The sequence below is a fragment of the Acomys minous genome (assembly GCF_964271855.1).
Source record: "Acomys minous genome assembly, chromosome: 9".
In the NCBI taxonomy this organism is placed as follows: domain Eukaryota; kingdom Metazoa; phylum Chordata; class Mammalia; order Rodentia; family Muridae; genus Acomys; species Acomys minous.
This window is the reverse complement of record NC_140490.1, coordinates 76359505-76836393: the sequence shown is the minus strand read 5'-3', so window position 1 is coordinate 76836393 and position 476889 is coordinate 76359505. Positions and strand designations below refer to the sequence as shown.

At 40.7% G+C, this 476889-nt stretch overlaps 4 protein-coding genes across 11 annotated transcripts; 2 read left to right on the top strand and 2 right to left on the bottom strand.

Moving 5' to 3' along the window:
• Positions 1-32977: 32977 nt before the first annotated feature.
• HECW1 (HECT, C2 and WW domain containing E3 ubiquitin protein ligase 1) lies at positions 32978-353217 on the bottom strand. Of its 6 annotated transcripts, none has more exons than XM_084794159.1 (29): positions 352866-353217; positions 255888-255945; positions 196538-196862; positions 183817-183924; positions 171483-171577; positions 162475-162550; positions 157059-157228; positions 134883-135025; positions 131417-131517; positions 128620-129969; positions 124225-124326; positions 118855-119005; positions 105812-105951; positions 103085-103206; positions 101967-102152; positions 94038-94172; positions 91293-91398; positions 89118-89214; positions 83906-83989; positions 83185-83294; positions 81092-81212; positions 80239-80352; positions 79245-79397; positions 46756-46854; positions 46087-46216; positions 44159-44305; positions 42663-42777; positions 39122-39320; positions 32978-34505 (listed from the first exon to the last, which is right to left on the bottom strand). In XM_084794159.1, the coding sequence occupies exons 2-29, from the start codon at positions 255912-255914 to the stop codon at positions 34394-34396; spliced, it is 4818 nt and encodes a 1605-aa protein (XP_084650285.1). In that variant the 5' UTR covers positions 255915-255945; positions 352866-353217; the 3' UTR covers positions 32978-34393. The 6 variants fall into 6 exon arrangements, with proteins under 6 accessions (XP_084650285.1, XP_084650286.1, XP_084650284.1 ...); XM_084794160.1 differs by lacking the exon at positions 352866-353217 and adding an exon at positions 351488-352176; XM_084794158.1 differs by lacking the exon at positions 255888-255945.
• A 75956-nt stretch (positions 353218-429173) lies between these two features.
• MRPL32 (mitochondrial ribosomal protein L32) lies at positions 429174-431854 on the bottom strand. The gene is made up of 3 exons (XM_084796230.1): positions 431682-431854; positions 430370-430551; positions 429174-429609 (listed from the first exon to the last, which is right to left on the bottom strand). Exons 1-3 carry the CDS (start codon positions 431806-431808, stop codon positions 429355-429357), a joined length of 564 nt encoding a protein of 187 aa, XP_084652356.1. The 5' UTR covers positions 431809-431854; the 3' UTR covers positions 429174-429354.
• Positions 431855-431965: 111 nt separating this feature from the next.
• On the top strand, positions 431966-444058 carry PSMA2 (proteasome 20S subunit alpha 2). Its single transcript, XM_084796109.1, has 8 exons — positions 431966-432109; positions 434390-434466; positions 435778-435910; positions 438031-438153; positions 439881-439962; positions 442162-442235; positions 443651-443708; positions 443797-444058. The coding sequence occupies exons 1-8, from the start codon at positions 432069-432071 to the stop codon at positions 443911-443913; spliced, it is 705 nt and encodes a 234-aa protein (XP_084652235.1). The 5' UTR covers positions 431966-432068; the 3' UTR covers positions 443914-444058.
• Positions 444059-449535: 5477 nt separating this feature from the next.
• On the top strand, positions 449536-456493 carry LOC311604596 (UPF0415 protein C7orf25 homolog). 3 transcript variants are annotated; one of them, XM_084794622.1, is made up of 4 exons: positions 449618-449734; positions 451491-451535; positions 453286-453465; positions 454606-456493. In XM_084794622.1, the coding sequence occupies exon 4, from the start codon at positions 454874-454876 to the stop codon at positions 456137-456139; it is 1266 nt and encodes a 421-aa protein (XP_084650748.1). In that variant the 5' UTR covers positions 449618-449734; positions 451491-451535; positions 453286-453465; positions 454606-454873; the 3' UTR covers positions 456140-456493. The 3 variants fall into 3 exon arrangements, with proteins under 3 accessions (XP_084650749.1, XP_084650747.1, XP_084650748.1); XM_084794623.1 differs by lacking the exon at positions 451491-451535 and having other exon boundaries at positions 449536-449654; XM_084794621.1 differs by lacking the exon at positions 451491-451535 and having other exon boundaries at positions 449598-449734.
• The last annotated feature ends 20396 nt before the right edge of the window (positions 456494-476889 follow it).

The window sequence follows — 476889 nt, the reverse complement described above, 5'->3', positions numbered from 1 at the left end:
GGCCTTCAGCTCAGTTCCATCTCCCTCTGCCTCCTCAGTGTTGGCATTAAAGGCGTGAACACCACACCTGGCCCTCATATGCAACTTCAAGAGCCACTTCCTTGCTCCCAGATGTTCACTGTGGCATGTAAGGAGGAAGAAGGTGGAAGAGCTAGGTTCATAATCTGTAGAGGCCTTGGAAGCCATCTAACAAACCTGCACTCTACCAATCACTGCAGCCAGTGAGGTGGTTGGATAACAGATGTGATGTCACTTGAGAGGAAGTGGGTGATGGCACAGATTCACTGCTTTTGTAATCAGAGTCCAGGAATGTTCAAGACTATAGCTCACCTTATGTTATACAGGTAAGAAAACAAGGACCCACAAAGAGGAGTTTCATCTGCATACTGTGTGGCCCTTGTCACTCCTTTTCAGTACTCCTTGCCCCACCTGCACGGAATCCTGGTGGCTGACCGCAGAGCTGGGGTCCTGACCAGAAATGGCCCTTGCTTTTGAAGATAGCCCCACTCCCCGAAGAGTTAGGCAGGAAACTTGCACCGGATTCAGCCTTTCTGCTACATCAGCTGAGCCCCATACCTAATATTCTTGAGCTTCATCACATCTAAATCATGAATGTGAGATAAGAGAGTCCGTGTGAACAGGCTATGAGAAGTGCATACACTCTAGCGCACGGTTTGGTTAGTGTGTACATGGGTCAATTCAAGTTTGCCTACAGCTTACCCACAAGCAGATGGCCACGTGCTGGCTCCACCAGCTGTTCAGACGGCTTGCACTCCCAAGATTGTACTCCAGGTTTCCCCAATAGGCTCAGGACAAACTTGTGTATAATGCAAGTTTTGGTTTCGTTGTAAACTCAGTTGTGTTATGTAAATATGGTTTTGTTCTAATCCCAAGTGTGGGATTTTAGTTTGAGCTTTAGCTTCTCCACACCAGTAAATTGTTTCCTGCAGGGCGTGGCTTTTGGGCTGGTAAGGCCTTCCTCTGGCAGCACAGAGAGGGGTGTGGTCTAGGGTCTGAGGATGTAAATCAGCACAGAGAGGGTGGGGCGGCATGTAGTATTAGCCTGTGATGCGACCAGAGACAGTGTGGAGCAGACAGAGAAAGGTTTCGAGGAGCAGTGGCCTGGGGGAGACTTGGCTGGTGCTGTTGGCCGAGACAGGTATTGCCCAAAAGAACCCATGTGACCCTAAACAGCTGAGAGAAGTAAAGGGACCCCCTCGCTCCCTACTAACCATCTCTCTGCTATATAAGGTTGGGCGGAGCAGTTGCAAGGGAGGTTGAGGTGGAGTTTACAAGAAAGAGCGCTGTAGGTCTTGGAAATGGCATCAATAGTGGCCTTGGCAAAGTTGCCCAGGGTGCCAAGTCGCCTTATCAGGAATTCACTGATAACTAGTGAAAACCCACACCAGAGTGTCTGTTCAGAGGACCCAGGCTCCAGCTGTGGCTACCACATAAGGGTTTTTACAAGAAAAATAAAGTGAGTTGATTCTGTTAAATAAAAGAGCGCTATACTGGTGTCCTAAACTGTCAGTTCCCGAGCTCCTTAGCACTGAATAGCCACAGACCGCTTGCAGAAGGTGTTCTGAATGGAAGGACAAGGCCACATCCTGGAAGTGGCTGGGACCTGGGGCCAGAGGCATGTGCGACCAACACTTGAGTCTGGAAGTGAGAACTCAGCACTGAGGCCATCCAAGGAAGCTCAGGTCTAAGAATTGCTTTGGGAGGGAAGGAGCACAGGAGAAAGAAGGGCCTGGCGATTTGGGGGTATCTTGTAGGTGGGACAGTGTTATGCACTGTGTCTGAGCCCTGTGGCTGTGTTTGCAGAGGGAGTCCTGGGCCAACTACTAGTAAGACAGCTTGCTCAGCTTCTGGAGGTGGCACCGGCCTCCCTCGTCAGCTCCACCAGTGTTCATGACTAGTTTAGATGGCCTGCATCTGAGTATCTTTTTAGGACTAGGTTTAGTAGGTAACTCACCTGACAGCACAGTCCTTCCGTGAGATGGCTAAGCACTTCACCATTGGCCACAAGCTCAGAGTCTCCTTGTAGCCCGTGTAGCCTCAAATTCAATTATGTAGCTAAAGATGACTATAAAGTCTGTTCCTCCTCCAGCCATTTAAGTACTGAAATTTACAGGCCTGTGCCACTTACCTGGCTTTAGTCTTGAGACAGGTTCTAACTCAGTTACTCAGGCTGGCACACACCTAGCCCAGAAGCTGTCGTGCCTCAGCCTTCCACTGAACGGCTAGGGTTGTTGGAATGATGTTTTTGTGCCCTGTGTGTAGATTATCCTTGTATTACTCAAATGCTAATTTCTATGCAAGTACAGATCTGATTCAGGCCCACCTTTGGCACTGTCATTTTTGTGAAGCATTTCCTGTCTCATTGGCTTATAAACATCATTCTCCTTCACCTTCTGATTGGTTTTAATAAAAATCTTGATGGCCAATAAACTGAGGAGGCGGGACTTCGGGTGAGAGAAGGGAGTCCCAGGTGGGGACCAGCACAGAGGAATTCCAGAGTGAGACTAAGATGGTAGGTAATGGACCACTGTGGGGGTCAGTAACTGGGGGAGAAGAGGAGTGAATGGCAACGGACTCCAGGGACCAGACTCCAGTTCACCACTCCACACTGGAGCAATCGCGTAACATACTATACCTGCTGATTGGCTGTTTCCTGCACTCTATAGACAAGGTTGGCAAAGTGTCTTTTGGTTATTGTTTTAACCCAACTGTAGCACCCTCGGTAGTTTTCTGTATGGCCTGCATGGTATATAAGTGCACCTGATTGAAATCATTAGGAGGGCCTAACATTTGAGTAGCATCAGAAACATGCTTACCTTCTCCCTGGATAACCTCAGGAGGCATTTGTGATAACAGATCCCCCAAGGCAACTAAGAATAGCCTAACTATAGGGGAAAAGTATGGAGGAAGTTCATCTTCTCTCTCTTCTCTGCAAGAATTGTAACCCGCTCCCAACTTTGGTTATCCCATATCTCCCCTAGGAGCATCCAAAGACACAGTTTTAGAACCTTATCAAAGAAATGATTAAGCTTTTTATCTGAGAAAGAAAGTCACCTATTCTCTAAAACACTTTTCAGGATTTTTAACTGATTTTCTTTGTGCCGAGAATTTGAGTTATCCATCCTGAGTAGAGAGGTACACTCACCAGCAGCTAATGATTAGGGGCTTCCTGATGTCCTTGTAGTCCCTGTTGTCCCTGTTCAGGCCCCACCTGTGGGGATCAGGAACTGGGGGATGAAGGGCAGGGCAGGGTAAATAGCCACGGAGCCCACTCAGAATCCTGGGAATCAGACTCCAGAGACCAGACTCAAAGTGCAGATCTGACTTTATTATGCAGTGTAAAGGCCTTTAAAAGGTTGAAGGGCCAATCAAAACATCCCAATCTAGCCTCAAGCACCAATAGCAATCCATCAGGTTGGTGTAGCTTTGAGGAAGTGTGGGGGATGTGGGGAGGGGGCAAAGTCACCTTAGATTTCCATAAAGAAGGGGGAAACAGTCACCACCCTAGCCTTGGATCCATTTTGAGACTTCTCTAGTGTGCTAGGAGTCGCTAGTAGAACAGTACTGTGTGCAGTGGATTAGGACTGTTCAAGGAGTCTTAGGAGCTACTGAGGCCTCACTGGCCATTCCCTGTGTGCCTCCAAAAGGCTTATCTCAACACTCCCCACAGACCTCCTGGCTAGAAAGTAGGCCAGGCCACTAGTGGTGGGTTAGAATAGTTGACTATCTGCCCAGCTATAGTGCCTAAAGCTTTTTAATAAACAAAAACTCTCCATGTCCTTTATTCAGAGCAAAGGTGAGCATAGATAAAAACATACTTTTTCAGAGGATTACAGGTTTGTGCTGGATTCATGACTAATCTCAAGACTCCTGTGTGTATAACCACTGGAGAGGAAGTGTGCCAATTTAGAAAGATATCACAGGGTCTGAAATATTTGGAGGCAGAGACTTTGCTTTGTAGAACTAGTGACCTGGAACAGTGCTCTTCTTACTCCACAGCCTGAACACCAGGATTACAGGCACATTGCACACTCAGTCTGTGGGCTGGCTTTTTTAAATTAAAAATATTTTTTTTTGGAGGTAATACTCGAGTATTAAGCGTGACTTCAAGCTTTTGAAAGGAAACATCTAAAAAAAGAAAATCTGGTAAAGAAGAAAGTACATCCCAGATTAAAAGGCCAGTTTGCAAGAATCTGTAAGGAAACTGATCCCACAAGAAGCAGCAAACAGGCTGGTGAAATTCTCTCCCTAGCCATGTTAAGTACATAGGATGTTTTAAAGAAATAGACATAATTCTCATTGCATATTTCTAAAGTAAGGAAATTATTAGGTAAAGTCTCAGTATACAGAATTTAAAATATAAGAAACATTTATTGAAAGTGAACACTTACTGCTACGCCAGCCTTGTTAGGCCTTTACTCTCTGGAGTTTGTAGTGGCACTTTGGCTTATGCCATCAGAGTTTCAGTCTATTAAGCATGGGGTTGATTTTCCTTGGAACTAAATTTCCCTCGTTAAAGTTTTTTACAGTGTATTTGAGTTTGTTTACAGTGTAGTAATAGTTACACCACCACGACTTTATAGTTATCATACTTTTTCTTTATTCTTTTTTTGGGATGGTGTGGGGTGGGACCGGGCTTTTCTATATCCCAGGTATCTCAGGTGGGCCCTGAACTCACTATGTAATCTAAGCTGTACTTCTGCATTTTAAGTATTCCTACTTCATACCTCCATTTCTTTTTTTTTTTTTTACATTCAGAATTTTATTTATTTTTTTTAAATACATTTTTATTAATTTATACATATTACATCTCAGTTGTTAGCCCATCCCATTATCCTCCCATTCCTCCCTTCCTCCCACTTCCCCCCTACTCCCCTCCCCTCCCCTAAGTCTGTGTCTGAGGGGGACCTCCTCCCCCTGAATATGCTCATATGGTATCAAGTCTCTCCTTGGTGACCTATTATCTTTCCTCTGAGTACCCCCAGGCATCTCCGTCCAAGGGACATGTTCAAATATGGGGCACCAGAGTTTGTGTGAAAGTTAGATCTCCTTCTCCACTCAACAGTGGAGAATGTCCATCGGCTAGTCCGCATACCTCCATTTCTTAAGAGCTGGATTTCAGCCACATGACACAAAGCCTTGGCTCTTAATTTTTTTCCCCACTCCTTCAAACTTATTTTTCATTTCCCATTTTTTCTCTACTCTCAGAAAGCCCTTAATATTTTTTAATTACATTCATTGTGTGTGTGTGTGTTAATAGTGCACCCATGCTATGTTTTTATAGAACAACTCACAGAAGTTTATTCAGTCTTTCCGTTCTATGAGCTGTATTACCAGCCCTCCACAACATATTCTGACTGCTGCTTGCTGTTAATACTTGGTAACTGCCACTTTGAAGCTCTTAGATTCAGTGAGTGATCTTTCTGTTCTTTAGCTTGTCTGCCTTCTCTCTGAATTAAGATGGACCTTTCCTTCAGGCTGTTCTTTAGATGCTTTTTCTTAGGGTTCTCGTCAGTAATCTCACAACCTTTCTTTGCAAACACTACCACGTGTGTTTGCCTTGATCTCTAGACCTGTTTATCTTTTGAGCTGACAGCATCTTTACCTGTGCATTCCTTGTTCACCTCAAGATAATGCTTCATGAGGCTGGGGGTGTGGCTTGGTTGATAGAGTGCTTGCCTTGTACACAGACAGCCCTGATCCACATACCTGCAGGCTCAGCGCTTGGCAGGTAGAGGCCCCAGGATCAAGAGTTAAGAGTTATCCCAGGCTACACAGTGAGTTTGAGGCCAGCCTGGGCTACATGAGACCCTTTCTCAAAAACAAAACAAATAAGAATGCTTCAAACTGAAATCCTCCTCCTGCCTGAATGGTATCTTCATTTCTAGTTAGTTCCTAGGCCAGTGGTTTGGAAGTTATCCTGGGCTCTCCTTTCTCATATGTAGTGCCTTGGTTATTAAGCCCTGAAGCTGGTGTGTGTGTGTGTGTGTGTGTGTGTGTGTGTGTGTGTGTGTCTGTCGGTCTATGTATCTACAATGAAAAGACAATGACTCACTATGTTTCTGTAAGCCAGTCTGCTGTTCTTGGACTCGAGATCCTTCCGTGGCCTCCTGAGTCACTGAGCAGTGATGACCTTTAACTCTCTTTAGTCTGTCTTCTTTCCATCCTCATCCTTACTCAGGCTGACCTGCTTTTTTCTTGTTCTGTCATGACAATATCTTTCCTGTTTACTCTTCTACACTTTGTTCCCTTCTTATTTTCTCTGTTACTCTGTTGACTTGGATGTGCCTGCTTGCCTGTCTCCCTCCTGCCCTTCTCTCTCCCTCTTTTCCTTCCCTCCCTCCTTCCTTCCTCCCTCCCTTCCTCCCTCCCTCCCTCCCTTCCTCCCTTCTTCTCTCCTTTCCTCCCTCCCTCCCTCTCTCCCTTCCTTCCTTCCTTCCTTCCTTCCTTCCTTCCTTCCTTCCTTCCTTCCTTCCTTCCTGTGGTGTTGGACGTTGAACAAACAAAAACACACTCTAGGCAAATGCTTGAACGACTATGTTCCCAGACTCAGAACAGTCTTAGAATGTAGTCCAGGCTGGCCTTTAACTCCCAGGCATGTGTCACTCTGCCCAAATGGTAATTTTAGGTACTATTAGTCTTGGGTAGTTTTCTGCCTTCCAAAGGATAAAGTCAAGTTTTTTGTTTTTTTGTTTTTTTGTTTTGTTTTGTTTTGTTTTGTTTTTGCATAATAGGCTATTCTCAACCAGGCCCTATTATACCTTTTCCTCTTGTCACTGGCATTAGATGCTGAAGTGAACAGAATACTAGACTTGGGCTCTTTACGGAGCTTTTGATACGAGGTGGGTGTAGTAGTTGTATTTCTTAAAGGCTGGTCAGGATACTACCTTCCTCCTTGAGAAGCCTTTCCTGGTCTTCATGTTCTTCTGTACCATGTTTCTAGCTGTTGACATGTGATGATTAGGTCCCTTTTTAGAGCACTGCTGTAAAGCTCTAAGGAGCACAGTGCGAGCGCAGTGTCTGCTGGGGAGTAAGTCTGCATAGCTCTGCTGCCTGTCAGTTTTTCTCACCTGAAGATCTCTGACTAGTTCTCTTGTCAGCGTTGTTGTCAGACCTTAGTGTCTGTGTACACCAGTACCCTCTGCTGTATTTACCATTTCAGAGATTGCTTTAGTATGCAGTCCTTCAATTAGGCCAGTGGTTCTTAACCTTCCTAATGCTGGGTCCCTTTAATACAGTTCCTCATGTTGTGATTTCCCCCTCCCATAAAATTATTTCATTGCTACTTCATAACTGTAATTTTGCTACTGTTATGAATATTAATGTAAATATCTGATAGGCAGGATATCTGATATGCAACCCTTGTGGGTTGAAACACATAACTGCCATGCAGGTCATGAATGGATGCTAATGCGAACTTTTCATTCATACAACTTTTCATTCCCTCCAAGAGGATAGTTTTTGTTGTTGTTGTTGTTGTTTTTTTTTTCACTTTTTGGAGACAGGATCTCATGTAGCTCCCTAGATACAATCTCTTAAATCTTCGAGCCTCCACTTTGTGTCCCCAGCTCTGGGATAACAGGTGATTGACACTATAATTAGTTCTGGAATGTTCTTTTGTGACACAGATGTTCAACGTGTAAGTAACATGTATGCGCACATTGTTTATTTTAGATGCTGAAGTCGATTTTGAAAGAGTATGGACAAACAGAATACATATGATCACGAATCTGTGGTGAGTGTCATCTCCCCTGGAAGTAATCTTACTACGCTCTGCACATAAATCAAATTTACCTGCCTCTTGGCTTTTGTGAGATGGAAGAGCCCCTCTGGAGAGGAGTGGCTCCCAATGGCCACTGCTGACTCTGTTCTTTTTAGGTCACTGTAAAAGTTCGCACAATAAGGTGACATGTGACACTAAGGCCAGCCCTGGTGTTGGGAGGGCAAGTGGGAGGCTCTGCCTGCTGTCAGTAAAGCAGGTGGAATGATTGCCCTCTCACAGTGGCTTCTCTCAAGCCCCCACAGCCCCCTCGTGTGCTCTGTGCAAGACGTGAGTGTGGCAAGTGGTGCTTAGGCACTTAGTAGCCGTGGATGGCACGGCACCTTTATTTCAGCATAGAAGCGATGGGTATGTAATTTCACTCTCAGCCAGTTATGCTGATGTTCTCAGAGGGTGAAATCTGTAGTAAAGTGCATGCTTAGTTTTGTTTTGTTTTGAGAGAAAGTCTCACCATACAGTCCTGACTAACCCTGAAATTCACTAAATAGACCAGGCTGGTCTAAAAAAAAAAATCACAGACATCCTTGCCTCTACCTCATAAGTGCTGGGATTAAAGGTATGCACCATCACTCCAGCAGTGTGTCCTTAAAAACTGTCCTCGGTGGAATTAGCGTGTACAAGTAGTGCTTACCTGTGTCTAGTGGCTCTTTTTTGCACAATTCTCTGCAGTGGAGCTTCTCAGGGTTGCGAATGGAGAGTGTGTGTGGCACAGGTATAACATTTCTCAATCTCCTTACCGGCTGTGGTCTAGATTATTCTGTGCTGTTGCGGCAGCCTTGTGTGTTACAGGATGTTTGGCAGCATTCCTGGAATTCCTTGTTAACTGCCTGCGGCTTCTCGTCATCTAATAAATACAATGCTAAGTGTTGCCAATTGGCCCATGGAACACACTGACTGCTGGGGGCTGGAGTGATGGAGGAGGCTAATAGTACGTGCTCTTCCACAGGCCGCAGGTTCAATTCAGAGTACCTAGGTGGTGGTTCACAGCCATCTGCAACTCCCTCTCTAGGAGGTCTGATGCCCTCTCTGGGCATCCCAGGGACTGCATGTGGTGAACAGACACTCACACAGAAGGGGACACTTCTGCCCCTTTTATTGGAGTAGTTGCTGTTATTTGCTTGCTGTTGAATTGTTAGTTTTGACTGCTTGACAGGGTTGTAGACAGCTATTTGTAAAAGAAGTTATAAATGTTAGTTTCTGCACTTGTCACTCATAGAATGACATTGTATTTGTCACTTGTTTGTTCTGTTTTTTTTTTTTTTTTTTTTTTTTTTTTTTAAGACAGTGCCTCTGTAGGCTGGAACTCAAGGGCATCTATCTCCCTGTGTCTCTCAAGTGCTGAGATTAAAGGTATATGCTACCGCACCAAACAGCCCATAGAGTTTTTAGACAATCTTGCTCATAGGTAGGCCTGGCACTCTCGGATTCTTCCGTCTTTGTCTCCAGAGTGGTGGATGGACTGTGACACTGGGCCCTAGTGAGAACATTGGCATACTCTGTATCCTGAATGTCTCTTTAGCCTAGATCTACTCCTGTGCCCTTGCAGTGTGTCCCTCCACCCCGCCCCTCGGTAGCTGCTCACTAATCTTGCATTATTTCATGTATGCTTTGCTTTCTTGGTGCTGTGGGTGGAATGTGGTCTCAGTTTATGCTGAACACCCACAACACCCTAGGAGCACACCCCAGCCAACTGTATCTTCTTTCTGAGACCCTGGCTGTGTGCATCAGCATTCTGTTCTTTGTTAATACTGTTTTATTGTGAAATTAGCAAAGTTTGCTCGTTCACTAGGCCCTCCTTTTTTATAAATTTTTAAATGTATTTTTAAAAATTATGTTTCTTTTTTAACATATACATTTATATTATTACACATGAATAAAATAAACTACATACAGCAGGAAGAACCACAAGACATTATATAAATGTTACATTCATAGTGATTTGGCTATTTGTGTTTGCCAAACTTGAAGTTAACATCTTTCCTATCTTGTTGGGTCTAAATTTCTGAATGAAATCAATATCTATGATATCTCATCTCTGTTAACTTAAAACATCTTTCTTGATCTAAAAACATTTTAATCCCTAACCAACTAAGTTTAATCGAAAGACTAATCTATCTGGTCTTCAACCCCATCAGACACTTGAGAAGGAATAAAACTTTAAATGCCTCAGTGAACTGGAAGTGCAGGATAGCAGCTTCCAAAATAAAAAAAAAAATGACAGAGACAGTTTGCTGCCTGAGCAGCCACCCAACACTCTCTGTAACATTGGAGCTTAATCTTCAGCCTTCTGGCCCAATATATCTGACAAACATATTTATGAGGCAGGAACTATTGAGGACTTGCCTACTCTGCCTGCATCTAAGCTTGCCCATTTTTAGGGAAAAATTCTCTCTGTAGCAGAAATGACATTTTGCCCAGTGGCTTGTTTGCCATGTTTGAAGCCAACCCCATAAGGAGGTTCTTTGATGCTCATCATCTTCTTTGAGGCAGGCTGGGTGTTGTCAGGAGTTAAATTATCTTGCTGTCTTTAGAATAATAAAAACATCTTTAACTGCCATATTCTGTGGGCCTCTGAGGCTTTTGAAGACCTTATCTATTTTACCTCATATATGTATAGAATCATATCATTAGCCCTTTAACATTCAGGTGATTTCGGTTTTTGCCTTTCATACATAAAGGACTAGAAACATTTGTGTGCGGGTTATGTCTTTTGAGGAAGAATGGCTGCATCCTCCTGTGGATGTGTCTTAGCTTCTAAGAAGCAGCCTTTTCCCTCATCATCTTTGTACGGTGTTTATATCCCACCAGTAAGAGTAGAAGACCATTACTTCACACTCTCACCATCGCTAGGTGCTGCCAGGCACTCAGCATTAACTGTTGTAAAGGCTTCTTGGTATTTCTTTGTGTTTTGCTCATAATTTAAGATAAGACATAACTTTTTATGTGCTTACTGGCTATTTATGTTTGGTCAAGTGTTATAAAAAAATATCTGGCTTTGACTCTCTTTTTTCTTGTGTTTCTGAGTTGGAAGGAGTGGGGAAAGGAAAGTATATACATTTTGCAAACATGTTCTGTATGCAAGAGCTTTGGTGTCTCTTAAAGGATCAAAAATTTTTTCACATTTTACTGGAGACCTAATGTGGAGTACTGCTGTTTGTTAGTGGGGCTGTAGTGCAGTGGGAGTGAAGGCAGCAGGCTCTCATCCTAGTCTCAGAGCCAGGCAAGCCCAGGGATCTGTCAAAGTCTGGTCAGCTTTTCCTTGCTGTGACAACCTGGCTCTGTCCCTGTTAAAATGTTTGTTTGTTTGTTTGTTTGGAGTGTATGTACATAGTTATGCATGTGCCAAGTGTGCTTGTGCTACTTGGTTTTCTACCCCATGTGGGGACTAGTGGATCAAACTCAAGTCCTCAGTCTTGGTGACAGGTGTCCTTACTGAGTCAGCTATTAGGTTAGGCTCTTCCCTTTGCCTTTGATGAGTCTTAGTGTGCCATATCACCCCACAGACAAAAGCTCTCCCTTCTTCTTTTAGCCCTGGTGTCTTATCTGGGACCCAAGTGACACCTTTGCTGTCCTTCGCCCACGGCATCGTAGCCTTCACCTTTATCTGGAGAAGAATCCAGGTGGGGCTTGGCCATCCTCTTCTCCCGCTTGCTTTTCTTACAGATGTGACTCCTGAGGTTCTGACTGAGACATACCATGCCTTTCCTGTTTCTGGAGAGAAGAGCCTGGCCGTAGTATCCTCCAGCTCTCTGATGGCTTCTCAAAGCTTTGATCCTGTGAATTTGCTACTAGTGGCAGGAGAGATGCTCTTTTTGGTTTCTCTGTTGTAGGGAAAGCCGAGAAGTAGCTGTCATTAGTGGTTAGTGATTCCCCACTGGGTCTGATGCAAGGCCTCCTCTTATCAAGCCTAGTGGAGCTGACTACTCATGTGACAGAGAGGTTGTTTTTCACAGAAAAGCAAAGCCACATTCTCCTGTGTTGCTTTGGGCTTGTCAGCAGCTGTGTATTGAGTGGAAAGTGTTAGCTGCTGTAATCTGCTACACTGAGTTTCTGTCCTGGGTAGTTTCTTAATGTTATGCTCAACATCATTCATGCTTCCAAGTCTTTGCCTCTTCATTCATAAAATCAGAAAAATTACACCCACGCCAGGCATGAGAGTAAGCGACATGTGTAAAATGTCTAAGCTCAGAGCTTAGCAGTATTTCACATCTAATAACTAACAGCTGTTTTCCTCAGGACAAAACTGTCAGATGGTATAGCAGGATACAGCATGCCACCTGCAGTGCCTCGAGCTGTTTTCTGGTTCCTAATGGTGCTCATTTGTGTTTTGGCCTTTTTTATTACTTCATAACATCAGGTTGAAACCTTTAGGCAATGCTTAGTGATGATCGCTAATTCTATTTTGCTATTTTAAAAAAGATATATTTATTTATTATTATTTTTATCTGTGTGGTTGTTTTGCATGTGTGTCTGTCTGTGTGTCACATGCGTGGCCGGTGCCCACAGAGGTCAGAAGATGGCATGGATCGTTATGAGCGCTGAGAACTAAGCCTGGGCCAACAGCAAGTGCTCTTACCCACCAAGCCGTCTCTCCAACCCCAGGCTGGTTTACTATTAATAGTGCTCTCTTTCTGCTGAATCATATTCATGTCACCTTGCCATCTGCACATTTAGTGTGCTAATAGGCAGCAGCAGCCGCAGCAGCCCTAGTCACTGAAGGTGAAAAGCTATCCTGGGGAGATGGCTCAGCTTACCTTGCAAAACACTGGCCATAGTGCTGGGCACACTTGTACTCTCAGTGCTGGAGAGGTGAGAAAGGAAGATCCCTGGGATCCAATGGCCAGCCAGTCTAGCCTGTGTGGTGAGACCTAGGCTTCTGAGAGACTCTGTATCAAAAAAAAACTAGGTAGGGCCTGCAGGATGGCTCAACAAGGAAAGGTGCCTGCCACCAAGACTGGTGACCTTGGCTCAGTCCCTGGAGCCTACATGGTTGAAGGAGAGGATTAATTCCTGTCAGTTGTCCTCTGGCCGCTACATGAGTGTGCATGGCCCTCTCCCCCACAGCTCACTAAAGAAAAGTTTTAACTATATACACAAAAATGGTAGATGGCACTTGAGGGATGAGAGCCAAGGTTGACCTCTGGCCTCTCCACACACTCATGCAGATCCATGTAAGTGTGATCGCATGTGCTCGCAGGTGCACACACACATGCACACAATACAACACCCCCCTAAACACACACACATGCAAAGAGCATTTATCACATGCCTTGCTGAGAAAGAACATCTTAGTGTAGTCTACATGAAGGAGCCATGTCTGAGCTAGATCAAACCAGTTGTCAGTTTATAAGATACAGCAGACAAAAGTGCATGCCAAGCTGCCAAGTCTAGGCTGTGGGAAATGCAGGGCCAACCATGGGACAAAGAGAGTGAGAGAGAGTGAACAGAAGGGAATGTAATGTATTGGTATAGGCACAGGCCACAGGACTGTGTTGTAAGAGGGACCGTGTCCATGTTAGTGGCTGCTGTGTGCTGAGCTGTTTGCGATGTGTATCTTTCTACATATGTATTTTATTTTGCAGTAGAAAGGAACAACTCTGTTAGGTATAGAGTTAAAGCAGGATGGCATTTCTAATTTTCTATTGGTCTGTGTTCTCACTTTTCCCTCAAAGAGATCACTCCCAAGAAAGTGTGGGCTTCCTGTTTCTTTTGCTATAGTTACATGTGTGTGTTCTTTTTCTAATTACTGGATATTTACTTGAAAAGATGAAAGCTGCTAGCCAGGCATGGGGGCACATGTCATTAATCCCAGCACTCAGGAGGCAGAGGCATGTGGATTTCCAGGCTGGCCTGGTCTACAAAGTGAGTCCAGGACAAGAGAAGCCCTGTCTAAAACAAACAAACAAACAAACAAACAATGAAAAGCTCTATTCTGAAAGTTTTGTCATGTGTTGATTGAAGAAAACAAACTGGATTTTTCTCTTGAGTTTGAGGTTAGCAACTTTTACATGATCTTTGTGGTGTGTATGTGTGTGTGTGTGTGTGTGTGTGTGTGTGTGTGTGTTTTCTATGTTACTCTGGCTGGCTGTCCTGGACTTACTTTGTAGACTAGGCTGGCCTTGAATGCACAGCACTCCACCTGCCTCTGCCTCCCAAGTGCTGGCATTAACAGCGTGTTCCACCATACCTGGCTCCCTGTGTTTAAGCCTTTTCTCTCCTTTGCTCTCCCAAAACTTTCAAATATGCACCTAAGGTAAAATGAAAGGAACTTACTTACATTCAAGATTTTCCCTTCTTCCCTCCAAAACTTCTATCTCTGCTTACTCTCCCAAAAGTTTCAAATGCACACCAAAGAATTTTCTCCCTAATCTATTAACTTTGTCTTCCACCCACATATATGTTCCAGTACCCTGCCAGACTTCCTACATCCAGGACAGCGCCAAAGCAGCTACCCACAGGTGCTCCAGTGCAACCTCACAGATCAGTCAGCTGGACTTGCATTGTCCCTCCTAGCCACGGATTTCCTCAGATCCTGGATTGTTGGCTCTGTTGTGTTGGAATGGTGTGCTTCAGACATGGGACAAACAGCTCCAGGTTCTCCCAGCACTCTTCAGTTCCTATCTGCTGCAGCACATGGCTGATATAGCCTGCCTTCTACCCTGAACTTTCAGGACAGAGCTTTTCCGTCCCCTTCTCCATGTAATCTGGACATTTTGTTGCTGTTGCCTTTTCCCTCTCTTACTCTCTCTTTCCCCTTACATGGTAGCCAAGAGCTGTATTCAATGAACCTACATTCAAATAATTTAATTTACCTTGCTTGAAAAGCAATCCAGGGTCCTCAATTTTTTAATTATAGGAAAAGAGAGGTATGTTAGCATACTGTCCCCAGTCTGCCTAACAACCTATGATGTCATTACCTGCCTGCCACTAGGAGTGCCCATGACCAGGATTATAAAAAGGGCAAACCCACCTTGTCTCTTTCTCTCTCTTACCTTTTTCTACCTCTCTTGCTCCTCTTTCATACTCTGCCTCTCCTCTTCCTCTCACTTGCTCTGTCTGTCTGTCTGTCTGTCTGTCTCTTTCTCACTTCCATGCTCATATAATAAACCTCTTCATGTCATATTTGTTGCCTGGCATCTTGTTTTTTAATCATTACAGTTTTGACTCTAGAGCTTCTGCCCTTGAGCTGATGCCTGTGTCCTGACTGACACAAGCTGTAGTCATCGACGGTGACAAGGCCCCACTGATTAGCTGAGATGAGGCAGATGCAGAAGGACCGCTTCACTTTAGTGCTTTTGTAGGGAGCTTGCTCATTGTTACCTCCTCTATCTTGTTGATCTCTAAAATGCATGGCTTCTTGCTGTTTATAAGTTTATCTCCCCGCTCTTGTGAAAGGACAAGGGATAGAGGATCACTAGAGCTCCTCATTTGAATCAGAAAGTCAGGGTTCTTCTAATAATGAAGCGGTGGTTATCCTCCTTACGTCCAGAACAGGCCCCCCAGTGGCAGCACTGCTGACAATGTCCTAAATGAGGGTATGGGCTCGGCTCAGGCTGGACTCTGGCCAGGAAAACAATAGGAACGCTAGCAAATAAACTGAGCATTCCTCAGAGACCTTGTGAAACAGGTTCCTGTTTGTCAGGAAAAAAAAACCATTATTTCTCTTACCTGTCCCCCACAACCAACTATGTCCAACGATGGGCATCTACCTTCCAATTAACTCAAACCAGCCTGTAACAGATCAAAGTCCCTGAGCTAGCTTCCAGACTGAGCCCCAATCCCTACCCCCATGGGGCTTGTCTGTGAATCCACTAAATTCAAGCTGGCTTTTGGAGATGAGAGTGTCCTTCTGTAATTCATCTGGCCACAGGAGTACCTGCTTAGAATGTTTAATGTAAAGTTAAAGTGCCCCTGTCCTGCTAATCAACTGGCAGCTTCTGGAATCCCTGGTGGTGTCAGGTAGCTATGGGTACCAGAAGGAGGAGCCACAGCATGCAGCTGTTGACTTTTGGGTGGTGACTTTGTTAGTTGTTAAACGTATAGATATTGTTAAGCATATAGGAGGCAGAGACAGGCGGATCACTGTGAGTTCGAGGCCAGCCTGGTCTACAAAGTGAGTCCAGGGCAGCCAAGGCCACGCAGAGAAACACTGTTTCAAAAAACCAAAAAAGTGTACATGTGACTGTATTACTCCTCTTGTAGTATCTTGTGGCAGCTAGGAGTATAGATTCAGCAGCCAGATTCAGTACAAGGTCTAGCCTGCTACAAGGTCTAGCCTTCTACTATTGTCAGGTTTGTATTCTTGGGTAAGCACCTTTAAGTTTCCAGACCTCTGATTCTTATTTATATTTTTATTTAAAGGTTTTAAGTTATTTGCCAGGCATGAGAGCACACACCGTTTATCCCAGCACTCTGGAGGCAGAGATAGGTGGATTTCTATGAGTTCAAGGCTAGCCTGGTCTACATAGTGGGTTACAGCAAGCCAAGGCTACACAGTGAGACCCTGTCTCAAATATTTAAAAAAAATTTTTTTTGGAGACTTAATTTATTCTCTCTCTCTCTCTCTCTCTCTCTCTCTCTCTCTCTCTCTGTGTGTGTGTGTGTGTACAAGTGTTTTAGCTACGTGCATGTCTTTGTGCAGATACATGCATCTGGTAACCAAGGAGACCAGAAGAGGATCCCTCTGGACGTGGAGGAAACAGCCACTGTGAGCCTCCAGGTAGGTGCTGGGAACTGAACCCAGGTCTTCTGCAAGAGCAGCAAATTCTCTTAACTGATGAGCCATTTCTCTAGCACCCCACCCCATTCCCCCAAAACAATGCTTATTTTTTGGTGTATGTGCATTTGCATGCCGCACAGTACACCCTGCTGTCACAGAGCAACTTTCAGGACTCAGCTCTTTCCGTCCACCATGGGTTGCAGGGATCCAACTCAGGTGGTCAGGCTTGTGTGGTGAGCACTTTTGCCCTGCTGCACATTTTAAAAGTGGAGATAATAGTTCTTGCTTCATAGACTCACTACAGGGATGGCATAATAAAGTGTAATGTGAGTACCTATGTACTTACACAACCTTAGACAGGCTGCTTGCAACATAAATTCTTAGCAAATTCAGCTTTGCTGAGCAGTTGTTCTGGTGTGGCCTGGTGTGTGCCTCTCTGGACTCTCTTAACCACTTTGCCACCTCTTCCCCGGATTACAACTATCGCTTCCTGTAGATGTCTCCACTCCCACTAGACAGTTCTGTCTCTGCGTCAAGTGAATAAAAACATACCTATATGTTAAGATTAAGGGAACTGGAGAGGGCTGGGCATCAGGGAATAGACATTGGAAATGACCCCTCAAGATTAATAATTACTGGGACACCTACAAGGATTGTTTCATGTCTCTGAAATCAGAAAATAAGAATTTTAATCAAGTCCTTTCATCATAACCTTAGAATTTTTAAAATCATGCTATAAGAAAGTTGGGGGTAGAGAAACGTCTGTGTATATCTGGAGGGTACAGAACCAAGATGTGAGGAGGGGAGCTGAAAATGGCTCACTCCACCTAGTTCTGGTGTGTGGAGCCAGGCTGTGCAGCTTGGATGAGAGAAGAGAGGAGCCAGCCAAGGACACTGGGACAGGAAAGGCAGGGGAGGATGAAGAGTAAGTTCAGTTTATTCAGGGCGTGGGACACTAAGGTGGTGGAGGCGCTTTGCAACCCAACAGTCTCAGTTCGATCCCTATCGCCCACTTGGTGGAAGATGAGAACTGATTTAATTCCAGCAGGTTGTCCTCTGGTCCCCTAAACTGTGTCATAGTCACAGGAAGTAGAGGGACCAGAAGAGCTAAGGCTGTGCTAACCAAGAACGGTGAGCGGGCTGTGGGCAAGCACCACATGCAGAGAATGTGTAAAAACATTAAACAGAATCTGTTTCTTTCCATATTTTCCCTGAAACCCATCATCTTTTTGAAAGAATTTCTCTACCAGTCTGTTTCTCTGGGCACCCAGCTCATGACAGATTAGAAAGAACAAATGAAAAAAGGTGCCTTGCTTGATGCAGGAGGAAATCTTACTAGTGAGGTTAGAAGAGGGAAGAGGGACTGAGTCTGACAGAGATAAAAAGAAAAAGGATTCAGGCAAACTTAATACAAGGTCAAAGGTTTTATGTTTAAATAGCATGACTAAACTCAAGAGCTGAATTTTCAAGTCACCATTAGAAGTCTGTTTTAATTTTAATTGTTTTTATAAGAAGAGGGACAGTGCAATTTTTATAGGACTTTCATGAAAAAAAAATTTAAAACACATCTGAAAACTAAAAAGGATAACAATCTTCATGTATTTGGAAATTTCTGTTATATGGACTATTTTACACTTGTTTGTATCTAGGACAAAGCAGAGAGGGTCTTGAGAGGTAAGTTACAACATGCATTTGTCACTGACAATCCATTAATATACTCTAGGTTTATTGTTTGGTTTTCCTTCTGATTGTTTTTTGTTGTTGTTGTTGTTTCTTTTTAAAACAAGGCTTCTTTATGTAGCCCTGGCTGTATTGGAACTCACTATGTAGACCAGGGCTGGCCTTGAACTCACAGCGATCTGCCTGCCTATGCCTCCAGAGTGCTGGGATTAAGGTGTGCTATGAACATAGTTGAGCAAGTGTCCTTGTATGGTGGAATGTCTTTTGGGTATATGCCAAGGAATGATATAGCTGAGTTTTGAGGTAGAGCTGAGTTTTGAGGTAGGTAAGTTTCTGAGAAACTGCCAGATTGATTTTCAAAGTGGTTGAACCAGTTGGCACTCCCCCCAGCAATGGAGGAGTGTTCCCCTTGCTCTACAGTCTTCCAACATGTGATGTCACTTGAATTTTTGATCTTAGCCATTCTGACATATAAAAAATGGAATCTGCATTTCCTTGATGGATAAGGGTGCTGAGCATTTCTTTAAGTGCTTCTTAGCCATTAAAGATCTCTCTGGTAAGAATTCTGTTTAGCTGTGTACCCCATTTTAAATTGGGTTATTTGGTTTGATGGTGTTTAATTTCTTGAGTTCTTTATATATTTTGGATATTAGCCCTCTGTCAGATGTAGGGTTGCTAAAGATCTTTTCTCATTCTGTAGGCTATCATTTTGTCCTATTGACAGTGTCCTTTGCTTTGCAGAAGCTTTTCAGTTTCATGAGGACCCATTTTATTAATTGTTGATCTTAGTGCCTGAGCTGTTGGTGGTCTTTTCAGGAAATTGTCTCCTGTACCAATGCAGTCAAGGCTATTCTCCACTTTCTCTTATAACAGATTTAATGTATCAGGTTGAGGTCTTTGATTCACTGGGGCTTGAGCTTTGTGCAGGGTGATAGATATGGATTTATTTGCATTCTTCTACATGCAGACATCCAGTTAGACTAGCACCATTTGTTGAAGATGTTTTCTTTTTTTCCATTTTTATGGTTTTGGCTTCTTTGTAAAAAATCAGGTGTCTGTAGGTGTGTGAGTTTATTTCTGGGTCTTCAGTCTAATTCCATTGATCAGCCTGTCTGTTTTTATGCCAAAACCATGTAAGTTTTATTACTATTTTTCTGTAGCATAGCATGAAATCAGGGATTGTGATACCTCCAGAAGTTTTTTTTTGTACAAAATTATTTTTTCATATGAAGTTGAGAATTTCTCTTTCAAGGTATGTGAAGAATTGTGTTGCAATTTTGATGGGAATTGCATTGACTGTAGATTGCTTTTTGGTAAAATGGCTATTTTTAATCTGTTAATCCTAGTGATCAATGAATATGGGAGATCCTTCCATTTTCTGATATCTTCTTCAATTTCTTTTTTCAAAGACTTGAAGTTCTTGTCATACAGGTCTTTTACTTGCTTGGCTAGAGTTACACCAAGGTATTTTATATTATTTGTTGTAACAGTGAAGGGTCTTATTTCCCTAATTTCTTCCTCAGCTTGTTTATCATTCATGTAAAGGAGGGCTACTTTATTATTTTTTTTGACTTAATTTTGTGTCCAATCACTTTGCTGAAGGTGTTCATCAGCTGTAGGAATTCTCTGGTAGAATTTTGGGGTCACTTACTAACATATCTTTGGGGATAGTGATACTCTGATGACTTCCTTTCTAATTGGTACCCAATTTGGTCTCTTCTAGTTGTCTTATTGCTCTAGCTAGAATTTTAAGTATTATATTGAATAGATGCAGAGAGAGTGATCAGCCTTGTCTTGTCCCTGATTTTAGTGGAATTGCTTTAAGTTTCTCTCCATTTAATTTGATGTTGGCTATTGGCTTTCTTTATGTTGCCTTCATTGTATTTAGGTATGTGCATTGTATCCCTGATCTCTCCAAGACTTTTAGCATTAAGTGTTGGATTTTGTCAAAGGCGTTTTCAACATCTATTGAGATGATGATATTTTTTTTCCCTTTCAGTGTGTTTATATGGTGAATTACATTGATGGATTTTCATATAGTAAAACATCCCTGCATTCCTGGCATGAAGCCTACTTGATCGTTGTAGATTATGTCTTTGACGTGTTCTTGGATTTGGTTTGCAAGTATTTTATTGAATATTTTTGCACCAATATTCATAAGGGAGATTGGTCTGAAATTCTCCTTTGTTGAGTCTTCGTGAGGTTTAGGTATCAGGGTGACTGTGGTTTCATAGAATAAGTTTGACAATGTTTCTTCTTTTTCTATTTTTGTGGACTAGTTTGAGGGGTATTGGTAGTAGCTATTCCTTGAAAGTCTGGTAGAATTCTGTGCTAAAACTTACGGCCCTGGTTTTTTATTTTGTTTTGTTTTGTTTTGTTTTTTTGGCTAGAAGACTTTAATGACTGCTTCTATTTCCTTATGGATTATAGGACTATTTAAATTGTTTACCTGATCTTAATTTAACTTTAGCAAGTGGTATATATCAAGAAAATTATCCATTTCATCTAGATTTTCCAGTTTTGTGGAGAACAGGCTTTTGGAGTAAGACCTAATGATTCTTTGCATTTCCTCAATGTCTATTGTTATGTCCCCCCTTTTCATTTCTGATTTTGTTAATTTGGATACTGTTCCTTTTATTTAGTTTGGCTAAGAGTTTGTCTATCTTGTTGATTTTCTCAAAGAACCAGCTCTTGGTTTTGTTGATTCTTTGTATTATTCTCTTTGTTTCTAATTTATTGATTTCAGCCCTGAGTTTGATTTCCTGTTGTCTACTCCACTTGGGTATGTTTGCTTCATTTTGCTCTAGAGCTTTCAGGCATGCTTTTAAACTGCTAGTATGAGATGTTTCCAATTTCTTTATGAAGGCAATTAATGCTATGGAATTTCCTCTTAGCACTGCTTTCACTGTGTCCTATATGTTTAGGTATGTTGTGCCTTCTTTTTCATTGAATTCCAGAAAGTCTTTAACTTCTTTCTTTATATCTTCCTTGATCCAGTGGTCGAGTAGTGAGTTGTTCAGTTCTCATGAATTTCTAGGCTTTCTGTTGTTCCTGTTGTAGAATGCCAGCTTTAATCCATGGTGATCTGATAAAATACAAGGGGTTATTTCAATTTTCTTGTATCTGTTGAGGCTTGCTTTGTGACATGGTCAATTTTGGAGACGGTTCTATGAGGTGCTTAGAAGAATGTATAGTCTTCTGTGTTTGGGCAAAATGTTCTGTAGATATCCGTTAGGTCTATTTGATTTATAATGTCTTTTTAAAAGTGGTGTTGTTGTTTTTAAAGATTTTATTTATTTATTTTATGTATATGAGTACTCTATCTGCATGTACACCTGTATGCCAGAACAAGTCATTAGAAGGTATAGATGGTTGTGAGCCACCATGTGGTTGCTGAGAATTGAACTCAGGACCTCTGGAAGAGCAGACAGTGCTCTTAACTGCTGAGTCATCTCATCAACATCACGTCTTTTAGTTTCATTATTTCTCTGTTTAGTTTCTGTCTCGACGACCTATCCATCGGTGAGAGTGGGGTGTTCAGATCTCCCATTATTAGTTTATAGGGCTAAATGTGTAATTTAAGCTTTGGTAATGCTTCTTTTATGAATGTGAATGCCCTTGTATTTGGGGCACAAACGTTCTGTTCTCCCCCATCTCTTTTCATTAACTTTGGTTGAAAGTTTATTTATTAGATATTAGAATTGTTATTCCAGCTTGCTTCTTGAGTCTGTTTTCTTGGAAAATCTTTTTTTAGCCTTTTATGTTTCTTGTATGCAGCATTATGATGGATCTTGTTTTTGCATCCATTCTGTTAGCTTATGTATTTTTACTGGGGAATTGAGTCCATTGATGTTGAGAGATATTAATGACCAATGATTGTTAATTTCTGTTATTTTGATGTTTATGGTGATTGTGTGTGTGTGTTTCTTTTGATTTTGCTGGTGTGAAGTTATTTCCTATGTGTATTTTGGGTGTAGTTAGCTTCCTTGAGTTGGAGTTTTCCTTCTAGGATCTTCTGTAGGGCTAGATTTGTGGATAGATATTGTTTAAATTTGATTTTGTCATGGAATATCTTGTTTTCTCCATTTATGGTGATTGAAAGTTTTGCTGAGTGTATTAGTCTGGGCTGATATCTGTGATATTTTAGAGTGTGCAAGATATCCACCAAGGCCCTTTTGGCTTTTAGAATCTCTGTGGACTAGTTGGGTGCAGTTCTAATATTTTTGGCTTTGTATGTTACTTGACCTTTTCCCCCTGCAAATTTTAATATTCTTACTTTATTTTGTACATTTAGTGGGAGGATTTTCTTCTCTCTTTAGGTTGGGGAAGTTTTATTCTATGATTTTGTTGAAAAAATTTCCGGGGCCTTGCAACTGGGAGTTGTCACCTTCTTCTATTCCTATTATTTTAAGTTTGGACTTTTCATACTGTCTCAGATTTCTTAGCTTTTTAAAAAAGATTTACTTATTATTTATACAGTAGTCTGTTTGCATGTATTCCTGCAAGCCAGAAGAGGCCAATGGATCTCATTATAGATGGTTATGAGCCACCATGTGGTTGCTCGGACTTGAACTCAGGACCTTTGGAAGAACAGCCACTGCTCTTAACCTCTGAGCCATCTCTCCAGCCCCTGATTTCTTGGGTTTTTTTTTTTTTTTTTTTTTTTTTTTGGCGTTAGGAACTTTTTTGATTTTACACTTTCTTTGACTGATGTATTGATTTCTTTAATCGTATCTTCTACACCTGAGATTCTCTCTTCCATCTCTTGCATTCTGTTGGTGATGTTTGTATCTCTAGTTCCTGTTCTCTTCCCTAGGCTTTGCATCTCCAAGGTTCCTCCAATTTGTGTTTTCTTTGTTGCTTCTATTTTCATTTTCAGGCCTTGAATAGTTTTATTAATTCCCTTCATCTGTTTTACTGTATTTTCCTGCATTTATTTAAGGGATCTATTAATTTTCTCTTTAAAGACTTCTGTCATCTTTATAAAATTGTATTTAAGGTCATCTTCTTGTGATTCAGCTATATTGGATATCCAGGTCTTGCTGTAGTAGGATATCTGAGTTCTGATTGTACCATATTACCCTGGCTTTTGTTGGTTGTGATTTTATACTGGCCTTTAGTCACCTGTTTGTCCCTGGTTGTGTTTGGATATCCTTGATGTCAGCAGGACTCCTCGGGGTGGCAGGCAGAGCCTTGGGCCTGACAAGGGAGCACAGGGAACATCACACTGCCCACCTCTGTTGGCTGTGCCCAGGTGGGCATGAATGTTCCTGGGGTCCGTAAAGCCTCCTTGGGAAGGGAGACAGAGCCGTGGGCTTGATGATGGAGCTCAGAGGACAGAGTGCAGCTTACCTCTGCTTGCTGTGCCCCAGCAGGCAGGGGAATGGCAGGGAGTGATCTAACCTGGATGTTCCTGGGACCTGGCAGGCCTCCTCCAACATTAGTTTCTTTGTATCATATTTTTCCTCATTAAAATTTCAAATGTAAAATTATATGCTATATAAATTCTAAAAGAATAAATATTTAAAAAGTAAAGCAAGAGCTGTTTTAAAAGGAAAAGATTACCAGTAGTTTTCAGATCTTTCACCCCCAAATGTACAAACAAATTATACCATTGGCAGATAGTGGGCATATGTCTAGTGTCCATTCCCAACCATAGAATTGATGATTTCAGAGCATTGATAAAGATCCATGTGATTTCCCAATTTTCTTCAGCTATCCTGTTAGAGAAGTCCTTTATAAACATATTAAACTGTACCTTTAATGTCAGCTGAGTGTGCCACCTTTTCTTTAAAAGTACATAATTAACAAGTGTCCCACTGTGTGGAAAATATTTCCATAGAAGTTAGAAACTGTGAAGTATAATCTTGATTTTAGGATAATGACCGGATTACGATAAGATAATATATATAGCTTACTCCTTTCCATATATTATGAGCTAGGCTATTTCTTTTGTGCCTGAAGATAAAAACTAGTTTTGGTTAGGAAAAATCTGAAGTCTAGCATATATGTGAAAATGTATTGCCAACACACCTCACTATACCACAGTCAGCCCCAACTATTTTCCATTCTGTCATTTGTGGGAAAGATTAAGCTTTGTCACAGGTGGAAGCAGTCTTGGCGGGCTTTACCCTTGGGGCACACCATAAATACCTTGTGAGAGACTGTTTGGAGCCTTCCTGGGCTTAGAATTCAGGAAGCCTACCTGGGAACCCCACCGTGGCTATTGTTTTCCTAATTGACCCTCGAAGGGAGGAGGAGACCGCCCTTTGCATGTGACTGGGAAGGTGGTGAGGAGAAAAAACAAGAGGTAGAGAGGAGGAAGGAGAAGGCGCGGAGAGAGAGGAGGGGACCGGACCAGCTCGTGGGACTGAGACACCTAAGGACCCGTCCTGCCGAAGGATTCCAGGAGGTTTTAATCTTCTGTCCCTTTAACCTTTTTTTCCTTCTTGTATATGCTAGTTGGGTTGTATAATAAAGTTTAATTGTTAATAAACAGAGCCAACATCTGGCGCCCAACGTGGGGCCTGATGGGTTCCATAATCCCTAATGATATGAGGGAAGATTCAGTATTCCACGGGATAGAAATGTTGTTTCAGGGTATTGGCAAAATTGCAACTGCTGTTGCAAAACTCTTTTCTGCATTATACTTAGAGGGAATTCTTTGTTTTCTCATTGTCCTTTTATTACAATATTTCGTGCTTAGAAGGATTAGAAGACAGGCTAATGGCATAGAAAAGCCGAAAGGGTCAGTAAGTTCTATCCTTTTGGAAAAGATTACAGATTTGACTGGACAGATAGAAAGGCTAAGGAATGAAAATGAAGGGATGGGAAAGCGGATAGAATTTTTGGCATTTGGTAGTGATGAAGGACAGAAAATAGAGAGACCGGAAAGCCAAAAAAGCCAGGAAGAGTCAATAAGCTCTATCCTTTTGAAAAGAATTACTGACTTGACTGAACAAATGGGCAAAATGCAGAAAAAACTGGAAGGGCTGGAAAAGCAGAAGGTACCTTTGGTTAAAAAGGGTGGAGAAGGTCTGGAACCAGAGGCAAAGGAAGCCAGACCGACCAAAAGGTCTTTAAAAGTAAATGTACCAGTGGAGGATACCTCCACAGTCACCCAGGCACCTTCAGCTTTTCCAGTCACTGTAAGACATGTAATCGAGCCAAATGGTGCTGAGGGTCATGACGAAATAGCCTGGTGTCCTGTAGACATGATGGATTTAAAACATTTTAAGGAATCCGTCATCAGATATGGTATGCATTCTAACTTCGTTAAACAAATGTTAAACAGCTGGGCCTATCAGAATAGACTTGTTCCCCAAGATTGGAAAAATTTAGTTTCAGCGGTATTGAAAGCGGCACAACAGTTACAGTGGTTATCATGGTGGCGAACAGAGGCTATAAAAATAAAACAAAAAAATATCACACAGAGAATAAATATTAATAGAGATCAATTACTTGGTGATGGACCATATACTAACATGAGAGAGCAAATTCAAGCTGACGATAGAGTGATTGAACAATGTCTGGGAGCTGGTAGAGGAACCTGGAAAAAAAACTATTCCCTTTACTAAGGTGTTCCAAGGACCTCTGGAGCCCTTTACAGAATTTTTACAGAGATTAGGATCTGCTATGGATAAGGCGATGCCAGATTCTGATAACAAAAAGGCATTAAAACTTATCATGGCTTATAAAAATACAAATGCTAAATGTAAGAAGGTGCTTAGACCGTTAAAGGAAAGAGGCGCTCCATTAGATGACTGGGTAAAGGAGACAGTTAATATCAACTCTCAAGAATATCAGAATAATATTGTGGGACAAGCTTTAGTCAGAGAGCCCAGATATCATAATACTCGGTGCTTCAATTGTGGTCAAATCGGTCATGTGCAAAGAAACTGTAAAAATAGAAGGCGCACTAACCCAGGAGATAATGTAACTCATAGAAGAGAACAAGGAGGTTCTGGTTATGATGGTAATGAGGTACCAAGACTCCCAGGGTACTGTAGTCGCTGTGAAAAAGGGAAACATTGGGCTCGAGATTGTCAATCTAAGCGAGATGTGCAAGGCAATATCTTGCCGACGAGAAACGGCAGGAGGGGGCCATCGGCTCGGGCCCCCATAAACAATGCCAGCCAAATTCCTTTGGCCAGTCAAAAAGTGACAAACCCGCAGAAAAACGGGAACTAAGTGTTAGCGATCTAATGCATGCTACTGAAGGCAGTGCAGCCTTGGATCTGGCTTCAAATATGTCTCTTACCCTAACTCCTCAGGTTGAATGTTACAAATTAAATACTGGTGTTTTTAGACCTTTGCCTTCAGGCACAGTAGGATTGGTTCTAGGAAGAAGCGGGCTGACTTCTCAAAGTTTTATTGTACATCCCGGTATTATAGATGGAGATTCTAAAGGGGAAATAAAAATCTTGATATGTATAAAAAAGGAGATGAAAATTGATGCTGGGAATAGGATTGCTCAACTCCTACTGTTTCCTTACATTAAGGGCAAAGCCGCTCCAGTAGAAAGGACTAGTGCGTTCGAGAGCACAGGGACACATGTGTTCTGACAAACAGTAATTAATGATCAGAAACCCAAGTTAATTATACAATTAAATGGTATTAAAATAGAAGGCTTGGTAGACAGTGGAGCTGATGTCTCCATCATTTGCCAGAAGTCTTGAAACCAAACTTGGCCACTTAAAAAGGTTTATACAAAAATTGTAAAAATTGGTAAGTTATCTCAAATAAAACAAAGTGTACAGTGACTTAAGTGTGTGAGACCAGATGGGCAGATAAAAAGGCTAAAACCCTATGTGGCTAACATTCCTATAAATCTATGGAGAAGAGACCTTTTACAGCAATGGGGTACTCAGATTACTATTCCTGCAAATACTGAGATAAAAAAGGTTAAAACAATGGGTAAATTGATATGCGCTTCTAGGGAAGAGATTAACATAAGTGATCAGAGGTGACCACAAGCTATGCCCATTGTCCCACCTCAAAATTCTTCAAGTTTAAAATGTCAAAATTTATAAGAGGGGCCATTGCTGAGATACCAACCGCCTTGCCCCTAAAATAGATTTCAAACAGACCTGTAAGACAAGAGCAGTGGCCCTTAACAAAAAAAAACAGGCGCTTCACGGTTTAGTGCAAGAGCAGCTAGAGGCTCAACACATCAAAAAATCTTCCAGTCCCTAGAATTCCCCTGTGTTTGTGGTAAGAAAGAAATCAGGTGGATGGAGAATGATAACAGATTTGAGGGCCATAAACAAGGTGATTCAACCCAACAAAAACATTTTTTTTTCTTCAAAGAATAAATCAAATATGCTTATTCAATGAGAGCCCCGTGGTTGGTCTTTTGCATGTTGGAAAGGTGTTGTTGTTTTTTTTTTTTTAAACAAACTTATTTATTCTTTGTGAATTTCACATCATGTGCTCCAATCCCATTTACCTCCCTGTCCCTTCATATCTGCGCTCTGCCGTTGCAACCTCCCCCTAAAAGAAAATAAATAATAAAAACAAAACAAAACAAAACAGAACAAAAAATATCTCTCCCTGGAAGCTGCAGTGTGTCCCACAATATACCCTTTTGCCCAAACAGTTCTATTTGCAAATGTTCATTGCAATGAGTCATTGGTCTGGTTTGGGGCCTCTGGCTTCTGCTACACTATCAATTCTGGATCCTTACCCAGACTCCTCTTGGATATCCTGTTGCTGCCCTGTGTCGTGGAGATCCTGCAGCTTTGGCTCTGCAGGACTGGCCCCTTCACATGCTCTAGGTGGGCTGACTCAGAGTCCTGGATCTGGCCCTGAGAGGAAGCTGAGCTGATCAGCCCACCAGCTCTCCTGTGCTCATACCACAAGGAATTGCAGAAAATTGGTTATCAATATTTACTATTATTACTCATAATTATTATGGCAGTTATTTTTTTTTAAACTCACCACCATATCAATAAAATATTCAGACATCTGTTTGATTTTTTTTAATAAGTCTTAAACTCTGGTGCTGGGCAGATATAAACCCCCTAAGCTACTTTGTTACCTCCGAGTCCCACATCCCATGCCAATTGCTCTCATAATTCCTAGCCAGGCTACTTCCCACCCAATATCCCATAAATACCTATACACGTTTCTCAAATGCATTGTTTCTCTCTGTCGCTTGATCCTCAGAGCAGGCTGTTTGTTTACACTAGCCTACAGCAGGTCTGCCTCCTCTTCTCCTCTCCTGTGCCTCTCTCACCTGCTCCGATGATCCTCCTGCCCTCCAAGCCCTCAAACCTTAGCTCTGCCTACCTTTCTTTTTCCTTGCCCCATTATAGGCATTTATTTAACCAGTCAGGGATAGTTTGGGAGCAAGGGTACACAGACACCATTTTGGTATACATGAGCGTCTGTTCATAGAACAGCAAAGATCTCAGGGACAAACAATTAAATACAAAGCACGTTACAATCAGGACCAGGTCTCCCCCAACTGGCTAGTGCCAGCTCTTCTGTCCCTGGGGCAGCCCTCCCGAGCCCATGTAACCAGGGCCAGCTCACCCACCTGCTGCACGTGGGGAGGAGAGGGTAACTAACTGCATGGCACATGAGGGGCAGGTACAGCTCACCCACATTCCCCCCTATCCCCCTACCCAGCCTTCCAGCCAACAGGGCCACTCTACTGTACTCCTCCAAGTGCGTGTGGGCTTGGGGCTCGTGAAAGGTGGGGCCAGCTCTCATGCTTTCCTGCCCTTGAAGCCAACTCACTCTCTTGTTGCAAGTGTGTGTGTGTGTGTGTGTGTGTGTTGGGGTGTGTGGGAGGTGAGATGAGGAGTTGGGGCGTGGAAAGGTGTTATATTTATATTGGCCATTTGTGATTTGTGCTCAGTGATAATCCTCCAAGGGCCATGTCTGAAGTTTTCATAGAAACTTCTCAACTAGTAGTATTTCATATAAATCAGTGCCTTCCTGGTCTACATAAAGGATACTTACAAAATGAAGTTTTGTAGTAGACAGACATATGGTTTGTGTAGAGGTCTAATAGGCATGTACTAGGAAGTTTTTTTTTTCTTTTAATCTGCTCCTTTATTCATGGGTAGCAATAATGATTTTCTTCTGAGGTTTGTTTACCCTGGTAGCTGGTATCCTTTTGTGCTGTTTTATTGCTTATACTATTCAGCAAGAGCAGAGGCTTGATACAGAGTTTTGTGTGTCACCATAGACTTCTTTTGCAATAAGGAACACACTCCGTGCCATACCAAAGTGAGTTTATTGACATTCCTTGAAGATGTATGATGGAAGAGAAAGCGAGGCCTGAGTATCACGTGACATTTCTTTGTAGATGTAAGCAAAATCAGCCCAGTAATATGGACATCTCCTGTTATTGACTAGAACAAAGACTTGTAAACAAAATCTTTATGGACATTTCCTTAGATAATGGAAACTGCAAGAAGTAGACTAATGGAACAATATTTACTCTATACACTACCTCTAGGCACCTTTTATCTACTAGAACAAAGGGACTACATGTCATTAACAGGAAAATAATACTTTCTCTTTTGACTTCGTGGTAGCTGGAAAAGTCATCCCGTACATTTATGATACAGTATTGCAGTAGTTTTAATAACGAACACTGAAAGACATAATAGTAATAATAATAATAAGAAGAAGAACAAGAACAAGAATTATAATAAAGCACCACATTTTGTTATGTAAAGTTCTAACTACTTTCATTTGAAAGTGTTTCATCTTGACTGGGAAAACATTTGTTTTCTGAACTCAAATTTCATACCCATGGCTTGACATATGAACTGACAATGAGATTGCATATTGTTAGATATTTCAAGGAAAACTCAGCACACTGGTCTGCCATACAAATATTCTTACTGTTGAGTGACATAGCTTAATTAGTAATGGGAAAACTATTTAAATCTTTCATGATGAAAGCTTGCCAAGATATCATTTAGCATTCTATTATTTTCATTAACTTTCCTGAAATGTTTGTGCTATAATAGTGATAGTAGTAAAAACATCACAAGGTCTTCCAGCTTATGTACTTCCAGCTTATATACACCAGATGACACGGAGGATTCAGTAGCTCTGATCTTGGAGAATCAATTTCTATTGGGGAGATTATCATCTTCATGTTATTGCATGAAATATTTGTGTTATCTATAAAAGTATGATAACACCTTATAGCCTTTTTCAAAACTGTAACATAATTTTTAATTTTTTTGTCTCCCCAAAAGGCCTTTATATAAAGCATAAAACTCTGCTTTATATAAAGCATAAAACTCCCCCAAAAGGCCTTCATATATAGCATAAAACTATATAGAGAAAAATCTTGTTTTAGGGGCTTATGACTTATAAGTGATTGTTTTGCAATTGCCTTCAAGGAGGAAAAAAGTTACTCAAAGGGTTATATGATTTGAGATGATTTATATCTCAACCATTAAAATTAATAGAAAAATTATTTCTACAATAATTTTCTTATACGTTAGTGTATATACATATAAATATATATAGTTATATGTATATATATTGAAATTATGTAATTTTAAAACCAGTCTCATATATGAAGTAAAATATTTTTTCATGACTAACTTCTGAACTCCTCTTCCCCTTGTTTTCCTTCTTAAATGTAAGGCTGACATCACATGTTGGGCTCTATGAAGCTTTCCATTCTTTCGGCAACTTTGGTGTTGATATTGATGGCACTTTCTATCTTTCTCAAATACTACTGCTGTGTGATGAGGGCTTCATAACTCCCCAGCCAGACCTGAGGACCCACTGACAGCTGCTGGTTGCTGAGGGTCAGTTTTCTTTCTTTCTTTCTTTCTTTTTCTTTTTTATTTTTTTCAAAACAGGGTGTCACTATGTAGCTCTGGATATCCTGGAATTCACTCTGTATACCAGGTTGGCCTTGAACTCACAGAGATCTGCTGTTTCTGCCTTCCAAGTGCTGGGATTAAAGGCATGCACCACTACTGCCCAGCTATGAGAGTATGTGTATATATATACATATATATATATATATATATATATATATACACACACACACACACATATATATATATATATATATATATATATATATATATATATGACCTCCAGGGGTGGCCTCATACTAATTAATATATGGACTGATAGAACAATTGGACTCAATGGTTTATTAAAAAAAAAAAGATGACATGACATGACATTGAGAAAGAATTGAAGGCTGAGGAGTGGATCTGGAAGGAGTTTGGGAGAAGAGCGCTGTGTGACTGATTAAACTACATTGTAAATATTCTCAAATAATTAAAAAATTATATTAGAAATACTATTGCTCTTATGTTTGCTTCTTGGGATTCATGCAGAGCCTGTCATTACAGTAGAGATATAATTAAAAATTAGCTTTAAAAAACCCACATTTCCCCATTCTCCCATGCGTCTCTCACCAAGAGTCCCAATAGGGATGTCCTCACATCTGTCCCACTTTCCTGACAAGTGAAGACTTTCATGGGACATGCCCCTTGGGCTAGTGTGCAGATATAAGTGAGTATATACCATCTGACTCTTGCTGCTTCTGGGTTAACTCACTCATTATGATCATTTCTAGTTCAATCCATTTGTCCACAGATTTTGGGAATTCCTTGTTTTTAATAGCTGAGTAGTATTCCATAGTGTATATGCACCACAGTTTCTTTATCCATTCTTCTACTGCACCCAGAGGAAGGATAGCAGGCTACCAAGGAGAGACTTGATACCCTATGAGCATATACAGGGGGAGGAGGTCCCCCTCAGTCACAGTCATAGGGGAGGGGAGTAAGGGGAAAATGGGAGGGAGGGAGGGTGGGAGGATACAAGGGATGGGATAACAATTGACATGTAATATGAATAAATTAATAAAATATATTAAGCCAGTCTGTTTTGTTTTTGTTGTTGTTGCTGTTTTGTTTTTCGAGACAGGGTTTCTCTGTGTAGCCTTGGCTGTCCTGGACTTGCTTTGTAGACTAGGCTGGCGTCGAACTCACAGCGATCCCCCTGCCTCTTCCTTCCGAGTGCTGGGATTAAAGGCGTGTGCCACCACGCCTGGTGTAATAAAATATATTAAAAAAAAAAAAGGAAAGAAAGAAACCCCACATTTTTCTGAGTTGCTTATTCAGACGTCATTTCTAAGATAACTTGGGTTTTTTTAAAATGTATGTTGGTAGTCACACATTAATCTAACTAATAGATTGCTTCATTTTTGTGAATTTTAAAGCTTTCCAGGTGCAGCTTCCTACATTTGAACAATTTCCTCTTCTTCAATGTATGGCAAGTAAGTGCTAAGACAATGAGTGCTTGAAAAAACAAGCTTTTATGTGTGTATAAGATGAACTGTAAGTGTACTGTTCAGGAGTTAAAGATTTGGTGAGAGTGATTTTAATAGTCCTTTTGTTCCAAGTTCATTAATGAAGCACAGCTCCACTGGAATTCCTTATTTTTCAGATACTGAAATATGGGCCAAAGTTAATTGTCCCTCAAGTTGTGTTTCATACAACTTACATCCCATTTTAGGCAAAACTTCTTTTTAGACAGCAATAGAAAGCTAAGTCTCTATCACACATACTTCCTTTTTAACAATAGAAATACAGGAGCACAAAGTGTTTAGCGTTGTGAATAGTTTTTTTTTTACTAAGAAAATATTTTATTTTAGTGTGCAGGAACACAACACATGGGCATGATGAGCGATGAAGCACAGCTTCCTCTTAGGTTAACTTACATTCTCAGACTTTTCATCTTGTTTTAATATGTTGACTGCCACAATGAATACTTAAATAATTGGATCTTTTTAGCTTTTCTCTTTCCCAGTGAAGACAAAACACTTTCATTTATGTCATATTTCAGACAACACAGATAACATGGTTACGAAAATAGCAAATGACCATTATGGTTAGGTCTATCTCAAATGTAGTCAAGATGCCAGGCTGTCTGTAGAGCCTGCAATTGTTTTTCTAAAAACACAGTTTCTTAGATATTTTTCTGAATGCTAAAAAAATGGATTTTTTTTTTGGACACAAGTCAGTGTGCCTTTGAAAGATTGCTGTGAGTGAGGGAGAAGTTTATGTTGCCCGTGATCCTTATCAAGCACCAACGCGCTCTGCAGCTTCGCGTGGGGTCTCTGTGAACATCGGATGTGACAGAATTCGAACACCATGATTTAGAAAAGGAAAAGAAAGAGAAAAAAATGAGAAAAGCATCGAAGTAGAAAAGAAACAAAAGGTTGATCTGTCAAGTAAATAAACTTGGCTTCTACAAAAGCCACAAGATCAAGTTGGACTGTGTGTGAGTTAGAATAGATTAAAACCGAATCCACATGTTTGAATAAGTGTCAAATGGCCTGCCCTTTTCCTGTGTGCCTTATCACTTCCCATGTAACAAAACAGGTGTTAAAGGCCCATCCTTCCACCTACAACACTTAGGATTTCCTCCTTGGACATAGCGCACAAGTTTGTGCTTCTTGTGCGGCGGGAGTACACTAGGTGGGCTCCCCCTCCTCTGCACTTTTTCTGAACTCAAGTTGAGATCATAGTCCTTATAACCCTTGGATTTACTGATAACCGTTGTTTCTTGCTGTTGTCAGTTGCTAGAAGAGTCACATGTGCACCATATGTCTATGCTAGTTCTGGCTGATGGGACTGATGCCGTCGATGAATGATGAGCTGAGTGAGGAAAAGAATTTCTGTGTGGCTTTGCCTGTCCACTGGATGGAAAGGATGCATAGGAAATGTAGAGATAGAGAGGAAAACAAATTAGTCAGCTCCTGTGTCTGAAATGGTTGATAGAAATTAGGGAGGATGGTGGTTCAGCTTGGAAGACATGGGCATATAGAAGCATGGAATGCTTACAGTCCAAATTGTCCTCCAATGATAGAGATGGAAGTAAACATTTGTTACCATCTCGTCAAGGGTAGCATAGCTTGCACTCGTATTTCATTGTGAGGAATGGAGGTGTGCACAGACCTGGAGACAGCTGTTTGGAGTATTGCATACAGGCTAGCAGTCACTGGAGACAGAGGAGGCAAGCCTGAAGATTAGGTTGGACGAGGGCAATTCTTCATGCACAGCTTTTGCCAATTCTAATTTGCTTTGAAATAAAAATCATGGGATACCAAAGTCAAAGGAGGGAAAGGAAGTCATCCCAGAAGGCGTGGTGTCACCGTCCAGGACAATGTCAGGCGAGGTTCCACTTCCTCACTCGAGTCCAAAAGTGCTGGTTTCTTCTACTGCTGTTAATAGCTTCTCATACAACATGGAATATGAGGGATATGGTGGGAGATCCAATCGGTTGAAGCATGTATGTGCCCTGAATGGGGGAGAAAATACTGGTGAAGGGTATTTTAAGGACTCTTTCTGGTTATATCAAGGGGGACTTCAAAGGGGACTCGAAAGTGAGCCAGACAATGATTTAGGACAATTATTAAACATTTAACATGACAAACCGTGGGCACTGAGGCACTACAAGTTTAGGAAATTGAAGAACTAGAAACAGTTAATTGTTATTTGTAAGTAAACTACACTATAACCACCATAGCAAATCAATGGTCAACTCTATGCTGTTATCTTGATTTGAAATTTAAATAATATGAAGGAGGCAGCGAAGTCATTAGTGCTAATGGATCATTCCTAAGCATCGTCCTTACCTAGCTCTGAGTTCCGGGCCTTGTTAAACCAAGTATCTACTTTGAAGAGCCAATAATGTTCTGTAATCCTGAGATCCAGTTCTCCATGCCAGGTGTGCTCCAGAAACAAGCTTAACTCCTCTACGCCATGGAACACAGAGTAGCTGAAGCTGAAGCACGCCACTCCTGGGAACATCTGAGCTTATGAGACACTCCCCGCCCCAAGCCTGGGGAATCTCCACACCATTGCAATCCCTGTAGCCGTGCGCATACTGGGTTCCATTCTGCAGGTGCACACTCGCCAGTGTATGTTCTAGACTAGCAATGACCTTCCTCTTACACGGATGACGTACGGTATATGAAACACCCATGTGGATATTCAGCAGTGAGTGGAGGAGGCATACATAATCACACAGATTCTTCCCCGGGAGCTGTTTCCTGCCAGGAACTCTTTGTTTCTATGGAAACTTGATGCTTGACAAAGCAGGGAGAAGAGTGTATTGGTATATCTGGAAGTTGATTGGTACAGCTGGATGTTAATTGTGTAGCGATTTTTTTTCTGAAACAAAGCATTCTATCTTGGAGGGAAGTTAATATCTGAGCTGGGGGAAGTTCACAGGGCCCCACCCTGGACAAAGAACTGTATGTAACTAAGGACTGCAGGGAAAAGGAGAATTAGTCTTCCCAGGGGATGTGACTTCTAATTGATTATCTAATATCAGTAGTTGTCCTTGAAATCATGTACAGACAAGCAACACTAGATGAACTCAGGAGGATATGTATGTGTGTGTGTGTGTGTGTGTGTGTGTGTGTTTTACAGTAAAAAAAAAAAGAGGTCATGAATCTGTGAGGGAGAGGGATAGGACATGGGGGGTGGTTGGAGAAAGAAAAGGGAAGGAGAAAAGTGATGTAATATATTTTAATTAGGGCCAGAGAGATGGCTCTGTGGTTAAAAGCATTGACTGCTCTTCCAGAGGTCCTGAGTTCAATTCCCAGCAACCACATGGTGGCTCATAACCTTCTATATGCCCTCTTCTCGCATGCAGGCTTGCATACTGATAGAGCACTCATATACATAAAATAGATAAAATATTTAAAAATAATATTGTAATTAAAAGTTAATTTAAAATTCTAAAGGGAGATTATACATTCATTCCTGAGGGAAACTCTTTAAAACTTAGGAAGCATACACCTCAAAAGCTTTAGGAACTTTGTTGCAGTATATTTGATCCAGAGTGATCCTTGAGATTGTGAACTGTAAGAAGCTATATTTGATCCCACTGTGATCCTGAGATTGTGAACTGTAAAAACCTGACTTTTGTTTGGCATGGTTGAGCCCTAACACACACCTTTAATTCAAGAACTTTCTATTTATTGTAAACAGGTGATTAAGGTGTTGTTCAGCCAGCCTTACACATACCATTAGTCCAAGAACTATCTGTGCACAGGATTTAATAAAGTTAACCCTAGATCAAGGGGCAGAACAAGAAACCAGCTGACATGAATTAAAGAGTAGGAGGGACTCTGAGTTGAAGGGTGTTTAAGACCACACGGAGAAATAGAAGAGGTCTTTGGCACATTTAGCTCTTGAGCTTTACTCTTGGAATTTTCGCTTTAGCTTTTAGCTCTTTGACTCTTAGCTCTCTAGCCCTTGAGCTCATTAGTCCCTTGACCTTTGGCTTTTTGGGCCTTGAGCTATCAAGCCTTTGGCCTTGGGTTTTTTTGCCCTGTTTCACCTGGGCTGTCTGCTGAGCTAGTGAGCCTTTCAGGCCTTCTCCACTGGGACTTGAGCTGAATAGGTGGTTCAGCAAGGTGCCTTCTCTGCTTCTCTGAGCTAACAGGTTTTTCACCACAACATCTGGCTCTTGATCCTTTATTGGTAAAATAGGACAATCTGGGATTTTCAATTAAAACAACAGAACTCCCTGAAACAGATGCATAGAAGCCGTAAGGGCTACTGAGAGATGCTCTCAGATCAGCCAAGATGCCAAGAAGTTCATACTAACTAAGGTAGCTGTAACAGACCATTTCTATCTTATTGAGCTGCATGCTGATTGTAAATTCCACATTTCCAGCTTTGGTGGAGCCATTCTGAGGTAGGTTTTAGATGATGCAGCTGTCATTCCTGCTCCTATAAGTAACCTTTCACACATATGCCTCTAAGTATCTCCAATAAAATCCATTGGTTTACAAAGTTGAACTTTGATAGTATCATTACTTTAGCTGTTGTCAGTTCCCTGTTTTGGGGTGAGCAGACATTTGGTCAGGTCTCCTCAGGAACAGAGTCATTCAGCACTCATCATCGTTAGAACTGTCATCAGGAAAGCAAAAAATCTGGGAAAATTTTATGAAAACCATACTTTATTAAATCTCTCAACTATATGGATTTAGCAAAGGTATTTTGGTGCTGCTATAGTTTGTATATAGCATGTTCTCCAAAGGCCTAAGTATCAAAGACTTTATTTTAGCAGTGATGCCATTAAGAAACAATAAGATCTTTAAGATGTGGAGTCTAGTCGGAAGCTAGGTCATTAGGGGCATTTCCTCAAACAGACTCTTGGCTAGTTCTCTTTTTTCTTCTCTCTCTCCTCTTCCATTCTTCTTCCTGCCCTAACCCCCCACCCTCCAAGCATGAGGTAAGTGGGATTTTCCCCATCACACTTCCTATTATGATATACTATATACATGTCATAGACCCAAAGCAACAGAACCAGTCAGTCATGACTAAAACCTATAAATCAGGCAAAATACTTTTTCCCCTTTAAATTAATTTATCTGAGAATTTACTGCAGCAATAGCCAGGTGGAGACAGATCTATATCAAATATATATATGCTTTCTAATTAGAAGATATAAAACAATGATACTAGAAATCTGTCTTCGGTACTGTGTGTGGGACAGTCATTCTAAGACTCCTGAGCTCATAGTAAGAGCTACTCCATCCTGGCTATAAAACCTTTTCCAGTAAGACTACCGTAAGATCAGATAAAGGCCAGCTGCTCTCGAGGCCACCCTGTTCTGGGAACAGCAGCCCCGAGACCTGTTCTGGGAACAGCAGCCCCGAGACCTGTTCCCTTGACTAACCAGACCCTTTACAACTTCCTTCTTTCTGGAACTTTTCCCCCTTCTGTGGTTAGAGCAGCTGTAAAAGGTGATAGCTGCTGGAGCATTTTACGGTTGGGTATCCATAGCAACCTCGCTTACCGAAATACCCTTGCCCCAGTGACCTGCGCCCCTCCTTGTCCCCCTTCCCCTCCGTTTCTAGGGTCTCCCATTGACTGTTCCGCGGGTCGGGGCAGTACTGTTCAATTGACACCATGATCAAATTAACTCTTACAGGAGAAGGCACTTAATTGGGGGGTTGCTTTCAGCTTTAGGGGACTAGCCCATGACCATCACAACAGGAAGCACACAGGCAGGGCACTGGAGCAGTAGCTGAGAGCTTTACCTCCTGATTTGCAGGCAGCAGGCAGAGACAGAGCGTGCAATGCCAGGCCCATTCCAGTGACAACTTCCACAGTCCTAATCATTTCCAGACAGTTCTACTAATTAGGGAGCAAACATTCAAACAGACAAACTAATGAGGTTCATTCTCATTCAATCCACCATAAAATCCATATTTTCTTACGCTTATCAAAGCAGTATTTATTACTAGAGTGCCTGCCCAGAGGTAGTTCTAGTGATCCTATTTTATTAATCAAGACTATGCTACCCAGGGTAGAATAGCAAGGACCAAGGAAGTCTTGGCTTTGAACCTCATGATGTGGGAAACTTAAACTGCCTTTTTATGACTTTATAACACATAAGTTTTTGATAGAGTACTATGTAAAAATCACCGTAGAGATCCAGGTCTGTACATGTCCCATCTCCACATTTTTAAAACCTTACTGGAAAAATATAAACAAATACCAAACTAACATATGAAGTGTCATAGGCTATAGATGTACGCTAATATGTTGGGTGGTTTCTCTGGCTTCCAAGATTTTTACAGTCATGACCTTGCCTCCCTCCTTCTCTATGGCAGATATTCCTCTAAAGGAATTTAAGTTGAGTTTTCATGGATTGGGCAGTTTCCCATTACTGGTGCATGGACATTATAGCCCAAATATGATCAACAATGAAAACTTCACTAAGAATCTTGTCTCTAAGCCTTAGAGACACTTTACTTAATCTTTAACTAGGAACGCAAACAGCAAGTGATATGCAAAAACTCTATCTTAAAAGGCGATCACCCAAACTCGATTAGGAAAGTATATTTTTCCTTGGCAGCAAGTTCATGAAGGTTGGCAGGAGCTTTGTACCTGGGAAGAGACGTGATTTTCCCCCATTTCTCTATGCAGAAACGTCGAAGGCCATTGCTTCCCCGCAAAGCTGCAAAGCCTTCGTAGGGCACGCTTGATGTTCCCGTCACAAACTGAAGCAATCGCAGTCTCTGCTCATTATTGAAGCGTTCCACCGCAGCCCAGAACCAGCGGATCACAAGATGGCCATCATGATAACCTGGTTTTAAAAAAAGAGGTGGGTCTGTCCCAGTCCCCCGCTGAGTGAAGACTCTCAGAGGACATCCCTGTTGGGCTAGTGTCCAATTATATGTGAGTATATACTATGTGTGTCTTTCCGGGATTGAGTTAACTCACCCAGGATGATCATTTCTAGGTCCATCCATTTGCCTGCAAATTTCAAGATTTTCTTGTTTTTAATAGCAGATGAGAGGGGTATGGGAGAATGGGGAAATAGAAGGACCCAGAGGGTCCTGGAACCCTATAAGAAGACCATTAAGGCTGGTGGATCTGGATCCAGGGGGCCTGCACAAACTACTGTACCAACCAAGGACAATGCATGCAGTAATCCTAGACCCCCTATCCAGATCTAGCCAATGGACAGTGCATTCTCCACAGTTGTGTGGAGAGCTGGCACTGCCTCTGACATGAACTCTGGTGCCCCCAACTTGACCTCTTCCCTTGGTAGGGAGGCCTTGTGCCTCTCAGAGGAAAGAGAAGCAGGCTATCCAGATGAGACCTGATAGGCTGTGGTCATACGGTGGGAGAGGAGGTCCCCTTCTGTCATAGGCCCACGGGAGGGGAATAGGGTAAAAGAGGGAGGGAGGGGGCAATGAGAAGATACAAGAGAGGGGATAAAAATTGGGATGTAATCTGAATAAATTATTTTTTTTTAAAAGGTGGAGGTGGGGAGAAAGGAGGAAGGGACAGATGTGTTAGCTGTGTAGTGTCAGATCTTTTGGTTTTGCTGATAATGACAAGACTAAACTAATTTACATAACTTGGTCAAGTTTTAAAACAAGCAGATTTATATAATAGCTCTTTTACACAACTGGATGTTTGAGAAGTTTCCTCTGAGGTGTTTTCTTTTTATTTAAACAATTGGAATTAAACTTGAAATATCTCAGCCTTATATGAATGTAAGTAAGGAACAAAGAGGCTCAACCAAGGCAGACCACCTGTGTTTTCTTTGTTCTGATGTTTTAGCTCTGGAAAATGATATGACAAAGGAGAGTCTAGGATGTAAGAACAGATAGAGGCAACATGCAAGCCTGGCTGGAGGAGACAGGTTCCCAGCAGCCATGACTGCCCTAACAGAAAAGCCTGTATCCACCATACCACTGGGGTGCTTTAAGGCACCATTGAAGAGGCCATACTTGTGAGAAACAATTTAGAGGCATGATCACCACTCATCACAAAGGTAAGAGGCATTCGCAGAGAGGGGAAGTATATGTGGGTGGAGACTGAGAAAGCTTTGTGAAGGAAGCAAGGTTGGCAAGGGCAGCGTTTGTGTAGTAGAGCAATGAGAATGAGGAAAACAGCTTATACAGATGGGTCTCTGTAGAGGCTGGGCCAGGGGCATGTTGGGATATTCAGAGTCTTCCTGGTTCAACAGAAGCATTTGTGGTGAATACACAGGCCAGCAATTCTCTCAACACATCTGCATAGAAGTTTCAAGAGGGTTTTTCAGTTGAGTGGCTGAAAGAGGCTGAGTTTCTGTCCCCTTGTTTTTCCCCCTCTGTTATATTGGTTGGGATTTCTCTGTAATATTTTACCTAAAAGAGGGCTTTGAGGCTAAACTATTGAAAAAGTCTTCTGTGAGACAGGCATGGTGGCACACACCATTAATCCTAGCACGCAGGGAGGCAGAGGCAGGTGGATCACTATAAGTTCAAGACCAGCCTGGTCTTCAAAATGTGTCTAGGACAGCCAAGGTTATACAGTCATAAAAAAACAAAACAAAAGTCTTCTGTGAGTAATAATAAGGCTTTGGGGAAAGATGGTGGCCTGATCTGATGAAAATGATGTTCGCAAAGTCAACTTATGTATACATATCTTGAATGAATGATTTCTTATACCAATACCATATTGAAATGCTATTTTGGACATATTAAGTTTTTGTTTTGTTTTGTTTTGTTTTTTTGAGACAGGGTTTCTCTGTGTAGCCTTGGCTGTCCTAGACTAGCTTTGTAGACCAGGCTGGCCTTGAACTCACAGCGATCCATCTGCCTCTGCCTCTGCCTCCTGAGTGCTGGGATTAAAGGTGTGTGCCACCACAACTGGCTTTGGACATGTTAAATTTAAATGCATAAGTTATAGTTGCTTGTTTGTGTACTTGGGTATTAGAAAAATTAGTTAGTGTCAGGTGTGGTGGCACATACAAAACTAAGAAGGCAGAGGCAGGTGGATCTTTGTGTGTTCGAGACCAGCTTGGTCTACATAGTGAGTTCCAGGCCAGCCAAGGTTAGACAGAGAGACTCTATCTCAATAAGTAAGTAAGAAAATAAATTCAAACATAAACATGAGGTTCATATTCTATTTTTACTTTGGACTGCTAGTCTAAAAGGTCAAATGTTCTGAGGAAATACTCCCTGTAGTCAACATGAACTATTCATATTGCAAGAATCACAATCTTTATCATTAAGAAATGGCAGATAGGATATAAACAAAGGTGAGAGATTTAGCATTTGATTCATATTGATGCAGACCAAAGGAAAGCTCACAATGACCCACAGTAAATAAGAGAGAGAGAGAGAGAGAGAGAGAGAGAGAGAGAGAGAGAGAGAGAGAGAGAGAGAGAGAGAGAGAGAGAGAGAGAGCGCCCTTGTGGAAGCAAAAGTGGACTGAGGCAAAGAAGGCTAACATTCCACGGGAAGCAAGAGACATTTCTCTGAAATGTGCAGGCTACTCCAGAGCTCACATATATGTGTGTGGAATGTGGACCTTTCCACGCCACGCCAGGGATTACTGTTGCCTGACAAGAAGTTTAGTCACCAGTTGGCTAAGTAACTATTTTGAACTGAAGTAAGGACAAGTCTTTGGAGGCTTTAAAAAGTGGTAAACTGGGCACAGGATGTTCTTTAGTGGAATAGCATTTGCCAAGAAAGCCCTGGGCCTTAAGTTTAATCCCACCATTGTTAATAACAGTGACAACTCTAGTGAATGGCGTGACGGACTACTACTGAGCTATACAAAGGGATGAAATACTAAAACAAGCCAGATCATGGATGGAGCTCAAAAAAGTATGTTAAGTCACAGAAGGCAGGCACAGGGATCATATTATGTCTGATAATATATATGGCGTTTCTAGAATCAGTAAGTCATGACAGAGATTTATGGTTGCCAGGCGTTTGGAAGCTGGGAACAAGAGGTGGAGAAAACCCGCTTGATGGGTATAAGCCTTTCTTTAGACGATGGAACTATTTTAGAACCCAGTAGAGGTTATTGTTAAATAAACTTTTGAATGTACTAAATATTATTGAATATCATTTATTTTAGGATGGCCAGTTTTATCAATGCCTTTTCTTGAAAATGCGTATTATCAAAGGTGCGGCTAGCTCACCTCCTCGATACTCAGTGTTGTTCCTCCAGTCGTTCAGGTCGATTTCGGCAGTACCGGCGATCACAAGCTCCAGCTCCCTAGCATCAAACACCGAGACGAGTCTGGAGTCTACGACCTGGAAGACAGCGGCGGCGGCACACAGGCAGGTTATAGTCACGGTTACAACTGTTGCCCATCAGACTGGGAAATTAACTATCATTTATAAATTGCTCTTTTTCAACATGCAGTCACTTTAAAATTCAAAATGGTAGCAGAGGCCTGAATACTATGTCTCCCATCCTACTCGCATGCCATAATCTTTATTCCCAGCTCTGGAGCTTTAAATGATGTGCATCATAATCTTGAAATAATTTTTTTAAAAAGAGGCAACTAGACCACAAGGCATTGGGATAGGGTTGTTTCCCCTAGAGACCTTTGTCCTTCCCACTGAGTTGAGGCAAGAAGCTGCCGCCTGTGAAGCTGCGAGTCCTTACCAGGCTCTGGGCCTGCCAGTGCCTTGGTATTGGACTTCCCAGCCTCTAAGATGATGAGAAATCGAATCCTGATGCTCAAAAGATGCCCAGTGTGTGCTGTTTAGTATAGAAGGCCCATAGAGGTCACTGAGTCATTGTAGAATATGGTCTTTCATGGGCTTCTTACTACTCCAGATCTTTCCTGAGAGTGACTTTGCAAACAGCCCTGATGATTCTCTGAAGCCAAGTTTAAGTTTGCAAGTTACATGACAAGTCTTTCCCGTGGCATTATTATGCCTCTCTTACATCCTTCTTCCTGTTTCCTGTCTGCCCTGTTTTCTTACTGTCCTCTCTGAGGTTTGGGAAGGGCTGTGGGTCAGAGCTCTGTACTATGGCTTCACATACTCTACCAGATGTGCTTGGCCAACTGAATGTCTCCAGTGCTGCCTGCTTTGGGCCAACTAGTAGTGGACACTAAAATAGAAGATAAAGTTCCAGACTGAATTTCTAAACTGAAGTACAAAGGCATCATTTTGGGGCATGGGAGGTCTAGCAGCTGTCTCTGCCTTCTCAATTTACTGCTCAGCATGATGAGATAGCAGAGAGCTGTAAAACAAAACAAAACAACAACAAAAAAACCAGACACCCAGCAGGAGTGGCTAGCACTCTCCAGTGCCTCTGCTTGGTCTGTTGTTGTTGTTGTTGTTGTTGTCGATTTGTTACAGTGGGCTGGCAGAAATATGACGTCTACCTAGTTACACAAGAAACACTGGACTCTTCCTCAGCTGATACAACAGAGCCAAGTCAATGACAACGTACTGAGAATATTTTAACTTTGGTCAGGGCTCGTATTCATTCAGAGAGAGAGAGAGAGCTCTGGCCCTTCTCCCCTCCAGCCCAGCTAGATGTGCCACGCCCTCTGACTGTGAGACTGTAAACCTAGCTCCTGTTCTCTCTCTGTGCTAGGAGCACAGGAGAGGCGCAGGCTCCAGTGTGGAGCACTCAGGGCTCTGACCTGCTTTCCTGGGCCACCTGGGGTCTCACCTCGTAGAAGCCCCGCACCAACGCCTCCGTCTGCTGCACCACCCCACGCTCCACGCGCCACTTGACCATCCTCTCGATGTACTCCTTCTTGTTCTTCTCAGTCACCTGCGTGTTGGCTCCTCCAGACTTCAGCTCTCTCTCTGTTACCTTGCGGATGAACAGGAGGATCATGATGCTTCACGCTTTTGTTGTTGTTGTTCTTTTTAAAAATTTTAACATATACATTTATATTATTACACATGAATAAACTACACACAGCAGGAAGGACCGTGAGACAGTCACGAGTTATATAAATGTGATTTGGCTATTTAGTATTTATCAAACTTGAAGAAAGCATCTTTCCTATCTTGTTGGGTTTAAATTTCTGAATGAAAATCAGTATCTATCATATCTCAGCTCTGTTAACTTAAAACATCTATCTTGATCTAAAAGCATCTTCACCCCTAACCAACTAAGCTTAATTGTAAGACTTAACTATCTGGTCTTCAACCCCATCAGAGACTTGAGAAGGTATAAAACTTAAATACCTGAGTGAACTGGAAGTGCAGGTTAGCAGCTTCCACAATTAAAAAAAAAAAGACTGAGACAGTTTACTGCCCAAACAGTCACCCAGCACTCTACAACATTGGAGCCTGTGATGCTTCTCTTTCAGTTTGTCTTCCAAGGGGACATTTTCATTTAGGATGACAGTTTTTCCTTCCCTGGAAGTTACTAGGAACATTTCTGTTGTCTGAACCACATTCTTAAGCAACTTAGAATAGCTACAATTTATTTGCTTATTTTTGTACAAAAAGGGATGTAATAGAAACAAAAGGGAAATGTCTTGGGTTGTTCCTTATGGTGGAGGGAGCCAAATGTCCCAACATTACAGTCAGATACTTGACGCCTCTAAATCTCAGTTAGGGCAACGGATTGCAGCTGCTATGCGGCAGTTTCTTATGTGCACCGAGCGAGAGGAGGTAAAGTAGAAGTGGGTTGAAGGATTTGCTTTTCTAAGCTGGCTGTGAATATGCAAGGAAGCAGGGCACAGAGCATCAGAGTGGCCACCGCTCAGCGAGGAACTTGTCAGCCCACAGCTAGGACCTGTGTGCTGCCCTTCCCAGGACTAGAGAATATGAAAAGATAGTCCACATGTTTTTCTAAGCTAATATATATATGTATGTATATATATAATGTTATATGTTACATAAGTGTGTGTATATATACACATATAGCATATAATCTGCTCTTCATTATTTTTTTTGGAAAATATATGTAATGAAAGAACTATTATGTAGTTTTGAAGATACAGAAATAGCTTGTATCTTATGATATACTTTAAATGTTTTCTGGTCCATTATCATCAAATCATCAAAATCTCTGCATAGGGTAGAACCATGTCATAGTGATAGGAAGCAGCACTATTAATACAGAAGTCCCGGGACTGGAGAGTGAATAAGAGCACTGGCTGCCCTTGCAGAGGACCTTGGTTTGAACCAATGAGATTAGTTTCTATCTAATTTAAGAATAAAATCCCACTAACACATGATTTAGCAATCCTGTACCAGAGATGGTATATATGTGTATACAGAATCCAAAAGAACCGGCAGTATCTGTCCACTCATGTTCATAGTAACATTATGCATTATAATCTCAAGGATGAAATAAATAGATGATTATTTGAACTATCCACAGTCAAAATTGTACCAATAGGAATTGTGTGGTATTTCTCAGGAGTTAGGGGTGGGTGGAATTAAAGAGTGTTGCCTAATTGGTAGAATTTTAGTTTTGCAAGAAGAAAAGTTCTAGAGATTGGATGCCAAACAACATGAATGTGCTTCACAATATTGAAGTGTACACTTAAAAAATTTTAAGATGGTTAAGTTTTGCTCTATGAATTTACCACAGTATACAACAACATGCCTTTCCCAAGTCCACACCGCACAAACCTGTCCGAATACTTCCTCGTTAACAGTGAAAGTGAGATCGAGGATGTCTGTGATGTTATTGTCCTTCATCCACTGCAAACTCTGGTGGAATTCCTCATCTAGATACTCTAGGTCACTCAAGTCACAGGGCCTGGGAGAATTCAAAGGCAGCAGAAAAAAACTGAGCGAACCTTACTCCAGAGATGATTATGCTGCTCCTCAATAAAATGCCATAGGTTTCATAATTACTTAGCAGTTTTAAATATATTGATGAAACAGTAACGTAATAGTTTTAATTTATTTAATAGTTTTATTTTGAAAATAAACTACTAAAGTTTCAGTAATAAACATAGAATAGTTATTGACTCATGGGTACCTAAAAAACAAGCCGGTCTACTCAAGAGCTTAATCTAATGTTCATAATGCTATGATTCCTCCTACATAAATGAGCTAATATCCATTGTATGGTTTTGCTGATAGAGTCAATTCTACACCTATAGAAAAAGTCTCCAAATGCCTTTTTTATTGCAGTAAAGAGTATAGAAGATATGTGTGTTCTCAGGAGAAGATCTGGATGGAATCTTATTAGGATTGGTTGGAACAACGCGGCAAAGGGGCCAGAGACAGAAGGAAGGCCAGCACTGCCATCCTGAGGACAGGCCATATGGACGCATCCTTAAATACACTTACAACTTGAGGAGCCCCTTATAGAAGGGCCTTGTGAAGAAAGCATCCAGGAGGTACTGATGGATCAGAGCCAGGCCCAGGATACGACCACTGAATCTAAACCTGCAATGCAGATAAAGCAAAGAAGTTTAAGAGTTAGTAAGAATTCACATTACTAAGTATCATAATTTTGTACTAATTTTTAAATTTGTATTTTTATTACAGTGCTGAGGGTTGAATCAAGGGCCGTGCATATCCAAGAACATGGGCTGCACCACTGAGCATCTCCTTGCCTAACTCAATAAGTTTCTCTACAGTATCTATCTTGCCCAGCTCAAGGAGTCTGCGACTGATGGCACAAGGAGGCATCGATTCTCTTTCATATTCTTTACCACGAACAATGGCCATGTGATTGGCATGTCCTAAGTGGCACTGTCTATGCTCCATGACCAGACTGCTGATATTTATCTGAGGGGAGGAAATAATTGAGGAAGGGAAATGCAGGAACCTGAAATATAAAGTCCACGTTAGACCCAAAGAGAACTGAGAACAGTTTCTCTGACCAGACGTTTTATAATGGTACCTAAAGGCCCACACTGGGAGGTGGAGGCTTTACTACCAATCACAGATGGCAGTTAGTGTTTGCAGACAGTAGGAGACAGTTCCGTGCAGTCACACTATGAGGTCAGATAGCCCGATCAGCTATTATTACTCCATATTGCCAGCTACACAATGAAAGAACAAGGTCATTTCTAGAAAGAATGAGTGGTGTGGACCTGGCCACCTACAAACATGGAGGCCTGCCCTGATTTCATCTGGTGAACTGCTTGGCTGAGTTTCCAGGTTACCTGTTGCTTGCCCACGCGATCTCACTGCTTTATGAAGCTTCCTGTCTGTCTGCTCCAACATCCCCGGGCTCCTTTGCTATGGAGGCTTTGCCAGTTTCTGTACCTAACTCCAAAGCTGTGGTGCACTTGCTCTTCTAGCTAATTAGGTTTTTACCTCACTGTGGACTTTTCCGGTTCCTCCCAGTTGGAATTCCTAAGTAACTAATTTTTATTATGTTTGATATAACTTTTCCCAGTCACAAGATAATCCAAGCTGTATAAATGCTACATTATGTCAAAATGAACAGATTATATCATCTTCTAGAATAAATATAAGTATAAAGAACACTTCTTACTAAGATTCTTGAAGTGGTCTACTTATTCCCTTTGCCTGAAACAGTATGTGGATAATGTCCAAGTTATTGACACTGAGATTAGAGGCAAACAGAGCCTTGGAGATGGATGACAAATACATACAAAGAGGATACTATTTTAAGCTTACTATTCAAAATTGAATACTTCCGTGAATTATTAATGTTCTGGTAATATGCTCAGGAAAAAACATAAAGCTTAAATTGATCAATAGCTAGAATGTTTGCTAGAACAAGCTAGAAAACTTTGAAAAAATATTATCTATAAATTGGTGCTATGACAAAGTATACACTTTTTCTCACTTAAAGATATGTTCTCTAAATCTCCAAGGGATAGAAAAATCTTCCAAAAATTAAAGTTTCCTAAGTAAGAAGTGGGTAAAAAAATTAATTCATTATAGTGATAGGTTAAACTACATCTCATAATCTGCATGCACTATGAAAGTAAACTAACAGCATCCCATTTGTACATACAGAAAGCCTAAGTACAATACAATAAAAGTGAAATTGACAGTTAACCTCAAAGATAATGCAAAAACGACTAAGGATATTTAATTTTAAGAAGGAAAGGGTATTTAATATTAGCAATTCTATTTAATTGAAGCAATTCTATTTTAAAAATTGATTATAAGGCTAAAAGGCAAAAATAATGATTGCTTTTTTTTATTGTTAAGAAGGTGAACAGTTACTTGATAATATTCACCACCAATTTTTGAAGGTAAAATATCCTTACAATAAGCCAATCAAGGATAGAAGAATGCTTCATTAAATAATAAATAATTATTTCAACAATATGGTCTGCCCTTTGTATCTCTATGTACATAGATTCAACTAATGATAAACTGAAAACATTCAGGATGCATAATCTCATCTTTGTCAAATGTAAATTTTTTATTGCCAATTCCTAAGCAAAATAGTATAACAGTTTATGAAGTGTCTAATAATTGGGTACTATGAGCAATTTAGAGATATTCAAAATATATTAAAAGATGTGTGTGTGTGTGTGTGTTGTGTATTGTATTCAAATACTATGCTATTTTATATGAGAATGTTGAGTGTCTTAGTTTTGCCTTCTATTGCTGTGGTGATACCCAACTTACGGCAGGAAGTATTGACTTGGCTTGTTTCTAGATTACACTCCATCACTTTGAGGAAGACCAAGTGACAGGACTTGAAGCTCCATCACAGTCACGGACATGAGCAGGGAGCCTTGAGTACATGCGTGCATGCTGTGTTCGGTTCCCTTGCTTCCTTTTTGTGTAGTTTAGGATCTGCTTCTTCTAAAAGTGGTGCTTCCCACTTTGAGGCTGGGTCTTCCCACATCAATTAATGTAATCAAGAAAATTCTCTAAAGATTCGTCCACAGGCCAGTCCAATCTAAACCAACTCCCTTCTCAGATGATTCTTAGTTGTGTTGAGCTGATACTTTATTACATCTATAAATTCCAGGATTCATGAGGAATTCACCAACACTCCATGGCAACAGAGTTTAATATATTTAACAGTAAAAAGTTGGGAGGATGCTTACAATTGTCACTCTTGGCAATTCTCTCAGTCTGGTACTGTAGTTATTTATAAGGAAAAAATTAGAAGTAGAATAAAAGTAACTTTTATTGAATACCTACTAGGCCAAAGCGTATTATTGATATTGATTCATTGATCCTTGCAAGAACTTTATTTTATGTTTAGGGCCATCTTCATTTCATAGATTCAGAAGCCCAGAGACAAGATTTCTTCTTAAGTCAGTAGTATTAGCAAGGGATCCCATCAGCATTTACTTTTCATCTGACCAGGGCTTTTATGTTTGTCTGTTTTGAGTTGCAGGCACTGGTCCTAAGGGTTAGGCTGACAGAACAGAGTACCTATTGGCTCTCTTTCTTTTTCATATGCTGGCGACAAGCACCCCCTGTGCTAATTAGAAATACTTTAGTACAAGAACCTTAACTAGGTCAAGTCAAAGGGAGAATAATTAAAAGCCATAGCAGCGTCACAAAGAATCTAGATCAAGAACTGTTTTGTGGTAATTTCCTCTGGAACTTGTGACCCAGAAAGTTCTAACAGAGCTTTATTAAAACTCAGGGAGTTCTAAAGGAGCATCATTGAGACTCAGAATATAAACAACTCAGAAATCTTAAGAAGTCCCTGAAACTGACAAGACCCACAAGAGTCCTCCCTCCTCAAGGTTTTATAAGCAGTAGTAATTGTTGAGGAGGTCAAGACCAGGTAGGTTGCCTGAATAAGGCTCTCCAACCTTATTCAGCTGCCTGCAAGTTGTGAGTGAGCTCCATGGCTCCAGGTTTTATGGATTGTTACTCATGCTGGCTTGGGATTTTGGTGATGCAGCTGTGTTTGAGCCATGCTCTATAGGAAGCCATTCACTCCCACTCTTCGTTTCTTTTATCTGTCATTGGATCCACATCTGGAGTGGGTAAATGTTTGCCAGGAATAGTGTCGCATGTGAGAAGGATTGTAAGCTTTGTCACAGGTGAAAGCAGTCTTGGCAGGCTTTGCCCTTGGACACACCACGGATACTCCCTGAGATTAACCTTGAGATAGACTGGGTGGAGCCATCCTGGGCCTGGAATTCAGGAAGCAGATGGGGGGGTGGGGGGGGGTAAGGGGTGGGCGGGGGAAGGGGGAACGAAGATGATGACTCCACCTGGATTATTGTGTTTCTGATAGATGGGAGGAGGAGGCTGGCCCTTGCACTTGAGAGACAGACAGATAACAAGGATGAGAGGAACAGCAGGTTCAGACCAAGCTCGAGTGCACGTGGATTGGGAAAAGGATCAGTGAACAGGCTGGACCAGTGTGCAGGCCAGAGACACCTAGGAACCTGTCCCATGGAACGGATACCGGAAGGTTCACTTTTTTTTCCCTTTAACCTTTTCCCCCTCTTATGTAAGATATTTGGGTTGTATAATAAAGTTTAATTGTTAAAAAACAGAGCCAACAGTCACACAATAGGGATGAAGCTGTGTCTCAGGAATAAGAGGGCCACATATGATTTTACCCTGTCTCATCTAGTTTTGCCTTTTGGGTCATCTCTGTTGCTTTTTTTTGTTTCTTTTGTTTTGTTTTACTTGTTAGTGTTATCCATTAATTACATTCTGGTTTTAAGCACCCAGAGAGACAAACCTTACTCACTGACTTAAGTTTAATTTTTCCAGCATTACCCACTGATTGTTCCAGCTCAGGCTGGATGCACAGCCTAGATCAATCATGACTTATTGGAAGTAAGCTTGAGAGGGTAGTTGAATATTCCTTAATGGCTTCAGAGAGCCACCATGGCCAGGTGGGTGATGTAACTGAAGAGTTCCCGTACAAAGGCGCTGAGAGGGCAGGGGGTCCCGAGAGGCCATTGTATGAAGCTATGAAAGTGAAGCCTGAGTTGCCCTGGAGACCCCAAGATGTTGAAGATGCCAGCGCCACAAGATACAAGCAAGGAGGGCTGTGCACAGGGAGCAGAACTGGTCCAGGGAAGATATGTGTGTTGAGAGCAGCTGGAGAGACTGAGCCACATAAGCTCTTTTAAACTAAAGTTCCACACATGGGTCATGGAGCTACAGGACATGGTATTTTCCCTGCTGGGTTTTGGTCCAGTATTTTCCCCACTAGGTCCCTATTTCTACCTTTTACAACAGGAATATGTATATATTTCTTTCCATTATATACTGGAAATACGTAATTCTTCTTTTTAACAGTCCAGTAATTTGTTTATCATAAAGACTTATTTTTGACTGGACTCAGACTTAGACATGGAAGGTCTCAGCAAGAACATTTTGTCTCTTGTAATCCATTCCTGTAGTCGCCCCCCACCCTCCCAACCCAGAGTCCTTTATTCTCTTGGCCAGACGTTTATCATATTCTACAGCCTCCTTCTTATTTATTCATTTATTTGATTTTTAGTGTGCTGTTTCTTCAGAGCATTTGTGTTGCAGGACACATGGAATAATAAGACACTGGATCTTGAGGACTTTGGCTCTGGGCTTCCTATTGTCTCTGAACTGTGAGGAACAAGTTAAAAATTCTCCACTAGCCTCCATCTCGACCCTGTCCCCGGAATTTATTGCCCCTATCTCACCCTACTTAGAATTTACTACCTTAGACCCCCCTATTGTTAGCCTAGCACTCTTTAGCTAACCATTGTCCCTAAGTTCTGCTTCTGTAAAAGATATTTTAACCCTGAGTTTTGCAGGACGGGGTCTTCCATCTCCTCGGAGCTTGGTGGACCCCGGCGCATCAGCTTAATAAAATTACTTTGCTTTTGTGTCAACTCTGGACTCTGTCTCTCAATTAAGGTTTCAGGAATATACTCTGACGATCTGAGTCTAGCAGTGCTATACAAGCTGCCAAGGGGGTGAGGACCAGCAATCAATAGTTCTACTTAGCGGTGGCACCTGTGACCTATAACAGTGACGATCATCTCAAGACATTCCTAAATACACAAAATGGCATGCACATCTTGGCAGTAACCAACAGCTCTCTAATTGGACTTTGAGGATTCTCAACAGGAAGCGACTCATCCCTAGTCCTGGGAATCTAACCAATCTCTCATGGGTAGTGAGATGATGAATGTGAGAGGAGAACCTACTACACCACTTTACTGGGCCAGTGTAATTTCTAACATTCTTCCAAACACTCATCCTTATATCCACAAATAACTTTCTCTTTCATCGAAGAAGCTTCTCTTTGCAACAGATGAGGACCGCTACAGAAAAGCACAGCTGGTCAAGAAGCAGATTTAATGATTTTGGGGTGGCCAGTCCCAGCATATCCAGCTACAGCACAACCCTGAGCCTAATGCTTAAGGAATGTAATAGTAGATGGGGCGGAAAGATTTTTAGAGCCAGAGGACCAGGAAGTTCGCCCTGAGATTGTCTTCTAAAAAGCTGCACTCATGATAAGTCAACAACAGGCTTGAGCCAGACCAACATGGACAGCATCGGTAGACAGGCTAATGTGGAAGGGAGACTATCATGGGGTGGGGGGTGGGGCTTCAACCCCCCCACAAAGAACCACAGGCAACAAAAACTGCTGGGAGGGAGAGTCTGTCTTCTCCAGGGAGGAACCTCTTAATTGGTTTTCCAATACCAAGTGGTCGGCTATGGACTCCCATTAAGGAAACTCAGAAAGTTGTACTAATATATTTCTGTTAATAATAATAATAATAATAATAATAATAATAATAATAATAATAATAAAAAAACATCAGAGTTGAGAGGGGGTAAGGTAGAGCAACAAAGTGGTTGGATGGGGGGGTTCTGGGTTAAAGGGAGTAATGAGGAGAAAGTAATGTAATTATATTATCATTAAAAATAAATTCATAAAAATTCACTTCAAATAAAATTAGAACTAAATGTTTTAAAAAACAAATATAACAGGTTCTCAGAACCTCAGCATTATTGACATTTGAAGTCCTATGCAGTGTAGGATGTTTAACAGCACTAGATCTTAGATGTAATTAGCATCAAGTCCCCGTACTATCTCTTATTATCTCCTGACATTGCCACATATCCTCTGCTAGTGGTAGGGAAAAACTGTTTTCTCTGGAGCGCTCCTGGGACCAAGCACAAAGTAAGAGGAGGCTGTTGGATGGGTGGATGTTTCCAGTTGGCACCCAGGCAGTGAGAGGGTATCTGCCCCCTCCCAAGGCAATGGGGATTAATAGGCACTGAGGCTGTGTGCTTCACTCTACAAAGCTGAGCACTTTCATGGCTTCTCAAGTATTTAAGGACAGCACATTACTTCATCTAGCATAAATTTAAGCCTCCACCAAGACCTTTGGTTGTGGATTTTTTCTGTAAGAAATGGGAATAGAGACTGAGTTCCCCAAATATACCAGAAAGCATCAGTCTTTCAAAGAGAATGATGCCTGATCCAAATTAAGAAGAAGAAGAAGAGAGCCTTCAGGAGAATAACAGGAGAATGAGTAAGGTGGGAATATGTGTGGTTCGAAGCCAATGAGGCTGGACTCCAAAGAGCAGGTAGTTCAGGGGCAGGTAAAGTTTAGAGAGAGGCCTGGGAGATGGGTTATACAGGGCACAGCAGGCCATAGGAGACACTTTGGATTCTATGTAAATGTGATGAGAATCCATTGGAGGTTTCATGCGGCATCTTGAAGAGTGTAAAAAACCACCTGAGTATTAAGCAGTTAGTTCATCTCTCTCTGCTCTTGACTGGGATGTGAGGTAACCAGCTGTGTAAACGTCCTGCCACCTTCATTTTTCTGCAAGAATGGGCCATAACCTAGAAATATAAGCCAAATAAAGCTTTTATCCCCTAAGCTGTTTTTGTCATAATATTTTATCACAGAACAGAAGTGAAACTAGGACACCGACTCACAAAAAAGGAAGAAACAATATTATAAGGCAAAGCTATCTTTGATTCATATAGCTTATTTTCTAGGATGGGCTCAGACAAAACCAAATAAGGCCATGGAGCACAGGAGAAGGTCCATGAAGGACGAGGAACCACAGCAACAGAAAACAAATAAAAATGACCAGTTCCAATACAGGCTCCCCAGGCTGCACAGGAATATTTCACTTTCAAGTGACATTTAATCTGTCATTGCTTTCCGAGTGTTTATCAGGCATATTTATGGTCTGCGGTTATGTTTATTTTTGTTTTCCCAGAATTAAGAAATAGAGGTGAGTGGTGAATGGATGCTCATTTCCTTCCTCTGCCCAAGCTGGTCCCGAGTTCTAGGATCAGTATCTGTTTTTACAAACAGGATTGAGCCCATGATGATAAACCCTGAAACCACTAGTCCTGTTTTCTTACGAATGCTATACAGGCTATGACAAATGTCTTCCTACTGGTCTTCAGGAGTCACTGCTTACATTTGCTGCTGACGTTTTGTGTAAGATAATGACCCACTTCATCCAGGTATGAGCTCCCTTAGTCATCTATCCTGTGCTAAAGTGTTGCACGCAGGAAATGTGACATTCATGATCTTTGTGTTAATTTATTTGTCACAAGGCACTAGAACAGGTTAGGAAAATAAAAACAATGAATCCAGCATAACTGTTTGGTTCAGGCTACCCAAATTCCAACCTGGGCTTTCCTGTTCAAAGTAAAAGACTCTGCCCACACAATTCCAGATAAGATGGAGAACAAGAAACTACCAGTGTGAGTTAAAGGAAAAATATCAGAAGAAGAAAAATGTAGACTCAAGGGAAACATTCAGGAAACTTACAGAAGGAGAGAGCAGACAACTGAAAATGATAGAGGAACAGAGGAGAGATGTGTTGAAAAGAAGGAAGCCAAGCTGAGCCTGCTTCCAGCCCAGAGGCTTCTAAACAGAAGGGAAGAACAGCCTCCTTTCAAAGGCGATCTGTTCACTCTGGTGAGGAGATAGTGGCAATCCTTACACAGGAAAAGCCTCAAGTCCAGATATGGCTCTTGTTGACACAGTGACTTTTCTGGTGAACAGGTCAGCATTGGGTGGGGAGTTTACCAGAGGCCTGTGGCTGGCTGCTATCTTATTGTTGTTAAACGTATATTTTATTTTTATACTATGAAAATTTAATAAAAGTATACAGTGCATCTTAAGCATAGGTGCCCACACTTTTTCCCTCTCTGAGGCCACCTTCTCTTCTAGCTTAAAGTCCTCTTTTTTTTTTTTTTTTTAAAGTTTTTGGATTTAAAAAATTTTTACATTATAATATAATTGGATCATTTCCTCTTTCCTTTCTCTTCCCTCCATACTCTTCCTTGCTCTCTTTCAAATCCATGGCCTCTTCTTTTCATTAATTACAGTTATATACATATATGTATATATAAAACTAGAGTCCATATGCCCATGGCTGTGGGGTTATGCACAGATGAAAGGGCATCCTGCCAACACCTCAAGGAAAACTGCTGCTTCTTTCCATAGCAGTCATCAACTACCAGTAGCTACTCCATCAGGGGTGAGGCCTTATGAGTATATCCCGTCTCCATGCTGGGACTCTTAGTAGGGTTACCTTACACAGGCCTTGAGCAGTTAACCAGAGAAACTGAGAGTTTGTATGAGGGCCAGACAGTCATGTCTTAATGACAGCAGTTCACAGCACTCCTGCCCAGGAGGAGCCTAGTGCTTAAAGCCGAGGCACCCTGGAGTCTGATAACAGTGAACAGAAACAACCACAATTCAGGGATGTATTCAGTCTGCCACCACCCAGGATGAGGACAGTCTCTGGGAGACAGTTGTGGAATGAGAGAAGGCCAGATGCCAGGTCAAAACCTGAAAGCTTCTGGAAGCTTGGCCCAAGCACTGAAGTATGCAGAGAAAAGGAGTCCCAACCTCAGTGCCTGAGAGCAGGCTTCACTAACCGAGAAGAAAGAACTCTGGAGTCTGAGGCCAGCAGGTAGGTCAAACTCTGGACCCATGTATGTTCCATGAAGTACACTGCCATTGAGTTACAACGCTCTCGAAGTTCTCTTGTTCCTGGCTTTCTTCTGTCTGTGCTTTTATCATTGTTTCCATTTTCATCTTCAGATCTTGAAGTATTTTGTTGATTTCTTCATCTGATCGTTGGCCTTTTCCTGAATTTCTTCCAATGCCTCTCTATAGGTCTCTTTAATGTTTTCAATCTGTTTGGCTGAATTTTCCTGCATTTGTTTACATATTTTATTTGTCTCCTCCATTATCATCTTCATTACTATGGATCTGAGGTAATTTTCTTGTGTTTCAATTGTGTTTGAGTTCTCAGGGTTGATTTCTTTGGCATAGTTGGGATCTGGAGCTGCCATATTGTTTTGGTTTTTGTTGTTTATGCTTTTTACGCTGACTCCTAGTCATCTTGCTGTCTCTGATGTTGGGAAGTAGTTTCTGGTGTCCTTCCCTGGATCACGCAGGTGACTTGGTTTCAGCTCCAGGGGAAATTACTCCACACCCTGGGCTCCCCACTGGGTCAGCAGAGGCTGGTGGTAGTGTTCTGTAGTGCAAGAATCAGTTTGAGGTAGCATAGATAAAGCTTGTTATCCTGCCCATGGCTGGATGTGAAAACCTTGCCCTAGAGCACTGGGACTCTGGGGGCCTAGGTTCAGTCAGCCCTAGAGTGCAGGAACCCCTGCTGGCTAGTGGGGGTTGGCTAGGATTCTGCCTGATCCATCCAGGCTGTGGGTCCCAGGTTCAGTCCCAATTGAGAGAGCAGATACAGCCCTCTGGCTTGTGGGAGTTGGTTGGGCTTCTGCCTGGATCCCTTCAGGCAGGTCAGTCCCATCTGGGCATCTATAGGTACTCCTGCTGTGTTTCTGCAGCTGGTTAGGCTCTGCCAGAGCTAAAGGGAATGGCTCCCTATGTTGGGGCAGGTAGCTAGTTTTCTGCCTGATCTCCCTCAGGCTGGTTCAGACCCTACTGAGAGTGTGGGAGCCCCTGCTCAGCTGTGGTGGCTAGCTAGGCATCTGCCTGGTCCTCTCAGGCCAGATCTATCCTGCGCACATGTGAGTGAACAATTTACTGGGATGGAGGTTTCTGCTGAGTCCATTCAGACCTCGTGGCCTCACAATCAGCGGATTGTGAGGCTCTAGAGCTGTGGCTGGAGGGCGTGTCTACAGCTGCCTGGACCCCTGGGTCCCTCTGTGGACTGGTGGGCCCTGATCCTCACTCTCTGGTCCTCCTGGGCCAGCGAGCCCACAGATCCATTACAGAGGGAGACAGAGGGTGAGGGGAGGCAAGCAGGCTCTACATTGGGCTTTAGTTTGGTGATCATGTGGTTGCCTGCCCCTGGGGCTTTCTCAGGACTTGGGGGGCGGTCAGTCTGAGGTCAGAATCACCTGTTTTACTAAGTCTTTCCCAGGCCAGCAGCTCCAGGCTGGAGTTATTAGTCTCAGATACCAAGGTTCCGGTTATATCGTATGGCAGGGGCTCACTGGTAGGAACAGGTCCAGACCCTGGGAGCTGGGCACCCTTCCTCCATAGGCCAGTTGGGTGGCCAGAGGCGGGACCCAGCTGTGCTCTGCACTTTGTGGACTCCTCTCATCTAGGGTTTTTCAGGTCTTATGGTATGTAGCTCCCAGCCTGGTCCCTAGTGTCCTTCCTGTAGATCAGATATCCTGTGTGTTTGGCACCATCTTGGAATCTCGTATCACCCCCTTTTCTTTCTACTACATGTTTAATAATATTTTAACTTTATATTGTCTTTCTTACATTCATCGAATTTTAGCAACCAATTTTCATTATCTGGAAATTTTTTTTCTAGTGTTTCTTTTATTTTACTTTTTCCTACTATGTTGCTTTTTTCTCTTCCCCATCATACTATTCTTCTCCATGTCTCTTGTTTGTTTTTATTTCATTCATTTAAACTTGTTTCTTTTTTATATTTTTGCTCACTAATATCCTTCTCTTCATTAGTATTTCAACATTCACTTAACTTTCCATTAGTTGACATTTTCTGGTTTATGGCAATTACTGGTATATTAGTGGGCTTTGATTTATTTCAAGTATATTTCTACATATTTCATGCATTGATATTGTTGCTATTACCAAAGTTTGTTTTTTCTCCTTGAGTGGTACCTAAAGTTGAATCCTTTAGGAGTGAGATAGTAAGAAACTTCCCAAATAAAACTGGAAGAGATATCTAATCCAACAGATGTGAAAATTCAAATATAGTAACAAGAAACATAAAAAAGCAAGGCAACATGGCTCCTTTAAAAGATAACATCTCTACAGAAGGTACTAAAAGGAAAACTCCATCCCAAAGGGTCAAGCTACAACCAAAACTACTCAGGAAATAGATAAATATACCATGGCAAAAACACAACTACACAAACGCTCGACTGGAACCAACATCAAAATTAAGACTCTTAACAGTCACTGGTCATTAATATCTCTCAACATCAATGGTCTCAATTCTCCAATAAAAAGACACAGACTAACCGAATGGGTGCATAAACAAGATCCAACGTTCTTCTGCATTCAAGAAACACATCTCACCCATAACGATAGGCATTACCTCAGGGTAAAAGGTTGGAAAAAAATATTCCAAGCAAATGGTCACAAGAAGCAAGCAGGCATAGCCATTTTAATATCGAACAAAATTGACTTTCAACCAAAATTAATCAAAAGGGATGCGGAAGGATACTTCATACTCATCAAAGGTAAAGTCAACCAAGATGACATCACAATTCTAAACATCTATGCTCCCAATACAAGGGCACCCACATTTGTAAAAGATCTGCTAAAAAAGCTTAAACCACACATCGATCCCCACACAATAATAGTGGGAGACTTCAACACCCCACTTTCACTGAAAGATAAGTCATTAAAACAGAAACTAAGCCAAGAAATAACATCATTAACCAATGCCATGGGTCAAATGGATCTAACAGATATCTATAGAACCTTTTACCCAAACAAGAAAGAATATACCTCCTTCTCTGCACCCCATGGAACCTTCTCCAAAATTGATCACATCGTAGGTCACAAAGCAAGCTTCAACAGATACAAGAGGACTGAAATAATACCTTATATCCTATCAGATCACCATGCTCTTAGGCTGCAATTCAAATACAACAGAAATAATAAAAAGCATACACATACGTGGAAACTAAACAACTCTCTGCTAAATGACACCTGGGTCAGGGAAGAAATAAAGAAAGAAATCAAGGAATTTCTGAAATTCAATGAAAATGAAAGAACAACATACCCAAATTTGTGGGATACATCGAAAGCAGTGCTAAGAGGAAAATTCATAGCACTAAGTGCCTTTAAAAAGAAATTGGAAACATTACACATAAGCATATTAACGACACAACTGGAAGCCCTAGAAAAAAAAGAAGCAGAAACATCCAAAAGGAGTAGACGTCTGGAAATAATCAAACTCAGGGCTGAAAGTAACAAATTAGAAACTAAGAAAACAGTCCAAAGAATCAACAAAACCGAGAGCTGGTTCTTTGAGAAAATCAACAAGATAGACAGACCATTAGCCAAACTAACTAAAAGGCAGATAGACAGTATTGAAATCAACAAAATCAGAAATGAAAAGGGAGACATAACAACAGACACTGAAGAAATACAAAGAATCATAAGATCTTACTTTGAAGGCATATATGCCACAAAATTTGAAAATATAAGGGAAATGGATGATTTTCTTGATCAATTTCACTTGCCAAAGTTGAGAAGAACAGATAAACAAGCTGAATAGTCCCATTTCCCCTACAGACATAGAAGCAATCATTGATAGTCTCCCAACCAAAAAAAGCCCAGGGCCAGATGGTTTCAGTGCAGAATTCTACCAGACCTTCAGGGGCGAGCTAATACCGATACTCTTCAAGCTACTCCAAAAGATAGAAATGGATGGAACATTACCAAATTCATTCTATGAGGCCATAGTCACATTGATAACTAAACTTCACAGAGACTCAACAAAGAAAGAGAATTTCAGACCGATTTCTCTTATGAACATCAATGCAAAAATACTAAATAAAATACTTGCAAACGAATACAGGAACAAATCAAAGATATCATTCATCATGACCAAGTAGGCTTCATTCCAGGCATGCAGGGATGGTTTAATATACAGAAATCCATCAATGTAATCCACCATATAAACAAACTGAAAATAAAAAACCATGTGATCATTTCTTTAGATGCAAAGAAAGCATTTGATAAAATCCAACACCCATTCATGTTTAAAGTTTTAGAGAGATCGGGGATACAAGGCACTTTCCTCAACATAATAAAGGCTATATACAACAAGCCAATGGCCAAAATAAAATTAAATGGTGAGATACTCAAGGAAATTCCTCTAAAATCGGGAACAAGGCAAGGCTGCCCACTCTCTCCATATCTCTTCAATATAGTACTCGAAGTTCTAGCTAGAGCAATAGGACAACAAAAGGAGATCAAGGGTATCCAAATGGGAAAGGAGGAAGTCAAATTATCCCTATTTACAGATGATATGATAGTGTACATAAGTGACCCTCAAAATTCCACCAGAGAACTCCTACAGCTGATAAACACCTTCAGCAAATTGGCTGGATACAAAATTAACTCAAAAAAGTCTGTAGCCTTCCTATACACAAATGACAAGCTTGCAGAGGAAGAAATTAGGAAAACCACACCCTTCACATTAGCCACAAGCAATATAAAATATTTAGGAGTTACTCTAACTAAGCAAGTGAAGAACTTGTTTGAAAAAAATTTCAAAACTCTGAAGAAAGAGATTGAAGATGACATGAGAAGATGGAATGATCTTCCTTGCTCATGGATCGGGAGAATTAACATAGTAAAAATGGCCATCCTACCAAAAGCAATCTACAGATTCAATGCAATCCCTGTCAAAATACCTACCCAATTTTTTAAAGACATTGAAAGTTCAATTCTGAACTTCATATGGAAAAACAAAAAACCCAGAATAGCTAAAACAATCTTGTACAATATAAGGTGCTCCGGAGGAATCTCCATACCTGATCTCAAACTGTACTATAAAGCAATAGTAATTAAAACAGCATGGTACTGGCACAGCAACAGGCTGGTTGATCAGTGGAATCGAATCGAAGACCCAGATATGAATCCACACACATATGGTCACTTGATTTTTGACAAAGAAGGCAAATCCATTATGGAAAAAGGATAGCATCTTCAACAAATGGTGCTGGTCTAACTGGATGTCTATGTGTAAAAAAATGCAACTGGACCCATATTTGTCACTTTGCACAAAACTCAAAACCAAATGGATTAAAGACCTCAACATAAAACCAGAGACACTAAGTCAGTTAGAAGAAAAAGTGGGGAAGAGCCTGAAACATATTGGCACAGGAGACAACTTCCTGAACAGAACACCAACAGCCCAGGCCTTAATGTCAACAATGAATAAATGGGACCTCATGAGGCTGAGAAGCTTCTGTAAGGCAGGAGACACTGTCAAGAGAACAAAGCGACAACCTACAGACTGGGAAAAGACCTTCACCAACCCTACATCTGACAAAGGTCTAATATCCAAAATATATAAAGAACTCAAGAAATTAAACACCACAAAACCAAATAACCCAATTGAGAAATGGGGCTTGGAACTAAACAGAGAATTCTCAACAGAGGAATATCAAATGGCTGAGAAACACTTAAAGAAATGCTCAACCTTCTTAGTCATCAGGGAAATGCAAATCAAAACAACTCTGAGATTCCATCTTACACCCATCAGAATGGCTAAGATCAAAAATTCAAGTGACACCACATGCTGGTGAGGATGTGGAGAGAGAGGAACACTACTTCATTGCTGGTGGGAATGCAAACTAGTACAACCACTTTGAAAAGCTATCTGGTGCTATCTCAGAAAAATGGGAATAGGGCTTCCTCAAGACCCGGCTATTCCACCCCTTGGAATATACCCAAAAGATGCTCCAGCACACAACAAGAAACTTTGCTCAACCATGTTCATAGTAGCCTTATTCATAATAGCCAGAACATGGAAACAGCCTAAGTGTCCCTCAGTAGAAGAATGAATAAAGAAACTGTGGTACATATACACTATGGAATACTACTCAGCTATTAAAAACAAGGAATTCCCAAAATTTGTGGACAAATGGATTGAGCTAGAAATGATCATAATGAGTGAGTTAACCCAGAAGCAGCAAGACTCAGATGGTATACACTCATTTATATCTGCATACTAGCCCAAGGGGGCATGTCCCATGAAAGCCTTCAAGTACCAGGAAACTGGGACAGAGGGGAGGACATCCTATTGGGACTCTAGATGAGAGAAGCATGGGAGAATGGCAAAGTAGAAGGATCCAGAGGGTCCTAGAAACCTACAAGTAGAACATTATGATAGGCAGATTTGGGCCCAGGGGTCCCAATCAAACTAAGGCACCAGCCAAGGACAATACAGGTGGTAAACTTTAAACCCCTACCCAGATCTAGCCAATGGGCAGAACATTTTCCATAGTTGAGTGGAGAATGGGGTATGACTTTCACACGAACTCTGGTGCCTCATATTTGACCATGTCCCCTGGAGAGGGAGACCTGGTGGCACTCAGAGGAAGGATAGCAGGTTACCAAGAAGAGACTTGATACCCTATGAGCATATACAGGGGGAGGAAATCCCCCTCAGGAACAGTCATAGGGGAGGGGAATAAGGGGGAAATGGGAGGGAGGGAAGAATGGGAGCATACAAGGGACGGGATAACCATTGAGATGTAACAAGAATAAATTAATAAAAAAAATAAAAGATAACATCTCAACTATTGATTTAAAAAATAGTGGAGGTAGCAAAATGCCATATGAGGGTCTTCAAAGTTTATTAGCAAAAATGGCCAATGACCTAAAGCAGGATACACACAAACAGACAAATGAAATAAGGCAATCAATCAGGATCTAGAGAGGGACTCAGCAACACAGAGGAGAAAGTCAGTAAAAATGTACAAGAAGGTTAGCATACAGGGTAAAAGGTCAGCTCAACGGGAATAAATTTCAACATTGCTACCAGGAAACTTACATTTTAAAAAGCATAATTGGAAATGTTGGAAATGAGAAATCCCAAATGAATCAAAGAACACAGGGGAAAGGATCACCAATAGATATGACCCAGCAGAAGAAAGAGTATCAGAGATGAAAGACAAGCATCTAGACGCACCAAGATAGGAAAGATATTCTCTTCAAGGCTGTCTAATACAAATACCCAAAACACTAAGAATGCAACATTTATATAATTTCTGATCGTATCATGGTTCTTCTTGCTATAGGTAGTTTATTGTATATATGTGTAATAATATAAATATATATGTAAAATATTTAATAAAAAAGAAAGACAAAGCTGATGGAATACTGCATCTAAATATCAATAGGCAGAAAACAAATGAGTGTGGTTACAATAGTGAAGAACTCAACGCTATGGTCAAAAGACCACAAGTAAGAACTTGGAGGATAGAAGAATGAGAAGAATGTACTACAAGATACAGAATGTAACTAATAAAATTATGGAAGAAAAAAAATATGGAAGAAAAATTTCCAAGTCTAGCAAAATAAGCAAACATTGAAATACAAAAGATATTTAGAATCACAAACAGGCATGACCAGTATACATTTACAATATATTATATTCAAGATGCCAAAAACACAAAGTTACAACAGAAAAGAAAATAACTGCTACCAAGGCAGAAACATCAGACCAGCATCAGATATATCACCAGAAGCCCAAAAATTCAGGACTGCATGGAATGATGTATTTTAATCCCTGAATGTATTGCCAACCAAGACTGCTATATCCAGTAAATCTATTTGTTAAAATTAATGGAGAAATAAGAGCATTTTGAGATAAATACCAACTAAGATAGTTAATGACCACCAAACCAGTATTGCTGAAGATAAAGAGTTTCTCAAAAACTAGACATAGGTCTACCAGATGGTCCAACTATACTACTCTCAGGCAAACATAAAAAATATTCTATATCCTACTATAGAGATACCTGCTTATCCATATTTGCATCTGTTCTATTCTATCCACAATAGCCAATACATGGAAACAGCTTGGGTGCCCATCAGCTGATGCATAATGATAATGTGGTACATTTCTACAAGGGAATATTCTTTATCTCTTAAGAAAAATGAAATGATGAAATTCACAGGTAAATATATAGAGCTGGAAATCACCATTCTGAGTAAGGTAACCCAGATGCTGGAAGACAAATTTATATTTTCTCTCATTTGTGGCTATTGGAGTTAAACTTTTAGATATGTGCATCTAATTTGAAATACAGAATTCAGGAAATTAATAAGGGGTCATAGGTAAGGAAGACTTTCAAGGGCTGAAGCTTGAACACAGTGATATAAAGGTGAATAAGGGAACAGGAAGAGTTAAATTCTGGTGAGGGTTGGTAAAGTTAGGAACACTGAAGTGGGAGGAACAACTGACTCCAAAGACCTTCTGAAAACATCACAGGAAAAACTACGACTGTAGACATTTTCTTATAATGGGACAACAGTGCCTCTAATATGTACTTCAGGTAAACATTAAAAAGTCCAATATCAGAAATAACTTACCTTTATTGCAGTTGTTAGCCTATGAGCTTCTCTAGACTCCCAGATACTACAGGGAATCGCCGTTGTTCTTGGTTACCTTTGAGAACTTGATGGTAAGACAGTACATACTTAATACACATACACATCATAGATAATAGAGAAATCAAAGTGGTACTGACCTGGAAATCTCATTCCTATTGACTACCTCGCAGTGCTGGACAGTATTGTGAATACTACTGGAAGAGGAAAGTAATTGTCACCCTTACCTAGTTATGAGCCTGTGAGCTACAACAAAGACCAGCCCGGAAAAACATGTTGGGGCCAAGAACTTGTGGCCCCTTGGACAGAACCTACTACTGACTCCTAACTTCTTATTATGCCAATAGATTAGTGTGTCTCCCAAATGTCACAGAGAAACTTCATTTTTTTCAGTAGCTGGTGATTAACATAGAAATCCATAACTAGTCAAGGTACAGAGAATAAGATTCTGAGGACTGGTCAGCCCTAAATGGGACATCCATATCATAACCCCCTCTTTCCAAGGATCGGGAATTGCAAAAAGGGATGGAAAAACTATAAGAGCCAGTGGTGGTGGATGACTAACAGGAAACAGTTTTCTAGACACAACAGGTCAGTTGCACATATGAACTCACAATGGCTGTAACAGCATGCACCAGACCTGTGCAAACTCAAGTCAAACAAAGTCCCAGTCAATGGTGTGGAGAGGCAGGCATGAATTCCCACTCCTAGCTGAGGAGAGCTAGCTTTCTTTAAGAATTTGGGCCTCTGGTATGTTTAACATGCTTCAGTGGATGGCCAGACACCTAATGAGCAGCACCAATGGGATTTGACAAGTTAAAGAAAGAAGGATGCAAAGTTAGGTGAGTATGCAATGGGAGGTTGGGCTGTAAGGAGATAAGAGATAGCAACGAATGTCATCAAAATACAATGTATAAAATTCCCAAAGAATTAATAAAAGTACTTTAAAAAGAAGGGACTTAAAGGAATACTATACACAGAAGAAGTGAACCAGTCTCAATGATGAGAACACAGGGGGGAAATTTCAGGTTGCAATGGCAGACCACATGAGAGCTGAGAAGGAATCCATCTCCCAAAGCAGTGAATCATTGAACCCTTGACACTCGTAGGAAAGAAAGTAATGAACAAATAATCCAGTCAACAATGAAAACAACCAGAAAAAAAAATGTATGAATTAGTAAACATTTCTCTAAAACAAACTTGAACATAATTGGCTACAACTCACCAATAAATATATACAGATTATATGACTGGATTAAAAACCTGGAACCAACTCTCTGCTGTCTTTAAAAAACACACATTAGTCATAAAGATACACCACATACTGATGGCCGCAAGATGGAAAACAAACCTTCAAACAAATGGAAAGTTAAAATAAACTGTCCCAATTGTTCTGATACCTGTTAAAGAAGACTTTTAACTCTTGTCCCTGATGATGATGCCAGGCACTAAATACGTCTTTATGAAGTGGGCCTTAAATTTAACCAAGGAGTGATAGGTAACTCCCTAACAGTTATGTCACTATTGCACCCATGGGTGTATATTACCTGGTAGGCCTTTATTTTAGTTCACAGAACTCATAGCTGGATAAGACTGATAATCACTTTTCTCCTCCACTAGCAATAGCTGACCAAAGTTAGTTAGGACAGACAGAGAAGGTTACTGTTGTCTGGAGACATGGATCAGTGGTTAAAAGCACATAATATTCTTGCAGATTGCCTGAGTTCAGTTTTCAACACCCATGTTAGGTGGCTCATAGCTGCCTGCTACTAAGGGTCCAAGGAATCTAATACCATTTTATGGACTCTGTGGGTACCTGCATTCACACATATACATGCTCTACACAGACAGTCATATACACATAATTAAAAAGAAATCTTAAAAAATAAGACTAATACATTTAAGTAAAGGGAGAAATTTGCTAGGAAAATAAAATAATTATAATGCATACAAACCTCACTTTAGAGTTCTCAGTGTTATAAAATAAACACTAACACATTAAAATCAGATACATTCTGATGTAAAAATGGATAATTTCAACATTCCCACTTCATTTATGGATAAGTTATTCAAACAAAAAATCAACAATGAAACCTCAGTGTAGAGCACATAAAAAGTTAGTGGAGTGGAGCCAAAAAAGAATAATACACAAACTCTCTCAAACAAAAAGCCGAAGATTGAACCGAGACTGACAAATTTCTAGCTAAGCTAAGCAGATGGAAAAGAGGACCCAAACTGATACAATTAAAAATAAAAAATCAAAAGTTATTATAGATTATGATTAAATTCAAGGAAAAATTGGGAAATATTTTGAGAACTTGTATTTCCATCTCTACCCCCAACTTTAAGTATTTCATAATCCCTTTTTTATATATGATTTATAGAACTGACTCTGTCCTGCTACATCCAACTTTGTGTCAAATATGGTATTTTGGTTGCATGAAGTTGCTGCTCAACTTATGGTAGCTTGACTTACGACTTTTTAAAAGTTACCATAGGACCCTCCTCTATCTTAATGCTATGAGTCAGTGACTACACCTCCCCACCATGTGACCCTTAGTACTTAAGATAGTTTATTGAAATTGTTGGTGTATGTATTTCTCCTGATTTTAGAGAGAAGAGATTTGCTTATTTCATCTTTGTGATCTAACATATAGTACATTCAACTGATATTTGTTAAATTAGTGAAGCTTTCACCCACAAGCCTATCACTGTCCTATATGATAAGATACATAATGCGAAATTTTATTTTTTTATTGATAATTTGAACTCATGACCTCTGAGACATTACTTCAAATATTATGTTTATAAGCTAATGAGGGAAATTGAGTGATTATATAAAGTGTAATTTGTATGCTATGCCATATTTTGACATACTATTATATATAATATGTATCATTTATATATAATATAATATTACTATTATATAACATTACATGTTATATTTAATGCTGTATAATATACATTTAGAGGGTTATAATGTTACTTCCTGAATGGAACATACATGAGAGATGGCAAGCATAAATCTTGGTGTCAATCCAATACCCTATGACTTGCCTGTTCTGCCTGTTCCCTGTTTGAATAAATATCCCAATGTCTTCTCCACAGCCTTTACCATTTGCTTCTCAAGAAGTCACAGGAAAAGAAGGAGACAGCAAGAAACACTTCAAACATCATAACTCCACTTGCCTAGACTCCCAGCACCTCCTCTGGAATCCAGCAACCTTACTGTGTTGTAACAGGCCACGAGAAAAGCAATTTATCAGAATCATAAGAAGATGACTTCAAAATAGCAATTATAAACATGTTCATGGACTTTCAGGAGGATATGAATAAGTGCCTTAATGAAGACTGAAAACATAAACCATTGAATAAAAGAATAAAAATAATTTAAGACATGAAAATAGAATTTAATAAAGAAATAGAATCTTTCTCTTAAACAACAACAACAACAACAACACAAACACACATACACACACACACTGAAATAAAGCTTGAAATGAAAAACTCAGAAAGCTAAACAAAAAATCTCAGCGATAAGCCCAAGCAACAAATTAAAAGATGTGGAAGAGAGAATTTCAGGTTTTGAAGACAATGTAGAAAAAAAAAATTAAAAACTCTGTCAAATAAAATGTTAAATTTAAAAAGTTCAGGCTAAAAACATCCAAGAAATCTGGGACACCATGAAAAGATCAAACCTATGAATAATTGGTATAAAGTATAAAAAAACCTCTCAGGTCAAAGGCACAGACAATATTTTGAATAAAATTAAAGAAAATTTACTAATCTAAAGAAAGAGATGCCCAATGAGGGAAAAGAGGCATACAGAAAATCAAGTAGGTAGGATCAGAAAATAAACCTCTCATGATACACCATAATCAAACGACAAAATATACATATTAAATGCTTCAAATGAATAAGACCATCTCACCTATAAAGGCAGACTCATTAGAATAATGTCTGACTTTTAAACTGAGACTCTGAAAGCCAGAAGGGCCTGAACAGATGCTCTACAAGTTCTAGAAGATACACATATGTTAATCTATATCACTATACCCATCAAAACTATAAATCACAAGTACCAGAAAAAGGAAAATGTTTCATAATAAATATAAATTTAGCAGTTTTCTTGTCCACTAATTTAACTCCAGAAGAAGAATTTCAGTATGAGAAAAGACTAATTACACCCAAGAAGACACAAGGAATAAATAATCTCAGAACAGTTAATCAAAAGATGAGAAAAATCAAGAATAAGCTATTAGGAATTAGTAACACTGCTCAATAGTAACTATCAATATTAATGGTTCCAATTAAATAAGCAGAAACTCATATTAAGAGATTAGATTTGAAAACAGAATCTATCTTTCCGCTGTATCCAAGAAATATACATATCAAGGACAGACGTCATCTGAAGCAATTAGGCATACCCATTTTAACATCTGACAAAATAGAATTCAAACCAAAACTAGTAAGAAGGGATAAAGGAGAATACACACTCATTAAAGAAACCTCCACCAAGAGGATGTTGCGATTCTAAGCACTCAGGTGCCAAACACAAGGGCACCCAATTTCATGAAGCCAGCCAAAATCACATGATTTGATCATATCATAGAGATGGTAGAAGACTTCAACGCCCGACTCTCACTAACAGAAAGCCTATTCTGGCAAAAACTAATTTCTTGAGTTAAATAATGTCATGAATCAAATGGACCTAGCAGATATCTGCAGAACATTCTACCCAAACACTAAAGAATATACTTTCTTCTCAGCAACCAATGGAACTTTCTCCATCATTGACCACATATTAGGACACAAAGCAAGTGTCAATGAGTATAGGAAAATTGAAACAAATCTCCACATTTTACCTGACAACCATGTATTAAAACTAGATATCAACAACAATAGAAGCAGCAGAAAACGTACAAACTTATGGAAACTAAACAACTCATTACTGAGTGAAAATTGGGTCAAGGTAAAAATTGAGAAGGGAATAAAAAGCCTTTTAGAATTGCATGAAAATAAAAACACAACATATGCAAACCTATGAGACACAAGGCAGTTCTAAGAGGCAAGTTTATAGCACTGTCTATATTAAAGAGAGAGCTCATATTAATAACGATACACTTGAAAGGTCTAGCAAAAAAGAACAAACAATACCCCCACAGAGTAGATTGGAAGAAATAATCAATTTAAGGCTGAATTCAATGAAATACAAACAAACAAATAAATATAATCTCATTTTTCGGTGAATCACATCCTGCCTTTAGGCTTTACTTTGAATGTTTACCTATTTCTGTTGTTTGAACTATAGTGTCTGATGTCCCAGGTTCCCATGCAGACACTTAGATATGGAGCTCTGGGTCTTTTATGTGCTGTTCTTCTGGGAACTTTGCTTCCTTTGGATTCCAGGTCTCTTTCTGTTTTATCTCAGTGGGATCATCACACCCACTCACTGTGATCTCTGGGAGCAATATCAAACACAAATGGTGTTAGTTCTCTCAAACAAAGCCCAAGGGCAATGGCACTGACTCCTTTGGTTAGGAAGTGATGTTGATTTACTTCCTTAAGACCAATTTTTCTTCTGTGAAGACCAGTTCTTCATCTGGTAGTCCAGGGGTAGTCCAATGAGTCCAGCGAGAGTCTAGTGTGAATACTTAAAGCCATATTCAAGATTTGCACCATTGCTCAGCCTCTGTCTTGTCACCGGTCCTCAGCGGCGCGCAGCACCTAGCTGCTCCCTGAGCACGCAGCGGTTGAATGAACACGGAGGAAGTGAAGACATTGTTCCCAGACACAGCTGCGCCTGTGCATGGGGGATGCTGCCTCAATGCTGTGACTGCATTTCAGTGCTTACTGCTTTAAGGGCAGCTAATGGTCCCCTGCCATTGTTAAGAAGCTGTTCTGAGAGGCTTGGTAAGGAACTCAGAATTAGCTATTAGCAGCTTAATGTATTTGTTTTTAGAGATGTGGGCTTTAAGTGAATGCATTTAAAACAAATTTTTATGACCTGAGTTATATAAACATATATGTATAAATATATACAACAGTGTCTATGTTCTTCTACTTAGACAGTCGAATGTGTTACCTAGCAGATTATCTGATAGAATTTCTATTTGTCACAGCACAGATTAACCAAATGTATTTATATGCACTTGGGTTTTAATGTTCATGAGCACTTTTCTCCTAGAGTGCTTTTCTATATGGAAATACTCGGGCTCTGCTTCAGATTCTCTTTCTTTTGTTCCCAAGCTATATAATGTGTAGCATCTTTCTTCAAAATGCCCTAGTGGTTTTCCCCTTAGAATGCATCTGTGTATTTGGGCACTAAAGGGCATTAAACATCGAACTGTTGCAATGACTACTGAGTGGAAATGGTCAAGATTCCTTCTGTCTTTTACAAGGTGTATACAAAACAATGCCTGTGTGACTCCGAGCAAGCTGGTGTCTGCTTTCCTAGAACAAGCAACTTCTCAGGCCATAAACTGTTTGCTCTGAGCTCATGAGAAGGCAGAGCATTTTTGTGGATATAAAAGCAAGCTTTTTCCAATGATCTCTAATTGAGTTAAAATGTTATGGTAATCGTAACCTTTTAAGTGAGTCTTGTGAAAAGAGCATGGTGTAGGACATAGCTTTTGTAGTTTATCCTTTCCTTTAAATTAAGGTGACATTATAATCATTGATCTTATAAACAGATCCCATTAGTCTCCAAACACATGGCCTCCCAAAGGGCGTAACAGCCACTTGGGTTGTTGAAATGAGACACAGAGGAAGGACTTTGAAATAACAAAAGAAACCTTTCCTTCTTAGCTCATTTCACAACAGCAGTTTTCTTAAACTCAAGTTTTATGGACAAGAACAAGGCTTTGTTTTTCTGAGTTATCACATGTAAAAGCTTGTTAGTTTTTCTTTTTGGGGGGTGCTTGGAAAAATATTGTTACCACTACCTGGATGGCTATGTTTGCTTTCCATGAAATTCTTAGAAATGCCAGAACATTTTATCTCTAATTGTGTATCAGTGCATATTGCAATAAAACTACTGGTGTAAAATAAGAAAAATTGCAAACATATTCAAGAACACATCAAAAATATTAACTACCGTGATTAAGTTGGCTTTATCCTGGATATTCAAGAGTGGTTCAGTATATGGAGTCAACACATGTAATCCAGATTTAAAGACAAAAATCACATGATTATATCATAGATGCATAAAAGGCCTTTGAAAGGATCCAATAGCCCCCATGTTGAAAGTCTTGGAGAAGTTAGGGATACAAAGGACAGACTTCAACATTATAAAGGCAATTTACAGAAAACACACAGGCATCATTATCTTAAATAGAGAGAAAACACAAAGCAGGATGTCTGCCCTCTTCATCCCTATTCAATATAGTACTTGAAGTTACAGGTAGAGCAATAAGGCAACTGTAGGAGATCAAGGGCTAGAAATAGGAAGAGAAGAAGTCAAGATCCTTATTTGCAGATGAAATGATTTTATATGTAAATGATTACACACACACACACACACACACACACACACACACACACTCCATCAGGAAACATTTACAGCTGATAAGCTCTTTCAATGAAGTAGGAGGATACAAAATTAATACACAAACAGCGATAGATAGTTTTCTTATATACAAATGACAACATACTGAGAAAGAACAAGGAAAACAGTACTTTTCACAATAGCCTAAAAAATACCTTGGGATAACTAATCAAGCAAGGAAAGACTTGCATAATTAAAAATGTTAAAGCATTGAAGAAAGAAATTGAAGAAAGCATCAGAATATGGGAAGATCTCCCATAGAAATGGAAAAAAAAAAGACAAAACAACAATTTCAACTTTATATGAAAACATAACAACTCAGGATAGGTAAAATAATTCTGAATAATAAAAGAACTGCTGAAGGTATCACCATCCAAGATTTCAAGTTGTATGACAGAACTATAGCAATGAAACAATGTGCTATTGGCATAACAACATATATGATAGATGGAACTGAATTGAAGACCCAGACATGCACCTACAGACACCCGATCATTGACAAAGCAGCCAAAAGAACACACTGGAGAATAGATGACATCTTCAGCAAATGATCCTGGTCAAATTGGGTAGCTGTATGTAAAAAAAAATCCATACCTATCATCCTACACAAAACTCAACTCCAAATGGATCAAGGACCTCAACATAAGACCAGATACCTTGAGTTGAAAAGAGAAAGAAGGAAATAAACTTGATTGGATTGTCACAGAAAAGGATTTTTTGGAACAGGACACTGGTCACAGGCACTAAGATCAGAAATAAGTAAATGGAATCTCATGAAACTAAACACAATCTATACAGCAAATGACAAGATTATTCATGCAAAGTGGCAACCTACAGAATGGAAAAATATTTCCATTAAATTGGAAAAGTGGAAAATGAAAAAATATACAAGTTATACATATGACAGAATGTTAGTATCTAGAATATGCTTTTTTAAAAAGCTGACCATAAAATAATTAGTGTCACTTGGCATATCAGCCACTGTGCAGGGCAGGCCTCATGCCTAGGAGCAGTTGGCTAACACCAAATGGATTCCATGTTTTTTGTTTTGGGGAAGTATTTTTTGTCATATTAATTTTTTGTCACATTAATTGTTTTGTCTTTAGTTTGTTTGAATTTATTCTTATTTTATGTTTTGAGAAAGAAGGAGGAGGAGGAGAGAGAAAGATTACATGTAGCGGGGTGGGGAGATATGGGAGGAATCGGGGAGAGGAAATTACATGATAAAATATATTGTATAAAATTTTTAAATAAGATAAATTATTTTAAGGAAATAATCAATTTTAAATATGGAGTATAGAACTATACAGTATTGTCAAATAATGAAACACATCATTTGTCTTAAATGTCTGAAAACCACAAAATGTTCATTATCCTTGTCCATCAGGAAATGAAAATTAAAACTTCTTTGCATTTTATCTTATCTTAGTGATAATGATCAAGATTAGTAAAACATACAACAGCACATGCTGGTGAGGATGTAGAGAAAAGGAAACACTTATTCATTGCTGAGGTGAATGTAAACTGCTAAACCACTATGGAAATCAATGTAAGGGTTCCCCAAAAGCTGAAAGTCAAATCTATCACATTGCATACTTAAGACATAGGATTCGCATGATGTCAGCTGCGACATCTGCTGGAAAGCCACTTTCCTGAAGTCTAGTGTACGTGGTTCCAGGAAGTATTTTGCAACCTGCCAAGGAAGGGCCAAACAAAACAGAGCCACTTAGCTACCGTATCTATGAACCATGGTGATCACCAGGATGACAAGACATGCTTAAAGGTTCAGTAAGTGGCACTTGCATGTTGGTGGCAATGGACAACTATCTAATTCGACTTAAGGCCCCTCAACATGAGGGGAATCATGCTTGGTACTTGAAATATAGGCAGCTTTCCAGGGCTACTGAAGTCACAGACCTTAGCAAACAACCTATTAGTTTTACTTTGCTAGTCCAGCATAATTCCTTACTGTTTTCTAAATCTTATCCTTATAAACCCACAGATGAGGGTAGCTCCAACTCCACCCATCAAAGATGTCTCTCTCTCTCTCTCTCTCTCTCTCTCTCTCTCTCTCTCTCTCTCTCTCCCGCTCTCTCTCTCCCTCCCCACAGAAAAACACAACTGGACATAATGCAGACAACAGTAGATCACAGGGTACCCAGCCTTAATGGATATATCGCATCATGGCTCCTGTATCAGGGACCATCAAGGAAGAGAGGGATGGAGACATTTTAAAAGCCAGAATACCAGGAAGTCTGCTGTGAAAGAGTCTCTCCTAGAAATGGCTGCATAAACAAGACCAGAGAATTGGAAGTATAAGTGAACATATTAACATAGAAAGGGAAAATTTTCATGGGGTCCCACCCCTAGACAAAGAATTAAAGAATTAGCTTCTCCTAGGTTTCATCCTCTTTATTGGTTGCCCAGTGCATAGTGGTCAGCCTTGGAACCATTTATATATAAACAAGAAAATGGACTCCGCAGGTTGTATTGATATGTAACAATAATAATAAATGAAGAAAGACTATCAACTGGAGTGTTGGGACATAGGAGGGGTTTAAGGGAGCTCAACTGGGAGGGATGAGAGGGAGGAAAGGGAGAGGGAATGTGATATAATACTATTTTAATTAAAAAATAAAAAAGTGAGAAATATAAGCAAAAGGACAGAAAAAAAATGGAAATTTCAGGTAAATAACTGGAACTAGAAACAGACATCTTGAGTAAGGTAACCCAAAGCCCCAAAGACAAATATTTCTTTTTTTTTTTCCTCATATGTGGATTCTAGCTTTTAAGTTTTAGATAGTGTTTCAATTAGAACTACCATAGAAGTTAGGTAGCTAGTAAGGGACCAAGGAGTAAATGGTATTCTTCCAAGGAACTCATACCTGACATGATCAAAATATATTTTATGGCCACTTAAGCAGTGTCCAGTATGGACTCTGTATCATGGAGTGGGCCTTAGATCAGATATTGGTTGGTTACTCCCACAAGCTTTGTGTCACTATTGCATTAGCACATCTTGCATGCAGATTATCAAGAGTTTGTAGCTGGGTTAGTGTTTATCTTTCTCCTTTGGTAGCATGCAGACTACCTTTTGGTACCATTAAGAGTAGTCCATAGGGGTGCAGGCTCTAGGTAGCACCAGTTTGATTTTTCCATGTTCAGTGAGTTGTGTAGGCGCTGTCTTCAGCAATAGGGCCTTACTGTCAGTTTGTGGAGAGCAACCAACAGCCTTGGCCATAGCTGTTGAACATGCTGGTAACATGACCCTTAAAAAACATTCTGGTAGATGAGAACAAATATAGAGGCTCATAGCTGGACGATGTTCAGAGAGTGAGAGACCTTGAAACATTCTGTCCTAAATGGAATGTTTCCATCAAATCCCTCCCTTCAGAGACTAGGGAACTCTGCAAAAATGGAGGTAAAAAGGTTGTAAGAACACCAATGAAACATGACCCTCTAAACACAGCAGGGCCAAAGCACATACAAACCCACAGGGACTGTGGCAGCATGCTCAGGGCCTGCGTGGTCTGCACCAAATGGAATCCTAGCACTGAGAGCACAAGTGGACAGAAGTCCATATCCCTAGTACAGAAGCTATCCTCAATTGATGACCACTCGCAAAGAAAAAGTTAGTGCTCTCCAATAAAGTCTCACTGGGGACACAAAGCACTCTTAAGGCTGTGCATTGTCAACACAAAAGGAACTCAGTAGCGTCTTTGGAGGTTCTTTTTTTAAATTTCTTTTTTTATTGGTAATATTCATATTACATATCAATTGTTATCCCATCCTTTGTATCCTCCCATTTCTCCCTCCCTCCTGCTTTCACCCTATTCCCTCCCCCATAACTCTGACTGAGGGGGACCTCCTCCCCCTGTATATGATCCTAGGGTATCAAGTCTCTTCTTGGTAGGCTGCTATCCTTCCTCTGAGTGCCATCGGCCTCCCCATCAAGGAGATGTGGTTAAATATGGGGCACCAGAGTTTGTCTGAAAGTCAGTCCCCACTTTTCACTTAACTGTGGAGAATGTCCTGTCCATTGGCTGGCTCTGGGTAGGGATTTGATGCTTACTGCATGCATTGTCCTTGGTTGGTGCCATAGCTGAGCAGAACCCCTGGGCCCAGATCTACCCGTCATAGTGTTCTTATAGGTTTCTACAACCCTCTGGATCCTTCTATTTTCCCAATCTCCCATACTTCTCTCACCTAGAGTCCCAGTAGGATGTCCTCACCTCTATCCCGCTTTCCTGGTAAATGAAGGCTTTCATGGGACATGCCCTTTGGGCTAGTGTCCAGATATAAGTAAGTATATACCATTTGTGTCTTTCTGCTTCTGGGTTAACTCACTCATTATGATCATTCCTAGTTCAATCCATTTGTCCACACATTTCAGAAATTTCTTTTTTTTTAATAGCCTACATCTGACAAAGGTCTAATATCCAAAATATATAAAGAACTCAAGAAATTAAACACCACAAAACCAAAACCAAATAACCCAATTGAGAAATGGGGCTCAGAATTAAACAGAGAATTCTCAACAAAGGAATATCGAATGGCTGAGAAACACTTAAAGAAATGCTCAACATCTTTAGTCATCAGAGAAATGCAAATCCAAACAACTCTGAGATTCCATCTTACACCCATCAGAATGGCTAAGATAAAAAACTCAAGTGACACCATATGCTGGCGAGGATGTGGAGAAAGAGGAACACTCCTTCATTTCTGGTGGGAATGCAAACTAGTACAACCACTTTGGAAATCTATTTGGAGCTATCTCAAAACTGGGAATAGGGCTACCTCAAGACCTAGCTATTCCACTCCTTGGAATATACCCAAAAGATGCTCCAGTACGCAACAAGGACATATGCTCAACCATGTTCATAGCAGCCTTATTCATAATAGCTGGAACATGGAAACAGCCTAAGTGTCCCTCAGTAGAAGAATGGATAAAGAAAATCTTTGGAGGTTCTCTGTCTCATAATGTTTGTTGAGGACTGACTCATCCTCCCTCCTCTCTCTCCCTTTCCCTCTCCCTTCCCTTATAGGTCCTTTGCGCATATATTATGGCTTTTGGTTTTGTGTTTCTGTGGGATTCCTATGTGTATGAATGTGTGTGCCTCTGCATCTATGTGTGTTTCTTGAGTTTTTTCCTTTGGCTTTCTTTCTTCTGTTTGTTTGTTTTTTCCTATTCCCATGTGCTGGTTCTTGTTTTATCTTATTTTTATTGTTATCTTTAGATGTCTGTTTGTAGATTTGGGTGTGAGTTTGGACTGGAAGGGAGGTGGGTAGAATCTTGGAGGAGTGAGGGTGGGGAAACCAAAATCAGAATATTTTGCATGAAAAAAATTCTTTTGATAAAAGAAAACTAGAAAAATCTAAGCACCAAACAAAACAAAAATGTGTTTTATAAAAAATTGTAAATAAAAATATAAAAAGCATTATGCTTGGGTGTTAAGTTGACAAGGAACAGACTTGTGATGATTCATCTTGAGTATAAGCTTGAAGTGTTAGGAATCATCTGGAAGGCAGACTTCTGAGCTTGTCTAGGGCATTCCTAGAGATATTTAAGTGAGGTGGGAAAGCACACCTTGAATGTGAGTGGCACCATTCTACAGGTTAGGACTCTACAGGCTTGAATGAGGAGGAGAAAGCAAGAACAGTCCATGCGTTCGTAGCGCTCTGCTTCCTGATTTCAGAGCAATGTGACCAAACACCTCACACTCTTCTTGCACCGTGCTTCCTCCATGATGGACTGTGACCTCAGATAATGAGCGTAAATCATCCTTTCTTCCTTACGTTGTTTACCTTGTGTTTTTGTCACAACAATGAGGAAAATAATGAATGCATCTAGGAATTCTCAACAGATTCAACAATAGTATAAAGAAGATACTTCAGAGAGGGGGTGGTATCAGCCATCTGTAGAACCCAAAAAGGCTCGCCTGAGATCGCGGAGGTTTTTACATTTAATCTGGGGTGTTGCAGCGGACAAAGTGTCTGTGACTAAGAGTTGTGTGAGGATTTCTGGTTACTTCAACAACAACACGTGAGGTACTGATCCCACAGAGCCACGCAGAACTGACAGATCCTGATCTTCATATACACACTTATGGTTGATAATAAAATAGCTTATTAGAAGACAATGAAATCAATACTGAATTTTCAAATGAGATGAATGCTTACAGGTCATCTGACTCATGGAATTTATTGTATGGTGAGATACAAATCCAATGCTAAAGGCATACTTGTTCAAACTATGAGAATTTTAAAACCACGAGTACCCCTGAGAAGCATCTAGTGGCACCTTTGTGATTTCAGTGCAATTATCAACTTTTATAATCTATGTCTTCTTAGAGTGTGTTCGGTAGGCATTTATTCTATCTTGTATCAATTGACAGTAATAATATCAGTGTCTTTGGTAAGTTATCTTACATTCTCTGTAATAGCAAGTATCCTTGCTTCTATGGCTCTGTTATCTGCTCTTATGATTTAACTATTCCTGACTAACTGCTCCAAATGCAGTTACCTCAGAGAAATGCTGCTGACTTTTGATTAAGAAAGATAAATTTTCTTTTATTTATTATGTATATGTTCTGCCTGTGTGTGCATCTGCACACCAGAAGAGGCCACCAGATTTCATTATAGATGGTTACAAGCCACCATGTGGTTGCTGGGACTTGAACTCAGTACCTCTGGAGGAGCAGCAACTGCTCTTAACTTCTCGAGCCATCTCTCCAGCCCAATATAACAAGTTTTGCACACAAGAAAGTGAACATTAGAGACCTTACCATTCAAGGTAGTTTTCTACAAACGCAGACATCGGGCTGATTTGCACTGTGTAAGTGTCATTTGCAGAATACTCAAAGAGTCCATAGTAAGGGTTGAAGAGCTCCTGAGACAACAGGAAGAAGAACTCTCGAGAAGGGCCACTGTAGTCCAGGCTGCAAAAAAAGCAAAGATCCGGGAAGTTCACTTTTGTGATAGTTTCATATCCAGGTCCTAGTGAGGTCTTTCAGATATGTTTTCTGAGAGGCAGGGGACAGTCACTCCTCTTTACAGTGAACTCCAAGTGGAAGTACCAATTTTAGAAGACAACAAAGATATAGTAGTTAGTTGATTTGTGGTGGTATTTTAAAACCAAATATCTATGAATGAACTCCTATGGTAGTTGTCTTTAAACTTTCCATGTTTCAATAATCAAATATCTATAGGATAAAACACACAGCTTTCCTATTACATACAAGGCCTTGTGGGGAGCATAAGAAACGTGTGTGTGTGTGTGTGTGTGTGTGTGTGTGTGTGTGTGTGTGTGTGTGTTAGTTACAAGCTTACAAGTCCAATTTCATTTGCCTTTTAGGTAGTTGCATTGCACACTTAGATGACTCATGAAGGCAGAAAAAGCACATGCAAACTTTGGCATATAATTTGATATATGCATTTTGGAAGGAAGAGGTTTTGTTTTCTCCGAAATTTACAATACCTACTAAGTAAATGTTCAGTGGTTCAGGATTTTACTTTGTGCTATACTTTGGTCATGGGATCTCAGACCCTGAGACATGCCAATAGCACAGGTTTTTTTTTTCTTTTCTTTTTCTCTAAAGAGCAAGAAGCCTAAGGCTTGAGAATGCCTGGAGAGAAGGAAGCTTACTGAGATTCTATGCTCAGCCTCACTTTAGGCCAATGGTTTGTAGCCACTCTATTCTTTCCTGAGAGGAATTACCCCTCACTCCTGGTTTGGTTTCCCGACACTGATCTATCTGTATGAAGCTCCTGGTGCCTCACCCCTCCTCTCCAACAAAGGTGATGTAGAGCTTGTTTCTCTGGAGCTCCTTCCGGGAGTATGCCATGACCTGATTGAAGGTCCCCTCCAGCAAGTGGTCTCGACGGATGATGAGCCTGAGAATAAAAGGGATGGTGAATGGAAGCACGGAAGTCAGGGCACTGAGAGCTGTTGTGTGTGACCCACGAGCGCTCACTATTATGGCTTCGCTCGTTGGCTTCTCAAAAGGGAGAAGAGAGGATAGGACAGAGGTCCTCTCAGTTTGGTCCTGGGCTTGACAAATTCAAAACACTGATGCAGGAAGAAGCAATGTCTGCTTGTCACTGGACGCAATCAGCTATATTTAATTTTTTTTTTTTGTTAACTGGTATGTTCCTTAGGTTACCGGGTATCTTAAGTTTGATCTCGGCTTTTCAATTTAAATAATAAACCCAGGGGGCCGGGTAATGCTTCCCCCCTACTTTATTTGACTTGGACTTCATTGCAAAGTTGCAAAGAGTTCACATATCTGAGAAATGAATTAAGATTTGCCTTGATTACTCTTACACGAATGGAAATACACGGTTTTAGCTCAGTTTAAGGGTCTTTGTTTTCTGGAAATGTCTATTGTTGATTGATGCCACGGTCCTCTTTTTCTTAATTCTATGATTCTTTCTCTTTTTCCTTCCCTTTCCTCTCTTCTCCCTTCTAATTAAACTTTTCTCCTTCTCTTCCAGTTTTCTAATTTTTTCATTCCTCCCTTTCATGCCATAGTCTTAGTCTTAGTCTTAGTATTATCCAATGTTCACTGATTGAAAAAGTGAATAGGTAAGAAAGGCTACTACCTTAATTTAGGGCCAAATGCTAGGTACTCACTTTATTTTACCCGGGCCCTGACCAAATCCTTTGGCTTCCAGTTTTCGGTAAAAATTGCGGAGCTTCGCTTCAAAATCCCTTCGGTATGGTGAAGGGGCTCTTGCGCTGGCTCTCTGTAAACCTGTAGAGAGAATCACACTGTCCTTGGTCACCACTTTTCATCCAGGAACAAATGTGCAGAGTGACAGCACAGCAAGCGCCCACTGAAGCATGCTGCTAGGCTTTGTGGCCATCGCTAAGAAGTCCCTTTCGCTGCTATCACTCTCTTGGCTACTTTTATACTAAACTGAAGCAAAATAGCAAAGAGAAAAATGGATTCTGATGGGGATGTTTATATTTTCCACTAAGTTATTCAAGTTGTGTTTCTATTAAAAGCACCATCATGAGGCAGGCTCACTGGTGCAGGCCTGTAATTCCAGCGCTCAGGGAGGCAGAGGCAGGTGGATCTCAGCCTGGTCTACAAAGCGAGTCCAGGACAGCCAAGGCCACTGAGAAACCCTGTCTCAAACAAACAGAAACAAAAACAAACAGAAATCACCATCATGAGAATTGGCTTGACTTGCTTTATTATTTAGGCAAATAAAAATATTAACATAAAACGAACTGAATAAACGTTGTCTTATAAGTTGCCACAAGAAATGACTGAAAGCAGAATGAGGCAAGAGGACCTTAGTATGTATAATTTTTTCATGCTTCTGTATTGATACTGATGCTTAATTTAAAAAATGCTTATACACTAAGACTCAAGCATTTAGGGGTTTACATTCGATCAACATTTCATGAACCGTGTACTGGAATGTGGAAGCTGTAGACAATTTTTCTGAACACGCAACAACCAGAAGTTGATTTAAAACCTATGAATCCTCCGTGCTCTGGCAGTGCTCTCCTGCGCTCCACACAGCTACATTGCGGTTTTGGTCTGAATACACTACTTGCATACTTTGCACTGTGCATGTTGTCATGGCATGTGCTGTCAACCAACACTGCCTGACCATGTCCGCTTAGCTTGGATACTACCGCATGATGCCAATTATTACAGAAGACGGAGACCTTTAGTATCTCCCTGTCATTCCTCAACATATAAATATCAAAGTGATATATTTTGGGGCTGAGTTGGTTTAGAGTGTTTGATTTTTAAAAGCCTTCCTTGAGTTTCATTTTTTAAAAAAATCAATGAACATGGGTGTAGGATTAGAAAAGAATTTCCAACAGTTTCTGAAATAGCCATAAGTATTTTCTGTGGTATACATTTATATAAAGCAATGTTCTTAAAGGGGACACTTAAAGCCCAAAATATTAGACAACTCTGAAGAACACTGACTATACTATATGACTCACACTATCAGATAATCAACATTTAATTCTTCATGTTAAAATAAGCAAGGATCTTCACATCACTACTATGCAAACTTCCTTTCACCTGTAATAAGTGCCTTTGAGATGCTTGGAACAGCCATTAGGATGCAATGACAAATTAAGGTGGGGACCCACCTCTATAGAGGACAGAAAATAAATATTTTAGGCTTTTCAGGCCATACAGTTTTTGTTAGTATTGCTCATATCTGCTGCTGTAAGTATGAAAGTTCCCACAGAAAATATAAATATGAACAAGAATGAGGAGATCATTAGTTAGATATACTGAGGTTTGATTGTATAATGACACACCTGGGTAATTGTACTATCTGGGGGGCTATCTCAAGATAGCCACAAGCTTGAGGCTAGCTTGGGTTAACTAATTAGGTTCTATCTCATTTGATTTCTTAATCATTTAGAAACATAAACAAGTCCCATTTTAGCTCCCAGAAGTTATAAAAGCAGGCAGCAGTTTAGTTTGTCAGTACCTGATTTACAATGTAATTTTGATTACTAAATTGAAAAGAATAAGCAAGAGAGAGAGAACACATACACTGGGGTGGGGGAAGAGAGAGAGAGAGAGAGAGAGAGAGAGAGAGAGAGAGAGAGAGAGAGAGAGAGAGAGAATGTGCATGCGCACGCACATGTGAACACACACACACAACTATCTTATATTTCTCTTCAGTTGGTGAAAGCACACATGACCACTTAGGTGACACTGGGCCAGAATTCCAAGTTACCTGGTGAGTTTTGGGGTGAGGAACAGGGTGAACAGCGGGGAGAGAAGCTATACCCAGGGTGGAAGGCAGATTGCAGGGGGACATAGGACATGATCTCTTCTTCAAAGAGACTGTAAAGGTTAAAAAGAAGAAAGTGAGTTGTCTGTCCTCCTCACCATGAGAAAGCGTGTGCAGATTGTATAAGAGCAGTTAGAACCTCTCTGATTCTTTAACCCTTTATTAACCCTACAAAAGGTCTCCATTAGGAATCTCGCAGCCCCTAATGCTCTAGGTGTAATCTAAAGATAAAGATAAGGGTACACAGCAGGGGCTGCCAGTCTCTACTTTCAGGATCTTTTAAAACAAATGGAAAGTGTTTGATTCTCGCCCTTTGCAGGGTGGCTCCCATCCCTTCTCCAACCTCTCCACTGTGGCTTTTCAAGGTCTCAGGTCCAACTTCTTTTTTCTTTCCTTTTTTTTCTTTCCTTTTGTTATTAATTTATTCTTGTTGCATCTCAATGGTTATCCCATCCCTTGTATCCTCCCATTCTTCCCTCCCTCCCACTTTCCCCTTATTCCCCTCCCCTATGACTGTTCCTGAGGGGGATTTCCTCCCCCTGTATATGCTCATAGGGTATCAAGTCTCTTCTTGGTAACCTGCTGTCCTTCCTCTGAGTGCCACCAGGTCTCCCCCTCCAGGGGACATGGTCAATGGTGAAAAGGAGCAGGTCCAACTTCTTACCTCAGCAAGATGACTAGATCTGCATCACAGGACAACTTCTCAAGCCCGTGACTGCCCTCTGTCCGAATATAGTGGATTTTCTCCCTAGAACACAGTTGAAAAGAAACCGAGAATTACATATCAACTCAAAAGCTAAGGAATACATAAATAATTTTAGATCTATTTTTATCCCTTCTTGCAATACGGCTAACAAATCTTCCAACATCTATTGCATTTCATAGACTCAAAGGCCATCTTCTGAGTTCCCAGGGCGCTCTTTGTGAGGGGTGGCTCTTTGTGAGACTCACACAGATTTAGAAGCTGAGGATCTCAGCAAAGTCAGAGTCGGCTTGAGAGAGAAGAACACAGTAAAGCTACGGGGAGCTGTAAAAAGCTCTTGGCTCAAGGTATATTGGAAGTCACAAGAGGACCAAATGAAAGCTGTTTCTAGGGACATTTTGTGACTGATAGAAAATGTATAATGCCACCCTGGGAATAGAGGGGCCCTAGAGCTTTAGAATGACAAGGCATCCAGGTTAAGTCACAGCATAGACTTCAACCTGTCTTTGTTTAGCTACAGGTTACCTGTTCTGATCTCCAACTCTAATCTGAAAATTATTTCAAGTATATCTACAGGTAGGAAGTATTTATTTTGCTCAAGTGACCTTTCAGTTAGCTTCCCTAGTAATACCAATACTACTTTCCTCAGTAATATTCTACATATGTATTAACTTCTGTCTTTTGCAGCTAAATTTGGAGAAAATTTGAGGATTGATTTTATTTTAAAATATTAAAAATTTTAATTAAAAATTTTATTTTGATAACAGGTGAGGCACATATGTAACTGTTGTAGGATATTTGATACCATTGTGAACCCTGAGACTGTGAACTGTAAAAACCTGTTTTTTGTTTGGTGTGGTTCAGCCCTAACGTACACCTTTAGTCCAAGGACTTCCTGGTTATCATAAACAGATGGTTATGGTGTGGCTTAGCCCTAGCACACACCTTTAATCCAAGAGCCTTCTGTACACAGGATTTAATAAAGTTAACCCTAGGTTAAGAGGCAGAACAAGAAACCAGCTGACAGGGATTAAATGGAAAGGTATTTAAGACAGCATAGAAAAGAAGAAAAGAATAAAGGGCTTTTGGCTTTTGATTTTTGGCTTTTTCCTTCTGTGAGGTACACTGAGTAGGAAGGTCACCTGGGTGCTTTCTATGCTTCTCTGAGCTAGCAGGCTTTCACCCCAGCATCTGGCTCCTTAGTCTTTATTGGTAAATTAAAATAGTTGGGATTTTCTGTTTTTATAACAACAAAAGGAAATACAAAGAGATCCCATATACCCTTTACCAGCTTGCTCCAGCAGGGAATACTGCCAATGCAGCGTTCTTTTCTTTTGGCAATGATTCCAAATATATGGGCATTTTATTTAAACTTTTCATGTAACATCTTTATTTTTCTTAGAATTTCATGTATGAGTATTGTACTTACATCATTTCTACCCTCCCCCCAATGCCTCCCATGCATCCTCACTCCCTCTAAAATTGAAGACTTTTTTTTTAGTGGATTCTCTAACTGTGGTTTAGAAAAAACAGGCAGGTCTACATACATTATAGCGGATGACAGAAACCCAGCTCCTTAACTTTCTACCTAAAAATACCTATAATACATGTAAGTAAGTCAGTGTATATACATATATAGCTTAAATGGGAATTTTCTCATCTGGGCTTACAATCCTCCCCCAAGAGCCAAAGAATCTAACAACCTACCTCCCAAACCAGGCATAGAACCCTCTCTTGAGTTGTTGGTCAGGATTGTCCAACAACAGTATGGGGTATTGCTACTTACTGCCCGTGGTTGCCCTGCAGTGGGGGAAGGCAAGCCCCTATTGTTAAGGACACTGCGCACTTCGGAAACAGGGACCAGAGGCCCTTGCGATGGATCTGACCTGAAAGCTGAAGAAGGAGGAAAGCAACCAACAGTCCTCTCAGGCACGTGCCTATCACTGCAGCAATGACCAGCACGGCATGCTATAAGGTATGCAGTAGGGGTCACACAGGTCACTCAGACCTGTGCGGTAACCAGCAGCTGTATGATTGGACTTAACATCTGCTCAACAGGAGGGAAAGATGCTGGTACAACCAACGGGGTAGAGAGAGAGCCCGCAGAATGGGAAAGAATCCTCGCAAGTTATATTATGACACAGTATCAATATTAGAATATACAAAAAAACCTAATCAGTAAAAAACCAAAATCACCCATTAAAAAAAAAAATGGGCCTGGAAGATGAACAAAGATTTCTTAAAGAAACAAAGATATGGATAAGGAATAGCTTTTTAAAATGTTCATCATCCTGTCAGTCAGGGAAATCAAAATCAAAACTATAAGAAATCGTTATTGGTCCAGGACCCGCAAGAGCAATTTCTCAAGCACAAAGGAGATTTATTTGTCCCAGATAGACAAAGGGCAGGGAATAAGAGACAAGGATAGAAAGTAGAGGATGAAGGAGAAGGGACGGGAACAAGGGAGATGGGAAAGGTGTGTCTGGCCTGGAGGACAAAGGAGACAGATGTGACACACAGATAAATGTCACTTTATAAAGATAAAAGGGGAGACACAGTGTTAGGATGAGGTGTTTGATTTTAATTGGGAATGTTAATTAGGTAAACCGAAGGGGCTTTTGATTGCTGGACTTCAATACTTTGATAGCTGGGCTTTGGCAGTCAGTCTCAGAAGGAGGAAAAAGCTAAGTAAGGGAATAGACGCTGGTGTTTAGCTTTAGCGATGTAATCTAATTGTTTCTAACAAGGCAGAGGGAATCAAGGGAGAAGGGCAAGGCTGGCCAGAGCCCTGCTCTCCATGCTCGAACTGGCCATAGTACCTTCAAAAACAACTTTGAGATTTCATCCCATCCTGGTCAGAATGACACAGATCAAAAAACAAAAAACAAAAAACAAAAACAAAAAAACAAAACAAAACAAAACAAAAAAAACAGACAACAAATGATGGGGGCGGGGGCTGTGGGGAAGTGGAAACTCTTATGCACAGCTGGTGGACTGAAAACTGGTCCAGCCACTCCGGAAATCTCGTGCAGAATTCCCAGAAAGCTAAAACCAAATCCACCATATGACCCAGCTCTACCATGCCTTGACTGGAGACCCTCAGGCACTTTGCACAGTGCTGCTCATTTCTGCTTGTTCACAATGGCTAGGAAAGGACCCCGGCCTAACGTCCTTGAGTGGACAAGTAGATAATGAAAATGCGGAACATGCACACGACGGAATACTACTTAGCTTTAAAGAAAAACAAAACCACAAAAATTTCATGTAAATGGTTGGAACTAGAAAAGGTCAATCTGGGTGAGGTAACCCAGAGCCAGAAAGACAAATGTGACGTGTTCTCTCTAATCTGAGGCTCCTAGCACCAAATCTTCAGATGTGAGTACATAGCCTGCAGTAACTGCAGACACCAGGAAGTAAAGAGGAATCATTCCTGGGGTGGGAGTGAGTGGAAGAGGGGAAGGAAGGATCATAGGAGCCAGAGGGGTCAAGGACATGACAAGAAAACCACAGAACCAACCCCTCTGGCTCCTACAATCCTTCCTCCTCTTCTTCTGCAGGATTCCTGGCGCTCCACCTAATTCTTGGCTGAGAACATTACAATTTTAATGGTTATGTTTTCCTTTTAAAGTATATCTGAAAATAACTCTGAAATGCATATTTGGTTCATGTGAACAAATACAATGACATTTGGGGCTGATTATTGTTAGAAAGATTGGCTAATTGCTGCTGGAGCACAAAGACTCTGCTTGATCTCATATCCAAAGTTTTAAGTTATTTTTACTTTTGAGATTATAATATAATTATATCATTTCCCTTTTCCTTTTTTTCTTTTTCCTTCAAACCATGTTATATACCCCTCCTTGCTCTATGTCAAGTCCATGGTCTCTTTTTTCATTACTTGTCATAACACACACACACACACACACACACACACACACACACACACACACACACACACACACACGACTGGAATCACAGCCAATTACCTAGAGTTCATAAAGTCAGATTTTAGAGAACCTATGACTGCCATTTTGCTAAACCAGTATAATCCCTAATTGCATTATAAGTATATGTCTTTATACCCACAGATTAGTATGGTTCTCACCTTTCATCAATCAACTTCTCTTTGCAACAGGCAGAAACGATTACAGAAAATCACAACCAATCAAAGTGCAGAGCTGTGGAGCTCAGTCCCAACAACTGACCCATCTACAGCACAGCTCCTGCACCCAAGGCGGAGGAGTGGGTGGGAAGACAGCAGGAGCCAGAGGAACACGGAGATTGCTGCCAGAGTGTGAGTCCTAGGAATGTTTGGAGCCACACCCATGTCTCACCAACATGACTGCCTAAACAGGAGCTGAGCAGGGACCACACGGATGCCTTGACCCTAGACAAGTGACTAAGACAGGTAACTAAGGAGTGCTTGAGAGCAGGAGAAAGACTGTTCCCCAGGGAAGAGCACAGCAGTTGGTTATACGAAGCCAAATCACCAGCCCTGAACATAATACAAGTAACATTACACAGACTAAACAGGTTGTATTTATTTATGAACATATGTGTGTATATATGCACACACACACATATATGTATGTAACAACAAATAGTAGAAGATAAAGCCATGAATGTGAAAGAGAGCAAGAAGGGGTGCATTAGAAGGTTCAGAGGGAGGAAAGGCAAGAGGCAAACAATATAATTATATTATAATGTCAAGAATAAAAATATTAAACATGACTCTCATATACTAAGATTTAAGTAGCATACACACAATACTTTTTGTTTGCTTATTTTTGAAAGTTGTCACTTAAGAGTTTTATCATTAAACAATTATATTTCAAAACTAAAAATAATTTAGATGGTGCATTATATAAATAATGTTTATGAAAACCATGTTGTTCCCTTCCTATTCTCTTCCAAGTCAGTAGGAATAATTTTAACACTACGTAACCTGATAGGACTACTTCTCTGAAACAATTTCCGGAACAATGAGCCCTTTCTTTTCAGGACTAACTTAAAAGTTAGAAACAGGCATGAAAGGTATCATAAACCCCATTGGCTGCCTCTCCATAGTGTTCCAAGTTGTAAAACTTGGAAAACAACAACAGCAGCAGCAGCAACAACAACAACAGAAATCCTGGGAGGGTCAAGTGCTTTTGGGACAGGAAATGAACCCTACCTGAGTGTGTGGTTTCTTGCCAAGCTTGGCTGACGTTCTTGTAGCATTTCAAAAATGTTTGGCTGGCGGAGAAATGCCACAATCTTGTCATTGTATGCTGAAACAGAGAGGAAAATGCAGAGCAGTGGTTGAGGTAGGTAACTATAAAGTGCCCACTCAGTACTAGGGAATAATGTAGAAAATTGAAATACGCTTAATAACATCAGGCTGTTGCATAAAATAGGACACAATAGCGTTATTATCTTTAAAAATATAAGCGAAAGTGAATCAAGTCTGAGCAATCATCTGTTAAATGACAGGCAGGGTGTTACTTCCTCTATGTTTAGATGGAAGATGGAGATCAGACCAGCTCTCCCGTGAGGACGTCTGTATCTAATACAGCCTTTGTGGTCATCTTCTCAAGCTGTGATGACAAAAGATTCTTTGTGAGCTCAAAGAAATCCTTTTTTGAGTGTTTGATACTTGCTGCCATGACTTTGCATTGACTTTTCAGCCACAGGGATGAAAATACACATTACTTAGACTTACAACAGGTGAGGCTGAGAGTGACGGCTGTGTAAGCTTTCTGCATACACACTGGAGGGGAGGTGCAGAGGGCAACACTCTCACCCAGCTGTCCACCAAGAGTTCCCATTGGTGCAAAGGTGGCGTGGATGTATCAGAGGCTCCTCAATCACGTTTTAAAATTGATGGATGACCTGCTCTACAGGAGGGATCTCAAGCCTGGTACTCTAAACTTGATTAAAACCTATGGCTGGAGAGGTCATAGGCTTGGTGGGAGAACCTACCTTTATTATGTTGCTAAATGGGCAAGGTATCAAACTGCCTTTTTAATATTTATTTTTTATATCCACAGAGGAGTGCAGCTCCTATTCCTCATCAGAGAAGCTTGTTGTTGTTGTTGTTTTTTTTAATGGATGGCGGTTCATGCAGAGACTCACAACTGGTCGAAATGCAGAGGACAGGTAACTGTGGAGTATGTAGCCCTGAATGGACATCTCTAACACACTCCCTTCTCCTGGGCCTCACAACACATCACAGAACCTGGGGCAGGAAGATCCTAGGAGTCAGAGCGTGCGGAGGACTGGGACAAAACAGTGTGTTCTGCATATGGCCGGGATATTGTACTGTGGACATACAGCAGCTGTAGTTGCCCACCCAGGACCTGCGTAAGATCACACCAGTCAACATTCTAGCACATATGGGAGGGGCTCCTGATGCCCCACCCCTCGCTGAGAAGTTATTAGCAGTTGCTGGCTAGCAGGGAGGGAGAGTCATTTTTTTTTCCTGTAGTGTGTCCCGTGACAGGTTGCACACTCCCCAGCCGATGGCCCTACACCCGTGGGTACATGGGGATCACTAATTGGACACAGGAGGTTGAAGACAGAGGAGAGGTTGAGGAAGAGTTGGAAGGGAGACTAGCAGGTAGATGATGATCAAAACACATTGTATACATGTATGGAATTCTTGAAGATAAGTTAAAATCACTATATTAAAAAAAAAAACAACACCTGCATGTGGCTGAGTGTGTGTGTGTGTGTGTGTGTGTGTGTGTGTGTGTGTGTGTGTATTCCGAGGTTCCACAGAAGTCTAAGGCAGGAGATCATGATTTAATGGCTGCCTGGGTTATAGAGAAAGATTAAGCCCAGTCTTTGCAATTCTGTGAGACCATGTCAAAAAAAAAAATGAAAATATGGAGATATAGCTTAATGGCGGAGTATTTGCCTAGCATATATAATCTACATTCACTCCTTAGTATAACAATAGTAAACAAAGAAACAATACAAAATCTTACCTACAGCAACAAGAACATGAATCAATTATTTCAACTAAATCCTTTTTTTCTTTTTGAGTTTAATTGATTACTGAATAGAATATTCATGAGGATTTAGAAGAAAGACTGATAAGAGGTGAAGAGTGAACCACTGCAGTGTCAGGAGAAAGGAGAGGCCAGGTGTGGAGGTGCTCGACTTTAATCCCAGCATGGAGAGTCAGATGAATCTTGCTTGTTTTAAGATAACCCAGCCTACGTAGTTAGTGACAGGATAGCTAAATGTACCCTTTGCGAGAGCAAAAAAAGAGAAAGAAAACTCTGGAAGACTATTAAAGGGTTCACAGTAAAGACAAGAATATTAAGCATAGGTTTGCTAGAGGCCCAAGACTTAGGATACATACCCAGTGGCAATGACTCGTGTTGATGTTGGCTTCGAATAGCAGCTATTAGGCTGTGTCCTGGCCTGGCAAGCAAAGATGCTCCTCTGTTTCTAGAGACTTCTGATGCCTAATTTAAAATAAAAGTATAAGATTGGAAATAGGTTGTCAATTACAGATTTTCCTTTAAAATCATTTTTCTTTCTGCATGAAAGTTAAATCATCTTGGCATCACCTAGATAGATTCAGATAACAATCATTAGGTTGATGAAAAGCAAGCAAGCTTTAGAAGTTAGTAAGTGGAACATTGGGTGTGCCATATTGTGTTTTGTAAAAGTGACTGGGCCAGTGATTGGGTACTAGTCAGTGCACTGACGTAAACATTAGAGAAATAAGTTCTATACAAGCAGTAGTGGAAACGCGGGTCTCTGATTTTCTTTCCAGAGTTGTCACTGAACTTCAGTAGTGACTGTAAGATGCACCTGCTCTTTAGGTAATGTTGAATTAGCATTCCAATCACCACTCTGCTTTTTTTCTCTATTATATTTTGATTACCACATTTCCAAGAAAAAATTATTATATCCAATTTATACATATAAAATAATATATATATATTGTTCTTTGAGACCTTAGAGCCCAGCATTGTGGTTCATGGCTGTAATCCCAGATGTCTGGAAATGGAACCAGGGGCTAAAGTGTTGGAGGTTAGCCTAGTTCTCAGCCAGTCCAGGTTACTTGGGTGAAACCTTGTCTCAAAAACAAAACAAACAAAAAGAGAGACCAAGACAGTATAGATTTCCACTTTGAAATATTTCTCAGATGTATCATCTGTAGTATGATTCTTTGAAAAGTATAAGTAAGCGTCAATATATTTAAGAATTTTGAAAAGAATTTAGTTAAGATATTTAAAAGGGGCTTAAACATTTAGTCACAAAAGACCTCCTTAATTCCCCTCCCCACAAAAAGATGTGGCACTTGCTAGAATAACTTTAAATCATGCTTTCTTTTTGTTTTTTTGAGACAGGCGTTTTCTCTGTAGCCTTGGCTGTCCTGGACTCACTCTGTAGACCAGGTTGGCCTCGAGCTCGTAGAGACCCATTTGCCTCTGCCTCTCTGAGTGGTCGTATTACAGGCATATGCCACCACGTTTGGCTTTTAAGCCATACTTTGATACTCTGTAGTGACACAAACAGTATCCCTGGTATATAAAAGGGTGCCACCAGTTCAGTGTCTTGGCTTCTCTTTTAGTGAAGCTGTGAATCCATAATTCTTCCCCCCCCCCCCGCCGCATTGCCTATGGATCACGTGAGAGACAAGGAATTATATTCTGTTCCACATGGGTGGATTTTTCACTTTGCACTCATCTCTGCTAAGCTGGTGTAGTTAGAAACCAGCCCTCAAAGCCAGAGCTATGCACTACTTCAGCAAACAGACAAAGCTCGAAGCAGTGAGTGAGGTTTGCTGAAACGGTTATGCAGTGCTAGTTCCCAATTTTCTTCACTAATAAATATGTAATTTTTTGAGACTGAAATGATATGGGTCTTTCCTCTGAAGGGAGTTATTCCAGTTCACATCGATACACACTTTATATACGGTAATGAGAGAATTCTCAAAGATGACTCATGTGTGGATGGAGTGATGAGTCAGACAGAAATTGTAGCAATAGATCTGAAATTTGAGTTCCAGAAGACTTGGGGACTTGGATTCAGGAGACCCCTTTTGCCTCATTCCAAAGGAAGGCCCTGTAACTTGGTGGGTTGTGTTGAAATGAAGAAGGCTTTTGAACAGAAACGGTCCCCCCTTTTCTGGCCCCATGGGCAGTGTCCCAGGTATGCTTCAGAGAGAAATGGAGTATACGTCTGAGCCCACATGCTTACTGGGAAAATTAACCCAGACTGAAAAGTTTAAGAGGTAGGCTACCCCAGAGGCAGATGGCTGATGACCTACATGCCTTGGGCCGACTATGAGCAAGCTAGAGACAACCACACTGAGGCCTTGTAGGCTCTCCTGTAGAAACGCCAAGAGCAGGCACTAGATGGCTACAGACTTGAGCCTGGAGGACGGACTGGTTGGATGGAGATATTCCTCTACAGTTAGGGCACCGGGGGACCAGTGTGGGATACAGGGTCTAGTTTAGAAAGGCAATGAAACTGATCCTTCGGCAAGGCAGCAGACTTCCAATGTTCAGCAGAAAGTAATTGTAAGTGGTAAAAGAAGATAAAACCAGGAAAGAGACTGTAGGATAGAGCACTCAGAGCCTGGTTTCCTGTTTTTTGTTTTTGTTTTGTTTTTCTTCCCCTTTTCTTATCTCTCTCAATTATTAGTCAATAGTTGTATTATTAACCTTCTCTCCAGGGTCTTGTGGAGAGGTGAAATTTTAAGTCAGTCATAACTGAATACCATCAATTTTGTCCTTTTAGTAGCACTTGTCGGTAACTGATTGGAAATAAGATTCTTTTGATGTCCTATGTATAGAGGTCTCCTATATTTTCCTGACATTATATTTTCAGTTTCCTTTAAACCAGAGAGATTTCTGGTAATGCAATTTGGACAAAGGCAAGCACAGAAGGAAGGCAGATTGAGACATATCTAGGCAGACAAAAAAGCACCCGCATCAATCACTCAATTCTCCACTGAAAAATCAGGCAAATGCCTTCATCTCTCATAAGACACACAACTCTAGATCACAAAAACTAAGAAATTAAGCATTTTTTTCCCGGGACCCCGGGAGAGACTTGGGCACCATGGTTCAGGGCATGGAGGACATACCTCTCCGGCACTGTAGCTGCGGAGCCTCTGGAGGTGCTGCCGGTGGGTCAGATGGCTGGGAAGGCGGCCGTTCTGAAGAGGGATTCGGGGGTCGATGAAAGTGGTAGCTCGACTGTTGTGGTCCACAAAGAAAGACTGCAGACAGACAGTAAGACAATGCGCTGTCAGAGGTGGAGCTGATACTCTAAGACTCTTTCAGGACTCACTTTCTTAGTTTCATTTCCTGTGGCCATGATAAAACCCTCAGACAAGAGAAATTTAAGGGAGAAAGGGATTATCCTGACAGTTAGAGGGTGTAATCTGTCATGATCGGGAAGTCAGGGCAGCAGGAGCTGTTAGCAGCTGGTCACACTGCATCCACAATCGGGAACCGGAAAGCAAATGAATGCATGCTGCTCCTTAGCTCCCCGGCTCCATTTAGACAGACCAGGATCCCAGCCGGTGAATAGTGTCACATCCTGGGGCGGTTCTTTCCACCTCAATTAACCTGCACAGGCAGGTCCAAAGGCCCTCTGCAGTGCTTCCAGAGTCTGTAACGATGACAGTTAACACTGGCCATAGTGGTCATACTTATTTTTGGCCCTTTGTCTTCTGTATCATTTCAAATCAACACTTACCTCATTAGCTGAGGTAAAACACATGGATATTCAACAGTAACTGAATGAAAGGAATAAGCAAATTCCCCAAAGATCACAGTGTAAAGAAATAAATACAAAAATATTTTTGATTTTCCCCCTAGATATTTCTTTTTCTCATGGCCATATACACATATATATGTGTGTTCTCTACATATTAGAAGATATATGTTTGTTATAAGAAAATATCGTATTTTGTGATCATTTCTCCAATTCATTAAAAAATACTCTTACACAAAATTTAATGAGCATGTGGTATTGTTTGATGGTTGTATAATAATTCAGTACCCTCCATTGCTAGGTGTTTTTTTCTTCTGCTTCTTTTCAATGTAGTGTCTTAAGTTTACTAAATAATACATTAAAAGAAAATGAAAGGGTTACAGATAGGAAAATAAATCAAAGAATCCTTATTCACAGATACGATTCTGTGAGAATGACATGAGAAACACTACAGATCCATCCCAAAACTCTTACAGCTGATAAACACGGGGAACAAAACAGTGGGAACAAAAGTAGTATCCCCAAATCAGTAGCCTTCCTATATGCCAATAACAATTATACTGAAAAAGAAACTAGATAAAGAATCCCACTTACAATATCTACCCCACATAGCAGCACAAATACTAATACCTGGGACTAAACCTAACAAAGGAAACAAAACATCTCTACAATAAAAACTTTAAGACACTGAAAAAAGAAAGTTCTGTGTACATACTACAAATGTAGCATATTATCTTATTAATTTTATTCATTAAGCATGGCTTTTAATTATCCAAATCATACAGTAAATAGACTGTTAGGAGAATGTTTAACCTTGAGATTTTTGAGAATCCCTGGGAGTACTTACTCTGCCCGACCCTCAAAGAATAACATGACAGAATTTGAAACAATGAGAAACTTCCTTCTTTTCACCATATGTTATAATTCTAAACTGTATCATTGTTAATGAATAAACAGGGATTTAAGATATTTTATTTTTAGGTTTTTTTTTTTTGAGAATTTTATACATAATTTCTGTTTTACATAATTCCTACCCCTCCCTTCCCCTCTCCAATTCCTCTTATGTCCCCTCACTTCCTCTTAAATCATGATCTATTGTTCTTTAATTATTTTGGTTTTTATAGTTATTCATTTCTATTTCATGTGTGTATATGTTTTGCCTGTGTCTATATGTGTGCACCACAAGTGTGCTAGGTGCTTATTGAGTTCAAAAAGGCTACTGGATCCCATAGAACTGGAGTTATGGATGGCTGTGAGCCATCAGCATAGCAAGATGTCCCCAAGACAGCAACAGAGTCACTTACATCTTGGGAGTTACCAACAGCCATCTAATCCAGCCAAGGTGAAAGAAAACTTAGTCAACTACCCATGGCTGATGAGGTCATGGACCCTAGAGGAGAACCTAGTACTTCCAATTTCCTATTTGTAGTCTAAGTACTTATTTCATAGATAAGTGTAACCCTCACCCCTCATATAAGAAACATCTTTTGCAGCAGATGGAGACCATTACAGAAAGCCACAATTGCTTAAAGCATGGAGAACAACTGACTTGGGTACCGACCGTGATTGATAGAATACAGTCCCTATACCTAAGGTTCAGGGAACGTCATGGAAGATGGAGTAGGAAGCCTGTAAGAGCTGGAGGACCTTGATGCCTGCTGTGAGATAGTGTGTGCATAGTGTCTTCTCTATATGACAGAGAATCTGGAGCACGAAGTACAAGAAACATGGCTGCCTAACCAAGACTTTCACATTGACAACATCAGCTGACATCCCAGCATAGAGGGAGGAAACCTTACTGGGCCCACCCCAAGATGAAGAGCTGCAGGACATTCAGTGGCTACTCAGAGAGGGACTCTCAGTGTTTTCCAGAGATGTACCCACTGTTATGCTACCCAATCCCACGCAATCATCCCTAAACACATATCATTTTTAAAAAATATTTTATTAATTTATTCATATTACATCTCAATTGTTAGCCCATCCCTTGTATCCTCCCATTCCTCCCTCCTGCTTCCTCCCTACTCCCCTCCCCTATGTCTGTGACTGAGGGGACCTCCTCCCCCTGTATATGCTCATAGGGTATCAAGTCTCTTCTTGATATCCTGCTATCCTTCCTCTGAGTGCCACAAGGCCTTCCCATCAAGGAGACATGGTCAAAAATGGGGCACCAGAGTTTGTATGAAAGTCAGACCCCACTCTCCACTCAATGGTGGAGAATGTCCTGTCCATCGGCTAGGTCTGGGTAGGGGTTTGAAGTTTACTGCACATATTGTCCTTGGCTGGTGCCATAGTTTGAGCAGGAGGACCCCAGGACCCAGATCCACGCATCATAATGTTCTTCTTGTAGGTTTCCAGGACCCTCTAGATCCTTCTATTTCCCCATTCTCCCATGCTTCTCTCACCTAAAATCCCAATAGGATGTCCTCCCCTCTGACCCACTTTCCTGGTAAGTAAAGTCTTTCATGGGACATACCCCTTAGGCTAGTGTCTCAATATAAGTGAGTATACACCATTTGTCTCTTTTTGCTTCTGGGTGAACTCACTCATTATGATAATTTCTAGTTCAATCCATTTGTCCACAAATTTTGGGAATTCCTTGTTTTATAGTATTCTATAGTGTAAATGTACCACAGTTTCTTTATTCATTCTTCTACTGAGGGACACTTAGGCTGTTTCCATGTTCTGGTTATTATGAATAAGGCAGCTATGAACATTGTTGAGCATATGTCCCTGTTGTGTGGTAGAGCATTTTCTGGGTGTCCTAAACACATATCCTTATAAGCAGTAGAACTTAGCAAGCTGTGTGTGTGTGTGTGTATGTGTGTGTGTGTGTGTATGTATGTGTGTGTGTGATAATTTTAAAAAGTATGGGGCAGGAGAGACACTGGTTTGATTTTAGAATATGTAAAGAACTCAAAGAAGTAGATAAAAAGGAAAAAAAAACCCAGTCCAGTATTAAAATGTGTTACAGAATTGAACAGAAAATTCTCAAAATAAAAAATATGAATGTCTAGATCTGGGTAGGGGTTTGAAGTTTACAGCCTGTATTGTCCTTGACTGGTGCCATAGTTTGAGCGGGACCCCTGGGCCCAAATCTGCCCACCATAATGTTCTTCTTGTAGGTTTCTAGGACCCTCTGGATCCTTCTACTTTGCTATTCTCCCATGCTTCCCTCACCTAAAGTCCCAATAGGATGTCCTCCCCTCTGTCCCAGTTTCCTGGTAAGTGAAGACTTTCATGAGACATGCCCCTTGGGCTAGTATGCAGATATAAGTGAGTATATACCATTTGAGTCTTTCTGCTTCTGGGTTAACTCACTCATTATGAGCATTTCTAGTTCAATCCATTTGTCCACAAATTTCGGGAATTCCTTGTTTTTAATAGCTGAGGTATGACTTTCATACGAACTCTGGTGCCCCATATTTGACCATGTCCCCTGGAGGGGGAGACCTGGTGGCACTCAGAGGAAGGATAGCAGGCTACCAAGAAGAGACTTGATACCCTATGAGTATATAAAGGGGGAGGAAGTCCCTCTCAGGAACAGTCATAGGGGAGGGGAGTAGGGGGAAAATGGGAGGGAGGGAAGAATGGGAGGATACAAGGGATGGGATAACCATTGAGATGTAACAAGAATAAATTAATAAAAAATTAAAAAAAATACGAATGTCTGGTAAACACATTTAAAAATTGCTCAGCATCCCCAACCACCAGGTAAATGACTATTAAAACAACTAATATTTCATTTCATCCTGTCAGAATGCCATCATCAGGAATACAAATGATAACAAATGCTGGCGTGGAGGTGGTAAAAGGCAAATTCTTCCCCTGTTGGTGGATGTGTCAACCAGTGTAGCCACTCTGGAAAATCATTCTGGAGTATTAAAAAACAAACCAAGTAAAAAAGTTACTATATGACTCAGTTATATCTATCTTAATCTTACAACCAAAGGACTATATATGCTACAAAAGACACTTGCACATGGATGTTCACTAGATAAGGGAAGTGTGGTACAATACACATGCGGTTTTATTCTGCTGTAAAGAAAAATGAAATCATGAAATTTGTAGTAAGACAGATGGAACTGGAAAAAAAATTACTGGGGTAATCTGTGTCCTGAAATAATAATGCCACATATGTGGAGCCTAGCTTTGAATCTTTTGTTTTGTGTGTTTGATTTGCAATGTACATTAAGGCCAGGAAACAAGAAAGGGAGGAGGAAGAACAGAATACAGATGACACGACAACAGAGAAAGTTAATACCTGGGAAAGATTTAAGCAGGGAGGAAGCAAGGGGCGGGGAAAATGGAGGCATGGAGGAAGGCTTAACCAAAGTGAAGAGTGCGTGACTATGGAAACCAAGGGTCTTGAAATCCAATTTAAGATATACTTAGATGGGGTGGCAGAACACATGCGACATGCAGGAAATTAGAGGACATTAGAGGTTCAAGGTGTGAGAGGGCATGGAGTTGGAGGTTAGGGGAGACGGAGTATGGGATGAGTTAATTAAAAGTAAGGAAGTATGAAAATGGCATTATAGAAACCCACTGTTGGCAATCTAATTAAAGTCATGACTAAAAAGTGTTGAAATAAAGGTAAGCACATGGGTATACAGTGCTGCTCCCAGAAGTATGAAAAATAGCCTTCAAATAGGATAGTATACAAAACATGTCTAGCAAATTTCATAAGATAGCACAGTCTCATCAAATGCTACATTAATGGAGTATTTTATGATTGGTGCCATAGATCGAGCAGAACCTCTGGGCCCAGATCTGCCCATTATAGTGTTCTTCTTGTAGGTTTCTAGGACCCTCTGGATCCATCTATTTCCCTATCTCCTGTATTTCTCTCACCTTAGGATGTCCTCATCACTATCCCATTTTCCTGCTAAGTGAAGACTTTCATGAGACATACCCCTTGGCCTAGTGTCCAGTCCATCTGGAGTATTTTATAAAGCAACTGAATAAGTAAAATCAGTAAGTGAGGATTTAAAAGTGTTGCAAGTGCTGTAAAAATATAATCAAATAATCTGAATTAGATCAAAACATGAATAGATAAAACTAAATTTATAAAATGCTTATATAATATGAAAAATTAAGCAAACAATTAGCTAAGTAAAAAATATTACAAGTAGATAGAAGTTTGTAAATTAAGTGTTCTTCTTTTTAGGTTTGTGCATATGTTGTATTTTAGTATCAATTCTATAAGTTGAGTTGATTACTGAGATGAAAGTTAGAAACATATTTAAAGTTGCTGATCTTGGCTGAATTACCTTAATAAATCTTGTACAGACTTATCATCATATTATAGATAGTTTTATAAAGCTTATTTTTAAAATTCATTTTCATTAATTAAATTTGTTTTTGACTCCAAGGCCAAGAATAATGCCCAATGAGTCTGCTTCCCTGAATCCTTTATTATGAGGCAGGATCTCTCCCTATTGTCCAGATCATAGGGAAGCACCATCATGCTGGAACTAAATTCCTTATTTCAGATTGGTCAAGTTTCATTTTTGATATCTGTTATTTGCTTAGTTAAGTGATATTAACATTTAATATTCAGTTATTTCTGCTGTTCTCTTATTCTTGTTTCTTTTTTAGGAACCTCTACGAGTAAGTCCTTGATTTATTGATTGCCAGCTACATGCTAGGCATTATTCGCAGGGAAAGCTACGTACCTGAATTGGTTAGGCAGGGCTGGGCCTTATATAGAAAGGATGAAAAGGTTTTTTGAGAGTTTTATGCTTTGGGGCCTTTTCCTTTATTGGTTGAACCTACAGCTTCCACTTTAGGGGAGCAGCACAATCCATATCCCAACTATATTTATCCCAAACATTATATTTATCCCAAACTATATCCCAAACGTTTATCCATATTTGCACAGTAAGTGTAGTCCTCATGCTACATCAAGGAAACTTCTGTTTGTAACAGATGGAGACCATTACAGAAAACTACAACTGATCAAAATACAGAATTTTGGAGGCCGGTTTCAACTGATATATCTGTAATACAATTCCTGCATTTGTGACTCAAGGATCAAGTTGTGACCCAAAGATTTGTAAGAGCCAGAGTAACAGGGAGTTTGCCATGAAATGGTGTCTCCTAGGAATCTCAAAAACTACACATGAAGCCCCACCGACAGGCCGAATAAACATGGGCTGAATAAACATGAACAAGGATGGCATCCATAGACATACCAAAGTAGATGGGGGAAGAGGGGAGGGGAGGAAGCCCACGAGGCCTCAAGCCTATACAAAAACCTACAGTCAACCAAGGAATGCTGAGTGTGGGGGAAATAGTCTTCCCCGGGAAATAGCACACCAACTGGTTATAGGATAACAAATGCTCAGCTCTGAAAACATACAGAGTAGTAACATTATGTAGACTGAGTATGTAGGAATTAGCCAGTACTATATAATATCTGTATATATATCCATAGTCATATATACATATACATATGTATATGTATGTATATATGGGTATCTAGTCACATTGATAATTTTTTATTAAAGGAATGTCTTTTCATTTCAAATTCATATTTTTATCTTTTTCATGTTTCACTGAAAAAAAATTTAAAGGAAAGTACTATGCCAGAAGAAACACTTAATAGGTATTCCAAAATGGATGAAATCTTTATCGCTGGCATGTTATTATCTGTAGGTGTGGGGACCAGGACATGACAGTAGCATCTGCTGTGGAGATCAATCTGCTGCCTTGGTCATGGTGTCTCTTCACAGAAACACAACAATGACAAGGAAGGAAATATTAGGAAGTGTGGCCTTGCTGAAGGAGGCGTGTTACTGGGGGCGGGCTTTGAGGTTTCAAAAGACTTGCGCATTCCCAGTGTGCTTGTCTCAGGGTGTGAACTCTCAGCTATTGGGCCAGCACCATGCCTGATGTCATGTTTCCTGCCTTGACAATCCTGGTTCTAGTCCTCTGAAACTGTGAGCCTCAAACGAAACACTTTCCTTTTTGACGTTGACTTAGCTATAATAAAGCAACTAAGACAAAGGGCATTGAACAAAAGCGCTCAATGGAAAGTTTAAAGCTATAAAGTGGAAACCAGGCGGCATTTTGTTCCCCAGATGGCAAAGAAGATGCTAAATATCTCATACTGCACTGTATATGGATTGTGGAGTGAGTAAGAAGCCTGACGTGGATGTAAGGGCCTCCCTTCTTCGTGGGTACCAATATTACCGCTTCCTTACCCACCGCCTTCCCTCACTTTCTTCCTCATCTCCTGCATCAGTGAACCAGAATACTGGGTGAAAACCCACATATTGATTATTCTTACCTTTCCCTGATGATCAGTTTTGATCTCCCAGCCCCGGGGCAGTTCCAGTCGAGTGTCTGCAAACATGTTGATGAAATTCACCAGGTCCCGATTGTGCTGGTACCGTTCAAAATTGCGAGCATCTCGTCGGACTTTCAAAATCATATGCTTCAAGCAAGTGCTACTTGTAAAAACCCGGTAGGCACTCTGAGATGGTTTGCAACAAATGAAGGAAGAGGATGTGAAGTTAGGAGACACAGAGTAAACACACTGAGTGCCTTAACGTGCTGTGAGTACAGAAATGGAGGCGTTAGAAACACACATAGCGAGCCTGGAGAGATGGCTCAGAGGCTGAGACCACTGACTGCTCTTCCAAAGGTGCTGAGTTCAATTCTCAGCATCTACATCGTGGCTCAAAACCATCTGTAATGAGATCTGGTGCCCTCTTCCGGCATGCAGGAGTACACGCAGGCAAAACCACGTAAAATAATATGTAATTAAAAAATAAATCTTTAGAAGCGGAAATGCGCATTGTCTCGGAGGTATTCTTCCTAGATCTGCCACACTTGGCTCTAAGAAAAAGCCGTCTAAAACGGTTTAATGATTAAAAAAATGATAAAAAATAAAATTATAAAAATTTAAAGCCATTTTATATAAAAAAAATAAGACCAATAAAAAACAAACATTTATTTTTCACTGACATGATCTTGACAGAACCCTTAGAAAGGCAATAGAGTTTCTGAGTCCTTCTTTACTGGGAGGCTCACATGGAAAAGAATGGTCTGAGTTACACACACAGACACACAGACACAACACACACATACACAACACACACACACACACACACACACACACACACACACACCATCAACCACACCATTAATGAAAAAAGAGGCAATACATTTGAAAAAGAGAAAGGCAGCGCATATGGGAGGGTTTGGAGGAAGAAAGGGAAAGGGCACGGATGCAATTATATTATAATCTCAAACAATAAAAGATATAATTGAAAAATGTCTCCTTCTTTCTCCAAGCTCACAGAATACGATTCTAGGCCCTTTATCTTATTAAATGATTACGTAGCGCTTGTTTCTGGTTCTGAGAAAGCCGGGCTACCCTGTCTTTGCTTTGGGAGCACTCACGTAGTTGGCGTGCAACACCGTGAAGAACTCAGGATTGGTGATGAACTTGACCGCTGGGGACTGAAGCAGCAAGGTGATCTTTTGTGAGTTGACAGGAGACACTGACCCTTCTCTCCTCAGATCTAGAAGAAAGTGAAACGAAGCAATGGGTTCTGTTGGGTGAAACGTCCTTCCTCATTGGGTGCCAGACACACCCCCAAGCCCCAACTCACTCACCAGACTTAGGTCAAGACTTTTTGTTGTTGTTGTTCCAAATGCTTGAGACAAAAAGTGTTTCAGATTTTTTTCAATTTATAGAACATATGCATATACATAATGAGGGATTTTAGAGACGAGACACAGCCTGAACATGAAATTTAAGTACCTTTCATTTATACCTTATATACATAGCCTAGAGGCAAGTTTACACAACTTTTTTGAGACAGTCTCACAATATAGTGCAACCTAACTTCAAACTCACGGTCTTCTTATCTCTGCCCCATAAGTGTTGGGGTTAAAATCATGTGTCACCATACCTGGTTTATACAACATTTTACATAAATTTTATGCATGAACCTCAGAATTTCCCCTTTGTGGCATGATGTTGACATTCTAAATATGCTTTTAAACATTTCAAATTTTGAGTTTTTAAAAGTCAGGAATCATTATTTCTTAGGAAGGCACCTCACATCTCCTTCTTTTGTCTCTTTTTTTTGTTTTGTTACAAGTGTTACCTGTAGCTATGACAGTTTAAAGAAGGCATCACAGCTCTGCCCTCCTATAAGCACTCCTCTGTGGTGGGACTTTCTAGCTCCTCCCTGGACAAACTGGCCCTGGCCTGTCCTTTGTTCCATCCAGTTCCACAAAGCAGAAGCAACAAGTCAGCTCTGAGACAGGGGACCAAGCACTTATGCCTCTGTCTATCTTCTGTCCCCATGTCCACTAAGGGAGCAAGGCAGAGGGATAACTTCCAAACTGAGGCCATCTGAGACTAACCACCACACAGGTAACCCAACAAGTGGCCAAAGAGTCCAGCCACATCCTAGCAATCTGCCAGCTTTACTCAGTTTGCACTGCTCACCAGCAGACACGAGGGACAAAGGCAGTTATGAGTTTATCCACTAAATTTGAGGCTTTTTATTATGCAGTAAATTCCATGTGAACTAATACCAAATCCAAAAGTCACCCCATGTACCTTCTCTTATCCTGTTTGCAATTACTTGACTCTTGTACCATGTATCTCTCAGAAGACTGAACAAAGAAATTAGTAACAGAAAAATCTAAACAAGGGCTGTTGTGCGTCTGAATGAGAAAGCAGAATGGAGACAATTAAAATTAAAATTAAAATTGTTGATTGAAAGATGTGTGTGTGTGTGTGTATGTGTGTATGTGTGTGTGTGTGTGTGCGCGCGCACGCGCTTTAAAGAAGGTAGGAGCCAGTAAGTAGGGAGATGGCCAACTAAAAGGTGTCTCTAAGTTATGATATCATCAGTACATTCTAAAAAGTTCATGCAGCTGTGGCTGTCTACACAAGACCTATTAAAGATGGGGTCAATGCACAGGTCATCATGGATGGGGGAGGATCCCATTGGTGGAGGGTATTTCATGCCATTTTCTTATGTAGCCACTGATAACTTGTTTTCGCTCTAGTAAATGTCCTCTAGCCTACCATCAGGGAAAAATCTTTAACTATTAAACTCAGTGGGCTATGCACATAAAGATTACATGACAGTAGGGCAGGGCCTATTGGAAAGAAGGACTCTGGTGAGAGAGGAAGAGAGGCAGATGGGAGAAAGAAATTTAGGTTAAAATAACTAAAATTCATTGTGTAAGTATGTGAAACTGTCAAAGATTTAAAACAATTCAAAAAACCAAATCAAATAAGCATGTTCAATATCTCTGTTGCCACAAATTGCTGAGACCTGCCAGAATGAGAATTACAGTATCTGCTTGCCTAAAGTGTCTCAGCCTGCGTGTGTGTGTGTGTGTGTGTGTGTGTGTGTGTGTGTGTGTGTGTGTGTGAAATCTATCCCTTTTTAACTCAATTGAAAGAAAAAGTGGGTCACTGGGGTTTCACTGTGGTAATTTTTTTTTTTTTTTTTGGTTTTTCGAGACAGGGTCTCTCTGTGTAGCCTTGGCTGTCCTGGACTCACTTTGTAGACCAGGCTGGTCTCGAACTCACAGTGATCCACCTGCCTCTGCCTCCTGAGTGCTGGGACTAAAGGCGTGCTCCACCATGCCCGGCTTCATTGTGGTAATTATATATGTTGTTATGGGTACAAAAGGTGGAAGCTGGTCCCATGCTTTTTAAACATTACTATTGGCATCTCAATCAGGTTAGAGTTAAAGAAATGAAAAACAGGAAGATAAAGCTTGATAAATGGTAAAAGTAACACACTCTTGGACTTTGTGAACAAGAAACTCATTGGAGGCCTCTTTGTGCCCAGGTTCCTCCATGGTTGACCTAACTTTTATCTGAACCACCGAAGACTCATTCAAAAGGGATTGTGGCCATTTACCATGTTTTATTTATAAGTGGACAATCCTTAGGACGCCAACAGATATATTACTTAGCTGCACAGGCATCTATATCGGCTAAGATTCAGAGTGAGAGTTGTCTCCCTACTCACACCTCTAACTCCTCCATCTCGTTCTCACACACTTTGTTGCTCTGCTATCTGTGGTCATGTGGATATCCCACGAGGCAGGGTCAGGGCTTGCCGTGTTCTGGGTCCCCTGTTCCAATACCTAAGCTTGGCTGGGAAGACTCTGCTTCCGAGTCACTCCCTCCACCTCCTCCTCCTCCGTCTGGTATTTGCTCACAGCTCGGGTTGCCAGGATCTTCTTCAGGTCTCTCTGTTGCGATGGTTCTCTGAATGTTTTGATACCTGTACATAAAAAAATGGAAAGGCTGCAATCAACTTGTGTTTGTTAATTCTTTGAATAAGGCATTAGGGAAAAATCTATAAAAAAAAATGTCTTGAAATCAGAAAAAAAAGCCAACAATTCTATGAAGATAGCTGGAACAATTATTAAGACAACTATCTCCACGCTATTTGTCTAGGTGGTGGGTAGGGGAGGAGAGATAGTTAGATCCAGAAATAAAGTTCTGAAATCCCATAAGCTCCTGTGAGTTATGACAGAGTGTGGGCTCTATGAGTCTTGTGGTCAGGTAGGAGATGGGGAAGGCTGTTTCAGAAGAAGGGGAAGAAGGAACACAAAGAACCAAGTCTGCAAGTCTAACTGAAGACCAAGCGAGGCATGCATCCAGTCCTGTACAGGTTCGCTCTTCCACAACAGGCCTCTGAAGGAGACGGGCCCTAGTCTTTGCCGGATTTGAAGAAGTGGCGTTTCCCCACCATGGTCTCCAAACTGCTTGCAAGAGGACCTGTTACAGTAACTGAAGAAAATAGAAACCCATGCTTCTAAGAAGCTGTTCAGATATGGTTTGGTATATTAAGGTTTGAGATTCACTGGTTTAAAGGTCCCTTTATGTCTTATTTTATCATTCATCATTCACTTCTGATAACATGCCAGAAGACACTTTCGCCAGCAGCAGTAGCTGCAAGACTTTTCTTGAGAGTCCATTTTATAACAAAGAGTGGGATCCTCACAGTGATCATAACATGATGTGCTTGTGTCTCACCTCCCTGTGGCAGGGAGGTTACAGGAAGGTGAACGATGGCCCACTGTGATATTTTTGGAACACAAGGAATGTAGCCAGGGCAGGAGACCAGAGCCATCAGTGAGAAGCTGCCCGAATCTCTGACTTTAATTAGGGATAGAGCATTGCTAAAGACTGCAGCGGCTGCTGTTGACAATTCTCTAATAAGTATGGCAGATTATGGATTCCCCAAATGGCTAAAATACCTTTTTAGAGCCATTTGCTCTCTTGTTCTCTTTTTTATGATGCAGAATCAAAGTCATCTCCCCTTAAAGGACTGAGTATAGCGCATATGACAGTTTTGTGATGGAACCCAGAAGACCTGAGGATGCCCAGATCTCAGACGACATCACAGATGCTTCCTGTTCCCATTTCATTAGGATTCATCTGTTAATGTAGTCCTGTACTTGTTTTGTTTGGAGCTAAATATATATATAAAAGGCTCATGGAAATCATTATAAAGTCAGTTAGAATAATACAATTTTAATTGCCCATGCATGCATGCATGCAAATAATCATACAAACTAGAAAAAAAATCCTTCCCAAACCAAACCATGCCAATCCAACCAAATAATCAAAGATGTAAAACAAAAACTCACATGGAATTAATTACAATTCTTAAAGAAAAGATTATGGCAAAAATGTTGATGTTCTAATATGAGTAAAATATAAGACATTCCAAAATTCTGGAAACACAGGAATATCTCCTAAACTAGCAAAAACAGACCAGAAAGTGAAACTATTTTTGTTGTGGTGAAATCCATAAAGCCATATTGTTAACAAATCAGGCATGGGAAACAATAAGCAAACTCTGTTTATCTCCCTGAGGCTGTTTTGGGAACAGAACCACAAAGGAGTTTTCTAAGACAAGATAATCTTAATATTTAAAATGACGTTGGTCTTCAAATAAAAAATCATAGTAAAACAATAAACAAAATATTTAATAACATGAGAAGTTAAGTGCATTAAATTATAGCTACTCAGTGAAATATTTACAAGGATTTATATTAATCTGAAGACACAGCAGCAATACAAGGTACATATAGTAAGAAAAAATAAAAATTATATTTTATCATGTCATAACTAGGTAAGAATTATAGCATGCATATTGAAATAAAAATTGGATGCATATCTTTAAAAGTTTAAACTTTGGGGTCACACAAAGTTTTTTTTCTATTTAAACTTAAATCCCCATTAACATTATAATTTCATAAAGTTAACTAAAATATTCTGATTATTTAAAATGAAAATACATGTTGATTTGTTTGCTTGTCATGTGTGTGTGTGTGTGTGTGTGTGTGTGTGTGTGTGTGTGTGTGAAAATAGAGTTAATAATATATAGTCTCCAACTGTAGGAATTAACTCAGAAACAATTTTGTATTGTATTCTAGGCAATTTTTGGTATTACAGCTTTTGGATTTGCAGTTCTCAGGGTAAATACTTTGAGCATCACAATCATGCAGTGGGAAGTCAAGGAAGACTCCTCATGATGCTAATTTTCTCAGTGAGACAACGATCCTTGTAAATTTCTCTAAGTAACTGGAGGTTATCAGAAAAAAAAATTACTTAGATATGGTCACAAGTGAGTATGCAGAGCATACAGAGAAAGGCTGTCCTGTGAACATTCGGCCCCCTTACGTCTAGTAAAACTAGGTTGTGACAACCTTCTTTGGAATGATTGTAAAGAAATAGGCTGTGACCAAAAACCTTTATGGTTTGTATTAATAACTTAGGTATTCAGCTGCTAACAGAAAAATGGATGGCAAATACTCAAGCAATAAAAGAATGTTCTATAACTAGAGTTCAAATGTATTAAGTGTGTGTGTGTGTGTGTGTGTGTGTGTGTGTGTGTGTGTGTGTGTGTGTATGTGACTGTGCCTGTGTGCATGTGTGTTTAGTAGCTAGAAGTTGACATCAGGCTCTCTATGTCTTAAGACAGGATCTCTCACTGAAACTGACCCTCACCATCTCAGTTAGACTAACTGTCACCCAAACCCAGGAACCTACTGATGTAGGCTCCCCTGCTCAGGGCTTACATGTGTAGATTGCCACACCTATGTTTCATATGTGTTCTGGGGATCTGGAGTTAGGTCCTGGTGATTGCTCAGTAAACACTTTACTGACTGAGCCATCCTCTCATGTACCTATTGTTTATTCATTCATTCATTCGGCAGCTTTATTTTCTTCTTTTCACATGTGTATGTGTGTGTGAGCACATGTGGGCATGTGTATATGCCTGTGTACGTGCATGCCACATGCTTTGGCATCCACTAAAGCCAGAGAGGGTGTTAGATCCCACGAGGCTGGAGTTATACATGACTGTGAGCCACTGGACACAGGTACTGGAGAACAAACTTGAGTCCTTTAGAAGAGCAGGAAGTGCTTCTCACCACTGAAATATCTGTCCAGTGCCTTGTTGTTATTTTTTAAACCTTTAAAAATATGTATGTATGAGCGCGCTCTATCTGCATGTACACCTACATGCCAGAAGGGATACATCAGATCCCTTTATAGATGGCTGTGAGCACCATGTTGTTGCTGGGAATTGAACTCAAAACCTTTGGAAGAGCAGCCAGTGTTCTTGACTGCTGAGCCATCTCACCAGCTCTTGCTTTTATTTTCAAATAAGCTTACAAAGTAGGAAGTGTCCTTATGGCATTCTCATGCATGCTTAGCTGTAGTTGACACTCCCACCCCTTACTTTCCTTCCTCTCTCTGCACTCATTTTTAATTACACCCTTCCACTCCAATATTTCCCCTTTAATTTTTGAATCACATGTATTCTATGTGTCTCTAACAGGTCAAAAAGTCCATTTTAAAAGGCAGATGCAGGAGGCAGTGCAAGATGACAGCACCGATCCCACGCTGCATCTGATTTAACAGGAAATCCAGGACTTCACAGTGACCTAAAGACCAAACCGAGAACTACAAAACACCAGTGCTGCTGATTCTCAGGTGAGAGGGATCCAAATTGTGTGGGGGGCAAGGGTGGGTCCGACCTTTGGCCACCCAGCTAACCCACAGAAAATCCCTGGGGACAGTCCACATTAGCCACCATCTTGGGAAGGACTGTGGGATATCCGTGCAAGTTCGGCTCTGCTTGCGGGATCCTGGACAGAAAAACTGTAGGATATACTTGCAACTCTGAGCTCTCATGCCCCCCCATCCCATCCCCCACTCTACCCCTCCCCCACCCCCATCTGCTGTTTGCTGGATCCGGGATAGGGAACAAATAGGCAGAGCTTAGTCCCAGCACAGGACACAATCCACAATAGCTGCCTCCAGAGAAAAAAGTGTATGCGGGCACTCAAGTACCCTTGAGCTTTCAGCTATCTCAGCCCTCCAGCTTGCTGGCCTAGACTGGCTGGGTCATGGAGCAGATAAATATACCCCTGCCATCTCAAGAGGGTCCGTGGAATATCTGAGGAGCTTCAGGTCTTGGTCTGTATAAGAACACCCACCTGAAGTGTACCATTCAGATACAGCTAAGACACAAGGTAAGCCCACTGAGCAGAGATCTACTTGGGCCACACTACTCATTAGCTGCAATCCTGCTAGTAGCTTCTGGCCCTGATATCACCCTGCCTACCTACAGCCTATTGGCCAGATCAACCTAGGTCACAGAGCAGAGACTTATGCAGGCCACACCCCACATTCACTGCTGTTTCATGAGAAGCTTGGAGCTCTAATCTTTCTTGGTTGGCCTTACCCAAATGGGGCATAGAGAACCATCTGGGACACAGCATATAGACAGAGCCCTGCCATCTTGAAAAGGACTGTAGGGTACCTAAGCAACTTTGGGCTTAGAAATATATCAGCTCACGTCTCCCCTGCCCATCCCAACTGGAATACAGTCAGGGAACCCAGCTGAGCTGAGCTGGGTGCAGGCTCTAACACCCACTGTCCAACATCCTAAGGAGGCCTCTGGGGAGCCCTAGCAAACAACCTTTGGCTTGGAGTTCTCCTTACTTGCTCCCAATCTGCCTGGCCAACCTGGGACACAGATAGCGACCTCATAGGAGGAACCCCTACATCTGCTAACACAGAGACAACCAGATGACTAGAGGACAGTGCAAGAAAAACTAGCAACAAAACTGAAGGCCATATAACAATACAGGAAAGCAGTGATCTTAACACAGCAAGCCCTGGAGATATGAGCACTCAAGAAATGTAAGGAGAAGACTTTAAATCTGAGGTGAAGAAATGATAGAAGCTTTGAAAGAGGAAAATAAATCACTCAAAGAAACACAGAAAAATACACTCAATCAGTTGAAGGAATTGAATAAATCCTATAAAGAACTACAGGAAAATACATCCAAAGAGATGTATAAAGAATTACAGGAAAATTCAATCAAGACCTAAAGAAGGAATTAGAAGCAACAAAGAAAGCACAAGCTGAGGCAATCTTAGAGTTGGAAAACACAGGGAAGAGAACAGGAGCTATGGACATAAGCCACACCAACAGAATATAAGAGATGGCAGAGAGAATCTCAAGTGTGGAAGATTTGATCAAAGTTATCGATACATCAGTCAAAGAAAACGTTAAAACTAAAACGTTTCTGACACAAAACACACAAGAAATCTGGGACACTATAAAAAGGCCAAATCTAAGAATAATAGGAATAGAAGAAGAAGACTCCAAGCCCCAAGGCCCAGAAAATATTTTCAACAGAATCATAGAAGAAAACTTCTCCAACCTAAAGAAAGAAATGCCCATTAATATTCAAGAAGCCTACAGAATTCCTACATTAATACACAAGAAGCCTACAGATTTGACCAGAAAAGAAAATCCTCCTGTCACTTAATAATCAAAACATAAAATGTACAGAACAAAGAAAGAATATTAAAAGCTGAAAGAGAAAAAGGTCAAGTCAGAAATAAAGGCAAACCCATCAGAATGACACCTGACTTCTCAGAAGAGACTATGACAGCTAGAAGGGCCTGGATGGAAGTCATGCAAACATTAAGAAAACACAGATGCCAACTCAGACTACTATAGCCAGCAAAACTTTCAATCACTGTAGACGATGAAAACAAGATATTCCATGACAAAATCAAGTTTAATCAGTACCTAACCATAAATCTATCCCTACAGAAGGTACTAAAAGGAAATCTCCAACCCCAAAAGGCTAACTACACCCAGGAAAACACAGGAAATAAATAACTCCACATCCACAAATCCAAAACACAGAAACACACACATCAAAACAAGAGGAACTAACAACCACTGGTTATTAATATCTCTTAACATCAATTGCCTCAACTTCCCAGGTTGACAGAATGGCTGCAAAAACAGAATCCATCATTCTGCTCCATACAAGAAACACACCTCAGTAATAAAGATAAACATTACCTCAGAGTAAAGGGTTGGAAAACTGTATTCCAAGCAAACAGACCTAAGAAACAAGCTGGAGTAGCCATTCTAGTATCTAAGAAAATAGACTTTCAACCAAAACTAATCAAAAGAGATAGGGAAGGTCAGTACATCCTCATCAAAGGAAAAATACACCAAGATGATTTCTTAATTCTGAACATCTATGCCCCAAATGCAAGAACACCCACATTTGTAAAAGAAGCATTATTAAAACTTAAGCCACACATCAAACCCCACACATTAATAGTGGGAGACGTCAATACCCCTCTCTCCACAATAGACAGATCATCAAGACAGAAACTAAATGGAGAAACAAAGAAGTTAATAGACATCATGAAACAAATGGACCTAACTGATATCTACCGAACATTTCGCCTAAACACAGAAGATTACACCTTCTTTTCAGGATCTCACAGAACCTTTTCCAAAATTGACCACATAGTGGGCCACCAAGAAAACCCCAACAGATACAAGAAAATTGAAATTATCCCTTGCATCTTATCAGACTACCATAGATTAAAGATGGAACTCAACAACAAAAGAAACAACCAAAAGCCTACAAACTCATAGAAACTGAACAACTCCCTACTCAATGACATCTGGATAAGGGACAAAGTAAAAAGAGAAATTAAAAACTTCCTAGAATTCAATGAAACAGAAGGCACAACATAATCAAACCTATGAGACACAATGAAAGCAGTACTAAGAGGAAAGCTCATAGAATATAGTGACTTTATAAAGAAATTGGAGAGATCCCATACTAGCAACTTTACAGCACACCTGAATGTTCTAGAACAAAAGGAAACAGACACACCCAAGAGGAGTAGACAGCTGGAAATCATCAAACTCAGGGCTGAAATAAAACAATTGAAAACAAAGAAAACAATTCAAAGAATCAATGAAACCAAGGGCTGGTTCTTTGAGAAAATCAACAAGATTGACAAACCTTTAGCCAAACTAACTAAAAGGCAGAGGAAGAGGACTCAAATAAACAAAATCAGAAATGAAAAGGGAGACATAATGACAGACACTGAGGAAATCCAAAGAATCATCAGGTCTTACTTCAAAAGCCTATATGCCACAAAATAAAAAAAAACCTAAATGAAATGAACAATTTTCTTGATAGCTACCAACTACCAAAATTGAATCAAGACAAGGTACACAAATTGAATAGTCTTGTCACACCTAAGGAAATAGAGGCGGTCATCAAAAGTCTAACAACAACAACAACAACAAAAAGTCCATGACCAGATGGATTCAGTGCAGAATTCTACCAGACCTTCAGAGAAGAGCTAACACCAATTCTCTTCAAATTATTCCATAAAATAGAAACAGCAGGAACATTATCAAACTCATTCTATGAGGCCAAGTCACCTTGATACCTAAACCACAGAAAGACTCAACAAAGGAAGAGAATTTCAGACCAATTTCTCTTATGAATATTGATGCAAAAATACTCAATAAAATACTCGCAAACTGAATTCAAGAACACATCAAAACTATCATTCACCATTACCAAGTAGGCTTCATCCCAGGCATGCAAGGGTGATTCAATATATAGAAATCCATCAATGTAATTCATCATATCAACAAACTGAAAGAAAAAAACCTACATGATCATCTCCTTAGATGCCAAAAAAGCATTTGACAAAATCCAACACTCATTCATATTAAAAGTCCTAGAGAGAGCAGAGATACAAGGCACATACCTAAACATAACAAAGGCAAAATGCAATAAGCCTATAGCCAACATGAAACTAAATGGAAAGAAACTTAAATCAATTCCACTGAAATCAGGGACAAGGCAAAGCCGTCCACTCTCTCCGTATCTCTTGAATATAGTACTTGAAGTCCTAGGCCAGAGCTATAAGACAACTAAAGGAGATCAAGGGGATACAAATCGGAAAAGAAGTCAAACTATCACTATTTGCAGATGATACAACAGTTTACATAAATGACCCTAAAAATTCTATCAAGCAATTCCTACAGCTGATAAACTCCTTCAGCAAAGTGGCTGGATACAAAATCAATTCAAAAAAAATCTGTAGCTCTCCTGTACACAAGTGACAAACAGACTGAGAAAGAAGTTAGGGAAACAACACCCTTCACAATAGCCACAAATAATATAAAGTATCTTGGTATAACTCCAACCAAGAAAGTGAAAGACTTGTATGAAAAAAGAACTTCAATCTCTAAAGAAAAATTTGAAGATTTCAGAAGATGGAAAGATCTCCCATGCTCATGGATTAGGAGAATCAACATAGTAAAAATGGCCATCTTACCAAAAGCAATCTACAGATTCAATGCAATTCCCATAAAAGTACCCACACAATTCTTTACTGATCTTGAAATATCAATTCTCAACTTCATATGGAAAAACAGAAAACCCAGAATAGCTAAAATGATCCTGTACAATAGAAGATCTTCTGAAGGAATCTCCATCTGGATTCTCAAGCTGCACTATAGAGCAACAGTAATAAAAACAGCATGGTACTGGCATGGAAATAGGCTGGTTGATCAATGGAACTGAATCAAAGACCCAGAAATAAACCCACATACCTATGGACACTTGATGTTTGACAAAGAAGTCAAATCCATACAATGGAAAAAAGATAGCATCTTCAACAAATGGTGCTGGTCTCACTGGGTGGCTACATGTAGAAAAATGAAAATAGATCCATATCTATCACCCTGCACAACAACTGAAGTAGAAAAGACCTCAACATAAAATCAGACACACTAAATCTGTTATAAGAAAAAGTGGGGAAGATCCTGGAACACATTGGCACAGGAGACAACTTCCTGAACAGAACACCAACAGCCCAGGCCTTAATGTCAACAATTAATAAACGGGACCTCATGAGGCTGAGAAGCTTCTGTAAGGCAGGAGACACTGTCAACAGAACAAAACAACAGCCTACAGACTGGGAAAAGATCTTCACCAACCCTACATCAGACAAAGGGTTAATATCCAAAATATATAAAGAACTCAAGAAATTAAATACCACCAAAACAAATAATCCAATTAAAAATGGGGTACAGAACTAAACAGAGAATTCTCTACAGAGGAATATCGAATGGCTGAGAAACACTTAAAGAAATGCTTAACATCCCTAGTTATCATGGAAATGCAACTCAAAATGACTCTGAGATTCCAGAATGGAATCTCCAAATGGCTAGGATCAAAAACTCAGGTGACAGCACATGCTGGCGAGGATGTGGAGAAAGGGGAACACTCCTCCATTGCTGGTGTGACTGCAAACTTGTACAACCACTTTGGAAATCTATCTTGTGCTTTCTCAGGAAATTGGGAATAATTCTACCTCAGGACCCAGCCATACCATTCCTGGGAATAAGCGCAAATGATTCTCCACCATACAACAAGGACATTTGCTCAACAATGTTCATAGAAACTTATTTGTAATAACCAGAATCTGGAAACAAACTAGATGTCCCTCAACTGAAGAATGGATAAAGAAACTGTGGTACATCTACACAATGGAATACTATCCAGCTATTAAAAAAAAATTGAAATTTGCCAGCAAATGGATGGAACTGGAAAAGATCATCCTGAGTGAGGTTACCCAGACCCAGAAAGACGTGCATGGTAAATACTCACTCATCATCAGACATTAGGCACGTAATACAAGATAATTACACCACAAAACAAATTCAGAAACATCAAGCAAGGACCATGTATGATATGGACCTACACCTACTGCTCGGATATAATAGCACAGTCTCCTTGTAGATCCCATGTGTGGAGAGTAGGGACTACTTCAGATATGCACTCTGGCTACCAAACTTACTTAGATCACTTCCCCCTGGCAAGACAGCCTTGCCTGGCTGTAGAGGAAGAGGTTACAGCTAATACAGATGAGATTTGATAGGCTGAGGTCAGATAGTAGGGGAAGAGGGCTCCCCTGTCTGAGTACTATGGGAGGGAAGGAGAGGGGATGAGGGAGGGAGGGGCATTGGGAGGGAATGAGGGAGGGGCCTACAATCAGGATGTGAAGAATTTAAACTGCAGAACAAGCAGGTTAACTTATTTTGCTAATCCCACCATATGGGAGTAGCTCTGAGACTGGCTGAAACGTGAATGTCTAGGCATAGACAATGCTTCTTGTTGACTACAGAATCTCTATGAATTACTATTAGATGTCATTCTTCATATGGCATGAAGATTTACAGATGTCTTCTTTTCCTGCTCAAAGAGCAGAAATCCAGCCTTAATAGTTCTGTGCATCATGCACATCTTATACACTTATAGTTTTAGGGCCCCATAATTCTTGTGAGAAATTATATACTTTCAGAACAAAAGAACCAGACACTGACATTGGATCAGACCTGACAGGATGCATTCCTTGCAGCATACTGGACGTTGACATCCTGTTTGGAGAAAGGGGTTGAAAAGAAGGGGCAATATAGAAATATATAGGTAAGATAGAATAAAAAGTAGATTACTGAATCTACTCCTCAGCTTAATGTCTCAATTGTCACTCACAAGGTATTTTTAATTCAGCAGTATAGAATCTTATATATAGATGCAAAATAAGTTTAATTCTAGATACAGTGGTATAGAATTCAAATGTAGGATTATTCTTCATACACTATATATATACATATTTATATATTTATACTCTAATGTGAGTTATTGTACCCATATAACTCAATTATAATACAAGGTTTATGTCCAATGCTTTGAAAGTGCTATAGCAAGCTGTTTAGGAAAAATAAGTTATACAGATTAAATGTTAGTAGATTAAATCATGGTCATGTTAATTGCTAGTCTACTTTTATCACAAGAATATACATCTTAGGTGCAGCAGATAGATATGACTCTATAGAAAGATAAGGAAGGATTGGTAGACAAGGTCTTCAAAAACCCCATAGACATGCAGAATATGGCATATAAAAATGTTTTTATTACTTAAAAGATTCATTGATGGTGAGACAGATTAACTCCTGGCAACACCCAGCCTCCCTCAAAAAGGGTGATGAGCATCAAAGAACATTCTTATGGAGATGGCTTCAAATGTGGCAGACTAGCCACTAGACAAAATGTCCTCATTTCTACCACAGACAGAATTCTGTCTAAAGAAAGGGCAAGCTTGGATGCAGGCAGAATTGATGGCTAAACTTTGCCAAGACAGGGTAAGCAAGTCCTCAATAGTTCCTGCCTCACAAACATGTCTGTTAGATATATTGGGCCAGAAGGCTGAAGAAGATGTTCCAATGTTAGAGAGAGTTTTGGGTGACTATTCAGGTAGAAAACTGTCTCTGTCATCTTCTCATTTGGAAAGCTACTAACCTGCACTCCTGGTGTACCCAGGTAATCAAGTTTATTCATTCTCAAGTCTCTGATGGAGTTGAAGACCAGATAGCTTAGTTTTACAATGAAGCTTAGTTGTTTAGGTGTTAAGACATTTTTAGGTCTAGATTGTCATTTGAAGTTGATAATGACAATATGTGATGGAGAATGTTTTACATTCAGAAATTTAGACACACCAAGATAGGAAAGAGTTCTTCTTCAAGGCTGTCAAATACAAATAGCCAAAACACTAAGAATGTAACATTTATATAATTCCTGATGGTGCCATGGTTCTTCTTGCTATAGGTAATCTATTGTACATATGTGTAATAATATAAATGTATATGTAAAAAATAAAATAATAAAAAAGGCAGATCCAGTTAAATCTTAAAGGCTTTGCTATTAATAAATATCTGTAACCTTGGTTTTTATCCTTTTCAGCCCCCATCAACTTCTTCTTTAACTTAGCACTTGAAAAGTAAACAAGAAAGGATGTGGATGCAATTTTAACTGATGGGAGCCTGATGCTTGGACTCTAGTGACAAAAAGCATCCTGAAGTAATTGCTTACTCTGTCCTCAATGATGAGAGAGTAGAGATGTTGCTGGCTTGAAACATAGTGGCCCAGCACCATGGTTGCAACCCAAACCCAAGTAATATCTGTACAAGTTCAAGAGTGATGGTACAGTCTTTAATTAAAATGATCCTGGAAGAATTTCCCCTTCTTATAGGATCTTGATATGTTGTTCATGCTGGCCTTGAACTTGAGATTCTCCTGACTCAGCATCCCAAATAGCTGGAATTACACAAGTGAGCCACCAGAGTCCAGTTCAAAAAATATTTTAAAGCATTTATTCTTTTCTAGGATGAAGACTTGAGTTTTTGAAGAATTACTGTTTATGGGTGTGCAATGATAATGAGACGAAGAAAAGCTCTACGGGGATGGATGTTCGGTGTCGATGAGATGAGGACAAAGGCTACCATGATTTATGAGGGAGATTTTCTATAGGGACATCTTTCATTTTTATGGAACCTATCCTTCCAGTGTTAGCTATTTTAAGTCTGTATCTTTGGGGAAATCTTCCAAAATGTGCCGCCATGTATAATTTTACATAAAAATTTTTTTGGAGGGAGAGTTGTGGGGATCCTCAAATCCTTGGTGAGTGTCCTGGGGGATGGGGCCATAATTAGGGAACTTTTGAATTTCAGTGTGTACCAGTAAGAAATTCAGAGGAACCCTGTCTTTAAATGTCACTCAAGCTTAACATGCTTCCTGTCACTAACTTCCAAACCCAGCCTTCCATATATTTACCGGGAACAGGCTTCGTAGCATGGTTAATTTTGTTCGGCTTCCTTACAGTGAGCAGGAGAGCAGAAGAGGGGTTTCTTACCATCCTTATCTAAGGGAGGCTTATAGGGTCTTCCTCTGTATCAGTCACCAACCTTCTGTTAAGCTGCTCCATCTGGTGGACAGACCCGGACCTGATCATCCCGTCTGGGGTAGGTGCCACTGTTGGTCGCTGCCAGGTGGTTGTGCGATTTACATGGTCCACATAAAAGACCCGTCCATGGCTGTCAATTCGAGCTTCCCAGTCTAATGTTTAATGAAAGGACAAAAATGTCAAGTACAGACTACTGACCCATAAAGAGCTCACCAGGGGCTCATTACGAAAAGCCCCACCCCCGCCGTCTAGCACCTGTCATGGTGGCTAGGGAGTTAGAACCAGCTTCCCAGAAAGGAGCTAATATAGTCAGGCTTTCTACTTTGCTGTGATAATTGTGATTCCTTGACTAGAATGTATGCTTAAACTTAATAGTGTCTAAAGAAAATTTGCTTACTGCTTTAATAATCTTGCTAGTTACTCAAGAAAACAGTTGCAGAAGATTGGGCAAAGCCTGAAGTGGACATTGGTGTCATAATGCTGCAGAGTCTGTTCTTCACTCGGGCTAACAGGTTCCTGGGGCAGTTGCAGTGGCTCTTGTATTTAAATCCCCTTTTTAATTTAGTTATGAAACACTGTGCCTACAACTTTAAAAAGCTTTTTCTAAACTGAGAAGGCTAAGCAATTGTAGCTCCTTTTAAGGGGGATAATGGAAGAATTTGATAAGTATAGTTTCAAAATATCCATGTGACCAAATGTAAATTCAAAGTATATATTGAACCAACCAATGGTTGGCTAACAAAACCAAAATAAACCAGTAGAACAATATAATAAACATCAAGCTGGAGGGAAGAAGGGGAAGGGGAAAGTGATGCAGTCACACTTTAATTAAGATGTATTTAAAATAAAAGGCTAAAAAACATTTTAAAGTTATTTTTTTTATTTTGAGATTATAATTATAATTCTTTTCCTTCCTTCAAACACTCTTGTATACCTCTTCTTGTGTTTTTTCAAATGTATGGCTTCCTTTATCATTAATTGTTGTTATATACATGTATGTATATGTTCATATATATATATACATACATACATACATACATACGTATATAAACTTTGTTGCTAAGTAACCATTACAAAGAGTCGAAGGAGTCGAGGCAGAAGCATAGATGATTGGGTGATGTACATGTAAGCTGAAGTAAATTGAAATCCATGAATAAACCCCTTGAAACTGATACCTAAATGTGATTCATGTGTATCTGAACTAGGCATATAAGAGCAATGAATCACATTAATGGGGCAAAACTTCTGTAGTGTGCATATAAAAATGTGGTGGAAATAACACCAATGTGGTGTCTTGTTGAAAATGTGAAAGAAATACCAAGCAGGCTAAGACAAATAGGAAGCATAATTTCAAAGGAGAAAAACCATATGGCCTTTTAAGTGAGAAAAGACAGTTTTGGGAGTGGGTCAGATATTAATAGTTACCTTGAAACCTTGTCACTAAGGAATGACATAATGACTCACAAGTTTTAAATGGAAGATAAATTTAGTATCCTTATGGTTTTGTAGTATATGGCATATCTATGTGGAAACATAATTTCATATGTCTAACAGAGGATTGTCACCGTCCAGGGAAAACCCAAATACCAGAAAACCTCAAATTTAATGCATATGGCAAATGGAATGAAAAATGTACTTCAATTACAGAAATATAGTCTAGTAAGATTTTCCTAAAATAGGCTACTAGATAATTCAGATGTGAAGTATTATCAAAATAAGTAGCCCATTGATCACTGTATATGTTTGTAATTTCATAACTTCATAATTAATTTTGTTCCAAAAGTTTGAATTTTCCTTTGTTCTTTATAGAAAAGCTATTGAACAATTGTTTTTCTTGAACTGTCAACCAACACAGAATAAGAATTAACTTTCAAATAACACCATGTTATTTAATTCAAGTGAGAAACCTCCACTTATACTCGCTATAAATTAGGAACTGTGTCAAGTCCTAAGGTCACAGACAGATAACACAGATCCTTCCTTACTCTAGGGGAAAGCAGGAACTTCTCCACTAGCCTTGAAAATTCTCCAAGGCGGGTGGGATGGGGACTGGAGAATGGAACACTGATAACACATTCTTAGACAACTTTCAAATCGAATCACTCCGGGACAGCCTGCTCATCCACACTCTAAGCTCTTTCATTACATAATAGTGCTCTTATATTCTTACACATATTCCTGGTATAATTAGCTGAATTTGAGTGTGTTTTCTGTGTTGCTTTGTAAAGAATTTATTTTCACATAAAAACTTCTGATGGCTCTATAGGCCTCAGCATTATTATAAGGATTAAGCCCTGTGATGTCATGAATTCACTTGGACCCCTGAAACAGTTACCCATCCTCCACTGGGGCAATTTACAGCAGTGTTGTCCAGGTTGAGTCACTTAGAATAGAGTGAACTACTGGATACCAAATTATGTCCTAAAAAGAACCTCACCATGTGTTGCCTTTATTGTTGGGCTGTGTATTTAGGTAGTTTAATAAATGCAATGTCTTTACAGACATTTTTCTTGAACCTTGCAGACACACATTTAATTGCTTTTTTGCCCTTACTCCTTGGTGCCATCTCAACTACACTATGATGAAGACAAACTTCAGCTCCTTCCTACCAAAGCCTCTTTCCATCAGTCCAGGTTAAAACTGAGCCGTTATAAAGTCTCATTTTCCCTTCATGCCCATACTCAACAAATCATCAAAGTTCAGATATGTTCAGATCACTAACGTTTCTTATCTTGGCCACTGCGATAACCTTATGTTGCGCCCTGCAGACTTTTATCTCCTCAGTTTATTTCCATCACAACAACTAGGGGAAGCCTTTCAAAATACAGGTCGGAAATGTTCCCTGTTCATAGCAATGTGATGTGTTCCGCCCTCGTTCAGAGTAAAAACTAAACCTCTCCACTTGGTTTTCAACCAGTGGGTTGTGACCCCTTTGGCAACCTCTGTCTTGGAAAATATTTACACTGTGATTCATAACAGTAGCACAATTGCAGTTTTTAAGTGGCAGTAATAACAATGCTGTGGGCGGGGTCACCACAGCACGGGGTGTAAGGGCCGCAGCACTAGGACGGGTGACAACCTTTCTCTGCAGCGGTCTACCAAGCCCCAGGGGATTGGTTTGTGCTTGGCCTTATTGTCCGTGGCATTCTGTCTTCCTCGGTGGTTTTAGATGCGTTGGTTTTATTCTCCAAGCCCTTCATCATACCCCCACTCAGAGCTCGGCAGCTGCTATGGCTGCTCCCTCTGCCTCTAAAGTTTTCCCTCAGCGTTTGTATGTATCGCTCCCCTGTCTTACCCACTATTGCCCTCTTAGGAGAGCGTGTTTAGACTTCTGTATCGGCAAACCAGTGTCTACTACACAGGAAAAGACTCCTTATCTTCATCTACTTTTGTTCTTTCATCTCATTTATCACCAGTTAACACTAGGCTCCTATTTATTATTTTATTGTTTACTATCCACCTCGCAGGTTAGAATATAGATGCTCCATGAGGCCTGGAACCATTGTCCAGTTTGCTTACCTAAAACAGACCAATTGCAGAGTATTCAGCAAATACTTGATGAATAATGACTGTCAGTAATGAAGTCACTCGAGTCTTATTTAAGATTGTCTAACAAAAGCCTGTGGTCAGAATTTATTAGCATATTTTCATTGCTATGTGGACAGAAAGTTAAAACCTAAAAAAGTCTATTTTAATTGCTGAGGGTGCTTTATACTAGGTAATGGTTTTATGCCAAATTATTTATAACGTATCTATTTATAACTAGCTCTGCTTCTGTAGGGATTGGAGATCCACACATGTACATGTATAGATAGGATATTTTTTTGTGTGAGAAAGAGGCTGTTTCTCAGAAATAACATGTTATATATACATTTTAAAAACAAATGCTAAGCAGGAACTCTATGAAATATGATAGGATTTTTACTCTTTTCTAAGTCATATCATAAATCAGTATATAAAATGAAGAAAGAAATCAAGCATCAAAAATTAAAGAAGATCATGTTTGCCTTGGTTTCTGAAAAATAAATGTGGTGATGCTTTAAGCTAGTGTGTATATTAAAGACATTTATACACTGACCAAAAACAACCTGGGAAGGAAAAGGTTTATTTAGGCTACAGGCGATAGTGCACCGTCCAGGGAAGCCAGGACAGGTGCTCGCGGCAGAGCTTGAAGCGGGAGGACGTAGAGGAATGCTGCTTACTGGCTTGGTTCTGTGCTACACTGTTTTATGAGGTGTAGGACAGAAGGTTTGGTGGAAAAAGACTCAGCAATTCTCCTGCATTACAGAGGAACCAAGGTTTTCCAACCATTAAAAAATGTTAAAAAAAAAAAAGACATTTATAATTTTCTCACTGTTAAAGTATGACTGAAGAGAGAGAAAAGTAGTATTCATATAAAATACATGTTACCAAGAACAGATGAATTCCTAAATAACCAATTTTTCCTTTTAGAAACTTCAACTGCCTAATGCAACCTTGTCTAAAAATATGAATTTTGGGAATAAATTTGCATTTATAATAATGTATTCAACATTAAGGGTTATCTTTATGTGGAAAAATCTTGAAGCCAAACAGAGCAGTTCCAGAATTCATAAGCACTTATTCGTGTTAGATGAGGTTATAACGTTCACAGCTTCATTTCCTTCTCCTAAATATTTTAATGGAGAGGTACGTTAAGCCTGTGTGGCACACACACACTACCTAGTCCAAACTCAGCATTTGCCAAATGAGGACATTAAAGCTTTCATTCCCACAAATGATGAGACATAATATTTTAGATATTAAATGAATTTCCTAAGTTCAAATGACTAGCTAAAGAATTATTAATTATATAGGACAGTAACGAGGATAAAATGATATTGAGTTCTATCCTAAAAATAATAGTTTCCCTGGAAATGCCTAAGAACTATGGCAGACATTTAGACTTTTTAATCCTTTGATGCAAGTTATAGTTAGGAAAGTATAATTTCTTAAAACATTATGGGTTAAAGTTGTTCTATCCTATGGAGACACTTGTGAATAATGGATTTGCTGGGGGAAAAAAAGAGTTCTATTTCCAACTGAAAATTTTGAAGTGGTAAATTTAGTATTGAAAGGCCATAAACAAAGACTAGTTGTGTCTTGTAAAGAAATGTTACCTATTTTTTTTTTTTTTGCCTCTCCCTCAGAAACTTAGGGGTAGTAACAACATTTCACTATCACTTCAATACCATATATTGAAACAGCTTGTTAAAAAGGGAGTTTTATGGTAGGCATGTGCTGGCATTTAGTAACCTTAGAAAGAGTTGTGGATGCTTGCATATGGGTTCACACTGACCTGTTCAGACTTGATGAGAAGAGGTAAGTCATAGATTTGAGAACTAAAGCTTACTTGGTGGAAGAGGCTCATCGATTGTTGGGTAGTGATGATGTTCAGGCCTCAAGGAAGGAAGCTGGCTTATTGGCTGGGAATTATGGAGTATAGGACATTCACCTATGAACAAGATAGTCAAGACATTCATATTCATTGCTATGGCAGTGTTTTAAAACACATGACTGTAAAACAAAGATCACCATAAGAAACAACAAATAAAACGAGAAATCTAGTTTTTTGTGTCAGTTTACTATAACCATGTCGTCCATGACATAAATTATTGAGGGAAAGGAAGAGAAGGAAGAAGAGGAGCAGGAGGAAAGAAGAGGAGGAGGAGGAGGAAGAAGAAGGAAAAGGAAGAGAGAGAGGAAGATGGAGAGGAAAAGAGGAGAGGAAGGAAAAGTCCAAATGTGTTTTGATTCTTGATCTATGCCATGCAGACCACCCAATACGTGGGATCAGAGTCTGATTCTGTAGCCACTTGAATTGTCTCAGTTAGAAGGAAAACTCAGAGGGCCTTGGTTTAGTCTGGTAAAGAACTTGTGTGAAGGGGATGAAGTGCTTATAAGGTCTCATAAAAGCTTTGATGGATTATGGACAATACACCTGATCATATGGCTACAAGGGTTTCATAATTAAAACAATAGAAGACTATCAAAAGACTTTTTTTTCAGACTCAGAGGGAGACAGAAACTTTCAGATAGTGCTTTTCTAAGATGGATCAAGGAACTGGTGCTCCAAGAATGTGAATTCCTAAAAAGGGGAAACTACAAGGTAAGATGGGAGCCAAACATGCTATGGGAAGCTGTGGTTATTCCAGATAATCTGGAGGAGGAGTCAGAAATGCCAAAAAGTGCCCAGGAGAGAGGAGTGGACAATAGACAAAGGCAGTAGATAAAAGGCAGAAAGACTGGTACAAGAAAATTTGAAATAGAGAAGTGGAATAGACAGAAGAAAAAAGACAGATACATAGAAAGTATAGAAATAAATGTTTCTACAAATTTTATGAGTCGTTATTATGTACATTGCTTGTACTGCTGTCAGTACAGATTTATGATTAACCAAACAAAATTCTGAGATGGTCTTTCTGTGTCACAATCTACTGAGGTGTTCAGATTGTCCATGTGAACATACTGAAGGATTCTCTCCATCTCTGGAGATGCTGAAGGGCTCAGAACGCAGACAGCTCCCATCCTCTCTATACTGCTTTCCTCCTGCCTCCTACCATGCTCACACCCTCCTAACCAGAGGACAAAGGACATCTTTCCTTTTCCTTCCTGGGGCATTGCAGATAGTATGTATTCTTTTTTCCCCCCCTTATAGCTCCACCACTTATTTGCTCAATAAGATAGTATGTATTCTACTAATCATTGGGCCAAAATGGTGATAAAGTAAAAAGCAATGGTCAAGATCTTTGAGGGGGTCTCAACAGTAAAAATTCCCCAGAATATCCATGATTGGAAATATGATTTTTTTTCACTGCAGTTCCAGAAACACACTGGAAAATAAATTAGTAGTTGAATTCCAAGAGATAACTGGCAACTAAAAACAAAGATGTACTCAGAAAGGAAGGCCAATCTTTAATATTAAAAATATGTTTCCCTGGGCATTCCTACCATTACTTAAATCCTCTGGTTCTTTGAAGGGACCAGCAGAAATCAAGGAAGGCACTTCTCATGTCAGCATACCACTCACTGTGGACAGTGGCTGTTTCAAATACGGATTCTGTGTTTCAGTGGCTACGGCCTTCAGCTGTCACATCATCAGCTGCTGTACTTTAAGTTTTGTTTCTTGAAGAACCCTTACCTCACTGCAATTAACTCAACCAAACATGTTGATTGCCCCTCCAAATCTGTGGAACTATAATGCCGTTGCTTGGTGGAGCACACCCCATCTTGTGAGTCCGTAGAAGCTACAGCGATGTGATGGATACACGATGGACACATGGCAGCTGACTTAATGAAACAAACAGGCAGTTCTCTTCTGTACAAGGGCCCCACTTCACGTAATCGCCTTTACTTGAAATTAAGTGTTGAGAACATCCAAGAAGGGATAACATTTCTCAACTAAAAATAAGAGAGGACCTTTAAATTTATCCTGATTATAACCAACATGGCCAAATGGTAGAAGAGAGAGGTGTGAAAGAGACTTCCTGGAAAGACTCTGTGTCTGAAAACTATGGATTGCTTAGAATCTCAGGGATGTGGAAGGGATGGGCTGTTGCAGACCTAAAACCAAGTCACAATTCACCCGCTAAACAACCATTCTTTATCCCCTCTGCATTAGATCTAACATCCTGTCACTAATAGAGGAAGCTGGCCTAACATCTAGACAGATGAAAAAAATCAAAATCCTTTTAGGATGAATAAACTTGACAACATTCTAGTTTTCCACCAATCAAAGGGCTGAGCATCATCACTCAGCATCTATAGCCTGTAGCTGAGGCTTCTCCGCTGTGTGCTGTAATCACCTACTCACAGTTTCCACCAATGCATTTTTAAAGTGTCAAATTTATGGCCATCTTTATTCTGTTTCTACAGAAATGTGGCAAAACTGATTTGGAACCTAGAATTTAAGGTAATCTGAAACTGTGTTCCTAGGTCGCAGTCACTTACTTTTGGCTCCAGAGTAAAGTAATTTGTATTCCCTTTGAATGAAAAGCTATGTATTTGTGTCAACATAAGCTCCCAGAAACACTATTTGAAGCAAAGTGATCAGCATTTAATTGTGTGAAAATTTCCTTGGCTAACATGGTGAGGCTGGATTCAAAGGGTGCTATGCTTTCTCTCGTGTAACTTAAACAATTAGCTTCCTTGCTCATCTGCCTGAAAGAAGTCTCATTAGTAGACAGGCAGAGAGTGCATCCATTTTGCAGCTCATTTAACTACTACAATTATTCCTTGAGGTCAATGCCACAATTATACCCACTTGGCACTCTAGGAAGTGAAGACACAGAGCCGGGAAGCACTTTGTGAGGAAGTGGCAAGACAAACTTGCCTCCAGGGCCTGAACACATGACCCTATTACTCTGCCTGTTTCATTTGTCTGCAGGTTTGTTTGTTGATAACTATTTTAAATTGAGCTTTAAGTAAAAGTTTTATAGAAGGAAAAGAAACAAAACTCAGATAAGGACTACTAGTTTAATAGGTGTTGGTTTGGATTTATATGGAATGAGCAAGTCATTCTGAAATGAAAGATGGCAGCCTTTGGGTTAGAATCTTAATTAAAACATAAGAGTTTATGCATCTGTGTTATAACTGGCCTGGCAGAAATGAAGATATTCCGGAGAGATACTCATGTCTCTCACTCTGACTAACAGACTATTGGAACAACAGGCCCAGGTAATTGGAATCTCCCCAGGAATATCATGTTAAGAGAAGGAAAAGGCTGAGGCCTGTTGCCAGCCAGAGAGAGAGAGAGAGAGAGAGAGAGAGAGAGAGAGAGCCTGTTTCAGGGAGACTTCAGCTGGTTCTTTCTCACAACTAGTCTGACCATCCTTCAGGGGAAACTGGGAGGCATCCCAGGGGACAGTGACCCTGAGTGAGATAATGACAAGGGGGAAACGGAGACAACGATGGTGGGCGGGACTTACTCTTTAGCCTGTACTAGTTATTCTATTTAAACCCAAACCTGAAGTCAAGACCGCTAACATGGACCTGATGTGCACCACTAAAACTTTTAGTATCTTTTCCAATGTGACACTTCCCATTCCTGATTTTCACTGTTTATGGTGTCTTTAGGTAGTGGGGCCTAGCTTGCTATGGATGCCAGGACCCTGGGCTCAAACTGGATGACTCTGGTTAATAATGCTGGTCTTCTTTTTCCATTAGCTAAAATAGCCCCAACCAAGAAAGCAAAAAGCAATTATTGTAACAGAAACTGGGCAAATATGAAAAAGAGAGAGAGAGAGAGAAAAAAAAGATGTGTAGTATAACCATGTACTGCTGATCAATTGCCATGCTGACCAAGGCCAGTGCTTTTGGGCAAATTGGAGGAGTGGTCCACAGAGCTATGAGAGTGTACCAGGAGGAAAACCCATGTTCTTCAACTAATATCCACATCTGTCACTGATCTCTAATGTGTTCTAGGAAGTCAATATACTTGCTACCAAATGCTGTTGATAAAGTGTGTCTGCCATCATTTGATTTTTATATCATTTGATGCTGCTAAGACCAGGAAACTAACTCACATCAACCAGTTCTGGTCATTAGTCAAAACAAACAGAAGCACACATACAGGTAGGTAGCTGCTCATGTCCTGCTGGCTGTATTTCACACGCTTAGACAACTGCCTGAATGCCTACAAACGTTGTCCAGGCTACCCTTCTTGGGACTGGTCCCTCCACCATGTGGGAAGACCTGTGTCCAGTTACCATGGTATTCCTATTCTCACTGATCTGGTTTGCAGTCTAACCTTCTCTCCTATTGCTGGGACCTGCCATGGGGGACTCCGGACCTTCAGTAGTTCTTGCTGCATTCCCACCAGGGGCAGCCAGTTCTTCCTGCCAAGGTCCAGCCCCATTTGTAGACTCGGGATCTAGCTCTGGGCTTTGCACCGAGTCAGGGACTGACTCGAATGCGCTGTTTTCCTCCTCTTCATCCTCCTGTGAAGAGAAGACCGTGCTCTCGGAGATCTTGGCGCTGTCCACAGAGGAGAAGCGCGTGTGACTGGCAAACCGATTGTTGCCATTGTAGCAGGAGCTGCTGTAGCAGGAGCTACTGTAGCAGGAGCTGCTGTAGCAGGATGTGCTATAGCACGAGGGGCTGCAGCACGAGGCATCACAGCCCTCGCAACTGTGGTCCGCCCCCTGCTGGGGGCTGGAGTCACTCTCACTCCCAGGGCTGGGGTGCGCGTCACCATCCTGGCTAGCGCCAGTGCTTTTGGGCAAACTGGAGAAATGGCCTCCAGAATCGTCAGAGGGCGCCATGCATAGAGTAGCCCCCTCATTCTCTCCGTCCTCCACAGACTGTGGGTCAGCAGCTATTGTGTCCACCTCGCTGAGTCCATCTTTTTCAGAGGACTCCTTGAGGGTGGGTTCCTCCTCCAAGCCATCCTCTTCCTCCTCTGTGGTGCTTCCTCTCTGGGCCGATGGCATGCTGTGCAGCAGGGTGTGGATGCGGATGTAGTGTGTCCTCGGGGTCTCAGGGTCTCCACAGGCAGATGCAATCACGGTCTCAAGCTCAGATACAGGTAGGGAACATGGTCTGCTTTTTTTTTTCACTGAGGCCCTCAGCTGCAGTCCAGGCTCTCCCTGCTCCAGAGTAGAAATACCGTCATCTTCCTCCCGCCCCTCATCTTGGCCTTTCTCCTGCATCTCCTCCTCGCCGACTCCATTTTCTGGCACAGTTTCCTCTTCTTCCTTGCTGCCGAGAGCTGCACTCTCTTCTGGCAACAGCGATGGTGTCACATCCTCGTGCAGGTGAAGTCCCTCTGCCACTTCTTCTGCACTCAGAACGGGTTGAGTGTCATGCCGTTCTGGGTCTTGAAGCTCTCCAGCCTCTTCCGGCCCTTCAGAGAACTCGCCACCATCTCCGGCCTCCATAGTACCTGCAGCATCCTCAACTGGCTCACCATGCTCCTGAGTTTGGTTTTCCGAGCTGTTCACTCCATTCCCTTCACTTGGCGACTCTGGCTTCAAGATCTCACAGTGTTCTGGAGCATCTCCAGGAGGTTCTCCACTGCTGCTTTCTAGCACACTGTTCGTGACACTGGCCTGAATTTCTGCTGACTCAGGCTCAGCACTCAGCGAGATCTCCTCATCATCTGCGGGCAAGAAGAAAGCTATGTCATTCTTTCCAGAAGAGCAATGGGAGCTGGTGTTCTGTGTAGACATATATAAAACATGGCAGAGGGTCGCTAGTATAGGATACTGGATATGAGCGGATGAGGGCTTCTCACTCTCTAGATCACCATTGAAAATTCTGTAATAAGTGCTCTTTATGTTAATGACACTTTCATCAGGGCTGCTATTTTAAAATTCTCTCTCAAGGGACTGCTAAGGAAAAAAAAAATTAATGTCCCAAACCTAGTTTTATCCTACCTCAGAGGTCAACAATGTTTGTTACATGCAGTGACTTTCAGAGCTGAAGATGGCAGTAGTGTTTATAATTCCTTAACAAGTTAATTGCACCTGTTTTAAGCCTTCCCTATGGGTCATCCTGCAAGATGATGGGATGGCTAAGCCAGACTCTTAAGCTGCAACAGAGAAGCAAAGGGCTGTGTGTTGCACTGATAGTCACCTGCAGTAATCAGCAGTCAGAAAGGAAGGTTTCCAACCACACTGCCTTTTAAGGGGAAGCAAATACAGCTTAACTCTACCTTAGTTGGCCGGAAATATACTAAGTTGGTATTCTACTTTAGATCCACTAATGCAATTTCCCTTGAAGAAAACCATCTCTCTGCTAAAACAAAAAGCTGTCTTCATGCATACCCTGAAAAATCAGTCTTAGAATGTAGCCAAAGGCTGACTTTGACAGGAGAAAACACAGTATTTTCTTACAACCTAGTTGTATAGTGGAGCTTAGTGACTGGGTGGAGTTAAACTTTAGGCTCTAAGCTCTCAGATGCTTTGTTAGTTTTAACAGTAATGCAAATATTTGGTTCAAGAGGGCTTAACATTTCTCAGCATGGTTTATATTTAGTATGAGTGCTGCGGGAGAGGAGAAAAAGTAGAATTATGGGGCATCATCTCATTGCTGTTATTTGGAAATGTGGTTTGGTACGAAAAACTGAACATAGGATGCTTCTGAAAATTCCTGTTCGTAGTCTTTGTTACGACTGTAGTTCTTCAACAGTGAGTCATTCTTTAGGTCATGGCCAACTGGTAGCTAGTTAGTAGGTAGAAGGACATGTTTCACATTTTTCACTCATTCATTTGCATTCATTCATCTAACAGCCTTTGGGTACCTCCTATGTGAGGTTCTGGCAGTAAAATAATAAGGCACAGTTTCGTCTCCCGTCATTGACCTCTGTTCTACTGTGCAACCATCTATCTTTGGGCGACCTGGGTGAAGAGGAATCTTCTAATCAAGGAGCTGGCAAACCTGCCTTCTAAAATAGATCGCTGGCCTCTGGGCCTCAGATGGAGAGGACAGAGAACTGCAAAGCCCACGGCACACTTGGAGAGAGCTGTGGTTCTTTGTGTTTCAGAGAAAAGAGCTGCACTAGGATGCCAGCCTCAAACAAGACACGCGGATCATGCTGAAAGTACCTGCGTGGATGGAGGATGTGATCTCAAATCGGAACTGCAGCTGTCCACTCACATGGTCAGTTGGAAGCCTGCGGCCAAGTGTGTAGCTGACCACCCTATCCCTAGAAGGAAATAAGCACCATCACAGATTTTGTAATACGCTCTCTTGCTTATGACCACATAGTGTGCTTTCTATACCAGCTGGGGCAGGAAAGCTCCGAGGAGCCATTATAGCAGAAGTGACAGTCTGTCTGGGACATATGCTCCCGCCTCAAGGCACACATGTAGGGCCAATAAGGAAGTTCTTATTAAACCTTCTGACTCAAGGGTTAGAAAACCACAGCTCACATTTAGTCATCACTTTTAAAATTGGGTATGTCCCTGGGCTTTATTTTTAAATGTTTGGGAGAAAACACTTAGAAAAGAATATATTATGTGAAATTCAAATTTAAGTGTCCATCAACACTTTTTATTGGAACACAGCACGCTTATTAGCTTACACACTGCTTATGGCTATTTTTTTTTTGGCCACAGTGGAAGAACTGAACAGTTTAGACAGAGACTGTGTGGTCATTACTCCTTTTACAGACTAAGTTTGATAATCTGTGTTGTACAGAAGGTGAGGGGGACAAAAAAAAATTGTAAATGTTTCTGTGTGATCTTCCTGTGGATATTGTCATTTCCAGACATGACCCTGGAAACAGATGTGTTGGAATATGTTGGGTGTGGGGGAGAGTGTATGTAATGTATAAGAACAGATGCCGTAATAGTTCCTGGAGAACTTGTGTCGGGCTATGGAACACCACCTGCTACACAGTGGAGCAAAAGCAAGACTTGTGACCTGTATTCACTGGCCTCTGAATCCCAGTGACACCAAGCGGAGAGACACTTATTAACTATTCTGGGTTCTGGTGCCATACCCACTCAAAGTAATTTTTAAATTAATGAAAATAATTTACCCATGCAGGAATGAATCTGGGTTGTAATGATATATTTTCACTGGCAATACAGTTTTACAAAATAATTGCCTGCTACCTTGGCTGAGTTAGGGAAAGAACTTTTTTTGGGATATCTAGATCCAAACAAAGGCACCATAGCCAACTGTTTACTTGATAGTCATTCCATTAGTTCATTTGTGATATTCAAATGAAAACAAAAGTCATTGCCTGTCATTATTAAAAGAGTTCTTAGGAAAAGCTGACACTATGAAACAAATAATATGGTCGAATGATCCATTAATTTAATATTTTTTCTTGATAAAGCATGGTGTAGTGTCTATTCTCAGACTTCGGTAATTAAAACATTATATGGAGATATAATATGATGAACCACAAAGCCCTATCAATTTAGAAAGGGAAAATATTAACCAATATTTTGAAGTATGCCCACTATGATCGTAAGAAATACTTTCTGAATCTAATACTGAATTGTAACGAGAGCTAAAGAAGACCATATAGTGATATGGAAATTAAGTTCATGCATAAGTTCAAACATAAGTTAATATGTTTTGCACTCACTTTCTAAGATTTCCTTTCTTTGCTTTCAACTACCCAATAAACAAATAGTTTATGAGTCCCATGTAAATAATGCTGAAGTTGACCTTTGAATGCTATGTGCTAAAGTCCCTATGTACCCCACAGGACCTGCCTTTAACAGCTTACAACTAGCTAGAGGCTAAGGAAAGACCAGCAAACAATGATTTAGGTGTCAGTGACACTTCTAATGTGTCAGAGTTGTTTAGAGGCCAAAGACTGCTGCTTTATGGTGGCCATAGCCCAGGAGTTTGCTCCTATTTACGTTGGACATGTCCATGATGGGCAGCACTACAGAAATGGTCTCTGCAGGCGATGGATGCTGCAACCCTTGAAAAAGGAGGTGGAGCAGCAGGAGGAAGTGGAAGAGTAGGAGGCAGAGAACTTCCAAACCCAATAGGGTGTGCCATTCCATCAGGGGGAGAAATCCCACCAAGGCTCAGTGTTGCTCGCACTCAGTTATGCTGCCCTGTCCTCCAAGTTGCAAAAAAAAAAAAAATCAAACTAACCTTGCTCAGGTTAGAGGAGATGCCCTTCTAACTCAATTGCTTTTTTTTTTCCTGCCTGGGTATACATCCTTCCACAGTATGGTATGGATTGCAGGACAATACTGAAAAAAAATACTTGGCATAGCAAGGTGTAGGAGTCTTCTCTGTGGCTACAGTGAGCCAGAGGGTTTATCCCAGCAGGGAGTGACTGAGTATCTGTTAGGCAGCTGAGTGTGCCCTGCATGAGTACTGACACTCACAAACCCCTCCGTGTCCTCTGCCCACATCTGGTGGAGCAATGTGAGAACAGGAGAGGAACGAAGTGTGCTGCAATTGCAAACTAGACAGCCGGTTGCAGGAAGCCTCTCGGGAAGGAATTATACTTGGTCTTTGGAGAGATTCAAGTATGAGTTTAACTTTGATTTATCCCTCCCAGGTTTCACTTTCTTATAAGGAGAAGAGATAATGTTTACGCTTTGTAGAAGTGTTCTGAAAACCAAATGAAAAAACGAAGGTCACAAGAAACACCATTCCCTTGTAAGTTCCCACTATATGCCAGTGATGTTAGGCAATTTACGCTGGGGTGTTTGTTCAGCTCTCATAAACATGAATGGAGGAGTGGAAACATTGACATGTGGCAGTAGCTCCATGGATGTCAACTTCCTTTAGTTTGAGAATTAATAGAATCTTTATGTGCACTCAGCTACACATATGCTGTCAGGTACTAAGCAAATCCCTCATAGAACTTCAAATTAAAAATACCCAAAGTCTTCTTAATATTTCTCATTCCCTGGGTATCACTCTATGGGTCATATTATTTTAATGATATGCTTATAACTAAAGACCTATGTTACTATTTTCAAGTGCAGTGTGGTTATCTAAGTAAATACACATTATACAAAGAGAAGATCTGATCATGGTTCATTTTAATAAAATCCATGAGTGAATATGAATGCAAAATATTTAAAACAAAAAAGCATATTCTCATATACAATTGACTTTCACAACCAATGTAATTGCTGTCATGCCATGAGAATGCATGCTTTCAAATTTTCGTCTAGAATTTTCCATAAGTAGCATATTTTGAGAAATTCTACCCAAAAAATATAGCATTTTGTCTGGTATGGAAATGCAGTATGTGGGTAAGCCCCACATACAAGACAGGTGAAGGAATGAAATACTTTCCACAGCAATGGCAAGCTTTAAATTTCTATTTATACAGGAAAATGTGTATTTTTTCAATATTGTCTATATTCTTTAATATGTATTATACAAACTACACATGAATAAGAAGAAGGGGAAGAATTTAACTGAATACCATGGCTCAGGAAATAATACTGATGGGAGAAGCCCAGGAACTGGTAACCATTTTAGTTTGTCTTTCTATAAGACTTTATAATGGCAGCTTACAAGCCTTCCTGGGCGTGGCCTATAAGCAGAAGCACAGCCATCCCAGTCACAGTTTACCCTATGGCGTGTCTCTCCAGCAGCCTCTGAACAGGCATTGACAGCTTTCCCAAGAAACGCTTGATGATGGGACGGCTCTTGGCAAACTTGTCCTTCACTTCAATTTCCAGCACATCAGTTGGCAAAGACACGAAACTGAAATGCTGCAATGAGAAACCATATCGCATTAGCCGACTGAGAGGCGTTTGGTGGTTGGAAGTTCCTAGTCCCCGTGCTGTGGTCTTAGGAGCTCTGTGAGACTGCTTATTGATAAATGAGGAGTGATGATTACATATTCCCTTAGTTAAAAACAGCACAACTCTAAGGCTCAGAACATTGCAGAAAAGGGAGTGGGAAGTGTGTAAGAGTGTTGGAAGGGAGGATAAAAGGGTGTGAAATATTGACCTCTAGACTTGATATCATTACCTCATCACAATAGTGGTTACCTTCACCAGACCAACACAAAACTGGCTATATCAACAATCAGTCATGTAAGAGGTAGGGACTTGAGGACTATGCTCTTTACTGCTGAACTTTGGTTATTGGTGGATTCTGAGAAAGGGAGGGCCATTGTCTTCCACTGTATATCCCCTGCTCCACACAGGCTCCAAGGAACAGCTCCCAGGGTCACAACATGGCCCTTGTTAAAACCGGCCCTTGTTAAAACAAATTCAATAGGCATGAAAGGAGGAGAGCTTTGTGTACATAGAACATGTATGGAGTGGTATAAAATCAACTTTTGTTTAGATTAAAAAGTAGTTATCTTTGACTTTCAAATAAACTCAGCACAAATAAAAGAAAAAGCACTTATCAAGGCCTCACGCATTTGATTAAAATTATTAGAAATGGGAAAGAACAGTGAGAGAGGCTTGCCTTGAGGGGGAGGAAAACACAGAAGGAGATTTAAGGAGAGAAAGGAGGGATAATTAACACTAAAGACACTTGAAAATATGTAAGATTCCTATTGTTTTATTTTTACATAATATTACATGTTTTTTATTTTACTGCTTTTGCAACTTTCATATATAAATTCTGTGTTAACACCATTTCTCATCTCTACTCCCACCAACTCCTCTAAAGCCCCCCAAACTCCTCATTAATTTCATGGTCTAGTGTTCTTTAATACATACACACATACACAAATAATTATATATAGCTAATATATAATTAACAGTTTAATTATTCTATAACATTATACACACACATGTAAATTGAAGCTACACCATTTGGGGTGACAATACTCTTCCACAAATCCATAGACTATATAATAAAAACACTAATGTTAGACACAGAATCCGTATTTTGAGTTATTAATCCAAGGAATCCAAAGACCTCATCCAAACAATACTGGCTATTGCATTGGTCTTAGTTGTCTGAAGACACCACATACTCAGACTCAAGACTTGGGAGAATATAGCTGGAACTGACCTGGATGCTTCTTCCCTCAGGATTAGCTCTCACAGTACCAGAAGGAGCTATGTATGTTGCCAAATGTGGAAAGCAATCCATAGCCCTACTCAGCTATAATATCAATGCACCACAAAGATAACTTGAATGGAAAGATATTCCAAAAGTGCAATAGTGGCACTTACATCCTGGTAGTAACCAACAACCACCTAACTGAACTTAAGACCCTTTGATTAGGAAGGAATTCACACCTGGTTCTGAAAACCTAGCTAACTACTAGTGTCTGGTGAGGTGTGGCACTTCTTCCTCCTCCTGCTATTTTCCTAAGCCAGCGTGCTCTTTAAGTGCAGTCTAAATACCGATCCTTGTACACACAGGTAAGTATTCCTCCCAGACATCATCAAAGAAGCTTTTTTCTGTAGTAGACAGAGAGCATTTCAGAAAGCCAAAATTGGTCAAAATGCAGAAAGCAACTGACCATAGGGTGTACAGGTCCAACCAATATATCTACAATATAGCCTCTAGATATTCAGGCTCAGGTAACATGGGTGAAGAGGGGCTGAAAGATGTTTTAAGAGGTTTCTATATGTTATAGGGAAGCTGCTACTGTGAAATTTCAAAAATATGGTTGCCAAAAATAAAATAAAATCAAACAAAACAAAACAAAAAATCCCAAATCCAACAAAACAAAAAAAGGGAAAAAAACAAACAAACAACTGTCCCAACAACCTGGAGAAATGACACTACCAATTTACATGCTAAAGTGGATGGCAGAAATCTTATAAGGCTCCACACCTAGATAAAGAGATATAGTCAATAAGACTGAAGAGTTCAAGAAAATGATCTATCATGCATGTGGACCATATCATTTGAGTGACTCTAAGTCTTAAGTACTGTTGATTAAAAAGTAAAAGTAGAGCCGTGCATGTCTTTAATCCCAGCACTTGGGAGGCAGAGGGAGGAGGATCACTGTGAGTTCAAGGCCAGCCTGGTCTACAAAGTCCAGGACAGCCAAGACAGAGAGACCCTGTCTCAAAAAAAAAAAAAAAAAAAAGGTAAAAGTAGGCACCACAGATTATAGATACTTCAAAGCCAATTGGAGATAACCATATAATCAAAGTATAAATGATCCCGATTCATCAGAAATTCTATCTCTAACACAGACACAAAACACAAGCTTTACATTTTGCCAGCATGGCCCAATGAAACAAAACTAGTCAATTACAAACAAATTAGCATAGACAACTCTGCCTGCCTTGAAAAAAAAATCACGTCCCCCCATCCACACTAGCGTGTCTATCGTTGTCCGTGTTCATCTCATGTTTAGGCAGTCATGTTGGTGAGACTTTATAGGTACAGCTTCTACAGTTCCTATGAGCAACAGCCTCATACCACACTCACTGATCCTCTGGGTCACGGTCTTTGAGCCTCAGAATTGGGGATTGTCTTGTAGATACATCAGGTGGGGCTGGGCTACACAGCCCAGCGTTTTGATCAGCTGTGGTTTTCTATACCCGTCTCTGTTGCACTATGGGAGGAGGGTTGGAGAGAGAAGTAGTGTAATAATTTTATAATCTCAAAAGATAAAAAATATTTTTAAATGATAATATGTCAGCCAGTCATGGAAACATTTCAGAATACTTCTTCGTTTATGCTTTATGAATTGGGCTGCAGCTACGGAGTTTAATTTACCATTTAAACTGAAGTCTTCCATAGTGCAATGTATACTTCTATATGGCAAATAAACTTTATTTTTTTCTTAAAATCGATATGATTTTGTTTTGATATCATATAACATAGAGAAAATAATGGAGCCAATATTGTCTTGATGTAGCTAAGAGATTAGAGTGAAGGCAATACTATAATCCAAAAAGGTAAAATGGCTGTGGGGAATTTCAGAGACATTCTATGCTGGCTGTTTTTTTGTCAATTTCAAACAAGTTAAAGTCATGTGAGAGGTAGCAACATAGATTGAGACAATGCTTCTATAAGACTGGGATATAGGAAGGCCTGTAGGGTAGTTTCTTAAGTAGTGATTGATGTGAAAGGTCTCAGCCCATTGTGCGTGGTGCCATCCCTAGGCTGGTGGTCCTGGGTTCTATAAGAAAGAAGTCTGAGCAAGCCATGGGGAGCAAGCCAGCAGGCAGCACGCCTCCATGGCCTGTTTCAGTTCCCGCTTCCATGTTCCAGCCTGGAGTTTCTGTTCTGACTTACTTAGGTGATGGATTGTGACCTGAGAGATGTAAGCTAGAATAAACCCTTGCCTCTCTGATTTGCTTTTGATGATAGTGTTTAATCATAGCAATAGAAACCTTAACATGATTGAGAAAGTATATTCTAAGGTGTTTATGGGTATAATAAAAAATGACTCTAGTCTGAGAAGGCAGAATACCTATATATTTATAACCACTCATAAATTTGTGAAAGTCAGAAAAAATTGTTTGTTTTTGTAAGCTCTAGTACTTAGTTCTTGGTGCTGGAGAAATGGCTCGGGGGCTAAGAGCATAACTGCTCTTTCAGAGGACCAGGGTTCAATTCCCAGCACCCACATGGTGGCTCACAACTGTGTGTAACTCCAGTTTCAGTGACTCTGACACCCTTACATAGACATTCATGCAGGTAAAATACCAATACATATAAAAATAAAAAATAAATCATCGAAAATATCTTAAAAATTAGTTCTTTGAGAACTCATAGAATGTATGTTGTTCACAGACATTCCTTTTCCCCTGCTACTGTCAGATCCACTTCCTCCCCTAATTTTGTATCTTCTGTTTTGCAACATACCAAGTCCAGTTTGCGTGTCCAATGTAGTCTACGACAGGTGGCCCTCCACAGGAGCGTAGCTACATTGCCACAGAATACACCCTTAAGGAGAACTGATTATGTCTCCAGCAGCAATCAGTACAACATGGCTTCTCGTACAGGAGCTGAAGTTCATCCCCACCTCTTGGTTTTGATCTGGCTTGATCTTGCACAGTTCTCGTGTATACTATGGGTTCATATGCACAGATGCTTTGCACATATATCTGGAAAACACTGTTCCTTATACTCACCCATTGCCTCTTGCTCTCCTGCTCCTTCTGCCTCCTCTTCCACAAGACCCTGAGCCTTGGGGAGAGGCGTATGATGTAGATGTGCTCTTGGGGGCTGAGAATTCCACAGCCTCGTTCTCTGTGCCCTGGCCTCATGTGGGTCTCTGTGCAATTCACCCTGTACTACAAATAGAAGCTCCTCTGAGGAGGCTGAAAATGCGCTAATCTGCAGGAACAAGGGCACGCCATTAAGATTTGGTGCAACACTATATTCATTTAGGAGAAGGATAGCCTCAGCTTCTTCCCTAGGGGCTCTGATTAGCCTGATAGCTGTGCCTGGGAAGAGCTTCATCTTGTGGAGTAGGACTTAAGTTCAATCAGAAAGTTGCGGGTTACTCCCATTATTTTTATGTCACCATTGCTCCAGTGAGTTTGTCTGGTTAATCTAGCCACTGTTTTAGCTCACAGGGTTCAGCTGGGTGAGAGTGATGTTTACCTTTCATGTCTAGCAGTGTACATATCACTTCCAGAACTACGAAAGCCAGGCAGTAGGGAGGAAGCTTTCAGACCAGTGCCAGCTTAATTTCTCTATGATCTGTGACTGAGGCATATGTTGTCCAGCAATAGCATCTTACCCTCAGCTTCTGTGAGGTAACCAATAGCGATGCCGAGAGCCTGTGAAGCTCGGGCATCTACAGACCCCACTGGCCAACAACTCCAAAAGAGCTAACCCATTCTGGCACTGGGTTTTTAGTTGTTAGCCTACATCTGCATCTGTTTCAAGCCTTTTGAAGAACCTCCACACTGATTCTTATAGTGAACATACCAGTTTGCACTCTTACCAACAGTGAGTAAATTTTTCTTTTTATTCCATTGATGATAGCATTTTTTGGGGGGTCATTTGATCTTAACCATTATGACTGAGGTAAAGTGAGGGGTAGTTTTAATCTTCATTTCTCTGATGGCTAAGGATGTTGACATTTTAAAAATGTTTCTTAGTTATTTGTATTTCATCTTTTGAGAACTCTCTTTCTTTAGCTCTTTGCTCCATTTTTGAATTAGGTTGTTTGGTTGGTTATTTTTTCTTTTTCTCTTTTTGCATATTCTAGATGCTAACCATCTGTGAGATATAGCCCCAGTAAAGATGTTTTCCATTTTGCAGGCTGCCTCCTTATTCAAATTATTTTGTCTTTTTCTGTCCAGAAGCTTTTTTAGTTTCATGATGTCTTTCTGTCTGAGATATTTATGTATATGTATACATATATATATTATGCATTTGCATGAATAAATTTTTATTGGGTACACTGAGAAAGGGCAAATGGCCTGTACAGTAAAATAAAATACCACCTGCAGCTTATAGCAATGAGTAGCATAGAATAAGGGGACTGGATGCATTTTTATGTCGGGACTAAGTTTCTTCACATGTAAACCCAGACATGTAAACCACGCGATTAGACAGGGCAGTCGATGTGGTATCATGCTAGTGTAGCTTGGCCACGTCATGATTTCCAAATAGGTCTGGGCTTCGTGCCAAGACCACTAACCTTGTGATGATCAGACAGACAGACAGACGACAGACAGACAGTGAAAAAGTCCAACAACACTTGTCGAAGATACATCTTTTCTTCTATGTATATTATTAGTCTCTTTAAAAAAAAAACAGTTGGCAACTAGGCATGGTGGCACATGCCTGCAACCCCAGAACTCAGGCAGAGGCAGAGATAGGTTCATCTCTGTGAGTTTGAGGCCAGCTTGGTCTACAAAGCAAGTCCAGGACACCCAGGGCTACACACAGGAATGCTGTCTCAAGAAGTCAGATGGCTAGCCGGGCGTGGTGGCGCACACCTGTAATTCCAGCACTTGGGAGGCAGAGGCAGGCGGATCGCTGTGAGTTCAAGGCCAGCCTGGTCTACAAAGTGACTCCAGGACAGCCAAAGCTAACACAGAGAGACCTTGTCTCAAAAAAAAAAAAAAAAAAAAAAAAAAAAAAAAAAAAAAGAAGCCAGATGGCTTATATATGTGAATTGCACGGGTTCTGTAGCTTGCTTTTAGTAGGATGGAGAGTGTCAGTCCTACACTCAGGAGCATGAGAAGTCATTTCAATTTCCACTATCATCTTTTATCTAATTTTTTCAGTATCTCAATGCATTCATTGTACAAGCCTTCCAGTTACTTCATTAGATTTAGTCCCATATATTTTACTTTTCTTGAGGCTATTGTAAATGGTATTATTTCCTTGATTTTTTCCCTCAGGGTATTTATCACTTGTATATAAAAATACAACTGATATTTGTGTTAAGTTTGTAGCCTTCTTTTGATGAAAGGCTTTATCAGCTGTAGAAGGTTTCTGGTGGAGTCTTCATAATTTTTCATGTGTAGAATACTATTATCTGCCCACAATGATGCTTTCACTTCTTTCCCATTTGTACCCCTTCTTTTTCACTCATCTTATTTCTCTAGCTGGCAACAGAGAATTCAATATAGTTCTATATTGAATGGGAGTGGGCTGTAGTCATCCTTGTGTTGCTTCTGATTTTACTGGTTAAGTCTTGAGCTTTTTCCCCCATTTAACATGATTTTGGCTATGAGCTTGTAGTATATTGACATATGCTGAGATATGTTCCCTTATGCCCAGGTAGTCCCTTATTTTTTATCATGAAGAGATACTGGATTTTTATCAAAGGCCGTTTGTTTGTTTCTTTTTAAGATTTATTTATTCATTATATATACAGTGCTCTGTCTGTGTGTACACCTGCAGGCCAGAAGTGGGCATCAAGTCACATTATAGTTGGTTGTGAGCCACCATGTGGTTGCTGGGAATTGAATCATGACCTCTGGAAGAACAGTCAGTGCTCTTAACCTCTGAGTCATCTCTCCAGCCCCCAATGGTCTTTTCTTTACCTAAAGAGATGATCAAGTATTTTCTATCATTTAGTCCCTTTATATTGTGAATTATATATATTAATTTATGTATGTTGAAACATCCCTGTGTCTTTGTGATGAAGCTGGCTTGACCATGGTGGATAATATTATTTTTGTGTTTCTTGTTTTGCAAGTATTTTATTGAGAGGTTTTGCACCTGTGTTATGCAGAGATATTGGCCTAAATTTTTTTTTTTTGGTTGGGTCTTCGTCTGGTTTTGGGATAGGGTAATCCTAGCTTCATAAAAAGGATTTGGAATGTTCCTTTTACGTTTGTGGACTATTTTGAGGAACACTGGTGTTAGTTCTTTGGAAATCTGTTACAATGCTGTGCTAAATCCATCTGGGCCTGGGTTTCTTTCTAGTTGGAGGTATTTAAATTCCTCTTCCCATTTCGTTAGAATTATTTACTTCATCACGATTTAATTTTGGTAGGATCATATATCTAGAAATTCATCTATTTCTTTTATAATTTCCAGTTTGCTGGAATATAGATTTTAAAAATGTATCCCTATGATTCTGTGTGCTTCCTCAGTATGAGTGGTAATGTTTCCCTACATCTTTCAATGTTATTCATTTGGGTCTTTCCCCCCATTTTGAGTAATTTGGCTATTTTTTTTTAATCTTGAGTTTTTAAAGAATCAACTTTCCATTTTACTGTTTAAAATTTTTTATTTACTTATATACTTTAGTCACCTCTTGCAGTTCTCTTTTTTTGGTGTTCTTGTCTTTCTAAGGCCTTCAGGTGTGTCATTGATCTATTAACTTAAAAGCTCTCAACTTTTTAATAGAGGTGTACAGTGATGCAGCCCTTTTTCTGTACTGTGTCCCATAAATTTTGATATGTTGTGTTTTCTTTTTAATTCATTTCAAAGAATTTTTAAACTTCATTCTTTATTTCCTCTTTCAACAATTGTCAATGAATACTGTGTTGCTTAGTTTTCACAAGACTGAATACTATCTGTGGTTTCTAGTACTACTGATATTCAACTTTATTGTAGCTAGATAGCATTCAGGATGTGAATTTTTCTATATTTGTTGAGACTTTATTTTTTTTATTGTAATAAGTAATATCTTTTGAAGAAAGTTCCCTGGGCATCTAAGAAGAATGTGTGTTATTTAGTGTTTCAGTGGAACATTCTATAGAAGTCTGTTAGGCCCATTTGGCTTATGATGTTAATTAACTCCAGAGTTTCTCTGTTTAGTTCCCCTAGATAACCTGTCTTATAGGTGAGAGTGAGACAATTAAATCACCCACCAGGCCTGTGTTGACATCAGTCTGTGGTTTAAAATCTGCGAGTATATTCTTTTATGAAATCAGACATTCCCATGATTGGTGCATAATGCTTAGGGTTATAATAGTCTATTGGTGGATTTTGCCTTTAATGAGTGTGCTGGCTAGTTTATGTCAGTTTGACATGGAGTAGAGTCATTTGGGAGGAGGGAATCTCAACTGAGAAAATGCTCCTACCTGATTGGCCCATGGACAAGCCTGAAGAATAACAGTGAACTCTCCTGGGATAGCTGTCCTAAGTGCTGTAAGAAGGCAGTCTGAAAACTGGTGCAGCCACCATGCAAATCAGTGTGGAAAATTCTCAAAAAAAAAAAAGATAAAAATAAATCTACCATATTACCCAACTATACCACTCCTTGGCTTATGCCCAAAGGACTGGGCATCCTAGTCCATAGATACTTTTCGGCTATGTTCATTGATGCTCTATTCACAATAGCTAGGGAATGGAAGCACGCTGAAGGGTTTCAGTGGATAATGAAAATGTGGTATTTATATACTCTGGAATACTGTTGAGCTATAAAGGAAAATGAAATTATGAACTTTGCAGGTAAATGGACAGAACTCCAATAGGTCATATTGAGTGAGGCAACCCAGACCGAGGAAGACAAAAGCCATGTGTTTTTCCTCATTGGGGGCTCCTAGCTCCAAAGTTTTACATGTGAGTGCATATTCTACAGTACCTGCAAAAAACCAAGAAAGCACTCTCCACCAGGGACTCTACATCCCTACAAGATTCACCTCGGATACAGAGTAGGGCAACAACAGCAACCACCAAAAAAATAATGGAACACCCACCCAACAAAGACAAAATCAGGTATCAGCACTAAGAAACACCTCAAACACTGTAACTCCAGGTGCCTAGGTTAGATTTCAGCACAAGAACACAAACATGAACAGCCGAGACACTACGCCTCCTTCAGAACCAAGTAACCCTATTGCAACAGGCTTTGAAAAATGCAATTTTGCTGAAGCACAAGAAAGAACTTCAAAATAGCAACTATGAATGTATTAAAAACATGAGTAAATGTCTTAATGAAGACCATGAAAAAAACAATTGAATTAAATAATGAAAACAATTCAAGATATGAAAGTAGAAGTTAACAAAGAAATATAATCACTAAAGAAACCCAAACTGAAGTAAAACCTGAAAAAAATTAGAATGACAATCAAAAACCTCAGAGGTAAACCTCACCAACAGAGTGCAAGACATGAAAGAAATAGTCTCAGGTGTTACAGACAAAGTAGGAGAAATGGATATCTCAGTAAAAGAAAAATATTAAACATAAAAAAAAAAATCCAGGAGCAAAAAACATCCAGAAAACCTGAGATGCTATGAAAAGACCAAACTTAGAAATAGTAGGGATAAAGAAAGGAGAAGAAACCCAGGTCAAAGAAAAATATATTTTACAAAATTATATAAGAAAATTTCTCCAGCCTTAAGTAGGAGGTGTCTATTAAGATAAGGAAGCATATAGAATAGCAAATAGACAGGACCAGAAAATAAATTCCCCATAATACACAGTAATCAAAACACTAAATGTACAGAATAAAGAAAGAACATCAAAATCTACAAGGAAAAATGATAAAGTAACATAAAATAAGTACCATTAGAGTAACACCTGACTTCTCAGTTGAAACTATGAAGGCCAGAGTGGCCTGGGTGGATGTTTTGCAAACCCTCATAGAAAGCAGAAACCAGCCTAGACTACTGTACCGAGGAAAACTATAAATGAGTAACCGAGAACGAAAACCATTCCATGATAAAAACTTAAGCAATTTGTACCTACAAATCCAACCTTACAGAAAGCACTAAAAGAAAAATCTTCAGTCTGAGGAGGTTAACCAAAGGACAGAAGGAATAAATTATCCCAGAACAGGAAATCAAGCTGGGGTGGAGCACCATAACAACAATAAAACAGCAATGACAACTGACAACTCTCAACATCAGTGCTCTCAATTCCCCAAGAAAAAGAGACTAACAGACTGGATTATAAAACAGGATCCATCTCTCTGCTTCATCCAAGAATCACACCTCATCATCAAAGACGGACATCACCTCAGGGAAAAAGGATAGGAAAAAAGGTATTTCAGACAAACAGACCCAAGAAGCAAGCAAGTGTAACCATTGAACTATCTGACAAAAAATACTTCAAATAGAAACTAATAAGACCATATAGGGACAGACACTACATACTCATCAATGGAAAAATCCACCTAGAAGATCTTGCAATTTTTCACATCTATTCAATAAACACAAATACCCAAGTTCAAAAGAGGAATATACTACAGCTAAAATCACATATTGCCCCTCACACTAAGAGTACATAACTTCAATATCCCATTCTCCTTGATAGAAAGATAATCCAGATGACAACTAAACAGAGATACGTGGGAGCTAAATGACATAATAAACTAAATGGATCTAAAAGATACTTACAGAACATTCCACTCAAACACAAAAAAATATATCTTCTCAGCAGCTCATAGAACTGTCTCTAAAACTGACCGCATACTTGACACAGAGCAAATCTTACCAGATACAAGAACATTGAAATAACATACTGAATCCTACCTGACCACCACAGATTAAAGCTAGATACCAACAACATCAGAAACAACAGAAATCTTACAAATTCAGGGAAACCAAATAACTCATTACTGAATTTAAAAAAATGGGCCAAAGCAGAATTCAAGAATGAAATTAATTTTTAGAATTTAACAACAATGAAAACATATCCAAAACCATGGGCTCTAACGAACAAGTTTGTAGTTCTATCTGCCTACATAATGAATTATGGAGACAACTAATATTGGTAAAAGTTAGTGATGCATCTGAAAGCTCTAGAAGAAAAAGAAGTAATAAGACCCAAACTGAGTACATGGCAAGAAATAATTAAACAGCTCTGAAATCAACAAAATAGAAACAACAACAAGGAGAAAAATGCAATGACTCAATGGAACCGAGAATTAGTTCTCTGGGAAAACCAATAAGATTAATAGTCCTTTAGCCAAATTAACTAAAAGAGAGAAGATGCAAATTAATAAAATTAGAAGTGAAAAGGGTATACCATAGCAGACACCAAGGAGATTCAGGACATACTTCAAAATCTGTATTCCAGAAAAACTGGAAAGCCTAAAGGAAATGGAAGAAATTCCTGATATATATCCTATTAAAGTTAAATCAAGCTGGGCAGTGGTGGCACACGCCTTTAATCCCGGCACTTGGGAGGCAGAGGTAGGCGGATCGCTGTGAGTTCGAGGCCAGCCTGGTCTATAAAGTGAGTCCAGGACAGTCAAGGCTACACAGAGAAACCCTGCCTCGAAAAACAACAAAACAAAACAAAACAAAACAAAACAAAACAAAAAGTTAAATCAAGATCAAGTAAGCAATTTAAACAGATGTATAACCTATAGACAAAAAGCAGTAATTAAAATCCCCCCAAAGCATAGGGCCAAACGGATTTAGTACAGAATTCTACTCAGACCTTCAAAGAAGAATTAACGCTAATATTCCTCAAAATATTCTACAACATAGAAAGTGAAGAGAAATTTCCTCATCCTTTATTATGAGGCCACTCTTACAATGATACAAAAACCACACAAAGACCCAACCCTCCCAAAACATAAATAAAGAAAGAAAATTATAGACCAATATTCCTCATGAATATAGATGCAAACACTCTCATAAAATACTTGCAAACTGAATCCCAGAGGACAACAAAAATATTACCCACCATGATCAAGTAGGCTTCATCCCAGAGATGCAGGGATGGTTCAAAATTCATAAATCAATAAATGTAATCCACCACATAAACAGACTGAAAGATAAAAAAAAAACCACATGATGATCTCATTAGATGCAGAAAAGGTCTTTATCAAAGTCCAACACCCCTCCATGATATAAGTCACAGAGATACTATATATACAAAGACATATCTCAACATAGTAAAAACAATTTACAGTAAGGCCACAGCCAACATCAGCCTAAACAGAAAGCAATGCAAAGTATTTCCACTAAAGTCAGGAACAAACAAGGCTGTATACTCTCTCCGTAGCTACTCACTATAGTACTTGAAGTCTTAGATAGAGCAATGAGACATCAGAAGGGGATACAAATAGGATGGGGGAGAAGTCAAAGTATCTTTATTTGCAGACAATATGATGCTATACATAAGTAACCCTAAAAAAAATCAAGAAATGTCTACTGCTAAGAAACACTCTCATCAAAGTACCAGGATAGGAAACTAACACACAAAAATAAGTTGCTTTCTTATATACAAATGACAAACATACTGAAAGAGAAATTAGGAAAATAGTAGCTTCCACAACAGCTTTAAAAAAGAAAACCTGGGTTAACTCTAACCATGAAAGTGAAAGACTAGTATTATAAAAACATTAAGACACTGAAGAAAGAAATTGAAGAAGACATCAAAAGATGAAAAGATTCCCCGTGATACGATACTGTGAAAATGGCTATCCCACCAAACGCAACATACATATTCACTACAATCCCCATCAAAATTTTAACACAATTCTTGGTAGAAATTTAAAAAAAATCTTCAACTTTATATGGAAACACTAAAAATCTATGATACGGAAAAAAATCTTGAGTAATAAAAGAATTACTGGAGGAATCACTATCCCAGATTTCAAGATGTACTATAAAAACTATAGAAACAAAACAAGCATGGCATAAAAGCCAACACTCTGATCAATGGAATTGAACTGATGACCTAGACATAAGTTCATATACCTATGAATCCTGATTATTGACAAGGAAGCCAAAAGTACACACTGGAGAAGAGACAGCATCTTTAACAAATGGTCAAACTGGATAGCTACATGTAGAAAAATAAAAATAGGTCCACCTTACAGAAAACTCAACTCCAATTTCTGAATGACAAAGGACAAGTGAAGTGACAGGCTACAGAATGAAAATAGTCTTTACCAATTATTCATCTATTTAGAGATATATTTTTATATAGAATATATAAAGCAATAGAAACATTGAGCGCCAAGAAAATAATGAATTCAACTAAAAATGGAGTACAGAAACAAACAGAGAGCTCTCAAAAGATGAAATACAAATGTTTGAAATTTTTTTCAAAAACAAGTTTGGTAAGCATCCTTAGCCACAAAGAAAATGTAAAATAAAAACACATCCAGATTACATCCTTACATAGTCAAAGTAGCCACCACAGGGATTGCAAATAGCCCCCAAAGCTGGCATGACGATGGGGAATGCAGTATTCTTGTAAATTGTTGATGTTGTACAAACTAGTCTAGCCACTTTGGAAATCAGTTTCTTGAAAAATTAGAAATAGAACTATGACATGACCCAGGTCCTTGATATATACTCAAAAAACATTATATCCCCCTACGAGACACTTGTACATCCATGGTCATTGCTTCTGTAGTCACAATAGCCAGAAAAAGGAATCAGTCTAGATGTCTGTACACTGAAAAATGAATCAGGACAGTGTGGCACACATGCTCAGTGGAATATTACTCAGTTGTCAGGGCAGTGTGGCACACATGCTCAGTGGAATATTACTCAGTTGTCAGGGCAGTGTGGCACACATGCTCAGTGGAATATTACTCAGTTGTCAGGGCAGTGTGGCACACACGCTCAGTGGAATATTACTCAGTTGTCAGGGCAGTGTGGCACACATGCTCAGTGGAATATTAGTTGTGAAGAACAATGAAATCATGACTATTTCAGGTCAACAGAGTAGAGCTGGAAAAGGATTTGAGTGACGTAACACGTGGCTCCTAGTTTTAAATATTTTTTGTGTGTTTAATTTGGACAAAAGTAGAAGCCAGGAGACTAGAAAGTATTTTTTTATTGGAGGGGGACACATAAAGAGGAGAGGGGACAGTAGATTATAAGATGTAGGAAGAGATGTAGAATACAGTGGATAGAAAGGCTTATACAGGGTGGTATATTGAAATAGGGGTGCTGACATAAACACACACACATATGATCAATTGGGATTAGCTGCTATTAAACCCAACAGGACATTGAGCAACTAAAATGTGTGTGTGTACATGTGTGTGTGCATGTGTGTGTGTGTGTGTGTGTGTGTGCATGTGTGTGTGCATGTGTGTGTGTAACAACAGTTAAAAAGAAAGAGACCATGAAATTGAAAGATCAGGTGGGTATATGGGAGGTTTTGGAGTGAGGGAAGGGAATATTATAACCTCAAATACTTAAAAAATAAAAAAAATAAATATTAATTTCACAGGATAATAGGACTGGGAATAGTCATTCTGTGTGAGGTCACATATACTCAGAAAGAAAAAATATTAAATGCTTTCTTTCATTTGTGGATGCTGCTTTGATTATTCAGATGTGTGCTTCATTTGGAATATTCATGGAGGTCAGAAAACTATTATTAGGAAATTGGGGGATTTCAAGGTAGGACAGCTCAAACACAACGGTATAAAGGGTCAAAGAGGAATAATGGAACAGAAAGAGTTAAATTGAATAGGGGACTAGGAGGTCAGGGTAGAGGAAGGAACATGGGGACAGATAATGACCCCAAAGGCCTTTCAAACAATTCATATGAAAATCTACTAATATAGATGCTTCTTCCTGAACTATACATACCTAATACAAACATACATCCACAGACACATACATACAAATTATATAATACATACATACATAATTCATTCATATACACATACATACATACATAGTTAAAGGCAGTCACATTACAACACTATGCTAACAAACTAAAATCCCAGAGCTAGAAATAGTTACCTCTTTTGACCAGTGGGGTCCTATAGATGCCCGAGTTTTACAGGCTCTCAGCATCACTATTGGTTACCTCACAGAAGCTGAGGGTAAGATGCTACTGCTGAACAACATATGCCTCAGTCACAGATCATAGAGAAATTAAGCTGGCACTGGTCTGGAAGCTTCATCCCTACTGCCTGGCTTTCATAGTTCTGGAAGTGATAGGTATGCTGCTAGACATGAAAGGTAAACATCACTCTCACCCAGCTGAACCCTGTGAGCTAAAACAGTGGCTAGATTAACCAGACAAACTCACTGGAGCAATGGTGACATAAAAATAATGGGAGTAACCCGCAACTTTCTGATTGAACTTAAGTCCTACTCCACAAGATGAAGCTCTTCCCAGGCACAGCTATCAGGCTAATCAGAGCCCCTAGGGAAGAAGCTGAGGCTATCCTTCTCCTAAATGAATATAGTGTTACACCAAATCTTAATGGCGTGCCCTTGTTCCTGCAGATTAGCGCATTTTCAGCCTCCTCAGAGGAGCTTCTATTTGTAGTACAGGGTGATTTGCACAGAGACCCACATGAGGCCAGGGCACAGAGAACGAGGCTGTGGAATTCTCAGCCCCCAAGAGCACATCTACATCATACGCCTCTCCCCAAGGCTCAGGGTCTTGTGGAAGAGGAGGCAGAAGGAGCAGGAGAGCAAGAGGCAATGGATGAGTATAAGGAACAGTGTCTTCCAGATATATGTGCAAAGCATCTGTGCATATGAACCCATAGTATACACGAGAACTGTGCAAGACCAAGCAGGATCAAACCCTAGTGTGTACACAGAGGTGGGATATGTTCAGGTGATAGCTTCTGGGAGAGGAAGAATCTGAGGTGCAGATGTGTTACCAGGCAACAGAAAGGGACAATAATTCATTTAAAGACAGTCACTGAATACCTTTGGATTTTTTTAATGTACTACATACAACCAAATAGTGCTGTACAAGAAAGATGTCAGGCCCTTCCTGAAAATGCTTCATGAACTGTAGGCAACAAATGACTTCTAAGACAGGGAGATTAGTTTTTCTCAGGGTTAAACAGTACCAAGTGGTCTGCCTTGAAACAGTATACATGCAAACAAAGTTAAATGTATTTATAGTTTATAGTTGTATTTATAGTTATTCACAAATATGTAACAATAATAAAAGAAAAAAGACCTGAATTTGTGAGGGAATAAGAGGAGACATCAGGAGGTTAGAGGGAAGAAAGGCGTATAATTATCTTTCTCTGTGTCTTTGTTTGTTTAATTGTTTCGTTTTATTTCAGTTTTTAAATTTAGATGAAAAGATAATGTCACAAACCCCAATACAAACAAAAGAATACAGAAGCAGAAAAGTGGTTTGATGTTTCTGACTGGAAAATCAAACAAAACAAAAGTACCGTGAATGATTCCACAGAGTCACATTGAAAAAAATGAAGATAAAAATCATATAAGTGACCAATTACACACATACAAATTAGGACAATTCTTACCTCTATACTTTTAGTACCATTGCCTATGGTGGCTAAGGAAACATCAGAGTCAGAGGAAGAAACAAGACAAAGAGGGAAACGTTTTATAGTTTTAAGGTGTAAAATCCCCATAAGTTCACGTGTTTGAATACTTAATTTCTCTCCTCAGTGGGTGGCTCTATTTTGGGAGATTGTAGAAACTTCTGGACTTGGGACTCCATGGCAGATGTAAAGCCACAGGGACTGGGCTAGAGTGTTAAAACTGGTCTTGTTTCAGCACACGCCCTCAGAAATGTAAATTGCTGTGTGGACAAAGCCTCAGGCCATCTGCCATGCCTGCCCACCACAACAGACCATGTTCTTCTCAGTGAGCCAGTATAAATCATCCCTTAAATTGTTTCATATCAGATATTTGGTAAAAAGCAAGGAAACTTCCTGTGAAATTCAGTTGTCCCCTTAGTTCCACTGCACCATGTGAAGTTCACTTTAAAATGCCTGGTTTTGTCTGTGGAAAACTAGGACACGTGATATCATGATTTATGCGTGCAAAGAATCTAAAGAAATGGAATAAGTCTTATCCAGTATTTCACAACTAAATTTGGTCCAGATGACCTGTTCTCAAAAGTAAAATAATGCATTCTCATGCACATAACACTGAAATGGAAAACAGCATTGAAATTACTTTTATTTTTATGGAAAGGTGAGCAAGTATCTAGGCAGATTTGTTCTATTTAGTATCACTTATACACTTCTGGAGGGGCATGGTTCCATTTTTGGAAAATTCCTTTTTTTTTCCTTGAAATTTTCACTGGTATTTATATTTTGTATTGGGTATCAGTGTAATTTTAACTAGACACACAGCCCGTCAATCATACTTCGGGTGAGGACAATAAAATAATTAGAGCATACATTTAGGATAATACTAGGTGGTTTGAATGAGAAACATGCCCCATAGGCTCAGGCATTTGAAAACTAGGTTCCTGGTTGGTGTTTCTGTCTGTGGGGGAGGGAAGTGGGAGGGACTCAGCCTTGAGGGAGGAAGTACTTCACTAGGCGCAGAGCTGGCCTGGCCCCAGGTCCGGTTAGCATAGTCGCTTTCATGTGGTTGAAGACATGGTCTCTGCACTTCCTGCTGGCATGCCTTCTCTGCCGTTATTAACTCTCCTTCTGGAGCCATAAACCCAAAATCTTCTCTGAGTTGCCTTGGTCATGGCTTGTATGACAGGCATTGAGCAGTAAACAACATGGAACTTGGTAGCAGAGAGTGGGCGTTTCTGTTAAGAACCTGATCGTGTTGTCCGCTTGTTTGTTTTGCATGGAAGGCTCCGGAAATTTGAAATGAAAAAGCTGCTGAATGCTGTAAGCAGAGCTTAAAGGGCCATTCCAGTCTAGCAGGAACCTGGATGCCTGTAGTGCTGACAACAGTGTGGACTGTGGACAGCCATCTCACGGGGACCCAGAAGGGAATATCAGGAACAGCTGGGCTAGAAGCCATCTTTGTGATATTCTGGCAATAAACCTGGCTACCTTCTGCCTAGGTCTTAAGAACATGACTGCAGTAGTGGACTAATTTTTTTTGGTGGAGGAAATTTCAAGAAAGCTTAACACTAAATATATTTCTTAAGGCAATACACTTGAATCTTAGTAAACAAGTGGCTGGGACAGACTTGGAAGCTTCATTGCTTCTCTGTAACTTTCACGGTACTGGAAGATATTGTGCATGCCACTGGAGCAGAGAGTAATCACAAATTCACCCGGTTGTGAACCCAGGCCAATAACAATTGGCAAGGTACCCTCAGTGGAGCAACAGTGGCACAGACATCCTAGGGTAGCCAACTGCTTTTGGATTAGATTTCAGGCCTGCGCCACAAGTTGAAGGTGTGGAACTTCAACTTAGCTGACACCACCACTAGGTCAAGAACCTTTGGCTAGAAGGGCCATGGGCCCAATCAGGGAACCCAATACTGCTACCTGGGCATAGCAGTAAACCAATTCCTAATGACCTGTCATTATGCCCATAGATTAGTGCATCTCTCAACCCTCATCAGAGAAGATTCTTCTTGTTGTAAATAGTGATTGACATAGAGACCCACAGCTAGTCAGGTGTACAGACTAAGAGACCATAGAGGGCTTAGTTCCAAGACAGAAATAATTATCTCCCCTCCCCTCCCTTCAAGGCTCAGGGTTCCTTGTGGAAAAGCCAGAAGTAGTGGTTGACTATGAAGAAACAGTGCCTTCTGGACACAGGAGGGACGTTGCACGTACGAACTCAGCAGTTATGGCAGTATGTGTGAGACCCAATCAAGCTCAGGTAGACTGTTTTACCATGGAGAAGGGAGGGGGAACACAAGGTCTCACCCCTGCTCAGGGAACTATTGACAATGGCTAGCGGCTGAGAGAGGGAGGATCAACTTTCTTTGAGGTTATAGTCAACTACACCCCAGAGGTAGAGAACACATTTACGTCTATACAGATAGCACAAATTGGGCTTGGTGGCCATAAGGAAAAGGAGGACACAAAGGTTTGTGGGTAAGGAAAAGGTAATGGATCTGGGAAGAGTTGGGGGTGGGGTGAGTATGAGCCAAACACATTGTATGAAATTCTCAAAGAGTTAGTTAAAAAGTATCTAATTTTTCCTCAATCTGAGTCTTATCAAGTATTAAAGATATTTATCAAATATTAACGCAGGGCCTATCTTTTAGATAGACAGATACACCCATAAATCTGCTGTGTGCCATTTGGCACCAGTTGCCAGGGACTGAGGATTTCTACAGGTGCAAAAGAAATGTTTTCTTGGCATTAAGTTGCCAAATGTTTTGTGGGATTATGTTTCATTTTGTTTGTTTTTGTGGTGATAGGAATAGAGCCCAAGGCCTCAGGCATAGGTGAGTGATGTCTGTCTATGTTATAGCTCTTTGATGAGGTTTATTGCATTAATTTCAATGGTAGCATTTTAGATGTAATACACAAACACGAGGATAGAAAATAAGAGCATTTGTCAATATGTTGCCAGAGAAAAAACCTCTTTAAACAAAGACTCATATAATTTCATAATGCTAAGGGCACTTAGTTGACACTTTTAATCAATCCCAAGCCATCCTGATAATATGGATTTAAAAATATTTTCTAGGACTTATAATATTTTGGTGGCAGTGTATTAGGCAAACTTGCTCATTTTTCAGATACAATTAATTGCTGTTGCATTTTGCATTATCCCCAGGAATGCAGTAAGTAGTTAAAAAATTATTGTGAGAATATCTAGGGTTACAGGAACATGTCACCATAAATTCAATATTCTGTAATAGTGGTATTTTTCAATGTTTTAGAATCTGTTAATAACTCTTAATGGTAGCTCAAGTGTTTTCCTGTGTCTATTTAAAAGCTCTAAAAATAATTTCTGGGGAGCCTGGGAAAGGAGAATTAGCAAGGAGATGGTACAACTTATGAGACAACGAAACAGGTCTGGCACCAAATATCTAGCTACACTTTCTTGTCTGTGATGTTTGGAAATTCCACTCATATGATAAGGATGATCTATTCTGAATAACAAAGCAAGAAATATGCTTAACGTAAGTGCCTTAGGCGGTATCCACATCCATCAGTTACAGCTGGATTTAAGTAGATGGGTATTACCCAGCTGAAAAGATAGCTCATGACTCAAAATTACAGAGTTGTCAATGGGTAAAGTTAGGCTCTGAGCCGTGTACTGTGTCTGCACGGATGTACTTTCACCTTCTGCCTGTATAACTCACTCATTTTTGCCACAAGCCACCTGTGCCTCCAACCACATAGATGCCAGGTTGTGTTCTCCAGTCATCAGCTGAGGGTCAAGGAACCCAGCAGGCTGTGACAAGTTCCTGCATAATCTCTAGGGGAAGGGGTAGTGACTGAGGTCCAGCACGGTGCATAATTTGTTGAAGAACCCCTAACTCCTGGCTGTTGGAGGAGACACAGAAGTAGAGAAACTCCTTCACTGACACGATGATAATGTAAACAAACTGCACACCACTATTCAAACCACTAAGATGGGCCGAAAAGGTAGGCTTCATGTCTATTTAAATAGAAGACTGCATTACTAAATCAGGAACATTCTAGAGCTGATTGATTTATCTACCACAGGAAGCTGATGGCATTGGTATGTCCGGAAGCTGTGCAGAGGACCACATTTATAGTTTGGAGTTCTTTGTGGAGACAGCATGGGGAGAACTGTGACCAATCACATTTAAATGTGCTTTTCCTGCTTACAGGTAACTGTTCCAAATTAGAAAAGAAACTACTTGCTATGTGGCAAAAAAAAAAAGAGTAACTAACACTGCTTAAGTATGATTAAAAGGATTTACTAATAAGCTTGCTTAGAAAATGCTGGGTTACAAAGGAGTAAGAAGTCTGAAGGCTGTAACTCAGGTCTAACCTTAAGATAGGTGACACACCAACCAGTTTCTCCTAGTCAACAGAAACAGATAAGAAGTGAACTAAAGTTATTCCTCTGACTCAAGTTTGGGTAAAGTTTGCTGAGGCTTGCCTTACGACAAGCTGATCATCAGAACGGCTCGCTCTTACCTGGGAAGGTAAACATTTGCCAGACAGCCCTGAGGAAGGGCCAGTTTTCCACAGCTGGAGGTCTGCAGAGCTGATTCCCATAGCTCTTTGTATAAATTAAAGACCTTGTTAGCTGGAAAAATGTCTTAACTGATAATTGCTCAGAAAATGTAACTTTTGGCAGGAATCGAAAAGTCCCCTGCAGATGAAGGCTTGTGTAAGATTATAACACCCTGTATCTACTGTGAGATACACAGATCAAGCTGGTCCCTGCTGAGCATTAACTAGGACCCCCCCATCTCTCTCTGCCTTCTGCCCCATTCTTCCTTCTTTCTTTTCCCTTCCCTTCCCTTCCCTTCCCTTCCGTCCTCCCTCCCTCCCTCCATCCCTCTATCCCCTCCATCCCTCCCTCTGTCTATTCCTTCCCTCCTTCCTTCCTTCCTTCCTTCCTTCCTTCCTTTCTTCCTTCCTTCCTTCACTCTTGGACTGACTCTTGGGCTGGAGGGAAGCCATCCTCCCATTACACTCAGAGCAGCTGTGACAGCACATTACCTCCTGCTGTCTGGGCCAAGAACTTCAGAGCTGAAGCCCTTGGGGAGTGTGACTCTCTACTAAGGTCCAAATCTCATGGCCACGAGTCTAAGAACAGAATCTATGCTCCACTAGAAGATGAGCAGAGGGGTGGGCTTATCACCATTTGTTTTAATTTGATCATTTTATCTTTCTCTCAGAACCCCTACTCCCTAACACTTACCTCTGCCTGCCAGACAGGGTTCACAGTGTTGCCTATGACTGTAGATCTCCTTTCCTGTCCATGGTGAGGGAGGGCAGGGAAGATGCTATGCTTCCCCGGCTGAATGGAAATCTTCAGATAAGGGTCTGGGTTGAAAAACATTCCTTTCTTCAATCCCATAGCCTGGAAATCTATAAAATAAATGACATTTAAGTATGTTTTAATGAGGTTGAGTCCCTACATGTCCTATGCAAGAACAAACAATCCAAAACACGATGCGGTGGTTTAAATGAGAAATGTCCCCCGTAGTTTCAGATATTCAAACACTTGTCCCTGTTAATGGCACTGTTTGGGCAGGCTTTGGAAGGTGCAAGATGTCACTGGGGACAGGCTCTGTGGGTTCATAGTCTTGTCCTACTTCTTGTTTACTCTTTGCTTGGTGTTTCCAGTTGAAGGAGTGACCTCCCAGCTTCCTGATCCAGCCATCTTCTGCCATTCCTTCCTTTTACGATGGACTCACCCTTCTGGAACCACATGCTCAAGATAGCTCATCTGTAAGTCCCTTTTGGTCATGTTATGTTATTTTATTATAGCCATAGAAAAGTCGCTAACCTATATTTGAAACTTATTTTAAAAACAGCGTTTAGACTATTTTCTATCTTAGTACAAACAACGACTGATGTGTATCTCTACAAACTATTATTTGGAATAGTTCCTGGCACATGTTGCATTTGGGAAAGAAATCCTTTTTATACATCAATTCAACTGCCCCTGTGGGCACTTTACTTTGCATGGGAGGACTGAATTTCTGGTGTTCCACAAACAGATTAAGAGGAAGGGGATGGATGAGAGGATGACGATCACCAAAGGTGATGGACATAGACGAAAACGAAATAGAAATGTGGTAGATCAAAGATAGAAAGTTATCTTCCAAGGTCAAGACACAAGAAAACAAAGGGCAGTAATTTTTACAACAAATATGAATTCACTGAGTAAGGATAAACAGCAGGGTTTGAAAGAGCAGAGAAAAAGAAACATGGCCTCCATGGAGCTAGGCAGTTATCAATGATGGGCGTCATGAGAAACTGGCATCAAGAAGAGGGGACCTTGGCAACCCAGCTGTCTTACTTAAGATGTTTGATTTCACATACTTTTATGTTGTATAGAGGGGGTCTAGTTTAAATGTATGTTCTTCAATTGTTTTTACTCTCTTTTTCTACTATCTTTCAAGACAAGTTTTGTATTATTTCTTCATGGGAAAGTCTTGTAGTCCTGGTTTGTCAATCTCTAGTTTGGTTGTCCAGCTGGTTTCTGTTAGAATGCTCGTCTCTGATTTTATACACACAGCCTACTTGTGTCTTATCATCTTTGTGATATTTGGGGGCTTTGCTTAGTGCCCTTGCTTGCTTCTCTGTTGCAATTTTGGAACACAAACCAAAACCAACATGGTGACAAAATGGTTTATGTGGCTTTCATGTCCTGATCACAGTCCATCATTGAGAGTCAAGGCAGGAACTCAAGTGGTTGTAGAGGCAGGTGCCATGAAAGAGAGCTGCTTGCTGGCCTATTAACTATGCTTGCTCAGCTTGGTTTCTTTTACTTTTTCTTTTTTCTTTTTTTCTTTATGTGTGTGTCATAAGCTGGAACATTCATGGCTGTCAGAGAAAACTGGTGGGTGTTGGTTCTCTCTTTCCATTATGTAGGTTCTAGGGTTTGAACTCAGACAGTCAGGCCTGGTATCAAGCATCTTTACCCACTGAGCTTTCTTCCTGGTACAGTGTTTACTTTCATTATAAATAGATACAGTGAATTAAGTGAATGTAGGTATATATTAATGACAAATATTATGTATCTGTGACTTATTCAGGCTTTCTTCTTTAGCTTCCAAGTTTATAGTCCCAGTTACATTTCATTGCTGAAAATTGTCATCTTTGAATAATAAAATTATATACCATGGACAACAGGAGATGATTTAAATCAGAACACCTTATTAATTAGATTTGAATAATGTTGGGGTACAGAAAAAATCTTCCTTGTATGTCTTAGAGCTTATATCTGCATGGCAGAGACAAAATGGGGACCAAGGAACAGAGATGTTGTCCTTTCTCCAGCCTTACCCTTCTTGAACTTCAAGATGACACTGGAGCTTTGGTTAGAGAAATTACTTTTGGTTGCTAGCAAATTCTTGTGTGATATTTCTTGTTTCTACCTTTTTTGAAAATTGGTACAGCTATTTTCTTTCTTAAGCATTTCAATAGAAATATAAAGATGGCAACCCAAGGGTTACATGTTTTTTATCCTGGTTTAAAAAAATGAACTTTTCCCTTCTCCCCTCTTTTTCCCTTCCACCTGAAGAGGATACTATTTGGGATGCACTCTTAAACATGCATTTGCTTCATTGGACACACGTCAACCTAGAAAGCCACAGGTGATAGTTTACTTCCCCAAACAGCTCATGGGACCTCTGATCCATGATACACATGCTATGGAACATTGCTTTCATAAGCTAAGGATGCAGTTTTCTAGATGTGGTCAGTAGAATTTGGACTTTATGTGATTTCGTTCTCTTGACAATGGCTTAGTTGGGATATATTGTGCGATGTTCTGGCCTTTGTGTATCATCTTACCAGAGCAGATCAGTGTTCTCTTGCACTTCTTTTTTTAAAAAAATTAATTAATTTATTATTATGTATATAGTATTGTGCCTGTGTGTTTACCTGTAGGTCAGAAGAGAGCATCAGATCACATTATGAATGGTTGTGAGCTACCATGTGGTTGCTGGAAATTGAACTCAGGACCTCTGGAAGAGCAGTCAGTGCCCTTAACCTCTGAGCCATCTCTCCAGCCCTCTCTTACACTTCTAATGATAAGTAATTTCAGGTTTATAGAAGAGTTCTGTACAGATTGAAAAGCTTTCATATCATTCTTTATCTAGTTCTTCCATTGTCAATACACTACAGAACTACTGTGGAGTCATGACAACTAAAAAGTAACATACTCTTAGTTACTCATCAACTTCCTCCAAACTGAAACATTTCCTCCGTGAGGGAGGAGGAAGCGGGACTTAGGAAGTAAACAACATTACAAGTCTATATAACTGAAACATACATGGTCCACAAGATCCTCTCCCAGAGATCACTGAAGCGGAAAACAGCAGCAGGGAGAAGACAATCTTTCTGCCCAGTGGAGGTTCTGGGAGAAGGCTCTCCCCTTGTGCAGCCTGCTCATCCTGCAGATAGTAATTCAGGATAATAAACCTGCTCTAATAATGCAGTTGTTATGTCATAACGTGATAGGCTTCTCAGAGATGCAGCTGCCTCTGAGCTATCCAAGCTTTTTTAAATGACCCTAATAAACGTATTCATTTGCCAACTTGACTTCAGTAGAATGGTTTCTTTGATCCGTCATCAATTCCTCACCCAGGATTAACACACCTTTGCTCTCCTCTCCCCAGGAAAAGCTTTGAATAATGTTCAACTATCAGTTTTAAAATTGACTAAATTGAAATGGACTTTATTTGGATTCAACCAATCCGGCCCCCTGCCTAGTGAATGTGCTGGTGTGATTAGCTCCACTTTGATCTGCTCTGCCTCAGTGGGTCGCCTGGAAGGTTCTGTTTAGGATCGAATGGCTGCCGCTCTCCTTCGGCTTTCGTTCATGGGCCCTTGGTAAACTCTTAATGCTGCTATTAAGTCAAACTTCCCTTCATACAGTGGCTAAACACTTCCACGTTTGTTACCGAATGAATTTCCATCATTCTTGCATATTCAAGGGGGAATTGCCCAGACACTTTCTACTTTTACCTCGGCCCCACAGGTAAAGATAATGAGGCACAAAGAGATCAAATAACTTGAAGCTTGCTGTGGGGAGCCGTGCTAAATTCTGCCATGTCAGAAATCCCATGCTTAGGCTGGACGCTGTGACCTTCCAGCTGCTGAGCTTTGCCGGAGGAGGTCTTTGTGTTCCAGGCCATCCTTGGCTTTTACCTTTGAAAAGAAGTAGGGAAATCCCTACTGAGAAACACCTGGAAGGTAAAGGAAGTTCTTACAGAGAGCCATTCAGGCTATTGTGTTCTTGCCTTGGGAGCTAGGGAGAGAGAGATCAGATTAGATCCTATTGACTTTACAATATAAAGTCTGACTCGTCTGCATTAAAGGGAAATCTTGATCAGAAATTTCCTGACTTGATTCGTTATTTCTCGTGTCTCTGTATCCTACTTTCAGTCCCCACTCCCTTTTTCAGGTGAACCCTGATTTGATTTTTCCAGCGGGCTGGGACCCGACAGCTTGTAAGTCAGGCTGTTATTCTGGTTCACTGCACATGGCAGTCTGAATGAGAAATGTCCCCCATAGGCTCAGGCATGTGAACACTTGATTCCTACTTGGTGGTGCTGTTTGGAGGGCTTGTAGCGAGGCGTAGCCTTGCTGGAGGAAGTACATTGCATGGGGTGGTGTAGAGGAACCCCAATCCAGAAACACGGCTGCTCTGGCAGGGGATCACATCCGAAGACCTTCTAAGGTCTATGTGATCTGGCTGGAATGCAGACACACAGTCAATTACAGGTTGGAATACGGACATGCCCTTAGGATACACATTTAATCCCAAGCAGTGGAGGTAAGGCTCGTTTGTAGAAGGAAGCAGCTTCGTTTGAAAGTGATTTCTAACCGAGGGGCAGACAAAGAAACAAAGCAGAGGAAGATCTGACAGAATGAGTCAGAGACCGGTCATGCCCAACTCTTACTGGAACACAACAGGAAGGAGAGGCTGCTTAAGAGCCCTGCAGGCAGAGAGGCGGAGAGAGGGAGGGAAGGGGAAGTTTTTTCCTGAGAGTTTTTGTTGTTTGTTGTTTGTTTTTGTTTTTCCTGAGAGTTTTTCACCAGGATGGTTTTACAGAGACAGGATGCAGAAAGAACAAGCTGGACACAGGTGAAGCCAGAGAATGAGAAGGCCCACAAGATTAAAGCGCAGTGCCAGAGTTAGTTTGAGGCCAGGCAGAGCAATTCAGTCAGAAGCCAACAGAAGCCAATTTGATTGGCCAGCTTGGAGAGAAGTTTAGGCCAGAACAGCTGAGTTGAACCAGCCAGCGAGAGTTCAGAAAGACCCAGAAAGGCTTGGGAATGGCTCTCATCTCATCCCCTCATCTGAGGCAATAAAAACAACAGTTACAGGATGGGTTTGTGAATTTAAAATGCTTGTCCGACTTCCAGTCCTTTCTGTGTTTCCTACTTATGGTGGATAATGAGCCCTCCCTGCCCCTGATCCCTTCACCATGCCTGTTGCTTGCTGCTATACCTGTACCTGCTGTGATGGACTCATATCCTTATAGAACTGTAAGCCTAAATAAACACTCTTAAGTTGTCACTGCTCATGGTGTTTTATGGCACCAACAGAAAGTAATGAGTGCACTGCGTGAGGCATCTAGGTGAGCAACACACACCTGAGAGGGAGAAGCTGATCAGCCTCCTGCTTCCTTGACTTTGCGCAGTCTCTTCAGAGCCAATACCTTTAAAAATCTGTAAAAGGAAGGAAAAATGGAAGATAAGCAAGACACCCACCAAAAGAGATAATGCACCATAGTGAGGGGACACTGAGATGCAAACGAGAAAGATCTGCAACACGCTGGGCAGCACCCTTGTGCTGTCTCGCCCTGTCTCCTCTCTCTTCTAGAACCAAATTCCTCTCTTCTCCTTTCTGTACTGTAAGTGGCTTGTAAGAAATTCTGCTCCTTGGGAAAGAATTATGCTTTGGGGCATTTCAGAAAATCCTATTAAGTAAGCTTAATATAGACAATCAAAATAAATGTCACTCTGGGTTGTTCTTAAGGGGCAATCAAGGAGACAGAAGGGATATAAACCTATGCTTAATGTAACTTGGGGCTCAGTCTATAGATGAGGTCGGCTTAGCCTGTTTATGGATACTTGTGCTTGTTTGAATAAGAATGGCCCTCTTAGGCTCATTGATTTGAGTGCCTGGTCACCAGGGAATGGCCCTTGGGAGGTGTGGCCTTGTTGGAGTAGGTGTGGAATGGCTGGAGAAAGTGTGGCACTAGGGGTGGGCACTGGAGTTTCAAATGTGCAAGGCAGGCTCAGTGTTTCTCTCTTCCTGTTGCCTGCTAATCCAGGTGTAGAACTCTCAGCTACCTCTTCAGCACCATGTCTGCCTGTGTGCTGTCATGCTTCCTGCCATGGCCACAATGGAGTGGGCCTCTGAATGTAAGTCAGCCCCAACTGAATGCTCTCTTTTATGGGCTGTTGAGGTCATGGTGTCTTTTTTACAGCAATAGAACACTGAGTAGGACGGTATTGCACGCGGACTAACTTGACAGAAGGATGGAATGAATACAATCCTGTCTCTTTCCCTTTCTTGTGTGTTGTCTTTTAATAGGAGAAAATGTGTAGTAAGCAGAGTAAGCTGTGCCCTTAGAATGTATAATTTAAAAAATGTCAAAAGGGTACCCAGGAAATTATGATGTTAAGCTAATTCTGGCCCTCTCTGAAATGGAATGGCTTTCATTCAGGGTGGACTAGCCTACTCAAGAGCCATTAAAATATCTAAATGTACGAACAAAGACGGAATAAGGTGTAAAACATTTTAGATGAAGATAAATTTTTATGATAAAATAAATATTGTCCTAAAGATGACACAAACACATGTACTAGCGCAACTCAGGAGGCAGAGGCAGGCAGATCTCTGTGAGCTCGAGGCCAGCCTAGTCTACAGATTGAATTCCAGGACAATCAAGGCTATACAGAGAAACCCTGCCTCATAAAACCAAACCATAGTGGGGAAAACACCAGGAAACTTACCTTTTCTACTGTATGTTATAATAGATTAAATGAATCATACTTAGTAAATAAATTTATTGGAATTAGATGAAACTCAGCTCTAAAAAAATAAAATTAAAAGTTGCAGGAAAATGTATAAGCTTTAAGCAGGATTGTCCAGTCTCAGAAAGAATTGAACCACATATTATATCTCATATGCAGAATTTAGCCAACAAAGCATTATACATTTATTTAAATGTTAGTACAGTATAATGTGAGGAAGAGAAAATAAGAAAAGCTAAATATATGGTGATGAGAAAGGGCCGAAGGCAGATAATAAACATGAGTCATAAAAGAGGATAGAAAGATGATCTTTTTCTAGGTCTAGATCTATCAGGGATTTTTTTGGGGGTGATGGATAAGTGATTAAATATGTTTGATAATGAAAGTGTAATATTTAGTGTGATGCTTCATAGCATCTGTTCTTAACAGCAATTCTAACTGTATATACATTGCCTAGGTTACATGGAATTTGGGCTTGATTAATTTTGATGTGTGATGCTTTTATTTATTTACAAGTTATTTTATATAAAAAACAAAAATAAAAACAAACAAATAGGATTTAGCCTTTGCTGAAATATTGGGAACAAGGCAGATGCTGCCTCTGAGCTTACAGCTGGAAGAATATGTATCTTAGCTTTACTCTTAGAAGTTGCTTTCCCTTTCTATCCTTGACTTTGTGGAATAGAGACAGAATTTAAAGTCACAATATGCAGACAGCCTCATAAATATCCCATTAGAAAACAATTCTGAAATCTTCTAGTAAATATTTGGGCAGCACTGACCTTTGCATGTTAATAAGTCGTGTGTGCTATTTTAGCACAAACACTCAGGGTTGGACTTATTTTATTTTATCTCTAGCATTTGACTTATATCTGCTTCAAATAAAAATGGATTCTAAAATTGCCCTCTGAGAAAGGCTAAACAGAAAGAAGGTTAAGAAATAGAAATTTTCTTTAGAACTCTTGGCCTGGTTTAGCTGGGATTATTTCACTTATAGACACTTTAATAACATTATGGAATAAGTTAAGTCTTAGACTTTTTCTCATCATAGAATTATGAATAAAATTTCATTTTTTGTTTTTATTTAGGTAATTATAAGAGACATGGTGTAAATATAAGTTATGAATGTGTAAGGGGAGGAAATGGAAAAACAGAATTAATTCACGAAAGAACTCGAGAGAGACTGGGGAGATGGCTGAGCTGCTGAAGTGCTTCCTATGATCCAAGTACTAGCATGCATGTGAACGTCCAGCTCAGGGGGTGCAGAGCCAGATCCCTCAAACTTGCTGGTCAGGGAGCCCAACCACAATCCTCAGGTCCTAGTAAGAAGCTTTCTTTAAAACAAAGCACATGGCTCCCGAGGAGCAACATCTGATGTTGACCTGTGGCTTTCATGCACACCTACACAATCATGTGCGTGCATAAACACACAAGCAATTACCATGTTCAGTAATAGGTTGGCTATCTACTCAACATGCCCTGATCATAGATGAAATACTACATTTTTGTTTACTTTTTTACTTTAAGAAGACAGGGGGAGGTAATCCCCCTCAGGAACAGTCACAGGGGAGGGGAATAAGGGGAAAATGGGAGGGAAAGAAGAATGGGAGGATACAAGGGATGGGATAACCATTGAGATGTAACAAGAATAAATTAATAAAGTAAAAAAAAAAAAAAAAAGAAGACTCCTATGGTGGGTGCCACAGTTTAGGTCTGTCTTGAATGTTCCACGATGGCCCATGTAGTAGAGCCTTGATTCTTAGGGCATGTAGCCCTGGGGAGGTTGTGAAAGCTTTAGGCAGTGGGCCTAGTAGAAAGATGGTAGGTTGTTAGCAGTTGCCCTCGAATCAGTTTTTGGGATGCCAAACCCTTTCTCTTTCTCCTTTTTACCCCCCAGCCATTATGAGATGGACAATGTCCTCTACAATGTGCTCCCTCCCAATGGCATTCTGTCTGACCTAGGCTGCCAAACAATGGGACTAACCAACCATAGAATAAAGCCTCCAAGACTGAAAGTCAAAACAAAACACTTTAAGTTCTAGGGCTCAGTAATAAAAAACTATCAAAATCCAAGTCAAAAATTAAAATTTCCCCAAATGTATGTAATGTAGGTTTCTAGATCAGGGTTGGAGGTCAGGACGTGCTTGAAGACAGAGCTGTAGTGCTGTGTGCGATCACACAACCTGACTAGATCCAACTAAGCTGATTTGTGCAGATGACTCTGAACATTTTTCCAGGCCTTGCTGTTTATGAAAGCAATTCTTTATAAGCACAACTAGTGGGGACAAACTAACAAACAAATACTACATTTGAGAAATAGGTGACATTTTGGGATTCCTGCCCTTTTAAGGTCTGGCTATGTCTCCTTTGGCCTATGGACTGGAAAACCCTCTACTCAAAACAAATAAGCAAGCAAACAAACCAAAACATTTCAAAATGATTCTCTTGTGTTCTATTTAAAATTCTCATTGGAAAAAAAAACTAACCCAGCTTAGTGCTGTTTGAAAGCATTGTCACCAAATTTTACTGTGACAGATAACAGGAGAAGTACATTGCACTGTAGAGACTAGGAATCTGGGGGTACTGTGCCTCAGATTTTGTGTCCCCCAAATCAGGTAATCCCCCTGCCTCTTGTGCTGCTGGCCCTCCCCTAGGTGCATGATACTCCTCTCAAGGCTGCTATGGTTGTTCAGCACCTGTGGCCCCCAGGCCTTGGCATGGCTAGGGCCGTAGCTGATGGAGTTTCATAAGGTAGGGGTGAGAAGCTGTGCTAGGGGACTCAACAGGTCTTGTTGATACGGTGCAAACAAAGACCACCTGGAGATGGAATATTCACCCTTAAACAAAATTGTAAGGCTGTACGGAGGAAGGGCTTCTGCTCAAGGCCAGTAGGCCCTGCAGATGTCTCCACAGAGCGGAGAAGGTCAAGATGAAATTCTTCTTTCAGAACAAAGCCTTGATATAGCACCTGGGAAGTTTTCAGTGGGCAATGGAGCAAGCTGTGGACAGATTATCATAAGTCATATTTGAGAAAGTGGATAGCTAGATGGATTTCTATGCTTTGATGTATAAGGCATAACATGTGCTTATTAAAAGACAGTAGAATGCAGTGGGCAAATGCAAACAAGGGAAGGATGCTGTAAGGAGAAACTTACCTTCACAAATTACTACCAATGAAATAGCAACATATTAAGAAATATAACAAGGACAACAAACATAATTAATAAAGTTCAGTAGGGAATGTGGCAAAAACCAGCCATATGTTCTTCAGATCTAGCAAAACTCAGATGTTCTTCCCACTGTGCTTGTGTCACTTCATGTCCTGTGTTTCTGTCCTCTGTGTCCAGCTTCCCAGTCTTGCATTATTTCCCTTCTGTGCTTGGCAGTTCCACACCCTTAGCCACCTCCTCACAAGGCTAACAGAGACACTGCGCTCCTTGTCACACTTTTCCTTACATGCTAGCACAAGAGGCTTCATGCTCCAGCCTTGTGGGCATCACATACTGGATGTACAGTAACCACTAGTTCTCAGTCACAGAGCTTACACTTAATTTACATTTGCATTAGTTTCTTTTCTTTTTTTTTAATTAAATTTTTTTAAACTCTTTTTTTCCCAAAGATTCATTTATTATGTATACAGTATGTATCAGATCACATTATAGATGGTTGTGAGCCACCATATGTAGTTGCTGGGAATTGAACTCATGACCTCTGGAAGAGCAGTCAGTGCTCTTAACCACTGAGCCATCTCTCCAGCCCCCTGCATTAGTTTCAATAACCTCTTACCGTAACAGGTTCTCATCTTAAGACTACCAAACAAATGAGAGCCTCAAAATATCAAGAATAAATTACAAGGATCACAATAGCTGCCAATGGTACAGATAAAGGAGATGGAGAAAAGAACTAATAAGTATTTGGAATTTATTACTATCAAAATTAAGTATTGGTTATACCAAAGGAGCATTGGACATTCTGTTTTTCTTTCCAAAGAACTACAGGTTTATTGTTTTCTCATATATTAACCAAGTGGTATTTTGGACATGATATAATGTTTATAGGTGTAACTCTTCTTTAAAAACTAATGCAGTCCCAGCAATAATCAACGAGAAAGTAGACATTCAAAATGGATTCAAGGAAACTTAGTTACATTTTCTCTTTGAAGCAGTGTGCTTAAATTCTCAGATCAGTTACAAAAGCTTATTTTAGTTCAGAAATTCACTGGATTGTACCAATAACTGACTTGGTGTTGCAAAATTAAAGCTATGTTTGTCTTCTATTACAACACCATATGTTTAAAGGAACTACTAATTAAAAATGATAATCCCTTAAACATGTAGCTAATTGAGAAGGAAGAACACTTGTTTAAATATTTTTATCTGTCTTAATGTGATATAAATCAAATAGAGAAACAACCTTGAAAACTGTTTCATACTATCAAGAAATAAGGCAACAATTGCATAGTCGCCCTAAAAACTAATTATACCCGACAGCTTGCAGGTGAGTCTCTTTGCAGCACTCCCTGGACCTTCGTATGCCTAGTTTTAATATGGCCATGAGAGCCCAGGTTTCCTCTCTGTTCTCAGCACCACATGGGCTCAGCACTGACCTCTCACATTATTTTATGACACTAGTCACTGGAAGAAGGAATTGATGACAGACCAAAGTACAGCTACCACTAAAGTCCAACTTAGTGAATTAGTGAGGTTTTTTTTTTTCCGCATGGGGGTGTCACCTACAGGAATGTGGGTGATGGGTTACTAATAGAACTAATGATGCCATGATAGGGGCATCACCAAAAGCCCACCCCATCATGACTGAAGGCTCATGAAAGATGGAGGCCTGTAGCACACTGCACAGCCTGCAGACGGTTCAACTGGCTGGAGAGTCTCCTTCTAAGGTCTTTTCTTTTCTGTTGGCCAGGGATTCAACCTTACCAACTGGCTAGCTTTCAAGGTACTGGAAGGTGCTGTGCAAGGTAGTAGGGGATAAAATTAATCATCAGTCTTACCCAGTTACAAACCCTGAAAGCCATGATAGTTACTGGCCTGGGAAGACACGCCCACTGGTATAATAATGGCATGAAAGTTTGAGGCTAACCAACCACTTTCTGATTATATTTAAGATCCATTCCACTGGATTCAACCCATGCCTGGCATCATCATCAGGCTAAGAACCTATGGCTAAATGAGTGATAGGCCCTAGGATAGACCCACTACTATTATTTTGCTAAATAGGCATAGTATTAAACTGAATCATTTATTTATTTATTTTTATTTTTTGTAATTAATTAATTTTACATGCTGATCTCAGTTTCCTCTCCTTCCTCTCCTCCCTGTCACTCCCTCTCACCCCACTTCCAGGCCTTCCTTCAACTCTCCCTTTCTCCTCAGAAAAGACTCAGAAAAAGGGAGTCCTCCCATGGATATCAATCTGCCTTGGCATACCAAGTTGTAGTAGGACTAGATGCATCTTCTGTTGTGGCTAGGTGAGGCAGCCCAGTTAGGAAAAAGGCATCCCAAGGTGGCCAACAGGGTCAGACACAGCTCCTGCTTCTACTGTTAGGAGCCCCACATGAATACCGAGCTGCCCCATGGTTGGGCCTAGGTCTGTCCCAAGCACGCTTTCCGCTTGGTGGCTCAGCCTCTATGGGCCCCTATGGGCCTGGGTTAATTGGTTCTGTATGTTTTCTTGTGGTGTCCTTGATATCTCTGGCTCCTCCAATCCTTTGTCCCCCTATTCCATAGAATCCCAAGTTCCACTTGTTTAATGTTTGGCTGGGAGTCTCTGCATCTGTTTCCATCAGTTGCTGGGTGAAGCCTCTCAGCAGTATGCAAGGTGCCTGAACTGACTCATTTCTTTACACCATAGTCAATGCATCCCTCATCCTTCATGGGAGAAGCTTCTAATTGTAGTAGGTAGTGATTAACACAGTGACCTTCAGCTGGTCAAGATGCAGAGAGTAAGATATCACAACATTCTCAGTCTTCAAGAGAACATGTATACCACAGCCTATCCTGTAAGGCTCGGGTATCCTTGTGGAAGAGGGGGCAGAATGAGTGTAGGTGCCCGAGGCAGTGCTTAAATACGAGGAAACAGTGTACAAGAGCCACTGTACATATGAACTCACTGTGGTGACAGAACAGATAACACCTATGAGAGCACAAGCTACACCAAATCCCAGGATGGAGTGAGGAGCTGGGCATACAAAGCCATGCCAAGCTATGGTGCTCTTGGCACTGTTAGCTACTAGAAGAGGGAGAGTCAGATCCCTCTAAGAATGGAGCCCCTGGGAAGTGGACCACTCTAGCCAAGAAATGTTTAGACAGCAAAAGACTGGTCTTAAGCTGGGTGTGGCGGTATATGCTTTTAATTCTAGCACTCACTCTGTGAGTGATCTATATAGGAAGTTCCAGGACAACGGGGGCTATGTAGAGGGACCCTGTCCCAAAAATCCAAAAAAGAAAAGAAAAAAAAAAAAGAAAACAATAACAACAACAACCCCTAAAAATAACAAAACAAAGCAAAATGGTCTTAAAAGAAGAAAAAAGGGCATAAAGTTATGGAGTTGGGTGGGTAGGATGGGAGAACGAATTTGGGAATTGTTGGAGAAATTGGTGAATACGAACTAAACAGGCTGTATGAATCTCTGGGAAAACTAACAAGAAAAACGAGAAACACTACAAAGATAAAGGCTAGGCTGAAATTCAGGAAAAGACAACGTGATTTAAATCCTGGTTGTGGGGCTGGAGTTGGTGGCACACTCTTACCATCTCAGCACTTGGAAGGCACAGAAAGGATGATCTCTGCAGATGCAAGGCTATCCTTGAATACTTGGTCCCAGGAAAGCCTGGGCTACACAATCAACAACAACGTCAAAAACAAAATATACACCCTGGATCTGGGATTTGCCAGCAGCAAGGCTTGAGGAGCATTACCTGGGCTCCCTTGTGAGGGCCTCATTTACTCAGACAAAGGAAATGAGATTTTATCTTTTCTGGGTCTATCATTTCACAGAACTAAGATGAATCCGAGGCAATATATTTTACTTAATTTAATTTTAAGTCTAAAAAGAAATTAAAACAAAAAATATAAGTATCCAAAATCAGTTTATTATAAACATGTTTCTTAAAGGAAGCCTCACACAGTGCTACTAAGTATATCTCCATGGAAACATTTTGTTAATTCCAGCACCTTAAATTAAAGAAAATTTAACTCCAGCACTCATTCTGTGAGTGATCTATATAGCAAGCTCAGGGCAATCAGGGCCATGTAGAGAGACCCTGTCTCAAAAATCAGAAAAGAAAAGAAAAGAAATCCACACACTTGGCATTTGTCTAATGTTCATATGGCCTGCGCTCTGAAAAGGACAGCTTTTGGTGTCATTCCTTGTCACTAGTCTGAGAGCTGTGTGTGTGTGTGTGTGTGTGTGTGTGTGTGTGTGCGCGCGTGTGTGTGTTCGCATTCTTAATTCATCTATCAATGTAGCTTCCTATACACGTAGGTGCGAGTAAGTGCAGGTATGTGTGCATGTATAGATGTGTGCGCACACACATGAAGAAAACAGGAGTGCAGAGGGCCATGCGAGTTGGGTCTGAGTGTGAGGAAGAACAGGACTTACAGGAGCTGCTGAGTTCTTGACAGTGACACTGGGGGTTGTAGCTCGCAGGGCTCCGCTTACTCCATGGTAGTATTTGAAGCAGATCTTAGTTTCAGCTGAAAGACAAAATTAAAATGGAGCTGAGTCATTGGGATAATGTAGGAAGAAGCAGCCATAGCCCAGGGTGACCTCTCCAGTGACTTCAAACTGATTCTTCTCATAAGCCAGCACACAGCACCTAACAATGACGGCTTAAACATGGCCTCCGGGGCCAGTCTGTCTTTCTAAAACCATGCCATGGAAAATTATGGGGATTTTAACATTTCTTTACTGAAGCTAAATAAATCATCACTTATGCATCTTGGCATCCTTCTAACTCACTGGACATCATCCCTATTAAATCTGTAGTTCTAAGATCTAGGTTGCTTTATTTCTTTGTAGTTTCCTATCATATAATTTACTGTAATTAATATCTTGATAATTTAAAGAAAGACCGAGAGGAAAACACATGGAGAGAAAGCATATTTTATAAACTCCTGTATTTATCAGCGATAACTTTTTTGTATCGTTATAGATCTAGCTCTATCTATAGGTGGTAAGCAGAAAAGATGTTTTTGGGAAATTCCACTGGTGGTGTTTGAATTTAAAGTCTGTGAGTCAATGAACAAGACACATAACTTCTTTGTATCCCAGATCATTCACATGTAAATGGAACTCACAATAACATTACCCTATACGATGTTGTCTGAACAAGCAAAAACACTTAGAGTTTAATTAAGTGTTCAAGAAATGTCAGTGACAGTAGCTATATGAGGACCAAACTGTGATGTGATGCCACTGCTTTCTGACAGTTGATTCAGCAGTAGGAAAAAAAATCTGCAAGCAACTCCCCCTTAGTTCAGTGTGTGCAACTCACTGTTTCCATGTTTTTATTATCAAATAAAATTTTTTGCAGTTTGTGTCTTTTAACTAATCTAATTAATTTTATTTATTAATTTATATAATTAAAATATTATTTCCATTTACATTTATATAGGATATATATTTATATACTTATATAATGAATATTAATTATTAAGTAATAGTGAAATTTTAAATAAAATATAAATAAACTAATTAATTAAAATAAAGCTATAAATTTTATTTTAGGAGTCCCCAGTTTGTAAAGCTGCACAAATTTATGTTTAATAAATATTCTCCTATAGTTGGTATCATTTTTGAAAGTGAAAAATGTTTAGCCAACAGTTGCTCAAGTTAAAATATATAATGCAATAAAAATGTCTAGTTACCTGTCCAATACACATTCTCATTTTCATACTTAATAACAGAATGTCTAGCTGGCCATACAGTTACAGTTTTCCTTGCAGATAATATCTGTGTTGCTTGCTACTGCCATTTTCATATTTTTCTGGCCTATAATCAAACTTAGACCTAACTGACAGAGAAAGATTGCTTGGTGTAGAAGAAATGGTCATTGCCTCATTCTCCCATTGGCTAGAAAACACGAGTAATTCCGGGAGTCTCTCTTCTTGTGGCCACATTACTTTCCAAACAGCACTTCAATAAACACACAATGTCAGACTCTCACCACCTTAATGATTGCTGTTAGTTGGATATTATTTTTAAAAAAACTTAAAATAGAAATGCATTATCCTTTTCAACCAAACTACTTGATTAGTAGTTAAACATTTTCCAGCAAATTTTAATTAGCTTTTTGAGTTTCTAGAAACCCATTAAATTGCTATTGTTAAGACTTCTGATGATCTTTGTAGTGCCTGGTCATTCAGGAGCATTTTCCTTCCCAGTCATTCTTTTCCTGTAGGCAACTGATACTTCCTTTAATTGTGTTTTCAAGCTTTCGGTGGACTATTTAATAGCCTAGATCCATAATGATGTCCAAGATATTTGTAAATTGCACCACATTAGGACTACACAGCTAAGTTCAAGAGGCAGGTTTCTTATAAGCTGGCAATCATGAAGAGCTCTGGATAAAGCAACGGGAGCTGTGGCACTCAGTATTCACCCGTCAGTGCTGCCCAGCACCACTTGCACTGTCTGTGGACGCCAGGGAGATGAGCACGCTGGGGGAACTTAAAGTCATATCAAAAGGAGTAACAGGAATGTGCATCAGTACCAACGGCTTTTTATTCCAGGAAGAAAATCATTTCAATGCCTTTGAATAAAGGGTTGGGGAAACTACACTTAAACTGACATTAAATCAAGGCATGATAGCTTCTCTTTAGAAAAAAAAAAAGTTGATGGTAACATTTGTATCTCTCCCCTCTTAAACATGTATTTTAATAATATGTTTCAAAATTTAGAAGGTTGATTATTAATGGATATTTGAATTTGTATTGTTGTTTAGGTGTGGGATATGAAGGAAAAATACTAACACATGCCTAAAATATGAAAACAAAATATATTAATGATTAGTTTTGTGGTTTTTAAAAATCATTTCATTGCATGATACTTCATATTTACTCTGGCTACGCTTAATTGGTCTGTTTAATTTGTTATTCAGCTTTGTTAGTAAGTTATTGGTATTATTTATTTTCATATTTCCAGTGTAATGTAACATCATACTTTTAAAAAGTGGCTAATGAGCTAGAGCTTTACATATATAATGATATGTAGGCCAACGATAGACTGTAGAAATAAAGATGGTCCCACATGGCACCATTAATAATGCTGTAGCCATTTTACTGTGCAGGTGCAATCAGCACAATTCACTTGATGGAGTCTGCCAGCACCACATTTCTCAGACCGTGTCTAGTCACTAAGCAGGGAGTGACTTCCTGTGACACGGCCAGCTTATTATGGATTCAGGAACAGATGCAATGTCCTTGTACACCTAATTCTTCATAGAGAACAAAATCTTCCTGTAGCTTAACATCACATGACTTTTGCAGTTGTCCAAGGGCAAGGAAACATCAAAAGTTGATAGTTATTGCTGTCTCCTAGAAAAATATCATGGCTCATAAGCAAAAAAATGTTTTAAAATGTCAGATACTTTCCAGATACTTCTTCAGAGACCTACATTACTTCTGCTTTTATCTTTCTAAAGAAAAAAAAAATAAGTCTAGAATACTTTTTAATTGTAAAATGTCTTCTAAATAGAGAGCAGTCGCCCGACGGTAGTGTCATCATTTATTTGCAGTAGAATAATGTATAAAACGTGCATGTGATGCCAACACATGAACGGCCTCCCTTGTGCTCAGTAGTGCTGGCTTAGACAGCAGTTGGGGTTGGCCTATCTGTGCCTGAAGAGTTAATGGAAGGCTGCCATCCAGTTCTCGCAGAGCAGGAGACTAGCAAGTTAACTGTGTATGGCTTGATGGTGGCGGTGAATTAGGCATGCTTACGTCATGGTAGTTTTTACCTGGCACATTTTCAAATTTGATTAGGGGTGACCAGTCTTATTCATGAACTGGAGGAAACTTGAAGAGTCCTCTCTCAGTATATATTTTGAAAATGTAATTTTTATTTGGGAGCATATATTTGCTTCAAGTTGGTTAGATTCATTATCCTTAAAGATATAAGATATTTTTTTCTCCTTTTAAAACTTGGTGTGGTGAACTGTGTAGTATTAGAGACTCTAGAAAAAAGTAATGGTAGTAAAATTAGAGCCAGAAAAATGTTCAATTAAGTTTAAAAATTCTGATTTAAAATTTTTAACAAGCAATTAACATTTACTTACATAGTAATAGTTTTTACTTTTATATATAGAACAATCCTATGAAATATAGGTAGTTGTATAAACCTTAAAAATATGACTAGCACAGTGCTTGTCAAATAATCAGATATCAATAAATCTCACCAATCAATCTAGGAAAATTAAGCCAAAACTTAGGACATCTCACTTAAGGTTATACTTATAGTTTATGCCATGGGTAGGATTTAGCATGTATATAAAACTCTTTTTAAAATGATTATGTTTTACCTGGGATGATAGGCTTTTGTGTAAAATACATGCAATGAGACTCTAAAAGGACAGGCGAAAAACTAAAGTGCTAAATCTAAAATGCTCTAAGGTAATGAAAGACAAAAAAAATTTCTAGGAATCCCCAAAGTACAAAGCAATGTGACATCACATCTGTACTTTAGAAGAGAGAAATGTCATTAGCTACAGAAGGAAAAGCCAGATCATCTTCGGCGGAGCAGCAGTTAAGTGGCACGGCACTAACAGAAGCAGCCTGACAGGATGAGCCTCAGAGTGCGGGAAGAAGATAACTCTAGCACAGAACTGTGCAGCCACTAAAAACACATCTACAAGAACATGGTTCTCCCTTCTGCGTCGTAAACATTCCACATGCGGCCCACACCCAAAACATCTGAACACCATGAGGGTTTTTCCCGATCCACAGGCAATATTTGTGGTGCAGAAACACTCAAAACTGATCAGAATTAATGAGTCATTAACTAACAGATGTTAGACTCATCTCAGCATAGAGCAGCTACACTTTCTATTATGCAGTCAGAACTAAATTTTACCTATATAGTAACATTTTTAGCAAAAAACATAAACCAATATTTCGTTCAGAAAACAGATGGGAGGTAACACATGATCACTCTTGAATGGATGGAAAGAAATAGCGAGGTGTGCCTTTGAGGGTTTAGCTGGGAGGAGGGGGCGGGGCGTTCTGAACAGGGTGGCACCTTCCTATTAGTTGGGGTTTTGGATGAAATAAAAAGGAGAAAATGTGGAAACGTGAGCGAGCATCAGCATCCGTACATCTCTCTCTCTGTTTTCTGGTCCGTGGGACCAGCTCCCCTCATAGTTTTACTCCTGCAGCTACTTTGCTGTACCTTCCTTTACAAAACAATCTTTATCCCTCAAATTCCCAGCCAGAAGTATCCTTAATTCTTTGGCCAGGTATTTTGTCACACCAACAGGAAAAGCAATTAATATACCTTAAATTGTAGCAAAGGGGAAACTGAAATAAAAACAAGGTGGCCTCTTCAAACTTAGCTAATAAACTAAGTTCACAGTGACGATGTTGGGCAGAGTATAAATCCAGGATCTTCAGAAGGCCGAGAGAGTCACAGTGACCCCTTGGCTCCCTGGTTAGAGCGTATCCACACAGAGGTCTTCCAGATGGCCATACAAATCAGGACGCCATTCGGTTCAGAATTGTTATAATCAGCACCGTGGCCTTATTTTTTTTAAAAGGGCTGAGGTAGTCTCAGTTCCAGGGCGTTGTACACACACACACACACACACACACACACAGAGAGAGAGAGAGAGAGAGAGAGAGAGAGAGAGAGAGAGAGAGAGAGAGAGAGAGAGAGAGGAACTGGTGACAATGGCTGTCCTTTAGCTGTACAACACAGAGATCCATGCTTTAACAGTGTAGGTGCGGGTCAGGGATTGGCTGCTTTGGCAGGGAGCTAGAGACGCACTACTCCGCGGGAAAGCGCTTCTGCATGCTCCAGTTTCCTTTTCCCTGTCAGGGTGCTTCTCCTTCCCCGCCCCCGCAAGCAATTCTCTCTTATATGCTGTTAGACACAGTTGAACTTTATTATCCATTTCTTGTGAAGTGAGAGCCAACCTAGTAAGCTGCTGCTGACGCTGGAGAAGTTTCCTGTGAAAGATTCCTTCAGGCCCGCTGTGGCTAGACTCGGGAAAGGCCACCCACTACGTACGGCTTCCTCCTCGCACTTAGGGCGTAGTAATGAAAGCACACGTGAGGATGTCAGGTCGTCTGACAGGCTGCACGCTCAATTGGCAGCTGCTTTCATTGGTCATTGTTGATTCAGATCTAGGGTACCAGAACCAACCAGTTCTTCCTTTTTTATTTTTTACACTGAAGGGGGAAAAAAAAACCAGCCTTTGTAGAAAGGGTCTTTTCTTTAAAAGAAACATTGTGCCTCATGAATGGAGATTTTATGAAAATAAAATAGTATTTGTAAGTTTGAATTTACTGAAATTGTTACCCAGGGGAAAGCAGTTTGAGTGGAAGGCACGGGTCTTGACTAGCACCCTCTCACCAATATCAAGTTACGCCTACGCTCCCGAGTCTCCTCTCTCACCGTTGGTTGGTGAGAACAGGAGGATCATTTTTTTTTTATTTAACTTTTTATTGATCCATTGTGAATTTTACATCATGCACCCCAGTCACACTCATCTCCCCATCCCCTCACAGCCACCCTCTGCCCTGGCAACCTCACCCTCAAAAGAAAAGGTATGTCGCTGTGATGCTGCAGTGGGTCCCACAGTACAGCCTTTGTTCACCCTTCTTCCCGTGGGAGTGCTCATTGCAGTGAGTCCTTGGTCTGGTTTGAGGCCTTTGGCTTCCGCTACACTGTCAATACTGCATCCTCACTGGGTGCATATGTCTTGTTGCCCTGTGTCATAGAGATCCTGCAGCTTTGGATCTGGAGGACCAGCCCTTTCACATGCTCCAGCAGTTTATAGATGACATAGCTGTTGGGGTGGGCCGACTCAAAGCCCTGGATCTGTGCCTGCATGGTAGCTGAGCTGGCTGGCCTGCCAGCTCTCTTGCACCCACAGGGTGAGCTCTGTGCCTCCGCAAGCTAACCCAACGCTGCAGATGACAAGCAGCAGGGTCATTGTTCCTGTTCTCGTGACCTTGAGGCCAGCTCACCTGGGGCCCACACCAGCAGGACCAGCTCTGCTGTGCTCCCCAGGTGAGGCGCAGGGCCCAGAAAGCAGTACAATTATGAATCACTTTCTTCTTTTAACTTTCATATTAGGGCTTTGTCCACAGATGAACCTTTAAGAGAGTTGATGAAAGGCACTGACAGAGATCTTACAAGATGGCAGGCACAGAAACTGAGCTGGCAGTCAGAGAAGCTTTTTCTTGCAGTGAGCCTTAGGAAGGATGCTGGGTCTTTTTTGGAGTCAAAATTCTGCAACCATAATTATCTCTTTAAGGTTACCTCTAAATAGCATTGCATCACGTGTCAGAGCCTCAATGTAAGAAAGATGGGGAATGATGCAAATACTCTGTCCAGAGTCATTGGGGTCACCATGGCTACTTCCTCAATACCAAGTATCCAGACTTCCATTTTACTGGGTCAGATGTTTTTTGTATTCCTTTTAAATGCTGAGTTTCCTAGAAAATATTTTCTTATAATTTAGGACCTACCTATAGTTAGTCTAGTAGAAAGGGTAAGGCCTAATTTCTTTAGTTCTGATTATATTTTCCATATTTTCTTTCCACTACTGATTGCTCAAAACACACCGAGAGACAATCTACTAACCCCCCCTGCAAATAATACTTCATGTTCTTTTGGTATCTGTCTCTCAAAGATTGCCAGCATAATTTTCAATTTGAGTTTATGGCCTATAGTATAGAAAATACTACAGTAAGTCTAGATTAATAAAATTTGGTAGGAGATTTTTTAAAAAAATATTTTGTTATTATCTGGGCTCCGGAATCTTACGCTTAGGTTGTCTAAAAGCTGGTGTGGAGGCTATAATTGCATCATTTGGAAATGGCTTCAGAGTCATCTAGTGATGCTTCTTAGCTGATGCCGGAAAGGCCTGGCACTAAACTCAGGCTCCTTGCCAGGTAGAACAGCTTGCGATAAGAGTCAGCAATGGCTGTCGTGAAGACATCCTGATGTCGTGTGTATCTCTGCTCTGCCAAGAGCAGCTGGGCATGACCATCAATTTGCCAGAGAGTCTCAGGAGATCCAAAGAGAGCGTAAGCTAGAAACGATGCAAAAGGGTGGACACTGCCCCCACTTTCCCATTGTTTTTCTAGCATCCACTCCTAGGCCCAGGAAGAGTTGAAAACAGGAAGAGTTCCTTAAAATGGTTGGTCAGAATTCCAGTGTGAACTCGGTGTTTTGTTTGTTTGTTTGTTTTGTTTTTTTCTGGGAGAGGGGAGTCATTTACACTGAAGGACATACTTCTCTGCCACTTCTTTATCACAAGAAGTCAGGTCAAGCAACCCTGTTCTACCTGTGTGAACACTCTCTTGACATGGGTCTCGCCCATATACCACCTGGTCCTCTCCATTTATCTGTGTTTCTCTGATTCTTCCTCTGTTAGGAGCATTCCATGTTAGGTTCAGAGTCCATCTACAGGAAAGATTAGACTTAATTGGATGGTCTTAGGATGTAAGTTTTAGGCTTTGCACGTTGGAATATTGAGCACTAGCTTAATTAATTAAATTGTTTATTGAGTGTGATGGTTAAACTGAAAATTGTTTCCAATGGGCTCATGTATTCGAATATATTGCTCCCGGTTGGTGAAGCTGTTTGGGGAGGCTGTAGAGCATTTAGGATGTAGGGCCTTATTGAAGGAAGCACGTCACTGGGTGTGGGCACTGAGGGTTTATAGCTTAGTCTTACTTCCTGTTTTCTCACACTGCTGCTGCCTTGAGGATAGAAAATGGAATCAGAGTTTCTGGCTCCTTTAACAGTCCTCTCTTGGCCCTTTGTCATGCCTTCGCCACTGTAAAGGTCTCTATCTCCCTAGAACTGTAAACCAAATAAACCATCTTCTCCTCTAAATTGCTTTTGGCAATGACATTTATTATAGCAGCAGAAAAGTAATACAGAAAGTTTTTACTGAGATGTGGGGGTGGTTCTTATAGTTCAAAATAAATTCGAGGTTGTAAAGAAAGAGATTACCACTCCAGCTGAGTTGTCTGGACAAGGCAAACTTTAGGTTTTACTGTTTGGGGAGGATTCAAACATCTGCATAAAAGTCTTACAAGGTAGGGAAGATAAAAAATATTTGAATTCCTGTTTTAAACACAAGTTTTATAGTTTGGTTTAAAATAAAAAGACTCATTTGATATTTCTTATACTATTATAAACCTAACCATGTGGTTTTATGCCTTTGGATAACTTTGTGGGAGAATTTGAATCTCTGGGCTCTAAAGGTTATTGAATGCTGTGTGCAGAGCACAACAGGCTGTCCTACGCACACTTATGAGTCACAAATGCTGAGATAAATATGGGCAGTGCAGGCCCAGCTGATGAAGCCTCAGAGGGAAGCAAGCTACCCACCAGGACTTGGGCTAGCAGTTCCTTGTGTGAAGCTTCAGCTTAGAAATCCGGTGGCATTGCACCCATGTCCTGAGAATTTATGTGAGGCGGAAGTAACAAGTAAGAGACTAATTTCTTTGGCTGAGGACATTTTAAATCAGCACATGTCTGTGGAATGGTTCTCACTGATTATTCTTCTGGAGGTTGAAAATGAAAAGGAGCAACAAATGGGCAGAAAGAAGTAAAAGTTGTGCAGTTTGGATAGGACAAGAGTCTAGGAAGCTTAGGATTGTAGTCAAGGCTTAGGCTGAGAGGAGACGCTGTGTGTGTGTCCTTAACAGGAAAACGCTGGCTCTGCACGAGACATGGGAAAGGTGTCATGGGGCGCAGCCCCACCCAGCAAGGCTCAAACTTGAGAAAAGATAGAATCTAGGGGTTTTCTGCTCCGAGGAAGCAAATGCACGGAAAGTTTTCACCAGTGTCAGCATGAAGATGCTGCTACAAGTGTGATACAAAGGGTCTAGACTCCATCCCGACCTTGAAACAGAAAATGGCTCTTTCATCCACTCGATGCTTGTTTTGAAAACAAGAAAGACACAAGGATGAATGGGTGAATGGGGTCATAGATCCATCCTCCACAGTCTCAGAGGATTGCTGAGGCCAGGCAGGTTGCAGGGTCAGAGTCCTGGTGAGGCGGCCCTGAGAGAACACTGTGTGAAGCTGCGAAGGTGAAGGCCAGGTTGTAGTGGAGAGACCAAGGCCAGGTGCCTGGAGAGACGCCAGAGCCGTGAGGTGTGAGCCATCTACTAAGAAGAGCTGCACACAGAGAATGGGACCAGCCTGAGAGGCAGGCATGACGTTTCTAGGACTATCTTGTTTTAGAGTTCTCTTCTGTGTACCCTAGCTTTCTAAGGAATCAGATTTTTACACTGAATTTCTGCCTTAGAAATGGGACTCTTACTGGTCTACTGGTCTCACTAGAATATGGCAGTGGCTAATGACTAGGATCTGAAGACAAATTTCCTCAGTTCAAGTTCAGGTCCTATTGACTGTCGGTTACCTATTGATTGACAGTCAATACCAAATCACTTGGAGTTCTTTGCCCTGTGAATGCATCTTAGTTTCATGAGGTTCCATTTATCTATTTGGGTCTTAATGTCTATACTACTGGGGTCTTGTTCAGAAATACATTTCCCTCTGCCCATAAGTTCAAGTGTATTCCCTACTTTCACCTTAATCAGTTTCAGAGATTCAGGTTTTGTGTTTAGCTCCTTTATCCCTTTGAAGTTGAATTTTATCCAGGGTGAGTAATAAGGATCTAGTTTTCATTCTTCTAGTTTGTTTGACTAAGACTATTTGTTGGAAATTTGTCTTTTCTCCAATGTGCACTATTGGCCTCTGTCAAAACTCTTGTGGTTATAGGAGTGTGGTCTTATGTGTTAATCCTAAATTATTCTTCACTGGCCAATGTATACAACATTATTCTATTATAATTACTATGGCTTGGTTATATAATTTGAAATCTGGAACAATGATACCTCTGAAAGTTTTGACATATTTATGACTGTTTGGTCTACCATGGGTCTAAATATGCAGTATTCTTAGCCATAAGGGAAATGAAAAATAAAACTACTTTGAGATTTCTTCTTATCTCAGTTGGGATGGCCAACAATAACAATAACAACAATGACAGCCAATTCTTGTGGGGATGTGGGGTAAAGGAAACACTTATTCACAGCTGGTGAAAGTGCAAACTGTTGTAGCTACTGTGGAAATCATTATGGAGGGTCCTCAAAAAGCTAAAAACAGATATATCACATGACCCAACTATACCAGTAATGGGTATATACCCAAAAGACTATGTCCTACTATAGAGATATTTACTCATCAATTTCTTTGCTGCTCTGTGCACAACAGTCAGGGACTGGAAAGAGACTAGATGCCCATCATTGCATGAATGGATAACTGAAATGTGATATCTATTTATCTATAATGGAAGTGTTTATTTTATATTAAAATTCTCAGGTTATACTACATCATTGAAGGATATTAAGACAGGAACCTGGAGGCAAGAATAGATGCCAAGCCCATGGAGAAGTGCTGCTACTGGCTTGATCCTTATGGATTGCTCAGCTTGCCTTCTTTTACTACCCAGAACCACCTGCCCAGAGATAGAATCCCTTACCTCGACTTGGGATCTTCCACATCAATCATCAAATAAGACAAAGCTCACAGATTTGTCTACAGGTGAATCTTTGTTGGGTTTTTTCCCCCACCTTACATCCTAATCGATTTTCTCCATTAGGATTCTCTCTTCCTAGGTATGGCTAGCTTTGTGTCTAGTTGGCAGAAACCAACCAGCACAGTTAGTTAAGGTAACCAAGACCCAAGAAAACAAATGCCATATGTTGTCTTTCATTTGTGAATATTAGCTTTGAGCCTTTAGATGCATATGCTTCATTTGCAATACTAACAGATCATAAAATTTATAAGGAACCATGGAGGGGATGCTTTCAAGGAAGAACCAATAGAACAGAGTGATACAGAGGATCAAAGATGAATAGTGGAACAGGAAGGGTTAAATGGGGTGGGACATGGGATGGTAGGGTGGAAGAAAGGGTTACTGTAAATACTTTCTGAAAAAATCATATGAAAAATGACTACTACAGATGTGTAAAGTATAAACAGATGCATATGGAAGAAGAGTTTCAGTGGAAGTATCCTATAATCAAGGTAGATGACAGATTAACAAATAAAAACTCTGGTGCCAGGAATGGGTTACCTCTTTTGGAGTTGTTGGTCAGTGAGGTCCATTAAGTTTCTAATAGCTGAGGAGCTATTAGTAAGTGTTAGCTTTGGAGAGAGTTTTCTTTAAGGATGTGGCCCCTAGTAGGCTAACTTTCCTCCAGTAGATGGCCACATACCTAAAAGTGTATAGGCAATGTATAGTAATTATACTTTATGTTTTCTTTTTTTAAGATGGGAAGAAGTTGGGTTGGTATGGAATAGGTGGTAGGTTTTAGATGAATTGGGGGAGGGATGATTGTAATCAAAATGCAACCCATGAAGTTAGAGATCACTTAACTGAGCCAAGGCATGAAAGCCTAAAGGACATGTGTGCTAAGGCGTCCTGAGTCTAGAGGCTCATGAACATGAACCAAGACCTTCACTGGTATTGAAAGACTGGCCTGGATTTGCATGGCTATTTTGCATCTGTCATAGAGATATGTACTGAAAATCATTTTAAGGCTCTCATTAAATATGCTTTTACATGGCACCTAAGTGGAGGCACCTTTCTAAATGGAAGTACTGCAAAAGAATAAAAAACAAACACAGCTGAATTCTGCTGCAACCATGTCTTCTAGGCCACAGGGATGGAGGAAGTACTCACATTCCACAAAGTAAGAGCTGGCATCGATCTTCCAAATGATCTGGCCTCTGTGAGAACCATTGACTCCACGGTTCTTATAATCCAGAAAGTTTTCAGATGACACTTCACCTATGGTGCAGAAGGAAAAAGGAGAAGCAGAGAAATACATCAACCAACAGCAAGCGTGTTTAGGAGCAGCAAGGACAAAGAGCAACTAACACTGTGATCATATATAGAGAGGGAGCATTCCAAGACACCATCGGAACGCAGCATTTCTTCCACCCAACACTCTTGGCACATGGATGTTCTTAGTTCTCAAGCATCTCCATAAACAGGAAATAATAATCACTGACAATCACTGCAATGGCTCTTAAATTTTTTTGAATAGCTCTTAGTTGTGTGAAATATGTGAAAGTCTTCTTAAATTTTCTGATGATCCTCATTTGTGAATGAGGAGACAGAGAAAAGAGGGGTCTGATGGTGCTCCAGCACACCCGCTCACTCTGTCTCCCTGTCTCTCTGTCTCCTTGTTTCTGTCTGTCTGTGTCTGTGTCTGTCTGTCTGTCTCTCTCATGGACTCTACCCTGTATTATAGCTTCTTCACCTTGGGCCTCATTACACTTTTTTTTAAATTTTACTAAACAGGATTACAGAAGGCCATTTTAATACAGATATATAATATACTCAAATTGTACTCCCACCCACTCCTCACTATTCTTTACCCCACCTTGTCCTAACTTTCTTCATTCCTCAGTTTGTTTTGACGTCCATTATATATATATATATAGTCTAGGACTCACAGCTGAAAGAAAACAGGCAATGCTTTTCTGAGACTGGCTTAATCTGCTTATTATGATTATCTCCAATTTTGTGCAAATGACATGACTTTATTATTTTTTACAGGTGAAAAAGCCCCATCTAACTGTGTATATGTAGCATGTTTTCTTAACTTGTTCCTCTGTTGTGGGACACTGAGGTTGGTTGTACACCTTCGCTATTGTTAATAAGGTTGCAATTTGTAAGCATTAATGTCTCTGTAATATTTTGACTTGGATTCCTGGGTCATCTGTGTGGGTTGTATGAAAGCTCTAGTTTTGTGGGGAAATTCCATACTGTTTTCTATATGTGTAGAGTAGTTTAAATTCTATGAGAAGTGTCTAAAGATTCCCCATAGTCTGCATCCCTCACAATAGTTGCTCTTTGTTCTCTTGATGACCACCACTCTGAATGAGTGTTGTGTAATCTCAGTGCCTGTGGTGTTTGTATTTTTCTGATGGCCAGGGATTTTGAAACAGTTTCTTAGCAATGTGTGCTTCCTCATTCAAGAATTGACTTTCTTTTCATTAGTCAGTTTATTCATTATTATTATTTGCTTTGGTGTTCGGTTTTTGAATTCTTTGTATATTGTAGATATTAATCCTCTATCATATATATAGTCAGTAAGCATTTTCTACTAATATTTTATTCTTCATTATATGAATATACACTTTTCTCAACACCATTTGTTGAAGAGGTTGTCTTTTTGGCATCTTTGTAAAGTTGTACCTACATGGGTTTATTTCTGAGTCCTCTATTCTGTTCCTATGTGCCCATTTTTTCTGCATGTACTCTGCTGCCTTTATTACTATAGTTCTGTAATGTCACTTGAAGTTATGTATAATTATTCCTCCAACACTGTTCTTTGTGTTCTAGATAGTTTTGGCTACCAAGGATCTTTTGGGATTCTACACGAAATTTGTAATTGTGTTTTCCCCTATTTTTGTGAAGAAGGGCATTGGGATTTTGATGGGGATTGCACTGAATTGGTATATTGTTTTGTGCGTTGCCATAGTCACAATATTAATTCTTTCAATTCCTGACCTTGAGAGTTTTGTTTCTTTTTTAATCTATGGTTTTCTTTCATTTCTTTCCTTAGTGTTTTAAAGTGTTCATTATAAGGTTCTTTTACTTTCTTCACTATGTTTACTCTTAAGTGTTTGAATTTTTTGAGGTGATCATTATTGCAATTGTTTTTCTGATTTCTTTCATAATGTATTATTGATATGTAGGAAGGTTAGTGTCTTAACTTTTTTCTTCTTGATGGGTCAAAATATTGTAATAAAAGCAACTTAAGCAAGAAAGGTTCATCCTGGGTCACAGTTCAGGGTACAGTTCATCATAACAGGGAAGTCAAAGTGGCTGAAGCTTGAAGCATCTAGTCCCACTGCATTTGCAGTCAAGAAGTAAAAGATGACAAACTCATATGGCTGCTTAGTTTCTTTTCTCCATCACTAGATGTTGTCTTCCATGATTAACAAGGTTCCCCACCTCAGTCAATGTAACTGTCCTATTTATGGTTACTATTGATATGATGAAACACCATGACCAAAAGCAAGATGGTGAAGGGTTTATTTAGCTTGTGTTTCCATATTACAATTCATTATCGAAGAAGTCAGGACAGGAACTCAGACAGGACAGGAACCTGGAAGTAGAGGAGGCCGTGGAAAAGTGCTGCTTACTGGCTTAACCCTCATGGCTTACTCAGCCTGCTCCTTTGCTTTCCTTCCATCCCTCCCCTTCACCCCTTCCCTTTCCTTCCTTCCTTTCCTCCCTTCCTTCCGTCTGTCTTTCTTTCCTAAGCAACTTCAATTTCTTTTTATTATTAGTAAATTTATTTATTTATTCATTTTACATCCCAATTGCAGTCCTCTCCCTCCTCTCCTCCCAGTCCCACCCTGCCACCCTCTTCCCTCTTAGCCCCCTCCCCTGGTCCTCCCTGCTCCTCTCAGAAAAGGGGAGTCTCCTCCCCCCATATCAACCCACCCCCGGGGTGGTGCTACCTCTGGGCAGGTGGTCCTAGGTGGTGTAAGAAAGACTGAGCACTCCATAAAGTGAGTCATTAAGTACTCCTCCTGCCTAGTTTCTGCTTCAGATCCTGCCTCTAGGTGCTTGCTTAGGCTCCTCTAGGGGCATCACTCACTCAGGGGTGTGCTGTGATGGGTACATGTAAGCCAAACAAAGCCCTTTGTTCCTAAGCTGCTTTTAGTACGTGTTTTATCACAGCAACAGAGATACGAACTAGGAAAATCAAAGAGGGCAAATCTAGGAAGTTATTGGGTCCAGAAAGATTAGACTATTAACATTTTGGAGGTTTAGAAATAAAAAGTAAAAACAAGAAGGGCATGGGGAAGAGAGAAAGATGAAAAGATATAGGAATTAAAGTTGAAGTATCTAGTTTTGTGCATAAAAAGTTGTATAAGTACACAATAAGATACAGTAGTATAATATTTAAGTACACAATAGTATAAGCATACACATCATAAAACAACTGAAAAATATAAAATTAAAGTAATACAATTGTAAGATATTTCTCTAGTAGCAATTTTAAAAAGAAAAGAATTAAAAGTTGAAGGCTGAAAATTGTGAAAGAATAAAAGTACAATACAGTTAGTAAACATCGAACCTCTACTCTGATCTAGCCAATGGACAGGACATTCTCCACAGTTATGTGGAGAGCAGGGACTAACTCTAACATGAACTCTGGTGCCCCATATTTGATGACCTCCCCCTGGTGGGGAGGCCTGGTGGCACTCAAAGAAAGAATAAGCAGACTATCAAGATGAGACTTGATAGTCTCTGACCATAAAGTGGGGGAGGAGGTCCCTCCCCTGTCATAGACCTAGGGGAGGGGAATAGGGTGAAAGCAGGAGGGAGGGAGGAATGGGAGGATACAAGTGATGGTAAAACAATTGAGTTGTAATCTGAATAAATTAATAAAATAAAAATTTAAAAAAGAACAAAAGTAGCAGCATGAATTCAAAGTGTAGTAACAGTGCATTAGGTTTGGTTTGTTTTCCTTTAAATTGCATCACTCAGTATTTCTTCCTTTGTGAAATGGACTTTGAATTTTTTTCTCCCCCTATGTTTCACGTAGCAAACTGCACTGATGAAAGAAATGCATTTTGCAATAGCAGTTCAAAGCTATTAAACTGGATTTGTGTATGTATTGCCCCAGTGAGGTTTAGACTAATCATACTTTGGGTTGAACTTTGGATAAAACTGCACTGAGTTGAGACATATAGTTGTCAGTTTCCCACTTATGCTCTCTCAGGGTCAGCAGTACAATTTGGGGAGGGCAGGATGGAAATCCTTGGTGCAGGTTACCACTGACCTTCCAGCAGCCTGGAGAGGGAGTCTGCCTTTACCCCCCTGAACCCCACCTCAGCCCCTTCTTCCTTGTGTATGCAGAGCCTTGGCTATTGCATTTAAAGCAGTGCCAGGGTGGGGAGGGGTGCAGGGTGGAAGCCGCTTTAGGCAGCAGCCTCAGGAGGACCTTTACCTCACTTCCCAGAGACACCCCAGAGGGACCTTGCTTTCTGCTCATCGAGGATATGGAGGGTGCAGGCCCTGGCAGCTCTAGGCTTTGCTGCTGCTCCTCTCCCTTGGGCTGGTTCACAGCCCTGGTGTCTCTGGGAAGAAAGAGTGTAAAGCATTGTCTGGTGCTTTTCTTCTCTCATCTTCTCTGAAGCTTGTGCTCCATTTCAAAGTCATCTGCCATTGGGTGTCACCACCAGTGACGCAGCCAGTCTTTGATTGGTCAGCTCACTGTTCCTGCAGCGCCAGTGTGCAAGAGGAACCAGTTCTTGGCCATTCCTACTCATATCACCAGAACCACTCATCATGGATGCATGCAGTGTACAGTTCAAAGATGTGCATGCCTTTTTCTGCACAGGGCTCTTGCCTAGTTTGCTAAATGTGTTTGCAACTGTTGCCTCTTGCAGGAATAGAGACTGTTACGTCTTGTTCTGTTTTATCTCATCGGATCCTTTTTGACAGCTTACATGAAAGTCCTTCATCATGTTTTCACATGTGAAAGTCACCCCTGAATTTATCTATCCAGATCTTCATGGCGCGTCAAGCGTTAACAACGTGTCGAATCTGCAGTTGAGATCCAAAGATTTGCCGGGTGATGGGGAATGTACGGAGTGAAACAATACTACCTCGTCCTAACTAAAGCTTGCAAACAGTGGAGAAAACAACTTTAGACACTAAGAAACAGGTGTTTTACTGTGACTTATGGTAGGAGACATGAGATGAGAATAGGGCATTCTATCAAACAGGCAGCGCAGGAAAGTGGCCAGTTTGCTAAGAACCAGGAGATAGATGAGGACTGAAAACAGGTGTGTGGAGGGCTGTGATGTGGGGGAGTCTGACACCTCGGGGCACTGGGAACTCTGGGAGTGACTTGTGCTTTCCCCTCCTGTGGTTCCTCTTCACATCATATTGGCATTTCTGAAGCCAATGCCCAGAGAGAAATGCTAAGTACAAATTCAAGAAGACCAAACTGTCTCTTCCATGGTATCAGACCCCATAATCTCAGTGCAGATAAAGACAGGGGTGTGAACTTCATCTTGATTTTCTACAGGACCTGTATATTTTCTGTTTTAATAGAGCAATCATCTATGCTAGCTGAAGCAGAAAACTATGAAGCAAAGAATGTTTGAAGAGTCCAGATCTTTCACAGGAGCTGGATGGATGGCCAGAATATAGATACCTAGCCGTACAGAGACAAGTGGAACATGGCTGCCTGTTTTCATACTAAGTAAGATCCTGGTTAGTTGGTTTTCTTGTTGCTGGGACAAAATATCTGACAAATGTAATGGTTGGAAAGAAGGGGCCACAGTGTGAGGGCGCAGTCTGCCACAGCAGAGAAGACATGGTGACAGGAACTTAAGGCAGCTGTTCCCATTGTATCCAAAGTCAAGATGCAAAGTGAGTGGCTTCTGAGTCACTCGCTCTCTCCCTTTTATTCAGCCCAAGTCCACAGCCTGTGGAGAGATACGCCTCACATGTAGATTAGGGTGAGTCCTTCTACCTCAGTTGCCTCAGCCCAGATGATCTTGCTAACATCACCACGTGAAACAAGGAGCCAAAATACATAAGTTGATCGTCTCAGAAGTTTTGCTGTAGCACTAGAAAGCTGACTGGCTTCCCTTACACACATTTCCTGGTTTGGACCTTGAATCAGCTCCATGGATCCTGATTTGGATCTTGAACCAGAACCATGAGCAAAAAATACATCCCCTTTCTTTACAAATATCCCAGTACTTGTGTGATCATCAAGAGAAAGAAGAGCTTTCGTTCGATTGATTTGTTGTTGTTATTTTTGCTACACCATTTAAAATGCAAGAACAAAGAGACAAAAATATCAGAGCATGCAACATATGAGTAATAACATGTGGGCTGGTGATGTACATGTAACTCCATGTACATCATCTCCGTAGCAAGTGCTTTGGTGCATTGCTTTCCTCCTTGCTATGAAAAAAATAACCAAAATAGGTAGTATAAGGAAGGATGACTATTTTGGTTCACAGTTACAAGGTAGAGTCATCCACTGTGGGAAGAAAGTCACAGTAGCAGGAGCTTGAGGCAGCTGGCCACCACGTGTTCAAAGTCAGGAAGTAGTGGAGCAATGAGTACTTGTGCTTGGTGAATTCTTGCTTTCTCCTTTTTGCTCAGTCCTGAACCCTAGCCCGTAGGAAATGATGGTGCCTACATTTAGAGACTCTGCCCATCTCAACAGCTTCTCTAGATGATCCCTCACAGACAAACTCAAATTTTGTTTTCATGTTGCCTCTAAATTCTGTTGACCTGACAATGAGGATTAGCCAGCCCACCTGATGTTCTACTTTCCTTTCTGCAGCTGTGATAAAACACTCTGGCCAAAAGCAGTCTGGGGAGGAAGGAGTTCATTTGGTTTACACTCTCAGGTCTCAATCCATCACCATGAGAGGTAAGGGCAGGAAGTCAGAGCAGGAACTCAAGGAAGGAACCTGGATGCAGGAACCATGAAGGAATGCTGTGGCTTGCCTTCTGGCTCACACACACAGGCTTGGGTTAAGCAAGCTGTATTATACATCCTGTAAAAGATGGCACATCCCATAGGGCATGAGACCCTCCCAATAACCAATCAAGTCAGTTCCTCATAGATATGGCCACAGGCTAATCTAATGTGGGAAATCCCTCAATTGAGACTCCTTCAAATGACTATAGGTCACATCAAGTTGACAGTTGAAGTTAACTAGGACATCTTGATTCCATGGGGAAACACACACACACACACACACACACACACACACACACACACACACACACACACATGCATGCACATAATATACTACTCACTTATATGTAAAACATTACATATATTTATGTGTATACATGGATATGTTGTGTGTGTCTCTATCATCATCTGTTTTCTATCAAAATTGAGAAGCAGAAAGGTGAGTCTTGCTTTGTGAAGCACCTATAAGAGCTGTGTTCTTTTGAAAGCTATGTGATACCTCATCACAGTTACCTCAGTTTTTATGGAGCAGGACCAAATAGGGCAATGGTTTGGTATGCAAAAGTTTTAATTAGCATAATTACACAAATGTATAAATATACATATACATTAAGCAGGAACAAGACACAGAAGCAATCACACGCTCAAATCATTCAAAATAATCAATTTGATAAAGACTACGGCCCTTGACCTCACACAAGCAGGACAATGTGTAAGGCTTGAAAGAGCATATATATCCCCAGGCTCAAGTATATGAGCAGGCTTCATTAACATAACTTTAGAGAGCTCTTTGAGTTACTGCTTGACATTCTGAATTCTGAATGCATGAATGTGCTCTAATTTCATTGTCTTAAATCACTCAGCAATTTCTAGCATGAAATTAGGATATGATAATGACTGTGATTTATTAAAACTGAATTAATAAGCAAATTATGAGCATATTGTGCCTATTTTAATCTATTGGTGGTTTTTCCATGATTTTAGTTGTACACATTTCATATTTAAACAGCTTTAATGGGGTTTTAGTTCAGAGTCAAAGTAATTGTTACTTTTAAAGTCTGACAACCATCCACAGGGGTTCACAGGATGCTTTCTCAGCTAACGGCCCTTGTTAGAAAGACTGACAAGCACGTGTGATCCACAAGACATGCTTAGCACAAGGAGAGACCTGGAGCAGAGGATAGGGCTCCTCCATGTTGTTCTCTGGCATCCACGTGGGCCATGGCACATGTGTGCTCCTGTAGAGACACACAGACTGGGAGCCAGAAACATACATGCATGCATGCTCCTATAGAGACACACAGACTGAGAGCTGGAAACATACATGCATGCACACATGCTCACATATGTGTGCACGTGTGCACATGCACACATACACACACACACACACACACACACACACACACCCCTACACTAGTCATGCAAGCACAACTCAACACTGCTGCTCACAACATAACAAAACAACCTACATGTACTTGTGTTTGGACCAAATGATAAACTTCTGCCAATTGTCTGACATTTAAAAGTCATTCTCTACCCCATGCTCATTTGGTCAGAAGCCTTTTTTTTATGAGATACAACTAAAACAGAATTGAAAAATCAAGTTTGGTTTGATTGATACCCAGAAATTAGTGTTGTATCACAATTTGACAAGAGAAATGAAGTAGAAATTTATTGATTATGAAGAAAAAAAAAACCCAAACCAAAAAGGTGAACTATCTCATCAAGGAGACAGAAATTGCAGTTTCACACGCATTTTGGAGTAACTCGAAATATATAACTTGAATATTAGATGAAAATACCAGGTTGAGGTAATATATCTATCTATAGGCAGAGTATTGTTCTTACATGTCTACCTGTCACTGAAACCACCCTGCCTTCTCCATACTGTCACCCATGAAGAATAATTCATTGCTATTATTCATCTCATCATAGCCATTCTGTAATAAGAGCAACCAAAATGCTGAAATGCTGTAACCTGTTGCTAGGATCCTACGGCCCTGGCTGAGGGCAGCAGGTGTGACTCGGTAACAATATCATTGAGGAGGCAACAACATCACCTTCTGTGTACAGATATCTTCACCTCTTACAGCAGAAGAAAATAGAATTTGACTCAAAAAGTCTGGAGGTCACAGAATGACAGAAAGACCTAACTTTGTCTCTGCTTGGGCATTTTCTGCTGTGCTGATGTAGAACAGCACATCCCTGATGCTGTTCAAAACACTGACATATTTCTACAGTCAGCGTGACCTCTACTGCCAGGAGAGGAAGCTTCATGGCTGTGGGAGGGCTGCACTGCATCTCCTCATCTGGAAGTGACAGGTCAGATGAAATAACCACCCCTGCCCTTAAATTTCTAGGTCTAAGTCAGTGACTTGAGTGTAGACAAGACATCTCAAATCTGGAAGGTAAGTTACTAAGGATGCACAAATTATAAGCTTTTAAGATTCACACATAAGTTTGGGCTGAGAAACCATATTTGCAGTAAGATGCTATTTAAAGTGTTGCCATTCAGCACTAAATAGCATTACAGCTATATGTGTGTAGCTGCTGTGACAATAACAAATTGTCAGATTAAGTTTTTAAAATGATGAATTATGGTTCTTTTGGCTCAGTCAAAAATGCCATGTTAACGCCAGATCTTATCCACTCAAAGTTTCACGACATTCAATATGGCTAGTGGGCTCTTCCTTTTTTCTAACATTCCCTTTCTCTTCTCTGTGGGGTGAGTTCTAGCTGCCTTTTTTTTTCTTAAACACTTCTGCCATCTCCTGTTTGAGTTTCCTTCTTCCTCTATGTTTTTCCCTGTTCAACCAGCACCTTCTAAGGCTTTCTTCCCCAATACAATCTGTGATTGATCTTCTATACTCACAGGGTACAAAGTGCCACAATTTGACAAACTCTAGCATGGATCTCTACGTTGAGCTGCAGAGGCAGGAACTGATGCACAGAGCACAGAGGAATGCCTCTTACTGACTCGTTCCCATGGATTACTCAGATTGCTTTTTTATCCCATCCAGGACCACTTGTCCAGGGAATGACAACACCTACAGTGAGTTGTGCCCTCTGACCTCAACATTAATCAGGAAAATGCCCCACAGGCACACACCTAGGGCAACCAGATGAGCACACTTCCTTAACTGAGATTCCTTCTTCCTAGGTCACTCTGGTTTGTGTCAAGTGGACTAAAACTAAGCAGCACATTTGCGCATCGCACCCAGGAAGTTTCGCACTGACCTTGTTATCTTCTTCTCCGACAGCCTTATCTTCTGTTTTTACCCCTTCACTTGAGAACATGTCAACAATGTTCACAAACTGAGACCAGATACTCTTGGAAAGAGTCGGCTTACAATTCTGCCCTTGTGTATGCACACACACAACAAACAATCCCTTCAGATAATAAATTGCATTCCCAGTTGAAGCAGGGGTAAGATGCAAGGTGTGGGGGATGGGAAAGTGGGGGTGGGGTGGGGCTGAGGCAAACCTGAAGATTCAGACTAGTCAAAGGGAGTAATGAATGCTTAACTCTAGCTACTTAGAGCCCTGCTGGCTTTACAAACTCACTCTGCCCAAATGTGGTCTTCTGTCAAGTCATAAGGAAAAAAAAAAAAAAAAAAAGGACTTCAGTGCGGAATGTCTGGATATTTAGTGTTCATAGTCAAATATGCAACAAAACACCATGAACAAAAACTATATCCTTGAAGGGTTGCTATTATTTTGCAGTTTCTATTTTAGATAGATGTTAGTTTACTTGAGAACATAATTTTAAAATTATTAAAATTTTCTAGTCAGGAGCTGAAAGCATAAGGCTATTGTGTAATTCAAATGCTGATTTCTGTACCCTCATATCTGGTTACAATCCTCGCTCTGAGATTTTCCTGATTCAGTGTTGTGTAAACACTGCTGAGCTGTCCCTTAGCATGCCAATAAAACACCTTACAGCCAATCATTGAACAGGGGAGAGAATAGGGCTGGACTTCCTGCCAGCCAAGGGAGGAGGAGTTAGAGGAGGAAGTAGGGGATTCAGCTACTGGCAGAGGTGCAGGAGAGATTAAGAAGATTCAGCTGGAGCAAAGAACTAAAAAGCACTTAACTTGGGGACTTTGGCAAAGATGGAGTTAGGATAACACAGAGGGTTGGGAACAGACTTAAAGTGCTCAAGATTGTATTATAAAGCTTTATAACCAAATATAAGAGTTTCAATTATTTGTGTGATAGCCAGGTTAAGAAATAAAATAAGAGAAAAAAAAACAGTTATATAAAAATAACTGTAATAAGAAGTCAATTTTTCTAGTAACTATTTGTATAAAAAATCAAAATACATATTGCTTTATCTTTATTATATATATACACACAAACATATGTATGTATATACATATATAATTACACTATGTAGAACCTTCAAGAGAGTAAAAATATTTTCCTGACTAATTGCTTTCAGACTAATTAGTCAGATAAAATATTTTATCAAAAAAATGGGTCAGGTTACAAATTGATCATAATGTGAATTGCTTGCTGTGATATTCAATAATATTAAATCTGGTGTTGTATGTTGGAATGTATGAAGGCAAATTGTATAGAGTAGTGGTTCTCAACCTTCCTAAAGCTGCAATCCTTTAACAGTTCCTCATGTTGTGGTGACCCTCAACCATAAAATTATTTTCATAGCTACTTCATAACTGCAATTTTGCCTTGGTTATGAATTATAGTGTAAATATTTTTTTTCTGGCGGTCTTAGATGACCCCTGTGAAAGGATCACTTAAGCCTTAAAGGGGTCGTGACCCACAGGTTGAGAACCATTCATATAGGTGGACGGCAGAAATTCTGGAGGTTCTGTTGGTATTTGGAGTATCCCCAAATAATACATTTGTTTGTGGATAATCGTTTCAATTTGTTCCACACTGTATCCTATTATATGTAGTAGAGTGAATACCTATTTTCATGATGCTTATTATATTTTCAAGATTGCAAGACTTATTTTTAAAACAAGTAAGAAAAATGGCGATAATTTTATAAAATAGTTATCTTATTTTTAAGCACTATTTGATTTGTTTGACCAGATTTGAGGAAATTCACATACAAAACCTTATTTCATTTTCTTTCCATTATGAAACTTTCATATTCTGAATAATTTTTTTCTCCACATGCCTAAATATACAATTCCATCATGTGTTTTGAGTACAAAGTGAGGATGTTGAAGAAGCTGGAGAAAGGATTATTAGGAGAAAAAAAGCTGAAATCATCTGCCCAGAGATATGAGTACATTGGTTGGTGTTTGGTGTTCCCTGCAAATGTGAGGATTGAAAGGAAGTGTTAGCTATTCACTTAAGAACAAAGAAGAGGTGTTTCTCTAGCTGCAAATAATATTTTTAGTCATGTTTTCCCCTGCTAGTTCCTGATTTTCTTCTATTAAAAAGAGATATCAGAGTAGCTTTATTGTGTTTCTGCAAAAAAGCAGGCACTGGTGGTCTCCAGTGTATCAGACTGTAGTGTCTGATTGTTGTTTTAATTATACTAGAGTGAGAAGAGCAAAAATTGTTTCCCCATGGAGGAACAATTAACAGCAAATGATCAGCCCTGAAAACATACATACAGGTAACATTGTTCAGAGTGAGAAGGTGGTATTCACACATGTCTGCATCATACATGTCTGCATTTAGCAGCAAAGGGAAAAGAGGACATAAAATTGAAAGAACAAGATATGTACATAGGTTGGTTTGGAGGGAAGAAAAAGAAGGGGGAAATTATGCAATTGTATTATCATCTCAAAATTTAAAAATTTGAGATGAATTATGAATAAGATTCTTGTCAAACTATCAAACTACACGCATAAGACCTTCCTGTTCGGGGCACACTGTAAGCCTGTCTGGATGAGTAAGTGGCTCTAATGAGCATAGTCATGAAGATCATATACTCACCAATAAGGTACATGCCAATCCAGTCCCCAGCATCCACTTCTTCCTTGATGTCCCAGTGGATCACCAAATCCTGGGAGTGCCCGATAGAATAGTAGGAGCTGCTGACCATGAGCGTGGAGCGGCTGTCTGACGTGACCAGGTCAGTGTCACTGGTGGAGCGAGGGATGGTGATGCCATCATGGGCGCCATTCCTGATGTCTATGTTGTGGAACTGGTCTGGGTTATAGCTGTAGCGGAGGGGCTCTTTGCACCGGCGTCGGCTCTGGGAGTTTCTAGATGGAGACGCCATGGCAGCCAGGCCTAAAAACCTGTTCTGGTACAGGTTCTGCGGGAGAATGGAGACATTGAACAGGGTCAAGAGAAACCAGCAACTTCTGTCACATCCTGACAAATGCGGGAAGCAAACTGCGAGGGAGCTGCCCTTCTGAGCGTTGTGAAGCCGAATGAACAGCATTATTTCAGGAGAAAGGCCTTTTCCTTGCATTCACACAGGAACACGGCACCTCTCTGCTCGTGCCCGCCTCGAACTTCTCACCCCTTCAGCTCCCTCCAACCTAACCGATTCTAGAAGGAGTGGACTGCCAGGAGAAGCCTTGCTCCGGAAGAAGCGACTTTTCCTGTCTTCTCTAGCATCAGTTTGGTTCAAATTTTATCCCTTTTTAGGATAAATTATGATTTTCTTCATTTAACATATCAGTCATTTGGGATGCATTCAATCTCTTCAGAGTCCTCTCTCTCTCTCTCTCTCTCTCTCTCTCTCTCTCTCTCTCTCTCTCTCTCTCTCTCTCTCTCTCTCTCTCTCTCTCTCTAACCTGCCAAGAGCGGCTTGCCCAGGGACCTAGGAGTGGAGACCACGCGACTTGCTTGACAAGGATCTGAGCTTGAGGTCTCCTCCAGATGACCTCGAATGCACGGGAGTTGAGTAGCCTGACAAAGACCCGATCCCTGCTGAGCCCCGCGAGCTCAGGAGCTGTTGAGACGCCACCTGTTACTTTCATGATGATTGCTTTCCCTCTGCTCTCCTCTCTCCTGATCTTGATGGACTCCCCTTCCCCTGTTCTTGGTTCTCCAAAAATCACTGGGCACAGAAAATTAGCTGTTCTGCCAATATCAAGTACCAATACCTGGCCAGCAATGCGTGCTTAAGGGTAAGAGTGTCTCAGATGTGGAAGCAACATTAACTTGGGAAAAATGCAGAAATTGTTCCTTACTAAGTTTTTCAATGGTTTGTGATTTACAAATGGCATATCAAAAGCATGAAGCATCGAGGAAAGAAATTCCCAGGGTTGAACCTTTGATTAAGCAAAAGGAAAAAAAGAAATGCCTGTGGCTTGGAACTTTAAAGAAAAGGCTTGGGTGGATTCTGGGCAAGGCATAAACTGAGAGTGGAGTGGTGAGCAAAGCAGCGTGGGTTAATGATTTGACTCTTATGGAAAGATTGGTTGCCATGGATAGCAGACCTTGGACTTGTCGTACTAAAGAAGAAAAGATTAGGATTCTTCTTAAAGAACATATTAGAGCTGAAGCACTTAGGGATGCAGCTACACTTTGCTGTACTCAAGGATTCTGTAAAAGATGCTTAGCTAGGCATCAAGATGAGCTTGAAAAATTACCTGGAAGTGATGTCCAGTAAATCTATACAAAAACGGCCTAAGAGTACTAATGTTTAGTTGAAAGGAAACTGCAAAGGCTGTGCCCTTTGGCCAAAATCAAAACTGACTGAAGAGTTCAAACATGGAAGTTAATAAGAAAGAAAATGAGATGCTTGCTTTGGGGGTTAGTGGGGAGATAGACACGGGACTTGCTTCTGTTTCCTTAAGTTTAGATGAGGTTGAAATTCTGTAGAGTTTTACACAGCTATCATGTGAAATAACTGACTTTACTTCCTTAAAGCCTTTTTGACTTTACCTCCTTAAAAAACTAAAGAACTGAGGTTTGTGTTCTGTGGTATGACTGCTTGTATGCTTGCATGCCTGCCTGCTAGCAGCTGCCATGTACACTGTCTGCCAGTTTGCATCAGAAGTCTGACTTGAGAATTGATTTCGCGCCGCTCCTGTTCATCCCTGCTTCAAGGACCCTCACAACATCTGAAAGTGCTATGGCTGGTCCCCACATTAACCCCTTGACTCTATGGCATGTTTCTGGCTCTCTGAAATATCTATTAAGGATTTTGTGATTCTAGTAATTTTTGAACACCACAATTGTTGATCAGATTCAATCTCAGATGACTATCTTATTTGAACTGATATTATTGTAGAAAGCATTGCAGCTGCTTTTCTTTGTTACTGTTTACAGCATTGGGTGTTTAAAATTAGCTGACATGGAAGGTCACCATCACACAGAACCTGCGTAGGGACTCACATTCAAAACAAGGAAGGATGACTCTGAGTTCATCGATAATGCTAAGATTAGATTCACATGATCATTTTGGGGATTTTGGCTTTCCATGTTCTGCAACCAATAGCATGTTTGCTTTTCACAGAAAAGGCCCAAGAGAAGCATTAAACTGTCTATTTAGACTCCAGAGATTGTACCTTATTATCCCTACTGATTAAGTGAGAGTTAATGATAATTTATGTTTCAATCATAAGGACCAGACCCTAGTGCTAGTTTACTCTTCAAATTATGTGAGTCTTCAGCTTACACACATTTAGATGCACCAATAATATCAACTAATATCATGGAAATTGAAAACTACATGGACTTGAATGACCAGTCAAATGAGAAATTATGAACTTAACCAAATAACCATCTTGAGCACGTGATCCTCCTGGATCTTATTTTCTTTAATTATGAATGCGCTGCTGTCTGCAGAATAAAGGCTCAACAAATAATCACTACAAAAGTAAACCCTGGCTCACTTTAGGACAAGAGGACCAGCTAGAATGCAATGTATGTGGGGGACTATGCTACTGGCCTGGTGACCTCTCCCATGACCCCACAGCACTGGCAATTACATTTTTTCTGTATGTATCCTAAAGCCATCCTGTTCATGGCCCTATAGATTTCTATAGGGACTTAAAATTGCAGGCATTGGCCTATGTGAATGTTCTCTATATCAGCTTTCAGGAGTAAGGCTCCCTTCTAAGGTTTGATATCTGGCTGGATATTTTTGTGTTAGTGTTGAGGAAGCTGAGGATTTTATGTTTTTTGTCTGACAGTTTTCTTCTTTTCATGTGTATGTTCATGAATATGTATTTATTATGTATACTGGGACTAGGTGTGCACATATGTGTATATGCATGGATGCAGAGGCCTGTTGCTGCTGGTGGTAATCTTCTTGGATCACTTTCCTGCTTCTTCATATCAGGTCTGTCAGTCAAACCCAGCATTTGCCGACTTGGCCAGGTTGCTGCAGGGGCTGTCTGCCTTTGCCTTCATAGGTTGAAATTACAAGCAAGCCATAGGTGGGTGCTGACAATCTGAACTCTGGTCCTCTCTCTTGCATGGCAAGCACTCTAACTGCTGAGCAATCTCTTCAGACCAGAGAAAGGTGTGTGTGTGTGTGTGTGTGTGTGTGTGTGTGTGTGTGTGTGTGCACATGTGTATGCTTGCGTGTGTATGTGCACGCATGTGTGTGCCTTTCATTTGTTATAAAGTTCGTTACTGGCGCTGTCTGCTGTGTGAGATTTTCCTGCCTTCTCATTCTTTTTTATTTTTTATTTTTTTGCCTTCTCATTCTTTACTTGGCAGAAAACAATAAACCAGCTCAAGAGCCCTCGCTGGTGCCATTTTCATGTGAATCTCAAACAGGCCCTCAAAAGATTGCAAAGCATTTCTCTTTTGTTCAGATGTAAATTTTGTTGCTATCATTTAGAGAAGTCCCGTAAAGAATAAGCAGTTCTCTTGAAATTGACAAATTACACCAGTAATAATGGTTTACATGGTGAGAACAAAGGCATAGATGGAAACATTGTTGAAAAAGGTGTTTGCCAGTTAATACTGAGTTGCAATATGTCATCTGAAAGTCAACCTAAAGATGGTTCTAGAAGACTATACTCTCCCACCCACTGAGGCTTCTCCACCATCCATGGAGGAGTTAGTGCCAGTAGGTGATCATTTCACAGTGTTATAAATATGGCAGCTGTAAAAATGGTTTTCAATACTCACTCATTCACCCTGCAGGTGGGATGTGCACTCTCCTTAGTAGTGTACTCCAGCTCAAAATCTGCTATACAGTCCCTTTGTATCTCCTTCCATTTTTAAGAGAGTGGCTGGGCTTCCCGGCCAGCGACCCCACACTCCAGCAAAGACTCATATTGGTGATGTTTGTGGCTTCTCTTACTACTCCCCTCCTGTGAGGCTTTCGTCTCTTTAGTGCTGTGTGTTTTATGTCCTGGAATAGTAACATAACACTTTTGGGGGTTTTGTTTGTTTGTTTGTTTTTGTTTTGTTTTAGTCTTTACAATTCTAGTTGAAATATTATTTTAATCAAAATATCCTTTCTAGGGAAAAAATGGTTTATTGTGCCTTATACAAATAAAATCCAGAAAGATGAAAGAAAGGAGACTAAACAGAAAACTGTATTTCATCATGCCCTAAACAGGTGTTCTCAATGAAAGATTCACAATAAATGAGTCTTTTTAATTGTGCTTTCCTGTTTTGCTGATATGTAGTTGGCAGAATTCTGAGAGTTGATTGTATAGAGGCTATTATTTGGCATATATGTCTTTTGTGAACCAAATTAGGCAAGACACGTTTGCCTAATTACTAATTACTACCTACTCCTAGCTACTCTTTTAAATACCCATCACCTCACGAAGTTAGCCTTTTAAGCTTTGTTTTGTTTAAACAAAGAAAGTTAATTCTTGAATGCGCTGATGGCCTCACACTGAGTTCCTTTGTGATCAGGCTTTTCCTAGGCACCCTCAATTGTTCCCAGAACACTATGGACTTAAGAGCTGAAAGAACTCAGTCATCTTTCATTTCTAAAGTGTGGGGGACAGATGGAGTTCTACTCTGTTTTGAAATAGCTATGGTTAAAGACTGCATACTGCCTGCAGCAAGATACCACTGTTTGACAACCCTGGACTTCAGCCTAATCTCTATGGAAACATATCCTCCGACATAGGAGATTTTCTTTATTTTCTCAGGAAAAAAAAAAAAGCCCAAAAGCCCAATCCTCTGAATGAAAGAATCATGTATAACTGAATTGCTCCCAGACTTTTCTCCATTGCACTAAAACACTCATTTCTGTTAAGTGAAATCAAACCCTGACAAGATTATAAGAATATCTTAATTTTCCAAGCACTAGTTTCCAGTTTGGTAGTAAGCCAAACACTGATGTTAACTGACCTTCAGGAAAACATGTCCAATGAAAGCAAACTAGACATATTTTTATATTGTTCAGATTTTTTTGTTTACTATGATTTACCATAGTAGATGTGATATTTTGCACCACTAAAATCAAAACTCTCTGAAACGAGATGAGCTATTCAAGCAGAAATACATCACATGTAGAAAAAAACATATTATGTATCAGTATTTTTAAGAATGGAGGGGGACAAAAGGCTCTCCTCTTGTAGTTTCTATCTGAGAATCACTAATAGATTCTTTGTTTTTGAATTAGGCTGTGAGTGAATGCCATCTCACAAAAATAGTGGAACAAAATACAGAGAAAAGTTAGTCTTTTAAGAATGTCTCCAAAAATTAAAAATCACAAGTGGAAAAGAAATAATGAAGGAAACAATGAAAATATATAAGATGGAGTTATTCAGTTGTATGAGAGATAGAAGGATGCTTTTCATTCATAAGCAGAAGCTATTTTACTCAAGGTGACTGCTGGAACATTCTTATACTGTGTCTAGTTTCCGCCATGCCTGCTGTCAGGGTGGGGTGGGGTGGGGGGTAATGGCGACTTAAAAGAAACTCAGAAGTTGTGCTTTTCTACTAAGGATCTCAGATAATTCCAATAAAAGAAATGTATAGAGTATCCGATAAGATAGAAGAAGGGTCAGAATAAGCTAAAACAAAACAACAACAACAACAAAGGAGAAAGGTTCAATTCCTAAGAGAAAGAAAGAAGAAGCCCTTCAGAAGTCACAAAGGCCTTTGCACTTGGAGGTGCAAAGAAGATGGGCTGAGAGAAAAGGAGCCAAGCTTTAGCCACATGGCTGCCTGTTGGTTGAGAGAAAGCAAATGTCTTCTACAAAAGGTAACTCAGATGGCCATTATGAAAAGAAACTGGCAGTGCCCGTTGCCCACTCAACTCACAAGGCTCAATAGCGGTTGCAGCTTAGGATGATACTGCTCTATACTTTGTCATTTGTCGCTGTGTTACTTGAAGTGCAAGGGAAGAATGATATCTTAAGGGAGAGTCTATCTTCTGAAACTGAGCTATACTGGGAGCCTGAGAACGACTACAAGACAGGAAGCCTGAATTTATTCTTCCACATTTGCATGGTAAAAGGCAGCCCTGGAAGGAGTTAGGCAAGGGAGAGGTAAAGACCAAAAAACAAACAAACAAACAAACAAACAAACAAAAAAACAAAAAAACCCCAAACCAAACAAACAAAAAACCAAACAAGCAAAAAACAAAAACAAACAAACAAACCCACAAGCCACAGGTGGCTCAATTCAAGCATGGAGTGTTGGGGTCTAAGGGGAAAGGCAGCCTACTCTCTCTGGCCAGGAATGGAGCTCCACTGAGAACAGCTCTGGGGTCTGCTAACACTGAGCTGGAGGTCACTAGGCTGAAAACCTCAGAGGCAAGCTACCTACTTCTCACTGCTGAAGGTCCCACAGCCCACTTGCCACACATAGCTGCAGCTCTCCAGCAGAAGGACTTATATCCTTGAGATTTATAGCCTTGAGAGTATAAGACAGGCCCTCTGTCCACACAGTTCTATGTGCTATGGTTGTTTCCTAAAGGTTTTAAAAAAGAGAATGGTGATTTCTTAGAAATTATCACAGATAGTTGTGAGCTGAACTTGGGTCCTCTACAAGAGCAGTGTGTGGTTTTAGCCACTGAGGTCTCTCTAGCCCAAGTTTCCTACACTCAAAATACTTGGGAGACACACCAGTTAGAACACTAGTCTTGCCAGATGGTAAAAGCTGGGACCTTTCGGAGGATAAAGAACCTGGCTAGCTCACAGAATCTGAAGCTAACTGTTGTGCAATAAAACAAACAAAAGCAAAGTGGAAAGCATCCTCAATAAATTTGACTAAGCACAAGAAGGAATATGAGAGATGGAGGTCAAGGTTAAGAAATACCACATTTAAACATCAATAAGGAAAGAATTTAAAAATTGGCATGACTGTTCATTCATCTGTGAGTCTTGGGATATGGCCAAGAGACTGAAGGAGCTGAGGTAATCAATAGCACAAAGAATCTGTTTAAGGAGATATATAACCCCAAATTCCCCAAATCTGGGGAAAGAAATGAAAATACAAATGCAGGAAGAACCCTGAGCAATGGACTCCATGTTCTAAAGATCATATATTCCAATTCAGACTAGCTTACTTAGAAAAAGAACCTGCCATAGTTGAAGGAAAGGAGAAAAGCCTTCAGACACACACACACACACACACATACACACACACACACACACACACACACACACATATATACATATATATGATGCATACATATTTTAGCATATATACATATATACACACATCTATTCTTTTATATGTATACATAAAATTCTTTATGCATACATAAAGCTCTTTTAGCATATACATATATATGCATACATATGTATATGCTAAAAGAATTAATATACACTAAGGCCTTTGTATAGAGAATAATAGAAAAAGTACTTCAGACTGGAGAGAGGAATAAGCATAGCCAGGAGACTAGAGAGAGAAAACAAATGAAACTCGTGATTATTGAAACATAAAATATGACTAAGACAAAAACAGCAAAATGGAGAGAGAGAGAGAGAGAGAGAGAGGAGAGAGAGAGAGAGAGAGAGGAGAGAGAGAGAGAGAGGGAGAGAACATACCACACATCTTTCAATAATAAATTAAATATTAATGGTCTCAAATTCTCAACCCAAAGACACAGGTGATTTAAATCGATTAAGAACAAAATACATGGGCTGGAGAGATGGCTCAGTGGTTAAGAGCGCCACCTGCTCTTCCAGAGGTCCTGAGTTCAATTCCCAGCAACCACATGGTGGCTCACAACCATCTAATGTAATCTGATACCCTCTTCTGCAGAAAAAGCACTCATATGCAATAAATAAAGTAAATAAATCTTTAAAAAAAAAGAACAAAATACATAGTGAAACCAAATTTTAAAAAGTCTATGCACAAAACCCAGTCCTACAGAAGATGCTAGAAGGAAAACTCCAACCCAAGGAAGTTAGTGACACTCAAGAAAACACAGAATATAACTCCACTACAGCAAAACTAAAAGAAAAGCACAGAAACACACTACCAACACCAACGTCAGAATAAAAGAAACTAGCAATCATTGGCTATTAATATCTCTCAACATAAGTGGACTCAACTCTCCAATAAAAAGATACAGGCTAACAGAATGAATGTATAAACAGGGCCCAACATTCTGTTGCATATGAGAAACACACCTCAGCAGCAAAAATAGACATTACCTCAGAGTAAAGGGCTGGAAAAACGTTTTCCAAGCAAATGGACCCAAGAAGCAAGCTGGAGTAGTCATCCTAAAATCTAATAAAATAGACTTTTAACAAAAATTAATCAAAAGAGATGGGGAAGGACACTTCATACTCACCAAAAAAATAGCTACACCAAGAGGACATCTCAATCCTGAACATCTATGCCCAGATACAAAGGCATCCACATTTGTAAAATAAACATTATTAAAGCTTAAATCACACACCTATCTCTACACACTAATAGAGGGAGACTTCAACACGCTACTTTTACCAATAAACAGATCACTGAAACAGAAACTAAATAGAGAAATAATGACACTAACAAATGTCATGAATCAAATGGACCTAATAGATATCCACAAAACTTTTCACGCAAACACAAAAGAATATACCGTCTTTGCAGCACCACATGGAACCTTCTCCAAAATTGACCATATAGTCAGTCACAAAGTGAACTTCAACTGATACAAGAAAAACGTATTAACCCATTGTACTTTATCAGATCACCATGGACTAAAGCTGGACTTCAACAACAACAAAAATAACAAAAACATACACATACATGGAAACTGAACAACTCCTACTCAATGACCACTGAGTCAGGGAAGAAATTTTTAAAAAATTAAAGGCTTCCTAAAATTCAATAAAAATGAAGGCACAGCATACCCAAACTTATGGGACAAAATGAAAGCAGTGCTAAGAGGAAAGTTGGTAGCACTGAGTGCCTTCATAAAGAAATTGGAGAGATCTCATACTTAGCAACCAACAGCTCACCTGAAAGCTTTAGAAAAAAGAGGCAAACATATCCATGAGAAGTAGGGGCAGGAAATAATCAAACTCAGGGTTGAAATCATTAAATTAAAAACAAAGAGAACAATACAAAGGATCTATTAAACCAAGAGCTGGTTCTTTGAGAAAATCAGCAAGAGAGACAAACCCTTAGCCAAACTAATGAAAAAGCAGAGAGACAGTATCCAAACCAACAAAATCAGAAAGGAAAAGGGAGACATAACTACAGACACTGAGGAAATCCAAAGAATCATTAGGTCTTACTGCAAAAGCGTATATGCCACAAAATTGGAAAATATAAATGAAATGGACAGTTTTCTTGATATATACCACTTACCAAAGTTAAATCAAAATCAAGTAAACAAGTTAAATAGTCCTATAACCCCTAAGGTAATAAAAGCAGTTATTAAGAGTCTTCCATGCCAAAACCAAGAAAAACAAACAAACAAACAAAACCAACAACAATAAAACAAAAATGGCAAAGCACAGGGCCGGATGGTTTCAGTGCAGACTTTCAATGAAGAACTAATACCAATACTCTTTAAACTCTTCCACAAAATAGAAACAGAAGGAACATTGCCAAACTAATTTTATAAAATTATAGTCTACAGTCACCTTGATACCTAAAGCATACAAAAAACCAACAAAGAGGGAGAATTTCAGACCAATTTTCTTTATGAACATTGATGCAAAAAAATCAACAATATCTTTGCAAACTGAATCCAAGAACACATAAAAAATATCATCCACCATGATTAAGTATGATTCATCCCAGTTATGCAGGGGTGGCTCAATATATTAAAATCTATCACGTAATCCACCATATAAATAAACTAAAAGAAAAAAATGATTATCTCATTAGATGTGGAAAAGCATTTGATAAAATTCAACATCCATTCATGTTAAAAGTCTTGGCGAGATCAGGGATACACAGCACATATCTAAACACAATAAAGGCAATATACAGCAAGCCGATAGCCAACATCAAATTAAATGGAGAGAAAGTTAAAGCAATCCCATTGAAAACAGGGACAAGACAAGGCTGCCCACTCTCACCATATCTATTCAAAATAGTACTTGAAGTCCTAGCCAGAGCAATACCACAACTAAAGGAGATCAAGGATATACAAATTAGAAAGGAAGGAGTCAAAGTATCACATGATATTATACATGAGTGACTCCCCCAAATTCTACTAGTGAACTTCTACAGCTGATAAACACCTCCAGCAAAGTGACTGGATACAAAATTAATTTTTAAAAAATCAGTAGCTTTCCTGTATACAAATGATAAGTGGGCTGAGAAAGAAGTTGGAGAAACTATACCCTTCACAATAGCCACAAATAATATAGCTTCTGTAACTCTAGCCAAGCAAGTCAAAGAAGTTTAAGTCTCGGAATAAAAAAATTGAAGAAGATATCAGAAGGTTAAAATACGTCCCAGGGTTCTGGCTTTACAGTCAAAGATACAAGAAAGAAGTTATGGAATCTCCCCTCACTGCTAAGGAAAGCTGCAGAGGCCAGGTGTGTGTCAGGGATGTCCTTGCAGGGAGGCCCAGAGAGGCCATTTTGTGAAGCTGTAAAAGCGAAGCCCGGACTCTTGTGAGAGACTTCAACATGTTTAAGATGCCAGAGTCATGGGATGCCTGCCAAGGAGAGCTGCTAACAGGGTATGGAACCAGCCCAAGAGAGAGAAGTATGTTGCAGTCAACAAAGCTGAAAGGAGTTGGAGATCTGAAGGGTGTTTTGACATCAGACATGAAGGTGCAGGGTTTGAAGATTTCAAACCAGAGCGTGAGAAATAGAATACGGTTGGCATGAGTGGGAAAGATGATAATGAGGAAAAGATGTTTAAATGTGGATGAGAATGAAAGGACAGGACAGAGGAAGGGGTATTTGGAGGGATAACAAAGAGTAAAGACCTTTGCAAATATAACATGGAAACCTACTGCAGGAGGGAGGAAAGGAGGGAGAAAGATAGGGAGAGAGGGAGGCGGGGGAGGGAGAGTAAACGGAGCTATCATTTATGGAGGCAAAATATCTCACCCAGATGCCCAGATGCCTGGAGTGGGTAACCTCTCTTTACATTGGTTGTTTAGTTATTATAGACACATAAACAATACAAGCTGTAGGCATTGTTCCTTGTTGCCCTCCAGAACTTTATGATAACAATTATTGCTGAAGATACAACATAGTGGAGTCATAGGGTATGGAGAAATCACACTGGTACTGGCCTGGAAGTTCCATCCCTGCTGGCTAGCTTTCACATGTCTGAAAGGTGCTATACTTGATCCTGGGAGAGGAAAATAATCCATATTATTACCCAGCTGTAAATCCTGCAAGCTATAATAATGGTCAGCTTGAAAGGATATGTTCATTGATACAATTATGGCATGAGTGTTTAGAAGTAAACAACCACAAGATAGAACTCCACAAGACAGAACTGGGACAAGAGCCTATGGTTGAATAGACCAAGACTCTAGGGGAGATTTTACTACTATTATTCATCTAAATGTAAAGAGAACCAAACTGTACCCTAAACATATACCTTTATACTCATAGACAATTATAGATCTTAACCTTCATCAGAGAAATACCTTTTTACAGCAGATGGAAATTAATACAGACACAGATTGTTGAGTGTGCAGAGAATGAGAGATTGTAGAGTTGCCAGCAGTAAATGGGATTTCTATACCACATCTTCTCCCCGCAAAGCTTAGGAAGCATCACAGAAGATGGGGGGTGGAAAGAGGTAACAGAAAGTTGTCATTAAACAATGTATTCTGGTTATGAAAAAGATATCACATACATGAACCTACAGAGCTTGTGACTGCGTGCACAAGACTTTTATGACATCAAGCCAACTAAAGTTTTGACGTGGGTGGGAAGGGCTCATAAGGTCCCATTTCTAGCTGAGGAGCTATTGGAAATTGATGGCTGCTAGGCAAAGAAGAGTCAGGTTTCTACAAACGATGCCCCTGAAAGGCTGTTATATTCCCGTGGATGGCCTTATGTCATGCACATAGTAATAGCACTAATTAGAGTCAGTGGGTTTAATAAATAGTATATGAAGTTAGGAAGGAAATGTAGCAAGAAGAGGTGTGGGTACAGGAAGGAGGGAGTTGGGGTTAGATTTCATCAAAACACATTGTATTATTCATGCATGAAAGTCTCAAAAATAATTTTTAAGCTAAAATTTTTCATTAAAAAACAAACAAATTTAAACAACAAAAACAACTTAAAGGAGAATTGTTTTCCTTACAGTTCCAGAGAGATTATTGGCAGAGAAGACATGGAAGCAAGAGCTGCAATCATGCGGCCACACTGCACCTCTACTCAGGAAGCACAGAGAAATGAATGCATGCATCCACTCAGCCTCTTTTCTCTACAGCCGCAGTGTAGAGTCTCAAGCAGGGAATAGTAACACCTCTGTTCATCTTACCAAGATAATCCCTTGTGGGGTGTCCATTTCAGAGGTTGTTTTAGATTCTGTCAAGTTGACAACACTGCTGCTAACCCAAGATATTACAGCTGCCTGTTAAATGCCCAGAAAGCAGGAGCCAGATCTCTCAAATATAGGACAGAGGAAGAGAATGTTCCCAACAAGAAATGACGTGTCAGAGGCACCCTGGAGAACACTTTTGAGAGATGCCAGGAACTACCACAGAACAGCTCATCTCTAAAAGGATTCATTGCCTTGCTTTTTCTCCCAGCAGGTCACACACGGACTCAGTTCTCAGTCTAGAATGGTGCAAAGGGGCTTAAACTTGAATTGAAAGCAACAAAAGTATTGGATAAACTGTCTCTCTGAGAGTTTGGTAAGCAAACCTGATGAGATAAGATGACAACAAACAGATTAACGGGAAAAGAGACAGAGAAACCTCACATGTTCAAAAGCTGTGAAAGCTCAAAGCAGCCCCAGATAGGTCAGACTTAGATCCACCGTACTAATAACGCAGAGTTCTTTGATGCTGCCAGCTGATGACTAGACTTCCCCAGACATTAGCTGGCTCAATGAACTAAGACTGGGCCTCCTCTAAGAACGGGTAGATAGTTGCAGAGATGAGACCAAGGTGGGGATTGAGGGGTTAAGGTACCAACAAAGAATATACTCTCCCCTTTCTTGTCATTACATAACGTTTCTTCAAGTGGGTCCAGAAAGAGAGATAATTTTAAAGTCATTTGTCCCTGGGGACTTTGTAAGGCTCTCAGAGGCTGAGTAAATTCATTTTTCTTTGCCAAAAACAAAAAAAAGTGCTATTTGAGAAACATCTTTGCTCCCACTCTCCTCCCTAGGCCCTATGGCAACAAATGGTCATCTGACTGTTGTCATTGTCTTGAAAGTTCTTCTTTTGGTGGTCAACTGTGTTGCTGGGTATGTGGCCCTTAAAGAGAGTTAATGGAGACACTGAAGGTACCAGCACCATGTTGCCTTTAGGAAGGGAATCAGCGCATAGTGAAATAAGTGGCATCAGGAGTTTTTCACTTAATGTACATTAGACATCCCCCATGGGCTTGAAGGTTAGGCAGTGCAGTAAAATAAAGCTGCTTCTAATTTAAGAAAGCAAAATTGCACCACATTCAGAGAGTCTCTTTGCCTCTGCAAAGTGCTTTAAGGTATCTGATGCCAAAGGCTGAGGACTGAAATGAAGTGCAGAAAGGAGAAAAGGGCACCATCTCACACAAACACGCAGCGTTTGTCTCACATTGTATAGGGGCTAAGCTAAACCTGAAGCTGTCTTAATCCCCCGGAAAGAGTTTGCTTCACACACAGCACATTAGCAAAGTACTCCGAGTGCCCTGTGGCTGTGTTAGGTAGAAAGTCACCAGAGCTACCTGCCGACGATCTTTGTCTCCACCCCTCCCTTCTATTTATACCTTTCCACTTGATGTTCGCTCCTTTTCAGGGCCAGGCTTTGCGTATTCCTCAGTTGGGGTATTTCAGGTGCTAGAGCATAAATTCAACGGAGTTCTATTCTACCCTGAATGGGGTAAGCCTGGCTATTAACTGAACTTCATTTCTGCCTTTACTTTAGCCACTTATTTTTGTGGCGGGCTCCTGTGACCTCCACAGAGAAGAGGGCATTTGCTTTGGGTCTGGACATGGCTATGCCTCAGTACTGGCTGTTAAATTTCCAACTTAAGCTGAGCCTGTTGGACCCTGAATTCTGCCAGGTGAACAAGTGTCCTAGATATTGTGACAGGGCCCAGGATAGACTACAGAAGCTCGGAATATCACAAGAAGCTAAACGTCTTTGTGGAGATTATGGTGAGCTGTTAAAACATTTGGCTGCAGATTCAGGGGCAAAGAGGAAACATTATCTATTGGTGAGATAAGTTTACATCTATAAAAGAAATCTGCACTTGTAAGGATGTTTCCTTCTCTGGACCAGGCAGCCGAATCACTAAGGTCTCAATCAGTGGAGAAGCTGTGAGCTAAGTCTGCTTAGGAAACAGACAACTGCCTAGTTTGAGGTGCAGTTCCTGGCTATCTTGTCTTTTTCAGGGTTTTCTTTGTTTCATATAAGATAATTTTAAAGCCTGAAATGCAGGTGAATCCCTGATACATGCTCTAGAGATTTGTTTGTTTTTCTAGGCTTCTCTTGTGTACATAAATGATGTGCGAGTTATTAAAGTTATGTTGTGTTCTCATACTAAATTGTTTTCTGTTTCAGGGAGTCGTGAATAACTCAGGAAGTATGAAGGAGGGGTTTCCCTTCCTTACATTGTAAACTATTAAGAATTCATGTGAGGAATCTCAGGTCTTCCCCCGTCCATGTTAAGATGTCTGTTGCTGTTGTCTCTGGTGCTCATGTTTAGACAGTCATGCTGGAGACACTTCATGGGTGTAGCTTCTGACATGCTTAGGAGAGACAATCTCATAGAAAACTTCCTGTTCTTCTGGCTCTTAATAATCTTTCCATCTCCTTTTCTGCAATGAGCCACAAACCTTAGGTACAGGAATTGTTTCATAGATGTATAAGTTGGGACTGGTCTCCACAACTCTTCATTTTGATTGGTTGTGTGTGATACAGGCAACTAAGGAATGCTGAGGGCCGGAGAAATAGTTTTCCCCAGGGAAGAGCACAACAATTGATTATCTAATATCAAATGGATAGCCCTGAAAGCATGCATATAAGTAACAGCATTTAGGCTGAGAGGGTCATATTTATGAATTTAGAAATACATATTCCTATATATAAACACACACACACACATATGTATGTATATAACAACAGTTAGTAAGGGAGAGAAAGGATTGGAGGAACCAGGGAGATCAAGGGCAACACAAAAACACAGCCCACAGAGCCAACTGACTAGGACTCATGGGAGTTCACAGAGATCAGGGAACCTGTAGGAATTTGACCTAGGTCTGCATTTATGTGTGTGTGTGTGTATGTAAATATATGCAGGAAACTTCAGTTGGGATGTAATACATGAGAGAATAAAATCTTGATTCTCTTGGTCCTATGTCCCAGTGCCTGAAATGAAATGCGTACACCATGAGAATGGCAAGCCTGAATCTGCACGTGCTGCCTCCCCATGTTCCCCCACAGTGACATTGGTTGTGCATTGTTTGGCTTCACTGACAGACTCTGCATCTTTGTATCATTTACCTGATACCTGTCACTTGGGCACTGGATGATTCTTTCTTCCTGCCAGCCTTCATTCGGAAGTGAGAATATGACTCTCAGCTGCCATTTTGAGACAACCCAGAGTTGTCTGAGGAAGTGTCTCTTAGGGGGCTGCCTTATTCAGATTAGTCTGTGAACATTTCCATGGGACATTTTCTTGGTTGCTAATTGGTGCAGAAGGTAACAGCACTCTGAGGTCCAGTACCATGCCTAGGCTTGGAGCGCTAGCTAAGCAAAAGCTGAAGAAAAGGCCAGTAGCCAGAATTCCTCACGATCTGCTTCAGTTCCAAGGTTCCTGTCTTGAGCTAGTACTTCAATTTCCTTTAGAGATAGGTGGTTACCTAGAAGTGTAAGCTGAAATGAACCTTTTTACTCTCAAATTGCTTTTAGTTATGGTATTTATATTAGCAAGAGAAAGCAAACTAGTGTGGTCACAGAAATCTCATAAAGAGATTAGAACCTGTTTCTAAAAGACATATGTCACTGCACTGAACATCGTCAGAAAATACACTGCATTTCATTTCTTTATTGAACAAATATCTGTTCAATACCTGCGAGATGTCAAGCATGGTTGTAGACAGTAGAATAAATTGTGTATTAAAGAGACAGAAGACCTTGCCAATGTGAATCTTATCTGGCTGACCAAAGAACACCTGGGTCTTCCTAACTTGGATGCAAGGAATGCAATTAAGGTGGGCTTGAAACCATGTTCTGAGAATATCAAATGTCAAGCAAGAAATTTGCCTTTGGGACTACCTAGCGCTAATGTGTAAGTGATTCTGTATTTGTCAGGAAGAACTACAACAACCAAGTGAAACTGGGCTTTTAGTAAGTATGAATAAAGAGAGCAGCAGAGTAACAGAAACAAAGCTGTTTATGTGCCAGTTTCCCAATGCACAAATAATGTCAGACAGTCCTCCCAGTATCTCTGAGAGACCTGGAGTTTGGGGCTTCAGTACTCACAGAAAGCATTTATGAAGCATATGAAGATGTCTGAACTTTGCCCATGACTTTCAAAGTCTGTGGCTTTCCAACAGCTATAAGGTGTGATTCTTCATGGGTCTCAGTAGGTAATATCAATTCTCCAAAGCCCTGGTAAAGATGCCAGTTTATACTTCTATTGTGAAAAGAAGGAGAAGGAAGAGGAAAAGGAGAAGAAAAAGGTGAAGGAAAAGGAGAAGGAGGAGGAAAAGGAAGAGGAGTAAGAGGAGGAGGAGGAGGAGGAGGAGGAGGAGGAGGAGGAGAAGAAGAAGAAGAAGAAGAAGAAGAAGAAGAAGAAGAAGAAAAGAAACAAAGATTCTACATTTAAAAAGTAGAAAAGAAAAATTCTGCCTTGAGGACCCAACCTAGATGTTCACAAAGAGTTCTGTTGGTCTGTCTTGGTGGTACTGTCTCCAAGTGTCAGGCTGTACGCTTCAGGTGGTCCTGAGAGTTGGATGTCTGAGGCCTGCTGCTACTTTCTTCAGTGGCAACCTGACTGAACTGTGGTAATTTCCTGTCCCATCTCTGCTCATATTTTAGTCTCCAAGTCACTTCAAAACTCCGGGACCCAGGTTGCTTTTTTGCAACCGAAGGGCAACCATGTGCTTGCTCTGGGACCTGCTTTGTTCCACTTGGACTGGACCTCCAACTTCTGCAACCTATCTTTGTGTATTCTTATTTATTTATATGACTAAATTTGACTTTTTGCCCAAATTTGGGTTCCTGGTGCTTTTGCTATTACCTATGCATGCATGTTTAAGAATTTCCGTTTGGTTAAAAAATTTAAATTTATCATTTTTTTTCTCTCTCTCCATCCCTCCTTCTTTGGGTTTATTCTGGCTATTTATTTATTTTTTATGACCCTGAACATTTTCACTTCTGACCGTACATCTAGAAGTAAGAATCCAAGTAGTGTATGTTTCTGTCGTATATGTGTGCTATACTGGAGAGATTGCTATGGATCTTTCAGGGCTATTTTCTGATTTTTGTAGTCTAGAGGAGATAGCCAGTTTGGGATACACATTAGAACAGCTTGAGGATGTTAGTTTGTTTGTTTTCATAACACTAGAAATTAAAACCAGGGTCACACACATTTCACGAAAGCATTATACTACAAAGATATTCATCTGAGGTTGGGAGACAGAGTCTCACTTAGTTTTTCAGGCTGTCTTTGAACCTACTAAGTAGCTCAGGTAGGCATTGAACTTATAATCCTCCTGCCTCACCACTTAACTCATAGTATAGCTCTTCAAAGTTCCACATCTGAGACTCTGCTCCAGTTTTGTCCACACACATAGTCAAGGAGGCTCTCATGACAACTATACACAAAGTCAAGGAGGCTCTTATGACAACTACACACATAATCATGGAGGCTCTCATGACAACTACATACGTAATCATGGAGGCTCTCATGAAAACCTGTTCCATTTTTTCCCCTTTGTCTCGAGATTCCTTTTATGCTGAAGCTTTGAGGAATTGCACTATCCATAAACAGTCTTTGGAGTTCTATCTATGTATAAAACCCGCTGTTATTAAAAAAGACTCAGCTTATTTTATAAGGAAAGGTATATTTAATACATTTAAAATGTGAATTGGAATTATAAAGTAAGCATGAAGTCTATATAAAAAGCAGTCATGTAAATACATCGGAAATAAAATAAAAATCCTTCAAACTATATTACCTTAAAAAGTCCTGGTTTTTCTACTAGTCAGATCCACAAGTGTGGGTAAGCCTCTCACCCTGTTCCCTCCTGATTGTCCCCCACTAGGTAGCATCAAAGTGCAAATACTGTGGCTTTTCTGTTTTTTTACAGAAAGAAAATATAATAGTGTTTGTAAATGTACCTCACAAAGTTACTGTTTGATTGGCAGGAGGGAGGTGGAACCATGGTAGTCAAAGAAGAAGTTCAAGAAACCTGCTCGTATTACATTAACTACAGCTAATGACAGCGTATTGAAGCTTTAATGCTATCTTGTTTGTTTGTTTATGTCTTGGAAACAAGGCATTGAAATCACTAGCCCAAAGTGGCCTGTAATCTATGACTCCTTTGCCTCAGCCTTCAGAATGATAGAACTGTAGGCGTTTAATACACCATTGAGATTATGTTGTTTTTTAAAATGCTGACATAGATTTTAAGTGTTGTCACCACAAAAACCAGTAGGTTAGTATGTGAGGTAACACATATGTTAATTAGACATATATAGCCATTTTTCAATACATGCATATTTTAAAATATGTTGTACCTGAGAAGTAAGTATAATTGTATTTGTAAGGTAAACAATGAATATTAAAGAAAAGAGGAAATTATTTCAGCCTCAGAAAGACTCTCACCTAAGTCTTAAAGTGTAGCTGAGAACTAGGGTCACTTGCTCCTAACATTAGCAAGTAGTTTTCACTGTTGCTGTTTTGCCTCATTCTCTTATATATTTCTTATTTCCCAAATAATTAGTGAATAGAATCAGCCTTGTCCATAACACATAATAAAGGAAAACATCAAAGACAAACACTAGTCATGTTACCTAATCAGTACTCTTCTGGCTTACAAGAATGACTGTTGGCTTGTGGACAAGACAGAAATTATATCAAGAGAACTGTTTACTAACCACGAAGATACATTCTCCTTCCTGTGCTGATCTGGCTATGGCTAAAATTAGATTCCTTCCAACCTCATATAAGCTTTTGTGTCTCTGATCCTGAGAGAAATGATCCTTTACCTCTAGGCTACATGCCCATAAAGCTCTCTTATTATCCCTGTTGGCCCTGGCTTTATTCAGAGTCGGGGAACTGTACTTCAAAGTGCTATAGGATAATCTTTGAAGGGTCTTGGCTTTGAAGACATGTATCACACATTCATATGTATCCCTGCTCTTAGAGACTTTGTTCCCAGAACACTTCTCTGCTCTAGCCATCGTGTTCTGTGTTAAATGAAGTGCATCTGTGTTTCAGGGCCAAGCCAAGCAGGGGGTGGGAAGTCAGCATTGGAGAAGACTTATATAAAAGAAAATATGATTTCATTAACTTGACAAGTGTCTTTCAGAGAGCATGAATGAAATACACTGCTGAATATAAAGTTATCAAGTCCCAACAAGGTCCAGTTTGTGTTTCTTTCTGTTTAAATTCAAGATCACTTTTACTTATGATTTAATAAAACAAAAGCTAAGAGACATTCTACTATACTGAATGTATTAGTCTGAACATGATGTGCTTGTCTAAATCAATTTTGTCAGGAAGGATCAATACATTATATGAGAAACCAAGACAAAATAGAAATTATTTGTATTAACTCACTAAAAACTATAGTAAATTTATATTAACATGGATAATATTTTATGCAAAATTATTTTTTCTAGACACACACACACACACATACACACACACACACATACACACAAAACATTATTGCAAATGTTTAGTCAATCTAAACAAAACTGAGAGCTTCTGGTACCGTGAAAGACCCCAATAGAAAAAGACAACCAATATCCTGCTCTGGCCTCTGCATGTGAGTATACAAGTATGCACACTCACCAACATATTAGGTATATGCATACACATATACATACAACACACACATATATTTGCTCCCAAACCAAAACTATGATTTTCAAAATTAGTGAAAGAGAATGGTTTTGAAAACTACATTAATATCTGGTCCCAATTTCTGAAACCCTTTATGCATATAGCTGTCAAATAGGGAGGCCTAACTGACACTGATAACCCTGTCACACCTGCCAGACCCCTTTGATTCCCATCTGTAGCTGGTGAGCCTAGACTTTTTCACCACACAACTCAACTCCACCCATCCTACCAAACCTGTTCATCCAGCTGCACATACCTGGTCCCTTCTCTAGGCACACTACTGTCTTCCACTCTACTCATACCTTGGCTTGAAGACCAGTCCTCTCTTAGCAGAGGCACTAGACCCTCAACAACTCTATCTGCCCACTGTGAACTGATAAAAAGGCACACATATCCATGTATTTAAATTTTTTAAAAATTTAATTAATTTGTTCAGATTACATCTCAATTGTTATCCCATCCCCTGTATCCTCCCGTTCTTCCCTCCCTCCCGCTTTCACCCTATTCCCCTCCCCTATGTCTGTGACTGAGGGGGACCTACTTCCCCATTATATGGTCACAGCCTATCAAGTCTCATCTTGGTAGCCTGTTTATTCTTTCTCCGAGTGTCACCAAACCTCCCCACCAATGGGAAGTGGTCAAATATGGGGCACCAGAGTTCAAGTCAGAGTCAGTCCCCTGTCTCCACTCAACTGTGGAGAAGGTCCTATCCGTTGGCTAGATCTGAGTAAGGGTTTGATGTTTACTGCATGTATTGTCCTTGGTTGGTGTAGTAGTTTGAGCTGAACCCCGGGGTCCAGATCTTCCCATCTGCAAATAAGGATAATTTGAATTCTTCTTTTCCCATTTGTATTCCCTTGATCTCCTTTTGTTGTCTTATTGCTCTGGCCAGAACTTCAAGTACTATATTGAAGAGATATAAAGAGAGTGGGCAGTCTTGCCTGGTCCCCTATTTTAGAGGAATTTCCTTGAGTATCTCACCATTTAATTTGATTCTGGCTGTTGGCTTGCTCTATATAGCCTTTATTATGCTGAGGTATGTGTTTTGTAGCCCTGATCTCTCCAAGACTTTAAACATGACTGGGTGTTGTAGTTTATCAAATGCCTTTTCTGCATTTAAGGAGATGATCATGTGTTTTTTTTCTTTCAGTTTGTTTATATTGTGGATTACATTGATGGATTTCTGTATATTAAACCATCCCTGCATGCCTGGAATGAAGCCTACCTGGTCATGGTGAATGATATCTTTGATATGTTCTTGTAATTGTTTTGTGAGTACTTTATTGAGTATTTTTGCGTCAATGTTCATAAGAGAAATTGGTCTAAAATTCTCTTTTTTTGTGGGGTTTAGGTGTCAATGTGACTGTGGCCTCATAGAATGAATTTAGTAATGTTCCATCCATTTCTGTCTTTGGAGTAGCTTGAAGAGTATCGGTATTAACTCTTCTTTAAAGGTCTGGTAGAATTTTGCACTGAAGCCATCTGGCCCTGGGCTTTATTTGGTTGGGAGACTAGCAATGATTGCTTCTATTTCTATAGGGGAAATAGGACTATTCAATTTGACAAGTGGAATCAATCAAGAAAATTGTCCATTTCCCTCAGATTTTCAAAGTTTGTGGCATATATGCCTTTAAAGTAGGATCTTATGAATCTTTGTATTTCTTCAGTGTCTGGTGTTATGTCTCCCTTTTCATTTCTGATTTTGTTGATTTGGATAGTGCCTCTCTGCCTTTTAGTTGGTTTGGCTAACAGTTTGTCTATCTTGTTGATTTTCTCAAGGAACAAGCTCCTGGTTTTGTTGATTCATTGAATTGGTCTCTTTGTTTCTAATTTATTGATTTTTTTTTTAAGCCCTGAGTTTGATTATTTTCAGACATTTACTCCTCTTGGGTGTCTCTGCTTCTTTTTTAGGGCTTCCAGATGTGTCATTAAGTTGCTTATGTGGGATGTTTCCAATTCCTTTATAAAGGCACTTAGTGGTATGAATTTTCCTCTTAGCACTGCTTTCAATGTGTCCCACAAATTTGGGTATGTTGTTCCTTCATTTTCATTGAATTTCAGGAAGTCCTTAATTTCTTCTATGACCCAGGTATCATCAAGTAGAGAGTTGTTTAGTTTCCATGTATGTGTAGGCTTTTTGTTATTTCTGTTGTTGTTGAAGTCTAGCCTTAGACCATGGTGATCTGATAGGATATATGGTATCATTTTAATCTTCTTGTATCTATTGAGGCTTGCTTTGTGATCAACTTTGGAGAAGGTTCCATGTGGTGCTAAGAATAAGGTATCCTTTGTGTTTGGGTGAAAAGTTCTGTAAATATCTGTTAGATTCATTTGATTTATGACATTGGTTAATGATGTTATTTCTCAGCTTAGTTTCTGTTTCAATGACTTATCCTTCAGTGAAAGCGGGGTGTTAAAGTCTCCCACTATTAATGTGTGGGGATCGATGTGTGGTTTAAGCTTTGTTAATAGTTCTTTTACAAATGTGGGTACCCTTGTATTTGGAGCATAGATGTTCAGAATTGTGATGTCATCTTGGCTGAGTTTACCTTTGATGAGTATGAAGTGTCCTTCCTCATCCCTTTTAATTTTGGTTGAAAATCTAATTTATTAGATATTAAAATGGCTATACCAGCTTGCTTCTTGGGACCATTTGCTTGGAATATTTTTCCAGCCTTTTACCCTGAGGTAATATCTGTTGTTGTGGTTGAAATGTGTTTCTTGAATGTAGAAGAATGTTGGACCTTGTTTATGCATCCATTAGGTTAGTCTGTGTCTTTTTATTGGAGAATTTATTCCATTGATGTTGAGAGATATTAATGAGCAGTGACTGTTAAGACCCTTAATTTTTGATGTTGGTTACAGTAGAGCATTTATGTAGTTGTGTTTTTATGATGGTGTAGTTTTCTATTTCCTGAATAGTTTTGGTTGTAACTTGTCACTTTGGGGTGGAGTTTTCCTTCTAGCAACTTCTGTAAAGCCAGATATATGGATAGGTACTGTTTGAAATTTTTTTTGTCATGGAATATTTTGTTTTCTCCATCAATGGTTATTGATAGTTTTGCTGGGTATAGTGGTCTGGGCTGGCATCTCTGTTCTCTTAGGGTTTGCAGGACTTCTGTCCAGGCACTTCTGGCTTTTATGGTCTCTGCTGAGAAGTCAGGTGTAATTCTGATAGGTTTGTCATTGTATGTTACTTTGCCTTTTTAATATTTTTCTTTTTTGTGTATATTTTGTGTTTTTATTATTATGTGGCAGGAAGATTTTCTTTTCTGGTCTATTCTATTTGGTGTTCTGCAGTGCTCTTGTATGTTTTTATGCATCTCCTTCTTCAAGATGGGGAAATTTTCTTCTATGATTTTGTTGAATACATTTTCTGGACCTTGGAGTTCAGCATCTTCTCTTCCCTCAATGCCTATTATTCTCAGTTTTTTTTCATGATGTCCTTGATTTCTTGGATGTTTTGTGTCAGGAATTTTTCAGATTTAGCATTTTCTTTGATGGTTTTTTTGAATTCTATGATTGTATCTTCTAGTCCTGAGATTTGTTCCTCCATTTCTTGAATTCTGTTAGAGAAGGTCATCTCTGTGTTGCTTGCTTTCTTCTCTAAGGCCTCTCGATCCCGTTTTTCTTCTGTCTGTGCCTTTATCATAGTTTCCATCTTCACTGTTTCATTGATTTCCTTCATCTGTTTGTTTGTAATTTCCTGAATTTTTTCCAGTGCCTCTCTATAGGCCTCTTTTATGTTTTCAATCTGTTTGGTTGTATCTTCTGGCATTTATTTACAGATTTTATTCATTTCTTCCATTATCATCTTCATTACTAAGGATTTGAGGTTGTTTTCTTATATTTAGATTTTGTTTGGGTTCTCAGGGTTGCTTTCTTTGGGATAGCTGGTATCTGGAGATGACGAATTGTTTTGGTTTTTGTTGTTTGTGTTTTTACGTTGTCCTTTAGTCATCTTTCTGTCTCTGATGTTGGGAGGTAGCTTCTGGAGTCCTTCACTGGTCCTTGGAAGTGGATAATTGGTGAGTGATTAAAGGTCATGTGCCCTTGCCTGTGGGAAATCAGGGAGTTCTTCCCTGGAACAGGCAGGTGACCTGGTTTCAGCTCCAGGAGACTTTGCTGTACACTTTAGGTTCCAGTCTGTGTCAGCAGAGATAGGCTTCTGCCTGGTCCCTTTTACTCTACTGCTGTGATTCAGACAAGCTGTATTGGGGCTTAGACCATAGGCGGCATGTGCTCTGACTGGGCAAGGTGGTCCCAGCCACCTGGGCTGTATCAGGCTCCTACCTGAACTGGTTCAAACCACAGGTGGCATGCACTCTGACTAGGCAAGGTGGTCCCAGTGGCCTGGGCTGAGTCTGGCTCCTACCTGGGCCCATTCTGACCAGGGACAGCAAGCTCTCTGGCTGGGCAAAGTGGTGCCAGTGGCCTGGGCTGTGTCTGGCTCCCTACTCAGTTTGTTTCTTTTGAACTGTGGCATTCTCCCACTGTAGTGGGGTGGTGATCCTGGTGTTCCTGGTTAAGAAATCAGTCCAACTCCCTGACTCAGTTACTAGAGCTTCTAAACAGGGTCCACACTGCTCACCACCATCTTGGACCCTCCTCCATGTATTTTTAAATTTACTTTCTTTATATGTCTGTGAGGTAGGGAGGCCCAACTCATGCTACTAACCCCATTCACTTCTGCCATAGTGACTTTGTTCCCATCTCTGGCCCTAGACCTATGGTGAAAGCCTACCCATCTTTTCAAGACTTTTCATGACTTTCCTGAAGACATGCACCTCACACTTGCCTTCTTAGTCCCCTACCCCTCGACATTAGGTAGGAAATATCAGACTCAAATCACTCCATTAGAATCATTACCTGAAGAAGCATCCTGGCCTCTTCTCCCAGAATTCTTAAAAATAACTGTGAGAACCCTCTGCCTTTACAGAACCACTGCTCCTAGCCTTAGCTTCACTTAGCCTTAGCTCAGCTGGACCTACCCCTAAAACTCCATTTGAACATCAGCATCACCCAAAGATTGAATTTTAAGGTCCATACAGCTGGTAAACTACTCAACAACTTGAGGTAATAGGAAACGAAGCTTCAAACACCCATTCAACAAAATAGAGGTAAGATTTCCATACCAGGAAAGAACACCAGTGATGTAACCCCACCAAAAATTAATACTCTCATATTAATGTTCCCCTAAAAAAGTGACTTTGATGAAATATAAGAATGATTTCAAATAGCAATGATAAACAAAATTAAAGAACTCAAAGAGAATATGGATAAATGCTAGAAATAAGACTGAAAAAATGTAAACAGTTGAATATGTATTGAAAACTATTCAATATGTGAAAGCAGGATTTAGTGAAGAGATAGAATCTCTCAAAAGACAAAATAAGCTAAAACTAAAAAGGAAAAATCCAAAAATTCCTAATAAGGTCTTGCCAATAGACTGAATGACACAGAGGAGAGAATATCAGGTCTTGAAGAGAAGTTAGAGGGATTGGATCACTAGCTAAAGAAACTGTCAAATAAAAAAATATCCAAAAAATAAAAACAATAAAAACCAAGAATGGAACATGCAGGAACCCTGGACACTATAATAAGACAAAATCAGTGAATAGTAGGTATAGAAGAAGGAGAAGATATCTGAGTCAGAGGCACAGAAAATATTTTTTAAATCATAAAAGAAAAATATTATCATTTGTAGGAAGAAATGTCTATTCTCATCCAAGAGGAATATAGCACACCAAATAGATAGGCCCAGAAACAAAACTCCCCATGCTATATCCTAGATAAGTCGCTAAATGTACTGGAAAAAGAAAAAAATATTAAAAGTAATAACAAAGAAATATAAACTCACATACATAGGTGGGCCCATAGAATCATAGAAGATTTTTCAATGGAGACTATTAAAGATAGAAGGGATCGGATCAATTATATAGAACTTATAAAAGACCAGAGATGCTGGCCATGATTACTATGCCCAGCAAAACTATCAGTTGTAGTTGAGGGGGAAAAAAAAATTATTGTACAATAAAAGGATATTAAAGAATTTATGGCCACTAAGTAAGCTCTAAAAATGATATAGAAGGAGTATTTAAGTCTAAAAAAGATTAAATACATACAATAAGGCAGAAGGAAAAATAACCAATTTCAGAAATTGAACCCAAAGAGGTCAAATAGAATATAATAAAAGATACAAAATGACAGGAATTATACACAATGCTCAATAATCATTTTTAAAATTAATGCTCTCAACTCCTTAAGAAAGAGACAGAATAGGAGGTTGGGTCAGAAAACAGAATCCATCTTTTTGCTGTCTGCAAGAAGCACAACTCACAACAAATAAAACTACCACCTTAGGGCAAGATAATGGTGAAGAGTATTCAGAGCACGTACAACTAAGAATAAGTACATCTAGTCATTTTTAATATATTATAAAAATCAACTTTATACCAAAACTAATCAGAGGAAATAAGGAATGACACTTTACCCTGTAATGAAAATTTTGGGTTTCTTTCACGCAGTTTTCGTTTTGGTCTGAAAGGTATGATATGGAAATGTTTTTAGTTCATGCTTTCTTGTGAGAGTGCATGTAATACTTTGCTTAAAAGAGACACATGAGAAGGTGTGTGATGTCTAGAAAGAATATAAACAGAAGCCCACAGTCAGAGAGACCACACTTTTGCATTGCTACGCCCTTTGATGGTTTACATAGCTTCGCTGGTCTTCGCTGGTCTTCCCTCTGCAGAGGGAAATGTTCCAGAGAATGTCTGGTGGTACTGGGTGGAGTCTGGCTGCTCCACTGACTCTTGCCAATCCCGTGCAGCCTTGCTCTTTCTGCTCGATTGTGCCACCCCTACTGATTCCTGTTGCTGTTTGGTATTGGCTATTGGACTGGACTGCTGGTATTCTGACAACTCAGAGTGGAATTCATCCAAGGAACTATGTCTAAAAATGTCCACATCCCCCACCCCGATTAACCTTCATTATCTCCTACCTCTGGTTGGTGGGGTGGAAGGAAGGTAGAAGCATTTAAGAATCCTAGGATAAAGTAGGTTTTTGAAAAATCGAAGTCTACATTACTCTCTAAAGGAAAAATTCAACATGAAGATATAAAAAGAAAGTGCACCAAACACAAAAACACCAGATTTTACAAAAGAAATACTATCAGACTTAAAACAACAGATAGATCCCAACACAGTGATAATAGGAGATTTTAACACTCCACTCTCACCAATAGACAGGTCACCCTGGCAAAAACTCAACAGAGAAGTTCTGTAATTAAATGGCACTATGGGGTTTGAATGAGAATGCCCCCCAAAGGCTCATATAGTTTAATGCTTGGTCTCTAGTTGGTAGAACTGTTTTGGGTAGGATTAGGAAGCGTGGCCTTGTTGAAGGAAGCATGACACTTGGAGTGGGCTTTGAGGTTTCAGAAGCCCAGATTAGGCCCAGTCTCTCTGTGTCCTGTTTGTGGATCAGTCCAGGGCCATTCTCTGCTCCTTGTGGGTCATGGAATAAGCCTCTGAAACTGTACGCGAGTCCCCAATTAAACGTTCTCTTTTGTAAGTTGCCTCGGTCATGGTGTCTCTTCACAGCAATAGAAAGGTAACAGAGACAGAATTGGCTGCTATGGAGTGGCAGGCCTGACAATGCTTTCTTTTTAGAAATATAAAAGTTGGGACTTTGGACTAGAAAAGCAGTTTAATGCTATAAGCAAGTGTTTATAGGCAGGGAAGACTGTAGTTCTAAGAGTAACATGAACTGTGGAGGCCCAGCTCCAGAAGTCTCTGAGGGGAACAGTATCAGCAACCTGACAAGAGACTATTTTTGTAACAGTTTGGCAAAGAATGTGGCTGATTGTTGCTTTTGTTTTAAGAATCTGGCTGAGACTAAACTGGAGTGTTTTCAACTAATCTCTTTGGCAGAGAAGATTTCAAGACAACATAATATTGACTGCATCATGAGTTTATTGCTGATCACACTTATGCAGCTCTATCCTCAATGAAAAATGGCAACCAGGGCAAAAAGAAATACAAAATAGTCAGTTTGAAGAGAAAAGGAGCACTGGGAAATGTAATGCTGGGGTCAAGTCTCGTGCTCAAAGATGTGAGACGTGTAAAGAAATGCCTGATGTGAGACGGAATAAAGGCAGTGATCCTCTCAGGGCAAGAACCCAGTCAGCCAAGCCTGCAAATTGTGTGAACAAAATACCTAGAGAATTTCTTTGTTCCTAAAACAAACAGAAGCTTATTTAACAAAGGAGAGCACCAATAAATCAAAGCTTATGTAAATATAGTCAAGGAGCAGGCCAGATTTCATTCCAAACAGGCATCAGTACTGGGCAGCGTAGGCCACGTGGTCCTGGACTTAGAATCAAGAAGGATATAGAAGCAAAGGGGTTGTGAATTCTACCTCCTCACTTAAAGAAAGCTGCCGAGGCCAATTATATGGCAGAAGAGTCCTCGCCTGGAGGCCCAGAGAGGCCTCCATATGAAGTTGTGAGAGAGAAACCTGAATTGTTTTAGAGACTCCAGTATGATGGAGATGCCAGAGCTGTGAGAAATCTGCTAAGGAGAGCTGCATGCAGGAAGTTGAACCAGCCTAAGAGACACAGTCAACACAGCCGGAACGACTAGGGGAACCAGAGAGCCATCTGAGCCCTGTGACGTCAGACATGAAGTTAGAGAATGTGGAATTCTCCCTGCTGGGCTTTGGTCATGCTTTGGTCTAGTATTTCATCACTATGCTCACATTCCTCCCTTTGGAATGGTAATGCGTATCCCGTGCCATTGTATGTTGGAAGTATGTGATCTGCTTTTAAATTTTATAGGGGGTTACAGTTAAGAGATCACCTTGAGTCTGAGAGATGACTTTGAACTGTGAAACAGTATAAAGACTATAAAAGACTATGGGAACTTTGAAGTTAGATTAAATGCATTTTGTTTTATGATATAGGCAACATGCCTACGGGAGCCAGAGAATGGAATGTGGCAGTTTGCATGAGAACTCATATATTTGAATACTTAAGTCTCTAGTTGGTGGAAATGTTTTGGGTAGGATTGGAAGTTTGGCCTTAATGAAGAAGGTGGATCACTGAGGCTGGGCTTTGAGGTTTCCAAAGCCCACACCAGGCCCAGGCTCTCTCTCTGCATCCTGCTTGTGCATCAGACGTAAGCTCTCAGCTACTGTTCCAGTTCTATGCTTTTCTGTCTTCCTGCCACCATGCTCCCTGCCATGATGGTCATGGACCCATCCTCCCAAACTGTAAGCAAGCTCCCATATAAATGCTTTCTTTTTCTAGGTTGCCTTAGTCATGGTGTCCCTTCACAGCAATAAAAAGTAACTTAAGACAGGTATCATAAGTCAAAAGGACCTACTGAATATCTATAGAATATTGCACTCAAATACTAAAGAACACGCATTCTTCTCAGCAGTCCATGGGATTTTCTCCAAATAGACCACACATTAGGACACAGAGAAAGTATCAACAAATGCATAATTGAAATAAAGTCCTGCATTAAATCTAAAATCTGAATTAAATCTGGATATCAGTAACAAAAGAAAAGACGAACAGTATACAAAACTATGGATGCTAAGCAACATACTACTGAAATAAAATCAGGAGAAGATGGAAATCAAGAAGGAAGTGTAAAAACTTCTAAAAATGAAGGAAAACAAAAATATGGCACGCCAAAAATCTATGGTACACAATTAATGCTGTTATAAAAGTTTACAGAACTATGTGTCTACGTAAAACATTTGGAGAGATTGTAATTTAAATACTTAGAGGTGAACCTGAAAACCCCAGAAAAACAATAACACTCAGTAGCCCCCCTCAAAAGTAGGCAGGAAGAAATGATTAAAAACAGGGAAGAAATTGATGAAATTAAAAAAAAAATTCAATGAGATGGACAAACTTCCAGACAAATTAGTCAAGGGAGGAAAAAGACCCAAATTAATAAAAATCAGAGATGAGAGGTAAAACATTAAAACAGAGACTAAGGAAACCCAGGGAATCTTAAGGTTGCATGTTAAAAGTCCGTGTCCTAGTGTGGTAGCTGGAATTAGAATATTCCCCCGTGGGCTCTGGCACTGGAATACTTGCTTTCTAGTTGCTGGCACTGTTTGAAAAAAGGAGAAGGCGTTCCTTTTATTTCTTTATTTATCTATCAGTTGTTAGTCATTGAAATTAAGCATTTTTACTTAGCATGAATAGAGCCAAAAATGATTTTCAACATATTGACTGTTTGTCTAGGTAGGCTTGGAGAAAAGGAGGAAACGCCTGGTGTGCAAAGGGACAAAAACTATTTTAAAAAAATTCTAGGCAGTATTGGTATTAGTGTAGTAGATTTTAAGTACAGTCCCTTGGTACACTCTAGGCTAATGAACCACATACTAATTATCCTACTATTTTACCACTATTCACCAGAAATAATTACTTGGAGTTCATCTTTTGTTGGTATATATTTATATTGCTCAAACCAGAATTCTGTTCATACTGTTTTCGTACTGCTCAGTAAGACCTTATGTGCTACACACTGTTTTATGACTCACATACTCACTATTCACATTCACGATTTTACATATGAGAAAGAAAATAGCAGTCTTTATTTCCTTGAGGACATTAAAAATATTTAGAAGAGATTACTCAGGACCTAGAGTGTGGTATAACTCAAACAGCAATTGGCCAAAGAGTCTCATCAAATGAGCCCAATCCAGCTATTTATAGGACCTAATGCATAAAAAAGCAAGCAGGACATTGCAAAGATTAAAAAGATATTTTTAGAGATAAACATTGGCTTGATTAATTATTCTCATCTCTTCATATTAAACAATTAAGAGTCACTTGGAAGAATCACTTTTCATAATAAGGAAAATGGAACTCTTCTCTTTTCCTTGACTGGCTACAGCTCCCATCCTCAGAGGCCCTCAGCCACACAAGACAGAAAGGTGAGACCTCTATGCCCTGGCTCCTGCCTGCTGGAAGACCCTGGACAAGCACAGCAGCAAGTTATCCCCCACCCTCATCTCCTGGATCACAACCATATCTGTATTCCCAGAGGCCTGAGGCCATCTGAGATTACCAGGTCATTGAGACAGAAACTAAAGAGAGAAATAATGAAACTAGCTGACATTATGAATCAAATGGACCTAGCAGATACAGAACGCTCCATTCAAACACAAAAGAATATGCTTTCTTCTCAGCACTTCATGGAACCTTCTCCTCAACAGAGGAATCTCTAAAGGCCTAGAAATATTTAAAGAAATGCTCAATGTCCTTAGTTATCAGGGAAATGCAAATCAAAATGACTCTGAGATTCCACCTTACAACAGTCAGAATGGAGAAGATCAAAAACTCAAGTGATAGCACATGCTGATGAGGATGTGGAGCAAGGGGAACACTCCTCTATTGCTGGCGGGAGTGTTAAGTTATACAAACACTTTAGAAATCAACCTGGCACTTTCTCAGAAAGTTGGGAATAGTGCTACCTCAAGACCCAGCTATACCACTCCTGGGCATATACCTGAAAGATGTTCCACAATACCACAAGGACATTTACTTAACCATGTTCATAGCAGCTTTTTTCATGAAACTGAAAACAACCTAGATGTCCCTCAACTGAAGAATGGATTAAGCATAATTGGTACCTTTACACAATGGAATACTACTCAGGTATTAAAAACAAGGAAATCATGAAATTTGCAGGCAAATCCATGGAATTAGAAAATATCATCCTGAGTATGGTAACTCATACCCAGAAAGACACACTTGGTATGTACTCACTTATAAGTGGTTATTAGCCATATAGTGCAGAATCACCCAATGGAGGGAGGGGACACCAACCTACCCATAAAACCTTTGACACAAAATTTTCCCTGCCTACAAGAAATACAGAGGTTAAGATGGAGCAGAGATTGAGGTAACGGCAAACCAATAACTGGTCCAAACTGAGACCCACCCCATGGGAGAGAACCAACCCACGTCACTATTAATGATACTTTGCTATGCTTCCAGACAGGAGCCTAGAATAACTGTCTTCTGAGAGGCTTAATCTAGCAGCTAATGGAAACAGATGCAGAGACCCACAGCCAAACATTAGGCAGAGCTCAGGGAGTTCTGTGGAAGAATGGGAGGAAGGGCAGAGGGAACCAGAGCTATCAGAGGACACCACAAGAAGTCTTACAGTCAACTAACCTGGACCCATGGGGGCTCACGGAGACTGAATCACCAACTGAAGAGCTTGCACGGGCCAGACCTAGACTGCCTCCCTATACATATGTAGCAGATGTACAGCATGGTCACCATGTGGGTCCCCTAACAGTGGGAGTAGGGGCTGTCTCTGACTTTGTTGCCTGCCTTTGGATCCCTTTCCCCTCGCTGGGGTGCTTTGTCTGGCCTCAGTGGGAGAGGATAGGATTGGTCCTGCTGTGACTTGAGGTGTCAAGGTGGGTTGGTACCCCATAGGGGCCTCCCTGAAAAGAAAGAGACGGGGATAGGGGCATGAGGACATGACTAGAAGGAGAGTGAGGAGGGGGCTGGGATCAGGATGTAAAGTGAGTAAATTTTTAAAAAATATATAAAATACAAATACTTAAAAAATCATCTGTTCAACTTTTTGAACTCCATTTCAGACAAAAGCACACCCATCCCAACATGTGCTCATAGAGAAGTGCTCCTGTCATTTATCCATGATGGTTATAACTTAAGTGAGATTCCTCTCTCATTAGGAGGCAGAGACACTTGGGGCTGATTGGCTTATCATTTCTTCCTATGCACTCATTACATTGTCTAGCCTAAAGTATCCATTCCACAGATATTTGTGAATAAGTAACATGTGCCAAATAATATATATTTGTTAAAAACAATTTCCTACTACACATTGATAAGTTAGCAAATAGAGTAATGCAATAATTAAACAGTACTTGACTCTCCAATTGCTTTTGTTTTAAGAGTTTTTGCATATCATTAGGATTCCAAACATAGAATCAAGATACATGAACTGATTCACTGGATTGCAGAAAGCACAGTTGCTCAGCATTTAGGTACATACATTCTTAAATAATACAGAGGTCTGGATTTTTTTAGTGTTAGTTTACTTACTGACTAGAATAGTGTGATTACTTTTAAAAACTCAGAATAATACAATTTTATACTTGAATAGAGTAAAGAAATAGTAAGCAAAGAAATGAGAAATGTGTGTATAGAGAAAATACTGTGTAGTCCAGTGAGGAGAGACAAATCGACCCTCTATGAACAATAGGAAATAGGATGGAGGAGCCACCAAGATGGTTACTACTGCAGGAAGTGGACTAAGCTTCTAGATACCTAAAGGTTTAGGCATGTAAATGACCCCCATGGAAACAAGATTACATGGCACAGTTGGGTCCACTTTTTTTTTTTTGAGAGAGAGAGAAAGAGAGAGAGAGAGAGAGAGAGAGAGAGAGAGAGAGAGAGAGAGAGAGAGAGAGAGAGAGAGATGTGAAGTTAGGTTTCTGGGAAGGACCAGTGCAGACAGTGATGAAGGGAAAATGGCAAATCCATTATGGTGGAGTTAAGAAGGAACTCCCGGCTCCACACACTTTCATATATCATGCTTCCGCAGTAATGCAGGCCTACTCCTTTTTCTGAATAAAAGGAAAGGTGGGGATGAAAAACTTTTTGATGAGGTCCCTGTGACTATGACACTACATGTTTCACATGAGTGGCTTCTATCAATTTTGGTTAAACTCTTTGCTGCAACTTGCTAATGAGAATGCTCATATATGACTTCAGGTATTTTTGGCCAGGAAAACAGAAATGTGTCACCAGGAAATAATCCCATGAAAAAGTACTGAACAACAATAAGGCTGAATTACAAAAGGAATAGAACCACAGGGTTTTGGAGCTACTGGGAGTCACAATCAAGGCGACTGTTTATTCTGACAATGTATATGCATGGGCTTCTAAGGAGACTCGTGTATAATCCAAACCTCATAGTTTAAGAAAAAAGTTATAGGTCCAGACGTGGTGCCACACACTTTTAATTCCAGCACTTGGGAGCCAGAGGCAGGTGATCACTGGGAGTTCAAAGCCATCCTAGTCTATAAAGTGAGTTTAAGACTGCTAAGGCTACACAGAGAAACCCTGTCTTGAAAAATCAAAACCAAAATAAAAAAAGAAAGAAAGAAAGAAAGAAAGAAAGAAATGAAAAGAAAAAAGAAAAGAGGTTATTGTGAACAGAGCAGCAGTGAACATGGTTGAGCAAATGTTTTTGTGGTTGGATGAAGCATCCTTTGGGTACATCCTCAAGAGTGGTACAGCTGGAGCTTGATCAATTCTCATAGTCCTGAGGAATTGCCACACTGATTTCCAAAGTAGTTTTGGTTAGCATTTTTCTGATGGAGAAGGATGTTTAAGTGTTTCTCAGCCATTTGAGTTTTCTCTGTTGAAGATTCTATTTAAATCTATATCCTATTTTTAAATTGGGTTATTTGTTTTTTTATACCTAGGTTTTTATTAGTTTTGTATATATTTTGGATAATAGCCCTCTCTCAGATGTATAATTGGTCTAAAATTTTCCCCACTTTGTTGGTTGCCATTTTTTCTGAATGATGGTGTCCTTTGCCATGCAGAAGCGTCTCACTTTCATGGACTACTATCTATTAATTGTTGATCTTAGTGCCTTTGATAATGGTGTTTTGTTCAGAAAGTATTTTTCCTGCGCCAATGAGTTCAAGGCTTATTCCCAACTTTCTCTTCTATTGATTTTGATGTATCTGATTTTATATTGAGGTCTTGGATGCATTTGGAGTTGAGTTTTGTGCAAGGCGATAAGTATGGATCTATTTGCATTCTTCTATATGCAGCCATCCAGTTTGACCAGCACCATTCGTTGCATATGTCTTTTTCCCAGCATGCTTTTATGGCCTCTATCAAAACATCAGGTGTCCATAGGTGTGTGGATTTGTGTCTTGTTATTCAATTCCATTGATTAACATGTCTGTTTTTGTGCCAATATCCTTTTGTTTTTATTACAATCACTTTGTAGCACAACGTGAAATCGAGAATGGTGAGACCCTCAGCAGTTCTTTTATTATTCAGGATTGTTTGAGCTATCTTGGATTTTCTTCTCCATATGCTGCTTCTCCACATGAAGCAGAGAATTGTCCTTTAAGGAACTGTGAAAAATTGTGTTGGAGTTTTGAAGGGGATTGCACTGAATCTTACATGCCTTTTGGTAGGATGGTCATTTTAATATGCTAATCCTAATAATCTATGAACATGGGAGATCTTTCCATCTTCTGATACCTTCTTTAATTTTCTTTCTTCAATGACTTGGAGTTTTGATCATACAAATCTTTTACTTGCTTGGTTAAAGTTACCCAAAATATTTTATATTATTTGAGATAATATATTTTATATTATTATCTGCTATGAAAGGTATTATTTCCCTATTTTTTTTCTCAGTCTGTCATTTTTATATCGAAAGGTTACTGATTTTGTGAGTTAATTTTGTAACCAGCTACTTTGCTGCAAGTGTTTACCAGCTGTAAGAATTTCCTTGTGAAATTTTAGGGTCACTTATTTATACCATCATACCATCTGAAAATAAAGATACGTTGACTTCTTACTTTCCAATATGTATCCTTTTGATCTCCTCCACTTATCTTATTGTTCTAGCTAAGACTTCATGTACTGTATTGGAAGGTATGGAGAGAGTAAGCAATCTTGCTATGTTCCTGATTTTAGTAGAATTGCTTTGAGTTTCTCTTCAGTAATTTGATATTGGCTACAGCCTTGCTGTAAATTGCCTTTATTATTTCAGTACGTCTCTGGCATTTTTAATCTCTCCAGGACTTTTATCATGAAGGAGTTTGGGATATTTTTCAAAGGCCTCTTCTGCATCTAATGATATGAACCTCTGGTTTTTGTCTTTCAGGTTTTTTTTTAAAGAGACATTTGCTCAACCATGTTCATTGCTGCTCTATTCATAATAGTCAGAAATTGGAAACAACCTAGATATTTCTCAACAGAAGAACTGATAAGGAAAATGTGGTATACAAGGGAATATTACTCGGTTGTCAAAAAATTGACATCATGAGTTTGCAGGCAAATGGAAGAAATTGGAAAAAACCCATCTTGAGTGAGGTATACCAAACCCAGAAAGATACATAGAGTTATTTGCTTGTTAGTTGTTAAGTCAATGATAACCAAACCATAATCCACATAACTACTAAGGATAAGTATGGAGTAAGGAAGTAGAGGTAACAGAACTCTACAGGAAAGGGAACGAGAATAGATAACCATGGATGGATCAGGGCCTAAAATGGGAGGATCCAGAGAGGAGGTGGGCAGGGGAATGGTTGTTGTAGGAGGGGATACAGGGAGAAACAGCTAAAATTAAGGGGCGTTTAAGGGCTAGTATGGAAGCCTAATACTATAGAAACTTTCTAAGATATATACATATATGAAGGTGATCTAAATGAAATTGCCAAATAATGGTGGAGACAGAGGCTCGATTGGTCTCCTCTTTCCACCAAATGAAGCTTCCAGTATAGAAATTGGGTCACATTTAACTGAGTAGTTGGCCAAAGGGGCCCATGGGAACAGCTGTTAGATTCTTTTTTTTTTCCTTTATTAATTTATTCTTGTTACATCTCAATGGTTATCCCATCCCTTGTATCCTCCCATTCTTCCCTCCCTCCCATTTTCCCCTTATTCCCCTCCCCTATGACTGTTCCTGAAGGGGATTACCTCCCCCTGTATATGCTCATAGGGTATCAAGTCTCTTCTTGGTTCTTAACCTTTACATTAGGAGACAGCATTGTTGAGTAGACTACAGCCTGCAACCCAGTAGAATAAATCATGCATACATGTATATATGCATGCATGTATGTATGTACATACTTATATATGTATGTTCATTCTATTTCCTTGGAGAACCCTGATTAATGCACATTTAAGCTTATAGAGTTGATGGGTTACTTGAATCTGCTGTGTCATCATCACTACCACTACTGATGTTTGAACAAGGATTATGTAAAATAGGTCCATCCTGGACTCCGTCTCCTCACTACTTGGCATTTTTATTTAGATTGCTTTTATACATGTATTTGCAGCAAAATAATTCCCTTAATACTTCTGTTTAATGAAGAACTCTAAGAGGTTGCTCTTTTATTGTTAAGGTTTAAGTGAAACACTCTGGGTCCTCATCTAGTGGTGCTACTTTTGGAAGTCTGTGGAGCCTTTGATGTGCAGGAACTATCTGGAAGATGTACGTCACTGGAGAGGGGAACTTTCAAATATCTAGGCACTTCTCATTTAATCTATAGTTCTTTGCTTCTTGACCCACCAACATGTGAGGAGCCTCTGCCATGAACTCCAATGATCACCAACTCACCCATGACTTCCTTGCCATGTGGACTGAAACTATGAGCCACAATGAATCTGTCAGTAAGAAGGAAAGTAATAAATACAATTACCATTTTCATTTTCAAAAAGGAGACCAATGGGGCCCTGTGAATTACTTTTTAAATGCAAATGTCTTGACACAAAGCTACTGGGCAGTATCTCTATAAGTAAATCCCAGTAGCTGAAAATGTACTTCCAAACTCTAGGGAATTTATTGTGTAGGTAGGATTATTTATGAATGACAGGGCTAAGTAACTTTCCCAAGAAAATATTGGGGAAGTAGACTCTATCTCGGGTGGGTTATTGGGATTATAGGTCAGTTCTGAATAATTTTGAACTGTCTTACTAGAAGTCTATATAATTAAATAGCAATCACTTTTATTGAATTTGTTTTTCCACATTCTACATTCACTGTTAAACTCTAGTGTGGATGTACTTTTCCACTAATGACCACTTATTTCTTAGCTTCTGATTATTGAATTGCTTCCACTAATATTATAGTCCTAATGGCATGGAAAAATATAGCCAAGTGGTCACATTATCAGAGATAAAAGATTATATAATGAATATATATGTGTGACTTTGGGAACTCATAACCAATTATCAGAGAACACCCATAGATTAATGATAGAAGTTTTATACAGGAGAAGTTTCCTGAACATGAAGAAAGCCAGTAAACAGACGGACACTAATTACTAATGGGTTCTTTTCCAACTCAAATGTCCACATTAGCTTCCTAAGTGTAGGTCCTAATAGTAATTTAGGATTGCCGGTTTGCACTCATGAGTCTGTTTCCAACTCGTTTTTGGCTTCCACATGATGCAAAAGATGTTGGGTCTCAAATGTAGGAAAACATAGTACAAGAGCAGCTGTAAAGAGACTCATCCTTAGAAAAACAGGGGTGACTCTAGCTGAGACTCCTAGCAGTGGGGGACATGGCTACCTTCTGTCCAGGCAGGACACCTAGGGGAGGGAGAGAACACCAACCTACCCACAAAACCTTTGTCCCCAAATTTACCCTCCCTACAAGTAGTGCCGGGATAAAGAGGTAGCAGAGATTGAGGGAATGTGCAACCAAAGATTGGCCCAACCTGAGACCTACCCTACAATAGACGGCCAACAACTCCTGGCACTATTAAGGATACTGTGCTATACTTGAAGACAGGAGCCTAGCATAACTGTCCTCTGAGAGGCTCCACCCAGCAGCAGATCAAAACTGATGCTGAGACTCACAGCCAAACATGGGGTAGAGCTCAAGGAGCCTTGTGGAAGTGTGGGGAAAACGATAGAAAGACCGGAGGAATCAAGAACTCCACAAGGAGACCAACAGAATCAACTAACCTAGGTCTATGGGGGTTTACAGAGCCTGAAGCACCACCAAAGAGCATGCATAGTCTGGACCCAGGCCCCCTACTCATAGGTAACCAATGGACAGCTTGGTCTTCATGAGGGTCTCCTAGCAAGTGGAGTGGGGGCTGTTTTTGACATGGACTCTGTTGCCTGCAATTGGATCACTTCCCCCTAGCAGGGCTGCCTTACCTGACCTCAGTGGGGTGATATGGGGTGGGGCACTCCCCTTTTCTGAAAAGAAGGAGAGAGGGAACAGAGAGAAGAGGGTGGGACCTGGAGGAGAGAAGGCGGGCGGGGGGCAGCTGTGGTTGGGATGTAAAGTGAATAAATGAAGTTTAAAAAAACAACAAAACAAAACAAAGCAAAACAAAAACAATCACTGCATTGGGGGTGAGGAGCAAACATTTTCTCCCTGCTAGGCACAGTGATTAGGACAAAAAGCTGTAGAGGGCACTCAGGTATACTTCTGAAAAAAAGAAAGCCATGAAATGGGAATGAAGCATTGCAAACAATCTATTATTTACTATGGAATAGGGAACGGTGGTCAAGTACAACTAGAGTTAAGCGTTGCATAGAAGGCTTATCAAAATGTGGCAAGGGGAGCCATGTGCTGCTGGAAGTATTCAGCATCTTAGAGCAAGTGAGCTAACCCTGGGGCAACATTATCTGAACTCGCTTGAGACAGGAGGGTGACATCTGCATGCTGGCATGGTTGTAATGTGAGGCCAGGGCACCAAAGAATGCATCCTGTGGAGCCCAGAGTCTAGCTTAAATGACAATGCCCTGCTGGTTGCCGGGATCACATCCTCACCTGTCAAGTAACAGCGCTGGCCCCTGGCAAGCCATGCATGCAGAAATGAAGCGGACAGGAACTGGAAGAGCACAATGCTGTTTACTAATGACAACATCTGAGAAAAGGAGACTAGGAATTTTATGGATAAAGATGCACCTGAAAAGATGAAATAAGCAGTGAATAGGCTGAGAGTTTAAAAAGGTGGAGTGTAATGAGGCTGTACCTCCAGGAGCGCCTTTTATATCTAGCTCTGCAAGGGTAGTGAGTAAGAATTAACTCAGCTTTATAAGTCCACACTGAGTATCCTGTCCCATTAAGGGTTTTAAAACAACATTGGTTACGACAATAGGTCTCTTTTTCCCCCCAGAAAATTTAGCTTGTTGTTGTGATAACTTGTCATTTTATAGCTCCTTGCAACCACCAAGGAGAGCCAAGCCTCTAAAACATGATTGAAAAATAAACCCAAAAGAGAAAAAAAAAATCCACGAGGACCTTCTAATAAGAAAGATACCTATGCTGGCTCAGCACCCAGGCGGAGGACATCGATTATTGTAGAGACGGCATCAAAATGAACAAGGGTCCCCTTCTGAGGCCAGCAAGGAGGTGAGGGCAGTGGGATCAGATCCCCGGCATCAGTTACTTTTCTGTTACTGTTATAAAAATACCATGACCGAGACTTACGGAAAGAGACCATCCTGGTCCTGAGTCATAGCAGCTGGAGCAGAAAGCTGAACTATCACATTTTCGATCCCAAACACAGAGCAGAAAGGGAACTGGAAGTGGGGTGCGATATGAACCCTCAAAGGCCGCCTTCGATGACATGCTTCCTTCAGCAAGGCTGCCCCTCCGCCCCCCAAAACCTCCGTATCCTCTAACCTCACAAGGTCCTCCTGGCTCAGCTCCTGCCGATCATAGTTGTAAGAGCTTTTTTTTTTTTTTTTTTTTTTTAATTCAAAAGAAACTAAAAATTTGAATTTTATTAAAAACTATCCTTTCAAAGATTAAATCATCAAGAAAATGGAACCTTAAAGCCCTTACTAGCCCAAGCAAAATTATCCTACTGAGACAAGTGCGGTGTTGGTCAGCTCTGGGCTGTGTCCCTATGCAGCGCCAGTGGGACCATGGGTCTGCCTTGCCTTCTCTCCTTAGCACTTTGGTATTACAAACTGCTCTACCTAAAATGCTCTAACACCTTTCCCTCGGTAAAATGAAATGCTGAGACAGACCTGTTTGTTTAGAGTTGCATCTTTAATACCTCGACTATGCGGACTAAGTGGTTTCTGGGTGGAGTAATGAGTGATTGGTTCATGCCTTGAGCCAACTCATCTAAGCTGGACATAGGATCCTGACTCAGGGTACGACATCTAATTCTTAGTAGTTCATGAGGCTCCTTTGGGCCAGGACAGTCTCTATCTGGACATTTTAAGAATAAAGTACTCCTAAATCTTTTACTTTGCATGTCTGGATTTTTAAAACACCATCAAGAGAAAAGGGAAAATAAATACACATTATACTAAATTATGATTGGGAAAACAGTTGCTTCTTCAGACAGAAGAAACACTTCTGAAGCAGTGTAAGCAAGAATCTCCCTCGAGGAAGCACAGCTGCACAACTCCGCAGTGGCACACAGGAATACACTGAGATGCTGAGGAGCATTAGCAGTGGCACATAGGGATACACTGAGATGCTGTGGAGCATCAGTGGCACACAGGGATACACTGAGATGCTGAGGAGCATTAGCAGTGGCACACAGGGATACACTGAGATGCTGTGGAGCATCAGTGGCACACAGGGATACACTGAGATGCTGAGGAGCATTAGCAGTGGCACACAGGGAAACACTGAGATGCTGTGGAGCATCAGTGGCACACAGGGATACACTGAGATGCTGAGGAGCATTAGCAGTGGCACACAGGGAAACACTGAGATGCTGTGGAGCATTAGCAGTGGCACACAGGGATACACTGAGATGCTGAGGAGCATTAGCAGTGGCACACAGGGATACACTGAGATGCTTGGAACATTAGAAATGCTCCATGCTCTAGGAATTATGCACAATGCATATGGGCCTGAGAAGAAAACAAAACAAACATGCAAAGGAACATTTAGTTCTTGCTGACAAAGGGGAAAAATAAGCTTAAAGTCAACAGCACAAGGAAAGAGGCTTCTGTGACTGCCTGGGAAGATGGAATCCTTTGCTTGGACAACATAATTCAGTCTACAGTGCTTACACGAAACAGATAACACACATGTTTTATACCACATGCTGCTTTGAAAAAAATAGTTACACCATGTGCATGGCCTAGTTAAAAGCAAGCCTCAAGTTCTCCATACGAGTCACCTTCCTCTACCTTGCTCTGGTTTTAGAAGTACAATTTATTTTAAGTGGAATAAAGATATGTATAACATTTATAGCACAGTCCAGGCCTTTTATAAAAGCATTTACTTAGAAAGAAAATGCTAGATTTTGTATCAACAATCTTGTATTCTACAAGAAGAGCTTCCTAGAGAACCAGGTATCAGACTGTCCAAGAGCTCCAGCCTGATTTGTCTTAGGAGCTGTGGGTCTGGTCCTCCAGGGGTGTTGCATCAGAATGACACTCTTGACAGGCTGGCTGTCAAGCAAGTCAGCAAAAACAGCTGCTTCCTGTTGGGAAGATACTGGTGGCAGAGTTACCTAGCAACGAGGCAGAAGCCAAGGTTCCTTAGGCAATACAAGGTATGGGGAAACTGGTAGAGGGTCACACCTCTCACCTGTTGGACAGAAGGCAAACATCCCCTAGAGACTCACCTAGGACTATGGGTCTACTTGTGAGAGCCTAGCCAGCCAAGGATGTAACTCAGCTGATGGGAGGGCTGGGCAACACTATTCATTTCCTCTGGTCAGGAAAAGTTGAGTTCAGGCAGTGATAGAGTAGGGCAGGTAGAGAGACAATACTTCTTTCAAGAGAGAGTCCCAAATCAAGTGTAGAGAATTAACCTTGTAAGCCACTCAAAGAAATAAACACATATTCTATGGGTTCTGTTCTTTTTAGAGAGCTCCAACTAATATAATAATGTACCACATTATGCAGGCTCACACTGTTGTCTGTAGACACCTTCTCCAGCAGGGCTGATGAGACTGTTGAAATGGCATGGACTTTCGAAAGAAAATCAGCCCAAATTTGTTCTCCTTATTACAGAGTGACAATGGGCTACTCTTTCGACACATAGAGCCCCTCTGCTTAGATTCCACAGTCCTCAGACAAAAGTCAAAATAACTAGCTAGGCGTCATAGTGCACGCCTTTAATCCCAGCACTCGGGAGGCAGAGGCAGGCGGATCTCTGTGAGTTTGAGGCCAGCCTGGTCTAAAAAGACAGTGTAGGACGGCCAGGGCTCTATGTAACAGAGAAACCTGTCTCAAACAAACAAACAATCAAAAGAACTGACTGAAGCCAGGTGTGGTGGTGCATGCCTGTAACCTCAGCAATTGGGAGGCAGAGGCAGGCAGATCTCTGTGAGTTTGAGGCCAGCCTGGTCTACAAAGTGAGTCCAGGACAGCCAAGGCTACACAGAGAAATCCTGTCTCAAAAAAAAAAAAAAAAAAAAAAAAAAAAAAAAAAAGTGATACCAGCAAAGCTTAGGCAAGGAACCTCGGAAAAATGGCTGAAGTTGTCATCCACTGCCATCAAGACAGTGTCACTTTAAAATCTAACATGAAGTTCAGCTATTGTGCGGTACCATACAAAGACCTTTCCTCATACTAGATCTGGTATTAGATGCTGAGAATAATCAGATGACCTCATTACATAATAAATCTAGCCAACGCCACCCAGCTCTGAAGGAGATGGAAACAAGGCTGTGCTTGTTGAGGCACAACGATGCGGACTTGGGGGTCTGGGTCCCCTTAAAAGAAAAAGAAAACGAGTTGGGTCTTCAAAGGTGGCCCTAAGCACTCCCATGTCTTTCACATTGCTGGGAAAGCAAACAGCTAAGTCACATCCCTAGAATAAAACTAGCGACCCAAAGCCAAGGGCCCCTGCCAGGTAACCCAGAGAACATGGAAGTGGAAGACCTCAAACTTCTATTCTAAAACCAAAGTAACACAGAGATGACTGTTGGCCCACACATCCTAAAACACCAACTTACTCTTCTCTGTGGGAAGAGTTATATTGGACTGTAAGCTCTCAGCAGAATGTGATCACTTTTACCATCCAAATTAGAAACAACTTAACTCTGCCTTTCCTGCTTTTACCTCACCCCCTTTCTTAAGTATTAAGACATCCTCTCATTCCCATTGTAAATAAGGTATCTGATTTACCAATTCTGATCGTTGGGTTTGTTGCAAATTACAATTATATTTTTAAAAGCTTTCTAATAAATATAGAGGAAATGGCTCATAATATGCTTCTGTATGCAGATTTTAAATATACTCACTATACTAAGACCATTAACAGCCTTATGTTTTAGGGGTTTTGTTTTTTTAAGACTTCTGTTTTTATTTTTATTTGGGAGTACGCATGTGTTTGTGTTTCTGTCATGTGTCTGTATGTGTCCATGGAGGCCAACAGAGAATATCAAGTTACGTGAAGCTGGATTTGCAGGTGGTTGTGGGCCACCCAAGTCTTATAAAACAAACAAACAAACAAACAAACAAACAAATCAATCCAAGAGATCACACCCTGGCACACAAATATGATTCTTCTGGAACTAGCATAGTCATCACTGTTAGTAATTAGGCAGAGGTACAGCCAGCCCAAACGCCCTGAGGACCATGGGAAAACAGGAAACCTCGGAGCCACCCTAAAATATGTCGCTGTCATCAGAAGTAGGTCACCACCATCAGAAACACGTGTGATGCCAGGATTCAGGGCTCCCTAAGTCACTGTGTACTTTCTGACCATGCTCCAGGTCACTTTATAAACCTCATCCTCGCATTCTCTCTCTCCTCCTGTCTCCCCAGAGACCATCTCTGTATACCCTCCCAAGAAAGCGTCTGCCCCGTGGTGAGATTTGTATATCTATCACATAGTTATGCCATGCGAACTCCAACTTTCCAGTCATCCTACCTTGGCACCCACTCTCAGCCCGCCAATACCCTTTATCCCCCGACCTCTCAACTCTCGTTCCACACCAAAGTCTTCTTCCGCTACTGAACCTAAACCAGACTCAGTTCTTCCTTTGCAGGAGGTGGCCCGTTCTCACTAACCGAACTCTCTCAGATAGAAAAGAGACTGGGATCCTATTAACGCATCACATCCGGTCGCAGCTCAGGCGGTGCTGGATCAGGATCCACTCTGGGATTATAATAACTCAGAGGGTATTTTAACTAGAGACCAATTCACGACCTGCCTCATGGCTGGTCTCCATAAAGCTGCCCTTAATTCACTAAATTATGCGAAGCTCCAGGAGGTCATCCAGGACAAAAACGAAAATCCACCTCAGTTCCTACAGAGCCTTCCAGAAGCCCTCTTAGGATACACTAACCTAGACACCGAATACAGAGGGCAGACAACTCCTGATGAGCTGCTTCTTTTCCCAGAGTTACCCTGACATTAGGACTAAAAAGGTTGGAGAGAGGACCCCTGACTCCATAAATGGAAGTCTTAGCACTGGCCTTTAAGGTGTACCATGGGAGAGATGAGAAAGCCCGTAAACAAAAGTAGCAGATGCTGCCTACAGCTGTCCGGCAGCAACTACCCAAGCTCCCTTGCCTCCTAGAGCTAAGGGACCACCAGGTTCTTGTTTCAAGTGTGCAAAGGAAGGCCACTGGGCCCGGACTTGCCCAGATCCCCACAGGCCACCCCACAGGCCTATGCCCAAAGTGCCACCAAGAGGGACATTGGTCTGTAGACTGCCCCTGTGTCCCCTGTGCCACCAGGACATGGCTCCCAAATCACCCTCCAGCTGATATAGTAGGCTTGGCCACGGATGACTGAGGGTGCCTGGGTTCCCGAGGCCCGACCATTGCCATCTCTAGTGGGGAGCCACGGGTAGTCATTACTGTATTAGGGTGGCCCATGTCCCTCCTTGTGGACACCGGTGCCACTTCCTGGGTTCTGAAGGAGTTCTGGGGGCCTACCTCTCCTTCTCATTTCCCTATTGTCAGGGTAGGGGGACAGCCTTGCCAACCTTGCCAAACTCTATCACCTAATTGCATTTTTAGAGGTGCTCCTCTCACCCACTCCTTTTTGGTGATGCCAGTTTGCCCTGTCCCCTTATTGGGAAGGGACCTTCTAGTTAAACTGGGAGCCATTATATCTTTTGCTCTCCCAATCTTCCTAACCCCAACCTTGCCTACAGCCTCAGTCTTCCTTCTCCTAAGCACCCACCCTACTAGTTTTAAAAAACAGTTTCCTCTGTCAGACTCTCAGGTGGACCCCCAAGTCTGGGATGTCCAGAACCCCTCTATCACTAGACTCCATCCCACTGTGGTCAGTATGGTACCCAACCCCAATATCCACTCAGTCTGAAGAGCCTCTGGGGACTCAAGCCTACTGTATCTGAACTCTTATAAAAAAAAAAACCTCCTCTGCCCCACTTCCTCTCCTTTTAATACTCCTATACTCCCAGTTAAGAAGTCCAATGGAACTTACTGCCTGGTTCAAGACCTCCGACTTCTCAACTCCGCTGTGGTCCCACTCCACCAACCCTGCAGGGACTTCCTACTTCTCAGTCCTGGATCTCATGGATGCATTTTCCATTCCCCTTGATGTTCAGTCACAAAACCTCTTTGCTTTCACCTGGACTGACCCTGTCACCCACTTCTCTGCGCTGCTAACCTGGACTGTCTTGCCTCAAGGATTCGGAGACAGCCCCCACCTGTTTGGTCAGGCTTTAGCCTCTGAATTACTCTCCTTATCTTTTTCTACCTCTAAGCTTCTGCAGTATGTAGATGACCTTCTCCTCTATAGCCCATCCTTATGAGTTAGCAAAACTAACACCTCTGCTCTCCTAAATGTCTTATCTAGCTGTGGCTGCAGTCTCACCTTCTACGGTCCAACCCACACAGCCGTTAGCTTAGATAGAAAGCACCTGATCCAGTCCTTAGCTTGTCCCTCCACTAAAGAGGCCATTTTGACTTTCTTAGGGATGGCTTGTTTCTCATGTTCCTGGATCCCTTCCTTTTCCCTTCTCACCCAGCCCCTCTATGAGGCAGCCCAAGGCTCCCTACAGGAACCCCTTCTCAAATCTGTCACCAAGCCCTTTCATAGACTCCAAAAGGCCATTCTTCAGGCACCAGCTTTACATCTCCCAGGCCTAACCGGCCTGTTCTTTCTCTATGTAACAGAAAAGGAGGGTTATGCCCTTGGAGTGCTAGGTCACCAGCTGGGTCCTTTCTTGGCACCTGTAGCATATCTGTCACAGAAACCGGACCTCACCACCCAAGGATGGGCACCTTGCATATGCGCCTTAGCTGCTGCTGAGCTCCTTATTCGTGAATCAAATAAACCTAACATTTTGGTCACCCATTACAGTTTTTTCTTCTCATAACCTGGCTAATCTTTTAAAGGCTTACAAACGCTCCTTCCCTCTAGGGTTCTCTCCCTCCAGGTGGCGCTACTAAAGGACTCTGCACTTTCCTTCTAACCATGCCCGCCTCTTGCCTCTTCTCTCTAATCTCCTCCCCCAACCTGATGCCAACTATCTCCCTTCTCATTGGTGCATTGAAACCTTGGAGGAACTTTTTCCCCACTCTTCACACACACAGGAGGGCCCTGACTGACAGCCCTTACTCACGCCTTCCAATTGGCACAGGGACGATCCTTAAATGTTTACATTGACTCCAACTATGCCTTTCATAATCTCTTGTCCCGTGCTGCCATCTGGAAAGAGTGAGGATTACTAACAAGAAAGGGAGGATCTGTAACTAATGCAGACCAGATTTTGGCCATGCGAGAAGCCTGCCTTCTTCCCACAGCTGTGGAATTGTCCACTGTCGGTCACACCAGAGTGACAATTCCATAATCTCCAAAGCAAACAGCTGGGCTGACGAGGCAGCTAGGGCTGCGGCCCTTGGAGGCCTAAATTCATCTCACCCACCTCTAGAAATCCTCACACTGCAACCCACACACCCCCCTCTCACCTCCCGATGCTCGTTAAATTCTGCCCTATCTACACCAACTTTTTTATCCTAATAGTCAAGCCTTATCTAACTTTGTTATCACCTACAGCCTACTCCTGAGGAGGTAAACTTCTAAAAGACTATTACTACCTCCTGTAAGACCTGTCAGATGGCAAACCCCAACTCCAGGCATTGTAACGCCCCATTCCCTACTCAGCAGGCTAGGGGCTCCCTTCCTGGGCTGACTGGCAACTTGATTTTACCCACCTGCCCACAGTCAAACATGCCGGTGTCTCCTGGTTCTGGTGGATACTTTTTCAGGATGGGTGGAGGCCTTTCCCACTACTAACAAAAGGGCTCAGATAGTTTCTGACTGTCTCCTTCGTGAGATCCCTCACTTCGGAGTCCTCGCCTCCCTCCAGCCAGACCAGGGCCCTGAGTTCGCCTCTTAGGTGTCCCAGACCTTATCTAAAGCCTTCAACATTCCTTGGCATGTTCATATCCCATACCACCCTCAGTCCTCAGGAAAGATAGAACGAACTAACCGATCTTTAAAAAATATTCTTATCAAACCGTCACAGGAACTTTGCCTTGACTGGATAAAACTCCTGCCATTTGCTCTTCCTAAGAAACCTGTTTCTATTTCACCCTTTGAGCTCATGTGTGGACAACTGGTCCTAACTCGTGGTTTCTCACCTAAACCCTCATCCCTCCCTGACCATCCACTCTCCCCCTTACTCTGTCATCTCTGCTCCCTACTATGGGACTTTACTGCCCACTGCCTACCAAGCCCACAAACTAACCCCTGCCCATCTCCTGTCAACATTGGAGACTTCTCTCTCCTCTGGACCAATGTCCCTCAGCTCTTTCCCCTAAATGGCAGGGGCCCTTCAAGGTAATTCTGCTAACCTAGGTTTTCTTTTCTTTTTTTAAATTTTATTAATTTATTCAGATTACAACTCAATTGCCATGCCATCACTTGTATCCTCCCATTCCTTCCTCCCTCCTACCCGCTTTCCCCTCCTCTAGGTCTAAGACCATGGGGGACCTCCTCCCCCACTATATGGTCATAGGCTATCAAGTCTTATCTTGGTAACCTGCTTATTCTTTCTTTGAGTGCCACCAGGCCTCCCCACCAAGGAGAGGTGGTCAAATATGGAGCTCTAGAGTTCATGTCAAAGTCAGTCCCCGCTTTCCACATAACTGGGGAGAATGTCCTGTCCATTGGGTAGATCACCCAATGGATAGAAGGTTTTCCCCTCTGGATTCACCTATCTCATCTCAAGCCTTTTAAAGCCCTTCTTCAAGATAATGCCCCTTCTTGCCTATCAACTCCAACAGGGGCCTGATCCCTTAAGCTCCAGAGGATGTGGAGACCAACTGCCGTGCCTCCTACTCCAGAAGAATGAAGCTTCACTCCAGCAGCCCTGTTGGACTCTTCTAGATTGGATTTTTCCTCCTCTCCCTCTTGTTCGTTTCCGTCCAGGGCAACAGTTACGTTTGGAGATTTGTTTGAGGTTCAAGAAACCCTCATTCACAACAAACAGTCTCTCCAAATAAGGTCAGGAAATTGCTCTGTGAAAGGCCGTCAAAAGCCAATTGAAATCTCCATCACCCCCACATCTGTCCCTCCTCTCTTATTTGATAGGATTTTTGTTTGCTTCTTCTTTGATTGACCAAACAGAAAGTCATTGCAGGGAAGGGCCAGACACTCATGGGGATCCCCTTATTGGTCATGCCGGACCCACAGGCCAGCACAGAAGCAGTTCCTTCACTTTCACAGCAAGACCCGTGGGATCCCAGACAGGAAACAGGCATCACTGGTAAACGCTACCTCCACTACACACTGAATTTCTGAGAAGTACAATTCATATCCAGAGAAAATATGCCCCAATCACCCAGGCTTATGACATGGAGAAGGTGGAGAGAATGATTAAACACTCCTCCAAGGTCATTGCCTCTCTGACATGCCCTTTCCTAAACAATACAAACCTGTCTTATTCTAGACTCTGACCTCGGCCTACAAGTTCCTTAATGTCACTCAGCCTGGCCACTTTGCAGATTGCTGGCCGTGTGTCCCTCCTTGTAGCAGCTCAGAACTGCTACTGACAGCGTCTCCAGCTACCCTGTCAGATAACTTCACCTTACCATTTATTTATTATTTATTCATTAGCTTCCCTAACTCTGGTGTTGCCATGACCCCCTACCTCTTTCGTATCTCCCTCTTTGGAGTGGCAAGCTGTTTCAAGGCATCTGGGACACACTCTGTAGGGGCATTAAGTTCTCTCAACTGCAATAAAACTGTAACCCTGGATGCCTCATCTCAGCCCCAATGCCCTACTGCTCACAGCATCTCAGTTCTTTATGGTCCTCGGACTGTCACCATCTACCTGCTGGCTGGTCAGGGACTTGCACACTGGTGCGTCTCTTCTGTGAGTTGGGGGCAATACATGAAGAAGAGCTCTTGCCAATCCCTGTGGTGGACTCAAAAGCTGCCCATCAGGATAAGGGAGCAGTTGAAATCTTGCCCCTCCTAGCTGTTTCAGGAATCACTGCCGGTATCGGAACTGGAATAGCAGGACTGGCAATTTCACTAACTCTGTATTATCAGCTTTCTTCTCAGTTTATCCAGGACCTCCAGCAAGTGGCTCACACAATATTAACTCTCCAGGGACAAATTGACTGTTTGGCAACAGTGGTACTCCAGAATCAAGGGGACTAGATCGCCTCACAGCTGGAAAGGGTGGTCTTTGTCTCTTCCTCCAAGAGGAATGCTGCTTCTACGTCAGGCAGCCGGGTATAGTAAAAGATAAAACTCAACAACTTTAGACAGATCTCCAGAAGCAAAGAGAACAGCGGGAGGCTTCTAACCCCTGGACCTTTGAGAATTCCATATGGACATGGATTCTACCCTTCCTGACTCCTCCTCTGCTCATTTTTCTGATCTTGCTGTTCGCATCCTGCTTTCTTAACTTCTCTACATTCCTCCAACACCAGATACAAAAGATCTCTAACCAAACCTTTAATCAGTTGCTTTTACAGGGTTATCAGCCTTTGACCATAGAACGGAATGCTGATGACAATCAAATATACCCTGATGGTGAGGATCAGCCACATCCTGAGAGAGACCACACCCCTAGTCAGAAGGAAGTAGTTGATGAGCAAAGCTCCACCCACATTCCCCTCCTCACCATCACTCCCTTTCTGGTTCTTCTTTTCTTTTACAATAAGCAAAAGTGAGGAATGTTAGTAATTAGGCAGCGGTACAGCCATCCCGAAGACCCTGAGTACCATGGGGAAACAGGAAACCTCAGAGCCACCTTAAAACATGTCCCTGTCATCAGAAGCACATTACCATCAGAATTAACGTTCACTGCCAGCCGCCAGAATTCAGGTTCCCCTAAGTTACCTGTGCGCTTTCTGCACGTGCCGCATGCGCCAGGTCACTTTATAGAGGGGGCTCACCTCATCCTCGCTCTCTCTCTTCCTCGCATCTCCCCAGAGACCATCTCTGTAAACCCTTCCAATAAAGCCTCCTACATGTATCTGCCGTGTGCTGTGGTTTGTATATCTATCACGTAGTTACACCACGCAAACTCTAACAACGGCTTTCCTGATCCTCAACCTTTCTGAGATTACTGATTTATGTAATCGCAATATTCATGCTTTAATTTTGGGTTTTTAAATCTTGTAAAATATGTGTCCTCTAAGATACGTGACAATTGCAAATAAAGTCCTTTAGGATACTGAAATTCCATCTGGTTCCCAATACAGTAGGGAGAGTCTTGTGATACTTTTTAGGCAAAAGCCACACCCTTTATCAACTTGGACACAGTTATTGACGATGGATTGTCTATCATGTTTCTCCTCCCCAGAAGGGTAGGGCTTACACCTCTCAGGGGACAGTTATGTCAGGAAAAAGGGACTGGGGACAGCAGTGTCAAGATTAGCATAGGAAAGAAGCTAGACCAGATTCCCTTCCCTACCTGCACTGCATACAATAGAGCATGTCTGAAAACAACAACAACAAAACCAACCCGAATGGGTGATATACAAATGTGGGCCACTGGGTGTTATGTAAATAAACTATCTACATACGGTGACTAACCTCATGTTTCAGTCCGAGTTCTTTCTTTTTTTAATAGCATTGTTGTTATTTCTAACCATGTGTTTCAGGTCCAATTCTTTGCCCTGGGTCATAAGAGCCTAAAAATTTCATGAGATCTCCTGAAACTCAGATCTATACCTGTATTGGTTCAGTGTTATGATTCGAGAGAGTGTAGTACAGTGCTGTGATCTGGACTTTGCTCTTGGTGCAAATTGTAAAGAAGGTATGTTTAAAATGCTTGTTCTCTTGAAAATGATGCTTTGTGAAGCGTCATTTGCAGGACGGTTGTTTGACAAAGTGACCCTGAACTTCAGACTTTGTACAACAGAGTGCTCAGTGTTTGCTCTCCTGAGTAGCCTTGTTTAACATCCATCTTTAGATTTTTGGTTTGATTTTTATTTCCACATTTTAGGTGTAAGAGCCATTTGAATTTTTCCCAAGCCTCTTTACAGGGCCTGTTGATATGAAAATACTTCTTGGGGTGCTGCCTTTGTTATGCTAATGGAACAAACTTCCAGGAGCTGAGACTTGAGCTCAGTGGTAGGAAAGTGGGCTAACATATGCTAGGATTGGGCTAGATCCCAGCACTGAAGAGACAGACAGACAGACAGACAGAGCCAGAAGGGTGGGGCTTGAGAATCCTCTATGGTGACTGCTCTAGGGAAATAACAAGCCTATGCCATCTTAGTCACCTTCTAGGAAGGATTTTTACTATCTCCTTTCAAGGGTTAATTCTGAAAACTGAGGCTAGAAAGTCCTTGCTGCTGGTTTACAAATGAGATAGCTAGATTGATTTTTTTTTAAAAAAAGGTTTAAAATAAAAGAATATGATCTTAATTTGTCTCATAGTGTCACAATTATATGGTTCAAATCTGTTCAAGGGTGTGATAAGTTGACAGTGTCTTACCTTATAAACTATGCACTCTTCTTGAAATCTGTTAAACTGTGTATCTGGGTTAACTGAATACATCTTTAGCATCTTATGCTAAAGTACACTGGATATTATAGACCATTAAAGACATGCAATCTTTGAAGCAAGTAATTTATAGTGACACCAAACATCTAAAAATAGTTTACTGAAAGTACTGTTTATTTATACAAAACATCATCTGCTGAGCTGTAAGACAATACCTTGTTAAATTACAAAAGTCCATATTTGTTACATAGATTTTTTAATAAGGATTTTCTTCTAAAATAGTTTCTAGAAATAAAATAATTGTAGGCATCTGTTTTGGTCTGAAAAGTCATAGGTTATGGAAACAAGGACTTATAAATCCTGAAGGGTCTCACTGAACTCCAACATCCACCAGTGTCCATCGGTGAGCCCACTGGGAGTGACCTCGCTAGCCTCTTAACCCTTCTGCTCATCCCTGGGTATGCCTGCTAGGAGCTTATGCACATGTTGAGATATATTTAAGAGACATTATGGCACCCACTCCTCAAAGACTCCTATTATAAAATATTCTCATCATAAGCTTAGGTTAGAAACTTAGACAGACAGACAGACAGACAGGCATGCACACACACACACACATGCACACACACATGCTCATGCCTCATGGCATACATAAAAATCATGCATCACCCACATTCCACAGCAGCTCTCCTGGAAGGACCAAAACTTCAAGTTAGCCTAGAAAGCTTTGCACCCCTGCCCCACCCCCACCCAATCTTCCTAGGAGCTGTGCCTTTCTCAGCAGCCATTTTGGTCCTGTGCTTCCTCCTTCCACCTTCCCTGAGCCCTGTAAGGACTGCAGATTCAGGCACGGAGAGGTGGTACTTACTAGTGCTATGGATCTTTTTTTCTCCCCTAAACATGAGGAAAACAAACAAGAAACCCTGCCCCTTTGCACTTTTAATGTGTATGGCAATCTGGGAAAAAAGACCAGAATCTTCATGAAGGCAGGGTGCTTGCTTATCTGGCCAACCTAACCACATGGGCCTTTTTAGTGTCTTGTAAAAAGGAGACATTGCTCTTCCCAGGTCAAATAAATAGCTTCACAAACGCCTGTAGTAAGGATTTGTATACTAGTATAGAAGGCCTTGGTCTTTGGAGACACAATGAAAGTATCCAACTCAAACCCAGGATAAATAGCCCAGAGGATCGGGGCCTCAGACCAGTGTTCTAACCCTCTAGCGTGTTCCACTCAGTTCAACAGGGATGTCTGAGTGTGACAGAACTGGGGATGCTCTAAAGGGAAGGAAGGCTTGAGGACTTTTCACCAGCTGAGAGGGGTGCTTCCTGCACTCAGGAGTCCCCCAGTTTTTGTCTCTACCCCCTCGTACTTCACGTTACAGTACAGAATTGGAATTTTATCCTAAAGGAAAAAAAGACTAATATTTTATTTTGAACTCATCTGGCTAGCTAATGGGAGCTTTGGCCAAAGGATGGAAAGATTTCTACTTGCTCCTACTCTTTGCACAAGTGAAGAGAAACGGGATCTAAGAGGAAGGTAGGAGAAACACAGATGGATTAATTGCTCAAAATCTCATTAACCATTTACTGAGTATACTGACTGTCCCAGATAAGGAACATGTTTCTTAATATCTCAGCAGGCACCCACAGATGTGACAAGGTGGTAGAGAGACTCTTCACATAAAGTACTGTATTGTTGTCAACGGAGTAAGAACAGAGCTGTTACCCAAGGAAAGGAAGAAAATGTCTTGTTTCTTAATAGGCGAGGTGAGTCCTTTAGAAAATGGAGGTTATCTCAGGAGGGCACCTTCCTGTTTATCACTTAAAAGGGGAAAAATAAGGAAAACAGACTTTACCTGAAAGTCTGCGTAACAAATTTCACATTTCAATGTTTTTTGCTTCTACCAGGTGTCTAACTGACCCTATCGGTTTAGGCTCTGCAACTTTAGACCTAAGTTTTCTGTTTAGTTTCTAGGAAGTGTCGTGACTTTAGAAGTACAGAGTTTGGATCAAGGTTGCTTAGTGCTGTAGAAGAAATAATCATGTTAAGAGTCTAACTAAAAAAACTGGAAAACTGAGGCCTCAGTCTTTAGCAGGACGGGACAGCACTAGGACACCAGAGATCACGGGGCAGAAAGTCCGCTTAGCTTCTGGGGGACAAAGAAGACAGAATATAGGCAATGGCACCAGCTGCACAGGACTCTGGCTGCAGCAGGACAATAAATATAAATTAAAGCTATAAAAATCTTTGATTTTCATATCCAATTTTATATATGGCTGCATGTATATATGTATTGTCTATTGTGAAAGTGTTTTTGTATTGTTATGTGATACCAAGTTGCCTTATAAAATGAGTGGTCACATAAACTAAAATTGTTAAATTAACTCAAATTCTTTTTACTTCACAATGGAAGTTTTAGAGTAGCCCTTACAGGCTAAGCTTAGCCAAGAGCCCCAGTATATCAATCAAGCAGATAGCTCACTTTCCTAGGTTTCTACTCTGAAACATGTAGCTATCCAGCATTGTGGTGAACTACAGCAAGTGCAGGAACACTGATAGAGGAATCTTGGCCAAAAGTATATGCATCTTTGGATGCTTGGTGATACCTTCTCAGAGTGGAGATAGGTCTGCTCTGCTTGATGAAATAACTGAATTATTATTATTTGTAACATGATCTCTCCATTTCGAGTCATCATTGCATTAAAAACATCTTAAATACAGGCTGCTTATACCTGAGAACTGCTGAAAGACTGAAATTTTCTCTTCAAAAGCTGAGGCGGTGGCTCAGAGGTTAAGAGCATTCACTCTTACAGAGGACGCAGAATTGGTTCTCAGCACCCATGTGACAGCTCACAACCACCTGTAGCCAACTCCAGGCCCTTCTTCTGGCTGTTCCAGGCTCCTGAACACACATGGTGTCTGTAAAACTCATACAGATTCTCACACATACACATAAATATAAGTATTTTTTGAAAGATCATGGCCGGGCGTGGTGGCGCACGCTTTTAATCCCAGCACTCAGGAGGCAGAGGCAGGCGGATCGCTGTGAGTTCAAGGCCAGCCTGCTCTACAAAGTGAGTCCAGGACAGCCAAGGCCACACAGAGAAACCCTGTCTCAAAAAACCAAAAAAAAAAAAAAAAAAAATCATGAAAAACTCTCTTAAAACAACAAAAAACAGTCTTAGCTTATTAAATGCACAAATAAATCCTATTTATAAAAGTATTCGTAGTTGTAACATTACTTTGTGTTTTTATTCTCTTCACTGTTTCTTTCAGTGACTATAGTTGGTGACTATAATCTCATTTCCCTTTTAAATCTATTCCATCATTAATTACTTTCTGGGATGTGTTTGTGCTACATACTCAATACATAACCATCAGTATTTATTTTTTTTCAGTTCAAGGGTACTCACTCCTGAGGAAGCACTAGGGTGAATCTCTGGTGTAATATAGGGTCACGCTTTCCTGGCTTTTAGACTTTGGGGAACCATTGGTTACTACAGTGATGTTGTTACTCATGGTTGGACCCTGTGTTTTTAACCTCTTGGAGAAACTGAAATCTTTTGTAATGTAGCAGTTACAGAATAAATTCTTTATGATACAGAGATTCCAGTATAGCAACCCAAACAGTCCATTCTAGCCACTAGATAGACTGGAGAGAGCTTTATGGTCCTTATAAAGTAAGGTCCGCACATCGCAGGCGCAAGAAGTAGATCTAAGTAGATATCATTCATCGGTTCCCCAAGACACTCTGGAACCATAGCTCCTGGGGATGGCTTACGGCAGGACAATAAAGAGTGCAGTACAAAGGGCCTTACAAGAATGGTGCTAAAATTAATAGGCTAAAGAAATCATTGTGCAGAGAAGATTGCAACTTATGCCCTACCTTCGCAGGCAACACATGCTAAGAAAGCTGGCAGTGTGCAGACAAGCACAGCAGCCCCAGCTGTCTGTAAATAAGTCATTGAGTCTCAACTGTCTCTGCTGCTCTGGGTCACTTTCCACTCTTGGAAGTGTACTGTTTCTTAATAAACGGTTTCTTCTAGAACTGTGTGTCTCTGCTAAATGCTGTGTTCTAGACAAAAGAAGCTAGTGTCCCGGTGGCAGCCCTCCTCACCCAACTTCCTTACTCACTGACACCAGAACTAAGAGTAGAGTGCCCTCTAACAGGAGAGACACCTCAAGATGCCAGTAGATGTTTTTAAAGGCTTCTCAATGTAGCATTTTACAGCCAAGGAGTAAGCGCAACCAATGCTCAGCGGGGACTAAAAGGATTGGTGTGTTGTGCAATAGGGAAAACTTAGCCGAAGTTAATCTCTTTCTAAATGAGGGAGACTGGGAAGAACGCTGAACGGAAGGACCAGGATAAGGCCTCTGGTGAACTCTGATATGGTAAGGTCACAGGGGAGGTGGAATAACAGATAGTCTCAGTAAGAAAGGGGCTACTTAGAGTCACTATGCTCAGCCTGTCCCTGCATGTTTAGCAGTAAAGGCTTAAGGATAAATTCAGAGCTTCCTAATCATAATATAATGTGCTCATTGTCATGACGCTCTAATGAAGAAAGTGGCCCTCTGTATGAGATAGCAGCAAAGCTCTGTGTCAGAAGAAAGCTGCCTTGCTGTGTGTGTGTGTGTGTGTGTATGTGTGTGTGTGTGTGTGTAGCCTCATATTCCTGCTAGCATCACAAACCATCACACATTGAACATCAAGGGCCTTTACTCTTCTTCCTACATGGTTAATTCAAGAACTAGCTAAATATTCAAATGAATGAGCTTAGGAAATTTCTGAAGCACTATGCAATGTAAGCGTTTATGCATTTCCTAAACAAAGTTCACTTAGCATCTGACTGTGGAACTATTACCAAAGCAATTCAAGGATCCATCAGTTAGGGATTCCAACTCAGACACGTGGACCACACTTGAAGCACTGCTTCTCACTCACCAACTGAGACTTTGCAGCATCCATTCCCACCTGAGTAGCTCAGCTCTTTCTCATATGAAGCAGGAACAATAATATCATCTCCCTCTTATGAAATGAGCTCACAGGAAAAAAAAACATGCAGTGCAAATTATGGCACATGGTGACTAGAAACTGTGAGCTGCAATTCCTGAAAACCAAGGCTACTACCAAAGGAAATGACTGCCTTGAGTGACCATCCTCTGAGCCAAGCAACCAGCATCTGGGGGACTCACTCATACCCCTCTACCTTGGAAGAGATCATCCCACTCATTCTTGTTGATGGTTTAAACTCCAACAGAGAGGGGGAGAGGGGGCCCTGAGATTCTCATGAGGGTATCCAGGTGCTCCCTACTTGGCAACTCAAGTGGCATGGGAGAGGGCCAGAGTCTGTAGAGGCCAGAGAGACTAGAGGAATCAGGCTCCATCTAGGCTGGTAAGGGGAGGCCTGTCCTCCTGCTGGACAGGGCTTTTCAGGTGCAGCCTGTTGGAGAAGGAGTGCTCACACTCCTGTGAGCAACCCCTCACCGAGGCTCTATAAGGAAGCCCAATAAACTCATTAGTTTCCCAGAGTGAAGATTGCAGAATCAAGCCTGGCTTATCATTGGGACCTTAGGAGAGGGGAGAGACATTGGTTAGTTTCTACCTGGGAAAGGATTTTTAGTAACAACGACACAGGAAAAGGAAAAGGAGGGCATTTGGCAGGAATTCTGAGAGATGTTGGTTGAAGCCTTCCGTGAAAAGCCTCTTAGAAACAAGAACAAGGGGCTCATTCTATTTGCTCTATATTCTCCCAGAGTCTCTGACTCTGAGAAAAGAAAGTGCATTGTTCTTATCTCAAGGCATATAGCCAGTATCCACATTAACTGTTGCATAATTACCTAAGCCCTAGTGAAGCTCTTGAATATATCTTTGAAGGGACCACCACAGAGCAATTGATTCCACATAAAAATTTACTGGTGACAATGGTACATACACATCACACAAGAAAGACTTGACATGCAAATAACATCATTTCAAAATGGAGCACAGTGGGATTCTTGGGAGATGCAGGTCATGGAAGGGGTGGGTGATAGATCTCAAATGTTGAGACTGCACTTGAGAAAATTCTGGGCTGGGCAACGTCAATAGCTCCTGGGCTCAGGCACATTCCATTATGAGTGGAAGGGATTATAATGGAATGACATGGATGGTTTCTTATAATCAGAAAAGCACACTGACCTTCACACTACACAGGTGCAGCAGCATAATGAACCACCACGTGTATGCGCATCAATTCCTGGGAAAGAGTCCAACGAGGTTAACTTAGCTTGTATCCCAAGCAAAGAAAAACAGTGACATTACCCACACAGAGGAATATGCCCCACTCCCACCAACATCCTTTGCTTAGGAAAGAAAGACATGTAAAAGGAAAAAATTCACATTAACACTTGTGATTATTTTGACTAAATAGGTAAAATATTACAAATAATATGTTATGCCATAAATAACTTAATTTTTGATTTTAACAATTAACTTTAAGAACTAAAAATTATTTTTTAAAAAAGCTATGTTTCCTCTTTCTAATCAACAGAGTTGGTCTCTTGGGGGTGATTTACAAGAAAGGGAAAGTTTTGTCTGCCTAGTCCTTTAATAAAGTCCTTTAATAAAACTGCATTAAAGATCCTCAGATATGTGCTACTCACAAGTATTCCTCATCACAAAGGAATTGTGTGTAGGATATTAAACGGCTAAACACATCATCTCAGCACCTTTACTTGTTCGGGCATCTGTCAGATAGAAGAGGTTAACTAGGAAGGGCTGTGTACAGGGACTTTGCAGTAACATCCTATCATTACAAAAGTCCAGAGTCCAGGTAACAGCCTAGAGTCATCTCAGATGGGATCCTTAGTCAGGGAACTGATAAGATAAGACTGAGACCTACAGAGCATGTCTGCGAGGGATTGATTTGGATTGCTAACGTTAAGGAGGGTCCAGCATATTGTGGGTGGTACCATTTCCTGGGCATGGGTCCTGGACTGTATAAGAAAGCTAGCTTTTCAGGAGCCTGCGAGCAAGCCTGCAAGTGGCATTCCTCTGTGGTTCTCATGTCAAGCTCCTGCTCCAGTGGCTGTCATGACTTCTCTTAATGAGGGACTATACGCTGTAGCTGAAGTAAACCTATGTCTTTCCTAAGTTGTCATTGGGTCAGAGTGGTTTATCAGAGCAACATAAGCAAACTGGAACAACTATAAAGTGAAAAAGGGGGACTCAGCCCATCGTGGGCCATACCCGACCCTAGACAGGTGGTCCTAGGCTATGTAAGAGAGCTAGTTAAACTTGAGCTTATTAATGAAGCAGCAAGCAATGCCCTCTATGTTTTCTGCTTCAAGTTCATGCTTGAGTTCCTGCCATAACTTCCTTAAGTGACAGAGTGGCGGTTTGAATGTCAGCCCCCATAGGCTCATATATTTGTATGGTCAGTCAGCAGAGGATGAAACTGTTTGGGAAGGATTGGTAGGCGTGGCCTGGTTGGAGGAGGCGTGTCACTGGAGGAGAGCTTTAAGGTTTTAGGAGCTGGTGCCAGGACCAGTGTCACTCACTCTGCCTGCTGCCTGTAGATCAGGGTACTAATCTCTCAGCCTCTGCTCTAACACCATGAGTGTCTGCTTCCCTCCATGGTGCTCATGGAATAACCCTCTGAAACTGTAAACAGCCCCCCCACCCCGAAGTAAATGCTTCCTAAGACTTGCCTTGGCCGTGGCATCTTTTCACAACAATAGAACAGTGACTAACACAGACTATAACCTGTAAACTGAAATAATCCCATTTCCCCATTAAGTTGCTGTTGGTCAGATTGTTTCTTTCACAGCACCAGAAGATAAAATATAACAGAAATTGGAACCACAAGTGAGGTGTTGCTGTGATGCACCTGACCGTTTGGGCTATTTTGTTGGAAGATTGTGGAAATATTTGGAACTTTGGTCTGGAAAAGCCATTGAATACTGATTGTGTGCGCACACACACACACACACACACACACACACACACACACACACACACACACACATACACACACACACACACACACACACACCAGGGTCCATGCAAAAGGAACAACAAAACAGCTCTAGAACTCATGGAATGCAGCCCGCCGCTTAGCAAACCCACCATGGGTATGTCTTGGTGAGGCATAACCCTGAGAACTACGTGTCCTGAGGACTTTGTGCTGTTATGGAGCATAGCTCTGCTTGTTACCTTTGTGGTCCTTACAATCCCCTTAATATGTGAATTGTGTGAGCACTATAAAGGTGGTGGGCAATATTATTGGCATATGCAATAACAATGCTTGATCTCTTTTAGACATTGTTGCTGGAGCAGATTAATGATTCAACTACCATCTCTGAAAACAATCTGCAGATGTAGATTACTAACAATGATCATTACCCTTAGAAAGAATTTAAAAAAATAGATTGTTCAGCAAGGTTAGGTAAAGATGTTTTTGCTAGTGGCTCTGCCATAGACAGTCTTGGGGAAAAATAAATTGTTCAGCAAAGTAAGGTAAAGATGTTTTTGCTATTGGCCCTGATGTAGGAAATCTCAGGGGACAATTGAAGTTAATAGAAAGTACATTCTTATTAGTAAAGCTAGGGACTTTTTGAGGTTGGCAATGCAAGAACAATGGCCCATAGCAGCATGGCTAACGTGACTCAAGCTGGGCTGGTGACTGAGATGACGATTGATTTCCTTATTCTATTTTTCTGCCCTCAACTTCCTGATATGATTGAATAAAACATATTAATGAGTGGATGAGCACCTTTAGGACTTAAAATAAAAATGGTTGATTATTTTTTATAGGAGTTTAGATTTGTGATTCCTTTAAGATCTTCAATTACTTCTTAAGCTAATTGACTCCTTCTTTGTAACGGCAAGCTGCAGCCTGCTAGTAAAGAAGAGCTGGCTGAGAAATGACCTTGCTTGTTTATACTCTGTTAATATGTAACAAGTTGTTTATGTACAAATGTTTGTGGGTTCTTGGGAATAACTTGTTATTCATGTTTGTTCCCCACCCATAATAAGTAAACAGTTGGTCATGTGAAGGTATTGGGGAACATGATTTTCTTATATATATCCATTGTAATCATTTATCTATAAAGAAATAAAATATAAACACATTGTGATTTTTGTACTGCTTGAAAGATTTTGTTGGGGTATATAAACTGTGAAAGGATAAGAACGTGGATAAGAATAAGGATGAAAATAAGAAGATAATAATAAAAAGAAGAACTAGCAGCTTTTTAAAACCTACCTGCTGCAGTCTGTCTTATATGGGTGTCTCGTGGTGTGTGTGTGTGTGTGTGTGAGTGTATGTGTGTTTCTTTTCTCTCATTTCCCTTTCTTTTTTAAACACTTGCCTCCATCAGTGGAAGTCCTTGCTAGGAGCCATCAGCTTGCCCCAGCTTGCCACCATCAGTGGAGGCTATTGCTGGTAACTATCAGTTCTGGCTTGGAAGGTTGACCTCAGAGAAAGTCTACAGGGTCACCAGCCAGCCAGCCATAGGATTCACGCCCCACCTCAATTTTCCCCAGTTGATGTCAAAGCTGGACTTCGAGATGTGTGTGTGTGTGTGTGTGTGTGTGTGTGTGTGTGTGTGTGTGTGTGTGTGTTTAATGGACCGTGGTAATGGGAGCTTGGGCTATAAGAATTCTGAGAGAAAAGCAATAAAAAAAAAAAGCAATAAAAAAAGCCTCGAGGTTACAGAAGAATGGAAAGACCCTTAAAACTGAGCTGTTATATTTTGGTGCAGAATGTGTCATCATCTGGGACTGAGAATCGTCTGCAATTATAAGAGATAAGCATCATTGAGGTGAAATCTTCTGTGTTCCATTGGGAAAACAGGAAAGTTATTCCTCAGGGTTGGCACGCAGAAGCTGTGGTCTTAGGAGGCCAAGGCTACATTTCAATCTGGCAGCATAACTTAGCAAACAGTATGAAAGATTTGCCCAGGTGATACTGATTTTAAAGGTATGAAGGGGCCATGGAGATCAGCTGAATCCTGGCAAGGCTGAAGTTCCTGGGAAGAGGGCAGGGAATGCCATTAGCGAAGAGGCAGCATTAGTTGCAGTAGAAAGCCAGGATATTGAATAACCATGATAGTGAGATACCTGACAAGGGCAGTTGGAAGGTCTGAAGGAGAGCTGGCCTAAACCTATAAAAAGAGCTATGTGTGATGCAGATGGCAGAGCTGGAGAAGAGCGCAAGCCCTTCTAGAGCCAGGAAACTATACAATGAATCCTAGATGTTAGACACTGTGCTATAGGATTTAGATTTACGCTGCCAAATTTTGGGTTTGCTTTTATCCAATTGCTTTAATGCACCCTTTTAAAATAAGTATGCATCTTTTAAAAAATTAATCTACAAGAATCCAGTTAGGAGACTGAATTTTTAAAGAGACCTTAGATTTTTTTAAGTGGTAGAATTTTTAAAAAGAGTTTATAGTATGATAACAGCATGAGATCTTGAGGACAAGGAATGAGTGATTATGGGTTAGAGAGATGCATTTGTGTCAGGTCAACAAGAGGTAGTGTCCTAAGTAGCTCTAGTTGTTGACTTGACTTTACATAACCAAGAACCACCAGAGAAGGAGTCTCTATTGAGAGGTTACCTGGATTAGATCGGCCTGTAGACACGTGGCAGGGGTGGGGAGCAATCTTGGTGGCCTTGATTATCAATTAATGTAGGAGGGCTCCTCGAACGCAGGCAGTCCCAGTCCCTGGCCAGGCAGGTCTGGATTGCATTAGGGAGCTAGCTAAGCACAGGCCTGTGAGCCAGGCAGCACACACTATTTCTCCCTCATCTCTCCCTCATCTGTTTCACGCTCCTGGTTGAGCCCTACCTGATGTCCTTCAGTAATGGACTATAACCTGTGACTGAAATAACCTTTCCCTGCCCCATTACTTTTGGCTGGGATATTTGATTATAGAAACAGAAAAGAGACTAGAATATTTGGCAACAACACGCCGCTAACACTTTAGCAACCTTAAAAAAAAAAAACTAGCATGAAAGAAACTAAACAGAGAAATGTCAGTCATAGGAAAAATGCTTATGAAATCTGGGTATCATTTTAGTTCATGAATCTTTATTTTGACTGAATGACCTCTTTGTCCCCTGAAGTCAAAGTTAACATGACATTAATCAAAATGGCCTTATTACAGAAGAGGGGGAAAAAAGCATTACATGATGTCAACATTTAAAAACTCTGGTGAAATTTGAAGCTCTGCTGACAAATGAGTTTGTATACAGATGATCTAATCAGGGGAAATGGGAAAAGGGTGGCTCTTTAGGGACTGGGGAGGGAGGTGAAAACAGAACAAGGGACCTGGGTAAAATGACAATAAGGATGTCTGAAAGGTCATAAGGAATCATGTTATTAACTATTTATCTAAAAATCTATAATATACATACATAGTTTTAATGAATTTTTCTCATCTGGGATGATTATACTCTCTCCAAAAGCCAAAGGTCACCTAGAAAAACCTATCAATGCCACATATGAGAAGTCCTTTTGAGTTGTGGTCTGGGCTGCCCAAGAGACTCCCAAAACATACAGCCTACTTCTGGTGCCCCTGGCTATCCCACAGAGGGAGAAGGGAAGTTCCTATTGCTGAAGACACCTTGTACTTCAGAACTGGAACTGACCTGAATGGCTCCTCCCTGGGGACTAGCTTTCATGGGACTAGAAGGCACCGTGCAGTCTTCTACCGAATAGAGGAAAATAACAGTGCTACTCAGCTATGATACCCATGAATCACAACAGTTGCCAGCATGCCACAACAACCCTAAGGGGTCAGTAGTGGCATGCATACCTTCATAGTGACTAATAGCTTTCTAATTGTAATTAAAACCTACTCAACAAGAGGGAAGAGAGTAGCTCTACTGGAAACCTAGCTAACTATTCAGTGCTGATGAAGTCAGGGATATTGGAGTTAAACCCACAACCACTACTTTACCAGACCCACACAATCCCTAGCAACAATCTAAACATTTGTCCTTGTATCTACCGATAAGTGTAGTCTTTACACTTCATAAAGGAAACATCTTTTTGCAACAGAGGTTCCTACAGAAAGCCACAACCAATCAAAACACAGGGGTGTGGAGCCCAATCCTAAATATCTACAAAACACTCCCACACCTAAATCTCAGGGAACATTGTGGAAGAGGGGGTGGAAATACTGTAAGCCAGAACATCATGGAGTTTTCTCTGAGATTTTGTCTCCTAGTAATGTCAGAAGCTACATACATAAAGTCTCCCCAACATGACGACCCATACATGAGCTGAGCAAGAACAATCCCAGCAGACACACCAAAGTGGATGGTTGGGGGAAAACCCACAGGCCTCCCTCTACCTTACACAAAGAACTACAGACAACTATGCAGAAAATGGGAGAAATTGTCTTCCCCAGGGAATAGCACAGCAATTAGTTAGCCAGTACCAAAAGAATTACACTACACATACAAGCATGAGAGTACAAACTGAGCAGATTATATTTAGGGATACACACACACACACACACACACACACACACACACACACACACACACATGCTTGCAACAGCAATTAGTGGAAAAAGAGGCCATGAATTTTAAAGAGAGCAAGGAGAGATAGATAGATGGTAGGGTTTCAAAGGGGGAAAGGGAAGGGAGAAATGTTGCGATTGTATTACAACCTCAAAAAATACTAAGAAGAAAAGGAGGAATGGAAGAAAAAGAAGAAGAAAAGAATATGGAAAAGGAGGAGGAGGAAGAAGAAGAGAAGAGGAAGAGGCAGGGAGGAGGCGGAGGGGGAATAGGAGGAGCAGGAGTTTCTGCCACAGCAAAGAAATCACAGCAAGATTGCATTCTTGGTGCATTTGTTATGTTCCTAACTGAGGTCTGAGAAAATCCAACAGCTATGCTCTATGCCCTTCTCTTTGCCTGACATCACAACAAGTGACATTGGGTTTTCAGTAATGATGAACACCACATGAAATCCCTTCCTCTAGTTCTTTACACCATCATGGCCACTATCTTCCTGCTTGTTCCCTTAGAAGTCTCCTCTTCACTCACCAGATCATCTTTTCTAGTGTAGAGACTAGAGAGTTCTGGGTCCTTAAACACTTACACTAGGGCTGCATTCTCATGTATACAGCCGTTGTTGTTGTTGTTGTTGTTATTATTATTATTATTATTATTATTATTATTATTAATTCACTTTATATCTCAGTTGTAGCCCCTCCCTCCTCTCCTCCTATTCTCCTCCTCCCTCCTCTACACCTCAGAAAAGAGGAACCCTTTTACCCACCCACCATAGCTCATCAAGAGTTTGTCTTCTTTCCCTGTGGCCTGGCAAGAGAGTCCTGTCAAGGGGAAGTGACCAAAAAGCAGGCAGCAGAGTCCATGCCACAGACAGCTCCTGCTCTTCTTGCTAGTCGGCCCACATGAGGCCTGAGCTGTTCACTGTCTACATCTGTGTAGAGGACCTAGGTCCAGTCTATGCATGGTCCTTGGTTGGTGCTTCAGACTTACAGGCCCCTCTGGGCCCTGGTTATTTAGCACTTTGGGTCTTCTTGTAAGTCCTTTTATACTTCCCCCCTTTTTCCATTAGACTCCTTATGCTTCACCCAATGTTTGGTTGTGAGTCTCAGCTCTGTTTCAATCCTCTGCTGGGTGGTGTGGAGGAATACCTTCAGTGGATGTAGCAGCTGTCAATAAAGCACTGTTTAGCCAATCAGATGGGCAGGAGGACAGGAAGTGGAAGGCAGGACTTCCTGGAGAGGAGGAGGAACTTGGAGTTGAGAGTTAACAGTTGATGGTTGACAGTTGACTGTGGACAGTTGACAGGAGAGAGTTGAGGGAGAGAAGCTGCCTAAGAAGGATGAGATTGGCAAGTACTTGGGATATATGTAGGTTATGAGGATTAGAGTCGTTTATTTTAGTTTATTGTTAGATTAGTAGCAGTTTAGGTTCTGCCCTGCATAGTGCTTGCAGCTTTGAATTATGCTTCAGTCTCTTTGTGTCAGTCATTGGCTTCCGAGGCCAAACAGATACAATTTATTGTAACAGGGTGGAGCCTCTCAGAAAACAACTCTGATAGGTTCCAGTCTGCAAACATAGTAGAGTATCATTAATAGTGTCAGCGGTTGGGACAGAAGGCCTGCAGAGAAAAGAGAAACAGTAGGAGGGGACATGTCTGTTGCAATCTGGAGACCTAAGTCCTAATAGGTCTCTGGGAGGGTATGAGAGGGACAATAGCTGAGACTCCTTAGCAGGGGACATGGAAACTAAAGTGGACACGGAAACTAAAGCGGACACCCTCTAACTAGACAAAACTCCTAGTTAAGAGAGGAGAACACTAATCCACCCACAAAAACGTCAAAGCTTACCCTGCCTATAAAACATACAGGGATAAAGATAGAACAAATAGAGCAGAGATTAAGGGAATGTCCAAACAATAGCTGTTGTCTTAATTTCCTTTCTATTGTTTTAATAAAACACCATGACCAGAAGCAACTTAGGAAGGAAAGGTTTTATTTGGCTTACATATCTTAGGCCACAGTCTATTGACTATGGGAAGCCAAGGCAGGAACTGAAGCAGAGACCACAGAGGAATACCACTTATTGCCTTGCTCTACACGGCTTGCTTAACCTGCTTTCTTATACCATCCAGGACTATCAGCCTAGGAGTGGCACCTCCCACATGGCACACAACCCATAGTGGTCTGGGCCCTCCCACATCATTCATTAACCAAGAAAAGTACTCCATAAACTTACCCATAGGCCAATCTGGTAGGAACATTTACTCAACTGAGTTTCCCTCCTCTCAAATGACTCTACTTGTATCAAGTTGAGCAATAAACAAAACTATCCAGGACAGCCTTCAACACTGTCCAGCACTGACAACTCCTAGATAGTAGTGACATCCCAAAGCACACGTTTGGAGTTCAAGCCTAGTACCCACACACTAGATATTTTGCTAGTACCTGGCCAAGTCTTTGTCCTCATATCCAGTTATTTTCTGAAGTCTAGACTCGAGAATAGTTCCTCCATCTACACAATGCTATAGTTCTTCCATTCACCCAACGCTTCTTGTCAGGAACATGGAAATTTCTGTTCCTATATCTCTCCTACTCTATAGTCTTTGTCCAATTGTTGAACTCATCTAATGCTATATTTTAATTTTCTAGAGCTCACCTGCTTCACACCATTTCTGCTGCCTCCAACATAGCCTCTTCCTTACCTAACTCCAAGAAGCCAGCCCCATTGGTTTGCATTCTCGCTTTTGCTCCAGATACATTCTCTATAATGGACATAATGATTTATTAAAACAAAACTGGGAAGAAAGTTACTTCATTGCTCTAGTGTCTTCCCACTTCTTTAGGTTCACATTTCCAAAACCAGCCAGAGACTCAGTCATACAAACACAAAAGGTAGACCTGGCCCCACTCCTACCACTAGCTTCACTGCTGTCTGCTTTCTCCCATTCTAATGCTCCCTTCTCACAGGGAATCTTATGGTGCTAAAATGCAGTTGGTTCTTCCTCTGCCTGGCATGTTTCCAGCGGTCCTTCCTCTGTGATAATCTTTGGTTCTTAGCCTCATTGAAGTTCTTCCATCCTTAATTGAGATCACAGAAAAACACTCTATTGTTACTTTAACAGTTTGAAAAGTAATTCTAATGAAGTTTATGAACAGTTCTCAACTCAGAATTCTGTAGTTTTGGGACTATCACCTTGAATACTTAGCATGGAGCCTGTTGTAGCATGGAGCCCTGAGAAGCTGATAGAAAATGCCTGCAACAGGCCAGACAGACCCCACCACCACCACGACTTTCACCACTGTGGTATCTCACTATCTTTCTTCTGTAACCAAATTTCTCTTCTCCTATTTGCATTATAAATGGCTTGTGGTAAATTCTGCTGCTTAGGGAAAACTTTCTACTTATAGGGAAATTCAGTATACTCTATTAATTAAGCATAATACAACCAATCAAAATACATGACACTTTTGGTTGCTATGGGGTGGGAGCAATCAAGGGTATTAAAGGTATAAAATGCTTAACTGGCTTGGGGCTCAATCTTTAGATGGATATCTGCTGAGTTTGTATGTATCAACACTGCTTCCTGGCTCAGGTCAGCTTGCATGTCTTATTTCCTGAGCCATTTCCCCCAAAACACTATTACAAGGGTGCACTTACAATATTCACAAGAATATGATGAAAAAGTAGATGTCCAAGTCTTCAAGGAACTCATAAGATAGATTTTCAAATTTATTATTATTATTATTATTATTATTATTATTATTATTATTATTATTATTATTATTATTACATGTGTGGGCACTCATGAGTCTAGATACCCACTGAGACCGAAAAAATCTGGTCCTTTGGATGCAGAATTGCAGCTGGTTGTAATGCACCTGATATGGGCTCTGGAAACTGAATTCAAGTCATTTGGAAGAGAAGTCCATCCTCCATGGACTAGATTTAAAATGGTATAAAAGAAGACTTTTGTTTTATTTGATTTAGGCAAGCATAGGGAATAGTTTAGCAACTCGTAACTCTACTTGGCTTGGCCTGTGCACACACTCTTGTGATGATGCTCCAAGCAACCTAGGACACACTCCCAACCCACCCACCTGCCTTGAGTTGCAAGTATACCTGATTCTGAACAATCATAAGCATGGAGAGTTTCTATTTAAATATTATTCCCAGGTATATCTGGTAGGAAAGCAAATGAGTTAATCAATTTTAAGCTGGCATTAGATGCAAATATAATTAAAATAGCATCTCTTGGTGAACTTTTATTAAATAAAAAAGAACCTTACCAATGAATTAAAGATAACCTTATTCGTGAGTAACAATTAAGGCCTTGTGGTGAGGAGTAGATTCAATAATCTACCTTTTGTTCTATCCTCCCTCTATATTTCTATATCCCCCTTTCTTTCTTTTCAGCTCTTACGTCCTTACCTATAAAAGAAAGATAAGGGAAAAAAGAGACACCCCGAGTCCAACCTAGTTTTCTCTCTGTATAAGACCAATAATAACTTATAACCAGCTCCTGATAAAAATAAGCATTTGTGATCAAGAGAGCAAACAGAAACCTACCCAACTCCCCTTAGAGGAAATGGGATGTCGTTCTCTTAATGTTTCTTTAGGATGATTTAGAGCGAATAATATCTTTGAAGGTTCCCCCCAAAATTGGGGAAAATGGTTAAGCAAACCATGGATAGCATTTGTGGTACATTTTCTAAATGCTGAGAAATTCCAGGCTTAATAGGAGTCCTGTGTGGAATTTTGTATATTGATGCAAATCATGGTCATGTCAAATACTAGTCTAATTTTATTACAAGAATATATATTCTAGCTCTAACAGATAGATATGATTATATATATGGTAAAATAGTTAAATAAGGTCTTCAAAAGCCTAGAGACCTATAGAATATGGCATTTAAAGATGCTATTATTCTAGGGGGATCCAAGATGGGGTGGACCATGTTTAGAAACCAGAGTAATTGAGTCAGAGATTTGGACTATTTTCTCAAACAGGAATACCAAGTTTCCCACTCCACCACAGGGGGAGAATTCCACTGTTCGACAAAAATAAACTATAGAAATCCTGCACATCCTTGAATGTACAAAGAGCACGAACCAACTGGAGAGCAGCTGCTGCGGCTGCAGACACTCAAGCGGGTAGCTGAACACAGGAAAGGCACTGCCTACTGAGGTGATTGGCTGGGTACCCGGAAGATCTGGACAATACTAGGTCTAGGAGGAACAGATAGCATGTTTCTGGGGGTCTGCAGAGAGACCCAGAGCCTGCGCAGAGAGCAAGGACCTCTCTGGAGAGCAGCCGCCGTGGCTGTAGACTCTCAAGCAGGTATCCTGGAACACAGGCAAGGTCCTGCCTGCTGAGGGGATTGGCATGGTGCCCAGAAATCTGGACAATACTAGGTCCAGTGGGAACAGAGAGTGTATTTCTGGGAGCCCACAGAGTCTCAGAGCCCATGTGGAGACCACGGACCACTCTGGAGAGCAGCAGCCAGGGCTGCAGCCACTCAAGTGGGTAACCAGGAATGCAGGCAAGGCTCCGACTACTGAGGTGATTGGCGTGGTGCCCCACCTTCAGGTGTGAATGGCACGGTGTCTGGAAGATCGGGACCATACTAAGTCCTGGGGGAAGAGAGAGAGTGTTTCTGGGCTCACCGGTATGCGCAGAGTCCCAGAACCCGACAGCAGACCAGGCAGTTGGGGATACACCTGCCAGCTGCAGAGCTAAAGCCACACTCACAGCTTGTCTGGTCTGTTCTAAGAATTTATAGGAAGGGTGCACTCTTCCTAGCAGCGGGACAGGTGCTTGTCATTGTTAACCGGGAGCTTTGTATCTGAGACTGAACTGTGGGCTGGAGCTACTGGCCAAGGAAAAACACAGGACAATGGTGGTTCTGATGCTAGACCAACCCGCTATTTCTGAGAAAGCCCCAGGGGCCAGTGTCCAGGTGAGCATGCGTGCAAAACCTAAAACCAGAGCCGAGGGTGTTGGCCTACCTGTCTTCCTCTCAGACCATTCGTGGGCCTGTTGTCCCAGGGGGAACAGAGAGCATAGATCTGAGCCTACCAGTCCACAGAGAATCCCAAGGCCCTCACAGGGGACCAAACAGCTGCAGACATCTCCCCCTGCCAGACACAGTGCTAAAGTGGCATACCCAGGCGGTCTAATCTAGGAACCTGGAGGAAGGGTGCACACTGTTAAACAACTGGATAGGTTCTCGCCAGTGATAACCAGGAAATTGGTATCTGAGACTGAACTGAGGATAGTGTAACTCCAGACTGGGGCTATTAGCCCAGGAAAAACACAGGAAAACAGGTGGTCCTGATCTGGGAACGACCTGCAAGTCCTGAGAAAGCCTCAGGGTCTGGAAACCACTGCAACGTGAGCACGATCCAGAGCTCTGAGCCAAGGGCGTTTGCATCAACTGTGCCCCCTGTCTTCCTCTCTGACCACCTGTGGGCATGATGGCCCAGGGGGAATGGAGAGCGTAGATCAGGCCCACCAGACCTCCAAGAGATCCAAGGTTTCAGGCAGCTGCAGTCACACCTCCAGCCACAGCTTTAAAGCTTCCCACTGCCAAGCAGGTGTGCCTGTGGACATATCACATGTGCCAACCCTCTGTTTCCCTCTCTGGATGCTCTGTGGGCTTGTTGGCCCAGGCAGAACAGAGAGCATGGATCAGAGCCCCAACTTCAAAGACAGCAAGATGACTAGAGGTCAATGCAAAAGCATAAACAATGAAAACCAAAAAAATATGGCATTTCCAGATCCCAACTATCCCAATAAAATCAACCCTGAGAACTGAATACAATTGAAATACAAGAAAATGACCTCCAATCCATAATAATGAAGATGATAATGGAGGAAATGAATAATATCCAAAAACAAATGCAGGAAGATGCAGCCTAACAAATTAAAGACATTAAAGAGGCCTATAGAGAGGCACTGCAAAAAATCCAGGAAAAGACAACCAGATGAAGGAAATCAATAAAACAATTCAAGATCTGAAGGCCCATAGAAAGTCACTGGAAGAAACTCAAGAAAACACAAACAATCAGATGAAGGAAATCAATAAAACGGTTCAAGATGAAGACAGAAATGGAAACAATGATAAAAACACAGACAGAAGACAGGAACAAGTGAACTCAGAGAAGCATGCAAGTAATACAGACCTAAGCTTCTCTAACAGAATTCAAGAGATGGAGGAAGGAATCTCGGAAGTAGAAGATTCTATGGTAGAACTTGAAACAACCATTAAAGAAAATGCTAAATCTGAAAAATTCTGACACAAAACATCTAAGAAATAAAGGACACCATGAAAACATGAAATCTGAGGATAATAGGAATTGAGGAAAGAGAAGATGCCCGGCTCCAAGGACCTGAAAATATCTTCAATAAAATCATAGAAGAAAATTTCCCCAATCTAAGGAAGGAGGTGCAAATAAACGTACAAGAGGCCTATAGAACACCAAATAGAATAGACCAGAAAAGAAAATCCTCCATTTTATACAGAATAAAGAAAAAATATTAAAGTGGCAAGGGAAAAGGGCCAATTAGCATTTAATAGCAAACCTATCAGAATTGTACCCGACTTCTCAACAGAGACCAAAAAGCCAGAAGGGCCTGGACAGAGGTCCTGCAAGCCCTAAGAGACCACAGGTTCCAGGCAAGACAACTCTACCCAGCAAAACTTTTAGTAACTATTGATGGAGAAAGCAAGATTTTCCAAGATAAAAACAAATTCAAACAGTTCCTAACCACTAATCTGGCCTTATAGAAGTAAATAGAAGGAAAACTCCAAACCAAAGTGACAAACTACAACCAAAACTATACAGGAATTAGATAACTCTACGGTTACAAAAATATAACCATACAACCGTACAAGTACTCTACTGCAACCAACATCAAAATCAAGGTACTTAACAGTCACTGGTCACTAATATCTCTCAACATTAATGGTCTCAATTCTCCAATAAAAAGACACAGACTAATCGAATGGATATGTAAGCAAGACCCAACATTCTTCTGCATCCAAGAAACACATCTCAGCCACAAGGACAGACATTACCTCAGGGTAAAAGGCTAGAAAAAAGTATTTCAAGAAAATGGATACAAGAAGCAAGCTAGGGTGACCATTTTAATATCTAATAAATTAGACTTTACACCAAAACTAATCAAAAGACATGAGGAAGGACACTGTATACTCATCAAAGGTAAAGTCAAGGATGATGACATCACAATTTTGAACACCAATCTCCCCCATACAAGGGCAGCCACATTTGTAAAAGACCTATTAACAAAGCTTAAACCATACATCGATCCACACACACTAATAGTGGGAGACTTCAACACCCCATTTTCACGAAGAATAGGTCATTGAAACAAAAACTAAACTGAGAAGTAACAACATTAATCAATGTCATGAATCAAATGGATCTAGCAGATATCTACAGAACTTTTCACCCAAACACAAAGGATTATACCTTCTTCTTAGCACCCCATGGAACCTTCTCCAAAATTGATCACATAATGGGTCACAAAGCAAGCCTCAACAGATTCAAGAAGATTGAAATAATACCATGTATCATATCAGGTCACCATGGACTAAGACTGGACTTCAACAACAACAGAAATAACAAAAAGCCTACACATACATGGAAACTAAACAACTCTCTATTTGATGACACCTGGGTCAGGGAAGAAGTAAACAAAGAAATAGAAGACTTCCTGCAATTCAATGAAAATGAAGGAACAACATACCCAAATTTGTGGGACACATTGAAGGCAGTGCTAGGAGGAAAATTCATACCACTAAGTGCCTTTATAAAGGAATTGGAAACATCCCACATAAGCAATTTAATGAGACAACTAGATGCCCTAAAAAAAAGAAGCAGAAACACCCAAGAGGAGTAGATGTCAGGGAATAATCAAACTCAAGGCTGAAATCAATAAACTAGAAACAAAGAGAACAATTTAAAAAAATCAGAAAAACCAGGAGGTGGTTCTTTGAGAAAATCAACAAGACAGACAAACCATTAGCCAACCTAACTAAAAGGCAGAGAGACACTATCCAAATCAACAAGATCAGAAATGAAAAGGGAGACATAACAACAGACACTGAAGAAATACAAAGCATCATAAGATCCTATTTTAAAGGCATATATGCCACAAAATTTGAAAATCAAAGGGAAATGCACAATTTTATTGATCAATTCCACTTGCCAAAATTGAATCAAGATCAGATAAACAAATTCAATAGTCCTATTTCTCCTATAGAAATAGAAGCAATCATTGATAGTCTTCCAACAACAACAACAACAACAACAACAACAACAACAACAACAACAAAAAGCCCAGGGCCAGATGGTTTCAGCGAAGAACTCTACCTGACCTTTAAAGAAGAGCTAATACTGATACACTTCAAGCTACTCCAAAAGATAGAAATGCATGGAACTCTACCAAATTCATTCTATGAGGCCACAGTCACATTGATACCTAAGCCCAACAAAGACCCAACCAAAAAAAAAAAGAGAACTTAGACAAATTTCTCTTATGAACATTGACGCAAAAATACTCAGTAAAATACTCGCAAAATGAATACAACAACAAATCAAAGATATCATTCACCATGACCAGGTAGGCTTCATCCCTGGCATGTAGGGATGGTTTAATGTACGGAAATCCATCAATGTAATCCACCATATAAACAAACTGAAAGAAAAAAAACCCACATGATCATTTCCTTAGATGCAGAAAAAGCATTTGACAAAATCCAACACCCTTTCATGTTTAAAGTTCTGGAGAGATTGGGAATACAAGGCACAAACTTAAAGATAATAAAGGCTATATACAGTAAGCCAATAGCCAACATCAAATTAAATGGAGAGATAGTCAAGGAAATTCCTCTAAAATTGGGGACCAGACAAGGCTGCCCACTTTCTCCATATCTCTTCGATATAGTTCTTGAAGTTCTAACCCGAGCAATAAGACAACAAAAGAAGATCAAGGGGATCCAAATGGGAAAGGAGGAAGTCAAATTATCCCTACTTGCGATTGATATGATAGTGTATATAAGTAACCCCCAAAATTCCACCAGAGAACTCCTACAGCTGATAAACACCTTCAGCAAATTGTCTGGATACAAAATTAACTCAAAAAAGTCAGTAGCCTTCCTATATACAAACGACAAACATGCAGAGGAAGAAATTAAGAAAACGACACCCTTCACTATAGCCACAAGCAATATAAAATATCTAGGAGTAACTCTAACCAAGCAAGTGAAGGACGTGTTTGAAAAAAACTTTAATCTCTGAAGAAAGAGATTGAAAATGACATCAGAAGATGGAAGGACGTCCCTTGTTTGTGGATCGGGAGAATTAACATAGTAAAAATGGCCATCAAATTTACAGATTCTATGTAATCCCTATCAAAATACCAACACAATTTTTAAAGACATTGAAAGATCAATTCTCAACTTCATATGGAAAAACAAAAAACCCAGAATAGCAAAAACAATCCTATACAATAAAAGATCCTCTGGAGGAATCTCCATTCCTGATCTCAAGCTGTACTATAGAGCAACAGTAATTAAAACAGCATGGTACTGGCACAGTAATAGGCCAATGGATTAATGGAATCTAATCAAAGACCCAGAAACGAATCTATACACACTTGATTTTTGACCAAGAAGCCAAATCTATTCAATGGAAAAAGGATAGCATATTCAACAAATGGTGCTGGTCTAACTGGAGGTCTACATGTAGAAAAATGCAATTGGACCCATATTTGTCACCATGCACAAAACTCAAGTCCAAGTGAATCAAAGACCTCAACATAAAACCAGAGACAGTAAATCAGTTAGAATAAAAAGTGGGGAAGAGCCTGGAACACATTGGCACAGGAGACAACTTCCTGAACAGAACACCAACAGCCCAGGCCTTAAGGTCAACAATTAATAAATGGGACCTCATGAGGCCAAGAAGCTTCTATAAGGCAGGCGACACTGTCAACAGAACAAAGCAACAGCCTACAGACTGGGAAAAGATCTTTACCAACCTGACATCTGACAAAGGTCTAATTTCCAAAATTATATAAAGAACTCAAGAAATTAAACACCACCAAACCCAATGACCCAATTGAGAAGTGGGGCTCAGAATTAAACAGAATTCTCAACAGAGCAATATCAAATGGCTGAGAAACACTTAAAGAAATGCTCAACCTCCTTAGTCATCAGGGAAATGCAAATCAAAACAGCTCTGAGATTCCATCTTATACCCATCAGTATAGCTAAGATAAAAAATTCAAGTGACACCACATGTTGGCTAGGATGTGGAGAGAGAGGAACATTCCTTTATTGCTGGTGGGAATGTAAACTAGTACAGACACTTTGGAAATCTATCTGGCACTATCTCAGAAAACTGGGAATAAGGCTTCCTCAAGACTCAGCTATTCCACTCCTTGGAATATACCCAGAAGATGCTCCAGCACACAACAAGAACATTTGCTCTACCATGTTCATAGCAGCCTTACTCATAATAGCCTGAACATGGAAACAGCGTAATTGTCCCTCAGTAGAAGAATGGATAAAGAAACTGTGGTACATATACATTATGGAATACTACTAAGCTATTAAAACAAGTAATTCCTGAAATTTGTGGACAAATGGATTGTACTAGAAATGATCATAATGAGTGAGTTAATCCAGAAGCAGAAAGAGTCAAATGGTATATACTCACTTATATCTGCATATTAGCCCAAGGGGCATGTCCCATGAAAGTCTTCACTTACCAGGAAACCGGGAGAGAGGGGAGGACATCCCATTGGGACTCTAGATGAGAGAAGCATGCGAGAATGATGAAATAGAAGGATCCAGATGGTCTTAGAAACCTACAAGAACATGATGGGCAGATCTGGGCCCAGGGATCCTGCTCAAACTATGGCACCAACCAAGGATAATACATGCAGTAAACTTCGAAGCTCTACTCAGATCTAGCTAATGGACAGGACATTCTTCACAGTTGAGTGGAGAGTGGGGTCTGACTTTCACTCGAACTCTGGTGCCCCGTATTTGACCACCTCCCCTGGATGGGGAGGCCTGGTAGCACTCAGAGGATGGACAGTAGGTTACCAAGAAGAGACTTGATACCCTATGAGCATATACAGGGGGAAGAAGTCCCCCTCATACACAGTCATAGGTGAGGGGAGTAAAGGGAAATGGGAGGGAGGGAGGAATGGGATACAAGGGATGGGATAACAATTGAGATGTATTGATTTTTATTATTCTAAAGATTCTTTGACAGCAAGACAAATTAACTCCTGGCAACACCCAGCCTGCCTCAAATAAGATAATGAGCATCAAAAAACCTCCTCATGGAGATGGCTTCAATTGTGGCAAACAAGCCACTAGGCAAAATGTCCTCATTTCTGCCACAGACAGAATTCTGCCTAAAAATGGGCAAGCTTAGATGTAGGCAGAGTTGATAGCCAAACTTTGCCAAGACAGGGTAAGCAAGTCCTCAGTAGTTCCTGCCTTGCTAATATGTCTGTCAGATATATTGGGCTAGAAGGCTGAAGATGATGCTCCAGCATTATAGAAAGTGTTGGATGACTGTTCAGGCAGTAAACTGTGTCAGTCATTTTTTTTATTTTGGAAGCTGCTAACCTGCACTTCTGGTTCACTCAGGTATTTAAGTTTTATTCCTTCTCAAGTCTCTGATGGGGTTGAAGACCAGATATTTTAGTCTTACAATTAAGCTTAGTTAGTTAAGGGTTAGATATTTTTAGATCAAGATAGATGTTTTAAATTAGTAGACGTGAGATATGATAGATACTGACTTTCATTCAGAAATTTAGACCCAACAAGATAGGAAAAATGTTTACTCCAAATTGCCAAATACAAATAGCCAAATTACTATGAATGTAACATTTATATAATTCCTGATTGTCTCATAGTTCTTCCTGTTGTATGTAGTCTGTTTTATTCATGTGCAATAATATCAATGTATGTGTTAAAATAGAAACATAATAAAAATCATGGGGAAAAATAATAGGTGATTAGAAAAAGTGTGAAGGAGTTGGAACCCTCATACACTTATGTTTGAGATGCAAAGCAGTATACCTCTTTGGGAAACAGGTAGTTACTCAAAAATTTAGATACAAAGTGGCATGCAATCAAAAATCACATACCTGAAATAAATAAAAGTAGTTTTTCATGCAAAAAAGGAACCTTACCATTTTATACTAGTACACAGTTGGGTGTATGTATAGAGAAAATCAGATGTATGGTGGAAAGAGAAACAGATAGTAGAAAAAAATCTTATATACCTTAAATGACAATCAAAATATAGAACCTAACTTACTATGCCCTCTAGTAACAAAATTCTTCCTTGTCTTGAACACCATAAGAGAAAGTCCCAAGCACCAACTGTGGCCTGGGCTATCCTCTTCCACATGACCCACTGTCACTCTTGACCACATATTTCCTTCTGATCTTTACTATAACTTTGCTTTTGAGTAAAATTTTCTGGATATTTTATAATCTCTGTGTGCCCTTATTTCAGTGTTTCAATAAGAAAGCCAAGGACCTGGAAACACCCAGCATAGCCCCCAACCACAGTAGCAGATTGTCCTAAAACAACTGTTACCCAATTATCTAATCACACACAGGAGATTAAAACAGAAGGGGAAAGGACCATTCATATTAAACGTTACCTACTTAGCACTTACTACTAAGGATTTTGGTATGTTTCACATTACATTTTTACTAAAAACTGCTTTTTATAGTTTACTACTTGTTTAACTGGAAGAGGAATAGGTGCAGAAGCAGAGGAGTGAATGGGGAATTAAAGCCACTCTAGCTATTTATCTAGGAACCTCATACCCCGTAAAAAGGAGCACCTTGTGGACCTTCTATCACCAGCGAGCTACGAAATCCCAGGGAGCCAAGTGAGCTGTCTGTACGAAGGGACGCAGATATGCGTTTCTGCTCCTTGCCGTCACTTCATCTTTAGCTTTACAGAGCTTCACAGCTACTTCTTTCTGCTACAAAGGATCTAGCCTGATAACTGTGGATGAATGCAAAGAACTGGGAGCCCCAAGATACCACATGGCAATGTTGTATGGCTTTTTAGGTAAGAAATTTTTTAAAAGTTTACTCATCCTGAGTGGAAAAGAAGCCAACACTCTACTCCACTCTACTCACATAGACAACATTATAGACAAGGGTGGAGAAACTATAAAACCAGAGTGTGAGGTGGAGTGGAGAGTAGCTGTTTTCTCCTTGTGTCCCCTGACCATGGCCATCCTTAAGTTGAGCAGCTATGGTGAACTGTGGAGGAGTTTATTTGCAGTTATGACAATAAGATAACCAGGGCAATATAGATGCTAACCAAGTCAATGGCAATGAAGCTTTAATATACCATCTGGGAAGGAGAAGGGAGGGGAGAGCTGAAATCCTGATCATCACTTTCTCTGCCTCAGCTGCACATGGCTTTGGACATAGGAGTTAGAAGGTTGACTTGAGGTGGGACTCCGAGGTGATGGTGCTGCTGAGGAACCATCCACGAGCCTGTAAGTAATTCTAACAAACTCATTTGTTTATCAAACTGGACTTGACAGACTTTTCATTCCTTTGTCACCTTCTTATAGTCACATAGCAGACACTCCCATGTGTGAAGAAAGTTTTGTCTGCAAGATCCTGAAGCTAAGGCAGCTATTTATAAAAAACAAACAAACAAATAAACAAACAAACAAAACAACAACAACAACACACACACACACACATGCGCGCAACTATATCCAGTTCCTTGTCTAAACTCAAGTATTTATGGCCTTCGGAAAACACAGTTGGAGTGCATTTTACAAGGTATCTGTAAGGTCTGGTGGGTCAGCTCTGAGGACACCTGGGACACAAGAAGGGGGCAGCCTTATATGATCTATCTAGCCCTTCTCAAGGTTGATCTCTGGCAGGTCCTGACCAATATCCCTGCACTGATTCCCAGAGCTCCCAGCATCCTCTCTAATAATTGTAAATTCATTGCTAGGTCTGTCATTATTTATGAGTGCTGAAAAGTGCTAACACCGTCTTTGTTGCTAGGTCAGTGTAAAAGATAAGATTTATTTTTAAGAAAATCAAAGAAACCAGGCAAAAATTGTATCCTTGAACTAGATAAATGAAGGAATTTTGAAGAAGACAAGATCATTTATAGACAGGAAATATATAAATGCTAGAAAACTGGGCATGGTACATGTGCCTTTAATTTAAGCAATCAGAATGCATGGGCAGGCAGATCTCTGTAAGTTCTAGACTAGCCTGGTATACATAGAAAGTTTCAGGACAGCCAAAGCTACACAGTAAGACACTGTTCATCTTAAAAAGGACAGCAATATAATATAAAAGATCGAACACTTAAATGTTTTATGAATTATAGAAGCAATGGATATTTTTGTTTATAATGCATTCCATATAGGTGACAAAGAAAATAACGAGAAGTCTTCATAATCTTGTCCATAAGAAAGCCACAGTTTCTACATTGGGGCAAGTTTCTCTTTCCTAAGGGTAAGAACAAGTCACCCCACACATCACTCCTGACAAAAGACTGTAATGAGAAATATTGGCTATTGTAAGTTGTCCTAAGTATGGTTAATGAACAGTTAGGGTCTGCTGATTCCCAGGAGGAGTTATCAAGCTGCAGTCCCCCCAGGGGTCCCTCCTCTGCTGCGGTGAAAGGCCAACCAGATGACCGGAAGAAGGCGTAACCTGCCCGTGGATTCTCCCATGTGGGAAACTCCAAATGGACCACACCAGACTTGGGAGAAAGACCAGGCAAAGTTCAGATACATGATTCTGAATAAGCTTGAGAACTTTGCTCTTTTCTTAGAGATGAAAAAACTACACTGACTATCATAGTAAAACTATTCCTGTCTCAAGATCCTAAGAAGTGTTTTCCACTGGGCCTCTTTCACTGATGGCATAAGTGTGACAATAGGAGTGGACAGCATATGGGAAAGAACAGCAGCCTGACTTCATGTTGTAACGTGGGACAGAAAGTCCTTCATTGTTGCTTAGGTTGTACAGATCTTATTTGTCCCAATATAACATCTTTCAACATCTCAGCTTAATACTATAATATTTACAGTAAAATTCACTATCACATAACTTTATGGTATGATTGGCCCTGAGATTTTTTTCCTGCAGAGGAAGTGTCTTCATGATCTAGCTCCTAGTAACATGCTTTCCTATGTCATCCAATGCCTCCAAATTGTCAAGCCCCTTCACTGTTGCTGATCACCTCTGTTAAATTTAAAGAAAAACTGGGTTGTGAAACACAGACCCAGGATTTATTTGAAGAGGTTTGACTTAGAAGCATAGCTAGTAGGCTATTCCTTTTAAAAATATTCATTTATTCAAATTGTTCATGTACTTATATATTTCTCTAGTAATCGAGCACATCTACAACTGGAAAATGATACATAGAGGGAAATAAGAATATCGACTTTAAACTTGCAAGTTCCTTTTCCACTTGACATTCTGATCCCAATTTGATGGACCCTCTCTCATCTTGGGAACAATTGGTCCCGATGGTCACGAGTTTATCTTAGAGGGACAGTTCTAACTCCACAGTCAGGAGACGTAAACATGAGCACCTGCGGAAGCAGTCCTCTTTGTCATCCCAGTCTATTCCTCAGATTCCAGTTCTGTGCTTCACAGGCACAAAGTCAGGATGGAGGGAGAGTGAAACCAAGCTGAGCTCATGAGGAAAAGTTGAGTAGCTTCCAGGCAGCCATTACTATGGGCCATGATCATGACCCTGAGCTATGGACACTCCTCACCGTGTCCATCCTCTCAGAGCTGGAGCTTCAGTGCCAATCAGCCCAGGGCTGCTCTTTTGCCTCATCCTTCATGTTGTACCCAAAGGACATTTGATTGAAAAATGATCATAATGGAACTCTATACTCAGATAGGTTGACAGCAAAGCTGTCTTCTAAGAACAGTAGCCAGTCCCACAGAGATCAATGACAAAACATTAAAACATTTTCCTTGTACAATGAGTAATAGGATTAGGCAGAATTATGAAAAAATAGACTGGCTTACCTTTGCCTGAAGTAACTACAGGTTTTTGTACTGATGTCAGCATCTCTTTCCACTTCCTCATTATCAATATAGTAATTTAATACTACCTAGTAACAACAGGCAGTGGAAGAGTAGACTCAGTCACAAGGTTTTGAAGGTGAATAGTGTACTCTACTGCTAAGATGGATTATTCAGTATGTTTGATTCAGTAAATGCATTTTCTGTTTGCTATACTTTTAAGTTAGAATGCATTTACTAGGATGTAATTCTATGGCAAATGAAAAGTATGTAGTAGAGTCAAAATGTGAGTCTGTGCTTTAGGCACTGCAGTCATTGACCCTGCTTATGTCAACAAGATCAGGTGGAAGGGCCTGCTGAGTGGCCCAGACTATCAAAAGGTAACATATATTTTTGAATGTCTTCCTTTCTTAGGAAATCTGTTCCTTCTAGGGAGCCTTGGGGAGGGGTTTTTCATTTAGTTTCCAGTATGGCAGGCCAGATAAGACATAGATAATGAACACTGTAGAGCTTATGTCCTAGGGGCAGAGCTCATGCTTGAGAGAAGAGAGCAACATTTAAACGAAGTAAATAAAAATTCACACTCTATAGGATGGGGATTTTTAGCTGGGCATGGTGGCACACGCCTTTAATCCCAGCACTCCAGAGGCAGAGGCAGGCAGATCGCTGTGAGTTCAAGGCCAGCCTAGTCTACAAAGCGAGTCCAGGACAGCCAAGTCTAACACAGAGAGACCCTGTCTCAGAAAAAAAAAAAAAGAATGGGGATTTTTTTGCTTGTCTGTTTTTAGATAGGACTTCTCTATGTAGCTCAGGATAACCTTGGACTTGTTATCCTCTATACTTAGCGCTTTGTAAGCCACACATGTAACAACTCACAGTTTCTACTATGCCTAGGTCCATGAGTAGGACATTTCAATACACGTTAAAAATCAACATTTTAAGCTGTGAGTAGAAGACAAGATCTCCATGAGGTTCCAGGAAAAGTGGCAAAGATAAGGAGACATCAAGCAAAGACATGAAGAAAGGAAAGGAAGTATGGATGCACGCCCAAAGGAGAACTCCAGACACTGGGGAGAGCAGGCACAGATGTCTTCAGATAGAAAAGCACATGAGCTTCCTAAGAAAAGGCAGGACAGCCAGCATAGCCAGGCCAAAAAGAAGAAAGGGAAGAACAGTAGTAAACCGAGTTAGAATTAAAACCGGAGGACAGATCATGCAGGCTTAGTTCACTGGGAAGACAGTGGTCATACATGAGGTATGGAATTAAAGATGTCTGAGTAAAAATAACATGATGTGGTTGTATCAAACATCTAGAATCTGGCTGCTGCTTTAAGAACACACCGGAACAAAGGCAAAGGAGGGAGTTGGGAGTCCTTGCAAAAACACAGGCTAGACGTGACCATGGTATAATTACGGTGGGTGTAGAGCGCACGGAGAATTTGGATGTAAGTGTGGACAGGAGAGTGCGCTCACTGTTAGGGCTTCCTTGCATACGACTTGGGCATCTTGCTAACTTTCGCTTGTTCTTTACACTTACAGCTATGCAGCTCTTGCCAAGTGAGGATGCTGGCTGCTCCCCTCCTGCTCATCTTCCTACCTGCCTCAAAGCCCGTGTGTTGAGACATGAAGCAGAGCGTTTCTTGTGTCAAAAACTAGAATCCATGACCACATCTCCTCCTACATGTGCTCTGGCCATTATGAGCATCACACTTTCTGTTTTGTTCACTGGACCACTATGCACATTTCAAGCTTTACTGCGTTTATGAGAATTGAATTCCTGTGAACCAAAGAAGGGTAAAATGGAAGCTTAGCGGATGTGTGAAGGCCCGGAGCTATCAAGAAGAAACGAGCAATTTCTGAGCCACCTTGCTTAAAGGTGATTGATTAGCATCCAGAAGTCAGAGACCTCTGGCAGGATATAAAGCTTATGGACATGATCAGCCCAAGGTTTTTCTGTTTTCTCCCTCCCTCTGTAGCGGATTGCTTTGCATCCCAGAGAGGAGGAAGCCCAGCAGCTTTTGTACAGGCTACAGGAATGATAATCTTAGGGCTTCTTCTCAGTGGCACAAATGTAGAGAAAATATCTGGTTCTCATCACATCATCCCATGGGTATAGGGAAATGATGATAAAATTGTTATTTCAAAATCTGTCCACTAATCCAGGAACCTCATAGGCTCTATTAAAATAAATAAGAGTAAAATATAAAACCTTAATAAAAGGTAAGTAGCCATTTCTAAACATATGTACATATATAGAGCACTAAAAGGGCTCAGTAGAATATATAGTGTAATATGTTAATATATTAAGTAACATATATTACTGTTACATATACATGTAACAATGTATATGTAACAATAATAAGTAGAGGAGAAACAGTTATGAATTTGAGAGGGGTGGATACAAAGATGTTGAAAAGGGGCAAGAACAATGTAAATGATTTAAATATAGAACTCATGTGTATGAAATTTTCAGTAGAGTTTTAAAACATGAGTAAAAGAAGGTAAGTTGGCTGTGATATACAGAACATGTGGTGACCCATCCAGAATGCTACTTCTTCCTTAGTGCCCTGTCCACTGCCTCATGTCTTGCTCATGCTGCTGGTGGAGACAGAAATATGTTCCCACATATGGATTGTGAACTCAGCATTGAAATATATAATAGGCTTTGGAAAATTAAGTGTGAGATCTACCTTCAAGCAAGAAGTTTAGTGGTATCATGGATTTTCACCATTTTTCTTGCTCTTGTCCCTCTGTGTGAAAGCAAACAGTGTAGAGAGGTAGGCCTGTGTACCGGCACGTTGGAGTCTAACCCTTAAAGTTCAAAACAGCTGTAGCCAAACTATGGCCGAAGTGTACCGTGAGGGAAAATAGTCCTCTAGTGTGGGAGTCAATGTGACTTCATGGACATTATCTAAGCATCACCAGTATGCCAAACTAACTGTTAGGTACCACTTTCACAGCACAGAACAAGGCATCATATTCTGATTGCTTTTATGCCAACATGTACTCAGTGGTTCCCTAAACTGACCAACTTTGTAGGAGAGGTGATTTGGGTGCAATTACAGATTTACAAGTAGCACTTATAGGCCTCCTTCTTGTCCCTTCTCCCTCTCCCAGTGACCCATTAAAAACATGGCATTAACCAAGCCCTCTCTTTCATTGAAACTTCCAAGTCTTTCCTCAGAACTAGTTTTGCCTGGTCACTGTCAGATCTCAGTTGGAATTTTAGGAGGTCTAACCAAGCAAGTGAAGGACTTGTCTGAAAATAAACTTCAAATCTCTGAAGAAAGAGATTGAAGATGACATCATAAGATAGAAGAATCTCCCTTGTTCATGGATTGGGAGAATTAACATAGTAAAAATGGGGCCATCTTACCAAAAGCAATTTACCGAGTCAATGCAATCCCTATCAAAATGCATACACAATTTTTAAAGACATTGGAAGAACAATTCTCAACTTTATATAAAAAAACAAAAAACCCCAAATAGCAAAAACAATCCTATACAATAAAAGATCATCCAGAGAAATCTCCATACCTGATCTCAAGCTGTACTATAGAGCAACAGTAATTAAAACAGCATGGTACTAGCTTAGCAATAGACTGGTTGATCAATGGAATCAAATCAAAGACCCAGAAATGAATACACACACATATGGCCACTTCATTCTTGACAAATAAGGCAAACCTATTCAATGGAAAAAGGATAGCATATTCAACAAATGGTGCTGGTCTAACTTGTATCTACATGTAGAAAAAATGCAATTAGACCCATGTTTGTCACCATGCACAAAACTCAAGTCCAAGTGGATTAAAGACCTCAACATAAAACCAGAGTCACTAAATTGGTTAGAATAAAAAGTGGGGAAGATCCTGGAACACATTGGCACAGGAGACAACTTCCTGAACAGAACACCAACAGCCCAGGCCTTAAAGTCAACAATTAATAAATGAGACCTCATGAGGCTGAGAAGCTTCTGTAAGGCAGAAGATACTGTCAACAGAACAAAGCGACAGCCCACAGATTGGGAAAAGATCTTCACCAACCCTACATCTGACAAAGGTCTAATTTCCAAAATATATAAAGAACTCAAGAAATTAAACACCACCAAACCCAATAACCCAATTAAGAAATGGGGCTCAGAATTAAACAGCAAATTCTCAATAGGAATATCAAACGGCCAAGAAACACTTAAAGAAATGCTCAACGTCTTTCGTCATCAGAGAAATACAAATCAAAATGACTCTGAGTTTCCAACTTATACCCATCAGAGTGGCTAAGATCAAAAATTCAAGGACAGCACATGCTGGTGAGGATGTAGAGAAAGAGGAACACTCCTTCATTGCTGGTGGGAATGCAAACTTGTACAACCACTTTGGAAATCTATCTGGTGCTTTCTCAGAAAATGGAAATAGGGCTTCCCCAAGACCCAACTATTCCACTCCTTGGAATATACCCTGAAAATTCTCCACTACACAATAAGGACATATGCTCAACCATGTTCATAGCAGCCTTATTCATAATAGCCAGAACCTGGAAATGCCTAAATGTCCCTCAGTTGAAGAATAGATAAAGAAACTGTGGTACATTTACAGTATGGAATACTACTCAGCTATTAAAAACAAGGAAATCCCAAAATTTGTGGACAAATGGATTGAACTAGGAATGATTATACTGAGTGAGTTAACCCAGAAGCAGAAAGACTCACATGCTATATACTCAGTTATAACTGGGCACTAATCCAAAAGGCACGTCCCATGAAAGTCTTCACTTACCAGGAGATTGGAATAGATGTGAGGACATCCTACTGAGACTCTAGGTAAGAGAAATATAGGAAAATGGGGAACTAGAAGGATCCAGTGGGTCCTAGAAGCTGACAAGAAGAACATCTTGTAGGGATGGGTGGATCGGAGCCCAGGGGTATCTGCTCAAACTACTGCACTAACCAAGGACAATACAAGTAGTAAATATCGAACCCCTACTCTGACCTAGTCAATGGACAGGACAATCTCCACACTTATGTGGAGAGCGGGGACTGACTATGACATGAACCCTGGTGCTCCATATTTGACTACTTCCCCTTGGTGGGGAGGCCCAGTGGCACTCAGAGAAAGAATAATTAGGCTACCAAGATGAGACTTGATAGCCTGTGACCATATAGTGGGGAAGGAGGTCCCTCTTGGTCATAGACCTAGGGGAGGGGAATAGGGTGAAAGCGGGAAGGAGAGTAGAATGGGAGGATACAAGTGATGGGATAACAATTTAGATGTAATCTGAATAAATTAATAAAAATATAAATAAATAAAAGACAATAAAAAGATATTTATATACAATGGAAAAGAGAAGGATCATAGGATGCTATCTGATTTGTGCATGTCCTTAAGGATGTGTGCTCTCAGCTTCCTGCTCCAGCAGCCATTCCTGCCACCTGCTGCCATGCTTTCTCATCAAGATAGGCTCATACTCTTCTGGAAACATAAGTCCAAATAAACTTTTCCTTTTCAAAGGAAGAAGGTCAGGATACTTTATCACATCAATAAAAAAGTAATATTTTCTCCCAAAGAAGCCACATCACAGTAATAGGAAGACCACTGCTCTGTGAGATTATGAGCTCTTTGAGAAGTGAAGAATCAATGTTAATTAGTCCTGGAACACTAGCATTTACCTGTTTCCAGGTACAGAGAAATGACAAACATGTATAGGGTTAGTTTATTGATTAAAAGAAATAAATGATAGCATTTTAGTTAATTTATGGGAACTGCTTCAATGCAAGTCTGAGTAATATGATGCATAGAAAATTGTAAAAGCTGAATTTTCATCTTGATTTTCTGTCTGTCTCTGTCTCTGTCTCTCTGTCTCTCTGTCTCTCTGTCTCTCTGTCTCTCTGTCTCTGTCTCTCTCTCTGTCTCTGTCTCTCTGTCTCTCTCTGTCTCTGTCTCTCTGTCTCTCTGTCTCTCTGTCTCTCTGTCTCTCTCTCTCTCTCTCTCTCTCTCTCTCTCTCTCTCTTTCACACACACACACACACACACACACACACACACACACACACATCTTCCCAAACTCCTCCACTGGCTTTCTCTTAGCGTGCTCAAAACTTGTCTCCCAGTAATGTCTCCCAGTAACTTGTCTTACAGTCTTCCAGAATCACATCAGGGTCTCATTTTCTGAAAATTATCCTAGCCTTATTCCATCTTAACCTTCCTTTTCATTTACCCATTCTATAACTTCTTTCAGTCAGTGACAAGAGACATATCAATTTCTATGAAACTTCTCCAGATGAAAGATTCACTGACTCCTGGAGTCTGGTGCTGCCAGCATGGCAGGCTGCAATAACCCTTTTGTGAAGGTCACACAGACCCCACATTGTCTGATTCCAGGTAGATGAGGGAGTTGACAGTGCCACAAAGTCTAAGACCGAGAAGCAGATGACTTCAAATCATATTCACCTACGTCCATTTTTTTTTTAGTCAAATTGAAAGTTATATAGTGTCATGGTTCTGAGCATTAAAATTCTCCTCTGAGAGAGTCAGTGCATCACTTTAAGTAGAGACACAGAAGAGCTGTGTGTGGCAGATAACAGTGTCAAACATGGGTGCCCCACTCTCTCTATAACGTTGCTCTATTCATTAGCTCTTTACTCTGTTAACTCCCAACCTCTCCTCTCAATCAATTTCTGTTCCTTCCTGCTACCATTCAAGTGTGTCCCCTCCATTCTTCTCTCTCTCTCTCTTGATCTCCCCTTCTCATCTGACTGTGGAAAGACATCTGGCTTCTCCTTCGTTATTTTCTTTAAGTCCTACCCAGTTGCATCTAGGTTACAAAGATCATCATCCAACCCCAATATTTTTATTTACAGACTGAAAAACACAAAGGACGGGATGGAGAGATGGCTCATCAGTGAAAAGCACTTATTGCTCTTGTAGAAGACAGAGGTTGAAATCCAACCACCCACTTTGGGAGGCTCATAAAGGCCTGTAACTCCAGTTCTAAGGAAGCTGGTGGACTATTCTGGCCCCTGCAGGCACCAGACATGCACACAGCACACACACGTACATTCAGGCACTCACATATAAAATAAAATAGATCAATATTTAACAAAAAGACTATAAAGGGCAGTTTTGTATGGTGGCACAAATCTGTAAACCCAGCACTCAAGAAACAGAGACAAGAGGATCACAGCATGTTCAAGGTTAGCTTTGATAACATAGTGGCATAAGTTTCAACAAATAAAACAGAACAAAACAAATCAAAAGAGAAAGCAGGGCCCCTTTGTGTTGCTCAGAAGCAGGGACAGGTGGCAGTGCCTCCAGTGGGGTGGGGTCAGGGGTGGGGAGTTGGAGGGCGATAGACAAGAGCTAGGGCATTATTCCTTTCAGGCTGTGTGTGACAGGCTGTCAGGATGGGGGATCAGGCTTTGTTTGAGCTTCCTTAAGGACTTCTTGGTAGGTGCTATTGCCCCTTCTGTGGTCCTGTGATGGGACCAACTGTTGAAGGTCCAGCATGCTAGGAAACAGACCAGCGCAGAGAAACACTACAAAGGCATCATTGATTGTGTTGTGAGAATTCCCAAAGAGGAGGGCTTTCTTTCTCTCCTTCTGGAGAGGTAGCTTGGCCAATGTGATCTAGTACTTCTCCACCTGAGCTCTCAACTTCACCGTCATGCAGAGCTTTTTGTCTGGGGTAGAGGTGTTGCTGTGGTCTCTTTCTTTGACATTATGTAACCCACATATATCCATATAAAGATATCATTCCTGCATTATATGACATACATGAGCTGAAGCAATATTAACAGTTAAGATCGGGATAAGAGATCTTACATTTGCCCATGGCCAGCTACAAGAAAATATCAGGACTGCCTGGGAAATTGCAGTAAAAAAAGCTTGACATGTGACATAAACTGTGACTTTGTTATTTCTCAAATCCTGGCATTGTAGAAATATGTAGATATAGCTTTCACCCTGAGGGCTATCTATAGTTTGGACATAGAACATTACTACACCTAACCATGGACTTTACAGTAAGATAAAGCCACCAAACAAGTGGGAGACTTTGGACTTCATAAAATAAAATTAATAAAACAATCTAGGAAACATTTATAGTAAGAACATCTCCTTAAAATATTCAGAGAGGTAAAGAAGGAAATAGGAAGAGAGGTAAAGGACTCTGGAGAAGAAAGAAAAGCAGATTTGATAAAGAAGAAAGGAAAGGAATATGACCCACAAAACATCTAGCCCGTGAATGGGTTGAAATTCTGGACGTCAGAGACTTGTCTATTGAAAAAGAATAGGAGAAAAATAGAGTGTAGCACTTGGTATAAATATCTAAAAAAAAAAAAAAAAGTTAAAAAAAACATGGGGGAAAGAATGAAAATGTAGAACATGGAGGATGGGTAATGTTCAAGAGACAAGACTCTAGGTCTTTCCAGATGACAGTGTAAGTCATAAGACTGAGGTCGTGCAGTATGTTCCAGCCAGAATAAGTTAAGTAAACGTGCACATAAACTCAGCACAGCGAGCCGGTAGAACAGAACGGCAACATCGTTGAAGGAAAAGAAAGATTACTTAAAATGTAATGGCAATTAGAAGCTTGTTTTTACACAGCAGCAAAGCACTTGAGAAGATAATGTGATAATGTATTCAAAAGGAAAACACAGCAAGTCTAGAATTATGTATTTAGCGAGCCTGTAATTCAAGAGCAAGGGCTGACTCAGGTATAACAAAAGCAGAGATTTCCTAGTCTGCATAATTTAAAAATTATTCCAGCCAGAGGGTAGTGAATCTAGAAGTAAGTTGGATTAAGAAGTCATGGGAAGCAGAGGAGCTAGCCAGGGCTTTTATTCATTTTAATAATAAACTGTCAAAATTAATGATAAACAGCCAGACTTGGAAGTGTATAGAAAAGAGGAAGCAAAGGAAGCCCAATTGTGGGAGGTGGAGAAGGGAGCCTGGGCAGTGCAAAGCCCTCGTGTCATTACAGGACAATACAAAGATTAATGAATTTCAGAATTTGTAAAATTGACCGTACCTATTAACCAACTGAGTTAAAGTGCATTATGCTCAAGTCAGGAGGTGAGAGAGGAAATATGGCTGACACAGTGGGAAGAAGGAGGAGTAAAAGACCCCACCCCCAAAAAGAAGTGATGGTGGAGGTTGTTATTTTCCCAACACTTCCTTTTTCACTGTTTCTTGCTCCTCTCTACCAAACTCTGGGTTCATGAGCATTTTGAGAACTTCTCTTGGCTCCACTAAAGATCAACTCTCTGCTCTCAGAGTCCACTGAAGTAAAGTATCAGATCCTTTATAAAGCCCCCTTAAAAGTGCCCACCACAGAAACTTACTAGAAGTATCACATCATGTGTTTCCCAGGGGGAAGGGAGGATAATTTGTTATGTAGTTCCAAAAGATGTAGTCTGCTGCAAGGAGAAACAAGAGATGACTAGAAGAAAGCCATAGCCTTAAGTGCTTGGGAACACCAGCTTTGGAGTGCTGTGGTCTCTAGGAAAAAGATGCTGCAGGTTAGACCAAGCATAATGGTTGGAAAGAGTAAGCCAACACTCCCTAGGAGACAGTTGGGGTGTGCTTGGTATATGCACCCTCTTATAATCTATGTTATGGACAACAAGGTGTCCAACAGTCTTGGGCATTTGAAATACCTCTATCACAGTGAGGGGGCATATGTGTCATGTGTCTTAGGTAGGAATCATGCAGGAGGGACTTGGCCCACTGATCAGTTCGGAACTGAGAAGAAGTAATTAGCGTTGTCTCAGTCAGTTGCAGCAGCTGTGATGACAGCGCTATTGCCTGTAGTCATTCAGACTGCATACTATGCAACTCAGAGTTAGCGATCCATGCAGAACATGAAGTAAACAGCACCAAGACTGCATCATGCACAAGGCACAGCATTCCTGATGATGACGCAATGGGCTTTGTTCGAATTGCAAATGACGTGACCCAAACCCCTCTGTTTGACCAAATTCCTGTTCCACTTCTCTAAATGTCTGTTCTTCTTCCGGCCTCAACCTTGATGCAGAGGACCTGTAACTGTAGCACAAATGATCCCCACTCTGTTACACTAAAAGACTTCAACAAACACCAACATTGACTCCAGCCCACTTAAACGCCTGCCTGAGAAAACTCAAGAATTAATCATTATACTCTGCTATGCTTGCAGACAGGAGCCTATTAGAGCTGTCCTAGGAGAGGCTCCACTCAACAGTGGTTCAAAACAGACGCTGAGGCTTACAGTCAAATACTGGGCAGAGCTTATGGAGTCCAGTGGGAAAGTGGAAGGAAGTATAAAAGGACATAAAAGTGATAAGAGCTCTATAAGAGGATCAACAGAGCCAACTAACCAGGTCTCATTGGAGCCTTTGGAGTCTAATGCACCAACAAAGAACCATGCATGGACTGGACCTAGGTCCTCTACACAGATGTAGCCTATGGTCAGCTCAGGCTTCATGTGGGCCCACTAGAGGAGGCTGTCTCTGACATGGACTCTGTTGCCTGCTTTTTGATCACTTCCGCCTGGTGGGGCTGCCTTGCCAGGCCACAGGATAAGAGGATGAACTCAGTCCTGCTGCAATTTGATGTGGGTGGGTAGCGGGGGCTCCCCTTTTCTGAGGAATAGGGGAGGGAGAATGGGTAGAGGGATGGGAGGAAGAGTGGGACTGGAAGGAGAGGAGGGAGGGGGCTACAACCAGGATGCAATGTGAAAAAACAAATTAATAAGAAAAAATTCATCATTGGTTCCAGTAGAGAGCAGATAACAGGCTCCTGAGCTTAATTTTCTCAGAACATTCATTTTGGGAAGTTAGGAATTAAAAATCTTCTCCCTGCCCTCTCCTCTAGATATAAATCTACTCCCAGAAGATCAGGGACCTGCAACACTAGGAAACAGCTCTCTTATCTCCACATCAGTATGCTGGTCCACCTGCCACTGCCCACAAACGCTGCACTATAGGCATGCACAGCCATGTCCTGCAATCAGCGTTTTTGTCTAACAGATTTTCTTTTGTCATTACAACTTTAATAATAAAATTTTGTGGATAAGACAAATAATACATTATGATATTGCCTCCCCTCCCCCCAGCAATACACATCTAAATATATAGATTAAACAATACCTCATAATGGCTAGACCGGCCCCATGTAATTATCACATAGCTGTGACAGCTAAAGGGTTTCACATTAAAAGGCAATAATGCTTATGATCATTTTGTCGCAGAGAAGCATGGCATAGTGATGAATAAGATGTCTGCACACATAAATCTGTTATTTATTGGCAAAGTGCAAACGTAAGACCTAGAGAAGAAGAACAAAATGACTCTCCAGCTGTTAAAGAAAAACTTTATGTGTGTTTTGTAAACTGATGATGTTTGTACCAATTTATCCTTTAATTCCATTGAGTTTACTTTTTAATCAAACTTTTAATTAAAAACTTACTGTAGCTAGGTTTGATGGCAAATACCTACAATCCTAGCACTAGGAATGCTGAGGCAGGAGCGTCACAAGTTAGACGTCAGCCTGCGCTATACAGTGAGACAGTTTTCAAAGCAAAACAGAAAAGTTATTACAAAACATCAGTTTTTAACTCAAAAAGGTTCTTGTAGTTAAACATACAAAGAGAACTTTTTTTGTTGTTTGTTTTTTGAGACAGGGTTTCTCTGTGTAGCCTTGGCTGTCCTGGACTCACTTTGTAGACCAGGCTGGCCTGAAAGTCAAAGTGATCCACCAGCCTCTGCCTCCCAAGTGCTGGCATTAAAGGCATGTGCCACCACGTCTGGCTACAAAGAGAACTTTTATTATCAACTTTTAAATTACAACTTTTTGCAATTTAAAAAGCATGATAAATTTGTGTATTTGTGACATATACATATTTGTGTACATAGAAAGTGTTGGAACCTATGTACACAGTCTGAGGACAACACCGAGTGTCCACCTATATCACTCTCACCTTATGGAGAGCTCTCATCAATTGACTTGGTTCTCTCTCCATCTCTCTCTCCCCTGCCCCACCCTCTGTGTGTGTGTGTGTGTGTGTGTGTGTGTGTGTGTGTGTGTGTACATGTGCATGAACGTGCAGTGGCTATGCTGCCTGACCAGCAAGCCCCAGAGATGCTCCTGTCTCCCCCTTTCCCAGTCCTGAGTTTATGGGCCAGTTGTGGCTTATTTATTGCTGGCTGGAGTACAAACTGGTACATCTAGCATGCATCAGTGGGAAGGTTTTCCTCAGAAAACTAGAGATAGGTCTACCACCTGGTGCAGTTATATCGCTTCTGGACTTAAACCAAAAGATATGTAACCTGTTACAGAAATACCTTACCATCCATGGCCATTGCTGCTCTAGTCACAATAGCAAGGATATACTTACAGCCCAGAGACTATCAAATGGTGACTATATAATGAAGATGCATATACATCTGCCCAATATATTATTATTCAACTGTTAAGAAAAATAAAATATACAGTACAAACGCCAATGGATGGAGCTGAAAACAATCATTCTGAATGAGGTAACCCAAACCCAGAAAGACAAAGGCTGCAAGTTTTCTTTCTTTTGTAAATGTTGGCTTTGAATGTAAATATACATATACATACATATACATATACACACATATACATATACATATACATACACATACACACATACACGTACACACACATATACATGTGGGTTTCCTTTGGAATACCCATAGAGCCCAAGAAATTATTTATGGACTGTGGTTGTGAGGTTGTAAGACAAGGGAGATATAAATTGCTGGTATAAAAGCTTAAAGGATGTTAGTGGAGTAGGAAGAGTTAAATTGGAGTGAGAGATGAGAAGGCAGGGTAGAGATGGTATACAGGTGTACCTAATTCTAAAGGCATCTTTAAAAATAATATGGAAACATACCTACTACTGTAGAAGCTTCTTTATGAGAAAGAGGACACTTAAATATATTGATTCTATAACAGAACAATGATGTTCTGGGCTGACAAATAAAACACACGAACTCTGGTGCCCCATATTTGACCACGTTGCCTGGATGGGGAGGCCTGGTGGCACTCAGAGGAAGGAGAGCAGGCTACTGAGAAGAGACTTGATATCCTATGAGCATATACAGGGGGAGGAGGTCCCCCTCAGTCACAGTCATAGGGGAGGGGAGTAAGGGGGAAATGGGAGGGAGGGAGGAATAGGAGGATACAAGGGATGGGATAACCATTGAGATGTAATATGAATAAATTAATAAAATATTTTAAAAATGCCCAGTTCCAGGAATGGGTTTCTTTTTTGAAGTTGTTAGCCAGTGAGGTCCCATGGACCCCAAGCATTACAAGCAACTGTGATGCCATTGGTCATCCTCCAGGACCTGATGCTAAGATCTTAATGCTAAAGCACCACATACCTGAGTCACAGAACATATAGACATCAAGCTGGTACTGTCCTAGAGGCTTCATCCATGCTGGATAGCTTCCATCTAGCTCACTGGAGTAGGAAAGTAATTTTTAATGTTACCCAACTGGGAGCCCTGAAAGATGCAATAATGACTAAGATGGCAAGATATGCCTAGTGGTTCAATCATGGCATGAGTGTCATGGGGGTAACCAACCATTTTCTGACTGCATTTAAGTCCTACTCCACAAGATAAAATCCATATATGGCACCATTGTTGGGCCAAGACTCTGTGGCTAGACAGGTCGTAGGCCCTAGGGGAAAGCTTTTCGCTCTTATTCTGCTAAATAAACATGTTATTAAACTCATTCCTAATAACTTATTGTTATACCTATAGATTAATTTCTCTCTCAAGCTTCATAAGAAAAGCTTCTATTTGAGTAGATGGTCATTAATACAGAGATCCACAAATAACCAAGGTACTGAGAATAAGATTTCTGCATAATGTGCAATCCTAAATGAAACATCTATACTGAACTCCTCCTCCCATAGCTCATGGGTCAGAGTGGAAGAGAGAGAAGATACTGAAAGAGCCTGAGGTGGTGAATGAATATAAGAAAAGTGTCTTCCTGACTACAATGAAGTTATGCACATTAACTCAAGGCAACGGCGATAGTATGTACAAGGCCCATGCAAGCTCAAGTCAGACAAAATCCCACCATGGAGAGGAGAAACAGACACTGCTCATGCATATGAGTACTGCCAAGAGGTGAAGGCTCCATCTAACTCAGCCTCAAACTAGTGAAAGAGCACCTACAGGGTCACTAGAAAGCAACAATAAAACCACTTGAATCACATGTGCAGCACCAACAAGGCCTCTTCTTAATGGCAACCATTACTTCAACAGTTACAGCCCCTTTTCCAGCACAAGCCTTGCCTGAAACACCAAGCTCACCTGCTCTCAATTTCTCTCCAATCTGAATATTTTGTATTTCCTTCTGTTCTTTTGTTAATCTTTGAAGGGTTTTATAGACATGTTTGTTTTTTTTTTCTTTCTGAGAGCCCAAATATATCCAAATGCAAAGCTTATGCTTTTATTTTGAGAAGCCAAATTGCGTTGGTTTAAATGAGAAATGATAAACATTATCAACAACAAACATGCCACACACTCATCATTATGCAGTCCTGAAATTTCCTAAGTCCATTTCTTTTACATTTACCCTCAGGTATGATGTTAGGGTAAGGGCAGAGGCAGCCCTTACCCTATGGCCTCCAGCTAAGATGCTCAGATTGTTCCTTTCTGAAATCTCTTGAGCTAGGCCTACGTTGTCCACGTTGCCCTCAGCACAACTGTCTTCCAGGTTCCTACTAAAATAGCACTTGAAGCTCCGCTTTCAACATCCAAATTCTTTCCTAAGCCAAACCTCCAAAATCTTTCACATTCCTACACAACAACATGATCAGGTTCTTTGGGACTTCTTTTTAGTTGCTGTGATAAAATGCCATGACCAGGGAAACTTATAGGAGAAGGAGCTTATCTGAACTTTTATGGTTCCAGAAGTTCAGAGTGCATAGAAGCAGGGCAGCATGGCAGCTGGCAGCAGGCAGGGAGCTGAGAGAGCACACCATTAGCTGCAAGCATGAAGCAGAGACAGTGAACTCAGAACAGGCTGAGGCTGGGTATTCTTCAGCAAAGTCCTGTCTCTTAAAACTCCCCAAAGAGTGCCCTCAGTGGGGATCATGTGTCCCGACGCCTGAGCCTATGGGGGAATATTTCTCACTTAAACCACCACGTTGGTTTCTTAAAACAAAGGCAGAAATTTGCATTTGGAGTTACTTGATATTTCAGGAGAGAAAATCTTGCATATATTCAGTCCCTTGACCAATCCTGGCCTTCCTTTTTTTATGGGTGAGCCTAACAAAAACAAGGGCTTAAATACCAATAAGATTCATATTGATCACCACACCTTGCTCTTAAATACAATGTAGTAGCATTAAAATGCCATATACCTCAAGCGAAAGTGGTGTTAGCATATCAGCTCTCAGCTTTTAGACTGAAGTAAGAGCACTCTTTCTATCAGTTTCAATGCGGTTGCTTCAGCCTCTCCTAAAAGCTTAGTTCCATTCCAAGTGGAGCCCTTGGGCGCAGCTCTCAGCCACTCTACCCCCCACTATCCTGTGGTGGCTCTTATCCATTTATAATTTCCTGTGCAAAGCAAGAATCTCTCTCCCAGTGCCTCTTTCTCTCTGTGCGTCTGTTTCTCTCTCTCCCTTTCACCCACCCTCAATGTCAATAGCTCTGATGTTTCCTCATTGCAGAAAAAAAGATGAATAATTGTAGAGAACATGTCTTCTTTTTGTCTTGGTGACCATGTGAGAGACCTGGAACTTCTAAAAGTGGTTGGTAGTCTACAAGAGTCTTTCTCTACACATTATTTTGGGGAGTTTTGTACATTTGAATCAGGTTCCAACTTCTGTAAGGAAGGTATTTTCAGGGAGAGTGACTTTTCCATTTCATTAAGCACCCCCCTTAGTTGGAAACATTTAAAACACACTTCTAAGACTTGAAAATCAGAGTGAAAAGAACAAAGGAGGACCAATGCCACTGTTCAAAGCCCCACCCCTCTGGGCTGTGCACTGAGAACTGTGGCACCCGAGACACCTTTAGCCTTTGTTTTCTTTTCTTAAGTAAGGACAAGGTACAAGAGAACCCAAGTATATGGGCTGGGGATTTAGCCCTGGGTTCAAGCACAGGCACTGTGTAAACTGGATATGGTGGTGTATGCCTTTAATTCTAGTAGTGGGAAGGTAAAGGAGGCAGGAGGATCAGAAGTTCAAAGCCATCCTCATCCGTAAAGGGAGTTCAAAGACAACCTGGCTTAGAGACCTTTTTAAAGCCAAACAAAGAATAACAAAAGAAAGAAAGAAAGAAAGAAAGAAAGAAAGAAAGAAAGAAAGAAAGAAACTCTAAATTCAAGGGCCAGTGACAGTGAGCATTGAGCTTAGTGTCTGCTGTCACACATACAGTAACCTGTGTGGAGGACTATCATTTGTTATTTTGTTTAATGTTACAGAGTCACCTTGTTTGGTGCAGTGGATTCCTGAATGTCATAAAACCAAACCAGAACAAAGCAAACCCCCCCACATTCAATCCTCCTCTATTGCGCAGGGCATTAAAACCAAGGTAACTTTTTGCTGTGTGTATAGGATACTCAAATACCAACTCTGCTCACAGGGGCAAAGAATACACAACAGGGCCCCAGAAACTCACAACGTAAACAGTGGCTAAGCATTATGTGCAGATAAAGATAAAATGTGGCCGGTGTTCAGAAGAGCCTGCACCATACAGGGAAGCAGACAGCAAGACGACGATGATGGGTGGGTTTGCAACTTACCAAGAAAGGGGACAACCTGCTTCAGGGGACACAAACGTCTTCTAAATTCTATGAGTTATAAAAAATAAAATTTGTGTTGTGTTCTAAGTTCATTGTGACTCATTCAATGCACATAAACCTCTCTGAAGTAGGTGCTGTGTCATTACAGATGAAATTAAGGCTCAGGATGATTTAATCACTTGTCTAAAGACAAACAGCCAAGAAGTCGCAGAGTAAGTGCTCAAGGGATCACCCTGGCTGGAAACTGGAGTACAAGAGAGATGATTATAGATATGATGTTGAAAATGCGACGAAGGACCAACTCATCCCGTATTATTCCTGATATCAAGACTCTAAGATTTGTGTCATTAGATAGTGGGGAGCACATCAAAATTTCCAGTGAGGTACAACATCATATTGGTGTAATGCTAAAATAACTTCCGAAAATATCACCACACACGGAGCCAGAAATAAGCCAAATATTGCCTCGTCATTCTCTCATAAGCTGAGTCATCTAGTCCCAGGTGCGTGAGGAAGCAGTGCTGAGTCTTTCAAGGTTTGAGGCTTCTGTTTATTTTCTAGGGCACTTGGGAGTTCAGAATACGTGTATTGACATGGGATAACGCGTTCATCTATGAATCATAAAGTTGTTTGCCTATCATTTCAGGAAACTTCCAAACCTGCAACTATAGTGTTCTAGTCCTTGCACATTAGTACATATAAGAGACTATCCAGAGGGTTTGCTGAAGTGAAAATTCTTCTCTTGGTGGTGGTGGGGACAGGGTGAGCTCCATCTGCCTAAGCTGTCACGTCCACCTGCCTCCTGTGGGACTCCTATTCTCCGCACCACCAAGTCTTCCCACGTCCTGTGGCCCTTCCAAGGCCTACCTTTCCCTAGACTTCCATGTAGGTCTACTCCTTCCAACCCAAAACCTTTCTTGCCTCCCGTGGACCTCCTCTCTCCTGAGCCACCCAAGCCTGCCTAGCTCCTACTGGGCTCCCTTTTGTCAGGCTGCTAGGCACTCCTGGCTTCTCTGGGAATTCACTTTCCCATGTTGTAAGCTAGGTCCACTCCTCCCAACTCCAAAGGCCTGCAGTGCCCTTGAGGTAATCCCTTTAGCCTGGCTACCAGGCCGGCCTATTTCCTCTGGGACACCCGTTCTCTGAGACACCAGGCCTCCTGGTACATACCCAGCTTCCCAGTGGTTCTTAGCCCCAACTTTTGGGTGACTAGAGTCTACTTAAGGTAGAGCAACTATATTTGGACAGTCAAACCAGAAGGCAGCAGGAGAGGACCAGACAGGGGTGTGGCAACTCTTGGATAGTGTCTTTTCCCAAAGGCAATAGTGTACTCTCAAAAGACCAGGAATATCCCATGCAACCCTTATTAAAATTCCGTTAAAGAAAAAAATATCAATTCTCTTACCACTTAATCTTGTCCTGAGTGCTATACATTCATACACTAAAAAAAAAAGAAAGTTAATTTGAGCAAAAGGAAAGAAAGGCTCATCTAACAAACTACGCAGATATAGAAACAGAAGCAACATGAAAAATCATATTTGGGTTCGAAACCTAAATGATCCTCAAAATAAGGCCTTTGTTCCTTGCTGATGACACGTTAAGGTATTAGAACTGTTAGAAGACTGGGTCCATTAAAAGCAGTTAAATAACTGGGAACATGCCCTTCAAGGGCGTTACCATGGCTAATCTTGCTTGCCAACTTCGACGAAGCACCTGGAATCAACTAAAACCCAAGCATGCCTATGAGGAATCTTCTTGATTGGATCATTTGAAGTTCGGGCTCGGGATGCGCATACACAGTCTAAAGGTTTCTAAGTGTTCCCTGGAGGAGAATCTTCTCTCCGGCAGCCAGAGATCTCAAGTTTCAAAAATAGAACTTAAATCCCGCACTATGAGATTGGCTTAATTACCATGAAAAGCCAGTTTCCAGGCCCAGAGTATCAGTAGTTAAAGGAAGGGCACTGAGTGGTAAGGAATGGGATCACACAATTTGGCATGGAGATGTGAGGTGAACCCTGTGAGCCAGAGAACTTTTAACCCTCAGATTCTTAAGGGCTTATGTCATCCAAGGAAGTGGATTCTAAGGATGCAACCCAACCCTCTCCCCTTGCAGTACTGCCCTCTCCACCTCGTTGGCATACCAGAGGCAGACTCTTAAATAAACCTAACCACCCATCGGCCTGCAGCCATCATTGTCAATAGATTCTTGGCTAGGGGTGGGACTTCATTATTTCCTTCCCTTCTCTGAGCTGGATTTGGTCTTGCTGGGACTTGCACAGGGGTTGTGCACACTGTCACAGACGCTGTGAGTTCATATGTGCAGCTGCCCTGTTGTATCTGGAAGACACTTTCCTTGTCATCATTCATCACTTCAGGCTCTTTCCACCCACTCTTCTTCAATGATCCTGGAGCCTTAGAGAAGGGGATGTGATGTGCGTGTACCACTTAGGGCTGAGCGGAGGTGACTGCCAGGTGATTAAGTGTATTGCATGTGAGTTGCCTTTAGAAACTTGGCAAAAATGCCAGCTGTTCTAAATCAATTAACTTTGATTATTATCTATAAACAGCAAGAGAAAAACCACTGTTCTCTCATACATGGGTAAGTAGATTGGAAGAAAATATTTTTGTATTTTGAAAAATGAAACCAAATTCCCTATGGGTATCTTTGTTATTGTGAGCGGACAGCCCTTTTGTTTTCATGAACAAAAAAGTTATTAAAGGAGAGAACTTGAGAAGGGTGTAATGTGACAAGGGCAATAATATATGTTCTTCTGATCTCATTTTAGCTCCTAAGGAAAAGGATCTTCAAGAGATAGGACATATACCTGAAAGACACTCCACCATACAAGAAGGACACTTGCTCAATGATGTTCATAGCAGCTTTACTCATAATAGCCAGAATCTGGAAACAACCTAGATGTCCCTCAACCAAAGAATGGATAAAGAAATTGTGGTACATTTACACAATGGAATACTACTCAGCTACTAAAAACAAGGAAATCTTGAAGTTTTCAGGCAAATGGGTGAAACTAGAAATGATCATCCTGAGTGATGTAACCCAGACTCAGAAAGATACCCTTGTTACTGCTAACCTGTACTTCCTGTTTATTCAAGTAATCAATTTTACTCCTTCTCAAGTCTCTGATGAGATTGAAGACCAAATAGTTTAGTTTCACAATTAAGCTTAATTGTTTAGGGTTTAAGATGTTTTTAGGTCTAGATAGATGTTTTAAGTTGATAGAGATGAGATACAATAGGTATTGGGTTACATTCAGAATTTTGGACTCACTGAGATAGGAAAATGTTTTCTTCAAGGTTGTCAAATATAAACAGCCAAAACACTATGAAAGTAACATGAATATAATTCCTGAATGTTCTGTGGTTCTTCTTTCTGTATGTAGCTTATTTTATATACGTGTAAAAATATAAATATATATGTAAAAAAGAAGTAAATAAAAAAGAATTTAAAAGAAAAAGTATTCTTGTTATACACTCACTTATAAGCAGATATTAGCCATATAATACAGGATAACCACACTACAATACATAGACATAAAGAAGCTAAGTAACAAGAAGGACCCTAGGAGGATGCTCAGTGCTCATTCAGAAGGGCAAATAGAACAGACTCCGGAAGCTATTGAAGAAAGGGACCAGGATCCACCCAGCAGGGCACTGAAGCAGATGCTGAGACTCACAGCCAAACTTTGCAACAGAGCTCAGGGAGACTTATGGAAGAGTTCCAGAATAGATGGACCTGAAGAGGACAGGAGTTCCACAAGGAGAACACAGAACCAACAAATCTGGGCCCAGGGGGACCTACAGAGACTGATGCAGTAACCAGGCACCATGCTTGGAGAGGACCTAGACCCCTTGCTTAGATGTAGCCGATAGGCAATGATAGGCACTCAGTCCCAAACGCCATCTTCAAAACTTCCACGTACTGCTCCTAAGTAAATTACCCTTTCCTTTTCAGGAAACAGAAAAGTTATCTTTTCTGCCATGCAAAGTAGCCTTTTAATTTTCTTCTCTTACACCCCCTTTGCCTCAGTTAGGGTTTCTGTTGATGTGATAAAACACAATGGCCGAAAGTAATGTGGGGAGGAAAGGGTTTGTTCCATCTCACAGCTTGTAGCACCATCCAGGAAAGTCAGTGAAGGAACTCAGGGTGGGAACCTGGAGACTGAAACTGAAGGAGAGGCCTTGGAGGAGTGCTGCTTCCTTGGTTGGTCAGCCTGCTTTATTGCAGTACCCTGTAGCACCAGCCCAGAGGTGGCACTGCCTACAGTGATCTTGGCTCTCCTACATTAATCAGCAATCATCAATCAAGAAACTGTACCACTGTGTTGGCCACAGAGCAATCTCGTGGTGTCATTCTCTCAATTGAGGTTCCCTTTTATAAAAAGGACTTTAGCTTATGTCAAATTGACACAAAGCCATCCGGCACACCCTTTAACTCGTCCCTTATGAAACATAAGAAATGATGACATTTCTGTATTCCTGTGACATAAGGCTCCTCTGCTCTGTCCACCCCACCATTCCTCTAGGGGTGAATCTCTTTTGATCTCTCTCCCTCAGCCCCAATATCTACTGCATTCTTCATTAGACACAATGACTCCTTGTCAACATGGAGATTAATTCCCCATTGGCTTGGTTGTTACTATGGTAGTCACTTACATCTAATAGCTAGGTTAGCTTGCTGTGTGCACTCTCTCTCCCTCTCTACCCCCCATTCCTCCCCCCTCTCCCTCCCTCCCTCCCTCCTTCTCCCATCTCTCTCTCCCTCTCTTCTTCTCTCCCTCTCTCCCTTCATTCCTCCCTCCCTTCCTCTCTCCATCCCTCCCTAGAGAGCCCAGACATATAAAGTAAAGAATCTAAGCATCTCTAGTTTTGAGAGATGGGATGTCTGCAGCTTCTGTGGATATACCATGAGGCCATTATTCAGAGACTTGGATCTAGAAATCATGATCACTGAGCTTTTAAAGGCACTATCTAGTATATGACGGAGGCAAACTCAATCACCCAGTGAGATGCGACACAGCCTGCTTGTTGTGTCCTTCCAGCTATACCTTGTTTATCATGAACTAAGGAAACATTCCTTTTCCTCCATACCCAGTCTCTTCGTTGCCTTGTCCAGGGATTATGATGTATGCTGCAAACCAGAAAAGAAGTATTTCCAAGACCAAGTATTCCTCAGAGTCTCTGATAATTAGGGCAGCGTTCTAATTGTCACATGTGTTCCCTGTAGGGATCTATACCAATTAAGAGGATTCTGAGATCTTGGAAAGGGAGATGGAACAGAAAAGGGCCTGATCTTATATCTCCCTGAGTTATTTGTTTTCTTCTATCTTAATTACAACATGCAGTACTGGCCACTTTTATGTTAACTTGACACAAGCTAGACTCATTTTGGATGAGGGAACCTCCACTGAGAAAATGCCTCCACCAGATTGGCCTGTGGGCAAGCCTATGGAGCATTCTCTTAATTAGTGATTGCTGTGGGAGGCCCAGCCCATTGTGGGTGGTGCCATGTCTGGGCCAGTGGTCCCGTGTGCCACAGAAAGCAGGCTGAGCAACTCAAGAACAGCAAGCCAGATGCAGCATTCCTCTTCACGAGTTCCTGCTTCTGGGTTCCTGCTCTCTTGAAGTGCCTGCCCTGAATTCTTTTGCAATACAGTGTGACCTAAGAGCCATAAAATAAAATAAACCACTTCCTCCTCATATTTCTTTTAGTCTTGGTGTTTTATCTCAGCAACAAAAATCTTACGACAGGTGTTTTATTTGAGTGCAGGTACAAATAACTGAATTGGTAAACATGAACTTAGTTTGACACTATGTGTATACGTTCAATGAACAAACTCAGGTTAGTGAGGAAAAAGCCCAAAAGTGAAAATGCATTTGGCTGATCTACCCTGCTAAGCATGGCTTACATGTTAACTTGGGTTCCTTTATTTCTGTTTTTCTGTCTAGAGAACCACACAATTTTTTAATGAAACTGGCACCAAAAATAGACGTTTTCTAGACCCATTCATACCCCTCTCCTGAGGCACTTGGCTTTCCTGGGTAACATCATTGTAAAACCTGAACCCCCATGTACCCAGTCTGTAAGAAACAAAGATATTATAAACAAACACTTGTGTCCCTCAGCCTAACTCTCAGACTGGTGAAATAAAGGACACTGTAGAATGGAAATCTCCTCGGGAATCTTATGCTTGGGGAAGGAAATAGCACCAGACAGAGGGGGGACTTGTGTCCAAGAGACAGGTTTAACACAGTTCTAACAATTTGTCACACCACCTTCCAGGATGAGTCTGAAGTACAGACAAGGATGGGCCAGTGGTGGGCAGGACCACACCTTGCCTGGGACAGCTGAGATGTACATATCCTTGGCTTTAACTTAAACTTTAATTTTACCTCAGGAGCCTGAAGCTGGACTTGAGAGTTTTCTGGATTTCTTTGTTTCTCTTCCCAACAAGGCTATATTAAATATTTGACTAGTGACTTTGAAAATGACATTTTCTAAAGTGAGAACATTCTGAAAAAACATTCTGAAAAAACATTCTGAAAGAAAATGACATTTTCTTTCTCTCAGAGATGTTGTGGAGTTTCTTGGATATACAGTTGTACTCTTCATTCCTAGTAAGAAAGTTGGGCATGCTAATCTTTTGTGCGCTTACATTGGCTTTGTCTCAATTCAAGGGCTCTTTCCCCTAGCTGGCTAGTCTACTATACATTTGTACACAGTATGCGCAGCTTTCTACCTGTTTCAACAGACTCATTTCCTAGCACCTATAAACCTTCTCTGGCTCCCGTGTTACACAGTCAGCTGGCTACTCTCACCTCTCACTGGCCAATGATATTTACTTAATAATAGGCCTTTACTAAATTCATTCCACTTTTCTGTCTTCATCCTCCCGGTCTACATAATTTATGCACTGAGCACTTCCTCTTTGAACAAGTTATATATGTAATACCATTGACAAGGCCTTTTAGCTTTGTTACTCTATGTGTGGGAAGAGACCATATGATATTTTGGGTGGGTGTGGTACATACACATGAAGTATGGGGGTGGTTGCATCTTTGTGTGCCCACAAGAAAGCTACAGTGAGACCTCATGTAAATTCCTCTGTATTCTCCAACTTTGTGCCCTTGAGACAAGGTCTTTCACTGAACCAGAAGCTTAGTTTCCACTAGGCTGACTGGCCAGCAAGTTCTTGTGATCTGCCTGCCTTTGCCTTCCAATTCCAGTGGCACACACAGCTGTAACTGGACGTCTATGTGGGTACTCCTGCTTGTGATGGGAACTCCAGTCTTCAAGCTTGCAAGGCAAGTGCATTTATCTACTGAGCACATCCCTGTACCCCTTATTTTTGATCATTTAAATTCACATATGATGATTATAAGTGTTTATGAGGTACCATCTGATCTTTTAGTACATTAATTATTGTGCTACGGTGCTCTGAGTTACTATGGATGAGTACAATGTAGAGTATATTGTTTAAAAAAATAGAAAAGAGGATTTTGAATGTTTTCACCACAAGGACATGATGACTGATGGGACTTTTTGAGATGCAGCCTGGCTAACTCTAAGTATTTTCTTTTCCAGGTGCTTTGGTGGCTGGTAGGTATACTCCATGGAGGCTCCACTCACAGATGGAGCCTAGGGTGATGACACCCTCTTTGGCTTAAGTTAGTATTTTTGGGTTTCTGCTGCAAATAATAGTCCCAATTCTTACAAGATCAGAAGGCAAGTGTCTATTAGAGTGGCCTTGTGTCCCATCACACTGATCCTAAAGACAATAGATATAACCAGCCTTCTCTCTTCCCTATGCCATAGCTCTAAGCCATCCTCCAGAATCAAAATTGATAGAGCTTTATGAGGTGGGAAGGAGCCATCCTATTAAGCAATGTAAAGATGTGAGATTCAAAGACTAAAAGCAATAAGATCTTATTTCCTCAAAAAATGTACAGCAGTGGTCATGCTGAATAAGAGAAAATTGCTAGTGTGTTAATTATTCCTTTACCTTTCACTGTAGTTAACTTGTGGAGTTACAGTGCTTCAGCTCATCCTCTGGCGTTCCCTACACTAGCGGTCTTCAATGGAAGGGGGGAGGTGAATCCTCCAGGGGAGTCTGGCAATGTCTAGAAACATTCTTGATTATCTCGACCTGGGAAGGGGACACCACTGACTCCATTAGGCTGAGGTTTGCTGGTGAACAACCAGTGTGCACTTTGCTTTGACATTTTCCAAACCTACTTTATTTGGGGTTCTTCAATGCTTATACCTCCCTTCCAGCCCACCTACCCTAGATAGGAGAGGAAAAGAGCTTAATTGGAACAGGAGAAGTAGACCTTTTGGAACTCAGTTCCTGGGAGTGATTCCCCTGGTGTAGATGGCAGGATTTCAGCAGACCAGCAATTCCACCAAAGTTGCTCCTGGAACCTGGAGCAGCAGCCGGAACCTGGATCTCTGAAGTGTTCTCTGTCTAGGAGCATCTTGAAGTGGAGTAATGAACAGCCAAACAATACCAAAGACCCCAAAAGCCCCACCTCCTCTTTTGGGCTCGTATATATGTCTTCTCTCAGAGTCTGTACTAAGATGTTTTTCAGCTGGCAAAACCAAGCACCCACCTGAGGTGGTTCATCTTCTAGTGGATAAACATCACCTGTTCTCTCACAAGTCTGTTTCCCATCCCAAAGTTGGGATTTAAAAAAAAAAAGCATGTTCACGTCTACTACAGTGCATAGCTCAGCTCACACGGTAAAGAAGTGTTCCACTCTTCCTCTCCCCGTCAACAGCACTTCAGAGAAAACCTGCTCTAGTTTCTGTATTTTACCTACAGATTGGAGTTTCCTTCATCTTTGGACCCCCACCTCATTAATCATCAAAATGCAGTGGAAAGAGGACAGAACTGGTAATTGAAGTCCTCTTTCACAGGCACATGTGCAACAGCAAGCAGCACAGGATTCCTGGTAATTACCTAATAATATACCCAGGGGGAGTATGGGATTTCTTTCCTCATTAATATTAAACACAAGTAACGCATGAGCACATTCTTCTAGAAAAACAATTTCAACATCATGGAAAAAATTAAAGTCCTCCCGGCAACCATTTCTTTATCTCCCCCAAGTAATTATTTTGGCTTTATTAGCTTGGTATATCATTCTGTAACTAATAAAGACAAAGAGATTAAATTCTATGCCCTGCTTTTACATTTTATCCTACCACACTGGTGTGTTAGAATCCAATCTTCAAGCCACGAAATATAAAAACACTTTGTAAAAGCAAACTAGTTAGAAATTTACAAAAGTCAAAAGAGAATTACAGATGACATGTTATGGGGGCTCAAAAAAAGGAAGAGAATTTTTTTTGTAGGAGTAGGAAGATGACATGTGATGGGTAGTATTCAGGAGTATACAGGGTTGTCAGAATCAACCATTATTTACTAGCAAATCACTTACCCTACCCAAGCTTTCACAGTCTCATCCTCAAACTGAGGAAAGAATGATCATAGTCATAATTGCCTCTGAAACTGTTTAAAAGATGAGATCGCTTTGACTCCTTTGCTAGTCATTGCAAGGGAAAGGGTAACGTCCCTTACTAATATAAAAAGAATTAAATCACTATTTTCTATCTGAGGAATAGAATGACTTTTCAAGTCATCCTCTTTAGTTTCTTATTGCTTTTTAGATGGACAATGGTCTCAATTATATCTCCTGTCAAGTAATTAATGTAATCTGGAGTATAACATAGACTGTGTTGTATAAAATAAGCAAAGCAGCCGTCTAATAAAGGGTGATGTATTTGCCCGCTTTTGTTCTGTTTTGTTTTTGTTTTATTGTTTTATTCTACAAGGGAAAATCTGAGGCTGGAGAGTGCACAAAGACAACTTACCTATCTCATGGTTCTGGAGGTGTGAGAGCATGACACCAGTGTGGGCGTTGCCGCCGAGAGACTTCCTGGTAGATAGCATTGCAGTGGGGTTTATGCAAGAGGAAGAGATCCCAAGGATCGGTGGTCTTCCACTATATCCACCCTTGAGTGAGAGCCAAGCCTCCATCTGAATCACTTAGATCCATTGTCCAGGTGAGCTGATGGCTTTGCATCAGGCTCACTGTCTGCCACACCATCAAGCCAACCTCCCAGGGACACACACAAACCATATATCTAAAACATAGCAGGGAACTTTTACTCTTCTCTTCCTAAAATTATTAATTAATTAATTTAATGTATATAGGTGTTTTCTCTGCATGTATGCCTACATACCAGAAGAGGGCATCCTATCCCATAGGACCACAGTTCTAGACGGTTGTGAGCTGTAATGAGAATGCTGAGAATTGAACCCAGGACCTCTAGACAAACAACCACCTCACTGAACCATCTCTCCAGTCCCAAACTTTTACTTCTCATGTGACTATCTCTTATCCTTTCTAAAATATCAATAGTACGAGAGCTGGCCGGGGTCAGTCTTTCCCAATCCATACCCATCCTGCACATCTGGAACACAAGCATTCTGGTTCGTTCCTGGTTGGGCTTTTTTTTTTTTTTTTTTTTTTTACCAGCCTGAAAGATTTTTGACTATGCGTTTGTGAGCCTCTTTGTGACCCAGTCACTCTTACTTGAACCAGGTGGCTGCTCATGAACATTGGTTGACTGATTGATTATCTAGAAGAGTGGTTCTCAACCCTCCTAATGCTGTGACCCTTTAGTATCATTCCTTGTGTTGTAGTGACTTAAACTTCATGACTAGAATTTTGCTATGGTTATGAATCATAATGCAAGCATCTGTATTTTCTGATGGTCCTAGGTGACCTTTGTTAAAGGCTTATTTGACTCGTAAGGAGGTAGTGACCCACAGGTTTAGAAAAACTGACCTAGATGCATGAATAAGGAATTAGAAAGAAACTCCCCTTATAAGTCTGGTTTGAGACACAGAAACCCAATACCTGCAGACATATGATAAATAGAAAAGAATTATTACTCTTGCTTTATTTGTCTTGATATTAAACTCATATAGCATGATTCCATGACTGCTGATATGATTGACTAATGAGGAGATGATTACAAAAATTAAATTATTAAAGTAGGTTCATGATGCCTGTCCCTAGATAAAATGCCTCAGGAAAAAAAAAAGATCTCTATGTAAGACAGCTATGTCCTTTTCAGATAAGGAGAAAATATTAAAAACACTCTAATGTTCTCAAAGAAATCTGGAATTGACATATTTTATAGCATTACAGTTTGGGTTGTCATTTATAACCTTGACAATAACCACACACACATGCGCACTCGTACACACACACACACACACACACACACACACACACACACTGTAAGAAACCTGCTTCTCATTTGATTTTTCCCTAATTTTCCAACATCATTATGCATATATGTATACTTTAACATAATTTGCATGTAAGAAGTTAAAATTAGAATTTTCATGCTCATGAGCCACCAATGTATTTTTAGAATCTCCCGTTGTGAATACACAAGTTACAGATAAGATAGAAGAAGATTATATGTACAGTAACACTATAAAAAATCCAAAAATGCATTGATGAAGTTTATGTTAGTAAAACTGAGAATACAATTTATTTCTTCCTTTTCTCTCTCTCTTATTAATTGACTGAGAAGTCCTTGAAACCAGACACTAAGGCAGACTAGCTTCTGGCATGTCTCCAAAAGTTCAAAGGTTCTGAAGCCATCGAGCAGTTATAAATAGAGACAAGGGCAAATTCCCTGACTAGAGCCAAAGACAGCATGCTTCTACTTTCAAGCACAGCCCTTCGCTCCTAATGCACTCCCTGACAGATAAGTTCAAGCTGTAAGGACCTGCAGAGCATAAGACAGTGCTCAGGGTAATACACAACTTCAGCACAGCTCTGCACCCGACACTGCCTTTTTAGATATGGGAAGAACAGGCTTTGGCTAAGTCTCGTCCACTTTCTTTCTGACTGTGAACTCCCAGTAGTGCCTAGACTCCTGGGCCCTGACAAGGGGAGGAGGCAACAGCATGTCTGTCCTTGCCAGATGGCACACAGCACAGGCACTGGCCATCCAGAGAATACCTGGTATGCTCCTGATTCCAAACGCCTCTGGGTGTCCCTTATGCACACCCCTTGATAGCTTCAGTTCAGCTCATACAAAAAAGAAATGTGTACCACTGTCTTAGAATGTTATTTTTTTGTGTATGCCTTATTAGATAGTTCAATGTCTTCATTTTTCAAATTAGGCATACATAAATTATAAAATAAATAATAAATAATGAGTGGCTGTGGTTGAACTCTGAGGCCAAATGGTTGAAGTACTAAATTCCATAGGCAAACAATCCTGTCTCTCAGATGCAATCAACCCTAACTTTATAGACCTTTCTGAAGGAACTAGGCCCAATAACAATTTTATTTGGAAGCAGTCTTTGTAACTACTTAAGAATTAGGAAGGAAGAGAAAATGAGACACATTAAAGATATTTTAACTGATGACAGTGAACACTGAAGTTCCACCATAGCATTTGAAAGACCAGTAGAACAACAGCCATAAACATTCCTGAGACAAATGCATATAAAATATTGGGACTGATAAAAGTGGAATTCCCAAGGCAATGCAGAAGTGATGAATTATTCAGCAAGCAGTGCCAGGAAACATACGGAAGGAAAACATACTATAGTTGTCCCTCTGCATACGAGGGGGTACTGATACCTGGATCATCAATCCTTAAATAGTTGTTACTTCTGTAAAATGGAACAGTGTTTGCAGACATCCTATGCATATCCTTCCTGCGCATAACATCTCTAAATGGTTTAATACCCAATACAATGTAAATACTATGTGAATAGCTACCACATGGTTTAGTTTGGAAAATGATCATAATTAAAACTATTAATAATCAGCGGACATATTCTTTTCTTTTCTGAGTATTTTAAATTCGTGGTTGATTGATTCAAAGACAGTAGAATTTGTAGATACAGGAGGTAGCTGAAATTCTGTTATGGTTCGAATGCTAAATATTCCCTATAGTCTTTTTTGTTTGAACACTCGGATGTCAGATTATGTGGTGTTTGGGGAAGTTGTGTTGTACCTAAAGAAACAGGGTTACCCCAGTGGGCAGGATTTGTAGGCAATAGCTCAGCTAGTTCCAGCACATGGTGACTGCCTCCTGATTGCTAATGTAAAGTAGCTAGCCAAACATCTCCTGCTCCACTATCACAGACACACTCTACTCCACTACCACGCCATGCCCATAATACAGACTACGTCCTCTCAAACTGTGAGCCAAAATACTTCATTTCCACTTTAAGTTTCCCCTTTGAAGTTCTACCTCAGTCAGGGTGAGGACAACTTTCAGTTTGCTAATTATAAGATTAAAACCCAATGCCAGAGTAGGGATTCAGAGCTCTGACCACAGAATGAGAAAAAGTTCTTCATATGAAAAATAAGCAAATTTCAAAGACAAAAAAATCGTAAAAAATACATTAGTGCATGTATAAATAGGAAACACTGATATTCTTTGTAAACAGAATGTCTTTAAAATTATAATTACTTACTTGTGAATCTATCACCTATCATCTCTATCTAGTGTGTGAATATGTGTGCATGTGCATGCATACACAGACATGTACTTACATTGATGTATGCACAGAGCTCACAAGACAACTTTTAGGAGTTGGCTATCTCCTACCAACATGTATGTCCCAGGAATTGAACTAAATTGAAGGGAATTAATGTGTGGCAATACTTGGTAACAAGCACATTTACCTACTGAGCTATCTCTTTGAAGGCTTACAAAGAATATCTTAAAATTTAGCAAATGACAGGTAGAAATCCATAGAAAAATGTCAGTGATCATTGAACCATGTTGAACCAATCACAACAGAAAGTATATGATGAGAGTAAATACAAAATCCATTAACTGCACTACTTAACAAAATACACTGTAGAGTACTGTATAATTTTCTCACTTACCAATTGGCCAGAATTGTAGTAAATAATAAAATGCTGTATTTTCAAATGTATGAGAAATCTATGGTAAGACATCTAATTTCATGAAGTCCTATTTGTTGATTATTGATTTTATTTCCTGGGTGTTTGGAGTCCTATTCAGAAAGTCCTTATGTAAGACGTTATCTTGAAGTATATTTCCTACTATTCTTCTGGAAAATTTGAAATTTCAGGTCTAAGGTTGAGACCTGTGATTTATTTGGATTTTTTTTTTGCATTTTACTGTATAAATAATGCATGGGTTTCTGTTTATTGGAGATAGAAGTCAAATAAAAAGAATAGACAGAGCAAAATGCTGAAGTCTCCTTCACAGGGTCTCCTGAGTTGCCATGGGAGATAGCCACAGGCTGAGTGCCTGGAGAATAGAAACAGGGATAAAGGCCTTAGAAAAATCTCTAATACTTTTATTAATTTTTGAGAATTTCATACAATGTATTTTGACCATATTCATCTTCCATTCCTCCTATATCAGTGGTTTTCAACCTTCCTAGTGTTGTAACCCTTTAAAATAATTCCTCATGTTGTGGTAACTCCCAGCCATAAATGTCTTTTTGTTCCTACTTCATATCTCCAATTTTGCTACTGGTTATGACTTTTAATGTAAATATCTGTGCTTTCTGATGATCTTAGGCAACCCATGTGAAAGGGTCATTCAACCCGGAAAAGGGGCCATGACCCACAAGAGAATCAGTGTTGAGAATCAGTGTTCTAGATTGATCCCCACCTCATCCCCAACATCATGTCATTTATTTTTAATTAGTCCAATCTGTGCTGCTCATACACTAATGGCTGTGAGGCCATCTACTGGAGTATGGCCATATCCTTAAAGAATATTGATTCTCCATGCTTCAGAAATCATCAACTGTCAATAGTACCTCAGTCAGGGATAAGATTTCATGAGGTCCTTTCCCTTCAGGTTAGAGTGTTGACTGGCTTCGTTTTGTACAGACCATAGGCAGCGACACCTAATATGAGTTCATAAGTTTGGCAATCCTGTCATGTCCAGAAGACACTGCTGGCTCCAGTCCTCCCAGTCTCTGACTCTTGGAATCTTTCTATACCCTTTTTCCATAATGGTCCCTGAGCCATGAGGGTGGAAGATATAGATGCACCATTTGTGGCTGAGCCCCTCAATTAACACATTCTTTCCACTTAGGCCAGCTGGGTGTTGCTGCTTTAACCACTACACACACACACACACACACACACACACACACACACACACACACACACACATGCACACCTCTGATGAGGTCTTGGAGTTGAACTAATCTGTGAGTAGAAAAGTATGAATTAAAAAATTTATTTAAATCATTTTATAAGATTACATCTAAATTGTTATTTCCTCACTTGTAGCTTATCGTTCTCCCCCTCTCTCTTTCACACTATTCCCCTCTCCTAGGCCTGTGACAGAAGAGGATTTCCTCCCCCACCATATGATCACAGCCTATCAGGTCTCTTCCTGGTAGCCTGCTTCCCCTTCCTTTGTGTGCCACCAGGCCTCCCCACCAAGGAGAAGTGGTTAAATAAGGGGCAACATAGTTCATGTCTGAGTCAGTACCTGCTCTCCACACAACTGTGGAGAATGTGTTGTCTAGTGGCTAGGTCTGAATAGGGGGTCTAGGCTTACTGCATGCATTGTGCTTGGGTAGTACAGTAGTTTGAGCAGATACCCATGGTTCCAGATCCACCAGCCTTGATGGTCTTCCTGTAGGGTTCCAGGATCCTCTGGATCCTTCCATTTCCCCATTATCCCATACTTCTCTCAACTCAAGTCCCAATAGGAAGTCCCAGCATCTATCCCAATCCTCCGCTAAATGAAGACTCTCAGCGAACATCCCTGTTGGACTAGTATCCAATTATAAGTAAGTATATACTATGTATATCTTTCTGGGTCTGGGTTAACTCATTCAGGATGATCATTTCTAGTTCCATCCATTTGCCTGCATATTTCAAGATTTCCTTGTTTTTAATAGCTGAGTAGTATTCCATAGTGTAAATGTATTAGTTTCTTTATCGATTCTTCGACTGAGGGACATCTATTATGACCATAGTTAAGCAGATTTCCTTATTGTGTGGTTGAGCATCTTTTGGGTATGTTCCAAGGAGTGGAATAGCAGGTTTTCTGAAAAAGCACCAGATTGATTTCCAAAGTGGTTGTACAAGTTTGCACTCCCACCAGCAATGAAGGAGTGTTCCCCTTTCTCCACTTCCTCACTAGCATGTGCTGGCACTTGAGTTTTTGATCTTAGCCATTCTGATGAGTGTAAGATGGAATCTCAGAGTGATTTTGATTTGCATTTCTCTGATGACTAAGGACACTGAGCATTTCTTTAAGTGTTTCTTGGCCATTTGATATTCCTCTGTTGAGAATTCTGTTTAATTCTGAGCTCTATTTCTTAATTGGGTTATTTGGTTTGGTGGTGTTTAATTTCTTGAGTTCTTTATATATTTTGGATATTAGACCTTTGTCAGATGTAGGGTTGGTGAAGATCTTTTCCCAGTCTGTAGGCTATTGCTTAATTCTGTTGACAGTATCTTCTGCCTTACAGAAGATTCTCAGCCTCATGAGGTCCCATTTATTAAATGTTAACCTTAGAACCTGGGCTGTTGTTCTGTTCTGTGCCAATGAGTTCAAGGCTCTTCCCCACTTTTTCTTCTAACATATTTAGTGTCTCTGGTTTTATGTTGAGGTCTTAAATCTACTTGAACTTCAGTTTTGTGCATGGTGATAAATATGGATCTACTTGCATTTTTCTACATGTAGACATCTATGGACAATTTTCTTGATCAATTCTATTCCACTTGCCAAAGTTGAATCAAGATCAGATAAACAGATTAAATAGTCCTATTTCTTCTACAGAAATAGAAGCAGCCATTAAAAGTCTCACAACCAGAAAAAGCCCAGGGCCAGATGATTTCAGCACAGAATTCTACCAGACTTTTAATGAAGAGCTAATACTGATACTCTTCAAGCTACTCCACAAAATAGAAATGGATGGCACATTACCAAACTCATTCTTGAGGCCACAGTCACTTTGATACCTAAACTTCACAACAACCCAACAAAGAAAGAGAACTTCAGACCAATTTCTCCTATGAACATTGATGCAAAAATACTCAATAAAATACTTGCAAACTGAATTCAAGAACACATTAAAGATATCATTCACCATGACTAAGTAGGCTTCATTCCAGGCATGCAGGGTTGGTTCAATATATGAAAATCCATCAATGTAATCCACCATATAAACACACTGAAAGAAAAAAAACCACATGATCATCTCCTTAGATGCTGGAAAAGTATTTGTCAAAATCTAACACCCATTCAGCATTCATGTTTAAAATTTTGGAGAGATCAGGGATATGAGGCACATACCTAAACATAATAAAGGCTATATACAGCCAATAGCCAACATCAAATTAAATGGAGAGAAACTCAGGGAATTTCACTAAAATCATGGATTAGACAAGGCTGCCCACTCTCTCCATATCTCTTCAATATAGTTCTTGAAGATCTAGCTAGAGCAATAAGGCAACAAATGGAGATCAAAGGGACCCAAATGAGAAAGAAGGAAGTCAAATTATCCTTATTTGCAGATGATATGATAGTGTACATAAGTGACCCCCAAAATTGCACCAGAGAACTACTGCAGCTGATAAACACCTTCAGCAAAGTGGATGGATACAAAATTAACTCAAAAAAGTCAGTAGCCCTCCTGTATACAAATGACAATAATGCAGAGGAAGAAATTAAGGAAACTACACTCTTCATGGTAGCCGCAAGTAATATAAAGTCTCTTGGTGTAACTCTAACCAAGAAAGTGAAAGACTTGTATGAAAAAACTTCAATCTGTGAAGGAGGAAATTGAAGATGACATCAGAGGATAAGAACATCTCCTTTGTTCATGGATTGCGAGAATTACCACAGCAAAAATGGCCATCTTATCAAAAACAATTTACAGATTCAATACAATCCCGATCAAAATACCTACACACTTTTTAAAGACATTGAAAGATCAATTTCAACTTCATATGGAAAAATAAAAAACTCAGAATAGCTAAAACAATCTGGTATAATAAATATTCTTTGGAGGAATCTCCATACCGGATCTCAAGCTGTACTATAAAACAACGGTAATTAAAACAGCATGGTACTGGCACAGCAATAGTCTGGTTCATCAATGGAATCGAATTCAAGACCCAGAAATAAATCCACACATATATGGACACTTGATTTTTGACAAGGAAGCTAAATTTATTCAATGGAAAAAAGGATAACATCTTCAACAAATGGTGCTGGTCTAACTGGATGTCTACACATAGAAAAGTATGAATTTATAGGACAGTTTGATATTATATTCATTTAGCAGAGTATAATATTAAGCTTACCATTAGGGCCTGTGAGGTGCACAGACAGGAGTTCTTGATCATATTTACAGTACAATGCACGTGTGTTTCCTCCAGTGGCCTGGCCCTTAAATCCAACTAGAAAGTAGTTAGCTAGCCCAGTAATATTCATGCCACCATTGTACCCATGGGCATTCTTGCCATGCTGGTCATTATTGTAGCTAATAGGCTTCACATCTGAGTAAAAATATTGATGATTTTTCTCCCCTATCAGCCTCCATGGCACCTTTCAACTATGAAATCTACCAAGCAGAAAGGAAGATCCCTGGTAAACACAAAATTGGTTTCTCCATGTCTTGTGACTGAAGTATGTTATTTACATAGTAATACAGTCTTATCAAGTTCTTTTCAGTAACCAAGAGCAATGGCAATAACCTGTTGGGAGAATCTCAGGGACATCTCTAACCAGCAACTTGAGTTGTTATTAGAGCCAAACCATCTCACACCTGACATTGAGGTTTTTGCTTGGCAACTAGATCTTCTAAAAGGACCATGACACACCATATAACATAGCTCCAAGTAATAGCCATTTCCACATGGCTTTTCCACACATCCCTAGGGGTAGTTACGCCTCATCTGCCCGCTTCACCACCCTAAGCTCCCATTCCTCTCCCCGTGTATCCCTCCCTTCCTATTATTCCTCCTTCCCCTTCACATCACCTATGTGCTGCTCTTATCCCTTCCCCTAAGATCTTTCTCTCCTATCCCCCCGAATGGTTCATTTTTAGTTTCCTGGGTTTTAAGGTACTCCAGGTTAAAAACACAAACCTTAAGTCCACATGTGAATAAGTATATGTAACCTTTATCTTTTTGGGTCTGGGTTACCTCACTCAGGATTCTTTGTAGATCCATTCATTTGTCTATAAATTTAAGAATTTCGCCTTTCTTTACAGCTGAATAAAATTCTGTTGTATGTAAGTATCACATTTTCATTATCCATGATTAGGTGATGGACATCTAGGCTGTTTTCATCTCCTAGCTATTGTGAATACAGTAGCTATAAGCATTAGTGAACATATCTCTAATAGGATACAGAGTCCTTTGGGTCATATATAGATCTATTTCTAATCTTTTGAGGAACTCCCAAACTGACTTTCATAGTGGTTGCAGCAATTTGCACTCCCCACAGCCTCACCAGCATCTGTCGCCTTTTGTTTTCTTGATCTTAGCCATTCTGATTGGGGTCAGGTGAAACTCAAAGTAATTTTAGTTTATATTTTCCTGACTAAGAATGGTGAACATTAAAAAAAAAATCTTAGCCGTTTGTATTCCTGTTTCAGAGAACTCTCTGCTCAGTTCCATAGCACACTTTTAAATCAGTTTTACCCCCTTTGTGATTTGTTTTGACTCTTGTGCATTCCAGACACTAATCATCTGTTAGATGTGTAGCTGGCACAGATTCTCTCCCCCACTGTAGGCTGTTTCATCACTTGAATAGAACTCTAATTCATATAAACTTTCTGATGGATAATTTGGTAATAAGGATTAAAACCTTTAGATAGTCCCATACCCTTGTTCTACTTTTAGGAAATACTCTAAATGAAACTAGTACTTCTATTGTAGAGATGTAGCTATGGCTACGTAACTGCAGAATCACCAGCACAGGGAGAAATGCTCAGTGGTGTGGACATCAGATTCACGTAATGAAAGGATGTTCAGAGTGGTAACGCTCTGAGTCTGGATCTTATAACTGCAGTTCCAGCACCTTCTGGAAACTTATTAAAGAGAAAAATTTCTGGTCTTTCCAAGATGAAGAACCGGACTCTCTGGAGAACAATTCCCAGAAGTCTGTATTTTAACAAACCTTTCTAGGAGATTTCAGCCTTCACTGTATTTTTGTTGTTGTTGCTGCTGTTTTGTTTTTTGTTCTGTTTTGTTTTGTTTTTTGACAGGGTTTCTCTGTGTAGTCCTAGCTGTCCTGGAACTTGTTCTGTAGCTCAGGCTGGCCTGGAACTCACAGAGATCTGCCTCCAGAGTGCTGGGATTAAAGGTGTGCTCCACCACTGCCTAGCTGGTTCACTGTCTTTTTAAGAACATCTTGGTTAGTGTGACAGTCAGGGAGGACTAGATAAGCCACCTATATCAAGTATTTTGAGGAACTTTTAAAGGAACTGTTTGTTAGAGCAATTAAAGCTACAAGTGATGGTACATGATTTAGAAACTAATAATAGTGGGATTAGGTTAGAGTTTCTTGAGGACCAGGAGCTCAGTAGGGCACCCCACAAACCCAAGAGAGTTAACAGATCATAGAGTAAACTGCCTCAGTTTCTCTTCAGAGTTGCTGGTGCTGTCCCATAGATAAATCAAAACAAGGAAATTAACGCTGATAGCCCAGTGAGAGGCTTGGAATAGCTTCAGAGAGACAAGTGTAAGATATACAGCTAATATCACTATTGAAAAGAGTTATAACAAAGACTACCCATGTAGATAGTGTTTCTTAAATATAGTATTTTATGCTTCAGAGGAGACAAAGCGGGCCTCAACCTCACCCAGATGTCAATCTTGCAAGCTACAACAGGTGCAACAGTGGCACAAATGTTATGAGAGAAATCAATTTGTTTCTGATCAGATCAGAGGTCCATTCTATGAGACAGAACCCATACCTGTAGCTATACGTGGGCCTAAGAACCTTATGGCTAAGTCACAGGCCCTCAGGGAGAACCTAATACTATTATTAGAATAACTCCTAATGACTTTTTCCCTAGTTATAAGTCAGAATATCTCTCAGCTCTCAGCAGAGAAGCTTCTTTTTGCACTAGATGGCAATTTATACATAGACTTCCAACTGGTCAAAGGGCTCAGCTTCACACTGGACATTTCTACCACACTCCTTCCCTCAGGATCAGAGTCTTTGCAGAGGATGGGTTGGAAAGACTGTAAGAGCCGGAGATGGTGGGTAATTACAGGGAAACTGTTTTCCAGACACAACAGGGCATATGGACAGATGGACTCACAATGGTTGTGATAGCACGCACAAGACTTTTGCAAGCTCCAGCCATCCAAAAATCTCAGCAAGGAATGAGGAAAGTAGGCAAGTGACCCCAGAGCTAGCTGTGGAGTAGCTAGCATTTGATAGCCACCCAGGAGAGAGAGTCAGTTTTCTTTAATGATGTTACCCCTGGTAGGCTGCTCATATGCCAGAGCAGGCCCCAATCCCAAGACTATCTGGGCAACACACACTGAAGTCAATGGGGGAGAATACATCATCTCAAAGTTGGTGGGGAAGGGAAGGGAGGTTGAGAGAATGGCAAGGAAAAGAGCTGAGGGAAGTGACTAAGTTTAAAATATATCATATAAAATGCCGTAAGAGTTAATAAAAATATTTGGGAAGATGCATCTTACATGTTGCACGCATCACATGCATATATGAAAAATGCTTGCAAGGCATCGGGTATTAAAAGAAATTATATCTAGATCTTGATACAATGAGTTTGTTATTCAGATTTTTTGTGGCTAATACATACATACATGCATACATACATACATACATACATACATATTGTTGCTATATCTAAATGCAGAATAATCATAAGCATTTCAGAAAAAATGATGCATTTGCTTTAATGAAATTATGAATTTAAGAACTTCAAAGAATATTAGGAAGTCAGTGTATTTATTTCCTTGATAGATTAGCTGTGTATTACTCATGAATATTAATCATCTACATTATTCATCAGTTACTGCCGAAGTGGATTTGCTGTGTTAATCCTGCACAGTAGGAGGGCTCAGAAGGCATACCCTTTACTGAAACTTTAATACACAGACTGGTGAGAGGCACCAGCATATTTGAAGAGCTCTTCCATTGCTCTTCTTTGTATACTGGACCTTAGGGTGAGAGATGCAGCTGCTTGAGTAGGTGAATTAAATGCAACGTGTCTAATTAGATCCTAGAGTAGCAAGGGCCAAGTAGCAGCACAGATTCATCAAAGGCAGCATGAGCATACTTACCACAATAGACAGCACAGGCAAATGAATGCTCATCATGACCCAACTTCCATAGACAGCAGAGTCTGGCTAACTAATCACAGCACTTTCAAGAGTAAAATAGATAGGCAGCCTACTAAGTCCTAATTTTATCTGTACACACAGAAAAAATTTAGAGCAAATAAATAAAAGGTTATCTTGTTTAGAGAATTACATGCTCTCAACCAGCTTCCACTTGAGCTAGCTTACTGATCCAGAACCTTTTGTATGAAGGGGATGCCGAGTCCATGCAAGGAAAGACCTTGGTACTGTATATTAGGTAAATGATAAAAATCAGATCTTTCAGGACCAATAGGCAGCAATTATAAATTAACATTGATTCCAGGAGACCTCAGATGTGTTATGGGCCTCCAGTTAAAGTGGGAGCTTATGAAGGTTAGGTACTGAATGGAATTTTAGCCCAGTCCAACTTACAGTGGGCCTAGGGGGTCCTAGAACTCATCTTGTGATTATTTACCTAGTTCTAGAGCATATAATTTCCCCAGTTTCAGCATACATTCATTGTTTCTACTCCTGATTAAGAATGTAAAGTGACTAGCTACTTCAAGTTCCTCCTGTGTTAACTTCCTCATCATGATGGACTATACCCTTGAACTGTGAGTCACAAATAAACCTTTCTATCTTAAGTTACTTTTGTCAGGGCATTTTACCAAGGCAACTGGAAAAGAAACTAAGACACACCAAATGTTAATATGTTAAAAGAAATATTTTCTTCTTTATATGATGGCTTTTCATGTATTAGATTCTTATATGTTTCTTGTGTTTATTTTATTTAAGAAGCTTGATTCAAAAGGCCTTTACAATCATTGGTTCTTTCCATATGGGTGCAATTTGTTTCCCTCTAATTGAATGTTCTTAAGTACTTAACTGTAGTGATAATGTTGGTTTTTTTTTTAAACATGGGAATATTGTGTGAATAAGTTTTTGTTTTAATCCCAGCTGTGGAATATGGGGTTGCTTCAGATTGACCATAGCAGCTAACCATGATTTGCCTTGTGCTCTAGCAGGGGTGTGATTTCTGCCAGCTAAGGATGGCTCACATTTAGAATTCTGGGACTCTTGAGAGGGTATAAATGCTAGAGCCCTGAGATGGCCTAGAGAGGTTGTTGCTCCTCCTACTTCTGCTGCATGTTGGACTGATGGTTGCTGGTTGGAGATATCCTGATGGTGAAGATAAAAATCACTCCAAGGAACTCGGTGCCTCTAATGAGCAGGAAGTAGTCTAACAATACCAACACCCATGTTCTCCTCTAACCTGCTTTTTCTCCTATCTCATGTTGGGGTAGGGGTGGTATAGGGAGGTAGGAAAAAGAACCCAATAAAGTAGCCAAAAACTCTGGCTACACTTAATCACAGCTGTCAATCTTCTTCTATGTCTATCACAAGATTAACTTTGGATTTATTGATTTAAACACTTGAACAACAACAACAAAGACACATGTCAAATATAGTTATTTGCCAATATAACTGGCTTCATCCATAAATAAAATACCTTTCTAATTTTTTAAAATATATTTTATTAATTTATTCATATTACATCTAAATCATTATCCCATCCCTTGTATCCTCCCATTCCTCCCTCCCTCCCATTTTCCCCTTACTCCCCTCCCCTATGACTGTGACTGAGGGGGACCTCCTCCCCCTGAATATGCTCATAGGGTATCAAGTCTCTTCTTGGTAGCCTGCTATACTTCCTCTGATCTTTTTGAGTGCGTGTGTCTCACATGCATTCATAAGTTCACTAATTGCTACACTGGTGAGACTGTGCTGGTCGTAAAGCTTATCAGGAACTGAAAGCAGGCAGCCAAAGAATACAGGGATTCTGTCATGTCAGTTCTGTGAACTAGGTGTCCTCTGTGCCCCAACATCAATGTGGGTCAACTTTTATTATCTTGAAGGTAATTATTATAGAAAAAGAGATTTTCTATAATATTTATGATTTAATACTAATATAGAGATAAACACTTGATAAATCCACCATATTGTATTTTAAGTAAATCTCCATGTTTACTATCCTATTATTATTTAGTGATATTTATAATATTTTACTGAAGCTATATGTCAATCACTATAAATGCAACATTACCATTTTAATAAACTCACATTTCCTATATTTCAAGTTGCTTCTCACACAGTTCAGTTTCTTCTTTTTGTGTTATAATTCATCCCCATCAAAAATAAAATCTTTGATGAAATCTTGACTTTTTAAATTTCAAAAGTCCAAAATCTCCTTTTTTGGCCACTTCTAAATACTTTGGAGGCTAGCTCTCTTAATACAACCTCTTTGCTGTTTACTTCAAATAATTTTATTCCTCTGGAACGCTTTACATTTGATAGCTAACCATTATATCTTCATGATGACTTCTACATTTGATTGTGATTTCAGAATTTCTAAGAATATTCTGACACATCTCACTTGATAGAGCAAAACCTATGTACTATTTTTAAGGTTAAGCTATCAGTTTGCTGGCCAATCAAATGTGATGTTTACCACATGAATTTGCTACAGTGTCTGAAAACAAAGGCAGACTCCTAGGTCCTGAGATCCATGGTCCTTTTCTTGCCATTTTAGGAGGTCCTAAAAATATAACTGACAAATACAAGGAACCATCACATTCAGCAGAATGAATTATGTTCAATTTTGATGCTTTTCTTCTGTTTAGATGCTTCTCAGCTTAGATTGGAGTTATGCCCTGATCTCATCATAGCATAAGTAGTGTAAGTAAAAAGTGCATTAAAAAACCCAACCTACTACTGTGCTTGTATAAATGTATCCCTAAGGCCCACATGCTAAAATCTTGGTCTTAATAAGGGTAATCACCCATCATTTTCCAGCACAATAATTGACTGAAGTACTTTCAGATATGATGATGGATTGGAATAATATAACAGATTCAAAGGGAAATGGATCCTTTGAAGTGATCAAAAGGCAGCAATTATGGAATTGAAATTAAACATCCCTCTCCCCTCTATGGCTTGAATGTTTCTCAAAACTCATGATGAATTTAATTGTCAGTATGGCAGAATTAGGAGCAGGAACTCTAAGACCTCAGAGAGATGATTGGGTTGTGTCACTTTGGGGTAGATTAGGTATTGTGGACTGAGTCCACATATAAAAGTTAGTTCTTTCACGTACAAGCTGAATCACTCCTGCCCTTTCCCCAGTGCACTCTTTCTACATGATACCTAATAGGTCACGTTTTGGTGCAGCAAGAAATTCCTTAGCAGTACTTCTTTTTGGTCTTGGACTTCCCAACCTACAGACCTGTGACAATAAATATCTTATATTGCTATAAATTCTTCAGTCTGTGGTAGTCACTCCTGCAGCAGAAAATGGAATAAGACAGGCATGTGTTTAGAAGTAATTATGAACTGATGAAATATTAAGTATGAAACATTTGTATTCCAGTTATGTATGCTTCATATGAACTCATTCAGATTTTAACAAATGCACAAATGATGTTAATACTCTATTGATCTTGAAGGAGTAAGATCAGAAAAACTGAGTAAACTAAGAGCAGTTAGATGAAAACCTGTGCCCTGACTTGTTTTCTGTCAACTTGATACAAGCAAGAGTCACCTTGGAAGGGAGAATTTCAACTGAGAAACTGTCCCCGCCATCCTGGCCTGCGGTGTGTCTTACTGATGATCGATGTGGGAGGGCCTAGGTCCCTGTGGGCAGTGCAGTCCCTGGTTACTTCTGGTCATGCTGTCTTACTACAGCAATAGAATCCCCAAAGAAGACATTCTGTCTGTTCTCAAGGCCTCCTCAATGTCTTTTCACTCCTCTGTTACTTGATCCCCTTATCTGCATGACCCACACAAAGACATTTTCAAGACAGACACTCCAGAAATGATCCTGGAAAAACTGGATAGATGTATATGTGTGTGTGGCGGGGGGGAGGCTTAGGTGACGTCTACATTTATTAAATCTCTCAAAATAATGTAGACATTTGAAGGGATAAAAATGAAAATCATACTAAATGAAGTAAGCAAGACTAAGAACAGGAAATATTTGCAACTTGCTCATAGGCAGAATTTAGATTAAAAAATTGGTGAATGCAGAAGGGAGACTAGCAGGAAGGGGCCAAAGAGAACATGACATGTTGGAGATGATCAAAACACATTGTACACATGTGTGGACATGTGATAATGATGCCCATCATTCTGTACAGATAATATATGCTCTTAAAAGTCACAAGCATGTACAGACACTTGAATACAACTCCAGCCAAAATCTAAATGTGACTTTCATTATCAGTGGAGAGAGGAGGAAATTTTCCATGCAAATGTTGCCACAAAGTTCTTTGATAAGCCGAAGCAGAACATGTATTCTTATCTCTGCTTCTTTTCTTGATGAGAAGAAGGGAGCAGAGAACTTTGAAAACCTAAATTGATAACAACAGGAAAGCAAGATAGTATAATGGGCAAGAAGCAATCCATACATTTTAAAATGATGATCTTATTTTTTTAATAAAAAGCATAAATCAAAAAGGGAAGTTGTCACAGAAGAAGCCAATTATATAGTCACAGAAAGTTCCAGAACTGGAGAGAAGAAAAGCCAACATAGAAAAACTTGTACATTGGCATTTGTATCCTCTTCCTCACCCCTACAATAAATTGAAAGTCTATTCTTAGAGGGCTCAGGTATAGAGGAAGGGCAAGGTGCGCCACAAAGCCATGCCATGCTAATTACTGAACTTACCACTCTTAGAATTTTGTTAGTGACAACTCATGTCCATAGGACAAATCCTAGAAAATGTCCAGTTCAAGGAGGAACACCTAGGTGCTCTGATTAAGCAAGACTCACCAAATTATAGGCTAAATCTCACTCTTGTATATGACCAGACAGCCAGCAATCACCAGATAGTCAAAGAAGCATCCCACAGGGAATATAGAGACTAAGCTAATCAGGCTATTAGGAAGAAGTTAAGAGAAACAGAGACACTAAGGTCAGAATAAATCTAACAACAGCCACGTAATATAAACCTTCATAGGTGAGAGCTCATCCATGAAGCAAGAACAGTAGTCTTAGCATCTTAAGTGCGTTGAGACGTGTACAGGGATGGCTACTCTCCTCTATCACCTTTGACTGCACAGAGTTGTCTGGGTGTATCCATGGAGTGTTTCTTCATCTCCGAAGTGAGTGAAAGTCTGGCTCTGAGCATGGGCAGCACCATCTGATAGGTTAAGGGCACAAGTGGAGTGCATGGAGAAGGAGGCTCACATGTCTTCTCACAAGCTTGCCCCCCACGTGCGTGTGACCTTAGCTCCTGCCATGACTCAGACGCATTAACATCCAGATTCTTCTTCCTTTGAACACATATTTAAACAAATGATTCTCCAAGGGGTTTCTAGACTTCTCAACTTTTGCCTAGAATTCCATCATTTGTTCCTCTTCTTCCGAGGCTTCCAGCTTCCTATCCTTGGTCCTCTAGCCACGGTGATAGGACCATTCAGCCTTTGATTGTTAGGCCAGTATAATAAATTCTCTCTTACAATTATATGTGTGTGTATTATACATAATATACACATTTTATTGGTTATGTACCTCTGGAGAATCCCAACACAAGAATACTATAACAAAGAAAATAAGGTATAGCATAAAGTTCTCAAAAATTGGATGTGTTCTCCTATATGTGGTTTTTAACCAATTGGAACTTTAGTTTCAGATTGTTAGTATGATGCTAATTTATCCTCCTAATGTATGAATTTTTAAAAAGTATGCGTGTCTCTGAATCTCTGGCCTGTTCTTGCGACTCTTTTCTTCCTATTGGGTTGCCTTGTCCAGTCTTTATATGAGGGCTTTTGCCTTGTCTTATTGTATCTTGCTTTGTTGTATTTTGCTGTTGTCTCTTGGAGGTCTATTCCTTTCTGAAGAGAAGTGGAGGGGGATGGATCTGGGGAGAGAGTAGCTGTGGGGGAACTGGAAGGAGTATAGGGAGGGGAACTGTGGCCAGGTTGTATTGTATGAGAAAAGAATCTATTTTCAATAAAAAGTAATTTGAATTATCTGGATGACTATTATTTCAATGCTCTGTTTCATATCTGTGCCATCTTTCTTTTTATTACTTCTACATTGTCATGGACTTGAATATATTGTTATATTTTTGAAGACTTTTTTTCCAGAAATAATGGATTTATAGAATATTTCCTAAGTTTCAGAACGTCGCAAAGGGTAATTTTCTTGTTGCTGTACAAATGCTAGGCTATTTATTCAAAATAACTTGGGCTCACTACCTACTCAGTTTTTGTTTCTCATCAAGCATGCTCACTGACCTAGCCAATGATGCTATTGGTCATTTCTATATATCACTGTAATATAGAGATTTATAGAATCTTTCCCTGTACCTACAAAATTAAAACATTCTTAGAACATGAATATGTGCATGTGTTTCTTTTTTCTTTTAAATTTTAAATTTTATTATAATTTATTTAAATTACATTTAAATTGTTATCCCCTCACTTATATCTTCCCATTTCCACCCTCCCTGCCTCTTCTGCCCTATTCCCTCCCCTAGACCCCTGACAGAAGGCCCCCCCACCATATGACCCCAGCCTACCAGGTCTCATCCGGTTAGCTTGCTGTTTCCACTTCCTCAATTGTCCACTGATTACATCTGAACAGAGGGTCTAAGCCCACTGCATGCATTGTCCTTGGTTGGTGCAACAGCTTGTGCAGGTCCCCCTGGGTGTTTGAATATCTTGTATAGGCATGGGAAAATCTTCCCACTAGAAACCTCAAACAAAGATTCAGTCTAAATAAATGTTCTTTTATACATCATTAAAAATCACCCCATTTACATCTGTTCTGGAGTCTTAGTTAAGGTTTCCGTTCCTGTGATAAGACACTATGACCAAAAACAACTTTACAACCAGAACAGAAACCTGGAGGCAGGGAGTGACGCAGATGCCATGGGGGAGTTCTGCTTCCTCAGCTAAGCCAGGGGAGGCCCACAGTGAGCTGTGTCTCCACACATCAATTGTCAATTAGGGAAAGGTGCCACAGCCTTGCCCATAGACAATTCTGTGGGGACATTTTCCTCAACTGAGAGTCCCTCTTCCAAAGTAACTCTTGCTTGTGTCAAATTGATATCAAACGAGCCAGCATAGCCAGTTAGAGTGGATTTAGATGGGCGTATACTGCAAAGACTATTCTCCCAGTCACTTGTCTTTCATAATTCCTAATTGTTTACATTCTTGCTCTGCATTCTGTGCCTTAAGGTAGTTCCTATATCTCTAATTCACTAATCAACAGTATGTAATTCATAATGGGAGTGCTCATTCAGCAATTATAGTTTAAATTTTCTTTTTTGTAACACATTGTCTTTTTGACAAAATATCTTTCCCTCAACTACTCTTGATATTTCTAAGTGGAATATATTTCAGTGTTTATTTTAAAAATTAATTCTATCATATCCTTTCCAAGCAACCCACATTTTCCTTCATCTATTTAACCTGTTGCTTTTCTTCAAATATCTCTAATTAAGATTCCTTATTGTCTGTTCATGTTTATAACATATGACAGCATAGATCAATTGTTTTTAATAAGAACAAGCTTTCCTAAATACTTTCTGTAACCAGACGCAGTAATAAACAATATAAGCATTAAATACTATAAACATCAATTGAGACTTCCATGAGACAAATGTTCTTCTTCCTGCATGTAGCCATCCTGAGGTGAAAACATAACTAATTTCCAAGTCATGCTGTCCAGACCACTGAGCCTTTTCAGGCCTTTCAACCCACTAAGCCTTTGGGCTGTCTTTGAGGTTTAGGTATATACACAGAAGAAATCAGGAAAGTGTAAATTAACTGACTTTTGTTTTCCTTTTGCTCTCTCTACTCTCACAACCACTGTATCGTTGTGTTATCCCAGGTTTAGCTGGAGGCCTAGCCAGGTGAGGGTCCTCTGTGGCCCACCCTCCACTTTGCCTACAAAGCACTCTACACTAAGGAAAGCCTGTTGGCTGACTTAGCCACTGGTGTAGGGGTGCTGTGACCAATGCTGTAATCTGTTATGACCGTCAGAGATAGCTCACATCTCTTCTCATCCTTAATTGCTCTATGCAAGGAATCTTCTAGAGGTCACTTGACACTTTCATCTTCTCTGGAACCCTGCTTTGCTCGTTCGCATTGATTTGAAGATCATAAAGCACTGGCCAATCTCTTTGTCACTATGATCTAATCCTTAAAATGTTGACTCTACGATAATATCAGGGAGAGTGAATCAACTGCTATTATTATTAAGCTGCACTATAAATAGCATCATTGAAAGCTTAAGTAATGGTTCAAGTCTTGGCTCCACAAACAAATTACTATGTGAACTTAAGCAAGCTATTTTACATCTCTAAATATTTCTCCATCTATAAAGTGGTGGTAATAATAGGGTTATTGAGGAGAATTATGAGGTAGGGTATTTAAAGCATTCATCATAGTGCCAGATCTGCAGTAAACTCAATAGAAGTTGCTTATCATTCTGTTAACTGTAAAACCTTTAGATTCAGGAATGCCACAAGAATAGTTAAGATAACTACAGTTGTTCACAATTGTTTAATGAGCTTCAGATTTGAGGAAGATAAATGGTTTTATAGTAAAATCATTGAATGCAAAATCATTATTTGCAAATTGCATGCCACATACAACTTAAACAAATCATTTGTTTGAGCACATCTGTACTCAAAAAACAAAACAAAACAAAACAAAACAAAACAAAACAAAATGCAACTTTGGAACAAGTGGAAAAAAGCTTTGAAGAACATACCTATGAGCCCTTTTTACTTTAAAAAAAAAGTGGCAAATTAGAATAGAATGCCATGTAGCTCCATAAAATCTAATTTTATGCTGATTACTATGGTACATCAGTCAAAACTAGGTTCTGGTACTACACTGCATTCTAAAGACTGTTGCCACATTTTATTGATGGACATTTTTCTTCCAGGGTCATTTCATGGTGTTTGCTTTGCCTCCTTGCTCTCCTTTCAACTCTGGCAATTCCTCAGACTTTCCTTGTCTTCCATGACTAGACATTTCAAATGAAATTATTTAATGAACTGTTCCTCAGTTTGTGTTTGTCCAGTAAGACGATGTCACAGTCAGACTGAAGTGGGTTCTGAAGGAGAACCTGTCAAAGTGCTGTGCACTTCACGGTATATCAGGGGGAGCTGTGTAATGCCTGGTTACTGGTATAAACGGCTTCGATCAAGTCATTAAGGTGATATGTCTTCCAAACCTATTATCTGCCATTTTATAATAAACAATAGAGAGTGTTGATTGAGAGCAAGGAACTATTTCCTCTTTCTTCATACACTTCAAGCTTCCAATTTAAGCCTCACCTACCAATTTCACCTATAGTCATTACTACCAGTTGTTCTAATGGTAACTTCCCACTTCCTTAACTTTCTATGCAGACACATATATGTTAGCTGGAATTACTTTGCCGATAAAGAACTGGCATTTTTAGGACTCACTGTTTTTTAAGGCTGAAGTCATATGGGGCTTCAGATGGCAGTGGTGTAGACAACGCCTGAGAGCCAGTTGTAAATATGGAGTCCCAGGCGCTACTCCTAGACCTTTTGGTTCATGATCTTCATACCCAAGGGACTTTTCTATTTCAAAAGCCCCTTTAATTCCGTGCTCATTGTTAAGAGACTTGAACAATTAAGGTCATATTCAAAATCAACAGCAGAGTGGTAGGATGCCTCAGTCTCCAGACCCTCACTTCAGTCCTTCTCCTTACTTAATTTATATTCTGTAGAAATCTGAGGTAAACAGATTTAGATCTAAATTTAGATCGTTAACACTGTTTATCTGAAAAAAGTGATTTAAGCTCTTTAAATTCTGTGCATGAAGGAAATGCAAACTGGCTCAAATGGTTGTAATGAAAGGAAGAGTTGCCAGGCAGGAGGCACTGGGGGAGAAGTGGTGCACTGAACACTGGGCTGTGGGCAGATCTTCTTCTGGGGACCACTATAGACGGACAGATGGCAGTGCTGATCGCTTCTGCAGGATAAACCATGGCACAGAGATGCTGTCTTAAGTCTGTGCTCCTCCCAAGAGAACCATACTCAAAGACAAGAACTAGCAGCCCAGACTTCCAAGCCTAATGGAAGAACGTTGAGGACAGTTTCGTTCTGAGGTGCTGTGAGGTCTGTGGCCATCTTTCTGGCAGACTCCTGTGGGAGTTCCCCTTGTCCCACAGCTCAGTACCACTTCTTCCCCAACTCTATCCCATAGGTCATTTAAAAGAGAGCCGAGCATGCCGCACAGCACCAGAGTTCTCCATAAGTGGGGATAGGTGCTCTGAGTACAATAGCTATATTTTGTGGGGGAAAACTTTGCACTCTTACTGTATGCAAACTGTCCCAGACATGTATGAAGTACCCATCATGCACCTGGCTTGTGTTAGGCTTAGGAATATGGAATTTAGTGAAATTGTGCTTGCTGTCTAGCAGAGAAGACTGAAAAAAAAAAAACCCAATGTTGTAAAATTTAACAAAATTCAAGTTTGGGGTAAGATTTCCATGGCTGGTGGTTAGTTCTTTCTCAATATAAACTCTTTTGGCATATACATTTCATTTTATTTTATTTTTCCTGTCAGAACGTGGGGTAAACCCAAAGTCTTCCACACATGAGGAGAGTGCTGTACCATTAAACACTACTTCCGGTGCTCCGTGTCTTGACACTCTGTCACTAGGGTTACCATTTGAACAACAAAAACATGACATTAAGGCAAAGGAAGTCATTGTTTTCTTAAATACTTTTTGTGACCTTTATACAAAGATCCAAACAGGTATAAGCAAGTATGGACATCTGATTCTTCAGCTTGGAGGAATTTCGTAGCTCAGCATTGAAAAGTACTTCTTACAGGTTTCTAATTTTCTTCATTTCATCTGATAAGCCATAACAAAAGAAAAATCACCTCATAGCTCTTCTTCAAAGGACTATATACTGAAAGCAAAAGTGCCAGCTCACATTTGAAGAGTCTTGTCAATCAGGCTTTCTGGGTGTAGCTTATGACATTACTAGGAGACACATCTTACTGCGAGCTCCCCGATCCTCCGGCTCTTCCAATCTTTTCACCTCCTTTCTACAGTGTTCTGAGTCTTACATGTGGGAGTGTTTTTTAGATTATCCATTGGTACTGCAAATACCACCAGTTTTATTCACTAGGGAACATATAAAAATGTCTGGTGACATTTCAAACAGCTACATGTGGGTGTAGGAAATGTGGGGTGGTGGCATTAATGGACAGAAACTAGGGTTGTTGGCAAACACTCTACATGGCACAAGGAAGCCTCGAATGCCAGCAGAGAGAAAAAAAATGGCTGCTATAGTTTGGATCTGGAATATTGCCCAGAGACCCACAGAATAGAGGCATGGCGTCCAATGACACCACTGGGATGAGGTGGGAAGTTTTAGGTCGCGTGCACACACGCTTCCAGAGAACTGTGAGGTTTCCAGTTCTCTTTCACTTCCTACTTGCAATGAGTAAGTGTTCTTGCTCCTCCATGGATTCCCACCAGCTTGTTACAGGCCCCAAACAAATGGTCTGACAGACCATGAACTAAAATCTCCATATTTGTGAGTCAAAATAGCCTCTTCTTTCTTCTTTTAAATGATTCTCTCAGATGTTCATTAGAGTGACATGAAGAATACATGACAAAAAAATCTAAACCCAAATAATTAATGGAAAAAGAAATTAAAGTACAAATGGAAAATATAATGGTAAACTCATTCAGAGATGAACTCTGGGCTGAAAAATGAGCCACATCATTAGTTCTGAGTCTCATGTTAGCCAGCCCAAAGAGGGAGCCATCATGTGTCACAGCAGGGGCTCCCAACCTTCCTAATGCGGTGACCCTTGAACACCTCATGTTGTGGTGACCCCCAACCCGAAGCTTATTTTTTTTTGCAACTTCATAACTGTAATTTGTTAGTGCTATAAATCCTAATGTAAACATCTGATGTGCAGGATATCTGATATGCAACCCCTGTGACACCCAAAGGGGTCATGACACACAGGTCGAGAGGTACTGTGTTGCATACACTCTAAAAGGAACCTAAACACAATCACCTCAAGAAATTCCCTGCTAACTCAAAGTCTGAAGCAAACTCTTTGCAAGGGCAGCATGTGGTGGAAAGGACCACACAGTTCATCTATCACACTTTCCCAAAGGGAATTCGGGCACAGCTCCTGTATGGCTGCTCCCTATCGCACCACAGTATACAGAAGAATGAACACACAGCATAGTTCAGCAAGAACCATTCCACAAAGGACACAAACTGGTAAGTCCAAGTCAACTTTTGCTTTGTTTTCTTTTGTTCCATCATGGAATAACACAGAAAATTCAGAGTACTGAGCTGACTGGAGAACTTTCATATACTTGGCTCCTGGCAGCCATATTTTATTTATTTTTATTTTTTAAATTTATTTTATTTTTTTACATATGCATTTATATTGGTACACATATATGCAATAAACTACCTACAGCAAGAAGAACCATGAAACATCAGGAATTATATAAGTGTTACTTTCATAGTGGTTTGGTTATTTGTATTTGGCAGCCTTGAAAAAACATCTTTCCTATCTTGGTGCAGCTAAAATTCTAAATGTAAATCAATATCTATCATATCTTGCCATTACCAACAAAAATATGGAATGCTTCACTAATTTGCATATCATTCTTGAATCAGGGGCCATTCTAACCTTCTCTGTATCATTCCGGTTTTAGTATGTGTGCTGCCGAAGCGAGCACAGCAGCCATACTTTAGATAGCACTTGTGCTGCAAAGCTCTCTTTTGGCAATAAACTAGAGTAGACATAGTTTTCAAGTAAGTATATTATTTAGACATCTTTAGTAAAAAGTCACTCCTACTTTAAGAAACTGTTCGTTAAGATATAAAAAGGAAGGCAAGAAAAGAACAGCATCACTTTACTGGTGTTTCTATCAGCTGGATTAAAAAGCCAAGTAGAATTGAGTCCATACAGCCAAAAATCGAGTCAATCAGTATCTTAATACTAAGAGGCAAAGAAAAACTACATTAAATATTCAGGGCTGGAGAGATAGCTCTGCAGTTAAAAGCATATACTGTGCTTGTCTAGGACCCAAGTCCAATTATTGCCCCCACTTTGGGTGGGTCATAACCACCTGTGCCTTAAATCTAATGGGATCCCATGCCTCTGCCCTCCATGGGCACCTGTGCACAAGTTCATATACTGCACAGTCACACACACACACACACACACACACACACACAATTAAAAACAAACATGTTTTAAAGTATGAAATGGACTTTATTGAGAGAATTAGTAAATTATTTTGGGAAAAACATGTTTAATCCATCTAAGTGCAGATCACATATTCAATTTTTTAAAAAGAAATAATTAAAATGACACACGAGCAGACTATTATCTCTAAATTCATATAGCCATCCCATCATGTATCCTTAGAAATGAGAAGGTATTTTGAGAGCAGAAGAGAAAAAGTAAAAGGTTGAGAGCTATCCTTATATGAAGTCGAATGCATGAGATTTGAAACCACAAAATACCATTAATTCCAGGAGCCAAGTCTTAATGAGCTACCTTGAGAAGCCTAGATATATTGTAGCAAAAAGAAAGAAGTACCTATTAAAACATTAAAAAACAAATATACACCACGGGGATGCAAAGTATCAGAGAGACATGGGAGGGCTCAGCTGATTGAGCACCCATGGCTAAACAATTTGTAATAAAGCAAAGAGTTATAACTCAAAAACATACAATAAATACCCACGAGTCCATTCTTATAAAAACAAAGGATGACAAATTTATAAAAGAGAACTCCATGTTATGTATGTCTTCAAAGAAGCCGATATACTTGGCAAGCGTGTGTCTGGAGTAGGAAGTTCCCTCCAAAGAGTGCTGAACAGAAAAAGTGTCACAGGGGTGGGGGTGGGGGGGGTGGGGGGTGGGGGGAGAGATACCAGTCTAAAACTATATCAGCAACTATAAGTGACTAAGGCCAATCTCATTAGCAATAAGTCATACATATATAAAATTTTATATAATGAATGATGTAGATTTCTGAAATTCCTCATCAAAATATGCATTTACAGTATAAGTAGGAGAAAACATAAAATCCAATGTAGGAACCTTCCATTAGTACTTGACCAGTACTCTTCAAAACCATGAAGATTGTCAGAAACCGAGAAGGCCTGGGAAGCTGTTATAGCCTAGGAGGAAGCTGAGAAAATAATGAAAGCTGAGTAAAGTTGGCATTGTAGACGGGGTTCCGGAACCTGCCAGAGACAGCAATCGTATCACATATGAGACAGTGGTCAGAGGCCTCGGTGGGAAGTAATGACCATGGTCTTTGTGACTCAAAGCGATGCTTGTGAGCACAAAAGCAATAGCTACAAGCTCAGCACTTGGGGAGGCAGAGGTAAGTGGATCTCTGTGACTTTGAAGCCAGCCTGGTCTACAAAGCAAGTCTAGGACTACACAGAGAGACCCTGTCTTAAAGCAACAACAACAAACAAAAAAAGAAAAAAAAACCCAATAGCAACAAAACCTATCTGGATCAGTGCAGACATTGAGCTGTGAAAATTCATGGTCTCATTTCACTCCAAACTGATAATCAAATAAAGGTAAATAATTTAGCATTCCCAGTGAGGGTTTGGAATTTACATCCAGGAAGATTTTAGTTAAATTTTATAGATAATAAGGCAGCAGCTGCATAGGCGTGCTGGGTCTGGATTCTTACAGTAACAACTACAGCCTCTGCTTGGGTGAGAGCCATCACCCAAAAACAGTTTTCTATTCCCCAAAACGTAGCAGTGTGTTCTAGCCCTGGAGGAGCATCCATCAGCTGCATGGGCGTTAGGCTCCATCCCATGCACTGTGACCTACCCTTCTCATGCTTCACAGAGTAGGCAAGAGTGCAAGACGAGTCATGACTGCTGTGATTTCTGAGTATGCCTTTGCAGAAAACAAACAAGTAGATGGTAAAGACCCCATAGTTTAGCCTGGTAGAGTATCCAAAAACTGTTGTCAAAGTTCAGTGGCAAAAAAGCAAACAAACAAACAAACAAAAAACCAAACTAAAACAAACAAACACAAGCCTCAATAAATGACACTGGAAGTTCGAGAAAAGCAAACCAGGGAGGAGGTAATGTGAAAGAGTGGAGAGTCACCCTGGAGTCCGCTGGAGCCTGGACAAGGAATGTGAGCAGCTTTATGTGATGAGCACGCTGAACCAGAGCAAGGCAGAGTGGACTTCGGAGTAGCAGCTGCCAGCCTGGGGCAAGGTGGGCAAATGGGTAAGGTTGGCTCTTGGGCTAAGATTCAATGTCCTAGCTTCTGTGTATGAACAGGCTTCTGATAATTCTTAATTTAGGTGACAAAGCTAACGTGCAGAGTCATCCTAGAACCAGAGAATATAGAACGTAGGACACCATTCTGGAGTTTGGAGTCTGTGTATTAATCAGCACCCTCAAATGACTTGAGGGGCAAGGTCTCTAGACCAGATGTGAAGAAACAAAAGCAGGCATCTCACTTTTCAATCAGACCCCAACAGCATTTTTGCAGAGAATTTTTTTATCACTGTGGAAAATCTGGAATACAAGGAAATGAATAAACACAGAGCTAGTCTATCGTAATGCTCAGATTTTTCAGGAAGGATAAAATGCTGAGATCAATTGCATCCAAATTGAGAGAGACTGGGTACCAGAAGGAAGAATTTCATGTTACAGTGAGTCTGGATGCGGTCATGCTGGGTCTGGTGTCATCCAGATGCTGGGAACACTCCTGCTGCTATGATCCACCCCATTTGGTTTCCTTCAAATGGTAAAAAATCATTTTTCCACAATCCATATCTCTCGATAAATATGATACCAGAGTCCAAGTGAAACATCTCATTCTTGGCTTCATTTCAAGAAAGGTGGACAAAAGAGAAACCACCTGCTCTCAAGGTCGAACATAGCCCAAGGGCAGGTCCTCTCACTATGAGCCAAGGCACCGCTCACGCAGTACCTGCTAGACAGTTGACTTCTGTGAAATCCTAGGACCACAGTTTCCTAGTGACCACAGCCAGCAGATGCACGCTTTCAATCATTAGTAAGCATGAAAGGTGCCACCTCTCAGTGCAGTCACTGGTCTTTCTCCACCCCAAGACAGATGGTGAATTGGGGTGTTTGTGCTTCTTTAAAAGCCACAGGTCGAGAGTAACTAAAGGTGAATGAAGTGCTAAGGCTGATAGAATTAGTTTCCTGTGAAGACACTACTGGGGACCCTTAAACTGCTGGAATAGTGACATTACAAATAACCTTATTAGACACTTCTCATCCAGGTCCCAGGCTAGAATCTTTACATACATCTTTCTTGAGAGACTTACAACAGCTCATCGCCAGCTCCACCTTAAAGAACCAGAGGCTCAGAGGAAACCGGAGCAGCCTGCCTGAGACTAGGCAGAACAGGTAAAAACAATAGTCAAGCTTGTGACCTGCCCCCAAGTTTACTTAGGTACCATGCTATCTCCGTTTTCCACAGGCTAGGCTTCAAAATTCATCATGAAATAAAAGTAGTAAAATAAAATGCAGCACATTTGAACTAAGAAAGAAAATCAAAGAAATGGAAATACTGAAGGCAAAAGAAAATAAAGGACATTATAAAAGAGAAAATATTATGAGTAAAAATGATATAATAAACCAGAAGAAACAAAATGAAAACCACTTAAAACCCCAGATGATGCTATTAATTTTATATTTAAATAAATATATTTTATACATTATACTTTATTAAAGTAATTCTAAAATACTAAGTATTACCCAAAAAAGTGACACCAGTAAACTAGAAAATCAGGAGTCTCAATGCAGAAAAGACATTCCTACCCTGTGAACCCTCAGAGTTTCCCTCACTTGTGAAAGGGTCTCTGAGAACCTCTGAGCCAAGCTGGTAGCATTTTAGTGGCCAACCTCTGGCAAACTCCAACCACGCCACGATCGCAAGATTTCCAGCAGATTAGATAGAGGTTTAACACAGTCTTCCTCATTAGACAACACACTTCAAAGATGCTTTAAAGAAAAATAGCTTCATGCCAAAAGCTCCTGAAACGCTGCGGTAGCTGCTCTATGATCCCATTGTTACTGTCTAGGCCTTAATTAGGTTCATTTTCTCTGCAAGTTAAAGAATTAAAAGGCAAATTAGGAGCAACAGGTAGCAGTGCAGCTGCGGCAGGGAAACCTCAGACACAGCAGACATCAGCAGGCGGAATCAGTTGGTGAAGAACAGCTTATATTAGGGGTGAGAGAACACAGACAGACAGACAGATAGACAGACACAAGAGCACAAAGCACACAGAGAACCCTAAGGCCTCTGCTTGAAAACTGTTTTTTTTTAAGGGCCTTTAAGGTCCTCTCTTTCCCTAATTTAGGGGTGTTCAGTTTGAAACAGGACACGATGGTTGATTGGCCCATCTGTAATGTAATGTAAACATGTTCTGGTACTGACTTGAGCTTGTTGGGCCAGTAAATCAGTAGAGTCCACTACTGACAGGAAAAAGCACACAGGGCTCTGTTTTAAGCTTCCAGGATTTTGTCTCAGGTGAGGAGGGTAAAGAGAAGCCACCATGTTGAAAATTCACCATCTTTCTTACCAAGTTATGACCCGTCTCCCTGTGTTTCCCTATCAGGAAATCTGCCTGATTCCTAGGCCCTCACCATCACCACATCCATCTTGGAGGCAGTGTTCACATGAGACCTGCTTGCTGTGGGGACAGGGCAGACCCTCTGCGCAGCTGTATGTAGTGGCCTTACCCAGAGTGGATGGGTGCCATTGTGAAGTCCTGCAGAAAGGAAGCCCACCTCACATTGTTCAAATGACCTTACCCGGCTCTGGAAACCTTTCCTTCTTACTCTTACTATTACATTATTTTTCTCCCAAATAAGTCTATTTTCATTCTAATGCAATTTTATAAAAAAAAAAAAAGTTGCCCTAAAAATGTTGCCTAAGCTTCTGCATGTTTTTTTTCCCTATGAGACCAGACCACAACCCTCGTTGTTCAATGTAGCTAAAAACAAATGTTACAGATGTAGATTAGGAAGATGACAACTCATTCACAGTGATAAATACACCATGCAAGCAAGTACAGACACAGTTGGGAAATGTAGGATTTTGTAACGGTGCCACGAGGACAAGAAATATTGAAGACCATGATAAATGCACTTCCCCCAAAATAGCCCTCCACCGCTGCCTCCCAGAAGGAACCACCTGAGGGGCTTCATGGTTAATTTTCTCTGAGTGTGGGAACAGACACAAAGCTTGTGTTTAAGTAAAGAGATATTTAATCATCATCACTGGCTTGTGTCATTCAGCACCTTTAGCAAGAAGGAAATGATGCTTCCACCCTGCTTTCCAGTAGCCCCAGCCCCACCAGCCTAATGCCAACCTGGACAGCAACAGTCCTGGCTATACAAAAAGCAGCATATTTTTGCATTACCTCTCAAAGCTGGAAGCTCATTATTTTGACTCTTTAGCTAAAGAAAAACCAACTGTGCTTATTGCATACTCTTACAGGAATGATGTAAGTGTGGCATTTAAGAGCTGGTTAAAGGAAATCCCCCACCACAAAACCGGGGCCTTAAAGCAGGCCCAAGGCTTCAGGAAGCCTGCCACCCATGGAATTCTGGGAAACAGCCAGCCACCATTGCATGCCCCGGAGAAGCCCAGAGGTGGGGGCGCAGGTTGTAACCCCCAAGTTCAGTAACATTCTGACGTTAACTTTTAAACGTTGAGCAAAGAATGACATCCATGAGAACTGGAAGGTTGGAAAGTGCAATTCTGGAGCAAATTCATGGGTATTTATTATCCTCTGTGTGGAGGCTGCCAAACTCCAACATGTTTATTTGGACACAAGTTTTCAGAAATATAAGAATTAGTATGTAGTTACCAGGTAAAGTCATAAATTTGGTTTCAGACACAAATTTGAGATGATAAGAAAAATTTTAACATGAGACACCTTGTAATCTCAGTGGACTCAGTGCTAAATGAAGAAAATTCTGGGCAAGAGGACATCCCTTGATTGTAAGGGTCCACATCTTGCAAACCCATGAGCACCTTGTGGGAACATTGGATAGCAAACCTCTGGTGTGCTGAGTGGGTGACTTTTGGAGAATACTGAGGTGGAAGCTGCCGTCTGTGGCAGGCACCTGTTGGAGATGAGTGGCCAAGACAAGCCATTCCTTACCAGAAAGTGGTTGTCATGCCCACACAGCCTGCCCGTTCTCCCCAGCTCTCCTTCCTGTGGTCTTCTTACCATGCCTGGTGGGAGTTGCAATAGCCTCTTAATCCCAACTCCTTTTGGGAAGGAAGAAGTGCCAGGCAAGGATGCTCTCTGCTCTGAGACTAGACCCAACCTCCCTTCAGAATGGAGAATGGAAGGGTCCCACATGTCTGTCATTTGTCCCCTCATTACCACTTGCAAAAACTCCCGCCCCTGTGACCGTAGAGCCACATACAACCTTGTGAAGATTCCAATTTAAAACACGTCTTAATAGCTCTATTAGTGTCTTTTCTATTGCTGTGATAAAAACACCATGATGGAGGCAAGGCAACTACTAAAAGAAAGAGTTTAATTCGGCTAATGGTTCCAAAGAATTAGACTTCATGACTGCAGAATGAAGACGGGGAAGCAGGTGGCTGGGACAGCACCTGAGAGCTCACATCCCAGGCCACAAGCAGGAGGCAGAGAACACACTGGGAACCACAAGAGTCTTCTGAAACCTCTAAGCCCACTCTCAAGGACTCCTCCAACAAGGCCACACTTCTTAATCCTTACCAAACAGTTCCACTCACTGGGGACCACGTATTTAAACATATAACGTCCATGGGGCTCATTCTCATTCAAACCACTATGCTAGATGAATAGCAAAACTCTTCTGGTGCCCCATATTTGACCACCTCCCCTTGGTGGGGAGGCCTGGTGGCACTCAAAGAAAGAATACGCAGGCTACCAAGATGAGACTTGATAGCCTCTGACCATATAGTGGGGGAGGAGGCCCCCCTCAGTCTTAGACCTAGGGGAGGGGAACAGGGTGAAAGCGGGAGGGAGGGAGGAATGGGAGGATATAAGTGATAGGATATCAATTGAGATGTAATCTGAATAAATTAATTGAATAAAAACTTGAGTGGTTGCCTTTTGACAGCTCACCCCACCCTCTCACTAGTATCAGGGCTCTCTAGTTCTGGCAAGAAGTCTAGAAATATGTACCTCTGATCACCTTTTCAATATCAGCCTGGGTTTACTGTTCAAAGTAAAAGCTGAAAAAAGGAAGTGTCATCACTAACAGTCAAATAAGAGTACAAATAGGATTCAGAAAAAAATGCAGTTTGATAACTATGGCACCAACCAAGGATAATACGTGCAGTAAACTTCAAACCCCTACCCAGATCTAGCCAATGGACAGGACATTCTCCACAGTTGAGTGAAGAGTGGAGACTGACTTTCAAATGAACTCTGGTGCCCCATATTGGACCATGTCCCCTGGATAGGGAGGCCTGGTGACACTCAAAGGAAGGATAGCAGGCTACCAAGAAGAGACTTGATACCCTATGAGCATATACAGGGGGAGGAGGTCCCCCTCAGTCGCAGTCATAGGGGAGGGAAGTAAGGGGAAAATGGGAGGGAGGGAGGAATGGGAGGAAACAAGGGATGGGATAACAATTGAGATGTAATATGAATGAATTAATAAAAGAAAAAGAAAAAGAAAAAATGCAGTTTGAAATGTCTACCAGCAATTTTTTTAATCTTATAAATTATACTTATGTATCTTGAAAAAATATCATAAACACACAAGTGTTAAACCAGATTTTTAAAAAATGAAATAAAAATCAACTTAGAGGTATAGGAAAGATAAAAATCTGAGAACACAAAGGAAAAAAATGATGCATAAAAAAGCAACTACTAGATGGGTGTGGTGGCCACATTCCTGTACTCCCAGCACTCACAGAGGCAGAGGCAGGTGGATCTCTGTGAGTTCAAGGCCAGCCTGGTCTACAAAGTGAGTCTGGAACAGCCAAGGCTACACAGAGAAACCCTACTTCAAAAAACAAAACAACAAAACAAACAAACAACCCTAACAACAACAGCAACAACCAAAAAAAAAAAAAAGCAACTACTTTAAAACTTTACCTTTGTTTATATCTGAGAAGGTTTTTGAGGCACCAAGTAAAAGCCCAGTGTTTGCCTAGACAAGAGAGGTACTTATATTTCTTTCACCTTTAGAACAGATCAGAGTTGATAGGACAGACACATAATGCTATTAGAATGCAGACTATATTTTAGCCTTTGGTCCATCATCTTTAATGTTTGGCTCTCTTCCCTGGATTACAAAATGGCTCTTAGCATCCTATTTCCCACAATAAGATTCTATATCTAATATGGTGGAAGAGTAAAGAGGTTCTACAGCTTGCTAGATGAGTCAGCTCCCTCCAAGAGCATCTCAGAAGCACCACCTACTGATTCCCAAATATATCTCTTCAGAATTCAGTGTCTCATATGACTATATCTACTTAAAAGGAAGACTGGGCAACAATAGTTTTAAGATGAAAATATTTTTAAATTCAGGCAGAATTTTTATTCAGGGGAGGGTAGGAGAAGAAAGGAAAAATATACAATAAAATTCCTGAGATAAATATAACAAAGGTCTAGAGTTGACATGCTAAAACATGTTGGGAAAGTATTTTCCTGGGGTGAAAACATGAATTCGAAGGAGTTATTCATGTCCAGATAAGAGGAATAACGACAACAAGTAGTCTCGATACATCAGAATAATATTCAAAATCTTTTTAAAAAAATCTTAAAACTACTAAAGCAACAAATAATGTAAATTTAAGCTGTCCTTAGGCTTATAAAGGAGGACTAATAAATATGCAATCTTGAGGAGACAACTGTGCAACAAAATGACAATTGCAGTTGAAATATTATTTAGGAAAAAGAAAAATATCCCCCACCTGTTGAATAATCACTGAAGTTTGTACAAACCAACATTTCCTCTGGTCTTTGTGCATATGTATACTATTGGTCTAAAGATGCATGTATATATGTGTGTAATGATTCTTATTTTGATTTGTGACCCAGGACTCCCTTGGCCAAATTTATCTTTAGAAGCTTGAAACATCTATAACATCTATAATATGCATCGAGAAAGTAATCTGGGCATGGTGGCACACACCTGTAATCCCAGCACCCAGGGAGGGAGGCAGGGGCTGGCAGATCTCTGTTCAAGGCCAGCCTGGTCTACAAAGAGAGTATAGGACAGCCAAGGCTACACAGAGAAAACCTGTTTCAAAACAAAAACAAAAAAGAAAGTATAGGAACACACACACATACACGCACACGCACATGCACACACACACACACACACACACACACACACACTAATTTTTTCCCTCTCTCTTGGGAAGAAGATGAAAATAAATGTTTTGATTTCACTATTTTCCCTAAAGAGGTCACACCGTGGTTTAAAGATATGTTTTTTTAACAAAGGTACATTTTACTTCATTAAAACAAAATGACGAAAATGTTTGCTGTTTCTCTGAGAGATAGTCCCCTACTGCTGAAAATAACACTTATATCATTGACCACGGATTAGTTCAACTAGTGCCCAACTAGAAGCTTTACACAGTTCAATAGCGGCACGCATATTATGGGAGTGACCATCTGCTTTCTGATTACATTAAAGCCCATCCCATGAGAGACAACCCATACCTAACACTGCTAAGGGAGCCAAGAAGCTGGGACTAGACCGGTCATAGGCCTAGAGGAAAGTCTATTGCTATTACTCTGTTAAAGGAACATAGCAGCAAAATGACTCTTAATGACATACTGCTGTACCCGTTGATCGTGCCCTCGCTCAGCTCACATTAGAGAAGCTTCCTGACTATATCAGAATTAATACAGAGATCCACAACTGGGCAATGGGTGAAGACTGAGGGACTTTGGTGCCCCAAAGTATCAGTCCTACATGAGATGTTTTCCTCAAACCCCATCCTTCATGACTCAGGCATCTATGGGAAGAGGAAATGGAAGGACCATAATAGCCAGAGGTGATGCTTGACTCCAATGAAACTGTGTTCCAGACAAAATAGACCTAATAAAAATATGAAGTCGCTATACTGTTACAAAATACACAAGGCCTGCACAATTTCAAGCCAGATGGGATCTCAGCATTGAGAGAGGTAAGTAGACATGGTCTCCCACCCCCAAGCAGGAAGCTGACTGTAACTGACACCCACTGACAAGGGATAATCAGCTTTCTTCAATGGAGTCTAGCATTAGAAAGGGTATTTGCCCAGCCTGTTCAGTTGCCTTGAGGCTGTGCAGTTTGCCCCAGGTTTTGCAGCTTTTGTGAACTATCACCCATGTGCTGGTGGGCTTTGCTGATGCAACTTCCCCTATGTTCCTGTAAGTAACCCCAATAAAACACATTGGTTCACCATGTTGGATTTTGGTGTATCTGTACTGAGGTCTGTTATGGGCTCCTTTTCTGATCTGAGTACACATGCATGTTGAATCTCCCAGGAGCACTGTCAGCTCAAGTGTGATAACTTTATTTAAACTACATATGTATGCACATATGTATACACATATAAATTAATAATAATATGATTCCCTGTGGATTTTCAGACATCCTTTGTATTATATTTCCCTCCCACTGCCCCACATCTCTTCATCTACTGACCCCTGACCTAAGTAAAGTTCATTCTCTGTTTTCCCATTTTTCCCGTCAACTCCAAGGAAAGAATAGCTACATGGAAGGCTAAAGACCTTAGGTTTTGTTTTTTTGTTTTGTTTTGTTTTGTTTTTGTTTTTTTAAATAGGATTATGCTTTGGGCCTAGACCTTTCCAACCTCTTCAAACCACTGACATTCTATCAGTTAATAGGCCTTTGCAGCACAGCGCAAAACAGCTTTTGTAGACACAGCCTCCCACCCCAGCAGTACCAGTCACATTCTGTGCCTTGCAGGGGTGCACATATTGCTTTAACTAGTATAGTATAATGTCCCATGCAGCCGGGAGGGCTCATTCTTAGACTCTGATATGGACAAGGCTGAGTAGCTGGGAAGACAGCAGTCCTTAGGAACAGGGAATAGCTGGTAAAGCAATTAAGTAAAAACCTGGATTATATTAAAACTATTAGCATAATGATCCAGATCTGTCTTTTGTTTTTCCTCATGCTCTCTATCTGATATAACATTTACATGTGAAATATAATAGGATTATTATACTTAGAATAATCATGAACACTGTTTAGTTTAAAGGTAACAGATGAAAGAAATATACATTTTAAACAACCTAAATCTACACACTTTTAATAAAAAGCTAACTTAACTATACATTCTCCCTGTATTTATAGGTATTTGTACCATATGAATCACCTTGTTTATATTTAGAATATTTAATTAAATCTATTGTCTTTTAAATTTAGTTTTTCTAAATTTATTTGTAACTTAAGTTATAAACTCTTGTGGAGTGGCTAGCCATAAATCTAGGAAAGACTGATCTTCAATATTTAAATTATCATAGCTTCTCTTTGTGGATACTGGCTTGATCTGTTTTATTATATTATTACTATATTAATAATACATTATATCAATACTATGTTGTATATTATATAAAACAATTAATTAATAATAAATTAATATATCAAATCTGATACTATACCAGATTTATTTTATAACAGTAAGTGGAAAGTCTCATTATAGAAAAAATTAGATAATGATATACTATTTTTCTAAAACTTCTTTTAATAATATTTTCTTTTGAATGGACCAAATAGTAATAACAGTGTTAGAAACAAGAGATCAAACCTGTTAAAAATCATAATTTTATAACCTTGTAGTCATAACCAAATCTTATTTTTCATCTTAATGGTCAGAAATAGAAGTGTACCAGAAGGAGTCATTGTGGTACTATCTATATCCTTTTACTAGAATAAATGGTATAAGTCCCATCTAACTGTACGAAAGGACACCTTAGACACTAATTTAATCAAGAAACAACACTTTGGGTAGAAGACATCATAAATCGTGTTGCCAATAAGGACTGACATCTTTTGTATAATTTGGATAAAAAGATTCCACCAAATCCCTGGGCAATTCTAGGAAGGGTAAATGGAGTTAAAGTTATTTTGTTACACATAAGCATGCTATAGGGCCATTTAAAGTGCTGGATTTGTTTTATCTTCATAGTAATAAAAATGCCTAGACCAGGCTTATATGTGTGTATATATACACACACATATATAGTATATATGTTTTTAATAGGAAAAAGTTTGTTCTCTTTGGTTGTAAGAAATTGGATTAAAATATATGTCAATTTAAAAGCTAGATTTTCCAAACTGAAGTATCTAAAACAGGATAAAAAGTTTGACATTATTTTTAGTTTATTTCTTTTGAGCTACCTGTCCACCTTTGTTATAAGTATGTAACTCATTCAACAAAAATTGTACTTATTCTATTTTAAATTAAAAACACAGAGATAGCTAATTGTCCAGATTACATTATAATAACATAAGATTTTAAGATTATCTATAAATTTTAAAATGACCCTGTAAGCCTTGAAGCAGGTTTTAAAAGAGTGACCATGGGGCCGGGGCAGTTTAGAGATGTATCTTACATAGGCTTGACTAAAAAATGAACCTTGAAAAGTTCGCTCATGCATTTGTTTGTTTTCAAAGAGACAATGGTGCTCAAAATATCCTTAAAATCCTTGCAGTGTAAAATAATTTATATATGAATACATATACATATGTATATAGGTATAGATAGATGTGCCCATATATACAAAAGACATCTAAAAGCACAGAGATAAGCCAACCTTCAGTCTCTGGAACAAAGAGTTTAGCATCTCAAATTACCCAGTAGAAAAATTGCACTGTGGAGCAGAAACAATCCTCTTGTAAAATTCATTATATTCCCAAGTAATACAGAGCATGTTACAGAATCAGAACTAAGGCAAGGTTCGCAACTGTATCCAATAGTTGGAATACTGGGTGGATGGTCACCCTTAGGGTGCTGGGGCAGTAGAAGTTGGAACTTTTTCCCTTAAATTTTTATTTTACAATGAGCCAAGAGAAACTGAGCCAAATTGATAATTTAGCTTATATGAGCACTTACTTACAAGCCAATATAGCACTAAGTTAATAATATAAAACAAATATATGTAGATATTGTATACATATATAATCAATGATACATACAGAAAAATTTAAAACCCCAATATTTTAATATTAATTGGGAGGACTGTGAACCTCACATTTAACATTTTAATATTAAGAAAAGTTGGAAGGGGCTGGAGAGATGGTTCAGTGGTTAAGAGCATCCACTGCTCTTCCAGAGGACGCATGTTCAATTCCCTACACCCACATGGTAGCTCATAACTGCCTGCAACTCCAAGATCTGACACTCTCATAGGAAGTGTATGCAGGCAAAACATCAATGCACATAAAATTGAAAAATATAATAAACACTAAAAACAAGAAAAGTTGAAAAAGAAACAATGTAATTTTTTTATGTTACCCAAGACTATTATTCAATGGTGAAATAAAATTTTAATTGGCACATTCAGAACCTCTTTTGGAAGCAAAACCTTATCAAAATCTATGTATATCACTTTAAATTTTACAGCTTAATGAAATATTTATCTTCTGACTCTAATGATTATTGTTTTATATTAATAGTAAATGCTTTTGGGTTTTAAGAAATAATTGATAGACTCTAAGATATTGACTCTAAGATATTGTTTTATAAGGGTTTAAGAGGTTCTGAGTACTCAAGTTTATGACATAGTATACATTCCTCAGGCCTTTTAATATATTACCAAAATATTCATATTTGTAAATATATATGTGTGTGCATTTAAAGTCATGCAATAAATGTTTTTTTCCTTTCCATAAAGTAAAAACACACCTAGTTTTATCTATTTATCTATTTTGACCTTAAGAATTACAATAACCAGCCTTTTCTTCAGAACATTACAGGAAAAGGAAGAGCAGAGCTCCCTTGTCTGAGCGCCCATTTTTACAGAGGACATAGGCTGGAAAGCAACTAAAGACAAATTATCTGTGGATAAGCCTCCCATTTCCCCGAGGCACTTATGAGTTAAAAGTTTGTAATCGTCACACATAACGCTGCCTGAGGTACCAGATGATAGTTTATCGCTAAACACTTCCTCCTTTCTGGAAATCTTACCCCTGCCCACCTTTCCCCCTCCTTCCTGAAAATAAAACTTGAGGGCCTCTCAGCGGGAGCTGGGGTTTGTGTCCTGGATCAGAACTGGATTCTGTTGCTTTGACCAATGACTTCCTCCTCACTTTCACTCTCCATCCTCCTCCACTGTGTCTTGGGCTTGTCCTACACATTTATAAAAACGTCAGTGTGTTCAAAGACACCAGGTTATCAAGCCTTGTGTGTTTTCAGGCCAGTGATGACCCGGATGAAGTGGGTTGTTGGGTTTCCCCGAGGCCCTTGCACAGACAACTCTGATGGGTTGGAAGGAACAACGCCTCTTATCTTTTGTTTCTTTATGATCAGGAACTCATCAGTTTCCTAAACTGAAGTGTGACGTAAGCAGAGGAAGCCATAGGAGATGGGGCAAAATTAGGTATTTGAAGACTATCAAGAGACAACGGGAAAATATACTAAATCACTCCAAAGGAAAAGACTACCAAGACAACCCACACCAGAACAAACCAGAAGCCAACCTGTCTTCAAAAGTCTAAAATGAAACAGCAGTTGAAAACAAGCCAGTCGGAATCCAGAATGCCTTTGGAAGCCTGAAAGCAAGCAAGCAAAAAATACCGAATGTGTAAACCAAAATGCTTCCCAAGCAAGCAAACAAACGAGGCACCTTAAATGCTGAAAGGAAATCAAAACCAGGAAGGGCTCTATCACATAGGATCCTTAAGTAGCCAGCTCAGAATAAACAAATGGACCATCAGCCAATCCAAGGGAGGGCGGAGAGAGCCTCCTTCCCCCAAGAGCTCACCAACAAGCTACCCAAGGCAAGAACTGCACCAGGCTTGCACTGAACGGGTCCTGGGCGGTGCCATGCTTCGACCCAGGTGACTTCTGCTCTGAGAAGCGGGTAGGTACCTCTGAGCTGTATACTGGGTACAGCGGCTGTCCATTCCACACACAGCTCTCACCTTACAGGGGGCAAGACTTTAATTTAAAGCCAAATATGAGTGAGCATAGCCAAGGGACACAGATTTGGGTAACCCCCAATTCCTTTTCCAACATGGACATAGTTTCATGAAGTTTTTATACTGTCAGGACAAAGAAAGTCATAAATCAAGACTTTTTTCAAATACATTGGTGGAAACGTCACAGAGGCAGGGTACAGTCAAAGGGGAGAATCTCAGCTCTAGGCCTCAGATGCTGACAATGTTCTTAGGCCTCTGAATGATGAAAAATGGGGCTTTGTTAAGCTGGTGCATCCCAAGAGGTTTTCATCTGTCAGACAACTGCTTATTAATTCTGGATTTACATATTAGGCGCAGGATGGCAGGTACAACACAGAGGTAGGCTAGGGACAGCTTTTAAGGGGGGCCCAAAGAGTTCCCAAGGTAAATCTGAATTAGGCCCTGGGCCTGAAACATTTCAACCTCTCCATGGCACTGAAGTGCTGATCAGTCTTTGCAGGTACAACTTCTTTCCCGAAATTCCTGCTCACAAGGGTAGAAGGAAATCTGGATATAGCAGAGAATAACGCACCGGTCACAACCTGTGGCGTTTTCTTGTTTTGTTTCCCTTTTCCATTTTGAGACAGGTTCTCATGTACCCCAGGATGGCCTGGAACTCCCTATGCAACCACGACTGACTTTTGTTCCTCCAGTGTCTGTCTCCCACCTCCAAGCACTAAGGTTACATGCTTTTGTGCCACTGTGCCTAGTCTGTGCAGTGATGAGATGGGACCTAGGGCCTCATACATCCTAGGCAAGAACTATAAGTAAATTATAGCATCCCTCAGCATCCGCAGTCCCTTCAGCAGGCCTCAGGGGGAGGCAGACGATGAACTGCTGGCAGGTTTCATCCACTCAAAGCGTGGTCTTCTATGTCTCCATATTTTTTACTTCTTAACCTGAATCTCTGCCTTTTAATAGAGTGTTTCTCTGGCTTAAACCCCAAAGAAAAAGGAGACAATGTTCCTGCAACTTAAACAGGTATTGATTTGAGGACAAAGTCATTGAACTGTAATCCTTGGTCATAGAAGTAAATTTTGATCTCCCCCCCCCCCTTCACACACATGATACTTCCCTGACATCTGTGCAATACAAATATATCTAGAAAGTGTGAAATGTAAAATCTGTTCGACTAAATACATAAAAGAGACCCCGAGTGAAGTCTCCGCGATAGTGTTCCTCATCATGGGCGCAGATGGTGTGTCCTCCTCCAGCTCGCCCCTCCCTCCCCTCGACGCAGGCTTAAGTTTCATCCACTGTATTCATCCAAAAATATCCCATGCAAATAGATAACACCAGCAGAGCCCATCTGCACACTATATTTTATTTTTTTTCTGTCTTTTGTGCATTCAACTTCATGGCAATAACTCAAGAAAAGTATAATTTCTGGACACAGAGTGCTCATATTGCACATGTCTTGTTGCCATAGAAATTCAGTGACCCAGAAGTCTAGTAGTCATTACAGTATTTCATCAATAACTGTGGCGTTTTCACTATCTTACACTTGTCATTTTCTCCACCAGTGCCCAAACCATAGAACACAGTAGCCATGAACTAATAACTGTGTGGATGTGCATTATTGAACAGGCTATACAAAATCATCAGTATGCTCTTCTGTTTCCTAAAATATCTAAAAGAGACTTTAACGGCACAAATGTCTGGGACTTACATTTCAGGTGGAGTTAAAAGTCTGTAAAACCACAGAGATACTACAAAGTCCTTGAGGACTCCTGCTGTCTGCCCACCTCAGAGCAGACTACCTTCTGCAGCATTGCACGCCACCCCCCAAGACTCCAACTGTTTCTTCACTGTACACTTGCCTATTTGGGAAAAGGAATGTGTACAAGTAAACTTCAGAAAGCAGAAGTGGCGGCTAAGACAAGTGGAAGTCATGGGACTCTGACATCTCCCTTGGCGTCGCCCCCAGGATGGGTGGTAGTGTTACCCTAATGTGTGTTTTCAAAACTGGGGGAGGCGTTTGTTTCAGGAGATTAGTTTGGAGTAGAATATGAGGGGCACAGAGGAAAATCGAGAAAGGGAAAAAGGAAAGTCTTGGATGAATTTCAGGAACAAGTTTGACTATAGATCACTCAGAAAACACCCTCCATGGTGGTGAAAGCAAAGCTCTGACTATCAAATCCACAAATTCTAGATATCACTGAAATTGTACATCCTTTCAACGCTGTGCTCCAGGAACACGAAATGCCGAGGCCCTCCTTTCTTTAAGGGAATATGTTTAGTTTAAAAAACAAGGAAAGGTGTCCCGTGTCTTTAGAGAATAGAGTTAACAAAAGGCTCAACAAGATTATGAGAAAGCCTGCATGTGCTAATAAGTGGCCTTAACTTTCTCTACACACATCGTACAATGCACATAAATTTAAAATGTTAATTTGATTATCAAATAACTATTTTTCACCCTTTAATTTGCTCAACTGAATAAACAAACTCAAACAAACAGAATTGTGGTCACAAAGTGACCTGTAGCATTGTCTGGCTAAACTTCCTACTTTTAAAGAAGAAAGCAAATCACAGACAGCAAGTGACGTGGAAGAAGCTACTCAGAGCTGCAGTGCAGAAAAAGTATAGGGCACTGAGCTTCCTAAGGTGATTTGTCCTGAAGTCTCAATATCTGTAGGCCATACCTGTCTGTCCCAGAATCTGCCTGCATGAAGACTCCATCAAAGTAAGCTGGCTCACGAAATATGCTTGTCTCAAACTGCTGGGTCATTTCAGAAAGTGTATGGTGCTCAAATGTGACTTGCACAAATACGGGTCAGTCCATAGCATTTCCTAGACATGTCTGCCATCCTTGCCAGCTCCAGACAGTAGAACTTAGACTTTAAGAAGAGGAGGCAGCAATGCCTTGGTCTTCTGTTTAAGTACAAGTTAGAGGACAGAGTATTTGAGCCAAACAATTTTCCTTCAAAGCTAAGACAGAACAAACCAGTGGCTGACCAGATAAATTTTGTCAAAACAGACAAATACAGATTATTCAAGTAGACAAAATGGACCAAAAACAAAACAAAAAACAAAAACCCAATCCTAAATAACCCAACCCCTCAGCATTTTAATGCCCTTTCCACATGGTTTTGTTTGTTTTCTTGAGAGGAGTAAAGCCTCCTTCAGAAGCATCTGCTGAAAGGCCTGGATTTCAGTTCCTGCTTACCATTTCCATTAAGCATCTTATATAACCTCTCTGATTCTTCCAACTGACTCATGAAGCAGAAAATACCCACCTACCTCCTGCCTATACAATTACAGAACACTTCCCTGACCTGAAATCCATTCCATAAACATTTCCCATTGCACATCGTGCACCAGCCAAAGGGCTGGGTGCTGCAGAGATGTGAGGTGAGTCTGACAGCTCTTAGTGTGAGCTTTCAGACTGACATCTAAACAGGAGGATGTAGCACATTCCAAACTCACAAAACTGCAGTATAGTCAGGACCAACTTAGCCTTGTGGATGAAATGGCTGTAGGGAAACAGTGAACTATGCCTGGCAGGTTCTGTTATCCCAGGATGTTATTTTGGTTGTTAACTTTTAGGGAAATTAGTGCTCAAATGTGGTGTTCTGTGCAGCTGAGCTAGAGTTAGTGATTACATGGCTTGCTGTGTCTAATTTCTAATAATTACCAAAGTAAACAAAACACTTTGCCTGTTAGATCCTCTGTTGCCCCATTCATCCTAACAGCAGCACACATGTTATGAGCAATACCAAACCCTAACAGAGAAAGTCAACCTGATGCTATTGCTGGTTACTGCACAGGACAAAAATACCTGTCTACACTCTTTCAGTAGAGAGGAGCAAACAGAAATCAGCAGTTGGAAAAGTTAATTCTCAGTTATTAATCAAGAGGTTGTAATGACCGATTAAGTCTTAAAGTAAGAGAACCTGCTACACAGGGCACCCCACATTTATCACTGCTCCTCGGCCTCCCTCTCCTGTGAAGTCTCTTTCTCTAGAGGACTAAGATTGATCTGTTTTAAGTCATCAGTTAATTTCATTTATGGGAGAAGTGCAGACCCTGGAGCTAGAAATTTTAGGTAAAAATAATAAGGACTGTAATAAACCCATGGTTTGCTTCTGTTATTTGGGCTATAATTACTTGTCTTTCCTAAACTGGCTAACTTTTTTGATCAGAGAGTGCTGGAACTAGAGGGGACCGTAGAATTTACTGGGCCAACTCATTTTACACTTGAGGAATGAAGCTAAGCGTTTTCTTCTAATGATTTCAACCGTCCTTTAACTATTTCTTCATTAGTAGTCATATCTTCAGGGCGGAAGGCACACTTCGGTAGGCTCATCTTTAAAGCCAACGTGTGAAGGGATGAGTCGAATGATGCTGTATCTACAAATAACAGCAGCTGCAGTCTTCCTGCGTGATGCCTCTGCATGGTGAGCTGTTCCGGCTCGGGATGTGGCCTCCTGGACCACGTCAATAATGTCACCATCTGAATAGACTCAGGCAAGTGTCTTAATGAAAATTTATCCTCCATAAAAAGAGATGTCATTCTGCAAAGACTGGGGATCCTAGTGTGGATCTGTCAGAACATGTTTTATTAAAAGAAATACTCCAGACCCCAATTTGCCTGTTGGTCTAGGAATTAAAATAGTTCTTCATTTTGCCAGTGCCACATTCCAGAAGAGGAAGCAAAGGAATCAGGCAACAGACAACCTACGTCTCTACAAACACACAGACACATTCATATTAGGGTAGGCATGTGGGTTGTAATCCCTTCTTAGTGGAAAACACATTTTCAAAATGAATCCCCAAGCTAGAGTGAATTACCGTGATAGCCAGAGCCGGAGAGTCCCAGTGTTGAGAAACGCTGATCTGGCCACCTGCTTTCAGAAGCCTCGGAACACCACACCGCTGGGGTCTTTTAAGGGTGGCCTTTCAGGTAGGGCACCTACCCTCCTAAACCGCCTTTTAAATTCCAGGAAAAGAGCAGCCACCCCTTTTTTGGAACTATGCTGTTCTTCTTGTATCCACTTCTGCTGAAGGCAGCATAGTTATCTTTTCAAAGAAAGAAGGAAAACAAGGGAGACTCGCACCACTGCAGGTCCCAGAAGTAAGCCCGAAACTACAGCAACGTCAAAAAAAAAAAATATCTTCAGTAGCTAGGAAAATCCCGCATGCTATCTTCCGTCAGCTCAATGCAGACTGAGGCTAGCTGTGCCCGGAACCACAGCAAGCTGGGGCATCTCTGCAGCCTGTGTCCCTGCCAGCTCCCCCCAACCCCCATGCGCTGAATTTGGCAAAGAAGTTACCCTGCCCAGTCTCTGTGCACAAGATGAACAGACCACACATCCACTCCCAAAATTAGCCCAGTGACTGGGGAATCGAGACTGCAAGGGCTGTCAGGAAGCCCTGGCGTGGAAGATGGAGGGCCACTTTGAGCTCTAGGATTTTGCTGCATTGTCATGGCTTGGTAAAGTATGGAGAATGTGTCGGATTTCCAGCCAAAAATGGGCCGGATGCGGTTTTCCCGGCGACCCCTTGCCTACCCCCTACGCCCCCTCCCCCACCCGTCTTCCAGGCTATGTGCAGGTAGCAGTAGGGTGGGTGAAATGACCAGCTGCTCCCGCTGAAACTCAGGTGGCAGGCCCAGCGGAGAGGCACAGCCAGCCAGCGATAGGGAGTCGCCTGGGGAACACCCACACCGAACATCTTCCCAGCCAGTCACCACCCAGGGGACTGCACCTGGCCACCGGCTGCAGGAGCCCTTGAGTGAGCACATAGAGAGTCGAGCGGAGACCATGGGATACAATTGTCTGAAAGCCTTGGTTCACAAGGAGTGGGTGTGGGCTGGGAAGGGGGATTACGTAGGTCTCTCCGCCCCCTCCCCTGGCATCTCCTAGCCACTGGGAGGGCGCCCAGGGGCGGAGGAGGCGCTGCGAACCCATTTGGGGGCTTCTTTGTTTCTCTCCGGGGCCCTCAGGAGGGCCCGGTCAGCCTGCTGTACCCAAGCTTTGGGCTGCCAGCCGGCCTAGGCGGCGACCCGTTGCAAGCCAACAATTGAACCTCGCGGGAGAATAGAGAGGGTGGGTAGAAGGGTGGATCCCGGCTCTTGGGAGGGAGGGCGCTGCAGGGGCTTCACAGGGATGAGGAAGCCGCCCCAGAAAGGGAGGGGGTAGCCGGTGATCTGAGCGTGGCGTCTGCTTACCTTGGCAGTCTCCGACTGGGCACAGATCATGCTCTGGTCGGCATGCAGGTTAGAACCGGGGGTCGCACGTGGCTTGCATATGTGCCAGGCATTGAGGACCTGGTTTGCGAGCCCTGGGCGATCAGCGTCTTTTGCCTTGCTCTGGCCGCCCGGTATCTTGAGCCAGTTGCTGTCAGAGCCACCGCTACGGCTGGAGCAGCTCTCGGCTGGTGAACCTGTGCGAGCCAGGAGGGGGCCTTCTGGGTCAGAGGCGCGTGGTGTTGCGGCTCAAGCAAGAGCTCCCGGTGCGTGGCAACGCAGCACACTTTATTGCTTTATCCTCCTCCCGCATCCCCTCCCTCCTGCCTGCTCCTCTGTGGGAACTAGACTTGAGAACCAACCAGGAGCCAGGCTTGCTCCCTGTAGTTCTGCTCCGCCCTGCAGCCTCACGCACCCGCACCCTCCTCCTCGCCCCCATAGTAAATATATATATTGATTCTTGTTACCACTGGCCCCATCCTTCGAACACCCAGCGTGCATACCGGGCTAATCCTGCGCCACCCACAGCTCATCAGTCCCTTTGTGTATATGCAAATGGTGTGTTCAGAAAGGACAAATCGTCTAGGTAGGTACACTGTATCAGGTGTTCTTACCTCAATTTTAAGCACCTTTCTTACCCATCTCATAGACACATTTCCGAGCATCCTCCAGTATTTTCACAGCAAGTACCCAAAACAATATTGCTACCACACATACAACCCCACATACAAAGGTTGAAGATCGCCCCAGGTATCTATTGTGGTCCAGCTTAGCTTTCCAAACAGGTTTGGTATTAAACAGTGCACATTGTCAAAATAGTAAAACTGGAAGCAGAAAGAATTCAAACCTTTCTTTGACCAGCCAACCAAGATGCCAAAGAAAGTGGTCACTGGTTGCCACGAGTGCTTTGGTCCAATTTGGGCTTGCGAATGTTCACATGAAGTGCAAAGGTTCTGAGTACATTATTGCCATAATCAAGGATTCTGTGCTCTTCACATGCTTATTCATTTCTTCCCCCTTTTCCCGCCCAGCATCCCCTAGGAAAGCCGTCCTTCACATCCTTGTCCTTCACATCCTTAGAAGCAATCTGGTGTTTCTCCCCTTTCCCTGGCAATAGCTCTAGACCTAGAATCTTTTATTGAAGACCTGATTACACACATCTCCAACCTACTTATAAGGACAAGGTGGGCAGCTTCTCAGTGATACTCTTTTCATTGACCCACCTTTTGTCATCGATTACACGCTCGAGGTAGGAACTTTCCAGAAGAGGAAACCTGGCCCAAGTGAAGCTGCCCTTACCACCATCCTCCTCGTCCCTTGGGAGTGCCTCCCTCTCTCCTCCCTCATCACTCCAGTGGCACACCTTTCCTAATAGGCACCTCTCTTTGTCTGGCAGGAGTCTGGTCTTTCCACCAGACAAATTCAAGGCTGGCTGTTTTCAAGCCGTGTCTAAGAAGCCACACAGAACTCTGAGCACACATTTCACCAGATTTTACACACATGAATCAATATGAAACTTCTGCATGAAGAAAAAGAAACCCCCAAGAATAGGCTTTGTTGAGCTGCAACAAATAAAGACCAGAATCAACCAAACTATAACACCAACCAGAGATTTGAAAGAAATATAAGTAAACCAACAAAAGTCTGCTGTATAAAATAGTATTGAAGGTTTCTAAGTACACACAATCCCAACAAACTGCACAAAGACTACTTACTCACCTCAGCTAGTGGCTAAGTTCTTAACCTTATTTTCAGTGTTGCAGTGTCAATTTGGCTCAAAGAGATTTTCCTTCTGTTGTGTCATGAGGATGACTTGACAAGTCATATTTCTCAGGGTGTGATTGGCACAACAATCCTGAAGAATGCTTTATTTTTCTTTAGGCCCTTTCTTCTTTTCTTTTCCTTCTTCTACCAAAGGCAAATAGTACCATATTTTCACACCTTTTGTAACTTTTGGATTTTTGTAGTTAGTTAAAATATAATATTCAGTCCTCTTCCCTCCAACCCCTTTCATTCACACTCCCTCCATATCCTTTAAATTTCTTTATTACACACACACACACACACACACACACACACACACACACTCAGTGACTCACTAAGTCTGTTTAGTGTTGCTTGTGTGTGTACTTTTAGGGTTGACCACTTGAGACTGAATACTCATTTTGGGCTCATCCTTGGAGAGGACTAATTCTCCCTCTTTTCAGTAGTCTTTAATTGCCTGTAGCTCTTATCTAGGCCTGCACACTGTTCTCCACTTATGTTAGCTTGTCAACTGGTGCTGTCATTTTTCATGTCTTATTTAAGCAGCCACATTGTTGAGATTTCCTGTGTGTAGCATCCTGGTCATGTCTAGAAGGCACAACCTTGCCGCAGTCTTCTTGGTCCTCCTAGTGCATCTTTCTGCACCATCTTCCTTGAGGTTTCCTGAGCCTTAGATGCAGAGCTTGTGCTGCAGATACATCAGCTGAGGCTGGGCAACCCACAGTCAAGACGTTCTGTGTGTTTTGACTAGGTGTGGCTTCTATAATGGACTGTGGAAAAGAAGCTCTTTTGGTGGCTGGTGAGAGCTATACTTGTCTGTGCATTTAAGGACAGACATTTAGAATGTACATAAGAATTATATTGGTTTAGGAATGAGGTCTTCCTCTAAGATCTACGACCTCACTGGCCATGGGAGGTTGGCTATGATTTCCCTCCTGTTGACCAGGCCCTAAGGCCAATTAGACAGCAGCTAGTTACCACCAAGACGTAAATGCTAGTTTTGCACCTTTAGGGATAATTTTCCATATTGATCATTCTTGTGACTCATAGGCATGACAGCTTAACAGGTAGAATAAATAACCGAGTTTGTGTAAAGCACTTTCTGCGGGCCTCATCTTCCAGTGACCTAACTACAATGCGGAGAGAATCAGGACTGGTCAGAGGTCATCTTCGGAAGCAGCCTTCAGTATGATAGTATGATGTCAGAAGCACATGTCCTATAACTAAAGGAAGAAAAAGAAGGAGAAGAAGAAGGAGAAGAAGAAGAAAAAGAAGAAGAAGAAGAAGAAGAAGAAGAAGGAGGAGGAGGAGAAGAAGAAGGAGAAGAAGAAGAAGGAGAAGAAGAAGAAGGAGAAGAAGAAGGAGAAGAAGAAGATGAAGAAGAAGAAGAAGAAGAAGAAGAAGAAGAAGAAGAAGAACTGTTGAAGCAGCACTCATGGTGTAGCTTCTGACACTTCTGAGAGTGTACCTCTCTCTTTAGGATGAATCATATCTGGGAATCTGGCTTACAACAAGGAGACATGTTATGGGGGCAGGCTAGCATAAGAAGTGGCTTAGCAATTACTTGGCTTCACCTATGCCCACAAACCTCTCTTTGCAATGTGCCTAGCAACCTAAAAACCACAGCAGTACCCAGCTGCATACACACCTCACATCAAACAGTGGAATGGGCTTCTCCTCTCTTTAATGACCATAAAACACAGATATTTTTATTCAATCATACTTTGTTTATAACAAGGTAGGGGCTGATCCAATCTCTACTGGTTTGGAGTTGTATGCACAATAAGGCAACCTGTGTCCTTTAAGCGAACTTTTAGAGAGAATCTTCTGCTTACCATCTTATGCTTATGTATAACTCATGCATACGACTAAAATAAAACGTATTATAGGAAGGGCTGTTCATAGTGTTCAAGACTGTGAATCAAAGGAAAACTACCCAAAATATCCTTAGCAACAAAATTCCTCCTTCTCTTTAACTCCAGAAAAGGAAGACCCAAACAAAAAAAATGGCCCTGAGTATTCTCATTTAGGTGGCCAACTGTCACTCTTGACAGTATATTCCAATTTGTACTATCTCTTTACTTTGAATAAAAGTTTCCCTGCTACGTTGCAGTCTATGTGAGCCAAGATGCCAAGAAACAGAAAACATCTGACCTAGACTCTTAACTTAAGGGTTAGGACAATAGCTCAGAGGCAAGGCTGCCCAACCTCAGTCAACAGAACAAGTTGCATGCCTGTCCCTTTGCAATAATAGAATGGATATTTTTAATTTTGAAGGAGGGGGGAACCCACCCATGGATAGTGACGGACAGTGGGCTCCTTAGAAAGTCTTGGAGTGGTTTTAGGTCAAGGGCCAGTCTAGGCTGGCAAAGAACACGGGTGTCTCTCCTTGTGGAGTTGTTAATTCAGTGGGTTTTTAATTCAATGCTGATGATTTATCAGGAGAAAACTTGAGAAATACAGTCTCTTACTTGATAGATATTAGAGTTGAGAACATGAGAACTTCTAATTAAACAAGCAAGCAATGGCACACGGGACAGGGAAAATGTCAAGCTGACAATACACAAAGGCTGTATGTGATCAAGATCCGGGTTGGCATTGGGGAGAGGAAGGGTGGGGAGCTGGGAGGAGATTTTAGTGTTAGTTGAGTTAGTTGAGTTAGTTGAGTTAGATTAGTAGGAATGAAGAGCGAGGGAGTGGAGACAACGGAGAGGCCCTCAGATTTCAGTCCGATTCAAGTGTTGCCTGTGTCAGAGGTGTGCAGCACTCTCTTGCTGTTCCCAACGACTGTGATATGCTGTTTACTTTTGTGTCTATTTTCCAACTGTCATTTTCAGTGATGCTTCTTTTCAAGACATCTTCCCATTTCCAATGTGTTTGCTTTTATACACTTTATTTTGAGGAGTTATTTGTCCTATATATGAACTCTTTGTAAAACATGTAATTTCTGAATAGTTCCCCTAGTGTGTGCCTTATCTTTAAAATCTTTTAGTTGCTCCTTCCATGAGAATGTTACACTTGATGGAGTCCACTAACTTTCACAGACCATGTTTTTGCCATCGCATCTTAGAACTTTTTAAAACCAACCAAGGTTCTAAGAATTTAGCTTGGCATGGTTAATAGGTTTATATTTATAATTAGGTCTGTGGTTCTTTTTGATTTATTGTTACTTCCTAGTTTTGAGGTATAGGCCATGATTTGTTTTAATTTTGTTCGCTTGTTTGTTTATATGTGTCAAGTTATTCTAGCATCATTTTTTTATTAAAGACCATTAAAACATAGTATAATTCTGAGCATATTTGTCTTATTTATTTTGTAAGATGTTGAAGTTTGTGTATATTACATACATACTACACAGATTTTAAAAAATAATTTACCCAATAATTTCTCCTCTTTTGGTGATACTATAAAAGCTATTGATTCTGATTTTGAATTTTGTTTTATCTTTTAAAAATTGCACTTATTTATTTATTTATTTAATGTGGGTGTTCATATGCCATAGTATGCATGTGAAGATCAGAGGATGACTTAAGAGTGAGTTCTCTCCTTCTGTGTATGATATGCTGTTTACTTTTGTGTATATTTTCCAACTGTCATTTTCAGTGATGCTTCTTTTCAAGACATCTTCCCACTGTGTGTATTCCAGTGATCAAATTCAGATCACCAGGCTTGGTGGCAAGCACTTTAACACACAGACCTATTTCGCCAACCTTTCAATTTCACTTTCTATTAAAATGTACCTAGGATTTGTATTATTTTAGCATGGCTATATTGACATACAGATATAGAAGTAATTAAATCATTGCCATGAAGTAAGAAGTATATATTCTGCCCAGGTGGTGGCGGCACATGTCTTTAATCCCAGAACTTGGGAAGGAAAGGCAGGAGGATCTCTATGAACATGTTCTACAGATCAAGTTTTTGGACATCCGGGGCTACAGAGAGAAACCCTGTCTTGAAATCCAAAAAAAAAAGAAAAAAGAAAAAACAAAAAAGAAAAAAGAAAAGAAAGCAAGAATAGTAGAGAAAGAAAGAAAAGAAGAGAAAACAATAAAGAAAGCAAAAAATTTATACTCACCAGAATCAGATTCACTGGCTGAAGCAGAGTCACATGGGCAAGCAACAGAGCCAGTGAGATGCAGAAGGAGCAAAGAGAGCATGGCCTGGAGTCGGTATCCTTGGTGTGTGTGTGTGTGTGTGTGTGTGTGTGTGTGTGTGTGTGTGTGTGAAAAGAAAAGGGTGACGCAGGATAGGACATTTCTACAGCTCTAGGCCACACATTGATCATTAGCTGTTCGTTCTCCAGCCTTGGCATGATGCCTCAGGGGAATGATGCTTCCTTCTGTCCTTTGAGGTCACCATACACTGTAGTTGTTCACATGCACACATGCAGGCAATAGCCATAGACAAATAATAAAAACAGATAAACCTTATTAAAAACAACAAAAACAGAATTGATAGGCTTGTTCCTTGACAGCTTGGATTAAAAACAAATGTCTTTTATCTTGGGTTTGACTTAATACATTTTTTTTTAGTCTTAGGAAACTTTTGTGGTGATTTCCTGAATTATCAGTCTAAGCAATTATATTTGCTGTGACCTGAGGAACCTTTATTTATTCCTTTCAATTCTGTATGCTTGCCTCTCTGTATTACTGGCTGTCTTACTTCCTGTGTATGTGCCTATTTTATTATTAACAAAATAATTTATTATTTAGCTTCTAACTCATGATAGGCAGTGTAAACTTGTTAACTATTTGTGCTTATATTAAATTTAAGAACAATATGGTATGATTACTACCATATTGTTAAGGGTGTGTTGTCAGCGTGATAGGAACAACCACACTAACTGGGGAAGCTAGAAAGACCTCTGAAAATATGAGTTTGCAGAGAGAAGTTCATTAAAAATCCAAAAGACACTGGACAAAGAATATAATATGAAGGAGTGAAATGTAATTGTTGTGAAGAATTCATTCTAACTGGTGCAAAGACCAAAGAAGCTCGTGTATAAAACTTGAGGGAAAGTTTTAAGTTGCACGATGATGCAGAATAGTGGTCTGTTCCAGCTTTCAGGAGTATTGATTAAGGATATGAAGAGCCATAAAGAGTTTTAATGCTAATAAATGAAATAAGAATTTCTTTTACTTGTGGGAAGGACTGTAAGCTTTGTCACAGGTGAAAGCAATCTTGGTGGGCTTTACCCTTGGATACATCATGGATACTCCCTTAGATTAACCTTGAGATAGACTGGGTGGAGCCATCCTGGGCCTGGAATTCAGGAAGCACACCTGGGGACTCCACCTGGACTACTGTTTTTCTAATGGACCCTCAATGGGAGAAGGAGACCACCCTTTACACATGAGACAGGCAGGGGGAGAGGAGGGAGCAGAAGCAGGTTCAGATCAGGATTGGAAGGAGGATCAGCGAACAGGCCAGACCAGCACGCAGGCCAGAGATACCTAGGGACCCGTCCCATGGCACAGATACCAAAAGGATCACTCTTTTTTCTCTTTAACCTTTTTACCCTCTTGTGTGAGCTAGTTGGTTTGTATAATAAAGTTTAATTGTTAAGAAACAGAGCCTACATTTACTATATCACAAAAATAATATGTTTACCTTTGCAATATTTTAGAATACTAAGATATGCTAATAATGGTAATGTCAGATTAGAATATTATCTCAGTCAGGGTTTCTACTGCTCTTAATGAAACTCTATGACCAAAAGGCAAGTTGGAGAGGAAAGAGGGTTCATTTGTCTTATACTTCCAGATCATAATCCATTATTGAAGAAGTCAGAGCAGAACTCAAGCAGGGCTGAAACCTGGAGGCAGGAGCTGATGCAAAGGCCATGGAGGAGAGCTGCTTAATAACTTGCTCAGTCTGCTTTCTTACATAGCCTAGGACCACCAGCCCAGGCATGGCCCCACCACCAAGGGCTTGGCCCCACTGATCACTAGTTGAGAAAATGCCTAGTACTGGATGTTAGGGAGGCATTTCCCCAACTGAAGCTCCTTCTTCTCTGATGACTATAGCTTGTGTCAGCTTGACACACAAAACCAAGAATGTTCACCAACAATGTATCACCCACAAAAAAGAGTCCTCAAAAAACTGAAACATAGCTAAATAAAGGCTAAGGGTGTTTTTGAGAAAAGCTAGATATTAAAAACATATAAGGAAGGGTGTGCTATGTATATTCCATTTAGGGGTGAACATTCCATTCTCTTATTCTATGCAGTTGGCCAACTGTGGATCTCTGTATTAATCACCCTCTATTACAAATGTAAAACACTCTGATGATAGTTGAGAGACAATTTCATCTATGGGTATACTAATAAGTCATTAGGAGTCAGTTTAATGCTCTATTGAGCAACACAATAGTAGTAGGTTCTCCTTTAGGTCCTGAGACCTGCCTACCCATAGGTTCTGGACCCAATAATGATGTCAGGTCTGAGTTTCTTCCTGCCTGTCAGGACTTGAATCCAATCAGAATGTTTTCAGTTATTCCCATGATGCTCACGTTACTCTTATTTTGTGTTATGCTAGTCATTATTGCAGCTCTCAGAGTTCACAGCCAGCAAACTGATCATTAAAATGAAGGGGCTGAAAGGACGTCAGAGTCAGAAGTGGTAGCTGACCACAAGGAAACAGTATCTTTTGGACATCATAAGGCAGCTGCGTGTGTGAACTCACAGAGGTCAGATCCGCTTGTACAAGACTTGTGCAATGGTTAAGGAAGAGGGATAGGAAGAAAGAATGGGGGTGGGGAGAGATGAAAAAAAGAAGGGGTGTTTCTGAGGCCTGTTCTGAAATCTAGTACTCTGTCTATTCCATTCATTGGCTAAAGCCCACCAAAATCCAGCGAAGATTCAAGTGGGAAAAAAAACCTCACAATCTTGACTGGACTCTTGACTGGCAAGATCACAACCTGAAAGGTTTTGAAGGCAAAGATAGCTGGAGAGCTGGAGTGAAAGACCAAGGGTATTATTGGAAATACAAAGAGATGAGGTACTTGGGCAGTAGTCTAATGAGTGCAGCTTTTATGGAAAGGGCCAAGAAGTATATTCTTGGGCTGTCATACATGTACCAACCTCTGAAATCTAGCATCCGACCTCAAGTAAGGGAGAATAAACATTGAGTGACAAATTCTTAGCACACTTGAGCTCATCTCTTCACCTTGACACATCTGTGTCCTAGTTTACTTAAAGAAAGCCCCAGAACTCCTTCTCTCTCTCTTAATCTGGATATGGTGAGTTATCTTAGCTGTCGACTTGAGCACACTTGGAATCAGCTAAAACCCAAGCATCTAGGAATGGCTATGTGGGATTTTCTTGACTGAACCGTTTGAATTGGGAAGACCCACCTTAAATCTGAACCACACATTCTGGTGGTAGTCTACATGAAGGGACATAGAAGAAGGAAGCTTTTGCTTTTTGTCTGCTTGCCCTCACTCTTATTAGCAAGCTGAGGTAGTCCTTCACTAGTGTTAGAACTTACTCTTTTTTTTTTTTTTTTTAGGATTCCAATGTAGACTTAAGGCTGTCAGCTCTCCAGGAATTTCCTGAGACTAAAGCACCAGATAGTGTCTTCTGAGACATCTAATCTAATGAATTCAATAAATATGAGGTTATTGACCTTTCTATAGTGAGGCAGCTATTTTAGACTACCCAAATCACAACTTAAAAGCCTGTTCTGCTCCTTTAGAGAACTCTAATACAGATTGTGGTACTGGATGTGATCCTAGAAAAACAGAATTTCAAGCATGAACCTTTCAAGCACCTGGAACAAGGTTGGCAATGTTTAGATACCTACAGTTATTGAAGACTCCCTGATAGAATGGAGAACACTGAAAGCCCATGGTTAGAAATATCTGAAAGGAGGACAGATTGTAGGTCAAGGGTTTTGTGGCTGGGTTGGTATCTGTAGCTTGTAGAGTGCCTTTCCATGCCAAAGAGACTAGAATATAGGAATGAAGGTTCCATGCAGGCATCAGGCTGATTTCTCTACATTCAACGAGCTATTTCAATGTTCTCCTCTATGGTGGGGCTCCACTGTCAGCTTTCAGAGAGTGGCCTTCTGCCTTAGTGTCAGCCTCTGTTGTTTAGGGAGCCCCTAATTGGACCTCCTCAGCCAACAGCTCAACTGATGCAACCCAGTACTACCGCTGAAAGCCTTCCCTGGGTACAGGGAAGATGGTCAGTTCAGACTCCCTAACCTCCATTACTAGGAATCCTCACTAGGGTTGTCCTTATAGATTCCATGAAATTACCTTTGCATTAGGTTTCCACACTGCCACCCAAATGTCCCCCAATTTCAGTTCTTTCACCCCATACTCTTTCCCTCCATTTCTCCCTCTACCTGATTCCTCCCTCTCCAGTCCCTACCCACCCAAGATTACCCACAAAATCTATTCTATTTCTCCTTCCCAGGGAGAGGCATGTGTCTCCCCTACAGCCTTCCTTTTTACTTAACCTTGATTATCATCTACTTAATAGCTAATACCCACCTACAAATGAATACATACCATATTTATCTTTCTGGTCTAATTTACTTGGGATTTTTTTTCCTAGTTGCATTCATCTGCCTACAAATTTCATGATGTTATTTTTTTTTTAAGCTGAGTAATACTCCATTATATTATTGGAGCATTTTCTTTATCCAGTCTTCAGTTGAGAGACATCTAGGTTGTTTCCAGTTTCTGGCTATTATGAATAAAGGTACTAAACATAGTTCTGCAAGTGTCCTTGTGGTAGAATAGATTGTCTTTTGGGTACCACAGCCAAACATTATGTAGAGTGAGAGTCAAAATTGGAGGTCTCCGTTCGGTTTCTCCCCTCGGAGTTCAGGGAACCCCACAGAAGTGGGGGAGGGGGCAAAGATTGAAGGTGTCAAAGAGGACGGGGGGGGGGGCACCAGCCCAACTGAATCAACTAAGCACAGCTCACATGGGCTCACAGAGACTGAAAAGGCAAGCATAGGTGCTGCATGGGTTTGCACCAGGTCCTCTGTGTATATATATATAATGGCTGTTAGTTTGGTGTTTTTGTGGTACTCCTAACAGTGGGAGCAGGTGTGTCTCCAACTCTTTTGCCTGATTTTGGGACTCTTTTCCTCCTATTGGGTTACCTTGTTCAGCCTCAATCTGAGGGCTTTTGCCTGTCTTGTTATATCTTGTTTTTGTCATGTTTGGTTGTTGTCTCCTGGAGGACTGTTCTTTCTGAAGGGAAATGGAGGGGGACGTGGATCTGGGAGAAAGGAGAAGTAGGGGGAGCTGGGAGAAGTGGAGAGTAGGGAAAGTGTGGTCAGGATGTATTATATGAATCTGTTTTCAATTTAAAAAAATCTGAAGAGCCTACTGTGAGGAACAAGGGATTTAATGTGGAAAAATAAGGAAAACGGTGATGTTGAGCGGTTGTTTTAGATGCTCTGGATAAACTGACAAAGGGAAAGTACGCATTCAGTGAAAAACTTAACTGATTCCAGACTCACATAAACAGACTAAAGCTTTCTAAGTGTGCCCTGGAAGAAAATCTTCTCTCCAGCAGCCATAAAGCTCAAGTTACTGAAAATCAAACCCAAGCTCTCATAACAACGGTGACATACAAAATTCAAGTCCCAACCTTGGAGAGTGTCCATGGTTAAAGTAAAGGCACTGATTGGCAAGAAGTGGGATCCTGAAACTTGGGATGAAGATCTATGGAAGATCCTAAAGAGGTTGAAGACTTGGAAGCTTTGGATTCTAATGAATTTATCTTATCCGAAGAACAGCTTCCCCACCCTTTATAGAGAATGCATTGCCAGCCCCACCCACTGCAGTATTTCCCTGTTCACTTTTGCATGAGGGAATTAATTATTCATTGTCTATAGAACCAACAGTGACACCCTGAAGAAGATCCCAGGAAGAGCAATTCTGCTGTCCCTCAGTGCTCAACAACAGTTGTCTCTAGGCCTATTATCAGAATTAAGACTAAGCAGGCTTCTGGAGTTGGGGAATGAAAGTGTGGTCTATGAAAAGTGCTGTACTCATAATGAGTTTGCTGATTCATTCAAGCAGAAACCTGGGAAGTATGTGTTAGAATGGATTTAAATGATGCAGGATAATAATGGAAAAGATTGAGCCAGGCTGACTTGATTGATATAGGCCCACTGAGTAGAGATTCTAGATTTAATATGGATGCTTGCACAGTTTTTTTTTTTAAGTGTCAGAAGTCTGTTTGATTGATTTGCCATTTGTCATAAGATGGCCTACAAAAAGGAACTGGACATGCCTAATATACCTTGGGTTAGTGTTGAAGGGATTTTAAAGCTCAGGGAAATTGTAATCTGAGAGTGGTGTGCTGTGTAAAGCCTAATCCCACACAAAGGGAGGGCCCGGAAGACACATCCTTCACTGATGCTGTAAGTCACAAAATGGTGAGAGCGGCACCAGCACATTTGAAGAGCTTTGTCATTGCTCTTTTCCTTGTGCCAGACCTTAGGGTCAGAGACGTTGCTTCTCAGTTGGAAGAATTAAATGCAATGTGTTTAATTGGGCCAAGGAGTAGCAAGGGCCAGGTGGCAGCACTGAATTGCCAAAGGCAAGGTGAACATAGTTATCCTAAAGGGCAGTGCAGGCAAAGCAATGTCTACAATAGCCTGACCCATAATAGGCAGGATGAAAAAAAAAATGATTTTTAGGTTGGTACAGCTTATACAGCTTTGGTAATAGTTAATAAATCATGGTATTTCCAGGAGTGAGATAGATAAGAAGTCTGCTATATTTTTGTATGATCTGTATAAGCAGAAAAAAGAAAATAATCTCAAACAAATGAAAGAAAGGCTACATTGGACAGTAGCAAGAAGACCCAGCTATACCACTCCTGGCTATATATCCATAATATGCTCTGCCATGCAACAAGGACACTTGCTCAACTATGTTCATAGCAGCGTTATTGATAATAGCTAGAATCTGGGAACAATTTAAATGTCCCTCAACCAAAGAAAGGATAAAGAAACTGTGGCATGTTTACACAATGAAATACTGCTCAGCTATTAAAAAGGGAGAGATCATAAAATTTTCAGGCAAATGGATGGAACTAGAAATGATCATCCTGAGTGAACTAACCCAAACCCAGAAAGACAGACATGCTATACACTCACTTATAAGTATATTTAAGCCATATAGTACAGGACAAATGTATAGGATACTACAATACACAGACCCAAATCATATAAGTAACAAGGAGGATCCAAGGGAGGATGCTTCAATCTCACCCAGAAGTGGAAATAGAATAGACAGAGGTAGTGGTTGAAGAGAGGGAATAAGGCATGTGAAGGAACACAGAGAGATATGAGGGTGGAGATCAGACCTGGGGAAAGCGGGGTGAGGGCGGGGGAGGGGGGGGGAACAGGAGGACAGAGGGCCTGTAGAGAAAAGAGAAGCTGTGAGCTGGAGCAACTCTGTGACAAGCTGCGTATCTAAGTCGGGGTAGGTTCCTGGGAGGATATTAGGGGTCTCTGCTAGAGTCCCCTAGTAGCAGGGGCCATAGAGGCTGAAGAAGACTCCCTCTAACCAGACAAGTCTCCTAGTAGAGAAGGGAAGACCAACCCATCCACAAAAACTTTGACTCAAAACTCACCCTGTGTGAAGGGATAAAGACAGAGCAGATAGAGCAGTGATTGAGGGAATGTCCAACCAATGCCTGGCCCAACCCAGACCCATCCCATGGGAGAAAGGCAATCCCTGACCCTATCAATGATTCTCTGTTATGCTTGCAGACAGGAGCCTAGCAGAGTTGTTCTCTAGGGGGCTCCACCCAGCAGCCGTTTGAAACAGATGCTGAGATTCACAGTGATGTGTAGGGAGTCTTGTGAAAAAGTGGGGTGAAGGGCGAAAAAATGACTTGGAGGAGACAGAAGCTCCACAAGAAAACTAACAGAGCCAACTAACTAGGGCCCAGAGGGGCTTGCTAAGATTGAAGCATCACCCAAGCAAGAACCATGCATGGATTGGAACTAGGCCCCCTACAAAGATGTGGCAGATGGGCAGCTTCATGCGGGTCCTCTAGTAAGGGGAGTGTGGGCTTTCTCTGACATGGACTCTGTTGCCAGCTTTTTGATCACTTCTCCCATGCAGGACTGCTTTGCCAGGCCACAGGGGAAGAGAACGCACCCACTCCTGATGCAACTTGATGAGCTGGGGTAGATTGGACATGGGGCTCCCCTTTTCTGAGGGAGAGGGTGGGACTGGGAGGTGAGGAGAGATGGAGCTATGACAAGGATGTAAAGTGAATAAATAAATAATTTTTAAAAAGGAGTCTTGTGTGAACCAATTTCTAGACACAAGCCGGTTTGCAAACCCAGATTTCCACTTGAATGAAGGGAAGGCCAGATACTCCTGAGGAAGGATCTTGCTAAAAATACCCCACAATTTTACTGTTAGCTTTTCTCCTATCACTTAGCAGAGGGGCCTCTGGCCTTTTACAATGGTAACTATTGGATACTGGTTCTGACCACAAAAAGCATTGTGGCCCTCCAGCTAATAGGGCTAATGGAGGCCAGGTGATTAATGGAGTTTTTGCTGAATTCTGACATACAGTGGGACCAATGGGCCCAGGAACCTGTCTTGTCACTATTTCTCCAGTTCTAGAATATGTCATTGGACTCGAACTTAGAAGTTTTCAGACTTTCCATATTCATTCTTATTTGTGGTGTGAGGGATCTTATGGATGAAAAGCCAAATGACAGCCATTGGGGTTGTCTCTCAATGAAAAATGGTGACCCCTAAAACAATATTGCATCTGCAGAAGAATTACAAAAACCAGTGCCACCATCAAGAATTTGAGAGATGCAGGGGTGGTGGTTCCCAGCACATCTTTATTTTATTTAACTCTTCTGTTTGGCCCATGCAGAAGACGGATGCATCATAGAGAATGACAGTTGACTGTTGAAGTTTTAACCAAGTAGTGATTTTTATTTCAGCTACTGTATCAGATGTGGTATCATTAGTTGAGCAAATTGTCATTGATCTACCAAATCCCTTCCCCTCTTTTTATATCTGCCCATAAGGACCACCAGAAACAATTTTCTTTCAGCTGGCCTACCCAGTGGCCTACCTTTATAGTCTTACCTTAAGGACCTACTAACTCTCCAGCCCTGTATCATAATTTAATCTGAAGAAATTTTGATCATCTGTCTCTTCTACAAAATATCACACTGGTCTAGTGGGTTGATGGCATTATGCTGACCAGACCAAGTGAGCAAGGTAGTAATCACTTTGGGCTTGTTGGTCTCTCTCTCTCTCTCTCTCTCTCTCTCTCTCTCTCTCTCTCTCTCTCTCTCTCTCTCACACACACACACACACACACACACACACACATACACACATGCTCTCTCTCTCACACACACATATACACACATGTGTATATATATATATATATATATATATATATACATATATACATATATACACAAACACACATATATATGTATCAGAAGATGGGAAATAAACTGCAACCAAAATTCCAGGGCCACTTTCTTTGGTGAAATTGCTAGGATTCCAGTGGTGTAGAATATTGGACAATTTGTCACCAAGCTGTCGTGTGACCTGAGATGCTCATAATAAGCTATGTGTTATCTGACCCATCAAGCTGTAAAGATGGACTTGCACGGTAGCAATCCCCTCTAAAGTGGAAGAGGGATATGTGTGACTGAGGCTCCTCAGATTCAAATTGCTCACATGTCTATAGTTTCTAATGCTGCTAAAATACCTTCTGCTCCCCAGAATGACTAATGGGGTATGCTCTATGACCAGGTGACCGAGGAAGAGAAGACTAGGGCCTGGTTTACTAACAGTTCTGAATGCTATATAGACACCATGTAAGATGCCAGATGCAACATTAAAGTCCCTCTCTGGGAGAGCCTTGAAAGACACTGAGGAAGGGAAACCTCCACAGTGGGAAGATCTTTAAGAAATACACAGAAACCCAGCTATTCCACTCCTTGGAATATACCCAGAAGATGCTCCAGCACACAACAAGAAAATTTGCTCAACCATGTTCATAGCAGCCTTTTTCATAATAGCCAGAACATGGAAACAGCCTAAGTGTCCCTCAGTACATTTACACTATGGAATACTACTCAGCTATTAAAAACAAGGAATTCCCAAAATTTGTGGACAAATGGATTGACCTGGAAATGATCATAATGAGTGAGTTAACCCAGAAGCAGAAAGACTCAAATGGTATATACTCACGTCTACATACTAGCCCAAGGGGCATGTATGAAAGTCTCCACTAACCAGGAAACTGGGACAGAGAGGAGGACATCCTATTGGGACTCTAGATGAGAGAAGCATGGGAGAATGGCAAAGTTGAAGGTCCAGAGGATCCTAGAAACCTACAATTAGAAAATTATGATAGGCAGATTTGGGCCCAAGAGTCCTGCTCACACGTACTCTGGTGCCTCATATTTGACCACGTCCCCTGAGTGGGGAGACCTGGTGGCACTCAGAGGAAGGATAGCAGGCTACCAAAAAGAGACGTGATACCCTATGAGCACATACAGGGGGAGGAGGTCCCCCTCAGTCACAGTCATAGGGGAGGGGAGTAAGGGGAAAATGGGAGGGAGGAAGGAATGGGAGGATAGAAGGGAGGGGATAACCATTGAGATGTAATATGAATAAATTAATTTTAAAAAAGAAATACACAGAAATGTACATTTTGCTTTGGAAGGAGAAATAGCTAGAAGTGCAGTTGTTTACTGATTGATGAGCCAGTCAGTTGGGTGGATAGGCAGGAACTCAGAAAGAGCATGATTGGAAAACTGTTAAGAAAGTGAGAAAGTCATTTGAGGAAGTAGTACGGACAAAGGATGTGAAGATCCTTGTGTACCATTTAAATGTTCAACAAAAAGTGAGTTCAGAGAGGAGGAGTCCAACAATCAAGTGGGTAAGATACCCCATCAGACGCCTCTTTCCCCATGCATCCCTGTCATTTGCCCAAAGGGCCCATGAACAACGTGGTCATGGTACCGAAGATAAAAACTACGCACAGAATTGAGAGTATGGACTACCACTCACAAAAACTGACCTGGTTACAGCTGTAGCTGCATGCCAGATCTGCCAGCAGCCGAGACCAACACAGAGCCCTCCATATAGCACAATTCCTTGGTGTCAAAACTACTATACATGGATTCTTAGAACACCTTACCTACAACCGTGGTATTCCACACAGCACTATTTCTGACCAAGGGACTCACTTCATAGCCACAGAATTGTGACAGTGGCCCTTCGCTTATGGAATCCACTGGTCTTACCATGGTCCTCACCATCCTGAAACCACTGGGTTGATAAGATGGTAGGGTGGCCTTTTGAGGACACAGATACAGTGCCACTTAACTATATCTTACTGGTTGTTGAAGTCTTAAAATATGCTCCAAGTCAGTCTCTCTCTCTCTCTCTCTCTCTCTCTCTCTCTCTCTCTCTCTCTCTCTCTCTCTCTCTCTCTCTCTCTCGTGTGTGTGTGTGTGTGTGTGTGTGTGTTTAAAGGCACTAGCTCTGGTATTATTCAGGAGATGGGTTGGATCTTTTATGAGATGTTGAGACTCAGTGTAATTCTGATGCCCGGAGCATGACTTCGCAGGAAATGCTGAGACCACAGCTTACCATGCAGATGATTAGAGCTCAGGAATTCAGTGCTAAAGCAGCAGGCTGCAAGTAGCTAGAGCAGCAACAGAGTGCTCACATTTTGATCCATGAACAGAAAGGAGAAAACTAATTTGAAATGGCTCCAAGCTTTTGGAACTTCAACACCTGCCTCTAGTTACACATCTCCTATTAATCCTCCCCAAGCAGCTGTGAAGTAGGGACCAAGTATCCAAATGCCCAGGACTTAGGGTGGATGCCACAGGCATTAATGCCATACACCAATGATTACTATAACTTTAGTACTTTGAAAAGTGTAAGTGCTTACTTGATTACAATTTTTGATGGATTTTAGTAGAGTTTCAAACACAGTTCAACTACCTAAAAAGTAAAATATAAAACAAGATTTCTATGGCAACTGCAATTCAGACACAGAAGCAAATAAAGCAGAGGCCACGTTTTTGAAGCAGGAGCAACATAAAGCAAGCACAGACAGGGATAGGGAGTGCTTTGGGGGTTGAACAGAATTCTAAATTTGACTTTATCCCAGAGATCCAGTGATGGTAAAGCATACATAAGATAATAAATGTAATAAATCATATAAATGAACTTGAAGACAAAAATCACATGCTAATGTTAATAGATACTCAAAAAACTTTGACATAATCCAACATGCTTTTATGACAAAAGTCATAAAAAGAATAGCACTACAGGGAGCATAGATGGACATAATAGAGGCTCAACATGACAAACCCACAGATAACCTTATCATATATGGAGAAAAACTCAGAGCAATCCTATTAAAGTCAGGAAGCAGGCAGGGCTGTCCACTTCCCCATTCCTGTTCAATATAGTGCCCAACACACTAGTTGAGACCTTGGACCACACAGCTCTAAATGAGTTGCCTCCATCAAATCCTTCTCCTCAGAGCTCAGGGAGCCCTGAGAAAGAGAAGGTAGAAGGGGTAGGGGAAACAGAGGGGATCAAGGAAACCAGAAAAGCAAGTAGAAGAAGGGGAAACTGTATTCAAATTATAATGTATGAGAAAAAAATCTATATCCAACAAAAGGAAAAAAACCTGTAACAAAAAAGAAAAGAAGCTCATTTTTTCACCTGATGAATTAAAATCCACTTGTAGTATTATAAAAAAACTTAATTGAGCCCTTGCCAATTTACATATTTGATTTTAGATTGTAGTTATTTGTAATTACTTTCATTTTATAGAGATTGAATTCATGCATCTTGTGATTCACTTCTTGTCCACATTATCCAGTTTGGAAGTGGCAGAGATGCAGAGCAAACCCAGGGGGAGTGGCCTCAGCTCCCACAGGTGGAGCCTTCCCCCAGTACAGTAAGCAGGATGGCTGTGGTGGGCATGGGCCTAGATTCAAAAGGTGGGCTTTGTCTTCCCAGTTGAAAGGCATTAGATGGAGTGTTTGCCTTTAAAAAAAATTCTTCTGTGAAAAAAATCTTCATTTGCTTTCTCTTAGTCTTTCAGTGTAATATTAAACAGTAAATATTTGTTTTGTGCCTTTAAAATGTCAGTTACATTTCAAATGGTTTTTTATTTTAAAATATGGGTATTTTTAAAGAGAGAGAGAGGAAAATTAAAGGTTACCAAGAGGAAAAGAAGAAGTCAAATTATTGCTACTTGCAGATAATAGGACCTTATACATAAGACACCTAGACATAATCAACACTTCCAAACAAGTGGCAGGGTACAAAATCAACTTTAAAAAAATCAATAGTCAGGGCTGGAGAGATGGCTCACAGGTTAAAAGCACTGTCTGTTCTTCCAAAGGTCCAGCATTCAACTCCTAGCACCGACATGGTGGCTCATAACCATCTATAAAAAAATCTAGTATCCTCTTCCAGCATGGGGGCAGGATACTGTATAAATAATAAATAAATGAATCTTTTTTAAAAAGAAAAATCAACAGTATTTCTACACACCACCAACAGACATGCTGAGAAAGAAATCATGGACACACTCTTATACACAACAGCTTCAAAGACAATAAAATAGCTTTCAATAAATGTAACCAAGCAAGTGAAAGACCTCTACCAGGAAAACTTCAAGTCTCTGAAGAAAGAGATTGAAAAAGACACTAGAAAATGGAAAGAGATCCTGTCTTCAAAGACTGATAGAATTAATATTGTGGAAATGGCCGTTCTCTGACAGCAATTTACAGACATAATGCAGTTCCAATCAAATCCCATGATAAGTTTTAACAAAAGTAGAAAATTATAAAACTCATGTGAAATTGCATAAGATCCTGGATACACAAAGCACTCATGAACAAAAAACAAACAAAACAAAACAACAACAACAACAACAACAACAACAACATATGGAGGGATGACCATTTCAGGTTTCAATATGTATTATAGAACTGTAGTAATAAAAGCAATATGGTACTAGCACAAAAATGAAAATGTAATGTAATAGGATAACATAGAAGGCCCCAGCATAAGTAAAGGCAGCTACAGCCATCTGACATTTTTTAAAGATATGCATACAGTGGAGGAAGGAAGTGCCAATAACTGGATGACCAGAGGTGTGGGAAAGGACTTCCTAACAGGACTCCGTCTGCCCAGAAATGAATGTCAACAACTGACAAATACAACCTCATAAACTAAAAAGCTCCTGTTAGCTAAGGAGACAGTCTAGAGACGAGGAAGCCGGCAGAGCAGGAGAGAATCTTTGCACCTATACAGCTGTAAAATGTTCACTATCCAGAATATACAAATAACTCAAAAAAGATTAAGAAAACAAATGATCCCATTTAAAAAAAAACAGGGCGGGGCTTGTATTTTGGATTTCCATGATGTTGCACTTATTCATTTATCAACATGTTTTTCATTTTCCAAAGCGAACTTCACCAGGGAGGAGAAAGGCCCGTCTCATTTTTCTTATGGTTTATTAATTACTAAGTGTGGACACTGGCGATTATGACACAATCAGGATAGATCATAATTTTAAATTTCAGCCCCACCATATCCCTGCACAAACTGAGTGTGGTGGCTCTTGGCACTCAGGGGGCTGAAGTAGGAGGATCAGCCGTGCAAGGTCATCTGTGCCTACACAGCGAGTTTGAGACCAGTCTCGGTTATAGGAAACCCTGTCTCAAAATCAAGCAAAACAAAACAGACTTTCAGGACTTTATGTTTCACGGTTTACATTGGCCTTGGCTTGTTCAAAGTCATGTCTTTCCCCATTTACTTCCTACAATCACTTCTCCAGATCTTTCCTCTCTTTTTTAGGATTCACAGTAGAGAGTTTATATTGCTCTCTTCACACACCCTTTTAAATGGCCTGGTGAATACCCTGGCAGAAGGGGAAACTGATCCTCAGAAGACTCGAATAATGTCTGTTCACTATTAGAACAGTTGGAATAGTATTTCTTTGAGATGGGATCTGGCTATGTGGCCCAGGCTGGCCTCAGAATAGAGAGGCACTCTTTTGGCTCTGCCTCCAGTAAGGAGATGACAGGCAAGAGCTGCCACACCCAGATTTAGTGCGAACTTTGCAAGCACTTTATTTTAAATCATTTATTTTAGGGAAGTCAAACTCCCTGACAAATAAGACATGCCATTTGTGTTGAGGCAGGAAGGCTTAGTTCCCATTTGCTGGGGGCACTCTAGGCAGTGGGGTCTTCAAGATCAGACCCAAGTCCCCAAACCTAAAGGTCTGAAACATGGAAAGAGTTATCCTCTTGTAACTATCTTGAAGTTCCCTTGCCATAAGCAGATGGAAATAACTGTGTGGGTTAGCAGTCACACACACACACACACACACACACACACACACACACACACACACACACACACTCACACACACACACTGGAATCTGAGGTTGGGTGTCATAGTGTGGTGCAGGATCTTTTTGCTAGAATGCTAACTGGTACAACTGCTCTGGAAGTCAGCAGGGAGAGTCCCCCAAAGCTAGAAATAAGCCTGCCATATGACCCCGCTGTATTACTGCTTGGCAAATGCCTAAAGGAATCGACATCCTATATTGCAGACCCACAGATACTTACTCAGCAGCATTCATTGCTGCCTTATTTACAATAGATAGGAAACAGAAACAACCTAAATGGTCTTAAACAGATGAACAAATGATGAAAATGAGGTACATATACACTCAATGAAATACTATTAACCTTCTCAGAAACATGAAATCTGCAAGGACATTTATGGAACTAGATTGTGTGGAGGGAAGTAACATAGCCCTAGAAAGAAACATACCAAATGTTCTCTCTTATCTGCAGTTCTTAGCTTCAAACCTTCAAATGTGAGAATACAGCAGGAATAGCTGAGGAAATCAGGAAAGTACAAAGTGACCATGAGGTTGGGATGGACTTGAAAGAGGAACAGCAAGATACAGGTAATATGGAGGGGGGGATGAGAATGAGTCACCCACTGCGGAAGGAGGAGAGAGGTCGTATAGAGAATAAGGAAAGGGTGACAAATAACATGAAGGCTGTTTGACAATACCTCAAGGAATCATTTCATATTTACCTAAAAGTAAATACAACACCACACACATGCACACACACACACACACACACACACACACACACACACACACACGCACACACACATCTTAAACACGGTTATACTACTTGGAATGATAACACTCCATACAAGAACTATAGACAATCTAATAAAACCCCCAGGACCAAGCATGAGAAACCTCTGGGTTGTTGGTTAATGTAGTTCAAGGAACTCCCAAAGCAATGCAAGCTACTGCTATGTCCATTGGTTGATTCTTAGATATGAAGGAAATAAAGTACCTGTTGCTGAAGATACCACATATGCAGGACACAGGATTCAGATGATTTAGGGTGGAATTAACTTAAATCCCTTCTTCCTGCTGTTTGGCTTCCATTGTGCCAGAGAACACTATTCAAAATGCCAATGGAAAAAACAGTAATTCCATCCAGCTATGATGCTTATGAACAAAAATGGCAAGTTGTCCCTAAGGTGGAACAGGGGCATTCATATATTGGTGGTAACTCATTTGTCCAATAGCTGTCTAATTGGACAGAAGGCTCGCTCAACAGGAAAGAGTGGCATCTGGTAATAGAAACCTAGCCAACTACTCGGGGCTAGTGAGAGCATGGATTTTCAGAAGAGACTCTGCTGCTGCCATTTTACTTGACTATCACATGCTTCTGTCTGCAAGCATACCACAGTATCATCAATAATGACAAAGTTTGCCTCTCTAGTTACTAGTTTGCCATTCTCTCAATCTCTGCTCTTATCCCTACACTTCTTGTGGGCAAGACAATTTTAATTAAAATATATTTAAAAGAAAAAAATAAGTTAAAACAGTAAATGAAACTTGAATGAAAAGTTATTCCATTTTAAAAAATGAGTTAAGTTCTAACAAATTTTCCTCAGTCTTAAGAACAAATACAGCGCTGGACTCTGTGGCACACACCACTGATCCCAGCACTCAGGGAAGCAGAGGCAGGCTGATCTCTGTGAGTTCAAGGTCAGCCTGGTCTACAAATTGAGTCCAGGATAACCAAGGCTACACAGAGAAACTCTTTCTCAAGAAACAAAAGAAAATGAACAAACAAATGAATAAATACAACAAATTAAGCCACACACAAACAATTTATATAAGCATAAAAGTATATAATAAAAGACCAAAAGTAGCCAGCAGGGGTGGTGCACACCTGTAAGCCCAGCACTTCAGGAGGCAGAAGCAGATGGTCTCTGTGAGTTCAATGCTAGCCTGGTCAACACAGCAAATCTAGGACAGCCAAGGCTACACTAAGAAACCCTGTCTTGGGGTTGGGGGTTGGGGGTTGGGGTGGGTGGGTTGGGATGGGGAAGACCAAAAGTAACATGAAGCCATTAAAGTGAAAGGAGACAGAATATACAAAAGAATACATTAAAGGAATGTTTGCAACTGTACTTTCAGAATTCAAATCCTAAATACACCAACAGTATGAATCATTTATATGATGAATCATTTTATATTGCTATTATTTATAAGGAAAAATTTAAAGAGTCAAATGTTTAGAATTACTATATGTCAATATATTGCATGTTAATCACAGAGAGAGACATTTTCTGTTTTAGCCAACCTCAGTATATCTCAACCAAATATTGGCTTCCACAGAGAAATTTATGTAGCTAGAATGATATGATTGAAAAATGCAAGCAGTAATATCAAGTTTTAAAGTGAAACATGGATTTGCTGACTCAGCTATGAACATTTATAAAAATGAGTTTTATATATAGGGCTACAAGTCAAACCTCTGAAGCAGTGACAAGAAAACATTTTGTACTCCTCTGTGACACTATATTAATAGGCACAAATGTTTTCTATTCCTCACCTGTCCTGTATTATAGAATAAGCCTTTTGTTCTTTCTTCCTACATCTGAACTGCAAACCTCAGATCTCAATTGACATACGTGAGCAATGTCCCACAGCCCTTTAGTGTGGAACCTGTCTTCCTCTACACTGGAAAATAGACAGGAACTACTAGCGTTTGTCCTGATTCATCAAAATGGAGATGATAAAAAAAAGATAGGGACACATTTTACAGAAGATTGGTTCCGTCTTTAAGACACTTGTCTCACATGTGCCTTTCTGAACCCTCCAAGGAAGAATCCCCCCTTTTAGCAAGCGAAATTACTGTTTCTGTTGGCCTAAGCTTTGAGGGGAATCAAATATATGCCCCTTCCTTAGGCCACATGGTACCATACACTTCCTTTCAGTGACCTATGTGGCCTGTTGAGGCTTCAGTCTTGCAGTAAAATTCTGGGCTTGCATGTTTTTGTAGTCTACTGTGAAGATGTGATGTTTTATCCCCAGTTACCTTTGTTTTTCCTTTGTCCTGACTGAGAAACAGAGTAAAGCAGAGTAACTTACTATCTAGACTGACAGCATGCTTTTCTTTGCAGGCCTGAACCTAAGACGGCCTGTGGACAATGGAAAGTTGTTTGGGTCATCGTCAAAACACTGAAAAGCGAATTGTTCATCAGATTTCTCAACTCCTCATATGAGCGTCATCATCACTCGCAGCCTCCCCTTTATAGACATACCGTGATAGAATATCTCTACCAATGCCTGCTCAAAGTCACTTCAGGTCCTGGCTGTGTTTCCTTGATCTGCTGTTTGGACTGACTATCCCTGGAGTCACTGTTCCTTCCTTTGGAATCCCAGACAGCTCTGTCTTCGGACAGTCCCTTGGGGAACTCCCTTACCATTTTGTTTGGGGGCAATTCCAACTTCAGAGCTAGCTGGATAGAACAAATGCTGTTTTTCCCATGTACAAAAATAATTTTTAGAAATAAAAAAGTACTCACAAAGAAATGTCTAAATTTTAGGCAGGATGTTTCCAAGGCCAGGATATGGCATGGTGTGACATTGATGTCAGTCACGAACCTGACATTTGACTATTGACTGTTAAACATTTTTTGATTATCTTGTCCATAGAGAGTTTTTTCTTTGCTGGTTCTGTGCTTTTACTGTTTCTTATTTCTTTACATCAATACTGCTACAGAAGCCAAGGTTATTTTTCATACTTGCATATAGAGAGAGCAATTCAGCTTGCTAACACCTGCTCTGCTCCCAAATTTACCTATACAAATGCTTCAGTCTAGTGGATATGGATGCTTTTCAAGTACAAACTTTGTTATCGGCTATGCAGGTTATAAATTATAACAGTTGTCTTTGTAGTCACACTTTTCTAACCTCAAGACACACCACTGTCTTCTGGAAGTCCCAGAGAAGTGACTATGAAGTTGGTGCTACCAACTCTTTTACACAGCTGCAGGAATGCTTTTCCAGTTAAAGTGTTTATGCCATGAGAAGACTTTTCCCTGGGGGCATGCTCTGACATACTGCTTTACACAGCTCTGAGGCTGGTTTCCTTCCAGACTCTCCCAAATAGTGCTACCAGCCACAGGTAAAGTCTTCAGTACAAGAAACCCTAATGGAGACATTTCATTATAAACCTGAATCTCAAAAGGCTCATGCAAATTTATAACGTAAAATGCATTTAGCTCACCTTCAAGAGTTCCTTTAGTCTTTTTATTTGTATTTTTTATTTTTATTTAAGGCAGGGTTTTTCTGTGGAACAGCCCTGGCTGTCCTAGAGCTCTCTTTGGAGACCAGGCTGGTCTCATAGAGGCCACAGATATCCTCCTGCCTCTGCCTCCCGAGTGCTAGGATTAAAGGCCTGCACCTGGCTTCCCTTATTCTTAACAGAACCAGCATTGCTCAAAAGCTCATGTCCTAAATTTCCTCCAAAGTTCATGGACAACTTGGCTAAGTGCTTGTAAAGACAACATCATGTTTTGTGTTCCCAAGATACAGTGGGAAAAATGAACATTCCCACTCCAAAAGGGAGGACTTGGGACATAGGAAGAGCAGATAGAACCAGAACAAGACCAAAACCCCACCAGGCAGACATGAAGTTCTGAGGCTCCAGGTCTGCTGTCGGTTGAGAACCAGTGGCCTGACGAGCTCCAGTGTGGGTAGGCCTGCCCCTGCCGTCTTGCCTGTGGCTAAGACTTCACAAAACCTCTCCTGTGCGTGGGTTCTGCTCACTTCTTGCAGCTTTCCTTGGCCAGTGTTGCGTATCTGTTGTTGTTACTTTAATGGTAAGGTCTATTTAGTGTTTATTATTAGGGTTATGATGATTACGGTGGTGTTTTTAACCCGCTTTTGGTATCAATAAAGACACAGACACCTGATAGATTTAGAGTAGCCTTGTTTTACCTGGGGCATGGCAGCTATTACCTCCTAAGCTCCCTGACAGGATCTCCCAGCCTCTATCCCATGCCATCTGCCTTAATCATTTCCATCTGGGCTACTGTCCATCCATAATTCCATAAATACTTGTTTATTCTTGGCCACTTTTCTCCATCCACACTAATCCAGCCATGTCTCCTCTCCACACTAACCCATCAATGCTCCTTTTTTTCCTTCCTTCTTGGATACCTGTCCTTCTCTCCCAAAGCCCTCCAACCTTTACCATGTTTGCCTTGTTTACCCAGCAATATTTGGGGTCTATGAGAATGTGCTCATCAGGGCAGCAACCAGATCTTGCGAGCCAGTAATTAGCACCAGAATACATATCACTAGACTAACCTCCAACACATACTCCTGGCACCTCTCACTTCCTGGGGTCATTGGCTTCACCATGTAGAAATCTGACCATGTGACCTATTATCTGGCCTCCTGGGCCTTCATTGTTTTCTTCAAGGTTGTAAAATAAAAATATCCAAAACACTATGCATGCAACATTAGTATAATTCCTGATTGTTCTTCTTCTTGTGTTTATTTTATTTTATATATGTGTAATAAGTGTATATGTAAAAAATAATAAAATTTTTAAATTTTTAAAAAGAAAAAAAAAAGAAATTCAGATAGAAACTTGCATGTTCCACAAATCTTGCATTTTACATGATGTTAAGGTCTGTCTTTAGCATGAGCAGTATTTTAATTTTCTCAGAACACTTCTTTAATGACCTCTGAGCATTATATTGATTGACAGCAGGGAAACACTTATCTACATAGCTCTGTAGGGGCAAGGTGACCTGAATCTGTCTTTTAAAGGCAAAGTATTTTAAATAAATCAAAACATTTACACTCTTGAGCCTGTCATGATGGCTGAGTTTGAGGAATTTCTGAGAAGCCCTCAAGGTATTATTCTGTTGTTATTTATTGTAGCAGGATCTCATTTTGCAGCCTGGGCTGGCCTAGAACTTAGGGCAATTATACTGCCTTAGGAGCAGGGTAATGAGGATAGGTACCTCCATACCTGGCTAAAGCATCTTTCTTTTTGTCCTTCCTCTTCATCCTTCTCCCTCCTCCTCCTTGTCCTCCTCTTATTCTTATTCCTTTTTCTTCTTCTTCTTCTTCTTCTTCTTCTTCTTCTTCTTCTTCTTCTTCTTCTTCTTCTTCTTCTTCTTCTTCTTCTTCTTCTTCTTCTTCTTCTTCTTCTTCTTCTTCTTCAGTACTGGGATTGGACCTAGAGCCTTAATCATGACAGATAGTGCTCAGCCACGGAGCCACATTCCCAGCCAAATAATGTGATCTCTAGGGAGATTAGAGCCACGTACATATGCCAGACGTTGAGCTCAATTCCGGTACCATATAGACAGCATCAAAATTAACAAGCAAGAAAGTAGCCCTCACTTTCTCCAGACCTTTGAATGGGATCTTTTTTAGGTCAAATTACATGCCTTTTAAATTGTTTACCTCTGCTTTTACTCCTGATTCTTACTATATATCTAGTTTGAAGCAAATGGCACAAAAATAATGCTATAGCTTAAACACTATGCAGTTTTGAAATTTCCTTCGCCACATTATCTAGGCAGTCAGCTTAAAAACCAGCCACATATGAAGGCTAAAGACAAGGAAAAGTTACAGACATTCATTGCTAAGATATAACATAGCTGGCCTCTAGTCAAATTCCCTGTTGAGTTCTCATTCTCACCTAATACCTTGTGAGCGCAAAACTGTCCCCATTTCTATTAGCATTCTGAACCCCTAAGCACCAAAGCAGAATCAGGCATTTGATTAGGGCATTTTGGGTTTTCTCTGAGTCACTTGTCCAAACTCCTTCTGCAAACTAATTCCCAAAACTTGAGAACTGCATAGTCTTAATAATAGCAACTATTCCACTCCTACCATCAATTTTATTTCCTAGTTAGATACTTGGCAGAGCAATGTCAATGAGGAAAGATTTATTTTGTCTCAGAGGTCCGATCTGTAGCCTGTGCCTCCTTTCATTTTGGACCCACAGTCAGGCAGGACATCACGGGGGGGTCGGAGTATCTGCCAAAGGTCGCACAGTTCATAGCAGACAGGAAATGAGGGTGGTAGGATAGGGTATATCATCAAATGACATACCCTGAGACTTAGGTCTCAAATCAAGATGTGCTAAGTAGGGCTGAGCCTGGAAATTGGTGTAGCATGGGATGGATGAAATCACTGATCACAGGGGTCTGAGCTGGCAAACAGAAAGTGTACCCTCACCCAAGCCTGGAGTTTTGGGTCAGGTCTGCTTGATCCTATATTGCCTGCAAGCTCATCCATCTTCAGGTCTAGCATAGGTCCCACATCCAGTGCCTCAGCCCATATATGTAGTACCAAATCTCCAACCTTGGGCCAGGATGCACTCCCACCTCCCACCTTCCAAGAGGGGCTAGAGCTTCTGAAAAACTGTATTCTCCAATCATAAGCAAACTATGACTCTGTGGAGGAGATTACTCTACATTGTAAAAGTTAAGGTTTATATTTTGAATAAGATTTTAATAGAATTTGGTGTTGGTGTTGGTGTTATTTGAAGACAGGGCTTCTCTGTGTAGCCTTGGCTGTCCTGGACTTGGTTTATAGACCAGGCTGGTCTCAAACTCATAGAGATCTGCCTGCCTCTGACTCTCAGAGTACTGGGATTAAAGGAGTGTGCCACCAGGCCTGGCAGAATTTTTGATAATTTTAACATACTTAAATGTGCTGGCTTTATAGTATAAAACTTGAATATTTGAATAGTCTTATTCAAATGCTTTTATGAGATTTATAAGGAAAGATACCAGAATCTTCAACAAAGGTACTCTGAGTAAAGTTTCTGTCCTACTGAATTCTCTGAATTCCCTTTTTCCTATTTAAGTTTAAGTGTTTTATCTTAAAGAGAAATCCAGGCCAGTGAGGTGGCTCACCAGGTAAAGCTCCTGCTTTGCAACTATTATGATCTGGGTTTGATTCCTGGAACCCAAATAAAGTTGAAGGGTTAAAATCAACTCAGTTGTCTTCTGAGTCCCACATATATGTCATGGCATGCACACTCACACATATACAACATGCTTATACCAGTAAACACAGCACTTGAAAAGAACTCCTTCCCTAAACCTTCAAAGTGATTACTGCTCTTGAAGACAGATCAGCCAGTTCTTAGTTCTTATGTGTTTTTGCATCTTACTTCTTCCAAATGTTTTTCTCTTCATCATTTGGTTTTGAATATTTTTATAAATAGTCTCTTGGCATACATATATAAATTTTTTAGTTTTCCATGTTGATAAGAAAAGATCATGTATAAAATCACCTTTCACTTCTTACCTTCTTCCCCACCCCCTTTTTCACTCTCTTTCTCTCTGTTAATCTCCTTCTCCCTCTGTCTTCCTGAGAGGGTGAGTCACTGCTCTTCTTAGGCTAGTCATAGACTAGCCTTAAACAATCTTCCTGTGTCAGCCTGCTGAACAGTAGGGACTATGGGCAATGTCAGTGGCATGACACTCTCCTAGCCTTTGTAGTGAACATTTTCTATTAAAGCATGACACACAGTGAAAGTGTTCTTACACAATTAACATCCAATTCAATGAATCCCTCATGTGAAAACATTCATGAAGCACCATCCAGCTCAAAGAAGGGAGCCTTTTTCTCAGTCACGATGCTTCCTTCTCTCTGAAGGTGTCTGCTGTATGAAAATAGATTCACACAGTGTGCCTTTTGGGACATGTTCCTTCTTTCATCTAAAATTATGCTTGTGAGATTCATTGTTATTTTAACATATGGTTTTGTTACATAATGTTCAATCCTATGAACATACCACAATTTTATTTGTTTATTGTGCTACTAGTAGACAATTGTTTTGTCCCAACCCTCAAAAAACTTACACAAAAAAGGAAAAGAATACCCTAACAAAATGCTCGTGTATTAATAGTACTATCATGGTATTGATTAGTCCTGACTATCTGGCATGTTCACACATCCAGAAGTAGTTCACATGTCAAGAGGAATGCAATAACTACTTAAGTGCAGGTCATGTTTTCTTTCCTAGAAATGGAGAAATCGGTGATCCCTGGAAACACTGGAGACTGAGAAATTCTCTCCAGGGAATCTGAGCTGTTTTTACCAGCCAGGAATGTGAAGTACCCCTGAAGGGCATTAAGGATAATTGTGGATTAAGTTCAACTTATTCCTATTAGATATAAAAGAAAGTATCCATAATCTCACCAACAAGGAAATTTATGGCAGGATTTTAATGGAACTCGGACTACAGAGATCATATGGAATTCTAAGCATGTTAGAATAGAGTTTGAAGTAATAGATGAAGTAAAGGGCAGGTAATGGTTTCTTTTGGCAAGTTATTAGACAAGAAAGAATTTTCCAATTTTAAAAAACTGGGTAAGAGGATGTCTCCTGGCGTGGACCCAGCTTAGCTCTTTCCCACTGACCCTGTCTTCTTGTCTAGCCCACCTCCAGTACTTTGTGTTAGTTATCTGGTCTACAGAAACACTTTGTACATAGACCCCAGGATCCCCGATACCTTTACTCCTATCTCTCCCAACTTACTGTCAGTCATGTAGCAGCCTGCCTGCGGAGACCCCTCTTCCCAGGCTGGCGCCATTCCCTACGGCCTCTACCTCTTGCTGCAGACTCAGCTTGGCTCTTTCCTGCTGACAGTGCCAGCTTTCTGTTCTTGCCAATCTCCATTCGTGTGTGTTAGCTCCCACAGCTAACCTGCAGAAACGCTTTCTACCAGGGACCTGAGTGTCCCTAGTGGGCTGGCACTTAAGTAGTCAGTTTTCACTATCCTGTATGCCCTTGATTATACTCTTTCCAGACGTATTCTTGGTCCTGTAGCAACTTACTTACAGAAACCCCTTTTCTCATCCCACATCCATTCCCGTGAACTCTACCACTTGGCGCAAACTCAGAGCTCCCTTCGTCTTTCATGCCTGGCTCTCCAGCATTTTTTGTCCGACTTCAGCCTGCCTTCTGGAGCCCCGTTTCCCACCACACCTCCACTTCCTGTGGACTTTGCCTGTTGTGCACCCTGATTCTCCTAGCTATTTTCTGGGAAAAAGGGAGAGAAAGAGAGCAAGAAAAGAGATGGAGGATGACTTATCACTTAAAAGTAATGTGTAACTACATATAACTATATATAACTATAAATCTAGCCCATCTCTCTTCATTTCTGTCTGGCATGCTAGTGCCATCTAGCAAAGGCACTCTCTACTGTGGATGGACCTCGTAGCCATCACACTTGCTTAGGATCCAGGAAGGGGAATAATAACCAAAGAATGGAACATTCGCCCTACCAATAAAGGCAAGACAAGATATTGATGTCAAGCAATACCTCAAGCCTCATAATTCCAGGTACTTATAACCCCCCCCAAATATAAACAGATAAAGCAATATGCATCCACCAGAAGCCAATAACCCTACTACAACAGGCCCTGAAAAATGTAATGCAATTGAAGCATAAGACTTCAACTTCAATAATATTTCAAAACAGCAATTATGAATATGTTCAAGGACCTTAAAAGGCATATGAATAAATCTCTTAATTAGGTACATGAAAACACAAACAGTTGAATAAAATAATGAAAATACTTAAGGCATGAAAACAGAATTTACAGAAGTTCATTTAAAAGGCATTTTTAAAAAACCCTAAACTTAAATAAAACTGTACATTAAAAAAAATTAGGATGTTGTCAGATACAGTGGTGCATGCCTATTGTCCCAGCACTTGGGGAGGCAGAGGCAGGCAGATATCTGTGATTTTGAGACAGCTTGGTCTATAAAGCTAGTCTAAGACAGCCAAGGCTACACAGAGAAACCCTGTCTCAAAAAAACCAAATACTAACCAAACAACAACAACAAAAATTTAGGATGTCAAACAAAACTTTAGAGGTAAATCTCACCAATAGATTACAAGAAATGGAAGAGAGACTCTCAAGTGTTGAAGATAAGGTAGAAGAAATCGATACCCCAATCAAATAAAATGTTAAATCTTTAAAAATCTAGGCCAAAAATATTTACTGAATCTTGGAAATTATTAAAGTTAAATATAGAAATAAATAGAGGAGGGAGAAGAAACCAAGGTCAAAGGTAAAGAAAATATTTTTAACAAAACATAGGAGAAATGTTTCTCAATCTGAAGAAAGAGAAGCATATTAAGGGACAAAAGGCATATGAAAAACTAAAAAGACATGACCTGAAAAGGAGTTCCCATAAGATATGATAATCAAAACATTAAATGTACAGAACAAAGAAAGGCTTCAAAAGCTACAAGGAGGAAACTAATATATAAGGAACAAAAAAACAGATAAAATCAGCCCCATTAGAATAGCACCTGGCTTCTCAGTCAAGACCCTGAAAGCCAAAAGGACCTCACAAATGTTTTACAAACTAAAAGATCACAGATGTCAGCCCTGATTACTGTACCTAGCAAAACTATCAGTCACAATAGATGAACAGAGAAAAGCATTCCATGATAAAAGCAATTTCTACCTACCAAACGAATTCTATAGAAGGTGATAAAGAAAAAAATTCAGTCTAGAGAGTATAAACACATTTAAGAAAACCCATGGAATAATTTTGGAACAGTAAATCAAAGTGGGTGGACCCCACACCATAACAACAAAATAGCAGAAATTAAAAAAAACCAATCCAAACCAACCAACCAAAGTCCACTGCTCTTTGATAACTTTCAATATCAATGTTCTCAATTTCTTAGTAAAAAGACAAAGATTGGATTAGAAAACAGGAACCATCATTCTACTCCATTCAAGAAACATACCTTACTGTAATAGACATCACCTCATGGTAAAAGGATGCAAAAAGATATTCCAACCAAATGTACCCAAGAAGCAAGTAGGTGTAGCCATTTTATTATCTGAAAAAAAATAGACTTCAAACCAAAACTACTCAGAAAAAAAAAAACCACAAGGAAGGACATTACATACTCATTAATGTAAAAACAAAACAACAACAACAAAAGATATTGCAATTCTGAACATTTCCTAATGAAGTAGAAATATAATACATTTTTATAGAGAGATAAAGGTAAAACTAAAACAGGATTAACTAGAAAGGGTTTGGAAGAGAAGGGTAAGAACATTTTAAAAAGCCACATGGAAGCCAACTACCACTGAAGCTTTCTAAAGTATATATTAAAAGACTCTAATTGGAGTCACCAAATAATAGAGAAGACCATGCCCCAGTTAGACATCTCATGCCAAGTTTAAAACCTCCAGTGGCAGGAATGGTTACAGCTCATTAAGTTGTCAACCGTGAGAGGACCTAAAGAAAGCCCCAACATCACAGGCCATTGCCAAGGTTACTGTCTACAACCTCTTAGTAATGTCCTATTGTTGAAGACAATACTTACATATATAGTGAGAATTTTGGTTTCTTCAAAAACACAACAACATTATGTGAATTTATTTTTGTTTTAATATCAGGTGTGGGATAGGGACTGCTTCAGATTGTCCATAGCAGCTAACTATGATTTGTCTAGTGCTCTAGCAGGAGGGTGATTTTGTCAGCTGAGGATAGTTTATGTTTGGAGTTCTAGGGACTCTTCAGAGGGTGTATATATGCTAGAGCCCCAAGAGGCACAGCAGCTGCTGCTCCCCCTGCTGCTGCTGCTGCTCCCCATTGTGCTCCTGCTGCTAGTGTTGGTTGCTGGTTGCTGGTTGTTGCTGGTTGCCTGTTTCTGGTTGCTGGTTGCTGCATTTCTGGTTGTTGGTTGGAGATATCCTGACAACAAAGATCAAACTTGTCCTAAGGAACTCCATGCCCCTAATTAGCAGGAAGCACTCAAATGATATTGATGCCCCTTTCCCCTCTGATCTTCTTTCTTTCCTACCTAGTATTAAGGGGGTGTTGGAAGGGAAAGGGAAATATAGGGAAGTAGGAAAAAGAACCCAACAGAGTAGCCAAAAGTCTGGCTACATGCATGTAATCATCAAACAAGGAAAAGTCAAGCTGGTGTCTAACTAGAAGGTTTACCAGCACAGACTAGACGTCGTGGTACTAGAAGGCACTCTGCATGCTATAAGATGGGAAAGATAATCATCAATGTACCCTAGATACAAACTGTGCAACCTATAACAGCGAACTGTGTGCAAGATATACTCGTGTAATATTTATGCAATCAGACAAATTATCCCTACCCTATCCCTTCCAGGCCCCCAACACTAGGTAGAAGAAAAAGGTTAGACGGGGAAAGGAGCATCTGTATCATCTGACTACTTCCTGCTGGGTAGGGGTGTTGAGTTCCTTAGGGCATATTTGATCTTTGTTGTCAGGATTATCTCCAACCAACAACCAGAAATCCAGCAACCAGCAACAGCCTCAGGAGCAGCACAGGCAGCAACAACAGGAGGAGCAGAAGCTGCTGCACATCTCAAGGTCTCTGGCACTTATATACCCTCAGAAGAGTCCTCAGAATTTCAAACATAAACTACTGTCATCTGGCAAGAAGTGAAGTAACCAATGACATTCTAATGGATTTAAAGCCCACTTCATGAGAGGGAAACCATACCTAACACTGCTAAAGTAGCCCAAAACCTGAGACTAGGTAGTCCATGGGCTAAGGGGAGATTTTAATACTACTTTTCTAGTAAAGCTCAGCAATAAATTGACTCCTAGTGGCATATTTCTGTACCTATAGACCAGTGCCTTGCTCACCCCTTGTCAGGGAAGTTTCTTACAGTACATGGGAACTAACACAGAGATTCACAAATGGAGACTGTTGAGAGAGAGAGAGAGAGAGAGAGAGAGAGAGAGAGAGAGAGAGAGAGAGAGAGAGAGAGTTTGGAGCACCCAGTCTTAAATGGGATGTCTTCAAGAAAGCCCTCCCTCAAGACTCAGAGATTTATGCAGAAGAGGAGGTGAATAGATGATAAAATGCAGAGGTGATGTTCGATTCCAAGGAAACAGTGTCTTCCAGAAATATCAGAACTGATGAACACATGGATTCCCAGAGACTGTGGCAGCATGCGTAGGGTCTGTACATGTTGAAGCCAGATAGGGTCTCAGCGCTGAAAGGAAGAAGTAGACATGGTTCTAATACCTACCAAAAAACTATCTACAATTAAGAACCACTTGCAAAAACAACTAGTTTTCTCCAGTGGAATTTCACCGAATATATTAAGTACACTTCAGGACATACTGCACATGCAGGAGCTGTTGGCCAAGACAAATAAGCTAAATAGTATTTTTGTAGACTTTTTGTCTCATTTTACTTTGAGTACTTTTTTGTCTTATTGGTCTTTTTGTTTACTTTGATTTTCATTTTTGTGGGGAATAGTGTGTGTGTTTCTTGTTTTTTGGGGGGGTTGTTTTTAAAGAGAGGGACAAAAACATAAAATTGGATGGGTAGGAATATAGGGGAGGGTCTGTGAGTAATTGTGGGAGAAGAAACATAATCAAAACATGTGGCATGAAAAAATTCAATTAAAATGCATGAATTATTTAATGGGAGAGCCCAATCCTTTCCTGAGACTTATTTCCCAAGAGAGGTTGTAAACACTATTTTGGTCCTTGCTTTTTTGTAGATTTAAATATTTACTTCTTGTGAGGATAAAGTCCTGGATGATGAAAATGGCAAGTGCTCACTCTACTGAGTCTTAGTTTCGGACAAGCCATAAAGATGGCCACGTGAAGCAACATTTCCACTCATCCAAAGACCCTTCTATTTTTCTTATCTGAATATAGAGTCAAGCACAGAAGTCTTTCAAGCTGTAGTGACTATAGTTGAAAAACAGCAACACATAAGCTGTTTCTCTGAACTTTTTCATTGGTCATGGGAATATCCTCCCAAGCTTTCAGTTTTTTGTTTAATCCCTGAAAATTACAGATTAAATTGCATTTCAGGGAGACAAGGAAGTGCAATTTCAGAATATCAAAGAACAAGGCAGAGAGTGCACATGCAATGTAACTGTCTGGCATGTATGAAGATGCTCTAAAGAGACACTCTCTTTGACTATCAGACTCTGGAACAGTTACTTACCCAAAGGAACTGGAATTTCCTGTAGGAGTCTCACGCTGGGAGAAGGGAGCATGGGATTTTGGTGCCATCCAGAGGGCACCAAGTGTTTTTTTTTTTTCCTTCTGGAAAGAAGATTTCACACAGTCTGTTGGTCAGACTGGAGCCATGATGAGTGGGACCGCAGCCTGGGTGGTGGTCTGCTTAGCTATGCATAGCTTTGTCCCTCTACATGTACCTAAAGCTCAAGCAAATACCTGGGCAGTAAAGGTGGGTCTCACTGGATTTCTATATCCTTCTCAATGATCCACGTTGTGTCTTTTTTCTGCCTTTATTATCATTAGTTTAATTCAATCATGAATGGGTGGATGAGCCTGAATCACTAGGACTGTCAAGGACCAGGCTCTGGTCCTTTATTAAGTTACCTTGTTCCTCTAGGTCAAAAGAAACTGTGATAAAGGAGGGAGGAAAATCTCTTGATTAAAAATTCATTTGTGGAGGGCTGTGCATGGTGGCACATGCCTTTAATCCCAGCATTCGGGAGGCAGAGGCAGGCCGATCACTGTGAGTTCAAGGCCAGTCTGGTCTACAAAGCGAGTTGAGGGCAGCCAAGGCTACACAGAGAAACCCTGTCTCAAAAGAAGAAGAAGAAGAAGAAGAAGAAGAAGAAGAAGAAGAAGAAGAAGAAGAAGAAGAGGAAGAAGAAGAAGAATTATTCGTTTGTGGAATCACTACACTAAGAAAGCTAAGATGCAAGAGAACAGGTAAACATTACAGATGTGGGGACTGGTACGAAGGCTCAGCCTGTACGGTGGCTCCTGCCACCAAGACTGAGAACCAGAATCTGGTCCTGGAGACATACATGGTGGAAGCAGAGAAACCACTGAACAAGCGGTTCTCTGACCTCTACAAACATGCTTGGGGATACTTGTGTAAATAAACATAATTTTTAAATTACAGAGAAAAAATAAAAATGAATTATAAAAAAGAAGACACGCCTTACTAGGTTTGTCTTTGCTGTGTTTTGATATCCAATGTGAACAAATCCCTGCCAAAGCATCTTCCTGCCTTTTGTTTGATATACATCAGCTTGTCCTTTTCACATGAGCTCTAAATTCTAGGGACACATACTCACACTTTCTCCTTTTTTTCACTTATGATCATTTTTTCACTTGCAAAGCTAGTGTGTTTATAGCAACACAGGCAGTTGACCCTGAAGATGAATTTCAAAGAGACCAATGGAGCAAGGATCTGCCCTACAAGCCCTTGAACTTGTGGGGGAACAAATAACTTCTCAAATGATCAGAAATTAACTTCTCCAGGCCCAAGAAGCTTCCACCTACAAAAACTCCCCAGACAGTGTCCCCTTTTGAAAATGAGGAATGTCTTTTGAAGTGTATTATTATTATTATTATTATTATTATTATTATTATTATTATTATTATTATTATTATTATTATTATAGGTGGTGGTGATGGTGGTGTGTGTTTCATGTGATGTTAATGTGTGAGTGTAGATGTCCATGTACAAGTCATGGGAAAAATTTATCTCTTTCTACTGTGGGTTCTGGGGATTGAACTCAGGTCATCAGGCTGGTGTTTTGAGCACTTTTCCCCACTGCACCCTCTCACTGGCACTTTTATGAGTCTCTTTTATACAGTGGTTCTCAACCTGCCTAATGCTGTGACCCTTTAATACAGTTCCTCGTGTCCTGGTGACCTCCGACCATAAAATTATGTCATTGCTACTTCATAACTGTAACTTTGCTACTGTTATGTATTGTAATATAAATATCTTATATGTGGGATATCTGGTATGCAATCCACAGATTGAGCACCACTGTGCTTTTCAGCCTCTACTCCATTTTCCTAATACTAGAGTTAAATAAAATGGTTTTTACTAATTTTTGCCTCCCCGTTTAATTTAGTAGAGGTGGAGACAGTTTGGTCTTCCTAGGGACAAAGAATCAATACATTTGAATGATCAAATCATCAAATAGTAGCTGGGCATAGTTACACAAGCCTTTGGTCCCAGAAAGTCAGAGGCAGAGTTAGTGGATCTCTGATTTTGAGGCCAGGTTGGCCTACATACAGAGTTCCAGAACAGTCAGGGCTACATAAAGAGATTCTATCTCAAAGTAACAACAACAGCAAAAATGATAATAATAAAAACCACATTCTTTCACCTAATAATTTATTTCTAGTTGCTTTGTATTAATAACTCTTCCTCTATGCCAACTCATGGATGGACATTGGGGAACTAGGAAATGCCTCATTAATTACCACAAGCACACAAAAATTTTCAATTTCAATGTTCAGAATTGCATCCCCTCATATTTGCCTGGTGAAAAAAAATACATTTTTTGTTCTTTCATAACTATCATAGAAATTTCCCAAAGAATAAGGGCTCAGGCCACCCTGGAATGTGAGAAGACCACCGTACTGCTAGTCACTGAAAGCTGCTCCTCCCTGGCTACAGGGCCTCACAGTTCACTTTAAAGCCACTTTGTTCAGATCTTCATTTTCTCACACTTTTGCAAAACAATCAGCACAGTCAAATCAAAGTGCTAATGGCTCTTACGTTAGAACTTTCTATATGTCTTGATAACAGGGTTAGACAGAAACTGTTTTCTAAATTCCACCAGAAAAGGACGATCTAGATTGAAACCATTCTTCTAAAAAAATTATTTTTTAAAGTTGGTTCCAAGATGACAGATTATATATGTTTGAGTCGATTAAGTTCAAATGTGCCCAACAAGCAACCAAGAAATATCAACAACAGCAAAGTTGATGTAGCCGCTAGAGGGGTCCAGTTCTCGCCTGTGGAATACAGCAGCCACAGCCATGAACCTGCCCCCAGTTTATGCCAACCAGCACAACAGGATGACTTCACAACTTGCATATGTTGCCTTTTGCTAATTTATGCACAGTTTGGCAAATTTTGGTTTTCTGCTAAGGGCATGATAAGAGGCTCAGTTCCTCCCCTGGGCACTGTGCACAGCATATCCTGTTTGGAGATGAGGAAGTGGGGGTCACTGTTCCCTTCTGTATACATAGCTAAAATTCATTTCCATTTCTATTTAGTTATTAATAATATTGCCCATTTTCTTTTACAGTTAAAGCTGAACATACATATGTTGAAAAATTAGCTATATTATTGAATTTATTTTTCAATTGAAAATAGAGGCAAAAAAGTGAGGCACATGCTTGGCTAGGAGTATTAGAATAGTTTTTTAGTTTGGATTTTTTGTTGTTGTTGTTTTCTTTTGTTTTGTTTTATCTTGTCTTGTGCTTCTCAATAGATACTTGTTGGTCCAGTTCTGCCTACACTTTATGTCTGTGTGAGTGTTTACTTACAGCGAGCACTGGAATCTGCCTACCACTGTCTCCTCGTAGCTGGCACAGTCGAGTGGGTAAATCCCTTAACTCAGGAAACACTTCTAAGGATGATGACATGATGCACCTTTTCATGCCAGAATTCTCACTCCCTCTTGCAGCCAGTCAAGGCCAGCGCTTCCATGAGGATCTGCTGGGCCTGAGTACTTTTTCTTTTTTCTTCATTCTATCTTTCCATCCCTCAAATGCTGGCCAGAGCCTGAGAAGGCTTTCTCTAGCACTTGGGGCTTCACTTTTTCTCTAAAGCTCCTCCTTCTTGTGGCTACTTGTCTGCCTTGTGCCTCCATGCCAGGCTATCTCATCAGGGCTTTCTCTCCTGCTTCTGTCTGTCTGTCTGTCTGTCTGTCTGTCTGTCTGTCTGTCTGTCTGTGTGTGTGTGTCTTTCTCTCTCTCTCCTCTCATCTCTCTCTCTTTCTCATCTCTTTCTCTCTCTCTCTCTCTATCTATCTATCTATCATCTGTCTGTCTATCTATCTATCTACCTATCTATCTATCATCTATCTATCTATTTACCTGTCTTGGCAGTTGACAAGATTCACAGCTTGTCTGCTTTGTTGGTTTTTCTCTCAGTCTCTAATGGGATTGTGCTTGAGCTTCTGTTGGAGTCTAATCCTATTTTTTTAAATACTAGATTGACTCTGTGTTTCCACTGTACTGTAGTTATTTGTACTCTATGAACTCTCTTACTTATATTTACATAGTTAGAAATGGGATTTTTAATGGAGTCATTATGGTATTGTCATTTTCCTGGCCAAAAAAAAAGTTTACCTTTTAATTTTCAGCTTATTGTACTATAGAACATATAAGATATTAATTTAATAGGAAAACATCTGCTCTTAAGATATAAAATATCAAGCCGGGCGTGGTGGTGCACGCCTTTAATCCCAGCACTCGGGAGGTAGAGGCAGGCGGATTGCTGTGAGTTCGAGGCCAGCCTGGTCTACAAAGCGGGTCCAGGACAGCCAAGGCTACACAGAGAGACCCTGTCTTGAAAAACTAAAAAAAAAAAAAAAAAAAAAAGATATAAAATATCAGCTGGGATGGTGGTGCTGCACGCCTTTAATCCCAACACTCAGAAGGTAGAAACAGGTTGATCTCTGTAAGGTCGAGGCCAGTCTGGTCTACAAAGAGAGTTCCAGCCCGATCTATTACACAGAAAAACTGTGTCTCAAAAAACTGAAAAATAAAAATAAAAATTACACGTGCGCATGTGTGTGTGCACGCACACACACACACACATCATCATCATCATCATCATCATCATCATGAATATATGAATGTTGTTATTACTGAAGATTGACATCTTCTGTATAATTTGGATAAGAAGAGTTACCTCAAATATTTACACATACTTAGTTAGATTAAATGAAATTAAACTTTAAAAACCAGATTCTCTTTTGCTTTATCCAAATTATATAAATAATGAGAATGTGTGTGTGTGTGTGTGTGTGTGTGTGTGTATGAGACAGTGATAACACACATACTCACATATATATTTGATTCTTTTAAACATGAAAACTAATTTTGGATGCAGATCTGGAGATCCAAGATGGCAGCACCAATCACACACCACTTCTGATTAGCAGGACAACTGAGACTACACAGTGAACTAAAGACCAAAGTGAGAGACACAAAACCACCAGTGCTGCTGATTCCCAGGTGAGAGGGAATTGTGTGGAGTACAGGTGGGTCTGACCCCTGGCCACCCAGGTGTAGCCAGACCACCCCCGGGTAACCCACAGAAAAGTCCCAGGGGATAACCTCCATTAGCCACTGTCTTGAGAAAGACTATGAGACACAAGTGTAGCTTTGGGCTCTCTCTGCACATCTGCTGCGTACTTGAGCATACAGGCAGAGCTGAGTCCAGCCCTGGCCACAATCCACATTAGCTTCCATCCTGTGAGCAGCTGCTTATGAGCCTAGCCCACTTGGGTCACAGAGCAGATAGGCAGAGCCCTGCCATCTTGAAAAGGCCTGTGGAGCACATGAGCAGCTTTGGGCTCCAATCTCTCTCAGCCCCCAGCAGCTTACCAGCCTGGTCCACGTGTGACACAGAGCAGACAGGCAGAGCTGAGTTCAGGTGCCCTCCACACTCCACAGTAGCTGCCATCCTGTGAGCAGCTTTGGATTCTAATTTCTTTCTGCCCACCTACAGCTTGTTGGCCTGGCTTGTCTAGGTCAGAGAGCAGACAGGCAGAGCAAAGACCTGAGAGGGCCACACTACACATTAGTTGCTATTCCTTGAGCAGCTTGAGGCTTGAATCTCTCTCCGCTTGCCAGCTGTTAACTAGCATAGCACATCTGGGACAAGGAACAGATAAGCAGAGCCCTGCCATCATGAGAAGGTCTATGGAGCACCCCAGCAGCTTTGAGCTCAGATCCCCCTCATCCCCCCTAGCTGCCTACCATCTGGGACACAGAGCAGATAGACAGAGCTGAGTCTGGCGTGGGCCACAACTCACATTTGATGCCATCTCAAGAAGGTCTGGGGGGCACACATGCACTTCAGGCTTGGAACTCTTGCAACCCCCCCCCCCAACTGTTTACTGGCTTAGCCCATCTGGAACACGGAGCAGATAGACAGAGCCCTGCCATCTTGAAATATAGTACTTGAAGTCCTAGCTAAAGCAATAAGGCAACTAATGGAGATCAAGGGGATACAAATTGGAAAGGAAGAAGTCAAATTATCACTATTCATGGATGATATGATGGTATATGTGTCACCCCAAAAATTCTATCAAGGAATTCCTACAGCTGATAAACACCTCCAGCAAAGTGGCTAGATACAACATGAACTCAAAAAAAAAATCAGTAGCCCTCCTGAATACAAATGGCAAACAGGCAGAGAAAGAAGTTAGAGAAACTACACTCTTCACAATAGCCACTAATAATAAAAAGTATCTTTGTGTAACTCTAACCAAGAAAGTGAAAGACTTGTATGAAAAAAAAAAAACTTCAAATCTCTCAAAAAAGAATTTGAAGAAGATTTCAGAAGACAGACAGATCTCCCATGCTCTTGGATCCGGAGAAATAACATAGTAAAAGTAGCCATCTTACCAAAAGCAATCTACAGATTCAGTGTAATCCCTATCAAAATACCCACACAATTCTTTACTGACCTTGAAAGCTCAATTCTTTTTTTTCAAGACATGGTTTCTCTTGGCTGTCCTGGACTCACTTTGTAGACCAGGCTAACCTTGAACACATAGCACCTGCCTGACTCTGCCTCCCAAGGGCTAGGATTAAAGGCGTGCGGCACCAAGCCCAGCTCGAAAGATCAATTCTTAACTTCATATGGAAAAAAAAAACCAGAATAGCTAAAGCAATCCTGTACAATAAGAGATCTTTTGGAGGAATCTCCATCTTGGATCTCAAGCTGTACTATAGAGCAACAGTAATAAATGCAGCATGGTACTGGCATAGAAATAGGCCGGTTAGTCAAAGGAATCTAACTGAAGTCCAAATGGATTAAAGACCTCAACATAAAACCAGACACACTAAATTTGTTAGAAGAAAAAGTGGAGAAGAGCCTTGAACTCATTGGCATAGGAGACAACTTCCTGAACAAACCACCAACAGCTCAGCCTCTAAAGATCCACAATTAATACATGGAATCTTATGAAACTGAAAAGTTTCTGTATGGTAAAGGACACTGTCAACAGAACAAAACAGCAGCCTACAGACTGGGAAAAGATAATCACCAATCCTACATATGACAAAGGGCTAATATCCAAAATATATAAAGAACTCAAGAAATTAAACACCACCAAACCAAATAACCCAATTAAAAAATGGGGTACAAAACTAGAGAAACACTTAAAGAAATGCTTAACATCCCTAGTTATCAGAGAAATGCAATTCAAAATGACTCTGAGATTCCATCTTACACCTATCAGAACTGCTAAGATAAAAAACTCAAATGACAGCACATGCTGGCGAGGATGTGGAGAAAAGGTAACACTCCTCCATTGCTAGTGGGAGTCCAAACTTGTACAACCACTTTGGAAGCCAATCTGGTACTTTCTCAGGAAATTGGGAATAATTCTACCTCAAGGCCAATCCATTCCGCTCCTGGGAACATCCTGAGAGATGTTCCATCATTCAACAAGGACTTTTGCTCAACTACACTCATAGCAGCTTCATTTGCAATAGCCAGAATTTGGAAATAACCTAGATGTCCCTCAACTGAATAATGAATAAAGAAACTATGGTACATTTACACAACGGAACACTACTTAGCCTTTAAAAATGAGGAAATCTTTAATTCCAGCGCTCGGGAGGCAGAGGCAGGCAGATCATTGTGAGTTTGCGGGCAGCCTGGTCTACAAAGCAAGTCTAGGACAGCCAAGGCTACACAGGGAAACCTTGTCTCAAAAAAAAACCCAAAAATAAATTAAAAAATATGGAAATATTGAAATTTGCAGGCAAATGGATGGAACTAGAAAATATTGTCCTGAGTATGGTAACCCAGACCCAGAAAGACACTCATGGTATATACTCACTCATAAGTGGATATTAGCCACATAATACAGGTTATCCACACTACAACATAGAGACTGATGCACTAACCAAGGACCATATTTGATGTGGACCTAGACCTTCTGCTCAGATGTAGTAGATAAGCAACACTGTCTCCTTGTGGGTCCTACCTATGGGGAGTAGAGATTACTTCTGACATAGATTCTGGCCCCCCAACTTTGCTCACTTCCCCTTGGTAGGGTGGCCTTGCCACGCCACAAAGGAAGAGGATACAGGTAGTGAGTCTTGATAGAGAGAGGTCAGATGTTAGGGGAGGTGGGCTCTCCTTTCTGAAGACTAGGGCAGAGAAGGAAGGGGGATTGGGAGGGGATGAGAGAGGGAGATACAATCAGGATGTGAAGAATTCAAACTGCAGAACAAGCAGGTAACTTATATTGCTAATTCCGCTACATGGGAATAACTCAGACTGGCTGAGACATGAATGTCTATGCATAGACAATGCTTCTGGTTGGCTACAGAATCTCTGTGAGTTATTATTAGATGCCATTCTTTGTGTTGTATGAATGATGTCTTTTTCTGTGCATACAAAGAGCAGAGACCAAGCCTTAATTGTTCTGTGCATCACACACACCTTATACATTTATAATTTTAGAACTGTATAATGCTGGTAAGAAATTATGTTTTGCGAACAAAAGAACTAGACACTGATGCTGCATCAGACAGGGCAGGATTCACTCCCCTCAGCATGCTGGGCACTGACATCCTGCATCCTTCATGTTCCAGCTCCAAGTGCTTCAGTTGCTGTGCCTCATCAGAACAGCCAGGACAGCCTCAAAGAAAGCTTCTGATCCCAACTGGTCCAGCATTTTAGACTGTTCTACACAGGACTCTAATGAAGCCTGGAATTTCTCAACATTTAAGAACTGGAAGACAAATGCTATTCCTAGCTTGTTTAACCATTTGGGCCCCTACAAAGGTATTATTTGTCCCAAATCAGTCAGAAGAAACCTATTTCCCTTAAGGAGGGATTGGATAGGTTTTGGGTTGCTTTCTTGAGTGATAGATGTTTATTTTCGTTGGTAGTTATTATTGGTCTTATTCAGAGAGAAAAGAAAGCTAGACCCAGGGATGTCTCTCCTTTCCTTTATCTTCATTCTTAGGTTTGGAGATAGGGGTTGAAAAGAAAGAAGGGGAATATAGAAATATAAAGTTGATGATAGGACCAAAGGTAGATTAATGAATCTACTCTGCAACTTAATGCCTTAATTGTTACAAAGTTATTTTAAATTCACTGGTATATAATTTTGTATATAAATGCAAAATAAGTTTAATTTTAGATACATTGGTATAGAACTCAAATGTAAAATTATTCCTTACACACATTATATATATATTTCTACTTTAATATGAGGTATTGTATCCATATAACTCAATTATAATACAAGGTTTACTTCCAATTCTTTGAAAGTGCTATTTTAGGCTGTTTAGGATAAGTAAGTTATACAAGTTAATTGTTAGTTCATCAAATCATAGTCATATTAAGTGCTAGTCTATTTTTATCACAAGAATAGACAGATAGATATGATTCTATAGAAAGGTAAGCTAAAATAGTTAGATAAGGTCTTCAGAGACTTACAGGATATGGCATTTAAGGATTTTTAAAAATTATTTCAAAGATAGATTTACAACGAGACAGGTTAAGTTCTGGCAACACTCAGCCTTCCTCAGGGAAGATAATGAGCATCACAGAACCTCCTTATGGAGATGGCTTCAAATGTAGCAAAGAAGCCACTGGACAAAATGTCCTTGTTTCTACCACCGACAGGACTCTGCCTAAAAATGAGCAACCTTGGATGCAGGCAGAGTCGATGGCCAAACTCTGCCAAGACAGGGTAAGCAAGGCCTCAATAGTTTCTGCCTCAAAAATATGTCTGCCAGATATATTGGGCCAGAAGGCTGAAGATGATGCTTCAATGTTATGGAGAATTTTGGGTGACTATTCAGACAGCAAACTGTCTCTGTCATCTTCTCATTTGGGAAGCTGCTAACCTGCACTTCCTGTATACAGAAGTAATCAATTTTATTCCTTCTCAAGTCTCTGATGGGGTTAAAGTCAAGATAATTTAGTTTTGCAATTAAGCTTAGTTGTTTAGGAGTTAAGATATTTTTAAGTCTAGATAGATGTTTAAGTTGATAATGATGAGATATGATAGATATTGATTTACATTCAGAATTTTAGACTCACCAAGATAGGAAAGATGTTTTCTTTAAGCCTGCCAAACAAAAATACCAAAACACTATGAATGTAACATTTTATACACACACACACACACACACACACACACACACACACACACACACAAACACACACACAGATATATATATAATTCATGATTGTTTTGTGTTTCTTCTTGCTGTAGGTAGTTTATTGTATATATGTGTAATAATATAATGCATATGTAAAAGTATTTAACAAAATTTTTTTAAAAAGAAAACTAATTTTGAACAAGATAAGGATTTAACGTAAGCAAACAGTCATAACAAAAACATGATTAAGTGGAATGAGCATTTTATCTTAATTTATAACTTCACTAAAGCCATATTAATACTATTTTATCATTTATAAAGTATTAAGTAGAATGCTAAATATTAAAATACTATAAACAGTTTTTTAAAAATTAAATGAAAAAGTATCCAATCCACAAAAAAGTTGAGAGGAATGTTTATGCATGCAGGTACTCGGTTGTCAATAGAGCTGGAGATAAGTATCATAGAGCATTTGATAAATCCATATGAATGTGTTTGCAGATGAGAAAATTATCCACCTCAAGTTTCAAAGCCCTGGGTAAGTTAGAAGTACTTGAATACTTCTAGTTTTCAATTAGATGTTTTTCAATTAGAATGGAGTCTTTGATGTGACATCTTTTCTCTTTTAGCTGGTGAGATCATATGGTTTTCTTTATTTCTTAAGGAAGACTCTGAAACGAATTTATAATTTTAATTAACATACTTAAAAGTTCCTTACAAAATTATGTGCTGTTGCCATTATGGGAGCTCATGAAAAGATTCAAAATAGAACTTTCTGTGTTGTTCCAGGACGGGTCCATACAGCGTTGCTCTTCATACCCATGTAACTTAAAGAGAAGCTTACACAATGTGCGGAGCCCTTGATGTCCTGCAGATGCAGGAGGAGGATGTCCTCAAATTCCTTGTTGCAGGAAAACTCACTTGGGGGACCAACCTAGACTTCTGGATGGAGCAATATATCTACAAAAGGGAAACTGGTGTTACCTACATCATAATCGGAAGAGGGCCTGGGAGATGTTGCTTGCAGCTTGGCTATTGTTGCCATTGACAACGCTGCTGGCGTCAGCTTCGTCTCCTCTGGGAATCATTGACCAGCGAGCCATGCTGAAGTTTGCTGCTGCAACTGGAACCACTTCAACTGCTGCGACCTTCACTAGCCAGATCCAAGCAGCCTTCAGGGAGCCACGGTTTCTAGAGGTGGCTGATCCCAGGGCTGACCATCACAAAGGCATCTTGTGTCAACCTGCCCACCGCTATTGTGTAACAGACTCTTTTCTGTGCTGCTAGGATGTTACCATACCATGCAACAATACGGGAGCTCACTCAATGGCTCTGATGTGGTGGATGCTGGCCCAGAAAGTTCTCCACATGTATGGCACTATTTCCCACGAGCACCCATGAAAGGTTATGCCTAATCTTGACTTCTACAGAAATTTGGAGGAGATTGAGAAGGACAAGCAGGCTGCTGCTGAGAAGGCCGTGACCAAGGAGGAATTCCAGGATGCATGTACTGCACCGGCTCCTGAGTTCACTGCTGCTCAGCTAAAAATGGCTGAATGGTCTGAGGGTGTGCAGGTGTCCTCTATGACCATCACATGTTCCCTACTGAAGACTGGAGTGTCCAGTCAGCCACTGAGGACTGGTCAGCAGCTTCCACAGCATAAGCCACTGAAAGGGTCAGCGCCAACACCAAGTGCTGAGCTCCTTAAAGACATCTGAGCAAAGGGAGGTGGGGTGGGGGGTGGGGGTAGGGTGGAAGAAAAATAAAGTTCCTAAAAGCTGGGGATGGGAAGGTTAAAAATAGAAATTACATATGATCCAGCTATACAGCTTTAGGGCCTGCACCTAAAGGACTTTGTGTCCTACTGTGGATGTACCTGCACATCCGTATTTACTGTTTCTGATGGCAAGGTGCCCTACATGTCTGTCAACAGATGGGTGGGTAGATAATTCAAATATGGTGCATTCCATGTATACAATGAAATTTCATTCATTTCCTAAGATTTCAGAAAGAAATCTGGATGCACCTTTGAAGTATATTTCATGAGGCAACCCACACTCAGAAATAAAACTGCATGTTCTTGCTCATATGCAGATTCTAGCCTATAAAAGCCCTTTACAATGCTATATGTTATTGTATACATGTAATATGGTATACATAGAAGTGAGAGTAAAGGCCCCAAAACTGGAAAGGAGACTAAGAGAGTGAAAACAAGTAACGAGGAGGGACATACTATGAGACACAAACGAGGAAAAAAGACTAGGATAAGGAGGTCACAGGAGGGGGACCAAGAGTGTGCAGGGTGGAGGATCAGAGAGGAGAATTTATTAAAACGTTGCTTGAAATGTCACAATATTTAAACTATCATGTTAGTTAAATTTATTATCTACTTATTTTTATGTGTATCCTGATGAAATTTGTCTATATGAGGAAAAGTTCTAATGTTGTTGGCTGATTTATTGTCCCAGTTTGTCAGTTACTGGCTGCACCTGGCATGTATCTATCTAATTGCTGTTGCCACACATGGATTTGGCCTATGTCTTTGGTCACTATGTAGCAGATGTCATAAAAATGCATTGAGTGGGTACATTGCCACCTTGCACACGTGTTCGTTATGCCATACGTGGCTTTCTATTTCTTGAAGAATAATAACTAATCGGAACTTGAATCCACCACTTGGCCTGATACTGGGCTAGCCACATCCGGAACTCACAGAAGGGCACACATTCGGTTGTTGCCTAACACGGACAGTGTTAGCAGTTTGTTCGTCAGTACCAGTGTGGCAATAGTTTGTTGAATGTAACTAACACTTGAAAAGGACTGGGTAAGGGACCTCCCAGGACACAAAACGTTATCAATGTGGCTTGAAGTCAACATCAAAACACAATTCAGATTGTGGATTTTCTATATTTTCAAAGATAACCTGTGAATGTCATTTTTTTTTTACTTTGATGAGCCTTATATTCATTAGTAACTTTACATTTCTGGTTTGGATAATGATCACGGGAGGCAGAAGATTAAGAGAAGGGTGTGGTGAAGGCATGCAATTCTACTCAGGCAAAAAAGGAGGGCTCACGCTGTGGAGACATTTCACAGACAGCTTCAAAGCCACTCAGAAAATTCCTTCTAGGGACATGAGGGAGAAAGTGAAGGGTTTATAGAAGAGAATGCATTATTTAAGATATACTTCAAAAGATTAATCTGATTTTAGTCATCATTATTTTTGTAACCACTTGTTTGAGTCCTCATTGCAAGATCCAAGAAAATCATTTTAGTAGAGGGAAAAAGTGGGTAAAATTAAATTAAAAAACAAAGTTCTCTCAGTGAAGTCAACCATTGTAGTGCGGTGGCTATCACTCATTTTTAGACATTTGAGTCTAAAATAAATATGTCCGTCGCATAACTTGCGCTGAGAATAGGAAAGGAACTGTTTTAGGATTCCAGAGCTTCAGACTTTATTTAGTTTTGCAAGTCATTGTCCACAGCACAAACAAGTATACTAAAAATATAGAGAGATGGCGTTCCTAAAAAAAAAATGACTTCCGCTTTCATCCTTTTTGAAGTCAGAGTTGAACTAATCTGGGACACACTGAAGAGGCAGGTTCAATTAGCCCGGAATTCCCTCACTATCCCACAGCTTTCTGGCCAGCTCACTATGTTCACAAATCTGGCAAAAATCATACCCTGCACTGGACAGAAAACCCCTAGAGACCGCAGAACACCCTTTACCCTGGGGATTGGACCAGCTCCTCTAGTTTCCTAGGTATAAAGAAGGAGGTGATGGTGATTAGTCCTCAGCCTCAGGTAGTGAACTCTCCTGGCTGGGTAGCGCAGGCCCCCAGGGGAAAGTGGTGTGTAAATACCTGAGCCACGTTCCTGCCTCTTGAGCAGAATGGAAGAGTTCGGCAGTTTACATTCTGTGCCTGGTTCTCTAGCGCACGTTAGCATCAGATGGCCTGGCACCTGCACAAGGTGTTCTGTGACACATCCACATGGTGCCCTTATGACTATGCCCAGGTTACCAACTTCTGTTGTATATACTTCCTAACAACAGAAAAGATGGAGGTGGACCAGCAGATAGTGGCAAGGTTGCAGGGCAGTGAGTCTTTCTATTTATGTTGGCTGACTAGCTTTGTTTTATCTTAAGCAAGCTTTTTTTGGAGCCTATCCCATGATCAGGTAGGCACAACCTAATGGTCATATTCAATTCCAAGCTCTAAAACCCTCTTTGTTTTGAGCCACGTCTTTCCTAATGTCTTTAAAGGAATTAAAAAATCAGATTTTTTTTTTCTCCCAGATTTCACCTGAGGTACTGTCTCAAACCTGGGACAGATGTCTAACTAAGGTGCCTACTTAACATATTAAAGTGGACCAGGGCACTAGTTTCTCCCAGCATCCTTCAGTCTCTACCTGTTACAGGGTACGGCTGGCATACCCCATCTTCTCCTATAAACTTCTCCAGCCTAACGGCTGGACTGCCCTTCCCCCAGATGTCCTTCCCTATAGAACCCAGCCATTTTGGATATCCAGCCCTTCCACATTCTGGTCAGCCCTTTACCCTCCTTGTCTCCTGTGTCTCCCCTCCTCCCTTCCCCATCTCCTCATATGGCCCAGCTCAAGGTCGTGTTCACACTGGACTTGCCCAGATGTCCCTGTCTCTCTGGCTATGCTCTCCTCCACCATACCTAGGAGGAGCCATGTCTTCTCTTTTTGGTTTCTATTTTTTCATTCAGGGACCAGAAGAGTTTGAACAGAAGAAGTTTCATATAGTATTTTGAGTGTATAATAATAATAATAATAATAATAATAATAATAATAATAATAATAATAATAATAATAATAAAATCTTGCTAGTCATGCCTCTGGATCCAGCCTGCTGCAATATAGAAAGTTTGACGCTGAAGGCTCAAGTGGCAAATGCACTGAGGTTGGAGACACATTAATAATTCAGGAGCAAGTGCATTAGAAACATTCCAAGCAGCAGCCCTACCAGCTACAATTAAGAAGCTGTACAAGGGGCAGGAGCTTCATAATTCATGGGACAACTTCACTTTCTATTGTGGGAGAATTTTATCAATAGATATTTGTCCTTGTGAGTAAATTGCTACGAAGATCAATTACAGATTTAATGTATGGATGGTTTTAATTACTTTGTAAAAATGTGTAGCTGATTAAAAACTGATTTTGTCATCTTTTTACAGGATTGTTGTACAATAGCTCCAGTCCTGTGGAATGTGGTTTGACACAAATCAAAGGTTTTTAGGGATTTCTTCCTTCAGATATCTTTAGGGCAAGCCCTTCAGCTAGTTAACACCAATTTTAACCTTGATAAAAGGAAAATATGTATTTTTTATTCATTGTTTTATGTTCTATTAACAAAGAATAAAGAGAACTTTCCAGATAATGCTGTGGACAAAAAGAATTGGCTTCACTTATATCAGTTTTTATTATGAACAGAAGTTCTTAGAAAGAAGATGTACACACCTTCTATTGAATTTCCCACTAGAGTAATTAGCTAATCAGAACATTCCATGTAATATTCAGGATGTTACAGGTCCAGATCCAAGTCAGCTTGCACTATCTTTAGCCCTCTTAACAGCCGTCTATTGCCCTTCCCTATGTGTGAGCTTAGATCTTTGTGATCATCCTTGTTTCAAAAAAATTATTTAATTTTATTAACTGTGTGTGTGTGTGTGTGTGTGTGTGTGTGAATCCTGTGTGTGTGCAGATGCTCTCAAAGTCCAGAAGAGGGTGCAGGATCCCTTGGACCTGAATTTGCAGGTGCGTGTGAGTCACATGGCATGGATACTAGGAATTGAACTCAGATTCTCCTGAACAGCAGTAAAAGATTTTAATGAATCATCTCTCTAGCTCAGGTAAATCTTTTTGAATGAATAAACAGACACCTAGATTCCACCGGCCAAAGGGTAAGGATATTCCCAGCTAGCACTTGAGGTTTCTATACTTTGCTGCTACCCAACTACTCAGTATTTCTCCCATTGTGTTTTAATAGTGTGTTTTATAGCTTGCCAGGGACCACCCCAGCTGGGTGTGGGGGTCCCTGGGATGAGGGTCCTGGAGTAGGTGGGTAAAGATTAGGCAATGACAAACAGAAAGCAAACACAGAGGGAGTTTGACTTCTGAGTGTATCTTGCAGCTCTCAAACAAGGATTTTTATACAGAATGAAACAAGTATTACAACTCTTAGAAGATGTGTTTAGTGAGGTGATGCATGGAGAGAACACAGCAGATGTGTGCAGTGAAGCAATCATACGTAGAACAAGGAACATCATTATCACTTGGCACAGGAAAGTACAAAAGTATCCAAGGTGAATGGCATAATTCCAAGAGCAGATTAAAGATTCTTATGGTCAGTAATATCTAACCTATATTACTGTGAATCTTCAAAGTATGATTTTAAACTATTTTAAGTCTTTTTAGGGTTCCCTTAACCATATACCAAAGCCTACTTTCAATTACACACATATATCCATATGAAATTTTATTGTTTCAATCATAACTCTATTTTCTCAATGATTTGTAAAGTAAAGCGCTGGTTCTCCCAGAGATAAGGTCATGGCTAGTGACTCCATCTCAAGGGAAAGTTTCTTAACCAAGTTTCTCTCTAAAAATCTCAGCCTAGGCTATCAGGAACATCTTGTAAACAGGAAAAGGAACAGAATTAATGAATTGCCATGAGAATTACAGCTCAATATTTTCTCTCTGGCCAAGAGTTCCACAGCTGGTTCCAGGAGACCTCCTTCCTTTGAAGTTAATGCCTCAGTCTGTGGAACTTGTCACACAGAATCTACTGGAGGTGGTGTGGCAATCCCTTTCCTTGTTCTTTGTTTCTATGAAAGTGTTATCAAATTGTTACCACTTTGGTAGATGTAGATTAGAGTAACTTAAATCTTTTTCCCTAGGTCATCACCACTAATATTTGTCTCCAAAATAAACTATCTCATCCTGTTTGATGTGAGGGATGTGGTTTTGTGTTGACGTTAGTTATTTTTAAATGTCGAAAGGTATTGAGATTTGGGTTACTTATTCATAATTATATTTTAATGAGTCTGTTAAAACTACTCAGCTGCACTATGTCCTACTTACTACTAAAAATTACTGATACTGATGTTTATATTTCATGGAGTCTAACCCATAGCTTTCCACATCTATTCAGATACACAGTTCACAACTAAGTAAGAAAGGAAAATGAAAAATGGAAAGCAATGAAAACTATTTGATCTCTGAGATTAAAAAAACTCTAAATATTTGGTCTTTTTTTAATGACCAAATATTATATAAGTAGTCTAATTCTTTCTCTCAATATATGAATTATACTAGTAAATTAAAAATTACCCTAGAAAGAAATTCTGGGAAAAACAATTTGGTCCTCAACATATCTATATGGGAACATCAATCTGAGGAGTTGGCTTTTTGATTTGAAGGGCAGGTTATAGATTTTGGAATTCCAAAAATCAATAAATATAACAGAAAGGAACTGAGAAGTTGATAGTTTTAAGATTCATATGAGCTTAGAGCAAGACCAGGCTTGCAATTGTCAGGGGTGGTTTGGGTCATGACTTTCCCTTGGGCTACCACAACGGTGAGCTGGAAATGTCTCTAACTGGTGATCTGTACATTTATGAAATAATCCCCCCCAAATAAACTACACCTAGATTCTTTTACCAATGATGTCAAAGGAGCCAAGATTCTGGCATTCTGCAAAAAGGCAGATGTCAGCATCCAGATAAAAACAGAATGATCCTCATAGGTCACCAGCTGTAAATATTTAACTAGGCATGTCATACAAGTCCAAATGACAATTGAAAAGTTAATTCGAGTTCTAGAGTGCTCACATGAAGGGAATATTAACAACAACAACAAGAACAATAAAACCTTGACTCACTCAAATTATGGTAACTCAAATGTGGTTCCACAACAAAATTCCATTTGAGGTAAGACCTCTGTTTTGTTTCCTTTGCTTCAACACTACCCTTACATCCTATACAAAGGCCAATTATAGTTGGAGATTGGAGTTCCAGTGTACGTTTTAGTCTCCTATATCTACCAAGATAAATGAGTCTCTTTGAATAGAGTGTTGTATGCTCAGCAAGTGTTTCTCAGCATGTGGGAAACTAGAAGAGAGGGAATTGATAAGCAGCAATATAAACCACTGTCCAAAAACTAAATTTGAAGCCAGATACTAGTAGGAGTAAAGAAGTCAGATCAAAGTTGAAAACTGAACCCTGAGTCTGGCCAATGAGAGAATGTGAGTGGAAAGCTCAGTGGAGCACACTGAATGGCTTTATAGAACATTACTGTGCTTGCATCTCACTTTTATGGATTCAAAGATACACAGTTCGTGGTTGTAAGCTCTATAATAGACAATACCTAACAGATATAACCCTTTAACACCCCAGCCTTTCTGGCATTTGCTTACAGCCTCATCTAAACAATCAAGTTTGAGATAGATAGAGAACAGAGAGTCAAGATTTTATTTTGTTCTCCTTCTTGCTCCAAGACTTAGCACTGATTATGGTCCTAATAGACAGTTCTGTGTTTTATACAGACCTGATGAAGATTCACAGAGTAGTTGAACAAGGAGTAGAATCCTGTGGGGAGAAGCACGTGAAAATATAGACTTTACTGTTTGTATGACCTTAAATAGCTTTAAATACAAATATTTAATTTCCATAAGGAACCACATCCTTCTACTTTTTGCTCTGTGGTTCTTTAATATTCTTATAGACATGGGTGCTCTAATTGTCTTCACCTTATACACATGTACTATCAACACCGAATATATTGCACTTCTAGACTATGTAATAATGAGCATCAAAACTATGGGTTGAGTCAGATGAAAATCTGTTGCTGCTGGTAGAACTTTGATTCCTTGTAGTCTATATTCAATAAAAAGCACTAAACAAATTCTTTGTTTTCTTCCTCCTATTTACCCTTTTTGTTCTTTCTCTGCCTTCAATTCCTCCTCCTCCTCCTCTTCCCTTCCTTCTGCTTCTGCTTTTTCTTTTTGTTTCTTTTTAGACCTCAGATGTAATTAAGCAAATAAATCATTTTAATAATACATTATTATATGTAGTCCATATAAATCTCCTTTGACTCAGTTATTTGTTTTCATCCCACTCATCTTATATCTATACTCCTATTTATCTCCACATAATACAAATATGGCCTAATTTGCTTTAATTGTTGTGATAACACACTAGGACTGAAAGCAACTTGGGGAGGAAGGAGCACTTTGGCTTACACAGCCTGATCACAGTCTATCATTGAGGGAACTCAAGGCCAGAACCCAAGCAGAAACTAGAGACGGGAACAGAAGCAGCGACCATGGAGGAATGGATGTCTTTAGTGCTTTGCTCCCCATTGCTTGCCCTGATTGCTTTTCTATATAATCCAAGACCATCTACCCTGTGGTGGTGTCACCCACAGTAGGGATAGGGTCTCTCACATTAGATACTGACCAAGAAAACACTCCACAGGCTTGCGCACAAGCCAGTCCGTCTGCTAAGGGCATCTTGTCAACTGAAGTTTCTTCTTTCCAGATAACTCCTGATGGAGTAAAAGTTATTTTAATAACTAGCAACACACACACACACACACACACACACACACACACACACACACACACACTGTCTATAAAATACTATGTATCTTTCCTTTCTTTTCAATTCCTGGTAATCATAACTTAATTAAAACCTTGTTCATATATCAGGTAGTTTTAAAAAATCGACGTATCAATCTCCTTCATTACAGCCTAAACTTCCAAACTTGTCTCCATACTCCCAATACTGGATATATGATTATAATTCTCCAAAGTATCTCCTTTGGTCTTGTAAAGCATAGTCCAGATTCTTTCATACAAGATGAAACATTCTAATATCCTGCCCTTTATGTGCTCTCAGTGGTAACTTTCCATAGCCTTGCTTAACGTCTTTATCTGTCTTTCCTAAAATAGCTATTTCTCATAGTCACACCTTGAGGTCTGCCTGATACATTGGCAATTGTTTCCAAGCCTCTGATTAAGGTACCTCCTAGAAACGTCCCTTGTCTACTGTACGGAACTGCCTATACTAGCTTTTTCTTGCCATGGTCTATCCTTATTTCTAAACACAATTTCAGCATTTTTTTTTCATTTACAATTTATAGGTCTGTGATTTGGAGGTAGAGCCCACAGCTAACAGTTCACTTTCTAATGCTGTTCATAAGGTATTTGGCAGATGTAAGTCTTCATTAGATCTTTGGTTTTTAAAAAATATTTATTTATTTATTATATATACAGTGTACGCCTGCACACCAGAAAAGGATACCAGATCTCACCATAGATGGCTGTGAGCCACCATGTGGTTGCTGGGAATTGAACTCAGGACCTTTGGAAGAGCATCCAGTGCTCTTAACCTCTGAGCCATCTCTCCAGCCCCTAGATCTTTGTTAACTGAGATAAAGTTACAACCTGGCAAATCATTATGCTGGTATTTATGCCTTGCTTTTGTCATGACCTTGGAACAGTGTGTGAGGAGGATGGATTAAGGATCTCCGCCTTACTTAAAGTCATGAGATTCTGGTACTTTCTTTTGTCAAAAATTCTGATAGACTCTTTCAAGATATGGAAATTGTGTTAGTTTTTCATAGCCAAAGTACCTGAGAGAGTAACAAATGGAAGATACAATTATTTTAGCTGTCTTCCAGAAATTTCCATCCATAAACCTTGGCTCTCTTGATTCTGGGTTCATGGTAAGACAGAACAGACCATCATGTCTTGAAGCATGCTGTGAACAGGAGGCTGACAGCAAATAAGATGCTCAGGCATGTCACATAGGTCTCACTTTCTCCAGCCAGACCTTACTTCCCAAAGTTTCCACAATCCCTCCAAATAGTGACACCATCCAGGGAGCAAGACACTTCATATACAGTTATAAGAAATCATCTCTCTCTCTCTCTCTCTCTAGAGAGAGAGAGAGAGAGAGAGATAGAGAGAGAGAGAGACAGACAGACAGACAGACAGACAGACAGACAGACAGACAGAGACAGAGACAGAGACAGAGACAGAGACAGAGACAGAGACATCTATGAATGTCAGACCATCATGGTTCCAGGCAGCCAAAGCTGCACAGCAAAGCCCTGTTTCCTTTTGTTTTAATCTCCATTTTAATAGCCTTGTATATAACAAAGAGTAGTTTGCTTTAGGATTTCTTAGTGTGTGCTCATTTTACTTGGTCTGCAAGAAAGAGCCTATATATTATTTATTTGGAGATTTTATTTTCTTCCTGTATCTCAGTGAAGATAAAGAAAGAGAAGACAATTGGTGTCTATTTATAATAGGTGACACTGCCCTTACTAGACAGCACAGTAAAAAGAAATTGAAAGCCTGATGCCAAAAATGGGTTACCTCTTTTTCAGTCATTGGCCAGTGAGGTTTCATAGATCTCCACACATTGTAGGCTGCTGCAAACTCTTTCGCTTGTCCTCCAGAACTTGAGAGTAAGATCTGCTTTCTGAAGACACCATATATGTGATTCTTTAACTAAGCCAATGGTTTAAAAAGCAAAAGAAAGAAAGAGAACGCAAAGTTAAGTGAGCAGGGAAGGGCTTGTTGGAACTGGGAAGAATTGGAGAGGTGTAAATAATATAAAAATGCATTGTATTAAATTTGCGCAGAATTAATAAAAAACATTTTTATAAAAGAAAGAAAAATTGTATTTCCATGGAGCGCTGATTAAGCAATAGGCTCTGGTTGAACTGCATTTGTAAATTTGCCTCCATTTAATAGTTAAGACGTTTACTTATATGCTATGCTCACTTAACTAGTCAGAGAGAAGTCAGGAGATGGAGTCAGACTGTCCCTTCTGTTGCTATGGAGCTGTTGCTTGGCACTAACAAAGCCTGTAAATCACATGACATTTCTGCCAAGTCTGTTTGCTGTTGCTTCTTAAACAAAAGAAGTACACCTGAGTCCCAGCTGAAAGCTGAACCTTGGAAGCCTTTTTCCAGTTTGTCTGTTTTCCTGACTCTGCCTTTTTCCTTGGCCTTTTCTCAACTTGGGTTCAACCTACTTCCTCTTACGCATAACCTTTGCTTAGAGAAACAGGGGACATTTTGGGACCGCTACCACTCCTCATTGGAAAGTCTTGAGAGATTGTGTGACAGAGAGAATTTGTTTAGGCTAATTTTATAGAGAATTTTCTGACTTCATAGACATTTGGAATTTCTCTTATAAAAAGAGCCAAAAGATGATTTATACTATTTAATTGCTCCTATTTTTAATTAAAGACAAAAATGAGTATATGCAATATACTTTATTGGTCTCTAAGGTAAATACATACTGTTATGTATCATAGAATATGTGCTATAGTTATTTATGTCATTGTAATTTTAAAAAGGAAAAACAGATGTAGTGTTTAAAATGTCTTTCCTTTTAGCATAGAACCTCAGGAGGCATAAACAGATATCTTAACTCAAGACTAGTCCCTTCCAATGTTGGCTAAAAATTCATATTCCTCCATCAAATTTGCAAAAGCAAAGTAACTAGCGATATTGAATGCTCCCTCTAAGAGCCGAGAATAACCTTCAGACAGTTGTGTTTTGGGAACAGCCTCATGAAAACATTTGCTGTACTTTTTACAGCCTTTCATAAAAGACCCTACTATACAGGGTCAGAAAGAGATTTTCTGTGAGATTGTGTCTCCTAGAAATGTCAGAAGTTACATCATGAAGTCTCATCAATATGGCTGTCTAAACATGAGCTAAAAGAAGGATACCAATTGACATGCTAACATGGACATGGACAGGGAAAAGACCAGGGGGGTCTCATTTCTATACAAAGAGCTACAGAAAGCTGAGAGTAGACAAAAGCACTCCAATTGGTTATGTGCTACTAAATGATCAGTCTTGTATACAAGAAACATTACACAGACTGGGCAGGTTATATTTGTGTATTAAGGAATACACACACACACACACACACACACACACACACACACACACACACACACACATATATGTATGTATATATAACTGAAGAAAAAGATCATGAATTTGAACAAGAACAATGGGGGTGGTACATGGAGGGTTTGGAGGGAAGAAATAGAAGAAGGAAATGATGTAATTATAATCCCCCCCCAAATATAGAAAGATATATTTAAAACCCTAATATAAAAATATAGTAGGGCTACTCCTCATGGCCACTCCTAGGTTTCTATGCTATTTTCTGAGGTTACTATTTATTATCTATCTTCCTTTACAACTCCTAAGATATTTTGAGTTAGAGAACATAAACTGAAAAGTCTCTGGCAGAGAGATTTATTTTGATGCTGTTGTGTAAATATTTACTTTGGATTGAATATTCTCTCCTAGGTAGGCAGGAGAGATGCTTGTAACTCAAGAAGCTAAGGAAACTTAAGGAACTCAGAAAGCTTGGGAAACTTACAAGACTCAGAAAACACAGAAAGTTACAAGGTCACAAAGGCCCACCCAAGATAATAAGCAGTAAACAATTTCTGGGGGAGAAGAAGATGCTTGGATGGAGGTGCTGTTGAGTTAGGCAAGGAGACCCATGAATGCAGCTTTGATGAGTCATCCTTGCTGAGAAGGATTTTCCATGATGCAGCTGCCATTAATTCATCCATGAACCTATAAGTAACCCAAGAATCTCATTGGTTCACCAAGATAGATTTGGACTGAATCATTTCTTTGGTCTGTTATGTGCCCAATCTGCTCCGAAAATACTTCAGTTCATATTCCTCTAGGAGTCATTAGACACTGAACAGTTTCTTCCATTTTCCCTCCCCTCCTCCAGGGAGAAGATAAAGGCAATGCATTTATCTGCAAGCTTTGTTGGCAGATTCTGTGTAAGAGGGAAGGACAACTCTAGGAATTGTGGAGACAGAGCTAGTTAAATGATGTTTGTGACACTGAATGAGAAGCCAGAGGGGTGAGAAGGAATGGAGAGGTTTTTTTCATTCCTACCTACCAACAAAAATTAATTAGTACACTGCCATTCTCATAGAGCTGCCTCCATGGAAACACAGATCTGGGGTTGAATGTGGCCCCTGGACTTGAAATCCTCCTTTATTAGCTCTTTGATCAGAAGAAATGATTTCACTTCTCTGTGTTTGTTTCCATGCTTTGTAAGGTAGTAATGAATATTAAGTAGCTTTATACCCATGACATGATTACAAAAGTGCTGATCTTTGAACAGGCGCTTAGCACATCATCAGCACTGAGAATTTACTCATCTTTGGGTTGGAAAAAAAATGTATAGCCTAGCACTGTGTGCTCTTCCTGAGGTCCTGAGTTCAATTCCAGGCCACTACATGGTGGCTTATAGCCATCTACACTGGAATCTGATGCCCTCTTCTGGCATGCAGGTGTACATGCAAATAGAGCACCTATATACAATAAATAAATAAATCTTAAAAAAAAAAAAAGCAAAAAAATGTATAGCCTAAGAAACTGAGATGCTCTGCAAAAGAAACAAACAAACACTATGACTCTTAGCATAAATTTAGCTATGCCATGTCTCCTGTCAACTTCCAGAAGAAAAACAACTTTTCATACTCATCTTCCTAGGCCCTATACTGACTCATAAATTCAGACTCATGTTCCTTTTGTTTCTTTACCAAGATACTTCTTAATTGGTGTGATAGCCATGCAGTATAAATTATTCAAAACTTAAGGTATTAAAATAATAAATATTTATTACCCAATATTATTGGTAGGTCAGAAATCTGGGAGTGTTTACCTGTGAGACTGCAGCTTACAAGCTCTCCACAAGCATCAGCTGAGATGGTGGCCAGGGTGTGTGAAGCATTGGTTGGAACTGTTTGAGCTGCATCCAGAGATGTTCACTCTCACTTCTGTTGGAAGGGTTGCATGAGAGACAGTTCCTGAGAAGATGCAACACACATATGTCTTACTCATTGCAGAAAGGGATCCCACGGCAGACTGAAGTAATGGTTTGCCAACATCCAACTCGGCCAAGCAATAGCTTATCTTGTGGTTACTAACAGTATTGTGGATAAGGGGTGATTACAGAAGAAAGGATAATTCAAAGGAGCAGTTGTATCACACACACACACACTATAATAATAATTCCACCACACACACATGAGGACTGCAGAAGTTATCACCCCAGAGCTCTCTGCACAGCTTCCTACAGCTCGACATGTCAGCGAAGGCTCTCCTCTCTGTCGGTCAGCTGGACAGTCTCTGTTCTACCACGACCCAGTTCTGAACAAGTTGTAAATCCGGGAAGAGGGCTGGGGAATTCTCCCAAGTTTCTGATTTCACAGACATGTGACCTTTAGTTTACCTCTTAAGTACCTCAAGCCCTTTCTTCCTCATGGAGAGATGGTTTCAGTTCAGAGGAAACAACTATACAAGAGCCTAGAAGCCATTTCCTCCCCATCTTCCCCTAGGCCTCCTTGAGCCTCCCCATGGCATGGCACCCAGCTCTCTCTAGAATGAACTGTTAGGGAGAATGAGCAAAAAGTCACAGTGCGTCATGTGAAGAGACAGTCACAAAATACCTGTAAGGAGAAAGTCACAGTGCATCATGGGATTGGCCACATAATCACTTGCTGTTTACATTTGTCACATTCCACTTATTAGAAGTAAATGTCGAAGTCTTGTGCACACTGAATTGAAGCAGGATGTGCTGGCATCTGTCTATAAGCCAATCACTTGAGGCATTAAGCCAGGAGTGCTAATCCAACTTGGGGGCCACAACCTGTACCAGCCTCAATGAACCAAGTCAAGGAGCCAAATTGAAAGAGGTTCTCTAAAAAAGCAATTTACTTCCCCATTGTGTTGCTAACGGAATCCTGTCCTTCTCTCTTCTCTACTCCTGGTTAAAAAAAAAATCAAACAACAACAACAACAACAACAACAACAACAAAAAAACCCATTCAAACCCTGCACTACAGGCTTTCCTGGCTTCCCTGGCCATGGTGCCACCAGGTCTTGAGATGCCTCTCTAGTTATCAATTTTGGAGATCAAAGCTTATGCCAAGTGAAATTTAAAAAAAAAAAAAAAGAATGAATCAATATATAAAGCCATTGTTCTTTACTGACATCGTTAACAGGTCTCCAATTTATTCTTGGGGAAAAAAAAAACTTGATGTTTGCTTGCAATCAATTGCTCCTATTTTCTGCCCTTCTTGCTTCTGGCTCAGCTGTAGATATGGCAGGACTATTTAATGAGGCCATAGGACATAATATAATTGATAACAGACAAGGCCAGTTCACTGTCATTCTAAAAGCAGTAGCTGAACTTACAATCTTGTTAAAGACTTGATCTTATGAACAAGCCCTGAGGAAAACCTAGCTGGTGAAAAGCAACGGTGTTTGTAGGCCTTGTAAACATCAGAGAAAGATGGAAAATATTCCACATTAAAGAAAATATTTTTCTAATCTGTAAAACAACATATTCCAAAATGAGCCCATTAGTCATTTCAACTCTTTTTATAGTAGTATTTCTCAATACTTCCTATAAATTGTTATAACTATCAAAAATTCAGCAAAGACGATGCTGTTTTGACCCATTTCTTTTTTCTCTTACACCTGAAAATAACTACATTTTCTGGGTTCTTTCATGCTTTCTGGGTCACGCGACTTGTTCTAGACACTAGAATGCAGGTAGAAGTAACATGGCTACTTCTCAGGCCTCTAATGCTTTGTTTTCCTCCAATGTTTTTTTTCTCTGGCATCCATATGACCAGTATATACTAGTATCTGTAAGCACATGGCAGAGGATACAGGCGCCTTGATGTGTTTAAAAATAAACTGCAGGAACTAGGCCCGACTGGGCTGCCTGCCTGTCTTGCTGTTTCATGTCCTGTTTCTTCCATGTCTGTGTTTATCTTGGTTAGCTGGTCATGTTTACTGCTCTGAGCACACGCCCTTCCCTTCCTCGAGACTTTTTCCTCCTGTGTGCAATCACCTCTTGAAGGATTTCACCTGGGAGGAGGATTCCTGTTTGGCTGCCTATAAGAAGGCTCTTTGGAACTCTGAGGGGGAGAATAATAAACCGCTGCTGCGGCTGCTGCTGCAGCTGCTGCTCTCTTAACACGAAGGACTCGCTGTGTTAGTGTGTGTGTGTGTGTGTGTGTGTGTGTGTGTGTGTGTGTGTGTGCATGTGTGTGTGTTCATGAGTTAAATCCTCGGTCCCTCGCCCTTGACTCAGTATCTCGGTGGCACAGGTGCCACAATAAACCCTAGTAATTTGCCACAGGTACGTTTGAAGACACAAATACAATGACTAGAATTACTTTTCTCAATCAATATAGGGCATTTCCAGGAGGATCGTTTGCAACGAAAATAGTGACTGCTTATTATCTCTGCAATCAAAATGCCCGACACACAACAGCTGTAAAGTAAGAAGGACATATCCTGACTTGTGGTTTCATGCATGTTCACTTAGCCCCACGTGCCTGGTCAGAGAAGCTATTCACTTCATGATCAGCTGGAAAGCAAGCAAGAGAGTGAGGGCTTCTGCCTTCCTCCTTGTATTCTGTCTGAGCCTCCTGCCCATGGATGCCATCTTTCATATTCAGAGTGAGTCTGCTATACTCTGTTAACCCTCTCTAGAACCGTGCCTGCACGCGCGCGCACACACACACACACACACACACACACACACACACACACACACAGAGGGGGCGGGGTATGCCCATCTCCTAATGATTTTAAGCCAGTCAAGTTCACAATAGAGAAACCTATTATTCTTTTAATGTAGTTTTAACAGCTTTTAAGAAAAGAGGGCAGGAGGTTGGGTGGGTGGGGCAGGGCAGTTGTCCCTGAGAGAGTTGGGAGAGGAGGTGCATACGATCAAACACATTGTATGAAATTCCAAAGAATGAACAAAAAGGAGAAAGTTAACTATCCCAGATACTGTTTAAAACCAAAGTTTATATTAGGATAACTCAATCTGAAAATATTAAATGTCTATGGCCTAAGGTTGTACTTTGGGAGAATTATACAGACCCTGTCTAAACTTTGTACTTTGGCCCACTTTGAAGTCTCAGCTTATATCACATTTTTATAAAGAACTTTTCTTTTGTCACGGGTTTTCTATTCTTTTTCTTATTAAATGTAATTCATTTCCCTTCATACCGCTCATTACAAATTCTAACAATGGATATTTTTATATGTGAATTTTCAGTTTTGTGCTAGGCAACAGCCTGTGCGAAAATGTTCCTACACTAGTCATAGAACATGACTCATAATGGGAATTAACAGTTTTACAAAAGTTTGCAAATAAATAAAGAAGTGGATGAGTGAATGCATGCATGTTTTGGTGGCTAGCATTCCAGATTAATTGATGATTAATAGTAAGGCTTAGAAGGACATGTGACATGATATTTTCTCCAAAATAAAAGACAGTATGGAACACCTCCCAGTGCATAAAAATGTGAAAACATGATAATACAATAAAACATTAAAGCTATAAATAAATAGCTAAGAATCTATTCAGATATAAAAAGGTTGTAATAGACCAATAAATGAGAACGAAAGGCAATATTAGACCGAGCGATTCCAACTGCCTTTAGTAAACGCCTACCTAACCCTCAAGGAGGTGAGCCTGCCGCTGCCTTGGGTAGCTACTTGGCCTTCAAGGAAGTGGGACCTAACACCTTCCCTTGGCCTGTGCGTTGTTGGGGACCTTTTCCTGAATAGGCAGCGTAAGTAAGAATCTCAGGCTGTTCCGACTGAGCTAGCCATGTGGTCATGAGAATGTCAGTAAGAAAACAAGGTTACTGTGGATAAGCCAGGCAGAACTGTTTCAGAGAATTCGGAGAGGCAGTCGGCTAAGGTAGAGGACAACTCATTTACCACACACCCCTTGACATGGAAGGTCCCAAAACACATGGCTCCAATCAGAGCATGAGACACAGATTCAGGAGCATCAGAAATAAGGTTAGTCTGAGGAACTGTCACAGCCAACAGGAGCATGCATTAGGTTTCCCTATAAAACCTGTGTGTGTGTGTGTGTGTGTGTGTGTGTGTGTGTGTGTGTGTGTGCCCGTGCACATATATGTGTGCCTGTGTATGTTTGTGTGCTTTTGTGTGTATCATGTGCATGTATTGGTACATGTGCATGTTTGTATGTGCATATGAATGTATGTGTATGCATGTGTTGTATGTCTGTGCATGTGTATATGTGTGCATATGTTTATGTATATGAGTATTTGTGAGTGTGTGTATGTATGTGTGTATATGTGTATGTATGTATATATATCTGTGTTCACGTGGATTATGTGTGTGCATGTATATGCATGTACAAATTTACATGTAAACATCTATCTGTATGTGTATCTGTCAGTTTGTGTGCAAATGTCTCTGTGTGTATATATATATATATATATATATATATATGCATGTATGTGTGTTTGTGTGTATATTTATGTGTTCTTGTATATTTATATGTGTGAGTACATGTGTTTGTGTATGCTTGTGTATATAAACATGTGTGTGTGTCTATGTGTCTGGAGGATCTGTGTGTATGCTTGTGCATGTGTGTGTTTGTGCATGTATGCATGTGTGTATGTGTGTAATCGTGGGGATCAAACCCAGGACTTCATGTATGATAACCAAGTATTCTATCAATTGAGCTACTACCCTATCCAAAGGGTTTTCCTGGTTTTATTATGATTTGTTTTTATAGCTATAAATGCAGTCCATGGCCTTGCAGTGCTGTCGGGTTCTCCATCATTGCACTGCATTTCTAGTTCTCACTTCCTCATTCCTGGGACATATTTTCTATGACTAGAACTTCATCTACTGCCCACCTCAAAAGAAACCTCCAGGGCCTGTATCTCTAACCAGAGACAACCTCTGAAGTACTTCATGTGCATTTGCCAAGGCTTCCTAGGAGTCTTCAAGGAGTGTGAGAAAAAAAGAAGCAGGGCTCATCTAAGTTAGAAAATAAACTACACAGCAATAAATAATAAAAAACAGGAAGTACTACTTAAAATATAATATTTTGAGATTAAAAATTAACAAATACACAAAACTCCATTACCAAAATATAAAACTATTTATAGTCAATTTATTTATATTTGTAATGGAATTGATACAGAACAAATGCTAACAACCCAGAGTCCACTTTATAGCCACAACTTGTGTATCACTTCCCACATGATAGGGAAATCCTCTTTTAGGGCTTCTAACATGAAAGGTGGTGATGCTGCTGCTGCTGTAATGATGATGATGCAGTGATGATAATGGTGTGATGTTGATGCTGCCATGATGATGATGGCGTGGTGATGATCCTGTGCTACTGCTGCTGCTGCTGCTGTAATGATGATGGTGTGATGATGATGGTGGTGTGATGCTGCTGTTGCTGTGGTGACGGTGCTGTGATGATGCTTCTACTGTAATACTGATGCTGTGATGATGATGCTATAATGATGATAGCATGATGATGATGGAGTGATGATGCTGTGATTTAATGATGATGATGATGATGGTGGTAGTGGTGGTGGTGATGGTGGTGATACGGTCATGATGATGCCATGATGACACTACCTGGAGGCATCATCGGATCCTACTGGCTTAGTTCCACAAATCTATCCTTTAATTCACTTCAGAAGACAGCCAGGCACCGTAGGTTCTTACATATAATTCTACTGAGCTAAGTTCCTGGGGGTGGGGAGGAACTGCAGCTACATCAAACATTCTACAAGGCTAATTGACTGACTGAAAGGTCAATAGTTCTGGAGAGTTGGGATATTAAAGGTTGGAAAGCTGATTTTTCTTAGGCTATCTTTAGCTCCCTTAATAGCCATTGATTTTCTGCCTCTGTATTTGACCCAGAGCCCTCATAACCATTAGGTAAATCCTTTTGGAATGTAAAGACTCCTGCTTTCTACCAAGGCAAAGGCTAAGGAAGTCAAGATAGTATCTGAAACCCACAGCTGAGACTTCGCTCCTTTGATATAACTGGGCTACCTGACAGTTCCACCAATGTATTTGAAAAGTGTCCTGATTATGACTTTCTTTGTTCTATAACCATAAAAACTCTATGTCACCATATTGGGACCCAGTATTTGAGGCAACTGAATCTATGTTCCCAGGCCTGGATCACTCATAGTTGGCTTTAGAATTAACTGCTCTTACTTTCTTGGAGGAGAGAACACTGGTTTTGCCTTGGCACTCCAATTACCTATAGATCAGGGTCCCCATTTATAAGAACAATGCAAGTCGGTTAGGTAGAACTAACCTGGTATTCAAAAGCAGCAATCCTGAGAATGTCCTTACAGGAGGCCAGGAAAGCCAGAGAGAGTCATGGTACTTTGCTTCTTGTTATATGAAGACCCAACTGAAAGACAAGGAATGGACCTACACACCTTTTGGCTGGGCCAAATGGGCTGGCCATGCCATTCCCTCAACATGCCCCAGTCTCTGCCACACAGAAAGACCCCAGACTAGCACTTTGATGGTACCCTTCTCCAGGGACCCTCTTTCTTTCTCCATAGCTCTCTATAAAAAATATACTTCTTTTTAAAAATTTCCTTCTCCTCAGTGAATTTCTTCTCTGAATTTGGGAAACAAAAACTGGAAAGCCATTGGCTTGAGGAGGCTTTGGTGGCTGTTGAGTTTTCTGGGAACCTAGCACTCAAACCAACCTCACCAAGAGCTGAGAAATGGTCTAGTAAACTCAAAGATAGCCCAAATTTTTCTGTATCACTGCTATCTCATTCTCAGATTTATTAATTTGCTAGAGTGGCTTACACAACTAACAAATATACATTTTTCTATCTTAAAGTATATTAGAAAGAATACAACTAGAGCTGGGCTTGGGGACAAAGACCTGTAATTCTAACACATTGGAGGGAGAATCAAGAGGATTACAAAGAAAGGAATGCCCTTGTTACAGAGAGAGTGCAAGGCTAGCCTGGACAAATCAGTGGGACCCCGTCATAAAACAAACAGTAAAAACAGGCCTGTGGATATTGCTCACTGGTAGGGTATCTGTCTAGGATAAATGAGGGTCTGAGTTTGATCCCCCGAGCTGCCACCCACCACCCCAAATACAGGTGAATTGCTGGTTACCTCTGTACATCCAGCTATCCTGGAAGCCTTTCCTGCCCTACCCCTTTCATTTAAGGTTTTTTAACATAGGTAGAAATGATTGAGGGAGGAGGATAGCTCATTAAAGGAGCAATACAAAGGAGCATAAGGGTGTTCCAAACTTGGCTTGTGGCATGGCTTTAATAGAAAAGAGACAGGCTTTGCAAGATCTTTTGTAGGCCACTTCTGTAGTAATCCCCCTCTTCCAAATTTAACTTGGATTGTTGTTGTTGTTGTTGAGTTTCTTTGAGATAGTGTCTCTCTATGTAGTCCTGGATGTTCTGAAACTTGATATGTAGACTAGGCTGGCCTTGCACGTGCAGAGAGCCTCTGCCTCTCCCTTCGCAGTACCAGAGTTTAAAGGTTTATGTCTCCATGCCCTGGCTTTAACTTGGAATGTTTTGAGCATGCTCTTTTGGTAGACTGAAGCCCAGTCTTTCCTCTGCTGATTCCTTTCAGATATTAATCTATGTTCACCTTGTTCTCTCTTCCCCTCCTAGTCATCTAGGAGCTATTTTGAACTGTTTTCATCCTGAGTTTGGGTTCCATTGTACAGACTCTGCATAGAGCATAAAAAGAGAACCACTCTGCCCCCAAACAACTCACATTTTATTGGCAAAAGCAAAATTCATCAGGGCAGATATGCATATACTTTGTCTTCTTCCACGTTTCCTGGGCTACAATACTTTCCGAAGTGAAACCAGTTGTTCAGACAATGATGTGGCTCAGGATACCTAAGTCATTTTGGGATTGAAGCTGATCACCAGAAAGACTCTTTACCTCCAAAGCAAGGATAGGACCTATGTGCAAGATGTAGAATGTCTAGTTAGCCTAGGCCCAAATCTGAACCCACTGATGGTTCTACTTCTGCCCACAGGTCAACCTCCTACAGTGGCTTCATTTCTACTGGGAGCCTCGAATAATCCATCTGCAGCAGACAGAGAGAGTCAAGTAGCATTCACCCAGAATGGCTTTGCCGCCTTCTTCTTCTTCTTCTTCTTCTTCTTCTTCTTCTTCTTCTTCTTCTTCTTCTTCTTCTTCTTTCTCCTCCTCCTCCTTTTTTTTCTTCTTCTATCTTATTCTTTGGAGCATCTTCCTACAGGTCAGATACAGGCTTTGAGTAGAATCTAATAGACTAGAATAGAGAAGACTCTGGTCAAGAATTTCTGAGCTTGGTAGAGACCTAGCATTCAAGTTGGGCTGCTTCAGTCACTTGGATAATGGGCCACCTCTAGCCAGATGGGCTCATTTTAAACCATGCTAAAGAGACAGGTGGTTCTTTTGTGAGATATTATATTTTTCTCTCCCAGAAGCCCTGCTCAGATACAGAACTTAGTGTAGAGGCCACAAGCATGTAAATGTTGTAAGTCAGCTGGCCTTTCCGAATTAAGTAATTTTCTTTTCTGTCTTTCCTTAACGCTTTGGGAATTGCCCCCCCCCCCACACACACACCAATATTTCGGGCTTCCTTTCTCTTCCTCAAGTTTCTCTCCCACCATATGGCTGCTTGTCTGCCCTGCATTGTGTCTTAAATAACTTTCATCTCTGCTTCAATGTTATGACCTTTTGCCTTTTCCACTCTCCTCTGGGCAACAATTGAAGTTTACAGCTTGCCTGCTCTAGGGTTTTTCCTTTAAATATAAATGAAACTGATTTTGAGCTTCTGTTTGAGTCCATGCTTCAATTATTTTATTAGTGAAACTAACAGCACCACAAGGGAAGCCTAATCTCCCTCGTATCACTGGCATCCACTAAGAAGCTGCCATCTGCCTACTCTTGGCTTCTGTATATCAACCAAAAGGGGCACTAGCCCTATGTTAGTCAGCTTTCTCTTGCTGTGAGGAAACACCATGACCAAAGCAACTTGCAGAGGGGTTGACTTGGCTTAGAGGGATAATATTCTGTCATTGTGGGGAAGCATGGAAGCAGACAGCAAACATGGTGGCTAGAGAAGAAGTTGACACCCCCCATTTGGAATTGGAGACAGGATAGTGAATTGGAAATAGCCCAGGTCTTATAACTCTCAAAGTTCACTTCTAGTCACATATTTCCTCCAACCTCCTAAACCTCCCAAATAGTGCCACCAACTGGGGACCAAGTATTTAAATGCTCAAGATTATGGGGACATCTTATTCAAGCCAACACAAGCCTCTTCTAAGGACAAAGGATGACAGAAGTGGATGGTCAGCATGGAAACTTTCTTAGTCTACTTCTATTCATCTAACAGTGTCCCTCATAGGACAGCGTCTCCATCCTCTGGCCCAAAGGCCTCTTTTACCTATTCCTCGAAACAGAGAGAACCAGCTAGTGAGCAAATTTATGGTTAGTCCAGTTTTCCAAAACCTTCTTCTCCTAAGACAATTATTTGCCACTGTTGAAGTCCCATATCTTTTATAATGAATTTTAGTTGTTTTTCATTCCTCAGCCTCCTTTCTCATCCCCCTCCCTCTCCCCAGTTCCCCTATCCCCTGACTTTTAGGTGTCCTTGTATGTGGCATACTGAAGAGCGAAACTTTGAGGAAAAAATATTTCCCTGCTTTCCATTTCCTTAGAAAATAAAATGCTTTGACTTCGGAACCAAAGGAAAGACAGTAGATATGAGGAAATATCATAGGAAATGCCAAAATGTTATTTTATGCTGTACAAACTTCCCCATAGGTGTTATTTTAAGGATTATTTACAATATATGCAAAAAGCTTGACATATATTCAGGGAATAACATCTACATAATGAAGAAAATTGATTTGCCTCAGTGTAAGTAATATGTTTATTAATAATTGATTTAAGATATTACATAGTGACATATTAGTAAAAATAGTTTTAGATGAGAAAATGTACTAGAAATACTATTTTTTCAAAACTTTAGAAATTTCTCTTCTCTATCGATAATTTTTATCTCCTGTAAACCGTATTCTATTCTAAATTAAAATTCACCCTCGGGTGGTTATACCATATCAATAAAAGTAATAATTTAAGTCTTTGGTAGAACATATAACATTTGACACTGGCCATTAAGTCATCAATACAATTACAATACAATTCATCAATAGAATTACTTGCTTTATCTAAATATAAGAGCAGGGAAGCGGGGGAAGAAGAAGAAAAATTATACATGGGGCTGCAGTGAGGACAAATTCAGAGACCGGAGCTCTTAGACATGTTCCCGCAAAGGATGGGAGTGAGTCAGACTTCTCAGAAGAAAAAACATTCCTTCCAGCTTCTGGGCATTGGCCTAGACCTTCTCATCTGACCTTCAGGTCTTATGTCAGCAAAGCAAGCAAGTGTGGCCCCTTCACTGGGCTAGAAAGGATGGGGGACAGTTCCTCTGTCTTTCCACCTATCTCTGCCTCTGGCTCCCAATGATCATCACCGTATCTATGTTTCCTTTGTTTACAGGGAAACCCCCACCAGTCAGGATACAGGTTGAGCTCTGTGGACACACACAAGCTCTTCCTCTTGCTCACCATCACTATCTTTGTATCTATGCTTCGCTTTCAGAGGATAATTCCCATCAATAAATAAACACGTTAATATCTCTCTCCGCCCTCCACCCACCTCCCATCTCATTCTCTATTCTCCCTTTCCTCTAAATTGTATCTCATTTCTTCATTCTGTGGCAGAGAGAACTCTTTTAGAGAAGTTCTCTCTAGGAATCCTGCCTCTACCAACTGAGCAAGCATTTATTCTTCAGCCCACTCCAATCTGTCATCTGCCACCAACACTGAAATGAAATTGCTTTTGTCAATGTCACGAATTAATTCCATTTGCTACAATCACTAGGTTCTTTTTTAAAAATGCATATTTTTGATTATGTGTGGTGTGGGAGAGAAAGGGAGAGGATGCATGCACACGAGTGCCTGTGACCTTGGGGGACAGAGACTGGGTCCTCCTGGAACTGGAGTTACAAGCAACTGTGAGCTCTGACATGGGTTCAGCACCCAACTCAGGTCCCCTGGAAGAGCAATAAGTGCTCTTAACTGCTGCCTCTCCACTAGGTGCTTTTAAAATCCTGTTTAATGCACCTCCTAGCAGGACCTGAACACTGATTACTCCAGAAAAGCCCTTCTCTTTACACTGCAGCAGCACAGGCTGCTACCCTCTCACTGAGCTCCCTGCCCCAGGCTGCCTGCAGAATTTCCTCTTCCCTCAGCCTTAGCCCTAGATAGGCTTACTCATTGCCATGGTTTCATACTCCCTCCATCAGCTCCTCCCAGTGCAGAAGCTCAGCTTAGTTGTGTGGCTTGTTGAAAAATGTGAATCCTTCCTACCTCCCACCCCCTCCTACCTCCCACCCCCACGCCCCATAACCTGCGTTTGCCTTACTCAGGCTTCCTCATCATCTTCCCTAAACTAAAGAGCCAGAAATAAAGCCATGTTTTGAGACAGGGTAGAAAGATAGGGAAAATAAAGAAGGGAAAGCAAGGGGGGAAAGTGACAGAGCTCCTCACACTGGGACGTAGTTTGCTTTTCCTGCTCAGAGTCAGGAACCTTAAACACAACTGACAAAGCCAAGTTTGTCTACAGAAGTAACACGTTTCCCTAAGGAAATCTCAAACAAGGATCCTAAAACCAAGTGGGTTATATTTTATCAGAGCCAGAACGTTTATAGCCTTAAATTTTTACCAAATTAACACTCCATATCCCTAAATCTAAACAGAGTATGTCATACTGGGCAGTTTCATTTATGAAAAGAAGTTTTAAAAACAAATTTGCTTCATTCTTGATAATTTCATTATTTTTTATAACACACACACACACACACACACATACACACACACACACACACACACACACACACACACACACACACACACACACACACACCCTCCCATTCCTCTCTTCAAACTCCATTATCTGCTCTGTCCTTGTCCTAGTTTGCTTCTCTATTGTTGTGATAAACACCACCCAGAGACAGACCGTCCTGAGACAGCAGGCTGAATAAGCTACAGAGAACAAGCCAGGAAGCAGCTTTCCTGCATGGTCTTTGCTTTGGTTCCTGCCTTCAGGTTTCTGCGCTGAGTTCCTGCATTTGGTACCCTCAGCAATGGACTCGTGAGCTGAAATAAACCCTTTCTTCCTCACATTGCTGTTGGCCATAGCAATCAAGAAGCAAAACAGGGCAGAAATTGGTATCAGAATAATAGAATATTACTGTGGTAGGCTTGGATATGTTGATTTGTGGAGTGTTTGAAAGTTTGGGCTGTACTTTGAATGAAGGGTATATGGTTCTAGTCAGCTGTGTCTGAAGAATCAGCTGTGATTAAAAAAATACCAGAAACACCGAAGTGAAACTTTTGCTTTACTAGGACAGTCAATGTTGAATACCTGGGGCTGAAATTAGCTATGATTAAGAAGAGAACAGCATCAATAAGAAGGAATCTACTAGGAGTATTTCCTCAGGGTTAACACATAGGATCTATGGTTCAGAGAGAGCCAAGGGTCATCTCATGCTGGTAATGTATAAGAATCATCCATGCAGTGCAGATTTTGAAGGCATGAAGAAGTCAATTGTCCTAGGTTTTTTTTGTTTGTTTGTTTTTTCTTTTTCAACTCAGCACAGAGTTTTCAGGGAAGTAACCTCAGTATAGAAAATACCTCTATCAGATTTACTGTACGCAAATCTGTATGGTAGTTTCTTGATTAATAATTGATAGAGTATTGGTTAACATCTGACTCACAGCTGGGACAGTCAGTCCCTGAACTCATCCTGTGATCATTTACCCAATCCTCTAATGTATAATTGAAATAGCTATACTTAGAAGTTAGAAGAATTGACTGATTGGTTCCCTGACCTGTAGAGTAAAGGCTATTACGGTTGGAAACACCAAATGGAAGCCATTGAAGTTGTCTTTATCAGGGAAAATAGTGAACACAGAACAACACTGCAGTTTAGGATGCATTATAGAAATTAGTACCACCATTAAGAAAAAAAAAGGAACTCAAAAGATTGAGGGGTGGTGGTTTCCACAACATAGCCTTTAACTCAATTTGACCTGTGCAGAAGACAAATGGATCATGGCAGTGACTAGTGAAAATTAATCAAATAATGACTCCAATTATAGCTGCTGTGCTAAATGTGCTTCCATCGCTGGAGCAGATTAACACCTTACTTGAAACATAATATACAGGTTTTTTCTCTATACCAATCCATAAGGACCACCAGAAACAATTTTCTTTCAGCTGGCAAGGCCTGGAGTATGTCTTTATAGTTTTCCCTCAGGGGTGTATCAGCTCTCAAGCCCTGTCAAAATTTAGTTCAAAGGCTTACTGATTATTTGTCTCTTCCTCAAAGATATTATACTGCTCCACTGTATTGATGGCATTATGTTGATTGGACCAAATGAGCAGAGGGTAGCAACCACTTTAGCTTGTTGATAAAACATATGTGCATTATATGGTAAATAATACAACCAAAATGTAAGAGCTTTCTACCCCAGTGAAATTTCTAGGAATCCAATGGACATGTGGAGATAATTTTTCTAAGGAGTAAGGTAAATTGTTGCAACTGGCCCCTCTGAACACCAACAAAGAAGCACAGCACTTATTGGGCATTTTTGGATTTCAGAGACAACAGATTTCTCTTGGATCTGTTACTTGGGCCCATACACCAAGTGACTAGAAAAGCTACTAGTTTTGAGTGGGGCCTGGAACAAGATAAAGCTCTTCAACAGATCCAGGCTGCTCTGCCACTTGGTCTGTATGACCTAGCAGACTCTATGATACTTGAGGCATCTCTGGCAGAGGAGGATGTTGTTTGGAGCCGGTCTATGCTAGGGCCCTGTATGTGAATCTCAATGAAGGCCCTTGGAGCAAAGCGATAGTCTCATCTGCAGACACTATTCTTAAGATAGGCAGTTCTTGGTTTGTTATTGGTCCTTAATGGGTCCCCAGGTTGCTATGTCAACTGAAGCACCCATTATGAGTTGGGCATTATTGGATTTACCTACCCATGAAGTTAGATATTTACAGCACTAATCCATCAACAAATGGAAATGGTATATATGATTGGGACTGAACAGGTTCTCGGGGTGGAGCACAAACAAGTTATACAAAGATGTTGCCCAAATGTCTATGGTTTCTACTCTTGTTACAACTTTCTGGACCAAGCACTGGCCAATGCTCTATGATGAGGAAAAGAAAACTAGGGCCTTATTTATAGATGACTCTATACACTTACGCAGGGACCACCCAGAAGTGGACAGGTGCAGTATTACAGCCTCTTTCTTGAACAACTGTGAAGGACTTTAGTGGAGAAAAATCTTTGCAGTGGGGAATTTGTACCAATGACATGGTTGTACATTTTGCTCGGAAGGAGAAATGGCCAGATGTGCAGCTGTTTATTGATCCAGGAGCTGTAGCCAGTGATTTGGACAGGAACTTGGGAGGAGCCTGATTAGAAAATTAATGAGAAAGACATTTGGGGAAGGCCTACATGGATAGATCTTCCCACCAGTCAGTGACCTGGTGGCAATTTGGTTACACTGAACAACTTCCATAATGGAAGGGACATTTTGTCCTTACTGGAAATGCTTATTCTGGTCATGACTTTGCCTTTCTGCCTGTGATGCTTCACCCAAACTAATTTCAAACAGCATTACTTCTAATGACAGAATCCAATTTTTCAGCCAAGAAAGTTTGTCTGGAATGCAAGAGATCCCTCGGGGTGTTTCTTGGTGTTCCATGCCCTATGATTAAAGCCAGTGGGAAGCTACAACAAAACAAGCAGGGTGATAAATAGCCCAGACCTTTCTGGTAATCTCTCCAGGTAAACTGCCAAGATAGCTAAAGTGCTTCCTGAGAATGGAAGAAATAAAGGTGTTGGTCTGGAAATCCTAGGTTTAATTAAAACCCAACAGCATTATAAAAACACACATATTAATCCATTGAACCTTTGCATAAATGTCAAGTTTATTTATGATACAAATTACCTCATTTAAGAGTAACAACTAATTAAGTCCATTTTAAAATACACTGATGATATGAAAACAGGCACATCACAAAAATAAAGACTTTTGATGCAAGAGAATGCATTATGATGAAACTGCCCTTTTAACTTCTTTAGTTTCAATTCTGGGTGAACCAAGATGGCCTCTTTATGCTTCGTTCAATAATCCTCTTGCCTTGATCCTGTTCTGACAGTTTCTCTCCTGTGTATAGTACCACAGTCTCTACAGAAGGAGCTTTGAAAGGGCCCCCTTCTTCAGCTCCTATTTGTTGTCTGATTTTCTTTGTTTCCTGGCGTACTTTTTCATAGCAGTAGCCACAAAGGACATGTTTCTGCTTCAGGTGACCACATTCAGGGCAAACATCTATATTGTTCTTTAGAACAACAATAGAAAAACAAATAAACAACAAGCAATGTAATATGTAGCCAGCAGCAAGAGCCCTAAAATGATGGCACTGTAACTGTCTGAGAATGTTCATGCTATATGAGGTTATATATGATCTAGTTCAACTTTGTTTTAACAGGAAAAATTTAAAAAATAATAATAACATTGACTTCAAGTTAGCAAGAAAATTATGAATAAACTCAAATTTACCAATCTAGTATATTTTTATTTGTATAGCCTATGGATAAACTATTCTCAGATTCTGTTGTCTACCCTCTGGCTTGAGTAGAATATTTTTATTATGTGATCCTAGTGAGTTCCACATAAGGTATTAGAAACATAGGCAAGGAATAAGTTTGGAGATTTTTACAGAGCAATTGTTTATGAAGATCCCATGTGACTCTATCAGTTCTCTAAATTCAAGCAATAAATAACCAACAAGGAGTCCATCAATATAATGGGGTTATCCATCAAGGAAAAGTTAAATTACATATCAATACACGTTGAACCAAACAAAGCTGGTTTCTTGGGGCTGGAGAGATGGCTCAGAGGTTTAGAGCACTGCCTCCTCTCCCAGAGGTCCTGAGTTCAACTCCCAGCAACCACATGGTGGCTCAAAATCATCTATAATGTGATCTAATGCCCTCTTCTGGCCTGCAAGTATAGAACTGTATATGTATTAATAAACAAATCTTAAAAAAAAAAAAAGCTGGTTTTCTCTGGTATACATGCACATGTACATATATTACCTTAATTTTAATAAGCTTCCAAGAGTTTCTTCTCCTACACCGATTAACTTCAATGCTGCGTCTGTTTTTGGGTGCTGCCATCCAAAAGATACTATCTAAAAAGCTGGAATTCTCTTCATTTCCACTGGTATCATGTGCAAGTTCTGGGAGGGCAGATGGGCCCTGGACTGCTAATGCTGGTGCTATAAAACAAAAGAGACACAGAATCAACTTCTAGTTCCTAAATGATTATTTATAAATACTATTTTCTAAACAATGAACATGTGTGGTGTCACTAGACATACACACCTATAAATTACACGTGTTTGTGTGTATGTGTACACATGTGAAAGTCAGAGGACAGCTTCCAGAGTTAGTTTTCTCCTTACACCATGTAGTCTTGGGGCTTGGCAGCAAGGTCTTTTACTGAGCTATGTGGCAGCCTACCAAAACAACTGGTCTATTAAGCATTCTCACCTTACACAATATGGGGTATTGTGGTTCAGTAGTAAATAATACACAAGTAAGTCTAATGTTGAGAATCACTACACACACTCTGACCGGCACTGAAACGATTATACTGGCCGTTACCTGGCCCATAATATCCAGCTCTAGTTAGCTTTTATCTTTAAACCCGGTTGATTCTGTCCTTAACATTTAACTTTGTTCTGTATGCTAAGAAAAGGAGCTTATTACTTGTGAGACCATCAAGTGCTTCACTTCTGTTTTTTCTAAATTGCTTAGATAACTCCTTTACCCTTCCTTTTGTTCTTTATACTTTCAAAACTTCACACAATTCTTAGGACTTCTACCCACTACCTAAGCTGTTCAAGCATATGCTTGAAATCCCAGACATCAGGAGGCTTGAGGCAGAAGGATCAGGAGCTTCAGGGGTAACCTGGACATGGATAGAGGTGTTGTCTCACCCCACGTCCCCAGAGAGTGAAAAAATACCTAAAGCCTCACCGTTTATAACAGCTCTGCCATGCCTGAGTGACCTTGGGGCTTTCCTGGCCTATTAGATAAGGAATGGATTAAAATGACTATCTCAAGTAGCAGTAGGAGACAATGATTTATTACACAGCTTTTGAGATGTAATGGGATGTATATGTGTTCAGATTGTCTGTGCTCTATCACTTCTGGGATTTTAACATCCAAGATACCAGGAGCTCGAAGCTAGCCTGGGCTACACAGTGAGTTCCAGACCACCCCAGGCTGGAAACAGTCTCAAAACAAGAACAACCAACCAAACAAACAAAAAGCACACGTTGTGTCTTTCATACAACCCGGAAGCCCTCACCAACCCACTCCCACGAACTCTCTCCTTACGGACCCCACTGAGGACAAGCAAAGCCGTTCCAGCTCTGCTGCAGTTGCCGTTGCAGCAGCTCCCAGCACTGTCGGAGCGGTCCGGGTCGCGCTGGCCACCGGAGTGACAGCAGCAGCAGCACGGGAGCCATGTTCCTCCTCACACAGGACCGGGACGCGTGCTGGGAGCATGCGCAGGCCCGCCCCTCCCCCCGCCTCTCTGATCAGAGCATGCGCAAGGCGGCTCTCGCGCATGTGCTTGGGGCAAAGCCCGGCCGCCTCGGATCCTGAAACTTCAACTTCCAGCTGCCCCTGGGGCGCGTCTGACTCTCCTCCAATCAGAGACAAGAGAAGAAAAAGAAAACGGACGTACTGCGCATGGGCGTGGCTGTGTCCGACTTTCCGGGTAAAGATGGCAGAGCGCGGTTACAGCTTCTCGCTGACTACATTCAGGTACCCGGGGGGACCCCAGGTTCCATGCGTCGCATATGGCAGGATCGCCCCAGACCTGGTCACCGTGTCTAGCATCTGGCTGTGTTTCTGAAAGATCGCGTGGGCATGGAGCCGGACTCGTAGCTTTGCAGAGTCATGTTCGGTGCCAGGCCCGGGCCCGCCGCGTTGGGGGCTGAGGGGCTGGAGGCTCCGAGCCAGGCACTAGCTCTCCGTCTCTAGACTAAAAAAAAAAAAGGGCGCGTTGGGAGAACCTGTTTCCAGCTCCTCCCTTCAGGCTTAGGGTTCCCTTCCTGGCCCAGATGGCCTGAGCGCGAGTTTCGGAAACCCTGACTCCTGATCAGACACCTTTTTTTCTTTTGGGAAATCCTTTACTCTTAAGTCCGAATCTTGGTCTCCGTTTAGCAACCGTGAGCAAATGAGCTCACACTGCATTCGGTTTCTTCTGTGCACCTACAGAAGCCCAAGAACCACAAAACGAAAGAGCTGATTTCCTGTCAGGTTTCCGTGGCTCACTCAAGCTGATAAGTTAAGGTCGATGTTTTGCTTTATCCGTAAAAAAATGATTAAATAAAGATTTTAGACCTTTCTGTTATGGGACAGTTAGTTAAATAATTACATTTATTTTCTCAAAGTACATTTGAAGTAAACCATCGTTCTCTAAGAAAAATCACCACGGGAGAATTTACGTAAAGGACTGTGGTTAGACCATTTTCTTAAGGATCTGATAACTGAAGACAGGCAGGAGCTACTTGTTGAATATAACTGTAAAGCTTTACCACGACCACCTATGTATGATGAGTTACAGATTAGTTAAGCACAGCCTAGACAACTGAATTTTTTCAAGGTTGTCCACGAGTAGCTAAGTAGATATTCAGACTTTGTTGGTTTTGAAAACAAAAATTAGTATACTTTCGTTACCATATGTTGACCTTCTTTTGAAAATTGCCCTTTGCACTTTCAAATGAAAAGTGGGTGTGTGCAATTTTGTTGTTACTCTTTTGGAACCCTTGAATGAATTCCATTTAATTCCTTAGCAAATCATTTCTTTATATACTAAACAGAGTCTAAATTATGCCTGGTAGTCACAATTATATTTGTAAACAAAACAATTTGGGCCCTAAATGTCGTCTCACTGGAGCTGAGACAAATGGCCATAAATAATTTTTTTTTTAAAATTCAGTTTCATTTTGAGACAATCATTTGTAGCCCAGGCTGGTTTAAAATGGCCATTAACTAAGGATGACATTCAGTTGAGTCTCGTGCCTCCCTTTCCCTGTGGTGGGATTATAGCAGGGCACTAGCATACCTGGTTTATGCTGTGTCATGCACTCTAGGCAAGCACTCCAGCTTAGGAGCCACATCCTCCGCCCCTGAATCTTTTGTAACACACATCGGAATGTTTTCACAGATTTCTTTACTGTATATAACAAACTTTTTCTTAACTGTTTAGGGGAAAAACATTGTTTTTAGTCTTAAATTGTTAGTGGTACAAGCTGCCAGAGGGAGGAAGTGAGGCGCCTTTGGGAGAGGATAATGGAGGAGCAGAAGAAGTTGGTGCCTACCGGTGTGAATTCTGCAAGGTCTTTCCTGTTACTGGGAATTTTGAAGGAATATAACCTCAGACTGATGAGTCAGGAAAGGCCTAAGCCTGGTGATTCTTGAAACTAGAAGATAAGAAAGAGCTGCATGTTTGAGTGTTTAAGAATAAAAAGAATTGTTGACAGGATAAACTATAGCGAGGATGGAGATAAAAATGATGGGGCCAAACATGCAGGGCAAGCAAGAGAACGAGGGTACGCCAGAGTAAGTCATTCTTGTTCTAATTGAACCAGGAAGTTATTACAAGATTTATGTCAGGTACAAAGTTAGCTGCTTTGGAACTGGAGAAGAAAAGTAGTTAAAAATCTCAAAATTTTCCCAGATAGATGCTGCCATTTTCTAACGGGAGCCCTGGTACTGCTCACTACAGAAGCTGCCTGACTGCTGGACACGCTTGCCTAAAGTCTGGGTTGGCAGGTGGTCACCAGGCAGCAGGAGTAATGCCTTGCTAACTAGCCATGGGGAAAACAGCAACGACAAAACAGGACGGAGAGGGAGTGCCCCACTAGGAGGGTATCCAAATCTTGCAGGCTTAGTTTCCAAACAACTGCACGGCAGATTTAAAGGCCAGAAGGCCTGATTAGTGGGGTCTGACCTCTGTGTCTCCCTTCCTGTCACCAGTGCCTCTAGTTAATATCTGGAGATGTGTTAACATTAAAAATGCCTTCGTTTCTCTTTCAGCCCGTCTGGTAAACTTGTCCAGATTGAATATGCTTTGGCTGCTGTGGCTGGAGGGGCCCCTTCTGTGGGAATTAAAGGTAAGAAAGTGTCATTCACTTCAGATGCTTGTTAGTAGTTAGCTGAAGTGGATGTAAGTGCGTACTTCTCAGGAGTCTTTTTGTTAGCTTAGACAGTTTTGAACTTAAAAAAAAAAAACCAAAAACTGATTCTGAAATAGATATAAGTGCATAAGTCTTTTTGTTAGCTTAGAGAATTTTGAAGTTTCAAGAAAAATAGGTAGTATCTCGCCCCATAATTTAAATCCTACAGCAAATATAGTATTTCAATCTACTGTGATACTTTGCAAGAAGTCTTTTCACTGATTCTATTTTTCTCTGGAAATTTTATCTTTATTAAGGGATAATTGTAAAACATCTAAAGATAAAATTATTGTATGTTCTAGTATCCTTATAGAGACATTTCTTATTGTTTATATCAGAAGACTTAATGAATGTTATTGTTTCAAAACCAATAAAGCTGAAAATATTTAGCTTGGGTAATACCTATAGCTATGGGAATTTTTTGTTTGTGCAGTATAAATGACCAGTGTCAGATTTATTATTTGTTAGGTAATTTTTATATAAAAGTCCAGAAATTTTTAAAAATTAATTTATTCAGATTACAGCTCAATTGTTATCCCATTACTTGTGTCCTCCCATTCCTCCCTCTCTCCTGCTTTCACCCTATTTCCCTCCCCTAGGTCTATGACCAAGAGGGACCACCTCCCCCACTATGTAGTCATAGGTTATCAAGTCTCATCTTGGTAGCCTACTTATTCTTTCTTTGAGTGCCACCCGGGCTCCCCACCAAGGGGAGGTTGTCAAATATGGGGCACCAGAGTTCATGTCATGTCCCTGCTCTCTACCCAACTCTGGAGAATGTCCTGTCCATTGGCTAGATCCGAGTAGGGGTTCAATGTTTACTACTTGTAATGACCTTGGTTAGTGCAATAGTTTGAACAGACTTCCTTGGAACCTGATCCACCTGTTATGAGGTTCTTGTAGGTTTCTAAGATCCTCTGGAGCCTTCTATTTCCCCATCTCTTATATTTCTCTTGCCCAAGTCCCAGTGTGATGTCCTCCATCTATCCCAATATCCTGGTAAGTGAAGACTTTCATGGGACATGCCTTTTGGGCTAGTGCCCAATTATAAGTGAGTATAAACCATGTGATTCTTTCTGCGTCTGGGTTAACTCACTCAATATGATAATTTCTAATGTCATCCATTTGTCCACAAATCAGAAAAGGGTTTTATAATCTTGAGAAAGCAACAAGTTTGAGCTTAGTGTATCTATAAGTAGAAAGCTAATAAAGAACGCAGTTTAATAGTTGCCTTTTTTTCCTTTTAAGCTGCAAATGGTGTGGTATTAGCAACTGAGAAGAAACAGAAGTCCATCCTGTATGACGAAAGGAGTGTGCACAAAGTGGAGCCAATCACCAAGCATATCGGTTTGGTGTACAGTGGCATGGGCCCAGATTACAGGTATACACCCTAGTTACGACGTTTCTCCTCGTCTCGTCTTAATCCTTCCTTATGGTTGTTTGGTTTAGTCATGGCAGCCTGAAGACAGCTAGGTTTAGTGTGTCTGTAAGGGCTCCGTATGGAGGCTGCTCTTTTGATACACGAGTGTAAAGAGGGGATAAATTACCTCTTTCTCTTCCCATGTCCTCCATCCAAGGAATTGGTAGGAAGGACTTTCATGTTCTGATGCACCTTGAAAGTGGTCGGATGTATTCATGCTATAATATAATAGTAAGGTGATTCAGGCAACAACAGAAAGTGTAGACCATGTAGACCTAACATCATTCTGTTCTTGTCAAAGGGATACATGTCTCTATGGCCACTGAAGGCTTCCAAGTGGCCAGCAAGGTTTCAGAGGCTTGTGGAGTTGCTCCCTTTGTATTCCACTGGAAAAGAGAGAGTAACACTGCTTACCTTGGGGTATCAGTAAGTTGAGAGAGATTGACAGCTTTCTTTTTGTCATATACAATTAAAAAAAATCACTTTAAGTTTATAAAATAAGATAGAGTTTCACTTTGAATTATAAGCCAACAGGGTTATCAGAGCATGAGTTGCTTCCTGCCTTGGAAAAATTCTATAGCACTTTGTAGAATGGACACTGCAGTGGACTATTGCTGATAAACTAAGAACGGAAGGGCGTGAGCATCAGAGTGATAGTGCGCATGTTTCAGCTAAGTCGTATATGACGGGTGAAGATATCTAACTCCTTTCTGTCTTGATATATTTGATTGCTATATAGTTATATTAAGGCTCTAAAGGAACAGAACTGACAATATATGTATGCATGTGTGTGTTTGTGTGTATGATTTATTAGACTAACTTACAGGTTGTGGTCTGGACCATCCACCACTGGTTGTATGATGGCAGACAAACCAAGAATACAGTAGTTGTTCAGTGCACAAGGCTGGGTGTCTGAGCAGTCTAGTGCTGGAGTCCTGAAAGGTTCCCGGAGGCTGCGGTCTTCAGTCTGCACTGGAGTCCTGAAGAAGTTGTGTAAATACTGGCAGCAGCAACAGGATAGACACTAGAGTGAGGCAAGGAGGCTAGAAGTAGTTTCCCTTTTTGACCTTTTTTATCTGGGTTGCCACCAGAAAGTGTAGCCCAGATTTAGGATGGGTCTTTCTGCTTCAAATCTTGATTTTAAAACCCCCTATGGAACCAGACCTGGTGCCTTTAACCTCAGCACCTGGGAGGCAGAAGCAGGCAAATCACTGTGAGTTCAAGGACAGCCTAATCTACAAAGTGAGTCCAGGACAGCCACAGCTACACAGAGAAACCCTGTCTCGGAAAATAAACCAAAATAACAACCAAAAAATCCCCTATGGGATCTTAGATCCCTGTTAATTACATTTGTAGTCACGTTGGCAACCAAGATTAAACATCACAATAGTACAATTTCATGTCTTATGTAAAAAGTAGTTTCTTAATTTTTTTTTCAGTGTTGGAAGGCTATTCTGAATTGTAAGTGGAGTTGAAGGTAGACTATAGAAAAGACACGGGCTGACAGAAATGCCCCGAATTATGTGTGTATTCATATGCATCTGTGTTTGGGATGTCTGGAGTGAAGTATAAATAGAGTGCCCTCAAGATGAAGGGGACAGTTTGGAAGAAGTCACAGAGGGAGACATGAAGCTCTTGTTTTGTAAATTAAATCTGTTACCTTAATACGGGTGTGTGGATGTTTTGACTGCATATCTGTACCACATGCATGCAGTGGTACAGTGCCTCCAGTGACCAGAAGAGGGCATTGGATCCTCTGAATTTGGAGTCAGGAGGGTTGTGAGTCACCATGTGGTTACTGGGTGTTGAGCCTGGGTCCTCGGGAAGAGCAGCCAGTGCTCTTCAGCCACCTCTCCAGCTCCCTAAATCTGTTACTAACTGTACTTTAGTCCCTGCGTCTCTTTCTTTTGTCTCAGATTGTAATTCTCTGATATTTCTAAATACACTGGAATCGGGTGTGAAGAATGAGACTAACTGAGCTGATAGCTGCTAAAGAGAGATGCATGCTAAGCTTGTGTAGCGTGTTCTTTTAGAAGAAAATGGAGTGTCATAGCCTTAATTATCTGTCTTTATTGCCTTAGAGTGCTTGTGCACAGAGCTCGGAAACTTGCTCAGCAGTACTATCTTGTTTACCAAGAGCCCATCCCCACAGCGCAGCTGGTGCAGAGGGTGGCGTCCGTGATGCAGGAGTACACCCAGTCAGGGTGAGTACACCCAGTCAGAGTGAGTACACCCAGTCAGAGTGAGTACACCCAGTCAGGGTGAGTACACCCAGTCAGGGTGAGTACACCCAGTCAGGGTGAGTACACCCAGTCAGGGTGAGTACACCCAGTCAGGGTAAGTACACCCAGTCAGAGTGAGTATACCAAGTCAGGGTGAGTCGCTTTATTACTTTCAGAGATGTACCATAAATTTGAAGAAGAAGAAAAAATATTGTATAAGAAATCAGATATGTAGAAGTCCTATTTTTTCTGTGTTTTCTGAACAAATGAAGAAAATCACTGTGATAACCATTATTTCTGGTCTTGACTTGAAATAGTTTCTTAAGGTAAAATGTGGTTGTATGTGGTGATGCACAGCTGTAAACCGAGAACTTGGGACACTGAGGGAGGGAGATTACAAGTTCAAGGCAAATTTGGTTACATAGTTAGACACTGCCTCAAAAGGAAGAAAAGGAGAGGAACGGGAGAGGAGAATGTGCTCTTACCCAGCAGCAGAGCTCAGTGTCTTGATTTTTAAAAGGGTCTTTGCTGATGTTTTTGCCTTAGTGCCTTTGTACTTAGCTTTTCAACCCAAAGTGATTGTGAGTACCTAAAGACCACAATAACATTTTAATTTTTATTATTTATTTATTTATTTATTTGCATTTTTGAGACAGGGTTTCTCTATGTAGCCTTGGCTGTCCTGGACTTGCTTTGTACTTTGTAGACCAGGCTGGCCTTGAACTCAACAGCAGTCAGCCTGCCTCTGCCTGGGATTAAAGACATGCGCCACCATGCCTGGATTATTAGTTTTCTTTCTTTCTTTCTTTCTTTCTTTCTTTCTTTCTTTCTTTCTTTCTTTCTTACTTTCTTTCTTTTAAAGATTTATTTGTTCATGCATTTCATGCATACCATAAGAAGACATTGGATTTCATGACAATTATATGAGATTGCAGTTAGAGATGGTTGTGAGCCACCAGTGGGTGCTAGGACTTGAACTCAAGACCTCAGGAGAGCAGCCAGTGTTTTTTAACCCTCAAGCCATTTCCACTCCACCGCACACCACCCCCATATTCTTACATTACACTGTGAATGAGCTAGTATAAAGGTAATATGTAAGGCCGATAGGTAAGCCTAGTGGGAAAGAGGCATTTATTAAATTCGTTAGGACATACTCTTTATGCTTAGATAGTGACACCATTATTCATGGTCTGTGTCTTAGTCCACTTTGTGTCGCTCTAACAAATTATCTGAGCCAGGTTTAATTAGTTCAGAGCTCTGGGTCCAGAGTTGTGCAGGTTTTGATAAGTTTTTTTCTACCAGCCAGCCTTGCATGGCCAGAGGTCACACAGTAAGAAAAAGTGAGAGAGTGGGTGGTGGCCTGTTCCATAGAAACTAACACTTCTGTGAGACCAAACCCCTTTTGAGAAACAAGCATTAGCCCTTCCTCGGGACAGAGTCTATGGCTGATGTCTTCTGTCATGTTCCACCTCTTGAAGGTGCAATTTTGTGGTTAGGTTATACTAAGAGTTAATTTCTGCTGAACTTTTGGGAGCTGAGCATCATTTGGTTTGGATCTACTGCTGTTCCTAGTGGTGCTAAAGAGAATTCATTTTATATTGGTTCATTTAGAAGTTAAATGAAGTCTAACTCACTTTACTTGGGAATCTTACTTGTGAGTGAATATAAACTCTTACTTTATTCTAGATCCTTTTATTTTCTTTCTACAGCGGTGTTCGTCCATTTGGCGTTTCTCTACTTATTTGTGGATGGAATGAGGGGCGGCCATATTTATTTCAGTCAGATCCATCTGTAAGTATCATTACATATATTTTAAAAATTTATTAGAATTGCTTTTTATATATGTAATTAAAGGTAAAACCATGAAACTTTACATTTAGCAGCATTTTCTTTTTTTTCTACTTGTTTTTAAATTTCATTTGTTTTATTTTTTTTAACCTTTAATTATGTGTATATGTGTGTGTGGGGGGGGGGTGTGTATTCATTTGACTTCCGTGCCTGTGGAGCCCAGAGGAATCAGATCCCCTAAAGCTGGCAGTTGAGAGCCATCTGACTTAGTGCTGGGGCTGGAACTCAGGTCCTCTTAATCCTAAGCCATATCTCAAGCCCCTTCACTGTTTTGTTTTGCTTTGTTTTATTTTTCCTTTTTTCTTTTTAGAAAGTATAAAGAAGCACACATTTGATGCACATTCAGCATTTTTGTAGCGCCATCTTTGATAAGAAAGCTATAATCTACATTATTTTTTGCCCCTTTTTGGTCATGTTCATTAGCATGTGCTAGAATGAATTGCCAGTTTGGCAAGCACCTGAGTCAGGTGTGTGGCAGGAGGCATGTGTTCTCATCTTTGACATCAGTTTGGTGCTGGGACTGTCTAGAGTATGACAGAGCAAACACACTCATCTAATGTAAATTCAGTGTTGGACAAAATGTTTTTGTGACTGGTGTCTTGATTGAGATGTTTTTCTAAAGCACAAGGTTCATAGCTGGATCTGGATTTATTCCATATTGTTCCATTTGCCGTGAGGAGAAGCCTAAGAAAAAGCTCAATGTTAGAGAGTGAATTTTTGTTTATGAATTATTAGATAATTGCAATTTCCATGCAAGCCTTACAATCTTACCTTATAAATGAAAATGTTAAAATAAAAGTGATCAGATTGTGAGGCTATCTGTGAGCTTTTGAAGATAAATGGCCTGTGGCCTGCCTTCCCAGCCAGGAGACCGCGCCAGTCCCTGGCGTTATGCCCATTCTCCGTAAAGGCAATTTCTAGCCCACCTGCTAAGGCTTCCTCTTCGTGCGTGTGTTTGCATTCTCCTTGCCACCCCTTTTCACTGGGAAAGTTCATTGTAACCATGGAAATATAAAACAGGTATACAAGTCAAATACTACCTGACTGTAATCCCCAAGAAACCTATCTGAAAACAGTTCTTTGGTGCATGTATAATTTTACCTTTTTATTGAAAACAAGTAAATTTGCATTGTATTGAGATTGTTGGACTTGTTTGTTTTTTATAGAATGTTTGAATTTGCAGGACCTTGGAGTGTCAACATTTTCCAGAGTCAATATTTTGATTTATACTTGGCAATGCTAAGGATACCACTTCATAGGAGTACTTGCTACAGAAATGTCAGAAAATGCTTAGGGTCCTTTCAGAAATTGTTGGAAATTCTAACTCTAATCCAAAATGTATTTAATAATTCTTTTTATGAAACTCAAATCAGCAACCCAAAAAATTCTTAAATTAAAAAAAAGTGGCTGATAGTGACATCTAGGCTGAGGAATGGTAGTAAAACATTGTTTCTATAAAAGCCGAAAGCCTTTTAAGCACGTTACAAGCACCACTTCCTGACAGACAGTAGTCTCAAGTCTGTATTGGTAAGTGTTGTGTGGTGTGATGGCATAAGCCAGGCCGAATGATGTCACTGAGGTGGTGTGGGGGAGAGCTGCCCAAAGTGACTTAGGTTCTTTGCACATTGCTTTTGAACTAATTTTTGATGTTAAATATTAAGAAACTATCACTGTTCCCAAATTTTTTTATGGCCTCATTAAAACATTTAAAGATTCTGATACCTTCAATGAAAGCCATCTCTCTTCAGTAAAGATGATGAGTGAGCACTAGTTTTCAGGATAATGTAAGACAGTTTTAGATCCATTCAGCCCATTCATTTAAAATGATCTTTTTTAAAGTACGCCTTATTTTTTCAATAGTTGCACCCATTGTTATCTGTTGATGAGGTTTAATATGTGCATGTGTGTGTGCATACATATATAAATACCAGAGTAAACCATCACCACAGTTGAAATTAACCTCGAACTTTCCTCATGACTCTTGGTCATTCTTTCTTCAGCCTTTAAACAAACCTATTCTGTGGAATTGCCATTCAGCTTCCATAGCCGTGACTTCAGACGCTAAAGACGATTACAGTTAAACACAGATATCAGAGCAATATAGTGACAGTGTTTTAAAATGCGTTTGTCTCTCCTGATTAGGGAGCTTACTTTGCCTGGAAGGCCACAGCAATGGGAAAGAACTACGTGAACGGGAAAACTTTCCTTGAGAAGAGGTAGGCTTCTGAGGATTGCATTCCTGGGCAGACTGGTCTCATGGGTTTCAGACTTTGAATGAATAATCTCATGGATCTAACAAATTCATTGTGTCTTTCTGTATTTTAGTCTATTTAGAGATAAAAGAGAAGACATCCTAATCTCTTGTTTTCCTAGTCTCTGATGTATTTAATGGTAATAGTATTCATTCCCTGAGGATATTGTTCATCCTTGTTTTATTTTTAAAAAATATTTAGCTGGGTGTGGTGGTGCACACCTTGAATCCCAGCACTTGGGAGGCAGAGGCAGGCAGATCGCTGTAAGTTGGACACCAGCCTGGTCTACAAAGTGAGTCCAGAACAGCTAAGGCTGCACTGTGAAACCCTGTCTCAAAAAACAAATAAAACAGAACAAAACAAAATTTTATTTAAGGTCATGGAGGTGGTTGAGACAGAATTGTTCTATGTGGCCCTGGCTCTTCGTAAGCTTGTCATGTAGACCAGGTTGGCTTCTCACTCATGGGGATCCACCTGCGCCTGCTTCCTGAGGTGGCCAGCATGCCCACTCGTTGGTTGTTTCTTAAATGTTTATTTTTTTTAGTTTATTTCCACATTCATATTTTTTAAAAATTATATTTAGAGTAAAAGAATGTTTAACAATGACTTATAAGAATTAAAAATGGAGGTAGTTGAATGTAGAGGCCCATGCTGTAACCCTGGCAATTGGAAGGCTACAGCAGGAGAATTACTTTGAGTTAAGGCCAGCCTGGGTTACAGAGTGGGGTCTGGTCCAGGCTGTGCTGCAAAATAAGAACCTATTTCAAACAAAACAAAAATTGTGAGACCAGTCGTTGGTATTGAGCAGATCACATGATGTATTGTGTGCTAAAGAAAGAATGGAGTGCTGTGTAAAGTGTGGTGTTGCTGCTGAGCACAGCAAGCTGCTCTTGCGGATTCACAGTTAAACCCTGGGTTCACGGTGGCCACTGTCCTCCACAAGTCTCTGGTATTTTAGACAGGTGTGACAGGTGATGTTTCTCTGTACATTTTTTACATGATATTTATGTTGACGTTATTAAAGATCTTGGACTTTCGAGCAAATGAATCTTGATAATAAAGCACTTTAACTTTTGCCTATTAATGAAAGGCACATGCCGTGTTATAACTTAAAATAACATAATTTTAGCAATAGCCTGACATACAGTGGATTATTTTTTTTTTCATAGTGTTAGAAGTTCAGTGGCAAGTGTTACTTCATTATTTGGGGACAGCTGTCTCATTGAGATGATTAGGAAATTGCTTTTGTAAATTAGCATTTTTAAGAGGGTTAGATTTTTTTGAAAGATTTCATGTTTTTACTATTGTTTTATTTAAAATAGCTATAAAGAATCTACACAGTGCCATAGCACTATTGTTTTTATTTTTTTTTCCTTTAGATATAACGAAGACCTGGAGCTGGAAGATGCCATCCATACAGCCATCTTGACCCTAAAGGTTAGCCCAGCACCCGCCAACTAGAGCGACATGGTTTTTCTAATGGGCTACTTATGAAGTTGACCATTTTCCTTCTCTCCTTAAATAGGAAAGCTTTGAAGGGCAGATGACAGAAGATAACATAGAAGTTGGGATCTGCAACGAAGCTGGCTTCAGGAGGCTCACCCCAACCGAAGTGAGGGATTACCTGGCCGCCATAGCATAATAAAGATGCCCGAACGACTCAGAGCTCACGCAGTCCATCTGCTTATACGTGTTTAAAGTATGTTTTGTTTGTGCAGACTTATTTCTACATGGTTTAATGGATTCACATTTTTAAAATAATAATCATAATAAACTGTTAAAACCAATTTGTAGTTTTTAACACTAAAATTTGCACATACTTCTTTCTCACTTTATACATTGCAAACTGGAATGATACAATCACTTTTCACATATTTTTATTAGATCTTATTGACCCCTTTACTACCAACCATGCCTATGTTTATAAAAGAGAACTCTGGTTTTTAATATACGTCATGGCTTTTATAACTGGGAGAATTTATACACTTTAATAAATTCATGAGACAGGCTAGGAATGAGTTAGGACCTTTTGTGCCACGGACCACCCCAGTTGGGTATGGGAGTCCCTCGGATGAGGGTCCTCGAAGGCTTGGTGGGCAGGGATTCGGCAGTGACAAACAGAGACAAACACAGAGGCAGTCTGAATCGGAGTGTATTTTGCAGGCAAGCAGTCTAGGTTTTTATACACATTTTGAAACAGTGCGTTGTGGTTACATTTTCCATGGAATAGATTCAAGGAGGTCAGAGAAGCAGTCAGGTGTATAGAATACACAGTACAAAGTGCATAGTAGTAACATCATTGTTTCTAAGACATTAACTTCCCAAAAGCAGATTGCATTCTCAGGTTGAGCCAGGGGCCAGAGACAGTTCTCTGTAAAATTAACTTTTTGCTGTCAGTCAATGTCTGACACCTTTTTCCCACTGATGACTACCCATCCATTCCCTCCCTCACACACTCCTGTATAGGGGAGAGGTGGATGACGTGTAGCAGCCAATCTATAGGGTCCTCTAGGAGGACACCAGAGACTGCCCTTCAATACATATGCCATGCCATAAGGAGTTTTGCATTGTAGGAATTAAAATTCCGCTTTTATTTTCACTCTTGTATGAGTTACCTTTTCTTCGAATGGGCTCTGCCTTTGGTCTTTACCAAGTGATTGGTAATTGAAGTGATTTTTCAACCACCTCCTTTTGCTGTAATTCATTGAAAAATTCTACATTGTTTTATTATCCTTAAGAACTTTAAGGATGACTAATAATAAATTAGGTGCATTTGGAGGAGGCGTCTCATTCTGCAGTTTCTAGGCTGGTGCTTTGTCCAATTCCCCTCCTGGCACCGTATCCCTGGTCACCTTGTTGCCTTGGTTATGCGTGAGAAGAATAATAGAACAAATAAGGAATACCAGGAAGCAGGTCACTACCAATACTCCAAGGGAAAGAACACCATGGCCTTTTCCAGGAGACTCTCCCTTTTGGGGTCGTCGCCTCAGGCCCGTGGAACAGCATTGTCACACGCACTCTACTGGAGGCGTGGCACTCTTGGGTATGGATCAGCAAGGTCTTGGAGTAGTCTGTAGCTGTACAATAGCAGTGGGGGGTAAACACAGTTGGCTTCCTCCAGTAAATAAACCATGGTGTACTACATCCTGTGGTTTCTCCATCTCATGTACATAATAATAACAAATAATAATTAATTTTAATTTAAAAAATTATTTAAAAGGATTTCCCAGATTATGGCAGAACTTTTCTTAAGGGTTAATATAGATACTGGTAATAAAATACTAAGGTCAGAGCTGTACATCCCTCGTTAGAGAAGAATCTTCACTGTAAGTAGGTCCTTAGAAGCAACAAGCAATTGGGGCATTTAAACCCATATCCTTTGTAAAAGCATGGCGCATGGTTTTAATTGGATTTCCCCCTCAGGCATCCTAAGAAAAGACACAGAACAGACTGTTGATAAATGTCATTGTCAATACAAAGAAGTAGGCAGTTCATTGGTTTAAATGTAACCAAAAAGATTTTGACCAACATTAGATAGTTTAAAAGTAGCTTTATTTTAGAGTATTTTTGACAGGTTTTGCTGTCTACAATCACAACACATCTGCATCTTGTCAATGGGAGGCAGCAACATTTTAAGAGGTGGGAAGGTAGCACCTTAACCTGGAGTTATTCATGAATTTATTGCATGTCTATGGTGTGTGGTCACGTGTGTTTATTTGGGAGCCAGTGAGGAGAGACTCTAGATTGATGTTGGGTGCCTTCATAGTTATCTGTACATTATACATTGAGACAGGGACTGTCACTTGAACCCAGGGCTTGCTTGATGACTAACCAGTCTATCTAGTTAGCTCTGGAGATCCTGTCTCCATCTTCTGAGTGCTGGAACTAAGGCTTGCCCCACCTTTCTGTGGGTACTATTTATTTATCCATAGTCCAGTTCTCACACTTAGCAGGCACTCTAGCTAGTGAGCCTCACCCTCTGCACTGCCCATCTACTTTAAGATGTGTCTGGAGTGGCTGGGAAGATGGATCATCAGTTAAGAACATTCATTATTCTTACAGAGAATTTATATTCAGGTCCCAACACGCACATGGTGGCTCACAACCATTCATACCTCCAATTCCAGAGGAGCTCAAATCCTCTTTTGACCTTCATGGGTATACACACACACACACACACACACACACACACACACACACACACACACACACACACGCACACATGTGCACAGACAGACAGACATGCAAACAAAACACAAGATTTAAAATCATAAAAGATGTGCCTTGAGGGCTTCATCTAAAATCTCTAGATGGGCCTTGGCGTGTTTGAATCCAGCACAACAGCATAATATTAAAGGATCTTTTAATACCTTATTAGCTGGCTGATTGTGCAGCGAAATTACAGCAGTGCTTCTCAATACATGGGCTGCGATCCCTTTGGATGTTGAACTGCCCTTTCATAGGGCTCACCCAAGACTTTCGTAAAACATTTACATTATGATTCATAGCAGCAAAATTACAGTTAAATAACAGCAAAGGTAATTAGGTTGAGAACCACTGAATTAGAGGGCTTTCCCCCATTTTGAGTAGGAGCAAATTTGATATTGTAGGTTAAGACTGGGGTTTCTGTTAGCTACTATTCAATTTGGTTAGATCGCTAATGTTCAATATTAAGAAAAAAAAAAAAGATACCTGGTGGTGGTAGTCTATACTTTGAATATCAGCATTCAGAAGCTTTGACAGGTGGATCTGAGTTTGAGGCCTGCCTGGTCGACAGAGTTCCAGAACAGCCAGAGTTACACAGGCAATTCTGGCCCCCAAAACAAAAAGCACAAGAATGCCAACATTTATAAATTAAAGAGGAAGCAAAGGATATAGACTTAAGACGGAAAAGTGCAAATAGGTGCAGCAGAGGTCATCCCACAGAAGAAAGTAACGGGAGCAGATTAGACTCAGGGTCAGCTTCCTTCTGCCTCTGTTAAATGCACAGCTGCCTACAGCCCCATTCCCTTTGTTCACAAGATGGAACAAAATAACTCTCATTGGCCTTGAAAATAAACTGTTTCCCTTTTGTCCTAGATATTTCAGAAAGTCAATCTTTGATGTAGGAACCCACTGTAGCTCTAAATATTCTAAACTCCCAAACCATATTAGGCTTGTGGATTTAGTTTCTTTCAATCTTGTGTTTTATAATGTTCCCAGTGTTCATAGCTTCTCCCAGCATTTGGTTCTATTTGTATCTGAAAGACTTTGGTCTCTAATTCCTTGCCATAAATTTTGCTTTGTAACGTTACTAGCAGAGAAACATGGATGCTATTAAAATTTGCAAATATGGGGCTGGGTAAAGGGACTTGGAAGGAATAGTGGGGGGACTCGGCTCTATCATGAAGCACCCCACACTTGAAGGGAACTTGTATTTTCAGTTAATTACCATAGGTAGAAGTTACTCTTGGTACTTGGCCTCACTCAGTTTCCTGTGTTTGCAAACTTCCAGCTCTCTCACCCTACTCTCTGCCTCACAGCACAGGGGAGTAACAGTACTCACTAGGAGGGGTTGCTACTTTTCTTCTATTCGAATTTTAATTTCCTGGCAGCCAATCCTGCGGCCTTTTTTATTAGTTATAGTTCTTGCCTGTGACAAAATACTTTCCTCTCTGCAGCCTTTGGAAATTTTCTCTTATCTTCAGTGTTCTGAAATTTCACAATGATTTCATTTGCCTTTTGGTGAGTTTTTTATTGTTTGTTTAAATATGGAATGCTTTCCACATTTGTGTGTTGTCCTCTTGTGGCCACACTAATGTTCTCTAGATCACTCTGGTTTGGTAAGTTTCTTAATAATCACTGCACTGAGCACCCAAATAGGTCCTTTTCTATAAAAATTAAATTTTTCTTTACTTTTTTAGTATATTTAGATTTTTCCTTTCACTTTTCATAATTATGGACCTAAAATTTCTCTTTACTAAGTATCCAACTCTTGCTTTTTGCTGTTTTTTCAACCTCTTACTATGCTTTCTAGTCAAAATTTGAGACACTGCCTTTACTTTTGAAGAGCTGTTTCCTGTGCTGCGCCCTCAACCTTTAAATGAAGGAGCTTCTTATTTGAGGGCCAAGTAACAGTAACGGGTTGTCTGAAGGTTCAAGTTACAAGGTACTTCTTAAAGTCATTTCTCTCCTCCAAATTCCAAACAGAAGCATGTTTAGAAGTGTTGAATTTGTGATTGAGTCTGGTAGCTACCTTTTTGTAGATTTTGAATGTCAGATTTCTTTGGAGTTTTTTATTTACTGTTTGGAAGGGGAAGGTGGAGCGATGGGTAATGGAAGCTGGGAGGACAACTGAGGAGGAGGGGGGCTAGTGGCAACATTTTAGTCAGAAAAACTTAATACTTCATATTGGTGCCTATCTTTTGTTGGGCTTTAATATGGCACCCCTGTTTGCCTACATCACCATAAACTTCCTGCAGGGAAAGGAAGAGTATTGGGCCAGCGGTACCGGATGGAAGAGAGGACTGTGTGCTGTGTTAATGACGTTTGTTAAGGAGTCTGTTTCTAATTCGCCCCTACCCCCACCCCGGCTCCGTTCAGCTGCCCAATCTAGACACCTGAAATTCCAAAGCCCTTCAGAGATTTGTGCTTGGTAAACCTGGCAGGAGTTTGAGGCGTTGCTGGAGGCATTCATCAGGGGTTTAACTAACTTGTCTGTGCCTTGGCAGCAAAACACATCTATCTACCTTTCAGTTTAGGACAGAATAAAATTAGTGTGTAGTATATTTGGAATAGCGCTGGCCCCAGTAAGCACTGAACGAGATATTGTTCCTGTTCAAAGTTGATTTTGGTAGCATGTCGGATTAGCAGTTACTTCTATCCTTCAAGGAGTGCTTGGGACAAGGGAAAAACAAAAACAAAACAAAACAAAAACGACAACTGAAGCCTAATATTTAACATTAGTTTTGCTTTCTTAAACTTTTTTTCCCTGGGTAAAATAATCTTGCCTAAACACGCCCAGCCTCTGGAGTTACGCTGTTTCCTGCCCTATTCAATCGGACTTCTAAAGTCTCCTACGGAAAGGCCAGGATGGTGCAACTAAAAGTGCTTCCGCGTGGCGTTTGGAGCCTAATGGCTCTCCGGTTGTTATTTTGTTTAGAATATTCAAACCTGAAGCCCAAATAAATTTCAGCATTCAGGACTCTGTGAGACCCAGCCCTTGGCCCGCCTCAGCTGGCTGGGATCCCGGCTTTCTGTCCCACTGGCGGCAGAAGCCCGGTGCCCTCAACAAATATGGCCGCCGAGCCGACGCCTGGGACTCTCGAGAGCAAATTCAGCCGGCCGGAACCACGTAATGCCGGAGGCGGGACCCAGCAGCGTAGTGCCTCTCAGCAGAGCAAGGTGAGGGCTGGCTGGTGAGCTGTCCCTGAATGCTGCCTCTGGGTGCCCTCGCCATGTGCGCGCGGGGTCTGGCGCTGCTGGTGAGGAGCGGGGGACTGAGGGAGTGAGTGGGGAATAGAGGGAGGTGGAAAGGGAGGGAGGGGCTGGGCCGGCTATCGGGGCAGGAGGGGTCAGTTCTGCGTCTTTCCTACTCTGGCCTCTGAGCACTGGGCCAGCAGGAGCCTGTTTGAACCGGACCTGTTGGGCCAGGCTAGCTGTGCAGCTGGACGTACCGTGATGGCAACCATACCCACCCAGAAGCACCTCACCCTTGGCCCCGTCACTTTGCTATAGTCCAACAGCCAACCTGGCCACCCGGTGTGCTCTTCTGAGTCTCTCTCCCAGCATTTCCCTCAGAATGGGAGCAGGAGGCAAGTTGGGTGTCCCCTTTGTTCTTTTAAAACACGCTCAGTTGACATCACATGCCGAGAGCAGGCAGTCTTTACTCGTTGGCACATGGAAACCCTGTGATGGAATCAGGAGACAACTTAAAAGACTGTATCCGGTGTGGTGGTGCACACCTTTAATTCCAGTATTTGGGAAGCAGAGGCAGGTGGATTTCAGGACAACCAGGGCTATGCAGGGAAACAGTGCCTTAAAAAAAAGAGAAACAAACAAAACTCACCCACTGAAGGAGTAAAAGGAAGTGAGGGACCCGAGTATGGCCAGTTTAGGAGAGACTCTTGTTTGGACAATTTGCGGACTTTTATATGTTAAACAATTGTTTTTACATTTAAGAAGTCAGTTCTTTGAGAATTTCATGTTTTGCGTTTTGTTCGTTTTCACCCTAGCTAGCCTCAGATCTGCCCCCTCTTTCCTGCCCAACACCATCCCCTCCTTCTTGGATGTGTGGTCTTCCACTGGAGAGTGTGTGACACAGTAGAGGCTATACTCTTAGAGAAGACTTGTCTTTCTCTCTCCCAGCAGCTAAAACTTGCCAGTAGTTGGCTGGCTAAGGGAGGGATTCGGGGCCAACCCCTCTTTCCATGATGGGTGTGGGTCTGGCTTGGGCTTGCACACATGTTTTGTGCATGCTGTCACAACCACTGTGAGTTCATATACACAGCTCCCTAGCTGTATCCAGAAGAGTGTAGTCATCCACCACCTCTGGCTCCTCCCCTCTTTCCATAATGATCTTTGAGCCTTCTGAGGGAAACGTGATATTTATATAATCTCTATCCCTTTTAGGACTAAGAGTTATATGCAGCCTTTTATTCTCTGCACTTTGGCCAGTTGTTGGTATTAATTACTGTGTTAATAATCATCTGCTATAAGTAGAAGTTTCTCAGATGAGTTTGAGAGATACATGGATATAATAATGCCAGTTTTATACAGTCAACTTAGCAGCATAAATTACTGCTTTCTTTCTTTTTTTTAATTTGTTTATTTATTATGCATACAGTATTCTGCCTGCATGTACACCTGCAGGCCAGAAGGAAGGCATCAGATCCCGGTATAGATGATTGTGAGCCAACATGTGGTTGCTGGGAATTGAACTCAGGACCTCTGGAAGAGCAGTCAGTGCTCTTAACCACTGAGTCATCTCCCCAGCCCCAGTACTAAGTTTTCTTATAAGTACTATGACCTGCCTAGCATAGGTTCTTAGCCTGTTAGTGATCCAGGTATGGGTTTCATCCTGTGGAGTGGGACTGAAATCCAACCATAAAATGGCTGGTTACTCCCATGACGTTTGTGCTACTGTTGTACTGGTGGGCATGTCTTGCCAGACTAGTCCTAATTGTAAATCCAGGGGCTAATAGCTGGATACTATTGAAGACTACTTTTCTCCTCCGTTAGCCTTGCAGAGCTATGAAAACTAGGCAGCAAGGATGAAGCCTCCAGGTTTGTACCAGCTCTATTTCTCCATGTTCTATGACTCAAACTGTTGGTGTTTTCAGTAATAGGATCTTAACCAAGTTCTGGATGGATTGGCAATGCCCTGTAATGTTTGGGGGTCTATGGAGCCTCACTGGCCAGCAACTCCAAAAGATAACTCATTCCTGACATAAGGATAGTGTGTGTGTGTGTGTGTGTGTGTGTGTGTGTGTGTGTGTGTGTGTAAACTTCAACTTTGTAGGTTTCCATGTGTCTTTTTTGAAAGGTCTTTAAGTGTTATTTTTCCCTTCCCATACTTTCTCCTCTACCTTACATTTCGCTCTCACCCCAGTTCACTCTCCACCCCAGGGGAGCCCTTCCTGTTCCACTTTTCCATTTAACCCTTTCCAGCAGCGTATTTTTCTCTCCTCCCTTAACAGCTCCTCCCCGTAGCCCCTTAGTGATGCTCCAGCTCCTCCCCGTAGCCCCTTAGTGATGCTCCAGCTCCTCCCCGTAGCCCCTTAGTGATGCTCCAGCTCCTCCCCGTAGCCCCTTAGTGATGCTCCAGCTCCTCCCCGTAGCCCCTTAGTGATGCTCCAGCTCCTCCCCGTAGCCCCTTAGTGATGCTCTGATATCGATTTTCAGTTCTTTCTGTATTCTAGACATTAACCCTCTGTCAAGTGTATAGATGGTCTATCTGTGGTCTATCTCTTTATTCAATTAATGCCATCTTTTGCTGTATAGAAACTTTTTAACTTTCATTTATTAATAGTTCTTAATGTCTGTGCTGTAAAGGCCCTGTTCAGAAAGACTTTCCTATGCTAATGAGATCTGTTATGTTCTATATTTTCTTCTCTATCAGAGTTAGGATATCAGATCTTAGCTTGAGGTCCTTGATCCATTTGGATTTGGTTTTATGTGATTTTATGTTTAGAGAGAAGGATCAGGTTTCATTCTTCCACATTAGCTATCCAGTTTGACCAGCACCATGTGTTGAAGATGCTTTGTTTTTTCCAGCTTGTATTGTTGACTTCTTTGTAAACAATCAAGTGGCTTGAAGAGTGAGAGTTCACACATGGGCCCTCGGTTACTTCCCGTTGAGCTGTGAGCTTCTTTTAATGCTACCACTAAGCTGTTGTCATTACTGTAGCCCTGGTACAACCTGAAATCTGAGATTATACCTCCAGCCTTTCTTTTGTTGTTCAGGATTGTTTTTGCTGTCCTGGGTTTTTTGCAGCTCCATATGAAATTTAAGATTTTTTTCTCCCCACAAATTCTGTAAATAATTATTTTGGAAATCCAATGGGGATTTTGTTGAATATAAGTAGTTTGCTTCTGGTAGGATAATAATTTTAATACTATTAATCCTATCAACCCTTTATTGTCTTTCCAACTTCTGGTATCTTCAATATCTTTTTTCAGCATTGAAAAATTTTTTTGTTTATTTAATTAAAACTTTTTTCATACAATATATTTTTATCATTTTCTTTCCCCTCCCTGATACGCCCTCCCTCCCCTCCCACCTAACTTCATGTTCTCTCAAAACAACAAAAACAAAGCACGCAAGGCCATGGAGTGTGTTTTGCATTGGTCAGCTATTCCTGAGCGTAAGGCTTGCCCTGGAGTTTGCATGATATACACAGCATGACTCCAGTGAAGAAAACTGATGTTCCCTCTCCAGCAGAAATGAATGGCAAGTAGCTGCGTGGTAAGAGGTGGAACTGTGTACCCATTTCCCCTTCTTCTGGGATTTTTTTCCTGGCTTGATTTTATGTAGGTCCTGTGCATGCTGTCACAGTCTCTGTAGAGAAAGAGGATTCTCGCAGCCAATCTTCAGGAGTTTGTGGGAGGAGCTCAGTACTTTTCCACAGGCAATGAGTGCTGGTGGAATTGGCCGTGTGAGCCTTGGATCCCTGCCAGGAGTGAGGTCCAGAAGGCAGAGGTTCATGTTCCTTAGGTGAGTCTCAGGGGTAAGTGGCATTGCTGGTTTGAGCCTAATGCCTGTCCTAGAGAGAGGTGGTCCTGTTGTGGGGGTGGGAGTAGTTGGAAGCAAGTCCGGTGTCTGCCTAGAGAAGAAACTAGGCATCTATATCAGAGAGCTGTAGAGCTGGCTGGGCTGGACATAGTTGAGTTAGTAAAGAAAATCTAGGATATCGAGGGAGGGATGGAGGTAAGAGCTTACAGGGCATGGAGGTCAGGGTTTACAGGGGATGGAGGTGAGGGCTTACAGGGGATGGAGGTGAGGGCTTACAGGGGATGGGGTGAGGGCTTACAGAGGATGGAGGTGAGGGCTTACAGAGGATGGAGGTGAGGGCTTACAGGGGATGGAGGTCAGGGCTTACAGGGGATGGAGGTGAGGGCTTACAGAGGATGGAGGTGAGGGCTTACAGGGGATGGAGGTGAGGGCTTACAGGGGATGGAGGTGAGGGCTTACAGGGGATGGAGGTGAGGGCTTACAGAGGATGGAGGTGAGGGCTTACAGGGGATGGAGGTGAGGGCTTACAGGGGATGGAGGTGAGGGCTTACAGGGGATGGAGGTGAGGGCTTACAGGGGATGGAGGTGAGGGCTTACAGGGGATGGAGGTGAGGGCTTACAGGGGATGGAGGTGAGGGCTTACAGGGCATGGAGGTGAGGGCTTACAGGGGATGGAGGTGAGGGCTTACAGGGGGAGTGGATGGGTTAGTAGGAGGAGTTGTTGGCTCCCTACCTGAAAGAAGTACATGGGAAAAGGTGTAGGAAGGCTCGCAGGACACTTGCTCCTTAAGCAAGTAGCAGGAATGTGTGTTGGTGTTCGTCCTTGAATTGTGGGGAGGTTGTAGTGGAGGCGAGATTTGATGTGTGTCTGGAGAAGAGACCAGACATAGCAATAGGGATGGGTGGAGTTGAGTTGGGGGTGGGAAGATTCTAGGCTCCTGGGGGTAAGGATGGATGTTAGCGTTCCCTAATTTAAGGGTGTATTGGTGGTTATTTTAACCCTTTACTCTTGATGTTTGGAACTTTAAATGTTTCAGTAGGTGAATAGTAAGACTAATTATTGATAGAGATACAAAACACATTACCAAACTCCTGCTTTTTTTTTTTTTAATCCTGATATAGGACATGCTGTGGATCCCATAGTCTGAAGAAATGAAAGTCTAAGCAAGTGTCGGAACCCAGCACACTTCAGGAAGAGTTCAGCTGTATAGTTTTATTTGACTGTTAAAGGAAAGAGGCTCTTCCCAAAGCCCATGCCCTGAAGCCCAGGGTCATATTCTCAACCTTCATAGAATCGTTGGTAGATTGGACTTGTTAATCATCCTGACAGTAGCTTTGTATTGCATTTGCTCTGTTTGTTGTCTTCTCTGCAAGGAATAATGCTGCCAGCATGTCTGCACACTCCATGCTTTCTGAAAGGATTTCCATAGCCAAAGAACTGATCAAGAGAGCAGAGTCACTTTCTAGGTCAAGAAAAGGTGGCATAGAAGGGGGTGCAAAGCTGTGTAGCAAGCTGAAGGCAGAACTAAAATTCTTACAGAAAATAGAGGCTGGGAAGGTAGCTATTAAAGAATCCCACTTACAAAGCACGAATCTAACACACTTAAAAGCTATCGTGGAATCGGCAGAGAACCTGGAAGAAGTAGTTAGTGTTCTTCGTGTTTTTGGCTACACAGATACCTTGGGAGAAAAGCAGACTCTTGTGGTGGATGTCGTAGCAAATGGAGGTCACACGTGGGTCAAAGCCATTGGCCGGAAGGCTGAAGCACTACATAACATCTGGCTGGGCAGGGGCCAGTATGGCGACAAAAGTATCATTGAGCAGGCTGAGGACTTCCTCCAGGCCAGTCACCAGCAACCAGTGCAGTATAGCAACCCTCACATTGTATTCGCATTTTACAACAGTGTCTCCAGCCCCATGGCCGAAAAGCTGAAAGATATGGGCATATCTGTAAGAGGAGACATCGTAGCCGTCAACTCTCTGTTAAATCACCCTGAAGAGTTACAGCTGAGCGAGAGTGAGTCAGATGAAGAGGGCCAAGAACTTCTGCAAGTGACAAGAGTAGACCGAGAAAATGTCCTGGCACATGTTGCATTTCCAACAGAGATCAAGGTTGATGTGTGCAAAAGAGTAAATCTGGACATCACTACTTTAATCACATATGTATCTGCCATGAGTTATGGAGGCTGCCACTTTATCTTCAAAGAAAAAGTGCTCACAGAACAAGCAGAGCAAGAGAGGAAAGAGCAGGTTTTACCTCAGCTGGAAGCGTTTATGAAGGACAAGGAGTTGTTTGCCTGTGAATCTGCTGTCAAGGATTTTCAGTCTATTCTAGACACCTTAGGGGGACCAGGAGAGAGAGAGAGGGCCACTATGCTAATTAAACGGATCAGTGTGGTACCAGACCAGCCTTCTGAGCGTGCCTTGAGACTCGTCGCGAGTTCAAAAATTAATAGCCGTTCACTAACAATTTTTGGGACCGGAGATACCCTGAAAGCCATCACAATGACTGCTAATAGTGGTTTTGTCAGAGCTGCCAACAACCAGGGTGTTAAATTCAGCGTGTTCATCCATCAGCCGAGAGCACTCACTGAGAGCAAAGAGGCTTTAGCTGTGCCCTTACCAAAAGACTTCACCAAGGATAGCGCACACTAATGGTGTCCTTTATGTGTTGTCCTCGAAATCCATTATTTATACCAAAGGCTGGCCTTCTGGTTTAAGTTGGGAGAAGAAAAGTTTATAGTAAAAATAATATTTAGAACTCTTACATATTTAAATAGATGGTTTTTGTGTTTTGTCTATTTAAGATCTATAAATTAGAAAAAGCCCAAGAGATAATCTTATCTCTGCATTGTAGCAGGTAAGAACAGAAATACATCTGTATAAGGCTTCTAGCTGTCTCGTGATGCCTTGGTTTGCCTCAGTAGGGTTGCAGCCTCCGCCACGGGTATGCTGTGGAATGTGCCTGCATGATTCTCAAATTCATTAAATAGCTGGAGAAAACTCTGAGGCCTGTTTTCCATTGTATTTATTTGTCAGTTATTACGTCGATTGAAAATGAGAGATAATAGTTATTTCAGATTCTAAAGTCACGGTTTATTATTAGTGAGAAAAAAATCCTAAAAAAATTAAAACTAAAACTAATGCTATTAAAAAAAAAGGTATGGTGGCACACTCCTTTAATCTCAGAACTCCAGGAGTGAGTCCGGAACAGCCAAGGCTACACAGAGAAACCCTGTCTCGAAAAACCAAAAATAAAAATAAACTAAAGCTAAAATTCTTACAGAAAATAGAGAATATTTTTAAATTTTTACTTTTTAAAACAATTTCCTTGTGTCAGACATGGTCTGGTGGGTATGTTTATAGAGTTTATAATTCATATGGAATGAAAGTGAACTTTGACCTCTTGAGTCCTATCTGTTTATTGGTATACCCCTTCTCTTACCTGGGATTACTACTACAGTGAGTTGGAGAGGAAAAGAGCATTTCTTTCTTTCTTTCTTTCTTTCTTTTTTTTTTTTTTTTTGTTATTTGAGACAGAGTTTCTCTGTGTAGCCTTGGCCATCCTGGACTCACTTTGTAGACCAGGCTGGCCTCAAACTCACAGCGATCCACCTGCCTCTGCCTCCCGAGTGCTGGGATTAAAGGCGTGCACCACGACGCCCAGCAGAGAGCGTTTCTTTTTTTTTTTTTCTTTTCTTTTTTTCTTTTTCTTTTCTTTCTTTCTTTCTTTTTTTTTTTTTTTGAGACAAGATTTCTCTGTGTAGCCTTGGCTGTCCTGTACTCACTTTGTAGACTAGGCTGGCCTCTCACTCACAGTGATCCACCTGCCTCTGCCTCCTGAGTGCTGGGATTAAAGGGATGCGCCACCACACCCAGCGAAAAGAGCATTTCTTTGGCAGAAGCTACATATTCGCTTGCTCCTCCTGGCTTGCTCAGCCTCCTTTCTCAGAGAATCCAGGACCACCAGCACAGGGATGGCCCCACTCACAGTGGGCTGGGCCCTCCCCCATGAACCACTAATGAAATGCTCCACAGGCTAGCCTATAGCCCTGTCTTGTGGAGGCATTTTCTCCATTGACGTTCCCTCCTCAGATGGCGTTAGCTTGTGTCAAGTTGGCATAAAACTAGCCAGCACACTAAAAAAGGTGGCCAACAGTCTTCCTAAGCTAAACCTAGAGCATTGGAGGTATAATGTTAATATGGACACGTTGAAAATGTGCTTTTTAAAACTCAGACTTTACTTTCAAGTCCATACAACCCCACACTGCATGTATTTGAATTACTGAAAGGCTATCTTTTTTATTCTGTTACTCTACAGCAAGTGATAACTGCAGTGTGTCCCTCACACAGTGTGAAACTCACGCAGTGTGTCACTCATGGGGCTAGTGCATGATAGCTGCATGCAATGAAAACTAAGTTCTGTGACTAGAGTGTACTCAGTACATTATTCACAGTAAAACAAGTTCACAAAGTGAGAATATATTTCCTAAAAGCAGAGCTTGAGAGTAGCATTGCCTTACTGCTGGCGGCCAGGAAAGAGGGAGTGCTGGGACTCTATTCTGGGTACTGGCAGCCTGTTGGCAGCTCTGTGCCAGCTTTGCTGAATCAGTTTCAAGCAACAACTTTGAGCTGAGGTTTGCTGCTCGGGATCTAGGAACACTGATACGAATACAAAATTAAATGTGGGGTGGCGCTTCTCTGGGAGGGGATCACTAAGCCTAGTCCCCTCAGGAGGGCTATGTGCGCATTAGGTGTCGAGTTTAGTGCAGGGAAGCTATGGTCTAGTTTCAGAAATGAAATTTTCTATTCTGAACAGCTATTTTAAGGCAACGGTTCTCAACCTGTGGGGTGTGACCCCCTTTGGGTCCGGGGATGAACCACCCGTTTACAGGAGTCACCTAAGACCATTGGAAACACAGATATTTACATTGTGATGGATAACAGTAGCGCGATTACACTTATGAAGCATCAATGAAAATAATTTTATGGTTGGGGGTCACCACAGCATGAACTGTATTAAGGGGTTGCAGCATTAGGAAGGTTGAGAATTATTGGCCTAAGGTGTTAATTACTTAGTGCTAGTTAGTACCAAATATGATTGGAATAGGTTGGTCTGAAACAGCAGGAAATTATGAGGAATACTTAGTTTGAGTAGAGGCAAAAGATCAAAACATTAAATGATGCTCAAAATATTATGAGTAAATAGGAAGCGGGTAATTCTTGATCTGAGGTCAGAATTAAAAGGGAACTATGCTTGATTTCAAGGGAGAAACTTTACAAAGTGTGTTAGTGAAAACAAGTGTGACCAAAGAATGTGAATATGAGGGTCTGGCAGAAAACCAGGCTAGAGAAATGGAAGGGTTTTTAAAGGTAGTCAAGATTAGCTCAAGGCTATACCAGATGTCTTTTAAGAAAACAAACAAAACCTGTAATTTGAAGCAATTTTTTTTTTTTTTTTGGTTTTTAGAGACAAGGTCTCTCTGTGTAGCCTTGACTGTCCTGGACTCGCTTTGTAGACCAGGCTGGCCTCGAACTCACAGGAATCCACCTGCCTCTGCCTCCCGAGTGCTGGGATTAAAGGGTGTGTGCCACCACCGCCTGGCGAGGCAATATATTTTAAGGAAGATATGAGAATAAATGTAGCCAGAGCAAGAATGATGGAATATGTACATTCTGTATTTCAAGTGGCACTGGCATAATATTAACACCATTAGGTATTTATCGAGGGTCTGCCATCTGCTGCTAGCCACAGAGGAGGGCTGGAATATAAAAAAGACTTGTTTTCAAGAAAGGAGATTGTTGTTGCTGTTTGCAGGGCAATCAGTTCCTAAGAACTTGGAATCCTTGCCAACTGGAAGGTTAACAGCCACAGCATTCTGAAGAAACTGCTTTCTGAAGGGGCCACATCTGTGTGACCCTGCCAAACACCACTGTCCCCAGGCAGCCAGAGATTAGAGTTTTAACAATAGAATTGATGCAAGAAATCCATGTGGTTCCTTAGTGAGACCCTGGGTCCTGGGACGTAACAAACTGCTCTCTTTGGAACCACTCCCTATACCAAAGGCTTGCTCAAGTTGACTAGATCAATCCACAGGCAAGCGATAATGGAAATTACAGCAATTAAATGCCAGTTAAAAACTGTCAAATCCTGATAGAAGGTAAAGCAAATGTGTAAAACATTGTGAAGGGTGAAGATAAAGCAACAGGACAACCCACAGTTGTACCAGGAGAAGCGAGAGTGTCGAGGGGTCCTTCCGGACTCAGCATTCAGACGCCAGTGAGTGGCAGAGGGAACATCCTGAAAGGCCTCGGTGTGGGATCCTGTTCGTATTCCCATTTTGGACTCTAAAGCAGTGGTCCTCAACCTTTCTAATGCTCGACCCTTTAATACACTTCCTTGTGTTGGGGTGACCCACAGCCATAAACTTAATTTCATTGCTACTTCATAGTTGTAATTTATGTAAATTATGACATTTACCAGTTATAAATTGTAAATATCTGATATGCAGGATATTAGATACACAACTCCTGAGAAAGGATTGCTCGACTTGCAAAGGAGTTGTGACCTACAAGTTGAGAACTGCTGCTGTAAAGCCCCAAGGCAGGGTGGCTAGCTGCAGGTTGTGAAGGGCAGCGACCCGTTGTGTCAGTTTCTCTGGATCATTCTGTCCCAGGTGGCAAGTGAAGTCTTACTTAGCAAATAGGCAGTATTAGCAATGCTTTGGGTAAATCACTAAATAAAATAAGTCAGTATCTAATAAATGGTATTTTCAACCTTATTCTTCAGTAGGCAAAAATAAAAGTATGTTCAAAACACTTTATCTAAAAGGTAGCCTTAGTGAACTAGAAGTGCAATTAGGAGCTTCCAAAATGGTGGGAGGGGAGGATGACAGTTGCTGCCTGAACAGTCACCCAAAACTCATTTCAGCCTTCGGGCCCAATATATCTGACAGACATATTTGTGAGGCAGGAACTATTGAGGACATGCACTCAGGTAATTAAGTTTTATTCCTTCTCAAGTCTCTGATGGAGTTGATGACCAGATAGTTTAGTCTTAGAATTAAGCTTAGTTGTGTAGGGGTGAAGATGTTTTTAGGTCTAGATAGAGGTTTTAAGTTGACAGAAATGAGATATGGATATTGACTCCCATTCACAATTTTAGAATCTCCAAGATAGAAAAGATGTTTTCTTCAGGGTTCCCAAGTACAAACAACCAAAACACCATGAGTGTAACATTCATATAATCCCTGATTGTTTCATGGTTCTTCTTGCTGTAATTTTTATTTATGTGTAATAATATAAACGTATATGCCAAAAAAATAAAATAAAATCTTTAGGAAAAAAAGAAGTAAAAAACAAAAACAAAAACTTTAAAATCTGTATTAGGTAATATAATTTAATATAATTTGTGGCCAGGGAGGGGAGGTGGATCAGCAGGTGAAAGTGCTAGCTATGCATACCTAAAGACCTGAGTTTGATCTAAGAACCTGCGTATGCCAGATGCTGCTGTACACACCTGTAATCCCGCAGAGACAGGAAAACCACACCGGAAGCCCACAGGCTAGCTATCCTGGACTACAGGGCAGTAGCAAAAGCAACAAGAGATGTCCTGACTCAACGAGGTCGGAGGTGATGACTCATTGCTTGAAGTTGCCCTATGACCTCTATATTTGCACAGTGACAGGTTCACACTCACACACGCATGCACACACACACAGTTTTTAAAAAAGATGAATTCATAAGGTAAATCAAGATGAATCCATTTCAAATGAGGTATGAGGAAAGAGAATAATGTCCCAATAGGAAAAGCTAAGTCAGAAGAAGTCCTGAAGATGCCTACAAACCAAAGAGCAGGAAGAAAGCACCGTAATGTGAGAACTTTGGAGGAGATCAATTGTAAGTGAATACGCTATTTTGGTAAGTTTAGAAATGTCACTGTGTAGTACAGGACTATCCTCCAAGGCAAGCCACTCCCAAAGGGTTCTCCTCACAGCTGGACTTGGTGACTGCTGATGTTTTCTCATAGGAAGAAGGAGCGATGTGAGTCATGGGAACCTCACCTGAGCGTGCAGCCACCCCTCCCAACCAGTTCTGTGCAGTTCATTACACCCGAATTGCATCTAGCCTTGGGGTCTTTGGGAGAGACTAAGGGAGGAGACTTTACACAGCCCTGAGGAAGCCTCCATCCTTGCTGGGTGCAGACCTTCCAAGGTGGCTGCTTTAAGGTCATCTACTCCTCACTCACTGCTCTGTAAGTAAGCCTAATGAGCTCATTGTTTTCCCAGGGTGAGCTGTGGTAGAATGTAAGTTAGGTTTGTCATTGGAACCTTGGGGGAGGGGAGGATATTTTTTAAGTCTTCCTCAAGGTGAAAATTCTTAAAACACATTGAAACGTGATTTTCTTAGGAAATATGAATTAGAGTCAAGGAAGAAGTATAAAACCAGAAGAAGCAGTATTTGAAATTATTTTTAAAGTAAGTAAGCAATTTTCTCTAAAACTGTCCTGGTCTAGTTAGCGTCATCAGGTAAGCTTTTAGTTTTAAATATCAAGTGACTCCTGCTTTAGAAGTAATATGGTGCACCAGGTGTGGTGGCACACGCCTGTAATCCCAGCACTCTGGGAGATGAGGCAGGCAGGTCTCTATGAGTTTGAGACCAGCCTGGTCTACAAAGTGAGTCCAGGACAGCCAAGGCTACACAGAGAAATCCTGTCTTGAAAACAAAGAAGCAAAGGTAATATGGTCCACACCTTACATAGGCTGCAATATCTAACATGGGAAGGACAGCATCTTGAGAGGTAACCCTTACCCTCTATGTGTTGGCTGTCTGAGCATCACTGTATTGTGAGTGTTTTCAAATTTATATCCTAGAATAGGAACATAAGTCTGATCCCGAAACCTGGCAACTTAGTATAAAACAAAATGTAACACACTGTCTTTTGGGAATACATATCTCAGATAAAACCAAAGACTTCACCAGTGGGAATCTTGTTCCTAGGAGAAAGAGGGCAGAGTGTCCATCCTTAGCAAGTGGCTAATCTTACCAGTCAGGACTTGGCCTTCACAATGAGATAAGGGAAGGCTTGTTTATGCCTGAGAGCTCATGTACAGAGCAGAGCAAGTTCTGCTCTGTGTATGGAGTCCTGAGGGAATGTCTGTTATTGACACACTTGGCCACATCAGGACCTTGGTTTCTGCTCTCCTTGATCAGGGTTAAGGCTCAGAGAAAGGGCAAAGCCTTCCTCAAGGGCACAATTGTGGATGCTGATAGTGTGGGCAGAAAATGCCCAACATACTCCCCTCCCCCAGTGTTTACAACCTTAAGACTGGACAGAGACTGTTCCCATAGAGATTAGCTAAACCTGCTCCACTTTTCCAGCTGTACACCATGAGCCTTGCCTCCTTGATCTGAGTGTGACAACCCTTCTTACTCAGCTGATGCAGTAATTCTGCCTGCCTCTTCAGCTCTGTGTAATAAACACACTGAGCTTCTGAGCTGTGGCTTTACAATCTCAGAGCTCAGTGTGTGTGTGTGTGTGTGTGTGTGTGTGTGTGTGTGTGTGTGTGTGTGTGTGTATTTTCTTCATTCCCTCAACACCCAAGTCAGGTCCCAGTCCCCAAGGCTCTGCAAAAATGTGATGCTAGTTCTTGAAACCAGAACCACAGGAAGCCTGTAGCCTCTGAAAGAGGCTGTTGTAGACTTCGTCCCGTGGCACAGCATGGACATTTGGCCATAGTAGTTTTCAGTGGTAGAAAAAGAAACCTGAGAGAACCCCAAGTTTCATCTGTGTTAAAAACAGAGTTCTAGTCTCAATAACATTATGGGTAAATAAAACTTGCATAAAAATTGGACTCAGGCAACAGTTACATGACACAGACATGAATAGCCTGAGGACACTTGTTTCCAAAACCTCACAGATTCTGATACAATGTTTTGGTTGGATGAATTTACAGTGAGAAATTGTAGAAGCATATGGAAGGAAACGTGCCACCACATACGTAGCATACGTAGTGTGTATGTGTGCATGTGTGTGGGAGATGGCAGAAGACTAGGCACATATGCATAGAATTTATAAATATGTCTATACATAAAATATATAATAATAAAATATAAGATGGATTTGGAGTGTTCAAACACTCTTTACAGTGTTTCCCCATCCAGAATTTGAAAAAAACAAAACAAAACAAAACAAACCCCAGAAATATTCAATGTGGCTAGCATACTACTTACAACCAAACATGGCACGTATCAAGTAGGAACCTGTGGTTATATCTGCAGCTAATGTTTCCTGATTCTGAACTCCAGAATGCGGCAGACATGCAGGGGTTGAGTTGGGGCATGAGATGGAAAGAGCCTTTCTTAAGGAGATGTAGAGAGAATGGTGGAAAAAACACAGGGATGAGCAAAGCAAGATCCACGTTCCTCTCAAATTTTCAGTCCAACCATTTTCTCTGATGTGTGAGAATGGGAGAAGGGCTGGTAATATGCTGCTTTGTTGGCTCTTGCCCTTAACAATTAGGTTTTATTATGCATTTATTAATCAAAGGTATCTTCCTTACAACCCGACTACTTTAAGCAAGAGGGAAGGGAGGTTAAAGAGAACAAGAATAAAGCGTCCAGGATGGCTCCTCTCAGTTCATCACAATGTCCACCTCAGTGGGGTATCTGCGGTGTTTTGAAGGGGCAAAGCCCACCAAGACTGTCTTCACCCGAGGCAAAACCCGCCACCCTGCTACAAATGAAAACCGTGTCCCTTCCTTTTGTGGAAGTCATTGTACGAAAAGCACTTCCTTGTGTTAGGATTCTGCTTCAGTTAGCCTACCTATGATGTCATTGCTTACCTGCCACAGGGGCGTGGCCCTGCGCAGGGCCATATAAAAGGACAAACCATACACATGGCCCCCTCTCTATTTCCTCTCTACTCTCACTCTCTCTCACTACACCCCTCTACTCTACTCCATCTCTCTCTACTCTGTATCTTCTTCTTCCTCTTCCTGTCTCTGTCTCTGTCTGGGTACCACTCCCCCTTTCCTTCTCCCCCTGTAAGACCTGGAGGCTAGGTCCTATTTCCCGGAGCCCAATGAGACACGAGAGTCCAGTCAGATGCAAACAGCAAGGGATGCTTTATTGATCTATTGTGATGGGGTCTACCAAGCTCTATTGAACTGGAGACCCTGAATAAGCAAAGTGTGGGTCTTTTGTGCCCTTACAGAAGCAGAATTGGCAGTTAAGCAGAGTTGTGCCCTTACAGAAGCACTTAACTTAATTGGCAGTTAAGTAGAGTTGCTGGACCATGATTGGTTCTTAAGAATGCCCTTTAAACTGATTGGTTACTAGTGATTTTATCCCTGAGGGGGCAAGAGCTCAGCTTGGGACATCATGTGCTGTCAGGAGCTCGGGACAGGTATGAGGGTGTGGTTTTTCTCAGAAAGTATAGAACAGCCCTGAGGCCATCTCGGAAGGTACCAGGTGGCCAGGGTTGAAAAACAACTTTCCTATCTTTTCACCGCTATGCTCATTTAATAAACTCTGTATAACATAATATCTGGCATCTGATACCTTATTAGTACCTTATACCTTATCTTACCTTATAGCTAACTATTAATCATAACATTGGTGCCATTCTTTAAAACCCGAGAGGAGCCTTCCTGACTGGCTCAGTTATAGTAAACTATACTCCAGGTCTTAGCCACTACCTTTGAGGAAAAAATAGAGGTCTGCAATAACCCTTCCGGCCAGGATCCAGCCTGAGCCAGCTCTGCCAGGGACCTGTTTCAGATGCAGCCAATAGGAGACATCGGTCTCACAGCTGCTACAGCCAAAATGGGACACTGGTCCCACAGCCTAGCCTGTTGGCAAATTTGGCCTATGGATGTCTCTGCTCAAACACAGGCTTGTTCTCTGTGCCAAGCCACTGGAGGATCAAGCAGCACAAGAGTTTTAGACATTTCCAGCCTTGAAGCTCCTTGACCTGGTGGAGTACAGATGGCTCTTAGATTCAGCAGCCTCGCCAAACAGCATAATGCTACAGGTCGGTTTTAAACTCATACTCAGGCTAAGTAGTCACATGGCCACCTTCTATCATGGAGACTTCAGGTACCTTCCCAGCCCTCTTCATATGTAGGAGACTAAATTTTAACTGTCAGGTCTAGATACAGTCCACCTTGTTACCATTCTTTTAGCTAAAGGACAGTGACTCCTTACAGCAATCTCCCCTATGTTTCAAAGCTTCCAGAAAGACATTTTATGAATGTCAGAAGGTCTACGGATGTGTTTTAAGTTGGTAAATGTGCATTATAGAGGTCAACATGTCTAAAAGAATGCTTTATTTCTCCCTGTTGCTATGCTATTGTTGTATTAACTGTTCAGAGGGTTGACACTGATCAATGGAACTCTAATTTATTAATCTAATTATGGAAAAACATTCCACTATATGATCCTATCATAGTTCCAAGCCCAAGATTTTAAATTTCCTTTGGTTTGTCTTTTTCTTAAAATGTCTCTCATTGTACTATTCATGCTTTAACACAAAGCTCTTTTCCCAAGTCTCTGCTGTGCTACACTGTGTACATGTCTAACAATGTGCATTTCACTGCAGATTACAGTGATGATGCTAACATGTCTGAAATTTATCTCCCTTTATGAACTTAAGAGGATTTTTGTAAGCTACAGGAAACCCGTCTCTCAGGTCAAAGGGAATCCAGATAAGTACTGTCAATCCAAAGCCTAAGTTTCTCACCTATCACCTATCTCTGAGGGTGGGATTTCTCCCCCTTTTCACTGGTTTTGGGAGTCCCTTCTCCCTAACTACCCAATTGCCACCTTTCTGTACCCAACACCAGCTGATGACCCTGGTCCACATGACTAGCTGTTTCTTCTCTCTAAACTCCAACTAGGACTTTTTTCACTGGGTGAAACCACTGATTCCATTACCTCTGCTGCTTCTGCTTCCGCTTCCGCTTCTGTGTCTGAGGCCACCGCCACGTGTTGGCTCAGTTTATTAACAATTAAACTTTATTATACAACCCAACTAGCATATACAAGAAGGAAAAAAAGTTAAAGGGACAGAAGATTAAAACCTCTTGGAATCCGTTCGGCAGGACGGGTCCTTAGGTGTCTCAGTCCCACGAGCTGGTCCGGTCCTTTCCTCCCTCTCCGCGCCTTCTCCTTCTCTCCTTCTACCTCTTGTTTTTCTCTCCCCCACCTTCCCAGTCATATGCAAAGGGCGGTCCCTTCTCCCTTCGAGGGTCAATTAGGAAAACAATAGCCACGGTGGAGTTCCTAGGTAGGCTTCCTGAATTCCAAGCCCAGGAAGGCTCCAAACAGTCTCTCACAAGGTATTCATGGTGTGCCCCAAGGGTAAAGCCCGCCAAGACTGCTTCCACCTGAGACAAAGCTTAATCTTTCCTACACCTCACCCTTCTCTCTAAAAAATTAAGAACTATATACACATATATACATATATACATACTCATCAGGAATTAAGAACATAACAAAGTCCTTTTATACTTGTTAACCTAAGGGAAAGTATACCACTACCCTACCAAAGAGAGTCCTTTTCTTTCATGAGAAATTGTAATTATTAATCTACTAAAGCTTCTAGTAACACTGTGGCTATCTAGTCTTCAATCCCATCAGAGACCCAAGAAGGAAAATCTATCTAATAAAGGAAGTGCTGGCAGGCAACTTCCAAGTTGCAGAGTACAGAGAGAGCAGACTGCCTGGATAGTCACCGAATTTTCTCCTTCATTGGGGCAATCAGTCTTCAGCCTTTTGGCCCAAAACATCCAACGAACTGCTTTTTGAAGCAGGAAATCCGATGGTCTGGTCCATCTATTCTCTTTAAAGCTGGACAGTCATCTTTCCAGCATCATTGTTGATCGTTGCAGACAGTCAGCCTGTCATCAGCCGTAGAGATAAGAGCAGTAGCAGAGCAGTTTTTCCGTCTAGTGACCATTCTGTCACCAGTGTCTCTTGAAGCCCCCATCTTCAATGATGCAAATGGAGAGGCGGCCAGGAGCGGATGTCTCTCTCTGTCAGGAAAGCCCTCATCATTAAATGCCATATTCTGTGGATCTCTGAAGAGTTTGAAGAGCAAATCTATCTATTCTTACAGTTATCAATCTATTCCTTTGAAGACATAGACAAGCTATTAAACAAACCTGCTCTATAACAAAGTGAGTATCTAATAGGATTTCTACGTAACTAAATACCAACTTTTATCCCCGATGATTCCAAACAGTTTTTTATAAGACATTAGTGGTACAAATAATACATCAAATAAACATTGAACAAAAAGAACGTAAATTTCTGACATACAATATACAATATTTTGTCAACATATAACATACAATACATAAGGCAAAAATGAATGGAATATACAATTTAAGTTCATATCAATGTGAAGCAAAAGTTGAAGTCTTAAATTCCCATCAATCAAAAGTCTTAAATTTCCATCAATCTACAATACCAATGTAGAATTTTTTAAGTTAGTAGATTCAATAATCTACCTTTTATTCTACAATCCTGTATCCTCCCTTCCTTCCCCCCTTTTTCTTAATATTAAAAGGGATAGAAAGTAAGAGAGAAAGAAAGATAGAAGAAAGAAATCCCCAAATGAACTTTTATTAATTGTAAATAACCCCGTTAGGCAAAGATGAGCATTGGTAACCCACCAAAAACACACATCCCACCTACTGGGAATGGGGGCGTCGTGTTCTCAAAATTACTTGATGCTGTTTAAGAGAAAAATATTTTTCGGGTACCCAAGAAAAATAATATATTGGCCAAGCGCTGGAAAAGCTAGCTGTTTTTTGTCCAGTCCTTTTGGGATCGATCCTTTCGGCTAGCCGATTTATTGTTAATATGTATTAATTTTTGGAAGAAGTAGTAGTGCCAGAGGCAGAAGTTTGATCTTCATAATTGTCCTGTTTTTTGCTCTGAAAGTAAGCAGACTTTATAAATCATTAGTACAGGTATGTTAGTACATATATAATTTTCAAGGGAACATCATTTGAGGCATCTTGTTCGAGGTGCCAGAGGCATGTTTTTGGGGTTAAATCACCCATGCTGTCTGTTGTCTTTAGCATTGTTTTGTTTTTTGTAAATACAGGGCTCTACCTGCATATACACCAATAGGACAGAAGAGGGCATTAGTTCTCCAAGCTGTAAGGAACAATGTCAAGCTGTTAAGAACCAGGTAGCTCTTAAGATTTACTTGTTATATGGTCAGATCTAATCTTTATATGTTTAGTTGGTAGCCATATATTTTCACTCCCTGTGGAAACATACGCATACCCACGACCCCATCTTAAAACTACTGTAGGTTTCTATTTCATACTTTTCAAGTCCTTGAAGAATATTGGTTGTCCCAATTTTTCAGTTTTTTTTTATTATCCAATGTCTCTCCGCAGCTGATGTCCCTTCATTATTCACATTAAGAAAATTTAGAGTCAACAAAGCATTATTTAATCGATCCCTGGGTGTCTTCACCCTTCCCTTTTGTTTAATAAGCATTTTTTTAAAGGTACGATTAGCTCTTTTTACAACTGTTTGTCCTGTGGGATTGTGAGGTATACCAGTAACATGTTTTATATTATAATACATAAAGAAGTTTTTCATCTTAAGGGACACATATGCAGGAGCATTGTCAGTCTTAATTCGTGTAGGTATTCCCATAAATGCCATTATTTCTAGTAAATGAGTAATCACACAGTCAGCCCTTTTAGAACTTAAGGCAGTTGCCCATTGAAAACCTGAATAGGTATCAATGGTATGATGCACATATCTCATTTTTTCAAATTTTGTAAAATGAAACACATCTATCTGCCAAATTTTATTTTTTTTGTTACCTTTAGGGTTAATTTTAGCAGGTAATGGTAGTTGACTATATAAGGAACATGTAGGACATTTATTAATTATTTTTGTAGTTTGTTGTCAAGTGATAGAAAATCTTTTTTTCAACCCCTTACCATTGACATGATGTTTTTTGTGAAATTTGGAGGTTTCGAATACATTACCTATCAATAATTTGTCGATCTCTTTATTTCCTTGTGCCAATGGACCTGGTAAACCTGTATGGGATCGAATATGAGTAATATACAAGGGATAATTTTTGTTTTTGATGACCTGTTGTAGCTCTATAAATAAAGTAGTCAATTTTGTGTTATCAGGAGTAAATTCAGTAGTTTTTATATGCAAAACAACCTTTTTAGCATATTGAGAGTCAGTAATTATATTAAGAGGTTCAGGAAAATCTAACAAAACCATAAGGATAGCATATAATTTTGATTTTTGAACTGATGTAAATGGGCTTTTAATCACCTTGGTCATTTTCTCAGACTTATAACCAGCCATACCTGATTTATTTGTATCAGTGAAAAAGGTGGGTGCCCCTGAGATTGGTGACCTCTTTACAATACTTGGAAGGATCCAATTAGTTCTTTTTATAAACTGTATACGTTTGCTTTTTGGGTATCTATTGTTAATGTCTCCCAAATAATTACTACAAGCTTTTTGTCAATCTTTATTAATTACCCATAGTGACATAATCTCAGAATCAGTAAGAGGCACTACAATTTTTGCCGGGTCCATCCCTGACAGTTGACGCAACCTTATTTTTCCCTTTGTAATCAATTTAGAAATTTTTTCTATATATGTTTTCAATTTTTTGTTTTGTTTATTTGGCAGGAATATCCATTCTATAATCCGGTCTTCCCTTTGCATGAGAAGCCCAGTAGGAGAATGTTTTGAAGGCAAAATAACCAAAATGTAACCAAGTTCAGGATCAATTTTATCCACATATGCCTTTTGAAGTTTTTGTTCCACCAGAATTAACTCCTTTTTTGTTTTAGCAGTTAAACACCTAGGACCGTTTAAATCCGAATCCCCTTGTAAAATCTGAAACAAGTTACTTAACTCATAGGTAGCTAACCTGATTGTAGGCCTTAACCAGGTAATATCGCCCAATAATCTCTGAAAGTCATTAAAAGTTTGTAATTGATCTCTACGGATCTGTACCTTTTGTGGTCGAATTTTTTGTTCAGTTATTTTATAGCCTAAATAGGTAATTGAATCTCCTCTTTGTATTTTTTTCACCGCAATCTGTAATCCCCAGCATGGCAGAATTCTTTGTGCTTCCTGAAACATTTTTTCTACAATACTAGGATCAGAATCAGCTAGCAGAATATCATCCATGTAATGGTATATGATAGATTGAGGAAACAGCTTACGAAGTATTTTTAAAGGTTGTTGTACAAAATACTGGCATAAAGTTGGGCTATTTAACATTCCCTGTGGAAGTACCTTCCAATGATATCTCTTCATTGGAGAATTACTGTTCAGGGTAGGTACTGAGAAAGCAAACCTTTCCCTGTCCTTCTCGTGTAGAGGTATGGTAAAAAAAACAATCTTTTAAATCAATTGTAATTATATGCCAAGACCGAGGTAATAAGGAAGGCAAAGGAATTCCAGGTTGAAGCGAACCCATGGGTTGAATCACCTTGTTTATGGCCCTTAAATCTGTTATCATTTTTCAACCACCTGATTTTTTTCTTACCACAAACACAGGGGAATTCCAGGGGCTGGAAGATTCTTTGATGTGTTGAGCCTCCAGCTGCTCTTGTACTAAACCGTGAAGCGCCTGTAACTTTTTTTTTGTTAAGGGCCACTGCTCCTGCCATACAGGTCTGTTTGAAATCCATTTTAGGGGCAAGGCGGTTGGTATCTCAGCAGTGGCCCCTCTTATAAATTTTGACACTCTAAATCTGAAGAATTCTGAGGTTGGACAATGGGCATAGCTGGTGGTCGCCTCTGATCACTTACATTAATCTCTTCCCTAGAAGCGCATACCAATTCACCCATTGTTTCAACCTTCTTTATCTCAGTATTTGTAGGAATAGTAATCTGAGTACCCCATTGTTGTAAAAGGTCTCTTCCCCATAGATTTATAGGAATGTCAGCCACATAGGGTTTCAGCCTCCCTATCTGCCCATTTGGTCCCACACACTCAAGTCACTGTACACTTTGTTTTATTTGAGATAACTTGTCAATTCCTACAATTTTTGTATAAACCTTCTTAAGTGGCCAAGTTTGGTTCCAAGACTTTTGGCAAATGATGGAGACATCAGCTCCACTGTCTACCAAGCCTTCTATTTTAATACCATTCAATTGTATAATTAACTTAGGTCTCTGATCATTAATTACTGTTTGTCAGAACACACGGGTCCCTGTGCTCCCGAACACACCAGTCCTTTTTACTGGAGCGGCTTTGCCCTTAATGTAAGGAAACAGTAGGAGTTGAGCAATCTTATCCCCGGCATCAATTTTTATCTCTTTTTTCACACATACCAAGATTTTTATTTCCCCTTTAGAATCTCCATCTATAATACCAGGATGCACAATAAAACCTTGAGAAGTCAGCCCGCTTCTTCCCAGAACCAATCCTACTGTGCCTGAAGGCAAAGGTCCAAAAACACCAGTATTTAATTTGTAACATTTAACTTGAGGAGTTAGGGTAAGAGACATATTTGAAGCCAGATCCAAGGCTGCACTGCCTTTAGTAGCATGTATTAGATCGCTAACACTTAGTTTCCGTTTTTCTGTGGGTTTGTCACTTTCTGACTGGCCAAAGGAATTTGGCTGGCATTGTTTACGGGGGCCCGAGCCGATGGCCCCCTCCTGTCGTTTTTCGTTGGCAAGATATTGTCTTGTACATCTCGTTTAGATTGACAATTTTGAGTCCAGTGTTTCCCTTTTTCACAGCGACTACAGTACCCTGGGAGTCTTGGTACCTCATTACCATCATAACCAGAACCCCCCTGTTTTTTTTTATGAGTTACGTTTTTTTCTGGGTTAGTGTGTCTTTTATTTTTATAGTTTTTTTGCACATGACCGATTTGACCGCAATTAAAGCACCGAGTATTATGATATCTGGGCTTTCTGACTAAAGCTTGTCCCACAATATTATTTTGATATTCCTGAGAGTTGATATTAACTGTCTCCTTTACCCAGTCATCTAATGGAGCGCCTCTTTCCTTTAACGGTCTAAGCACCTTCTTACATTCAGCATTTGTATTTTCATAAGCCATGATAAGTTTTAATGCCTTTTTGTTATCAGAATCTGGCATTGCCTTATCCATAGCAGATCCTAATCTCTGTAAAAATTCTGTAAAGGGCTCCAGAGGTCCTTGGAACACCTTAGTAAAAGAAATAGTTGTTTTCCCAGGTTCTTCTACCAGCTCCCAAGCTCTCAAGGCTGCCTTACGACATTGTTCAATCACTCTATCGTCAGCTTGAATTTGTTCTCTCATGTTAGTATATGGTCCATCACCAAGTAACTGATCTCTATTAATATTTATTCCCTGTGCGATATTTTCTTGTTCTATTTTTATAGCCTCTGTTCGCCACCATGATAACCACTGTAACTGTTGTGCTGCTTCCAATACCGCTGAAACTAAATTTTTTCAATCTTGGGGAACAAGTCTATTCTGATAGGCCCAGCTGTTTAACATTTGTTTAACGAAGTTAGAATGCATACCATATCTGATGACGGATTCCTTAAAATGTTTTAAATCCATCATGTCTACAGGACACCAGGCTATTTCGTCATGACCCTCAGCACCATTTGGCTCGATTACATGTCTTACAGTGACTGGAAAAGCTGAAGGTGCCTGGGTGACTGTGGAAGTATCTTCCACTGGTACATTTACTTCCAAAGACCTTTTGGTCGGTCTGGCTTCCTTTGCCTCTGGTTTCTGACCTTCTCCACCCTTTTTAACCAAAGGTGCCTTCTGCTTTTCCAGCCCTTCCACTTTTCTCTGTATTTTGCCTATTTGTTCAGTCAAGTCAGTAATTCTTTCCAAAAGGATAGAGCTTATTGACTCTTTCTGATTTTTCTGGCTTTCCGGTCTCTCTATTTTCTGTCCTTTATCACTACCAAATGCCAAAAATTCTATCCGTTTTCCCATCCCTTCATTTTTATACCTCAGCTTTTCTATCTGTCCAGTCAAATCTGCAATCTTTTCCAAAAGGATAGAACTTACTGACCCTTCCGGCTTTTCTATACCATTAGCCTGTCTTCTAATCCTTCTAAGCATGAAATATTGTAATAAAAGGACAATGAGAAAACAAAGAATTCCCTCTAAGTATAATGCAGGAAAGAGTTTTGCAACAGCAGTTGCAATTTTGCCAATACCCTGAAACAACATTTTTATCCCGTGGAATACTGAATCTTCCCTCATATCATTAGGGATTGTGGAACCCATCGGGCCCCACGTTGGGCGCCAGATGTTGGCTCAGTTTATTAACAATTAAACTTTATTATACAACCCAACTAGCATATACAAGAAGGAAAAAAAAGTTAAAGGGACAGAAGATTAAAACCTCTTGGAATCCGTTCGGCAGGACGGGTCCTTAGGTGTCTCAGTCCCACGAGCTGGTCCGGTCCTTTCCTCCCTCTCCGCGCCTTCTCCTTCTCTCCTTCTACCTCTTGTTTTTCTCTCCCCCACCTTCCCAGTCATATGCAAAGGGCGGTCCCTTCTCCCTTCGAGGGTCAATTAGGAAAACAATAGCCACGGTGGAGTTCCTAGGTAGGCTTCCTAAATTCCAAGCCCAGGAAGGCTCCAAACAGTCTCTCACAAGGTATTCATGGTGTGCCCCAAGGGTAAAGCCCGCCAAGACTGCTTCCACCTGAGACAAAGCTTAATCTTTCCTACAGCCACGCTGCTGCCGCCTCTGCTGCCCATGAAAAAACAGTCCGTTCACTGTTTCTCCAGGCTCCGCGGGGATGCCTTCTGAGAATTTCAAGTCCCTACACCCACATTAAGGACTTCTAAGCTTACCACACCCCTGTAACCAAACTTGGACAGATCCTAAACTAAACAGTTTTAGTTATTACCAGCAATCGGATAAAATGGAAGTTCCCCATATCCAGACCTTTTCCTTGCTCTCCCAAAATGTTCACGCATTGTCAACATTATCTCAAGCCTTTTCTCTTTGCTCTCCCAAGAGTTTCAAATGTACTAAAGGGAATTTTCCCCCTAACCTACTAACTTTGTCTTCTGCACACATATATGGTCCAGTACCCTGCCAGACATCCTACATCATCAAAGCAGCTACCCACAAGTGTTCCTGTCCAACCTCAGAAATCATGCCAACTGGACCTGCATTGTTCCTCCTAGCTGGGCCTGCATTGCCCTTCTCAGCTGCAGATGTTCTCAGACCCTGGACAGCAAATCAACAGCCTGTTCTTCTGGAACCTGGCCAACATTTCAGCCTTTTAAACCCCCCATCATTACCCTGCTGACAGCAGGAAGTAGTTAAGATGATTACTTCGCCCCTTATCCACTTGCAAAAGGCTGAAATGGTGTGCTCCAAGCCCGAGACAAACAGCTCCAGGTTGCCCCAGCACTCCTCTGTAGAAATTTTCCTTCCCCTTCACTATATAATCTGAAAAATTTGTTACTATTGCTCCAGGTTCCCACAGCGTTCCTCGGTCTCTATCTGCTGCAGGACTCAGCTGACATAGCCTGCCCTCCACCTTAAACTTTCAGGGTGGAACTTTTCCTTTCTCTTCACCATATAATTTGGACATTTGTTGCTATTGCTTTTTTTCTATCTCTTTTCTCCCTTACCTACATGTGTATACTTTAACTTACCTTATATAAAAAACAATCCAATGTTCCTCATCTTTTAATTATAGGAAAAAGTAGGAATGTTAGGATTCTGTTTCAGTCTGCCTACCTATGATGTCATTGCTTACCTGCCGTGGGGGTGTGACCCTGCCCAGGGCCATATAAAAGGACAAATCATCCATGTGGCCCTCTTTCCCTCTTCCTACCCCCTCTCTACACCCTCTCTCTCTACTTTCTCTTCTTACTTTTATTCTCTGTCTCTCTCTCTTTCTGGGGTACCCTCCCCCTTTCCTTCTCTCGCCATGCTCATTTAATAAACTCCTCTACAACATAATATCTGGCATCTGGTACCTTATTATTACCTTATATCTTATCTTACCTTATATCTAATTATTAATCATAACACCTTGTGCATACAAACAAGAACTATTATAAGAGAGAAGACTTAGAAACAGTGATGGGGAATACCATCTGTTAGGATCTCTGGAAATATAATAGTCCTCCCTAAATGGAAGGCACTGAAATAAACCTTTAAGAAGTAGGGTACTAGCTTCTTGTCACTGTGACAAAATGCCTGAAAAAATTGTAGAGGACTTGTTTTCACTCTTTGTTTCCCAAGCTTTAGTGTATGACTGCTGTAACTTCATTGCTTAGGTCATGTGATAGGGCTAGAACATGTGGTAGGGTAGAACATGAAGGCTGCAGGCATGCACGGCATCGCAGCTGGGTAAGACTTGTTTACCACCTTATGAAACTTCCATAGCACCTTCTGGTACCATGGGCGCTAATCCTCAGGGAGTCAGTTCTACTCAGGGGCCTCTGGGTCCTGTGTCTGAAGTGCATGGTGTCTTCAGCGATAGGGACTTGACTTTTTCCAGGAGGCAACCAAAGGCAATGGCAGTAATCTGTCAGGCCTTGGAAGTTTCTCAGGCAACCATGACCAACAAATAAAAAACAGGCTTCTCATGCCTGGAATTGGGGTTTTGGTCAGGTGGTCTTGGGCTCTTGGAGGGAGCATTGTCAGCCTAGATGAGAAAATTTCATTTAAATTATATGTACATTTATACATGTATATGTACACAAATCACAGGATTTATTTCTAGGTAGATAGTTAACAGTATGGTTCCTTATGGCCTTTTCAGACATCCTTACTGTTATTTTACACTCCTCTCTCCTGTACTTACCTCCCTCTGCCTAGTTAGACCTCCATTTTCCCATTTCCTTATTAGATCAGTTTATACCCTGTCATTATCATCTCTGTGCTCCCTCACCCGCTACCCAGGCAATGGTCCCATTTTACTTTCCTGGATTCTGTGGTTACTGTAGGATAGGCACTCACATCTGAAGATTTGGAGCTAGGAGCCTCTGATGAGAAGGACCAGGTGATGTTTGTCTTACTGGGTCTGGGTTTACTGCATTCAATCGTAATGTTCAGTTCTGTCCATTTACCAGCAAAGTTCATGATTTATTTTTTTTCTTACAGCTGACTAGTATTATATAGTGTATATTTACCCATTTTTTATCAGTTGAAGGGCATTTACGTTGTTTCCGTTTCTGAGCTATTGTGAACAGGGCAGAAAGGAACATGGCTGAGCAAATGTCTGTGGAGCAGAATGTCCAGGGTTTTGGGGTGCACGCCATGGAGTGGCATACCTGGATCTTATGGCTCGTTTTTAGCTTTTTGAGAATTCTCTACTCCGATTTCCATAATGGCTGTACCAGTTTGGCATCTGACCAAAGTGAAGGAGTGTTCTCTTTTTCTCTACACCT

Excerpts from the sequence above, each read along its gene's own strand:
- PSMA2 (XM_084796109.1), top strand. The coding sequence starts at position 432,069 with ATGGCAGAGCGCGGTTACAGCTTCTCGCTGACTACATTCAG. Across the intron at positions 435,911-438,030 it reads GGCATGGGCCCAGATTACAG|AGTGCTTGTGCACAGAGCTC; the intron begins GTATACACCCTA and ends TTATTGCCTTAG. Across the intron at positions 443,709-443,796 it reads CAGCCATCTTGACCCTAAAG|GAAAGCTTTGAAGGGCAGAT; the intron begins GTTAGCCCAGCA and ends CTCCTTAAATAG.
- LOC311604596 (XM_084794623.1), top strand. The coding sequence starts at position 454,874 with ATGTCTGCACACTCCATGCTTTCTGAAAGGATTTCCATAGCCAAAGAA.
- HECW1 (XM_084794158.1), bottom strand. The coding sequence starts at position 352,895 with ATGATCTGTGCCCAGTCGGAGACTGCCAAG. Across the intron at positions 171,578-183,816 it reads CAGCTCTTACTTTGTGGAAT|CTGAAACTAAGATCTGCTTC; the intron begins GTGAGTACTTCC and ends TTTGTCTTTCAG. Across the intron at positions 46,217-46,755 it reads TATAAGGGGCTCCTCAAGTT|GCCCTGTGACTTGAGTGACC; the intron begins GTAAGTGTATTT and ends GAATTCTCCCAG.
- MRPL32 (XM_084796230.1), bottom strand. The coding sequence starts at position 431,808 with ATGGCTCCCGTGCTGCTGCTGCTGTCACTCCGGTGGCCAGCGCGACCC. Across the intron at positions 430,552-431,681 it reads CTTTGCTTGTCCTCAGTGGG|CACCAGCATTAGCAGTCCAG; the intron begins GTCCGTAAGGAG and ends TTTGTTTTATAG. Across the intron at positions 429,610-430,369 it reads GGAAGCTTATTAAAATTAAG|AACAATATAGATGTTTGCCC; the intron begins GTAATATATGTA and ends GTTGTTCTAAAG.